Source organism: Geotrypetes seraphini, chromosome 1, assembly GCF_902459505.1.
Source record: "Geotrypetes seraphini chromosome 1, aGeoSer1.1, whole genome shotgun sequence".
Taxonomy (NCBI): domain Eukaryota; kingdom Metazoa; phylum Chordata; class Amphibia; order Gymnophiona; family Dermophiidae; genus Geotrypetes; species Geotrypetes seraphini.
Genome location: NC_047084.1, coordinates 125,098,236 through 125,654,640, shown reverse-complemented (window position 1 = coordinate 125,654,640; position 556,405 = coordinate 125,098,236). Strand labels below are relative to the sequence as shown.

Below are 556,405 nucleotides of genomic sequence, written 5' to 3'. Positions count from 1 at the left end.
AAGACTACCAGAGGCGGAGCCTGACGTATCAAGTCAGGATTCCGGAATGTTGTCATTGTTCTTTGAAATTCTGGAATGTTGCTATTGTTTGGAATCCCCAAAGAGTTGCAACATTCCACCAAGAATCTCCAAAGAGCGGCAACATTCCATGTGTCGGGAGCTGTGTGGAGCATTCAGCGCGGCTCCTTGCGCCAATAAGTGCTATCGCATTTTAGTAAAAGGGGGGTTACTTATTTTCATCTGTTTTGTTTGGATAAAGGCAACCTTTTGCTTCTCTGCACTTCTCAAGCAAGCACCGTTCTCTCTGCTTTTGTCTGAGCTGCTTCTGTTTTACATCAAAACCCCTCCAGAGATCTGCATCAATCAAATCATCAAAGGACATTTCAATCAGAAACTGCAAAAGGAAGAAATCATAGTTGCAATCTGTGATCTGAAGTTCCTATCTTTAACTTAAATAATCTATACATTTCTGATATTCTGAATGTCTCTGCATTAAAATTTCCAAATAATTTCACAGGAGTGATTGTACAATCATTTAATTTTATTTAATCTCCAGTGAACAGAAGTGCCTTGTTAAACATTAGATGCTGATTAATCGGGCTGAGCCCACTGCCGGAGCTACTTGAACATCCTGTTTTGTGATTCCTGCAATGCTGGTTGTGGGGGTTTGCTATAACTGAATGTCAATTGTATTCTGTATGCGCATTTTGTATTTACTTGCAGAAGGGAGGGTTCTGAAAGCCTCATGGCGTGATATGCTATCCTAGGACCTGGAGGGTTTTAGGTTAGCTCAGAATTTAGTGGGGAAGGGAGGGGGGATTGGGGGGAGTTTGGGTTTGGGTTTAGGGGAACTGAGTATACAGAATTTCTTTATATTTTTCACTCCAGTGCGGTTTCTGTGTCTCCATTTTGTTTCTCTATGAAGGGATTCATCTTGATTTCTCCTTGGTCTGGCTGGGAGCCCGGGAGATCTTGTTTGTGGAACTGGGTTGTTATCTGTTCATTCTCACATCCATGAGCCCTCATTCCTTTCCTATATTATCTTGGAATGTATGTGGCATTACTTCCCCGGTGAAGAGAAGTAAGATTCTTCAGCGTCTTCAACATCATAAAGCTGATTTGGCCTGTTTGCAAGAGACCAGACTTTCGGATGTTGCTTCTTCGAGGATGGGTGGGACAGGTGTTTTATTCCTCCTCTTCCACTAAGAAGGCAGGTGTGGTATTGTTGGTGAGAAGGGGATTTCCGGGTAAGGTAGAACAGCTCTACCGGGATGCTTTGGGAAGGATTTTACTGTGTAAGGCAGGGGTGTCCAATGTCGGTCCTCGAGGGCCGCAATCCAGTCAGGTTTTCAGGATTTCCCCAATGAATATGCATGAGATCTATTAGCATACAATGAAAGCAGTGCATGCAAATAGACCTCATGTATATTCATTGGGGAAATCCTGAAAATCCGACTGGACTGCGGCCCTCGAGGACCGACATTGGACACCCCTGGTGTAAGGTCACTATGTCGGGGTCTGTTATTAACTTGTGAATGATTTATGCCCCCAACCAATATGATCACTCCTTCTATATTTCCCTAGCGGGAGTGGGAGTTCGTGATCCCACTAACCCTCTTATACTGCTGGGTGATTTTAACCAGGTGTTGGATCCCACTTTAGATAGAACAGGCCCGGGTTCCTCTCAGACATTTGGCCCCACCAAAGGCATTCCATACTTATGTGACACCTTAGACCTAATTGACCCATGGCGAGTGCTACACACAACGGAAAGGGATTACACCCATCAGTCCCGCGCGCATCACACGTTTTCCCGCATAGATTACATATTGACGTCGACTACTTACGTGCCTAAGATACATACATCTGAAATAGGACCTCTTTCTGTGTCAGATCATTGCCCTATATGGTTAGACATCTTAATGTAATGTAATGTAATGTAATTTATTTCTTATATACCGCTACATCCGTTAGGTTCTAAGCGGTTTACAGAAAATATACATTAAGATTAGAAATAAGAAAGGTACTTGAAAAATTCCCTTACTGTCCCGAAGGCTCACAATCTAACTAAAGTACCTGGAGGGTAATAGAGAAGTGAAAAGTAGAGTTAGAGGAAAAATAAAAATAAAATAAACATTTTAACAAGACAGCATTGATCTAAATACTTTGGAAGGTAGAAGAGAGGAGAGAAAGGAATAGAAGCAGAAGGGGGAGCCGTTGAACAGTAGAATTCTGGAGAAATTTAAATGATAGAAATAGAACAAAACAAAGACAAAAGGCAAAACAATAGATAAGATTAAAGATAAATCATAAGCTGGAAAGAAAATTAAAATAAAACTTTGTCTTCAATCCACGGTTTCAGCGTCAGTGATGAAGTGGAGCAAGTAAGTTTAGTAGGAGCGATTGACGTTTCCAGAAAGGGCTTCTTCAGGGAAGAGACTTGGCAGACAGTCCCCTGCGATGTTCTCCCATCCATGCATTCCCTCCCAGACACACTGCCCGTGCCCCAGCCGCTCCAAGGAGGCTGCCCCAGATGAGGCCCACGGTGAATGCAGGATTCTCTCCTCTGCGGGAAAGCCGCCCGGAGCCGACAGTCGATCTTCTTAGCGGATTGCATGGGGGGAAGAGTTCACACTCTTGGTAGGATCGGGTCTGTGTGCTCTCGGTGGTTGTGGCTGGTCTCGTTGCTGCTTAGGTGTAAAAGCAGTTGATCTCCACTGCTGCTGATATTTAAAAGCAGGCAGATTGATCTCTCCAATGGACTGCAGGGGGAGGAGTTATATGGTTAGACATCTTAAGAGGTGATGACAACATGCCAGGGGGGTACATGGCGGTTTCCGTCCTACTTATCTAAAAATTTGCATTTTCAGGATGATTATGTGGCTTTTAATGCTCAGCATCGGAACACACCCTTGCTCTTTTGGGAGGCAGCCAAATCTGTACTCCGGGGGGACATCATTTCCTATGTCAGTGCCCATAGGTCCCGCCTTTCACGGGGAATTTTACACTTACAGGGTGAATGTGGGCGTCTGAAGCGTACCCATCTTGCGCATCCTTCCCCGCAGTCCCAGGAGGCTATGGTGGCGGCGCAGAATGCCTTGAATACTTTACTACACGAACGCACACAACACTATTTTCACTATTGTAAGTTCAAATTCTACAAATATGGTAATAGAGCAGGGCGGCTATTGGCTAATTTGACTAAACCTAAACGCCCTAATCGCCATATTTCCCATATTCTATTGCGTTCAGGTGAGGAGCTTACATCCACCCCGGACATAGCGGAGGGTTTTCTTCAATACTATACAGAATTTTATGCTTCCAGGGAAGGGCGGGGGGGACCTGATGTTGAGGATTACCTGACGGATGCTAGGGTTCCTCGATTGACTTCACCGGATCGCCTTCATTTGAACTGTCCTATTCAGGGTAAGGAAATTCAAAGGGCAGTTCAACAGCTCAACGGAGGCACATCGCCAGGCCCCGATGGATTTTCTCCTGAGTTCTATAAACTTCTTTTTCCCTCCCTCTGCGGTCCTCTTGAAGCATACTATACATCGGCCCTTGAGGGTGGGTCATTTCCATTGGGGGCTAATCAGGCATTCATAACTTTAATACCAAAACTGGGTAAAATTGAGACAGATATGGAATCCTATAGACCCATATCATTAATTAATGTGGACATCAAAATATTGGATAAAATACTGGCTAATAGACTGGCTACTCTGTTACCTAGGTTGATAGTACAGGAACAAGTGGGTTTTGTACAACACCGTCACTCGGTACTAAATGTTCGAAGATTACTCACTGCCATGTAGTGCACAAGGGATTCCGAGCTTCCGGGAATACTGGTGGGTTTAGATGCAGCGAAGACCTTTGACCAGGTCAACTGGGGATATCTTTTTCGAGTGCTCACATACAGGGGATTCAATGGGTGGTTTTTAGACATGCTTCACTTGCTTTATACAGACCCCACAGCTTGCATTTTGGTCAATGGCACCCGTACACCAGTTTTTCGGATAGCGCACGGGACACGACAGGGTAGCCCGCTTTCCCCTCTTCTTTTCTTACTGTATTTGGACCCCTTCCTGCGTACTATAATGCGGGATGACGTTGTACAGGGCTTGCCGGAGGGGGATAATCAACAGAGTATTGGCCTACGCGGATGACCTTTTATTAACTCTAGGGACTCCGGAACACTCTCTTCCTAGAGCATTAGAATTATTGGATGAGTTTAGTATGTACTCGGGCTTGGTGTTAAACAAACTAAAGTCAGTAGTTCTGCCTCTGACCCCGGCGGTACAGACACAGTGGAGGGGACCCTTTCCTCTCACATGGGCGTCAGGACATATTACATATTTGGGTATTGTTATTTCCCCTAACCCTTCCAAGTTATATGCTCTCAATATAGACCCTCTAGTTCTTACCACTGTGCAAAAATTGGAGAATTGGAGGGTTTATCCGCTCTCTTTATTGGGTAAGATAGCATTGTATAATATGGTACTGGTGTCCCAGTGGCTTTATGTATTTCAAATGATACCTGTATTACTCTCTTCCTATCATGATAAACTGATAGGGAAATGTTTACAAAAGTTTCTTTGGAATGGGAAGAGAGCCCGTCTGTCTTTGCCTCATCTGGCCCGCCCCAGAGATTGCGGTGGTTTCGGCCTCCGTAGTCTTCGTCTATTGTCTCAGGCGTGTCAGATGAGACATTTGAATGATTGGTATCGGGGATCTAGCCACTTTTCGGCCTTCCGGCAGGAGCTCTCACTTTGTGCTCCATATCATTTTAGCTATCTGCTTCATGTTCCTCAATTGCCACGGAAAACATCAACTGCACGGGACCTGTTTATATTACCCTTGAGATGTCTTTGGAAACTATTGTGTAAACAACTCCAGATTCCCTTTCAGGTGACCCCATACCTACCGCTGCGGGACAATGGGGCTTTCCCAGCGGGCATGGACCCAGTTTACTCCTCGGTTTGGAACTTACAATCCACTCAATATGTTTTTCAACTGGTCCATTCTAATGGTACCCTCACATCGTTCGAGGAACTTCAACGAGATCATGGTTGGCGGCCTACTGATTGGCTTTCTTACCTTCAACTTTCCTCCTACATTTGCTCATTGCCACAGGCATCCCTTGCTGACCGCTGTATGGAATCCATTTCTGAAGCGTTGAGTCTGTCTGCACAGGTACCAATTCCACTGCGATTTCATCATCGCCATCTTCAGGAGCACTTGGGTGAGCCTTCCTATGAATCCTGCGCCCTTAAATGGTCGCAGGATCTTTCTTGTGAAGTGACAGCGACTATGATTCATAGGGGGGTCCTTCGGATAGCTCGAGTATCCCACAGTGTGATCCTGTTTGAAATGAACTATAAATTTTTGCACAGGTTGTACAGGTCTACAGCATACCAATTTCGGGCAAAGATATGTTTGTCCGACCGTTGCCTTAAATGCTCTCATTCTCCATCTACTCTTGGACATCAGTTTTGGGCTTGCACTCAGATACGTACCTTTTGGCACCAGATGTGTACTCATATTTGCACCATGTGGAATTACAAATTTACCTTAGATCAGAAGATGTTGTTTACACTGGATCACATTCCTCTGTCTGCCCCGAAAGGGTTTCGGAGCTTTCTTTCTCGCTCCGTGCTATTGGAGAAGAAGGCGATTTTACTATGCTGGATTACTTCAGATTCTCCGACCATTTCTCGTTGGCGGACTCTGATGATACATCAAGCATCCATGGAGCGCTTGTGCTTCACAACTATGGACTCTGCCTTGGGCCGGTTATTTTGTCTTTGCTGGACACCATTTTGGGACACTTTAACACCAAGAGCTCGTAGTCATTTGATGAATGTCTGATTTGCTTGTGGGGACAGCACTGGAGTGGATTTTTTGTTGTTCTTAGTTTACTGTTTAGGTTGCGGGATGGGATTGGGGGGGTGGCTCGGATATCTGGTGAATTCGGGCAGTGCTTTGGTATCCATGTTCTTCCATTGTACACCATGTATATTTGAGTGTTTTCTCATTCTTTTGAAAACTTAATAAAATATATTTCTCAAAAAAAAAAAAACATTAGATGCTGGACTTTAAAAATGTTTACCAAGAAAACTACAATTTGTGAAACTTTGGAAAAACCAACATTTGAAAACCTATAGAAAGCATTTTCTTCTGATCACATTCCAGATGGTCATTAAACTTAAATTCAGTACTCCCCCGATATTTGCTTCTGATTGGTGAGGCCCGACTTTAGTGCAGGTAGAGGCAGTCGAATCATACTGCGAGTGATTTCTTTCACTCACCGGCCTCCGGCTGCTCTCTCCTGCCCAGTCATTCGCGGTCGGAAAATACCACGAATAACCGGGACCGTGAATCGCCAACCGCGAATGACTGGGTGAGCACTGTACCTTGTTTTCACCAGCTTTGCCTGCCTTGGCCCAAAGCTTGGGGGAGGGGGTGGCGTCTGCCCACCAACAGCCACCAATATAAAAAATTTATAGCATGCCACACGCTTATATCTACTGCCTTGCAGCAGCTGAGGGAGAAAAACCAAAGCAGTCCCTTCAGACAACAGTGGGTCTCGAATCCCCCACCCTTGCATTGCTGCATCTCAGCCCTAAACTCTACACCATAACACATCTGATAAACAGGAGAGCAATGAAGGACAGCACAGTGGTACCAGAGGGCCTTCACAGCATCCCTGGCCTCTCAAACTATTAACCACTCACACTCTCTAATCCAGGGGTCCCCAACTCTGTCCTGGAGGACCACCAGGCCAATTGGGTTTTCAGGCTAGCCCTAATGAATATGCATGAGAGAGATTTGCATATAATGGAAGTGACAAGCATGCAAATCTGCTCCATGCATATTCATTAGGGCTAGCCTGAAAACCCGATTGGCCTGGTGGTCCTCCAGGACTGGGTTGAGGACCACTGCTCTAATCCACATCTGTTGCATAGACCACTGGCAGCTACACAAGTCAGGATGCTGCTATGGGAGACATGCCTAATAGACACAAACCTGGGCCACAGCATAGGTTCTCCCAAAACCCAACCAGTACCTCTCCCTCCCTGTCATCCTGCTTACCCTGGGAACCCGCACCTATTTCTACCTCCTCCTCCCCCACATCAGTCAGAGCCTCACATGCAGCCACCCACACAACTCCCCAACAGCTGGCATGACTCCCCCACACATACATTCCCCAAACCCAGCAATCTCAACCATATCACTCTCCAGGGTTCCCTGCCTTGTCATCTCATTGTTTCCACCCTTCGGACCTGTCTCTGTCTCCCCAAACAAGGCTCACACCCGTTACATTACATTTACATTTCTAGACCCCAAAACCTTGCGGATCAATGCGGGTCACAAAAGATACCAACTGGACATGCCCAGTGAGCGACAAAACTGGTCATATGAAATTCTGTAAATAATATTGATTTCAGTAGTTTTCTAAAATGTGAGTAAGAAGAAGACTTTGTGAATAGAGAGCGTAACTCCCTGTCCCAGCTTTGCCTCCTCAGGCTCCGCTGCACCACAATGCAACCCATGGATCAGGATGTGACTGTAATCGATTGTGTTTCTTTATTTCCCAGTCTATTTTTGGGTCCTGTCCTCAGAAAGGCAGAGGGAATTAAAATGATGAAACAACAGCTAGGTGGTACAGAAATAAGCTTACATAAGAATAGCCTTACTGGGTCAGACCAATGGTCCATCAAACCTAGAATCCTGTTTCCAACAGTGGTTAATCCAGGTCACAAGTATCTGGCAGAAACCCGAAGAATAACAACATTCCATTCTACTGATCCAGAGCAAGCAGTGGCTTCCCCCATGTCTTTCTCAATAACAGACTATGGACTTTTCCTCCAGGAACTTATCCAAACCTTTTGTAAAACCAGCTACGCTATCCGCTCTTACCACATCCTCTGGTAACGCGTTCCAGAGCTTAACTATTCTCTGAGTGAAAAAAAATTTCCTCCTATTGGTTTTAAAAGTATTTCCCTGTAACTTCATCGAGTGTCCCCTAGTCTTTGTCATTTTTGACAGAGTGAAAAATCGATCCACTTGTACACATTAAAAAAACCCAAATGTCATGCTTAGAGAGATGTGAAACAGCACTGCTTCATTGCTTTTGGTGAATGAGAAAGAAAAGACAGTTTGTAGGAAGGTGTGAAGGCGCTAAAGGGGGAAGAGAGGAGGCAGAGGGAGGGTTTTAGCTTGTTTTGTTTGAGTTTATTCTCAAAATAGTTGCTTCCAATATCTTCTTCTGTTATAATTTGGTATCTCTTTGAAACAATGGCTCTCAGTTGTCGAGAAGCAACAGTCCTTATCACGTCTGGTGAAATTACAGGGCTTTGAGGAAACTTCCCCAGTACTATGCAAATGGTTCTTTGTTAATCTCAAGTACTGGTCTTATAGGAGTCATTTAGTGGCATTGTAAGGTCTTTCGTTAGACTGAATGGGCAGGAGCCATTCAATCTATCTGTACACATTAATGTAAAATCCCAGAATCCTTTGCTGGGCACAGCCAGCACATAGCAATGTAATGCTGACAGTGACCTGAACTGTAAATCTTTCCCACATACAGCCTGTAGCACCTCAGTTACCCTAGGAGCAGGCCACCACCCCAGAGGAGAGCAGGGACAAGCTGGGAGCCCAGGTGTGGAGCAGGAGGAAGACCCCTGAAGCAACATGCCTACCCTGGAGGGTGATGAAATGGAGGAGGAAGATGAGCATTAGGGCTCCCCTCCCATCCCCAACTTTGGCCCACACACTTCCTTCTGTAGCAGCCCCTACTGCTGGACCCTGCCCCCATGATCTCCCTCATGCAAAGAGACTTACTACAGGAGCTCAGTGCACAGAGGCAAACCATGGCCCAGACGGTGGGCCTGCCACAGAGGCTGCTTGAGCACACTTGGCCCCTGCACTGAGGGCCATGGACACAAGGACTGAGGAGTGGTCAGACTGGGATGCACCAAAGGTCCATCCAGCTCAGTATCCCATTCCAAACAATGGCCAAGCCAAGTCATAGGTACCTGCCATCATTTACATTTGTCTAGCAAATAAGATGCTTCTCTCCCCACACCCAAGTTAATCACGGCTTGTGGGCATATCTTGTGGGATATTATCCAAATCCGTCTTTAAAAGACAGTTACACTGACTGCCAACACCACTATTCCTAGCAATGAACGACAGAGTTGATGTACACGTTGACTTGACATACAGTTAACAATGGAATTTCAGGATTTGTCTATATTTTGGACTCATGTAGCATGCTGATGCTGCTGCAGTCCAGGACTCTCTAAGCAGACATATACTACCCAGAAAGTTAAACCTTAGCACACCAACACATATGCGGAAGTCCTTCTAATTTTCAGAAATACTGTATATTTTATTGACTAAATATAGTAGATGCACTCACAGTTGATAGATTTTTAAATATTGCTGCTGGAGGTGAAGATTTGAAGAACAGAAGCTTTGTGGCAGAGGTGAGAGAATAGTTTGTAAGTATTCCAAATTCCAGAAATAAAATGCAGATAGATTCAGGTAAAAAGACTGGTCCTTTGTTCAGGGATTACAGCCACATGTGTTTGAGATGGAAGGTGAGGTGTGAATGAGACAAAGGGTCCTCAGTGAATACTCTAAGGCTAGGAGCGAGATGAGAAGAGACCAAAAAGGACAAAGCTTGGCAACATAATAACATAACATAGTAGATGACCGCAGATAAAGACCTGAATGGTCCATCCAATCTGCCCAACCTGATTCAATTTAAATTTTTTCTCTTAGCTATTTCAGGGCAAGAATCCAAAGCTCTACCTATTGTCTATTTTTCTGTAAACTGCTTAGAATCCTAACGGAGTTTAGCAGTATATAAGAAATAAATTACATTACATTACATTACATTACCCGGTACTGTGCTTGGGTTCCAACGGCTGAAATGTCCGTCAAAACCAGCCCATCTACACCCTCCCAGCCATTGAAGCCCTCCCCTGCCCATCCTCCACCAAACGGCCATATACAGACACAGACCGTGCAAGTCTGCCTAGTACTGGCCTTAGTACTGGGCAGCAGGCAGCAGAGGTCACACCTTTGCAGAGCCATCAGAGCAAACGTTGTAGAGGTGACCAGGAAGTACAGCCATGAGACAAAGGACTCAAGCTTAGATGAGAGGAAAAAGGAGGAGGAAAGACCACTGGCAGTGAAGCTACAGAGGTAAGCAAGAGTGGCTGCAGCATGCATGAGACTACATTGCACTCAATGACTTGCTCACACATCATAGCAGGAAATGACTTTAGCATTAGAGTTCTAGGGAGTGAGAATAACATTAAACACATCTTAGAGTTATGTCATAAACTAGTATGAAGCTGGTGGGGCAGAACAATATATTTGTATTAGTGTTTTGCATAACCAATATGTGTGTCTCTACTTTGTAACAAATACCTGGACAATGGATGAGGTCGGCCCCTGCTCAGAAAGGGCCACGTTCTTGTGTCCAATCCTAACCTCTCACTGCTTCCCCTGCCTGCCTCACAGAAATAGAGGAAGAGTGTATAGGTGAGTTGTGCAGCAGACTGTATTATCCACTGATATGGCTTCACTGACCTAGAACTTGGACTACAGAGCAGGTCACTGAAACCGCAGTACGGCCAAGGCTGAAGGGTATACCATACACCTACTGAATATTGTAAGTGGATTAGTAGCCTCAAGGGGTACTTATATGTTATGAACCAGGCCATGTATGAGAAAAATAAGATCTTTATTCCTAAAAGTGGCAACTATAGTGGCCAGATAGTGTAATGTATATGTGAGACTAAGGCACTACACAGGTTAGGATGCTTAGGGAATGATGCAATACCCACCCGATTCCCTATAGGCTGTGGAATCCTGCTTCCTGACCTTTTCTCCAGGTTCACAAAAACTGATAAGACCTGTTAGTGCAGGAAAGGTTTCTCTCAGGCGATGCTTGGCTTCTGGAACAATGTCCAACACGTTCAGGTAGGAGGAGCCCCACCCGGACAGAATAGGAGAAGTCTCAGGTAATGCCTAGCACATTCTGTGTAGGAGAGGTTTCTCTTGGGTGGCTGGAGCTCTGGCAGACACACTAGAATGGTTACTGCCTGGGTCTGCCCACTGGTTCAGGCTAACAGGCTCAAGATGCTGTCAGGGTTCAGATTTCCTGGAACAGCATCGTCAGATGTGTGTCTTAGAGCAGACCCTCCATAGAGCAGTGGAAACCAGCCTCTTGGGACCTCCAGGGATGTTCCTTTATACCCTCTGGTCCCAGGGCTTATCTTAAAAGATGATGTTCTCCCCAGTCCCCACCTCCTGTTCCGACCTCTTGACCTGAGCTCTCCAGAAATATCTCCCCAGTGTCACCTCAGGGAAAATCCTCGACTCCTTGTTGGTAGCAACAGAAAGTTCCGGCATAACCGTGGCTGGGGTCATCTTGCCCCTTCAGTGCAGGTTCTGGGCAAGAAGGTTATGATGCAATTTCAAGTCCAAGTGAGCCACAGATAAGGCCTGCTAAGGAGCAGATGTAAGCCAGAGAGGTCTTTGACTTCTGCAGGCGATGTAGCCAGCTGTATGCAGAAGTTTAACCCTTACCATATGAGCAGTATATCCTGGAGCCTTCAATGGCCTGAGGACCCACACTCAGGCCACAAGGCAATGCCCATGCAGGCAGCAGAGTCTGAGAGGATAATTTTCAACTTGCAACAATTAACACATCGATGCAAACTCTTTTATAAACCAATAAACAATATTTCTGTAGCATCTACAAAAATAGAGGTGTAATCTCCAGTTTTTAAAACACGTACCTAACAAAGACAATAGACCCATATACCCACCTCACCCTATCCCATTATCAAAACTAAGTGTTACGGAGTACCAGGAATAGAGAAAGGGGCTGAGGTGGGGGGGGGGCATTCCTAATAGGACTTCTCCCTCATGGGGTCATATGTTGCAAATAAGCTTCCCAAGTGCATTGTTTTTTGCTTAGGAGAGCCTCGACAGTGAGAAGCTTCTCCATCACCAAACAGAGGGGGTGTTCAGATATGTAGGGATGATTTTAGAAGAGGATGGCTACACAGAAAGTCCAAAAGGCATTATCTTCAAAATAAAACGTCATAGGCTCCCGTGACCCTTTATAAAACAGGGTTCCAGTTCAGTTACAGACAAATGCTGAGCTACAGATTTGCACTTGCTCTTTAAAAGGTGTAAATTTATAGATGTCGTCTATGTGTGATCACTGCAAGCTCGTCTTCACTTCATCTAAAATTACAGCCCCAGGAATGCCTACAAGTAGATCATGTAGAAATTGGCACACTGTTGCCCTATATTTACTTTTCACATGAGTTTACAGCTGTGTAATCTTATAAGAGCCTTTTCCCTGTATAAAATATTACAGTATAGAAAGTATTTTATAAAATGACCCTCTTATAGACTACTCCAGCCTGGTTCAATACCATTACAGACACGGATGGTGAGCCCCCTGTTCCAGGTCAAGTGTACAGTAGACCAAACATTGGCAACCGCAGGACATTCTGATATTTCCGGAAGGAGCTGCTCTGAATCCTGAGGGAAACTCGATAGTAGTTGACGTTCAAAATGGAACTGAGGTCAGTCACAGGTTTCCTGGTGGAATCACCTAGGCAGAGATGGCTGTTCGGCTCTCCATCTCCATTTCACACAAGAAAGTGGGGATCTGGGTTGCGAGCTTTCTTTATTGGAGAGGACAGCTGCTTTCTTTTAAAAGATAGAGGGGTGGGGGGTGCAGATAAATTTGATAAGGATTGTTAAAATACTGGTGCTTGTACATGTTTGAAAATAAAAACAATGCATGATATTTGAAACGATGAAGGTTGTTTTCCTTCCTCTATTGCTGAGATTTCCTGGGTTTTGGCTTAAGGTACAGTGGCTGCCCTAGAAACTATTTTAATTTAATAATAATAATAATAATAATTTTATTCTTATATACCGACAAAGCCATAGTAGTTTGAGGCGGTTTACAATAAAAAGAGCTGGACAATTAGCGAAATAATTACAATGTAAGTCGTCAAATACATGTAGGTAATCAGAGAAAGGGAGAAAGTCAGAGAATTCGACACAATGTAGGGTCATCGAGTACATGAAGGTAGAATACAGAGATAAGGCTTAGGTTACAAATCGGTTAAACAAGTTTGTTTTGACTAGTTTTCTAAAGCTAAGGTAGGATGAAGAGTGCTAAAGGGGAGAAGATGGAAGGGAGTTAGAGGCAGGGAAGGCTGAAGGATGTCTGCTAAAAAGAGAGAAAATTTCAAAATTCACCTTTTCTGCAATTACAAAAGTTATCTCAGTGGTGTAGAAATCAATTAAAAATAATAGTAAAGAAGGAAAAGGCAAGGAGACCGAAGGATGCTACAGTTACAGCACCATCATGTGAAAAAAGCTGAATAATATAGAATTTACAAGTTTAAGGCCCTCTTTTACTAAGCTATGGTCAAGGTTTCTACCTCGCCCTGGGGCGCTCAATGCTCTGATGCTCAAAGGAATTATATGAGTGTCAGAGCATTTAGCGCTGTGGTTCTGCGGTAGAATCTTAGTAAAACGGGAGGGGTACAATACAAGAAAGGAGAGGGGGGTGGCCTTTGAAAACAAACGTATGTATTCAGAGAAGTTTTCAATTTGAAGAGTGATAATGCTAAAATCTAGCAGAAAGAGAATACATTTGGAACAAAAGTGGGAATGATCCAAAGGTTTCAGTCAAATGAAGCTTAAAAACATCTGTGTATCTTCAGCACCGCTCTGGTGGAAAGAAGCTCTTGCCCTCAGCCACAATATTCAGCTGCAAGTGATTTAATCAGGGCTGACTTTGCAACCGGAACAATTGCTCTGGGCCAGAAGACGTAACCTGCAGGAGGGCTTGGGAGTCCCCTCCCCAGTTTCTAACCTAAGCACAGAAAGGCAGGAGATCAAATCACATCCCCCTTCCCTCTTCGTTCTGTATAGTGCTGGGGTGGTCAGAGAACATGTTCAGGGCTATTATCTATGTAGTGCTGTGGAAATTAAGAACCATCAAAAAAAGCTGGACTTGGGAGAATCCCTAGATGTAGTGTACCTAGACTTCAGTAAAGCTTTTGATAGCGTCCCTCACCGTAGGCTGTTGAGCAAGATGAAATCGATGGGGTTGGGAGAAACACTAACTGCATGGGTCAGTGATTGGCTAAGTGGTAGATTTCAGAGGGTGGTGGTTAACAGTACCCTCTCTAAAACGTCACAAGTGACAAGTGGAGTACCACAGGGCTCGGTCTTGGGCCTGCTCCTTTTCAACTTATTCATAGGGGACCTGACTCAGGGGCTTCAAGGTAAAATAACACTATTCACCGATGACGCCAAACTATGTAACATAGAGAGCGGCTCCAATTTACACAATAGTATGACGCAGGACCTGCTTTTGTTGGAACTTTGTTCATCGACCTGGCAGCTGGGCTTCAACGCCAAGAAATGCAAGGTTATGCACCTTAAATGGTGAGATCTTAGCTAGGACTACAACAGAACGAGATTTAGGAGTGACCATCAGTGCAGATATGAAAGCTGCCAATCAAATGGAGAAGGCTTCATCTAAGGCAAGACAGATGTTAGGTTGTATCCGCAGAAGTTTCGTCAACTGGAAGCCTGAAGTCATCATGCCATTATACAGAACCATGGTGAGACCACATCTGGAATACTGTATGCAATTTTGGACGCCACATTACCGTAAAGATGTGCTGAGAGCAGAGTCAGTTCAACGTATGGCCACCAGGATGATCTCGGGGCTAAAGGATCTCTCATACAAAGAGCGGCTGAACAATTTGCGGCTCTACTCTCTCGAAGAACGCAGGGAGAGGGGAGACATGATCGAGACATTTAAATATATCACTGGACGTATCGAGGTGGAAGAAGATATTTTACTTCTCAAGAGACCATCAACCACAAGAGGGCATCCACTCAAACTCAGGGGCGGGAAATTTCATGGTGACACCAGAAAGTAATTCTTCACCGAAAGAGTGGTTGATCATTGGAACGAGCTTCCGGTACAGGTAATCGAGGCCAACAGCGTGCCAGATTTTAAGAGTAAATGGGATGCCCATGTGGGGTCCCTAAGAGGGTGGAGTTAAGGATGGGTCATTAGGAGTGGGATCTCTAGGAGAACAGACTATTGGGGGGGGGTAGGTCAGTAGAGTGGGCAGACTTGATGGGCTATGGCCCTTATCTGCCGTCATTTTTCTATGTTTCTATGTTTCCTTCCCCTCCTTCAGTGTTAAGCATATCCCCATTCTTCCCCTGAGTTGTTCAGCAGCTTCCTTTCCCTTCCTTGCCCCCTCCGCATGTCCGTCAATGAGTCACCTCATCACAGCTGAAATGGGGCCTTGAGCATCCACACTTCTTAAGTGCCTATGAGGTCCCCCCACCCCTTCTGAAACAGAAATTTGGAGGCGGAAGATCCAATGGGCTGTGAGCAGGTGTGGATTCTGAAGACCTTGCATGGGCTGTGACCTTTGACCTGTCAGCATGCTGACTGACATGCATCACCTCAGAGAAGGCAAGGAAAGGGAGGGAAGGTACTCAGGAAGAGGATGGGAAGAGGCTGAACACAGGTAGCTTGATTGCCATATGCATGCTGCCTCTTCCACCCCCTAATTGTGTTGCCCAAGGCAATAGCCTAGTCTGTTTGGCAGTTGGGCTGGCCTTGGCCCTAGAGCATCCCATAAAGGCAGGATGATCCTTGCTTACTATTACTTTCAGAATCTGTCTGCCCTAATGAAGAGAGGATAATTCTTGAAAGCTTGTCAAAGATTTATTAAATTAGTCTAATAAAAAGGTATCGCATTGTCTTTTTACAAGAATACGGGCTGTGTTTCGGCTGAAAAGCCTTCCTCAAAGGTCCGAAACCCGAATAATCTGTTTCTGAATCGTAGAGATGAATTACCAAATCACGTAAAACATGATGTGGGAAGCAAAATCGAAAGCTGGTCGCTAATACACAGTACACAGCAGATCAACTGTGCATTAATGACCAGCTTTCGATTTTGCTTCCCACATCGTGTTTTCTGTGATTTGGTAATTCATCTCTATGATTCAGAAACACATTATTCGGGTTTCGGACCCTTCAGAAAGTCTTTTCAGCCAAAACACGGCCAGTGTCTGGTCCGGTTCTTTTTTACACGATCAATGTGGATAAGTTTTTTACCTTGTGTGAAGATTTTTGGAAGAAATAAAAGGAAAGTCAAGAACATTGTGCGTTCCACAGTTTGTTGTTGTTTGCAATGTTTCCATAACCATGAAGCTCTATGACCTCACAATGCAGATGTAAAGAGCCTTAGCCAATAGGGAGAGGAAGAGGTAGTGGATGCTGAAGATGGGCCATTTGGCCTTTATCTGTCATCATGTTTCTATAACCATAAAGCTCTATGACCTCACAATGCAGGTGGAAAGAGCCGTAGCCTATAGGAAGAGGAGATGCAAATGTTAAGAGCCTTAGCCAATAGGGAGAGGAGGAGATAGTGGATGATGCAGATGGACCATTTGGCCTTTATCTGTCATCATGTTTCTATAACCATAAAGCCCTATGACCTCATAATGCAGGTGGAAAGAGCCTTAGCCTATAGGAAGAGGAGATGCAAATGTTAAGAGCCTTAGCCAATAGGGAGAGGAGGAGATAGTGGATGATGCAGATGGACCATTTGGCCTTTATCTGCCATCATGTTTCTATAACCATAAAGCTCTATGACCTCACAATACAGGTGGAAAGAGCCTTAGCCTATAGGAAGAGGAAATGCAAATGTTAAGAGCCTTAGCCAATAGGGAGAGCAGGAGATAGTGGATACTACGGATGGGCCATTTGGCCTTTATCTGCCATCATGTTTCTATAACCATAAATCTCTATGACCTCACAATACAGGTGGAAAGAGCCTTAGCCTATAGGAAGAGGAGATGCAAATGTTAAGAGCCTTAGCCAATAGGGAGAGGAGGAGATAGTGGATGCTGCGGATGGGCCATTTGGCCTTTATCTGCCATCGGGTTTCTATGTTTCTATGACATTCTTTCTCAATAACAGCCTGGGAGCAAATTCTGAGACAAGATGCAGAATTTCCACCCTTAAGTTTTTTAATTCTGTGGCACTTTTATATCAGAAAACATCTATTAATTGCCATCTGTTTAATATAAAGCTGTAGCATATGGCAGGGAATAAATCTTGCACTAATGAGATATTGAAAGCTATCTTATTACAGCTGCTAAACCACTTAAATGTAATCTTAGCTCCTCTGACTGCCTTTAAATGTGATTTCTGTCTTCTTGGTGGGGGAAGGGTTGCTTGACACACTTCTCAGTTGCAGATTGCATTAGCAGTAGGCCAGTGACCTGTTCACGTCAGCAGGGCAGATAAGTAGTCGGGCAATTCGGCCCTTATGGCTAGGCAGAAACCTCTGCCCCCATATTCTAAACCCAGAGCTGCAAAGGTAGGGGCCAGATGCAGTGATCAGAATTGAACACAATTTTCAAGCTGTGGAGCAATAAAGAGACATTACGATATTCTCTGCTTTATTCTCTATTCTTTTCGTAACATTCTTTGCTTTTTGGGCCGCTGTTAGAACGTAAGAACATAAGATTTACCGTCTGCTCACGCGGCAGCCCTTGGTCAAAGACCAGTGCCCTATTTGAGTCTAGCCTTACTTGTGTATGTTCTGTTCCAGTAGGAACTTATCCAACCTTGTCTTGAATCCCTGAAGGGTGTTTTCCCCTATAACAGCCTCCGGAAGAGTGTTCCAGATTTCTACCACTCTCTGGGTGAAGAAAAACTTCCTCACATTTGTACGGAATCTTTTCCCTTATAACTTTAGGAAGTGCCCTCTCGTTCTCTTCACCTTGGAGAGGCTGAACAACCTGTCTTTATCTACTAAGTCAATTCCCTTCAATATCTTGAATGTTTCGATCATGTCCCTTCTCAGTCTTCTCTTTTCAAGGGAGAAGAGGCCCAGTTTCTCTAGCCTCTCGTTGTATGGCAACTCCCCCAGTCCCTTAACCATTTTTGTTGCTCTTCTCTGGACCCTTTCGAGTAGTTGTCCATAAGAACATAAGAATAGCCTTACTGGGTCAGATCAATGGTCCATCAAACGCAGTAGCCCATTCTCACAGTGGCCAATCCAGGTCAAAACCCAAGGAGTAGCAACATTTCGTTCTGAATCCTAAAGAATTGCAAAATTCCAGAATCCCAGAGTAACAAAAGATTCTGGAATCCCAAAGAGTGCAACATTCCATGTTACCAATCCAGGGCAAGCAGCGGCTTCCCCATGTTTTAATAACAGACTATGGACTTTTCCTCCAGGAACTTTCCAAACCTTTCTTAAAACCAGCTACGCTATCTGCTGTTATCACACCCTTTGGCAATGTGTTCCAGAGCTAAACTATTCTCTGAGTGAAGAAAAGCTTCCTCCTATTGGTTTTAAAAGGCTTTCCCTGTATTACCACAATGACACCTAAATCCTTTTCTTCAGGGATGACTTCTAAAGTGGAACCTGGCATCACGGAGCTATAATTTGTGTTCTTCACTTTGCACTTGTCCACATTAAATGTCATCTGCCATTTGAATGCGCCCAAGGTTTCACGCAGTCTGTGTGCAATTTTTAAAAGTGTTGAATAGTTTTGCATCATCTGGAGACTTGATCACCTCAGTCATCATTTCTGCTTCCCTCCATATCCACGGGTGATGCGTTCCAAGACCTGAAACCACGAATGCTAGCAAACCATTTTTCTGATATTTTAGCTTAACCCTCAAGGGACGAAAAATATCATGCTCACGCATAGTATAAATACATTTTCACATTTGTTTCTTGCAAATATATTACTTTATTATGGATACTCAGCAGCTTCTCCATTTTTTGTTCTGATATTTTCGAGTTCATTCTTAAGAAATGTTCACATATCTTATTTATTTAAAACATTTCTATACCGTTTAAAACTAAACAGTTTACATATCGATGTCAAATCTTTTTTTTTTTTTTTTTTCTCTGGAAAAGCAAGTGACGTAATTGCAGGTAAATACCAAAACTTTTCCTTGATTTACTTATGAAACAAAAGATATCCACTAAAATGTGTATTTTAACTGAGGAATAAATTAGGACACGCCACATGTCCTCCCACTTAAAGTGGCTCAAATCACACACAGGTGTATCACATCAGGTGCACAAGATTAGAAGAGCATTTACTCAGCATTTTGAAGGAGGTTTGCTCTACTTAAACCTCAGACATTTAGTTTGGTGTGCTCATGACTGCTGCGGGAGAGTGAATACCATGGTGAGATCAAAAGAGCTGTCTGAGGTCTTCAGAAAGAGAAACATCAAGGCCAGACTGAAGTTTGCCAGAGAGACAAACACCAGGACTTCTGGAATGGACAGATGAGTCTAAAATTGTATTATTTGGATACCAGAAAAGAGGACATGTTTGGCGTACACCAAATTCAGCATTCCAGGAAAAGAACCTAATACCAACTGTGAAGCATGGAGGTGGAAGTGTCATGGTTTGGGGATGCTTTGCTGCAGCAGGACCTGGCCAGCTCACCATCATAGAATCCACCATGAATTCTAATGTGCATCAGAGGGTGCTTGAGGAACACGTGAGACCATCTGTAAGAAAATTAATGCTGAAGCGGAACTGGACCCTGCAACACAACAATGATCCAAAACATACAAGTAAATCCACCTGATCTTAATCCCATTGAGATGCTGTGGGGTGATTTGAAACAGGCTGTACATGCAGTGGCATACCTAGCATGTGTGACTCCCGGGGCCCATCATTTTTTGGAACCCCCCTCCCCATCTGTACGAAAAACATGATTTTTAGTAACAAGCCACACGTCACACATGAGTACCTAGGAAAAGGCAACATCTTACATACTGCAGTGAGAAGTACAACAGCAATACACCCATTGTAAAACTAAACAAGCCAGACTAGTACAGATTAATCCTGCAGTCAATCCTAACAGAAAACCATGTCTTTCGAACACATAGAAAACACCTTCGCCTAGTAAGGAATGTCATCACAAACTTACCCCTCCCCCTTTTACAAAACTGTAGTGTGGATTTTAGCTACGGAGGTAACAGCTCTGATGCTCATAGAATTCTGAGCATCAGAGCTGCTACCACCACGACTGGTGCTAAAAAACGTTCCACAGTTCTGTAAAAGGGGGTATAAAATAGAAATACATAGACAAAGGTTAAATTGAACCAGCAAGAAGCTGGACTCTGCATACAATGCAACACCACAGAAACAGTGACATATGTCTCCTAAAGCAATAAATAAATAGAAAATTTTTGTTCTACCTTTGTCTTCTCTGGTTTCTGCTTTCCTCATCTTCTTGTTACTGTCTTCCTTCTATCCACTGTCTGCCATCTCTCTGCCCCTCCCTATATGGCATCTTCTCTCCTTCTATGCCCCTTCCAGAAACTGTATGCCTCCCCCTTCCATCTCTTCTTTCACCCCCATTGGTCTGGTATCTGTCTCCTCTCCTTCCCCCCTGCTCTGGCATCTCTCTCTCTGCTCCCTTCCTCCTGTTCTTCCCTGGTCTTCCTTCTCAATTTATTTTCTGCCTCTGTCTAAATTCTTTTTTACTATTCAGTCCTCAATTTCCCTCTTTCACTGTGTCTACCTATAGCTTGCCATCTCTTTCCCTCACCCCTTCCAGTAACTAACTCTATCCTCTTCCTTCAATCCTGCATGTGCCCTTTTTTTCTTTCTCCTCCCCACTTCCTTCTAGCATCTGCTCCCCCTTTCCCTCAAACTTCCATTCAGCAGCTGTCCTTCCTTTCTCCCACATTTCCATTCAGTGTTTGTTTTCCTCTCTCTACCCCTTCCATCTACTGTTCACCCTCTATCTCGCCCCTTCCATTCACTGCCCTCTGTGCTCTTTCTATCCAGTGTGCACCTTCTCTCTCTCTCTTCCATATGGCATCTTCCCTCTTTCTATGCTCCTTCCATAAACTATCTATCCCGTGCCCCTTCTCTCCTTTGTACATGATTGATTTCAACTCTGTCACCTCTCCGTTTTTCTCTCTCTGTCACCACCCCCTCCCCTATGCTCTGACATCTCTCTCTTCTCCTTTCTTTCCTTCCCACCTCACAGTCTGGCATCATCCCTTCCCTGATTCCCGGCATCTCTCTCCTTTCCTTTTCTTCCATCTCTCCCTCCCCCTTCATGCTCTGACATCTCCTCCTTCCTTTCCCCTTCCTTTTCCCTTGATCTGGCATACCTTCCTCCTTCCCTCCAAGCCCTGGCATCTCCTTTCATTCCCTCCAGTTGGGTACAGCAACCCTCTCCCCAATTCTCTCCCCCTCTGCTCTCTTTCCTCCTTCTGTCACCCAAGGCCTGGTGTCCTGAACTTCATCGGGCAGCAGCAGCATGCACAACAATTCACTGCTGTTGCCGGCTTTAGGCCTTCCTCTCTGTCGGGTCCTGTCTTCATGAAAACAGGAAGTAGGCAGGACCCGGCAGAGAGGAAGGCCTGAAGCCGGCAACAGCAGCGAATTGTAAAAGCTGCTGCTGCCCGAAGAAGGTAATTGCGTCAGGCTTTGGAGCACCGAGGCAAACCGCTTCTCCCCCCTCCCAGCTGAACCCCCGCTGACCCTCCTATCTCTCCCCCCCCCGAGTGAACCTTTCCGACCCTCCCAGCAAGAGCAGCAAACCTCCCTCCAGTAGCATTGGCTGCTTCGCGGCTTTCTCCTGCTGGTGAAGCGTCACTGATGACGTCATCAGTGACACGGCAGAGGGAGGAGAAAGCCGCGAAGCAGCCGACGCTACTGGAGGGAGGTTTGCTGCTCTCGCTAGGAGGGTGGGAGCTTGATAGGGACCGGGCCAGCTGTTCACCCCCCCTAAGGCTGCACCCGGGGTGGCCCGCCCCCCCCCCCCCTTGGTACACCACTGTGTACATGGAAGAAACCCTTCAAACATCTCACAGCTGAAAGAATTCTGCATTGAGGAGTGGGACAAACTTTCCTCAGACCGATGTCAGAGACTGGTCGATGGCTACAAGAAGCGTCTCACTTCAGTTGTTTCAGCCAAAGGGGGTAATACTAGCTATTAGGGTACAGGGTGTCCTAATTTTTCCTCAATTAGAATACACATTTTTGTGGATATCTTTTGTTTCATGAGTAAATCAAGGAGAATTTTTGTTGTTTACCTGCAGTTACATCATTTTCTTTTCCAGAGATAAATAAAAAAAAGATCTGACATCGATATATGAACATTTCTTAAGAAAGACCTGAATATTTCATGGGGGGTCCTAATTTTTACACATAACTTGTATATGCTTTCTCTTACACTGCTTTGGTGATATACACTTTTAACAAACATGCATGAGAGGTGCCTTTAACATGTGTTTGAGACATGCTTTTTACACAAGTGTAAATTATATGGTCCTCAATCCTGTAAAAAGTATTTTTATAAACTTCCACAGGCAATCAGCAGCCCAGACCTGCCAGTATACGCAACTAACACACGTTAAATTTGGATCGTTAAAAGCCAGCACTTAATTTTGTGCAGCATCTGGCAGTGCTCAATTGATGAGCTGGTTTTAAGAAAGGATTGGACAATTTCCTGGAGGAAAAGTCCATAGTCTGTTATTGAGAGAGACAAGGGGGAAACCGCTGCTTTCCTTGGATCGATAGCATGGAATGTTGCTACTCTTCGGGGTTCCGGAATCTTTTGTTACACTTTGGGATTCTGGAATGTTGCTACTCTTTGGGGTTCCGGAATCTTTTGTTACTCTTTGGGATTCTGGAATGTTGCTACTCTTTGGGGTTCTGGAATCTTTTGTTACTCTTTGGGGTTCCGGAATCTTTTGTTACTCTTTGGGATTCTGGAATGTTGCTACTCTTTGGGGTTCCGGAATCTTTTGTTACTCTTTGGGATTCTGGAATGTTGCTACTCTTTGGGGTTCTGGAATCTTTTGTTACTCTTTGGGATTCTGAAATGTTGCTACTCTGGGTTTGGGCCAGGTACTAGTGACCTGGATTGGCCACCGTGAGAAGGGGCTACTGGGCTGACCCAGTAAGGCTATTCTTAAATTCTTGTAATCCATGCAATTAGCGAAGGCTGCTAGAAAGCACGGAATTAGCCATTCGGGGTATGGATAGCTAAAGCGGTTAAAACTAGGATGAGTTTTGAGCATGTCTGCCTAGTTCTGAAGCACTGGAGCTGCTTGAGCACCTGCCCCACCCCCGGACATGCATATTCATTGGGCAGATGCTGCACAGTTGTGGGGGAAGCCCTGCCGGCTGCCAGAGCCCAGCCCTATGCAAATGCTGGGGCGGGCCGGCCCACATTCGAGCAACAGGGAGCGGCAATGAGCAGCTGAGCAACCGGACTCTCCCGGGCCACCATGGGCCACTTGCTGCTGCTGCTGTTGTTGCTGCCGCTGCTCCGGGGCAATCCCGTGCAGCAGCGCCCCTGTGCTCCGCACTCCCTGAACGTCACCGAGGCGGGGGCCGAGTGCCTGAACTGGCTGCAGGTGCCCGGGGCAAGGCGCCGAGGGCTGGGGGACCACAACCTGTGCCGGAGCCCGGACGGCGGCAGCCGAGCCTGGTGCTTCTACCGGGACCAGCGGGGCCAGCTGGCCCGGGGCTACTGCGCCTGCAGGCAACCAGGTAAGGATCGCCCTCATTGCTCGGCTTCCAACAAAAGGGTTTCCCTCAAAGAAGAACAAAGCAAAAAATCCAATAAAACCTGGAAATTCCCTCCCATGCAATGTTTCTGTGTCAACCTCATTTCTCCCTCTCCATTTGTCTGAAATTCTTCAGTCTTTCTGTATTCCTAGTGATTTGTATGTCGCCTTGGCCCTGGTCAGCTATAGAGCGACTCATAAATATTAGATTCGATTATTTTTTTTCAGTTGTGCAAATAATGCACCCCAAACAAGCCAAAGTCCAATATTAGCTATATGGGTCTCCTCAGTTCTATACAGCCCCTGCCCCTCCCCCTGATTAGAAGGACGGGATATACATGGATGCGATGTATGGTCTGGACTCTAGCCCTGTCTTCACATCCCTCTAATCCCCCTATAACTTCCAAACTTTGGAGAAGAATTCAGTCTTTGCAATGTAATATGACTTTTGTATTCTGCCAACTCCCAAATTTGTGCAACGTGGATAACAAAAAACAGAGGTGAAATAAAAGAAATCATAATAGGAGCTTTCTAAATAAATATGATTTTAATTTCTTCTGGTGATTTGAGAAGTTTAAGTAAGCTAAAACTGGACTGCCTGATAAACTGATGTCTAAAATTTTCTTGATGCAAAGTCCAGAAAAGGATGGAAAATATAGAAAGCAAGGATCTTTGCCCTTCGTGAACATAAGAATAGCCTTACTGGGTCCATCCAGCCCAGGAGCCTGTTCTTACGGTGTCCAATCCAGGTCCCTAGTGCTGGGCCAAAACCCAAGGAGTAGCAACATTCTATACGGAATCCTAAAGAATAGCAAGATTCTGGAATCCCAAAGAGTAACAAAAGATTCCGGAACCCCAAAGAGGCAACATTCCATGTGGAATCCCCAGAGAGTAGCAACATTCCATGCTCCCGATCCAGGGCAAGCAGTGGTTTCCCCCATGTCTTTCTCAATAACAGACTATGGACTTTTCCTCCAGGAAATTGTCCAAACTTTCTTATAACCAGCTGCGCTATCCGCTCTTACCACATTTGATATGGGCCATGTGCAATAATCTAAATGAGGCAGAACAAAAGTTTGAACCAAAACCAAAAAATGTTTCTTGCTAAACAAACAAGGAATAGCAGGTTCAAAAGACAATGTGGTACCCAGAATGGAACGCAAAAGTTTTAGCGGTTTTCGCCATCTGCACTTACAAATCATCAGACAGCAATACTTTCTCTGAGGCAGAATGAACAGAATCGCCTAACCATAAAAGCTTTGTTTTATTCTTGTTTAGCTTGAAACCATTGAACTAGAGTATAATACTCAGTCATTGGGATAATATTGACATTTTAGCAGAAGTAACAAGAATGAAAAGCAAAACGTCACTATTAGAGGAAAACCCCAAGTCAACAGAGAGTGGGGAACCCTTTGGTAGCCCACAAAGAGAGAACCAGCTGTCAGACTATGCAATAAAAATTCATAAAACCAATAAAATACAGTACCAGATATACTCGAGAACCCAACTGAAACAAGAGAATGTTAAAATCTACTGTGTGAGCAAATTGTAATAGCAGTTTCTTATGTCTGGGCAAAAATAATCTTGCATCAGTAACGACTGAAAGAGAAAGCCTCAGTATTATGATAACCTCTAAAGCAGGGGTGTCCAACCCGTGGCCCATGGGCTGCGTGGGGTCCAACAAGGAATTTTGTGCGCCCAGCTTCTCCCTCCCTCCCTCCCTCCCTCCCTCCCTTCTGTGCCTCCCTCCGGCAGGTAGTTTTCTGGCCAGCTCCCTTGCTGCAGTTGTCCGCAGTCAGCATTGGATCCTCATGTGACATCAGAGAGAAGGCGCAAGGAGCCAACGCCACCCACAGACAAATGTACAAGAGAGCTGGCCATAAAATAAATACTCACTGGGAGGCACAGAAGGAAGGGAACGCTTTCAGCACAGCTGCGGAACGCATGAGGAGCCAGCCACCACTGCCCACAGCTTTCACCAGAAAAACGATTGCAGCAAAGGAGCCGGCCAGAAGGTAAATACCTGCCGGAGGGAGGCACAGGAGGGAGGGAGAAGGTCGTGTTGAGACTCGAGAGGGAGGGAGCACAAACTCTGGACAAATGATGAAGGAAGGAGGGAGGGAGGGCGCATGAGCCATAAGATTGAAGAAAGGAGGAAGTGAGGAAGGGAATAGTAAGGGAGAATTGGGTATCTGAAAGAGGGAAAGAAATGGTGCACATGGAGAGATGAAGAAAGAGCTGTTGGGCAGAGAGAGGAGGGAGGGAGAGAGAGAGAGAGAATTATTGGACATTGTGGTGGGAGAGGAGTGAAGTAAAGATGCATGGGCACGGAGAAAAGGGGGAGAACATACTGAGCCGAGGAAGCCTCCTGGACTGGTTTTAAAAAAAAGTACAGAGGGGGTGGGTATTAAAAGAAGTGCCATATTGGGTGTGGGAGGAGAGCTTATGGGGTTAAAAACAGAGGACAGAGAGAGAGATGGTGGGCTAGGGTCTGAAGGGACAGAAGTTGGACCTGGGGTAGTGTGGAGGAAAAGGGAAAGAGAGACTTGAAGGGAGAACTGTTGGGAAGAGAAAGGGAGAAATGGTAGACCTGGGGGAGGGAGGCAGAGGGAGAGATGGGGTGGGGGGCAGTTGGGAAGAGAAAGGGAGAGAAATTGGATCTGGGGATGGAAGGGAGGGAGGGAGAAATGTTAGGCCTGTGGATGGAAGGCAGAGAGATAAGAAGAACATAAGAAGTTGCCCCCGCTGAGTCAGACCAGAGGTCCATCTTGCTCAGCAGTCCGCTCCCGCGGCGGCCCATCAGGCCTAGTGCCTGAACAGTGGTCCCTGATTAATTTTGTAACTTACCTCTAATCCCATCCCTATAATCTACCTTTACTCTTATCTGTACCCCTCAATCCCTTTGTCTTCCAAGTACCTATCCAAAGCTTCTTTGAAGCCCTGTAGCGTGCTCCTGTTTATCACATCCTCTGGTAGTGCGTTCCATGTATCCACCACCCTCTGTGTGAAAAAGAACTTCCTGGCGTTTGTTCTAAACCTCTCCCCTTTCAATTTCTCTGAGTGCCCCCTTGTACTTATTGATCCCCTTAATTTGAAAAATCTGTCCCTGTCTATTTTTTCTATGCCCTTCATGATCTTGAAGGTTTCTATCATGTCTCCTCTAAGTCTCCGCAGCATCTATCTTTTTTTCCCCTCCATTTCATTGTTCAGCATCAAGGGGGGAGGGAAGAAGAAAATCAGAAAAGAGAGGGAGTAAATTGTTGGACCATGGGGATAGAGGAGCAGAGATGGACCCATAGGAGGGCAGGAGGGAAGAGAGCTGGGATAAGAAGATGCTAGGAGATGGGATATTTCATGTGAAGTTGACTGAAATACCTCCGAGGGTCTCCCACTGTTCTCCTGGGATGTCTATCCCAATGACTTGTTTTGTGCTATTTTGTTTTGGATGTGGTTTTTTTAATGGTTCAAACTGTGTACAAACACTGAGAAATGACCCATTTTGGGTTGTTTTCCTGTTTTGATAATGGATTTTTGTGCGTGTTCTGCAAAACGTGTAAACTCAGATTTAGATGTCGTATTGAAAATGGCCCTAAAGATCTCATAGCTGTCTGTGTGCTTCTTGATGGTTTTGACAATGCTGTCATTTTTACAGGACTGTTTCATAATTCAACAATCTGTGCTCAGGGATTGAAACCTTGACTCTCCCAAAGTTTTTCTTGTTAGAGCAGTCGATCCTTTAGCACTACTGAGGCTCATCTATTTGGTGCAAGGATGAAGTACCAGGGTAGGGTGTTACATTAGTTACATTACATTAGGGACTTCTATTCCGCCTAGACCTTGCAGTTCAAGGGTGTTGTATATCGAGGTGCTTGTACAGAAACATATGATAAAACTGATGCTTGGTAACCAGTCTTTCTGCTACTCTTGTCCTGTTCCCACTGCAGGTCCTGCCTTTGTTCCTACTCGGTTGGTTGGTGGCATCGCTGCCTTTGAGGGAAGGGTTGAAGTTTATCATGGTGGCGAGTGGGGCACAGTCTGTGATGACCAGTGGGATGACGCAGATGCAGAAGTGGTCTGTAGACAGCTAGGCCTTGGGTGAGTATTTTTTCTATTATCTCAACCCAAGAACCTAAGATCAGGACAAATAACAACATTTCCTCCTAAAGCAACAGCTGCTGGCTAACTGTGAACGGAATGGCTGCTGGGGGTGAGGTGGGGGGGGGCAGCGTGCTTTCCCACCTGTAGCAGTCACTGCTGGGAAAAGGTGAAAATAAGGCAGGTTTCCTGGGGATTTGATTTGGACACTGTGTAGAGAGCTCATCAAGTTTAAAGTAGGCATCGCTGCCTTTAAGATCCTGACAGGGAATGCCCCCGACTTCCTAACCGAGTTGGCCATCCTACTCCAGGGTGCCTTCAACAGAAATATTTTCCACTTAAAATTCCCAGCATGCAACAATATAAAGCAGTAGCTGGTTTTAAGAAAGGTTTAGACAAGTTCATGGAGTTAAAGTACATAGTCTGCTATTGAGAAAGACATGGGGATGCCATTGCTTGCCCTGGATTGGTAGCATGAACATAAGAATAGCCTTACTGGGTCAGACCAATGGTCCATCAAGCCCTGTAGCCCGTTCTCACAGTGGCCAATCCAGGTCACTAGTACCTGGCCAAAACCCAAGGAGTAGCAATATTCCATGCTACCGATACAGGGCAAGCAGTGGCTTCCCCCATGTATTTCTCAATAACCAACTGTGGACTTTTCCTCCAGGAAATAGTCCAAACCTTTCTTAAAAACCACTACGCTATCCACTCTTACCACAACTTCTGGCAATGCATTTCGGAGCTTAACTATTCTTTGAGTGAAAAAAATATTTTCTCCTGTTGGTTTTAAAAGTATTTCCCTGTAACTTCATCGAGTGTCCCCTAGTCTTTGCAATTTTTGATGGAGTGAAAAATCGATCCATTTGTACCCGTTCTACTCCACTTCAATCATATCTCCCCTCAGCCATCTCTTTTCCAACCTGAAGAGCCCTAACCGTTTTAGTCTTTCCTCATACGAGAGGAGTTCCATCCTCTTTATCATCTTGGTCGCTCTTCTTTGAACCTTTTCTAGCGCCGCTATATCTTTCTTGAGATAAGGAGACCAGAATTGAACACAGTTCTCCAGGTGAGGTCACACCATGGAGCGTCACAGAGGCATTATAATATTCTTAGTCTTGCTACCATCCATTTTTTATGTGTTTAAATCTTTATTGATTTTCAAACTTTGATAGTGCAATACAATTGGTAAATCATAAATACTACATAAAACGCACTAATAACTATACAATTATTACATTAAACATAAAATCATGAAAGGCATAGAGAAGGTGGAGAAGGACAGATTCTTCAGACTAGCGGGGACAACAAAAACAAGAGGGCATTCAGAAAAATTGAAAGGAGACAGCTTCAAAATGAATGCTAGGAAGTTCTTCTTTACTCCCACAAGAGGTGATAGGACAGAGTACAATATTGGGTTTCAAAGAGGGATTGGATGACTTCCTGAAGGTGAAGGGGTTGAAGGATACAGATACAGGACACTAAATGAATGAGGAATACTGTACACGATTTAGGTAAAGGATCACTTACAGGTCATGGACCTGGGGGACCGCCGCTGGAGCAGACTGCTGGGCACGATGGACCCCTGGTTTGACCCAGCGGAGGCAATGCTTATGTTCTTATGTTCTTATTTACTCCCATCCTCATCTTAATTATTAATACAATAATACATATGATGTGATTTCAATATTATAATTAAATAATTTAACTCCTCAAAGTACATTTCCCTCCCTGGATGTGTAAAGAAATCTAATGAAAAGGGAAGAAACACGACCCTTACTGTAATGCAACAAAAGTAGCCAATGGACTCCATCATTAAAGGACTTACTAGTCCCCAAACGTTCCGCCACCATTCTTTCATCCTTATATGTGATACGCACATTTACCCACCAAAAAGTATAATTAATCCTGTCACGGTTCTTCCAATTATGTGTGATCAGTTGAACACCTATTCTTCTCATGATCAGGAAAAGGTGACTTTTATACTTGTCTAAAGTAAGCTTGACATGAAGTAACGTACCACAAATTACAGGATAGATGACCCAAGAATAAGATTTATTTGTCCCCAAATTGACTTCCAGAAATTAAGTATCAGTGGATAAAACTATAACAGATGATCCAAAGTCCCTACATTAATAGGACAATGCCAGCATCTATTAGATTGAGAATTATCTATTTTTTGTAATCGAACTGGGGTCCAAAAAATCCTATCAATAAAAATAGCCATGTTTGTCTCATAAATGCTGATGCTGTACATTTCAACCTCCAAGTCCAAATTCGTGGCCAGCGAGACACAGAAATATACTGTTTTCTCTCGATGCTCCAAATATCTCTAAGACTATTTTTTGCCTTCTTATTTAAAAATTCTGAAATCAATTTGTACCACTGGGCGGCCTGATGCCCTACTAGATCTGTCTGTTAGCAAAGGATCTGCAAGCTAAAATAAGTTTTTAAGCTTTTCCATTCAGGGAACCCACTCTGAAAAGCCTGCTTCAACTGCAACCACCTATGCCATCCCTTTTTTTTAAATAATTCCTAGCATTTTGTTGGCTTTTTTGGCCGCTGCCACCGCCGCACATTGGGTGGAAGGTTTCATTGTATTGTTTACAATGACATCCAGATCTTTTTCTTGGGTGCTAACATCTGGTAATAGTGATTTGGGTTATTCTTCCCAATGAGCTAGGCACGGGCGGGAGGGAATGGAGACTAGGTCAGACCCTGCTCTGCCTGTCAGTTTACAAAACTGTAGAACTATAAAGGGCTAAGTAAAGTTTGCTCTTTTAAGATCTAACTTGTCTATAGAAGGGAACCTGCAATTGAACTTTTCTCCCGAAGCCTATCAAAGCTCAGAGCAAAATAATGTCTACTTACCCAAAGATATGTCTTCTGCTTTTCTCCTCTAAGAAAGAATCAACAAGGGTTCTTTAGCCCAACCGTGGCCAATCCAAGACATTAGTACCTGGCTGAGTCCCAAAAAGTGGCAGGATTCCCAGAGATAACCAGTGGCTTTCCCTGTTTCTATCTTAGTAACAGTTTATGAACTTTTCCTTCCAGGAATTTCTCCAACCTGGTAACATCAGCTGTTTTTATCACTAGCTCCAGCCATGACTCCAGAGCTTAACTACACATTGAGTGAAAAAAACATTTTCTCGTATTTGTTTTAAATGTGCTACTGTGCCATTTTATGGTGTGTCCTCAGGTCTTTGTACTCTTTGAAGAGTTTATCCATTATACTCCATCCACAATTATATAGATCTCAATCCTATCTCTCATCAGCCGTCTCTTTTCCAAGCTGAAGATCCAACCTTCTATTTCAGGACTGTCACGTTCTCTATTATGGTAATCTACAGCTCCAACCTTCTCCTGTAAGAAGATGTCACATTCTGTCTTACATTAATATTCTGATCTAACACCATCAGGAATATCACGTTTAATCAAACACTTTCCAAGCTTTAATCCTCGCATTCGATGTCTCATAACTGGTTTATTGCAACATCATTTACACATTGCTCCCAGATTACACTATAAAAATGCTACAAACTCTCCAAAGTGTAGCCATTAGACTGCTTTTTAAAGCTTGTAGGTACGATAGAGTCTCCAGCCTTCTGCAATTTTGCCATTGGTTCCCAGTTAAACATAGAATCATGTATTTGTATAAAGTCCTCATGCTGACGTTCAAAGCTTAACGTCTTGGAACCTCAAACTATCTTGCTTCACTCTCCATCCCCTACAATCCAGGCTGTCTCTTACCCTGCCAGAACGTTTTTTGCCTAATCCTACCAGGTCCATGACAATCACAACTTGAGTTCACATGTCATCGAGCATATTACTTTACAGGTCTGTCTGCCTGTAACGTGCTCCCCCTCTCTATTTAAAGTTGCCTTCCAGACATGGCTGTTCACACAAGACTTCCCATCTACTTAGCAAAAATTATATGAAGACCCTCACTATAGCCAGACCACCCATACAGATTCCTCCTCCTCAAAATTGTATTCCTAACTCTTGACTATCACTATTACGCTACTTTATGTGTGGCAGTAGAAAAGTTCAAAGAAAAGCGACCAAGATGGGAAAGGGGATGGAACTCCTCTCGTATGAAGAAAGATTAAAACGGTTAGGGCTTTTCAGCTTGGAAAAGAGACGGCTGAGGGGAGATAGGACTGAAGTCTACAAAGTCCTGAGTGCAGTAGAACGGGTACAAGTGGATCGATTTTTCACTCCGTGAAAAATTACAAAGACTAGGGGACACTCGATGTGGTTACAGGGAAATACTTTTAAAACCAATAAGAGGAAATTTTTTTTCACTCAGAGAATAGTTAAGCTCTGGAACACATTGCCAGAGGATGTGGTAAGAGCGGATAATGTAGCTGATTTTAAGAAAGGTTTGGACAAGTTCCTGGAGGAAAAGTCCATAGTCTGTTATTGACAAAGACATGGGGGAAGCCACTGCTTGCCCTGGATTGGTAGCTTGGAATGTTGCTACTGCTTGGCTTTTGGCTAGGTACTAGTGACCTGGATTGGCCACCGTGAGAACGGGCAACTGGGCTTGATGGACCCAGTAAGACTATTCTTATGTCCTTATGCTGAAGAAATGATATTCGGACTTTCTATTCCCATCAAGTAGAATCCTCCAAATCTCTGGTCTTCTACTCACTTTTACTTGCTGAATGAGCGATATGCTACTTTCCCATCGACATATCAGCATTCTTTCCCTACTCTGTTGAATCTCTTTCTTAGACTGTAAACCGCTTAGACCGGTCCAGTACAGAATTTGAAGTGTAGCAAATGTAAATAAATATAAATGTAATGATTGAGTCCCCCTCCCCCGACAGTATCACGTGGTGAATGTTCTGATTCAACCCCCCGCTGCCTCCTTTCCCCTGTCACTTGTTGTTTGAGGCTATATAGCTTTGCACACAGTTATCAGACACCCCATGATAAAGCAATGCTACATCTGAACAGTGCTGCGGGGTTTCCTGAATTAAAGAAGCCTCATTAAAGATATCAAAGAAGCCTTTGATAATGTTCAGCTGGCAGTGGCCAACGTTTTTATGTCAGGCTATGTCTGGGCATCGGCACTGAATATCCAGTTCTAGTTTGACGCTGCAGCATATGTGAATAAGTACATTTTTCAACTCTTGCGCACTTAAGCTGAACCAACTCCGTGCCTGGAATGCCCACAAGGTGGCTGGTTTCAGCGCAGGCGCAAACAGTAAATATCCAGCAGCTGAGTATCTGAGGTTAGGTACAGTGAAGTGATTTCAGCTCCTTCCTTCTGCTCACACCAGCCCCAGCCCCTTCCTCTGACCTCACTTCCTGTTGGTGAGACTAGAAAACTTGAAGAGGGATGGGGGTTGGAGTGCATTTTAAGAGATCCCCTCGCTAGGGGAATGCCGGGCACCTCTCCTCCAGGTTCCAGCTTTCCTCACTATACTACTGGATCGACCCTAGTCATATTCGGAATACACCTGGACCACACCCTTTTGGCATATGCTTTGTGAAATTTGGATTAACTCACATGAGACACTAGCATCTCCAGCTGCAATTGCTGGCTCTTCAAAATGATTGACAATCTTCTCTCCTTCTCTCTTTTGGACAGGGGAATGGCTAAGGCATGGGGTCGAGCCACCTTTGGAGAGGGCTCCGGCTCAGTCTTATTGGATGAAGTTCAGTGCACAGGAAATGAGCTCTCCATCGAACAATGTGCAAAGAGTGCCTGGGGCGAGCACAACTGTGATCACCATGAAGATGCTGGCGTATCCTGCACACCTCTCTCAGGTATCCTGAACTGACGAATTCCCACCTCTCAAAGGAATCCTGACACTACATTACATTAGAACATACACAGTAACCCAGTGAATGACAGCAGAAAAAGACCCATACCGTCCATCCAGTCTACGGTTGCCCAGCCCCGCTCCACTCATCCGCATCCTGCTATGCCCCACCCCAGCCCTGCCCCCCGCTGCCAGCTCCTGTCTGACACAATTTAGAGGAGGCTTTTGAAAAGCTGTCCAGACCCCCGGACATGTCCTCAAAGGGGGCAATTCGGACGTTTGATAACCCTAATGCAGTCTGCTTAACAGAGTGGTTGGAGCTGTACCCTGTGTGGGCCCCAGTCACCTGTGCTTACAAACTGGTTGTCAAGTCTCCCCAGGCGGTCTAGAAATTTTAGAAATCAATAAAATAAATTATAACTACATATCATTCCCAAATATTGCTGACACTCTCCCCCTTGAGTTATACAGCAGCCTCACTCGCAGCACTTGACAATAAAGTGATCTACAACTCTGGAGTTGCCGAAGCTTCACCCGTCTTTTGCCATTTGCAGGTCACAGACCGTAGACGTCTGTCTAGTATCGGCCACAGTTCCTACCACTCTTGTCCAAGATAACACACCTCAACAATCACATTGTGTTTCCATTCTCTTTCTATTTCCCCGATGTCTATCCCATGCATTTTTTAAATTCGCTCACCACCTCTTTCAGAAGGGCATTCTAGGCGTCCACTACCCTCTCTGTAAACAAGTATTTCTTTACAGAAAGGGTGGTGGATCACTGGAACAAACTACCGGTGCAAGTGATCAAGGCCACCAGCGTGCTCGACTTTAAGAATAAATGGGACATCCACGTGGGATCTCTACGTGGGTCGAGCAGCACTCTGACTTAATGGGGTGGGACAGTAGAGTGGGCAGACTTGATGGGCTATAGCCCTTTTCTGCCGTCATCTTTCTATGTTTCTATGTATTTCCGAGATAAATGCAGGAGAACCAAATCCACAAACTGAAAGTCGCAAGGCAAGAAGTGGATATGTCCTAATAAGATTGGTGAACTCAATTTATTTCATAAAAGTCCTTTATTCATCAAATAACTGAAGAGCTCAAACTCAATGACTTGACATGTACATGTTTTGGCCCCAACCGGCCTGTCTCAGGAGTCTACAAAATATAGGCATAAAACAATTAATGGTAAACCAACAACAAATAAATATAAAAAAAAACAAATCTGCAAACATCCAGAATGGAATAACACATGAAAAAAATACATAATTCATAAACCCTATACTTGTGAATAAAAAGGCATGAAAAAAATCATAATAAAACACCCATAGAAAAAGAGCACTTTTAAAATGAAACTGTTGCAAACACAGATCACAGCCCACATGTATGCCTTAAACATGAAGGAATCATGAAACAAACGATGAGAAAAAGGGGTTCAAGACATGCAAAGGCCAAAAGTGCCAATTAGCATCTGCTAACAGTTGAACTGTGCATGCTGCAAGCATTGCAAGACATAAGTAAACAGCTAAAAAGATCATATCGTAAAAAGAAAAACAATGCAGCACATAATGCATCAAAAAGGGGATATCATGAAAAAGGTATGTTATGCATTAGACATGTAAAAGCCCAAAATGGTCAAATGAAATCAATTGAGTTCACCAATCTTATTAGGACATATCCACTTCTTGCCTTGTGAAGAAGTATTTCCGGACATTGCTCCTAAGTTCTCTCTCTACTAGTGACCTGGATTGGCCACCGTGAGGACGGGCCACTGGTCTGACCCAGTAAGGCTAATCTTATGTTCTTATGGTGCCTCCAGTCATTTCTTGTTCTGTCACCCCTACATCTTGTTTGAATATTAAGATAATAACTTAGTAAATGACCTCCATGGTCCTTCCAGTCTGCCCAAGAGTCACATTCATTATCAAGGCAATGTTGTAATAATCTACTGGATTGTTGGTTCATTTTCTTGCTAAGTTCCACCATAAGATATCTGCTCCTCTTCCTGAGATATGCAAGATAGGTAATCGGATGATATGATTCATCCATGACACCACTGATCGACTGTACTTTTCATCAGCCTCCAAATGGGACCTGACCAAAGACCTGCTGGTTATGCCTCTCTCCTGGCTACTTTGTCGCACTGCTTCGTTGTCTTCAGATCCTCAGACAATATTACCGGAAGGTCCCTCCGTGCATATCAGCCTCTCCTTCACAGATATTCTGATGGTGGAAGTCATATTCCTCCTTTTCACAGAGAGAAATTTTAACTTGGAATTTCAGGCTATATCATCCTTTATTCATTTTGCACTGATTTTATTAAGGGAATGTTAATTGTACTTTTTTGTTGAACTCGGACGACATGCATTTTGCAGATCAAAGAGAAGAGGTCCCCATTTAGTAAAATTCTTAAATTTAATATGTCTCCTACAACTCGTTTGTTGGCTGTTACTTCATTCATTGGTATCATCATTCCTTTCTCTTTTTCCTGTGCAGTGAAGAGTTGATATTGAGTTGTGGATATGACTCTTTCTTCTCCTTTGTTGGTCCTCAGATGGCATGTTGAGATTATCCAGCGGGAGCAGCAGCCACATGGGACGTCTGGAGGTGTATCACCAAGGACAGTGGGGCTCTGTGTGTGATGATGGCTGGACTGAACTCAATACGTTAGTGGTGTGCCGGCAACTTGGATTTAAGTAAGAACTCCTATAAATACTGATAATAGAAGACAAATGGAGTAGTCTCAGAAACCAAAGGCGGTAAAACCAGTCAATTCTTTTGTGAAGACTTAGTTAAAATTCAACTATATTACACTCAAATGGCAGCATCAGGAGTAACAAAATAATGCAATGATTGGTTATTAAATCAAATAAAGCAAACCTTGAGATCAAAACTGCCAGGAAGAATCTTCAGAGAACAGAGATCTGTTTTTTCTCATACTTGATGCGGCTTTCCGGGTCTCGCTGCATCTTGTCAGGTAAAACCGACGTTTCAGCCATCATGCTGTGGCTTTCTTCAGAGCTTACTATGAGGTCTGTAGTTTGTCTTTTTATAGTGTCCTCAAACCCGATTGGTTGGTGCTTGAGGTGAAAGAGGCAAAAAAGTCCGTTGGTCATCAATTTGAATTTTGGTGGGAAAATTGATTTGTCTCTTTTTCCCATAGAATGAGAAAGTCTCTAAGATGTTGTCCCCGTGAAGCTGGATTATATGTTCTCTCAGGGTTTCTGCAGCTGGCATCATGCTTATTGCAGTTTTTCAAGTCTCGCTGCATCTTGTTAGGTACGACCGACGTTTCAGCCATCATGCTGTGGCTTTCTTCAGGGTATGCTGTGAGGTCTGCAGTTTGTCTTTATATAGTAGGTCCTCAAATCTGATTGGTTGGGGCTTGAGGTGAATGAGGCAGGAAAGTCCATTGGTCATAAATTTGAATTTGGGTGGGAAAGCCAGTTGGTGACAAATTTGAATTTTGGTGGGAAAATTAGTTGGTCTCTTTTTCCCACAGAATGGAAAACTCTCTGTTGTAGGTCCTCAGTCCTGCCTCATTCGCCTCAAGCCCCAACCAATCACCATTTTGAGCCAATTAGGGCCTTCTGCCACTCCCACAGCATCCCAAAATGTATTGGGAGGGGGAAGCCCCATCATTTGCAGCACACGGGCCCTATAGGCAGGAGGGAGTAAGCTTCCCTCCTGCGTTTGATATTCCGAAGGTACAGAGATGGGGGAAGGTTCTGGGGGTGGGTGGTGGGTGGAGATGTCAGGTATATCGGGAGGATGTGGGAGTTGTCAGGGGGAAGATGTGGGAGATGTCGAAAGGATGTCAAGAGGATGTCCGAAATGTCAGGGGATGTCGTGGGGCGGGGTGTAGGACTCAGTGGCTCAGTTGCTTCTGGCAGGGGGAACCCCATCAGCTGAGCCACCAGGAATCTCCGAAACGGGCTCTGCTGATGGGGATTCCTTCTGCTGTGATCAGCTGATGGGAAGCCTACCGTTTTGGGGTGGGTTTTTTTGGGGTTTTGGTTTTTTTTTTTTGCTGTTTGGGTGGTGGAAAGGGGTCATGACCACTGGGGTGTAAGGTGAGGTCATGCCTTAAATCCTCCAGTGGTCTTCTTGTCAGGTTGGGTACCTTTGTGGAACTTAGATGCAACTCAAATAGGTCTAACTGCCGGCGTGGCGTCTAAGTTCCCTCTAGGAAAACTTTGATTATGACTGGGGTATGTCCAGGTTGAAGCCCGTCTGATTCCCGCCCATAACACACCTCCCAACACGCCCCTTTACTCTCTGGATGCACAGAAGCTTAGAAGTGCTGCTGCACGTCCAGAAAGTTGGTTTTGATTATCGGCACTTGAAATCCCTGCTATTAGGACGTACAAGTGCTGACTTAAGCTGGTTATTGGACGTTTTCAAGTTTTGATTATGAGCCCCATAGCTTACAGAATAGTATCAGTTATGTATGTCCTTGAGGATGATATGATGCATGCACCTATACCAACTTTGTCGGTTGGCCTCTTGGAGTGAGTGTCATTAGGAAAAGGCATCATAGCCAAGAAGCATTTTTCCTGACTACACTTGCTGTCAAAGTTGTCAGCTGCTCCGTTCACAGTAAAATGTGCATTTCCATTCTCCAAAATTCAGATCTAGGTAGCTTACAATTCTGAGAACTGTACCTTTAAAGAGATATAAACATGATGGAGTTGGTCCAGAGGAAATCTTTTAATTTAAATCAATTGTTATTGATAACAAATATATTACAAAAATAGTTGCCTGAAAATGTAAAAGATACAACAATAACCAGCTTGCTCCAACAATAACAGTCATCAATATAGTTTTCAACATTCTATCTCCCACCCATAAGATCATAAGAATAGCCTCACTGGGTCAGACCAAAGGTCCATCAAGCCCAGTAGCCCATTCTCATGGTGGCCAATCCAGGTCACTAGTACCTGGCCAAAACCCAAGGAGTAGCAATATTCCATGCTACCAATTCAGGGCAAGTAGTGGCTTCCCCCATGTCTTTCTAATAACAGACTATGGACTTTTCCTCCAGGAACGTGTCCAAACCTTTCTTAAAACCCAAGTCTCCTTATTTTTCACTCCTGAAATGGTAGAACATTGTGTTGTGTTTTTAAGATAGAAGGCCTGGAGTATACGAAATCACAAAGTTGCCAGGAGCTTTCAGAGAAGGCCCTAATGATGGTGTCAAAGAGGAACTGATCTGTCCCAGTCCCATGCAATAAACAACAAGAACCAATAACCATGTTGTAAGTTACAATATCCTGGAATGAGCTATTGATTAAAGATTGAATATCCAACTAACAAAAAACCCTGATGGCCTTTTCTCCTATGGCCTATCCAGTAACAGAATCTCAATAGCCCATTCCCTAAATCCCAACCCTGTTACCCCTGCCTCCCCCCCTTAACCCAAGTGATAGGATATTGAAATCTAGAGGAAGTCTTTTAAACTGAGTTGGGGGGGAAGCCACAGTTGCCCAGGAGTGGATGGTTTGGTGTGAATATCCTTGAAACAGAAGATTTAGGGAGACCCAATAGAGAGGGTTCAATATTGGTGAAAGAAAGGCAAAGTGAAAGACTCATTTTTTCTCTGTCATCTTTTCAGCAGCCTGGAAAAAAACACAATTTGAAGTGTCTTTATACAAATGCTAGAAGTCTAAAAAATAAAATAGGTGAGTTAGAGTACGTAGCACTGAATGATGAGGTAGATATTAATAGGTATCTCAGAGACCTGGGTGGACGGAGGACAATCAATGGGACACTGTGTTCCTGGGTACAAATTCTATTGCAAAGATAGAGTAGATCAAATTGGAGGTGGGGGTTGCGCTATATGTTAAAGAGGGAATTGAATTAAATCAAATAAACATTCTGCATGACATAGAGAGCAGTGTGCAATCCTTGTGGAAAGAATTTCCATGTGTGAAGGGAAGGAATAGAAAGGTGGGGTTATACAACCAATGAGCAGACAGATGAAGAAATGTTTTCGGAGATTAGGAAAGCTGACAAATTGAAAATGGATTCATTGAAATCATTCCATTTCAGCTAAGTACAACTGGATTGGAAGTTAAATTGTTTGATACATGTAGGCGCTCTGAACTACAACTGACTGTGTGCCCTGGGCTCCTAAGGATAGCAGAAGAAAATATGTTTGCTCTTGTTTATAGAATGACTGACTGGAAGAAAAGCTTTCCTTGGACTTTATAGTGGCTTTTTCTTTGACCCATGAAGCGTAACTGAGGTCTTTTTTTTCCACCATATTTATTTTATATACTCTAAGGGCATTTCAGTTTGAAAGTTTAAGGTCGTTATTAGCGCACGCTGCACTGTCGCACACACTAACCCTGCGCTACGCGCCAAGAACTAACGCCAGCTCAGTGCAGGCATTAGCGTCTAGCGCATGCTAAAACCGCTAGCGCTGCTTAGTAAAAGGAGCCCTAAGTGTAGGTGTGGGAAGAAAGAAATATTGACAGATTAAGAGTCAGTTGAAATGCTTTCTTTTTAGGTTCAAACAATTTTTATGGATGCAAACAACAACAAATACAATCCCAAGGCACCCCAAGGTGCTCAGTACAAACAAATATGCATCATATATAATAGTATAAGAAGCATAGACAAAAGAAAAGAACATCAACCAAACTCCCCCCCTCAGCCCACTCTACTGAGGGCAAGCGAGGCTAAGGAGAGCAGAAAAGCCCCGAAAATGCTGCACCACCCCCTTCCCCCACCAAATCCCCCTTACAATGCTTTCTTTAAAAGAGGCTTTTGACTGCTAGACATAAAAAAAAAAACAAAAAACCAAAAAAACCTATCCTTTTGTAATTTTCCTTGATTGTCTCATTTGCCTCCATTATTGTATTTATATCCCACTTCCCTGTCTGTCTATGAACTTTTGTTCCCCTGTATATTGTTATAAACTGTTTTTAGAATTGTGCGTCGCCTTGAATTTATGATTAGGCGATCAATCAAATTTCAAAGAAACTTGAAACTCGAATTACTGATTTCAATTACCCCAACATTGACTGATTAAATGTTACATTAGGGAGTGCTAGGGAGGTAAAATTCCTATTTATTTTATTTAATATATTCATATCCCACATATCCAACAATCTATGATAAAGGAAAGAGAACCATAGCGACAACTTTTAACTTCAGGAAGGGTAACTACGAAGCAATGAGGGGAATGGTAAAGAAGAAACTTAGGAACACTTCCCAAAAATGGCAGACGGTAGAACATGCCTGGTCCTTTTTCAAGGACACGGTGAGCGAGGCGCAAAATCTATATATCCCCAAATTCAGAAAAGGGTGCAACAAGAGTCGAATAAAAGACCCGGCGTGGATAACTAAAATAGTGAAGGAAGTGATAAGCAATAAGAAAAATTCATTCAGAAAATGGAAAAGGGACAAAACTGAGGTAAACTGGAGAGAGCACAGGAAGTATCAAAAAGAATGTCACCGTGTGGTACGAAAAGCCAAAAGAGAGTATGAAGAGAGACTAGCCAGGGAAGCACGAAATTTCAAACCGTTCTTTAGATATGTTAAAGGGAAACAGCCGGCTAGGGAGGAGGTGGGACCACTGGATGACGGAGACAGGAAGGGAGCGGTGAAGGAAGAGAAAGAGGTCGCAGAAAGACTTAACATGTTCTTTTCATCTGTATTCACAAACGAAGACACAACCAACATACCGGAACCTGAGCAATTCTTCAATGGAAATCAAGCACAAAAGTTAACATCCATAGAAGTGAGCCTTGATGATGTGCGCAGACAGATAGAAAAACTAAAAACTGACAAATCCCCGGGTCCGGATGGAATCCATCCAAGGGTGCTGAAGGAACTAAAAGAGGAAATAGCGGAACTACTACAGCAAATTTGCAACCTATCTCTGAAAACAGATGTGATCCCGGATGATTGGAAGATAGCCAACGTTACGCCCATCTTTAAAAAGGGATCAAGAGGAGACCCGGGAAACTACAGACCGGTGAGTCTGACCTCTGTTCCGGGGAAAATGGCGGAAGCACTAATAAAAGAAAAAATTGATGAACATTTTGAAAAACACGAACTTCTGATAACCAGCCAACATGGTTTCTGCAGGGGGAGATCGTGTCTGACCAACTTATTGCACTTCTTCGAGGGAATTAACAAACAGATGGACAAAGGAGACCCCATAGACATCATATACCTAGATTTCCAGAAAGCCTTTGACAAGGTGCCTCATGAACGTCTACTCCGGAAACTGAAGAACCATGGGGTGGACGGAGTCGTGCATAGATGGATCAGAAACTGGTTAGCGGGTAGGAAACAGAGGGTAGGGGTGAAGGGACACTACTCAGACTGGAGGAAAGTCACGAGTGGTGTCCCGCAGGGCTCAGTGCTCGGGCCACTGCTATTTAATATATTCATAAATGATCTAGAAACAGGAACAAAGAGTGAGATAATAAAATTTGCGGATGACACCAAACTATTTAGTGGAGCTCGGACAAAGGAAGACTGTGAAAAATTGCAAAGGGACTTGGACAAATTGGGAGAATGGGCAGAGAGATGGCAGATGAAGTTCAATGTTGAGAAATGTAAAGTATTGCATGTGGGAATCAGAAACCCGAGGCACAGCTATACAATGGGAGGGATGTTATTGAATGAGAGTACCCAAGAAAGGGACTTGGGGGTAATGGTGGACATGACAATGAAGCCGACGGCACAGTGCGCAGCGGCCGCCAAGAGAGCGAATAAAATGCTGGGGATAATCAAGAAGGGTATTACAACAAGAACGAAAGAAGTTATCCTGCCGCTGTACCGGGCAATGGTGCGTCCGCATCTTGAGTACTGCGTCCAGTATTGGTCACCATACCCTAAGAAGGATATGGTGTTACTCGAGAGAGTTCAGAGGAGAGCGACACGACTGATTAAGGGGATGGAAAACCTTTCATACGCTGAGAGATTGGAGAAACTGGGTCTCTTTTCCCTGGAGAAGAGAAGACTTAGAGGGGATATGATAGAGACTTACAAGATCATGAAGGGCATAGAGAGAGTAGAGAGGGACAGATTCTTCAAACTTTCAGAACATAAAAAAACAAGAGGGCATTCGGAAAAGTTGAAAGGGGACAGATTCAAAACAAATGCTAGGAAGTTCTTCTTTACCCAACGTGTGGTGGACACCTGGAATGCGCTTCCAGAGGACGTTATAGGGCAGCGAACGGTACTGGGGGTTAAGAAAGGATTGGACAATTTCCTGCTGGAAAAGGGGATAGAGGGGTATAGATAAAAGATTACTGCACAGGTCCTGGACCTGATGGGCCGCCGCGTGAGCGGACTGCTGGGCGCGATGGACCTTAGGTCTGACCCAGCGGAGGCATTTCTTATGTTCTTATGTTCTTATGTTCTTAAATGACTGCTTCTTGGAGCAACTGGTCCTTAGAGGGAAGCAGGGCATAGAACGGGAAGTAACTGTGTTGGGTTTGCTGGAAAACAATGATCATAATGTGATCAAATTTGAGCTGATATTCCATTCCATTCCATTGATGTCTTCTATCCCGCCAATACCTTTCAGTTCTAGGCAGTTTACAGCAAGAAATTAGCCTGGGCATTCCCAGGGAGATTACAAGGTTGATAGCTATAGTATGCATCGGGATCTGGGTATGGTCGATACGGTTTGGTTAGATATCTGGAGTGACAGGAAAATGGTTAAAAATAAGCTAAAAGGGATCAGTTACAAAGATTAGGACTGTAAACCAGGCTTGGATGTTATTTAAAAATCATGGAAGTCCAGACCAGATGTATTCCACATATTAACAAAGGTGGAAACGAGAACTGGTATGGTTAAAAGGTGAAGTGAAAGAGGCTATTAGAGCTCAAAAAACATCCTTGTTCTGTTTTATTATGTATGTAATGTTTTCTTTTAATTATGTAATGTAATGTAATTTATTTCTTATATACCGCTACATCCGTTAGGTTCTAAGCGGTTTACAGAAAATATACATTAAGATTAGAAATAAGAAAGGTACTTGAAAAATTCCCTTACTGTCCCGAAGGCTCACAAACTAATTATGTATGTTATCGTTGTTATCTGCATAGATGGTTGATATGCAGGCTACAAGTGTTTTAAATAAATAAAAGAATGGAAAAAGGATCCAAATGAAGAAAATGAGAGCCACAAGCAGTGGCAAGTTAGATGCAAAGCATTGATAAAGAAAACTAAGAAAGAATATGAAGAGAAACTTGCAAAAGAGGTAAAAACTCATAACAATTTATTTAGTTACATCAGAAGTAGAAAACCTATGAGGGAATCTGTGGAACCTTTGGATGATCAAGGAGCAAAAGGGGCGCTCAGGGAGGATCAGGCCATAGCGGAAAGACTGAATGAATTCTTTGCTTCGCTCTTTACGGAAGAAGATGTAAGAGATCTACCTGAACCAGAAATGGTTTTCAAGGGTGATGATGTGGAGGAACTGAAAGAAATCTCAGTGAATCTAGAAGATGTACTAAGCCAAATCGACACATTAAAAACGGATAAATCACCTAGACCTAGGTATACATCCCAGGGTACTAAAAGAACTCAAATATGAAATTGCTGAACTTTACCACCTATTCCATGACTCTTTAATTTTCTCAGGAACCTCTTATGAGGAACTTTATCAAAAGATTTCTGAAAATCTAGATACACTACATCAACTGGCTCACCTTTATCCACATGTTTATTCACACCTTCAAAGAAGTCAAACAAATTAGTGAGGCAAGATCTCCCTCGGCTGAACCCATGCTGACTCTGTCACATTAAATCATGTTTGTCTACATCAGGGGTGTCCAATGTCGGTCCTCGAGGGCCGCAGTCCAGTCGGATTTTCAGGATTTCCTCAATGAATATACATGAGGTCTATTTGCATGCACTGCTTTCATTGTATGCTAATAGATCTCATGCATATTCATTGGGGAAATCCTGAAAACCCGACTGGATTGCGGCCCTCGAGGACTGACATTGGACACCCCTGGTCTACATGTTCCACAATTTTATTTTTTTATAATTGTTTCCACCATTTTGCCCGGTACTGAGGTCTGGCTTACTGGTCTGTAATTTCCTGGCTCTCCCCTGGAACCCTTTTTAAAAATGGGTGAAACATTGGCCACCCTCCAATCTTCAGGTACTACAGATGATTTTAGTGACAGGTTACAAATCACTAACAGCAGGTCAGCAGTTTCATTTTGAGTTCCTTTAGTACCCTGGGATGTATGCCATCTGGTCCAGGTGATTTATCACTTTTTAACTTGTCAATTTGGCTTATTTATTTATTCAGTTTTCTATACTATTCTTCCAAGGGAGCTTAGAACAGTTTACATTAATTTATTCAGGTACTCAAGCATTTTTTCCTGTCTGTCCTGGTGGGCTCACAATCTATCTAATGTACCTGGGGTAATGAGGGGATTGAGTGACTTGCCCAGGGTCACAAGGAGCAGTGTGGGTTTGAACCCACAACCCCAAGTTGCTGAGACTGTAGCTTTAACCACTGTGCCACACACTCCCTTAGTATAGCTTCTAGATTCACAGAGATTTCTTTCAGTTCCTCCGCATCATCACCCTTGAATACCATTTCCAGTTCTTGTAGATCTAAACTAAACTAAACTAAGCCTTAGGTTTATATACCGCATCTTCTCCACTGAAGTGGAGCTCGACACGGTTTACAGAGTTTAAAAAATATGGGAAGAGAGAAGAGAAAGAGTTTACAAAGCATAAAAAGAGGGGATGTAATCAGGAGAAGAGATTATTATATGCTAGAGAAAAGCCAGGTTTTCAGTTGTTTTCAGAATAGTTGGAGGGGGTCCAGGTTCCGCAGCGGGACAGTGAGGTCGTTCCAGAGGCTGGTGATTTTGGAGAGGAGGGATCTACCCGCAGTTTACCTGCGTGGAGGATGCCGTGTAGAGAGGGGAAGGATAGTTTATGTCTGTGGGCAGATCTGGTGGTAGTTGGTGTCGGGGCGAGGAAGGATAGAGGGATTAGGGGCGGAAGGATGCCGTGAATGATCTTGAAAGCCAGGCAGGAGCATTTGAAATGAATTCTGGAAAGTACTGGGAGCCAGTGAAGATTGGTAAGTAGAGGGGAGACGTGGTCATATTTGCGTTTAGCAAAAATCAGCTTAGCCGCAGTGTTCTGGATAAGCTGGAGTCTGCGAAGACTTTTTTTTCGTTAGGCCTAAGTAGATGGCGTTACAATAATCGAATTTGGATAGGATGATGGATTGTACAAGGACGGTGAAATGCTTTTGGTGAAAATAGGATCTAACTTTCCTCAGCATGTGGAGGCTGAAAAAACAGGACTTTGCCAAGGAATTCAGGTGATCGTTGAGGGAAAGGGAGGAGTCGATAGTGATGCTGAGGACCTTGCTTGAGAACTCAAGGTGTAGAGCAGGGCCTGTGGGTAGGGTGAAGAGGGCGGGCAGGTGGGCTAATTTTGGGCCGAGCCAGAGTAATTTTGTTTTTGATTCATTTAATTTCATCTGTACTGAGAGGGACCAGGCATGAAGTCTCATGCATGATGTGATGTTCTCTTGGAGGTTTGTAAGGTTTGGATCTGTTTCCAGGAGGATGAGGATATCGTCTGCATATGTGTAAATTGTTTCAAGGGGGGATCTCTTACATCTTCTTCCGTAAAGACCGAAGCAAAGAATTTATTCAGTCTCTACGCTATGGCCTTATCATCCTTGAGCACCCCTTTTTCTCCTTGATCATTCAACAGTCCCATAGATTCCCTCACAGGTTTTCTGCTTCTGATGTACCTAAAATAATTGTTATGAGTTTTTGCCTGTTTTGCAAGTTTCTCTTCATATTCTTTCTTCGCTGTCTTTCTCAATGCTTTGCATCTAACTTGCCAGTGCTTGTGTCTCTTCTTATTTTCTTCATTTGGATCCTTTTTCCATTCTGTAAAGGATGTTTTTTTGGCTCTAACAGCGGGATTTGCTGTGAGGCCTGCAGTTTGTATTTATGTATAGTGGGTCCACTGACCTGATTGAGAGCAGGGAGGACCATTGGTTATGAATTTGAATTTTGGCGGGAAAGTCTGCCCCATCTTAAAACAGGGTGATTTTTTGAATCAAAAAGATAAAGACATTTTTCTGGTTTGAAAACAACCATGTTTGGTGGTGTATATTTGAACGCTTTTTTTTGCAAAATTGGATTTCAACGTCACATTGAAAATGCCCCGCCACGTTACTACGTTCTTTCAAGGCTAACATAGTTTTGTGAGCTCATTTCATGTGCAGTCTTCATTTTACAGGATTGCTGACACTCTTCTGCTCCTGGTGAGAAACATCTCTCTTTATCTGTGCTCTGCTATTTCATAGAGAGAAAGAGCTTTTCTGTTCCATTCCAGAGTTCTAAACATGTTCTTGTCCATCCAGGTATGGGAAGAGGTTGCTGGACGAACTCCCTGAAGGAAGCTCTGGCCCCATTTGGTTAGATGATGTAAGGTGCTCAGGCCAGGAGTTCTCTATCTTGCAATGCTCCAAGCAAGACTGGGGCAAACATGACTGCATCCACCAGGAGGACGTGAGCCTCACCTGCCACCCAGATAACGCTGTCCGCCGGATTTCACTGGGTATGTTCCATAACTATGCCAGGTTATGGAGTTTGGGGAGCAGAAAGTCTCCAAGTGCTAATGTGGAGATTGAGAAAAAAATGGCCACGTTCTTATCCAAATTTAACTTTGATTTCTCCTGCCTTCTCTTCTGTAAGTGTGAAAAGATGGATTTAGGGGCACGCAGGAAGCGCAGTTCATGATACCGACTCTTAGGGCTTCTTTTGCTAAGCTGTGGTAAGTGCTGGGACACGTTCACCATAGCTTAGAAGGGCTTAGTACAGGGTATACAGAGGCATTCGGTGGTAAAAGCCTGATATGCATGTGCATACCGCATGTGAGCCCTTATCACATAGGATTAGCGTGTGAGCCCTTGTTGCCTACGAAATAGGTGGTGGCAACAGCTCACATGATAATTTCCGGTAACCAATGGCGACCAGCAGAATTTCAGCTTGCGAAGCTGCTCTCAAAGGAGTGGAAGAATCAAAACTGCCCAGATACCGCAAAACCTCTCCACTTAAATTCACAAGGCAGCCTTTGACAATCCTCTAGAAACTGACAGAGGAAAAAGCCTCAGAATAAGGGTGAACACTCTGCAAAGTGTTCTACCCACACGGGGACTGCGTTTTCATGCAAACATCTAGGTATTTTTTTGTATCCGCCTGTGGTATTTTTCATTTTCTCCAACATTGAATAGCAAAGGTTTTTTATGCCTGTGATGTTTGGGTGGGTAGAGCTGTGTTCTGAGGCTTGCTTTCGACAGTGTGAATGTAAGTAGAGAGGTTTTGTGATATATGGACAATTATCAGCCTTAGCCTTTGGGGAAAACCTGCATAAGGGCGCGCTAAGACCACTTAATAAAAGGAGCCTTACTCTGTACTGAGGTGTTCACATGTCAAGTACATGAAAAAACTCAAGAGTTCCACCTCAGCTCTCCTGGACTGTATTTCTTTTCAAATGTAGCAACAGATTCTCTGAAAGAACATTGCTTTCTGCACAGAGTGAAAGGCAGGAGAGGGGAGATATGATAGAGACATTTAAATGCCTACATGGCATAAACGCACATGAGGCGAGCCTCTTGTTTGAAAAAAAAAAAAAACTCCAGACTAAGAGGGTTTAGGATGAAATTAAGAGGTGATAGGCTCAGGAGTAATCTGAGGATACCCTTTTGACAGACGCGTGGAACAGTCTCCCGGAAAAGGTGGTGGAGACAGAGGCTGTGTCTGAATTTAAGAAAGCCTGGAACAGGCACATGGGATCTCTTAGGGAAAGGAGAAGATAGTGAATGCTGTGGATGGACAGACTGGATGGGCCACTTGCCTTTATCTGCTGTCATTTATTTATTTATTTGGTTTTATAAGAATTGCCGCTGCTGGGTCAGACCAGTGGTCCCTGCTCCCCCTGTCCAGCAGCACTCCTTACCTGCTCCCCCAGTCCTCTTCCCTGCTCCCCCTGTCCAGCAGCACTCCTCACCTGCTCCCCCTGTTCCTCTTCCCTGCTCCCCCTGTCCAGCAGCACTCCTTACCTGCTCCCCCTGTTCCTCTTCCCTGCTCCCCCTGTCCAGCAGCACTCCTTACCTGCTCCCCCGGTCCTCTTCCCTGCTCCCCCTGTCCAGCAGCACTCCTTACATGCTCCCTTGTCATAAGAACATAAGAATTGCTGCTGTTGGGTCAGACCAGTGGTCCATCATGTCCAGCAGTCCGCTCATGCGGTAGCCCTCTGGTCAAAGACCAGTGCCCTAACTGAGACTAGCCCTACCTGCGTACGTTCTGGTTCAGCAGGAACTTGTCTAACTTTGTCTTGAATCCCTGGAGGGTGTTTTCCCCTATGACAAACTCCGGAAGAGCGTTCCAGCTTTCTATCACTCTCTGGGTGAAGAAGAACTTCCTTACATTTGTACGACATCTATCCCCTTTCAACTTTAGAGAGTGCCTTCTCGTTCTCCCTACGAGGGTGAACAACCTGCCCTTATCTACTAAGTCTATTCCCTTCAGTACCTGGAATGTTTCCCTGAAAAGCTCAGAACAGGTTATATGCCCCCATTGCAAACAATTCTCTAGGAATCACAGTACCCCAGGTGAGAAACTCCCCACAGGGACTTAGCAATCACGGGGTATGGAGGGCTATGTATGTTAATGCACACAGTTTAGGCAATAAGATTTTAGAATTAGAGACCGAAATAATGAATGCCAACCTTGACGTGGTGGCAATATCCGAAACTTGGTTCACAGACTCTCATGGGTAGAATATGGCTATACCGGGATACAACTTATTTCGTCAGGACAGAGAGGGAAAGTCAGGGGGAGGGGTGGCACTATACATTAAAGAAGACATCAAAACTACCAGAATCACAGATGTCAAGTTCAAAAAATATCTCCCATCAATCTAAACCGCCATCTAATCAATTCCTTTGGGAATAGAATCTCTTTATCCAACCCAAACTAAACACTTCTACTGTCCATATCATCAACATTAATTAACCAACATCATGCAATCATCAAAACAATAAATACACCTTCGCTTATAGGCTTATGATGCTACTCTCCACTCGAAGAAACTTGATTCAGCTCATGTAACATCTTTTGTAACCTAGAATATATTGTAATTTCTTTATTCTCCACCAGTTGTAACTTGACTCAGTTGCTATGTAACATCTTCTGTGATATTGAATGTATTGTAATTCTTCACTATTACCTGTAATTAACTCTTCTCCTGTAATGTAATTCTACTGGAAATGCCCAGATATCTTCTTTATTGTAATCCGCCTAGAACCACAAGGCACAGGCGGAATAGAAATCCCTAATGTAATGTAATGTACGCGCCAAAGTATGCAGGTAAGGCTGATCTCAGTTAGGGCTCTGGTCTTTGACCTAAGGGCTGCCACGGGAACGGATGGACCCCAGGTCTGACCCAGCAGCGGCAATTCTTATGTTCAATTAAAAATAAACAAAATCTATGAATGTGACAATAAAGTTTCTGTCTATAGCAGAAAATGTAAGTTTAATAACTATGGGTAAAAAAGGCTTTTGTAATATGGTAACTAAGTGTAGTTTGCTCTTAAAATTTAAACTCTCTTTATAAAGATATTCAGAAAATAAATAAAAACGATACTCTTCAAGAAATCACTGAAACACTCCTAACATCATAAATACCTTCCCTCCTTCCACCCCACAGATACACCTGTTCTTCTCCGCAACTTCTCTTGAATTCACCAATGATCTTCCCTTGTAACCCACTGTTTATAACTCTTTTGTAATCCGCCTTGAACCGCAAGGTAATGAAATAAAGGAGTCTGCGATTTATCGTTTATCCCAATCACATTATTATCAGTTGCAAGTAATTGTCACAGTCACAACTGGTTTCCAGAGCCATTAAAGATAGTGTCCCTCCTTAGGAGAAGCACAGAAACGACTTCTCTGTTGATGAGGAGGAGGTCCAGGTCCAGGTCCCTGAATTGTTTCAGCAGCAGTTTCACTCAGTCATTCCACCCAATTATTGATTGATTTTTAAAATTTCTATCCCATCTAGCCCTACGCGGTTTTCATAAGATCAAACATACATAATACTTAAAAGAATACAAAAAGACAATCAGACATCAAGATTTCAATGGACAATAAATCTTTGATCAAAGTGAGTCAGGCCCTGGATGTGTGTTTAAGAATTTCCAATCTTTTCCCTGAAATGAACTAACATTGCCTCCACCTTCTCTGTCCGCTGTAACTTTCCACAGGTACTCCTATTCGGTTGATGGATGGGGAAACCAAGAAAGAAGGCCGAGTGGAGATTTCCATCAATGGTCAGTGGGGGACAATCTGTGACGACGGCTGGTCAGACAAGGATGCTAATGTGGTTTGTCGTCAGCTTGGCTACAGGTACAACGCCGCCAATACACCACGAGAGAGAACAGAAATTTGCTCCGTTTATCAGGTCACTCCAAGTAGACATACATTACTGCGGCTACTAGTAGTTTACATTTCTCTACTGTGTACACCTAAGTGAAGGTCCTTGCCTTATTGAGCTTCCAATATATTTATGGCACATTTAGGACAATTTTGATTAGCCTGGAATGGAAAGAGATGGTTTAGTAGGAGAGTTCTGGTTGTGTGTTTAAAGAAGAGGGTAATTTTGATGATTTTATGAAAAAGAAATGACAGATTTTACCTGTGCATATCATTTATATACAAATTGGACTCCCAGGGTTACAAGCTGAAAAGATTGGGATGATAAGAACACGGTGGAATGGAATATTGCTACTCCTTGGGTTTTGATCAGGTTCTAGTGACCTGGATTGGCCACCGTGAGAACAAGTTACTGGCTTGATGGACCATTGGTCTGACCCAGTAAGGCTTTTCTTAGATTCTTAAGAATAGCCAATGGACCAATCAAGGTCACAAGTACCTTTGCAGAAACCCAAATAGTATCAGCATTCCATGCTACTGTTCCAGGTCAAGCAGTGGCTTCCCCTATGTCTGTTCCAATAGCAGACTATGGACTTTTCCTTCCTTCAGGAACTTGTCCAAAACTTTTTAAAACCCATCTACATTAACAGCTGTTACCATATCCTCTGGCAACGAGTTCCAGAGCTTATCTATTCTTTGAGGGGAAAAAATATTTCCTCCTATTGGTTTTAACTTCATTGAATGTCCCCTAGTTTTTGTAATTTTGAAAGAGTAAAAAATCGATTCACTTGTACCCGTTCTAAACCACTCAGGATTTTATAGACTTCACTCATATCTTAAGAACATAAGACTAGCCTTAATGGGTCATACCAACGGTCTATCAAGCCCAGTAGCCCATTCTCACGGAGGCCAATCCAGGTCACTAGTACCTGGTCAAAACCCAAGGAATAGCAATATTCCATGCAAGCATTGGCTTCCCCCATGTCTTTCTCAATAACAGACTATGGACTTTTCCTCCAGGAACTTGTCCAAACCTTTCTTAAAACCAGCTACTCTATCCACTCTTACCACAACCTCTGGCAATGCGTTCCAGAGCTTAACTATTCTTTGAGTGAAAAAAAATTTTCTCCTATTGGTTTTAAAAGTATTTCCCTGTAACTTCATCGAGTGTCCCCCTAGTCTTTGTAATTTTTGACAGAGTGAAAAATCGATCCACTTGTACCCGTTCTACTCCACTCAGGATTTTGTAGACTTCAATCCTATCTCCCCTCAGCCGTCTCTTTTCCAAGCTGGAAAGCCTTAACATACAGAAAAGGACCTCATCTTTGGACCTGTACTTGGCCATTGGAGTATGCTGTTTTTGTCAAAGAGTCCAATCAGATTCCATTAAGCCCAGTATTCTGTTTCCAACAGTGGCCAACACAGGTCCAAAGTACCTGGCAAGATCCCAAGTAGTAAAACCAATTTTACACTGCTTATCCTAGAAATAAGCAGTGGATTTTTTTAAGTCCATCTTAATAACTGCTTATAGACAGTTGTTTTAGGAAATTATCCAAACCTTTTTTAAACCCTGCTAAGGTAACTGCTTTCACCACATTCTTTGCCAATTAATTTGAGAGTTTAATTGCACGTTGAGTCATTACACTCCCCCTAGTCCTAGTATATTTGGGAAGCATAAACAAGTGATTCACTTCTATCCATTCCACTCAATCAGTTTTGTCCAACAAATCTGATCAATTTTTTTGACTGGGTGACCAGAGAATTGGTTAGAGGGAGTGCGCTAGATGTGGTGTATTTAGATTTTAGCAAAGCATTTGACAGTGTTCCACAAAGGCATCTAATAAATGAACTGACTTGGTGAGGAGCTATTAAGTGAAAGGCAACAGATAGTAGTGGTCAACGGAGATCTCTCTGAGGAAAGGGATGTTGCCTGTGGTGTGCCTCAAGGTTCGGTTCATGGGCCTGTTCTTTTTAATATTTTGTAAGTGATATTGCTGAAGTGCTGTGACGTAAGATTTGCCTCTTTGCGGATGATACCAAAATCTGCAATAGAGTAGATACCCAGGACGGTATGAATAACATGAAGAAAGACAAGCTTGGTCTGAAATTTGGCAGTTAAGATTTAATGCTAAGAAATGCAAGGTCATGCATTTGGGCAACAGCAAAAACCCAAGGGAATGGTACAGTTTAGGGGATGCAGAACTTTTGTGCATGGAAGAGAAGCAAGTCTTGGGATTGATAGTATTTGATGACCTTAAGATGGGCAAATAGGTTGAAAAGGCAACAGCAAAAGCCAGAAGAATTCTAGGATGCCAAGGGAGAGGTATGGCCAGTACGAAAAAAGGAGTAAGTCTATGGTGAATATAAAAAGGATAGAGTCAGAGCAAAGGAAGGCTACTAGAAGGGTGTGTGGTCTTCGTCATAAGGCATACTTAAAACTTAAAGATCTCAATCTGCATACTTTGGAGGAAAGGTGGGAGAGGGGAGATATGATAAGAGACGTTTAAATACCTACATGATATAAATGCGCATAAGTCGAGTCTTTCATTTGAAAGGAAGCTCTGGAATGAGAGGGCATAGGGTGAAGTTAAGAGGTGACAGGCTCCGGAGTAATCTTAACAGAGAGGGTGGTAGATGCATAGAATAGTCTCCCAGTAGACGTTGTAAACTGGCCAGATACATGTTGATGGTCGGTATATGAAACACAATAAAACTTGAAACTTAAAAGCTCCTGGACTTTCTAGGGCAACCAGGTATTTCTATCAACAACAACATATTTGCTTGGGCTTAATGGCCAGGGCCTTTGGGCTTTCCCCTTCCATATAGGTCATTAGCAGGGGAGGCTGGGAGCCAAAAACAAAAATTTGAACCGAGAACAGGTTCCTTCCAAAAACTAATGTAGGAGTGACTTAGTGGTAGAGAGGAAAGGAGACTTTTATATTGCCTTTTTGTGGCACTGGAGGATTAACTGACTTTCCCAGGGTCACAGGGAGCAGCACTGGGATTTCAGAGGCAGCAACTAAACCAATGAGCCACATCTTCTCACCCTGAGGTTGTGGCCCTGGGCAAGTCACTTAAGCCTCCAGGTACCAAATAAGTACTCGTATATGTAAACTGCTTTGAATGGGGGAGAGTGTGGTGCAATGACTAAAGCTATAGCCTCAGCACCCTGAGGATGTAGGTTCAAACCCACGCTGCTCCTTGTGACCCTGGGCAAGTCATTTAATTCCCCCATTGCCCCATTTTGACAAGGTTCCGCATGAACGACTACTTCGGAAAATTGCGAGCCATGGAATTGAGGGTGAAATACTCACGTGGATTAAAAACTGGCTGGAGCATAGGAAACAGAGAGTGGGGGTAAATGGACAATACGTGGACTGGAAGAATGTCACCAGTGGGGTGCCGCAGGGCTCGGTGCTTGGACCCGTGCTCTTCAACATCTTTATAAACGATCTGGACATAGGTACGACGAGCAAGGTAATTAAATTCGCAGACGATATGAAGTCATTCAGAGTAGTAAAGATGCAGGGGGATTGCGAAGATCTGCAACATGACATAATCAGGATCGAGGAATGGGCATCGACATGGCAGATGAGATTCAACGTAGATAAGTGTAGTGATGCATGTCGGTAACAAAAATCTCCTGCACAAATACAGGATGTCCAGGATGGTATTTGGAGGGACCTCCCAGGAAAGGGACTTGGGAGTTCTGATCGACAAGTCAATGAAGCCGTCTGCGCAATGTGCAGCGGCAGCAAGAAGGGCGAACAGAATGCTAGGAATGATAAAGAAGGGGATCACGATCAAATCAGAGAAGGTTATCATGCCGCTGTACCGGGCCATGGTGCGCCCTCACCTGGAGTACTGCGTACAGCACTGGTCGCCATATATGAAGAAGGACATGGTCCAGAGAAGAGCGACTAAGATGGTTAAGGGGTTGGAAGAGCTGCCGTACAGCGAAAGATTACAGAAACTGGGCCTCTTCTCCCTCAAACAGAGGAGATTGAGAGGGGACATGATTGAAACACTCAAGGTACTGAAGGGGATAGACTTAGTAGATAAGGACAGGTTGTTCACCCTCTCCAAGGTAGGGAGAACGAGAAGGCTCTCTAAAGTTAAAAGGGGATAGATTCCGTGCAAATGTAAGGAAGTTCTTCTTCACCCAGAGAGTGGTGGAAAACTGGAACGCTCTTCTGGAGGCTGTTATAGGGGAAAACACCCTCCAGGGATACAAGACAATGTTAGACAAGTTCCTGCTGAAAAATAACGTGCGCAGGTAGGGCTTGTTTCAGTTAGGGTGCTGATCTTTGACAGGAGGGCCGCCGCGTGAGCGGACTGCTGGGCATGATGGACCACTGGTCTGACCCAACAGCAGCAATTCTTATGTTCTTATGACAAGGGAGCATGTAAGGAGTGCTGCTGGACAGGGGGAAGCAGTGAAGAGGGACAGGGGGAGCAGGTAAGGAGTGCTGCTGGACAGAGGGAGCAGGGAAGAGGAACAGGGGGAGCAGGTAAGGAGTGCTGCTGGACAGGGGGAGCAGGGAAGAGGTGCTGCTGGACAGGGGGAGCAGGGAAGAGGGACGGGGGAGCTGGGAATGAGTGCTGCTGGACAGGGGTAGCAGGGAAAAGGGACAAGAGGAGCAGGTAAGGAGTGCTGCTGGACAGAGGGAGCAGGGAAGAGGACCGGGGGAGCAGGTAAGGAGTGTTGCTGGACAGGGGGAGCAGGGAAGAGGAACAGGGGGAGCAGGTAAGGAGTGCTGCTGGACAGGGGGAGCAGGGAAGAGGTGCTGCTGGAAAGGGGGAGCAGGGAAGAGGTGCTGCTGGACAGGGGGAGCAGGGAAGAGGTGCTGCTGGACAGGGGGAGCAGGGAAGAGGTGCTGCTGGACAGGGGTAGCAGGGAAAAGGGACAAGAGGAGCAGGTAAGGAGTGCTGCTGGACAGGGGGAGCAGGGAAGAGGTGCTGCTGGACAGGGGAAGCAGGGAAGAACATAAGAAGTTGCCTCCACTGGGTTAGACCAGAGGTCCATCCTGCCCAGCGGTCCGCTCCCGCGGCGACCCATCAGGTCCGCGACCTGTGAAGTGGTTTCTGACCACTTCTATAACCTACCTCCAGTTCTATATGGGGGAGCAGGGAAGAGGTGCTGCTGGACAGGGGAGATGTAAAACGAAAGGAGAAGGGCTGCTGCTCGACAGGGGGAGCAAGGAAGGGGTGATGGTGGACAGCCAAAGAAAGAGAGAGACAGAAATAAAAAAAGACAGACAGAAAGCAGCCAAGGAGAGTGAAAGAGAAAGAAAGAAAGACAGACACACACATCTATTCTAGCACCCGTTAATGTAATGGGCTTAAAGACTAGTAATAAATAAATGTGTAAGCACAAAAAAGCAGTACACAAGACCCTTTCCCTTTTCATTATAATACCTCAAAGTTGGACACTGGGATCAGTACAAAAGCACTGGAAAATAATGGCTTTTGGCCTATAAAATGTGGAAACAGATTGAAAGAGACAAAGAAAGTAGGGGCCCTTTTACTAAGCTGCGTTAGGCAGTAATATGAACTTGACACTGCTTAAAATGGCGAAGCGCTGGATGAAAATAGTTTGGGAGGGGGACTTTTTGAGGGAGCCTGTCAGGGGGCAGAGGATGGGCATTCCTGTGCTAATCAGTGCAGCGACATTACTGTGAGTTAACTGGTTAGCACAGGATTACCGCATCAGCCCTTAACGCCTGAAAAATGGATGATGGCAAGCGCTCACACAATCATTTTTTTTAATGGCTGCACACCACGGGGGAAGCCTCTGTTTGTCCTGGATCGATAGCATGGAATATTGCTACTCCTTGGGTTTTGGCCAATCAGGGACTTCCTTAGGTTCCTACATAAGGAAGTCCCTGATTGGCTCAGGCACCTCAGGTCCCTCTCAAAGGAGGGCCCGAGGTGCCTGAGCCAATCATGGCCTTAGGCCCCTCCCTGGGTGGGGTGGGAGGTGTTCGGCCGGCAGGCGGGGGACGAGGGACCCGGACCCGATGATGCTGATGGCAGGACAGACCGAGCATTCCTCCTGCCATATTTTTCAGCATGGTGGGGGGAGCGTCGGGTGGCAGGAGGGAGTGAGCACCCTTCTTGCCATTTGTGGGTCGCCGCATGCCAGGGGGGTAGGGGGTTTGACAGTCCTGCCTGTATTTTATATACCGTATTTGCCGGCGTATAAGACGACTGGGCGTATAAGACGACCCCCCAACTTTTACAGTTAAAATATAGAGTTTGTTATATACTCGCCATATAAGACGACCCCTTCTTCCGCACACCTTCTGCACAACAAATAAAACTTAAAAGAACATCAGAATTTATTTCAACAATTTTAATTAATTCACTAAAGCTGAATAGAACAATAAACCCATGGGAGCTGCCATGCTATTTGTTTTCTAAACTGTTAACCAAACTGAAACTGTCAATGATAGAAGGAAGATAACACATAGAGGGAGAGAGCAAGTGCCGGGCAAGTCCCTAGCAAGTTTGCTGGCATGACAGTTTCCCTTTAAAAGCCTTCAAAAGCCTCCTGTTCGCCCCCGCAACTTCCTTAAGGGCTAGACTCCACACACGGCCGCATGTGCGAGAGACGTAGTAAAGAGAAAAGGGGTGGGGCCAGAGTGCCGCTGCTTCCCGCTGCGCAGGATGAAGGAGCTGGCACCCTTGTCACACTGATGTCCCGCCATGGCCCCGCTGATGTCCCGGCAGGTTTACTAGTACCGTAAGCACCGTAAGGAGGTAAGGAAGGAGATGTTAGGGCATGTAAAGTAAGGGCATGTAAACAGTACCCGGCGTATAAGACGACCCCCGACTTTGGGGAGGATTTTAAGGTACTGAAAAGTCGTCTTATACGCCGGCAAATACGGTATATATTTTTTATGGGGCAGGTATTTTGCATGTGTAATACACGCAAAATATCTCTACCATGGAAAAAAAAAAGAAAAAAATACAGGCAGATCTGTCAAAAAATTGACAGGTCTATAGCAGTCGGGTTTTAGGATCGTAAAACCTGATGCAAATGCTTGGCTATTTTGCATGGGGTTTTACTCATTTGCATGGGTTGGGTCATTTTGGATCAGAAAATATGCGATGGGCCGTTTAGTGAATCAGGTGGGTAGCAGCGATCGTCAGTTTAGCAACGAGGACCTATTGAGCAGGGATTATGTCTTACATGTTTAATGTATAGCAGTGCTATAGAAATGAATAATAGAAGTAGCAGATGTTTTGTAACATACAACAAAGAGAAGATCAGCCGTTTCATGGCTGCAGTAAAAAATGGCTTTGGTGCTCAGGAAGGGGGAGCTAAAACCACTTTTGCCACAGCTTTGTGAAATGAATGATTTGTTTTGAAGTCTGGGGGTAGAGTGGGCTGAAGAACTTTTCTTTGGAAACTACAGACCGGTGAGTCTGACCTCCGTACCGGGAAAGATAGTGGAGGCGCTGATAAAGGACCGCATCATTGATCACCTTGACGGACACAATCTGATGAGGACCAGCCAGCACAGCTTCAGCAAAGGAAGCACTTGTTTGACAAACTTGCTGCACTTCTTTGAGGGAGTAGACAGGGAGATAGACAAGGGCGACCCAGTTGACATTGTATACCTGGACTTTCAGAAGGCATTCGACAAGGTTCCGCATGAATAACTACTTTGAAAAATTGCGAGCCATGAAATCGAGGGTGAAATACTCAGGTGGATTAAAAACGTGGCTGGCGGATAGGAAACAGAGAGTGGGGGTAAATGGACAATACTCGGACTGGAAAGCGTCACCAGTGGGATGCCGCAGGGTTCGGTGCTTGGATCCATGCTCTTCAACATATTTATAAACGGATAGGGTCACTAGGACTTGGATGAGCGGGTCAGTAGAGTGACAGTATAATTACAATTATACTTTAGGGGGTCAGTGGTCTTAAGAGGGTGGGTAAATAATGTGGGCAGACTTGATGGGCTATAGCCCTTATCTGCTGTCATCTTTCTATGTTTCTATGATCTGGAAATTGATATGACGAGTGAGATGATTAAATTTGAGGATGATACAAAGTTATCCAGAGTAGTGAAGACGCAGGAGGACTGCGAAGATCTGCAACGTGACATAAACACGCTCAAGAAATGGACCGCTACATGGCAAATGAGGTTCAACGTGGAAAAGTGTAAGGTGATGCATATCGGTAACAAAAATCTTATACACCAATACAGGATGTCCGGGGTGGTACTTGGAGAGACCCCTCCAGGAGAGAGACTTGGGAGTACTGGTCGACAAGTCAATGAAGCCATCCGCGCAATGCATGGTGGCGGCAAAAAGGGTGAACAGAATGCTAGGAATGATTAAGAAGGGGATCACGAACAGATCGGAGAAGGTTATCATGCCGCTGTACCAGGCCATAGTACGCCCTCACCTGGAATACTGCATCCAGCACTGGTCGCCGTACATGAAGAAGGACACGGTACTACTCGAAAGGGTCCAGAGAAGAGTGGCTAAAATGGTAAAGGGATTGGAGGAGTTGCCGTACAATGAGAGATTAGAGAAACTGGGCCTCTTCTTCCTTGAAAAGAGGAGACTGAGAGTGGACATGATAGAAACATTCAAGATAATGAAGGGAATAGACTTAGTAGATAGACAGGTTGTTCACCCTCTCCAAGGTAGGGAGAACGAGAGGGCACGCTCTAAAGTTGAAAGGGGATCGATTCCATATGAACGTAAGGAAGTTCTTCTTCACCCAGAGAGTGGTGGAAAACTGGAACGCTCTTCTAGAGGCTGTTATAGGGGAAAACACCCTCCAGGGATTCAAGACAAAGTTAGACAAGTTCCTGCTGAACCGGAACGTACGTAGGTAGGGCTGGTCTCAGTTAGGGCACTGGTCTTTGACCTAGGGGCTGCCGCGGGAGCGGACTTCTGGGCACGATGGACCACTGTTCTGACCCAGAAGCGGCAATTCTTATGTTCTTATGACATGCTGAGGAAACCAAAAGTTTTCTTGAGAGGGAAGAAAAAGTTACCTTTGGTAAAAAAAAGATGGGTTTTTTTTTTCAAGAAGATTGTTGTTGGAGACTCTGGCTGTGAGAGAACTTTCTTCATTCTGTTTTTACAAGTGCAGAAGAGTATTTGAGGTCTGGAAGGAAAGCAAGGGTTTCAAGGAGGGGGTTTCCGTAGAACTGATTTACTGTGTGAAAAAGTGATTAAGCTGACTGAAAAATTATCCTCTGTCTGTCTCAGAAGAAATTTGTAACGGAGACAGGAACATATTGTGAGATCTTGACAGTGGAAAAATTTTCTCAGGAGAAAATTAATTTTTCCAGAGCAAAGGTTTTAACCCAAGAAATCCCTGAGTCTATGAAATACACGGTTAGTTAATAGTGAAGAGAAGTTTGTGGATAGTTTTCACATTATTTAACACTGAAGCACAGGAGGTATTGTTGCATCATTATTTAATCCAAGTGTAAAATGAAGTGTTGTTGCTAACCTACTTGGGTTTTATCCAAAATAATAAATAATTAAGTAGTTTCATATCAAGAGAGTTTGGAGGAGAGTAATGTAATTGGTAATTTTAAGGAAAGGAAACGGAGGAGGGGTTTGGCAGCACAGTTAAAAAGAAGCGTAACACATGAAAGGCCCTGACTTTCCAAGCAGATGGACGTCTCATTCATAAAAATGCGTTATCTCATAGCTAAATAGAGTAATTAAAATAAACGATGTAGCCCCTGGAAGGCGGATCATGGCCAAGTTGGATATCTTGAGCAGGAGATATTATATTTATTTCTTGAGAATTTTCCTACCCTCAACAGTAACAGCACAGGATGGTGTTAATCAAGGTTATTTCTTGGGTGTCAGGTCAAAAGCACGCCGAGACAAAGGCGCGCCCAGACAATTGAGGGCAGCGCGGAGGCGCGCGCCATTCAAAATTACTGTTTTTAGGGCTCCGACAGGGGTGTGTGGGGGGGGAACCCCCCCACTTTTACTTAATAGACATCGCGCCGCGTTGTGGGGGCGTTGTGGGGGGTTGTAACCCCCCACATTTTACTGAAAACTTTACTTTTTCCCTGTTTTTAGGGAAAAAGTTAAGTTTACAGTAAAATGTGGAGGGTTACAAACCCCCAAACCCCCCATAACGCCGGCGCGATGTCTATTAAGTAAAGTGGGGGGTTCCCCAACAAAACCCCCCGGCGGAGCCCCTAAAAACAGTAATTTTGAATGGCGCGCGCCTCCGCGCTGCCCTCAATTGTCTGGGCGCGCCTTTGTCTTTCGCGCCGTTGTCTATGAACCATTTCTTGTAGTCACTGTCCTGGTTTTGAAAGAGACACTTGAGGTGAGTTTAAAGCTTGGCCAAGTACTTGTTAGTGGTAGAGTTTAAGGTGTCCCCTTCTAACCTCAGGCAAAGCAGGGGCTTACATCAACTTTAAAAGGGTCAACAATTGGATCATGTAAGAGTTGAAGGATGGAAGAGGGATTTCATTTTCAATACTGGATAAAGTAGTGAGGTTGCCATGATGGCCCACTTTAAAGGTAAGAAACAGAAATATAAGAAAATAAAGGAAAGGAGGTGACATCTGTTTTATTGGAAACAAATGCATTAAGTATTTAATTAAAAATTTCTTAACCGCAGAAAATGCAGGCAGGTAGAGTAATTCTATACAGAGAGACAACAAAACAAGAATTACATTCAGAGAAACATATAGAAAGCAAACGGTTGCAGATCTTCAATAACATCCTCAGAAACCAGGTGGTCTTTCGTGTCGTCTTGAATTCTGAAAATCCAAGAGAGCTTTCAACGGTGATTCCATAACGTTCCCCCTGCCAAAGAAATAGCAGATGGTCTTATACTTTCATAATGCGTTTTTCAAAAATCTGTTAATGACAAGTTTATCGTCCCTTCAGTTCGCAAATTTCTAAGGGGTCGGTAAAGTGTCATTGCCTGTTTCAAGTACCAGGATGACCTTAAAAACTAATACTGTTGTTTTAAAGATTACACGAAACGTCACCGTTTTTTAGCCAGGGTGAAATATGGTCCAACGCCACAGATTAGATGCGCAGCGGCATTCTGGACCATCTGAAAGTCCAATAAAAAATATGGAACCTGTTTTCCTTTCTTTTGCTATCTTTAATATAGTGAATCCACCTTCAATAGAAGAATAATAGATGGAGCAGAAACACTGACACACCGCACTAGTTGCCTGTAGACTCTACGTGATGACAGCGTGGCTTGGGAGGTTAAAAAGACGTCAGCCTTGAGGGTTATGGGAAGGAGGAGGATGCATTTTTATGACACTCCAGTAGAAGTAGGCTTGACATGGAGACGGCTGCTAGAACCATTTCTCAGTTCTTCAGCACCTGATTTCTAAGGCTCATTTGTCCTGCTTTGATAGCTCAGCAGCTTTACAGGTTATGAGTAGTTGGAGAAACTTCAACCATAAGCTTAGTCCTGCAAAAGCAATTTTACCCAACAGGAAGCAGAGAGCTTTTTATTAGAAGTTAGGGGCCGAAAATGATTCCAGCAGAACAGTAATTAAAGGGTTATTTATACTCCTCATCGCCACGTGCACTGTCCTTGCATGATTTATCTCATGCTGGTCTTTCATTCTGCTAGTTGTAAGGAGCTTTTTTCCCCCAGAAAAGGTCACAGGCTGGCTTGCAGGGTGAGGGAATTACAGCCGTGCCAAGTCTTGCTTTGAATCTCTGATTTATTTGCCATATTAACTTCTGCACAGTTGAATTTGCAGCTGTTTCTCTTCTGCTTATAAGATCGGGGTCTGTCAGCCAGTCCTGGTTGCTTCACTCCTGCTTTGACTTCTTCTGAGCTTACCCCACTAAGACATCATAGAGGTAATTCTCTACAATTTGCCAAAAAAGTAGGCACCGGGATGCTTTGTGCTGACTATGAATTCCATATCAGCAAGTATGTGCATAATTGCAGTTATAGGATAATAGCGTAAATCAGCAGTTACAAACCAACACATAGGTACAGCCACTTACACACATTTATTTATTTAAAAAAAAAACCCCAAAAACTTATTGCCCACAGCATATGACAATTCTGCATGGGTTACAATACAACATACACAATATAACCATATATTACATAACAGCAGTTTAAAAAACAGATACAGATTTCATAACACAACAATATATTTATAGACCTCTGGCTGGTTTGAGACTGATCAGATCAGACTCCACAGGTGACCCTTGAGGGGAGGAATGCTGGCCTAGTGCCTAAGCCTCAGTAAGCCTGGTTCTGCCTAAAAGATAGTAGTTTACAGGTTCCTGTGAAATATCTGCCTCTGCCCGCCCACCCCTAGGTTCAAATCAAATTGCTCTGATAGCAGATCTGAACAAGGACAATCTCCCCAAAGTTCTCTGCTGCTGGGCAGGCAGGCAGGTTGAGTTGCTACATCCTTGCTCTTCTGCTCTGCCTGCCATCAATTTGTCCATCTCTCCCCTCCCCTTCCATCCGTCTCTCTCACCTACCACCCCTTCATGGGGTAACCCCCGACCACTCGTGCTGTACCTCATCATCCATAGTGGTCTAGTGGCTTCTTCTTGAGCAACTCTTTCCTTCCACTGCTAGAGTGCCCCCAGTCCGAAGATGTGCAAAATGGCTGTAGAGACATCATGGAGCAGCCCCGCAAGAGGCAAAAACTACTATGTGGTAACAATTTTTTTAGGTGCATCAAAAGCAGAAAACCTGTGAGGGAATCTGTGGGACCATTGGATGACCAAGGAGTAAAAGTTGTGCTCAAGGAGGCTAAGGCCATAGAGGAGAGACTGAATTAATTCTTTGATTCAGTCTTTACGGAAAACGATGTAGGAAATCTTCCTGAACCAGAAATGGTTTTTAAGGGTGATGAAGCAGAGGAATTGAAAGAAATCTTGCTGAACTTGGAAGATGTACTAAGCCAAATCAACAAGTTAAAGAGTCATAAATCACCTGGACTGGATGGTATACATCCCAGGATACTGAAAGAACTCAAACATGAAATTGCTGATCTGTAACTTGTAGCTAAAATCATCTGTAGTACCTGAAGATTGGAGGGTGGACAATGTTACACCGATTTTTAAAAAGGGCTCCAGGGGAGATCCGGGAAATTACAGACCGGTAAGCCTGACTTCAGTACCGGGCAAAATGGTGGAAGCAATTATAAAAACATGACTTAATGAGACGGAGTCAGCCTGGGTTCAGCTGAGGGAGATATTGCCTCACAAATTTGCTTGACTTCTTTGAAAGTGTCAATAAACATGTGGATAAAGGTGAGCTAGTTGATATAGTGTATCTAGATTTTCAGAAGGCTTATGACAAAGTTCCTCATGAGATGCTCCTGAGAAAATTAAAGAGTCATGGAATAGGAGGCAATGTTCAATTGTGGATTAAGAATTGGTTATTGGACGGAAAACAAAGGTTAGAGTTAAGTGGCCATTTTTCTCGATAGAGAAGGATAAATAGTGGAGTGCCGCAGGGGTCTGGGACCGATGCTATTTAACTTATTTATAAATGATCTAGAAATTGGAATTACGAGCGATGACACTAAACTATTCAAAGTTGTTAAAACGCATGCGGACTGTGAAAAACTGTAGGAAGACCTGAGGAAATTGGAAGACTGGGCGTCCAAATGGCAGATGAAATTTAATGTGGACTTTATTTTACTATTTGCCAAATATCTATGTGACTGTTTTAGTCTATTTGTATATGTCATTTATTTACTACTAATAAAGAGGGGTTTGCTCTGCTCTTTTTGGGATTTTGCTGCAGAGGTGACTGTCTCCTTTGTGGTTGCTGATCTGTGCTGAAAAGAACACATCTCAGTGGTGGCCCTCGTTGATAACTACAGCTCTCACTGCTGAGTGACTAGTTTCCATGCACCTAGGAAACGAGGGTTACCTTCTCCTCTGCTTACTCTTTCATTGAGGTCTCCATGTAAAATCTCAATAAAACCATGATCAACCTTAAGAACAACCTTACTGAGCCAGACCAATGGTCCATCGAGCCTAGTAGCCCGTCCAGGTCCCTAGTACCTGGCCCAAACCCAAGGAGTAGCAACATTCCATGCTACCGATCCAGGGCAAGCAGTGGCTTCCCCCATGTCTTCTTCCAGAAGCTTCCCAGTCTGGCCACCTTCCTTTGCAGCTTCCCTTTCCAGCCTGTGAGGAAATGGACTGACTGACATCTCTGTATATATGGTGAGTGACTGAGCAAACTGTGATCAGAGCTTTGGTGACTTTTATTTCATTGCATGCCTTAGAGGTAAAGGGCAGAGGAGACGTTACCAGTGGTGATGGGCTTGCGATCTCCTTCCAGTGCTTTCAAAATTAGTAGCACAAATTCATTTCCCAGCCTATCAAATGGTAGACAGAAAGATAAGCCCATTTTACCTCCCTCCGAGACCCCCTTTATGATCATACTTGTGTTTTTTCAGCTCTAATGTACAGTCCTTGCTTTTGCGTTGGAGAATAAAGATCAATGTCTCATCTTGAATTATTCATGTTAATTTCCAGGGGCCCTGCCAAAGCCCGGACTATGGCCTATTTTGGGGAAGGAAAAGGGCCGATCCATGCGGACAATGTGAAGTGTATGGGAAATGAGAAATCTCTGGCAGACTGCATCAAGCAGGACGTAGGGAGACATAACTGCCGCCATAGTGAGGATGCCGGTGTGATCTGTGACTATCTGGGCAAGAAGACAACAGGGAGAAGCTACAAAGGTAAGTGGCATAACACTGGCATGTGATACTGGACCATACAATCTCTTATATCCTGCCATTTATATACAGTGCTTCCCCGCGAATTTGCGATTCACGATCCCGGCCATTCGTGGTATTTTCCAACCGTGAATGACTGGGCAGGAGAGGTTGAGCTGGAGCGCCGGTGAGTAAAGGAAATCACTCGCGATATGCTCCGACACACAGCTCCTGATTGGTGAGGTCCGACTTTAGTACAGGAAGAGGCGGTCAGAGCATACTGCGAGTGATTTCCTTCACTCACCGGCACTCCGGCTGCCCTCTCCTGTTTCCCCTGCTAAAAACCGTATTTGTGGTTTTTCAACATTCGCGGGGGTTCCTGGAATGGAACCCCCACGAATATCGGGGAGTCCTCTCTATATATATATCCTGAACTGCCAGTGGGAGGTGCTGGTAGGAAAGACACGCAGAGAGGAGGAGAGGAACTGGTGCCGGCTGCGAGAGGCACGTCCTGTAGGCAGTCAGCTTGCGCCTCCTCCTCCAAAGCACACCTCAAATCCCAGGAGGCACACTAGGGTGCCCTGATCTGTGTTGCAAGAATTCTTGGACCAGGTGACTGGAGAATTGGATCAAGGACATACCCTAGATGTAATTTACTTAGATTTCAGCAAAGCCTTTAACATGGTTCCTCATAGGACAGTGTTTCTCAACTTGTTTAAGCCAAGTACCCCCTAAGTCTCACAAATACCAACTGAGTACCCCCGACCACTGACCACCCAAGCCCCGCCCCCATTACTAATTGTAATGCAATTTCTTCCATTCATATAAATTCTCAAAACTGACACCACTAAATAGAAAATAAAATAATTTTTCCTATCTTTATTATCTGGTAATTTTATTTTTCTAATCATCATCCCAGTTTCTGGCTGCTCTTCCTTCTGTCTGTGCTCTTAACTGTGTTTCCTGGGCCACCTTATCCATTTGCTGGTTTTCTCTCCTTCTTTACGTTCTGCCTTACATCCATCTTTAGCATTAACTTTTAATATTCAACTTTTTTTCCCCATTTTTCTCAAAATCTATTTTTCCATGTTTTACCTTCCCTGCCTATCTCTCTCTCTCCTCCCATGGTCTGGCATCTCTCTGTCTCCCCTCCTTCCCTTCCATTCCCTGGTCTGGCATAACTCCCTTCCATGAGTCATCTCTCCTCCTCTCCCTTCTTCCTTTCTGTCCCCTGCAGTCCAACATCTCCCCTCCCTTCCTCCTTTCTGGCCTCCCTTCCAGTTCAACATTTCTACCCCTTTCCCTCCAGTCCAACATTTCTTTCTCTGTGCCTCCTGCATACTTCCTCACTTCTGGTCCTCATTCTCTCCCCCAACTAATATCTCTCTCTCTCCCTCCATGAGTCCAACTTTTCACTCTCTTCCCTCTCCCCCTGAGTGTGACATTTCTCCTTCCCTCCTTTCTGCCCTCCTCATCCATCTCTCCCTCTCTCCATGAATCCAACACTCTCTGCCTTCTAAACACTATGTGGCTCATAATCGAAAGAGAAAAATGTCCAAAAACTGGCCTAAGTCGGCACTTGGACGAACATTTCCCAAATATGTCCAAGTGCCGATAATAAAACCGGGTTTTGGATGTATTTCTAAACGACCTAGGCCTACATAGTGCTGCTGAACGACCAAAGCTAAACGGAGCATTTTGGGAGGAGTGTCGAGGGCGGGAGTTGGGCAGGACGTGGGCTGGCTTTGACTTAGTCGTACAGCATGTATAACCAAAAGTTATACAGCCCACGATCAACGGAACTATGGTCAGACCACACTTGGAATACTGTGTCCAACACTGGTCTCCCTATCTAAAGAAGGATATAAAACTGCTCAAGAGGGTGCAGAGGCGAGCAACGAAGCTGGTAAAAGGTATGGAGAACTTGAACTACGAAGAACAGCTTAGAAAACTGGGACTGTTCTCCCTTGAGAAGAGGAGACTGCGAGGGGATATGATTGAGACTTTTAAAATAATAAAAGGAATCGACAAGATAGAGCAGGACAAAAAGTTATTTACGATGTCAAATGTGACTAGGACAAGAGGTCATGGACTGAAGCTGAGGGGGGACAAGCCCAGGACAAACGCCAGGAAGTTCTTCACACAGCGAGTGGTGGACACCTGGAACGCTCTCCCGGTGGAAATTGCTGCGGAACCCACCGTTCTAGGATTTAATGGCAAGTTAGATGCACATCTCCTCGAAAGGCACATAGAGGGTTACAGGTGACTAAGTTTTTCGACAGGTTACACCTGGCTGGGCCACCGTGTGAGCGGATCACCGGACTTGATGGCAATTCTTATGTTCTTATGTTGTGACTTAGACCATGTAAAACATGGTCTAAGTCACAAAAACCCACCTAAAGTCACGAGATAAGTACTGAAAACACACTGAAACACTGAAAACTACCCTAGTGATCACCGACCCCCACCCCCATAAAAATATTAATCACACCTTTAAAATTCAGCCTCCAGACCATCATCACCTGGCTGCCTGGCATAGGAAAGCCTAGTCGTCCAGCACAGAGATGGTTTAAGTCGTCTTGGGACCCATAGAGAGGAGGACCCATGCCCATAACCCCTGTAATCACTGCATTGATATTGAAACATGTGCACTGCCCTATACACCCCCACAACCCTTTTTTACTGGCATATAAGTGGCTCCTGCAGCCATAAGGGCTATTATGGTGGTAGATAAATGGGTCTAGGGGATTCTGGAGGTGGTTTTGGGGGCTCACCATGACCTATATTGGAGCTGTAGTGAGGAGAAGCCATGGCACCCTTTTTGTGAAGTTCACAGCAGTGCCCTGTAAGGTACCCCACTATTTAGGTGTCATGTCTGGGTGTTCAGTCCATCACTTTGCAGACCCCTCCCACGTCCAACAGGGCTTGTTCTAGGCGTTTTTGACTTGGACGAAAAGTTGGGCGGAAATGTGGTATAAAGATAGACGATTTAGCGACTTGGACGATCAGATTGGCAGGACGTATAATTAGACGATTTTTGAAACAAAAAAAATTTTGGATGTATTTTTCGAAAATGTGTCTTAGGCTGTTTTTTACTTTGGATGATTTACAAGTTGGACGCAAACAGATTTAGAAGTCCCTTTCTTCTCCTCACCCCTTCCCTCGAGTATGACATCCCTCCTTCCCAACCCCTAGTCCAACTCCCCCAACTAAACTAAACTAAACTAAACCTTGGGTTTGTATACCGCATCATCTCTACATTCGCAAATCTCGACACAGTTAACAAGGGTTAGGGTAGAAAGGAACTCCAGTGAAGGGAAAAGACAAAATGAAGAGAAAATTTAGGACAGAGTAATCAGAGAGAGTAACATGCTCTCTCCCCATGCACTATTTCAATCTCCCCTTCACCCCATCTCCATTTCTCCCTCTCTCACCTCACTCACCCCTCCTGCAACAATTTTCCTTCCCCCAACCCTACTCACAACTAGATGCTCTCTCTCTATTCATCATCTCTCCATCCCCTCCACCCATGTCCATTTCTCTCTCACTAGTCTCATCCCTCCTGCAACAATTTTCTTTCCTTCCCTCCACCCCAATCCCACTCACAATTAACATGCTCTCGCCACATATACCATTTCTCCCTCCCCTCCATGTCCATTTCCCTCTCTTTCATCACTCATCCCTCCTGCAACAATTTTCTTTCCTTACCTCTCCCCACCCCACTCACAACTTAGATGCTCTTTCCCCATGCACCATCTCACCTTCCCCTCCAGCATGCAGCACTTCTTCCTTCCCTCCCTTTCTCTTTCAAGTCCAGCAGTACCTTTTCCTTCCCTTCCCCTTCTGCCAGGTTCAGCAGTGCCTCTTCTCCCTTCCCTTTCCCTCCTCCCTGTCCAACAGCACCTCTCCCTTCCTCATACCCAGCAGTACCTCTCCTCTCCCTAGCAGCAGCTCATTGGGTGCTTTAAACTTCCCTATACATCTGCCGCTAGCATTAGTTTAGCTACAGTTCCATCAGGCAGCCTCGGGGTCTTTGCAAGGCCGAACCACCTTCGATAAGGCAACTTCCTCTTTTGTCAGAGGTGAGCTGGCTTAGTAAAGGCTCCAAGGCTGCGTGATGGAATCACTGGCTAAACTAATGCTAGTGGCAGTTGTGTGGATAAATTAAAAGCACACAGTGAGTTGCTGCCGCTCATCCAGATGGTATGAGATATGTGATGGCAGAAAAAGGATGAGAACCCAAATAATAATAATAATAACAACTTTATTTTTGTATACCGCAAATACCACAAGCAGATCAGAGCGGTTTACAAAGGAAGAGACTGAACACAGACAGCGATGTCACAGAAAATATTTTCAAATTACATTGGTAAGTCGGGAGGGTTAGGTATATCGGGAAGAATAACATGGATACAACAAGTATTTCGGAGGTACAACAAAGCAGGAAGAAGTCAAAGAAATTTATCGAAGAGATAGGTTTTAATTGCTTTCCTAAAGGAATGGTAAGAGTGTGTATTAGAGATGAGTGTGGTTAGGCATTTATTCCATTTTCCTGCTTGGAATGACAGTGTTCTATCGAGGAATCTCTTGAAGGGAGGGGAAGGAAAATAGGTAGACATTGTGTGTGTGAGTGGTGCTTGGAAATACAAAGTGATGTGACATGTAGATTGGGGATAAGCCCGTTATGGTTTTGAAGCAAAGGCAGGCAAACTTGAAGATGACCCTTGCCTCCATTGGCAACCAGTGAAGTTTTCTGTAGAACGGGCTTACGTGATCTGACTTTTTGAGACGGACAGCAGTATTCTGGATGATTCTCAGGCGTTTGATGGTCTTCTTAAAGGATCTCAGGTATATGATATTGCAGTAATCTAGGGTGCTTAAGATTAGAGATTGGACCGACAAAGAATACCGTACGGGTTTAGAGCTAGATAGTCCCTGAACCAGTCCAAATAAAAGAAGAAGAATTTATTTTTTGTGTACCGCCCTACCAATAGTTCTAGGCGGTTCACATCAAGAGAACTGAGACATTTCAGTGAAAATACAATTTCAATAAAAACATAATAGTAAAAATTATCTTACAAATTTTTCAAACAAATGAGTTTTCGTTGACTTCTTAAAACATAATAAGAATGTGAGTGAGCAGTCAAGGAACACATCCAAGAATTCATTCTTCCAGCATGAAAAGTCAGTGTCTTGTTCAAAAAACTTTGAAAACGACAGGCTTTGGGAGTAGGATACATAAACATAGCAGAATTTCTTGAATAATTTCAATTGAGAAGCTAAATAGGATGCTTTAAAACAGATGCTACCAAATTTAAAAATGACTCTGGCCTCTAAAGGGATAGAATGAACTTTCTCAGACCGAAGATTAAATGTAGAGCTGCGTTTTGTACCAAGCGCAGTCTAAATCGTATTTTCTTGGTTGATCCCAGATAGATGATATTACAATAATACTAGTATCCTAAAAGATGCCAAATGGAAACACTTTTTTATAGTTCTTAATTTCCACAAAATTACAAAACTTTTTAGATGACTTGGTCAGTATGTTTCTCAAAAGTTAAGTAACGGTCTAAAGTTACTCTCAAGATTTTGATATTTCAAAATTGTGGCCATTTACTAAGGTGTCTATTGGTTTTCCTATAATGCCACACGCGCTAAACGCTAACACCTCCATAGAGCTTTTGTTAGTATTTTTAGTTTAGCGCGTGCTAAAAACGCTAGTGCCCCTTCGTAAAAGGAGCCCTATGTGTCTGTAGCATGAAAAAACTATGGCAGGGTAAATCTATCCAGAAAGTCTTTTGTGATCAGTGATGGCTACCCTGACTGAAATTATGAGGTGCAGGACCACATTGTACCATAAACCTTAGCCCTCAGTTTTTGGGGGCGCTTTTTTCTGTCTTCTGAAAATTCATCATGTCATTTGTGGTGTGAGACTCGGCACCAGAGAGCCTGTGGTTGTGGGTGAGTCATGTCCCGAGGCTGAGCAGGCCGATTGGTCCAAAGAAGGCACTGCATGGGGCTTAGAGCTTGCACAGGAAGTGTCCAAGGCAGGAAGCCCTTATCCTTTGTTTTATATTATGCTCATATGTCACTGGCGGTACTTCTGCCTTACCAAGTTCTGCTCCGTTCCTTACAGACTCTTTTACTACCAGCTGTGGCTCAAGATTAGTTCATCGCCGGCCAAAGCGGATCATTGGTGGGAAAAACTCCTTGAGGTGAGTATCTGACAGTGTAGGATCCTTTCCTAACTCAAGAGTATCCAGAAGCCATCTGTTCTGTATTTCTGCTCTTACAAAGGTCAGCATTCACCTGGAAGTTTCTAAGATGAACGCCTCCACAAGTTAACTCCTGGAAAGCTATATCAGAGGTTGTAATACCCTTTAGAGGACCAACAAAATCAGTGTTGTAATAGATGAGATTTTAAGACCACACCCCTTCCTTCGTCAGTGAACGGAATCACATTATTTCTATTTCACACCTCCTGACTGTATTATTACCCTCCAGACCTCCTGTAGACTTCAATGGAATCCCTTTTTTTTTTTAATTCTTTATTCATTTTCAAAATTATATTAAGTGTTAAATATATTCATTCAGATTAACATTAACTACATCACTTACAAACAATCATTGATATATTACATAAAACATATCCCTTCCCTTTTCCCACCCCACTCACCCTTATATTCCATTATCATATAAAACATGTAATAATAAAATTCCCCCCTCCCTTTTTTAATTTAACAAGGGCTTTATAATCCCTTGTGCAAATTGTGCTTCCTTATTCAGCAGCCTCAACCCTAATGGTAGAACTGCAAGGGCTTAATAACATCACTTTGAAAAGGAGCCATCGGCATATGAGCAATAAGGGTCACTCCTTCCCTGCAGTAGATACCAGGGATATCATCAGTAGATGCGTGGGGGTTGGAGGGGTCAAGAGGGCAGCATTGCTATTTTTTAAATAAATGATCAGGACATGGAGGGGGGGTGCCACTAAATATATATGCCTACTAACTTTAAGAAGCCTTCAATTGCACTTATGTTTCCCCCCTCTGGGAACGAGTGATCATAATGTAATCAACTTTAAACTACACATCAGGAAAGGGAAACATGCCAAAACCTTAACCACCACCTTGAACTTTAAAAAGGGTAAATACGATAGCATGAGAGCCATGGTAGAAAAACGACTCGAGAAGATGATGGACAAACTTGAAACGGTTGATCAGGCATGGACACTACTGAAAAATACTATCACAGAAGCACAAGATCTCTACATTCCGAAGATTTCCAAAGATCGGAGAACAAAGAGCAAAAGAGAACCGGCATGGCTTACCATACAGGTGAAGGAAGCCATAAAAGAAAAGAAGGACTCTTTCAAAAAATGGAAATGCATAAAGACAACCGAAGCCTGGAACAAACATAAAGATGATCAGAAGAAATGTCACAAGGCGGTGAGGAATGCAAAACAGGAATATGAGGAAAAAATAGCCCAGGAGGCCAAAAACTTCAAGCCCTTCTTTAGATACGTGAAAGGGAAAAAACCTGCAAAAGAGGCAGTGGGACCCCTGGACGACCAGGGAAGAAAAGGGTACGTCAAGGAAGATAAACAAATCGCAGACAAACTAAATTCCTTCTTTGCGTCCGTCTTTACGAAGGAGGACACCTCAACAATACCTGAAGCGGAGAAAGTGTTTGCAGGAGAAATAGAAGACAGCCTCACCACAGTTGAAGTGGACTTAGACCAGATATACTATCAGATCGACAAACTTAAAAGCGACAAATCCCCTGGACCGGATGGGATTCATCCGAGAGTCTTAAAGGAATTGAAGGTTGAAATCGGAGAGTTATTGCAAAAACTTGCAAACCTGACAATCAGAACTGGACAGATACCGGACGACTGGAGGATAGCGAACGTCACCCCAATTTTCAAAAAAGGATCGAGAGGGGAACCGGGCAACTATAGACCTGTGAGTCTTACGTCTGTCCCTGGCAAGATGGTTGAAGCACTGATCAAGGATAGCATAGTCCGGCACTTGGACGCATATGACTTAATGAAACCCAGTCAACATGGATTCAGGAAAGGGAAATCATGTTTGACTAATTTACTCCAATTTTTTGAGACCGTGAACGAGCAAATCGATAGTGGGAAGCCGGTGGACATAATATATTTGGACTTCCAGAAAGCGTTTGACAAAGTTCCACACGAAAGACTTCTCAGGAAACTACATAGCCATGGCATAGAGGGGGATATACAAAGATGGATAGGCAAATGGCTGGAAAACCGAAAGCAGAGAGTGGGCATAAATGGGAAGTTCTCCGACTGGGAGAAAGTGACTAGTGGTGTGCCCCAGGGCTCGGTACTTGGGCCGATCCTTTTTAATATTTATATCAATGACCTAGAGGAAGGAACATCCAGTGAGATCATCAAGTTTGCAGACGATACAAAACTATGCCGGGCAATCAGATCGCAGGATGATAGCGAGAAACTCCAGAGCGACTTGTGTCAGTTAGAAACATGGGCGGAGAAATGGCAGATGAAATTCAATGTGGAGAAATGCAAGGTAATGCATTTAGGCAATAAAAATAAGGAATACGAGTATACAATGTCAGGTGCAACTCTGGGGAAGAGTGAACAAGAAAAGGACCTGGGTGTGCTGATAGACAGAACCCTGAAGCCGTCGGCACAATGCGCGGCAGCGGCAAAGAAGGCAAATAGAATGTTGGGCATGATAAAGAAAGGAATCTCGAGTAGATCGGAGAAAGTTATAATGCCGCTTTATAGGGCAATGGTCAGACCACACTTGGAATACTGCGTCCAACATTGGTCTCCCTACCTAAAGAAGGATATAAAACTGCTGGAGAGGGTGCAGAGACGAGCAACAAAACTGGTGAAGGGTATGGAGAAACTGGAATACGAGGACAGACTTATAACACTAGGATTGTTCTCCCTTGAGAAAAGGAGACTGCGTGGGGATATGATCGAGACCTTCAAAATACTGAAAGGAATCGACAAAATAGAGCAGAGAAGATTATTTACATTGTCCAATTTGACACGGACTAGAGGACATTTAATGAAGCTAAGGGGGGACAGGTTCAGGACTAATGTCAGGAAGTTCTGCTTCACTCAGAGAGTGGTTGACACCTGGAATGCTCTCCCAGAGGAGATTATTGCGGAATCTACCGTCCTAGGCTTCAAGAGCAAACTAGATGCATATCTCCTTAAGAGAGGCATATAAGGATATGGTGGAATATAAATTACGCCAGGTGTACACCTGGCAGGGCCTCCGCGTGTGCGGATCGCCGGACTTGATGGACCGAAGGTCTGATCCGGAGAAGGCAGTTCTTATGTTCTTATGTTCTTATGTTCCTCAACTGTGTCCCGCTTCACCGGAAACAGGAGGCAGCATCAGAGAAGGCGTGATGCCAGGGAAGGACCTCTGCGGGGCTGTTCGCAGGCACCCTGAAAGCTAAGTTTGAAGGAACCCATCATACCTCTGTATTAGAGAATGACACGGTGACGGTTTACCCGCGGCCACCGCATTTAAGCCACGGGTCACTGCCGAAAACGGGGAAGAAAACTAGCAGTCGCTGCGGTGACGGGGACAAGGCCATTCACCGACCGCGGAAACGGTGAACAGGTTTGTCCCCGCGGGCCAATGTACCCACTTCTAGGAACCGCTATTTACCTGTGTTTCACCGTGCTCCTCATTTGTCAGATCAACCCTTCCTGCCAATCGCAGCAGAAGGGTACCCAATCCCTCCTGCCGGTCCTCCCAATGGCCTCCCCTAAGATCGCCGGCAGGAGGGTACCCAACCCCTCCTGCTGGACCCCCCCCCAACGAACCCTCCCACCCCGGAACCCCCTTAGTCTTACTTTCCAAGTTGGACCGGACGGCTCCTCACACGTATGGCCAGCAGGCTTGCCTCCGTCCAAATGAGGCGGGCCCGCCCCTCCCCTCCCCAACCCACAGGATCCTAGGGCCTGATTGGCCCAAGCACCTAAGGCCCCTCCTATAGCGGGAGTGGCTTTAGGTGCCTAGACCAATCAGGCCCTAGGATCCTGTGGGTTGGGCAGGGTAGGGGCGGGCCCGCCTCATTTGGACGGAGGCAAGCCTGCTGGCCATACGTGTGAGGAGCCGTCCGGTCCAACTTGGAAAGTAAGACTAAGGGGGTTCCGGGGTGGGAGGGTTCGTTGGGGGGGGGTCCAGCAGGAGGGGTTGGGTACCCTCCTGCCGGCGATCTTAGGGGAGGCCATTGGGAGGACCGGCAGGAGGGGTTGGGTACCCTTCTGCTGCGATTGTCGGGAGGGCCGTTGGGGGGGTCTACAGGAGGGGTTGGGTGCCCTCCTGCCGTGATCGCTGGGGGGAGGGGAGACTTGCAGCACTGCTTATACAGCGACTCTGGCTGTGAGGAACTACAGTAAGGCCAGTGTTGAACAGACTTCTATGGTCTTTGTTCCATGTGTGGTAAGACAGATTAGGATGTGTTAGATAGGGCTTCAACAGCAATTTCAGTAGTTGGAACATTAGAACAAAGTCAGGCAGATTTCTACAGTGTGTGTCTCATGTATGGCAAGACAGATTAGAATATGCTTCAATGGCAACTCCAGTAGTTGAGACTTAAAGAGAACACCAAGCAGACTTCTACGCTCTGTGTCCCTTCATGGGTTCTAATTTTGGCCATTGGGGTTCCTTGGAATAATTGTACCTAAAGGGAGGCCCTACATTCTTTGGGCTAAAGTACTTTCGGAAACCCTTTTGGCCCAAATGAGGTGTATGGGATGGGAGCTTGGGGGTTTGAAGGAGCTCAGTAAGATCTCTAGTAAAGAGGTGGGACTTTGTAAGCATTTAAAGTACATGTCGTGTTTGTTTTTGCATTGCTAGCCCCAGGGGTGGTGGAAGATTAGTGATTGAAAAACTGTATGAAAAATAACTATTTTAAATTTAGTGATCAAAATGTGTCAGTTTTGAGAATTTATATTAATTAATTTTTTATCTGCGTGTTTTGTTTTTTAATAGTTATTAACTAATATTTAACTAAGTTTTAAAGTTTTAAAGTTTTAAAGAATGTTTCCTTTATACGTAAATAAAGAAAAGTGAATGGGATTGCAGTGGCGGTGACGGGGCGGTGAATGGGGTGGCAGTGGCGGTGACGGGGCGGTGAAGAGGATGGTGAGACGGGGACGGGGCGGTGACGGGGATGGTGAGACGGGGACGGGGCGGTGACGGGGATGGTGAGACGGGGACGGGGCGGTGACGGGGACCAATTTTTTCACCGTGTCATTCTCTACTCTGTATGCTCCTTTCTATGAGACTGGCCATCTGTAATATTGGTTGCAAGTATCTGCTAACATGGCAAAAGATAGGTGAAATAACTCAGTGTAAACCTGAAGCAATTGTGACTCCTGAAGACGCTGATCCAGCGAAACACAGCCCTGTGTTGGGCCGACTGAACAACAGGATTGTAGAGTCCAATGGAGATATCAGAAAGCAAAAACGATAATCATTGTGGTTGAGCAACATGAGACTATGGTAACAATTTGATGATTTAAAAAAATGGGACAATGTGGTGTTGAAGGAACTGAAACTGAAAAGGCTTTGCTCCAGTCCAGGTTTTCTGGCCCAATGGGGTATTCCCGTTGTGTAGTGTGATTTGTTCACAGAGAGTGTGGTTTGGTAATATGTTATTTAAATCAGTGTGATATCAATATATTTATTAGGTGGTAATAAAAATCAAAACATGATAAGGCTTCTTAAAGTTAGTAGGTATTTATTGTTGAGTTGGCTGAAGCCATTTTAAATAATCCACTAAATATATATGAGGAGAGGGCTACGATTAAGGACCATCCCTTTGTTTGCAAAATATCCCTTTCTCTTTCACACTAACAACTGAGCAGATCTACTGTGTTTCTTCGTTTGATTTTTTTTTTTCTCAAAATCTGTTTTATTGAATTTTTCCAGAATAGAATCCAACCAAAAGCAAATCACTTTCCCAACAACCCACCGAGTCCCTCCCTCCCCCCCCTCTTATACAAAATATACAGAAAGACGGAAGAGCAAACTATAAAACCTTGAGCAGTTAACCCCCCCTTCCCACCCACCCCAACAGGACAACAGCTATAACGGAGAGGAGTCTGACCTCCAGATTTTATGATAAGGGACCAACCTCTGATGCCATAGTGCCTACAGATCACTACTCAAGGAGATATTGGGACTTTAATTGACTCATCATCAAGTTAAGGGAGCTTCATTGGGCCTGAATGGCTTCAAAACGTAACATCATTAAGAACCTTGAAGATTGATTGGTGGACTCTACTTGAAAGCTTTAGATAGTACCTGTAGCTTTTCCCAGCCTATGATTTTGCACTTTGTTATTGTAGATTTTAAATGTAGATGAAATCAATTTTGTTCATTTTTAGGATATGAATTGAATCTTTAATTAATTTTATGTTATGGAATTCTTGGTATAGCAAACCTTTCTTAAAACCAGCTATGCTATCCACTCTTACTACAACCTCTGGCAATGCGTTCCCGAGCTTAACTATTCTCTGCAGGTGCTCAAAAGAGAGCATTCCCCCATCCTGCCAAAACTGCCCAACTGTACGTAGCAATGCCCGAACCCATTGGAAGCAGACAGGATCCTCTCCCCCTGGCCCTGTAGTAAAGAAATAGAAGTCTGGGCAAAAGACTTGCATTCTGGAAACATTTTCTTAAGCAGGGAAATTCCAGGTTTGCAAAAATGGATTTGCAATTCTGAGCTGGGCTCGCAGAATCACCATAGGGGACCAAGGTAACCTCCAAAGAGAAATATCAGGAGAAAAGGGTTGTTCTAAATGTATCCATGGGCGATCTATATAGCCCACCCATGCCGCCACTTCTTGCATCAAAGCAGCCTGATAAAAAAGAAAGAAATTAGGAACTCCCATCCCTCCCTTCTGCTTTGCTTGAGATAGAATTGCCCGCCGTACCCAAGGAGGTTTGTGTCTCCAAATATAGGCAAACACTTTTCTAGACAAGCAACAAAAAAATGCTCTAGGGATTGCAATAGGCAAAGCCATAAAGTGATATAGCAATTTAGGTAACAGCATCATTTTTACAGCCGCAGTTCTTCCCATCCACCCATCAGTCATTCCCTCCCAGCTCTCTAAATCTTGAAAAAACTGTTTCTGCAGGGCCAGAAAATTAGCACTAAATAAATTAGCAGGATCTGCCGTCAACTGGACCCCTAGATAGTTGATGGATTTATGCACCCAGTGAAAAGGGAATTGGGATTGGAAATCTTAAACCAGTTGCACCCCTAAAGTAAGATTGAGGACTTCTGATTTTTCCATGTTCGTATGGAAACCTGACGCCTGGCCATATGCTGATAAGACTTACGTCAACTCAGTCAAAGATTTGGTTGGGTTGCTAATAAACGATAGCAGATCATCTGCCAAGAGTAAGATCTTATAGGCCATATCATGAACCTGTAGATCAGGATTCGCATGAATCGAGCAAGCCAGAGGTTCCATCGCTATGGCTAATAGTAATGGGGACATGGGACATCCCTGTCTGGTACCACTCAACAATGTCACGGGCTCTGACAGAAAACCATTGATTTTAAATTGAGATAAGGGTTCATGATATAATAAATCCATTTTAAGAACTGTTTTCTAGAACCCCAAAAAGGAATTTCCAGGTGACTCTACCAAAAGCCTTCTCAGCAGCCAGAGAGAGTACCAGCGAAAGGATTCCCTGCTACCATGCATGCCACACCAAATGCACTGCCGTTTTAACATTGTCGAATGTCTGATTTTGGCAAATAAAGCCTGCTTGATTCACATGAATGAGCTTTGGCATCACACCCTTTAGCTGCTGAGCCAAGATCCTCGTTTAGAAGGGATATTGGTCTATAAGATTCACAAGCAATACTCGGCTTACCTGGCTTGAGTAACAAAGTCACCGCCACCAAACGCCATGATTGTAGTAAGCATTGGGGTATATTAATGATTCATAAATGCTTATGTAATGTAACAAAGGGTGAAACTTGACTTGCTCACAAAGAGCTTTAGAGAGAGAAGCAGGATTTGAATCCTAGCTTTCAGGCTCTAACCATTAGGCTACTTCACTATTCATTATATCATGTTGTGTTATTCAAAGTTTCAAATTTACTTCACATCAAGTTATTTTTAACCAGTGCCATACTGAATGCCTCTAAAATCGGGAAAGATTCTGGAAGACTGGAAGGTGGCGAATGTTACGCAGATCTTCAAAAAAGGTTAGAGGGGAGATCCGGAAAACTACAAACCGGTGAGTCTGACCTCAGTACCGGGAAAGATGGTAGAGGTGCTGATAAAGGACCGCATCATTGATCACCTTGACGGACATGGTCTGATGAGGATCAGCCAGCAAAGGCAGATCTTGTTTGACGAACTAGCTGTACTTCTTCGAGGGAGTAAACAGGCAGATAGACAAGGACGACCTGATCGACATTGTATATCTGGATTTTCAGAAGGTGTTCGACAAGGTTCCACATGAACAACTACTTCAGAAAATTGCGAGCCATGGAATCGAGGGTGAAATACTCATGTGGATTAAAAACTGGCTGGAGCATAGGAAACAGAGACTGGGGGTAAATGGACAATACTCGGACTGGAAGAGCGTCACCAGTGGGGTGCCGCAGGGTTCAGTGCTTGGACCCGTGCTCTTCAACATCTTTCAACATCATACTGGACATTGGTATGACGAGTGAGTTGATTAAATTTGCGGAATATAAGAAGTTATTCAGAGTAGTGAAGACAGGGGGATTGCGAAGATCTGCAGTGTGACATAATCAAGCTTGAGAAATGGGCATCGATATGGCAGATGAGGTTCAATGTAGATAAGTGTAAAGTGATGCATGTCGGTAACAAAAATCTCATGCATGAATACAGGATGTCCGGGGCGGTACTTGGAGAGACCTCCCAGGAAAGAGATGTGGGAGTTCTGATTGACAAGTCGATGTAGCTGTCCGCGCAATGTGTGGCGGTGGCGGCAAAAAGGGCAAACAGAATGCTAGGAATGATTAAGAAGGGGATCACGAACAGATCGGAGAAGGTTATCATGCCGCTGTATCAGGCCATGGTACCGCCATCACCTGGAGTACTGCGTCCAGCACTGGTCGCCGTACATGAAGAAAGGCATTGTACTACTCGAAAGAGTCCAGAGAAGATCAACTAAAATGGTTAAGGGGCTGGAGGAGTTGCCGTACAGTGAGAGATTAGAGAAACTGGGCCTCTTCTCCCTTGAAAAGAGGAGACTGAGAGGGGACATGATTGAAATATTCAAGTTAATGAAGGGAATAGACTTAGTAGATAAGGACAGGTTGTTCACCCTTTCCAAGGTAGGAAGAATGAGAGGGCACTTTCTAAAGTTAAAAGAGGATAGATTCCGTACAAACGTAAGGAAGTTCTTCACCCAGAGAGTGGTAGAAAACTGGAACGCTCTTCCGGAGTCTGTTATAGGAGAAAACACCCTCCAGGGATTCAAGACAAAGTTAGACAAGTTCCTACTGAACCAGAACGTACTCAGGTAGGGCTAGTCTCAGTTAGGGCACTGGTCTTTGACCTAAGGGCCGCTGCATGAGTGGACTGCTGGGCACGATGGACCACTGGTCTGACCCAGCAGCGGCAATTCTTATGTTCTTATCTTTACATTATATCTAGACAGCATGCCTCCTTCAGCAGACTTGAGAGAGACTTGGGTGTGCTGGTGGATGCATCACTGAAGCCATCTGCACAGTGCGCAGCAGCCTCGAAAAAAGCCAACAGGATGCTGGGCATCATAAAGAGGGGCATAACAACCAGGACGCGGGAAGTCATCATGCCATTGTATCGAGCGATGGTGCGTCCACATCTGGAATACTGCGTTCAATATTGGTCGCCGTACCTCAAGAAGGACATGGCGGTACTTGAGAGAGTCCAAAGGAGAGCAACGAAACTGGTAAGAGGGCTGGAACACTGCCCATACGCCGAGAGGTTGGATAGGCTGGGGCTCTTCTCTCTGGAAAAAAGGAGGCTCAGGGGAGATATGATAGAGACCTTCAAGATCATGAGGGGCATAGAGAGGGTAGATAGGGACAGATTCTTCAGACTGAAGAGGACAACAAGTACGAGGGGGCATTCGGAGAAACTGAAGGGAGATAGGTTCAAAACAAATGCAAGGAAGTATTTTTTCACCCAAAGGGTCGTGGACACCTGGAATGCGCTACCGGAGGAAGTGATCAGGCAGAGTACGGTACAGGGATTCAAACAGGGATTGGACGGATTCCTGAGGGATAAAGGGATCGTGGGATACTGAGAGAGGTGCTGGGATGTAATACAAGTATAGAAAACTAATCAGGTAATAAGTATGGAAACCCAACCAAGTCGTGAATGTGCAAGACCGGAGGATTAGGACTTCGATGGGAAGATAGGACTTCAATGGGAAACCAAGGTGGCAAAGGGGCCCCTTCTGGTGATTCAGACAGGTCATGACCTGTTTGGGCCGCCGCGGGAGCGGACTGCTGGGCAGGATGGACTTATGGTCTGACCCGACAGAGGCACTGCTTATGTTATTATGTTCTTATATCCAAAGATGCAGATTTAACCACAGCCCTTCCCGTAAAGTAACACAATTGTGAGGAACAACCCGACATGTTCTTCAAAGCTCCAGGTTGGAGACCTCTCTAGGCAGAGGAAGGGGAAAAGGTATCTCACCTGAAGGCCTCTGCAGAAATCCTACAGCAAGTATTTGGCACAAGCTCTGGCAGCATCTGACTGGATCTAGCACAGCTTGAATTGTGGATGTGAAACATTTGCTACTATCAAATCATCCTTAGCTTCAAGTGGACCAGAGCTCTTAATTATTCCATTCATTAGAGCATCGACAAGTGGGCTGGCAAATTTGAGCGAAGGCCTGATGGAGATAAGATATGCACGCAGGGAAGAAATCATTGTCAGAAGAACTCCCATGAAATACCGGTCATCAGCCTGCAGAGTGTCCAGTGCCATAGCAATTGGTTTCATCACTTTAATATAATCTGCCATGAAAGCAATTTCATTTGAGTGGAAAGCTGTTAGGGAAAGTTTCTCACAGATGTCATTGAGCACAGTTTCAGCCTTCATCTCCACAATAGAATACACTTTGCCAACAGCATAATAGAATGAATTCCATCTAGTAACATTTGGTAAAGCAAGTGTGGTTTCTGAAGTTTCGTACACTATTTCAGCTGCCTGTGGACCTTTTTTGCACTTATTCCAGAGGGCACTTCATTTTGCCTAGTTCTACGGCTTAACATCTTGTGGTTTACATTTTCATTGGCCCCTTCTGAATCAGACACAGCAATCAAGTTCATTGTGTGGATACTCTGTTACTTCTGCTTGGTTGTCTAGGATGTCTGCAATGTTTGTGAAGGTCCGTTGTTGATTTGTGAGGGTACAATTTGTGTTGGTTCTATGACCGTTGCTTCTTTCTCTGAGAACGCCTTGAACACCTTAAAGTTTGATCTGTTGTCAGTAACTATGCAGATAACTTTGTCAGTGATACATAATTTGGAGTGGATCATCTCGAGTGTGGAAGCAATCAGGTCAAAAGTATATCGTCCTCGCAAACGTGAACATGCCAGTGCTGCAGACTTTCATTCCAATGTTCTGATCTCGATCCAGTGTACAGTAACATAACTCTAAAAAAGCTTCTGTTGTGGGAGGTCCATATGTCAGCTGTTGTGCGTACTTCAGTTACAAGTGACAGCTTATTTTGAAAGTCATCTGTCATCTTACGATTTCGGTCCTCAACTTGTCCAGTCAATACGGTTTTGCCTGGTTGAAGACCAATGACCAACTGAATGAATTCTGGTGACTCGACCATTGAGAAGGCTTGCATGTCCCCAATAACAAAATTTGTGATGAGATCATTGACCCCTTTCTGTGACACAATGATGCCTCCATGAAGCAGCCAATTTGCTGTTTCTTTGGCAGGGATTCTAATGCATCTGACAGAGATGCTGATTCTTCAATTAAGGCAGTTTATCATGTGCAGCCCAGTGGACGTTTTGCAGGTGCTGCTTACGATTTGCTGTAGTATTGGTTGCACAGCTGTAGGTCTGCTTAGAAACTGACGGACAAAGTTTGCAATGTACACAGATATTTTTGCTGTCTGCCCCTAATAGCGTAAAAAATTCAGTGAAGACTGAACATTCAAATGATCTAGCATCCCCCCCTGTGATCCGAGATTCTCAGAGAAAGCAAGACCAGAAGGCCTTGAGCATGTGCAAATGCTTAAGGCCCAGTCCAGCCCAGCCCAGCCCAGAGGGAGGATTTTCAGGCACTGGCATGTCCTGTGCGTTGGTGCTGGTGTCGGTGCTAAATCGGGGTAAGGGATGTTATTTGGGTGCTTGGCGGGGGGGGGGGGGGGGGGCAGGGTGCCGGATCGCAGGGGGGATGCCAGATCTTGGGAGGGGGGGGTATGGAGCAACACCTGTGGCCTTGAGGGGGAGGGGAAACGGAGCAGTGCCGGGGGCCTCGGGGGGGGGGGGAACATATCAAGTGAGTTTCCATTCATTCCTATGGGGAAACTCGCTTTGATATACGAGCAATTTGGTTTACGAGCATACTTCTGGAACGAATTATGCTTGTAAACCAAGGTTCTACTGTATATGCATTTTGTATATCCAATTAGCATTTCTAACTTTACCCTGCAAAAAAGGAGAGGGAACTCCCCCACCCCCTCCCCTGGAATGTAATCTCTGTAGTAAGAAGAAAAGTCCATCTTTATAGCAACCAAATCTTATCTGCCACAGGTCTCTGGAACTAAGTTACAACCTGGTTTATCTTCTCTGTCCTTCATTTCTAGGGACCTAAGAGAATGCTGCTCTCTCCCTGTTTCCAATGAACAAAACACATACTTCAATCAATCTCTTATCCCATATTTGTCTTACCTGCTTTGTGTTCTGGCTTATCCAATTGTAATTTTATATAGCCACTCATAAAGCCTTCTCTTGGATTAAGTCCCTATCTTATCAATATATATTCCCTCACTAGTAAAATCCAAAGTGAGGAGAAGACAGCGTAGTGGCTATTTTATATTTCATGCTTGCCTATTCCACCATATATCTGTCCATTTTTTATAGGCTGCCACGCCCAGGTTCATTTGAGCCGAAGGGCCACATCACGAGGCAAGAGAAGCGAGTTGAATTGTTCCGCATGCTATGCAAACAGTAACACAAAAGTAACTTGCAAATTTTGTTAGTAGTTACTAAAATAAAGTAACTAGTTACTTAATTTAGTCAATTTTATCAAAAAGTAACTAGTTACATTGATAGTTACCTAAAAGTGTAACTACAGTATCTAGTATTACTATCAAGGATAGGATAGCTGCCTTGCTTGGTAGAATAACAGTCTTGCTTTGTTCCTTTATTTAGGGGAGGTTGGCCGTGGCAGGTGGCATTGCGCCTGAGGTCTACTCATGGAGACGGAAGGCTTCTGTGTGGTGCCACGCTCATCAGCAGCTGTTGGGTACTGACCGCAGCACATTGTTTTAAGAGGTAGGTTGAGCTTGACAGAGCCATATCAATGACATTAATAGACTGCAGTACCTCAGAAGAGAGTACAGATATACATGATACATGAATACGTAAGCCAACCACATAGAAGACCCGTTAAAACAGTAGTTACATGCCCTTCTGGCTCAGACTACAAGAGGGCACCCGCTCAAACTCAGGGGCGGAAAATTTCATGGCGACACCAGAAAGTATTTCTTCACAGAGAGAGTGGTTGATCATTGGAACAAGCTTCCAGTGCAGGTGATCGAGGCAGACAGCGTGCCAGACTTTAAGAATAAATGGGATACCCATGTGGGATCCCTACGAGGGTCAAGATAAGGAAATTGGGTCATTAGGGCATAGACAGGGGGTGGGTAAGCAGAGTGGGCAGACTTGATGGGCTGTACTGCCGTCATCTTCTATGTTTCTATGACTACAGACATCCATTTCTCATGTATTTTAGAAAAATACACATGCTGCTAATGTCCAACAGGAACATCTGTTTTACAAATGGAAATGTCCAAACCAGTGGTTCTTAAACCTGTCCTTGGGGGACCCCCAGCCAGTCAGGTTTTCAAGATATCCCTAATGAATATGCATGAGAGAAACTTTATAGGCAAATCTCATTCATGAGAAAGGAAAATGGTAAAACCAGAGGGCATAATTTGAGTTTGAGGGGTGGTAGACTGAAGAGTAATGTTAGGAAATTATTCTTTATGGAGAGGGTGGTGGATGCCTTGAATGCGCTCCCGAAGGAGGTGGTGGAGAGGAAAACGGTGACAGTGTTCAATAAAGCATGGGATGAACATAGAGGATCTTGAATCAGGAAACAATGGTATATATTGAAGAACTAAGGTCAATTTACACAGTCTGTGTCCTGTATATGGCCATTGAGTTGAGGATGGACTGGGGAGGACTTCGACAGCTGCTATGGTTTAGATGGGCTGTTGTGAGCTCTGACGGAGACTTCAGTAGATAGAACCTAAGCACAGTACCGGGCAGAGCTCTGGCTTTCTGGCATCTCTCTCACTGCAGAGGGGGTGCTGGAGGTGTGTTTCTTGGCGGCGGGAAAGATTGGGCATCTCTCCCGCTGCTGTTGTGTTTTTGGGTTTTTTTCCCCCTTTTTGTTGTGCATGTGCCCATCACTATAACCAGTGATGGGCACATGCAAATTTTACAATTCTTCGTTACTGTCCACCAGCCTCATTTGCATGAGCATTTTTTGGAGAAAGACTCGCTTTTTTAAAAATTGCTACTATAACGGCTGTGATAGCAGCCCGTTGGTTTTTTATGCGTTTTTTTTGAGAATCTAGCCCTTAGCGTAGAAGAGGAAAGTGCCAGAGTTCCATCACCTACTGCCTCAGATTTACAAAACATGACTGAGAAGACAATTTCTACAAAGTTTGCCTAATATACAAAGAGGGGAGGTTAAACTTAATTCTCTCCCACCCCCTGTGGAGACTGCAGTTGAATGGAGAGTTTAAGCTGGCAGATTTCTAGGTCCTTTATAGGAGGGAAATTCCTAACAAAGGCCTAGATGCACTAAACGCTCCGATTGTGTACCAGTGACTGGTTTAGCAACTGACCTAATTTGCCGATCCAGTGTACAAAACAGCTCAACGCATGGTTTTCCATGCAAATGGCCTCATTAATATTAAAATGAACATAAGAACTGCCATCTCCGGATCAGACCCATGGTCCATCGAGTCCGGCAATCCGCACACGCGGAGGCCCTGTCAGGTATACACCTGATGTAGTTTTAGTCACCCATGAGGTCATTAATATTAAAATAAGCCATCCGTTCAATGTCCTAACATCGCAAAGGCATGCACTAAATTTTGCCCTCTACTAATACTAATCCCCAAAATACGACAGGATGCACTGGGCAGGGGGGCCTAAGGCCTTGATTGACTCAGATGCCACCTGGGAGGGTCGTTTAAGCATTTGAGCTAATCTGGGCCTTTGGCCCCCTTCCTGGTGCATCTTAGGATACACTGGGAGGAACCTAAGGCCCTGATTGGCTCAGACATCCAAGGCCCCTCCCAGGATGCAGCAAGAAGGGGAAGGCCTGCCATTTTGGAGTGCTGGGCCTACGGGCAGGAGGAACTAGGCATCCCTCTCACTGTCTTCTTCACTTAAGAGGTATGGGGTGGGTAAAGAGGCTACGAAAATAAACCTGCCAGACCGTTGAGAAACACACCCTATTAGGCCTTTCCCTTTCCCAACTCGGCCTTCCCCGGCCTGACTCGGCGATTTCAAACCCTCCCCGTAACACTAGCAGCAGCACCGCTCTCTCCTTATTGTAATTTGCCTGACTGCTGCCTTAGCTTTAGCAAGTCAATTCCCTCCAGCAGCCTCGGGGCCTCTGCTAGGCTGTCCCGCCTCCAAGGAAGAAGGAAGTTGTATCATTGGAGGTGGGGCGGCCTAGCAAACTCCCCGAGGCTGCAGAAGGGAATTGACTCGCTAAAGCTATGGAAGCTGTCAGGCAAATTACAATAAGGAGAGAGCGGTACTGCTGCTAGTCCATGGCAAGTTCTCACAGTTCATTCTGGGGCCTCCAAAGAGAACTAAGCTTGTTGTACAGCCTGAGAGCAGCTGAAACCTACTAAACAGAAATGAGAAGAAAGATCGGCAGGCAGCTTGCCCCCTCCCTGTGGTTCCTGCTCACTTACTGAAGACCACTTTGCATCCTGGGCTTGTTCCATACCACTGCGGAGAAGGGAGAGAGAGAGAGAGAGAGTACAGAAGATACTGTGTAGAAAAAAAGCTGTGAAGAAAGAAAGGAGAGAAGATAGAATGAGGAGAAGAGGGAGCATGGAAAGGAGTGAGAAGGGAGAGAGAGAGAATAGCAGAAAGGGGGGAGAATAAAGATGAAAAGACAGAAGGGAAAATGGAGAGAAGAGGGTGAAGAAAGGGGAGAGTGGAGAGTACAGGGAGGGAAAAGGCCTTCAGGGGGGACAGGCAAGCCTTTAGGGGTGGGTGCAGGCCTTCGGGGGAGGAGGACGGGACAGACTAGGAGAGGGGGGCCCTGATGTAGAAGTACACGGAGGGAGGGAGGGAGGGAAGAGGGGTTCAAAGATACGTGCATATGTTGGACTTTGGGGGGGAAGAAATAATGGGTCTGAAAATAGAGGAGAGGAAGAGGGATGATGGACAATGGGATTTAGGGAAGGAAGGAACAGAAAGGGAGAGAAGTTGGACACAAGGGATGGTGTAGAGGGGGGGATAGAGATACTGGATAGGAGGGTAGTTGGGAAAAGAAAGGGAGAGATGGTGGACCCTGGGGTGGTGGGAAGGAGGGAGAAATGCTGGATGAAAGGGTAGTTAAGAAAAGGTGAATCTGTGGATGGAGACGAAAAAAAAGGAACGATGCCAGACCTCCGGGGGAGGAAAGGGAAACGGCAGGGGAGGACAGAGATGGCAGATGGATGGTTAGTACAGAGAAAGAAGGAGACCCTGACAAGCAAGTTATCAGAAGACAACCAGAGCCTGAGACCAACAAAATTTGAAAAATAACCAGACAACAAAAGGTAGAAAAACTAATTTTATTTTCTGTTTTGAGATTACAATATGTCAGATATGAAATGTGTATCCTGCCAGAGCTGGTGTTAGACCGCAAACGTGAACTAGGATTTAACAGAGAGAGGAAAAGTCCTTTTTGTTTCTTTATTTTATTTACACCACTGCACCAGTGTGGTTAGGAGAAGCCAAAGAGGGTGAAGAAGCTATAAAATAAATCCACCAGGATGTTTGAAAAAAACACCCAATTGGGCAGGAAAATTGAATTGAATAACCAATTCAATAGGCTGAATCGAATCGAAATTTTTTTTCCTGAATCGGGTAGCACTAGTCCTAACCAGTAAGGCTATTCTTATGTTCTTACTATTCAGGTACTTTTCAAATTTCCATCTTCTTCTCTTATCCACTATCTGTCCCATTCTCTTTCATCTCTTCTCCAGTACCATATTTCTACTCTCTCATTCTACTATCCTCTCATTCATTTCTTTGCCACTCCTACCTCCCCCTCTTGGCCTCTCCCATATAGGGTTACCATTCCCAGGTCTTCTTCTCTCCACTCTTCTATCCCAGCATCTGCTCCCTTTCTATCCCCTCCCTGCCCTCATAGCTTCTCATTTCCCTGTCCCTTCTCTCTTGCTCTCTTCACTGTGGTCCAACAATCTCCCTCTCTTCCCTCCCTCTAATTGGCTGGCATCTCTCTAATATTTTCTTCTGCTCCTGGATCCAACATCTCCCTCTTCTCCACTTCCTATGTATTTCTCCTTCTCTCTCATCCACCCTCATGCCCAACATCTCTCCCTCTCTTCCTGGGTCCATTTCTCTTTCCCCTCCCCCATCATGTCTAATATTTCTCCCTCCCCTCCACCCCTATATCCAATATTGTCTCCCTCTTTCACCCCTCTGCCCTCCACCACATATATAGTATCCTTTTTTTGCCCCCCCACTCCTTTGCTGCACCTCTCCCTTCCTCTCCTCCCTTCCCTGCCCATGTCCAGAAATTCTCCCTCCCCCTACAGCATCTCTCCTTCCCTCCCTCATCCCACTCCACCCACACCTCTTCCTCTCGCTTCACAGGTTCCCTAGAAGTGGCAGAGATTCCTACAGGCTGCCTGCCACTGACTTGGAAACCTCCCTCTTTCTGAGTCTCAGCCAGGCAGAAGAACAGGAAGTAGCTGCAGGCAATAATAATAATAATAATAATAATGGTTTATATACTGCAGGAACGTGAAGTTCTATGCGGTTTACAATGATTATAAAAAATGTTGCAAATTGAATAGAATTGACTTTAGGAACAGATATGTTTTCAGTTGTCTCCTAAATTCCCTGTGTGTAGGAATCACTCCTGGGGCCACATTGAAGAAAGGGTGCAAGATTGCAGGAGCCCAGCCTGTTTCCTCTATGCCAGTGCTCCATTCATCTCTGCTGGGTGGACCTGGGCCCCTAATCTTGAGTATAATGATACAAAAGGCTGGCTCTTGTTGCTAATGTGGCAAAAGACTGAGATGTGGGGTTTTTTTCTCCTCAGGTACGGTAACAACTCTCAAAGCTATTTTGTGCGGGTTGGAGATTATCATACTCTTGTGCCTGAGGACTATGAGGAGGACATTGGGGTCGAGCAAATTGTGATACACAAGGAATATCAACCCAACGGAAGTGACTATGACATTGCCTTGGTGAAACTGCATGGGCCAGAGGAGCGTTGTACCCACTTTAGCTCCCATGTTCTACCAGTCTGCCTACCCTTGAAGAGAGAGCGGTCACAGAAAATATCCTCAGACTGTTACATCACTGGCTGGGGTGACACAGGTAAGAGCATGACACTGGGCAACATAGGATGGACCCTTAGCACATCTCTCTCTGTGTTAGGCATAAGCAGGGAAGCCGAGCAATTCCATAAAAGAGCACCGTGCACTGTTCGGTAACGGAGCATGGAAATGCAATAGCACACAACCGCAAGGGAGGTTTACACATGGGCAGAGCGAGGGAGGGGCAGGGCGTGGCTCCAACTTACACATGTAACTTATAGACTACTGTAAGTTATGCACATAGCTTGTTGCAGGAATACTAACATGTCGGTGCACCAATATCGACTTGGTGCCCAGATACCGAGGCGCCTACGTCATGGTACCCTGTAACAGAATTGCCCCCAAGGTGACTCCTGTTCTGCACATAAAGATTCCAGAAAGATCCAAGCCATCAGGAATACGCCAAGCTAGCCCTGCTTTTACTCCAAAATCAATAACAGAATAATAAACAAAGATACAATATATGGTGTTGTATCAGAGAAACTAACGGCAACTACAATTCCACTGGTATTGAAGCAAATCCAGCCCTAGCACTGCACCTGCAAGGGCTGTAATATCTTTTGCTCCCTACAATTTGTACACAGTTGCCGCAGCTTGCTTCTATTTATCCAGGACTATTGGTCTCAGCTGAACCCCTTTTAACTTATAAGGGTCCTTGTTAAGGCTAATATGGGTTTCCATGGCAAAAAGCTGCAAATGACTAACTTCATGTATCCGGAAGCCATGCCTTGTATTCTATCTGCACCCTTCCTACAGTGACTATAAGCTTCCTATGATGGATACTATTCCTGAACAGTAAGTGGATGCTTCCTCCAACAGGTGATCCATCCTTTGTACTGTAAATTGCATGCTCTATACAATAGAACAGAGGTTCTCAACAAGGAGTACACGTACCCCAGGGGGTAAATGGTGCTGTATGTCTCCCACCCTTCTGCTGTTGAATATCTCCCGCCTTCCTTTTGCCACCGTCATCATCTTCTCTTCCAGAACCCCCCCTCCCCGGACTACCAGCGACAGCTCACTGTGTGCTTTTTAACTTCCCCACACAGCTGCTCCTAGCATTAGTTTAGCTATTCCATCAGGCAGCCTCAGGCCTTTGCTAAGCCAGCCCACCTCTAAGAAAAGAGGAAGTTGCATCATTGGAGGTGGGCCGGCCTTGCAAAGGTCCCTAAGGCTACCAAATGGAATTGCTAAACTAATGCTAGGAGCAGGGAAGTTAAAAAGCACACAATGAGCTGCTGCTAGGGGGAGGAGAGGTACTTCTGGTCATGGGGAAGGGAGAGATGCTTGCTGGACAGGGGAGGATGAAAAGGGAAGGGAGAAGAGGTGCTGCTGGACTTGAAGGAGAAGGGGAGGGAAGGGAGAGGTACTGTACACTGCCTGTAGCTAACATAAGAACATAAGAAATGCCCTCACCGAATCAGACCTTCGGTCCATCCAGTCCGGTGACCCGCACATGCGGAGGCCAATCTAGGTGTTCCTTGATGGAGACCTAGGTGTTCCCTTATGATGACCATATTTAGCCGTATCCCTCAATGTGATTTGCAAGGAGGTGTGCATCCAACTTGCACTTGAATCCCATAATGGAGGTTTCCATCACAACCTCCTCCGGGAGAGCATTCCAAACGTCCACCACTCGCTGTGTGAAACAGAACTTCCTGACATTCGTCCTGGGCCTGTCGCCCCTCAATTTCAGCCCGTGCCCTCTTGTACGAGTCTCATTTGACAACGTGAATAGCAATACTTCTTGCTCTTTTGTCGAGTGCTTTTAGTATTTTGAAAGTCTCTATCATATCCCCTTGCAGTCTTCTCTTCTCAAGGTTGAACAAGCTTAGTTTTCCGAGGCGTTCTTTATAGCTCAAATTTCCCATACCTTTTACTAGTTCGTGGCTCGCCTCTGCTCCCTCTCCAGCAGGGTTATATCCTTCTTTAGGTGAGGAGACCAGTGTTGGACACAGTATTCCAAGTGTGGTCTGACCATTGCTCTGTAAAGCGGCAAAATGACGTCCGCCGATCTACTGGTGATTCCCTTCTTTGTCATGCCCAACATCCTGTTGGCTTTCTTTGCCGCTGCTGCACATTGTGCCGACGGCTTCAGGGTCCTGTCTATCAGTACCCCCAGGTCTCTTTCTTGTTCGCTCTTGCCCAACGTCACATCTAACATTTTATATTCATGTTCCCTGTTCTTTGTGCCCAGGTGCATCACTTTACATTTGTCTATATTAAACTTCATCTGTCACTTTTCTGCCCACTTCTCTAGCTGGTTCAAATCTCTTTGGAGTTCTTCGCTGTCCATTTTTGAAACCACTGACCGACATAGTTTTGTGTCATCTGCGAACTTGATTATATTACTCGTCGTTTCCTCTTCCAGGTCATTTATGAATATATTAAATAAGATTGGCCCAAGAACCGAGCCCTGGGGCACACCGCTTGTCACCTTTTCCCAGTCTGAGAACTTCCCATTTATGCCTACCCTCTGCAATCTGTTTTCCAGCCAGTTGCCGATCCATCGTAGTATATCCCCTTCAATTACGTGGCTTTGTAGTTTCCTTAGAAGCCTAGCCTTGTCGAACGCCTTCTGGAAGTCCAAGTATATTATATCCACCGGGTCTCCGCTGTCGATTTGTTTGTTCACCTTTTCAAAGAATTGAAGTAAATTCGTCAGACATGACTTCCCCTTCCTGAAGCCGTGTTGACTGGCTCTTAACAGGTTGTGGTTTTCCAGGTGTTGCACTATGCTATCCATGATTAATGCCTCAACCATCTTCCCAGGAACCGATGTAAGACTCACAGGTCTATAGTTGCCTGGTTCTCCTCTCGATCCTTTTTTGAAGATTGGAATGACATTCGCTCTCTTCCAGTCGTCTGGTATTTGCCCGGTTCTAATTGACAAATTAGCTAGGGATTGTAGTAGCTCTCCGATTTCAACTTTAAGTTCCTTTAGCACTCTCGGGTGAATCCCATCCGGTCCAGGGGGCTTCTCCTCTGCTGGGTCCTGCCCTCTGTAAGAACTTCCTGTTTCTGCCTGGGTTGAATGCAACCAAGAGGCTTCCGGTTAGCGGCAGGTGACATGTAGGAATCGGTTCTGCTAACCCAGAGGGAGGGAAGGAAAAGTGTTGCAGGAGGGATGAGACTGGTGAAAAAGGGAGAAATGGACATGGAGTGGAGGAGATGTAGAAATGGTGCATGGGGATAGAGCATGTCAGTTATGAGTGGGGTTGGGGAGAGATGGACTGGGGGTGGGAAGGATGTCTCCCTCAAGGGAAGGGGCAAGGAGAGAGAGAAAGCATGCAGAAGGCAGCAAGTGTCTGACTCATGGAGAGCTAGAGAGCTGTTAGATGGAAGGGCAGAAAGGAGGGAAGGAGAAATGAAATATTCAGGGAAAGGGGAGAGGGCAGAAAGTAAAAAGCTGGACTCATGAAGGGAGAGAGAGATTTTGGTCAGGGGAGCGAATGAGGACCGGAGGAGAGGAAGCGTGCAGAGAGAAAGAAATGTTGGACTGATGGAGTGAAAAATGGACTGGGAGGAGGGCCAGAAAGGAAGAAGAGAGGGGAGATGTTGGACTGCAGAGGGCAGAAAAGAAGGAGAGACATGTTGGACCACTGGAAGGGAGGGATGGAAAGAGAGACCACTGGGGGGGTAGATATGGACCACTTGGGGGGGGGAGGGAAGGAGAAAGATGTTGGACCACAAAAAGGGGGAGGGAAGGAAAGAGATACCAGACCATGGGATTGGAGAGAGAGAGGCAGGGAAGGTAAGACACGGAAAAGTAGATTTTGAGAAGAAAGCAGAGAAATTGAAAAAAGTTGAATGTTAAAAGTTAATGCCAAAGATGGATGAAGGGCAGAAAGTGAAGAAGAGAAAAATAGCCAATGGATAAGAAGGCCCTGGAAACAGAGCACAGACAGAAGGAAGTGCAGCCAGAGACTGGGAAAACATGATTAGAAAAATAAAATCACCAGACAACAAAGGTAGGGAAAATGATTTTATTTTCAATTTAGTGATCAAAATGTGTCAGTTTTGAAAATTTATATCTGCTGTCTTTTGTCTATTTTTCTGTCAGTTACTGAGATGACATTGCTTTAACCTCATTGGAAAAAAAACAGAATATAAGTGATAATTAACATTTTCTCTGCATAGAGTGTGCTTTGTGTAGTTTGATTTTGTGGGTTACCATTATGTACTCTATATTGTGTGTATATGAAAAACGAGTGAAAGGAATTGCATTACAATTAGTACTATTAGGGGACAGAGCTTGTGCGGTTGGTGGTACTCGGTTGATATTTGTTAGACTTAGGGGAGTACTGTTCTTGAAGAAGTTGAGAAACTCTGCAGTAGAGGCCTTGCCCTGTACATTTCACACAGTAGATGGCATGTCCTGGTCTTTAGCTAATTTGTCTCTTTCTCCGTAGGGCGTGCTTATTCTCGTACTTTGCAGCAGGCTTCCATTCTACTGTTGCCCAAGAGTCTGTGTGAAGAGCGCTATGGGGGACGATTCACCAACCGGATGCTCTGTGCTGGAAGTGCAAGGGAGAAGCACGTGGACAGCTGTCAGGGAGATAGCGGAGGGCCTCTGGTGTGTCAGCGTCCTAGTGGAAGCTGGGTACTATATGGGGTAACCTCTTGGGGCTATGGCTGTGGCATTAAGGATTCTCCAGGTGTTTATACCAAAGTCTCAGCATTCCTACCCTGGATAAAAACAGTGACTCAGCTGTGAGCAGCATTGCAAGCCCTGGGACAGGGGCACAGCAGTGGGATGGATGATGAATTTCAGATGTTTATTCTATGGTGCATTTCCCCAGTGTACCGATAGAAACTGATGAGAAGCCTCCGAGTGGTTGGGATACAGGCAGCTGTGTGCATTAATCTTGGTGCTAAAATCGCCTTGGACACTTTTTGTACAGAATTTTGCACTTTTCTGACTTTTGAATGAACTTATGCTCTGGAGCCCTGGCTGTATACAGAAAACGAACACAGCAATGACACTGTGTCGATGAGGCCATGCATTAAATGTTCCTATTTCTAATCAATGAATGCAAGTGATGATCCTGTGCACTGCTGTTCCCCATCTGTACGCTGCTGATTGTTGTAGGGAACAGTGTGAGGAAAAATCAAGTGCTGAGTTCACATCCAAAACAGGAGCGATACACACTTTTGAGAAATGCCGAGAGCCCATTCCTCCATGCCAAGAGTTGCTTGAAAATTGATCTGAGATCCACATTAAATGTGATTTTTTAAAAATTATTATTTATAGTCAGTATGGAAAAGAAATGCTTATGTTGAAATGAGGTGATGGAAAGTCTGAGAAAAGAGATAACACAACCTAGAGGCAGAGAAAGATGCAAAGTGAGCTGATATCATAGCACACATCAGTTCAGGCTGGACCCAGCTGGAAATGAACAGGAAACACAGTGCACTCTGATCCAGTAGGCAAGGCCGCCCTCATACCAAGTATGAATGAGCAGATAGCGTGGCAAGCTTTGGCCTATAGCCACTCCAGACCCAGCTAGGATTGAGTGGGAAGCACGATGAGCTTGGACTCAAACAAGAGCAGCCCATAATCATAAGGCACAGAGTAGAGACTGTTGAGTCCTTACCTAGACCAAGGTGGACTGAGCCAAGTGAGCTAGCAGACACACAGAGGCTGAACACAAGCAGGGCTGAGTAGACACTCAGGTGAGAGTAGCAGACCCTGATGCAGGTGGGATTGAGTAATAATAATAATAATAACAACTTTATTCTTGTATACTGCATTACCATGGAAGTTCTTTTTTTTAATTTTATTTATTTATTCAATTTAATTAATACAAACAAGCAATAAACATACTTGTACACAGATTACACAAAATATTATAAGAAAAAAAAAACTATAACCCCAATTCCACTTAACACAGTGTTTTTGATTACTCAATAATAATTCAAATTATTTAGTCCACAACTTTTAGAGAGAGACTTAAGAAAAAATAAAAATAAGAAATAAGACAAGTCTTATCCAACTTAGAAAGCGGCATTTTTCTGCGGTGCTACAGCCATTCATAGCAGGTTACTCATTTTCAGTTACAGACCCTACATGCTCTTTAGATTCTATAAATCTTATCAATTGTTTAGGCTCAAAAAATAAGTAATTCTTATTCTGATATGAAACAAAACATTTTACAGGAAATTTCAACATAAAATTTGCTCCCAAGGCTAGGACTCTTGGCCGTAATGCCAAGAATTCCTTCCTACGCCTCTGAGATCTCAATGACATATCAGGAAATATTCGAACATTAGAGCCTAAAAATTGATCATTAATATGACGAAAAAACAAGCATAGTATATATTCTCTATCACTTTCTAAAGCAAGAGTTATTAACAGGGTTTTCCTTTCCGTTATAACCTCTAAAGAATTCTCCAGAAACGTCGTTAAATTCATGTTGTCATTATTTGTCCTTTGAATCTCATTAGGAGTGGAAACTTCTACAGGTTTCTTTAGTTGTAGATAATTAGCTCTAACAATTGGTGGCAAACTTTCTGTGGGAATTAGCAAAATTTCCTTAAAATATTTTCTTGCCATCTCCATTGGTGAAATTAAGGGACATTTAGGAAAGTTTAGGAGTCTCAGATTATTTTTCCTTAGTTGGTTCTCAAAACTTTCCATTTTCCTGGCAGTAAATGATCTTTCTTTTACCAATTCCGAATCCAAAGTTTTCATTTCGGATATTCTTGACTCCTGTTTTTCTAATTTCTCACTTAAATCTTTAAGGACCAAGCCCTGTTGCTCCACTTTAGAGTGAATAGTGCCATAATCAATTTTTAAAGTGGAAAAGGATAGTTTGAGGTTAGCGTCCATAACTGATATGGCCTGCCATAAAGCCTCCATATTTATTACCTTAGGCTTCTCCAACACCCCAAAGTTGATATTACTTCCTCCCGAAGCTCCTCTCAGCTCCTCTACAGAGTGGGAAAGCTGCTGCTGTTCTCTAGCTTCTTCAGCTCCCGATAGAATTGGAGCTGGTTGTCCTCCTCCTCTGGGGATCGATGTGCCTTCCGGGGTCATCATTTCCTCAGGAACTCCCGACTCTGCATTGCTTCCGGGTTGTGGTGGTGGCTGCCTCTGCTCCGGGCTCAACAACGCCCGAATGTGCTGGCTGAGTTCGTCCGACGTATTCAGGCTTACCCCTGAATACCATGGAAGTTCTATGCGGTTAACAGATGAAGAGACTGTACATTTATAGCGAAGTTACAATTTCGTTAATGTTACCTTTACATTCTAGACAATAAGTATACGGTGAAGTTATTTTGGCAGCTAGGTTATATGTTCAGAGTAGTTACATTTGCTATAAGTTCGATACAGCGGCGTTACGTGAGGTGGTAAGTGTCTGGGGGGGAGAGGTCAGAAGAGAAGGGAGGAAGAGGGAGGATAAATCAGAGGAATTTGTCAAAAAGGTAAGTTTTAGTTAACTTCCTGAATGTTTGATAGTGTGGGGAATTGTAGATGAGAGTGGAGAGGCATTTGTTCCATTTGCCCGCTTGGAATGCTAGGGATCGGTCAAGGAATTTTTTGTAGAGGCAGCCCTTCAGGGAGGGAAAGGAGAACAGGTAGGTATTTCGAGTACGAGAGGGGCCAGTAATTTCAAGGTGCTGTGATGCAGGCGAGACCATATAGCGGCAGACCTGTTGCAGGGAGGGCCAAGAAGAATGGTGAGTTTTGTCCCAGGTGGGGGCGAGTCCCGAACAAGAAATTATTTCTTTAGCAAATGTGTCTTTGGTTGTGAATACTTCAAAATAAGCAATGCCGTGTGTTTATGGATTTGGGTTTAGCTCACATTTTGCAGTTGTAGCTCAAGGTGAGTTTACGTTCAGGTACACTAGTTACTTCCCTGGCCCTGATGGTTTACCAGTCTAAGGGCTCCTTTTACAAAGCCACGGTAGTGAGTCCTGGCATGTCAAATGTGACGAAGCCCATAGGAATTGCATGGGTGTCGTCAAATTTGCCACTTGGGAATCACTACCATGGCTTTGTAAAAGAGGCCCTAAGTTTGTACCTGAGGCATTTGAGGCTCAAGAAACAGCAGGTTTTCAACCAGGCTTCCCTGGTTGTTAGGCCAGTTCTCTAACCAATAGGCTTCCACTTTGATTTAAGGCAGGGGAATGATACTTAATCCCCCCCACCTCAAATGATCTTCTAATGGTCAGTTTGATCATTCATGGAAGAGTAAACATGGTTTTTTGATTACAATTCAACTACCTGATCAACTGTAACCAAGTCATATGCTGGAAACAGGAGAGGGCAGAACTATGACAGAACCATTCTGGACAACAAAGAAAAATGGGGAGACCCAATGATCCACAGTGAAAACAATCCACCGATGAAAACAAAAACTGTGGATACAGGTGTTCTGGAGATAATTTATTAAACACTGACATATAAAGCCATAAAAATTCAATTAAAAAAGTACAATGATTAAAAAAAACTGATAAAAATCCAACCGGACCCTAATGAAACATAGAAACATAGAAGATGATGGCAGATAAGGGCCATAGCCCATCAGGTCTGCCCACTCTACTGACCCACCCCCAAGTCTACTATCCTAGGGATCCCACTCCTGGTGACAGGTTCCCTTGGCTTAACCCTCTAAGGCAGTGGTCTCAAACTCGCGGCCCGCCAGGTACTATTTTGAGGCCCTCGGTATGTTTATCATAATCACAAAAGTAAAATAAAACAGTTTCTTGATCATATGTCTCTTTAGCTATAAATTACAATATTATTATTAAGACTTAATTAAGACTTAGCCAAAAGGAAAGATTTATAAACTATAAAGAGTTTTACTTCATGCAAAATTGTCATTTCTTTAATAAGACATAAACTATTTTTTCTGAGGCCCTCCAAGTACCTACAAATCCAGAATGTGGCCCTCCAAAGGGTTTGAGTTTGAGATCACTGCTCTAAGGGATCCCACATGGGCATCCCATTTGCTCTTAAATTCTTGCATGCTGTTTGCCTCGATCACCTGCACCGGGAGCTCGTTCCAAGGATCAACCACTCTCTCGGTGAAGAAATATTTCCTGGTGTCGCCATGAAATTTCCCGCCCCTGAGTTTGAGCGGATGCCCTCTTATGGCTGAGGGTCCTTTGAGAAAGAGAATCTCTTCTTCCATCTCGATACGGCTGGTAATATACTTAAATGTCTCGATCATGTCTCCTCTCTCCCTACGTTCCTCGAGTGAGTACAGCCGCAATGGTTTGCAACCTCACATATAAAGAATTGGACTGAAAACAGTCTATTGTCTTTAAACATGTGAGCAAAGAACACTGCAGACAAGCTGAAGTAGCAAAAAAAATGCATTATGTGAGGTTTATATGTGAGGTTGCAAACCATTGGACCCCTGAGGAAGGCGTGTTCGCCGAAACACGGACCGTGTAGGGTCCGGTTGGATTTTTATCACAGTATTTTTTATCATTGTACTTTTTAAATTGAATTTTCATGGTTTTATATGTCAGTGTTTAATAAATTATCTCCAGAACATCTATATCCACAGTTTTTGTTTTAGAACTATTCTAGATCCATGTATTTCTTTGTACACAATCCATCCAGCTAATGCCTTCCATAAATTGTCATATTTTTGTGCATTTCTCACATTCTCTTACCTAAAAATACATTAAGGTAGGAATTTGGTTTACTGGTTTGCACAACACACTATCCTCATTCCGTAACACTGGACTCCATAAATAGGATGGAATTGGTCCAGAGGGATGTTAAAAAAAGAGATAAGTTCTTTTCTAATAGATACGAGTAGTTGTGCCATGCTGGATGGTAGAGTATTCTCCCATGCTCATGAGCCATGCAAAAGGAATCCACTCTTGCCTTTCAACTTCCTTTACTAGAGGGCCCTGCTGCCTCCTTCAGTTTGAACCAAAGCAGGCAATAGCTCCATATATAAACACATATGAAGGAGTACAGGGAAACTCCCCAAACTACAACTCTGTCCTGAAAATATAAGTTAAGTCGCTGTTAAATTTATTATTTTATTTTCTTCAAGTTTATGTGCTGTTATTTAGTCTTTGTTTGGTGGAGGAGACTGTGAACAACAATGATGGTCTCCTTAACAGCTGCTCCATGAACTTGTTTCACTGGACCTCAGCTGCGGGTCTGAGTGTTCACTTAACCACATCAGCTTGTGTTGTAATCAGAGTTTAAAGTAAAACAAAGGTGATTAGTACAACAGTGATTTATAAGCATCACCTTGGATAAATATATTCCCTTGCTGTTTTCTGAAAATATAACAACCATGTTAAACAATGCAATTGAACAATTGAAACATCAGAAACATTTATAGAGCTCAAACATTCCCCCCAATATGTTATAGCAATAGATTATTCTTCATACCCTTAAAGTCTGACTAACATCCAAAATTTCAGTTTGAACTAGAACTTTCTGATTGAGACAGTTGGCAGGCACAGGAGATAACTGACAGGGCAGGGCTCCAGAATGACACACCTATCTACTAGAAAAGATATTCCAGTGCAATAGGTGAGACAAGTGGGTTATCTCTCAATGGCCACATGTCATATGCAGAAGGCATCCACACTGGATTTTTTTCTCTGACTCCTCTACTTCACTGGGAGCTCTAGTGCCACCTGCAAGTTTTCCCTTCTGCACAGGTGCCTGAAGCAGTGTTTCTGTTCTGCTCTCCCCTTTTTCTCATTTTGGCGATTTGCAGGACAGCAACACAGTCCACTTGGCACATTTTCGCTAAATTTTACTGAGTAGAGGTGGCGGTAAGACAGGACTCTGCCTTTGGGTCCTCGGTCTTGAGGGCCGGCACCAGCTCTTTGGGACTGCTTTTGTACATCCCACATGTCTAGAATGTCTCACCTATTGCACTGGAGAAAGAGATTATGTTCTTACCTTGATAATATCTTTTCCAGTAGATAGGCGAGACATTCTAGACTCCTGCCTTGTCCTTCCTGTGCCTGCCTACTGTCTCATTCTTTTTATGCTTCTCCAGTCAGCCCTTCGGGCTGTATATACTCTACAGTATGTTCTGTATATACTCTACAGTATGTTCATGTGCATGCAGGGGCCTTTCCTGCGTTCCTTTGATGCCTTTATTAGCTGTTTTGGAGTTGATGTTCTCATGTTCCTTTGTTGATCTTGGGAATGATTCTTGGGAATGTTCCCATTGCGGTCCCTACTTCACGTACTTTCCTTGGAGCTCTTTGTGCTTGGGGGACTAACTGCAGGTCGTGCTGGAGCTTCCAATGAGGTAGAGAACAGTCACAGAAATTATCCAGAGTGAATTCCTTCTGCATATGGCACACAGCCATTTAGAGATAACCCACTTGTCTAGAATGTTGCACTTATCTACTGGAAATATCACATCGCGGTAAGAACATAATCTCTTTTTAGCAAGATAAAAACATAATCTCTTTGTCTAGTGCAATAGGTGTGTCATTCTGGACGGCAGGGATGTACAACAGCAGTCCCAGAAATCCAGGGCAGGACCTCTGCGCCAACTTATAACACTGAGGACACAAAGGTAATCTACTTCCAACTGGTTATCCCTCAGTGTGGCCTCTCCCTCTTACAATCTGTGCAAAACTCTGCTGCGTGACTCATCTACCAACCTCGCTACACTCATGTCACCCCTCTCCTTAAGTCATTTCACTGGCTTCCTGTCTGCCATCATATACAGTTTAAGATCTTATTGCTGACCTACAAGTGTGTTCATTCTGCTGCCCCTCAATATCTCTCCTCGCTTCTCTCTTCTTATATACCTCCCAAGAGAACTCCGTTTCTCGGAAAAGCTGCTCTTAACTTTACCCTTCTCCTCCACTGCCAATTCCAGACTTTGTTCCTTTCATATAGCTGCCCCGTATGCCTGGAATAAATTACCCGAGTTTGTCCGTCAGGCCCCTTCCCTTCCTTAAAAGCAGACTGAAAACCCATCTTTTTGATATAGCCTTCAATCCTTAACCCTACTCCGTTGCTCTCCAACCCAGCCTGCTGACTATCCATTCCCCTTAACTGTATCCATGACATCCTGTTTTTTAGATTGTAAGCTCTCTTGAGCAGGGACTGTCTTCTTTGTGACTCTGTACAGTGCTGCGTACGTCTGATAGTGCTATAGAAACAATTCATAGTAGTAGTAGTAGTGTGAAGAGTTTCAGTCTTTGGGAAGCAGAGCTGAGACTGTGATGTCATAATGCCTCATTCCACCAATAAGAGCCAACCTCATCAGTGATGTCACAGTGGCTTGATTACCCTCCAACCCAGCCATCAGATTAACCCTTCCCCTTAACTGGATCTATCACATCTGTTTGTCTGTCTTGGCTCTTTAGATTGTATGCTCTGAGCAATTGAACATATCACTTTTCCACATAGTCCCCATGCAAGACTTCCTCTTCAATCCTCTTTAATACTTAAAAATCTACCTATTAAAATAGTACCCTCTCTAAATTTACTAGGAGTTACATTCGATAGCAAATTCACTTATCACTTACATATCAGTACAATTGTTCAACGCTGTTTCCATCGATTACGTATGATTAAAGCTTTAGCAAAACTGTTAGAGCATTCTTCCTTGAACATTTTAATCCATTCCCTTGTTATCTCATGCATAGATTACTGCAATGCCCTTCTCAAAGGCATTTCAAAAAAGGAAATAAGAAGACTTCAAATAGTACAAAACACTGCCATAAAAATTATATTTAACGCAAAAAAAGTATGACCATGTCACTCCCCTTCTACAGAAAGCTCACTGGCTTCCAATACAACATAGGATCACCTACAAAATTCTTATTTTTAAAACTAGAGCAAATAACCAACCTGAATTCATAAACAATCTACTGATTCCATATAATCAAACTAGGACGTTAAGGTCCTCAGTTCACAACCTTCTTACTATTCCCTCGCTGAAATTTATCAGTATAATAAGAGCTACAATTTTCTCCGTTAGTGCCCCCTCTCTTTGGAACGGTATTCTAAATCACTTATGCGCAATAACTAGTCTTGCCAATTTTAAGGCAAAGTTAAAGACATTTTTATTCCTCGATGCATTTGTAAGGGTGACTTAGATACAGGAAAGATTTTTTACCAGTTTCGCTTCCTTTTGTTCTTTTCCCTGAATGTTCCTTTTCTTTCTATCAATTGTAGTTCTAACCCCTCTTCCCTTTCGTTCCCGTTCGTTAATGTCCATAAAAATTTGTCATTTCCCCTGATTTGTCCTTGTTTATATTGTAAACTAGCTGATGCCCCGGCGTTGCACGGGTATTTAATTATAGCAATAACACTGTAAATGGATTCAAATAAAGATACTTTATAGTGGTGAATGAATGCAAGTCTCACTGGAATTAGCAATCTCTTAAACTGAAAAGGAAGATCTGTTGGAATAAGTGGCATCCAAAAGTTTCAGTATTGATTTAAACAACTCAATATGTGGAAACTCAGGTTGAAAAGAAAATCCATGCAGTTTTTCCCGGTTCAGAATGGAACCTGTGTTCCTAGTTCAGCATATGTGAGTACTCATGTAATGTAATAACATTATGAACTGGGGTGCATGAAGGAAACAGTTACAAACACAGTTAGAACATACAAACTCTATATGTATGGTGTCCGTGGTAGAATAGAAAAGATGTCCCTAGTGGTTATAGTGTCATAGAAAGTGTTTTATAGTTGGAATTACTGTGAGAATGGCAGCTTTTTACATCCTTTCCATTGACATGAATGGGTGAAATAAGATTTTCTGTTTGTAGCTCCGCCCACGTGTGCAGGTGGGCCGCAAGACCCCCAGAACATATCACCCCAGGTAGTGAGGGATCTGCATACCAAGTTTCGTTCAAAGCGGTCAAGCCGTTTTTGAATTAGTGTGAGAATGGCAGCTTTTTACATTTTTTCCATTGACATGAATGGGTGAAATCTGATGTTCTGTTTGTAGCTCCGCCCACGTGTACAGGTGGGCCGCGAGACCACCAGAACATATCACCCCAGGTAGTTGGAATTACTGTGAGAATGGCAGCTTTTTACATTTTTTCCATTGACATGAATGTGTGAAATCTGATTTTCTGTTTGTAGCTCCGCCCACGTGTGCAGGTGGGCCGCGAGACCCCCAGAACATATCACCCCAGGTAGTGAGGGATCTGCATACCAAGTTTCGTTCAAATCGGTCAAGCCGGTTTTGATTTACTGTGAGAATGGCAGCTGTTTACATTTTTTCCATTGACATGAATGGGTGAAATCTGATTTTCTGTTTGTAGCTCCGCCCACGTATGCAGGTAGGCTGCGAGACCCCCCAGAATGTATCACCCCAGATAGTGAGGGATCTGCATACCAAGTTTCCTTCAAACCGGTCAAGCCGTTTTTGAATTACAGTGAGAATGGCAGCTTTTTACATTTTTTCCATTGACATGAATGGGTGAAATCTGATGTTCTGTTTGTAGCTCCGCCCACGTGTACAGGTGGGCCACGAGACCCCCAGAACATATCACCCCAGGTAGTTGGAATTACTGTGAGAATGGCAGCTTTTTACATTTTTTCCATTGACATGAATGGGTGAAATCTGATTTTCTGTTTGTAGCTCCGCCCACGTGTGCAGGTGGGCCGCGAGACCCCCAGAACATATCATCACAGGTAGTGAGGGATCTGCATACCAAGTTTCGTTCAAATCGGGCAAGACGTTTTTGCGTTGGCAGCTTTTTACATTTTTTCCATTGACATGAATGGGTGAAATCTGATTTTCTGTTTGTAGCTCCGCCCACGTTTGCAGGTGGGCCGCGAGACCCCCAGAACATATCACCCCAGGTAGTGAGGGATCAGCATACCAAGTTTCGTTCAAATCGGGCAAGCCGTTTTTGAATTACTGTGAGAATGGCAGCTTTTTACATTTTTGCCATTGACATGAATGGGTGAAATCTGATTTTATGTTTGTAGCTCCGCCCACGTGTGCAGGTGGACCGCGAGAGCCCCAGAACATATCATCCCAGGTAGTGAGGGATCTGCATACCAAGTTTCGTTCAAATCGGGCAAGACGTTTTTGCGTTGGCAGCTTTTTACATTTTTGCCATTGACATGAATGGGTGAAATCTGATTTTCAGTTTGTAGCTCCGCCCATGTGTGCAGGTGGGCAGCGAGACCCCCAGAACATATCACCCCAGGTAGTGAGGGATCTGCATACCAAGTTTTGTTCAAATCGGGCAAGCCGTTTTTGAATTACTGTGAGAATGGCAGCTTTTTACATTTTTGCCATTGACATGAATGGGTGAAATCTGATTTTCTGTTTGTAGCTCCGCCCACGTGTGCAGGTGGGCCGCGAGACCCCCCAGAATGTATCACCCCAGATAGTGAGGGATCTGCATACCAAGTTTCCTTTAAACCGGTCAAGCCGTTTTTGAATTACAGTGAGAATGGCAGCTTTTTACATTTTTTCCATTGACATGAATGGGTGAAATCAGATGTTCTGTTTGTAGCTCCGCCCACGTGTGCAGGTGGGCTGCGAGACCCCCAGAACATATCACCCCAGGTAGTTGGAATTACTGTGAGAATGGCAGCTTTTTACATTTTTTTCCATTGACATGAATGGGTGAAATCTGATTATCTGTTTTTAGCTCCGCCCATGTGTGCAGGTAGGCCGCGAGACTCCCAGAACATATCACCCCAGGTAGTGAGGGATCAGCATACCAAGTTTCGTTCAAATCGGGCAAGCCGTTTTTGCGTTGGCAGCTTTTTACATTTTTTCCATTGACATGAATGGGTGAAATCTGATTTTCTGTTTGTAGCTCCGCCCACATATGCAGGTGGGCCGCGAGACCCCCAGAACATATCACCCCAGGTAGTGAGGGATCAGCATACCAAGTTTCGTTCAAATCGGGCAAGCCGTTTTTGCGTTGGCAGCTTTTTACATTTTTTCCATTGACATGAATGGGTGAAATCTGATTTTCTGTTTGTAGCTCCGCCCACGTGTGCAGGTGGGCCACGAGACCCCCAGAACATATCATCCCAGGTAGTGAGGGATCTGCATACCAAGTTTCGTTCAAATCGGGCAAGACGTTTTTGCGTTGGCAGCTTTTTACATTTTTTTCCATTGACATGAATGGGTGAAATCTGATTTTCTGTTTGTAGCTCCGCCCACGTGTGCAGGTGGGCCGCGAGACCCCCAGAACATATCACCCCAGGTAGTGAGGGATCAGCATACCAAGTTTCGTTCAAATCGGGCAAGCCGTTTTTGAATTACTGTGAGAATGGCAGCTTTTTACATTTTTTCCATTGACATGAATGGGTGAAATCTGATTTTCTGTTTGTAGCTCCGCCCACGTGTGCAGGTGGGCCGCGAGACCCCCAGAACATATCACCCCAGGTAGTTGGAATTACTGTGAGAATGGCAGCTTTTTACATTTTTGCCATTGACATGAATGGGTGAAATCTGATTTTCTGTTTGTAGCTCCGCCCACGTGTGCAGGTGGGCCGCGAGACCCCCAGAACATATCACCCTAGGTAGTGAGGGATCAGCATACCAAGTTTCGTTCAAATCGGTCAAGCCGTTTTTGCGTGATCGCGGCACATACACACATACATACCTCCGATTTTATATATATAGATAGATAGATTATTTGGTGTAGGGTCTTGGCATTTTTGTACACCGGCTAGAAGGCTTGATTAGGCGGTATAAGAAATTTTAATTAAACTTGAAACTTAAACTATTGTTCAACTGGCTTCTGCGTTCCTGCAGAGAAGTTTTTCAGCTGCTCTCGAAGCCAGGTGATCACCACTTCTTTTATTTCATCATGCTTTGTATTTTGCTGTCTAAGTCACAGTGATGCACCCATGTCTTGTCACCAGTGTCAATTCTCTCCAGAATACTTAGATCTTCTTTATACCATCTCAGGAACTGGGTCACAACATCTACACGCTGTTGCTTGTGCAGATCAGTCTTAGACTTTCAAGTATTATCCCAAGTCACCACGTATTATGGCAAATGCAGATCCATAGCTGATAGGCAAATTTGCAGCCAATTGATTCATCATTATCCGTTGGTCTTCTCTAATCAAGACATCCGCCCTGTCAACATGTTCTTGTGTTTGTGATGTTGATGGGTGACCAGAACGACCTTCGTTGGTTACAACTGTTCTTCCCACTTTAAATGCTTTTAGCCACTCATAAACCTTTTGATGATTCATGGTGCTATGTCCATAGTGAGTCAATATCCTATGGTGAATTTCCAAAGGTTTCACTCCCTCTACCAAAAGAAAGTACACAACTTCATGCTGTTCTTTGATGGTGCAATCTTGCAATTGAGTGTCCATGTTTCTGACTTCGTGGCCGACACATGACTATAGCCGGGTGCGGCACTGTGCATGGATAAATTATAATTATCCAACAGGCAATATATGAGTACATATTTTGCATTTTGCTAACTGTTCTGGTTTTCACTTAATTTAACAATTTACTGTTCTGAGCTCCCCTGGGAGAACGGTAATGAATAAATAAAAATTGAATAAATAAAAAATTTTGATTCACCCTCGTATATAGTCTATATCCATGGTTTCCACCGGTTAATAATAATAATAATAATAATAACTTTATTTTTGTATACCGCCATACCCAAGGAGTTCTAGGCGGTTTACATTAGATTAACAAAAAAAATTACAAGTGGTTTAAAAACAATTGATAAAGGATGTAAATTTAAAAAACACCATCATCTTCTCTCATATCAAGTGGCATTTTGGGGCAAAGATCTGGAACAATTGCTCATGCATACTACTTATGGGGAATTTAGGAAACACCTAAAAACATACCTGTTCTGAAGTATTTAGGCAACTAACCTGTACAATCCTACTCCACAATAACTGATCTCTAGAGCTGTTAATAACTAGCTTCTAACCTTGTTAATTCTAATTAATTTGTAACATATTTTAACCATTGTAAACCGCATAGAACTTCACGGTCCTGCGGTATATAAACTGTTATTATTATTACTAGTGTTTTAGCCTGTTACATTAACGGGTGCTAGTAAAGCCTCCTTCCCTCACATGTCCCCTATTTTCAGCCCTAGCTCCAAACCCATTTTTACCTCCCCCCCCCAGCCCCCAGCATTTCCCTCCCCACTCCACTTCCCTGTCCAGCGTTAGTAATACTCTATTGCTAGCGCTTGAAAATTGCCTTTGAATTCCCTCCTCTCCCAAGTAAAATTTATTAAAAAGGGAAAACACACATCAAGCTTGGCCCACAAAAGCATGAGAACAACCTCCCCACACATACACACACAAATCGAGGTGAATATGAACCCGCCTTTGTGTAACTGCAGCGGCAGCACCAGGGCCTGAGACGCAGCGTGTGAACAGCGATCTGAGGAGGGGGGCGGTGAAAAGAGAAGCCTTTATGTGAGGAAAAAGAAGATCCTCTCAGCCCATACCGATCGTGCGCGAGCGGCCCCCCTCCCTACTTACCTACGGCCAAATTTATCTCCCATCTACGATCCTCACGGGAGCAGCGCCCGACCCTCAGTGGGTCGAAGCCCTCCTCCTGGCAGCCGCCGCCAGCGCCACTCCGCAAAGCCCTCCTCCCGGCAGCCGCCGCTCCGTACCGCCTTACATGCGCTTTAGCGCGCATGCGCACTCTTGTTGGCCACAGCCCCACAGATCAGGGATAAGGGCGGTAAGAGTGCATGCGCGCTTAGCATTTTATTATATAGTATTATTATATAAAACATTCGAATGCACCTTCATGGAGACTGGTAACTGTTTTCCACAGGAAATATATGCTGATAAAATGGCCATGCGGATCTATCTGGAAATTGTGGCCTTGGACGCCGGTTTGCTGCATCAAGCCAGGGAAAAGAAGATGACTGAGCTCTTACTCCACTCAGTATACAGTAGAGCAAGGAGCAGACAGGACCTGTTAGGAGTCTAACTAACTCCTGCAGGGAGTCAGCAATGAGCTCTAACAGAACTGAAGGTTTGAACAGTCGGTGAACCGTGAGGTCATCCCCCTGGTCGAAGGGCACCACTGTATTTTGCGTACTTGCACCTGCCTGTGACCCTGCATCTCCCAACAGGGAGGACTTGCTCTGTGACAGTAAAAGCATACTCCAAGTCTCTATCCAAAAGATCCACTGGATCCTGGCCAGCCTCTGATAGTGAAATCTTTAGGCTGCCACTTGGACCAAAGTCTGATAGGGGAGAGGTGAAACACAGTCGGCACCCTGAAGAGCCTTGCTGAGCCCCCTACAGATGCATGACAGCCTACACTAAAGCTTCTGCAACCAAGCAGTTGAGCAAAGTTTCTAGGGGACTGGACCCTGAGCTCCACAAGTTTCTTCAGGCTGGCTAAGATGTACCACAGGAGGGATTGGCTTGTCAGCTGCAGGTCTGTCTGCTTGTCCTCCACGCAGGCTGAGCTTGACCCCTGATCTGGGGAGCTCTGAGCACTGAAAGCTGCCAAACACCCACAAAAAAGACTGAAAAAAATGAAAGAAATATTCAGAGATCAGAAAGACTCCTCCTGGCTCACATTCAGAAGGCAAAACTGAAGTAGGCAGCAGAGCCCTCTAGTAAAGGTTGAAAAGCTAGAATGAATTCCTTCTTCACAGCTCACGAGCATGGGGAGTGTAGCGAGATTTTATGGTATACTAATCAGTTACATAAACAAGTTACGTGTCTATTAGTTTTGTCTAGGGAAAACCATAAACTCTGCCAGGTCTAAATTTCTTTGTCTATTTATACGACACAAGACCCTGGCTAATGAGAAATACTTTTATTATGAAAATAGAAAAATATAATTCACAAGCCAGCTGCAATATCTAAATATTGTTCACAAAATATCTGATTACATAAATGAAATTCAGTACATAATTATCACAATACACTTGTTAGATAACTAAGTAAAACTAATTCTTACACACACTAAACAATTCCTTATAATAATAATAATAATCCCTGATTAGCAGCAATTGATTACAGTTATCACCAAGGTAGCTTTCCAAACCTTATCCTATATCACAATCGGATGCACTTTTCTAACCCCAGCTGATAAGATAATAAGTTCCTTATTCTCACCATCTGATTAGGCCTCCACCGAAAATTAGGTGAAATGGAAATCATTTCTTTTCAGCTTAGTTGACGTAGAAAATCCTTTGGTTACAGGAACGAGTGTTCGTCAGCCACTGATACAACTATAATTTATTGGCAGCCAAGTTTCCTTGAAGTGATGGAATTCAGAGCTGTTTAAGGTCCGATTCACTCTCTCTCAGGCAGAGAGTCACATGAGGTAACTGTTCAGGTCTTTATTATTAAGAAATAGATGCGTGGAGAATACCTGTGGTAAGATGTGAGTTCACCCGCATCCCGACACAGACTAATCATAATTAGCACCTTTTCACTTGGATCACGTCAGATGACTTCCTCGGACCAATCCAGAAACAGATCTTAGATGAATAGCCTTTCTGTGTAAGGTCTCATACAGGCTAGGAGACACAGGCACCGTTAGACAGATAAGAACAAGATAGGAGTATAACTCCCACAAGAATCACACAGTCTAATTATGAAGACATAGATGGATGTCCTTGACTAGAATACCATTCTGGTACATACCCAGAATGCATCAGGCAGAAACAGCAAAGATGTGTTCTTCTTTCTCTCTTCTTGCAAAGTTCATGCTGGAAAGATTTCTTGCAGACAATGGTTCAGGCTTGATGTCAGAGAGGCCTAACCTTCAGGTGCAAATATGGAAACACCCCTACAGGAGAATACCTTACCGTTCAGAATACCACACATATTGCACTAGAAACTTAGGTAGTGGTCTTTGTCATAAAGCGTATGGGGACAAACCTCAATATGTACTGTATAGTCTGGAAGAAAGGTGGGAGAGGGGGATATGATAGAAATGTTTAAATATTTCTGTGGTATTAGTGTACAGGAGTTGAGCCTAAGAGATGATAGGCTCAGGAGTAATCTAAGAAAATTATTTTTTTACAGAAAGGGTGGTAGGTGCGTGCAATAGTCTCCCAGTAGAAGTAATGGAGACAAAGGCTGGCCTAAATGCACTAAAGAGGATTGGAAAGACCATGTGGGTCTCTCTGATCCGATTTTTGGGCTGATTCAAAAAGAGCTATTGATGCACTAAAACGTTTGCATGCAAATGATTCATGCAGATATTCGTTGTAATCCCAGGTGGAGGAGCCTTAAGTGTCTGAGCCAATCAGGACCTTAGGCCCCTCCCCTTGCATCACATGCGATGTATGGGAATGAGTCCAAGGCCCTGATTGGCTCAGATGCCTATGGCCCCTCCATCTGGAGGGGCTTTAAGCGTGTGAGCTAATCAGGCTGTCTGGGAGGAGGGTGGAACTGGCAGAGCGGAACGCACACAGCGCTTAAAAGCCAAACAGGAAATACGTCATGAAGAAAGTGCCACTTTGACTGTTCCTCTTTCTTCGTGACGTATTTCCTGTTTGGCTTTTAAGCGCTGTGTGCATTCCGCTCTGCCAGTTCCGCTTCCTCCCAGCTGGCTTGGATTGATTTTCCTATGTGGCTATTGATTTCTTCAGCAATTCAGCTTTGATGGGTTCCTGATGAAGGGACGCTGAGTTACCGAAACCGGGCTTGGTTGAACCCTGCCTCATGGGGATCTTATAATGCTAAGTTTGAGCTCATTTTGGGAGATGGCTGGAGGGTTCTCAGAGTGGTTTTCTGGTTTGATTTCACAGGTGTGAATATTATAATTATTTATTACACTATTTATCACAATTTTTGTTGGGCACACGTGAGATATCCGATGATGGTGTGCTGGCAGGGGTTTGCTAGCCTTTGCCTTACTGTTCTAAGCGCTGGAGGTTCTCCCCCCTTCGCTGACCTCTCACATTGTCTGTTGGTTTCACTACTATATATTCTTCAGAAAACCACTCTCAGGACCTATTGACTGTTACTGCCTCCTTGTTTGCGTCTACTAGTTTACATGGCATTTTAATATTAATTAGGTTATTTGCATGGTTGGATCAGGGAATGAGCGATCATGCAGAAAACCAGGTGGTGAGCCATTTTCTGCATCGGGTCGGCAAATGTGATCATCGCTAAAGCTGTTAAAACAGGTTTAGTGACGATTGCTGGCTTTAGTGCATCTGGGCCTGTGTTTGAATTCAAGAAAGTGTGGGACAGGCATGTGGGATCTCTTAGGGAGAGGAAGAGATAGTGGATGCTGCAGATGGGAGGCTGGATAGGCCATTTGGCCTTTATCTACCATCATGTTTCTATAATCGTAAACTTTATGACCTCACAATGTAGGTGTAAAGAGCCTTAGCCTATAGGAAGAGAAGATGCAAATGTTAAAGAGCCTTAGCCAATAGGGAGAGGAGGAGATAGTGGATGCTGCGGATGAGCAGACTGGATGGACCATTTGGCCTTTATCTGCTATCATGTCTCTATGTTTCTATAATCATAAAGCTCTATGACCTCACAATTCAGGTGTAAAGAGCCTTAGCCTATAGGAAGAGGAGATGCAAATGTTAAGAGCCTTTGCCAATAGGGAGAGCAGGAGATAGTGGATGCTGCGGATGGGCCATTTGGCCTGTATCTGCCATCTTGTTTCTATGTTTCATTAACCATAAAGCTCTATGACCTCACAATGCAGGTGCAAAGAGCCTTAGCCTATAGGAAGAGGAGATGCAAATGTTAAGAGCCTTAGCCAATAGGAAGAGCAGGAGATAGTGGATGCTGCGGATGGGCCATTTGGCTTTTATCTGCCATCATGTTTCTATAACCATAAAGCTCTATGACCTCACAATGCAGGTGTAAAGAGCCTTAGCCTATAGGAAGAGTAGATGCAAATGTTAAGAGCCTTAGCCAATAGGGAGAGCAGGAGATAGTGGATGCTGCGGATGGGCCATTTGGCTTTTATCTGCCATCATGTTTCTATAACCATAAAGCTCTATGACCTCACAATGCAGGTGTAAAGAGCCTTAGCCAATAGGAAGAGTAGATGCAAATGTTAAGAGCCTTAGCCAATAGGGAGAGCAGGAGATAGTGGATGCTGCGGATGGGCCATTTGGCCTGTATCTGCCATCTTGTTTCTATGTTTCATTAACCATAAAGCTCTATGACCTCACAATGCAGGTGCAAAGAGCCTTAGCCTATAGGAAGAGGAGATGCAAATGTTAAGAGCCTTAGCCAATAGGAAGAGCAGGAGATAGTGGATGCTGCGGATGGGCCATTTGGCTTTTATCTGCCATCATGTTTCTATAACCATAAAGCTCTATGACCTCACAATTCAGGTGTAAAGAGCCTTAGCCTATGGGAAGAGCAGATGCAAATGTTAAGAGCCTTAGCCAATAGGGAGAGGAGGAGAGAGTGGATGCTGCGGATGGGCCATTTGGCCTTTATCTGCCATCATGTTTCTATAACCATAAAGCTCTATGACCTCACAATTCAGGTGTAAAGAGCCTTAGCCTATGGGAAGAGCAGATGCAAATGTTAAGAGCCTTAGCCAATAGGGAGAGGAGGAGATAGTGGATGCTGCGGATGGGCCATTTGGCTTTTATCTGCCATCATGTTTCTATAACCATAAAGCTCTATGACCTCACAATTCAGGTGTAAAGAGCCTTAGCCTATGGGAAGAGCAGATGCAAATGTTAAGAGCCTTAGCCAATAGGGAGAGGAGGAGATAGTGGATGCTGCGGATGGGCCATTTGGCTTTTATCTGCCATCATGTTTCTATAACCATAAAGCTCTATGACCTCACAATGCAGGTGTAAAGAGCCTTAGCCTATAGGAAGAGCAGATGCAAATGTTAAGAGCCTTAGCCAATAGGGAGAGCAGGAGATAGTGGATGCTGCGGATGGGCCATTTGGCCTTTATCTGCCGCCATGTTTCTCAGTTTCAAATACCTGAAAATGTTCTTATAGCCTTCCTCCCAATCTCTGTCTTTGAATACCTATCACAGAAGTCTCAGCAGCTCCATCTCCAAACCTTTGTTTCAAATTCACTTCAAACGATATAAACAGCTTGACTTTTCATCCAAGAGTGTCTGAATTGGCTGTGCAACAGTGACTGGACAGCAGTGGACTCTATTTAACTTATTGTGGTTCCTGTTAAGGTTATTTTTAGAAATGTGGATTTGTTATGGAAAGACTTATGGAGGCAAGATTGTTTGGTTTCTTCTTTTTAATAACTTTTGAAAGTTTAGAGTATGTTGAGGAGTCTGTTCTAACCACTATAGGGTCTGCTCAGCTAGTTCGTGGCATTACGATCTCTGCTTCAAGATACATTTGATTACTATTCCACATTTCATGCTTACAGTCGGTCATTTTTTCATAAAGAAATGGATTTTCCTATGTAATTTGTATTCTGACTCTTAACATGACACAGCCAGCCACATCTTGTATATTAAAAAAGAAAAAAAAAAGCCCCCAGTTTTATTTGGAAGCTGCCAACGACCTTCATGAAACAGAAGAATTATTAGTGTCATATGGTCTGGGAAGGAAATTATTACTTGTGTCCAAAGCTACTATTCCAGATGGGTGAAGTGTTATGTTTCAGAGGCTTACAAGGCCATGCATAAAGTTCATCATTTTGATGAACAGACTAGAGAACAGTTTATATCCTCAGCACAGCAGATTTGCAAATCAGAGATTTCACGAAGTTCAAAATGTACTCTCTGGAGAAAAAAAGTAAACAGGGAAATTCAAGAGACACAAAGAGAAAATGACACACCATATGGCCTGTCTGCCCATCCATGCTAACAAGCTCTACAAACTTATCTCGCTCTTAGGGATCCTCTGTGCTTGTCTCACAGACTCCTATAATAGCTGGTTGGGGTGGAAGGTCAAACTGGAGGCAGGTACATGTGGTGTTGATGGCCAAAATATTCTCCTTCCCTCTTGCTATAAACAGTTCCCCTGCTAGTTAGTAAGTTTCCAGTATTAACAATAATCATAACATGTTGGGCACAGAAAAATAGCAAAAATACCGAATACTGGAGACCAGTGTGGCTTCAAGATAAAACAAAGTTGCTCATCTGTATCGGCTGCTCTCCGAGGACAGCAGGACATGTATTCTCATCTGCAGGAGTCGAGTCATCCAACAGAGCGCAGTGCAGATATTACCTAGTCATCTATCACTTTAAGAACCCTTTGGCAACATCACACTGTGCATGCCAAGTGCCTTCCTACCCGATGTAAGCAATTGGGACAAGCAGTAGAAAGTATAGCTAAAAGAATACAGCTCCTAGGAACGTGGGAGGCAATATGAGAATACATATTCTGCAGTCCTCCGAGAAGGAGAAATTAGGTTCTTACCTGCTAATTTACTTTCTTTTAGCTTCTCCAGACCAGTAGAGGTTAACTTTACGAATGGGTATATATCTAATCATGACCAGCAGGTGGAGACTGAAAACAAAACTTTGGGACAGTATATCCTAGCCCCTCCTCTCTATTTCCCTCAGTCTGCCGAATAGCCAAGCAGAACCAAGAACTGGAAAACAACAGAGAGAAAAAACAATACTCCAAAAGGAGTAACAAATAACATACCCAAAATGCTGTTGGAAAATGCAGAGGAGAAATTCCCGAAGGAAGAATGTCCCCACAGCTCGCCAGCTAAGCCAGCCGAGCCACAGCCGCTGTTCTTCAATTCTCCCCGGCCCTAGAAAAATACTAGAACCCGCAGCAAAAACCAAAAACTGCCCGCGCAACAGCCCCAACAACAACAACAACAGACAGGGTGGGGACCTCTACTGGTCTGGAGAAGCTAAAAGAAAGTAAATTAGCAGGTAAGAACCTAATTTCTCCTTCTTTAGCACTCTCCAGACCAGTAGAGGTTAACTTTACGAATGGGACGTACCAAAGCAGTCCCTCTCACGGGCGGGACCCCCGAAGGGCCGATACCAGTACACGCTCACCGAACACCGCGTCCCGACGCGCCTGCACATCAACCCGATAATGACGAACAAAGGAATGCAAGGAGGACCAAACCGCAGCCTTACAAATATCCACTGGAGGCACGAGCGACGACTCAGCCCAAGAAGCCGCCTGACCCCGAGTGGAATGAGCCTTGAGAAACTCCGGAACAGGCTGCTGTTTCAGAAGATAAGCGGAAGCAATCGTCTCCTTGATCCAGCGCGCAATAGTAGCCTTAGAAGCGCCCGCTCCCCAACGAGGACCCGCCAGGAGGACAAAGAGATGATCGGACTTCCGGAATTCCTGGGTCCGCTGCACATAAGAGCGAAGGACCCGACCGACATCCAACTTGCGCAGCTGCCGTTGCTCAGAAGAGCCCTCCCGACCACCCAAGACCGGGAGAACCACCGATTGATTGACATGAAAAAGAGAAACAACCTTCGGCAGAAAGGAAGGAACAGGCCGCAAGACGACCCGCTCCCTAGAAAACTCCAAGAAGGGAGCCCTACAAGAGAAAGCCTGCAGCTCAGAAACACGCCTAGCAGAAGTAATGGCCACCAAAAAGACCGCCTTCAAAGTAAGGTCCTTCAAAGAACAGTCGTCCAAGGGCTCGAAAGGCGGACGCACCAAAACAGAGAGAACCAGATTAAGATCCCAAGAGGGAACCGAGGGCCGTAGGGGAGGCCTAAGCAACTTGGCCGCCCGCAAAAACCGAATCACATCAGGAAGAGCCGATAAACGCTGACCTGACACCAACCCTCGAAAGGCCGACAGGGCCGCAATATGAACCCGGAGAGAAGACCAAGCCAGGCCTCTATCCAGGCCATCCTGCAAGAACTCCAGAATGTTAGGCAGATAAGCGCGAAAAGAGGTCACTCCCCGCGCCCGACACCATTCCTCAAAGAGACGCCAAACCCGCACATAAGCCCGAGAGGTAGAAAGCCTCCGGGACCCCAACAGTGTAGAGATCACCTTGTCTGAATATCCCTTCTTGCTAAGGCGACCCCTTTCAAGAGCCACGCCGTAAGACAGAAGGGAGACGGGTCGAACATGGGAATGGGACCCTGCATCAGAAGGTCGTCCGAGAGAGGCAGAGGAAGAGGATCCGCTACCAGGTGCCTCACCAGATCCGCATACCACGGACGGCGAGGCCAATCCGGCGCCACCAGCACCACCAAACCCGGATGGTGAACAATGCGAAGAAGCACTCTGCCCACCAGCGGCCAAGGAGGGAACACATACAACAGCCCCTCCGTTGGCCACTGCTGGACCAGAGCATCCAGACCCTCGGCCAGACCGTCCCTGCGACGACTGAAGAAGCGGGGCACTTTGGCGTTGCCACCCGTGGCCATCAGGTCCATCAGGGGCTGCCCCCAAGCCTGCACTATCAACTGAAACGCCTCGGCGCCGAGACACCACTCTCCTGGATCTAGAAAGTGACGACTGAGGAAGTCTGCCTGAACATTTTCTACTCCGGCTATATGAGAGGCCGAGAGGTCCAGCAGATGGGATTCCGCCCAAACCATGAGCAGAGCCGCCTCCTGCGCCACCTGAGTGCTCTTGGTGCCCCCCTGACGATTGACCTAAGCCACCGCCGTGGCATTGTCCGACAGCACTCTGACCGACTTGCCCAGCAACAGGGAGTGGAAAACCAACAGCGGCAGACGGACCGCTCTGGTCTCCAATACGTTGATCGACCAGGCGGCCTCCTCCGCGGACCAGGTGCCCTGAGCTGAGTGACCCAAACACTGAGCCCCCCAACCCAGGAGACTCGCATCCGTCAGGAGCACCGTCCACTGCGGGAGATCCAGACCCACCCCCTGAACTAGGTGAGGGGTCTGGAGCCACCAACGCAGACTGCAGCGCGCCAAGCCTCGCAGGGGGACCGGAACATCCATCCCGTGCCTCTGGGGAGACCACCTCCGGAGCAGAACATACTGGAGAGGACGCATGTGGGCCCGCGCCCACCTCACCACGTCCAGGGACGCCGCCATCGACCCCAAGACCCGGAGGAAATCTCGCGCCCGAGGACACCGGGACGCCAAAAGCAGGCGAATCTGAGATTGCAATTTGCTCACCCGGCCCTCTGGGAGGAAGACCCTCCCCAAGGAGGTGTCGAACAGCACCCCTAGGTACTCCAGACGCTGAGCCGGGACCAACCGACTCTTGGAAAGGTTGACCACCCAGCCCAGCGACCGGAGAAACTCCACCACCCGAGCAGTAACCCGGGAGCTTTCCTGTAACGACTTTGCCCGAATTAACCAGTCGTCCAGGTAGGGGTGTACCAGGATGCCCTCCGACCGCAAGGCTGCCGCGACGACCACCATCACCTTGGTGAACGTCCGAGGAGCCGTGGCCAGCCCAAAGGGAAGCGCACAGAACTGAAAGTGCCGACCCAAGATCGCAAAGCGCAGGAAACGCTGATGAGAGGCCCGAATGGGAACATGCAAGTAGGCCTCCGTCAGATCGAGAGAAGTGAGAAACTCCCCCGGCTGAACCGCCAGAATGACCGACCGCAGAGTTTCCATACGGAAAGAGGGAATCTTGAGAGCCCTGTTGACCCCTTTCAAATCGAGGATGGGCCGAAAGGTCCCCTCCTTCTTGGGCACCACAAAGTAAATGGAGTACCTGGCCGTGCCCCACTCCGGAGGGGGCACCGGAACAACTGCCCTGAGATCTAGCAAGCGCTGAAGGGTCTGGCGAAAAGCCTGCGTCTTCCCCGGAGTCTGACATGGAGAAGCGAGGAAAAAATCCGGCAGAGAGCGGGCGAACTCCAGGGCATAACCGTCCCGCACCACCTCCAGGACCCACTGATCGGACGTGATCTCGGCCCATTTGGGGAAAAATTCGCGCAGCCGGGCCCCCACCGGAACCAAAGGGGGCGCCGGCAAGGCGTCATTGTGCAGGACGGGAAGCGGGGGAACCGGCGGAGGGATTCCCTGCCCCCCGACGGGCCCCCCGAAAGGGCTGCATGTGCTGGAAGAACCGACCCCGGGAAAATCCCGGAGACTGGAAAGAAGCAGCCCCACGCCCAGGGCGATACTTGCGAAAATCCCGCAAACGCCCCCGGGCCGCACCCCCCCGAGACGCCGGACGGGCACGGTCCTCCGGCAGACGGGGAACTTTCGAGTCCGACAAAGTCTGAATCAACTTATCCAAGTCCTCTCCAAACAAAAACGACCCCCGAAAGGGAAATTTAGTAAGCTTAGCTTTGGACGCAGCATCCGCCGCCCAAGCGCGCAGCCACAACACACGCCTTGCGGCCACGCCAAAAGCCATAGACTTAGCCGAGATCCGCACCAAGTCATATAGAGCATCTGAGAGGAATGAGGCCGCCATCTCAATCTTCGCTACCTCCTGATCCACCAGAGACCAGTCGTCAGACTCTCGATCCAAGACCCGCTCCGCCCACCGAAACACGGCGCGAGCGACCAGTCCCCCACAAATAGCCGCCTGGACCCCAAAGGCAGAGACCTGAAAATTTTGCTTAAGGATGCTCTCCAATTTGCGCTCCTCAGAGTCCCGCAAGGCAGAACCGCCCTCAACAGGCACGGTATGCCGCTTGGAAATTGCCGAGACCACCGCATCCACGACTGGCGAAGGTAACGTAGCCCGATCCCCTTCCGGAATGGGATACAGGCGAGCCATGCTGCGCGCCAGCCGAAACGGCGTCTCCGGCGTTTTCCACTGCTCCAGAATAATATCCCGAATATCCTGATGCATAGGAAAAGAGCGGGAAACGGAACGGATCCCCCGTAACAGGGGGTCCCCCACACGCGGAGTCTCCGGCGGCGCGTCCTCAAAACGCAAAACCGAAGAAACCTGCTGAATAAGGTCCGGCAGCTCATCTTTCTGAAAAAGGCGCACCACGGACGCCTCGTCACTGGAGAACGGGAAATCCGACAACCCGCCGCCAGCTTCCGTCCCCTCCAGAGAGTCCTGGAACTCCTCAGAAGGGTCCAGGTCCTCCTCCAGACCGACCCGTTCCTCCGACCACAAATTCTCGTCCCACGACACCCGCGGACGCTTGGACAAGGGAGGCGGCGGAGGGGACGTCACGCCAGACGAAAGAGGCAAAGCCGCAGGGAGCGCGGAGGAAAACCCACCCCCCGAAACCCCCTGGGCGCAACCGGGACCCCCAGCCGCCTGAAAATAGGCTCTGCATAAAGAAAAGAAAAATTCAGGAGAAAAACCCCCCGAGGGTCCCAAGGGACTCCCTGCCACAGCAGGGGACCCAGCAGAACCTTGCCCCTGCATAGTCAAAACAGGGGGAAGGTCACCTGAGGTGGAAGACAAAATGGAGGGGCCAGACAGAGAAGATGGCGGTTTTCCCGCCAAAAAAGCTCCCTCCATAGCCTGAAGCGGCTGAGAAACCTGAATAGTCTCAGCCGCTAAAGCAGGCAAGCCGGCATCAGCTGTCAAAAAATCAGCTGAGAGGGAATCCTTCGGGGAATCCCTCCGTGGGCGGTTGTGGAAGACCGGGCTTTCCCACTGCTCCAAGCCGACTCGCGAGGCACCATCGGCGGGGAGCTCTGGGCGCCTGCAGCCGCTGCCGACGGAGCTCCACCACCTCACCGACCCAAACCGCCGAGTTCAGGCCGGCCGCGAGTGCCTCGCGGCTGGACTAAAATTGTGTCCTACTCCCCCGGAGAAGGGCACAATTGCTCCATACGCGACCTAGCTATAAAAAAGTGCTGGTTACATGAAAAAATACAGTAAAATACAGTTTTCTTAAAGGGAAACAACCCTTCAGACCAGCACTACCTCAGGATTTTTTTTTTTTTTTTTTTTTACAGAACAGACTCCACAGGCTCTCGAAGCAATATGCCTTGCTTGACTTAGGGGGCAAGGCTTACTGCTGAGGCTCCTCTAAAAAAATGTGGGGAGGTGGAGGAAGTGGGGGGAGGGACCCCGCTCGTGACCCGCCGGGTTTAACACCCCCGAGGTCGGACGAACCCCCAAACAGAGTCCGCCCAAGCTCCGTCCGGCTAAAAACAGGGACAATAAACCCCCTAAACAAATTCCAACAGCCCTACCAAGGGAGATGGGTACAGATCACTCAACACCTGCTGGAGACTGAAAGAAGACTGAGGGAAATAGAGAGGAGGGGCTAGGATATACTGTCCCAAAGTTTTGTTTTCAGTCTCCACCTGCTGGTCATGATTAGATATATACCCATTCGTAAAGTTAACCTCTACTGGTCTGGAGAGTGCTAAAGAACACCTGCTACTGGCTTTCTCCGAGGACAAGCAAGACATTGTATCTCACATATGGGAATCCCTAGCTACCAAAAATAGAGAAACACGATGGCAAATAAAGGCCAAATGACCCAGCCAGTCTGCCCATCTGCAGTAACCATTATCTCTTCCTCTCTCTAAGAGATCCCACGTGCCTAGCCCAGGCTTTTCTGAATTCAGACAGTCTCTGTCTCTACCACCTCTACCGAAGACTGTGCCATGCATCTACCACCCTTTCTGTATAGATTACTCCTGAGCCTATCGCCTCTTAACTTTATCCTATGCCCTCTTATTCCAGAGCTTCCTTTCAAATGAGAGACTTGACTCATGCGCATTTACGCCATGTAGGTATTTAAACATTTCTATCATATTGCCCCTCTCCTGCCTTTTCTCCAAAGTATACAGATTGAGATCTTTAAGTCTGTCCCCATAAGCCTTATCACAAAGACCACACACCATTTTAGTAGCCTTCCTCTGGACCGACTCCATCCTTTTTATATCTTTTTGAAGTTGGGACCTCCAGAATTGTACACAATATTCAAAATGAGGTCTCACCAGTCTTATACAGAGGCATCAATCCCTCCTTTTCCTACTGGCCATACCTCCCTATGCAACCTAGCATCCTTCTAGCTTTCGCCATCACCTTTTCAACCTCTTCGGCCACCTTAAGATCATCACATACAATCACACCCAAGTCTCGCTTTTCTGTCCTGCACTTAAGTTCTTCACCCCCTACACTGTACCGTTTCCTTGGGTTTTTGCAGCCTAAATGCATGACCTTGCATTTATTAGCATTAAATTTTAGCTGCCAAATTTCACACCATTCTTCAAGCTTCGTCAGGTCTTTCTTCATGTCATCCACAGAGGCAAATCTTACCCGACAGTCGTGCAGCAATATCATTTATAAAACTGTTAAAAAAAGAACCACACAACCCTAAGTTAAATACACTGTCATGAGAGTACAGCCTGAAACAGAATAGAAATGGGCCTAGGAGGGTGGAGTTGGACTGAAGACACCAAGCAAATTCTGCTCTGACAGTCACGTTGGGTATTCTGTTGAAGGAAATGAGATGTAAATGCATGAACTAAAGAACATTTTGCAGTTTTGCAACCCTTTTCAATGCACTTGTTGCAGGTTTCTGGGTCTTGCTGCGTCTTTGTCAGATAGAAAGTGACATTTCAGCCATCATGTTGTGGCTTTCTTCAGGGTATGATCTGAAGTCTGCAGTGTGACTTTGGAAATAGTGGGTTCACTGATCTGATTGGGAATAGGGCAGTCCACCAATTTGAATTTTGGCAGGAAAGTCCATAGAATGTAGGCCAACCTCAAGCAGCTATAAAATAATGCATAATATGTATTATATATTTCTTTTATGGACTGAGACAGATAATAAAAGTTGATATTAATGATCAAACCACAGATATTACATTTTTGGATGTGAAGATACATTTGCAGTTGGGTGTTTAAGACTTCAGTATATTAGAATGCAACAGACAGAAATACTCTGCTTCAGTATTTATTTATTAGGATTTATTTACCACCTTTTTGAAGGAATTCACTCAAGGCCGTGTACAGCAGGAATAAGTCAAACCTGAGCAATAGTCAATCACGGCAGTAACAATCTTCAAATTACAATACAAAGTATGGCATAGTAAGCGACTAGGGGACACTCGAAGTTACGAGGAAATACTTTTTCACTCAGAGAATAGTTAAGCTCTGGAATGCATTGCCAGAGGTTGTGGTAAGAGCGGTTAACGTACTGTATTTTTCACTCTATAAGACACACTCTAAATTTAGAGGAGGAAAACAAGAAAAAAACCCCATTCTGAACCAAATTCTACCTGCTAGGCTCTGTACCCAACCCCACATTCCTGTCCCCCCTATGGTGGTCTAGTGGTAGGCCGGGACAGGGCAAAGGGCAGGCAGGTAAGGACAGGGCACAAGGCAGGCTGGCCTAGTAGTTGGCATGCAGATAGGGACAGGGCAGGCAGGCCTAGTGGCAAGGCCCCCCCCCCCCCCCCGGTACCTTTTTTTTACATCTTGGCAGGGCCCTCCATACCTTTTTGTTCTCCCTCCCCCCAGTACCTTTTTCTACTCCCGGTGCTCTCCTTGCTGGACGGCTGCGGCAGAGACCTTTTTGGACTCCCGGTGCTTCCCCCGCTGGATGGCTGCGGTAGTGAGAGGCCTTGTTCACCGCTGCAGCCATCCAGCGAGGGAAGCGCCGGGAGTAGAAAAAGGTACCGGTGGGGGTGGTGTGGTATTCGCTCCATAAGACGCACCCTTATTTCCACCCCCTTTTGGGGGTGGAGAAAGTGCGTATTATGGAACGAAAAATACGGTAATTGGTTTTAGGAAAGGTTTGGACAATTTCCTGGAGGAAAAGTCCATAGTCTGTTATTAACATGACTGTTAAAATTTCTTGCTACATGTTTACAAATGCAACACAAAAGTGTGAAGTCTTTCCAGTTCTTAACTACTGATTGTATTGCCACTCCAGACAGTATCAAGGACAACTTATTTTTATTAGCTGTCAGTAAGGTCCCTGAAGTAGCACGTGTTCCACCTATTGCTATGCTATATGAAAAAGGTACGAATTTCCAATATATTCTGTATTTTATTCCACACTTCTTTCCAGAATGTTTGAACCAGTGGGCAATAATACAAAAGATGGTCAAATGTACCCACTTCCTTTTTACAGCTCCAACCTGCATTAGATTTATTAGCATCCAACTTTTGTGCCTTGACCAGTGTCCACAATGTTCTATGGAGTACAAAGTAAAGAGTTTGTCATAATAAAGCAGAAGCTGTGCGTTTACCATCAATGGTGCTATGATTCTTTGGAAAACCTGGATGCAAGCAGGAGTTAGAACCTTGCAAGACGTGATGAGTCAAGGAAACTTGGTGTCTTTTCAGACATTACAACAGAACTTCGCCTTGCCATTCTCACAATGTTTTAAATGGCTACAGCTTCAACATGCGATTAAGGCTGGTTTTCCATCGCTTCACACTTTGAAGGAACAACCAAGTTTGCTTAATGTGCGCTATATTGTAGGGATTTAAGGTCATGAGGCTTCAAGCTGGTGTAAACTCCAATGTTCCCATCTATTTAAGAAACCTCTTCAGTCTATTTGGTCTAGAGAACTGCAATGTTCTATCCCACCTGAAAATTGGAAGAGGATATGGATTCAAAGGACACAAAGCCATCTCAATAATGGCCTATGGACTTTTCTTGTAGGAAATTAGCTAAACCTCTTTTAAACCCCACTAAGCTAACTGATTTCATTCTCTGGCAATGTGTGTGCAGAAATATTTCCTCCTGTTTGTTTTAAATCTACTACTTAGAAGCTTCATCGCATGGCTCCTAGTCCTACTATTTATGGAAAGAGTGAACAAGCGATTCACATCTATCCTTTCCAATCCACTCATTATTTTATAGACCTTTATCACATCACCTCTGAGCTATCTCTTCTCCAAGCTGAAGAGCCCTAGAGGCTTTAGCCTTTCCTCATAGGTAAGTCATCCCATCCCTGTTATCATTTTCGTCGCAATTTTCTGTAACTTTTCTAATTCTGCTACATCTTTTTTGAGATACAGCAACCAGAATTTTACACAGCATTCAAGGTGCAGCCGTACCATAAAGCGATACAAGGGCATTATAAGATTTTCATCTTTCTTTTCCATGATGAGGAGAAAGCAAATGTGCTAAACAAATACTTCTGTTCTGTGTTCACAGAAGAAAATCCTGGAGAAGGATCGAGATTGTCTGGCAAAGTTACACGAGAAAATGGAGTAGATTCTGCGCCGTTCACGGAGGAGGATGTTTATGAGCAACTTGAAAAACTGAAGGTGGACAAAGCGATGGGACCAGAAGGGATCCATCCCAGGATACTAAGGGAGCTCAGAGAGGTTCTGGCGAGTCCTATTAAAGACTTGTTCAACAAATCTCTGGAGACGGGAGTGATTCCTGGGGATTGGAGGAGAGCGGATGTGGTCCCTATTCATAAAAGTGGTCACAGGGATGAAGCAGGAAACTACAGGCCGGTGAGCCTCACTTCAGTTGTTGGAAAAATAATGGAAGTGTTGCTGAAAGAAAGGATAGTGTATTTCCTTGAATCTAATGGGTTACAGGATCCGAGGCAACATGGCTTTACAAAAGGTAAATCGTGCCAAACGAACCTGATTTAATTTTTTGATTGGGTGACCAGAGAGCTGGATCGAGGACATATGCTAGATGTAATTTACTTGGATTTCAGCAAAGCCTTTGATACAGTTCCTCATAGGAGGCTGTTGAACAAACTTGAAGGGCTGAAGTTAGGACCCAAAGTGGTGAACTGGGTCCGAAACTGGCTGTCGGACAGACGCCAGAGGGTGGTGGTTAATGGAAGTCGCTCGAAGGAAGGAAAGGTGACTAGTGGAGTCCCTCAGTGTTCGGTGCTGGGGCCAATCCTGTTCAATATGTTTGTGAGTGACATTGCTGAAGGGTTAGAAGGAAAAGTGTGCCTTTTTGCAGATGATACCAAGATTTGTAACAGAGTAGACACCGAAGAGGGAGTGGAAAACAAGAAAAAGGATCTGCAAAAGTTAGAGGAATGGTCTAATGCCTGGCAACTAAAATTCAATGCAAAGAAATGCAGAGTAATGCATTTGGGGATTAATAATAGGAAGGAACCGTATATGCTGGGAGGAGAGAAGCTGATATGCACGGACGGGGAGAGGACCTTGGGGCTATAGTGTCCGAAGATCTAAAGGCGAAAAAACAGTGTGACAAGGCAGTGGCTGCTGCCAGAAGGATGCTGGGCTGTATAAAGAGAGGCGTAGTCAGTAGAAGGAAGAAGGTGTTGATGCCCCTGTACAGGTCATTGGTAAGGCCCCACTTGGAGTATTATGTTCAGTTTTGGAGACCGTATCTGGCGAAGGACATAAGAAGACTTGAGGCGGTCCAGAGGAGGGTGACGAAAATGATAGGAGGCTTGCACCAGAAGACGTATGAGGAGAGACTGGAAGCCCTGAATATGTAAACCCTAGATGAAAGGAGAGACAGGGGAGATATGATTCAGACGTTCAAATACTTGAAGGGTATTAACGTAGAACAAAATCTTTTCCAGAGAAAGGAAAATGGTAAAACCAGAGGACATAATTTGAGGTTGAGTTGGTAGATTCAGGGGCAATGTTAGGAAATTCTACTTTACGGAGAGGGTGGTGGATGCCTGGAATGCGCTCCCGAGAGAGGTGGTGGAGAGTAAAACTGTGACTGAGTTCAAAGAAGCGTGGGATGAACACAGAAGATTTAGAATGGGAAAATAATATTAAATATTGAACTAGGCCAGTTACTGGGCAGACTTGCACGGTCTGTGTCGGTCATCAACTGGACATTGCTGCATTCATGACTCACCAACCATCCAATCCAGCAATCCAAACTCCTAACGGAACATGGTCCCCATCCCTATGGTCAGACCACTACACATACAACTTCAACATCAACTGGACCATGACCAAACACACACCCCAATCAAAAAAAACCACATATACCACACGCAAACATATCGACCCAACCATTTTTTGGTCAAATGTAGACGAAACTATACAAGACTACGACCCAAAAAACTTCATCTCCCACTGGAAAAATGTGTCCACCAACATCCTTGATGATCTGGCCCCCCTACAAACCAAAACCAGAACCAGCAGGAAATCAGACCAATGGTTTGATAATGAATTACTCCAACTCAAAAGACAGTGTAGAAGATTAGAAAGAAAATGGAGAAAAAAGAACCAAGATCAAATAAAAACCGAATGGAAAAAAATCAACAAACAATACAAAAATCAACTAAGGGATAAGAGGAAAAGCTACTATACTAACCTCATAGGCACGGAAACCCAAGACTCCAAAAAAATATTCCAAATCCTGAAAGAATTAACAGATACCAAACCATACACAACCACCACGAATACTCCTCCACCATCACCCACCCTCTTAGCAGAACACTTCAAGAACAAAATTACCAACACCAGAGCCACTCTCATCCTCAACCCATCCCATCAAAACCCAATCACAATCCACCCTCCAGGAAAAGAGGCAACTGCAGCAGACAGAATTTGGACTCAATTCCCCAACATACAATGGTCAGAATTCAACAAATTCTACAAAAAATACAGCCATGCCTCCTGTGACCTCAACCATTGCCCCTCATATCTCCTTACCACCTCTAGTGTAAAATTCCGCACCACAATTCTTCAATGGATTCAATTCACGCTCACAGAAGGCACATTCCCTGCTGACCTCAGCGAAATCGTCATCACCCCAATCCAAAAAGACCCAAAAGCACCACAAAACCACCCATCTAACTTTAGACCTATAGCCTCAATTCCGCTATATGTCAAAATTATAGAAGGCCTAGTAGCCAAACTCCTCACCAACTACATAGATGACCACAACCTACTCCACCCCATGCAATCAGGCTTCAGAACAAACTTCAGTACAGAGACACTACTAGGCTCCCTTATGGATACCGTCAGACAACACCTTAGTACAGGGAAAAAAATGCTTCTCATACAACTGGACTTAACTGCGGCATTCGACTTAGTGGATCACAACATCCTTCTACAGATCTTAGACGCAATAGGCATCTCAGACAAAGTATACTCTTGGTTTGAAGGATTCCTAAAACTCAGAACCTACAGCGTAAAATCAAACAAAGAAAAGTCAGAATCCTGGTCAAACCCCTGCGGCGTACCACAAGGATCTCCACTATCCCCCACCCTCTTCAATCTCTACACTGCTTCTCTAGGAACGCATCTGGACAATATGGGCATAACCACCTATAGTTATGCTGATGACATCACCATCCTCATCCCATACGATCAATCTAAACCTAACATGACAGACAAACTTCACCAAACACTTGAAACAGTCACAACCTGGATGAAAAATCACAAACTTAAACTCAACCAAGACAAAACCAAATTCATCCTTCTCGAAAATGACAAGATCCAAACCACAACCAACCTAGACATAAACGCAATCAAATATCCCATCCAAACCACCATAAAACTACTTGGCATGACCATAGACAGATGCTGCACTATGCAACCGCAAATAAATAAAACAATTCAGAAATCATTCGCAATCATGAGAAATCTGAGACAAATCCGAAAATTCTTTGAAAGAACACAATTCCAACTTATAGTACAATCCCTAATACTAGGGATATTGGACTACTGCAACATCCTATTCCTTCCTTGCTCTGCAACTACGATTAGACAACTCCAAACAATCCAAAATACAGCTTTGAGACTCATCTACTCATTGAAAAAACATGACCACATCTCTGAAGCCTTCATCAACTCACATTGGCTTCCAATCCAAGAAAGAATCCAATTCAAATTCTACTGCATATTATTCAAAACCCTACACGGAGACAGTCCATCATACCTGAACAATCGCCTCATCCAAGCACCCACTACAAGACAAAGAAAAACGCACGCCCCATTCATACCCCCCCCAATCAAGGAAGTAAAAAGAACAAAACTTCACGACGGCCTCCTAGCCACCCAAGCCGCAAGGCTGGACAACCAGATCTCCAACCTCTTGATGACCACCCCAGACTATAGGACGTTCAGAAAAGAAATAAAAACCACACTTTTCAAGAAATTCCTGAAGCAGCAATAACTTCACGACCGTTTAGTAAATCTAAAACTGACATTTGATCTACCCACTACTGCACTAATAATAACAAAAGAAATTCCACTATGACCACCTATTAACTCTTTTACAAACCACCTCACCCTCAACAACCTGCTAAATGTTTATAAGACCTACAACTTACCTCTCTAGCTAATCATTGTAACTCTGTTTTTTTTAAACTAACCTTTTGTAATCCGCCTTGAACCGCAAGGTAATGGCGGAATAGAAATCCCTAATGTAATGTAATGTAATGTAATGTATGGCCGTTTGGTGGAGGATGGGCAGGGGAGGGCTTCAATGGCTGGGAGGGTGTAGATGGGCTGGAGTAAGTCTTAACAGAGATTTCGACAGTTGGAACCCAAGCACAGTACCGGGTAAAGCTTTGGATTCTCGCCCAGAAATAGCTAAGAAGAAAAAAAAAATAAAATAATAATTTAAATTGAATCAGGATGGGCAGACTGGATGGACCATTTGGGTCTTTATCTGCCGTCATCTACTATGTTACTATGTTCCTTTCCTAACATTCTATTTGCTTTCTTAGCTGAGGGTTTCAAAGTAGCCTCAATGATGACACCTGGATCCTTTTCCTGGGCAGTTATTCCATTCTGCTTCTTTGCGGCAGAGCACTTTCTTTGCTCAGTGAATGAAATCAAGCCTGTCCCGGTTGCTTAGAAAGGAACCTGTTTCCTGTGATCAGTTGCACATCTGCTCTCCTATCTTGGGAGACCAAGAAGGGAGCAATATTGGGAAGAAAAACCTGCCAAAATTATGTGCTGCCCTTGACACTTCTTTTTCACTGACCATGAGATCCACAGCCACAGACAGCCCAATGATGCCCGGCACCTTGTAGTGAGAGCTGTTGCCGAAAGCCTCTGCTATGAATGAAAAACCAACTGAAACCTCTACTTTAAAACAAAGCCAACAGAGAAAGAAAATGAAAGGGTAGACTGTCCGTCCCATGGAAAAAGCTATCTACCTTGCCTGTGAGGGAGTCTATGGGATACTACTACTGCCCCTGCTGGTTACTGTTAGAAGCGGTAGCTCCTCCTTAGGAGGAAGTGACACGGGCAATGGGCATCTGGCAGGAAGTATATAAGGCCCAGGGACATGAGAAGAAGTGGCCCCAGCAACTCCCTTGCTTGGCTGAGGTAAGCCAATTCTTTGTACTAACTACATCTGAGTGCTGGCTAGGACCAGACCTTACTACCTGTTTGAAAGAAGACTTTTGTTTGTCAAATCAAGAGACTGATTTCTGTGTGCCTAATCCTGTGAAGCAACAGAATTCAGGGAGTGTTTCAAGCCAATAAAGAACTTTTCTGCACTATTGCTGGTTGTGTCTGGCTGTGTATTTCCTGGCCCCAAAACCCCAGCCATCCTCACGCTGTTACAACACCTAAGAGTGGCATCAATACTAAAGCAATTCACAGCAGCAGACTATCTGCTCTCAGTCCCTTTTTGTGTGTGGGGAACGAGAAGAAGGGGGGAGGGGGCTTGGCACCACCCAAGTGTACCCCTAGAGTAGACACATCAGCCTAAACACCCCTAAGGATGACAAGAGTTCAGTGCGTCCTCTACCTCCACCGGCTGCTAACCAGAAAAGACATCCAGCCTTGTACAGCATGACTGACTTCCTCACTGTTCAATCAGTCTCTGGCTACTGCTGAAGAGAAGGGCAAATACTGCTAACTTTCTGGCTCTATGGGAAATCCACTCAAGGCAGGATAGGGAAGGAAGGAATATAATTTAGAGAATGTGTTTTTTCCATCCACTGAGGCACTTGAACAAATTTCCTATGTCTGTATTGAAGTACAAAGGGCAATTTGGATTTTAGATACATATTTTGATTTGGTTCAATGTACATACAAATGATTCTCATCCTTCCCGAGTCAGTACTTCTCTCTTCACTGTGGGCAAAAGGCAGCAGCACCACTGCTGAAAGCAATTGCAGTATTGTTCAGAAAAGCCAAAGTGAAACAGGCTATTTGGAGAGTAATTTTATCCACCATTTCTAAGCCTAGATGAGCTCTTACAAACTCAGGTCCCACCTAAAAGTGCACAATGCAAGTCAGCACATCATGATGGTGGGTGTGCTCAGAAACAGAGTGGCAATTCACATGCGGTGTCTGCAGGATTTGTTCTAGCATTTTAGAAAGACGAGCACATATAGGCACCCATTACAAAATCACCCGAGGTTCTTGTTAGAGAATGACATGGGGATAAATTGTCCCCATAAGCTCTGTCCTCTTCTGCACAAGCCTCAAACACTTTAAAATCACGAGTGTTTGAGACTTGTGCAGTTAAGGGCGACAAAACTCATGGGGAAAAATTTGTCCCCGTGTCGCATGCGAGATCTTGCACTAATCACATATCAATGATCACTTTGCATTAAGGCACAAAGAGGGTAATTGTGCCAGTGTGAGTTTCAGGCACCTAGTTGGACCCTATTCTACTAAGGAATGTATGTTCCTACTTTTCTTTATAGAATACTAAAGTAGCAAGGCAAATATGTTTTATTTTACATGTGAACACTTGCACCAGTCAAAGAGCTAGTGGAAATGTTCGCACCGTAGATTGCTAAAAAAACATGACTTAACTCGTAGTATTCCAAAACTTGCACCCAGCTTTAAGTTACACACCATCGCAGCTGGGTGCCTGTAAGCAGAATATTAGCATTCGTGCCACTGTTGCAGAAGTGCTCTCCACAGGACTAATCAGAAATCAGCTCAAGAGAACTGTAAAAAGGCCACAGGGACAAACAGCCTTTGTACTCGTCTCGCAGGTTCTGATCTCTTCTGAATACAACTTCTTCCTGGCCCCAGAATACTTTAGAGGACCCAGGGCCTGTCTTTTGCCAGCTGGGCCTGGTAATTTTTTTGAGTCCTTTTGGGAGGAATAAGGGTGTTGCTGAGTCCTGGTTTCCTCTTGCCCCTCGCTGGCAGGCTGTCCTCTGTACTTGCCTCTTGCTGATTAGTGGATGAGGCTGCTAACACACTTTGCTGCTTTTTCACGCCGGGCTTAGGCATCACCTGTAAATCACTGTCATGAGCAAACTTGCAGCTGCTCCCGAAGCGGCAGCGCCCATCCTTGCGATATGCCAGGCAGATCTTGCGCCCTGCAATTTCTGCAGGCCTGTCTTTTACAGTCAGCTGCACGTGCCTTTCCAGCAGGCTGAGCTGTGCCCTTTGCTCTTCACGGAATGGATTAGTAAAGACCCCAGCACATGCCTGATGCTCTTCCACCCTGGTGGCCATCTCCAGCCTGGGGGCCGGAAGACGAGTCTCGGTGAGGTAGTCCACATGGTGCTCCAGTAGTGCTAGCGTTTCCTCTGAAGGGAGTGCATGATCAGGAGGGGTTTCAGAGTCTTCCTCACTGCTTACTGCATCTTCCTCAAAGAAGTTTACTCCTGGCCCAAGAGACGTCCTAAGGAGGAAGGACATAACGAGAGATTAATGGGTTCTCCTGTACTGAATATTAACTTCTAACTTCCCTCTAGTGAACAGGTGGCTTGCTAAGAAATTTCTCCCATTTGGGTCCAGTAAACCTTACCAAGTTTTACTAAAATTTGTTAAATCACCTATACAGAGTTTCTAGGCAGTGTACAGTTAAAATAAATAGGCTGCTTTACAAAGACCAATACATATATCATCACAGATAGGACATACAAACTAAGGGATACAATAGGTAAGGGGGAAGAAGTACAATATGAAAAAGGTAAGAACATAAGGAAAGGTAGTTTAGATTTTTTTATGTGCTAAAAACCCTATTAAATTTGCACCTGTAAATAGAAATGCCTTTAATTTAGATTTGAACCGGATCAATGATGCTTCTTCTCTTAAGTTAGTAGGGGCAGAATTCCACAGTGATGGGGCAGTGACCGAAAAAATGGTTGTGCGCATCGTATTGCTATGATTGGTGGAAGGGATAAATAAAAGGTGTTATGAAGCAGATCTTAGAGATCTTGAAGGGTTGTAAAGAATGGAAACAAAAGGGGTTTAACCTCAGTCTTCAGCTTTTCTCTACCTGCTCCTGTTGCTGTGTATGAGGAGTTAATATCAATTTCTTCGGACTGCCTTGGGGGTCGGTAGTAGAAGCCGATCTTTGTTTCTGTTCCTTTTGTTCCTGAAATTTTGGCCCAGAGACTCTACCTTATATTTCATTTCCGGCGTGTTCTCTCCGGTAGACTCAATTCCCTCTTTGAACTTTTTGACCTACTCTATCTCTGTGGTATAGCTTGTATCCAGGTAGTACAGTGTCACAGGCGTTTTCCTCGTTCCACCAAGTCTCCCACATTTCCTCCAAAGTATACAGATTGAGATCTTTATGTCTGTCCCCATACACCTTAAGATGAAGACAACATACCATTTTAGTAGCCTTCCTCTGGACCTATTCCATCCTTTTTATATCTTTTTGATGGTATGTCCTCCAAAATTGTTCACAGTATTCTAAATGAGGTCTCACCAGTTTTATACAGGGACATCAATACCTCCTTTTTTCTACTGGCCATACCTCCCTATGCAACCTACCATCCTTCAACCTGTTTAGCCACCTTATGATCATCACATACAATCACGCCCAAGTCCCGCCCTTCTGTCGTGCACATAACTTCTTCACCCCCTAACCTGTACAGTTCCCTTGCGTTTTTGCAGCCCAAATGCATGACCTTGCATTTCTTAAGATTAAATTTTAGCTGCTAAATTTCACAGTATTCTTCAAGCTTCACCAGGTCTTTCTTCATGTTATTCATACCATCCGGCGTGTCTACTCTATTGCAGTTTGGCAACATCCACAAAGAGGCAAATCTTACCCAATAACCCTTCAGCAATATCGTTTATAAAAATGTTAAAAAGAACAGGCCCAAGAGCAGAACCTTGAGGCACACCACTGGTAACATCCCTTTCCTCAGAGCAATCTCCACTGATCACTACTCTCTGTTGCCTTCCACTCAACCAGTTCTTGACCCAGCCTGTCTCTTTGGGACACATCTCGAGGGCACTCAGTTTATTTATTAGTTGTCTATGTGGAACACTGTCAAAGGTTTTGCTAAAATCTAAATAATGTTCCCCTGTGAATTCACAGACTCACTAATTCGCAGTATGCGCCGACTGCCTCTTTCTGTTACTAAAGTCAGGCTACACCAATCAGGAGCTGCGTGTCAAAGCAGCTCCTGATTGGTGTAGCCTGACTTTAATAACAGAAAGAGGCAGTCGGAGCATACGACAAATGATTTTTTGCACTTGCTAGCATTCCAACTGCCCTCTCCTGCCTTTTGACAGGCGCAAAACCGCATTTGCAGTTTTTTGAAGTTCGCGGGTGTTCCTGGAACGGAACCCCCACGAATTTAGGGGGAGTATTGTACATATTTTGCGCACATCCTCTATCCAATTCTCTGTCACCCAGTCAAAGAAATTGATCAGATTTGTCTGACAAGACCTACCTCTAGTGAATCCATGTTGCCTCCGGTCTTGTAATCCGCAGGATTCCAGAAACTTGACCATTCTCTGTTTTTAAAAGTGTTTCCATTATTTTGATTACCACAGAAGTCAGACTTACCGAGATGTAATTCCCTACTTCTTCTTTACTTCCACTTTTGTGGAGAGGGACCACATCGCTCTTCTCCAATCCTCCGGTACCACTCCTGAATTTAGAGACTCGTTGAAAAGGTCAGTCAGCCGAGCTACCAGAACTTCCCTAAGTTCCTTCAGCACCTCGGATGCACACCATCCGGCCCCATTGCTTTGTCTATCTTTATTTTAGCTAGCTCATCACGAACACAACCCTCTGAAAAATCAGGGTCTATTACTCCTCCATCCCTATTCACGTTTGTCTTCTGTGGTCTCGCTCCCGGTGCTTCAGCCGTGAACAAAAAACAGAAATATTTTTAAGCAATTCGGCCTTTTCTTTATCAGCTTCTACATATTCGTCCCCTTCACCTTTGAGTCTCACAGTGCCACTTTTGCACTTCTTCTTTACTAATATATCTAAAAAATGTCTTGTCTCCCAGTTTTACCGTGTCAGCTAGTTTTTCTTCCATTTGCATCTTTGCTTTCCTGTCTACACGACCAGATTCTCTTAATTTTTCCAGATATTTTTACCCATCTTCCCCTTTCTGCGATCTTTTGTAGTTTATGAAAGCTAACCTCTTATTCCTTACCTTCTCAGCTACTACTTTTAAGAACCAAAGCGGCCTTGTTTTCCTCTTATTTTTACTTACTTGCCTCACAATAAGGTTTGTCACCCTTACAATAGCTCCTTTCAGTCTTGCCCACCTGGGGGCCGCCGCGTGAGCAGATTGCTGAGCCCGATGGACCACTGGTCTGACCCAGCAGCAGCAATTCTTATGTTCCTTCCAGACATTCCCACCCAGACAACAATTCCTTGATGTAAACCCCTATCCGAACAAAGTTAGTTTTTTAAAAAGTCTAGAACCTTTGCTTTTGAATGAGCCCTCTCTATACTCATCTTAATATTAAACCGTATCATGAAGTGATCATTGGATGCCAGAGGATCACCCACTGTAAAATCAGAAACACTTTCCCCGTTTGTAAGCACTAAGTCCAGTATGACCCCATCCCGTTTGGGCTCCAATACCAACTGCTGGAACAGCTCTTGCAGAGAATCCAGAATCTCCCTACTTCTAGAAGACCCCGCAATAGGGATACCCAATCAACATCCAGCATGTTAAAATCACCTATTAGCAAGACTTCCCCTTTTTTAGATATATTCTGAATGTCTACTATTAAATCTCTAGCTACTTCTTCCGCCTGTGAAAGAGGCCTGTATATCACACCAATGTAAACATATTCACCATTCCCTCTTTCCAAATTGATCCACAGTGCCTCTTCCTTGCTATGCAGATCCTGCAATTGTGTGGCTTTAATATGATCTTTAACATATAACGCTACTCCCCCTCCTTTTCTTCCTACCCTGTCTTTCCTGAACAGATTATAGCCTGGTATAATGTTTGGTCTTCAAAAAGATGGACAGGAAACCTCTACCTAATAGCACCCCTCAAAATTCTATCCTGCTAGTCTGAGCCTATAGGTTGAAAAGCAAGTAGATGATTGGTTGATTTGGAAATCAGATACAACCTTTGGAAGAAAAGAGACAATAGGATGGAGAGTGTTACCCGCTTCCGTAATTCTAAGGAAGGGCTCCCTACAGGAGAGAGCTTGCAGCTCTGAGATATGCCAAGCTGAAACAGCCACCAGAAACACCAAAATGGAAGCGCCTCAGAGTGGATCATATGGGGCCTTAGTGAAGGAAGGGACGGCGCAGCAGGAATCGGAGCTGGAATGCACCTCTCAGAAATCTCATCACATCTGGATGAGCCATCAGCGAAACTGTAACTGCACCAGGAAACAGGATAGCCTGGCCACTTGCACCTTCAGGGAAGCTACTGCCAGGCCCTTCTCCAGACTCGCCTGAAGAAAAGCCAGGATGACCAGAATGGAAGCCTGTAGTGGCTCCTCCTGGTCCTTTTCACACCACTGTGGCACAGGCCACCAGCTTCTCAGCCTGGAGCAGAGTGGCAATAACCACCTCCAACTATCCCTTGCAGACTAGAGCTGTGTGCTCAAGAGCCATGCTGTAAGCTCAAAGTGCTGTGGATTCACCATGGGGACTGGCCCCTGACTGAGAAGTCCGCAACAAAGAGGCAGCTTGAGGCTCCTGTCCCGCTGAAGATGTATCAGGTCCGCATACCACGGCCGGGAAGGCCAATCTGGAGCCACTAGAATCATGAGACCTGGATGAGTCACGATCCTGTGAATGACACAGCCTACTATGGGCCAACAGGGAAAGATGTAAAGGAAACTGTCGCACAACTAGGGTTGACCAACGCATCCAACCCCGATCTTCCTGTTTCTTCTCTTCGTCTGAAGAAGCGCTTCACTTTCGAGTTTTTGGCAGAAGCCATCAAATCCAGCACTGACTTGCTCCAGCGGCGTACAATGAGAATGAACACCCTTTGGGAGAGCGGCTATTTCCCTTAAGAAGTTGATCTGAACGTTTTCCATTCTGGTCATGTGGGCTGCGGAAAGAACCCAAAGGTGGGCTTCTGCCCACTGGAGGAACATCTGAGCCTCCAGGCATAAGGGGGCGCTTCTGGTGCCCTAATCTGTTTACATACACCACAGCCATGGCACTGTCTGAGAACACCCTTACAGCTTCTACTTCAAGCTTTTCCAGTGCCTTCAAAGCCAGCTGGATGGCTTGGAGCTCCAGATGATTTATTGACTACCCCTTTTGATGAGCCCACTGGCCCTAAATCGAGCTGTTCCTGCAATTTGCTCCCTAGTTGAAAAAAATGGTTGTGAGAGCAAACCATTCTGAAATTCAGACATGCCCTTCGACAAGGAGCTGTCCTGAAGCCACCAGCGCAAGCTGGTCCTCGCTGTCCTTATCCATAGGAGCTGAATCTGAAGCAAATGACTTTTGCGGAGACCACAAGACAGAAGAGTTCTGAAGAGGTCACATGTGTGCCCTAGCCCAGGGGACCACTTCTAGGGATACTGCCATGGAGCCCAACAACTGTAGATAAGGCCATGCAGAAGGAATTTGCACCGCCAAGAGAGATCTGTCTTCGCAGCTTCAATTTGCTTAGCTCTGGAAGAAAAATGTGGCCCTGAGCTGTGTCAGAAAGAGCTCCCAGATACTTCAGAGTCTGGGTTGGTTCCAGATAGCTCTTGTTGAAGGTGACAATTCTTCCGAACTACCGGAGCAAATCTAATACTTGTTGCACTGCCATCTTGCACTTCTGCCTGGACAGGGCCCTGATCAGCCAACCTTCCAGGTAGGGATGTACATGGATACCCATCTTCCGAAGAAGAACTGCAGCTACCACCATAGCCTTACTGAAAGGAGATGGGGGGGGGGGGAAGAGAGAGAGAGAGAAAGGCTGCAAACCAGAAATGCTGCTGAAGTACATAAAACCTAAAATATTTTCTGTGGCCCGGAAAGATGGGAATATGCAGATACGCCTCAGTGAAGTCTAGGAAGGCCAGAAATTCTCCAGGAGGCACCGCTGCAATGACTGACCGGGCCGTTTCCATGTGGAAATGGCGGTCATTCAGAATGGCTTTTACCGTCTTGAAATCCAAGATGGGCCTTCAGTCCTCTCTGCCTTTTTTGGGCATGATGAAGTATCTGGAATGTCTGCCTGAGCCGGCATCAGGGACAGGTTCTATGGCCCAAATGTCCTGAAGTCTTTGAATCATGGCCCTGACCTTGGCCTCCTTTTCCGGCCAGAGAGTCAAAGACATCCAGAGGAGGGCGATACAACTCGATCTTGTGACAAGAGCAGTAGTTTAAAACAGAGACCATAATAACAAAACAACTTCAGCATGAAAGCTAGGATAAGTGCAAGGTAAAGTGGATCATATCCAGAACCCTGGCTGATGGGCCCCTCGCTAACAATGAGCTGCTTAACTACACCAAGAACAGTATCCGATTCTCCAGTCTCTCCTCTTCCTACCTCAGCCCAGATTTCTCCTAATAAATCCCACACCAATCAGTCTCAACTCCCACCAGCCTCCCCTAATCCTTCCCAGAGTGTTTTCCTGGGCACTGCCTCTGGGACAGCTATTCCATTTTCTTACAGAATACATTTGTATCCAAACTTCTTTACTATTTGCACAACACAGAGCAATATGACAAAAGTAATATGGGAGTCCATACAGAGCTGTGCAAAAGTTTTACATCACCTCCGAGTAATTGTTCCATCTTTCTTGCTGGATCACAGTAATATTTCTGACGCCTACTGCTGCATATTATATACTGATGTGTTCAGAATTGTATTTCTATCACCCTGCCCATTTTAAATTGATTTAGGACTTCAGATTTAAGATTTGTAACGCATAAACTGCAGAATGTTGAAAAATGTTGATATTTCATTAATGGATTACATTAGCTATTTCAATACGTACTAAGTTTATTTGTATTTTAACTGTTACACCCTTCAAGAAGAGATAGCCCTGAAAAGGGCTAGTTGTTTTCTGCTATTCTAATAACGTATGGGCCAGCCTTTATTCTTGACAACAAGCTTGCAGCGTTGAGGCATGGAGTGAACTAATTTTCGAAGTTCATCTGGCTATACAACATGGTGCTTCAATCAACTCGACCTTTGTTTTTGGGTGTTTTCTGAACCCCTTTAAAGCAAGATTATTCCACAAATTCTCAACTGGATTGAGATCTGGCATTATGGCTCGATGTCATCCACTTTGTCACCATCTTTGTCCGATGACAGGGTGCATTGTCATCCTGGAAGTGGAAATCACTCTGGAAGGGACTCCTTGCAGATACAACCATTATGTTTTGCAAAGTGTCCAATGCCATTGGCTGACATAAAGCCCCAGACCATGATTTTTGTCTTATGCTTTACAGTCAAGTCCAGGCACTGGGGTTTGAAAACCTCATTCTTAAATAATTTTACAAACGTGTTGCACTGGCCTTCTAACACACAGAAAGTACTCATCACTGAAGAGAACATTTTCCCACAGCTCTGGAGTTCACATGCTGGCCCACTCAACCCCTCGCTTTTTTTTTGCATCGCAGTTACCAACGGCTTCTTTCTTGCTCTACAGCCACATAGGCCAAACTCCAGGAACCGCCGACGTACTGTTGAGGCAGATACATTCACTGAACACATTTCCTGCCATTTGGCTGGCCATTCTGGTGATGTGAATTTGCGATCTGCCACTGAGATCCGGCGAACAACCTTGTCCTCTCGCATAGTGGATTTGTGTGGTCTTCCACTTTGAGCCCTGTCAGTCACATTTCCTGTCTCTTTTTTCTTACTGGGCAAGCGTATGACTCTACTTTGATTGCACTTCACCCTGGCTGCAATTTGCCGGCTTGAATAGCCTTCTTCATTAAGTACAACCATTGTCTCACATTCTTCTTTTGAAAGATTTCTAACTTTTCCCATGTTGCAATTATGCTGTCACTGGAGTAGCAGACAGTTTTGAAAACTGATATTCCCGCTTCACCAAATATGCACGTGAATGCTGCGCTGTGATTGGTTCCTCAAAACAAACACCATTGGTAGAAAGTGGGGTGATCTGATTGGACTGTTTTGATCCGTTTTTGACACAAAATATTGACATTTTCAACATTCCACAGTTTATGCTTTACAGGTCTTAAATCTGAAGTCCTAAATCAATTTAAAATGTGCAGGGTGATAGAAAATTCTGAACATGTCAGTATATAATATGCTGAACCCCGCCGGACCATCGCTGTTTAAGCATTGAAGCTAAGTAGTTTGAACTTTGCATTTGTTAAGCACTGGACATTTATGCACTTTTTTGAGAGTCAAAAATTATTTACCACTTCATGAAGTTATTTTATAACCTTTCAAATTAGACGGTGCAATGATAGATTCACTGAAAGCTTCTGTAGGGGTTAGGTCCCCACGCTGAACTTTCAAGTTCCATTCTTGGAGTCTGAGCGCCGTTCTAGAAAGATATTAATAACTTTTATTATTGTTCCTTTTTTGTTGTTGTTTTAGTATATAATATGCCCCACCGCTGTAAAGAGTTTTGGCAGCAGGAAGACTTACATGGCTCTTACACCCGTAATTCTAATCTTCAATTGTTTAATGGGTATCTTTATTCTCAACTCGTATAATTAGTATATAAAAGCTTAAGCCTAAGCAATACAGAGAGTCGGATGACAGCGACACCCTCGGGAGACCCTTGATAAAGCACAGGTGTGCGAAACATGTCGGGTCGTCTCTCCCGAGTCATGTTAGCCTAAAGATAAGTGGCTTAAGTTTTTATATACGAGTTGAGAATAAAGTACCCATTAAACAAATGAAGATTAGAATTACGGGTGTGAAACTAAAAACATTTCTTTTCCTTGATGCTTTCGAGACCTAAATGCCCTTTTTAGGGCTACATAGTTTTAATCAATTATTATTATTTTTTTTGACACCCTCCCTTTTGTTCTTTCCCTATATGTTCTCTTTCTTACTTGATAAATTGTGGTTCTGTCCTTCTTCCCTCGTTTCTGTTTGTTTTTTGAATTGGTTTTAATGTTTTGAATTATGACTATTGTTTCCAAAGGATGTATAGTTACCCCATATACGTTTTTAACATAATGTTCACCACCTAGAAGGTCGATTGGGCGGTTCATAAAACTTTTGAATAAACTTGAAAGCCGGTGATGAGCCATGGAAGTCTTCCTGCTGCCTAAACTCTTTACAGCTGTGGAGCGGTGGGGCTGAGGCTTTCTTGTAAACCTAAAAGAAAGTTGGACACTGGATTTTGAATTCAGGACCCAAATATTTAAATGGATTCTTGATAGTTCCAAATTAATAGTGGAATATTTGAAAGCTGACCATACAAAAGTAGGCTTTAAGTATATAATATGCAGCAGTAGGCAAGAAAGACGGAACAATGCATTATTCGAAGGTGATGCAAAACTTTTGCACGGCTCTATATGTTGTATAATCTAATCTAATCTAATCCTTAGGTTTGTATACCGCATCATCTCCACGTTCGTAGAGCTCAACGCGGTTTACAGTAGGAGAAATAGGAAGGAACTCAACAGAAGGAACTACAACAGAAGGAACTACAACAGAAGGAACTACAACAGAAGGAACTACAACAGAAGGAACTACAACAGAAGGAACTCAACAGAAGGAACTACAACAGAAGGAACTATAATAGAAGGAACTCAACAGAAGGAACTACAACAGAAGGAACTCAACAGAAGGAACTCAACAGAAGGAACTACAACAGAAGGAACTACAACAGAAGGAACTACAACAGAAGGAACTACAACAGAAGGAACTACAACAGAAGGAACTACAACAGAAGGAACTATAACAGAAGGAACTCAACAGAAGGAACTCAACAGAAGGAACTACAACAGAAGGAACTCAACAGAAGGAACTACAACAGAAGGAACTATAATAGAAGGAACTCAACAGAAGGAACTACAACAGAAGGAACTCAACAGAAGGAACTACAACAGAAGGAACTACAACAGAAGGAACTATAACAGAAGGAACTCAACAGAAGGAACTACAACAGAAGGAACTATAACAGAAGGAACTCAACAGAAGGAACTCAACAGAAGGAACTCAACAGAAGGAACTACAACAGAAGGAACTACAACAGAAGGAACTCAACAGAAGGAACTACAACAGAAGGAACTACAACAGAAGGAACTCAACAGAAGGAACTACAACAGAAGGAACTACAACAGAAGGAACTACAACAGAAGGAACTACAACAGAAGGAACTCAACAGAAGGAACTACAACAGAAGGAACTACAACAGAAGGAACTCAACAGAAGGAACTACAACAGAAGGAACTACAACAGAAGGAACTCAACAGAAGGAACTCAACAGAAGGAACTACAACAGAAGGAACTCAACAGAAGGAACTCAACAGAAGGAACTACAACAGAAGGAACTACAACAGAAGGAACTACAACAGAAGGAACTACAACAGAAGGAACTACAACAGAAGGAACTCAACAGAAGGAACTACAACAGAAGGAACTCAACAGAAGGAACTCAACAGAAGGAACTACAACAGAAGGAACTACAACAGAAGGAACTACAATAGAAGGAACTCAACAGAAGGAACTACAACAGAAGGAACTCAACAGAAGGAACTCAACAGAAGGAACTCAACAGAAGGAACTACAACAGAAGGAACTACAACAGAAGGAACTACAACAGAAGGAACTACAACAGAAGGAACTACAACAGAAGGAACTACAACAGAAGGAACTACAACAGAAGGAACTCAACAGAAGGAACTACAACAGAAGGAACTCAACAGAAGGAACTCAACAGAAGGAACTCAACAGAAGGAACTACAACAGAAGGAACTACAACAGAAGGAACTACAACAGAAGGAACTCAACAGAAGGAACTCAACAGAAGGAACTATAACAGAAGGAACTCAACAGAAGGAACTACAACAGAAGGAACTACAACAGAAGGAACTCAGACTCAGCAAGAGCTGCGTAGTCTAACAAAAGCATCGCCATATTGGGACTGACCAAAAGATCCTTCAAGACAGTGGCCAACAGATCTCAAAAGAGCAAAACAGATTTTATATTTATCCTAGAAGGAAAACAGAGTAGTTGTTCTGGAGATAGTGCCAGCAGTCTCTGGACAAAGTGTGTGTGTTTGGGTGGGGTGGGGGTGTTATTGAGGGAGGAGTTAAGAGTCAATACTGCCCTCTTCCGGCCTTGCAATGAAGAAGATTGCTCTAATCGGGCTCTGCTGAAGGTCTTGAACCTCTGATGGTTTTGCTCAATCCTAAGCAGCTAGTGAGGAACTCACAGAGAACAGCCATTACCGAATCGGTTTCTCACCACTCCTTTCCAGGCTTCCTTCATTGCTCTCACTTTCTCCCTCAGACTCAGAATCGTAATCTGCCAAGAGCCCCAGAGAGCTTGGACGCCGTGCCATCTCAGTGTAGTGTCCAGAACTGTCACCTGCACAGAGGACCAGCAATTATGAGCCACAGGTCTGCTATATATAAAGGCCATTTTCTGAACTTCTAAGCACTTATTATAAGCCCTGGCTATAATCCTAGAAAGAGTGATGATGTCTGTTTTCAGATGAGCTCAAAGTACCAGAAACTAAAATTTTAGTAGGATACTCTAGGTAATCTCCATATGGGTCAGTAAAGGTACACATCAGCTGTTTTCAGGCAAGACAACACAACACTGCTGTACTTGTGAAACAGTTCTGGAGAAGAGCACAGTTTAACATCTTCATTATGATGTATTATAAATAACTGGTCAGATGTGGATCAACTGCTGACTGCAGAAGCAGTGGCCCAAGTGCTCTTCCTACCAAAATGATGAAATAGACAAATCAAAAAGGTCCACAGGGATCTCAGTTAGCCAATGGGTCCCTTTACCAGTGGATGGAGATGGAGGAAAAAGAAAAATTCTTGCGACTCTCCTCTTAAGGGTATTATTATGCAAGAGAATGCTCAGTATTTCAAACAGCCAAACAATGTTCCTCAAAATCTGCCTGATGGCCACTCGGACGAAAGAGTGGCCTAGTAGTAAAAGCTACAGCATTAGTACTCTGAGATTGTGGGTTCAAACCCTGAGCAAGTCACTCAATCCTCCATTGCCCCAGGTACGTTAGATAGATTGTGAGCCCACCGGGACAGACAGGGAAAATATTTGAGTACCTGATTGTAAACTCCTTAGATAACCTTGATAGGCGGTATATAAATAACTAAAAAAATTAAATTAAAAAAAAAAAGAAATTTTGAGACCAAGTAACTTAATCAGGTAATAACCAGCCAGTAAGGCATATATATGAAAGAACTGATAGCAGCCATTCAAGGAGCGGCATGGGACCAGGCAGGAACACGAAAAGCTCGCGCCTGCTCTGCCGGAAAAGAGGACAGCTGTCCAGCGAGGGAGGAGGAATAATATTTAGGCTGTATTCCCCTGTTAATTGTGATCTAAGGAAGTCAGTAAAATTATTCCACTTTTATAATTTTGGATTTATATTGATATTACTTTACTGTATTTCTGTAACAAGAAGTTATTTTCTTGTAAAAATTTGATGAAAATATAAGTAAAAGGGAGAAGTGAGGAAAGCTCCTGCAGATACAGTGGTGGAATAACATAAGTGTACTGAGGGGGGGGGCTGCCTACCACTAGACCTGCCTTGTACCCTGTCCCAACCTACCACTAAACCACTAGATGGGGGATAGGGCAGAGGGCAGGGTGGTGGGCAGAAATTTTTTCCCTTGGTTTTTCCTCTTCTATAGAGTGGTGCGTCTTATGGTCGGGTGCGTCCTATAGAACGAACAATACGGTAGATCTCTGCGTTCTGAAAACTTAGCCTTATTAAAAACAAAGGCTAATCCAAAATATGTTGTGCGGAGGTTAAACTGTGGAACTCACTTGTCAGCCAGTAACAAAAATACTGTGAAAAGGGCAGTTTTAGAAAATGACTCAAAATGCAGTAAATGCATTTTCCTAGATACTGATCCCTTATGATTGTTTTTTTGCTGAACAATTTTTATGATTCCTTGTATAAGCCTGATGTGGCTTTCATTCCTTTATACTCGATTTTCTGAGGATTATTTGTTCATGTTTGTTTGATATTTTTTGTTTTATTAAATTATGTATGGAAAGATATGTAAACCGTTTAGGTTCAAACAGTATAGAAATTTTTTAAATAAAACTAAATAGATCCTTTTCCTGGGCAGTGACTCCTAACACAGAACCCAGCATCACATAGCCATAGTTCGGATTCCTCTTTCCCACACGTATTACTTTGCACTTGTTCACATTATACGTCATCTGCCATTTTGACGCCCACTCTTCCAGTCTCGGAAGGTCCTCTTGCAATTTAACTTTGTCATCAGCAAATTTAATTATCTCACTAGTTATTCCTATTTTTAGATCATTAATCAAATATGTTAAAAAGCAGCAGTCCTCTGGGGCATCCCACTATTTAACCTTCCCCATAGAGAAGACTGGAGAAGAGCGGATGTGATCCCTCTCCACAAAAGTGGAAGGAAGAAGTAGGGAACTACAGACTAGTAAGTCTGATTTCGGTGGTAAGTAAATTAATGGAAACACTTTTGAAACAGAGAATCCAGTGGATTACAGGACCCGCGGCAACATGGATTCACTAGAGGCTGGTTTTGTCAGACAAATCTGATCAATTTCTTTGAATGGGTGACAAGAGAATTAGATAGAGGGAGTGTACTTAGATTTTAGCAAAGCCTATGACAGTGTTCCACACAAGCGTCAAATAAACTGAGTGATCTTGGTTTGGGCCCCAAAGTGACAGATGTTTAAATACCTACGTGGCATAAATGTGAATGCGGCAAGTCATAGAAACATGATGTCAAATAAAAGCCAAATGGCCCATCTAGACTGCCCATCCAAAGTAACCATTATCTCTGTCTCATTTGAAAGGAAGCTATAGAATGAGAGGGCATAGGATGAAGTTAAGAGGCTCCGGAGTAATCTAAGGAAATACTTTTTTTTACAGAAAAGATGGTAGATGCGTGGAACAATCTCCAGGAAGAGGTGGTGGAGACACTGTGTCTGAATTCATGAAAGCCTGGGATAGGCACATGGGATCTCTTAGGGAAGATGGGCAGACTGGATTGGGATTGGTCATTTGGTCTTTATCTACCATCATGTTTCTATGAGAATATTGAAGAAACAAAGATATCTTGGAGAGTTGATGTCCAAGATGAGGGCTTTATTCAAATAAATAAACAAATCCATGTAAAACCTGTGAAATATCTGGTCCTTGTTTCGACAATGTGGTCCTAAATGCAGGCATGTGGATTAAATAATCAACGTAAATGCTCATCGCTGCGGAAATGCACTTTTCACGATCGAGTGCATCTTCACAGCGTTGAGCATTTATGTTCATTATTTAATCCACATGCCTGCATTTAGGACCATATAGGGACCCCTGAAGACCACCACATTGTTGAAACACGGACCGTTTTGGGTCCAGATGTTTCCCAGAGGTTCAGGCCTTAGACATTTTTACGTGGATTATTTATTTGTTTGAATAAAGTTCTCATCTTGGACACTGGCTCTCCACAATTTCTTTGTTTCTTCGATATTACTTTCTGTGGAGGGACCAGGGTCAATTTTCTTGTAGGTCTATGAGAATATTGACCATTTAACCCTACTCTGTTTTCTTTCAGACAGATCTTAATCTATCCATTATAGGACGTTACCTCTTACTCCATGACTTTCTAATTTCCTCAGAAGTCTTTCATGAGGTACTTTGTCAAATGCCTTTTGAAAGTCCAGATACACAATATCAACCGGTTCACCTTTATTCCCATGCTTATTCACTCCCTTCAAAAAAATGCAGTAGATTGGTGAGGCAAATCCATGTTGGCTTTCTCTCATTAATTCATGCTTACGCATATGTTCTGTCATTTTGTTCTTTATAATAGTCTCGTCCATTTTGCCCAGCACCAATGTCCAACTCTAGAACCCTTTTTAAAAATCAATGTTAAATTGGCCAACCTCCAGTCTTCCGGTGCTGGATTTTAAAGATATTTACAAATCACTAATAGCTCCATAGGAGGTGGCCTAAAGGGGTTGACCAAACAGAATCTTAAGCCACTCCTAGAGCATCCCAGAATGCACTAGGAGAGAGGCCTAAGAACCCAGTTGCCGAGGGGCCTTAAGCACCTGGGCCATTCAGGACCTTAAGGTCCCTCCCCAGTGTATCCTAAGATACACCGGGAAGGGGCAGGCCCGCCATTCAGTTGGATTCAGAGACCTAAAAAGTCTCTGGATATTAGTGCTGCCCGATTCCCGATTCGAATCGGTTCACTGATTCACTTCGGGTGAATTGATTCGAATAGATTAAAAAAAAAAAAAAAAAAAATCGGCTTCCCGATTCGGCTGACCCTTGCCCCCTAAAGCAGGAGCGGCAGCGCTGCTCTTGCTGGCCGACTGCACCTGCTTTAGAAGCCGAGGGGGGAGCCTCAGCCGGTTAGTGCTGCTGTCCGGTTCCCCCCCCATGGCGTCCAGCTTCCCCTCCCCGCATCTCGCTTCCCCCCACCCACCCCGGCATCTCGCTTCCCCCTCTGGCCTCCCCGGAATCTCGCTTCCCCCCTGGCCTCCCCGCACCGGTGTTTACCTTAACGAAGCAGCCTGCAGCAAGATCGCGATGCCAGCAATCTTTGCACTGCTTCGGAGCTGTTTCCTCCGCCGCAGTCCCGCCCCCTCCTCTGATGTTAGAGGAGGGGCGGGACCGTGGCGGAGGAAACAGCTCCGAAGCAGTGCAAAGATCGCTGGCATTGCGATCTTGCTGCAGGCTGCTACGTTAAGGTAAACGCCGGTGCGGGGAGGCCGGTGGGGTGAGCAGTCCTTCGGGGTGGGGCGGTCAGGCCTTCGGGGTGGGGTGGGCAGGCCTTCGGGGTGGACAGGACTTCAAGGGAGGGAGACAGGCCTTCGGGGGGATGCAGGCCTTCAAGGGGGGGGGGACAGGCCTTCAGGGGTGGGATGCAGGCAGGCCTTCAGGGGTGGGATGCAGGCCTTCAAGGGGAGGGGACTGGCCTTCAAGGGGGACAGGCAGGCCTTTAGGGGTGGGATGAAGGCAGGCTTTTAGGGGTGGGATGCAGGCAGGCCTTCAGGGGTGGGATGCAGGCAGGCCTTCAGGGGTGGGATGCAGGCAGGCCTTCAGGGGTGGGATGCAGGCAGGCCTTCAGGGGTGGGATGCAGGCAGGCCTTCAAGGGAGGGGACAGACCTTCAAGGGACGCCTTCGGGGGAGGGATGCAGGCCTTCAAGGGGAGGGACAGGCCTTCAGTACATGGAGGGAGGGAAGGGGGGGCTTCAAAGAGACGTGCATATGCCGTACTTTGGGGGGGAAGAAATAATGGGTCTGAAAATAGAGGAGAGGGAGAGAGATGATGGACCATGGGATTTAGGGATGAAAGTTACAGAAAGGGAGATATGCTGGATGAAAGGGTAGTTAAGAAAAAGTGGATCTGTGGAGGGAGACAATAAAAAGGAAAGATGCCAGACCTCCAGGGGAGGGAAGGGAAACGGAAGGGGAGGACAGGGATGGCAGATGGATGGTTAGCACACAGAAAGAAGGAGACCCTGGCAAGCAAGACAACCAGAGCCTGGGACCAACAAGATTTGAATAATGATCAGATAACAAAAGGTAGAAAAACTAATTTCATATTGTTTTGTGATTACAATATGTCAGATTTGAAACGTGTATCCTGCCAGAGCTGGTGTTAGACCGCAAACGTGAGCTAGGATTTAACAGAGAGAGGAAAAGTCTTTTTTGTTTATACCACAGCGCCAGTGTGGTTAGGAGAAGCCAAAGGGGGTGAAAAAGCTATAAAATAAACCCACCAGGATGTTTGAAAAAAACACCCAATTGGGCAGGAAAATCGAATTGAAAAACCAATTCAATAGGCTGAATTTGAATCAAAATTTTTTTTCCTGAATCGGGAAGCACTACTGGATATGTGTAAAAACCCATTCAGTGGGATTCAGAGGCCTAAAAAAGTCTCTGGATATGTCTAAAAACACTTGTCTTTTAGGTTGTCAAAATGCCAAGTTGGGTGGGTTTTTAGATGTATTTTTGTTCTGATCATGAGTTCCATAATATTTAGAGACTTCTTGCAGTTATCTAACAGTGATGGCTAATGCCAGAGCTCTTGAGTTAGCTACACAAAAAAGCTAGATTGTTGAAATCACAAAAAGTAGGTGGCTTGTATAGCCTGAGCCATGAATGACCAGTTAAATCTATAATTAATAGTTATGCAGAGTAGAACAAGCAGCTAGTGAGCCACCATAACCAGTGAAGGCAGTCTACTGAAAGAGCCGTGCGCCATAAGTAGGTGCATTAAGAAATGTGTTGTGTACCTGCTGTAGCTAGAGCTATAAATGTGGCTGCCAAAGCCATCGCTAAAGTAGAAGTTGGAGGTGGCTGTGAAGCCGTATCCATACAGGTGTCCACAGTAGCTGGTGCCATAGAGGTAACTGTGGTAAGTTTATTTATTTATTTTAAAAATTTAAGCACCGTCTAAAACTAAACGGTTTACATACACAGTGTTAAAATAACGACAAGATACAAACAAATACATAGTAAAATAGTCCTCTAATAAAAGTAGAATTACATACAATCCTCAAGAAAATACCATAGAGTGAATAGCAGGGCTCTTAGATAATTCATCAATTTTAATGGAGATAATTTAAAAAAGGCCAGTCTCCTATTTCCAACAGTAGCCGACCCAGGTTACAAGTACAGTAAAACCTTGGATTGGAAGTAACTTGGTTTGCAAGTGTTTTGTAAAACAAGCAAAACATTTTATTAAATTTTAACTTGATATACAAGCAATGTCTTGCAATACAAGTATATACAGTATATGTACATCACAACTGAGCCGATGGTTCTTCTCTCTCTGGCACTGCAAGAGTATAGTGACTGTTCTAAACAAGCAAAGTCTTGTAATACGAGTACCGTATTTTCACATAGATAACGCGCACCCATGTAAAACGTGCACACGGGTATAGCGCCCGAAAAACACAAATTTATGTACAGAAATTTTTATATACCGCGCACACCCGTATACCGCGTGTGCTGCCCAACTCTCCTTTCGCCCGCCCCGACTCTCCTCTGGCCGCCCCGACTCTCCTCTCCCCCTTGAAGTCCTCTCCTCTCCCCAACTCCCCGACAATATCGGGCCAGGAGGGAGCCCAAGTCCTCCTGGCCCTCCCCCCCCCCGCTAGTTGTTCGGGCCAGGAGGGAGCCCAAACCCTCCTGGCCACGGCAACCCCCTACTCCCACCCCGCACTACATTACGGGCAGGAGGGATCCCAGGCCCTCCTGCCCTAGACGCAAACCCCCTTCCTCCCAACGACCGCCCCCCCCAAGAACCTCCGACCGCCCCCCCCCAGCCGACCCGCGACCCCCCTGGCCGACCCCCCACGACACCCCCACCCCCCTTCCCCGTACCTTTGGTTTAGTTGGCCGGACAACGCGCAAGGGTGTGCGCGGTATGTAAAAACCACGTATAACGCGCGCGTTATATGCGAGAAAATACGGTACATACAGTATACACGTCACATCATCACAACTGAGCTGATGGTTCGTCTCTCTCTGATGCTGCGGGAGTGTAGTGACTTCTATACGAGCGAGGTCTTGCAATACTTTATCTGCCATCATCTACTATGTTACTATGTATTAAAGTTTTTGAGTTGTGGAACAAATCGTCTGAGTTTCCATTATTTCCTATGGGGAAATTCACTTTGATATACGAGTGCTTTGGATTACAAGCATGCTTCTGGAACAAATTATGCTCACAAACCAAGGTTTTACTTTATCTGCCAGAAACCCACATAGTAACAACATTCCGTGCCACCGACCCTTAGATCTGTCTCAATAACAGATTTAGGACTTTTCCTCCAGATACGCTAACCGCTGTTACATCCTCTGGGAATGCGTTCCAGAGCTCACCTAATCTCTAACTGAAAACTTGAGCGCTACATACATAAAGCACAGTTACTTACCGTAACAGGTGTTATCCAGGGACAGCAGGCAGATATTCTTTACGCATGGGTGACGTCACCGACGGAGCCCACGGTACGGACCTTTTTACTAGAAAGTTCTAGTTGGCCGCACCGCGCGTGCGCGAGTGCCTTCCCGCCCGACGGAGGAGTGCGTGGTCCCCAGTTAGTATAAGCCAGCTAAGAAGCCAACCCGGGGAGGAGGGTGGGACGTAAGAATATCTGCCTGCTGTCCCTGGATAACACCTGTTACGGTAAGTAACTGTGCTTTATCCCAGGACAAGCAGGCAGCATATTCTTTACGCATGGGTGACCTCCAAGCTAACAAAGAGGGAGGAGGGATGGTTGGCCATTAGGAAAATAAATTCTGAAGTACAGATTGGCCGAAGTGCCCATCCCGTCTGGAGAAAGCATCCAGACAGTAGTGAGTAGTGAATGTGTGAACTGAGGACCAGGTGGCCGCCTTGCAGATTTCCTCAATGGGTGTGGAACGGAGGAAAGCAACAGAAGCGGCCATAGCTCTTACCCTGTGGGCCGTGACAGCACCGTCTAGTGACAGACCGGCCCGAGCGTAACAGAACGCGATGCAAGCTGCAAGCCAGTTGGATAGCGTCCGTTTAGAGACCGGTCGACCCAAACGATTTGGGTCGAAGGTCAGGAAGAGCTGAGGGGACAAGCGGTGAGCCCTTGTACGATCAAGATAGTAAGCCAGGGCACGCTTGCAGTCAAGACTGTGCAATGCCTGTTCTCCGGGATGTGAATGAGGTTTCGGGAAGAAAACAGGCAACACAATGGACTGGTTGAGGTGAAAAGCTGAGACCACCTTAGGGAGGAACTTTGGATGGGTGCGTAGAACCACCTTGTCATGGTGAAAAATAGTGAACGGTGGATCGGCAACCAGTGCATGAAGCTCACTAACCCTCCTGGCAGAGGTGATGGCAATGAGGAAAAGAACCTTCCATGTCAGAAATTTGAGCGAAGTTGTGGCAAGCGGCTCAAAGGGAGGTTTCATGAGGGCAGATAAAACCACATTCAGGTCCCAGACGACCGGAGGAGGCTTCAGAGGTGGTTTGATGTTGAAGAGGCCCCTCATGAATCGGGAAACCAGAGGGTGAGCCGTGAGAGGTTTTCCTAAGACAGGTTCATGAAAAGCCGTGATGGCACTGAGATGGACTCTGATAGAGGTAGACTTGAGGCCTGCATTGGACAGGGAGAGCAAGTAGTCCAGAACAGTTTCCACCGCTAAAGAGGTGGGATTGTGATGATGACGGAGGCACCAAGAGGAGAACCTGGTCCACTTCTGATGGTAACATTGAAGGGTTGCCGGTTTCCTGGAGGCGTCCAAAATGAGACGGACAGGCTGAGACAGATTTCCTGAAGAGGTCAGCCCGAGAGAAACCAAGCTGTCAGGTGGAGCGAAGACAGATTGGGATGTAGTAGAGACTGATGTTGCTGTGTAAGTAGAGTAGGAAACACAGGCAGAGGAATGGGATCCCTGGAGCTGAGCTGAAGCAGGAGGGAGAACCAGTGTTGACGAGGCCACCGGGGAGCTATGAGGATCATGGTGGCTCCGTCCCTGCGGAGTTTGGATAAAGTCCGCAACATCAGAGGTAGAGGAGGAAAGGCATAGAGGAACCGATCCGTCCAGTCGAGAAGGAATGCATCCGGGGCCAGACGATGAGGAGAGAAGAGTCTGGAGCAGAACTGGGGCAGCTGATGGTTGTGAGGAGCTGCGAATAGGTCCACCTGCGGAGTGCCCCAGCGAGCAAAGATGGAGTGGAGCGTGGGAGGGTCCAAAGTCCACTCGTGAGGTTGAAGGATGCGGCTGAGATTGTCGGCCAGGGAGTTCTGTTCGCCCTGGATGTAGACAGCCTTGAGGAAGAGACTGCGGGCCGTGGCCCAGGTCCAAATGCGAAGAGCCTCCTGACAAAGGAGGCGAGATCCGGTGCCGCCCTGTTTGTTGATGTAGTACATGGCAACTTGGTTGTCCGTGCACAGGAGCAGAACCTGAGGGCAAAGAAGGTGCTGGAAGGCCTTGAGAGCATAGAACATGGCTCGTAGTTCCAGGAAATTGATGTGATGAAGACGCTCCTGCGGGGTCCAAAGACCTTGGGTGCGTAGGTCTCCCAGGTGAGCTCCCCATGCATAAGGGGAGGCATCCGTGGTGATGGTCATGGAATGCGGGGGCAGATGAAAAAGAAGGCCCCTGGAAAGATTTGAGGAGTTCAACCACCATTGTAGAGATTGCTGAAGAGACGATGTCACAGAGATGGGATGAGAAAGAAGATTCGAGGTCTGCGACCATTGGTTGGCCAGAGTCCATTGAGGTGTCCTGAGGTGGAGTCGTGCCAGGGGAAGCACATGCACCGTCGAGGCCATGTGGCCCAGGAGGACCATCATCTGTCTGGCAGAGATGGAGTGATGAAGGAGCACCTGACGACACAGGCGGAGCAGGTTCCGCTGACGGTCGGAGGGGAGAAACGCCCTCATCAGTGTGGTGTCGAGAACTGCTCCAATGAACTGAAGGCGCTGCGTGGGAAGCAGATGCGACTTGGGGTAGTTGATCTCGAACCCCAGGAGGTGGAGGAGAGAGATGGTATGATGAGTGGCTTGTAGCACAAGCGGAGACGTAGGTGCTTTCACCAACCAATCGTCCAAGTAGGGAAACACCTGGAGGTTGTGAGACCTGAGGAAGGCCGCCGCCACAATGAGGCATTTGGTGAACACCCTGGGTGATGAAGCGAGGCCAAAAGGTAGCACTTTGTACTGATAATGGCGATGGTGCACCTGGAATCTTAGGTAGCGACGTGAAGCTGGATTGATTGGTATGTGAGTGTAGGCCTCTTTGAGGTCCAGGGAACATAGCCAGTCGTTCTGAGAGAGATGAGGGTAAAGCGTGGCAAGGGAGAGCATTCTGAACTTCTCCTTGACAAGACATTTGTTGAGGTCCCTGAGATCGAGAATGGGACGTAGGTCTCCTGTCTTTTTTGGAACCAGAAAGTAACGGGAGTAGAATCCCCGGCCCCTTTGTTCCAGAGGTACTTCTTCGATGGCATTGAGGAGAAGGAGGGATTGGACCTCCCTCAGGAGGAGGGGGGTTTGAGTTGAAAGAGAAGCAGACTCTACGGGAGGATTGTCCGGTGGAAGAGTCTGGAAGTTGAGAGAGTAGCCGTGGCGGATGATGTTGAGGACCCACTGGTCCGATGTGATGACCTCCCAACGGCTGAGAAAAATGTGGAGCCTGCCTCCGATTGGTTGAGGGAGAGGCAATGAGGGTGGAAGACTGGCTAAGCCCTGGAGAGAGGAGTCAAAAGGGCTGAGAAGGTTTGGCAGGAGGAAGAGGCTTGGCAGGTTGATTAGACTGTGCACGAGCCTGGTTGTGGTGTTGTTGGCGAGCCCGCCTAGGTTGCTGTGAAGGCGGGTTAAGCGGCCTAGCGGAGAACCTGCGCTGGTATGAAGACTGTGGTTTGTAAGGCCGAGCAGGAGGGGCCTTCTTTTTTGGTTTAATGAGAGTATCCCATCGGGTCTCATGGGCGGAGAGTTTTTGTGTGGTGGTATCCAGAGACTCTCCGAACAATTCGTCTCCCATACATGGGGCGTTGGCTAGTCGGTCCTGATGGTTGACATCCAGATCAGAGACCCTGAGCCAGGCCAGGCGGCGCATGGCCACAGCGATGGCAGATGCACGAGAGGTGAGCTCAAAGGAGTCATAGATGGAGCGCACCATAAATTTTCTAAGTTGAAGCAGGCTGGAGATGTGCTGCTGGAATAGTGGAACCTTGTGCTCCGGCATGTACTTTTGCATGGCGGAGAGTTGCATTACCAGATGTTTCAGGTAGAATGAAAAGTGGAAAGAGTAATTGTTTGCCCTGTTGGCAAGCATGGCATTCTGGTAGAGCCGCTTGCCAAACTTGTCCATAGTTTTGCCCTCCCTGCCAGGAGGGGTAGAGGCATATACACTGGAGCCTTGAGTCTTTTTTAAAGTGGACTCAACCAGGAGAGATTCATGGGGCAGCTGGGGTTTATCAAATCCTGGGATTGGGATAACCCTGTAAAGGCTATCCAGTTTACGGGGTGCCCCAGGGACAGTTAATGGATTTTCCCAATTTTTATAAAAAGTTTCCCGTAGGATGTCATGCACGGGTAACTTCAGGAACTCCTTAGGAGGTTGATCGAAATCTAATGCCTCCAGGAAAGCTTGTGACTTCTTGGAATCAGATTCCAGAGGCAAAGATAAGGCCCCCGATAACTCCCTGAGGAATTTTGAAAAAGAAGATTGCTCAGGTTTAGATGTGGTATCGGGGGCCGAGGGCTCTTCGTCCGACGACGATGCATCCTCCTCGGTACCGAGGGGAGATTCCTCCCAGAGGTCCGGGTCTCTGACATCGGTGTGTGCGTGCCGAGAGACTGGAGTGGAAGGTTCGGTATGATGAGCTTTAGACCGAGACTTGCCTGAGCGTACCGAGACGGCACCGGGGGATGAAGACCTGTGTCTGTCCCGGTCCCGGGAAGAATGGTGCCGGTCAGGTTCGCGGGAAGACCGTTGTTCCGCTCGGTCCCGAGGAGGATCGGATGTCGTCAGAGCTACGGCCTCGGCATGGGCATGGATATGCGGTGCCGAGAGAATGGGCATGGAGGGGTCCATAGGTACCGATGGTGTGGATACCGGTTGGACGGTGTGGGGCTCGGGCCGGTCTGGTACCGAAAGCAGCGGTGCCAGGATAGAGGGCAAGAGCTGTTTAAGTTGCTTTTGGAGTTGTTCCTGCAACTTATCCTGGAGGATGGCCGCAATGCGGTCATCCAGGGTTGGCACCGGAACCACTTTTTTCTGCTTTGGTTCCATGGGTGCCGCTCTACGCTCCGGCGATGAGGCGGCCGATGACGAGGCACTCACCGATATCGGAGCGGAGCGCTTTTTAGTTCGGCGTGGAGCCGAAAGAGCCGGTGTCGCCACCGAGGTGGGAGGGCGCTCAAGGGTGGAAGGCTTCTTAGCCGGCTTACCTGGCGCCGGTGGCGCCGATGTAATGTCAGGCGGTGTTGAGGTGGTCGGTGCCGACTTCGATGGTGCCGCAGTTGAAGAAGTCGAGTCCATAGTCGGGCCGGTGCCGAACAGCAGACTTTGCTGGATTTGGCGATTCTTCAAAGTGCGTTTTTTAAGAGTGGCACAGCGGGTGCACGAGTCCGCCCGATGCTCCGGTCCCAAACACTGTAAACACCAATTGTGTGGGTCAGTGAGGGAGATCGGGCGTGCACACCGCTGGCACTTCTTAAAACCGGGCTGCGGGGGCATGAATGTGAACACGGCCTCCGCAAAATCAAACCCCGAGGCCTGGATCGTGACAACAGGCCCCGCCGGGGCAAAGACAAAAAACGAAACGAAAAGAAAATATTTTTTTTTTTTTTTTTTGGAAATGAAATAAAAAAGAACCCGAAGGTAAATAAAACGAAAAAAGAACGCGAGCGGGAAGGCAAAAAGAGGATTTCAATCGGAGTTGAAAAACGCACGTCTTCTTCGCTCCGCGGAAACGAAGAAACTGGGGACCACGCTCTCCTCCGTCGGGCGGGAAGGCACTCGCGCACGCGCGGTGCGGCCAACTAGAACTTTCTAGTAAAAAGGTCCGTACCGTGGGCTCCGTCGGTGACGTCACCCATGCGTAAAGAATATGCTGCCTGCTTGTCCTGGGATAATCTGGGTATTTGTGCTTACCGAGGTATGTTGGCAGCCACCAGTCTGCATCAGGGACCTTCAAATGGATATGTGATGACCCTTCACTGGCCTTCTGTTTTTGCACCTGAAAATATAAAACACAAAGAGGAACAGGGTCTGCTCCACATAGTTCAATTCATTCACATCAACATTTGTCTCTTGCTTAAACAGTACTGACGACACAGAAAGAGGCAGTTCCAGTTTAGAACAAGGCAATGATCTTCCATGACTAGGAAGGGACACTGCCATGTTTCCGCAGGTCCCATGGATTCATGGGTAGAAAGGGGGACCGTATTGACCAGGATCAACGCCCAGCACTCATTTTCCTGGAAGGATTAACCATTCAGGAATGAATGACAATTTTTATTTGAAGTCCATGGGGGGTGGAAAGCAGGGCCTTCTGGTCTTACTCTACTGTCTGAACACTGCCAAAGGGCACAGTGGCTTTGTCCCAGGGTATGCAAAGAAGTAACCCCCTCACTCTGTACTCTCTAGAAACAAAGCAACATTGCCTTTGAATATACACCAAAATGACCCTCTCACTCTGCCTCTGCCACCCCCAGGCATAACAAGCAATGACCACACAATGGCATGGAAGAGCATGAATAATCTGGCCATTCAGATCCATTAGCCCTCGGACCAGTGCATTCTCCCACCTGTTTGAGAAGGGTTACACATCTCTCATTAGCACATTCAGTAGCAGCCAACGCAGGAACAGAGAGACCAGCATCAAAGCACAGGAGTCTGCAAAAGACCAACAGAGAGAAAAACTCCTCAGGAAACTGCTAGTAGAACCCATGGTTTTAAGAAAGGTTTGGACAAGTTCCTGGAGGAATAGGCCATAGTCTGTTATTTAGAAAGACATGGGGGAAGCCACTGGTTGCCCTGCATTGGTAGCATGGAATATTGCTACTCCTTGGGTTTTGGCCACCGTGAGAATGGGCTACTGGGCTTGATGGACCATTGGTCTAACCCAGTAAGGCTATTCTTATGTTCTTAAGGGTCAACACTGGACCTGGGTCATACAAATGGGCACATTTATGCTTTTCTTCACACAAATGGAGAAAATGTTTGTAATGTTCAAGTGCATGTGTGATGCTGGACAAAATGCTGATGAAATAACTGTTTCAACCGATTTCCAAAAATAAAACCAACACCTCACATCCCCCCCCCCACCCCCTGAATATGTACATCTTGGACCGCATTTGAAAAAGCTCTTGAACACCTGACTGGCTGATGATCACCACTACAAAAAAAGCAATAAATCTTTGCTTGAAAAGTAAATTTGGGGGTGGTGGTGATTTAACTGGATATGAAAGTTCCTACCTGGTTAAACCATGCTAACTTAGCCCCCTTTTACGAAGCCATATTAGGCTTTTTTTCAATCGCCAGCAACGGTGGTATAAGTTCCGATGCGAATAGAAATTCGTATGAATGTTGGAGCTAATATGGCCACGGCTGGCGATAAAAGAAAGCCTAACACGGCTTCATAAAAGGAACCCTTAGTCTAGCACCAACATTCAGTGACACAACCAGATGCGATACACATTCTCTTGCATCCTAGTCATCAATTTCTGCAGTGTTGGAAACTATTGCAGACTGGCTCATGGTAAATAAGCTCAAGGCTAACTCTCAAAAGACAGCAGTCTTACTTTTTTTCCTCAAAAAATCTACCAGAAAACACTTTATGAAAGGAGTCCCTCTACAATTTTCATCTAAAAAGCAGTTACTTACCGTAACAGGTGTTATCCAGGGACAGCAGGCAGCTATTCTCAAATATGGGTGACGTCATTGACGGAGCCCGGATGCGGATGCCTTGCAAGCAGACTTGCTTGAAGAAATTCAAAGTTTTGAGTCGCCCTCACTGCACATAGAAACATAGAAGATGATGGCAGAAAAGGGCCATAATCCCATCAAGTCTGCCCACTCCAATGACCTACCCCCCCTTGATTTTAACCCCCCTAGAGATCCCACATGTGTATCCCATTTCCTCTTAAAATCCGGCACGTTGCTAGCCTCAATCACCTGACGCGGAAGATTATTCCAATGATCAACCACCCATTTGGTGAAGAAATACTTCCTGGTGTCGCCATGAAATTTCCCACCCCCGATTTTCAGCGGATGCCCTCTTGTGGCCGAGGGACCTTTAAGAAAGAAAATATCATCCTCCACCTCAATACAGCCCGTGATATATTTAAACGTCTCTATCATGTCTCCTCTCTCTTTCTACGTTCCTTGCAATTTATTCAGCCTTTCCTCATACGGGGGATCTTTGAGTCCCGAGACCATCTTGGTGGCCATTTGTTGAACCGACTCAACTCTCAGCACATCTTTTTGGTAATGTGGCCTCCAGAATTGTACACAATATTCCAGATGAGGCCTCACCATGGATCTGTACAACAGAATTATGACCTCGGGCTTATGGCTGTCGAAACTTCTACGGATACAGCCCATGATTTGTCTAGCCCTGGATGAAGCTTTCTCCACTTGATTGGCAGTCTTCATGTCATCGTTAATGATCACCCCCGTCACATTGTCACTAAATACATGATACACTTTTACATCTCTCTTAAGGAAGTTCGCCATTTCAACTAACTATCATCTATTTGCATGCATCCCTGAAAGTTCTAATTCCCTCTCTCTATCCATTTCATCATTTCAGTTGAAGTAGTTTGAGAAAAGGATAGTCTTTATCCCATATTTCCCCTGCCCTCCTTTCCTCTAAGGCAGTAGTCCCCAACCCTGTCCTGGAGGACCACCAGGCCAATTGGGTTTTCAGGCTAGCCCTAATGAATATGCATGATAGATTTGCATATAATGGAAGTGACAGGCATGCAAATCTGCTTCATGTATATTCATTAGGGCTAGCCTAAAAACCCGATTGGCCTGGTGGTCCTCCAGGACAGGGTTGGGGACCACTGCTCTAAGGTATACATATTGAGGGCTTTCAGTCTCTCCTCATAGGTCTTTAGGTGCAAACCTCCTACCATTTTCGTTGTCCTCCTCTGGACCGCTTCAAGTCTTCTTATGTCCTTTGCCAGATACGATCTCCAAAATTGAACACAATACTCCAAGTGCGGCCTCACCAATGATCTGTACAGGAGCATCAACACCTTCTTTCTTCCACTAGTTACGCCTCTCTCTATACAGCCTAGCATCCTTCTGGCAATAGCCACCGCCTTGTCACACTGTCCTTTGCCTTTAGATCTTCAGACTCTATCCCCAAAGGTCCCTCTCCCCATCCATGCATACAAGCTAATAATGATGTCCTCAGTTCCCTGATGTGATGTGCAGCAGCTAGACAGAGGTTTACTCATGCAATTAGTACGTGCTCTAAGCTGTATAAAGCATGCCAGTGATGAGAGGGCCCTCTCTAAAGTTGAAAGGGAATAGATTCCGTACAAACGTAAGGAAGTTCTTCTTTACCCAGAGAGTGGTGGAAAACTGGAACGCAGCTTCACGTCTCACTGCTGCGTGAGAACCTCCCAGCACATATGGCTCCTTCTGATTTCTAATGCATTACTCTGCACTTCTGTGCATTGAATTTTAGTTGCCAGATATTAGACCATTCCTCTAACTTTTGCAGATCCTTGCAGATAAAATGAGGCCTCACCATGGATCTGTACAACGGCATTATAACTTTGGGCTTCCGGCTGATAAAACTTCTATGGATACAACCCATCATTTGTCTTGCCTTTGATGAAGCCTTCTCCACTTGATTGGCAGTATTCATGTCTTCGCTAATGATCACCCCCAAATCACATTCTGCCTTAGTCCTAGCTAAGGTCTCACCATTTAGTGTGTAAGTTCTGCACGGATTCCTGCTGCCAAGGTGCATGACCTTACATTTTTTAGCATTGAAGCTTAGCTGCCAAGTCGAGGACCAATATTCCAATAGAAGTAGGTTCTGCGTCATACTGTCTGGCAAAGTGCTCTTACTTATGTTGCATAGTTTGCCATCATCGGCGAATAATGTGATTTTACCCTGAAGCCCGTTAGTCAGATCTCCTACGAATATGTTGAAAATGATCGGGCCTAAGACCGAGTCCTGCAGTACTCCACTGGTCACCTCCGACGTTTTTGAAGGGGCACCGTTCACCACCACTCTCTGAAGTCTACCGTTTAGCCAATCATTGACCCATGCAGTTAATGTTTCTCCCAGTCCTATTGATTTCATCTTGCTCAATAGTCTGCAGTGTGGGACGCTATCAAAAGCTTTACTAAAGTCCAAGTACACGACGTCTAGGGACTCCCCCACATCCAGCTTCCTTGTTACCCAGTCAAAGAAGCTAATTAAATTGGATTGGTAGGACCTTTCCTTGGTAAATCCATGTTGGCAGGGATCCCGTAGATTCTTCTCGTCCAGGATTGTATCTAATTTATGCTTAATTAGTGTTTCCATGAGTTTACTCACTATGGATGTGAGACTCACCGGTCTGTAATTCTCAGCTTCTGTCCTGCAGCCCTTTTTGTGGAGTGGGATGACATTAGCTGTTTTCCAGTCCAAGGGGACTCTTCCCGTACTCAAGGAAACATTGAAGAGCACGAATACCAGCTCTGCCAGGACATCACACAGCTCTCTAAGCACCCTTGGGTGTAGATTGTCCGGTCCCATGGCTTTGTTCACTTTGAGTCTTGATAGTTCGCAGTAGACGCTGCTGGGTGTAAACTCGAAATTCCAGAACGGGTCTTCTGAGCTTTGCCTGGCTTACAACTGTGGACCGGACCTCGGTACCTCGCAGGTAAAGACTGAGCAGAAGTATTCGTTTAGTAGTTCGGCTTTATCGGAATCTGATTCTGCATAAGTCCCGTCTGCTTTCCTAAGGCGTACTATCCCATCTGTGTTTCTTTTCCTATCACTGATGTACCTGAAGAAGGATTTATCCCCTTTCTTAATGTCCTTTGCTAGATTCTCTTCTATTCGAAGCTTGGCCTCTCTGACTGCCATTTTGACAGCTTTGGACCTGGCCAGATAGTCTTCTTTTGCCTCTCCTCTTCCTGATTGTTTGTAGGAAACAAATGTTTTTTTCTTTTTTTTAACGAGGTCCGAGATTTCTGTAGTGAACCACTGGGGTCTGTTATTTCTCCGTCGTTTACTTACTGTTTTTATCTGATCTGTTTTACTGATTTGTTGCTTCAGGGTAGATTTCAGGTTTGACCACATAGCCTCTACATTATTGGTTTCAGCTTGGTCTTGCAGCGCCCGACGGACGAAATCTCCCATGCGTTTGAAGTCAGTGCCCCGAAAGTTGAGGACCTTTGTTGTTGTGTTTGATCTGGTGAAACCTTTCCTAAGGTTGAACCAAACCATGTTATGGTCGCTGGAGGCCAGTGAATCACCTACCGAAACTTCCGATAAGCTTTCTCCGTTGGTGAGTACCAAGTCCAGTATTGCCTGGTCCCTAGTGGGCTCCAAAACCAACTGTTTGAGCCGTGCACCCTTTAAGGAGGTTAACAACCTTCTGCTGCCACTGGTTGTTGCGGAAAGTGCGTTCCAATCTGCATCGGGCATATTGAAGTCCCCTAACAGTACTGTGTCCCCATGCAAAGTGATGTTTTCTATGTCTTCGATTAATTCCATATCCTTGTCTTCCTGTTGTCTTGGAGGTCTGTATACCACACTAAGATACAGGCATTTTTCGTTTCCTCTAGCCAGGTTCACATGCGCGAGTGCCTTCCCGCCCAGCGCAGGGCGCGTCTCCTCAGTTCAGATGGCTAGCAGAGAAGCCAACCAGGGGAGGTGGGTGGGTTGTGAGAATAGCTGCCTGCTGTCCCTGGATAACACCTGTTACGGTAAGTAATTGTGCTTTATCCCAGGACAAGTAGGCAGCCTATTCTCACATATGGGTGACCTCCAAGCTAACCAGAATGGGATGGTGGGAATGTTGGCAATTTAGGAGAATAAATTTTGTAATACTGTTTGGCCAAACTGTCCATCCTGTCTGGAGAAAGTATCCAGACAATAGTGAGACGTAAAAGTATGAACCGAGGACCAAGTAGCAGCCTTGTAAATCTCCTCAATAGGTGTAGATCTGAGGAAAGCTACTTAAGCTGCCATTGTTCTGATTTTATGGGCTGTGACTTTACTGTGTAGGGGTAATCCAGCCTGGGCATAGCAGAATGAGTTGGAGATGGTACGCTTAGAAATAGGATGTTCCAACTTATTTGGATCAAAGGAGACAAAAAGTTGAGGAGCAGTTCTGTATGGTTTGGTGCGTTCCAAATAGAAGGCCAAAGCACGTTTACAGTTCAGAGTATGAAGAACTACTTCTCCAGGATGAGAATGAGGCTTCAGAAAGAACACTGGAAAACAATAGATTGATTGAGATGAAATTCCGATACCACTTTAGGAAGGAATTTTGGATGAGTATGGAGGACCACCTTGTCATGATGAAACACTGTGAAAGGTGGATCAGCAACTAAAGCTTGCAGCTCACTGACTCATCGAGCAGAAGTGAGGGCAATGAGAAACACTACTTTCCAAGTGAGATACTTGAGATGAGCCTTGTCAATTGGTTCAAATGGAGGCTTCATCAGTTGAGCGAGGACAACATTGAGGTCCCAAACCACAGGAGGCAGTTTGAGAGGAGGTTTGACATTGAAAAGTCCTTTCATTAATCTGGAAACCACCGGATGAGCAGAGAGTGGTTTCCCTTCGATAGGCTGATGGAAAGCTGCAATTGCACTGAGATGGACTCGGATCGATGTAGATTTGAGGCCAGAAGCCGATAAGTGCAAAAGATAATCCAAAACAGAAGATAAGGAATGTTGGGGCTCCTTATCATGAGAAAAACACCACGTAGAAAATCTAGTCCATTTTTGGTGATAGCATTGTCTAGTGGTAGGTTTCCTATAAGCCTCTAAAATGTCTGACAGGTTGAGAAAACTGCAGAGGAGTCATGTTGAGAGGTACCAAGCTGTCAGGTGTAGAGACTGCAGGTTGGGATGAAGCAGAGATCCCTGACTCTGTGTAAGCAGAGATGGAAAAACTGGTAGAAGGTATGGCTCCCTGCTGCTGAGTTGAAGTAGAAGGGAGAGGAAGAGATTCTGCCATTCCAGGAGAAAAGCATCTGCCTCGAGGCGATGAGGACAATATATCCTGGAGCAGAACTGAGGCAATTTGTAGTTGTGGGGAGCTGCAAAGAGGTCTATTTGAGGCGTTCCCCACTGCAAAAAAATGTGATGAAGAGGCGAGGAACGGAGTGTCCATTCATGAGGTTGCAGAAGACGACTCAAGGTGTACGCCAAGCAATTTTTCACCCCTTGGATGTAGACAGCTTTGAAGAAGGTGTTGTGGCGGATAGCCCAGTCCCAAACCTTCAGAGCTTCTTGACAAAGGAAGGCAGATCCCGTCCCTCCCTGTTTGTTGACATAATACATGGCGACTTGGTTGTCTGTGCGAATGAGGACTACCTGGTCGTGAAGAAGATGTTGGAAAGAGTTGAGAGCCTTGAGGATTGCTCTGAGTTCCAACAGATTGATATGACACTGACGATCCATACTGGTCCAGTGGCCTTGTCTACGGAGACCATCGAGATGAGCGCCCCAAGCATAGGTTGAAGAATCAGTCATGAGGACCTTCTGATGGGGGGGGGGGATTTGAAAAAGCAAGCCTCTGGAGAGATTGGAAGAGAGCATCCACCAACGGAGAGACTGCTTCAATGAAAGAGTGACTGTTATGTGTCGAGAAAGTGGGTCACAAACCTGCATCCATTGAGATGCCAGGGTCCACTGAGGAATTCTGAGGTGAAGTCTGGCAAAAGGAGTCACGTGTACTGTGGAGGCCATGTGACCCAGAAGTACCATCATGTGTCTTGTTGAGATTGAAGAGCGGGAAGACATTGTATGACAGAGTTGAAGAAGAGCTTCCAGACGTTGTTGTGGAAGGAATGCTCTGAGTTGGATAGTATCCAGAATAGCGCCGATGAATTGTAGATTCTGTGAGAGCTGAAGTTGAGATTTGGGAAAGTTGATTTCGAATCCCAAACTTTGTAGGAACCAGGTAGTCCGTTGGGTCGCTACAATAACCCCTTGAGATGTTGAATCTTTGATGAGCCAGTCATCGAGGTAGGGAAATACTTGAAGACCATGGTTCCTCAGAGCTGCTGCTACCACTACCAGGCACTTGGTGAACACTCTGGGAGATGAAGCCAGGCCGAATGTCAGCACTCTGTATTGATAATGCAGATTCCCCACCCGAAATCTGAGATATTGCCAGGAGGCCGGATGAATGGGAATATGAGTGTAGGCTTCCTCGAGATCTAGAGAGCATAACCAGTTGTTCTGCTCGAGAAGGGGATAAAGGGATGCCAGGGACAACATTCAAAATTTTTCTTTGACTAAAAATTTGTTGAGAGCCCCGAGATCCAGAATGGGCCGCAGATCGCCCGTCTTCTTCAGAACAAGTAACGGGAGTAAAAACCCCTGTTCTGCTGTTCCAGAGGAACTGGTTCAATGGCATGGAGACGAAGCAGAGCTTGAGCTTCCTGAAGAAGAAGGGCGGTCTGGGAAGGATTGGAATGATACTCTCTTGGAGGAAACTCTGGTGGAATCTGAGTGAAATTAAGAGAGTATCCTTCTCTGATGATGGTCAGTACCCAGAGGTTGGATGTAATTGCCATCCATCGGTGGTAAAAATGATGAAGACAGAAGTCAAGAGACAGAACGGTGGAGGTTATGCTCTGTTTTAAACAGTCAAAAAGGCTGAGTAGCCTTAGGTGCAGCAGAAGGTTGAGGTTTTTGTTGCTTCTGAGGCTGTGGTTTTTTAAGAGGAGGGCGATTGTAAGGAGCTGTCCTTGGAGCAAAACGTCGTTGATAGATAGGAGCAGGATGTGTAGGTTTGGCAGGAGCTGGCTTTGGCTTAGGTCTGACAATAGAAGCAAATGATTTTTCATGTTCAGACAATTTCTTGGTGGTTGCCTCAATAGATTCATCAAAGAGGTCATTGCCTGCACAAGGAATATTAGCCAAGTGATCCTGAAGATTAGGGTCCATGTCAATGGTACGAAGCCAGGCAAGGCGGTGCATAGCTATAGAGCAAGCAGCTGCTCTATAGCTCAAAGACAACTCAAAGGCATCATAAGATGACTGGAAGAGATGTAATCGGAGTTGTGATAAAGAAGCAAGAACTTCCTGAAATTCAAAGTGCTTTTGAGTATCCAAATAATTCAAGAATTTTGGTAATAGAGTGATGAGGAACTCAAAATAAGTAATAAAATGAAAATTATAATTGAGGACTGTAGAGGACATTATGGCATTTTGATAGATGCAACGTCCAAATTTATCCATAGTTTTCCCTTCCCTTCCAAGAGGAACAGTGGCATAAACCTTGGAAGGATGGGACCTCTTCAACAGGACTCGACAAGCAGGGATTGATGAGATAACTGTGAGTTATCAAACCCTTTGCGATGTGCAGTTTTATACCTAGAATCCAATTTGCCTGAACAGCCGGTATGGTATAAGGGGTCTCTAGGCATCGACCAAAAATCTGAGACAAAAGTTTGTGAAGAGGAAGCTTAAGTGACTCTGCCGGAGGCTGAGGGAGATGCATGGCTTTGAGGTATTCCTTAGAATATTTGGAACCAGCATCTAATTGAAGATCCAAGTCAACAGCCATCTGACGAAGAAAAGATGAGAAAGATAGCTGATCCGCCAATGCTTTGCCTCTAGAAGGACTCGAGGATGTCGAAGCAGTCTGGGTCGAAGATGAAGCTTCGGCAGGAAAAAAGGCATCAAAGAATATGGAGACTTGGACGAAGCAATCGAAACCGCTGCATCCTCGAGGTGCGGAAGTGGAGACCTCGAGCGAGGAGTCGGCGGTCTTAGTCGAAGTAGGAGTAGATTGAGGCTTAGTTGAAGAGGGACGTTCTTTAGAAGAAGAACTATGCTGGGAAGTATGCCTCTATGAAGGCCTCGATCGCCGGTGAGAACGATGCTTGGAAGCAGATCTCAAAGATCGAGGAGACTTCACCTCGGAGACAAAAGTAGCCGATGCCACCAAAGAATGGATAGGGATGGAGGCTGTAGATCGAAGCTCCAGAGGCTTGGTGGAGGAAACTCGATGCACTCCCAAAGACTCTGCTCCTTGTAAAGAGTGCGAGGATTCCTGCTGAGGCACTTGCAAAGATTCTGCTCCTTGTTTCGTGTGCTTAGATGCCAGACCAGACACTCGCAGAGACTCTGCTCCCTGAAAAGAGTGCGTAAGCTCAGACTGAGGCAAAGGAAGCTGCTCGACCTCTTGGGAGTCTGCTGAATGCCCAGGCTGGATGAGAGGAAGAAGCTTCGGTCCCATATTAGTAAGGAACTGAATGAATTGCTTCTCCAACATGGTCTGGAAAGAAGCCGGCAAGGATGGATCCGCGTCTGAAACTGGACCACCTGCTTTGGCTGGAGGTTCCACCGAGGCAGTGTAAATGTGCTTCGACTTGGAAATCTTAGGCACTTTAAGCACCACCGTTGGAACTTTCTGCTGAGCTATCTGACCTGAGGCAACAGGGGAAGATACAGCAGATGTGGTCGAAGAGAGAGCCGCTGCAAACAACGAAGGTCTGAAGAGGCTCGAGGTGGAAGCAGTAGAAGCAGGAGTCTCGGTCGAAGGCACCTTCGAAGTTGAGGGATCGGAGGAAGAATCCATCCCGAACATCTCTACCAAAAGATGACGACGTTTAAGGGCTCGAGGTTGAAGAGTAGCACAGCGCTCGCACGACTTCGGGTGATGTTCTGGCCCAAGGCACTTGAAGCACCGACTGTGTGGGTCCATAAGGGAAATCGCGCACTTCGGGACATAGAAGGAAAAACAGCCGCCACAAAATCGAAGCCCTTGGGCTGGGGTCGAGCGGCCTGCCCCAGCAGACGGACAGAAGATTGAAAAATTTTTTTTTTAACTAGAAATAAAAGAAATAAAGGAAGAACAGCGATTCGTGAAGAAACAAATACAAACCGTGGTTCAGAGAAGGCACGAAGTAACAAAGTTAAATGCAGAGAGTCAAAGACGGACTTCTCGGCTCCATGGAAAACTGAGAACTGAGGAGACGCGCCCTACGCTGGGCGGGAAGGCACTCGCGCATGCGCGGTGCGGTCGAGTTAAAACTTCTGGTTTCTTCAAGCAAGTCTGCTTGCGAGGCTTCCGCATCCGGGTTCCGTTGGTGATGTCACCCATATGTGAGAATAGGCTGCCTGCTTGTCCTGGGATAACCAAAATTCTGGATGTAACAATAGATAACACTCTAGTTTTCATTCACATATCTCCATATCTACATTTTCAGAAAGCTTTTGATAAAGTTCCTCACGAGAGGCTCCTGAGAAAATTAAAGTGTCATGGGATAGGTGGCAAAGTTCAATTGTGGATAAGGAATTGGTTAAAGGATAGAAAACAGAGGGTAGGGTTAAATGGTCATTTTTCTTAATGAAGAAGAGTAAGCAGTGGAGTGCCGTAGTGGACTATACTGGGACCAGTGCTATTTAACTTATTTATAAAGGATTTGGAAATTGGAACGATGAGTGGGGTGATTAAATTTACAGGTGACACTAAACTGTTCAAAGTTGTTAAAACACATGTGGATTGTGAAAAATTGAGGGCGGACCTTAGGAAATTGGAAGACTGGGCGTCCAAATGGCAGATGAAATTTAATGTGGACAAATGCAAAGCGATGCACATTGGGAAGAATAACCTGCATCACAGTTACCGGATGCTAGGGCCACCATGGGGATTAGCGCCCAAGAAAAAGATCTGGGTGTCATTGTAGACAATACGTTGAAACCTACCACCCAATGTATGGAGGCGGCCAAAAAAGCAAACAGGATGCTGGGAATTACTAAAAAAGGGATGTCATAACGCCCCTGTATCGCTCCATGGTGTGACCTCATTTGGAGTATTGCGTTCAATTATGGTCTTCTTATCTCAAGAAAGATATAGTGGCGCTAGAAAAGGTTCAAAGAAGAGCAACCAAGATGGTAAAGGGGATGGAACTCCTCTTGAAGGAGGAAAGATTAAAAAGGTTAGGGTTCTTTAGCTTGGAAAAGACAGCTGAGGGGAGATATGATTGAAGGTTTGGCCAAGTTCCTGGAGGAAAAGTCCATAGTCTGTTATTGAGAAAGACATGGGGGAATGCTGCTACTCTTTGGGGATTCCACATGGAATGTTGCTACTCTTTGGGGGTTCTAGAATCTTTTGTTAGTCTTTGGGGTTCCGGAATGTTGCCACTCTTTGGGTTTTTGCCAGGTACTAGGGACATGGATTGACCACCTTGAGGACAGGCTACTTGGCTGGACGGACCGTTGGTCTGACCCAGTGAGGCTCTTCTTATGTCCTTGTCTGTCTGCAGGGGGCGCTGGTGGGGCTGGCCATTAGCAGCCCTGTTCACTGTGTTGCCACCACGGCTGCTTCCTGGGGAGGGGGGATGGTGGGTGGGAGAGATGCCACACCTGCAGGTGGGAGGAGGGGCTGAAGAGAAGGTATGGCCAAGTTCCTGGAGGAAAAGTCCATAGTCTGTTATTGAGAAAGACATGGGGGAATGCTGCTACTCTTTGGGGATTCCACATGGAATGTTGCTACTCTTTGGGGGTTCTAGAATCTTTTGTTAGTCTTTGGGGTTCCGGAATGTTGCCACTCTTTGGGTTTTTGCCAGGTACTAGGGACATGGATTGACCACCTTGAGGACAGGCTACTTGGCTGGACGGACCGTTGGTCTGACCCAGTGAGGCTCTTCTTATGTCCTTGTCTGTCTGCAGGGGGCGCTGGTGGGGCTGGCCATTAGCAGCCCTGTTCACTGTGTTGCCTCCACGGTTGCTTCCTGGGGAGGGGGGGTTGGTGGGTGGGAGAGATGCCATACCTACAGGTGGAAGGATGGGCTGAAGAGGTTTGGCCAAATTCCTGGAGGAAAAGTCCATAGTCTGTTATTGAGAAAGACATGGGGGAATGCTGCTACTAGAATCTTTTGTTAGTCTTTGGGGTTCCGGAATGTTGCCACTCTTTGGGTTTTTGCCTGGTACTAGGGACCTGGATTGACCACCTTGAGGACGGGCTACTTGGCTGGACAGACCATTGGTCTGACCCAGTGAGGCTCTTCTTATGTCCTTGTCTGTCTGCAGGGGGCGCTGGTGGGGCTGGCCATTAGCAGCCCTGTTCACTGTGTTGCCTCCACGGCTGCTTCCTGGGGAGGGGGGGATGGTGGGTGGGAGAGATGCCACACCTGCAGGTGGGAGGAGGGGCTGAAGAGAAGGTTTGCCAAGTTCCTGGAGGAAAAGTCCATAGTCTGTTATTGATAAAGACATGGGGGAATGCTGCTACTCTTTGGGGATTCCACATGGAATGTTGCTACTCTTTGGGGGTTCTAGAATCTTTTGTTAGTCTTTGGGGTTCCGGAATGTTGCCTCTTTGGGTTTTTGCCAGGTACTAGGGACCTGGATTGACCACCTTGAGGACAGGCTACTTGGCTGGACGGACCGTTGGTCTGACCCAGTGAGGCTCTTCTTATTTCCTTGTCTGTCTGCAGGGGGCGCTGGCCATTAGCAGCCCTGTTCACTGTGTTGCCTCCACGGCTGCTTCCTGGGGAGGGGGGTTGGTGGGTGGGAGAGATGCCATACCTACAGGTGGAAGGAGGGGCTGAAGAGGTTTGGCCAAGTTCCTGGAGGAAAAGTCCATAGTCTGTTATTGAGAAAGACATGGGGGAATACTGCTACTCTTTGGGGATTCCACATGGAATGTTGCTACTCTTTGGGGGTTCTAGAATCTTTTGTTAGTCTTTGGGGTTCCGGAATGTTGCCACTCTTTGGGTTTTTGCCAGGTACTAGGGACCTGGATTGACCACCCTGAGGACGGGCTACTTGGCTGGACGGACCGTTGGTCTGACCCAGTGAGGCTCTTCTTATGTCCTTGTCTGTCTGCAGGGGGCGCTGGTGGGGCTGTCCATTAGCAGCCCTGTTCACTGTGTTGCCTCAATGGTTGCTTCCTGGGGAGGGGGGTTTGGTGGGTGGGAGAGATGCCATACCTACAGGTGGAAGGAGGGGCTGAAGAGGTTTGGCCAAGTTCCTGGAGGAAAAGTCCATAGTCTGTTATTGAGAAAGACATGGGGGAATGCTGCTACTCTTTGGGGGTTCTAGAATCTTTTGTTAGTCTTTGGGGTTCCAGAATGTTGCCACTCTTTGGGTTTTTGCCAGGTACTAGGGACCTGGATTGACCACCTTGAGGACAGGCTACTTGGCTGGACGGACCATTGGTCTGACCCAGTGAGGCTCTTCTTATGTCCTTGTCTGTCTGTAGGAGGCACTGGTGGGGCTGGCCATTAGCAGCCCTGTTCACTGTGTTGCCTCCATGGTTGCTTCCTGGGGAGGGGGGTTGGTGAGTGGGAGAGATGCCATACCTACAGGTGGAAGGAGGGGCTGAAGAGGTTTGGCCAAGTTCCTGGAGGAAAAGTCCATAGTCTGTTATTGAGAAAGACATGGGGGAATGCTGCTACTCTTTGGGGATTCCACATAGAATGTTGCTACTCTTTGGGGGTTCTAGAATCTTTTGTTAGTCTTTGGGGTTCGGAATGTTGGCACTCTTTGGGTTTTTGCCAGGTACTAGGGACCTGGATTGACCACCTTGAGGACAGGCTACTTGGCTGGACGGACCATTGGTCTGACCCAATGAGGCTCTTCTTATGTCCTTGTCTGTCTGCAGGGGGTGCTGGCCATTAGCAGCCCTGTTCACTGTGTGGCCTCCACGGCTGCTTCCTGGGGAGGGGGGTTGGTGGGTGGGAGAGATGCCATACCTACAGGTGGAAGGAGGGGCTGAAGAGGTTTGGCCAAGTTCCTGGAGGAAAAGTCCATAGTCTGTTATTGAGAAAGACATGGGGGAATGCTGCTACTCTTTGGGGGTTCTAGAATCTTTTGTTAGTCTTTGGGGTTCCGGAATGTTGCCACTCTTTGGGTTTTTGCCTGGTACTAGGGACCTGGATTGACCACCTTGAGGACAGGCTACTTGGCTGGACGGACCATTGGTCTGACCCAGTGAGGCTCTTCTTATGTCCTTGTCTGTCTGTAGGGGGCACTGGTGGGGCTGGCCATTAGCAGCCCTGTTCACTGTGTTGCCTCCACGGTTGCTTCCTGGGGAGGGGGGTTGGTGGGTGGGAGAGATGCCATACCTACAGGTGGAAGGAGGGGCTGAAGAGGTTTGGCCAAGTTCCTGGAGGAAAAGTCCATAGTCTGTTATTGAGAAAGACATGGGGGAATGCTGCTACTCTTTGGGGGTTCTAGAATCTTTTGTTAGTCTTTGGGGTTCCGGAATGTTGCCACTCTTTGGGTTTTTGCCAGGTACTAGGGACCTGGATTGACCACCTTGAGGACAGGCTACTTGGCTGGACGGACCATTGGTCTGACCCAGTGAGGCTCTTCTTATGTCCTTGTCTGTCTGCAGGGGGCGCTGGCCATTAGCAGTCCTGTTCACTGTGTTGCCTCCACGGTTGCTTCCTGGGGAGGGGGGTTGGTGGGTGGGAGAGATGCCATACCTACAGGTGGAAGGAGGGGCTGATGAGGTTTGGCCAAGTTCCTGGAGGAAAAGTCCATAGTCTGTTATTGAGAAAGACATGGGGGAATGCTGCTACTCTTTGGGGATTCCACATGGAATGTTGCTACTCTTTGGGGGTTCTAGAATCTTTTGTTAGTCTTTGGGGTTCCGGAATGTTGCCACTCTTTGGGTTTTTGCCAGGTACTAGGGACCTGGATTGACCACCTTGAGGACAGGCTACTTGGCTGGACGGACCATTGGTCTGACCCAGTGAGGCTCTTCTTATGTCCTTGTCTGTCTGCAGGGGGCGCTGGTGGGGCTGGCCATTAGCAGCCCTGTTCACTGTGTTGCCTCCACGGTTGCTTCCTGGGGAGGGGGGTTGGTGGGTGGGAGAGATGCCATACCTACAGGTGGAAGGAGGGGCTGAAGAGGTTTGGCCAAGTTCCTGGAGGAAAAGTCCATAGTCTGTTATTGAGAAAGACATGGGGGAATGCTGCTACTCTTTGGGGGTTCTAGAATCTTTTGTTAGTCTTTGGGGTTCCGGAATGTTGCCACTCTTTGGGTTTTTGCCATGGTACTAGGGACCTGGATTGACCACCTTGAGGACAGGCTACTTGGCTGGACGGACCATTGGTCTGACCCAGTGAGGCTCTTCTTATGTCCTTGTCTGTCTGCAGGGGGCAGCTGGTGGGGCTGGCCATTAGCAGCCCTGTTCACTGTGTTGCCTCCACGGTTGCTTCCTGGGGAGGGGGGTTGGTGGGTGGGAGAGATGCCATACCTACAGGTGGAAGGAGGGGCTGAAGAGGTTTGGCCAAGTTCCTGGAGGAAAAGTCCATAGTCTGCTATTGAGAAAGACATGGGGGAATGCTGCTACTCTTTGGGGATTCCACATGGAATGTTGCTACTCTTTGGGGGTTCTAGAATCTTTTGTTAGTCTTTGGGGTTCCGGAATGTTGCCACTCTTTGGGTTTTTGCCAGGTACTAGGGACCTGGATTGACCACCTTGAGGACAGGCTACTTGGCTGGACGGACCATTGGTCTGACCCAGTGAGGCTCTTCTTATGTCCTTGTCTGTCTGCAGGGGGCGCTGGTGGGGCTGGCCATTAGCAGCCCTGTTCACTGTGTTGCCTCCACGGTTGCTTCCTGGGGATGGGGGTTGGTGGGTGGGAGAGATGCCATACCTACAGGTGGAAGGAGGGGCTGAAGAGGTTTGGCCAAGTTCCTGGAGGAAAAGTCCATAGTCTGTTATTGAGAAAGACATGGGGGAATGCTGCTACTCTTTGGGGGTTCTAGAATCTTTTGTTAGTCTTTGGGGTTCCGGAATGTTGCCACTCTTTGGGTTTTTGCCAGGTACTAGGGACCTGGATTGACCACCTTGAGGACAGGCTACTTGGCTGGACGGACCATTGGTCTGACCCAGTGAGGCTCTTCTTATGTCCTTGTCTGTCTGCAGGGGGCGCTGGTGGGGCTGGCCATTAGCAGCCCTGTTCACTGCTGTTGCCTCCACGGTTGCTTCCTGGGGAGGGGGGTTGGTGGGTGGGAGAGATGCCATACCTACAGGTGGAAGGAGGGGCTGAAGAGGTTTGGCCAAGTTCCTGGAGGAAAAGTCCATAGTCTGTTATTGAGAAAGACATGGGGGAATGCTGCTACTCTTTGGGGGTTCTAGAATCTTTTGTTAGTCTTTGGGGTTCCGGAATGTTGCCACTCTTTGGGTTTTTGCCAGGTACTAGGGACCTGGATTGACCACCTTGAGGACAGGCTACTTGGCTGGACGGACCATTGGTCTGACCCAGTGAGGCTCTTCTTATGTCCTTGTCTGTCTGCAGGGGGCGCTGGTGGGGCTGGCCATTAGCAGCCCTGTTCACTGCGTTGCCTCAACGGTTGCTTCCTGGGGAGGGGGGTTGGTGGGTGGGAGAGATGCCATTACCTACAGGTGGAAGGAGGGGCTGAAGAGGTTTGGCCAAGTTCCTGGAGGAAAAGTCCATAGTCTGTTATTGAGAAAGACATGGGGGAATGCTGCTACTCTTTGGGGGTTCTAGAATCTTTTGTTAGTCTTTGGAGTTCCGGAATGTTGCCACTCTTTGGGTTTTTGCCATGGTACTAGGGACCTGGATTGACCACCTTGAGGACAGGCTACCTGGCTGGACGGACCATTGGTCTGACCCAGTGAGGCTCTTCTTATGTCCTTGTCTGTCTGCAGGGGGCGCTGGTGGGGCTGGCCATTAGCAGCCCTGTTCACTGTGTTGCCTCCACGGTTGCTTCCTGGGGAGGGGGGTTGGTGGGTGGGAGAGATGCCATACCTACAAGTGGAAGGAGGGGCTGAAGAGGTTTGGCCAAGTTCCTGGAGGAAAAGTCCATAGTCTGCTATTGAGAAAGACATGGGGGAATGCTGCTACTCTTTGGGGATTCCACATGGAATGTTGCTACTCTTTGGGGGTTCTAGAATCTTTTGTTAGTCTTTGGGGTTCCGGAATGTTGCCACTCTTTGGGTTTTTGCCAGGTACTAGGGACCTGGATTGACCACCTTGAGGACAGGCTACTTGGCTGGACGGACCAGTGGTCTGACCCAGTGAGGCTCTTCGTATGTCCTTGTCTGTCTGCAGGGGGGCGCTGGTGGGGCTGGCCATTAGCAGCCCTGTTCACTGTGTTGCCTCCACGGTTGCTTCCTGGGGAGGGGGGTTGGTGGGTGGGAGAGATGCCATACCTACAGGTGGAAGGAGGGGCTGAAGAGGTTTGGCCAAGTTCCTGGAGGAAAAGTCCATAGTCTGTTATTGAGAAAGACATGGGGGAATGCTGCTACTCTTTGGGGGTTCTAGAATCTTTTGTTAGTCTTTGGGGTTCCGGAATGTTGCCACTCTTTGGGTTTTTGCCAGGTACTAGGGACCTGGATTGACCACCTTGAGGACAGGCTACTTGGCTGGACGGACCATTGGTCTGACCCAGTGAGGCTCTTCTTATGTCCTTGTCTGTCTGCAGGGGGCGCTGGTGGGGCTGGCCATTAGCAGCCCTGTTCACTGTGTTGCCTCCACGGTTGCTTCCTGGGGAGGGGGGTTGGTGGGTGGGAGAGATGCCATACCTACAGGTGGAAGGAGGGGCTGAAGAGGTTTGGCCAAGTTCCTGGAGGAAAAGTCCATAGTCTGTTATCGAGAAAGACATGGGGGAATGCTGCTACTCTTTGGGGGTTCTAGAATCTTTTGTTAGTCTTTGGGGTTCCAGAATGTTGCCACTCTTTGGGTTTTTGCCAGGTACTAGGGACCTAGATTGACCACCTTGAGGACAGGCTACTTGGCTGGACGGACCATTGGTCTGACCCAGTGAGGCTCTTCTTATGTCCTTGTCTGTCTGCAGGGGGCGCTGGTGGGGCTGGCCATTAGCAGCCCTGTTCACTGTGTTGCCTCCACGGTTGCTTCCTGGGGAGGGGGGTTGGTGGGTGGGAGAGATGCCATACCTACAAGTGGAAGGAGGGGCTGAAGAGGTTTGGCCAAGTTCCTGGAGGAAAAGTCCATAGTCTGCTATTGAGAAAGACATGGGGGAATGCTGCTACTCTTTGGGGATTCCACATGGAATGTTGCTACTCTTTGGGGGTTCTAGAATCTTTTGTTAGTCTTTGGGGTTCCGGAATGTTGCCACTCTTTGGGTTTTTGCCAGGTACTAGGGACCTGGATTGACCACCTTGAGGACAGGCTACTTGGCTGGACGGACCATTGGTCTGACCCAGTGAGGCTCTTCTTATGTCCTTGTCTGTCTGCAGGGGGCGCTGGTGGGGCTGGCCATTAGCAGCCCTGTTCACTGTGTTGCCTCCACGGTTGCTTCCTGGGGGGGGGGGTTGGTGGGTGGGAGAGATGCCATACCTACAGGTGGAAGGAGGGGCTGAAGAGGTTTGGCCAAGTTCCTGGAGGAAAAGTCCATAGTCTGTTATTGAGAAAGACATGGGGGAATGCTGCTACTCTTTGGGGGTTCTAGAATCTTTTGTTAGTCTTTGGGGTTCCGGAATGTTGCCACTCTTTGGGTTTTTGCCAGGTACTAGGGACCTGGATTGACCACCTTGAGGACAGGCTACTTGGCTGGACGGACCATTGGTCTGACCCAGTGAGGCTCTTCTTATGTCCTTGTCTGTCTGCAGGGGGCGCTGGTGGGGCTGGCCATTAGCAGCCCTGTTCACTGTGTTGCCTCCACGGTTGCTTCCTGGGGAGGGGGGTTGGTGGGTGGGAGAGATGCCATACCTACAGGTGGAAGGAGGGGCTGATGAGGTTTGGCCAAGTTCCTGGAGGAAAAGTCCATAGTCTGTTATTGAGAAAGACATGGGGGAATGCTGCTACTCTTTAGGGGTTCTAGAATCTTTTGTTAGTCTTTGGGGTTCCGGAATGTTGCCACTCTTTGTGTTTTTGCCAGGTACTAGGGACCTGGATTGACCACCTTGAGGACAGGCTACTTGGCTGGACGGACCATTGGTCTGACCCAGTGAGGCTCTTCTTATGTCCTTGTCTGTCTGCAGGGGGCGCTGGTGGGGCTGGCCATTAGCAGCCCTGTTCACTGTGTTGCCTCCACGGTTGCTTCCTGGGGAGGGGGGTTGGTGGGTGGGAGAGATGCCATACCTACAGGTGGAAGGAGGGGCTGAAGAGGTTTGGTCAAGTTCCTGGAGGAAAAGTCCATAGTCTGTTATTGAGAAAGACATGGGGGAATGCTGCTACTCTTTGGGGGTTCTAGAATCTTTTGTTAGTCTTTGGGGTTCCGGAATGTTGCCACTCTTTGGGTTTTTGCCAGGTACTAGGGACCTGGATTGACCACCTTGAGGACAGGCTACTTGGCTGGACGGACCATTGGTCTGACCCAGTGAGGCTCTTCTTATGTCCTTGTCTGTCTGCAGGGGGCGCTGGTGGGGCTGGCCATTAGCAGCCCTGTTCACTGTGTTGCCTCCACGGTTGCTTCCTGGGGAGGGGGGTTGGTGGGTGGGAGAGATGCCATACCTACAGGTGGAAGGAGGGGCTGAAGAGGTTTGGCCAAGTTCCTGGAGGAAAAGTCCATAGTCTGTTATTGAGAAAGACATGGGGGAATGCTGCTACTCTTTGGGGGTTCTAGAATCTTTTGTTAGTCTTTGGGGTTCCGGAATGTTGCCACTCTTTGGGTTTTTGCCAGGTACTAGGGACCTGGATTGACCACCTTGAGGACAGGCTACTTGGCTGGACGGACCATTGGTCTGACCCAGTGAGGCTCTTCTTATGTCCTTGTCTGTCTGCAGGGGGCGCTGGTGGGGCTGGCCATTAGCAGCCCTGTTCACTGTGTTGCCTCCACGGTTGCTTCCTGGGGATGGGGGTTGGTGGGTGGGAGAGATGCCATACCTACAGGTGGAAGGAGGGGCTGAAGAGGTTTGGCCAAGTTCCTGGAGGAAAAGTCATAGTCTGTTATTGAGAAAGACATGGGGGAATGCTGCTACTCTTTGGGGGTTCTAGAATCTTTTGTTAGTCTTTGGGGTTCCGGAATGTTGCCACTCTTTGGGTTTTTGCCAGGTACTAGGGACCTGGATTGACCACCTTGAGGACAGGCTACTTGGCTGGACGGACCATTGGTCTGACCCAGTGAGGCTCTTCTTATGTCCTTGTCTGTCTGCAGGGGGCGCTGGTGGGGCTGGCCATTAGCAGCCCTGTTCACTGTGTTGCCTCCACGGTTGCTTCCTGGGGAGGGGGGTTGGTGGGTGGGAGAGATGCCATACCTACAGGTGGAAGGAGGGGCTGAAGAGGTTTGGCCAAGTTCCTGGAGGAAAAGTCCATAGTCTGTTATTGAGAAAGACATGGGGGAATGCTGCTACTCTTTGGGGGTTCTAGAATCTTTTGTTAGTCTTTGGGGTTCCGGAATGTTGCCACTCTTTGGGTTTTTGCCAGGTACTAGGGACCTGGATTGACCACCTTGAGGACAGGCTACTTGGCTGGACGGACCATTGGTCTGACCCAGTGAGGCTCTTCTTATGTCCTTGTCTGTCTGTAGGGGGCACTGGTGGGGCTGGCCATTAGCAGCCCTGTTCACTGTGTTGCCTCCACGGTTGCTTCCTGGGGAGGGGGGTTGGTGGGTGGGAGAGATGCCATACCTACAGGTGGAAGGAGGGGCTGAAGAGGTTTGGCCAAGTTCCTGGAGGAAAAGTCCATAGTCTGTTATTGAGAAAGACATGGGGGAATGCTGCTACTCTTTGGGGGTTCTAGAATATTTTGTTAGTCTTTGGGGTTCCGGAATGTTGCCACTCTTTGGGTTTTTGCCAGGTACTAGGGACCTGGATTGACCACCTTGAGGACAGGCTACTTGGCTGGACGGACCATTGGTCTGACCCAGTGAGGCTCTTCTTATGTCCTTGTCTGTCTGCAGGGGGCGCTGGTGGGGCTGGCCATTAGCAGCCCTGTTCACTGTGTTGCCTCCACGGTTGCTTCCTGGGGAGGGGGGTTGGTGGGTGGGAGAGATGCCATACCTACAGGTGGAAGGAGGGGCTGAAGAGGTTTGGCCAAGTTCCTGGAGGAAAAGTCCATAGTCTGTTATTGAGAAAGACATGGGGGAATGCTGCTACTCTTTGGGGGTTCTAGAATCTTTTGTTAGTCTTTGGGGTTCCGGAATGTTGCCACTCTTTGGGTTTTTGCCAGGTACTAGGGACCTGGCTTGACCACCTTGAGGACAGGCTACTTAGGCTGGACGGACCATTGGTCTGACCCAGTGAGGCTCTTCTTATGTCCTTGTCTGTCTGCAGGGGGCGCTGGTGGGGCTGGCCATTAGCAGCCCTGTTCACTGTGTTGCCTCCATGGTTGCTTCCTGGGGAGGGGGGTTGGTGGGTGGGAGAGATGCCATACCTACAGGTGGAAGGAGGGGCTGAAGAGGTTTGGCCAAGTTCCTGGAGGAAAAGTCCATAGTCTGTTATTGAGAAAGACATGGGGGAATGCTGCTACTCTTTGGGGGTTCTAGAATCTTTTGTTAGTCTTTGGGGTTCCGGAATGTTGCCACTCTTTGGGTTTTTGCCAGGTACTAGGGACCTGGATTGACCACCTTGAGGACAGGCTACTTGGCTGGACGGACCATTGGTCTGACCCAGTGAGGCTCTTCTTATGTCCTTGTCTGTCAGCAGGGGGCGCTGGTGGGGCTGGCCATTAGCAGCCCTGTTCACTGTGTTGCCTCCACAGTTGCTTCCTGGGGAGGGGGGTTGGTGGGTGGGAGAGATGCCATACCTACAGGTGGAAGGAGGGGCTGAAGAGGTTTGGCCAAGTTCCTGGAGGAAAAGTCCATAGTCTGTTATTGAGAAAGACATGGGGGAATGCTGCTACTCTTTGGGGGTTCTAGAATCTTTTGTTAGTCTTTGAAGTTCCGGAATGTTGCCACTCTTTGGGTTTTTGCCAGGTACTAGGGACCTGGATTGACCACCTTGAGGACAGGCTACTTGGCTGGACGGACCATTGGTCTGACCCAGTGAGGCTCTTCTTATGTCCTTGTCTGTCTGCAGGGGGCGTTGGTGGGGCTGGCCATTAGCAGCCCTGTTCACTGTGTTGCCTCCACGGTTGCTTCCTGGGGAGGGGGGTTGGTGGGTGGGAGAGATGCCATACCTACAGGTGGAAGGAGGGGCTGAAGAGGTTTGGCCAAGTTCCTGGAGGAAAAGTCCATAGTCTGTTATTGAGAAAGACATGGGGGAATGCTGCTACTCTTTGGGGGTTCTAGAATCTTTTGTTAGTCTTTGGGGTTCTGGAATGTTGCCACTCTTTGGGTTTTTGCCAGGTACTAGGGACCTGGATTGACCACCTTGAGGACAGGCTACTTGGCTGGACGGACCATTGGTCTGACCCAGTGAGGCTCTTCTTATGTCCTTGTCTGTCAGCAGGGGGCGCTGGTGGGGCTGGCCATTAGCAGCCCTGTTCACTGTGTTGCCTCCACAGTTGCTTCCTGGGGAGGGGGGTTGGGGGGTGGGAGAGATGCCATACCTACAGGTGGAAGGAGGGGCTGAAGAGGTTTGGCCAAGTTCCTGGAGGAAAAGTCCATAGTCTGTTATTGAGAAAGACATGGGGGAATGCTGCTACTCTTTGGGGGTTCTAGAATCTTTTGTTAGTCTTTGAAGTTCCGGAATGTTGCCACTCTTTGGGTTTTTGCCAGGTACTAGGGACCTGGATTGACCACCTTGAGGACAGGCTACTTGGCTGGACGGACCATTGGTCTGACCCAGTGAGGCTCTTCTTATGTCCTTGTCTGTCTGCAGGGGGCGCTGGTGGGGCTGGCCATTAGCAGCCCTGTTCACTGTGTTGCCTCCACGGTTGCTTCCTGGGGAGGGGGGTTGGTGGGTGGGAGAGATGCCATACCTACAGGTGGAAGGAGGGGCTGAAGAGGTTTGGCCAAGTTCCTGGAGGAAAAGTCCATAGTCTGTTATCGAGAAAGACATGGGGGAATGCTGCTACTCTTTGGGGGTTCTAGAATCTTTTGTTAGTCTTTGGGGTTCCGGAATGTTGCCACTCTTTGGGTTTTTGCCAGGTACTAGGGACCTGGATTGACCACCTTGAGGACAGGCTACTTGGCTGGACGGACCATTGGTCTGACCCAGTGAGGCGCTTCTTATGTCCTTGTCTGTCTGCAGGGGGCGCTGGTGGGGCTGGCCATTAGCAGCCCTGTTCACTGTGTTGCCTCCACGGTTGCTTCCTGGGGAGGGGGGTTGGTGGGTGGGAGAGATGCCATACCTACAGGTGGAAGGAGGGGCTGAAGAGGTTTGGCCAAGTTCCTGGAGGAAAAGTCCATAGTCTGTTATTGAGAAAGACATGGGGGAATGCTGCTACTCTTTGGGGGTTCTAGAATCTTTTGTTAGTCTTTGGGGTTCCGGAATGTTGCCACTCTTTGGGTTTTTGCCAGGTACTAGGGACCTGGATTGACCACCTTGAGGACAGGCTACTAGGCTGGACGGACCATTGGTCTGACCCAGTGAAGCTCTTCTTATGTCCTTGTCTGTCTGCAGGGGGCGCTGGTGGGGCTGGCCATTAGCAGCCCTGTTCACTGTGTTGCCTCCATGGTTGCTTCCTGGGGAGGGGGGTTGGTGGGTGGGAGAGATGCCATACCTACAGGTGGAAGGAGGGGCTGAAGAGGTTTGGCCAAGTTCCTGGAGGAAAAGTCCATAGTCTGTTATTGAGAAAGACATGGGGGAATGCTGCTACTCTTTGGGGGTTCTAGAATCTTTTGTTAGTCTTTGGGGTTCCGGAATGTTGCCACTCTTTGGGTTTTTGCCAGGTACTAGGGACCTGGATTGACCACCTTGAGGACAGGCTACTTGGCTGGACGGACCATTGGTCTGACCCAGTGAGGCTCTTCTTATGTCCTTGTCTGTCAGCAGGGGGCGCTGGTGGGGCTGGCCATTAGCAGCCCTGTTCACTGTGTTGCCTCCACAGTTGCTTCCTGGGGAGGGGGGTGGGGGGGTGGGAGAGATGCCATACCTACAGGTGGAAGGAGGGGCTGAAGAGGTTTGGCCAAGTTCCTGGAGGAAAAGTCCATAGTCTGTTATTGAGAAAGACATGGGGGAATGCTGCTACTCTTTGGGGGTTCTAGAATCTTTTGTTAGTCTTTGAAGTTCCGGAATGTTGCCACTCTTTGGGTTTTTGCCAGGTACTAGGGACCTGGATTGACCACCTTGAGGACAGGCTACTTGGCTGGACGGACCATTGGTCTGACCCAGTGAGGCTCTTCTTATGTCCTTGTCTGTCTGCAGGGGGCGTTGGTGGGGCTGGCCATTAGCAGCCCTGTTCACTGTGTTGCCTCCACGGTTGCTTCCTGGGGAGGGGGGTTGGTGGGTGGGAGAGATGCCATACCTACAGGTGGAAGGAGGGGCTGAAGAGGTTTGGCCAAGTTCCTGGAGGAAAAGTCCATAGTCTGTTATTGAGAAAGACATGGGGGAATGCTGCTACTCTTTGGGGGTTCTAGAATCTTTTGTTAGTCTTTGGGGTTCCGGAATGTTGCCACTCTTTGGGTTTTTGCCAGGTACTAGGGACCTGGATTGACCACCTTGAGGACAGGCTACTTGGCTGGACGGACCATTGGTCTGACCCAGTGAGGCTCTTCTTATGTCCTTGTCTGTCTGCAGGGGGCGCTGGTGGGGCTGGCCATTAGCAGCCCTGTTCACTGTGTTGCCTCCACAGTTGCTTCCTGGGGAGGGGGGTTGGTGGGTGGGAGAGATGCCATACCTACAGGTGGAAGGAGGGGCTGAAGAGGTTTGGCCAAGTTCCTGGAGGAAAAGTCCATAGTCTGTTATTGAGAAAGACATGGGGGAATGCTGCTACTCTTTGGGGGTTCTAGAATCTTTTGTTAGTCTTTGGGGTTCCGGAATGTTGCCACTCTTTGGGTTTTTGCCAGGTACTAGGGACCTGGATTGACCACCTTGAGGACAGGCTACTTGGCTGGACGGACCATTGGTCTGACCCAGTGAGGCTCTTCTTATGTCTTTGTCTGTCTGCAGGGGGCGCTGGTGGGGCTGGCCATTAGCAGCCCTGTTCACTGTGTTGCCTCCACGGTTGCTTCCTGGGGAGGGGGGTTGGTGGGTGGGAGAGATGCCATACCTACAGGTGGAAGAAGGGGCTGAAGAGGTTTGGCCAAGTTCCTGGAGGAAAAGTCCATAGTCTGTTATTGAGAAAGACATGGGGGAATGCTGCTACTCTTTGGGGGTTCTAGAATCTTTTGTTAGTCTTTGGGGTTCCGGAATGTTGCCACTCTTTGGGTTTTTGCCAGGTACTAGGGACCTGGATTGACCACCTTGAGGACAGGCTACTTGGCTGGACGGACCATTGGTCTGACCCAGTGAGGCTCTTCTTATGTCCTTGTCTGTCTGCAGGGGGCGTTGGTGGGGCTGGCCATTAGCAGCCCTGTTCACTGTGTTGCCTCCACGGTTGCTTCCTGGGGAGGGGGGTTGGTGGGTGGGAGAGATGCCATACCTACAGGTGGAAGGAGGGGCTGAAGAGGTTTGGCCAAGTTCCTGGAGGAAAAGTCCATAGTCTGTTATTGAGAAAGACATGGGGGAATGCTGCTACTCTTTGGGGGTTCTAGAATCTTTTGTTAGTCTTTGGGGTTCCGGAATGTTGCCACTCTTTGTGTTTTTGCCAGGTACTAGGGACCTGGATTGACCACCTTGAGGACAGGCTACTTGGCTGGACGGACCATTGGTCTGACCCAGTGAGGCTCTTCTTATGTCCTTGTCTGTCTGCAGGGGGCGCTGGTGGGGCTGGCCATTAGCATCCCTGGTCACTGTGTTGCCTCCACGGTTGCTTCCTGGGGAGGGGGGTTGGTGGGTGGGAGAGATGCCATACCTACAAGTGGAAGGAGGGGCTGAAGAGGTTTGGCCAAGTTCCTGGAGGAAAAGTCCATAGTCTGTTATTGAGAAAGACATGGGGGAATGCTGCTACTCTTTGGGGGTTCTAGAATCTTTTGTTAGTCTTTGGGGTTCCGGAATGTTGCCACTCTTTGGGTTTTTGCCAGGTACTAGGGACCTGGATTGACCACCTTGAGGACAGGCTACTTGGCTGGACGGACCATTGGTCTGACCCAGTGAGGCTCTTCTTATGTCCTTGTCTGTCTGCAGGGGGCGCTGGTGGGGCTGGCCATTAGCAGCCCTGTTCACTGTGTTGCCTCCACGGTTGCTTCCTGGGGATGGGGGTTGGTGGGTGGGAGAGATGCCATACCTACAGGTGGAAGGAGGGGCTGAAGAGGTTTGGCCAAGTTCCTGGAGGAAAAGTCATAGTCTGTTATTGAGAAAGACATGAGGGAATGCTGCTACTCTTTGGGGGTTCTAGAATCTTTTGTTAGTCTTTGGGGTTCCGGAATGTTGCCACTCTTTGGGTTTTTGCCAGGTACTAGGGACCTGGATTGACCACCTTGAGGACAGGCTACTTGGCTGGACGGACCATTGGTCTGACCCAGTGAGGCTCTTCTTATGTCCTTGTCTGTCTGCAGGGGGCGCTGGTGGGGCTGGCCATTAGCAGCCCTGTTCACTGTGTTGCCTCCACGGTTGCTTCCTGGGGATGGGGGTTGGTGGGTGGGAGAGATGCCATACCTACAGGTGGAAGGAGGGGCTGAAGAGGTTTGGCCAAGTTCCTGGAGGAAAAGTCATAGTCTGTTATTGAGAAAGACATGGGGGAATGCTGCTACTCTTTGGGGGTTCTAGAATCTTTTGTTAGTCTTTGGGGTTCCGGAATGTTGCCACTCTTTGGGTTTTTGCCAGGTACTAGGGACCTGGATTGACCACCTTGAGGACAGGCTACTTGGCTGGACGGACCATTGGTCTGACCCAGTGAGGCTCTTCTTATGTCCTTGTCTGTCAGCAGGGGGCGCTGGTGGGGCTGGCCATTAGCAGCCCTGTTCACTGTGTTGCCTCCACAGTTGCTTCCTGGGGAGGGGGGTTGGGGGGTGGGAGAGATGCCATACCTACAGGTGGAAGGAGGGGCTGAAGAGGTTTGGCCAAGTTCCTGGAGGAAAAGTCCATAGTCTGTTATTGAGAAAGACATGGGGGAATGCTGCTACTCTTTGGGGGTTCTAGAATCTTTTGTTAGTCTTTGAAGTTCCGGAATGTTGCCACTCTTTGGGTTTTTGCCAGGTACTAGGGACCTGGATTGACCACCTTGAGGACAGGCTACTTGGCTGGACGGACCATTGGTCTGACCCAGTGAAGCTCTTCTTATGTCCTTGTCTGTCTGCAGGGGGCGCTGGTGGGGCTGGCCATTAGCAGCCCTGTTCACTGTGTTGCCTCCACAGTTGCTTCCTGGGGAGGGGGGTTGGTGGGTGGGAGAGATGCCATACCTACAGGTGGAAGGAGGGGCTGAAGAGGTTTGGCCAAGTTCCTGGAGGAAAAGTCCATAGTCTGTTATTGAGAAAGACATGGGGGAATGCTGCTACTCTTTGGGGGTTCTAGAATCTTTTGTTAGTCTTTGGGGTTCCGGAATGTTGCCACTCTTTGGGTTTTTGCCAGGTACTAGGGACCTGGATTGACCACCTTGAGGACAGGCTACTTGGCTGGACGGACCATTGGTCTGACCCAGTGAGGCTCTTCTTATGTCCTTGTCTGTCTGCAGGGGGCGCTGGTGGGGCTGGCCATTAGCAGCCCTGTTCACTGTGTTGCCTCCACGGTTGCTTCCTGGGGAGGGGGGTTGGTGGGTGGGAGAGATGCCATACCTACAGGTGGAAGGAGGGGCTGAAGAGGTTTGGCCAAGTTCCTGGAGGAAAAGTCCATAGTCTGTTATTGAGAAAGACATGGGGGAATGCTGCTACTCTTTGGGGGTTCTAGAATCTTTTGTTAGTCTTTGAAGTTCCGGAATGTTGCCACTCTTTGGGTTTTTGCCAGGTACTAGGGACCTGGATTGACCACCTTGAGGACAGGCTACTTGGCTGGACGGACCATTGGTCTGACCCAGTGAAGCTCTTCTTATGTCCTTGTCTGTCTGCAGGGGGCGCTGGTGGGGCTGGCCATTAGCAGCCCTGTTCACTGTGTTGCCTCCACAGTTGCTTCCTGGGGAGGGGGGTTGGTGGGTGGGAGAGATGCCATACCTACAGGTGGAAGGAGGGGCTGAAGAGGTTTGGCCAAGTTCCTGGAGGAAAAGTCCATAGTCTGTTATTGAGAAAGACATGGGGGAATGCTGCTACTCTTTGGGGGTTCTAGAATCTTTTGTTAGTCTTTGGGGTTCCGGAATGTTGCCACTCTTTGGGTTTTTGCCAGGTACTAGGGACCTGGATTGACCACCTTGAGGACAGGCTACTTGGCTGGACGGACCATTGGTCTGACCCAGTGAGGCTCTTCTTATGTCCTTGTCTGTCTGCAGGGGGCGCTGGTGGGGCTGGCCATTAGCAGCCCTGTTCACTGTGTTGCCTCCACGGTTGCTTCCTGGGGAGGGGGGTTGGTGGGTGGGAGAGATGCCATACCTACAGGTGGAAGGAGGGGCTGAAGAGGTTTGGCCAAGTTCCTGGAGGAAAAGTCCATAGTCTGTTATTGAGAAGACATGGGGGAATGCTGCTACTCTTTGGGGGTTCTAGAATCTTTTGTTAGTCTTTGAAGTTCCGGAATGTTGCCACTCTTTGGGTTTTTGCCAGGTACTAGGGACCTGGATTGACCACCTTGAGGACAGGCTACTTGGCTGGACGGACCATTGGTCTGACCCAGTGAAGCTCTTCTTATGTCCTTGTCTGTCTGCAGGGGGCGCTGGCCATTAGCAGTCCTGTTCACTGTGTTGCCTCCACAGTTGCTTCCTGGGGAGGGGGGTTGGTGGGTGGGAGAGATGCCATACCTACAGGTGGAAGGAGGGGCTGATGAGGTTTGGCCAAGTTCCTGGAGGAAAAGTCCATAGTCTGTTATTGAGAAAGACATGGGGGAATGCTGCTACTCTTTGGGGGTTCTAGAATCTTTTGTTAGTCTTTGGGGTTCCGGAATGTTGCCACTCTTTGGGTTTTTGCCAGGTACTAGGGACCTGGATTGACCACCTTGAGGACAGGCTACTTGGCTGGACGGACCATTGGTCTGACCCAGTGAGGCTCTTCTTATGTCCTTGTCTGTCTGCAGGGGGCGCTGGTGGGGCTGGCCATTAGCAGCCCTGTTCACTGTGTTGCCTCCACGGTTGCTTCCTGGGGAGGGGGGTTGGTGGGTGGGAGAGATGCCATACCTACAGGTGGAAGGAGGGGCTGAAGAGGTTTGGCCAAGTTCCTGGAGGAAAAGTCCATAGTCTGTTATTGAGAAAGACATGGGGGAATGCTGCTACTCTTTGGGGGTTCTAGAATCTTTTGTTAGTCTTTGAAGTTCCGGAATGTTGCCACTCTTTGGGTTTTTGCCAGGTACTAGGGACCTGGATTGACCACCTTGAGGACAGGCTACTTGGCTGGACGGACCATTGGTCTGACCCAGTGAAGCTCTTCTTATGTCCTTGTCTGTCTGCAGGGGGCGCTGGTGGGGCTGGCCATTAGCAGCCCTGTTCACTGTGTTGCCTCCACGGTTGCTTCCTGGGGAGGGGGGTTGGTGGGTGGGGGAGATGCCATACCTACAGGTGGAAGGAGGGGCTGAAGAGGTTTGGCCAAGTTCCTGGAGGAAAAGTCCATAGTCTGTTATTGAGAAAGACATGGGGGAATGCTGCTACTCTTTGGGGGTTCTAGAATCTTTTGTTAGTCTTTGGGGTTCCGGAATGTTGCCACTCTTTGGGTTTTTGCCAGGTACTAGGGACCTGGATTGACCACCTTGAGGACAGGCTACTTGGCTGGACGGACCATTGGTCTGACCCAGTGAGGCTCTTCTTATGTCCTTGTCTGTCTGCAGGGGGCGCTGGTGGGGCTGGCCATTAGCAGCCCTGTTCACTGTGTTGCCTCCACGGTTGCTTCCTGGGGAGGGGGGTTGGTGGGTGGGAGAGATGCCATACCTACAGGTGGAAGGAGGGGCTGAAGAGGTTTGGCCAAGTTCCTGGAGGAAAAGTCCATAGTCTGTTATTGAGAAAGACATGGGGGAATGCTGCTACTCTGTGGGGGTTCTAGAATCTTTTGTTAGTCTTTGGGGTTCCGGAATGTTGCCACTCTTTGGGTTTTTGCCAGGTACTAGGGACCTGGATTGACCACCTTGAGGACAGGCTACTTGGCTGGACGGACCATTGGTCTGACCCAGTGAAGCTCTTCTTATGTCCTTGTCTGTCTGCAGGGGGCGCTGGTGGGGCTGGCCATTAGCAGCCCTGTTCACTGTGTTGCCTCCACGGTTGCTTCCTGGGGAGGGGGGTGGGGGGGTGGGAGAGATGCCATACCTACAGGTGGAAGGAGGGGCTGAAGAGGTTTGGCCAAGTTCCTGGAGGAAAAGTCCATAGTCTGTTATTGAGAAAGACATGGGGGAATGCTGCTACTCTTTGGGGGTTCTAGAATCTTTTGTTAGTCTTTGGGGTTCCGGAATGTTGCCACTCTTTGGGTTTTTGCCAGGTACTAGGGACCTGGATTGACCACCTTGAGGACAGGCTACTTGGCTGGACGGACCATTGGTCTGACCCAGTGAGGCTCTTCTTATGTCCTTGTCTGTCTGCAGGGGGCGCTGGTGGGGCTGGCCATTAGCAGCCCTGTTCACTGTGTTGCCTCCACGGTTGCTTCCTGGGGAGGGAGGTTGGGGGGGGGGGAGATGCCACACCTGCAGGTGGGAGGAGGGGGCAGAATTGAGGCAGGAGTAAAAGCGTCTGAGATGGGGAAAATAAGACGGAAGAAGGGCAGAAGTTTGGGCTGAATGCTGGTTGACTTAGGAGAGGCAGCAACGCTTAGAAGGAGGGGGAGGGGAAGGCCAGGCTCGTGCCGAACGCCACGCTCCTGATAGGTGGAAAGGCGCGCGCAGCGGCTGCTAGCGTTCCTCGCGCTCACCCCCCACCTAGTGCTTCTTTCCAGGGCTGCATTTGAGGGGAAGAGCAGCGCCAATCACTTACGTCTCTTGACTCTCTCATGTTCCCGCTCGGTGGTTTCGCCACCGCGAAGTTTCGGTACCTGGACAGAAGGAATGCCGGGAAACTCCCAGCAGCCAATCAGCGAGGGACACCTGCTCCGCTACACCAATCTTTTGCGAACAAAGCCCAGCAGCCAATGAGCGAGGAGGATGCGTTCCGATGCCACCAATGAGGACGCTCAGGAAATTCTGCGCGTAGGCAAGTCTGTGAGATGATATTCACTGGTATTCCAGTCAGTTGCAAGCCTCATTCTAGTGTTCTATGTCTCAACCCTCAGTGTGGTGCTCCTGCAGCCTCAGTACATTTCACGCTTGGTGATTCAAGCCTCATTCTATTGCTCCAATAGCCTCTTTGATTCAAGCCTCATTCTAGATTACCTATAGCCACTCATTGTGATTCGACCTCATTCTATTGCTCCAATAGCCTCTGTGATTCAAGCCTCATTCTAGAGCTCCAATAGCCACTCATTGTGATTGGAGCCTCATTATAGTGCTCCAATAGCCTCTGTGATTCAAGCCTCATTCTAGTGCTCCAATAGCCACTCACTGTGATTCGAACCTCATATTGCTCCAATAGCCTCTGATTCAAGCCTCATTCTAGTGCTCCAATAGCCTCTGTGATTCAAGTCTCATTCTAGAGCTCCAATAGCCACTCATTGTGATTGGAGCCTCATTATTCAAGCCTCATTCTAGTGCTCCAATAGCCACTCACTGTGATTCGAACCTCATATTGCTCCAATAGCCTCTAATTCAAGCCTCATTGTATTGCTCCAATAGCCTCTCACTGCTATTCAAGCCTCATTCGAGTGTTCCAATAGTCTTTCACTGCAATTCAAGCCTCATTCTGACCACCCCACCTATTTTTTTTTTTCCTGCAATACCTTAGAGAGGGCTTATGTTGGTGACTGGGGCAACCCACACAGAGAAAAGAAAGCGGAGTGCACAAAGATCAAACTGTATTTTGCCACTGCTACTGCTAAAAGGGAGAGGGTTGAGTCCAGAATCCACCCATATTCCTCCCATGGCCACTTCCCCTTTTCAGATTTTTATATAAAATTTACTCACAAATCGCAGCTGTATATGTAAATTTAAAATTGATACCAATTAATGCTGATATCTGCATGCACAATTGGCTGCATTTTAAGTGCCCTTTAACATGGCTGCTGAAAGCATAACAACAGGAGGCTTTCACCCTGCCTCTTTGTCTTTCTCTGCTGTATCCTGCCCACAGGAAATTGCACGGGTGGGTCAAAAGCTGCCATCAGGCATGGTAAAGTGTTTAGGACTGCAGTGGAATAAGGAGGGAAAGATAGCAGGTGCATGGGGATGGAAGCAACGCGGGGCAGGGAGGGGTGGCCAAAACAAGTTGTCTTAGGGTGCTATGATTCCTTGTGCCAACCATCCCTATAGAAAAGCAGGCATTAGAAACGGTAAGACCGGCTTTCTGTGAAATAAAAGTGACAAGGGCAGGTTGTGCTCACCTTTGCTTGTTCCTACAAAAGCTCCCAATGGCTTTTTTATCACCATGAAAAGAGAGTCGGCTGGAGAAAGGAAGTGTGTCAGCGCCGAAAGCAGGAGCCCTTCTATGCTTCTCAAGAGACCACACCATAACCACTGGAGCAGGGATGTCAAAGTCCCTCCTCGAGGGCCGCAATTCAGTATGGTTTTCAGGATTTCCCCAATGAATTTGCATGACATCTATTAGCATACAATGAAAGCAGTGCATGCAAATAGATCTCATGCATATTCATTGGGGAAATCCTGAAAACCCGACTGGATTGCGGCCCTCGAGGAGGGACTTTGACACCCCTGCTCTAAAGGGTGAAGGGTAATGGATTTAATATGCTGCCTTTCTGTGGTACTACTGTCTGAAGTGGGCTCACAATCTAAGCTCTGTATCTGGGGCCATGGAGGGCTAAGTGACTTGCTCAGGATCAACGGAGCTGCAGTGGGAATTGAACCCAGGTTCTCGGCCCACTACGTTGAGAGACTAGGTAGTTGCCTAGGGCAGCAGGTTTTGATGTCAGGGAGAACAGACTTTTGTAAAATAGGCACCGGTTGGTGTTGGCTAGGCAGCAGTGCCAATGGTGATTAATACAGGCTGCCTCTACTGCATCCTGCCTATGAGAAAACAGGAAGTTACATCAGGAAGGAAGACACTGTGACCATCACCTCAGGAACAGCACACACACGCCTTCCTGCTTTGGTTTGTGTGGTGACTCTATGTGGAGACCATTAGCCCTGAGCATTTTGATTTTAGGTAACAAGGGCCAGACACTGTGTGAAATATAAAGACACCCAAAACCTTAAGTGAAAACTTACCACACCATAAAAGCCCTAACCAAAAGCTCCAGCTCTCTGGACATGTACTCTTGTCTGTTTGTTCTGTCCAGCATCTCCCTTCGGTGTTTCCATCCCTGTCCTCAGGGCTGGCTGTGGTGCCCTGAACCAACTTTTTAAATTTGTGCCCTCCCCAACCTACCCTCCTTCTTGCATGTACTTCAGTATCTCCCCCTCGTTGTCAACCCCCCCTAACTGCTGAACCAGATGAGGCACTGGCTCAGGATGCTGGTGATAAAGGGCGTCAAAATCTCATTTATCCCTCTGAGAGTCTGAAGCGAGACTGAACTGGGATTTGGGCGCCCTTTATCACTTGCTCTCTGGGCCAGTGCCTTATGCTTGTCCCTATCTTTCCCTCAAGTTCAGCATCTTCTCCCTTTCCAGTATTATCTCCCTGTGTTCCTATATCTGTCTCCCCCTTTCCAAACATTCTCTCCTCCCCAGAGTTTTCCATCATCTCACCCAATGTGCCCATTATCTTCTCCCTTTTCATGCCTCATTGAATTCCACTGTCCCTCCCTATCCACAATTTCTTTTCTATGTCCCCATCTCTCCCCATTTATACCTTTTCGTGTGTCTCTTTCCACGCCACATATCCCTCCAGCCTGTTTCAGAGGTCCAGCATCTCTCTCCATTTCTTTCCTTCCTCCTCTCTCCACACACCACACTGCACCAGACCTGCCTCTCACCTGCTCCCTTTTACCCACTCTCTCCCATCTCCTCTGTACCACTCTGATACTGGCAAATAAGCCAGTCAGCCTTGTGCCGGTGTTAAAGCCTCTCTTCAGGTGCATCCCGCCTATGTGGAATACAGGAAGTTACATCAGAGTAGGTGGGACAAGCCTGAAGACAGGCCCTAACGCCGGCACAAGGCTGACTGACTTAACTGCTGGTGCCAGAGAAGTACAGAAGAGCCAGAGGCTTTTTTTGCGCCTGTGGAGAGGAGGAGGAAAAAGACAGGTCTGTGGGGGACTGAGGCAGTGTGAATTTACCACTGGGCAACAAGGTGGTTGACTGCCACCTTTGCCCATTGGTAAAAGTATCCTTGCTTCTCCAGGCCACCATGGACTGGAGAAGGTAGCAACCGGGAGGAATTGCAAACTTCCCTGCCCTGCCCCTCACTCCCTGGTTTGTGCTGCAGCAAAATGAATCTGTTCGCAGGGCTGTAGCTCTATGCATGCCACCACTGCTTTTTCTTTTCACCACCATAAAACAGGAAGTTACATCATTGGGGGAGGGGGGAGCAGAGGAGGGAAGCTGGCAGTGATATACATAGAGCTATGGCTTGCACATAGCTTTATTTTGTTACAGCAAGAACCTGTGAGTGAGGAGCAGGGAAGGGACGTTCGCTATTCCTCCTGGCCGGGAGGAGAAGTGCCTGTGGTGCCTAGATGCCATTTTCTTTGTCAAATCTGTTTGAGGGAGAACCCGCTCCTAGCTATGCCTCTGTGCAGTGTGTAATTTTCAATAGCTTGTTTAGCTGAATAAATGGCTTTTTGAAATTGCCACACTGAAAATATTCTGTAAGTTGGGTGTGTTGCTTGGTGACATGGGCATGTCCGCTGCAGTTGCACATGATGTGGATGAAGGTTGGATCTGGGTGAATTCCCCGGCTCTTAAGAAGGGGGCCATGAGGAGGGACGGGGGTATGATTGTTGGCTGGGGGGACCCAGCTGATTGGCATGAGTAAACTGTAAAAAATGTGGGTGAAATTCTGAGTGGGAAAAAGGATGTCGTAATCATGGGGAGAAATAAAAGACCACGACGAGGCCTTTGGTTACCCAAACTTCCGTCACGACCTGTGAGGAGAGGGCGTATTCTCTCCGCAGAGTTGTGCAAGTAATATGGTTTCTTGTTTATTATAATTTAATAAGCCGTCTTTCCTGAGGAGATAACAAAGCAGTGAATAATAGACATCAAAGCTAAATCTGAGAGGAAAGAATGACAGTTGCCAAAGGAAAGGACATAAATTGAAGGAAAGAGTGTTGCTAGTAATATATTACTTTTAAAAGTGGGAGTAACCACTGCTGAGTAATATAAAATAGTTTCAGGTTTATTTAAAATTTGATTATATCGCTTACAATACTTGTAAGCGATGTACACTTTAAAATGGGGTACATTATTATAAAATAAGAATACATCTCAAACCATACACAAACCAACATTATACAACAGGGAAAGGGATTGAACTAGAGAATGACACGGTGACAAAATTCATCACCGTGCCCGTCCCCGCGGATAACCGCAGGAAATAAACCCATGTCATTTTCTAGTGTCTATTTCAACCTCAGTCCTTCTACACCAGCATTCTTCAAAGCAAAGCTTGCGGGTCAGTGGTTGTGGCCATTCATACTCTGATTCTTCCCTCTCTCTTTAAAGAATGACATGAAGATGGTTTCCCGCGGGGACGGGGACGATGATGAATTTTGTCACCGTGTCATTCTCTAGATTGAACTACAATAGTTATAGTAAAGAAAGGAGTCAAGGGAAGCACCTAAAGGGTTGTCAGGGGGAATATCGGATGTCTCCTGAGTTGTAGACTTCTTTAAAGAGAAGTATCGTACATTTGATACTTAAGTGTGAAACAGGAATATGTTACAGTCACTGGTTTAGGTAGGTTTCTGTGAAAAATAATGTATTAAGAACATAAGAATTACCGCTGCTGGGTCAGGCCAGTGGTCCATCGTGCTCAGCAGTCCACTCCCGCGGCAGCCCCTAGGTCAAAGACCAATGCCCTAACTGAGTCTAGCCTTACCTGCGTATGTTTTGGTTCAGCAGGAACTTGTCTAATTTTGTATTGAATCCCTGGAGGGTGTTTTCCCGTATAACAGCCTCAGGAAGAGCGTTCCAGTTTTCCACCACTCTCTGGGTGAAGAACTTCCTTACGTTTGTACAAAATCTATCCCCTTTTAATTTTAGAGAGTGTCCTCTCGTTCTCTCTACCTTGGAGAGGGTGAACAACCTGTTTTTATCTACTAAGTCTATTCCCTTCATTATCTTGAATGTTTCGATCGTGTCCCCTCTCAGTCTCCTCTTTTCAAGGGAGAAGAGGCCCAGTTTCTCTAATCTTTCACTGTATGGCAACTCCTCCAGCCCCTTAACCATTTTAGTCGCTCTTCTCCGGACCCTTTTGAGTAATACTGTGTCCTTCTTCATGTACAGCGACCAGTGCTGGATGCAGTATTCCAGGTGGAGGCGTACCATGGGTGAGGTCTTTAAAATACTGAGTGAAGGGAAACAGGTAGATGTGAATCACTTGTTTACTCTTTCGAAAACTACTAGGAGTAGGCAGTGGTCTCAAACTCAAACCCTTTGCAAGGCCACATTTTGGATTTGTAGATACTTGGAGGGCCTCAGAAAAAATAGTTAATGTCTTATTAAAGAAATGACAATTTTGCATGAGGTAAAACTCTTTATCTATCTTCTATCTATATATAAAAAATCGTAGGTATGTGTGTATGTATGTATGTATGTGTGTGTGTGTATGTGCCGCGATCACGCAAAACGGCTTGACCGATTTGAACGAAACTTGGTATGCAGATCCCTCACTATCTGGGGTGATATGTTCTGGGGGTCTCGCGGCCCACCTGCATACGTGGGCGGAGCTACAAACAGAAAATCAGATTTCACCCATTCATGTCAATGGAAACAATGTAAATAGCTGCCAATGCAAAAACGGCTTGCCCGATTTGAACGAAACTTGGTATGCAGATCCCTCACTACCTGGGGTGATATGTTCTGGGGGTCTCGCGGCCCACCTCCACACGTGGGCGGAGCTACAAACAGAAAATCAGATTTCACCCATTCATGTCAATGGAAAAAATGTAAAAAGCTGCCAACGCAAAAACGGCTTGCCCGATTTGAACGAAACTTGGTATGCAGATCCCTCACTATCTGGGGTGATATGTTCTGGGGGGTCTCGCGGCCCACCTGCATACGTGGGCGGAGCTACAAACAGAAAATCAGATTTCACCCATTCATGTCAATGGAAACAATGTAAATAGCTGCCAACGCAAAAACGGCTTGCCAGATTTGAACGAAACTTGGTATGCAGATCCCTCACTACCTGGGGTGATATGTTCTGGGGGTCTCGCGGCCCACCTGCACACGTGGGCGGAGCTACAAACAGAAAATCAGATTTCACCCATTCATGTCAATGGAAAAAATGTAAAAAGCTGCCAACGCAAAAATGGCTTGCCCGATTTGAACGAAACTTGGTATGCAGATCCCTCACTACCTGGGGTGATATGTTCTGGGGGTCTCGCGGCCCACCTGCACACGTGGGCGGAGCTACAAACAGAAAATCAGATTTCACCCATTCATGTCAATGGAAACAATGTAAATAGCTGCCAACGCAAAAACGGCTTGACCGATTTGAACGAAACTTGGTATGCAGATCCCTCACTACCTGGGGTGATATGTTCTGGGGGTCTCGCGGCCCACCTGCACACGTGGGCGGAGCTACAAACAGAACATCAGATTTCACCCATTCATGTCAATGGAAACAATGTAAATAGCTGCCAATGCAAAAACGGCTTGCCCGATTTGAACGAAACTTGGTATGCAGATCCCTCACTATCTGGGGTGATATGTTCTGGGGGGTCTCGCGGCCCACCTGCATACGTGGGCGGAGCTACAAACAGAAAATCAGATTTCACCCATTCATGTCAATGGAAACAATGTAAATAGCTGCCAACGCAAAAACGGCTTGCCCGATTTGAACGAAACTTGGTATGCTGATCCCTCACTACCTGGGGTGATATGTTCTGGGGGTCTCTTCACCCAAGAATTTATATGTTCTTGCTCCTGGAGGTGAAACTAAAAATGTTGTTTATAATCAAGTTTTGTGTTAGTTGTATTGTATTCATTTTGTCAAATATTTCACATTATAATTTGAATATTGTACTTTTTATAAAGCTGTAAAAAAATAATTTCATTCACCACTATAAAGTATCTTTATTTGAATCCATTTACAGTGTTCTTGCTATAATTAAATACCCGTGCAACGCCGGGGCATCAGCTAGTAGTTTATAAATCTTTCCTTTTGGCTAAGTCATAACATTGTGCTTCTTAACTGCATAACCATAAGTTCTTCACAGTTTACAAAAGATTATAAACTAGAGACAATTTAAGAATGATAGAAATAAATTATTTAACCAAGTATTTTGAAAAGAGATAAGTTTTCAGTTGAGTTCTGAAATGTTTATAAGAACAGGCTCCAAGCAAAAACAATCGAAATTCTCTGTCATATGACGCTACTTGGAATGCTAAAGTATGGTCCGGAAATTTCTTGCTTTTACAGCCCTGTACTGATGTGAAGGTAAACAGGGCATGAGATTTTCTACTATTTTCATACGATTCTAGAGAGAATCTATTAACCATATAAAATGGAGCGGTACCATACATAACCTTATAGCAAAAGCAACCCAACTTAAAGAAAACATGAGCCTCCGTTGGCAGCCAATGCAACTCACAATGGAATGGAGTCACATGATCATATTTTTTAAAGACCGTAGATCATTCTGAATCAATATGAGTCGAGCCATGTCTTTCATGGGGATTGTTAAAAATACAATATTACAATAATCCAAAAGACTCAGTAATAAAGATTGTACCAGACGTTTAAAAGCAGAAAAATCAGTTTCCATAGCTTGTAATAACCCTTACGTACCACAGCATGTATTTGTTTTTGTCATGGTCAGATGCTGATCCAAAGTAACTCCCAGTATTTTAGTTGTTGGTTGAATTATATACAAGGTAGAATTTATACTAATCGATGGCTCGATGGCAACACAACAAAGAACTTTGTCTTATCAGGGTTAAGCTTGAGTTTGAAATCCTGCATCCAAGAGTTCATCAGTTTCATCACAGACTCAATTTTATGAGAGATATGAGATAATACTGTAGCACAAGGTATGACAATTGTGATATTATCAGCATAGCTGAACTGTAGCCCAGGGAGGAAAGATATACATTAAATAATGTAGGTGAAAGTGGGGAACCCTGGGGTATACCACTCGGATTTTTCCAGTTAAAGGAAAACTGATTATTAAACTTTCTGATATTGTCTGGATTCCAAAAACCCTTTAAATCACAGGAGAACATTACCCTGTAGGCCAAAAGCATCCAAACAAGCCAATAATTTGGTATGATCTACCAAATCAAAGGCACTACTTAGGTCGAATTGAAGCACCAGTGTACCGTTACCCCTGCTCAGTAGGCTATTTAAATGGCTTAATAATAATATTGCAATTTATAGCTAAAGAGACATAAGATCAAGAAACTGTTTTTTTACTTTTGTGATTATGATAAACATACCCAGGGCCTCAAAATATTACCTGGCGGGCTGCGAGCTGAGACCACTGGACTAGGAGGTATGCAATAAAGCTACAATGTAGTAAACCTAAAACAAACCAGCGAAAATATTTCTTCACTCAGTGTTTAATTAAACTCTGGTATTCAATGTCAGAGAATGTTGTGAAAACAGTTAGCTTAGCAGGGTTTAAAAAGGATTGGATAATTTCCTAAAAGAAAAGTCCATAAGCCACTATTAAGATGGACTTGGGGGAAAACTTGGGGTTTTTCCTAGGATAAGCAGCATAAAATCTGTTTTGCTACTTGGGATCTAGCTAGGTACTTAGGACCTGGGTTGGCCACTGTTGGAAACAGGACACTGGGCTTGATGGACCTTCGAACTCTCCCAATATGGCAGCTCTTATGTTCTTAAGTAAGCCAAGTCTAGGACAATTGAGCCATTGTGACATCACCGCTGAGGTTGGCTCTGAGGCGTTATGACATCACAATCTCAGCTCTGGAATGTTGCTTCTCTTTGGGTTTCTGTCTGGTACTTGGGACCTGAGTTGGCCACTGTTGGAAACAGGGTACTGGGCTTGATGGACCTTCGAACTCTCCCAATATGGCAGCTCTTATGTTCTTAAGTAAGCCAAGTCTAGGACAATTGAGCCATTGTGACATCACCGCTGAGGTTGGCTCTGAGGCATTATGACATCACAATCTCAGCTCTGGAATGTTGCTACTCTTTGGGTTTCTGTCTGGTACTTGGGACCTGGGTTGGCCACTGTTGGAAACAGGGCACTGGGCTTGATGGACCTTCGGTCTGTCCCAGTGTGGCAATGCTTACATTATATTTGGTGGATGTTACCAAAAGTATATATCAAACAACCAAAATGAGCACACAAGGCTCCCTTTTTTCTGGTCCAAGTTTATTCTTCCATATTACAGGTATCATGCTATGAACAGAGTAATAATGTCTGTTAAAAAAAAATCTGAGAAAATAATTTTCATCCATTTTCATTCAATGTGAATGACAATATTACTGCTAGAAACATTTAAATCAACTGTTTCATTTCTTCCTGAGGAAGTTCAACATATTTAATCAACAGAACTGTGCCTGCTGCCCTTTAACAGATGAATAAAATGTTATGTTGGGCAGAATAATGTGGCCAGTTACAGAGCAGCTATCTCCAGACAAGGTCTCGGCCACACCAAGCAACTCAAACACCATTTGGACTTCTTGTATTAGATTTTAAAAGTAAAAGAAATGGCAGCGCTGAAGGGACATGTCACTAAGTCCAATTTTCAACATGTACATTAGAAATGCAGTCATTGCCCTGGTCGTTAAGTTACCAATATGGGACAGCGCTAAAGGAAGCCTTGATCTTCATGTAGACATTCCTCATATTAACCAGCCAAATATGTGAGGGATCCCTTGTACCTCCCGACACCAAAAAGACCCTCCCTTCCCCAACACTCTCTCATTGAAAATGTCAGTCCCATCGGGCTTGATCCTCTCTCTAAGCTCCCCAGCTCATAAGTTGAGGCTTCTGTGCTCTTATGTCCCAGACTGAAAACTGACCTGGTGTTCCAAATCCTCAAAGTCTTCGCCATCAGGAACACAGGCCTCTCTTGCAGCACTTCTCCACATGTCACTAAGGATGGGAGAGGGGCAGGAGCTTTAATAGGCCCCTCAGTTATGTAAAAAGTTAGATTGCTGGAACCATTTCTTATCTAGTCTTGAGATGGTACTATGTTTACTGGAACCCAATAGCCTCAGTAGATTTAGTGGGGATTATTCAATAGGGGGTGATTAAGTGAAGCACTCGTACTCATTTTTAGCTTGGATGTGAATGCTCAATTTAATCCAGGTTTTCACCCCTACTAAATCATTGGAGACTAGGTCTTTAATTAGAACATACTTTAAGAGTTAACGACCTTTAGTGACTCGGCCCATAAAGGTAATGCAGAAATATACGTATTTCTATTTCTTGGCCACCCGGGGTCTCTCATTCTCCTCTGGCTTTCATTTCTTGTTCATCTGCTTTTATGGGTTCTGACTTGTCTCTGACCGACAAGTTCATTTCGTTCTTATCTTTGGTACGTTCTTGCATTATGCTTCAACCACCTATGTGAACAGTGGAAGGACAGACAGCACCAGCCCTAGTACAACTCTGAAAAAGTCATTTGTCTGGATGATGGAGTGATGATACACTTGGAAGAGACAGCACCAAGAAAAGTGGCAGTTTTGTAAATATCACTGTCGACTAGAAACATCAAAAAAAGGCAGTTGAAAAATGAAATCTTAGCTAAGCAGGAGTATTAATGGATACTGCCAAGCACCATATTGGAAGCCTTAAAGACATTGTAGTGGTCTGGATCAAAGCAGAGCAGAACTGATCCACTGGGACATGAGGAATAATCAAAGCAGCTCCACGGCACACCCAGAAGGAATTTCACTCTATGGCTGTCTCTGTTTCACTCGCAGTAATCAGCTTTGTTCTTTTAATGACAGACTGGTAGATCAATCAGTTATCAATTGATTTTTCCACAATGTTTCTGTAAGCAGTTATATACTATTTAACTCTTCTACATCAGAAAGAACGTGTTCTTTATTTGTTTTTGAATGTCTTGATTATATTAGAAGTTGCATGGGGAAGGAAATCAGGTGTTTCTGTAGTGTGCTTGACATATCTCTTAGCACTACAGAAGTCATAAATTAGTGGCAGGAGCAGTTGTTCTGCTAGTTTCCAAACATACACCAGGCCGGCCTTTCCAACCATGTCTGGGCACAGCAGCAACTTGGGCACCCTTTTGTTAAATATTTGCTCTTTTTGTGACACTCTTCTAGGCATTATCTTACAGGTACAACCAGGAATATAATGAGAAGGCAAATAAGAGGCCATCTCAATGCTTCATTGAGATAAACAAGTGAAGCAGAACTGTTGCATAGCTGGCTCATGAGGATAATTTAACAGCAGTGGGTGGTCGCTTTTATGTGTTTGGTACAGCTATATGACCCCTCCCAAAAAAAAAACCAAAGCAAGGGGAAATGTCATAGTCCCCATTGCTTCTGACCAATGCAACGTCAAAACAAGAGTATCTTCCATTCCCAACTCCTTGAGACCTGGAACTGCTGCCACAATAGTGTCTTTCACTGTTACGTTATATTACAGAGTTACTGTAGACAGTGGAACGAGTGCTAGCACACTGAGGGAGGTCAGATTTCCAGTTCATCTCTTCCATTGTCATGTGTTGCACAGCTCCTCAAGACTTAGAGCTGGTATTGGCACACTGAAGGAGATCTGATTTCCAGTGCTTGTCTTTCACTGTGTTATAATGTTACATTACAGAGGTCCTAGAGACTGTGGAACTGGTATTGGAATACTGAGGGGATCTAGATATTCAGTCTTGTTCTCCACTGTTTTTTCATGATGGAGCACCTGAAGACTCATGGATCAGTGATGGTACATTAACGAAGGTCAGTTATAGACGTTATGCTACAGAAGTTTTAGAATGTAGAACTGGTGCTGGTAGACTGAGGAAGACTGGATTATCGATCCTCATTTTTCAGTGCTACGTTTGGCCCACTGCTGGAAAGGAGATTGGATTCTTAGTCCTTGTCTTTCAGTTCATTATAGAGCTCCTGAAGATGGTGTGTGAGGTACTGAAGAAGATCAAGTTCCACTTTGTTTTCTGCTATCTCACATTCTGTAGCTCCTGCCTCAGCCATGATGGTAGAGGATGACCCAGTCTGTGTAAGAGCTTGGACAATTCCACATTATGGTCTTGGTAATATTTGGACAGAAATATCCTGCACTGATGGGATTGAGGTTAGAATCAGAGAAAAATATTAGAAATTATTCCAGACACTGCTAATGAATAAACCCTGCCCCCCCCAAAAAAAAAAACTAGTTTATAATGTTTAATAATGAATAGTCTTAAATAAAATACATACAGGCTGATTCCCTAAGCTTTTTCTCCCCTGAAGACATATTGAAGTGGGCTCCTAAGTCTTAATATATTGAAACAATTTACTATCAGGCTCATTTTCAAAACAGAAAAACCTCCCAAAAGAGGCATAAAGGGGCAGATGGATGTTTTTCTTCCCAAACCCTTCCAATTTGCTATTTTCAATACCTATTTTCACGATGGATTTCTATGGTGCTTGTCTACAGTGCATCTAAATCTGAAGGGGGCATGTTGGAGGTATGGTTGGGGTGAGCTTATGATTTGGACATTTTTCTGGAATAGTAGAGCACAATTTGGTCATCTAGGCCTAGATCTGTTTTAACAAAAAGGTGGCCAAACTAATCAGATGACCACTGGATGGATGAAGGCATTACCCCCCCCCCCCCCTCACACACACACACACACACACACACACTCCTCCAGTGGTCACTGACCCCAAGAAGTGAATGAAACAGTACATATCTCCCGTATGGTATCTTCAGATGTTATGGCCAGTCCTATGAGAGCAGCACGCAGGTTTCTGGAGTAGCCTAGTGGGGGATGTAGTCAACCATAGAGATAATAATAATATAATAACTTTATTCTTCTATACCGCCACAGTCAAAAGACTTCTAGGCGGTTCACATTGAAGAAGGCTGGACAATCAGCGAATTACAGAATGCAAGAAGTGGGGGTACAACTTATTACATAAGAAATAGATAAAAGGACAGCATATTACACCGAGATTGACAGAGGGAAAATATAACTTAGTAAGTGGTGAGGTTTATGTTTAGGAGATGAATTTGTCAAATAGTGCGGTTTTAATTGCTTTCCGGAATGCACCGTAGGTCAGCCTGGTTCCATTAATGTAATTTCCCAGCCAGGACTGCTGTTTGCTTGCTTGGAACATGAAGGACCTGTCCAAAAAGGATTTGTATTTGCAGCATGTGATCTTTGGGTATGTAAATATGTTACGGTTTCTGGTTGGTTGTGTGGGGTTGTGTAATATGAAATGTGGTAGTAGGTAAGAAGGCGCTCGTCCCCAGACCTGCTTGAAACAAATATAGGCAAACTTGAATAGTATTCGCACCTCCATTGGCAACCAGTGCAACCTTTTGTAGTAAGGGCTAATGTGGTCGTTTTTTCTCAATCCGAAGATCAAGTGAACTGCAGTGTTTTGTACTATTCTTAATTTTTGTACTGTTTTCTTTGGGATACCTAGATAAATGATATTGATAGGATCAGAAACTGCACCAGTAATCTAAAGGATGTAGCGTCAAAGTATTTTTTAATGGTCCTTAGTTTCCACAGTGTACAAAAGCATTTTTTCACCACTAAGTTCTTGTGGTCAGCCATGGTTAGGTGTGTGTCTAGTGTGATTCCCAGTATTTTTATGGTTTTGGAGATATTCGTGGCCGTTTAATTGTAATGATGTTCTGGTAATTTTGTCCTTGGGGCTTGCCAGGAAGACTTTTGTCTTTTCTGTGTTTAGTTTCAGTTTGAAGTCGATTGTCCATTTTTCGATTTCAGTCATTATGTGAGAAAGGTGATCTATAATTTCATTTGTTATGTCATTTAAGGGGATTAATATAGATATATCATCTGCATATATATAATAGTTTAAGTTTAACTTTTGTAATAGATGGCCCAAGGATGAGATGTAAATGTTGAATAGTGTGGGTGATAGTGGAGAGCCTTGGGGAACCCTTGAGGGTTTCTTCCATGGGTTAGAGTAATTCCCATCACTGGTCACTCGGTATGATCTGTTTGTTAGGAATTCCTGGAACCATTTCTTTACTTTTCCCAAGAGCCCCATGGCGTCTAGGCCTAGTAGCATTATTTCGTGGTCTACTAGATCGAACGCACTACTAAGGTCTAGTTGTAAAATCAGAGCACTTGTACCTTTGCTGAAAAGAGCATAGAGGTGGTTTAGGATGGAAGATATAACTGTTTCCGTACTGTATCCTTTCCTGAAACCTGATTGATGTTCACTAAGAATGTTAAATTTATCTCGGTAGTTTACTAGTTCCAAGTTGACTAATTCTTCCTGTAGCTTAGTGAATAGGGGGATGCTCGCTATAGGCCTGTAGTTGAATGTCAGGGCTATTGAGTTTTTCTGATCTTTGGGGATAGGTGTGATCAGTATGTGTTCCATATCCTCATTCAATATTCTGTTAGTAGGAGTAGTTGTTAGCCAAGTGAATAGTTCCTTTTTAAAATCAGGTGGAGCAACTTTCATGATCTTAGAAGGACATACATAAGAACATAAGAAACGCCTTCACCGAATCAGACCATTGATCCATCCAGTCCAGTGACCCGCACACGCGGAGGCCAAGCCAGGTGTTCCCCGACGAAGACCTGTTTATCCGTATTCATCAATGTGATTTGCAAGAAGGTGTGCATCATTACAATTTCCCAAGAGCCCCATTGCGTCTAGGCCTAGTAGCATTATTTCGTGGTCTACTAGATCGAACGCACTACTAAGGTCTAATTGTAAAATCAGAGCACTTGTACCTTTGCCAATAAGCAGTTTGATTTGGGAACTCGAAATGGTTCCAGAGCATGTCTGCTCTGGACTCTTGTTCGTGGAGTCCAAAATAGAATTCTGTGTTGGTTTTGGGCGTAGGTATTGTTGTTCTTAGGTCGGTGATTTTATTTTTAAAGAAATTGGCTAGGGTTTGAGCAGATGGAGTGCACTCGTTGTGCTTGTTATCGTTTTTACTAGTTTGAACAGTTCTTTACTATTTATTTTTGATGTACCTATTTTCTGTGCGTAGTGTTTTGTGTGTTTTCATTTTTTGTTTCTTTTTTTCCAGATTCTCTCCAATTTTCTTAGTTCTGAATCGAACCACTCATTTAACGCTCTCTTTTTCTTTCTGTATGTTTGGTATGGTGCCAATTGATCTAATAGTTCCTTACTGAACTTTCCCCATCTCAGGCCCATATCTCATTCGAACTACTATGCTTATGGTGAGCCTTACAAAACCCACCCATATCTGCAGGTATAAGGGCTATTGGTGTGGTATACAGTTGGGTCCAGTAGGTTTTGGGTGGGTTTTGAAGGGCTCACTATACAATATTCACTATGCGCCCCCTAGGGTGCCCCACTGCTCTTTGCTGGGATGTCTGTGTGGCTAGTCTACTAAAAATGCTGGCCCCTTCTACATCCCAATGGCTTGTTTTGTGCACTTTTCTTTTGAACATGATTTTTTTTTTCTTAAATAGTTAAAAAATGTAGATGCACTGAGGGCATTTGAGAAAGGGCCATTTTCGAAACAAAAAAAACAGAAGGTTTTCTGTTTTGAAAATGGTCATGTTTGCTACTGGAGTTTTGTGCGTGTTCCACAAAACGTTTAAACTTGGATTTGGACATCATATCATAAGAACGTTAGAATAGCTTTACTGGGTCAGACCAATGGTCCATCAAGCCTAGTAGCCCGTTCTCACGGTGGCCAATCCATGTCACTAGTACTCAAGGAGTAGCAACATTCCATGCTACCGATCCCTTATATCATTCAAAGCCAGGCATAGAAAACAAAGAAAAATGAAGGCAGATAAAGACCAGATGACCTATCTTAAGTAATTCTGCAGAACAACCCATGGAAGGAGCAGGCTAAGCCCAACAGATATCCCTTACACCATTGCCTTCCAGGATGGTATAATAGGACTCAAGGAAAAGAAACTAACAGGTATGAATAAATTTCACTTTCCTTATCATCCCAGAAGACCAGTCCAGACCAAGAGAATGTACAAAAGCAAGACCAAAGGAGCTCAGAACAGTTTACATTAATTTATTCAGGTATTCAAGGGATTAAGTGACTTGCCCAAGGTCACAAGAAGCAGCGTGGGTTTAAACCAGGGGTGGGCAACTCCGGTCCTCGAAGGCCGGAATCCAGTCAGGTTTTCAGGATTCCCCCAATGAATATGCATTGAAAGCAGAGCATGCAAATAGATTTAATGCATATCCATTGGGGAAATCTTGAAAACCTGACTGGATTCCGGCCCTCGAGGACCGGAGTTGCCCACCCCTGGTTTAAACCCACAACCTCAGGGTGCTGAGGCTGTAGTTTTAACCACTGCGCCACACTCTCCACCACATGAGTAAGTTTTACACCAGAGGAAAACTACATTGCTCAAAGCTGAACAGTTCATCACAAGTTTGGTGCAGTAAAGCCCCTTTGCCTAGGCAAAAGCAATGTGGTTTGGCTTCTGAGAATCTTGCACCAATCAAGCCCTAACTTGATACCACATAGTACAGATTAAAAGATTAGGTTCTTGCCTCTGCTAATCTTCTTTCTTGTAAATCCATACTCTATTCCTGGACAAGCAGGTTGTGAACCTTCTCGCCAGCCAGTCTTAGGGAGACATAAATATTCACAGTCTTCAGCACCTCCCAGAGAATCAGTTTAGTAGAAAAGCAGACAGGAATATCTGGAAGGAAAAGAACAAAAGGAGGGGAACGGGGAAACTCCCCATCATATTAGTCTATCCTGCTCAGAAGATGGAAAATTAAATGATCAAGAAGAATCACAAACGGGCAAAAACAACAGTAGAACCCAAATAAAACAGTGCTAATAGGCACCTATAATAGGGGGCACTAGAACTAGAAACCCCAAGGAAAGTGAAAAATACATTCAGATGTAATCTTCAAAGGGCTGGTCAGAAAGCACAGCAATTCAGCTTACCAGTACTTGTCAAGGCAGATGATCAACAAATCAGCAGGTTCCAGGAATAGAGTGTGGATTTACAAGAAAGAAGATTAGAAGAGGTAAGAGCCTAATCTTTCATTCTTCTACAATCCCACTCTATTCCTGCACAAGCGGGATTTAACAGAGCAGTCCCAAAAGCTAGGGTGAGGCTGATGAACCAGTTACTAAAATAAAGGAACCAAAAGTAGAATCTGGCCTGGCTGCCACATCACTCTGGTAAAAACCTGGTGAAGATATGCAAAGAAGACCAGGTAGCCGCCCTACAAATCTCCTCCAAAGAGATCACCGATGACTCTGCCCACGAAGAGGAAATGCCTCTGTTTGAATGGGCAGACTAGATGGGCCATTTGGCCTTTATCTGCCATCATGTTTCTACGAATGAGCCCTCAACAAGAGAGGGGGCTTCTTCCTCGCTGCAATGTAGGCAGTTCAAATGGCCATGCAAATCCATCTGAAGAATGGTCGCTTTGGAGGTTGGCCAGCTCCAGCGGGCAGGACCCACCAGGACAAACAGATGGTCAGAGACCCAGAACTCATTTCTGACCTCCAGGTTCTGCAATAGTGTCCTACGCACATCCAGAGATCACAGAACCTGGTCACGCTCTCTCGAACTGGAGGGCACGAAAGTTGGGAGCCTCACCTGTTGGTTAACGTGAGCTGCTGAAACTACCTTAGGCAGGAAGGATGGAACCGTGCGCAAGGAGACAGGAATGGATTCCGGTAAGACACAGCCTGAATCCCAGAAACCCTGAGGCCAAAGTAATAACCACCAGGAAAACCATCTTAATAGTCAGATCCATAGGAGAAGCACGCTCCATCAGCTCATAAGGTGGACGAGCCGGAGATCAGAGAACCAGATTAAGATTCCACGACAGACAAGGCGTCAGAAGCAGAGGCTGTAGACAGATTGCGCCTCTTAGAAAACGGATGACATCCAGATGAGAAGCCAGGAGAAATATAAGAACATGGTGTCTCTGGTGTTTCAAGTTTCAAGTTTATTATGATATTTGATTAAACGCTTTTCAGATTACAAAGCGTTTTACAAAGGCAATAAAATCACAAATACATTAAAATTAAAAATGACTACTTTAAAAAAGTAAAAAACAAACTGGGGTGACATGCCACATGAAACAGTAGGAAAGAAAGAAAAAATACAATTTTAAAATAAAATAACCAAAATGGGGTAGTACATTAGGAAGGTGAGGGAGAAAAAATTTAGAACAGAAGAAAAGTTAAAAGGGAAGGGGATCTTAATTTGATGAAGGGTGATGAAAGTAGGAAATAACCAGCAGAAAAAAAAACAAAAAACTTTTAGTTAAAGGCTTCTTTAAAAAGAAGACACTTTAAGCTATTCTTAAATTTTTGCAAGTCTGGTTCAAGTCTTAAATAAAGAGGGAGTGAGTTCCAAATTGTTGGAGCAGTAACCGAGAAAATCAAGTCACGGCGAGTACCAATGATTTTTAAAGAGGGAACATATAGGGTGGATTGTGAGGATGATCTGAGAACTCTAGGCGAATTGTACGGAATCAGATGTCTATCTATAAATGCTGGAGTATTATTTTTTAATGTCTTAAAGACTAAAAGAGCTATTTTAAATGTTATCCTATATGAAATGGGAAGCCAATGGGCATGTTGGAGTAGAGGCGTGACGTGGTCGAATTTTTTAGAACCTGAAATTACCTTTATTGCGGTGTTTTGTATAATTTGGAGGCGCCTAATATCCTTGAGATAAGCCCCCTTTAATAAGGAGTTACAATAGTCTAATTTTGAGATCACTAGGGAGTGAATTAGAGTATTGAGAGATGGAGAATCAAGAAGGGGGACCAGCGAACGAATCATTCTTAGTCTATAGAAGCAATTTTTAACCAAAGAGCTAATGTGTGGTCGAAAGGTGAGATTATTGTCTATTATGACACCCAAGATTTTTGTATTAGTAGTGTGATTAAGAGGTTTGTTATCGATTATGATTGGATTAATGAGTTGAACGCCTTTTCTTACTGGGTCAGATCAATGGTTCATCAAGCCCAGTAGCCCGTTCTCATGGTGGCCAATCCAGGTCACTAGTACCTGGCCAAAACCCAAAGAGCTGCAACATTCCATGCTATTGATCCAGGGCAAGCAGTGGCTTTCCCCATGTCTTTCTCAATAACAGACTATGGACTTTTCCTCCAGGATATTGTCCAAACCCTTCTTAAAACCACTACACTATCCACTCTTACCACAGCCTCTGGCAATGCGTTCCAGAGCTTAAGTATTATCTGAGTGAAAAAATATTTCCTCCTGTTGGTTTTAAAAGTATTTCCCTGTAACTTCATCGAGTGTTCCCTAGTCTTTGTAATTTTTGATGGAGTAAAAATCGATCCACTTGTACCCATTCTATTCCACTCAGGATTTTGTAGACTTCAATCATATCTCCCCTCAGCCATCTCTTTTCCAAGCTGAAGAGCCCTAACCTTTTTAGTCTTTCCTCATACGAGAGGAGTTCCATCCCCTTTATCATCTTGGTTGTTCTTCTTTGAACCTTTTCTAGTGCCACTATATCTTTCTTGAGATAAGAAGACCAGAACTGAATGCAATACTCAAGGTGAGGTTGCACCATGGAGTGATACAGAGGCATTATAACATTCTTAGTCTTGTTAACTATCCCTTTTTTAATAATTCCTAGCATCATGTTTGCTTAGAAACATAGAAACATAGAAAGATGACGGCAGAAAAGGGCTACAGCCCACCAAGTCTGCCCACTCTACTGACCCACCCCATTAAGTCTGAGTGCTAATGACCCAGCTCCTTAACTCGACCCTCGCAGGGATCCCACGTGGATGTCCCATTTATTCTTAAAGTCGAGCACGCTGGTGGCTCTGATCACCTGCTCCGGAAGTTTGTTCCACTGATCCACCACCCTTTCTGTGAAGAAATACTTCCTGGTGTCACCACTAAATTTCCCTCCTCTGAGTTTGAGCGGGTGCCCCCTTGTGACCGAGGGTCCCTTGGGAAAGAATATGTCATTTTCCACCTCGACACGACCTGTGACGTACTTAAATGTCTCTATCATGTCACCCCTTTCCCTGCGCTCTTCGAGAGTATAGAGCTGCAATTTGCCCAGTCTTTCTTCGTATGAGAGACCCTTGAGTCCGGAGACCATCCTAGTGGCCATCCGCTGGACTGACTCAGCTCGAAGCACATCTTTACGGTAATGTGGCCTCCAGAATTGCACACAGTATTCCAGATGAGGTCTCACCATGGTTCTGTAAAGTGGCATTATGACTTCAGGTTTGCGGCTAACGAAGCTTCTATTGATACATCCCATCATTTGCCTTGCCTTGGATGAGGCCTTCTCTACCTGTTTGGCAGCCTTCATGTCTGCACTGATGATTACTCCCAAGTCCCGTTCTTCTGAAGTCCTAGCTAGTGTTTCTCCATTCAAGGTGTATGTTCTGCATGGATTTCTGCTGCCGAGATGCATGACCTTACACTTCTTAGCATTGAAGCCCAGCTGCCATATCGAGGACCAGTTTTCCAACGTGATCAGATCATGCGTCATGCTATCCTTGAGATTGCTTTCGCTTACTGTATTACACAGTTTGGCATCGTCGGCAAACAGTGCTACTTTACCCTGAAGCCCTCGGGTCAAGTCCCTTATGAATATGTTGAAAAGGGATGGTCCCAGGACTGAGCCCTGCGGCACTCCGCTGGTCACCTCCGAAGTCTCAGAGAGGGTGCCGTTGACCATCACCCTCTGAAGTCTTCCACTCAGCCAATCATTGACCCATGCAGTTAGTTTCTCACCTAACCCCATCGATTTCATCTTGTTTAATAGTCTACAGTGTGGGACACTGTCAAAAGCTTTACTGAAATCCAAGTACACTATGTCCAGAGACTCTCCCGAGTCTAGCTTTCCTGTCACCCAATCAAAGAAGCTGATAAGATTGGATTGGCATGACCTGCCCCTAGTGAATCCATGTTGGCAGGGATCCCTTAGATTCCCCTCATCCAATACCGTGTCTAATTTACCTTTAAGTAGAGTTTCCATGAGTTTACACACTATTGATGTGAGACTCACCGGTCTGTAATTCGCAGGCTCTGCTCTGCAACCCTTTTTGTGCAGAGGAACGACGTTAGCTGTTTTCCAGTCCAGGGGGACTCTCCCCGTACTTAGGGAGAGATTGAAGAGCATGGCAAACGGTTTTGCCAGAACATCGCATAGCTCTCTGAGCACTCTTGGGTGCAAATTGTCCGGTCCCATGGCTTTGTTCACCTTGAGTCTTGACAGTTCTCTGTAAACATCAGCAGTTGTGAACTCAAAATTCTGAAATGGGTCTTCCATGCTTTGCTTTGTTTCCAGCCGTGGCCCGTGCCCTGGTGCCTCACAGGTAAAGACTGAACAGAAGTAATCATTCAGTAGTTTGGCTTTATCGGAATCTGTTTCCACATAATCCCCGTCTGGCGTTCTAAGGCGTGTTATCCCGTTTGTGTTCTTTTTCCTGTCGCTAATGTACCTGAAGAAGGATTTGTCCCCTTTCTTAATGTTCTTCACTAGAGTTTCTTCCATTTGAAGCTTGGCCTCCCTGACTGCTGTTTTGATCGCTGTAGACTTTGTCCTGTATTCAATGTTTGCTTCCTTTTCCCCGGTGCGTTTGTATGAGAGAAATGCTCTTTTCTTCTCCTTGACGAGGTACAAGACCTCATCAGTGAACCATTGGGGTTTCTTTTTTCTTTGTTGTTTAGTTACCGATTTTATGTAGCGGATAGTTGCCTCGTGAAGAGTCGATTTCAAGGTTGACCACATAGCTTCCACATTATCAGTTACTTCTTGAACCTGCAGCTTCTGATGGACGAAATCTCCCATGCGTGCGAAGTCAGTGCCCCGGAAATTGAGTACCCTTGTTTTTGTTTGTGATCTAGGGAAGCCTTTTTTAAGGTTAAACCATACCATGTTATGATCACTGGTGGCTAGCGTTTCTCCCACCGAGACCTCCGAGACGCTTTCCCCGTTCGTAAGTACCAGGTCCAGGATGGCCTGGGCCCTGGTGGGCTCTAGTACCATTTGTTTGGGCCCGGCCAGTTGGACCCTAAGGGAAGCCACCACCACCCCTTTCCCCAACTCGTCCTGAAGAAATTCCAGAATTCTGGGAATGGATGGAACCGAAGGATCCTCCTGTCTCTGCACGCACTAGGCTTGATAACATCTCCATGCCTTCATGCAAGCCACCAGCATGGACTTCCGCTGGCTGCAGAGAAGGGTAGAGATCACCGCCAATGAGTAGCCTTTGCTGATTAAGGCCCTGCGCTCAAGAGCCAGGCTGTAAGACCAAAGCAGTCTGGATCCTGGAGTGCAATTGGACCCTGTGTGAACAGTTGAGGGTGACAAGGAAGCTTGAGCCCTGGACCTTGTTGGAGACGAACCAGGTCAGCTTACTATGGACATCTCGGCCAATTGGGCACGAGAATCACCTGACACATGTGAGCCGCATTCCACCTCAACAGGCAGCCACCAGGGGCCAAGGAGGGAAGACATACAGAAGATCATCCTGTGGGCAGGGCTGCACCAACACATTCAAGCCTTCACTTCCCCTTTCATGCTGGCAGCTGAAGAAGTGATCCACTTTCCTGTTGATCACGGATGCTATGAGATCGAACGTCGGGAGACCCCACCGGTCTGTAATGCAGTTGAATGTTCTCTGGGACAGGAACCATTCCCCACCTGAATGAGCTGCGGAGATTGTCAGAAGATGGCGCTCTACCCAGTAAAACAGTAGTTTTACTGGGCCTCTACACTGAGAGAGGCACTTTTGATGGCCCCCCTGTCAATTGATGTAAGCTACCATTGTGGCATTGTTGGAGAAGACCCGAAGCAGAGCCAGGTGAATCGCTTGCAGCTCCTGACGATTGATGGATTATCTCCGCTCGGTCTGAGACCACTGCCCCTGCACTGGACTATGGTGCCAAACTGCTCCTCATCCGAAAAGGCTGGCATCTGTCATCAGGATCACCCAGTCAGAGATCCACAGGGGAAGACCCCGGGCCACAACCCTAGGCCATGCTGGCCCAAGCCTCCGCTGTCCAGGGGAGACACATTTGTAGCATGAAATGAGCATGTGCTGTAATGGGCACATGTGGGCCCTGGCCGAAGGAATCACATTTATCTTCGATACCATGAACCCCAGGACCTGAAGATACTGCCATGCTGTGGGAACCGGAGTAGTTGGCAACTCCCGGATGACATCTCGAAGTTTCACCTGGTGTGCCAAAGGCAGGAATACCTTGTTCACTCCCATACTGAAGCAAACACCTAGATATTCAAGGTCCTGCATCGGCTCGATATAACTCTTTGCAAAAATTTTTATTAAAATTGTTTGATTTTAAACTTAAGTACATCCATGCTGACGTACTCGTACATTAGCATTAAAAAAAATTCAGAACTACAGTAGACTGGATGGACCATTTAGCCTTTATGTGCTGCCATGTTTTTCTGTTTCAGAATAGAGGTTTCAGTTTGCATCCAGTATGTTAAGGGCTTAAAATGGGGCTTTTGTTTATATCTTTTTCCAGTATTAGCTCAAAGGGTGTTGCATTCAGATATAGGGGCTTATAATCTAAGCTTGTACCTGAGGTGACAGAGGCTTCAGTGATTCACTCAAAATCACAGTGGGATTTGAAGCCGGCCTTCTCTAGTTATCAGCCCATTCTTTTAGCCATTAGACTCTCTTCTATCCCTCACATTTCTGGCTTTGCATTTTCATCTTGAGCACTTCTGTATGGTAAATACTTTCTTCTAGACTCTTAAATTTTCTTTTATTAAGGTTCCATTTTCATGATCACAACAATCATACATATTAAACAGTTACAACTGAGAAAAGAATCAAACTAAACTAAACTAAACTAAAGCTTAACTTTGTATACCGAGTCATCATTCTGAGAAGGCTTGACTCATTTTACAGCAATTAAATAAACAGGGAACGATTTACAAATGATAAATAGAAGATGATAGCAAAATTTCAAAAGAATTAATTTTCAAAATGTTTGGCAAATGGAGTCGTTTTTAAAGATTTACGGAAAAATTGAAATGAACTGGAACTTGGCTTTTCTCTAAAATGTAATGACCCCTCCCTCTTCGATATACTAAGTCCCTCTAAACTTCTCTTTACTAAGTCCTTCTACTTTTCATTGTAGTTCCTTTCTATATCAATTCTTGTAAACCGTGTCGAGCTCTACTTCTGTGGAGATGATGTGGTATACAAACTTAAGGTTTAGTTTAATTCCTTAAAAAAAGGGTAGGTCATTCCAGAGTTGAGAGAGTTTAAAGACCAAAGATTGACTGAAGATCTTGATTCCTTTAGTCCCTTTTTTAGAATGAAAGGAGAGTTTAAATTGTTGGATACCTCTTGCAAAGGAGAATCGGTAAACATTCCAAAATAAAGGAATAAGAAAATAGAAAAAAATCCCCCCCCCCTTGTACTGTTAGATAGTTCACAATATAAGGGAGAAAGCTTTAAAATAAATTGGAATTTAGTAATTATTAAATCATTATTAGGTAAACAGACAAACCTGAATATCACCTAGATCTTTATATTACGAGCTTCCTCCTTGTATGTTAACAGGGGTGCTATCATTTATCACATCTTTACCCCAAATAAATCTTGACAATTGTGAAGACTCAAAGAATACATATCTGGTTCCCTGAAAATTTACCAAGCATTTACAAGGAAATCTAAGCACAAATGTTGCTCCCTTTTAGAACCTGAGGACGTAAAATCAAAAATTGTTTCCTCTTTTTTTGGGTCACTGGATACATCTGGGTACATTCGGATCTTACAATTTATAAACTCTTTCTCTTTAAATTTAAAAGATTATTTTCAACAACCAATCTATGTCAGATATCTGCTCAACATCTGATCTTTCTAATACTGTATATTAGTCAAATCTAATGCTTCTAACATTCATCAGCTGTTTTCTTCTTTCCAACTGGAAGATAGTAAACCCTTGACACTGGTGGATAAGAAGTTTGCAGAATATTCAAAACTTCTGTGAGATATCTTTTGAACATATCAAGTGCTGAAACTGTGATCAATTTAGGAAAATTGATTAATCTCAAATTATGTCATCTTGATGCGTTCTCCAGCTTAAAATTAATATTCCCATTATCCTTCATTAATAGCTGATTTTGAACAGTCAAAGTATCCAGTTTTTGCTCTGCAGATTCAATTTCTAATTTCCCAACTGTCTCAGAAAGTACACCTGAGCAATAAGTTGTTAAACTTTGCATCTGAGTCCCCAATGAGGACTGCAATTCAGAAATAGCTTCCCCTATTGAATTCAGGTCTATAACTGGGGGCTTTTTCAAGGGAACTATTGCAAAAGGTTTAATTTTCACAGTACCTGTAGATTCTGATGTTAATGTAATGTAATGTAATTTATTTCTTATATACCGCTACATCCGTTAGGTTCTAAGCGGTTTACAGAAAATATACATTAAGATTAGAAATAAGAAAGGTACTTGAAAAATTCCCTTACTGTCCCGAAGGCTCACAATCTAACTAAAGTACCTGGAGGGTAATAGAGAAGTGAAAAGTAGAGTTAGAGGAAAAATAAAAATAAAATAAACATTTTAACAAGACAGCATTGATCTAAATACTTTGGAAGGTAGAAGAGAGGAGAGAAAGGAATAGAAGCAGAAGGGGGAGCCGTTGAACAGTAGAATTCTGGAGAAATTTAAATGATAGAAATAGAACAAAACAAAGACAAAAGGCAAAACAATAGATAAGATTAAAGATAAATCATAAGCTGGAAAGAAAAATAAAATAAAACTTTGTCTTCAATCCACGGTTTCAGCGTCAGTGATGAAGTGGAGCAAGTAAGTTTAGGAGGAGCGATTGACGTTTCCAGAAAGGGCTTCTTCAGGGAAGAGACTTGGCAGACAGTCCCAGGATGCCTATGTCTCCTCCCCTGCGATGTTAGTTAAAGTTAGATTCTGCAAGCCCACCGTCGACTTCAAGATCTCACATGGTGGCAGTTGTGTTACTGAGGCAGCTAATATCAGTTGTACAGCCTGCTATTCTCCGATATTGCTGCTTCGCTCATGTCACTCACCGTACCCGATGACACTGAGTGAAGGTGCGGCTCCAGAAAGAGGCTTACCACCTCAAGGGAAGCGCTAGAGTTCTCCGACGAACTCCCGCCTCCAGCCAAGGACTTCTTATCTGTTGCTCCCCTAGGCTGACGCTTGACAAAAGCATCCATCGAACCAGGTAACATTACTCCTGACCTGGGTTCAGAAGGAAAAACCCAGGTCTTCGATTTCCATTTCACCATCAAAGTTCTAAGTGGTCCGACAGCGTTCCACCGAACTCCTTCAGGACGCCATCATGGTTAAGCTCCTCCCTTCTTCTAGACTCTTTTGTTTGTCATGTCTGTTTGCCTTTGGCAGGTGTAAGCTCTATGGGTAAAGAACTAGGTACCTGGTATGTTGTAGAAATGATGAGCATTTGTTGTAATAAGAGAAGGACATTTAAATACTTCAAAGGTTCAAAAAAAGACATGAGAAGCAGATGAGGTCATGCAAGAAGGCGGTATACGCTTGTAGATGGATGAACAGCTCCCACTGGGTGTGTTGGAGGCAAAAAAACAGTGGCAGAGCTCAAAAGATTCTGGGATGAGACCAGAGGATCCTTAGGTATGAAAAAGTGAAGCGTCACCAGGAGGGATCAGTGGTTCCCAACCCTGTCCTAGAGCACAGTTCTTCAAAAGTTGAAAGGGGACAGATTCAAAACGAATGCTAGGAAGTTCTTCTTTACCCAATGTGTGGTGGACACCTGGAATGCGCTTCCAGAGGATGTAATAGGGCAGAGTACGGTAATGGGGTTTAAGAAAGGATTGGACAATTACCTACTGGAAAAGGGGATAGAGGGGTATAGATAGAGGATTACTTCACAGGTCCTGGACCTGTTGGGCCGCCGCGAGAGCGGACTGCTGGGCACGATGGACCTCAGGTCTGACCCAGCAGAGGCATTGCTTATGTTCTTATGTTCAACTGCCGGTCTGCAAAAAAATCTTGCCGGTCCGTCAAGGATTCGGGTCCCCGCCGCAACAAAAGGTGCTGGCATCAGCTGACATGCAACTTCCTGTTGCCGTCGCTATGCCGGGACTCCTGCCTTCCATCACCGGGACTCCTGCCGCGTATGTCTCCTGCTCCTGCCTTTGTCTCCGCACCCCCAGACCAGCAACGGCAGCTCTGTGTGCTTTTAACTTCGGCACACAGCTGCCCCTAAGCAGTATTTTAACCGCGGTTTCATGAGACAGCTTCGGGGCCTTTGCTAGGCCAGCCCGCTTTGATGATGCGATGTGGGTTGGCCTAGCAAAGGCCCCGAGGCTGCCTCATGAAACCGCAGCTAAAATACTGCTTAGGAGCAGCTGTGTGCCAAAGTTAAAAGCACACAGAGCTGCCGCTAGCCTACATAGAGGAAACATTTGCTGGAGAGGGAAGGAGGGAAAGGAGAAGGGGTACTCCTGGACAAGGGAGGGGAAGGGGGTACTGCTGACAGGGGAGAAGGGAAAGGGAAGGGACAAGAGTTACTGTTGGATAAGGGGAGGAGGAAAGGGAGAAGGGGTACTCCTGGACAAGGGAGGGGAAGGGGATGCTGCTGACAGGAGAGAAGGGAAAGGGAAGGGTGCTATCCCGTATTTCCTGTGTCTCTGCCCCATCCTTCTACCATCCTTGGACCTTCGTGTGTGGGTCCTTGGGAGTGGAATAAGCTTCCAGGATATTTACAACAGTAAACATGTTTGAGTAGTTTTAAGAAAATGTTGAAGAAACACCTCTTCTGTAAGATGAAATATGGGTCTTGATTTATAGTTTTTTGATGCAAGGCGCTGGTAGCCTCTTTGTAATTTTAGGAGGCTTTACATTATCACTGTTATGTTTTATTCATGTTCATGTGATTTTGTTTGTGTATGTTTTCTCTTCTGACCCGCCTTGGGAAAGGCGGGGTATAAATAAATACAAATACCATGTTGAGCATGCCTCTTCTGTGTCCACATTGTTGCCCTGACCAGTGTCACCTTCTGTGCTTCTATTCCTCCCTCACATGCCTATCATCAACACTTTGTATCTCTATACTTTCCCATGTGCCCAGCACTGTCCCTCTGTTTCTATCCTCTCCCCCAATGTGTCAGGCCCCTCTGTATCTTTATCTTCCCCTATGTCCAGCATCTCTCCCTCTTTCTTCCCAACTCCTGCTCCCCTTCCCAGAGTCCATCTCTTCCCTTCTTCCTGCCTGCCCTTTTCCCTGGGAATTCAGCAAACGTTCCTCTCTCTTTATTTCAACCCTCCCCCCCAACTATGTGAGTCCAGTATCTCTCCCCCTTCCTCCATCTCCCCACAGACAGGTCCTGGCATCCTTTCCCCCCCCCCCCCTGTGTCTAGTATTTATTCTTTCCCACAGATCCTGGCATCATTTAGCTCCCCCACCCCCTTATGGTATAGCAGCTCAGTCCTTTCCCTTGCCCCCTTCCCCTCCCCTCCTCTTATGGTAGCTCACCCTTTCCCTTGAACCCCTCCCCTTCCGGAAAAACATCGCTCTCCCTGGGTTTGGCAACTCTTTCTCCCTCAACATACCCCCCATGGTCCTTTAAGCATCTCACCCTAGATCGCCAGCAATAGCAGCAGTGCTGAGAATGAGCTGTATTGGCCAGGCCGCAGGACCTTCCCCCTGCTGGTCCCAGTTCCTCCAGAAACAGGAAGTAGAATCAGAGGTGGCAGGAATGGCAAAGGGAAGGTCCTGCGGGCTGGCCAATAAAGCTCATTCTCATCACTGCTGCTGCTATTGGTGATCTGGAATGAGATGCTTAAAGAACTATGGGGGTGTGTGGGAGAGAGAGAGAGAAAGAGTTGATGAACTGGGGAAGGGAGATTGTTGCCTTACCACGAAAGGGGTGTGTGTGTGTGTGAGGCAAAACATTGATGCTAGAGAAAAGGGAACATGTGTATGAGCTGGAGAAGGGGTCTGATGGACATGTCCACGCCTGATGCTTGTGACTTGGCATGTCTGCATCTCTTCTGTCCCATTTTATTCTTGGTGCACTGGAATATCACAGGATCAGAAGAGAAATAGTTTTCATGTTGCTCCTTACTTTCCCCCCTTAAGCCTCTTAACCCAACCTCCTGTTCTAGAGCAGTGGTTCCCAACCCTGTCCTGGAGGACCACCAGGCCAATCGGGTTTTCAGGTAGCCCTAATGAATATGCATGGAGCAGATTTGCATGTCTACACTTCCATTATATGCAAATCTCTCTCATGCATATTCATTAGGGCTAGCCTGAAAACCCGATTGGCCTGGTGGTCCTCCAGGATGGGGTTGGGGACCACTGTTCTAGAGTCTTCTTTTCTCTGCAAAAGGTTTGCTGCTTTGGAGCATTTGAATGTGCCTATCTCCCCTCCCCTCTCTTCTCCTCTAGGGTACACATCGGTAGAGCATTAATAAGGATTCTTTGAAACTGTGCTGACAGGTACAAAGATGAAGGCTGCTTTTTCCTGTGGATTTTATACAAATTCTCAAAAGGAAAGTATAAGCCTTGTTTCTCTTTGAAACCTGTTCAAGATAAAAGCACCTGCCGAGATCTGTGCCTGCTTCTTCGGATAGTATTCACACAGGATAGCAGTTTTTCAGAAGCCTTTTTACCCAGATAATTGGCTTGTGAAATTCTTCTTCTCAGAAAGTAATCTTCTAAGGTCCAAAAGAGGCAAAAATCCATCAAGTCAGGTGAAACTTGATCAAACACAAAGGTAGATAAGTTTATAAAAATCAGTATAACTCATTAAAGCCAGTGACGCAGACCCTTCTGCAGGGAAAACAGATTTTTATCCGTGGAAAAGGGTCTTTCTGACGCTGACAGCCTGGGTGGGTGTAAACTGGCATATGTAGTGCCTCTCTGTGCAGTAAGAAGACCACCTAGGGACACAGCTGGGCAGGGGCTTACATTTGCATACCAATAGCAGTATGTGTGACTAGCTTTATTGAAAGAAGGTGAGGATTTTGCACTAATGTTGACAATTAGCCAGATACCCCTATAAGTCTCATCTCATATGGCTTTCGGTACAGATCTTACATCATTTCAGCAGTCTTTGTATTGTGTACTGTAGGTGGGGTTGAAGTGGCCAGCTAAAGAATGACAAAACGTCATGGTCCTTTCCTGCTGTCATATTCTAAGGACAGCAGTTCAGTCCATAACTTTAGGATTATAAATTAGGCGTGGAGGACCATTTTTGATAGGACGTCCAAGTCCGACTTGGGATTCTTCCCTTAAGACGTACCCATTTTCAAACGGGACATCCAAATAATTTGTTTTTTTGTAAATTGCCTATTTGGACAACTTGGCGGCCAAAACATCTAATTTTATTTGCCATTTTTGACTATGAAAATGTCTAAGTTACAAACATCCAAATCAGCACCATTTAGACGTGGGAGGGGGACATCATTTTAACATAGCAGCGGGGCACCTTAGAGATCACTGCTATGAACTTCATATAAAGGGTGTCAGATATACATCTTACCAAGTACCCCTTATAATTTATGGTGAGCCATCCAAAACTCCCCTAAAACCTACTACACTCCTCCCTCAATATTCACAGGGGTTAGGGGCACAGCCGGCCCGTGAATATTGAACTTTCATGAATAACTATGGGATGACTATGGCCCACCCCCACCTCCCTCCTGCCTTCTCCCGGCATCCCGGACCTTACCTGGTGGTCTAGTGGTCTTTTGGGGCAGGAGCGATCTTCCTATGCTCCTGCCCTGTGTGGATCACTCATTCAAAATAGATGCTGTAAAGTTCCCGTAGTCTCTCGAGACTACGACGGGAACTCACGGCAGCCATTATGGATGAATGATCAGCATGGGGCAGGAGCGTAGGAAGATCGTTCCTGCCCCGAAAGACCACTAAACCACCAGGTAAGGTCCGGGGAGGTCCGGGAGGCAGATGGGAACTTATCAGTGTTTTTTATAATGGGAACAAAAATGGAAGAAAATTAATGTGTGTGGAAGGGAGGGGGGGTAACTAATTTCTTCAGCTAAATAATTCAATCCACCTCAACCAGACATAGGAGAACTCACGCACCATTCACACACCCTCCAACCAAAAACGTCAAAAGAAAAAAACAGTTCGACAACCTCCTAGCCATTCGAGCTGCAACACTCGACCCCCAACTCTACAATCTATTGACCTCGACCACAAACTACAAAACCTTCAAAAAAGAAATAAAAACCCTTCTATTCAAAAACACATAAAACCGAACTAACACAATCAGAACTGTCCCAAGCATCACCTGCAACTACTCCATATGTACTTCTCATGTCATGACAATTCAGACATAATTTATGTTATGTTATGTTTGGAATAATGGTTACATATATGAGGTTCAATAAAAGAAAATTTTCACTGCCTGTTTCTATTCTGACCATTTATTCCGTTTCATGGTTATTACAAAAAATATTTTTTTACATGGGGGATGGGGGGGGGTGGTGTCAAAAAATGATGGGCCCTGGGTGCCACATACCCTAGGTATGCCACTGAGTAAGGTCTCAATAAACTTGAATCTTGATCGTTCTCCCCTGGCTTCTCTTTTTCTCTGCCTGAGACCTGTTTCTTTCCCTCTCTTTGGAGAGAGAGAATGAGAAAAACTGGGAGAAACACAGTTTGTCACTCTTCCCATTAGCTGCTCTGTTGATACTGAGCTTCTATTCATTAACACTGCAGAAAGTATTATTATTACCACACAAGGAATTCAATCTGAAGAAATAAAATGTTTAATATTGCATTTTTATTATTATTACTATATATCTTATGAACTAGTGTGAAGATGAGTAATCATATTCAGGTAATAAAGAAAATTAACATACAATGATAAATGAAAACCACATAAGGTGATACCTTCTTATTGCACTAATGTAATCCATTTCTTGACAAACTCAGGTCAGAACAAACTGAGCAGGTCACAGTAAAAAGGGGATGAGAAATAGAAACTCAAAAGGAGAAAGTGGCATGCTATGCCAGTACACATCATAGGACCTCCCAGTCACCCAAAGACACTCAACAAAAGAGGACCAGCCTCTTATACCACTTAATGGACAAAATGTACCTTTGAGACAGAAAGCCATGGTCTAGTGCAGGGGTGGGCAACTCTGGTCCTCGAGAGCTGGAATCCAGTCGGGTTTTCAGGATTTTCCCAATGAATATGCATGAGATCTATCTGCATGCACTGCTTTCAATGCATATTCATTGGGGAAATCTTGAAGACCCGACTGGATTCTGGCCCTCGAGGACCGGAGTTGCCCAGCCCTGGTCTAGTGCATGCTGTGGATTGGCCATTTAGCTTTCATCTGTCGTCATGTTTCTATGAACGCTACGTCTTAGATCCCATTTTTACCACTAATAACAAGAGTGCATCGATGGGGTTATTCGTAAAAAGGATTCATTGACAATAATGGAATGGGTGTTAAATGGTTAAAACCCATTGGGGCTCATAATCAAAAAAATGAAAATGTCCGAAAACTAAACTAAACTAAACTAAACCTTAAGTTTATATACCGCATCATCTCCACAGAAGTGGAGCTTGACACGGTTTACAGGAATGAAAAACAAGAAGGGAAGTACAATGGAAAGAGGAAGGGAATTGGTAAACAGAAAGGAAATGGGGGACTTAGAATAATGGAGAGGGAGGGAGTTACATTTTGGAGAAAAGCCAAGTTTTCAAATGTTTTCTGAAGTGTTAGAGGGAGGTCGAACTCCGAAGATGGGCAGTAAAGCTGTTCCACAGCTCGGTGATCCTGAAGAGGAGGGATGTTCCAAGTTTTCCTGTTTGGGATATGCCTTTTAAAGAGGGGAAGGATAGTTTGAAATTTTGAGTGGATCTGGAGGAGTCAAGACTCGAGGAGAGCCAAGATAGTGGAAAGAGGGGAGGAAGGATGCCGTGGAGAGATTTGAAGGCTAGACAGGCGCATTTGTAGTGAACCCTGAGGATGACTGGGAGCCAATGAAGCTTAGACAGAAGCGGGGAGACATGGTCGAATTTGCTTTTTGTGAAGATTAGTTTAGCTGTGGTGTTCTGAATCCGCTGAAGTCTGAGAAGACTTTTCTTTGTTAGGCTTAAGTAGATGGAGTTGCAGTAATCTAGTCTGGATAGAATAATGGATTGAACAAGGATAGCGAAATGTTGTTGGTGAAAGCAGGATCTGACTTTTCTTAGCATGTGAAGATTGAAAAAGCATTTTTTTACTAGGGAGTTGATGTGGTCATTGAAGGACAATGAGGAGTCAATGATGATTCCCAGAACTTTGCTAGAGTGCTCAAGCTGCAGATTGGTGCCAGAGGATAGTGGGATGAGGGTGGGTAGCTGATCTAATTTTGGGCCGAGCCAAAGTAGTTTTGTTTTGGTCTCATTTAGTTTCATTTGAACGGTGAGAGCCCAGGATTGGAGATTTGTTATACAAGATGAGATGTTATCAGAGAGGTTGGTGAGGTTAGAGTCGGTCTCGAGAAGGACAAGGATGTCGTCGACGTAGGTGTAAAGTGTCTCTGAGGTGGATAGTTGGAGGAGTTTCAGGGAGGACATATAAACATTGAAAAGAATCGGGGATAGGGGTGAACCCTGGGGGACTCCGCAGGTCAGTTTCCAAGGGGAGGATGAGGTTCCATTCATGTTAACGAAGTAGGAGCGGAAACATAAGAATTTCGAGAACTAATCTAAGACTGTGGAGTTTATGCCAATTTCAGAAAGTTGGAGGATTAGTATGTCATGATGGACAATGTCGAAAGCTGCAGAAAGGTCAAATTGAAGAAGGACAGCAAACTTGTTGCAGGAGTGAAGTTGTTGGACCTTTGAAATTAAAGAGGCTAAAAGGGATTCAGTGCTGAAGTTGGGTCTGAATCCATGTTAGTAGGGTAGGAGAATGGAGAATCTCTCAAGATAGGACGAAAGTTGGGTGGCTATGATGGACTCAAGCATTTTGGTCAGGAGAGGAATGTTAGCTATTGGGCGATAGCTGGAAGGAGTGGCGGGGTTTAGATCGGATTTTTTCAATAGAGGGGATAAGGCAATGTGTCCCATTTCTGTAGAAAATAGGCCTGAGAGCAGGGTGGAATTTATAAGTTTGGTGAGAGATGAGATAGCTTGTGCTGGAATATTCTCATATAAGTAGGAGGGGAAAGGATCCAAGGTACAGTTGCAGGATTTTAACTTGAGGCAGAGTTTAGAGACCTGGGAGTCGGAAACGAGCTCGAAGGCGGTCCAGGATCTATCGGCTGGGATATGGTTGGCCTCGGTTAGATTAGGGTTGGAGGTAGTGAGCACCAGAGAGTTGTAAGTGGGTGTTGGGGGGAAGGAGCGTCGTAAGGTAGTCACTTTCTCATTGAAGAATTTTGCTAGATCATTAGCAGATGGAGAAACATAGAAACATAGAAGATGACGGCAGAAAAGGGCCACAGCCCATCAAGTCTGCCCACTCTATTGACCCACCCCATTGAGTCTGAGTGCTAGTGACCTTAACTTGACCCTCGTAGGGATCCCACGTGGATGTCCCATTTATTCTTAAAATCGAGCACGCTGGTGGCCTTGATCACCTGCACCGGAAGTTTGTTCCAGTGATCTACCTCCCTTTCCGTGAAGAAATACTTCCTGGTGTCACCACTAAATTTCTCCCCTCTGAGTTTGAGCGGGTGCCCCCTTGTGACTGAGGGTCCCTTGGGAAAGAATATATCTTTTTCCACCTCGACACGACCAGTGACGTACTTAAATGTCTCAATCATGTCACCCCTTTCTCTGCGCTCCTCTAGGGTATAGAGCTGCAGTTTGCCCAGTCTTTCTTCGTATGAGAGACCCTTGAGTCCGGCGACCATCCTAGTGGCCATCCGCTGGACCGATTCAGCTCGAAGCATATTTTTCCGGTAATGTGGCCTCCAGAATTGCACACAGTATTCCAGATGAGGTCTCACCATGGTTTTGTAGAGTGGCATTATGACTTCAGGTTTGCGGCTGACAAAGCTTCTATTGATACATCCCATCATTTGCCTTGCCTTAGATGAAGCCTTCTCTACTTGTTTGGCAGCCTTCATGTCTGCACTGATGATTACCCCCAAGTCCCGTTCCTCTGAAGTCCTAGCTAGCGTTTCTCCATTCAAGGAGTATGTTCTGCATGGATTTCCGCTGCCGAGATGCATGACCTTACATTTTTTAGCGTTGAAGCCCAGCTGCCATGTCGAGGACCAGTTTTCCAACGTGATCAGATCCTGCGTCATACTGTCCTTGAGGTTGCTTTCACTTACTATGTTACACAGTTTGGCGTCGTCGGCAAACAGTGATACTTTACCCTGAAGCCCCCGGGTCAGGTCCCCTATGAATATGTTAAAAAGGGATGGTCCCAGGACTGAGCCCTGCGGCACTCCGCTAGTCACCTCCGAAGTCTCAGAGAGGGTGCCGTTGACCACCACCCTCTGAAGTCTTCCACTCAGCCAATCATTGACCCATGCAGTTAGTTTCTCATCTAACCCCATCGATTTCATCTTGTTTAATAGTCTACGGTGTGGGACACTGTCGAAAGCTTTACTGAAATCCAAGTATACTATGTCCAGAGCCTCTCCTGAGTCTAGCTTTCCTGTCACCCAATCAAAGAAGCTTATAAGATTGGATTGGCATTCCCTGCCTCTGGTGAATCCATGTTGACAAGGATCCCTTAGATTCCCTTCATCCAATATCGAGTCTAATTTACCTTTAAGTAGAGTTTCCATGAGTTTACACACTATTGATGTGAGACTCACTGGTCTGTAGTTCGCAGCCTCTGCTCTGCAACCCTTTTTGTGCAGAGGAACAACGTTTGCTGTTTTCCAGTCCAGGGGTACTCTCCCTGTACTTAGGGAGAGATTGAAGAGCATGGCTAACGGTTTCGCCAGGACATCGCCTAGTTCCCTGAGCACTCTTGGATGCAACTCGTCCGGTCCCATGGCTTTGTTCACCTTGAGTCCTGACAGTTCTCTGTAAACATCAGCTGGTGTGAACTCAAAATTCTGAAATGGGTCTTCCTTGCTTTGCTTTGCTTCCAGCTGTGGCCCGTGCCCTGGTGCCTCGCAGGTAAAGACTGAGCAGAAGTAATCATTCAGTAGGGGAGGGGAGTGTGGCAGAATCATGTTTAGAGGATATGGAACGCCAAATGATGAACAGTGTATTACTTTGGTTGTTGGATCTGGAGATTTTGTTGCCGTAGTAGTTTTTCCTTGATTTTTTAAATTCTGTGTTATAGAGCTTAATAATAGTCCTCCAGGACTGTCTGTCAGTGGGGGATTTAGACTTTTTCCATTTTCGTTCCAGTGTTTGACATTTCTGCTTTAGTTGTCTGTGATAGGGGAGGTACCAGGGGGCCTTGCGGGAGTAGGAGACAGTTTTAGTGGATAGAGGAGCAAGGGAGTGGTAGGTGGTCTCAGAGAGGTTGATCCAATTGTGCCAGTTGGATTCAGGGTTTGAAGGGTTGGGAATGGTGGAAGTTAGGTTGAGGAATTTGGTCCAGAACAGATCACTCGCAATTTTTTTTCGGAAGGTAATAGGATTGGGGGACCGAGAAGGGGGTTCGAGGTGTGACATGAAAATGGGGAGGCAGAAAGCCCCTAGGAAGTGGTCGGACCAAGGGACAGGATCCCAGCGAGTGTCGTCAATCGAAGTTTTGTATTCGGTGAGATCGAGGAAGCTGATGATGTCTAGCACGTGCCCTTTTTCATGGGTTGGGGAGGGAGCCTGGGGGGGGGGGGGAAGCCTAAAGAGGTGAGGAAGTTGTTGAGATCGATTGCATCCTTGTTGGTGGTGTCGTTTATGTGAAGATTAATATCCCCAATGATTAGTAATCTTTGAAATTTGAGGAAGGCGTTTGTAATGGTCTCAAGGACGAGATCAGAGGATTTGTTCCAGGGGGATGATGGTGGACGATATAATAGCAGGATACCCAGTGGGTGAGGATGGAGCTCGTCATTGACAGAGGCTAGCATGTATTCTAGGGAAGCATGGCTGCCCTTTTCAAGAAGTTGGACGTCGAAGAATGATTTATGGATGAGTGCCAGACCACCTCCTTTTCGGTTAATTCTGGGGGAGAAGAGGCCTTGGTAACCATGAGAACAGAGTTCATTCTGAGTGAATATGTCGTCTTTTGCGATCCAAGATTCAGTGATGAATAAGAATCCGGGGTTGAGGTCTTCAAGAAGATCTTTCAAAATTTGGGTTTTGTTGCATGCGGATCTGGTGTTGCAGTAGAGAGATGGGACAGGGGTGAGAGAGTCTGGGGTGTGGTAGGGAGGGTTGGCAGGGGGAATGGGCTTTAAGGAGGCGTGATTGATTCTTCGGGGGTTTTTTTTGGAGGGATGGCTTCTGGTGCGCAAAAGCGTGGGGATTTTGGCACCAGGGTAGGTAGGACTGTCAATGATGGGGTTCAGTAAGTTAGGAGGGGGGGTGGTTCAGGCAGAAGGAGATATTGGAGCATGAGCAGAGAAGGAGAAGAAGGATCCATAGGTGTGGTTTCATGGTGGGGGTTTGGAGACCCTTTGGAGGGGTAGGAGGCGAGAATAGCGGAGGGCTTGGCAGTTGGACAGAGCTGGACGATTGAGCAGGACTAAAACAATTAAATAGAATCTGGTGAATCTTAGTAATTGAGCAGAACTTAATCAGTTGAGAAGAATCTGGAGATCCTTAGCAGGACATAAACAGTAGAATAAAATCTGGGGTCTTTAGCAAACTTAGTGAGTAGAATCAAGTGATCCATAGCAGGATTTAAGCAAATTGGGTAGCAGAGCAAAAACAGTTGAATAGAATCAGGAGATCCTTGGCAAATTTAAACGGTGAATAGAATCTGTAGAACCTTAGCCGGGCTTAAATAGGAATTGTTAGCTAAGTCAGGACGGAACTTGGCAATTATGACTAGTGGTGGACGTTGCTTCGCCTTCGGGGAGAGCTGATGAGACTGAGTTGCAGGGGGTTTCGGGTGGCGGAGCTGGACTCCCACGCGACCCGAGGTTCTCTCACTGCAGCTTGGGTCTATCCCGCGTTGGGGCAGCTCCCGGTATCGATGGAGCTGCCCTGAAGAGTAGTGCTAGAGGGACTGGTTGCAGGGGGGTTTCGGGATATCCAAGTGCCAATTTTCAAAACCGGTTTCCTGGACATCTAGTGAGCCATTTCACCTTCTGTGCGTTCAAAGTTCCAGTGGGTGTGTTGGGGGCATGTTTTGAGCGAGCTTTGGGCGTCTTGTGGCGATAATCAAACCTTTCCCAAGATGTCCTGGTCAGAAGTTAGACGTTCTGCATTAGACCTGTTATGCAAGTGTCTAAGTGCCACCAAGGGACCCAAACTGACCAGATGACCACTGGATACATAAAGGTATGACACCCTCACATTCCCCCACTTGTCACTGACCCCCCCTTCCATCCCGTAAAAATCTAAACGAAAGAGTACATATCTGTCTCTAGAACAACAACATTTGGTATGGGAAAGCCTAGTGGAGTATCACACAGTGAACCATAGAGAGGAAGACCCAGGCTCATAAGCTGCTATATTTATGGTAGAAAGTGTGAGACCACCAAAACCCTACTATTCTGCCATATAGGTGCCACCTGAAGCCAAAAGGACTGTTGGGGTGGTAGAAGGTAGGTTTAGTAGGTTTTGGGGACATTTTGGAGGACTTGGTATAAATTATAAGGGGGTTCTGGTGGCACCCTTTATGTGAAGCTCACAGCACTGTCCTCTAAGGTGTCCCACTACTCTGTTGGCATGTCGGTGTGGCTAGTTATCACAATGAGAGCCACTCCGAAGTCTAAATGGTCTGTATTTGGACATTTTCAACTTGGACGTTACTGTGGTCGAAAATAGGGTATAAAGTTAGGTGTCCTAAGGGTTGGCCAAGATGTCCAAGTAGATGATTAAAAAAAAAAAGAAAAAAAATTTTTAATATCTAGTGGTTTGGCTTTTCAAAATGGACGTTTCTGTGCTTCTGACTTTGGACATTTTGCGGGAAACCTCCAAGTTGGACTTAGACCTCTTTTTCAAAAATGGCTCTCCATGACTTTTCAAGTTTCAAGTTTATTAAAATATTGGATTTGATCCAAATCCAATGCAATTTACATTTAGTTAAAAATTAGGATTTAAAAAACAAACAAAACAAGACAATTGGAACTATTTTAACAAAACAATACATGTGAAAAAGGGAGTGAAAAAAAATTTGAAGGATTAAATACAATTTGTAAACAAATAAAAAAGGATAGGTAATAAAACAAGAGGTTGGGGAAGGTTACCCACTTAATTTCACTTACCAGCACTACTAGTCGACTGTAAAGTATCCCAATATAATAGAATTTAAATAATTCGGTTAAAAGCGTCCTTAAAAAGCTTAAATTTACTAAGTAATTTTTCTTCTTATATTATCAGGAGTGAGCTCCAAATATGAGGAGTTGTAACAGAAAAAATCGTATCCCTCCTTGAATAAATGAATTTTAGCGAAGGAACTACTAGTAAAGATTTTTCTTCGGATCTTAAAGATTTTGTGGGAGTAGAAGGAATTAGAAATCTTTCTAAGAATGCAGGAGCTTTGTTTATTAGTATTTTATGTGTGAGTAATGCTATTTTATATGGAATTCTGTGGTTTACAGGTAACCAATGCTTTTCTTTTAAAAGGGGAGTTACGTGATCAAATTTTTTCTTTTTAGTGATTATTTTTATTGCGGTATTTTGAAGAATTTGCAGTCTACGTATTTTAATACTGGATGTACCTAAGCTAAATGTAAAGTTAAGAATAAGAGACGGTCCAGAGCACTGCACCATCGATCTTGAAGGGAAACGTAGAAGCATCCAGGAACTTAAGACATTAGCAGTTAAAATGAACCAACACAGCTAACGTAACACAGACTATCAGACAAACCATGGCCAAAGTTTTGCCACCACAGAGTTTTCAACTGTTATATTGGGCTTTTCATTACTCATTTGGTTTTGGTTATGGTTGTCTTACTTGTAGTTTTGTTCTGGTGGCTGCAACCATGTTGATACCGTAGTTGGAAGGCTCAGGAAGTCTCTCAGCACCCGTACATAAGAACATAAGAACATAAGAAATGCCTCCGCTGGGTCAGACCTGAGGTCCATCGCGCCCAGCAGTCCGCTCAAGCGGCGGCCCATCAGGTCCAGGACCTGTGCAGTAATCTTTTATCTATACCCCTCTATCCCCTTTTCCAGCAGGAAATTGTCCAATCCTTTCTTAAACCCCAGTACCGTTCGCTGCCCTATAACGTCCTCTGGAAGCGCATTCCAGGTGTCCACCACACGTTGGGTAAAGAAGAACTTCCTAGCATTCGTTTTGAATCTGTCCCCTTTCAACTTTTCCGAATGCCCTCTTGTTTTTTTATGTTCTGAAAGTGTTTCTGTTAGTTTCTATTTACTTCTTGTTTTTCATTTGAAACTCACTGTGGCCACATCGCTGGACCCAGGAGCAGGCAGGGAGGCTTGCCGGCGTGGGAGCGCACTCCGCCCCCTCCCCCCACCCGCCGAGACTACACTGAGCCAGTTGGAAGGCTCAGGGAGTCTCCCAGCACCCGTTTTTAGTTTGTCTCTTTTTCTTTTTGCTTTATTTGAATCTCACTTTGGCCGACATCGCTGGACCCAGGAGCAGGCAGGGAGGCTTGCTGGCGTGGGAGCACACTCCGCCCCTCCTCCCCACCCGACGGGACTACGCTGAACTAATAAAAGATTCAGCGCCTAACAGCACACTGTCTAAGACACTCATAGCACCTTTGTGAAGCGACCAAGAAGCGATCCACCCCATAACACTACCAAACGTAAAACCAACCGAAAAACAGCAGCCAAACCACCAAAGACCCTTCTATCACCTTTCACCAACCACCAAATAAAAAAAATTAAAATTAAAAAAAAAAACAACAAAATGAAGCTAACCTCACAAGCCCAGCACTTCATACTGTTAATCCTTCTTTTAACCAGCGGGAAGACAGCAGCAAATAACCTCCTCCCTACACCCGCTACAGATATAAATAAATCTCTTCCAAAATAGGAGAACATCAAGTGACAGAAACTCAAACCTACAATCTAACACTCTACACTCCATTACCACAGCATGGGGAAGAAGACCAACACACACTAAGACTAAACCACACCGGCACACCAAATCTCTTATATATCCAAACACAACCCACAACTATCACACAGAGATATCCACACTCAAATGCGCCAACTTAAATATCAGAGCGCTAGGTTCAAAAACAGAGCTTATAAAAACCTGGATAACACAAGAAAACCTGGACTGTCTTTTCCTCACAGAAACCTGTCTAACCTCCGACTCAGACCCCAGAATAACTGAAGTCTGCCCACAAGGATACAAAATTACAGTGGTCTGCAGAGAGAAAAAAAGAGGCGGAGGCCTAGCAATCTTAATCAAACAAGATCTAACCCTTAATATAATTGAGAAAACGTCTAATCCGTACATGGACCTTTTAGCTTGCCAACTCTCAAGCACCACACTAAAAGACACACTAAACTGCATGCTCTGCTACATAGCGCCGCGAAACTGGTCTTTAGCAAGAACTGAAGTGGAAGACTTCATATACCAAAACTCACTAATAGCAACCTACAACCTACTCCTAGGAGACCTAAATCTACACCTAGATGATCAATCATCCAAACAAGTAGACAACTTTCTCTCATTTCTCCTTCCAAATGCTAAATCCACAAACAACTCATGAAAAAGGCCACCAACTTGATATTGCAGCCTTCATGACCCACCAACCATCCTTAACAGAAATTCATACATCTAACGGAACACGGTCCAGATCCATCTGGTCAGACCACTACACCTACACTTTCAACATCAACTGGACCAAAAACAACAAAAAAACTATAACAAAACTCAATAAAGTAACATACACCTCACGCAAACACATCGAACCCTCCATATTCTGGTCTAAAATTGGCAGGACCTGCCCTTGGTGAATCCATGCTGACTAGGATCCCAAAGATTCCCTTCATTCAAGATCGTGTCCAATTTGGTTTTAATTAGTGTTTCCATGAGTTTGCACACTATTGATGTGAGACTCACCGGTCCATAATTCACAGCCTCTGCCCTGCAACCCTTTTTATGCAGAGGAACAACGTTAGCTAATTTCCAGTCCAGGGAAATTTCCCCTGGGAGAGATTGAATAGCACAGCAAACGGTTTTGCCAGGACCTCGCTCAATTCTCTGAGCACTCTTGGGTGCAAATTGTCTGGTCCCATGGCTTTGTTCACCTTGAGTCTTGCCAGTTCACTGTAAACTTCACCTGGTGTGAACTCAAAATTCTGAAACGGGTCTTCTGTGCTTTGTGCTGCCTTCAACTGCGGCCCCGTGTCCCGGTGCTTCACAGGTGAAGACTGAGCAGAAGTATTCATTCAGTAGTTTGGCTTTATCAGAATCTGCTTCTATGTAACTTCCGTCCGGTCTTCTAAGGTGTACTATCCCACCTGTGTTGCTTTTTCTGTCACTAATATACCTGAAGAAGGATTTGTCCCCCTTTTTAATGTTTTTTGCCAGAATTTCTTCCACTCGAAGTTTGGCCTCCCTAACTGCCATTTTGACCGCTGCAGACCTGGTCTTATATTCTACCTTTGCCTCTCTTTTCTCCGTGCGCTTGTAAGAGAGAAACGCTTTTTTCTTCTCCTTAATGAGGTGCGAGATCTCCGCGGTGAACCATTGGGGTTTATTGTTTCTTTGTTGTTTATTTACTGATTTTATGAAGTGGCTAGTTGCTTCATGTATGGTTGATTTCAGTGTTAACCACTTAGCTTCTACATCAGCGGTCTCCGTTTGGTCCTGCAGCATCCGATGGATGAAATCTCCCATGCGTGCGAAGTCAGTGCCCCGGAAATTGAGTACCTTTGTTTTCGTGCTTGATCTGGGAAAGCCTTTCCTAAGGTTGAATGAACCATACTATGTTGTGGTCGCTGGAGGCTAGCGTATCTCTTACTGAGACTTCTGAGACGCTTTCCCCGTTGGTGAGTACCAGGTCAAGGATCGCCTGGCCCCTAGTGGGCTCCGTTACCATTTGTTTGAGACGTGCTCCCTTTATGGAGGTTAAGAGCCTCCTGCTGCCCCAAAGGACTGATAGACCAAACAGCCAACTACAGACCCATTGCCTCTATTCCACTCTACGTCAAAATAATAGAAGGACTAGTTGCCAAATTCCTCTCCAATTACCTAGAAAACCATAACTTACTCCATCCCACACAATCCGGCTTCAGAAACAACTTCAGCATGGAAACACTACTAGGATCTCTCTTGGACACAGCCAGACAACATCTCAGCACAGGAAAAAAAAATGATGCTCATACAACTAGACCTTACCGCTGCATTCGACTTGGTGGACCATAACATTCTACTACAAATCCTGGATACAATAGGTATCACAGATAAAGTATACACATGGTTTGAAGGATTCCTTAAATCAAGAACCTATAGAGTAAAATCAGACAAACAAAAATCTGAACCTTGGTCAAACCCCTGCGGAGTTCCCCAAGTATCCCCTCTATCCCCGACTCTCTTCAATCTCTATACAGCCTCCCTCAGCTCTCACCTGGACAAACAAGGCATAACCTCCTACAGCTATGCCGATGACATTACCATTCTCATACCCTTCGATCAACCTGAACTCTCCATGACGAACACAATATACCAAACACTAAAATCAATAGCAACCTGGATGAAAGATCACAAACTGAAATTGAACCCAGAAAAAACGAAATTCATCCTCCTAGAAAACAACAAAATACCAACCATAACCAACACTGAAATCAACGCAATTAACTACCCCATACAAACCACCCTAAAACTGCTAGGAATAACTATCGACAGATGCTGCACCATGCAACCGCAAATCAATAAAACAATACAAAATTCATTCTTAGTCATGAGAAACTTAAGACAAGTTCGGAAATTCTTCGAGAAAACTCAATTCCAGCTCATAGTTCAGTCCTTAATACTAGGCCTACTTGACTACTGTAATATCCTCTACCTCCCATGCCCTACAACCATAACAAAACAATTACAAACTATCCAAAACACAGCACTAAGACTCATCTACTCATTAAAGAAACATGATCACATTAAAGAAGCATATCTCCAATCGCATTGGCTTCCGATCCCAGCAAGAATACAATTTAAATTCTACTGCCTACTATTTAAGACTTTATACGGAGACAGTCCAAACTACCTGAATAACCGACTCATCCACAACACGCAACCAGACATAGGAAAACTCACACCCCATTCTCATACCCCCCAATTAAGGAGGTCAAACGGAAAAAACTATATGATGGCCTCCTGGCCACTCAAGCAGCCAAACTAGACAACCAAATCGCCAATCTACTGACGGCATCCCTCGACTACAAGACTGTTAGAAAAGAAATAAAGACCATACTCTTCAAGAAAATTCTGAAAAAAGAAATAATACCGCAAGTCTCAAACTCCACCTCTCACTAAAGCCAACTACCCCAAACAAATAACCTTACCCATTTCTTACTCTTTTTGAAAATGACCAATTTTTTTTTTTTTGTAAGTTCTTGTTGTAATACATCTTGGATAATTCTTTTGTAATCCGCCTTGAACTGCAAGGTAATGGCGGAATAGAAATCCCTAATGTAATGTAATGTAATGTTACCGTTATTTAAAAATAGCATTACGTAAAGGCATATGTGGTGAATTTTAGGAAGCTAAAGGTATTTGTTTTGCTTTGTTATTTTTCTAACTATAATCTGCTCTTTAGTATTATTGAAAAAGTCACAGCTGTGAGTGATATTAAGGGCCTTTCAGAGTGATAATTAAGATATCTCTCATTTTGTTGTTTCTTTTGGATTCCTCTGACCACTCAAAGGATGCAGATTCATCGCAGAGTTCGGTAACAAGGTGGTAATAATATACAAGCACAATGAATGTACGTTTTTCTGTCTCTTAAGGCATATGATATATCTGATGCTGCATTTATTAGATTTATAGTCTGCTGGCATCATGGTACATGGGAGCTGTACAAAGAGAAGGTATCACTAAGATTAATTGCAAAGAACCAAAGGTGGCTCATTCACAGCAACAGTCAGGCAAAATCAAAAACTAAACAGTTTTCAATTCTGGACACGCTCCAGGCGACCTAGGGCTGTGGATATCGAACGGACAATGCAGTCATAAAAACAGCAAAATCCTCCCCAAGGGTGTCATCAAGGTTTGCCAGATCAAGATTTCCACAGGTCTATAAGCAGCCAGTCTGCTGAAAATTACTCTTGAAATGTATTAAGTTGTCCAATAAAGATGTATCACCTTATATGCTGTATGTTATTACTGCTCACTAACACTGCAGTAACAAAGCTCCAAACTGACCTCTGTGTCCATTCCTGGATATTTCCTGCCTTTGCTCCTTCCCAGACACCTGGTTTTCCCTTCTTCCAGAAGCTGGCACCAGAAGCCTTTGTGTGGATCAAATCTGCAAAGTATATAACCTCAGTGAATACCCTACAAGTTCATGCGTGGTATCATCACTGCTTACAGACAGACAGACTTACGTCAGGGCTTCTGAGTAATTATAATGGGGAGAGACTCCCAGAAACTTCTGCACGTTGTCCATTACGGTGACGGGGTCGGTTCTTAGCTGCTGTCCATCTACAATCAGTAACTGAAAATAGGATTAAGGTATGTAAAAGGCTTAGTTTGCAAAAGAGCATAAAGACAGAAATGGACTGGATATGTATTTCAGCCATCAGCATGCTCGCTTTTTGGACGTGGCCACTTTCTACTTTAAAACACATAATAATAAACTGCACAACACTTGTCACTTTTAGCTACATAAACACAGCAAAACAGATTTGTTTGCGTTCAGATCTTCAAAAAAATGCCTTCTTAATTGAACATGTGCCTGGGTCTACTTTGTTTCTTTGTTCAGTGGTTCAATTTATTTGATATACTGCAAATAAGACATTTTTACATGCAACTATAGTTAAATACAGTGCAAAATTTAGACAGCAGATATAAATTCTCAAAACTGATACATTTTGATCACTAAATTGAAAATAAAATCATTTTTCCTACCTTTGTTGTCTGTTGATTTCATGAGTCTCTGGTTGCACTTCCTTCTGATTGTGCATCCTTTCTTTCATTCTCTCTCCCTGCCCCCCTTTCTTTCTTTCTCTCTTCCTGGCCCCCCTTTTCTTTCTTTCTCTCTCCCTGGCCCCTCCCTAAGCTGCCGCCGATTTCTCCAAGCCGCCGACACAGCAACAGGCCAGGTGCATGCAACGACTGCACAAGCCTTCCCCCTGATGTCAATTCTGATGTCAGAGAAGAAGTTCCAGGCCAGCCAGGCAGTGATTGGCTGGCCCGGAACTTCCTCTCTGATGTCAGAATTGACATCGGGAGGAAAGGCTTGTGCAGTCGCTGCATGCACCTGATCTGTTGCTGTGTCAGCGTTGGGGAAACTAAGCAGGGAGAAATCCCGGGCTCTGCGATCGCCTGTCCCGTTGTCCCCACACACAGCTTCGGGAATCTCTTTCTGAAAATGGGGCATTTCGAGGTCCCGAAGCTGTGCATGGGGACAACGGGACAGGTGAACTAAAAACGGGACAGTCCTGTTCAAAACAGGACGTATGGTCACATTAGGCTTGGAGGAGTGAACCTATCACCTCAGGGAACAGTCACAGGGATACAGGGCCTGCCCCCTCTAGGACTGAGCGTAGTAAAGCTGGGATGGGAAAATATTTTTGACACAGGGCCATGGATTTGATATACTGCATTTCTGCGGTGCAACCAAAGTGGTTTTACATATTATATGCAGGTACTTTCTTTCTCCCTAGTGAGCTCACAATGTTTTGTTCCTGGGGCTAATGGAGAATTAAGCGACTTTCTCAGGGTCACAAGGAGCTGTGGTAGAAATTGAACCCAGGTTCACTAACCATTAGGCTTCTCCTCCACTAGTGGCTCTTACAGAAAGTAGACCATCAGGCCACAGTGTTGGCAATCTTTTGTTTGCAACGTCATCATTGAAGGACTGTGCACAGGTGTATGGTACATTGAATATTTGCTGATGACATTGCTAGGGCTGCAAGACCAGAAGTATTTGAACAGAAGGAGTGGGCTATATGAAGTTATCCCACAGGCCAGTTTTGGCTTAAGGACTCTAGTCTACCCACCCTAATACATAGCCTGAACTGGGACTATAGCAGGAGTCCAAAGCCATCCAACTGTATGACTGTATGCTAGAAGTGGGAAGTGAGGAGAAATGGCAGACGAGAGATAGTAAACACAAGAAAAGCGGACAGGAAAGCATTTGTTATGAACTTCCTGGAATGGACTAACAAAGCCTCTGCTTCAAGCATTGCTACTTTCATGGTTACCTGAGAAGGGGGGAAATGTGCCAACCATCGCTCTAGATGGACTGCGTACCAGCCAGGCATCAAACATTTCCTCTGCAGAGCACGTATGTCGGAAGGGGCATGGCTCCCAGCAGTGATGACATCATGGAATGTGAATTGAAGGGCCACAGGGTCCTCGTGAGATCGCTGGTGCTGTAACACAAGAAGATATGAAAGAGTGCTGGCACAGGTATGGCATCGGGGGAATGTCCAGTACCCTCCACATCGGTTCGTCTTTTTACAGTGATGAGAGCATGTCTCTTTTCTCTCACCAGTGTGCTCTCTCCCATGCAGTGAGGACAGGAACTAGGCACATTTTCTTGTGTTTCAACCTGTGGTGGTGCCAGTTGCTGTGCGGAGAAGAGAGCACAGCAGTGAGAACAAAATATGCGTTTTGCCCTTGTGAGCTGGTGAGGCAGGCTTTTGGTACCCTTCAGCTGTAGCACTTCAGCAGTGCCTCACTTAGCTGGTGTCTTGAGCTGGCCCTGGGGAACATGAAGATATGCAACTGACATGATTATATCTGGATTTCCTAGGGTTACCAGATTTTGACCTAAAAAAAAAAAAGGATGCATGGCCCTGCCCCCATTCCCCCCATAACCCCAGCCCCACAGAAATCCATGTCTGTCTCAATAACAGACTATGGACTTTTCCTCCAGGAAATTGTCCAAACCTTTTTTAAAACCAGCTATGCTATCCGCTCTTACCACAACCTCTGGCAACACGTTCCAGAGCTTAACTATTCTCTGAGTGAAAAAATATTTCCTTTTATTGGTTTTAAAAGTATTTCCCTGTAACTTCATCGAGTGTCCTAGTCCTAGTCTTTGTAATTTTTCATGGAGTGAAAAATCAATCCATTTGTACCCGTTTTACTCCACTCGGGATTTTGTAGACTTCAATCATGTAACCTCAGCCGTCTCTTTTCCAAGCTGAAGAGTTTTAGTCTTTGCTCATATGAGAGGAGTTCCAGGAGAGATCCAGGAAATTACAGACCGGTAAGCCTCACTTCAGTGCCAGGCAAAATGGTAGAAACAATTATAAAACATAAAATTGTGGAACACATAGACAAAAATGATTTAATGAGACGGAGTCAGCATGGGTTCAGCCGAGGGAGATCTTGCCTCACAAATTTGCTTGACTTCTTTGAAGGTGTGAATAAACATGTGGATAAAGGTGAGCCGGTTGATATAATATATCTAGATTTTCAGAAAGCTTTTGATAAAGTTCCTCACGAGAGGCTCCTGAGAAAAATAAAGTGTCATGGGATAGGTGGCAAAGTTTAGCTGTGGATTAGGAACTGGTTATCAGATAGAAAACAGAGGGTAGGGAACAATGGTCATTTTTCTCAATGGAGGAGAGTAAACAGTGGAGTGCCGCAGGGGTCTGTACTGGGACCGGTGCTATTTAACTTATTTATAAATGATCTGGAAATTGGAACGACGAGTGAGGTGATTAAATTTGCAGATGACACTAATCTGTTCAACGTTGTTAAAACACATGCGGATTGTGAAAAATTGCAGGCTGACCTTAGGAAATTGAAAGACTGGGCATCCAAATGGCAGATTAAATTGAATGTGGACAAATGCAAAGTGATGCACATTGGGAAAAATAACCTGAATCACAGTTACCGGATGCTAGGATCCACCTTGGGGATTAGCGCCCAAAAAAGGATCTGGGTGTCATCGTAGACAATACGGTGAAACCTTCCGCCCAATATGAGGTGGTGGCCAAAAAGGCAAATAGGATGCTAGGAATTATTAAAAAAGGGATGGTTAACAAGACTAAGAATGTTATAATGTCCCTGTATAGTTCCATGGTGCGACCTCATCTGGGGTATTGCATTCAGTTCTGGTCTCCTCGTGAGAGGAAAGACTAAAATGGTTAGGGCTCTTCAAAAATTATAAAGACACTCGATGAAGTTACAGGGAAATACTTTTAAAACCAATAAAAGGAAATATTTTTTCACTCAGAGAATAGTTAAGCTCTGGAACGTGTTGCCAGAGATTGTGGTAAGAGCAGATAGCGTAGCTGGTTTTAAGAAAGGTTTGGAGGAAGAGTCCATAGTCTGCTATTGGGAAAGACATGGGAGAAGCCACTGCTTGCCCTGGATTGGTAGCATGGAATATTGCTACTCTTTGGGTTTTGGCCAGGTACTAGTGACCTGGATTGACCACCGTGAGAACAGGCTTCTGGGTTTGATGGACCATTAAGGCTATTCTTATGTTCTTATCATCTTGGTCCCTCTTCTTTGAACCTCTTCTAGCGCCACTATATCTTTCTTGAGATAAGGAGACCAGAATTGAACCCAGATCCTTTTCTTGGCGTTAACCTCCCTGGTGGATCCTAACATCCGGTGACTGTGATTCGGGTTATTCTTCCCAATATGCATCACTTTGCATTTGCCCACATTAAATTTCATCTGCCATTTGGACGCCCAGTCTTCCAATTTTTCACAATCCGCATGCGTATAAATCTGGAGATTACGAGTGTGCTCCCTGAATAGTGAGAGGAGGGTAATTGAAATCACCCATTATTATACTGTTGCCCAATTCTCCAGCTTTCCTAATCTCTGAAAACATTTCTTCCTCTGTCTGCTCATTTTGTCCTAGGAGACCCAACCTTTATATTCCTTCCCTTCACACATGGAATTTCTGTCCATATGGATTCCAAACCACCCCCCCCCCTAATTTGATCTATTCTATCCTTGCGATATAATTTGTACCCAGATAATACAGTGTCCTATTGATTGTCCTCCTTCCACCAGGTCTCTGAGAATATTACTGAGGTGATAACACAATATCGATATCCTAGGGGAGGAGGGGGAGATATGAAATTGACTTTTAAATATTTCACAAGAAACAAAATTATTTTGGTGGCAAGGAAACTGTACAACAAGAGCAAATGACAGAACTGCACAGTCTTACAATGTTACAATGCCTAGATGCAATTGGAATCAGAGGAGAGTATTAAACTGGTTTAGATGTTTCCTCATATCCCGCACGTACCAAGTCCGTTTCAATTGCGATCTCTCTGATACATGGAGCGATTCATCTGGCATGCCACAGGGGTCACCATTATCCCCTCTGCTCTTCAATGTTTATATTAGAGAATGACACGGGGAGCGATCCCCGCAGAGACCTGCGGCGTGGCTGCGGTTTGGCTGCGGGTTATGGAGACTCCAAAGCCAAATCACCGCAGACACGGGGACAAAAGTTTTCACCGCCCGCAAAAACGGTGAAAAGATTTGTCCCCGCAGGCCAATGTACCCCCTTCTAGGAACCGCTATTTACCTGTGTTTCACCGTGTTCGTGACCGGGTGTTTGATGTCTCCGCCATGTTGTCTGTCTCCTCCAACTCTCGATCCAACTTGCACGTTGCCGCATTGACTCCGCCCCCCAATATACTGGCTCCTCATTTGTCAGATCAACCCTTCCTGCCAATAGAACCCGCCCCCCCCCCTGACGATCGCCGGCAGGAAGGTGCTCAGCCCTTCATGCCGACAGAACCAGCCCTCCCCAACGATCGCGGCAGGAGGGTACCCATCCCCTCCTGCCTACCCCAACAGCCCCCCCGACGATCGCAGCAGGAGGATATCCAACCTCTCCTGCCAGCTCCCCAACAGCCCCCCTATGATCACTGGTAGGAGGGTGCCCAACCCCTCCTGCCGGCCCCCCCAACGGCCCCCTATATTGCCAATAGGAGGGTGCCCAACCCCTCCTGCCGGACCCTCCCCCAACAAACCCCGCCATCCCGAAACACCACCCTTAGTCTTACTTTCCAAGTTGGACCGGACAGCTCCTCGCTCGTCTGGCCAGCAGGCCTGCTTCCGTCCAAATGAGGCGGGCCCGCCCCTCCCCTCCCCTGCCTAACCCACAGGATCCTAGGGCCTGATTGGCCCAAGCACCTAAGGCCCCTCCTATAGCGGGAGTGGCTTTAGGTGCCTAGACCAATCAGGCCCTAGGATCCTGTGGGTTGGGCAGGGTAGGGGCGGAGGCAAGCCTGCTGGCCATACGTGTGAGGAGCCGTCCGGTCCAACTTGGAAAGTAAGACTAAGGGGGTTCCGGGGTGGGAGGGTTCGTTGGGGGGGGGTCCAGCAGGAGTCATTCCATATCAAGTGGTCCAGAACTCCCCACTTGACCATCTCAGAAATTTCTGAAATTTTTTTCAGGGGATACATTATGACCTCTAATGAAGTTATCCAAAGTTTTGGGCATGATCTCAATCAGGTCCTGAGTTAGGATCCCCTTTATTTGGACCACTTTTTTTTTTTATAACCACAGAAGATGTCACATATGGACCCTCCTTGAAATTTGACCAGTTGACATGGAATTATCTGATAGTGACTAATGCAGACAGCCAGTGCTATATTGGTACATGCATATACATGGTGCAGTGTAGGTATGCAAAAGAATAATATGGCCAAAGTTTGCAAGCTGTGTTATTCTTCAGGAGATAGGGCAACTTTTCTCCCAGGAGCATTGTTTTGCCACTGTAAGCATTAAAAGTACATGTCGTGTTTGTTTTTGTATAGTTATTAACTAATATTTAACTAAGTTTTAAAGTTTTAAAGAATGTTTCCTTTATACGTAAATAAAGAAAAGTATTTAAAATCGTACCCGTTTGAGGCTTTTATGTATGCAGCGGTGACGGTGACGGGGCGGTGAAGGGAATGGTGGTGACGGGGCAGTGCAGAGGATGGTGAGACGGGGACGGGGCGGTGACGGGGACCAATTTTTTCACCGTGTCATTCTCTAGTTTATATGTCCCCATTGGGTGCGCAACTATCCCAGCTGGGGATAAAACTATTTAGCTACGCTGATGACTTCACGATAATTATCCCATTCGATACCTCATAGAAACATAGAAAAATGACGGCAGAAAAGGGCCAGGCCCATCAAGTCTGCTCACCGTAATGACCCACCCCCCTAACTTCACCCTACCAGAGAGCCCACATGCGTATCCCATTTCTTCTTAAAATCTAGCACGCTGCTGGCCCTAATCACCTGCATTCCTCTATCTCAGAAGTCACCCCCAAAGCAACAGAGGTACTAAATCGGATGGAGCAATGGATGACTGAGTTCAGACTAAAGCTAAACCCAGAGAAAACAAAATTTTTTAGAGCATCGCCACACCTACTTGACACTAAAGCATCACTGTGCATCAATAACCTTAGTCATCCCATTCAACCCACTATGAAGATATTGGGAGTAAAACTGGACCAGAGTCTGACCCTGAAAGACCAGGTAGATTCCTTGATTAGAAAGATCTTTCTCACCTTCTGGAAGCTTCGGTCCATCAGAGCTTACTTCGATGTCTCATCATTTCGAATTCTGGTACAATCCCTCATACTGAGTCAACTCGATTATTGTAACATCGCCTACTTGGCACTCTCCCAGAAAAATATGTGGCGATTGCAACTGGTACAAAATGCAGCGGTTAGGCTACTTTGTGGACTGAAGAAGTTTGATCATGTAACACCTTCCTATCGACTTCTACACTGGCTGCCGATGGAGACACGTTTGAAATTCAAGTTTGGTTGTTTTTGCTTCAAGGAACTTTACGGCTTAGCCCCTAAATATATAACAGACCTTTTCTCTTTCACAACCAACAGACATAGGAGAAGTTCACATCCGAACTTTGTTTCTCCACCGGTTAGAGGTTGTAAATTTAAAAGTCATCACCAACATCTTTTCTCACATCAAGCAGCATTATGGGATAAAGACCTGGAACAACTGCTCGTGCCTACTACTTATAGGGAATGCAGGAAACACCTAAAAACACATCTGTTCCTGAAGTACTTATGCAACTGACCTATACAATCTTAGTCCTCAACAAATGATCTTTAGAACTGTTATTCACTAACTCTGAACTTTGTTTATTCCACTCAATCTGTAATACCTTTTAATCATTGTAAACCGCATAGAACTTCACGGTCCTGCGGTATATAAACTGTTATTATTATTATTACCTGGTACCAGGAATAGGCGCGGTCGGATGGGTCGATGAGAATACTGATCAGTCTTGCCTTTGGCACCAGGGCTGCTGTTCGTTTTGGGGCTTCCTCAGAGTGAAAGTAATTTGCACTTTTCTCAAACAGAAAGTCAGTGGTTACATTGGAAGGGACGGGAAAAAAATCCATGTACCTGAAAAAAAAAGCAACACTGGGGTCAATGGCGAGCAGGGCAGTGACCACATTCATTTACGCTCCAATGCTTAAATTAAAACGTATATTCAATGCAAATATCTAAATGTTAATGCCCAAAATACAGGAAATGAAGTTCCAGATCTAGAAGCTGACTTGGATTTAGTGGCATCACAGAGATGTTATACATGGAGAAGCATGACTGGAATGTGGAGGGCCATTTTCGATAGGACATCTAAGTCCGACTTTGCCGCAAGATGTCCAAAGTTGGAGGTGGAGAAATGGCCATTTTTTAACTGGCAAAACTGCTAGATGTCTAAATTTTTTTTATTGAAAATCACCTACTTTATACGCCCCATAGTCCTGCACCCGCATCTGGAGTACTGCGTCCAATATTGGTCGCCGTACATAAAGAAGGATATGGCGATACTCGATAGGGTGAGTGGACGGTCTTGGATTTCAAGAAAAGATTGGACAATTTTCTGAAGGAAAAGAGGATAGAAGGGTATAGATAGAGGGCTAGGATACAGGTCCTGGACCTGATGGGTCGCCGCGTGAGCGGACTGCTGGGCATGATGGACCTCAGGTCTGACCCAGCAGAGGCACTCAGTATTTTATAGAACTCTATCATATCACCCCCAAGCTATCTCTTCTCCAAACTGAAGAGTCCTAGCTGCTTCTTCTCATAGGGAAGTCGTCCCATTCCTTTTATCATATTTGTCACCCTTCTCTATACCTTTTCTAATTCCGCTATATCTTTTTTGAGATGTAGTGACCAGAATTGCCCCACTTCCACCCACCCACTGCCACTTAAAACCCCACAAACATCCCTCAAAACCTCAACCCCCCTGCAGCCTAGGTAGGCCTCACAAGCCTACCTGATATCTTTGGTGATCCAAGTGGGGTTAATAGGAGCAAAAGCAAGCCCACTAGCTCCTGTCCGTTGTGGCTGCCACAAGAAAATGGCTGCTGAGGTCTCTCTCGGTACTACACAGAGTGTATTCTCTGTCCCAGATCTGCCAGCAGGAAATTGGTATCTATCAGGACGTGTGGCATCTGCCTTCACTCCTCCAGAAGGAGTTGAGTTCCCGGTTCTCCTATCCAAGGGTATTGAAGGAACTTCGGGAGGTTCTGGTGGCTCCGCTGGCTGACCTTTTCAATGCTTCTCTAAAGTCGGGAGTGGTACTGGAGAAGGGTGGATATGGTCCCTCTCTACAAAAGGGGAAGGAAGAAGTAGGGAAATCTGCCTTTGTGGTAAGTAAATAAATGGAAATGCTTTTAAAACAGAAAATAGTGAAGTTTCTGAATTACAGGAACCAAGGCAACACGGATTCACTAGAGGTAGGTCTTGTCAGACAAATCTGACTGAGTGAGCAGAGAACTGGATAGAGGGAGTGCACACACAACTTTTAATTGATTGCTTTTTAAATTTATAGATCAATGGTGTGGTCAATTACCACACTAATTAAGCTTGTTAAAGCAATTTGGATTGTGTACGGAATTTAGTCAGGCGTCGCTAGGTGTCTGCAATTAGGGCATCTAACCTAGGCATCGTTTATAGAATCTGACGTTATGTTTTGTTCATTGTGGTAATTACTATAACCAATATTATTATTCAGTAATAAAGAAATATAAGCATACACCACGCTGGCATTGTTCATTGGGAGACAGATCTTAGGCTAACCTTGGTGAGTAGCCTCACTCCTTCCCTAGAAATTTATGTCCCCAGAGAATGACAAATGAAGGAATTTCTGATCTGCTGCAGAGTGTTTGTAGGTTGCATTTGCTGGAGGGGGAGTGCCAGACAGTTTTCGGCGCTTACTCAAGTGGCTGAGACTCCACTGCACGGCTGACATCATTTCTAGGCCAAGAAAACTAACTGTTGGATAAGCACTTGAATATTTATTTATTCCGTTTTCTCTCTCTAAACAGTTTACGTGGATTTATTCAGGTACTCAAGCAGTATTCCCTCTCACAATCTATCTAATGTACCTGGGGCAATGGGAGGATTAAGTGACTAGCCAAGGGTCACAGGGAGCAGCGTGGGTTTGAACCCATAACCTCAGGGTGCTGAGGCTGTAGCTTGAACCACGGCGCCACACTCTCCAGTGGAGAAGGAGTGTTGGCCATCCTTTTGCCTGCAAGGAGTCGGGGCTGTTGCTTCCTATAATGATGGTTGGGAAAGCCTTCCTTTTGGAAGAATTTGTCAGCCCATCAGATTGAGACAATCCCCAGGCCACTCTTGCTGATTCCATGGCACCCTTGTGTAGTTCCCTTACAAGGAAAGTCTTTTCCTGCAGCTGCCATTCACCAACAGAGGGCGCCGCTGTACAGTGCTTTGGAAACAGCCTTTTGCCTACTGGTACAGCCCTGTCTTATAACCCTTCTTACCAGTCGATGCCCCGGCGGTAGTTATTGCCATTGAAGAACTGCACCTCCTCAAAGGTTTTAGGGCTGGGGGAGTTACTGATGACAGAAGGATGCATGACCAGGAACAAATACAGAGCTGTGGTGCCTAAAATTAGGGCAGAAAGACAGAAATATTTGAGACACCTAGCATGTATACATCTGCTTATTTATTGCAGCTTGCTTACTACTGCCATAGTCAGAAAAAAGATCCCTGGGGTTTACAATACTGCTATGAAAAAAAAATCTGCTCTCCTACTAATCAGGGGGAAAGCTGAATTACATAAGCCTACACAAAATATAAGTGGAGTAAAAAAGCTCATTAACGCCCATAAGGGCTAACCAAATAGTAGCAAGGGCAGTCATAGGTCAGAAAAACCTCCACTTATTACAGACAGCATTCAGGTCCACCCAGAATAACAGGTTACAGAGAAATACAGTAAATCCCTACGGACCCACAAAATACAGTCACTTAAAACACAGCAGCAGTCCAGAACATAAGAAGATAAGAATCGCCTTACTGGGTCAGACCAATGGTCCATCATGCCCAGTAGCCCGTTCTCACGGTGGCCAATCCAGGTCACTAATACCCAAGGAGTAGCAATATTCCATGCTACCAATCCAGTGGCTTCTCCCATGTCTTTTCTCAATCACAGACTATGGACTTTTCCTCCAGGAACTTGTCCAAACTTTCCTTAAAACCAGCTACACTATCCGCTCTTACCACATCCTCTGCCACTTATCTCGTGCTGACCACTCCAGTGCTATGTCCATGGCAAATAGGTCCCAAGTGTGGAAATCAAATCCCTCAGCTCCTGACACGAGGACCCTGTTTCGCCAGACGCATCACCAGGGGAATATGGAACAAGCATCGGCTGTGCTGCAAAAATGGCAAAGGAAACCGGCCACAGCGCTCTCTTTACGTCGACTTTCGTAGAGGTGATGTTAGACTTAAATTACATCAGCGTGAACAAAGGCTTATTTTTGCTTTATAAACCACCTTCAGCTCTTCAATGGTGCGCTTCTTTGTGATTGCGCCTCTCTGCCATAATTGTTATTCCTATTGACTAACTCACCCAGCATTGCATCACGACATTTTTGACGTTGATCCACAGCGAACTATGAAAGAGAGCGTTGTGGCTGGTTTCTTTTGTCATTTTTGCAGCACTGCTTGTTCCATATTCCCCTGGTAATGCGTCTGGCGAAACGGGGTCCTCCCGTCGGGATCTGAGGGATTTGATTTCAAGTTCAAGTTTCAAGTTTCATTAAATTTGATGAATCGCTTATTACATTCTAAGTGAGTAACATTGAAAATATATGGCATACAACATTAAAATATATATTGTACTACATTAAAAAAGGGGGGTAAGCAACAGACTGACATTATAGACGAACTAGGATACATTAGGGAAGAAGAAAGGAAGGCAAAAGTTACAAAATGTTGTTTTCCTAGAAGGAAAGAGAGGGAATGTCTAGAGGGGGGGGGGGGGAAAACATTAGGATTGGGGTAAGATTGGTAAAGAACTAATTTTAGAGATTGGAAATTGGGAAAAATGTAAAAAGAGTTATTCTAGAGATTAAAAGAGACTTTAAAAAGAAAAGTTTTTAGATTGGTTTTAAATAAACTAAGATCTTTGACTTCTCTGATGTATAAGGGAAGAGTATTCCAAGTAAGGGGGGGCCATAACTGAAAAAATGTCATGACGTCTGGTTCCTATAACTTTTAAAGAAGGAACCATAAGCAACCCTTGTGTAGCAGACCGCAGGGAACGGTTCGAAGTATGTGGAACTAGTAGCCGATCTATGAATTGTGCTTCATTGGTGGATAGTGTTTTAAATACTAAAAGTGCTATTTTGTATATTATTCGTTGGTTTATGGGAAGCCAGTGTGATTCTATTAAAAAAGGTGTTACATGGTCATATTTCTTTCCATTATGTATTATTTTAATTGCAGTATTTTGGATTATTTGTAGGCGTTTTTTTTCCTTTTGGGTGATATTTAACAGAAGTGAATTACAGTAATCTAATTTGGATATAACAAGGGAGTGTATTAAAATGTTTAAGGATTGTGGTTCTAAGTACTTAGTCATAGAACGGATTAAGCGTAGACGATAAAAACAGCATTTAACTACGTTGCTGATGTGCCACCTGGGAACTATTTACCATGGACACAGCACTGGAGTGGTCAGCACGAGATAAGTGGCTGTTTTTATATTTTTTTTCTAGGAGACTGGGCAGATGACGTTTAATGTGAGCAAGTGCAAAGTGATGCATGTGGGAAAGAAGAACCCGAACTATAGCTATGTGATCCTGGGTTCTGTGTTAGGAGTCTCTGCCCAGGAAGAGGATCTAGGTGTCATTGATGAGGATACATTGAAACCCTCAGCTCAATGTGCGGCGGCTGCTAAGAAAGCAAATAGAATGTTAGGAATTATTAGGAAAGGAATGGAAAAGAAAGAGGAAAATGTTATAATGTCCTTGTTTCGCTCTATGGTACCTTGAATACTGTGTACAGTTCTGGTCACCAGATCTTAAAAAAGATATAGAGGAATTAGAAAAGGTCCAGAGGAGGGAGACAAAAATGATCAAAGAGATCAGATGATTTCTCTATGAGAAATGCTAAAGTGGCTAGGCAGTGGCGTACCAAGGGTGGGCAGGGGGGGGGGAGCGGTCCGCCCCAGGTGCACGCTCCAAGGGGGTGCACAGCCAGCCTGATCGGAACCTCCCGCGCTGTTTCAAACCGCACTTCAGCGCGGCTGCCCTATTTAGAGCAGAGTCGGCAGCCACGCTGAAGTGAAAAAGGTCCCACGATGACTGGGAAGAGGTAAGTGACGTCGGGGGGGAAGGGGGGGAAGGAGGGGACCGGCAGCCGCAGTCATCGCGGGATCTTGCCGCAACTAACTGCGTCTGCCGGCCCAGCCCCCTCCAACGTCACTTACCTCTTCCATCAGAGCAGAAGCAGTCATCGCGGGATCTTTGGGATGGAGAAAGAAAGGAGGTCAGGGTGGCATGAAAGGGTGTGGAGGGTGACAAAGGGGGGTCAGGGTGCTATGGAAACATGGTAAAGGGTGACAAAAGGGGGGTCAGGGTGCTATGGAAACATGGTAAAGGGTGACAAAAGGGGGTCAGGGTGCTATGGAAACATGGTAAAGGGTGACAAAAGGGGGTCAGGGTGCTATGGAAACATGGTGAAGGGTGACAAAAGGGGGTCAGGGTGATATGGAATCATGCTGAAGGGTGACAAAGGGGGTCAGGGTGGTTTGGATGCGTGGTGGAGGGAGAGAAAGGGGCAGATGCTGAAGGAATTGCAGGGAAAGAGACATAAGGGGGAACGATATTGCATGGAATTGGGTTGTAGGGAGCGAAAGGGGGCAGATGCTGATGGAAGTGGGGGAAGAGAGAAGGGACAGATGATGGAAATGGGGAGAGAGAAGAGGGAAGATGATGGAAGGAGGAGATAAATAAAAGAAGGGCATATGATGGGGGAAAAGGATTGAGTTAGGGAAATACTCGAGGGGTGAGGGAAAGAGGTGGCGAGCTGTAGGTAGACAGTAAAAAAGGAAATTGATGAGAGGGTAGTAAGAATGTAATCTAGATGGATGCAGAAAATAAATTGAAAAGGAAAATGAGGGGAGAAAGGGATTGCAGAAGAGAGGTGTGGGAGAGGGAAGGAGAGGAGAGAGATGCCAGACCAATGGGGGTGAAAGGAGAGATGGAAGGGGCATTGAAGGAGAGAAGATGCCATATAGGGGCAGAGAGATGGCAGACAGTGGATGGAAGGAAGAGAGTAACAAGAAGATGAGGAAAGCAGAAACCAGAGAAAAAGGTAGAACAAAAATTTTCTATTTATTTATTGCTTTAGGAGACATGTGTCACTGTTTCTGTGGTGTTGCATTGTATGCAGAGTCCAGCTTCTTGCTGGTTCAATTTAACCTTTGTCTATGTATTTCTATTTTACCCCCCCTTTTACAAAACTGTGAAGCATTTTTTAGCACCAGCCGTGGTGGTAGCAGCTCTGATGCCCAGAATTCTATGAGCGTTAGAGCTGTTACCACCGTGGCTAAAATCCACATTACGGTTTTGTAAAAGGGTGAGGGGTTAGTTTGTGATGACATATTCCATACTAGGCAAAGGTGTTTTCTGTGTTCTGTGTGTTCGAAAAGACATGGTTTTCTGTTAGGATTGACTGTGTAGGATTGATCTGTACTAGTCTGGCTTGTTTAGTTTTTCAATGGGTTTATTGATGTACTGCTCACTGCAATATGTAAGATGCTGCCTTTTCCTAGGTACACTCTTGTGTGACGTGTGGATTGTTACTAAAAATCATGTTTTTCGTACAGATGGGGGGGGGGGTGCCAAAAAATGATGGCCCCCGGGTGTCACATATGCTAGGTACGCCACTGTGGCTAGGGCTCTCAGCCTGGAAAAAAGATGGCTCGGGGTAGATATGATAGAGGTCTATGAAATACTGAGTGGAGGGGAGTGGGTCGATGTGAATCACTTGGTCACCCTTTCCAAAAATACTAGGACTAGGGGAGAAAATATTTCTTCTCTCCAGGTACATAAGAGTTGCCATACTGGGACAGACCGAAGGTCCATCAAGCCCAATATCCTGTTTCTAACAGAGGCCAACCCAGGTCCCAAGTACCTAGCTAGATCCCAAGTAATAGAACAGATTATTAGCTGACGAACAGTAATTAAGTATATCTTACTTTTAACCCTTTAACACCTATCAAATCTTAACGAATAGTATCCTTTCTACAATATTTGTCCTATTAATATGTTATCTACTTTTTAATGAGTTGTAAACTGAATCGAACTCCTTAGGGAAATGATCAGGTTATAAATTGAAGATTAGATTAGATTTTATGCTGCTTATTCTAGGAATAGAAACATAGAAACATAGAAGTAGACGGCAGATAAGGGCCACGGCCCATCAAGTCTGCCCACTCTAATGACCCTCCCTATCTATCTTTGCGGATAGATCCCACATGTCTATCCCACCTGGCCTTAAAATCTGACACGCTGCTAGCCTCAATAACCTGGAGTGGAAGACTATTCCAGCGATCAACCACCCTTTCAGTGAAGAAGAACTTCCTAGTGTCACCGTGCAGTTTCCCGCCCCTGATTTTCCACGGATGCCCCCTTGTTGCCGCGGGACCCTTGAAAAAGAAGATATCTTCCTCCACCTCGATACGGCCCGTGAGATACTTGAATGTCTCGATCATATCTCCCCTCCCCATAAGCAGTGGATTTCCCCAAGACATCTCAATAATGGCCTATGGACTTCTCTTTTAGGAAATTATTCAAACCTGGAATTTGTTGCCAGAGAATATGATCTAAACTAAACTAAACTAAACCATTAGGTTTGTATACCACACCATCTCCGCATGCGCAGAGCTCGGTACGGTTTACAGAGGTTAAGAGGAGAGGAATTACAAAGAAGGGATATAGGAGAGGGACTGAGAGGATAGAGAGGGGAGGGTACTAGAGAACGGGAGTAGAATTAGATTTTTGAGAAGAGCCAAGTTTTCAAGTGTTTACGGAAGGATTGGAAGGAGCTAGAATTTCTGAGCGGGGATGAGAGGTTGTTCCAGAGTTCAGTGGTTCTAAAGGGGAGGGATGTTCCAAGTTTTCCTGCGCGGGATATACCTTTTATAGATGGGAAAGATAGTTTCAGTTTTTGGGAGGGTCTAGAAGAAAGCGGGTTTGATGAGTTCCAGAAGAGTGGGATAACGGGAGGAAGGATGCCATGTAGAATCTTGAAGGCTAAGCAGGCACATTTATAGAGGACTCTGGAGTATACTGGGAGCCAGTGAAGCTTGGAGAGGAGTGGGGAAACGTGATCAAACTTGCCTTTTGCGAAAATAAGCTTGGCAGCGGCGTTCTGAATTAGCTGAAGTCTATGGAGGTTTTTCTTAGTTAGGCTTATATAGATGGAGTTGCAGTAGTCTAGTCTAGAGAGGATGGTGGATTGGACGAGGATGGCGAAATGAGAGTGATGAAAGCAAGATCTTACTTTTCTTAACATATGGAGGCTAAAGAAGCATTTTTTTACCAGGGAGTTGAGGTGATCGTTGAAGGAGAGAGAGGAGTCTAAGATGATGCCTAGGACTTTGCTTGAAAATTCAAGATGAAGAGTGGGGCCGGAAGGTAGAGGGATGGAGGTGGGTAAATGATCTGAGATTGGGCCGAGCCAAAGGAGTTTGGTTTTGGAACTCATTCAGTTTCATTTGTACAGATTGGGCCCAGGATTGGAGGTTCGTAATACATGTGGAGATGTTCTCAGTGAGGTTCGAGAGGTTCGCGTCGGTTTCGAGGAGGATGAGGATGTCGTCAGCATAGGAGTAGAGAGTTTCTAGGGGGGATAGATGAAGGAGTTTCAGAGAGGACATGTAGATGTTGAAAAGAATAGGAGAGAGGGGTGAGCCTTGCGGGACTCCACATTTCGGCTTCCAGGCGGGGGATGAGGAACCGTTTGTGCTTACGGTGTAGGAGCGGAAGCGTAGGAATTTCGAGAACCAATCAAGGACTGTGGAGCTTATGCCTATTTTGGAGAGTTGGAAGATAAGGATGTCGTGGTGAACGACATCGAAGGCTGCGGAGAGGTCGAATTGAAGAAGAACAGCGAATTTGTTTCGAGAATGGAGTTGTTGCACCTTAGAGATTAGTGAGGCCAAGAGGGATTCGGTGCTGAAGATGAAAGTAGTTAGCTTAGCAGGGTTTATAAAAGGTTTGGCTAACTTCCTAGAAGAGCAGCTGGTAATGCAACAAACAAGCCAGTTTCACTTGTTTTCACCTTTGAGGAAGAACTGTTGCCATTTTGGACAAGGAGGTTTTGATTTGCTATGTGATCCAGAAGTGCTGATTAGCAGAGGCTTCCTCCTTATTGCTTTCCCCTGCAGTCATTACCCCTGACGAAGCGAAATGTGTCTACATTGGGTCATTGATACTAATAAATCAGACTTCTTGTTATTTGGACTAATCTGCTTGTTGTGTATTTGATTTGTGACACATCCTTGTCTCTTATTTGTGTTGCTGCTTAAATTATTCCAGGGCATTTTAGTTCTATTCATTTTTTCAGTTTACAGACTAAACACTTCCCCTTCAGCAGGCAGTTTCAGGAAAGCAGCAGCAGCGGTACAGATTGGAAGAGAGAGAGGTACTGGTCCCGACTCCACCAGCTGTGCACAGCTTAGAGGGAACGCTAGATCCAAGACATACCCTCAGCCACATTACCACATGCATAAAAAAATCCTTAAGGCTCCGCCAATGGTATGTTAGTGAAGCGTGTGATATCCCTGGTATCCAGGACAGTATTTGGCTGATCCCAAAAGAATCGTTTTATAACCAGTGTTGGGCAAGTTAACTTTGTAAAAATAATATCTTAAAACTTACTAGTTACTGAAGGAAAATGTAGTATATTACAGTAAATGTTAAGTTACTGTAAAAGTAATATGTTACTTTTAGTATTTTATAATTCTAGCAATTGGAAATTCATCTGTTATCAAAGAAAATATCTAACCAGAAAATGCTGAAGTCCTTAAATATAGGGATCCATACAATTAGAGAGAGATTTACATCAAATAAAGACAAAAACCCATGAAAATAGCTGGCATAAGAGCAGTGCAGAAATCAATCAAACATCAGCCTCAGAATGTCAGCATCAGGCAGAGCCGCCTTCTGGCCTGTTTATCCTGCAGCGCTCCTTATTTGCAATGGATGTTTCCTTTGAATCCCCACCACCTCCTCTAGGAGTTGGTTTCCTCTACATTTCAACTGTCAGCTTGACATGGAACTGAAGTGACCCCACACAATTATGCCAGTGCACATGGATGACCATTCTGGAAAGTTCTGGAAACGTGAAGAGCTCGTTACTCTTCTTCAAGCACCGGCTCCACTAGGTGGAGGATTCTGGCAATATAGCAGAAAAACAGATGGGGCGCTTACTGTGACTGGAGATTGCTTTGATACATGGTTGGGTCATAGTTTTTGACAGGTGGGTGTGGTCCAGCCGATAGTGGGTGGAGTTAAAAGTGTAACAGGATGTCTGTACCTATATAGTAACAGGCCTCTGAGGGCATGGAATATGGATCCCAACGGTGACACTTCTGTGTCAGCCTGAGAAAACCATGACACACTCTGTTGCTGGAATTAATATTTGGTTGTTAATTGCCACTTAAATCCTTCAGCGAGACGGTGGATGGGGCAAATGTCCTCATTTGCGAGCACATCTGCATTATCAAGTTTTTGCAACATCTGTCTACCTTCTGCAGAACCAATTAAAAAAAACAGTTTTCAGGCTAAAACTTCAGGTGCCAGCTCAGAGGGAAAACTCAGGATGTTTCTACTTAGGAAGCATTCTGCAGGGTCAAGCTGCAAGTTACACGTTCTTCGATACTGTGAGATCTCACCAGTTTTCTGTGGACCTATGACCAGGAATTTGGGTAGACGGTTGCAAGTTTTCTTTTTAGACCAGATATCTCGGTGCCGCTTGTCATCACAGGGGTTCTGCAGGAGATGGAGAAGAAGGATGTTATTCCCATTTTTCCCATACCTACGAGGTCTGTATTATTTCTTTATGCATCTTATACACAATTAATTCATAAAATCACTGTATGCACCTAAAGAATTGTAACCATCTAACCACCATCAGTATCTACAGCAGCTGTTAGCCTTTTCCATATGCTGCCTTTACACCATCCACAAAAACATACCATATTTATACGATTTTGTACTTCCTCAGACAAGTTGTCCCATCAATTTAGACCTGCACATGGTTGTTTATGTTTCAATTAAGGGAATATCCTAGGAATCTCTAGCACAGCTAACTAGATCTTCCAGAGCTCCCCATTCATAATCTTACGAAGAGTTATATGCATGGTGTGGGGAGGGGAGTGGAGGTGGGGGAGGGAATTCTATAGGTTGATGTTGCAGTACAAATCCACTTGATCTATAGAACTAAGCTAACTTCAGTCTTTGAGGGAATATTCTACCCTAATTTTGTGATTATATTGCATATCTGAATGGTTGTCTGTCTCCAGGGAAGTGAGCTAATCTATCCACTGGTTTACATGTGAAAGTGTGTGTGTGTGGTGGGGGGGGTGGCTATGGGGGAGTAGGCAGAACAGATGGTTACCCTTTTACTGGGGAAGAGGAAGTACAACAGATCCATTATTAAATTTTCATCCTGATTTTATTTTTTTCACTTAATTTGTATTCACTTTCCATGTCTATAACATATTACCCAGTTCAGTCTTAGGCTGGCTGGCAGCCAAAAAAGCAAACAGGATGCTAGGAATTATTTAAAAAAGGGATGGTTAACAAGACATTCTCGTAACAAATTCGCTGTTCTCTTACAATTCGATCTCTCTGCAGCTTTCGATGTCGTCCACCACGACATACTACTTTATCAACTTTCCGAGATAGGAATTGACTCCACCGTCCTAAAGTGGTTCTCAAACTTCCTTCTCTCTCGCTCCTACACTGTCAACACAAATGGCACCATGTCCGTTCCTTGGACAACATCTTGCGGTGTCCCTCAGGGATCACCCCTATCCCCTATTCTCTTTAACATCTACATGTCCTCTCTGAAGCTCCTCCAACTTTCCCCCCTTGAAACAATCTACACATACACTGATGACATCCTTGCCCTTCTTGAAACAGACCAGAACCTCACCAACCTCCACGAGAACATTACATCTTGCATAATGAGACTCCACTCCTGGTCCCTCTCGGTACTCTGGCTCGGCCAAAAGTTAGAACACCTGCCCACCCTCTTCGCACTACCCACAGGCGCTGCTCTAAACCTTGAGTTCTCAAGCAAGGTCCTTGGCATCATTATTGATTCTTCTCTCTCTCTCAATGACTACCTCAACTCCTTGGCAAAATCATGCTATTTCAGCCTCCACATGCTGAGGAAAGTAAGATCCTACTTTCACCAAAAACACTTCGCCGTCCTCGTCCAATCCATCATCCTCTCCAAACTTGACTACTGCAATGCCATTTACTTATGCCTAACAAAAAAAAGTCTTCAAAGACTCCAGCTTATCCAGAATACTGTAGCCAAGTTGATCTTTGCAAAATGCAAATCTGACCATGTCTCCCCACTCCTGTCCAATCTTCATTGGCTCCCAGTGATTTCCAGAATCCATTTCAAATGCTCCTGCCTGGCTTTTAAGATCATTCACGGCATTCTTCCTCCCTTAATCCCACTATCCTTTAACTCCTCGAATCCTGACTCCACCAGACCCGCCCAAAGATATAAACTATCCTTCCCCTCTCTACACGGTATTCTTTATGCAGGTAAACTGGGAAAATCTCTTCTCTTCAAAATCACAGATCTCTGGAATGACCTTACTATCCCGCTGCGGAACTTGGGCTCTCTCCAACTATTCCGCAAGCAATTGAAAACTTGGCTCTTCTCTAACATGTAATTCTATCTTCCCCCTTACTCTTCCCTTCTATATATAAGCTCATGTAAACCTTTTCCTTTCTCTTCTTATATTTAAGCTTTTGTAAACCGTGCCGAGCTCCACTTCCATGGAGATGATGCGGTATATAAACTTAAGGTTTAGATTAGATTAAAAATGTCATAATGCCCCTGTATCGCTCCATGGTGCAACCTCATCTGGAGTATTGTGTTCAATTCTGGTCTCCTTATCTCAAGAAAGATATAGTAGCGCTAGAAAAGGCAGTGGCATACCTAGCATATGTGACACCCGGGTCCCATCATTTGTTGATAACCTCCCCCCCCCATCTATATGAAAAATATGATTTTTAGCAACAATCCACATATTGCACAACAAGAGTATAGTGAAGAGCAAGGTGAACATTTTCACCAAGATATTAAGGAGATGGAGAGGAGGTACCAGGGGAGATGGAATGGCCGACTATTGCTGGATGTTGAAGAGGGACAGTCAAGATCTTCAAGGATCTGCAAGGAAGTCAAAGAGGAGAAAGTCTCAAAATTAATGAAACACTGCTTTTTGTTTTGTTACAGGGTAGTCAAGAAATAAATTAGGGTAATTCTTTACAGTATTTTTAAATGTGTTTGTAATAAAAATTGACCTAGTGTGAAATGGTGTTTGAATATATTTGTGCTTACAGTAGTTAAAATTGTGAAAACATAACTTCTTATTTTCTGTAAAAACCTGACATGATAGGCAAAAATGGAAGACATTTCTAGAATCAGCATAAAAAATTGATTCAAGAGCAACAAGTTTTAAGAAATCATCTGAGTAAAAGTTTTAAAATGCAGACTGGTGAGCCAGCCAATGAATAATGGCGGTGACCAGCTAAGTTGCATAGAAGTCTATCTCCTACTGAATATCAATGGATAGCTGGCTAAGCAGTACTTAGCCTGCCAGGAACAGCTCCCAGCCAGCTGGCTAAATACCACAGAATATTGTGGGGGAATGGGTATATGCTGAGGGAAAGGCGGGGGAGGGGATGAATACCAGAGAATGAATGGGGGGAGGGGAGTGAAGAGGAGCTGGAGAGAGGCAGAGACAACACCGTACCAAAGGCTATGCAAGAGGGGTGGCAGCACAGGAGACAAAAATTTCTCCCAACCTATCGTTTCCTCTCACTTGCAGTGATGAAGGAGGTAGGGCAGAGGGTGCCAGTGGGCAGGACACACAGGGCACAACTAAAGTTCAGTATCAACCTGGGCAACGACATATCTTGAGACAAGCAGGGGGCATATGCTGGGGGAGAGGAAGAGCATAGGAGGACAGATGCTTGGGGGGGGGAGGCAGGGGACAGATGCTGGGTGGAGGTGGAGAAGAGGCAGGACAGATGGTGGGAGATGAATGCTGAGGAAATAGGCAATATATGAATCCTAGGTAAGGGGAAGGAAAGGGCTGGAGAGCAGATACTGGAGAAAGGGCAAGAGGGTAGGAAAGGGGGCAGGATGTAATGAAGGGAGGTAGCAGCAAGGAGTAAGGATAGGGGAAATGTCACCGTCTGCGTCCTGTGCGCACTTGAAAATGTTCTGGGCAGGGGGTTGGGGGAGACTACGCTGGGGCAGGGCTGATGAGACAGCGCTGGAAATGAAGGGTCAGCTGAAATATCCTTATTGCCTTTCTACTGGAAGGGGAGAGTGGACGCTGGGCAACATGGATGCAAAGAAGACAGAATCCTTTTCACTGCTCCCCTCTCCCTGCGATCCCTTCGGTTATTCTCACCCATGAAGCTGTAACAGTTATGTTTTGCTTTCTATAACGTTATCTGCAGACACGGCCGAGCAGCTGAGCAGTCACGCTCCTACAATGTACTCTTCCAGATGGAAATATGATTCACTGTGACAGTGTTCAATTGTCTAAGAATCAGGTTCCTGTCTACAGTGAAATCTGTTTCCCTGATTTATTGAGTATATAAAACTACAGGGTCTTGCCAGCTCTTTCTTCCTGCCTTGCACAGAATGATGCATGGCGTGGCTTTGGGCTGAAGAGATAAACCAGTTGTACACCCGGAGCATCGTGGCCTCCCTGCAGTGAGGAGAGTTTATCTTTGGTATAGTTTCATTGATTCTGGGCTCTAGGGGGCCGATATTCACAGAAGCTCTAGAGGTTAGGGGGATGATCAATCACTGAGTTATACAAGCTAATAATGATGTCCTCAATTCCCTGATGTGATGTGCAGCAGCTGGACAGAGGTTTACTCATGCAATTAGTACGTGCTCTGAGCTGTATAAAGCATGCCAGTGACCAACACGCAGCTTCACGTCTCACTGCTGCGCTGCCACATAGCTTCAGAAAGTGAAGACAAATATATGTTAATATTTAAATGATACGAAGCAAAGGTGGTATTTTATCTGCAAGGATCTGCAAAAGTTAGAGGAATGGTCTAATATCTGGCAACTAAAATTCAATGCACAGAAGTGCAGAGTAATGCATTAGAAATCAGAAGGAGCCATATGTGCTGGGAGGTTCTCACGCAGCAGTGAGACGTGAAGCTGCGTTCCAGTTTTCCACCACTCTCTGGTTAAAGAAGAACTTCCTTACGTTTGTACGGAATCTATTCCCTTTCAACTTTAGAGAGGGCCCTCTCATCACTGGCATGCTTTATACAGCTTAGAGCACGTACTAATTGCATGAGTAAACCTCTGTCTAGCTGCTGCACATCACATCAGGGAACTGAGGACATCATTATTAGCTTGTATGCATGGATGGGGAGAGGGACCTTGGGGGATAGAGTCTGAAGATCTAAAGGCAAAGGACAGTGTGACAAGGCGGTGGCTATTGCCAGAAGGATGCTAGGCTGTATAGAGAGAGGCGTAACTAGTGGAAGAAAGAAGGTGTTGATGCTCCTGTACAGGTCATTGGTGAGGCCGCACTTGGAGTATTGTGTTCAATTTTGGAGATCGTATCTGGCAAAGGACATAAGAAGACTTGAAGCGGTCCAGAGGAGGACAACGAAAATGGTAGGAGGTTTGCACCTAAAGACCTATGAGGAGAGACTGAAAGCCCTCAATATGTATACCTTAGAGCAGTGGTCCCCAACCCTGTCCTGGAGGACCACCAGGCCAATCGGGTTTTTAGGCTAGCCCTAATGAATATACATGAAGCAGATTTGCATGCCTGTCACTTCCATTATATGCAAATCTATCATGCATATTCATTAGGGCTAGCCTGAAAACCCAATTGGCCTGGTGGTCCTCCAGGACAGGGTTGGGGACTACTGCCTTAGAGGAAAGGAGGGCAGGGGAAATATGGGATAAAGACTATCCTTTTCTCAAACTACTTCAACTGAAATTATGAAGTGGATAGAGAGAGGGAATTAGAACTTTCAGGGATGCATGCAAATAGATGATAGTTAGTTGAAATGGCGAACTTCCTTAAGAGAGATGTAAAAGTGTATCATGTATTTAGTGGCAATGTGACGGGGGTGATCATTAACGATGACATGAAGACTGCCAATGAAGTGGAGAAAGCTTCATCCAGGGCTAGACAAATCATGGGCTGTATCCGTAGAAGTTTCGACAGCCATAAGCCCGAGGTCATAATGCTGTTGTACAGATCCATGGTGAGACCCCATCTGGAATACTGTGTACAATTCTGGAGGCCGCATTATCAAAAAGATGTGCGGAGAGTTGAGTCGGTTCAGCGAATGGCCACTAGGATGGTCTCAGGTCTCAAGGATCTCCCGTATGAGGAACGACTGGGTAAGTTGCGGCTGTACTCACTCGAGGAACACAGAGAGAGGGGAGACACGATCGAGACGTTCAAATATGTCACGGGCCGTATCGAGGAGGAAGAGGATCTCTTTTTCCTTAAAGGACCCACGGCAACAAGAGGGCATCTGTTGAAAATCAGGGGTGGGAAATTTCATGGCGACACCAGAAAATATTTCTTCACCGAAAGGGTGGTTGACCACTGGAATAATCTTCCACAACAGGTAATTGAGGCCAGCGTGCCAGATTTTAAGAAAAGATGGGATTGGCATGTGGGATCTCTTCATGGAGGTAGTTAGGGGGTGGGCAATTAGGGTGGGCAGACTAGATGGGCCGTGGCCCTTTTCTGCCGTCATGTTCTATGTTTCTATTAATACTTAACCTAGTATTACATGTGTACATACATAGGACAACTGATTTGGTATAAACATGTGCTTATAAGTAGGACGATTAATTATTGGTATAACCATACCAGTATTAATAACTCTAACACCACCATAGAGCTCTTTGTATTTTAGTAGAGAGCCCATGCATTGTAACACCTCACAACTTCTTAGGGTAACATCTCTTCAGAAGATAATATATCATAACACCTTTGCAGAGGCTCATGTAGAATGCTCTGAATTGACTCCCCAGTCATTAGTAGCGGTATAGAAGCTCTCAATAATCATAATCATATCATTCAGACATTCAAATACTTGAAGGGCTTTAACGTAGAACATAATCTTTTCCAGAGAAAGGAAAATGGTAAAACCAGAGGACATAATTTGAGGTTGAGGGTTGGTAGATTCAAGAGGAAATTCTTCTTTATGGTGCGGGTGGTTAATACATGGAAGGCAATCCTGAGGGAGGTGGTGGAGAGGAAAACGATGACAGAGTTCAAACAAGTGTGGGATGAACACAGAGGAAAATAATCAGAAAATAATAGTAAATGACGTCAGATAAAGATCTGAACAGTCCATCCAGTCTGCCCATTAGTTTTACCCATTAAAAATACATGATTATATTAACTTGTCTCTTCTTTGATATTTCTGGGTCATAGACTGTAAAGTCCACCTGGTATTGTCCTAGGTTCCAAAGGCTGAAGTTGCCGTCCAAGTGTAGGGATGGAGATCTGATAAGTTCTGATCCAGGACATCAGAACACAGGCAGGGTCAACACACAGGCGGTTCTGAATACAGGCCAGGTCGGCACACCGACCTAGGCCCTGTGTGCGGATTTAGGCCTGTGTGTGGATCTAGGCCTGTGTTTGGATCTGAGGCCCTGTTTCTCATTCCCTTTCCCTTCTTGCCATGCAGCCATTCTAAGTAAAGAAAAATACTAGCAACTTGTCACAAGACTTTTGTCACATATTAACCTGACTCACATTTACCCTTTTTCTCTTATCTTGTTTAAGCATCCCTTATATGGGCAACAATCAGACTTTGCTTACAGCTTAAGGCTAAGGAGCATATATTATAACCTTTGGACTGTCACATGCTTATCTTATGTGAGCTGTCCTTATTTGGTAAGGACATCAGCTGACAGGCATTGCACAGGCATTGCATATGTGCAAAGACTCAGGCCCTGTCCATGTGTTAATCAGGCCCTTGTCTAAGTGCTGAGTTGGAGGATGATCACGAGGTAAAAAGCATGTACCTATCTCCACCAATGTAAAACCATGTACCTTTGTACCCACCAATCATGAGATGTGTAAACGAGGGAGTTACTATGATGTCATTAGCTTAGATGCATAATAAATAGGGACACGGAGCTAGTCCTTACTAGCGCCTCCTCCCGATTCTAAGATTGCGTGTGTGGTGTGTTTCCTTTGTGGGGCATTCCTACATCCAAGCTCTCTCCAGCCTATCCAACCATCCTGTTTGCAGGATATTACATTACATTACATTAGGGATTTCTATTCCGCCATTACCTTGCGGTTCAAGGCGGCTTACAAAAGATTTATAAACGGGGTTACAATGGAGGAACCGATGATAAATTAGAGTGGTAAATAGATAATTTTGGGGTAAGGATAAATACAGTTTACAGGAAGTGTGTAAATGGAGGTTATATTAGTAGCATAGTTGTTATTGCTGGTGTGAGGGTCGATGTTTTGTCTATTTTGGCGTCGTTAATAGTATGTGAAGTTAGGGCTGATTTAGGAATTTCTTAAAAAGTATAGTTTTTATTTCTTTTCTGAATGTCTTGTAGTCTGATGTGGTCATTAGCAGGTTGGAGATCCGGGTATCCAGTTTTGCGGCTTGAGTGGCTAGGAGGCCGTCATGAAGCTTTGATCTTTTTACTTTTTTGATCGGAGGAGGTATGAATGGGGAGTGTGCTTTTCTGTGGTCTGAGTGTGGATGCTTGGTTGAGGCGGTTGTTCAGGTAAGAAGGACTGTATCCATTTAGGGATTTAAATAGCATGCAGTAGAATTTGAATTGTATTCTTTCTTGGATTGGTAGCCAATGTGAGTTGATGTAAGCTTCTGTGATGTGGTCATATTTTCTCAATGAGTAGATGAGTCTCAAGGCTGTATTTTGGATTGTTTGAAGTTGTTTGATCATAGTAGCAGGGCATGGGAGGAAAAGGATGTTGCAGTAGTCTAGCAGTCCAAGGACTAGGATATCTACCCTAAAGTCTGGCCAGTAACATCTTCATGTTCCGAGTTAGTGGAGTTCCCATTGATGCCCTTCCCAGCCCATCCTACACCAAATCATTACATATGGGACATAGACCGTGCAAGACTGTCCAGTACCGGCCTTAGCTCTTTAATTTACATGCTTCGTTTTCTAATTAGAAATCCTCTATGTTTATTCCATGCTTTTTTGAATTCCATCACCGTTTTCCTCTCCACCACTTCCCTCGGAGGGCATTCCAGGCTTCTACCACCCTCTCCGTGAAAAAGAATTTCCTAACATTGTTCCTGAACCTATCTCCCCACAACGTCAAATTATGCCCTCTAATTTTACCATTTTCTCTTCTCTGGAAAAGATTTGGTTCTATATTAATACTTTTCAAGTATTTAAATGTCTGTATCATATCTCCTCTCCTCCAGACTATACATACAGTATTTAGGTCTTGGCATACTTTTTTTGGTTCAAGCCCCTTACCATTTTCATCACCTTCCTCTGGACCGCTTTAAGTCTTTTTATATCCTTCACAAGATACGGACTCCAAAATTGAATTCAATACTCCCAAGTGCAGCTTCACCAACAACTTATACAGGGGCATCAACACCTCCCTTCTTCTGCTGGCTATTCTTCTTTCTATACAGCCTAGCATCCTTCTGACTACAGTCACCGCCTTATCACACAGTTTAGATGCCTTTAGAGCCTCAGAAACAATCACCCCAAGGTTCCTCTCTCCATCAGTACTTATCAGTCTATCACCTCCCAGCACATACGATTCCCTCAGATTTCTACCCCCCAAATGCATCACTCTGCACTTCTTCACATTGAATTTGAGTTGCCAGATGTTAGACTATTCTTCTAACTTTTGCAGATCCTTTTTCATGTTTTCCACTCCCTCCGGGGTGTCCACTCTGCTACAAATCTTGGTATCATCTGCAAAAAGGCTAACCTATAAATGTTGGCTTTTCCTTATTATGACCGGGATAGCCATGCAAATGGTTACTCGCAATTGTAAGAACTGGGATTGCCTTAGCTTTACTTTTTGGTGGGCAAATTTATGCTTAAGTTATAGGTATAAGAAGATGAATGCGGATATGCTGGGACATACTAAGAGATTCAAGTTAATTTGGGGCCCATTGACATCTTTTGTGGATTCATTATAGTTATCTTTTTCTTTATTTCTGTTGGTATAAGATACACCCACCCAGGGGGAGGGAGGGGGGTATTTCTTTTGTATGGCTCTATTCCCTTATGAAAATGTTGGTTGGATGAGGTTTTTACTGTTGTATGGATACTGATTGATAATAAGTGCATATATGGTTACTATTATTTGCATAGATATTGTATTGCATTTTTGTTAGCTTTGAAAACTCAATAAAGATTAAAAAAAGGCTAACCTTACCTTCTAACCCCTCAGCAATGTTGCTTTCAAACATATTAAACAGAATTGGTTCCAGCACCGATCCCTCAGGCACTCCACTAGTCACCTTTCCCTCCTCCGAGCGAATTCCATTAACCACTACCCTCTGGTGTCTGTCCATCAACCAGCTTCTAATCCAATTCACGACTTTGGGCCCTAACTTCAGTCCATGGAGCTTGTTTAAGAGCCTCCTATGATCGTGTCAAAGGCTTTCCTGAAATCTAAGTAAATTACATCTAGCGCATGTCCTTGATCCAATTCTCTGGTCACCCAGTCCAAGAATTCAATCAGATTCATTTGGCACGATTTACCTTTAGTAAATCCATGTTGCATTGGATCTTGTAATCCATTAGATTCTAAGAATTTCACCACTCTTTCCTTCAGCATCATTTCCATTATTTTTCCAGTAACCGAAGTGAGTATTACTGGTCTGTAATTTCCCGCTTCATCTCTGCAACCATTTTTGTGTAGAGGGACCACATCCGCTCTTCTCCAGTCCCATGGAACCTCTCCCGTCTCTAAAGATCTATTGAACAAATCTTTAAGAGGAGTTGCCAGAATCTCTCGGAGTTCCCTTAATACCCTTGCAAAGTCTTTGTCCCGTATATGGCCATTCAGTTGAGGATGGATTGGGGAGGGCTTTGATGGATGGAATGGTTTAGGTGGGTTGAAGTGAGCTCTGACAGAGACTTCAGTAGATGGAACCTAAGCACAGTACTGGGCAAAGCTCTGAGTTTCTGACCCAAAAATATCCAGGAAAAAGGACAATGTAAATCAAATCAGTAATTTAAAGAGAGGGTACGGTTGGGCAGACTGGATGGACCATTCAGGTCTTTATCTGTCATCATTAACTATGTTACTAACTTATAGCACATAAGAAGATAGATCCAGAGACATCCAGTGTGCTCCATATTTTTCACTCTGTATTACCATGCAGGATGCTTTCATTTCTCTGCAGCTTATAATCCTCTGTGCTGAGCTCATGCACTATTCAGCTCTGTTACTGTGTTCTTCCTATCATCTCAGCTGGGAGGCCATTCCATGCTTCCACCATTCTTTCTCCTAAGCTATCAGTACTGGAGCCCCTTACCATGATCTCTGTACAAAGATAAACCTGAACAGACCCAGCTCCGATCTCTCAGGTTCTATTCACTGCTACTATCAACTGCCTAAGACTCATACAGGCCACTATTTGGTGGTAATTACCTGATTAGCAGCACCTGCTGCCTTCATAAATGTTGCTACCTAGGGCCATCCCTAGATTTCCAAATAGTGCTACTGGAAATCATTACAGATCACTCCAACGCTACCTGGATAACGCCAGAGCACGAGAGTGAAGTGATGGCAGAGCCAAAAGCTGTCCAGTTACTGGTGATCTGGATAAAATTAAGACAGTACAAAGGCTTTCCTAATTTTGTCCCATTAGCCATCTGGAAATTGCCATTGAAAATCTTGATTTGGCTTTCACTGAGGGGAAAAGTACATGAATACAGAAGTGGCTGCCAAATTATCCTGAGGGGATAATAATCAATACTGGCCACATCAGTCCAAATTCCAAGGGTGTTTTTACTCTGCTAACCTCAGTGAAATAGAAACTATCAAAAGAATTGTTAGAAGAAATTGTCTTAAAGGTCAGATATACAGTACAAAACCCAGAACTTACCCCCTCCCCCTTTGCAGGGAGCCACGCTAAATGCTCCGTGCTGATCCCAACGCTCATAGGAAACATTCAGTGTGGCTCCCTGTGCTAAAAATTGCTGCTATCGCGGTTTAGTAAAAGGGGTACTTGCAGTTCTGAAGGGGTGCTGAGACAGGATCTGCTGGGAAACTGTATCTTAAAACTTGGGGTTTGGGGTTGATTTTCCACTGAGCTAGTTAAATCCTTTCTGTTAGAATAGGTGAGAAAGAAAGCTTAGCAGTAGACTAGTTATAAGCAGATTGTGTGTCAATCATGTAACAACGCCAGTTAGAGAATTGCGCCAATTCACGCAAAGCATTCGATAGCGTACCACACCGCAGGTTGCTGAGCAAGATGAGTTCTATAGGACTGGCCGACACGTTGACGAAATGCATTGGGAACTGGCTTGGAGGTAGGCTTCAGAGGGTAGTGGTGAATGGCACCCCCTCCGAAACGACGGAGGTGATCAGTGGAGTGCCACAGGGCTCCGTCCTGGGCCCGATCCTGTTCAACATCTACATAAGAGACTTGGCAGAAGGTCTCCGAGGTAAAATAACATTATTCGCTGATGACGCCAAACTAAGCAATGTAGTGGCCAAGAGTACAACAGACAAAAATTCAATGCCCGACAATATGATGCACGACCTACTCCTACTGGAGTGCTGGTCTAGGACCTGGCAACTCAGCTTCAATGCCAAAAAATGCAAAGTCATGCACCTGGGCAGCCAAAATCCATGCAAGACTTACACCCTAAATGACGAGATCCTAACAAGAACTGAAGCAGAACGTGACCTAGGGGTGATCGTCAGTGAGGACATGAAGGCTGCCAATCAAGTGGAGCAAGCTTCCTCCAAAGCAAGGCAAATCATAGGTTTCATACGCAGGAGTTTCGTCATTCGCAGGAGTTGTGGTCTAGTTTCAGGATCTCCCGGTAAAGATAAGCGGCTGAAATGTAAGCCTGAAGTCATTATCTTGAGTATCTGAATAAATTCATGTAAACCGTTCTGAACTCCCCTGGGAGAACGGTATAGAAAAATTGAATAAATAAAAAAAAAATAAAATAAAAAAAAAATGAAGTCATTATGCCATTGTATAGATCCATGGTGAGACCCCACCTGGAATACTGTGTGCAATTCTGGAGGCCGCATTACCGTAAGGATGTGCTGAGACTGGAGTCGGTCCAGAGAATGGCCACCCGGATGGTCTCGGGACCCAAGAATCTCCCGTACGAGGAACAGCTGGATAAGTTGCAGCTGTACTTACTCGAGGAATGCAGAGAGAGGGGTGACATAATCGAGATATTCAAGTATCTCATGGGCCGCATCGAGGTGGAAGAAGATATCTTCTTTTTCAAGGGTCCCGCGGCAACAAGGGGGCATCCGTGGAAAATCAGGGGCGGGAAACTGCACAGTGACACTAGGAAGTTCTTCTTCACTGAAAGAGTGGTTGACCACTGGAATAATCTTCCACTTCAGGTCACTGAGGCCAGCAGCGTGCTTGATTTTAAGGCCAAATGGGATAGATACGTGGGATCTATTCACTGAGTTAGGTGGGGAAGGGTCATTGCGGTGGGCAGACTAGATGGGCCGTGGCCCTTATCTGCCGTCTATTTCTATGTTTCTATGTTTCTAAAGATAGGTGGCTTAAATTGCAGCAGGGAAATTCCCCCGATCAGATGAGCCGGCAGGACTCCCCAAAACTGCAGCTGATTGGGGATCCCCCTGCTGCGATCAGCGGATGGCAAGTTGTGGTCTAGTTTCAGGATCTCCCGGTAAAGATAAGCGGCTGAAATGTAGGCCAGGGTTTTCTGGGCTTATATTTCAGCTGCTTATCTTTGCATGAATTGCAAAGCTTCGTAGACCTGGTTTAGCCACGCCTACTTTGGCATTCGCTGGTCTAAAGTGCCCACATAGGCACGAGTCCAACACTTTTTATTTAGGCTCCTCAACCTTGCCATTTCTGATGGTGTTTTTCAATTCATCTAGGCATCGGTTGGGAGCCTACCAGCCCCTAAGTTTAGGCTACGGTTTTAGAATTTCTTCCTAAGTTTATAGAATACTCTTTATTGTCTAGTGCTTCAGCAGTTTCTAATCCAGACCATCGTACTGTCTTGCTGTGAGTGAACCACATTCAGTGCATGCCATTAATCTCTAGTCATCACCTTGGAGACACTGAGCCAGATTTGTTTGAAAAGAATTCTGTCTAGTAAAACTGTAAATTGTTCCAGGGGCTCAGACTTCTCCCACAGGGCTAAAGAGGGAATGTACCATATTAGCCGTTTATAAATTGTGAATAACAGGAGAAACCCAGTAATGAAAAGGATAGAAAAGCAAGGGTCTACTTGCTTGTCCTGTAAAACGTGGCACTTCCAGAAATAGAGACCCATTTCTCTTACCCTCACTTTTACAAAACCACACAAGAGGTTTATAGCGCTGTCCGGCACGCTGAATGTTCTGTGCTACTGCACGTCGGCTGGCGCTGAAAACCTCTTCCACAGTTTTCTAAAAGGGGGTGGGGTTAATTTTTTCCATCACTCTGGCTTTCTTGGCCCTTTGAGTTCCGATCCTCTTCCTCTCATCGTTCTTTATGCAAGAATTTGAAAACGTATTTCTTTCAAAGATTTTTTGATTAATTGCTTGTTGGTATTTTGTATTTTGATTTTTTCTTTCCTGTCTTTGGTTATGTACTTTGAATCACTAAATGTGGGAGTTGGCACAATACGAGATTAACATAGTAACATAGTAGATGATGGCAGATAAAAACCCGAATGGTCCAGCCAGTCTGCCCAACCTGATTCAATCTAAAAATTTGTTGAGGTTTTTTTTTTTCTTCTTCTCCTTAGCTATTTCTGGGCAAGGATCTAAAGCTCTGCCTGGTACTGTTCTTAGGTTCCAACAAATTGGAGACTAAAACGAAAAGAATACAAAAAACTTATAACTACAAAACGCACAAATTTTTATGTACAAAAAATAGGCTTTCCCAACACCGTTCACCACTACCCTTTGAAGCCTACCTCCAAGCCAGTTCCCAACCCATTTCGTCAATGTGTCTCCTAATCCTATAGAACTCATCTTGCTCAGCAACCTGCGGTGTGGTACGTTAGCAAAGCATTCGATAGCAAACCACACCGCAGGTTGCTGATCAAGATGAGTTCTATAGGATTAGGAGACACATTGACAAAATGGGTTGGGAACTGGCTTGGAGGTAGGCTTCAAAGGGTAGTGGTGAACGGCACCCCCTCCGAAATGACGGAAGTGATCAGTGGAGTGCCACAGGGCTCGGTCTTTGGCCCGATCCTGTTCAACATCTTTATAAGGGACTTGGCAGAAGGGCTTCGAGGGAAAATAACTTTATTCGCCGATGACGCCAAACTAAGTAATGTAGTGGGCAAATGCACAACGGACGAAGATTCAACGCCCGACAACATGATACACGACCTACTCCTACTGGAGCGCTTGTCTAGGACCTGGCAACTCAGCTTCAATGCCAAAAAATGCAAAGTTATGCACCTGGGCAGCCAAAATCCATGCAAGATCTATACCCTTAATGGCGAGATCCTAGCAAGAACGGTAGCAGAACGAGACTTGGGGGTGATTGTCGGTGAGGACATGAAGGCTGCCAATCAAGTGGAGCAAGCTTCATCCAAGGCAAGACAAATCATAGGTTGCATACGAAGGGGTTTCGTCAGCCGTAAGCCGGAAGTCATTATGCCATTGTATAGATCCATGGTGAGACCCCACCTGGAATACTGTGTGCAATTCTGGAGGCCGCATTATCGCAAGGATGTGCTGAGACTGGAGTCGGTTCAGAGAATGGCCACCCGGATGGTCTCGGGACTCAAGGATCTCCCGTACGAGGAACGGCTAGACAAATTGCGGCTGTACTCACTCGAGGAGTGCAGAGAGAGGGGGAACATGATCGAGACGTTCAAGTATCTTACGGGCCGCATCGAGGCTGAGGAAGATATCTTCTTTTTCAGGGGTCCCGCGACAACAAGAGGGCATCCGTGGAAAATCAGAGGCAGGAAACTACGAAGTGACACCAGGAAATTCTTTTTCACTGAAAGGGTGGTTGATCGCTGGAATAGTCTTCCACTGCAGGTGATTGAGGCCAGTAGCATGCCTGATTTTAAGGCCAAATGGGATCGACACATGGGATCTATTCATAGGGCAAAGGTAGGGGAGGGACAGTAGGGTGGGCAGACTTGATGGGCCGTGGCCCGTATCTGCCGTCTATTTCTATGTTTCTATGTAAGAATCTATTCAAACTTGTTAACAATCTGTACGATATACAGGCCTTTTCCCGCCCCACTACAGACCCCCCACCATCAGCCGATGTGCTGGCTAAATTTTTTAAAAACAAAATCAACAACCTAAGATCCAACCTATCGATCTCCACAACCAACCATTTGAACTACCCAGTTGCCCAACACATTGCGAACCCAGGGTAGACTTGTACTGGAATAATTTTTCTATCCCCACCTGGAATAAATTCTGCAAACTCTACTTGAAATACGCCGATTTGTACTGCAGATTGGACAGTTGCCCACCAAACGTCATGAAAGCCGCTCCAGTCACCTTCAAAGCCAAGTTACACGATTGGCTATCCTCTCTACTACTGTCTGGTACATTTCCCGAGGAGCTAGGTCAGATACTAATCACTCCGATCCTAAAAAAAACCCCAAGGAATCTTTCAAGTTGACATCGAATTACAGGCCCATTGCTAACATTCCCTTTTTTATCTGTTCCTGAAATACTTAAGAAACCAACCTATACAATCTCAACCCTCAACAAATGATCGCTAGAACTATCAATAATTAAGTCTGTACTTTGTTTATTCCATTTAATCTGTAACATTTCTAAAAATTGTAAACCGCATAGAACTTCACGGTCCTGTGGTATATAAACTGTTATTATTATTATTATTACTGTAAAGTTGATGGAAGGCTTGGTAAACCAGGATTTAGTAACGTACCTGGACAAATTCAGCATACTTCATGAAAACCAATCAGGTTTTCATTCTTGGTTCATCACAGAAACAGTTATTGCTTCAAAAGTTAGAGGAATGGTCTAATGCCTGGCAACTAAAATTCAATGCAAAGAAATGCAGAGTAATGCATTTGGGGATTAATAATAGGAAGGAACCGTATATGCTGGGAGGAGAGAAGCTGATATGCACGGACGGGGAGAGGGACCTTGGGGTGATAGTGTCCGAAGATCTAAAGGCGAAAAAACAGTGTGACAAGGCAGTGGCTGCTGCCAGAAGGATGCTGGGCTGTATAAAGAGAGGCGTGGCCAGTAGAAGGAAGAAGGTGTTGATGCCCCTGTACAGGTCATTGATGAGGCCCCACTTGGAGTATTGTGTTCAGTTTTGGAGACCGTATCTGGCGAAAGACATAAGAAGACTTGAGGCGGTCCAGAGGAGGGTGACGAAAATGATAGGAGGCTTGCGCCAGAAGACGTATGAGGAGAGACTGGAAGCCCTGAATATGTATACCCTAGAGGAAAGGAGAGACAGGGGAGATATGATTCAGACGTTCAAATACTTGAAGGGTATTAACGTAGAACAAAATATTTTCCAGAGAAAGGAAAATGGTAAAACCAGAGGACATAATTTGAGGTTGAGGGGTGGTAGATTCAGGGGCAATGTTAGGAAATTCTACTTTACGGAGAGGGTAGTGGATGCCTGGAATGCGCTCCTGAGAGAGGTGGTGGAGAGTAAAACTGTGACTGAGTTCAAAGAAGTGTGGGATGAACACAGAAGATTTTGAATCAGAAAATAATATTAAATATTGAACTAGGCCAGTTACTGGGCAGACTTGCACGGTCTGTGTCTGTGTATGGCCGTTTGGTGGAGGATGGGCAGGGGAGGGCTTCAATGGCTGGGAGGGTGTAGATGGGCTGGAGTAAGTCTTAACAGAGATTTTGGCAGTTGGAACCCAAGCACAGTACCGGGTAAAGCTTTGGATTCTTGCCCAGAAATAGCTAAGAAGAAAAATTAAAAAAAAAAAAAAAAAAAATTTAAATTGAATCAGGTTGGGCAGACTGGATGGACCATTCGGGTCTTTATCTGCCGTCATCTATTATGTTACTATGTTACTATGTTACATTGCTGGATTCCCTCCTGACACTAATCAGCCAAGGCTCTAGTGCACTAATCCGTCAGCTGGACTTGAGTAGTGCTTTCAATTTGGTCGATCATGCCATCCTAATTGATTGCTTGGAAACAATAGGTCTCTCCGGTAATGTATTAAATTGGTTCCAAGGATTCTTGACTAAATGATTGTACCGAGTTTATAGCGATAATAATCAATCCCCCAGCTGGGTAAAACCATGCGGAGTCCCACAGGGTTCCCCCCTTATCTCCCAAGTTATTCAACATTTATCTTTCCCCACTGGCGAATCTACTGCAAAATATAAAAATCAAATTTTACCATCTACGATGATGACATCACCATAATCCTCCCCTAACAAGGAATCATCTAGCATTAACTTTAAAGCAAATCGAATCATGGATGACTGAGTTCAAACTGAAACTCAATACCGAAAAAAACCAAATTCTTCCTAGCAAGCCCGAACGACAAAATCAAAGACACTTCAATTTCCCTAAATGGACAGAACTTCCTTTTTGTCGACACCATAAAAATCCTGGGAGTGACATTGGACCATCATCTCACTCTAGATACTCACACAGAGCTACTGATCAAAAAAGACTTCTCGATATTATGGAAATTAAGAACCATCAGAAAGTTCTTCAACGCAGCATCCTTCCGATTACTGGTCCAATCCTCAATTTTAAATCTGCTCGACTATTGCAACATCATCTGTCTGAATTCTCTCAAGAAAACCATTCAAAGACTCCGAATAATACAAAATTCAGCAGTGCGACTGACCTTTGGTATAAAAAAAATGGGACCACATAATCCCCTACTATCAAAAACTCAATTGGCTGCCCCTAGAAGCAAGTGTACTGTTCAAATTTGCCTGCCTCTGTTTCAAATCCATTCTTGGTTTGGGCCCCCTATACCTGGTCGCCCATTTTAAATTGGACTGTTCCACCTGGCCCACACGCAGAATACATATGTTTAGCTACCCAAACATAAAAAAACTGCCGATACAAAAGATTCCTTGACAGAACTCTTGTTTTCCAAGCAAGTCAACAGAATGGCTGGCTAGGCAATCTCATCAAGCACTCCTCATCCTACTTTAACTTCAGAAAACTAGTTAAAACCAACCTGTTCAACCGATTTGTAACCAAGAACATAAGAAGTTGCCTTCGCTGGGTCAGACCAGAAGTCCATTGTGCCCAGCAGTCCACACCCGCGGCGGACCTTGAGGTCCATGATCTGTTAGGTGGTCCCTGATTTTTCCTATACCCTATCTCTACTTCTTTCTGTACCCCTCAATCCCCTTATCCTTCAGGAATTTATCTAAACCTTCCTTGAACCCCCGTAGCTTGCTCTGCCCTATCACAACCTCCGGGAGCACGTTCCATGTGTCCATTACCCTCTGAGTAAAGAAGAACTTCCTAGCATTTGTTCTAAACCTGTCCCCTTTCAATTTCTCCGAGTGCCCCCTTGTACTTGTGGTTCCCCACAGTCTGAAGAATCTGTCCCTGTCTAACTTCTCTATGCCTTTCAGGATTTTGAAGGTTTCTATCATGTCTCCTCTAAGTCTCCGCTTTTCCAGGGAGAATAGCCCCAGCTTTTACAACCTGTCAGCATACGAAAAGTTTTCCATACCTCTTACCAATTTAGTTGCTCTTCTCTGGACTCCCTCAAGTATCGCCATGTCCTTTCTGAGGTACGGCGACCAGTACTGGACGCTGTCTCCAGATGCGGGCACACCATTGCACAATACAGCGGCATGATGAATTTCTTCGTCCTGGTCGTGATACCCTTTTTGATGATACCCAACATTCTGTTTGCTTTCTTTGAGGCTGTCGCACATTGTGCCAATGCTTTCATTGTTGTATCCACCAACACATCCAGGTCTCTTTCAAGGTTACTTACCCCTAGCAATGATCCCCCCATTTTGTAGCTGAACATCGGGTTCTTTTCCGGTAGACATCCCCTTTCACCCCATGGTTCCACAGCTTCTTAAGCAGCCGTTCGTGGGGTACCTTGTCAAAGTTTTGGAAGTCAAGGTAAATGATGTCTATGGATTCCCCTTTGTCCATATGGCTGTTTATCCCTTCAAAGAAGTGCAGTAAGTTCGTAAGACACGATCTTCCCTTGTAGAAGCTGTCCATTTTTTTCTATGTGCTCACAGATGCTGTCCTTAACCAGTGCCTCCATCATCTTACCCGGAACCGAAGTCAAGCTCACTGGCCTGTAGTTTCCCGGGTCACCCGTTGATCCCTTCTTAAAGATAGGCGTGACATTCATGTATTCAAAGACATCATTGTTATTCTAAGATTTCATTGTATTCAAGGACTTCATTGTTATTTCTTCGCTGACTGTCCAGCTCTTCTTGTTGTAAACCGCCTTGAACTAATTTGGTTTTGGCGGTATATAAAAAAATAAAATTATTGTTATTATTATTAACTACTGAAATCTCTGTCCAAGCTCACTCCAGCCCATCTACACCCTCCCAGCCATTGACGCCCTCCCCCCATCCTCAACCAAACAACCATATACAGACACAGACTGTGCAAGTCTGCCCTTAGTTCTTCAATATTTACTATTATTTTCTGAGTCTAGATCCTCTGTGTTCATCCCACGCTTCTTTGAACTCCGTCACCGTTTTCCTCACCACCACCTCTCATCTATCCACAAAAGAGCAACTGTGAGGTCAGGGAGATAACAGAACAAACAGACTCAGTGTAGCAAACAGGGACCCCAAAGGTCATGGGCAGAAAAAGGATTCAGGAAGTAGCTGCCCAAATAGGTGGGTTTTAAAGGCTGCCTTAAATTCCGAGTGAGATCACAACATACGTAAGCTCAAGGGGAAAGTATGCCAGAGGACACTCAGAAAAATGGTGTGAAAGAAGGGATGATCAGAGCACAGCTGGGGGAATCAGGGCTTAAGAATTTTCTAGCTAATCCATGCTTTGGCTGCAAATGGATGGCATCTACTGTTCTCCCTTGGAAATCTAATTTAAGAAACATCGTACAGTCTCAGCAGATGTCTTCTACTAAGTAAAAAATGTACAGTCTAATGAAAAGTCCCTGTCTGAGAATCTTCACCCACACACACACCGCCCTCTCATCATATGCTCCGATTAATTTACAGCTTAAACTCAATTTCTCATATTCACAGCCAAGCGTTAGACACTGTATCTCAGCATTTCCTGCTCTCACTTTTACATATCTAGTAGGGCTATTTTTCTCACTAATGACACCCTTGACTCCTGCTTTCCAAAAAAAAAAAAAAAACAAACTTCTGAAAGGAAAAATAGTCATCCACACTGTTACTTGATTATCCTGGTGAGGACTGACTTTATTTTCCAGAACTGTTCGCTCCCTTCTTGTAGATTTCTTTTCAGCTTTGCCACTTTAATTCCTGTTTTTCCTGTCTTCCTTTTCCACAGCCCTGCTAATCAGTACTGCCAACAGTTCAAGTGTATGCACATACACACACACGGGACAAGCATACACACGGGCTTCTCTGAGTTTGCAGGTGGCTACCATCTGTTCAAGTCAGACTCCCTGTTTTATCTATATAGCCAGTTGCTGGGTAGATTGTGAGTTTCAGAATGTGGAGGAAGAGACAGAGAAACATAAAAACGTGATGGCAGATAAAGAACAAATGGCCCATCCAGTCTGCCCATCTGCAGTAACCATTATCTCTTCCTCTCTTTGAGAGATCCCACGTGCCTATCCCATGCCCTCTTGAATTCAGACACAGTCTCTTTCTCCACCACCTGGGATGCCCTGGGAGTGGCCTAAGACGCCAATTGGCTGAGAAAGTGATGTCGGAGGGAGAGCGTAGGCTGCCACGGGCAGCAGTCTGCAGATGCTGCTCACAACAGCAAAATTAAAGGGATACAGGGGAAGGGAAGAAGTCCATGCAGCAGAGAAAGAGACTAAATTCTGGTCAACATTGGGCTCCATTCCTCCATGCCACTCTTCTTGGTCTCTCGCCACCTGCTGGACACAGACCGTATAAGACTGTATTTTTTTTCTCAGACCATACAAAAGTCTGTCTGGCTTTGGACTCAGCTTCCATTGTTCTTGTCCAAGGTAGCCATGTTGTGTTTACACCTTCATTGTATTTGAGCTTCTCCTGTGTCTATCTCACACATTTTGAATTCGTTCACACTTTAGGCCTCTTACCACCTCTCTCAGAAGGGTGTTTCATGCATCCACTGCCCTCTCTGTGAAAAAGTATTTTCTGAAATTACTCCAGAGTCTACCTCCCTTCAACCTCCATTCATGTTCTCTAGTCCACAGTTCTTCAACCGCCGGTCTGCGGACCGGTGCCGGTCCGCATAAAAATCTTGCCGGTCCGCAAAGGATTCGGTCCCCGCCGCAACGAAAGGCCGGCGTCAGCTGACTTGCAACTTCCTGTTGCAGTCGCTGTGCCGGGACTCCTGCCTTCCATCGCGTTTGCCTCCTGCCTTGTCTCCGCACCTCCTGACCAGCAGCGGCAGCTCTGTGTACTTTTAACTTCGGCACAGAGCTACCCCTAAGCAGTAGTTTAGCGCGGTTTCATGAGGCAGCCTCGGGGCCTTTGCTACGCCGGCCCACATCGCATCATCGAAGTGGGCCGGCCTAGCAAAGGCCCCGAGGCTGCCTCATGAAACCGCGCTAAACTACTGCTTAGGGGCAGCTCTGTGCCGAAGTTAAAAGTACACAGAGCTGCCGTTGGTAGTCTGGACTCTTGGGCCGCTGAAGGAGGGCAAAGAGCAGCTGTCCTGGAGGTTTCCCTTCCTCTCGCCTTTGCAGGTCCCTTTTTTTTTTTTCCTTCAAACGGCAACGGGCCCCAGCATCGACATCAATCAAGTAAGTTCCACTGTTCCTTGCAAGCGGTTCTGCTCGGCCAAAGTTTCCCCTCTGACATGAGCCACCCTCAGGGGAAAGAAAGTGACCTGCAAAGGTGAGGGGAAGGGGGGGCAGATAATGGAAGTTGGGGGGGAGAGAGAAGGAGCAGATGATGGAATGGAGGAGATGAGAGAGAGAAGGGGAAAGTGGACACCGCTGTGCTTATCCACGTAGGAACAAATGATGTGAGCGGGCGGAAGTATGACAGGGAAGAGATGAAGGGCCAGCTCCGCTCACTCGGAAGACAACTGAAGATCAGGGAGGTGAAGGTGGCCTTCTATGAAATCCTCCCTGTACCAAGAGCAGATGGAAAGAGACAAGGGGAATTGCAAGTGATCAACGCCTGGATGAGACGATGGTGTGAAGACGAAGGCTTCGACTTCGTGCGCAACTGGACGGCGTTCTGGGGAAAAAGCAAGTACTACAGAAGGGATGGACTACACCTCAACAAGGAAGGAGCAAGAGTTTTGGCAGGCAACATGAAGAAACCAATAGAGAAGGCTTTAAACTGAAGGACAGGGGAAAGCCGACAGTCGACCACCGGTCAATGGCACGGACAACAGGATGCCCCGACGTAGGAACAAAGGACTACTACTCATACACAAGAGAGGTCGACCTCACCCCAACAAAGGAGAACAAGCAGGAAGGGACAACTCAGACACAGGAGGGGATGACCACACAGCAAACATGGGAGATAACACAGGAGCAGTAAAGGATACCGTAAATGAAACTGTAAGGACAGCCAAGAGTAGAAGGTCCAAAAAGGTAACACGAAGGGAACTTAGATGTATGTATACAAATGCTAGAAGTCTAGGAAACAAAATGGGAGAACTAGAGATGATAGCAAGACATGAGAACATGGATATCATTGGCATAACAGAAACATGGTGGAATGAAGAAAACAAATGGGACACAGTACTACAGGGATACAAACTATATAGAAGGGATCGAGAAGGGCAGAAAGGTGGAGGTATTGCCCTATATGTTAAGGAAGGAATAGATTCTGTTGGAATGATTACAACAGACAGGAAAGAGAAACTGGAGTCCCTCTGGATCAAAATTCCTGGTCACAATGGCGCAGATACAAAAATTGGCCTTTACTATCGTCCCCCAGGACAGGCGGAGGTCACTGACTCAGAAATGATGGAGGAAATCAAACAAGTATGCAAGACAGGCAATGTAGTTATATTGGGAGACTTCAATTTCCCAGGAATAGACTGGAAACTAGGAACCTCCAACTGCGGCAAGGAGGCCAAGTTCCTGGAGGTGCTAGGGGATTGCTTCCTGGAGCAAATGGTAAAAAAGCCGACAAGAGGCAACGCCACCTTGGACTTGGTCCTAAATGGTCTCACCGGACCGATAACAGAAGTAGAAGTCATGGTTCCACTGGGAACGAGTGATCACAATGTAATCAACTTTAAACTTGACATCGGGAAAGGGAAACACGTCAAAACCTTAACCACCACCTTAAACTTTAAAAAGGGTAAATATGATTGCATGAGAGCCATGGTAACAAAACGACTCGAGAAGATGGTGGACAAACTTGAAACAGTAGATCAGGCATGGTGCCTATTGAAAAATACTATTGCAGAAGCACAAGATCTCTACATTCCAAGGATTTCCAAAGATCGGAGAACTAAAGGCAAAGGAGAACTGGCATGGCTTACCATACAGGTGAAGGAAGCCATAAAAGAAAAGAAGGACTCTTTCAAAAAATGGAAATGCAGGAAGACAACCGAAGCCTGGAACAAACATAAAGATGAACAGAAGAAATGTCACAAGGCGGTGAGGGATGCAAAACAGGACTATGAGGAAAAAATAGCCCAGGAGGCCAAAAACTTCAAGCCCTTCTTTAGATACGTGAAAGGGAAAAAACCTGCAAAAGAGGCAGTGGGACCCCTGGACGACAAGGGAAGAAAAGGGTACATCAAGGAAGATAAACAAATCGCAGACAAACTAAATTCCTTCTTTGCGTCCGTCTTTACGAAGGAGGACACCTCAACAATACCTGAAGCGGAGAAACTGTTTACAGGAGAAATAGAGGACAGCCTCACCACAGTTGAAGTGAACTTGGATCAGATATACTATCAGATCGACAAACTTAAAAGTGACAAATCCCCTGGACCGGATGAAATTCACCCGAGAGTCTTGAAGGAATTGAAGGTTGAAATCGGAGAGTTATTGCAAAAACTTGCAAACCTGTCAATCAGAACTGGTCAGATACCAGACGACTGGAGGAAAGCGAACGTCACGCCAATTTTCAAAAAAGGATCGAGAGGAGAACCGGGCAACTATAGACCTGTGAGTCTTACATCTGTCCCCGGCAAGATGATTGAATCACTGATCAAGGATAGCATAGTTCAGCACTTGGACACACATGACTTGATGAAACCCAGTCAACATGGATTCAGGAAAGGGAAATCGTGTTTGACGAATTTACTCCAATTCTTTGAGACCGTGAACAAGCAAATTGATAGTGGAAAGCCGGTGGACATAATATACTTGGACTTCCAGAAAGCATTTGACAAAGTTCCACACGAAAGACTTCTCAGGAAACTACAAAGCCATGGCATAGAGGGAGATATACAAAGATGGATAGGCAAATGGCTGGATAACAGGAAGCAGAGAGTGGGCATAAATGGGAAGTTCTCCGACTGGGAGAAAGTGACTAGTGGTGTACCCCAGGGCTCGGTACTTGGGCCGATCCTTTTTAATATTTATATCAATGACCTGGAAAACGGAACATCCAGTGAGATCATCAAGTTTGCAGACGACACAAAACTCTGCCGGGCAATCAGATTGCAGGAGGACAGTGAGGAACTCCAGAGCGATTTGTGTCGGTTAGAAAAATGGGCGGAGAAATGGCAGATGAAGTTCAACGTGGAGAAATGCAAGGTAATGCATTTAGGCAGTAAAAATAAGGAATACGAGTACAGAATGTCAGGTGCAACTCTGGGAAAAAGTGAACAAGAAAGGGATCTGGGTGTACTGATAGATAGGACCCTGAAGCCGTCGGCACAATGCGCGGCAGCGGCAAATAAGGCAAATAGAATGTTGGGCATGATAAAGAAAGGAATCTCGAGTAGATCGGAGAAAGTTATAATGCCGCTTTATAGGGCAATGGTCAGACCCCACTTGGAATACTGCGTCCAACATTGGTCTTCCTACCTAAAGAAGGATATAAAACTGCTGGAGAGGGTGCAGAGACGAGCAACCAAACTAGTGAAGGGTATGGAGAAACTGGTATATGAGGATCGACTTAAAACACTGGGATTGTTCTCCCTTGAGAAAAGAAGACTGCGTGGGGATATGATCGAGACCTTCAAAATACTGAAAGGAATCGACAAAATAGAGCAGAGAAGATTATTTACATTGTCCAATTTGACACGGACAAGAGGACATGAAATGAAGCTAAGGGGGGACAGGTTCAGGACTAATGTCAGGAAGTTCTGCTTCACTCAGAGAGTGGTTGACACCTGGAATACTCTCCCAGGGGAGATTATTGCGGAATCGACAGTCCTAGGCTTCAAAAGCAAACTAGATGCATATCTCCTTGAGAGAGGCATATAAAGATATGGTTGGCTATAAAATAAATACTCACAAAAAATATTCCAGCATATATCCACTACTGTAGAGGAGTGAAGCACAAGATAGGATATGTATTTATAAATGGAGAAAAGACCTCAGTTTCTTCCAGGGAAAGGAAAATTCACCTGGAGGACCTCTATGTCTGCCGTATTCAACTTCAAGCAGCATAGGAAAAAACATCCCTGGTCAAAAACTCCATTATAGAATAATATCTGAAAAACTGCTAATATACAGTCCAGAAAATCACAAATCACTTATCTCTTCGATTCACTGTCCTCCAGGTGGGAATTGAATCCAAACAGTTCAATCGATTTCACCACATTAACTTTCTTCTAAACGTGGGAAAAGATATATTTGAGACTCCCGACAGGCCCTGTTTCGCTATTAGAACGCTGCATCAGGGGAGGTCTCTAAAACGATATAATATCACCATATAAGTATTCTTCAAGACATTTCAATGCACTAAAAAGAGTAACACAACTACTCACATTGAAATATTGAGCTACCGCTTCACAGATTCTCTTGGAAGAAATGGCGGCCCGGCGTTCCAGGTAGGGTTTAAAACGGAAGGTCATGCTGGTCATTGAACCAATCATCATAGAGGGGCGTAACTTCGTAGAAAAAAACTTCCTTTTAAATTTTTTTTAAAAAAGGCACGCCATTCTATTTTGGTGTTTAAACCTGTAGGTATGTATGATTTTAATTTAAACACCCATTTTTGTTCACATTGTCGTAGAAATGTTCGAAAGTCACCACCTTTTTTCAAAGGAGATAGCTTTTCAATAATCCAGCATTGCATTTCTGTAAAGGAATGATTGTGATCTAAACAATGCTGTACCATTGGTGCCTCTAATTTTCTACAGCTTAAGCAAGATCTATGCTCGATTATACGGGTCTTGAACACACGGAAAGTTACGCCCCTCTATGATGATTGGTTCAATGACCAGCATGACCTTCCGTTTTAAACCCTACCTGGAACGCCGGGCCGACATTTCTTCCAAGAGAATCTGTGAAGCGGTAGCTCAATATTTCAATGTGAGTAGTTGTGTTACTCTTTTTAGTGCATTGAAATGTCTTGAAGAATACTTATATGGTGATATTATATCGTTTTAGAGACCTCCCCTGATGCAGCGTTCTAATAGCGATGCAGCGTTCTAATAGCGAAACAGGGCCTGTCGGGAGTCTCAAATATATCTTTTCCCACGTTTAGAAGAAAGTTAATGTGGTGAAATCGATTGAACTGTTTGGATTCAATTCCCACCTGGAGGACAGTGAATCGAAGAGATAAGTGATTTGTGATTTTCTGGACTGTATATTAGCAGTTTTTCAGATATTATTCTATAATGGAGTTTTTGACCAGGGATGTTTTTTCCTATGCTGCTTGAAGTTGAATACGGCAGACATAGAGGTCCTCCAGGTGAATTTTCCTTTCCCTGGAAGAAACTGAGGTCTTTTCTCCATTTATAAATACATATCCTATCTTGTGCTTCACTCCTCTACAGTAGTGGATATATGCTGGAATATTTTTTGTGAGTATTTATTATATTCCTCTTGCAGTTTTGGATTATTTTGGCTATAAAATAAGCCAGGTGTATACCTAGCAGGGCCTCCGCGTGTGTGGATCGCCGGACTTGATGGACCGAAGGTCTGATCCGGAGATGGCGCTTCTTATGTTCTTATGATGGAAATGAGAAGAAGGGAGAGAGAGCAGAAGGCAGATGGATGTCAGTTGAGAGGGGATAGCAGTTGCTGAATGGAAGTGGGGAAAGAACACATACTGGATGGAAGGAGGAGATAAATAAAGGGGGAAGAAAATAGTAAGATAATGGAGGGGTGAGGGAAAGGGGTGACAAGCTGTGGGTAGACACAGTGAAAAGAGGGAAACAGGACTAAATAGTAAGAAAGAATTTAATTTAGATGGAGGCAGAAAATAGAGAAGGAAGACCAGAGAAGAAAAGGGAAGAGAGAGCAGAGAACGATATCAGATCTGAGTGGAGGAAATGAGAAGAGAGAGATGCAAAAAACCACAGGGGGGAGGGAAGGACAGAGATGCCAGACCATGAGGGAAACAGAAGGAAGATGATGGATGCCAGACCAAATTGGGGGGGGGGAGGGCAGGAGGAGAGATGGCAGGGAAAGACAGACAGTGAATGGAAGGGGCAGATGCTGGACTGAAGAGATAGAGAAGGTTATCATGCCGCTGTACTGGGCCATGGTACGCCCTCACCTGGAGTACTGCGTCCAGCACTAGTCACCATACATGAAGAAGGACACGGTACTACTCGAAAGGGTCCAGAGAAGAGCGACTAAAATGGTTAAGGGGCTGGAGGAATTGTCGTACAGCGAAAGATTAGAGAAACTGGGCCTCTTCTCCCTTGAGCAGAGGAGATTGATAGGTACAAGCTGTAGCTCTGGGTCTAGGGAGTGTAAGAGACAAGCGAAAAATACTAATGGTGGTCTAGTTGATATAGAGGGATTGTCCCCACTGAGATACAACAAGCACACAACATGGAGGGCTATGTACGTCAACGCCCACAGTCTGGGAAACAAGATCCTAGATTTGGAGATAGAAATGAGGAATGCCGACCTGGATGTGTTGGCGATATCTGAGACCTGGCTCACAGACTCCCACGCGTGGGACATGGTCATACCAGGTTACAACTTGCTTCGTCGGGACAGGGAGGGCAAAATGGGAGGTGGGGTAGCATTATATACTAAAGATGACATTAAGGTCACCAGAATCACAGATGTACAGTACACTGGGGAATCCCTTTGGGTAAATTTGGCCAGAGGGAAGGACAAATGCCTATATCTTGGCGTGGTATACAGACCCCCAAAACATCAAGAAGACCTAGATTTGGAATTAATCGGAGATATAGAGAATATCACCTTGCGGGGGGACACAGTATTGGTAGGTGACTTCAACATGCCCGATGTGGATTGGGTCACGCTTTCCTCTGCTTCCGGCAGCAGCAGGAAGCTATTAAACTCTTTGAATGGAGCAGGACTCAGGCAACTGGTAATTGAGCCAACAAGGGATCAGGCAATTTTGGACCTGGTACTTACCAACGGAGAAAGTATCACAGAGGTCTCGGTGGGTGAAACTTTGGCCTCCAGTGACCACAATATGATTTGGTTCAATCTCAGGAAAGGTTTCATGAAATCTACCACATTGACCAAGGTTCTCAAGTTCAAGGACACAAATTTCCAGGACATGGGAGACTTCGTTCACCAGGCGCTACAAACCCAAGCAGATACCGACAGCGTGGAAGAAATGTGGTCAACTTTGAAAACCACCATACAGGAAGCAACAAACCGCTATGTTAAATCAGTAAGCAAACGAAGTAGGAACAACAAGCCACAGTGGTTCTCTATGGAGATCTCAGACCTCATCAAAGAGAAGAAAAAAGCATTCATCTCTTACAAACAATCAGGGACACAGGACTCCAGAGTAGATTATCTGACCAAATCAAGAGCCGTCAAAGCGGCAGTTAGAGAGGCCAAATTCCGCATGGAGGAGTCTCTAGCAAAGAATATCCAGAAGGGAGATAAATCCTTCTTCAGGTATATTAGTGACAGGAAAAAGAACTCAGGCGGGATAGTACGACTCAGAAAACCAGACGGAGACCATGTGGAGACGGACTCGGAAAAGGCCCAACTGTTAAATGAATACTTCTGTTCAGTCTTCACCCGCGAGGTGCCGGGAATCGGCCCTCAACCACATACAAGGATTAAATCAGTAGACCCGTTTAGTAATTTCAAATTTACACCCAGCAGCGTCTACTGCGAGCTGTCAAAAATCAAGGTCAACAAGGCAATGGGGCCTGACAACCTACACCCTAGGGTACTCAGGGAGTTGGGAGATGTCTTGGCGGAACCACTATCCGCGCTCTTTAATCTCTCCCTTAGTACAGGTAACGTCCCGATGGACTGGAAGACGGCTAACGTCATTCCACTACACAAGAAAGGCTCCAGGGTGGATATGGCAAACTACAGACCAGTGAGTCTCACTTCAATAGTGAGCAAACTAATGGAAACCCTAATCAAACACCAAATGGATAGGATCATGGACGAGGAGAATCTGCGGGATCCCCGCCAACATGGATTTACTAAGGGGAGATCGTGCCAATCCAACCTGATCGGCTTCTTTGACTGGGTGACGAGGAAGCTGGATGTTGGTGAGTCCCTGGACATCGTCTATCTGGATTTCAGCAAAGCATTTGATAGCGTGCCACACCGCAGGTTGCTGAACAAGATGAGTTCTTTAGGTTTGGGCGACACTTTAACAAAATGGGTTGGGAACTGGCTTGGAGGTAGGCTTCAGAGGGTGATGGTGAATGGCACTCCCTCCGAGATGTCGGAGGTGATAAGTGGAGTGCCACAGGGCTCCGTCCTAGGCCCGATCTTGTTCAACATCTATATAAGAGACCTGACAGAAGGGCTTCGAGGTAAAATAACATTGTTTGCCGATGATGCCAAACTGTGCAATGTAGTGAGCAAAAGCACAACAGACAAAAAAGCAATGACAGACGATATGGTGCATGACTTACTTCTGCTGGAGCACTGGTCTAGGTCCTGGCAACTCAGTTTCAATGCCAAAAAATGCAAAGTCATGCACCTGGGAAGCCAGAATCCATGCAAGATCTACACCCTAAATGGCGAGATCCTGACAAGAACTGTAGCAGAAAGAGACTTGGGAGTGATTGTCAGGGAAGACATGAAGTCGGCAAACCAAGTGGAGCAAGCTTCATCCAAAGCAAGGCAAATCATAGGTTGCATACGCAGGAGTTTCATCAGCCGTAAACCTGAAGTCATTATGCCACTATATAGATCCATGGTGAGACCGCACCTGGAGTACTGTGTGCAATTCTGGAGGCCGCATTACCGCAAGGATGTGCTGAGACTGGAGTCGGTCCAGAGAATGGCCACCAGGATGGTCTCGGGACTCAGGGAGCTCCCGTACGAGGAGCGGTTGGGGAATTTGCAGCTCTACTCACTCGAGGAGCGTCGAGAGAGGGGAGACATGATCGAGACATTCAAATATCTCACGGGCCGCATCAAGGTGGAAGAAGACATCTTCTTCTTCAAGGGTCCCGCGGCAACAAGGGGGCATTCGTGGAAAATCAGGGGCGGGAAACTGCACAGTGACACTAGGAAGTTCTTCTTCACTGAAAGGGTGGTTGATCGCTGGAATAGTCTTCCACTTCGGGTTATTGAGGCCACCAGTGTGGCGGATTTTAAGGCCAGATGGGATAGACATGTGGGATCTATCCGCAAAGATAGATAGTGAGGATCACTGGGGTGGGCAGACTTGATGGGCCTTGGCCCTTATCTGCCGTCTATTTCTATGTTTCTATGTTTCTATGTTTCTATGACATGATAGAAACATTCAAGGTACTGAAGGGAATAGACTTAGTAGCTAAGGACAGGTTGTTCACCCTCTGCAAGGCAGGGAAAACGAGAAGCACTCTCTAAAGTTGAAAGGGGATAGATTCCGTACAAACGTAAGGAAGTTCTGTGGTAGAAAGCTGGAATGCTCTTCCAGAGGCTGTTATAGGGGAAAACACCCTCCAAGGATTCAAGACAAAGTTAGACAAGTTCCTGCTGAACAAGAACGTGCGCTGGTAGGGCTAGTCTCAATTAGGGTGCTGGTCTAAGACCAGAGGGCCGCCGCGTGAGCGGACTGCTGGTCATGATGGACCTCTGGTCTGACCCAGCAGTGGCAATTCTTATGTTCTTATGTTCTTAGGGCAGACACTGGCTGGAAGAGAGTGAAAAGGCAATGAAAGCAGAAACCAGAGATGACAAAAGGTAGAAAAAAATAATTTTATTTCTATCTTGTGATTCAAATATATCAGATTTGAAATATGTATCTTGCTAGACATAACTGGGGAGTGCAAAGCCCAGGCACTGCTTCTTTAGCTTCCAGCTGGCTTAGGGCTCTCTCTGACCAGGGGGCAGTTGCCCTAGTTCCACTCCCCTAACACCATTCCTGTCATGTGTGACTGTGGTATTCTGTTACATGATATTTGTGTAGCATTCTGTAATATTTTAGCTTATTCATTTTTCTAGTAGAGGGGATATATGTGAAGGGGAGGGGAGACAGGGGTTTTGTTGATCTTTGCCCTGTATTATTTGTATTTATAAAATGACAATTGTATAGAATATTGTTTCTTTTTATACTTTAATAAAATATGTTCAATATAAAATCATAACTATTTGAGGCTTGTGCGGATGGGATCAGATGGTTTGTGGGACCAACCTCGTGGGGACGGGGCGGCGATGGTTTTTTAAAAAAAATTTCAGTCTTAGTAGTTTGCCGGTCCACGAAATAATTATTTTATTTCCGCCGGTCCATAGGTGTAAAAAGGTTGAAGAACACTGCTCTAGTCCTACCACCTCTATTTTTCTGAAAGAGGTTTATTTGAATATTAATACCTTTTATATACTTAAAGGTCTGGTTCATATCACCTCTCTCTCCTCGTATTTCCATCGTATAGATATTCAAAACCTCCAGCCTCTTCTCATACATCTCAGGGGAGGGGAACACATCTTAGGGGGAAACTTAGCAAGTAAAATGAATAATTACTAAATTGTTGGTTCAACATTACCTTAATAATGAATGTGGCTGTTGGGCAGACTGGATGGACCTTTCAGGTCTTTATCTGCCGTCAATTGCTACGTACGTGACTATGTTACTATATCTTATGGCACAAAGTTAGTACCATTTTCGCTGTGTTCCTATGAACCACCTCAAGTCTTTTTACATCCTTGTAGAAATCCAGCCTTCAAAACTGGACACAGTAATCCAAGTGGGGCCTCACCAACGACTTGTACAGGGTCATCAACACCTCCTTTCATCTGCTGGTTACGCCTTTCTCTATGCAGCCTAGCATCCTTCTGACTACAGCCACCGCCTTGTCACATTGTTTCAACGCCTTGAAATCTTCAGACACAATTAGCCCAAGGTCTTTCTCCTGACCCGTGTATGTCAGTTTCTCACCCCCAGCACATATTGTTCTCTTTGATTTCTACACCTCAAGTGCATCACTTTGCACATTTTTGCATTAAATTTTAGCTGCCACAAGTCTTACATCTTCCTCTCTCCAAGACCTTGTTTAGCATATGGGTCTATATGCTTCATCTTTCCAGACTGGCCTAAGGTCCAAATTCTATAAATGGCACCTACTGCTAGATGCCTTAGGCACCTAATTAATTTTTTTTTAATTGGTTCAGTCAGTACTGTTAATTGATCAGCCCCATTAACAACCAATTGAAAATAGATTTTAAAATAATTTTTTAGTAGGCACCTAACTTGGTAAGTGCCTACCCAAAAAGTGGATGTGGTTAGGGGAGGCGTTTGGGTGTGGAATGAGTTAGGGGGCCGGTATTTTAGTCCAAGAAAACCCTGGCCTAATATAGTGCCATCGACTCGTGTTTGAGTCCTAGTGACTTGATGAATTACAGATCTAAAAGTAAATCAGTTTTGTGCTAGTGTAGTATGGTCCTCCAGCGTCATTCCCATGGTTGTTTTCAATGTGTTCAGGTCGCTCTTCGCCTGGTTCTTTTGATCTTCCAAAACATCATATGACCTTTCTCTTCTGTCGGTGTGACCAAAATAAGACATATGGACTTCAAGTGACATAGCTGGTTTGATCTCTTCCAGAATCAATTTGTTAGTTCTTCTGGGGGTCCACGGCACACCTAAAATCCTGCTCCAGCACCAAAACTCAAATGAGCCGATCTTCTTTCTGTCTTGTTTCCGTAGTGTCTAATCAACTGGTACCTAAGTTGCAGAAGCCTAGTGCTGCCTAAGATGATTTTGGTGCCGCTTGGTGTGATTCTATAAATGGCACTGAACTTTGAATGACAGGTGGTAGGTGCCATTTTCCAAGGCAAAATCCCCTCCAAAACCACTTCTACCTATAATCTCTATGATCACAACTCATCCCCTGACTGTTCCGAAACAAGGGAACCAGCTCCAAAACACTCCCATATACTATGCCCTAAAGAGGCCTGGATTAATACTACATAGGATCCTTGTGAAACATACATTTGAACTTACGAATATAAGAATAGCCAATGTAAGCCTGTTCTCACGGTGGCCATTCCAGGTCCCTAGCACCTGGCCAAAACCCAAGGAGTAGCAACATTCAATGCTACCGATCCAGACCAAGCAGTGGCTTCCTCCATGTCTTTCTCAATAACAGACTATGGACTTTTCCTCTAGGAACTTGTCCAAACCTTTCTTAAAACCAGATATGCTATCCACTCTTACCACATTCTCTGGCAACGCGTTCCAGAGCTTAACTATTCTCTGAGTGAAAAAAAAATGTCCTCCTATTAGTTTTAAAAGTATTTCCCTGTAACTTCATCTTGTGTCCCCTAATCTTTGTAATTTTTGACGGAGCAAAAAATCGATCCATTTGTACTCGTTCTACTCCGCTCAGAATTTTGTAGACTTCAATCATATCTTCCCTCAGCCGTTTCTTTTCCAAGCTGAAGAGCCCTAACCGTTTTAGTATTTCCTCATACGAGAGGTATTCCATCCCCTTTACCATCTTGGTCGCTCTTCTTTGAACCTTTTCTAGTGTCACTATATCTTTCTTGAGATAAGAAGGCCAGAATTGAACACAATACTCCAAATGAGGTTGCACCATGGAGCGATACAGGGGCATTATAATATTCTTAGTCTTGATAACCATCCCTTTTAAAATAATTCCTAGCATCCTGTTTGCCGTTGCACATTGGGCAAAATTTTTCATTGTATTGTCTATGATGATACCCAGATCTTTTTCCTGGGCACTAATCCCCAAGGTGGATCCTAACATCCAGTAACCGTGATTCAGGTTATTCTGCCCAATGTGCATCACTTTGCATTTGTCCACATTAAATTTCATCTGCCACTTGGACGCCCAGTCTTCCAATTTCCTAAGGTCCACCTGCAATTTTTCACAATCCGCATGCGTTGTAACAACTTTGAACAGTTTAGTGTCATCTGCAAATTTAATCACCTCACTTGTCGTTTCAATTTCCAGATCATTTATAAATAAGTTAAATAGCACCGGTCCCAGTACAGACCCCTGCGGCACTCCACAGTTTACTCTCCTCCATTGAGAAAAATGACCATTTACCTCTCCCATGACACTTTAATTTTCTCAGGACCTCTCGTGAAGAACTTTATCAAAAGCTTTCTGAAAATCTAGATGCACTATATCAACTGGCTCGCCTTTATCCATATGTTTATTCACACCTTCAAAGAAGTCAAACAAATTTGTGAGGCAAGATCTCCTTCGGCTGAACCCATGCTGACTCCGTCTAATTAAATCATGTTTGTCTAAGAGTTCCACAATTTCATTTTTTATAATTGTTTATACCATTTTGCCCAGCATTGAAGTGAGTCTTACAAGTCTGTAATTTCCCAGATTTCCCCTGGAGCCCTTTCTAAAAATCAGCATAACATTGGCCACCCTCTAGTCTTCAGGTACTACAGACGATTTTAACGACAGGTTACAGATCACTAACAGCAGGTCAGCAATTTCATGTTTGAGTTCTTTTAGTACCCTGGAATGTATGCCATCCGGTCCTGGCAATTCCTTAACCAGCAGCAGCAGCAGCAGTAAACTTCAAATCAGGGATGTGCTCCCTCCAGTGGGTGTTTAGTTTCTGGCCAGCTCCCCTGTAGCAGTTTTTCCGCTCAAAGACACAGCCGTCAGCTCCTCGCTTGATCCGCGGCTGCATCGGAAGTGTTCCCTCTGATGTCACAACGTCAGAGAGAAGGCTTCCGACGCAGCCGCAGATCCCATGAGGTGTCGACGCCCATGTCGTTGAATGTAAAACCTGCTGCAGCAAGGAACCGGCCAGAAATGCTGTTGCTGCACAGGGCAGGGAAGAGAAATGTTGCTGCTGCACAGGGAAGGGAGGGGGGAGAAATGCTGCTGCTGCACAGGGAAGGGGGGAGAGAAATGCTGCTGCTACACAGGGAAGGGAAGGGGGGAGAGAGAAATGCTGCTGCTGTAGCACCCAATTGGGGAGACATAGGGAAGAAGGGAGAAGGAAGACAAGGGGAAAGCCAACAGTCGACCAAGCGTTGACGATTCGGAAGAAGATATCCCGTGAAGATACCGAGGGGAAAAAGGCTGGGAAGAAACAATGGACAAATTACAGGAGTCGACTAACCCAGAAGAGGAGGTTAGAAGGATTGTAACAAAAGAGAAGAAACTAAAGACCGAAGCATTGGGAAAGGAAATGAAGACAAGAAAATACCAGGATCTAAATTGCATATATACTAATCCAAGGAGCCTAAGAAACAAAATGGGGGAATTAGAAGCCATGGCCAATGCAGAGGACATAGACATCATTGGAGTCTCTGAAATGTGGTAGAATGAAGAAAACAAATGGGATACAGCACTGCCGGGGTACAAGCTCTATCGCTAGGACAGGTCAGAACAGAAAGGAGGTGGAATAGCCCTATACATAAAAGAAAGCATACGACAAAAATGGACACAGCAGAGATGACCAACAAGTTGGAATCACTATGGGTTAAAATACCGGGATGGAAAGGGCCTGAAATAAAGATGGACCTATACTATCGTCCACCCGGGCAAACCGGAGATATCGATGAAGAAATGGAAGCCGAGATGAAGCGAGAATGCAAAAGCAGTAACACGGTTATTATGGGAGACTTCAACTACCCCGGGATAGACTGGAGTCTTGGAAGCTCAAAATGCGCTAGGGAGACAGAATTCCTGGAGGCCATACAAGATTGTTTCATGGAGCAGCTTGTTAGAGAAACAACGAGAGGAAATGCCACTCTGGATCTAATCCTAAATGAGTTAAGGGGACCTGCAAAGGAAATAGAGGTAGTGGGACCGTTGGGAAACAGCTATCATAACATGATCAAGTTCAAGGTTGAGATAGGAATACCGAAAGGAAAGAGAACCATAGCGACAACTTTCAACTTCAGGAAAGGAAACTACGAAGCAATGAGGGAAATGGTAAGGAAGAAACTTAGGAACACTTCCAAAAAATGGCAAACGGTAGAACATGCCTGGTCTTTTCTCAAGAACACGGTGAGCGAGGCGCAAAATCTGTATATCCCCAGATTCAGAAAGGGGTGCAAAAAGAATCGAACAAAAGACCCGGCGTGGATAACTAAAATAGTGAAGGAAGCGATAGGCAATAAGAAAAATTCATTCAGGAAATGGAAAAAGGACAAAACTGAGGGGAACTGGAAAGAGCACAGGAAGTATCAAAAAGAATGTTACTGAGTGGTTCGAAAAGCCAAAAGAGAGTATGAAGAGAGGCTAGCCAGGGAAGCATGAAATTTCACACCGTTCTTTAGATATGTTAAAGGGAAGCAACCAGCTAGGGAGGAGGTGGGATCGCTGGACGACGGAGACAGGAAGGGAGTGGTGAAGGAGGAGAAAGAAGTGGCAGAAAGACTTAACATGTTCTTTTCGTCTGTATTCACGAAGACACATCCAACATACCGGAACCTGAGCAATTCTTCAATGGAAATTAAGCAGAAAAATTAACATCCATGGAAGTGAGCCTTGAAGTTGTACGCAGGCAGATAGAAAAACTAAAAACTGACAAATCCCCGGGTCCGGATGGAATCCATCCAAGGGTTCTGAAGGAATTAAAGGAGGAGATAGCGGAACTACTGCAGCAAATTTGCAATCTATCCCTGAAAACAGGCATGATCCCGGAGGACTGGAAGATAGCCAATGTTACTCCCATCTTTATGTTTAAATGTGTTTATTCAATTTCAACGTGCAGAAAACAACAACAACCATAGTAAAAACAATGCAAAATACAGACATATTTGCACAATATCCAAATTGCCCCTCCCAACCCCCACCCCCTAACAAAAACCCAAACAGAAAATCCCTGGAGAGAAGAAAGTGCAGAATAAATCAATTAGGAGTTCAAAAGTCTATTCCAGGCCACCGAGGTAAGGGTCATCCAAAATCGCTCCCAAATCACAGTAAATCTGCGCCCCGGTCCCGATTCGAGATCAATGAAATGTCTACGTTCCAAGGAGGCCTGGATGTTATGCCCATCTTTAAAAAGGGATCAAGAAGTGACCCGGGAAACTACAGTCCGGTGAGTCTGACCTCGGTTCCGGGGAAAATGGCGGAAGCACTGATAAAAGAAAACATCGATGAACATTTTGAAAGAAACAAACTTCTGATAACCAGCCAACATGGTTTCTTCAAGGGGAGATCGTGCCTAACGAACTTATTGCACTTCTTCGAAGGAATTAACAAACGGATGGACAAAGGAGAGCCCATAGACATCATATATCTAGATTTCCAAAAAGCCTTTGACAAGGTGCCCCATGAACGCCTACTCCGGAAACTGAAGAACCATGGGGTGGAAGGAGACGTACATAGATGGATCAGAAACTGGTTGGCGGGTAGGAAACAGAGGGTAGGAGTGAAGGGCCACTACTCGGACTGGAGGAGGGTCACAAGTGGGGTCCCGCAGGACTCGATGCTCGGGCCGCTGCTATTTAATATATTCATAAATGATCTAGAAACAGAGACGAAGTGCGAAATAATAAAATTTGCAGACGACACCAAACTATTTAGTGGAGCTCGGACAAAACCTTCACCTTCCAGGCCGCCAAACTAAACCCATGGATAGCCCAATTAATCCTCAATGCTCCCACCTACCTCAGTTTTAGAAAATTACTCAAAACACACCTCTTCCAAGGCCAGGACACTTAATTGCCTCCCCCTCAAAGAACCTAACCTCCTCCCGCCCTTTATTATGCCTCCACCCCCCTCCTGATCCACTCTTTCCTGCCCCCCAACCTCATCAACTTCGTTGCCTGCAACTTTGTTCAATTAATACTTAACTGTATGTAACTATGTTCAAATTAATGTGAACCGCCTAGAACTCACTGAGTATGGCGGTATACAAAAATAAAGTTATTATTATTATTATTAAAGAGGACTGCGAAGAATTGCAAAGGGACTTGAACAAACTAGGGGAATGGGCGACGAGATGGCAGATGAAGTTCAACATTGAGAAATGTAAAGTATTACATATGGGAAACAGAAACCCGAGGTACAACTATACGATGGGAGGGATGTTATTAAATGAGAGTACCCAATAAAGGGACTTGGGGGTAATGGTGGACATGATAATGAAGCCGACGGCACAGTGCGCAGCGGCCACTAAGAAGGCAAACAGAATGCTAGGCATAATCAAGAAGGGTATTACAACCAGAACGAAAGAAGTTATCCTGCAATTGTATCGGGCGATGGTGCGTCCGCATCTGGAGTACCACGTCCAATATTGGTCGCCGTACCTTAAGAAGGACATGGCGTTACTCGAGAGGGTTCAGAGGAGAACGACGCGTCTGATAAAGGGGATGGAAAACCTTTCATATGCTGAGAGATTGGAGAAACTGGATCTCTTTTCCCTGGAGAAGAGGAGACTTAGAGGGGTTATGATAGAGACTTACAAGATCATGAAGGTCATAGAGAGAGTAGAGAGGGACAGATTCTTCAAACTTTCGAATAATAAAAGAACAAGAGGGCATTCAGAAAAGTTGAAAGGGGACAGATTCAAAATGAATGCTAGGAAGTTCTTCTTTACCCAATGTGTGGTGGACACCTGGAATGCGCTTCCAGAGAGCATAATAGGGCAGAGTACGGTACTGGGGTTCAAGAAAGGATTGGACAATTTCCTGCTAGAAAAGGGGATAGAGGATATAGATAGAGGGTTACTGCACAGGTCCTGGACCTGTTGGGCCGCCGCGTGAGCGGACTGCTGGATACGATGGACTTCAGGTCTGACCCAGCAGAGGCATTGCTTATGTTCTTATGTTATGAGAGGAACCAGAGATGCTAAGTCCATGGGAAGGAGGGAAAGGGAAGGAGGGAAAGGAAAGGAGATTCAAGACTATGGAGGGGGAGAGAGAAATGCCATGGCTTGGGGGGGAGGGAAGGAGATGGATGCCAGACCAATGAGGGTGAAGGGAGATATGGAAGGGGGAGGCATAAAGTTTCTGAAAGGGGAATAGAAGGAGAGAAGATGCCCTATAGAAGGGGCAGAGAGAGGGTAGACGGAGGATGAAAGGAAGAGAGTGACAAGAAGATGAGGAAAGCAGAAACTAGAGAAGACAAGGTAGAAAAAAATTCTATTTATTTATTTTTTTGCTTTAGGAGAGATGCATCGCTGTTTCTGTGGTGTTGCATTGTATGTAGAGCCCAGCTTCTTGGTGGTTCAATTTAACCTTTGTCTATGTATTTCTATTTTATCCCCCCTTTTACAAAACCGTAGAGCATTTTTTAGCGCCGGCCGTGGTGGTAACAAGTCTGATGCCCAGAATTCTATGACAGTTGGAGCTGTTACCAACGTGGCTAAAAATCACACTACAGTTTTTTTGAAAGGGGGAGGGGTTAGTTTGTGATTACATATTCCATACTGGGTGAAGATGTTTTCTGTGTTCTGTGTGTTTGAAAGGCATGGTTCTCTGTTAGCATTGACTGTGCAGGATTGATCTGTATTCGTCTGGCTTGTTTAGTTTTACAATGGGTGTATTGATGTACTGCTCACTGCAGTATGTACGATGCTACGTTTTCCTAGGTACTCATGTGTGACGTGTGGATTGTTACTAAAATCATGTTTTTCATACAGATGGGGGGGTGTCAAAAAATGATGGGTCCTCATGAAGAATGCAGAAGGGGCCACCTATCAATCCTCCCCTGCCAGCATTCATTCTCGTGTGTCATAATGGAAGGCTAGGTTATTTCTAAGTGGTTTCACAAATTATCAGAACACTCTGCATGCTAATTAATCCCTTGCTATGGAGAAAAATCACCTGTCGATTCCTTCACTTACCTGCCAGAGAGGGTCCTTCTGCTCTGGGAAGATCTCAAAGTACTTTTGTGCCAGTAGAGCTGGGGGCAGCGTCTGCAGCTTAAGATGAGTCCAGCGCTGGACAAAGTTGGCCAGATGAAGGAAAGTGTACAAGCCCAGGCGGTCATTCCCGTAGTTAGATAAATGGGTCATGAAGATGCTGACCTTGCAAGAAACAGGAGTGGGAAAGTACAGTCAGTTCTTCCTGGAGGCCATTTTGAGGCTCAGACTATTTTAATTCTAAAAGGGAAGAAGTTTTAAGACATGGAGAAAGAGGAAGAATGGCAGGTTTTGTAAGCTGGACCTCATAGGACAGGTCCTACTACTCTCCTGGTAATTTCTGATGGCTCATTGTACAGACAAGTGCAACATACACAAGAAATGGAGAAACAGTCCAAGCCACTGAGTGGCAAAGACAATAGTAACATATGCAGCTGAATATCACTGTATCAGGTTTTTTTTAGGTTTCAAATAAGTTTTATTGAAAAATTATGTCACTTATAAACAGCAAGATATTCACATCAACATTAACACTCAAACCCATCCCTCACCCTCCCAACTCTGCAATATGTTGTACAGTAACTCTTCAGTACAATGCTCAAGAACACAATAAATTAAAGCCTCCCTCCCTCCCTCCTCTCCCCCACCCCAGGGCCAGTGTTACTAGCACAAACCGAAGGACCAATTTGCAGACCAGATTTGCAGTCGAGGGAGGTCTGCTGTCTCCCTGGAGCCAGGATCCGCGACATCACCACCAGTATAGACAAACTTCTGAAACCTACTGACCATTTCCCTATGTTTCTCATTCATGTAGGTACCAACGATACTGCCAGAAGCACATCAGACAGCATCCCTAAAGACTTCGAGGCCCTGGGAAGGAAACTAAAGCAGACAGGAGCACAGGTGGTCTTCTCATCAATTCTCCCGGTAAGAGACAAAGGCAGAGACAGGGAAGAGCGCATCCATAGGACCAACGAGTGGCTTCGAGAATGGTGTTTAGAGACGAACTTTGGATTCCTAGACCACGGAGCGGCGCTACAAGGACTACAGGGACCTGACGGACTTCACCTAACAAAGAGAGGCAAGAAAGTTTTTGGACATCGACTAGCACATCTACTTCGGAAGGCTTTAAACTAGGTAAGTTGGGGGAGGGTTCACACATACATACCAGAGAAGTAAGGATCCATCCTGGAGAAACAAATAAAACCCACACTTCTGAGCCTAAGGTAAGTACCCATAGCATACACAAAAAAACAAGAGCCACACTAACGGGGATAGGCATATCATCACAAATTTGGAGAGCAATGTATATTAATGCACACAGCTTGGGCAACAAAATCCTGGAACTAGAAACAGAAATAAGGGATGCTGACCTTGACATAGTAGCGATATCCGAGACCTGGTTCACAGACTCACATGGGTGGGATATGGTTATACCAGGCTACAATCTACTTCGTCGGGACAGAGAGGGCAAATTAGGAGGGGGGGTAGCACTATACACTAAGGATAATATCAAAACTACCAGGATCACAGAGGTTAGATACACAGGGGAATCACTTTGGGTAAACCTTGCCAGAGGGAACGAAAAATGCCTTTACCTCGGTGTGGTGTACAGGCCTCCGAGACAAAAGGAAGACAAAGACAAAGAATTGATTGAGGACATAGAGAACATCACTTTGCGTGGTGACACAGTACTGTTAGGCGACTTCAACATGCCAGATGCTGACTGGAACACCCTCTCAGCAACTACGAGCGGTAGCAAAAGAATAGTAACCTCCATTAAGGGTGCACAACTAAAACAAATGGTATTAGAGCCCACCAGAGAAAAAGCAATACTTGACCTGGTACTCACAAATGGAGACAGTGTCTCGGAAGTATCAGTGGGAGACACGCTGGCCTCCAGTGACCACAACATGGTATGGCTCAACCTCAGAAAAGGCTTCTCTAAATCAAACACAGCAACGAGGGTCCTCAACTTTAGGGAGGCAGATTTCGACCACATGAGAGACTTTGTCCATCAAGAGCTGCAAAACCATGCAGAAACTGACAATCCAGAAACTATGTGGTCAAATCTAAAATCCATCCTGAACGAAGCATCTAGCCGCTACGTAAAAACAGTAAGCAAACGCCGGAGAAACAAAAAAACCTCAATGGTTCAACAAGGAAATTTCGGACCTCATTAAAATGAAAAAAGAAACATTTATCAACTACAAACATCTTGGGAAAAGGGAGGCAAAAGAAGACTATCTGGCCAGATCTAAGGCTGTCAAAAAGGCAGTCAGGGAAGCCAAACTTTGAACAGAGGAAGATCTAGCACGGAACATTAAAAAAGGGGACAAATCCTTCTTTAGGTACATTAGCGACAGGAAGAGAAACAAAAATGGAATAGAACGCCTTAGGCAATCAGATGGAAACTACGCAGAATCTGATACTACCAAGGCAGAACTGCTAAACGAATACTTCTGCTCAGTATTCACCTGTGAAGCACCGGGAGATGGTCCACAACTACAAATAAGAGACAGCCAAAATGACCTGCTTCGCGATTACGAGTTTACACCTAGTAGCGTCTACCACGAACTTTCAAGACTCAAAGTGGACAAAGCCATGGGGCCAGACAATCTACACCCCAGGGTACTCAGAGAGCTGAGTGAAGTTCTGGCTGAACCACTATCCGTACTCTTCAATCTTTCCATGCGCACGGGAAAAGTACCCCTAGACTGGAAAACAGCTAACGTAATTCCACTCCACAAAAAGGGATGCAGAACAGAGACAGGAAATTACAGACCGGTGAGTCTTACATCCATAGTGTGCAAACTCATGGAAACACTGATCAAACAGGAACTTGACAAAATTCTAGACGAAGAAAGTTTACGTGATCCACATCAACACGGATTTACCAGGGGAAGGTCCTGCCAATCTAATCTGATTGACTTCTTTGATTGGGTGACCAGTCATCTGGATGCCGGTGAGTCCCTTGACGTGATATATTTGGACTTCAGCAAAGCTTTTGATAGCGTCCCACACCGCAGGCTGTTGAACAAACTAAAATCAATGGGATTAGGGGATACATTCACTACATGGGTAAAGGATTGGCTAGATGGTAGGCTTCAAAGGGTGATGGTAAACGGTATCCCCTCCAAAACGTCAGCAGTGATGAGTGGAGTACCTCAGGGCTCCGTCTTAGGGCCGATTCTATTCAATTTATTCATAGGAGATTTGACCCAAGGACTTAGAGGAAAAGTATCACTGTTTGCCGACGATGCCAAACTATGCAACATAGTTGGCAAAAGCAGTGTGCCTGACTTTATGACGCAGGACCTAAGACAGCTCGAGCAGTGGTCATCAACTTGGCAGCTAGGCTTCAATGCTAAAAAATGTAAAGTAATGCACCTAGGAAAAAAAAATCCACACAGAACTTACACACTAAATGGTGAAACCTTGTCCAGGACCACGATGGAACGTGATTTAGGAGTGATCATTAGCGACGATATGAAGGCTGCCAATCAAGTAGAGAAGGCTTCATCCAAGGCAAGACAAATGATGGGCTGTATCCGTAGGGGTTTTGTCAGCAGAAAACCTGAAGTAATAATGCCACTGTACAGATCCATGGTGAGACCTCATCTCGAGTATTGTGTTCAATTCTGGAGACCACACTACCGAAAAGATGTGTTGAGAATTGAGTCGGTTCAGCGAATGGCTACCAGGATGGTTTTGGGGCTCAGGGATCTCACGTATGAAGAAAGGTTAAAAAAACTGCGGATGTACTCATTGGAGGAGCGAAGACAGAGAGGAGACATGATTGAAACCTTTAAGTATATTACTGGGCGTATAGTGGTGAAAGATGATATCTTCAGTCTCACGGGGCCCTCGGTAACCAGAGGACACTCGCTGAAAATCAGGGGAGGGAAATTTCAGGGTGATGCTAGGAAGTACTTCTTCACCGAAAGGGTGGTCGATCATTGGAACGAGCTGCCTCAGCGGGTGATTGAGGCCAGCAGCGTGTTAGATTTCAAGAGGAAATGGGATATTCATGTGGGATCTATAGGAGAGTAAGAATCAGGGAGTGGGTCACTGGTATGGGCAGACTCGATGGGCTATGGCCCTTTTCTGCCGTCAATTTCTATGTTTCTATGTTTCTATGTTTCTAAACCAGGTAACATAGAAACATAGAAATAGACGGCAGATAAGGGCCACGGCCCATCTAGTCTGCCCACCCTAATGACCCTCCCCTACCTTTACTTAGCGAATAGAACCCACGTGTCGATCCCATTTGGCCTTAAAATCAGGCACGCTGCTGGCCTCAATCACCTGCAGTGGAAGACTATTCCAACGATCAACCACCCTTTCAGTGAAAAAGAATTTCCTGGTGTCACCTCGTAGTTTCCCGCCTCTGATTTTCCACGGATGCCCTCTTGTTGCCGTGGGTCCCTTGAAAAAGAAGATATCTTCTTCCGCTTCGATGCGGCCCGTGAGATACTTGAACGTCTCGATCATATCCCCCCCCTCTCTGCGCTCCTCGAGCGAGTATAGCTGCAGTTTGTCTAACCGTTCTTCGTACGGGAGATCTTTGAGTCCCGAGACCATCCGGGTGGCCATTCTCTGAACCGACTCCAATCTCAGCACATCTTTGCGTTAATGTGGCCTCCAGAATTGCACACAGTATTCCAGGTGGGGCCTCACCATGGATCTATACAATGGCATAATGACTTCCGGCTTACGGCTGACGAATCCCCTGCGTATGCAACCTAGGATCTGTCTTGCCTTGGATGAGGCCTGCTCCACCTGACTGGCAGCCTTCATGTCCTATCACCCCCAAGTCTCGTTCTGCTACCGTTCTTGTTAGGATCTCACCATTAAGGGTATAAGTCTTGTATGGATTATGGTTGCCTAGGTGCATGACTTTGCATTTTTTGGCATTGAAGCTAAGTTGCCAGGTCCTAGACCAGCGCTCCAGTAGGAGTAGGTCGTGCATCATGTTGTCGGGTATTGAATCTTCGTCCGTTGTGCATTTGTGCACTACATTACTTAGTTTGGCGTCATCAGCGAATAATGCTATTTTACCTCGAAGCCCTTCTGCCAAGTCTCTTATAAAGATGTTGAATAGGGTCGGGCCCAAGACCGAGCCCTGTGGCACTCCACTGATCACCTCCGTCATTTCTGAGGGGGTGCCGTTCACCACTACCCTTTGAAGCCTACCACTAAGCCAGTTCCTAACCCATTTCGTCAAAGTGTCACCTAATCCTATAGAATCCATCTTGCTCAGCAACCTGCGGTGTGGTACGCTATCGAATGCTTTGCTAAAGTCCAGGTACACGATGTCCAGGGACTCCCCAACATCCAGCTTCTCCGTCACCCAGTCAAAGAAGTTGATCAGGTTGGATTGGCATGATCTCCCCTTAGTAAATCCATGTTGACGGGGGTCCCGTAGATTTTCCTCATCCAGGATCTTATCCAATTGGTGTTTGATTAGAGTTTCCATTAGTTTGCTCACTATTGATGTTAGACTCACTGGTCTGTAGTTTGCTGTCTCCATCTTTGAGCCCTTCTTGTGGAGTGGAATGACGTTAGCCATCCTCCAGTCCAGCGGGACGCAGCCTGTACTAAGGGAGAGGTTGAAGAGCGCTGACAGTGGCTCCGCCAAAACATCACTCAACTCCCTAAGCACCCTGGGGTGTAAGTTGTCAGGCCCCATTGCTTTGTTAATCTTGAGTTTCGACAGCTCATCGTAGACACTGCTGGGCGTAAACTCAAAGTTACTAAACGGGTCAACTGAGTCAGCCCTTGTCTGTAGCTGAGGGCCAAGCCCCGGTGCTTCACGGGTGAAGACTGAGCTGAAGTATTCATTTAATAGTTGGGCTTTTTCGGAATCTTTTTCCACATAGTCTCCGTCTGGTTTCTTAAGACGTACAATCCCTCCTGAGTTTTTACTTCTGTCAATGATATACCTGAAGAAGGATTTATCTCTCTTCTGGATGTTCTTTGCCAGAGACTCCTCCATGTGGAATTTAGCCTCCCTGACTGCTGTTTTGACTGCTTTTGACTTGGTCAGGTAGTCTGCTCTAGAGTCCTGTTTCCCTGATTGTTTGTAAGAGATGAATGCTTTTTTCTTCTCCTTGACGAGGTCTGAGATCTCTGCAGTGAACCATTGCGGCTTGTTGTTTCTTTGCCGTTTACTTACTAATTTAACATAGCGGTTTGTCGCTTCTTGTATTGTGGCTTTCAAAGTCGACCACATTTCTTCCACGCTATCAGTTTTTGCTTGGCTTTGTACCGTCTGGTGAACAAAGGAACCCATGTCTTGGAAGTTTGTGTCCTTGAATTTGAGGACCTTGGTCAGCGTGGTAGATTTAGTGAAACCTTTCCTAAGATTGAACCATACCATGTTGTGGTCACTGGAGGCCAATGTGTTGCCCACCGAGACCTCTGTGACACTTTCTCCATTGGTAAGTAATAGGTCCAGTATTGCCTGATCCCTTGTTGGGTCCAACACCAGTTGCTTCAGACCAGCTCCCTTCATAGAGTTTAATAGCCTCCTGTTTCTGCCGGATTCAGAGGTTAGTGTATCCCAATCCACATCAGGCATGTTGAAGTCACCTAACAATACTGTGTCCCCACGTAAGGTGATATTTTCTATATCCCCGATTATTTCCATATCCAGGTCATCCTGTTGTCTTGGGGGTCTGTAAATTACACCAAGATACAAGCATTTGTCCTTCCCTCTGGCCAAATTAACCCAAAGGGATTCCCCAGTGTATTGGACATCTGAGATTCTTGTGACCTTAATGTCATCTTTAGTATATAATGCTACACCTCCTCCCAATCTGCCTTCTCTGTCCCGGCGAAGCAAGTTGTAACCCGGTATGACCATGTCCCACCCGTGGGAGTCTGTGAGCCAGGTCTCAGATATTGCCACCACATCCAGGTCGGCATTCCTTATTTCTGTTTCCAACTCCAGGATCTTGTTTCCCAAACTGTGTGCGTTGACGTACATAGCCTTCCATGTTGTATTTTTGTTATGTATCAGTGGGGATATACCTGCTTGAGCTACTTGAACACCTTCAGCATAATCTGCGTTATATATGTTCCCCCTAGACCTAACAATATTTGCGTTGTATATGTTCCCCCTGGACCCAGAACTACAATGTGTACTCCCCAAAGACCCAGAATTACAATGTGTACTCCCCTTAGACCTGGAATTACAATGTGGCCCATACTTATGATGTGAACCTACCACCGACTCGAAGGTGTGTGTACTCGCCCCTGACCCAGACTTTCAGTGACTGCTTACCACATCCTCAAAACAGTATTTGCAGTTTAGTTCGCCAGGTATGTTGTTTGTGTCTGTACCCTCCCCCGACTTACCTAGTTTAAAGTCCTGTGAAGTAGGCGGGCTAGACGGTGTCCAAGGACATTCTTCCCTCTTCTGGTCAGGTGTAAGCCGTCGTGTCCCTGCAATCCTTGCAAAGCTTCTCCATGGTGCAGGAACCCGAAGTTCATCTCCTTGCACCATCCTCGCAGCCAGTCGTTTGCCCTCTGTATTCGATCATCTCTGGCTCTGCCCTTGCCCCTCACAGGGAGAATCGAGGAGAAGACCACCTGCGCATTCATCCCCCTCAGCTTCTCCCCCAGGGCTCTGAAGTCCTCAGGTATGCTGTTCGTGGTGCTCCTGGCGGTGTTGTTGGTTCCGACGTGGATTAGAATCATGGGGAAGTGATCCCGGGGCTTGATGAGTCTGTCAAGGCAAGCGGTGACATCCCGGATCCTGGCCCCTGGCAAACAGCAGACCTCTCTTGATTGTAGGTCTGATCTGCAAATTGGTCCCTCGGTATGGACACAAGTCTAAACACATCAAAACAGAACATAGCATAGTAACATAGTAGATGACGGCAGATAAAGACCCGAATGGTCCATCCAGTCTGCCCAACCTGATTCAATTTACATTTTTTAATTTTTTTTCTTAGCTATTTCTGGGCAAGAATCCAAAGCTCTACCCGGTACAGTGCTTGGCTTCCAACTGCTGAAATCTCCATTAAAATCTACTCCAGCCCATCTACACCCTCCCAGCCACTGAAGCCCTCCCCAGCCCATCCCCCACCAAACGGCCATACACTGACACAGACCGTGCAAGTCTGCCCAATACTGGCCTTAGTTCAATATTTAATATTATCTAGATCCTCTGTGTTCATCCCCCGCTTCTTTGAACTCAGTCACAGTTTTACTCTCCACCACCTCTCTCGGGAGCGCATTCCAGGCATCCACTACCCTCTCCGTAAAGTAGAATTTCCTAACATTGCCCCTAAATATATCACCCCTCAACCTCAAATTATGTCCTCTGGTTTTACCATTTTTCTTTCTCTGGAAAAAATTTTGTTCTACATTAATACCCTTCAAGTATTTGAACGTCTGAATCATATCTCCCCTGTCTCTCCTTTCCTCTAGGGTATACATATTCAGGGCTTCCAGTCTCTCCTCATACGTCTTCTGGCACAAGCCTCCTATCATTTTCGTCGCCCTCCTCTGGATCGCCTGAAGTCTTCTTACATCTTTCGCCAGATATGGTCTCCAAAACTGAACACAATATTCCAAGTGGGGCCTCACCAATGACCTGTACAGGGGCATCAACACCTTCTTCCTTCTACTGACCACGCCTCTCTTTAAACAGCCCAGCATCCTTCTGGCAGCAGCCACTGCCTTGTCACAGTTTTTTCGCCTTTAGATCTTCAGACACTATAACCCCAAGGTTCCTCTCCCCATCCGTACATATCAGCTTCTCTCCTCCCAGCATATACGGTTCCTTCCTATTATTAATCCCCAAATGCATTACTCTGCATTTCTTTGCATTGAATTTTAGTTGCCAGGCATTAGACCATTCCTCTAACTTTTGCAGATCCTTTTTCATATTTTCCACTCCCTCTTCGGTGTCTACTCTGTTACAAATCTTGGTATCATCTGCAAAAAGGCACACTTTTCCTTCTAACCCTTCAGCAATGTCACTCACATACATATTGAACAGGATTGGCCCCAGCACCGAACCCTGAGGGACTCCATTAGTCACCTTTCCTTCCTTCGAGTGACTTCCATTAACCACCACCCTCTGGCGTCTGTCCGACAGCCAGTTTCTGACCCAGTTCACCACTTTGGGTCCTAACTTCAGCCCTTCAAGTTTGTTCAACAGCCTCCTATGAGAAACTGTATCAAAGGCTTTGCTGAAATCCAAGTAAATTACATCTAGCATATGTCCTCGATCCAGCTCTCTGGTCACCCAATCAAAAAATTCAATCAGGTTCATTTGGCACAATTTACCTTTTGTAAAGCCATGTTGCCTCGGATCCTGTAACCCATTAGATTCAAGGAAATACACTATCCTTTCTTTCAGCAACACTTCCATTATTTTTCCAACAACTGAAGTGAGGCTCACCGGCCTGTAGTTTCCTGCTTCATCCCTGTGACCACTTTTATGAATAGGGACCACATCCGCTCTCCTCCAATCCCCAGGAATCACTCCCGTCTCCAGAGATTTGTTGAACAAGTCTTTAATAGGACTCGCCAGAACCTCTCTGAGCTCCCTTAGAATCCTGGGATGGATCCCGTCTGGTCCCATCGCTTTGTCCACCTTCAGTTTTTCAAGTTGCTCATAAACACCCTCCTCCGTGAACGGCGCAGAATCTACTCCATTTTCTCGTGTAACTTTGCCAGACAATCTCGGTCCTTCTCCAGGATTTTCTTCTGTGAACACAGAACAGAAGTATTTGTTTAGCACATTTGCTTTCTCCTCATCACTCTCCACATATTGGTTCCCAGCATCTTTTAGCCTAGCAATTCCATTTTTTATCTTCCTCCTTTCACTGATGAATAAGGTGGATGAGGACACACCGTAATGTTTTTATTTGACAGAAATTGCCATACCAGATGCAATGTGTGACATGAAGTGTTGTATTGATGGAGGATGAAACCATTTGCCCATTTCTCCGGTCGCCTCATGTTAAAATCTGTTGATAAAATGTTTTGAACCATAAGAGATGTTCAGATCCTCCGACATTTCCCTAATAATCAGTCGCCTGTTTGATCAAATCATTTCGCTTACTCTTTTAGCATTCTCTTTGGGTTTCTGATGTTGAAAGACATCACGATATTTCCTCGTCTTCAGCCGATTCACAACCATTAAGAAATCACTCAAACCACATGTAAACTATCTTCATGGTCACCATAAACTAATTTTAACGTTTTGTGTGTTTCTTTAGCACTTTTTTTGCAGTTTGAAACAAAATTTCATATTTGTGATCCATGATTTATAGCACACTTTAAAACACTCAAAATATTGTGTGGTTGTGGCACCGAGGTACTCCCCTCTTCAAACCCAGCATGTACCCAAAAAGAGGGAGAAAAAGCCTCAGACTAATGTAGCAGTAGAGAACCAAAATGTACAAATCAAAACTGCTTTTGACACTTTCACTGGCAAAAAAACTCCCTCACAGAACAGCTCAGGGTTAGAAAAGGGCAAAGTCACCTGGAGGCGAAAGACAACTTGAGCTCCAACGCTGTCACATCTTCTCCACTCTTCCCAACAAGCGACCTGGCTCATCAGGGGAACAGAACAGCTCAGGTTTGAGAACAGCTGTGTTTCAAAACAGCTGAGCTGAGTGCTGATTGGTTGATTCAGACTAGACGTGAGGTCTGTGTTGGAGGGAGGGCTTTAAGTGCTCTTGTTTGTTTCCTTGGTTCTGGCACTGGTCTCAGCTTGGCTGCATTGTTTGTTCCCCTGATGAGCCAAACATTGGTGAAACAGGGAAGATTGGAGAAGACGTGACAGCGTTGGAGCTCAATTCGTCTTTTGCCTCCGGGTGACTTTGCCCTTTTCTAAACCTAAGCCGTTCTGTGAGGGAGTTTTTTTTGCCAGTGAAAGTATCAAAAGCAGTTTTGATTTGTACCTTTTGGTTCTTTACTGCTACATTAGTTTGAGGCTTTTTCTCCCTCTTTTTGGGTACATGCTGGGTTTGAAGAGGGGAGTATCTCGGTGCCACAACCACACAACATTTTGAATCATTATATGAACATATTATATGTTGTGTGTCCTAGTATAATTTGTTAACACTTTAAAACACACCTTCTCTGAACTGTAGCTCGCAACTGACTGACTGCACCGAACAAGCTGAAACTTATCACACTCACTTCCCGCATTGAAGATCCCCGCCTTTCCGTTGGATGGCGCTTGGCAGCAGCATTCACCGTATTTTTTTTATCACACCTCGTATATAAACTGTTTTGATTATGTAAATCACACAGAAAAAACGGTTTATCAAGTCCCAGTCCCTTGACTCATACCCTTATTTTCATGAGTTGCATTGCAGGGCTAAGGGATGTTAATGTGATTTCTTTGAACACCGATGATGGGCACACAGTATAAAAGTCTGAGCAATTCAATGCCGGGTGACTCTTTGTCAGCTGATGTACGTTTAGGGTACGAGGAGGAGGGAAGTTTTATATCTAGCTAACAAAGAGTAATTGAGAGGAGGATCGGGGCCTGGGAAGGTCTCTCAGTCGCTGAACAGGCCGTAAGGGTTTGCAGAACTCCAGGGAACCTCTTTTCCAATTAATTAGCATTGCCTGGGCCACAGTCTCTCTAGTACCGTAAAGGGTTTCTGTGTAGGTATTTAGAAATTCTCTAACAGCTGTCCTGCTCCATTACCCTCAAACAGTGAGAGGGCAGAGCGGAGGAGACAGAGAGGCCGGTGCAGGGAGGAGAACGAACCGGTGAGAGGGCTAGCAGGGCGAGAGAGGAAGGAGCAGGCAGCGGAGGAGTGAGTGGAGGCAGAGCGGAGGAGGCAGTGAAGCGGAGAGAGGACAGAGAGGGCGGCGAGTAGAGCGGAGAAAGGAACTCCAAAGTAGCAGAGCAGACCGGGAGAGAGGCAGACGGTACACGGAGAGGGGAAGAGGCGAGAGTTAGCTCCGCCTACCCCCCGACGTCACCAGACTAACTCCACCCATAAAAGGGGAGGAGCCAACGAAGGAATCCACAGCGCTGGGCCAGCCAAGGAGTTGCAGGGTGAGCTGAGCCTGGCAAGCACGTGGCTACGTGCGGCTAGAGGAGAGCGCTAGCAGAGGGCAGAGCGGAGGAGACAGAGAGGCCGGTGCAGGGAGGAGAACGAACCGGTGAGAGGGCTAGCAGGGCGAGAGAGGAAGGAGCAGGCAGCGGAGGAGTGAGTGGAGGCAGAGCGGAGGAGGCAGTGAAGCGGAGAGAGGACAGAGAGGGCGGCGAGTAGAGCGGAGAAAGGAACTCCAAAGTAGCAGAGCAGACCGGGAGAGAGGCAGACGGTACACGGAGAGGGGAAGAGGCGAGAGTTAGCTCCGCCTACCCCCCGACGTCACCAGACTAACTCCACCCATAAAAGGGGAGGAGCCAACGAAGGAATCCACAGCGCTGGGCCAGCCAAGGAGTTGCAGGGTGAGCTGAGCCTGGCAAGCACGTGGCTACGTGCGGCTAGAGGAGAGCGCTAGCAGAGGGCAGAGCGGAGGAGACAGAGAGGCCGGTGCAGGGAGGAGAACGAACCGGTGAGAGGGCTAGCAGGGCGAGAGAGGAAGGAGCAGGCAGCGGAGGAGTGAGTGGAGGCAGAGCGGAGGAGGCAGTGAAGCGGAGAGAGGACAGAGAGGGCGGCGAGTAGAGCGGAGAAAGGAACTCCAAAGTAGCAGAGCAGACCGGGAGAGAGGCAGACGGTACACGGAGAGGGGAAGAGGCGAGAGTTAGCTCCGCCTACCCCCCGACGTCACCAGACTAACTCCACCCATAAAAGGGGAGGAGCCAACGAAGGAATCCACAGCGCTGGGCCAGCCAAGGAGTTGCAGGGTGAGCTGAGCCTGGCAAGCACGTGGCTACGTGCGGCTAGAGGAGAGCGCTAGCAGAGGGCAGAGCGGAGGAGACAGAGAGGCCGGTGCAGGGAGGAGAACGAACCGGTGAGAGGGCTAGCAGGGCGAGAGAGGAAGGAGCAGGCAGCGGAGGAGTGAGTGGAGGCAGAGCGGAGGAGGCAGTGAAGCGGAGAGAGGACAGAGAGGGCGGCGAGTAGAGCGGAGAAAGGAACTCCAAAGTAGCAGAGCAGACCGGGAGAGAGGCAGACGGTACACGGAGAGGGGAAGAGGCGAGAGTTAGCTCCGCCTACCCCCCGACGTCACCAGACTAACTCCACCCATAAAAGGGGAGGAGCCAACGAAGGAATCCACAGCGCTGGGCCAGCCAAGGAGTTGCAGGGTGAGCTGAGCCTGGCAAGCACGTGGCTACGTGCGGCTAGAGGAGAGCGCTAGCAGAGGGCAGAGCGGAGGAGACAGAGAGGCCGGTGCAGGGAGGAGAACGAACCGGTGAGAGGGCTAGCAGGGCGAGAGAGGAAGGAGCAGGCAGCGGAGGAGTGAGTGGAGGCAGAGCGGAGGAGGCAGTGAAGCGGAGAGAGGACAGAGAGGGCGGCGAGTAGAGCGGAGAAAGGAACTCCAAAGTAGCAGAGCAGACCGGGAGAGAGGCAGACGGTACACGGAGAGGGGAAGAGGCGAGAGTTAGCTCCGCCTACCCCCCGACGTCACCAGACTAACTCCACCCATAAAAGGGGAGGAGCCAACGAAGGAATCCACAGCGCTGGGCCAGCCAAGGAGTTGCAGGGTGAGCTGAGCCTGGCAAGCACGTGGCTACGTGCGGCTAGAGGAGAGCGCTAGCAGAGGGCAGAGCGGAGGAGACAGAGAGGCCGGTGCAGGGAGGAGAACGAACCGGTGAGAGGGCTAGCAGGGCGAGAGAGGAAGGAGCAGGCAGCGGAGGAGTGAGTGGAGGCAGAGCAGAGGAGGCAGTGAAGCGGAGAGAGGACAGAGAGGGCGGCGAGTAGAGCGGAGAAAGGAACTCCAAAGTAGCAGAGCAGACCGGGAGAGAGGCAGACGGTACACGGAGAGGGGAAGAGGCGAGAGTTAGCTCCGCCTACCCCCCGACGTCACCAGACTAACTCCACCCATAAAAGGGGAGGAGCCAACGAAGGAATCCACAGCGCTGGGCCAGCCAAGGAGTTGCAGGGTGAGCTGAGCCTGGCAAGCACGTGGCTACGTGCGGCTAGAGGAGAGCGCTAGCAGAGGGCAGAGCGGAGGAGACAGAGAGGCCGGTGCAGGGAGGAGAACGAACCGGTGAGAGGGCTAGCAGGGCGAGAGAGGAAGGAGCAGGCAGCGGAGGAGTGAGTGGAGGCAGAGCGGAGGAGGCAGTGAAGCGGAGAGAGGACAGAGAGGGCGGCGAGTAGAGCGGAGAAAGGAACTCCAAAGTAGCAGAGCAGACCGGGAGAGAGGCAGACGGTACACGGAGAGGGGAAGAGGCGAGAGTTAGCTCCGCCTACCCCCCGACGTCACCAGACTAACTCCACCCATAAAAGGGGAGGAGCCAACGAAGGAATCCACAGCGCTGGGCCAGCCAAGGAGTTGCAGGGTGAGCTGAGCCTGGCAAGCACGTGGCTACGTGCGGCTAGAGGAGAGCGCTAGCAGAGGGCAGAGCGGAGGAGACAGAGAGGCCGGTGCAGGGAGGAGAACGAACCGGTGAGAGGGCTAGCAGGGCGAGAGAGGAAGGAGCAGGCAGCGGAGGAGTGAGTGGAGGCAGAGCGGAGGAGGCAGTGAAGCGGAGAGAGGACAGAGAGGGCGGCGAGTAGAGCGGAGAAAGGAACTCCAAAGTAGCAGAGCAGACCGGGAGAGAGGCAGACGGTACACGGAGAGGGGAAGAGGCGAGAGTTAGCTCCGCCTACCCCCCGACGTCACCAGACTAACTCCACCCATAAAAGGGGAGGAGCCAACGAAGGAATCCACAGCGCTGGGCCAGCCAAGGAGTTGCAGGGTGAGCTGAGCCTGGCAAGCACGTGGCTACGTGCGGCTAGAGGAGAGCGCTAGCAGAGGGCAGAGCGGAGGAGACAGAGAGGCCGGTGCAGGGAGGAGAACGAACCGGTGAGAGGGCTAGCAGGGCGAGAGAGGAAGGAGCAGGCAGCGGAGGAGTGAGTGGAGGCAGAGCGGAGGAGGCAGTGAAGCGGAGAGAGGACAGAGAGGGCGGCGAGTAGAGCGGAGAAAGGAACTCCAAAGTAGCAGAGCAGACCGGGAGAGAGGCAGACGGTACACGGAGAGGGGAAGAGGCGAGAGTTAGCTCCGCCTACCCCCCGACGTCACCAGACTAACTCCACCCATAAAAGGGGAGGAGCCAACGAAGGAATCCACAGCGCTGGGCCAGCCAAGGAGTTGCAGGGTGAGCTGAGCCTGGCAAGCACGTGGCTACGTGCGGCTAGAGGAGAGCGCTAGCAGAGGGCAGAGCGGAGGAGACAGAGAGGCCGGTGCAGGGAGGAGAACGAACCGGTGAGAGGGCTAGCAGGGCGAGAGAGGAAGGAGCAGGCAGCGGAGGAGTGAGTGGAGGCAGAGCGGAGGAGGCAGTGAAGCGGAGAGAGGACAGAGAGGGCGGCGAGTAGAGCGGAGAAAGGAACTCCAAAGTAGCAGAGCAGACCGGGAGAGAGGCAGACGGTACACGGAGAGGGGAAGAGGCGAGAGTTAGCTCCGCCTACCCCCTGACGTCACCAGACTAACTCCACCCATAAAAGGGGAGGAGCCAACGAAGGAATCCACAGCGCTGGGCCAGCCAAGGAGTTGCAGGGTGAGCTGAGCCTGGCAAGCACGTGGCTACGTGCGGCTAGAGGAGAGCGCTAGCAGAGGGCAGAGCGGAGGAGACAGAGAGGCCGGTGCAGGGAGGAGAACGAACCGGTGAGAGGGCTAGCAGGGCGAGAGAGGAAGGAGCAGGCAGCGGAGGAGTGAGTGGAGGCAGAGCGGAGGAGGCAGTGAAGCGGAGAGAGGACAGAGAGGGCGGCGAGTAGAGCGGAGAAAGGAACTCCAAAGTAGCAGAGCAGACCGGGAGAGAGGCAGACGGTACACGGAGAGGGGAAGAGGCGAGAGTTAGCTCCGCCTACCCCCCGACGTCACCAGACTAACTCCACCCATAAAAGGGGAGGAGCCAACGAAGGAATCCACAGCGCTGGGCCAGCCAAGGAGTTGCAGGGTGAGCTGAGCCTGGCAAGCACGTGGCTACGTGCGGCTAGAGGAGAGCGCTAGCAGAGGGCAGAGCGGAGGAGACAGAGAGGCCGGTGCAGGGAGGAGAACGAACCGGTGAGAGGGCTAGCAGGGCGAGAGAGGAAGGAGCAGGCAGCGGAGGAGTGAGTGGAGGCAGAGCGGAGGAGGCAGTGAAGCGGAGAGAGGACAGAGAGGGCGGCGAGTAGAGCGGAGAAAGGAACTCCAAAGTAGCAGAGCAGACCGGGAGAGAGGCAGACGGTACACGGAGAGGGGAAGAGGCGAGAGTTAGCTCCGCCTACCCCCCGACGTCACCAGACTAACTCCACCCATAAAAGGGGAGGAGCCAACGAAGGAATCCACAGCGCTGGGCCAGCCAAGGAGTTGCAGGGTGAGCTGAGCCTGGCAAGCACGTGGCTATGTGCGGCTAGAGGAGAGCGCTAGCAGAGGGCAGAGCGGAGGAGACAGAGAGGCCGGTGCAGGGAGGAGAACGAACCGGTGAGAGGGCTAGCAGGGCGAGAGAGGAAGGAGCAGGCAGCGGAGGAGTGAGTGGAGGCAGAGCGGAGGAGGCAGTGAAGCGGAGAGAGGACAGAGAGGGCGGCGAGTAGAGCGGAGAAAGGAACTCCAAAGTAGCAGAGCAGACCGGGAGAGAGGCAGACGGTACACGGAGAGGGGAAGAGGCGAGAGTTAGCTCCGCCTACCCCCCGACGTCACCAGACTAACTCCACCCATAAAAGGGGAGGAGCCAACGGCGCGCAGCCGTTCGGCGCGCGGCGAAGGCGAGCGGCAAAGGCGCTCGCCTTAGCGAGAGCGCCTTTGCGAAGGAGCCTTGTGAGGGAGCCAGAAACGTCAAGTAATTCACTTCCTTCTCTTCTTTTTTCCTTTTCTTCTTTTTTCCTTTTCTCTTTCTCTTTCCTCTTTTTCTCTTTTCTCTCTCTCTTACCCACAGCAGGAGCACACCAGCACTTCACAAGAGCGATGGAGGACCCAGGATCCCAGAGGTACTTTCCGGTATACTGCACAGAGTGCAATATGTACGACTACCTCCCTTTGGGAAGGCGGGAGTACATATGCAGTCGGTGTCAGGAACTGGAAAGCCTGAGGATGGAGGTCGGCAGATTGAGGGTCAGGGTCCAGGAACTAGAAGGACTGGAGGAACTGCGCACCACAGAGGAGACGAGCTGGTCTACCCAGAACACAGATGGAGCAGGCATCTTTGTGGACCAGGTGAGGGACCTCGAGAGATTCATTGAGGAGGCCTATAGGACGGTGGAGGAACGGGATCAGCAGCAGCACAGACGGATGTCGGTAGACGAGACCCAGGATCCACAAGGCGACACCGGGGAAGGACCTAGCGGAGGGACAACGCAAGAGGAGGAGACCGCGACTCACCAGGACCCCGAGGGAGAGACACCACACTACACCGAGGACACGGACCTGAGGCAGAGGAGGTTGCTGAGGAAAGGGAAGTCTGCTATTGTGGTGGGAGACTCGATCTTGAGAGAGGTAGACAGTCACGTGGCTGGAGGAAGGGAGGACCGGCTAGTGACTTGTCTCCCAGGGGCCAAGACACGAGACATCACTGACAGGATCGAGAGGATCCTGGACGGAGCAGAGACAGAGGAGACTGTGGTAATAATCCACGTCGGAACAAACGATGTGAGCCGGAGGCACTTCAGCATGGACGCACTGACTGACCAGTTCAGGGTCCTGGGACGAAAGCTGAAGCGGAGCACTCGGAGGATAGCATTCTCGGAGATCCTGCCTGTGCCGAGAGCAGATGCAAAGAGGCAGGCAGACCTCCAAGCTGTGAATGCATGGTTGAGGAGATGGTGCCAGGAGGAGGGCTTCCGCTTCGTGAGGAACTGGACGTCCTTCTGGGGAAAGAGCAAGCTCTACCGGCGGGACGGCCTGCACCTGAGCACAGCGGGAACCAGACTACTGGCAACCAATTTGAGGAAGGAGATCGAGAGGGCTTTAAACTGAGGAGAGGGGGAAAGCCGACAGCTGATCTGATGTTGACGCTTCGGACAACAGTATCCAGAACAGATGCTGAACGGGCTGACTGCAGGGAGGAAACAGAGGGACCGGAAGATCTCCAAATCAGACAGCGAGGGAAACATCAGGTAATGGGAGCTTGCTGGGAGAAGACTAAGGGGCTTGTGGACACAGGGGGACTGGGTGGCATAAGGGCGAAAGCCGAGGGTAATATAGAGGTACCACAAGGCGAGGGGGATCAAACAGAGGCGCAAGGGATGATAGCCCAGGAGGGGGCCGGTAGGACTAGAAATTCCAGAGGAAAAGCGGGGAAGTGGGGTGGCAGGAATGTGGGGAAGCTGAAAGCAAAGAAGGTAAAGGCTGAGGGCAAAGCAGAAACACAGAGAGCGGGAAAACTGCCAGAAATCCAAGGGCAAGTGGCCCAGGTAAATGCAGAGGTGGAAGAAAAACTACGGGACCTGCGATGCTTATACGCAAATGCAAGAAGCCTCACGGCCAAGATGGGTGAACTAGAAGTCGTGGCCAAGGGGGAGGACCTGGATATAATTGGAATTGTAGAAACCTGGTGGACAGAGGAAAATCAATGGGATGTAGCGCTGCCAGGGTACAAGCTCTATAGGAGGGACAGGACCCACAAAAAGGGGGGAGGCATAGCACTATATATAAAGGACTCTATTCACTCGGTCGGGATGGATATGGCAACGAAGGCAGAGGGGCTGGAATCGCTGTGGGTCAAATTACCGGGAAACAAGGGTGCGGGCATAAAACTGGGGCTGTACTATCGACCACCTGGTACGCCAGAGGGAGTCGGACACGACTTGGAAGCAGAATTGAGACAGGAGTGCAGGACTGGAAGTGTAACAGTGATGGGGGACTTCAACTACCCAGGGATTGACTGGAGTACGGGTCACTCCAACTGCACTAGGGAGACAGGATTTGTAGAAACTGTGAAGGACTGCTTCATGGAGCAACTAGTCAAAGAACCGACGCGAGGGGGTACTACTCTTGACCTCATCCTAAACGGATTAGGGGGGCCTGCAAGAGAGGTAGAAGTGGGAGCACCACTAGGCAACAGTGACCACAACACGATCAAATTCACATTAGAAAGAGGGACACCCATAGTTAGGAGGACCGCAACAACTGCGCTGAACTTCAAGAAAGGGAACTATGTTGCTATGAGGGAAATGGTGGGGAGGAAGCTCAAAAAAATCTCTAGGATGGAGACTGTGGGAAGCGCCTGGACCCTATTCAGGGACACCCTGCAGGAAGCACAGAGAATGTATGTCCCCAATTTCAGGAAAGGCTGCAAGAACAAACGATCAAAGGACCCGGTTTGGATGTCAATAGAAGTAAAGAGGGCGATAAAAGACAAAAAAGTATCTTTCCGGAGATGGAAAAAGGACCCAACAGAGGATAATCATCAGGCGCATAGGAAATGCCAAAAGGAATGCCACCGGGAGGTTAGACTAGCAAAGGGGAAGTACGAAGAGGGGCTGGCCAGGGAGGCGAAAAACTTCAAGGCATTCTTCAGTTACGTTAAGGGGAAACGACCAGCGAGAGAGGAGGTAGGGCCGTTGGACGATGGGGACAGGAAGGGAGTGATTAAGGAGGAAAAAGAGGTAGCTGAGAGGTTGAACACGTTCTTCTCGTCAGTCTTCACGAGCGAAGACACATCTAATATACCAGACTCAGAGGAGCTCATGAGTGGGGAACAGGCCGAAAAATTAGAGCACATAGAGGTAAGTAGGGAGGATGTCCTCAAACAGATAGACAGGTTAAAATGTGGCAAATCACCAGGCCCGGACGGGATCCACCCAAGGGTTCTAAAAGAACTAAGACAGGAAATAGCGGGCACAATCCAACATGTTTGCAACCTATCCTTGAAAACTGGTGAGGTACCAGAGGACTGGAAATTGGCAAATGTCACACCCATCTTCAAGAAGGGATCGAGGGGTGACCCCGGGAACTACAGGCCGGTGAGCCTGACTTCAATTATAGGGAAGATGGTGGAAGCTATGATCAAGGACGACATTTGCGAGCACATCGAGAGGAATGGCCTACTGAGAACAAGCCAGCATGGATTCTGTAAGGGAAGGTCGTGCCTAACGAACCTTCTGTACTTCTTTGAGGGAATAAGCAGTCGGGTGGACAATGGGGAGCCCATAGACATCATTTACCTCGACTTTCAAAAGGCTTTCGACAAGGTGCCACATGAAAGGCTGCTTAAGAAGCTGTGGAACCACGGGGTGGGAGGGGATGTGCACAGATGGATCAAGCACTGGTTGTCGGGTAGACTGCAGAGGGTTGGAGTAAAAGGTCAATATTCTGACTGGCGGGGAGTCACGAGCGGTGTGCCACAGGGATCGGTGCTAGGGCCTTTACTCTTTAACATATTCATCAATGACCTGGAAAAGGAGGCAAAATGTGAGGTTATAAAATTTGCAGACGATACCAAACTGTGCGGCAGAGTTAGGACCAGGGAGGAGTGTGAGGACATGCAAAGGGACCTGGACAAGCTGGAAGACTGGGCAAACAAATGGCAAATGCGCTTCAACGTGGACAAATGCAAGGTCATGCATATAGGGAAAAAGAACCCATTGTTCAACTACAAATTGGGGGGGGTATTGTTGGGAGACAGCAGACTCGAGAGAGACTTGGGTGTGCTGGTAGATGCATCACTGAAGCCATCTGCACAGTGTGCAGCAGCCTCTAAAAAAGCCAACAGGATGCTGGGAATCATAAAGAAGGGCATAGTATCCAGATCACGGGAAGTCATCATGCCATTGTATCGAGCGATGGTGCGTCCACATCTAGAATACTGCGTTCAATATTGGTCGCCGCACCTCAAGAAGGACATGGCGGTACTTGAGAGAGTCCAAAGGAGAGCAACGAAAATGGTAAGAGGGCTGGAACACTGCTCATACGCCGAGAGGCTGGATAGGCTGGGGCTCTTCTCTCTGGAGAAAAGGAGGCTCAGGGGAGATATGATAGAGACCTTCAAGATCATGAGGGGCATAGAGAGGGTGGATAGGGACAGATTCTTCAGACTGAAGGGGGCAACAAGTACGAGGGGGCATTCGGAGAAACTGAAGGGAGACAGGTTCAAAACAAATGCAAGGAAGTTCTTTTTCACCCAAAGGGTAGTGGACACTTGGAATGCGCTACCGGAAGAAGTGATCAGGCAGAGTACGGTACAAGGATTCAAAAAGGGATTGGATGGATTCCTGAGGGATAAAGGGATCGTGGGATACTGAGGGAGGAGCTGGGATGTAACACAAGTATAGGAAGTTACCCAGGTAATGAGTACAAACCAACCAGGTCGTGCATGTGCAAGACCGGAGGGCTAGGACTTCGATAGGAAGGCAGGACTTAAATGGGAAACCAAGGTGGCAAGGGAGCCCCTTCTGATGATTCAGACAGGTCTTGACCTGTTTGGGCCGCCGCGGGAGCGGACTGCTGGGCAGGATGGACCTGTGGTCTGACCCGGCAGAGGCACTGCTTATGTTCTTATGTTCTTATGGCCAACCCAGGTCCCAAGTACCTGGCAAGTTCCCATGGAGTAAAACAGATTTTATGCTGCTTATCCTAGGAATAAGCGGTGGATTTACTACTACCAGTGGCGTACCAAGGGCGGGGGAAGGAGGGGAGGAAAAGGGGGGGGGGGGCGTATCACCCCAGGTGCACGCCCTGGGGGAAGCACAGCCAGCTGGGTTCAGAACCTCCTGGGACCTGCACTTCAGCGCGGCTGCCGGTCTATCCCAGCGGCCAAGAAAAAGGCTAAAAAGCCAGTGGGAGTGGCAAAAGTGTCCTTTAAGGAACACCCTCTCAATCTAGCTCTATCCTGCCCAGGGCCGGATTTTCCTATAGGCTAACTAGGCTTCAGCCTAGGGCCTCAAGATCAAGAGGGGCCTACATTCAAATTGTCAGCAAAATTAAAATTACACTATTCTAAAAACAATGAACACTAAAACACTGAACCGAAAATAAGGAGAAATTCTACGCATATGACGTATTGGTTAAGATCAACGCGTTCGGCTCATAAGAACATAAGCAATGCCTCCACTGAGTCAGACCCGAGGTCCATCGTGCCCAGCAGTCCGCTCACGCAGCGGCCCAACAGGTCCAGGATCTGTGCAGTAGCCCTCTATCTATACCCCTCTATCCCTTTTTCCAGCAGGAAATTGTCTAATCCTTTCTTGAACTCCAGTACCGTACTCTGTCCTATTACGTTCTCTGGAAGCGCATTCCAGGTGTCCACCACACGCTGGGTAAAGAAAAACTTCCTAGCATTTGTTTTGAATCTGTCTCCTTCCAACTTTTCTGAATGCCCTCTTGTTCTTTTATGTTTTGAAAGTTTGAAAAATCTGTCCCTCTCTACTCTCTCTATGCCCTTCATGATCTTGTAGGTCTCTATCATGTCTCCTCTGAGTCTCCGCTTTTCCAGGGAGAAGAGCCCCAGTCTCTCCAATCTTTCAGGGTATGAAAGGTTTTCCATGCCCTTAATCATTCGTGTCACTCTCCTCTGGACTCTCTCAAGTATTGCCATATCCTTCTTAAGGTACGGTGACCAATACTGAACACAGTACTCCAGGTGAGGGCGCACCATTGCCCAATACAACGGCAGGATGACTTCTCTCGTTTTGGTCGTAATACCCTTCTTAATAATACCCAACATTCTGTTTGCCTTCTTCGCGGCTGCTGCGCATTGTGCTGTTGACTTCATTGTTGTGTCCACTAGTACACCCAAATCTCTTTCAAGGTTACTTCCCTCTAATACTAATCCCCCCATTTGGTAGCTGAACATCGGGTTCTTTCTCCCTATATGCATGACCTTGCATTTCCCTACATTGAAGTCCATCTGCCATTTATTCGCCCACTCCTCCAGTTTGTTTAGGTCCCTTTGTAGGTCCTCACACTCTTCCGCATTTCTAACCCTTCTACAGAGTTTAGTGTCATCCACAAATTTGATAACTTTACACTTCGTCCCCGTTTCCAGGTCTGTTCGTTTGTATATACTAGATTGCACCAAAGTGTAGTTCATACGTTCACTGATTGCTATGGCAAATATTGACGTGCGTTATGCTACTAAGCTCTGGTTTGTTCTTGCATAAATAAAGTGCAGATTGGTGTAGATTGGAACAGACAAACGAACAGACCTATTGATATCCCGACGTTCGGTTATATTCGTGTTACTTCAATAATATGAAACACGTGTTAATGTTATTAGAAAAGATTCTTATTATGAAATAAATTTATCTGAATTGAATTTGGTTTAATCTTCAATGTATTGAATATATTTAATTTAATTTGATAGAAAATATGATAATTTTGATTGCGTATTTTATTTTCGTAGTCCAAGATTTTCATTATTTGAATTTTGTTTCTTTGTAAATATGTTAAAACCCCTTGGGGAACCCCACTCTTTACCCTTCTCCATTGAGAATATTGACCATTTAAAAAACTCTCTGTTTTCCAACCAGTTCTTAATCCATAAAAGGACATGACCTCCTATCCCCTGACTCAGAAGTCTTTCATGAGGTACTTTTGAAAATCCAAATACACAATATCAACTGGTTCACCCTTATCCACATGTTCCTTCACCTCTTCAAAGAAATGCATTTGACCTTTGTTTCTATGTTTCTCGATTGGCGAGGCAAGATTTCCCTTGACTAAAACCACGTTGGCTTTCTCTCATTAATCCATACTTACGTACATGTTCTGTCATTTTGTGCTTTATAATAGTCTCAACCATTTTGCCCAGCATCGACATCAGACTCGCCAGTCTCTAATTTCCCGGATCACCTCTGAAACCCTTTTTAAAAAGTGGTGTTACATTAGCCACCTTCTAGTCTTCTTTTACCAAGTTGGATTTTAAAAAGAAATGCCAAATTACACAGAGGAAATCAGGACTGGTTCTTGTCTCTACATCTACTGGTACTTGCAGGGCTTTGCTGCACATTTTAAAACAGTGTAAGCTTAGGTGCTGCTCTAGCTGGTCTCTCCCCTTCTAACTCCCGACTTCAGCAGCAGCCTTTGGTCCTGTGTGTCTGTCATAATTATATTGTAAGTAGAGAGTGACACGATGACACATTTTCCCCCGTCCCATCCCTGCTCCATTCCTGTAAGCTCCATCTTAACCACACAAGCCTCCAACACTTATGATTTTATGGGGCTTTAGTCTTGTGCAGATGAGGACAGAGCTTGCAGGAATGGGGCAGGGACAGGAAAAGAACTTTTCAGGATGGGAAAATGAGTTCCCGTGGGGATGGGGCAAAATTTGTCCCCATGTCATTCTCTAATTGTAAGCTCTATTGGACAGGGACTGTACAACGTTGTGTGCGTCTGGTAGTGCTATAGATATAATAAGTTGTTGATGTAGTTAGGTTTTAAAGATTTCCATAAATGCTCTGCTTGAAATGAGAGGTATGAAAAGGAGCCTTAGAGAATTTGAGCATTTCAAAGAGAACAGGGCACTGTCTGCATCCCCTCTGCCCTCCATGCATGCCTTGCCATTAACCTCTACATATTCAAATGTGTTTCTGATTGTAGGAAAGAGAGAGCCAGCAGACAGAGGGACTGATTGCAGAAATAACTTGTCCTAATGACACGGGAAAACACAGCCACCCACACGCACAGGGAGGGAGGGAGGGAGGGAGCCAAATCAGGATCAAGCACAGAAACAAACATCTTTGTGGAGAAAAAACACATCTGCTTTACATTGATTTTATTTTTATCCTTCTTGTAAATATATGCTGTCAGTTTCTGGTTGAGCAGGGCCCAAATGCCTTAGGCGTCTGAGCCAATCAGGGCCTCAGGATCCTCCTTCTGTATCCTGGGATACAAGGGGGAGGAGTCAAAGTCCTGATTGGCTCAGTCAAGCACTGGGGAGGGAAAGGCTTGCCATTTGATCTGGCAGGCCTATGAATGGGACGGACTGAGCTTCTCTCCCGCTCCGTCTCTAAAAAGGTACGGTTCGGAAGGTGGGGGTGGGGTTTCGGAGGACCGCTGGTGGCAGGAAGGAGCTGATATCCCTCCTGTCTTTTGGGGGGGAAGAGTGAGGGAAGGGGATGTTTGGGGGTGTCTGGCATGGGAGTGGGCCTTTGGTGGCAGGAGGGAGAGGGCATCCTTTCTGCCATTTTTGTCTCATGGGGGCGGGGGGCAAATGGCTGGAGGGAATGGCCTCCTGCCAATTTTTACTATTCATTGGGGGTCATTGGGGAGGGCCATTATCGGCAGGTGGGGGGCTTTTTTTTAAAATCAGGCAGATATCGTGCGTGTATAGCACTCACAGCATCTGTGCCCATTAAAAAAAACAAAAACAAAGGTTTCCTGCCTCAACCAGTGTGGCAGGAGACTTTCCCAAGCCTCTCAGCTCTTCGGGCTTCCCCTGCCAGCTCTGCACATGTGTGAGAGTTGCTCTCACAGTGATCCATCAGATTGGAGAGTAAGGGATTACGGCGAACATCTGCGTGAATCATTTGCATGCAAGTTTTTAGTGCATCAGTAGCTCTTTCTGAATCAGCCAAAAAATCAGATTGGTGCAGACCCAGATGGTCTTACTGATCTAGGCCCAGGACCCTGGCTTACTGAAGTTGCTAATTAATGCCAGAAAGAGGACTGAAACCCCTTAAAAAAACCGCTAGATTTACTAAAGATAGCGGCTCAATTGCTGTTGGCCGATTCTCTGGCCGATTTTCCAACAAATGATTTGCATGCAAACCCACTGACTCAGTTGCTCAGTGAACGATTGACACATGCACAGAGCCCTAAGAGGAGTGACAAGGATGCAGCCTCCTGTCGTTGCTGTCAGGGCTTCTGCTTTTTTTTACTGGAACAGATGTTCTACGCAACTTAAACACGCACCATCTGTCCCATTAAAAAAGCCCCCCCCTGCGCTAGCACCCCCGAGCCACTGTCCCCCCTGAACCCCAAAAAGATGGCAGGAGGTGCCCCATATCTTAAAGTTGGGAGCAGGAGGTACTGAAAAAACCTCCTGCTCCTCCTCTCTTCACGACAACACTGGGCCTTAGGCTCCTCCCTAGTGCATCATGTGATGCATGGGGAGGGACCTAAGGCCCTGATTGGCTCAGATGCCTCGGGCTCCTCCCGTGGGAGGGGCCTGAGGCATCTGAGCCAATCAGGGACTTCCTTAGGACACAGTTACCAACAGGTCTATAGCAATCAGGTTTTAGGATTGGTAAAACCCGAAGCAATGTAAGCAAATCAATCACTTGGTTATTTTGTATGGGGTTTACTAATTTGCATGGCCGGACCGGAAAATGGGAAAAAAACAGGCTATGGGCCGTTTTGTGAATCGAGTCAGTTATCAGCAATCGTTGCTAAACCTGTGAAAACAGGTTTAGTGACGATTGCTGACTTTAGTGAATCCTGCTGGAGGGGTGTGAATTGAGGTTTCACAGAGCCAAGTGGACCACTCTCAGTTCCAGCCACTTCCGCTGGGATGGTGTCCATTTCCCTTATACCAGGCGTACACTGCAGTGCACCCCCCAGCCATCCATTGTCAGTGTAACCCAGGAATCGATCTGAAGTGGAATCCCTTTTGCTAGAGATTTCGGGTGGATCAACCAGCTCATGCTGCTGTGGGCTGCCTCAGTTCAGAGTAGAGAAGTCTCTGGGGATACAAATGAAACAACACAACCGGAATAATAGGCAGTCACTCTTTACAAATCCCCCGAGGAAGATCTGTGCAGGATTGAAACGCCTCTCACCAACAGGCGTCGGGAGTTTGTATTTACATACCAGCGTTAGTGGTGGCTGGTTCCACCTAAGATAAGTGTTGCCTTTTTTTCTTAACATTATGGTTGTTTGATACATCATATTTGATTAAAACCAAAAAGGATTTTTGTATAGTCAATTATATTTTTAGCACTTGTGGATAATCAAGTTACATGGTAGGAAGGAGGGTTTGAGCATAAATTCAGGATGCGGACCTCGTATAGATCATGGCAGGTCCTATGATCTGATCATCTAACACCTCCGTTTCCTACTGAGAATTGTATATGGACTTTAGATGGAACCTTCACATAGATAATGACTGCTTAAGAAATTCCGCTAGAATCTATGTGAAATTGACTTTAAGTAGTAGCTATTTTTTAGCACTTCTAAGAAACTCTTAATGTTTTTACACACAAAGTCTTATATAAACATTGTGTTACCCACATCTCCTCTATTTAGCTTATTTTGGGTAAGATGGATTTTTAGGTCTATTTTTTGATATCTTAGTAGAAACTCAAAGAGTAGCAACATTTCAGAGCTGAGATTGTGATGTCATAATGCCTCATTCCACCAATGCCTCAGAGTCAACCTCGTCAGTGATGTCACAATGGCTCGATTGTCCTAGACTTGGCTCACATATCAACATAAGAGCTACCATACTGGGACAGACTGAAGGTCCATCAAGCCCAGTATCCTGTTTCCAACCGTGGCCAACCCAGCTCCCAAGAACATAGCTAGATCCCAAGTAGTCTCTTATGCCTTCTTTCTAACCTGGTAATTTTTATTGCTGGTGCTTTTGGGGCGAGGGGGGAATTGAAACACAAAATCTGACTAACTCTCAAAGTCATCCGAATAAACCTTTTGATTATGGAGAAGGAAACAGGTGACATAAAATCTGTAAAAACATAGGAGATAGGCCAGGGGCAGCGAAACACCTTTTTGTATGGGAGGTATCCAAGCTCCGCCCCAGATCCCACCCCCATAATAATAATACTAATTGTAATGCCATTTCTTCCATTCATATTATCTTATTAACAATACATAATGTTAACCACAAAATTAAACTACACAAAGCACACGGAAACATCTGCATTCCTTAATGGCATCTTCTGAAAGGAGTTTTTCCTAAATCAACCACGTTTCCCGATTGCAAGTTGCCACAATTCGATGGCATCTAACTAACAAATCAATCCCATTATTGAAAATGTAATAAAAATCGAACAGCCAGATCGTCACATAAAAAAGACTCTCCTTTCTCAGCCCCCAGTGATGGCTGCTTTAATCGGAATTCCATCTGCTCGTTTAACAATATTTAATTCAGCTGTACCATTCCATATCTAATTAAATCAAAAATGAAAATTGCCAAGCGACTAAAATATTTCTTTTACTACTGATGATGGGCTATAAACAACATTTGGGACTGACCCCCCATTCTCTACAACCCCCTCCCCCATGTTCTCCAGCTAGGGTAAAATGCAGACCCATGGCCCATGTTGGTCCTAGTCTCTGCTTTCTGCTTTCCTCTTAACTCTCTTGCCAAGATTGTCATTTTTCTCTTCTTTTCCACTTAGCTTTTTGCTTCTGACCAGATTTAATTCTTTCCTATTATACAATCTAGTTTCCCCTTTTTTATTTTTTACTATGTCTACCTACAGCTTGCCATCTCTTTCCCTCACTCTGGCTCTCCTATTTCACTTCCTCTTATTTCCCAGTCTCTCTTTCTTGTCCCCCATCAAGCATTTGACCCTGTCTCCCACTTACATCTAGTATCTGCACCTCTTCTCTCTTCCCCTTCCATGTAGTGTCTGCTCCCTTTCCTCTAATCCCCTTTCCACCCAGCATCTGCCCCCTTTCTCTCTCCCCCATCCAGCATCTGCCCCTACTGTTCCATCCCTTCCATCCAGCATCTGTCCTTTTCTTTCCCCTCCCAGCAAGTATCTGCCCCTCTGTCTCCCTCTTCTATCCATCATCTGCCCCCCTCTCCCACTTTCTATCCAGAGTTTGCACCTTCTCTTTCTCTCTCTTCCCTTCTGTCTAGTACCTGACTTCCTCTCACCCTCTTTCCATCCATTGCCTGACCCCCTCCTTCCCCCTTCCATCCAGCATGTCTTTCCCCTTTTCTTCGGCAGTTGCAAAACAAAGATAAAGGCATTGTGGGGCTGTTCTATTCATCCTCATTGCTGCTAGTTCCGCCCTCTTCTGACTTCACTTTCAGATCCGGGACAATGTGGTTGCAAATGGTACTTTCCTGCTGCCATCTTAGATTTCTATATTAGGCACTTGCAATTCTTTGAAAGTTATCCTGTAGTACCTTCAGAAAGACCCGTGGAAAGTCCTCCTTGAAGTTCACAAGTATCCAGCCCTTTTACTGGGTGTGAAACAAATGTGTTTCCTCCTCCCCAAATTCTTTGCTAAAAGCTTAAAAATGTGAAAAACGAGCACAGGGGAGAAGAATCCTCTGTCAAGTAATGACATGATGTATGGCTTTCATTACTAAGTGCAGGGATCCCTCTGCTCTGAAAACCTTGTTCCAAACCCCTGCAGCGGGTCCTTGATTTCTGAAGACTGCGGGCAGTCTGGCCATTGATTTGAGAGATCAGCTAAGCAAGAGTCACAAGTGATGGATGAACCTATGGTACACAATAGACAACTTTCCCGAGGACAGCTGGATAACCCAAAAATATGTTTTCACTAACTCACCCACTTTGATTATATAAAATGATTATGATGTCTTTTTTTATTCCCAATGTGTTATCTCATGCCTGAAAAGATGTGAGGGATTGAAGGATTTGGAGGCAGATGCTTAGCTGCACTCATTAGACTCTGGAAAGCCACTGTACAGACAGCAGGCTGAAAACTATGCTCAAGAAATCTAAATATCATAGCACAGATGACAAATCAGAGAAGCCTCCACTGGTGTTCAGGCACATCCATAGTATGAATGCAACACATAAAGTGGAAGAGAGAAAACTCATGAGACAACCAAGCACAAAGTATGAATACAACACACGCTACTGAAGAGAGAGACCTTCAAACAGCAACCAAGTACACTCAATGGTTCAATTCAACACACGCTACTGAAGAGAGAGATCTCCACCCAAACACACTCAATGAATCAATACAACACACTCTACTGAAGAGAGAGATCTCCACCCAAACACACTCAATGAATCAACACAACACACTCTACTGAAGAGAGAGATCTCCACTCAAACACACTCAATGGTTCAATTCAACACACGCTACTGAAGAGAGAGATCTCCACCCAAACACACTCAATGATTCAATTCAACACACGCTACTGAAGAGAGAGATCTCCACCCAAACACACTCAATGGTTCAATTCAACACATGCTACTGAAGAGAGAGACCTCCGAGCAACACCCAAATACACTCAATGGATCAATACAACACACGCTACTGAAGAGAAAGACCTCCGAGCAGCACCCAAACACACTCAATGGATCAATACAACACATGCTACTGAAGAGAGAGATCTCCACTCAAACACACTCAATGAATTAATACAACACACATTAGTGAAGAGAGAGATCTCCACCCAAACACATTCAATGGATCAATACAACACACGCTAGTGAAGAGAGAGATCTCCACCAAAACACACTCAATGGATCAATACAACACACGCTAGTGAAGAGAGAGATCTCCATCCAAACACACTCAATGGATCAATACAACACACGCTAGTGAAGAGAGAGATCTCCACCAAAACACACTCAATGGATCAATACAACACACGCTAGTGAAGAGAGAGATCTCCATCCAAACACACTCAATGGATCAATACAACACATGCTACTGAAGAGAGAGATCTCCACTCAAACACACTCAATGAATTAATACAACACACATTAGTGAAGAGAGAGATCTCCACCCAAACACATTCAATGGATCAATACAACACACGCTAGTGAAGAGAGAGATCTCCACCAAAACACACTCAATGGATCAATACAACACACGCTAGTGAAGAGAGAGATCTCCACCCAAACACACTCAATGGTTCAATACAACATACGCTACTGAAGAGAGAGACCTCCGAGCAGTACCCAAACACACTCAATGGATCAATACAATACACGCTAGTGAAGAGAGAGACCTCCGAGCAGCACCCAAACACACTCAATTCATCAATACAACACACACGATTAAAGACAGAGACTTACAGCAATGTCTCAACACATGAATAACATGCACTACTGAAGAAAGAAGCCTCCAGCATTACCTCAACACACCCATGTATGAATACAATAACTAAAATTCATTGCAAAGAAGTAGAGTGATGCATTTGTGGAGTAGAAATCCGAGGGAGCCATATGTGCTGGGAGGTGAGAGGCTGATTTGCACGGATGAGGAGAGGGACCTTAGAGTTATAGTGTCTGAGCATCTAAAAGTGAAGAAATAGTGTGACAAGGTAGTGGTTGTAGTCTGAAGGATGCTAGCCTGTATAGAGAGAGAGCCCTATGTGGAGTATTGTGTTCAATTTTTGAGACCATATCTGGTGAAGAACACAAGATTTCTTGAAGTGGTCCAGAGAAAGGTGATGAAAATGGTAGGGGCTTTTGCGCCAAAAGATGCATGAGAAGTAACTGGAAGACCTGAATATGTACTCTAGAGGAGAGGACAGACAGGGGAGATATGATACAGACATTTAAATACTTGAAAAGTATTAATACAGAACCAAATCTTTTACAGAGATGGAAAAATGGTAAAACTTAGAGGGTATATGAGGTTGTGGGGTGGTAGACTTAGGAGTGATGTTAAGAAATTATTTTCCATGGAAAGGGTAGTGGATGCCTGCAATGCCCTTCTGAGAAAGGTGATGAAGAGGAAAACGGTGACAGAATTCAAAAGAGTGTGTGATGAACACAGATCTCTAATTAGAATATGAAGGGTATAAATTGAAGAACCAAGGCTGGTACTGGGCAGACTTGCATGGGCAGCATATGGTAATTCAATTTAGGATGGGCTAGTGCATGACTGGTTAGTATTCAGACTTTAATGGCCATCGCTTAGCGCAGAGGTTCTCAACACATGGTACGCGTACCCCAGGGGGTACACTTACCATTGTCAGGGGGTACATGGGAAACATCCAAAGTCGGACTTAGACATCCTATCGAAAATGGCCCTCCACGTATACTGCAGTTCTCATTATAACAAACTTCATGCCATTGTTGCAACTGCCTTATCTTTCTCTCCCAACCTTTCATCCCTTGCTGGCATTCGATTGAAGTAAATAAGACTTAGAAAATGCCGGGAAGGCCTTGGCTTCTCCATCTCTCTTCATGTGGAGGAGACACAGTAACTTTACAGTGTGACAGACAGAGAACATATTAACAGCACTATAGAGACATTCCATAAAAGGAGAATGTTGCACTTACTGGGTTGAGTATGAGGGTGAGAAAGAGCTCCCCTCCTTGAATGCTTTTGTCGAGCTCCTCTGGTCCTCCAGGATACTCCTTGAAGAAAATGGTGTGTGTAAATAGGCCACAGGTTTGCCGAGGAAGGACCTGAATAAAAAGACATCCAGGGAATGAAAAGCACGTTCTCTACAATCCTATTTTGGAGCTAACAGAGGCAGCTTTGATGTATTTATTACTGTGTTTGCTTTTGACGTCTAAGGATGTCGATGTATGAACAGAAAGTAAGAGTTCTTTGAGTGAATTTGTAAATGTGATATATGAATTGAAGAACACAAACGATTGGGTATTCTAAAGGACAGAGGGAAGCCTCTAAACAATGGGCTAAATCTTGTCTCTGGCCATTGACAAGTCCAGTATGGTGAAAAGGATTCTGGCTTACCATAATGTTTTTGTGGATGAAGCCACGCCGGTAGCGTGCGGGTTTCAGATGTGGATACTCCTCTGTGCTGGTGACTCGGATCCCCCAGACCTTCTTCCAGGCCTCATAGAGCTGAAGGTGTACTGGGTAGACCCCAGAATGATGGGGAGCCACCGCATAGCCCATGTCAGTGGGAATGCCATGCTCCTGAAATAAGCAAGAACTTAGAGGTTGCTTTAAGTAACTCTGGAATTCATATGGATAAACCTTTACACTCAATATTCAGCTGCTATGGTCAGTGTTGTTTTTAAATGCCAACTGACAATGATAACTAAAATAAGCATACTCAGTACTGTTATCTGTCTTGCAACTGGCATTGAAGTGCATAAAATGTTGCCAGTGCCAGGATTATGGAGAGAACAATTTTCTGGCCTAATTTTGTCAGGATGTTATCCGGATACAAAAACTGAATATCATCATATAGGGTCCAGGGACTTGTCTAGGGGGTCTGTAGGCTCTTCGGGCATGAGTGAAGCTCAATCACTCCTGCCCAGTCCCGCACTTTCTTCAAAATGCCATGACTACTGCTAGGGGCACCTTTTCAGGAAGGTACCAGATTGGGCAGAAGTGACTGGGTCTCGCTCCTGTGCAAAGATCCGCTGGACCTCCCCAGACCCTGGACAATCCCCTGGACCTCCAGATCCCACCATGGACCACCAATGGTCTTTAACAGATAGCCCTTGGGGTGTTGAGACTTGTGTGTGAGGGGGTTAGTTGGGGTGGTGCAGGCAGGACTCAGGAAACCCTCTATTTCTGGCCCAGGAGCACAAGGCCACAACTTTATGGCCCGATAGTCCCAGGCAGCGGGAATAATGCTGCTTACGAGGTGGCTCGCAAGCAATGTTATTCTTGTAGGGTGGGATTCAGCAATATTGAGATCCTGCAGGTTGCAAAATCCCATGGGGCATCAAAGTGCAGTAAAGGACGATCTTTTACTGCACCTTGAAGAATCCCTCCCTTAGTCCCCATTTCATAAAGAGGATTAAATGTCTATATCCTAATAAATCGATGTCAGGAGTTACACCTGCTACCAAGCACATTTGGGTTTTGGTAAACAACTGCTATTGAGTCACACTTTACTGAAGGATTTACAGAGGATTAGACCTCTTAATCAGGGCAGGATTAACCAATAGGCCAACTAGGCACGTGCGTAGGGCCCGAAGTTGTCAGGGGGGCCCGATAAAACAGAGGACTCATTTTGGTTTTTTTTCCCTTGGCAACGTGGGCCCCCCGGAAAAGATCGGCAGCGCTGGGGCCCCCCCCAGGAGATTGACAACACCGCCATCCCCCGGCATCGCCATCAACCAACCTGAATAAATGACATCGGAGGGGGTGGACTGGCAGATGCAAATAATTTCTGCAAGGTCCCTTGATGACTGTGTCTGCCGGCTCTGCTCAGGGAAGAGGTAAGTGATGTCAGAGGGGTTGGACCGGCAGACGCAGTCATCACGGGACCTTGCAGCAACTCTTTGCATCTGCCAGTCCACCCCCTCCGACGTCACTTATTCAGGTTGGTTGATGGCGATGCCAGGGGAGGGCAGTGTTGTCGATCTCCTGGGGGGGGCAGCGCTGCCGATCTTTCCAGGGGAGCCCAGCGCTGCCAATCTTTTTTTGGGGGGAGGCCCCAGCATTGCCAATTTTTCCTGGGGGGCCCGCATTGCCAAGGAAAAAAAACCCACTGGGTCCTCTGTTTCTTCAGTGGGCCTCCTCTGACCTAGAAGGGTGGTGGAAAGAGAGAAAGGGGCAGATGCTGATGGAATTGGTATGCAGGGGAAGGGGAGAGATATAAGGGGAAGGATACTGGATGGAATTGGGTTGAAGGGAAAGAAAGAGGGTAGACGCTGTTGGAATTGGGATGCAGGGATAGGGGGAAGGATACTGGATGGAATTGGGTTGGAGGGACAGAAAGGGAGCAGATGCTGATGGAATTGGTGTGCAGGGAAAGGGGGAAGGATACTGGATGGAATTGGGTTGGAGGGAAAGAAAGGGGGCTGATGCTGATGGAAGTGGGGGGAAGGGAGAGGAGAGAGTGAAATTCCAGACCATGGGGTGTGGGTGTGGGAGAGGGAAGGGAAGAAGAGGAGAGGAGAGAGATGCCAGACCATTGGAGGAGGGAATGGAAGAAGATGTATTCCAGACCAATGGGAGTTAAGGGAAAGATGGAAGAGGGCGTTATACAGTTCTGGAAGTGGCACAGAAGGACAGAAGATGAAAGGAAAAGAGTGACAAGAAGATGAGGAGAGCTGAAACCAGACAAGACAAAGGTAGAAAAAAATTTTCTATTTATTTATTTTTTTGCTTTAGGGGACATGCATTGCTGTTTCTGTGGTGTTGCATTGTATGCAGAGTCCAGCGTCTTGGTGGTTTTATTTAACCTTTGTCTACGTATTTCTAGTTTATCCCCCCCTTTTACAAAACTGTAGAGCATTTTTTTAGTGCTGGCTGTGGCTAAAAACCAACCTACAGTTTTGTAAAAAGGGGGAGAGGTTAGTTTGCGATTACTTATTCCATACTAGGCAAAGGTGTTTTCTGTGTTCTGTTTGTATGAAAGACATGGTTTTTTGTTAGCATTGACTAGCCTTGTTTGGCGAAATGCATCAGGCATGGTTCTTGGGAGCACCTTGAATGAACCTGATTTGAATCTCCTTATTTTCTTTTGTTTCATGTTGGATTCTTTGGTGGACTGCTTGCCTTGTTGTTCTGTGTAAGTTAACATACATGGAGTGGAATGTACTAGAGGAGTTACAGATTTGGTTGTTTATACATATGAGTTACAGTTGGTTGACGTAGAGTGAGGCAGTTGAGAGGCGGTGTAACCTTGGTTATTAATATAGACTTATATTTTGGATAGTATTACTGCTTTACAAATATTTGAACACTTTCATATATGCATGGAAAGGGTTCAGAGTTAAATTCCAGGGTAAGTAGGTGGGAAGGGAAGGAAGGGGGATTTATTCAGAGATGTTTGGGGGTTGCTTAGAAGAAAACCTGTTCACTGGCATACTAATCTTTGTTTGTTTTGAATTAAAAAAAAGAAAGAAAGAAATACAAGTGGAAATAAAGAAATAAAGAAGAAGACAGATGGGCGGGGGACATTGGCGGGGCAGGGCTAGGGGGCCCAGTGTACTTGTGTGCCTAGGGGCCCTTGAAGAATTAATCCTGCCCTGCTCTTAATCCCCCATTGGTTTTGTCCTCCAACCCCATCTCGCAAATACCAAACTGACAATGGAAAGTGGTTATATTTCTAACGGTATGTTCCATTGCACAATATAAATGTGAGCATAACCAATTACGAGGGGGTGATGAAAAGTTCACATCCCAAACAACTTCCTAAATTCTAAGCGTTATTTTGCCACTGTAGCTGAAAAGGGTGTTACACCGCCGTATATAGTGAACTCCTCCAGGATCTTTCAGATTTCATCATGGCTGATCTTTTGGTTACTGTTAATGAAGACAGAAAATTGGGGGTTTTGACAGCCCCTTAAAAAAATTCTTGACAGTGCTAACTTTTCAAGTTCCTGTTTTGAATTTCCTCCCGAAAGTTCATAAGAGCCTTAACAATCCTCTGGGACGGCTCCATTTTGGAAAGAGTATGCCAATATACAGATGCATTTTTGGCTCCTCTGATTTCATCTATTCTTTCATATCTCCAAGATACTACACAATTTTTGAAAGATCTGAATGGCTTTGATCAAATTCAGGATGTGACATTTCTTGTCACCCTGGATATTAAGTCCCTTTACACCTGTATTCCTCAGGATGAAATGATTGCAGTGATTAAGAAAATATTGGATGAACTGGACCGCCCCCATTTAGTTCTGACGGAGTTTTTGATCAAGCTTATTACTCTTGCGATGTCCAGGAATTAATTAATGCCCTGGGCATTCAGCGCAGCTCCCTGCGCTAAAAACTGCTATTGTGGTTTAGTAAAAAGGGAGGGGGGTGGGTATTTGTCTATTTTTGTATGGTTGTTACTGAGGTGACAGTGCATAGAGTCATCTGCTTTGACCTCTTTGAAAAAAACCCAGAATAGGAATGATAATTAACATTTTCTCAGCGTACGGTGTGCTTTGTGTTTATTTAAAATTTTATTGTTGGTAGATCATTTTGACTTGGTAATTTTAAAAGTAGCTCGCAAGCCCATAAAGTGTGGGCAACCCTGAGCTAGAGCATTGAAGCTGTGTGTGGCTGCCGTAAAGGTCATCTCTGACACAACTGGAAGTTGCATCAGAGACGACCTTTACGGCAGTCATATGCAACTACAACGCTCCGGCTGCTGTAAGAAGGCAGTTTAGACATCGCCGGCCACAGGGCAGGGAGGTTTGTCAGACCGGGCCTGTTGTACGGGGAGGAGAGGGGGGGCATTGCAGATCTTGTTGCCAAAATCGGAAAGGTGAGGAAGGGAGAAAGATGGGCCTGTGGTGGATGGAGAGATTGAGAAAAGGGGCAGATGATGGAAGTGGGTAGAAAGGGGAGAGAGAAGAGGTCAGATGATGGAAGTAGGGAGAAGGGAGAGCAAATGCTGAATGGAAGTGGAGAAAGAGAACACATATTGGATGGAAGGAAGGATAAAGAAAAAGGGCATATGCTGGATGGGGGAAGAAGATAGAGTTAGTGAGATAGTGGAGGGGTGAAGGAATGGGGTGGCATGCTATGGGTAGACATAGTGAAAAGAGGGAAACTGCGGATTGCATAGTAAGAAAGAATTTTAATTTAAACGGAGGCAGAAAATAAAGAAGGAAGATCAGAGAAAGGAAAGGGAAGAGAGAGATGCCAGAGAACGGGGAAGGAGACAGAGATATCAGATCTGAGCGGAGGAAATGAGAAGAGAGAGATGCTAAAAACCCCGGGGGGGGGGGGAAAGAGAGATGAAAGGAGAAAGATGCCAGACCATGAGGAAACAGAGGGAAGATGATGGATGCCAGACCAAAGGGGGGGGGGGTCTAGAGGAGAGATGAAAGGGGGAGGCATACTGTTTCTGGAAGGGGCATTGAAGGAGAGAAGATGCCATATAGGGAGGGGCAGAGAGATGGCAGACAGTGGATAGAAGGAAGACAGTAACAAGAAGATGAGGAAAGCAGAAACCAGAGAAGACAAAGGTAGAACAAACATTTTTTATTTATTTATTGCTTTAGGAGACATATGTCACTGTTTCTGTGGTATTGCATTTTATGCAGAGTCCAGCTTCTTGCTGGTTCAATTTAACATTTGTCTGTGTATTTCTATTTTATCCCCCCTTTTACAAAACTATGGAGCGTTTTTTTAGTGCCAGCCGTGGTGAGCCATGCTCAGAATTCTATGAGCGTTAGAGCTGTTACCACCGTGGCTAAAATCCACACTACAGTTTTGTAAAAGGGAGAGGGGTTAGTGTGTGATGACATTTCATACTAGGCGAAGGTGTTTTCTGTGTTCTGTGTGTTCGAAAGACATGGTTTTCTGTTAGGATTGACGGTGTAGGATTGATCTGTACTAGTCTGGCTTGTTTAGTTTTACAATGGGTGTATTGATGTACTGCTCACTGCAGTATGTAAGATGCTGCCTTTTCCTAGGTACTCATGTGTGACGTGTGGCTTGTTACTAAAAATCATGTTTTTTGTACAGATTGGGGGGGGGGGGCAAAAAATGATGGACCCCGGGTGTCACATATGCTAGGTACGCTACTGTTTTAGACATTCCATTTCCGTAATTATTTTGGTTACATTTTCTGTTCCTCTTCTAATTCCACTGTATCTTTTTTTGAGATGTGGTGGTCACAATTGCACAGAGTAATCAAGGTGAGTTGTTCCATAGAGTGACACAGAGGCACAGTATTATGATATTCTTTGATTTATTCTCTAATCCTTTTTGAATAGTGTAATCCCTGACATTTCTTTGCGCATAGAGCAGATTTCAATCTGTTGGCTACAATGACGACTAGATCTTTTGCCCTGGTGGTGACTCTTACCCCCTCTTCTACAAAGCCGTGTGGCAACATCCCCGAAGCCCTTTAAATCTCTGTAGGCTTCGGGGCCGTTACCATGTGGCTTTGTAGAAGATGGGGGATAATGTGGAACCTAGCATTATAGAGCTATAATTTGGGGTATTCTTCTCTACATGCACTTATCCACATAAAATTTCACCTAATCAGTCTTGCAAAGGAGATTTTGGAAGCTCAGAGTTCTCTTATTTGTCCATTCAAAACACGCTTTGAGCATCCGAAGAAACAAGTGCTGATGAGGAGAAATGTTAATGCTCTTTTAATATCCTCTCCATGCAATTTCCTTTCCTTGTCATTCTGTGAAGTAGGAGGAACAATTTATTGAGTCATATAAAGAAGAGTTTACTTTAGAGGCTAAAAAATATGAAAAAAAATGAAGACCTAGAAAAGCAGCAGCTGGATCTCATGAATTTGTTTAGGGCATTTTTCAAAATGAAGAAACAACGAGAGAAAGGTTTCCATGTAAGTCCCAAACGATGGGAAGATTCATTCAAATGTAAAGTTTAATAAGAAGAAAAGGACCAGACACGGCCGTGTTTCAGGGTTTATAAGACATACCAAAATATATATACAAATTAAAATTAATATTACAAAAGCCACACAAGAAATAGATAAATAATTCCAACCTATGACTTTGGGCTCCTTTTACTAAGCTGCGGTAGCATTTTTAGCACACGCTTAGCGCATGCTAAATTACTGCGTGTGCTAGATGCTAACGCCACCATTGAGCTGGTGTTCATTTTTGGCGCATAGCGCCGGGTTAGCGTGCTAAAAACGCAACCGCAGCTTAGTAAAAGGAGCCCTTTGTGTCATATATGAACAGTTGATTTAAATCAGTTTATGCTGAAAGAAACCCAAATAAGCCAAAAAGGATTTAGAACGTTAAAAACGGAAACATAATCTATGTCAAGTACCAGCTGTTGGACACGATTCAATCTATATCAAGCAGACGTTCAATAACTCAGTCATGTCCAACACTCTTGACATAGATTATGCCAAACATATGTTTCCGTTTTAACATTATAAATCCTTTTTTACTTATTTGGGTTTTGTTTCGGCATAAATTGATATAAATATTCATATATGAACTGTTGGTCAATATTATAAAGTCATAGGTTCCAAGTTTATTTAAAAATTTGATTAAATGCCTATCAAAGACCAAGGGGCTCATAATCGAAAGTGAAAAACGTCCAAAAAACGGCCTAAGTCGGCACTTGGACGAACATTGTCAAAATATGTCCAAGTGCCAATAATAAAACCGGCTTTTGGACGTATTTAAAAACGACCTAGGCCTTCACAGTGCCGCTGAACGACCAAAGCTAAATGGGGCATTTCAGGAGGAGTGTCAAGGGCGGGAATTGGGTGGGACGTGGGCCGGCTTAGACTTAGTTGTACTGCATATATAACCAAACGTTTCACAACACAGCATAGACGAAACTTGGACGTTGTGACTTAGACCATTTAAGACATGGTCTAAGTCACAAAAACCAACCTAAAGTGACCAGATAAGCACTGCAAAGACATAGCACAGACCCTCCCCCACTACCCCAGTGATTACCGACCCCCCACCCCCATAAAAATCATAATCACAACTTTTAAATTCTGCCTCCAGAACATCAGCACCTGGCAACCTGGCATAGGAAAGCCTAGTCACGCAGCACAGACTGTTGGGAAAAGTATTAACTCTATGGATGATACCAAAATCTGCAACAGGGTAAATACTCTAGAAGGAGAGATCTAGCCAAGTTTAAAGAATGGTCTACAATTCGGCTAAATGAAATGCAGAGTCATCCATTTAGGCTGCAAGCACAGAATAAGCAATAAGAATAGAATCTGGGGGTGATCAATTTCAATGAAAGTAAAGTGGCCAAACAGATTGAAAAAGTGACGGTAAAAGCCAGAAGGATTTTGGGAGCAGAGAGAGAAGAATGGCCAGCAGGAAAAAGGAGGTATTAATGCCTCGGTATAAATTCTGGGGGCAATTCTGGAGACCTTCAAAATAGAGTTCATCCAGAGGGCAGCTACTCTACTAAAATGGTCAACGGTCTTCTCATAAGACATATGAGAACAGACTTAAAGATCTTTGGAAGAAAGGTAGGCGTGGGAGATATGATAGAGATACATTTGGGCTGCAAAAACCCAAAGGAATGGAACAGTTTAGGGCAGGGGTAGGGAACTCCGGTCCTCGAAAGCCGTATTCCAGTGGGGTTTTCAGGATTTCCCCAATGAATATGCATGAGATCTATTTGCATGCACTGCTTTCAATGCATATTCATTGGGGAAATCCTGAAAACCCCCACTGGAATACGGCTTTCGAGGACCGGAGTTCCCTACCCCTGGTTTAGGGGGTGAAGAACTTATGTGCACAACAGAAGAGCGGGACTTGGGTGTGATTATAAGAACATGAGAATAGCCTCACTGGGTCAGACCAATGGTCCATCAAGCCCCGTAGCCCGTTCTCACGGTGGCCAATCCAGGTCCTTAGTACCTGGCAAAAACCCAAGGAGTAGTGAAGTAGTTCCGTGCCTTAAATAAGCTTGGCGAGGGCCAGCTTATTAACCTGGACAGGTAGGTTTTGGTGAAATGAGCAAACATGAAATAAAAAAAAACATTCAGCCATTCCACTTTCTCACATTGCACAGGAATCACTAGTTAGAAAAACCTGTTGATAGATAAGGCCTAATCCAAGAGCAGGTGAGAATGTGTAATTAGTGGCTATACTTATGTATATAAAACCAGAATATTGGATAAGTCATAATATTAACAAGCAGAGAGGCAAAAGATGGGAACTTAACATATTGATTTGGAAAACCCACAGGTGTTATGTGCTGGAAGGAACAGGAATGCAGGCTAGGACATTAGCGTGATTGATAAGCGCCATAGCAAATTCACTCCAGATGGCAAAGCTTAAGTTTCATAAGGTTTCATTGTTCAAATGTGTGTCCAGTCTGGTCTGGGGAGGTCCTTAGGGAAGTACAGGCAGACAGGAGGTGGCCTTTGACCTGGTTGCCTTACATTCCAAGAGGCCCTGATGTAGATCCAGGATTAAGTTTTAGTAAGCCGTTAAAACTATACATTAGGAATTTACTTGTTTCAAGTAACAAGTGTAGATTAGAATATATTTTACTTTGAACATTGTATTTTATATATTTTAATTCTGAGAAGACTACATCTGTGGTTTAACCTTTTGGACCTTAAGCAACTTTTCCTACTCTGTGAAGGTCTCTCCTTCTTCTTGTCTAACAAAGGGACACAGACTTATCAGCACAGAGATGCAGGCTGACTAACAGAAAGGGTTTAAAGCTGTCTGTATGAATGATCTTTTGTGAGTATATTCCAATATATTTGGTTTTGTATTTCTTTTTTATAAATCATGCAAACTTAGTATAAGAATGTAATTTTTAGGAATGCTTTGGTGACACGCCCATATGAAGGTATAGAAGCAAGCCTTATATGGAAGCAAATATTTTTGACCAGTCAGATGTTAGTGAAGGGATGTCGTCATGTAAGGTATATATTGATGAACAACTAGTATAGAGTTGGGTTTTTTTTTTGCTAGAAATGCCATATTTTGGCTTCGGGAAAACCCCCCATGATGCAAATAGCCTTTTGATAGTTGTGTTGATAATTAATAAAACCAATATACTGTTTCAAAGACTACAATCCAAAAGCTTGATCAAGAAATTTCTATGACTAAACAAGTACAGGAGTCCCTAATTAAAGACAAATTAATTTAAGGAAGAAATTGGAGACACTTGAAAACAATTCCCGGAATAATAATTTGAGATTAATAAATTTCCCTAGATTGACTTCGGTTATTCCTAGGGAAATGCTTAGGAAATACTTGTTAGAAACTTTGCAAGTTTCAGAAGAAACTTTACCACCATTTGTTCAAGTGTATTACTTGCCAAATAAAGAAGGGGCTCAAACGCAAGTTAAAGTATCAAACCAAGCATTATTGAATGTTTCTGAATTGTTAGAAACTTCAGATAGAGAAACAGTTGTACCTTCTACAATGATTCTGACCGTAGCTCTCGCTATAGATAAAAAACATGGTTATTGAGACTGTAATAGACAGAAAGAGTTCCTTGGTTGCAAAATACAAATGTTTCCTGATCTCTCCAGAGAAACTCAAAAGCGATGTAGAGAATTTTTGTTGTTGAAACCTGGAGTCACTTCACTGGGAGCAACATTTTACTTGAGACATCCTTTGCTACCGATCACTTAAATATGTTTTCTTTGAACCACAACAGTTAACAGCTTTTCTGGCTATGTCTCGACTGGATAAAGAGAAATCAACAGCTCCATAATTATATATCTGCCCATTTCTCAGTGTTGTCTGTATTTTATCTTCTAATAATAATTTCTTTTTGCTCGCTTTAATGTAATCTTGGATCCACATTTTGAGGACTTGAGTTGAGTTGGTTGAAATAATTTTCTGTATTTAGTTTTTCTTTTATTTGGATTGAACTTGATTTATATTGGATATAGGTCATATCTTTACTAACTTGCTTTCTGTACAAGTGATTACTTGGTATGTCATTTGAAAAATTAATAAAATAATTAAAGATAAAACCAATATCTTTGGAAATATTTGCATCATTTCTCATTCTTTTCTGCACCTGCTCAGTAGCAACATTCCATATTAACGATCCAGGACAAGCAGAGGCTTCCCCCATGTCTTTCTAAATAACAGACTATGGACTTTTCCTCCAGAAATTGTCCAAACCTTTCTTAAAACCAGCTACGCTATCCACTCTTACCACAACCTCTGGCAACGCGTTCCAGAGCTTAACTATTCTCCAAGTGAAAAAAACAACTTTCCTCCTATTGGTTTTTAAAAGTATTTCCCTGTGATGATCTTAAGGTGGCCAAACAGGTTGAAAAGGTGACAGCGAAAGCTAGAAGGATGCTAGGTTGCATAGGGAGAGGTACAGCTAGTAGAAAAAAAGGAGGTATTGATGCCCCTGTATAAGACTCTGGTGTGACCTCATTTAGAATATTGTGTACAATTCTGGAGGCCGCACCTTCAAAGAGATAGAAAAAGGATGGAGTCGGTCCAGAGGAAGGCTACTAAAATGGTGGGTGGTCTTCATCATAAGGTGTATGGGGACAGACTTAAAGATCTCAATCTGTATACTTTGGAGGAAAGGTGGGAGAGGGGAGATGTAAATGTGTATGAGTCAAATCTCATTTGAAAGGAAGCTTTGGAATGAGAGGACATGGGATGAAGTTAAGAGGTGATAGGCTCAGGAGTAATCTAAGGAAATACTTTTTTACAGAAAGTGTGGTAGATGCATTGAACACTCTCCCAGAAGAGGTGGTAGAGAAGAGACTGTGTCTGAATTTAAGAAAGCGTGGGATAGGCATATGGGATCTCTTAGAGAGAGGAAGAGATAATGGTTACTGTGGATGGGCAGACTAGATGGGCCATTTAGCCTTTATCTGCCATCATGTTTTTATGTTATATATTTCTGCAGTATAAATCCAAAAGAGGTGGGCTTCTTTCAATTGAAAGAGGAAAATGGTGTAGTGGTCATGTTAGTCCATTTTTCAAGGTAATATATAGAAAGGGGGAGAGTGTGGCACTTTGGTTAAAGCTACAACCTTAGCACCCTGTGGGTTCAAACCTACACTGCTCCTTTTGACCCTGAACAAGTCACTTAACCTTTTCCTATCGTAATCAATTTTACGTTACGCTGGTTCCAATTGTAATTATTTTAGCAATGTTTTGTATTATTCACCATTATCATTTACGGCTATGTAAATAAGTCATAAGTCTGTAAATTCAAATATTTTGTGTTCCTGGCTCTTTATTAGTCCATACAGACTGTTTATCCACTGTCCATGTCATTTTTGGAATGTCCCGTCATCTGGGACACACGATACGAAAAGGTTAATCCCCCCATTTCTCTAGGTACATTAGAAAGATTGTGAGCTCATCAGGACAGACAGGGAAAAATGCTTGAGTACCTGAATAACATAGTAACATAGTAACATAGTAGATGACGGCAGATAAAGACCCGAATGGTCCATCCAGTCTGCTCAACCTGATTCAATTTAAATTTTTTTTTTTTTCTTCTTAGCTATTTCTGGGCGAGAATCCAAAGCTTTACCCGGTACTGTGCTTGAGTTCCAACTGCCGAAATCTCTGTTAAGACTTACTCCAGCCCATCTACACCCTCCCAGCCATTGAAGCCCTCCCCTGCCCATCCTCCACCAAACGGCCATACACATTCTGAGCTCTCCTGGGCGAACAGTATAGAAAATTAAATAAGTAAAACAAAAACATAAAGGAAATAAGGTGATATCTTTTTCACTAGACTAACTAAATGCATTTTATGATTAGCTTTTGAAGGAAACCTTTCTTCAGATCAGAAAGAGGAGAAATGGAGCAAAGGAAGAAGGTGAAAGGGGATAGACTCAGGAGTAACCTATGGAAAGAAAGCAATGTTACTTACCGTAACAGTTGTTATCCAGGGACAGCAGGCAGCTATTCTCACTAGTGGGTGATGTCATCAGACAGAGCCCCGGTACGGACGTCTCACAAGCACGTGTTGCTTGTAGAAACTTAAAAGTTTCTAGATGCCCGCACCGCGCATGCGCCGGTGCCTTCCCGCCCGGAGGTCCGGGCGTGTCTCCTCAGTTCAGGTAGCTAGCCTGAGAAGCCAACCCAGGGGAGGTGGGTGGGACGTGAGAATAGCTACCTGCTGTCCCTGGATAACAACTGTTACGGTAAGTAACATTGCTTTATCCCAGGACAAGCAGGCAGGTATTCTCACTAGTGGGTGACCTCCAAGCTAACCTCAGTGGGATGGAGGGGGAGTTGGCGACTTAAGAGAATAAATTTTTCAATACTGTTTGGCCAAACTGTCCATCCCGTCTGGAGAGAGTATCCAGACAATAATGCGAGGTGAATGTGTGAACCGAGGACCAGGTGGCAGCCTTACAAATTTCCTCGATTGGTGTTGATCTGAGGAATGCTACTGAGGCTGCCATTGCTCTGACCTTATGGGCTGTGACCTTACAAGGAAGCGATAATCCAGCCTGGGCATAGCAGAAAGAGATACAAGCCGCCATCCAATTAGAGATGGTGCGCTTTGATACGGGTCTTCCCAACTTATTAGGGTCGAAGGAGACAAAAAGTTGAGGAGTGGTTCTGTGTGGCTTGGTGCGATCCAGGTAGAAAGCCAAAGCACGTTTACAGTCTAGAGTGTGAAGGGCCGATTCTCCGTGGTGAGAATGGGGCTTAGGGAAGAATACTGGAAGTACAATGGATTGGTTGAGATGAAATTCGGAGACCACCTTAGGCAGGAATTTCGGGTGAGTGCGGAGGACCACCTTGTCATGATGGAATACTGTGAATGGTGGATCCGCCATCAATGCCTGGAGTTCGCTGACTCTGCGAGCGGACGTAAGGGCTACAAGGAAAAGCACTTTCCAGGTGAGATACTTAAGAGGGGCCCTGTTGAGTGGTTCAAACGGGGGCTTCATGAGACGGGAAAGGACTACATTGAGGTCCCAAACTACTGGGGGTGGTTTGAGAGGAGGGTTAACATGGAAGAGTCCTTTCATAAATCTGGCAACCACCGGATGGGCCGAGAGGGGTTTCCCTTGTAGGGGCTGGTGGAACGCCGCAATAGCGCTCAGGTGGACTCGTATGGATGTAGACTTGAGCCCAGATTGAGATAGGTGTAGGAGATAGTCCAGCACGGAGGATAAGGAAGCTCGCTGAGGTTCCTTTGATTTAGAAACACACCATGAGGAGAATCTAGTCCATTTCTGGGAGTAGCATTGTCGAGTGGCGGGCTTCCTGGAAGCTTCCAAGACCTCCCTCACTTCTTGTGAGAATTGGTGAGGGGTTACGTTGAGAGGAACCAAGCTGTCAGGTGGAGAGACTGCAGGTTGGGATGAAGCAGTGATCCTTGATGTTGAGTAAGTAGTGAAGGAAACACTGGGAGTGGTACTGGTTCCCTGCTGCTGAGTTGAAGTAGGAGGGAGAACCAAGGTTGTCTGGGCCACCGAGGAGCTATTAGAATCATGGTGGCCTGTTCGAGTTTCAGCTTGACCAGAGTCTTCTGGATCAGCGGGAATGGTGGGAACGCATATAGAAATCGTTTCCCCCAGTTCAGTAGAAAAGCATCTGCCTCGAGGCGATGAGGAGTGTAGATCCTGGAGCAAAACTGAGGCAGTTTGGAGTTGTGGGGAGCCGCAAAGAGGTCTATCTGAGGCGTCCCCCATTGTGTGAAGATTTGGTGAAGGGGGCTGGAATGGAGAGTCCATTCGTGCGGTTGTAGCAGACGACTTAGTTTGTCTGCTAAGACGTTGTTCTCCCCCTGAATGTAGACAGCTCTGAGGAAGGCGTTGTGGCGCACCGCCCAGTCCCAGACTCGTAGAGCTTCCTGGCAAAGGAGGGCTGAGCCCGTGCCTCCTTGCTTGTTGATATAATACATGGCGGCCTGATTGTCTGTGCGAATGAGGATCACCATGTCGTGAAGTAGGTGTTGGAAAGCTTGGAGCGCATTGAAGATGGCTCTGAGCTCCAGTAGATTGATTTGGTGTAGTCTTTCCGCACTGGTCCAGAATCCTTGGGTGCGGAGACCATCCAGGTGGGCCCCCCATGCATAATTCGACGAATCGGTTGTGAGAACTTTCTGATGGGGGGGAGAATGCAACAGCAAACCTCTGGATAGATTCGAAGAGGTCATCCACCAAAGTAGAGACTGCCGAAGAGCAGGTGTGACTAAGATGTGTTTGGATAGTGGATCGGACGTCTGATTCCACTGTGATGCCAGGGTCCACTGGGGGATCCTGAGATGGAGTCTGGCAAAGGGTGTCACATGTACTGTGGAGGCCATATGGCCCAGGAGCACCATCAGTTGTCTCGCCGGTAGGGTTTGGCGAGTAGACACCGACTGGCAGAGATGAAGAAGAGACTCCATGCGTTGCAGAGGCAGGAATGCTCGGAGTCGAGTGGTGTCCAGGACCGCTCCGATGAAGGGGAGGGACTGGGTGGGTTGTAGATGAGACTTGGAAAAGTTGATCTCGAAGCCCAAATTCTGGAGGAAGTAGGTTGTAGCCAAGACCGCCGAAGTGACCTCTGGGGCTGACGGGGCCTTGATGAGCCAGTCGTCGAGGTATGGGAACACCTGTAGACCCCTGTCTCGGAGTGCCGCGGCCACTACCACCAGGCACTTTGTGAAGACTCTGGGGGACGAAGAGAGGCCGAATGGTAGCACTCGATACTGTAGGTGCAGATTTCCCACCCGAAATCTGAGGAACTTTCGGGAGGCCGGGTGAATGGGGATGTGAGTGTAGGCCTCCTTGAGATCCAGGGAGCATAACCAGTCGTTCTGCTCGAGGAGGGGGTATAGAGAAGCCAAAGTCAACATGCGAAACTTCTCTTTGACCAGAAACTTGTTGAGGGCCCGAAGGTCTAAAATGGGTCGCAGGTCGCCCGTTTTCTTCGGGACGAGGAAGTACCGGGAGTAGAACCCTCGGTTCAATTGGTCTGACGGGACCGGCTCGACAGCCCGAAGCTGAAGTAAGGTTTGGACTTCCTGAAGAAGAAGGGCGGTCTGTGTCGAGCTTGAAGGATACTCTCTTGGAGGATGGTCCGGGGGGACCCGATGGAATTGAAGAGAGTATCCTTCTCTTATGATGGTAAGGACCCATAGGTCCGTGGTTACGGCCTCCCATCGATGGTAAAAAAGATGGAGGCGGCCCCCTATGGGAGAGGCTGAGTGCAGAACGGTGTCGGTTATGCTCCCAGGGGGGGAGTCAAAAGGGCTGGGGAGCCTTAGGTGCAGCCGGTGGCTGAGGTTTTTGCTGAGACTTCTGGGGAGGTTGTCTCTTCGCAGGTTGTCTCGCAGCAGGCGTTTGTCTGGGCATGTAACGCCGCTGGTAAATCAGGGGTGGCCTGGAAGGTCGAGACTGTTGAGGTTTGGGTTTGGGCCGCAGGATGGATTGAAAAGATTTTTCGTGATCCGACAGCTTCTTGGTAACAGTTTCGATAGACTCATCGAACAGGTCAGCTCCCGCACATGGTACATTGGCGAGTCTGTCCTGGAGGTTGGGATCCATATCGATTGTACGGAGCCATGCCAGGCGACGCATGGCTACCGCGCTTGCGGCAGCACGTGCCGAGAGTTCGAATGCATCGAAGGAGGATTGCATCAGCTGGAGGCGTAATTGGGAGAGGGAGGCTACCACTTCCTCGAACTCGAATCGAGCTTGGGTGTCTATGAACGGAGTGAACTTGCGGAGCACCGGCAAGAAGAACTCCAGATAGGAAGAGAAAAAGAAATTGTAGTTCAGCACCCGTGACGCCATCATGGAGTTTTGATAGAATTTTCTACCAAATTTGTCCATCGTTCTCCCCTCTCGGCCCGGCGGTACAGAGGCATAGACCTGAGAGGGATGAGAGCGTTTAAGAGAGGACTCGACCAGTAGGGATTGGTGGGAGAGTTGAGGGCCCTCAAACCCTTTATGGTGCACGATGCGGTATCGAGCATCGAGTTTGCTGGGAATCGCCGGTATGGAGTACGGTGTTTCGAAACACTGCATGAAGGTCTGATCCAGCAATTTATGCAGGGGGAGCCGAAGCGACTCCGTTGGAGGGTTAGGTAAATGCATGGTGTCCAGATACTCTTTGGAGTATCGGGAGCCCGTGTCAAGGGTCACATCTAGATCATCCGCCATTTGTCGGAGGAATGATGAGAAAGACAATTGATCCGCCAGCGTCGGTCTGTGGGACGGGCTGGAGGAGGAAGAGGCCTCCGGGTCCATGGACATCGGGGAGTGGCAAGGAGAGTCGGGTACGGGTGTCTCCTCGTACTCCGGTCCCTCCGGAGGGGACACCTCTGATGAGGAGTATCCCATACGTTGCAGTTTTTTCTGCGGTGACACCTCCGAATGGCGTGAAGAGTGCCAGGATGAGTGTCTTGATCGGTACCCGTCTCGGTGGCGGGACGGGGATCGTGATCGTCTGTGCATCGCATGGTCTCCCGAGGCCCCCAAGTGGTGGATAGGGCTGGAAGCGGTGGATCGCAACTGGGGTTGCGATGCGGATTCTTGCGATGCTACCCAAGTCTGGTAAGGAGTACGGAAGAACTCTTCCTGACTATGCCCAGGGCTTTGAGTATCGATCGGAGGTCTGGTCCCATGTTGGCGTGGAGGCGTAATGGGCTCTAATGGCGGCATATCGGTAAGCGAGGCTTGCCGCATGGGCATCGCCGCCCTCCCCCGTTCGTCCTCGTCGGTTTTCGAGGTCGAACGGCGTGGAGGAGGGGGAGGGGGCGGACCGCCCCTTTGGACCGGTACCGGGAGGTCACCCTGTATGGCAGCGATGAGCCCGGGTCCGATGGTCTGCATGAGCTCAATGAATTGAGCTTCCAGCATGGACCGTAGCGAAGCCAATAAGGAGGGATCCGCACCGAAAGGGGGTCCTCCTGCACGGTCATCGCGCTCCTTCGAGGTCAAGTGCTTCTGCTTAGTAGCTTTCGGCACTTTGATGACCACTGGTGGCACTGTGGAAGGAAGAGGTACCTGAACCGAGGAGACCGGGGCAGGCACCGACGTCGAGCTCGTGGATGGTGTCGGGATGAACGATGCCGGTTTCACCACACTCGATGCAGGAGGGGTCGATACCGGTTTCGCCCGAACCGGGGAGGTATCAGATGAAGTGGAGGCTGAGGGATCCTTAGCTGCGTCCATCTTGAACATCGATTCCCACAATAGGCAACACCGTTTGAATGAGCGTGCCGTAAGGGTAGAGCAAGGCCTGCACGATTTCGGAATGTGGTCAGGGCCCAAACACTGCAAACAGCGCCGGTGAGGGTCCGTAAGTGAAATTGCGCGTTGGCACTTGCTGCACTTTTTAAACCCGGTGATTGGCTGGGACATAGGCCGGAAAATCTCCGCCGCGAGGTCGAAGCCAGTGGGCCTGAGCCACGTGGCCGGCCCGTTCGACCCGCCGGAGGAAATAATCTTCTTTTTTTTTTAACTGAAAAAGAAAAGTACTGTTAACTGTAATTAAAAGAAAGCGAAAACGCGGACAAGGAAGGCAAATTTAACTGAATTCAGCTAGCGCATGATGAAGTTGAACTTCTCAGCTCCGCGGAAAGAAAAGAACTGAGGAGACACGCCCGGACCTCCGGGCGGGAAGGCACCGGCGCATGCGCGGTGCGGGCATCTAGAAACTTTTAAGTTTCTACAAGCAACACGTGCTTGTGAGACGTCCGTACCGGGGCTCTGTCTGATGACATCACCCACTAGTGAGAATACCTGCCTGCTTGTCCTGGGATAATGGTGGATGTGTGGAACTGCCTCCCAATAGAGGTGGTGAAGAGCAGGACTGTATCCGAAATCAAGAACGCAGAGAAGAAGGATGGACAGAGTGATAGGCCGTATGGCTTTTATCTGCTGTCTGTTTTCTAGGCGTATCAAAGAAGAGACGTCTTAATTTAATCATGAATTTTTGATGGCTATGACTGGTGTGCAGACTGGATGGACCGTCATTTACTATGTTACTATGTTTGTATGTCAATGATGCCACTCAGTCCATATACTCACTAGGGCAAATTTCTTGTTGAGAATCATTTGCTCCACTAGGGATGACTCGTTGTGGAAGAGGTGAGGTTGCATGTGACTCCACATATGAGGAAACCACCAAAATTCATCCACCGATCCCAGAAGCAGATCATCTCCGGCATCCTCTTTCTCTGTCCCTGCAAAGAAATAAGATGACGAAATCCACTGATTAGGTCTTGCAAACAATTTCAGTGATCAGTGAATTCCCTCTCATAGTTTGATTTGTGTACTGAATGCTCGGGTGAAAGAACTGTTGATGTTCTCACTGCATAGAAAGTAGGACTATAGGGGAAAGACCTCGGTTAGATAAGAGGCATGGGGTTTCTATCTTCATTGTATGGAAAGAAGGTTAAACAAAAACTTCTAATAAGGTTAGAACAATCAAAATGTCACTTTATGTCTACACTTTTGTGTGGAAAGAGGTTAACAACAAAGAAAAGAAGAAAGAAAGTGAAGAGAATAAAGAAGGAATGCAAGCTCCGAAAACCCTTCTTTACTGAGAGGGTGGTGGGTATCTGGAACAACCTGTAAGCAAAGGGGGTTAGCATGCATGGGGACATGGCAGTCTTGGTCTAGCTACAGTATTTATTTCAAAATGGATAGACCGCCAGGGGTGTCAAAGTCCCTCCTCGAGGGCCGCAATCCAGATCTATTAGCATACAATGAAAGCAGTGCATGCAAATAGATCTCATGCATATTCATTGGGGAAATCCTGAAAACCCGACTGGATTGCGGCCCTCGAGGAGAGACTCTGACAACCCTGCTCTAAGTGGGTTCCATAAAATACAACATACATAATTTGAAATCAATAACTTAAAAATAACAAACTTCACTCACTCACTGTCTACTTGAAGACTGCAAAGACCAATACTGATGTCATGAAGATCAAACTTATCCTAAGCTGTATCGTCTCTTGGTTTTTAACATTTTCTTCAGGACATAATTGTAGGGGAGTGTGTGGTGCAGTGGTTAAAGCTACAGCCTCAGCACCCTTGGGTTGTGGGTTCAAACCCACACTTAATCCCCCCCATTGCCCCAGGTACATTAGATAGACTGTAAGCCCACCGGGACAGACAGGGAAGCATGCTTGAGTACCTGAATAAATTCATGTAAACCGTTCTGAGCTCCCTTGGAAGAATGGAATGAATAAAAAAAACATATTTCAGAGAGACACCTCAGCAATTGCATTCATCATTCCACCTTCTGATCTCAGGGCTCTGTTTGGTCTATAGACATCCCAGAGAAATTGAACAAGAACATCAGCGGGACAAAAGGGGATGTGTTAGTTTCCATGTGGAGAAAGCAGGAAGGGTTTCTAGTCCTATGTACAGTGAGGGGAACTGACTAGTTACCTGGCTAATACTCCCTCACTAATGGCAAAACAGATCATCTTTGTGCAGAGGGTGGTCGAAGGGATGATGACCCCTGATCCAGAATAATATAAAATGGTGTAACTGGATAGAGTGGGAGGGGCCAAAGGGTTCTTATCAGTCAATGTAGCAGGGCCCCAAAATGTTCTTGAGACCCCAGAATCACCAAGTACCCTAGTATCCCACAGGGGCTTTGTAAAATGTTTCTTGTAATGTGATAGGTTGGATGGGGTCAGTCTGTGCGTAACAATATAACTCAAGGATATTTCTACCTGGATTCCTATATGGAGAGCATTTGTGATGTCAAAAAGACTAGTATGAGGACTGTTTTGAAGGGAAAATTTGTATCACCTTTAGGAAGTGTAGAACTCCCAAGTCAGTGGGGTCCTGGGTGTTAAGTGAGATCCAGGACAAAGTCACCTTTTTCCTATTTCCCAACAACCAGGCACTAGAACATGAGGGGAAGCCAAGTCACTCAGGAGTGCATGGTATGGAATGAACTATAGTTGAAAGATACTACCAAAACAGGAAGTTATTGCATCCTGATAAAGATGTTATAACAAAGGCAAAATTAACTCAAGTGTCATTAAATGAAAAGCAGAAGGAGTCCAAATTATCCCTGTCAACTGCTAAAGCAGGTTATAAATGCCAAACAAAAAGCACACTTTGAAATGTTTTAGATAGGAGAGTTAGCGTATATAGCACTAAATAAAGAGGTAGATATAATAGGCACCTCAGAGACCTGGTAGAAGGAGGATAACCATGGACACTATTACCAGGATATAAATTTTATTACATTGACAGAGTGGATCAAATTGGTAAATGTTAAAGAAGGAATTGAGTCAAATAGAATAAACATTTGGAATCTTTATGAAAAGAAATTCTATGTATAAAGGGAAAGAGTATACTGGTGGAGCAATCCTATCATCTTCTTGGCTTGAATGAACACACAGATGATGAAACGTTAACAGAAATGATGAAAGCTAATAAATTTGACAACACTATAAGACTAGGTGATTTCAAGAACCCCCAAATTGACTGGGTAAATGTCACGTCAGGACATATTAGGAAGGTAAAGTTGATAGATGAAATTAAATTACTGCTTTTCAGAGCAACTGGTTCATGAATTGTGTTTAGTGAGCTTGATATTCAGTGGCACTTAAGTGGGTACTGCCCTAAATATCGGCACTAACTGGCCTTGTTAAGTGCAACCAGAAGAGGGGTGCTCCAAGGATGGAGTCAGGGAAGAGTATAACCAAGTGATCAAATAGGATCACACAAAAGACACCTGGGTAGTGGCTTGCATCTCTTACCCTTGCTCTCCTCCCTCTTAAGCTGACCCCCCCATCCCCAACAGGTTCCTATCCCCTACCAGACTCCCCACACACAGATCAAAACCTACTCCTCATTCCAATACCTCATTCCAACAAATCAAGGCTTGCTCACCCAGCTCCACAACACATAAAGATCCCAACCCTTATTGTACCACCCGCATGGCCCACCACAACAGAACAAGACCCCCTCCACTTTCCAGTAGGCCCTCTGGACCTACCTGACTACCTCTACAGTCTACTTGTTCCTTGAAACAGGAGTGAAGCCCACTCACTCTTGGCCTTGTCTTGATATGTTGGTGGGACCTGGGGAGGGATTGTAAAGGTTAAGAGTTTACCGCATCGATCTGTAAGGTTTTGCGGTCTAGAAATGTAAATGTAATGTCGTAATGAATAGTGCTGGAAGATAGGGAGGGGTCTCATGGGGGATTGGAAAGGTTAAGATTTTATATTAGGTATGGTGCTGTTTAAAGCCCCAACCAGATGTAATCCATGCATTAAAAAGGGAAAGCAAATGGGGACTTGTGTAGGGCCTTTTTGTGGTTGTGGGTGAGTCATTACAGGACATTTACTTCTTTTTGGTTTTGTGTTTCTGTTTACGTTGGTTGATTATTGGACTAAAAGAAGATTTTGCCAGGACTCTTGAAACAGGGCCGCCGTTGAGTCTCTTGACCATGCCAACTTGAGCTTTTTCTTGAAGTGTTGTGTTCTGCAATCTCCCTATGTTTAATGACTTAGTTGTGCTGAAATGGGAATTTAAAATCTGAGGTCTCTTTTTCTCCACTTTTTTGGTGGTGCAGGGATTTTATTACCACAATAGCCCATATTCCTGCCGGTGTCACCTATATGGCAGTTAAAGTAGGGTTTTAGTGGGTTTTGTGGGGCTCACGCTTTCCACCCCATGTCCCCTTCTCTGGAGTCCACTGCACTGAACACCAGGCTGCTCTTCTAGGACTGTCATACAGGCAGGTATGTCCTGTTTAATTCACATCTTTGTAGGGTGGGAGGGGGTCAGTGACCATTGGGGAAATGTGGGGGGCTCATGCTTACATCATTCCAGTGGGCACCTTCATGGCACTTATTTGCTATTAAAACAAGTCTAACCCCAAATGTCCATATTGTGCCCCTGACGTTTTGTAAAATATTTGAATTATCGCTGCAAAACAGCCGGGTCATAAACCCACCCTAGTCCCGCCCAAACCACGCCTTTAACACCCCCCTTGGAATTTAGGTGAACAGCATAGAAAGTCGTCTAGAAAATAGGTTTTGAAAATGGCAATTTGAATGTTTTGGCGATTTAACCGTCCAAGTGCCACTTGAAGCCATTTCTTGGATGTGTCTTTTGAAAATGGGCCCAATAGTGTGTCTAGATTTTCAGAAGACAGGTCGAAATGCAAAGAAGTGAGGAGATCAAATTTGCAGGTTACACCGAATTGTTCAAAGCAGGTAGTAAGAAATTGCAGGAGGACCTTGTGAAACTGGGAGATATCCAAAGTGAGCAAAGGTACCCCAGGTGTACTGCCGACACCTCTCCTCCTCTCACCCCCTCGGTCCTTCCCCAATGCCTTGCCTTCATCCCCCATGCCTCTAACTCTTTGCCGCTCCAACCCTCTGCTCGCGCCGGCCTCGGCTCTCCCTCTAAAGTCACTTCCTGTTCAAGGGACATCCAGGGCGTCATTTCTACGTTTGGAGTTAGACCTGTTTTAAAAGTGAATAAGGTACCCAAACTGACCAGACGACCACTGGAGAGATGAAAGTATGGCCTCCATACTCCCCCAGTGATCACTGACCCCCTCCTACCCCCCAAAGATGCAAATGAAACAGTGCATACCTGTGTTTCTAGTAAGCCTAGTAGAGCATCACACGGGTGTCTTAAGTGGGCTAATGAACCATAGAGAGGAGGAGCCAGGCCCATAAAGAAGTGTGAGCCCACCAAAACCCACCCAAAACTGACTGTTCTGCCATATAGGTGACACCTGCAGCCATAAGGGCTTTGGGGGTGGTAGACAGGTGGGTATAGTAGATTTGGGGGGGAGTTTTGGAGAGATCACCATATTCTAAAAGGGAGTTATGGTGAAATATGTACCTGGCAGTCTTCATGTGAAGTCTGGGATGTCTGCGTGGCCAGTCCATTAAGATGCTGGGCCCTCTCACATCCAAATAGGCTCGATTTGGATGTTTTGAACATGGACGCTTTTGTATTTGAAAAAGCCAAAAAAGTTAGACACCCTAAGAGCCAAGACATCCAAATAGGCCATTAAAAAAATGTAGACATCTAGTGGTTTAGAAAATGGATGTTTCCATGCCCTGACGTCTTGCGTGATACATCCAAAGTTGGACTTAACCTATGGAAAATGCCCCTCAATGTGTCTCTATGCCCTCAGGTTGTGCTGTGTCTCCAAGATGCCCTCCTTCTAATCATCTGTTTGGGGACTGGAACTTCATGGTTTTACCTGTATGATGAAACTTCCCCGAAAATCCCAGATTGAAGGTAAAATTGGCAACTTTTGCTCTCATGAGATTCTGAGTCTTGAGCAGGACCTGAAAAGGAGAATATATGTAACGTTAGATGCATTTCCTTAGTCTGGCTATTACTTACTTTCTCTGTCAGTCTGGAGTGGTTTCCCAAAGCCAATTCATCTCATACTGAATCAGAATTCAAGGCAGGTGACGTCGCAGAGCAGAGCGGGTCCTGCGCTATCTGATCTCGGAGGTGCAATGACCTTGAAAACATGCCACGCCCCCCTTTGGGTAGAAGGTGATATCACCGATCCAATGGCTGCTGGTCATATTGAGGTCTAGGGTAGGGACACTGGGAAAACTTAGCCCTGCCATGCTACTGGTCCCATGACAAGGGAGGGGACATTTTGATTGGCTGACATGATGGACTTAGACCCATATGCACAAAACTCACTGTGTGTTTAATGATCGTTGCTAAATCAGTTTTAAACAGTTTAGCAATCTATTGCAAATTGCAGCCTTTTCCGTGGTTTGTAGCGGCCTCCGAATCATATGTAAATATATTGCAACAAGCTCATCAATATTAAAATGAAGACTCCAATTGATGCCCACATGATGAACAAAATGAAATGCTGGTTTTTAATGCTCCAAAATCTCCAACAGGTCTGCAGGTGCTGCTAGTGTTACAAAACACTGAACAGCAGCTTTAAAAAAAATGGGCATAGATGATGTGCCTGTGTCCCCATTAAAATAAAAGGTCATGCTGAGACCCCCCCCCACACACACACACACGATAGCCCACACCCCCTGAACTTAAAAAAGAAAAAAATCAGCAGGAGTGAAGCCCACTCCCTCCTGACCCCCAACATCCCTGACCTTTAAATGGATGATTGGCAGGAAGGATGCACACTCCCTCCTGCTGCCGGAGCACCTGCCAAACACCCCCCTCCCCCCCAACCCCATACCTTTCTTTGCTCACATGAACTCAGTTCTTAGAGGGAACATTGGCTGAGACCCCAGGAACTAGGTTTGTTCCCAGTGTAGCTCCTTGTAATCTTGGGCAAGTCACTTAACTTTTCGTTGCCCCAGTACAAAAACTTAGATTAAGAACTCACTAGGGACAGAAGAAGTACCTGAATATAATAATATCAACTGCTTTGAAACATAGAAAGATGTTGGCAGATAAAGGCCAAATTGCCCACCTAGTCTGCCCATCCGCAGTAACCATTATCTCTTTCTCTCTCCGAGAGATCCCATGTGCCTAATAGAAACATAGAAAGATGATGGCCGATAAAGGCCAAATGGCCCACCCAGTCTGCCCATCGGCGGTAACCATTATCTCTTTCTCTCTCCGAGAGATCCCATGTGCCTAATAGAAACATAGAAAGATGATGGCAGATAAAGTTCAAATGGCCCATCCAGTCTGCCCATCCGCAGTAACCATTATCTCTTTCTCTCTCCCAGAGATCCCACGTGCCTACTAGAAACATAGAAAGATGATGGCAGATAAAGGTCAAATGGCCCACCCAGTCTGCCCATCCGCAGTAACCATTATCTCTTTCTCTTTCCGAGAGATCCCACGTGCCTAACAGAAACATAGAAAGATGATGGCAGATAAAGGCCAAATGGCCCATCCAGTCTGCCCATCCACAGTAACCATTATCTCTTTCTCTCTCCCAGAGATCCCACGTGCCTAATAGAAACATAGAAAGATGATGGCAGATAAAGGTCAAATGGCCCATCCAGTCTGCCCATCCACAGTAACCATTATTTCTTTCTCTCTCCAAGAGATCCCACGTGCCTACTAGAAACATAGAAAGATGATGGCAGATAAAGGCCAAATGGCCCACCCAGTCTGCCCATCCGCAGTAACCATTATCTCTTTCTCTCTCCGAGAGATCCCACGTGCCTAATAGAAACATAGAAAGATGATGGCAGATAAAGGCCAAATGGCCCACCCAGTCTGCCCATCCGCAGTAACCATTATCTCTTTCTCTATCTTAGAGATCCCACATGCCTAATAGAAACATAGAAAGATGATGGCATATAAAGGTCAAATGGCCCACCCAGTCTGCCCATCCGCAGTAACCATTATCTCTTTCTCTTTCCGAGAGATCCCACGTGCTTAACAGAAACATAGAAAGATGATGGCAGATAAAGGTCAAATGGTCCATCCAGTCTGCCCATCCGCAGTAACCATTATCTCTTTCTCTCTCCCAGAGATCTCACGTGCCTAACAGAAACATAGAAAGATGATGGCAGATAAAGGTCAAATGGCCCACCCAGTCTGCCCATCCGCAGTAACCATTATCTCTTTCTCTCTCCCAGAGATCCCACGTGCCTAATAGAAACATAGAAAGATGATGGCAGATAAAGGCCAAATGGCCCACCCAGTCTGCCCATCTGTAGTAACCATTATCTCTTTCTCTCCGAGAGATCCAACCTGCCTAATAGAAACATAAAAAGTTGATGGCAGATAAAGGCCAAATGGCCCATCCAGTCTGCCCATCCACAGTAACCATGATCTCTTTCTCTCTCCGAGAGATCCCACATGCCTAATAGAAACATAGAAAGATGATGGCAGATAAAGGTCAAATGGCCCATCCTGTCTGCCCATCCGCAGTAACCATTATCTCTTTCTCTCTCCCAGAGATCCCACGTGCCTAATAGAAACATAGAAAGATGATCTAATCTAATCCTTAGGTTTGTATACCGCATCATTTCCACGTTCGTAGAGCTCGACACGGTTTACAGTAGGAGAAATAGGAAGGAACTACAACAGAGGGTTAGAGGTAGAAGTGTGAAGAAAATTTAGAGGACTTGGGATGCCAAGATATAAGAGTTTCCTTGATTCCTAAGTTGGAGGGAGACTTACATTTTTTGAGAAAAGCCAGGTTTTCAGATGTTTGTGGAAAACTTGGAGGGAGCTCAAGTTCTGAAGAGGGGAGGTAAGGTTGTTCCAGAGCTCAGTGATTTTGAAGTGGAGGGAGGTCACTAGCTTTCCTGTGTGGGAAATGCCTTTTAGCGAGGGGAATGATAGTTCTTTCTTCATGTTATTCACACCATCCTAGGTGTCTACTCTATTGCAGATTTTCGTATCATCTGCAAAGAGGCAAATCTTACCCGACAACCCTTCAGTAATATTGTTTATAAAAATGTTAAAAAGAACAGGCCCAGAACCTTGAGGCACACCACTGGTAACATCCCTTTCCTCAGAGCGATCTCCACTAATCACTAGCCTGTGTTGCCTTCCACTCAACCAGTTCTTGACCCAGCCCGTCACTTTGGGACCCATCCTGAGGGCACTCAGTTTATTTATTAGACATCTGTATGGAACACTGTCAAAGGCTTTGCTAAAATCTAAATACACCACATCTAGCACACTCCCTCTATCCAATTCTCTGGTCATCCAGTCAAAGAAATTGATCAGATTTGTCGACAAGACCTACCTCTAGGGAATCCATGTTGCCTCCGGTCCACAGGATTCCAGAAAATTGACCATTTCCATTAATTTGCTTACCACAGAAGTCTGTCATTCCCTACTTCTTCCTTACTTCCACTTTTGTGAAGAGGGACCACATCCACCCTTCTCCATTCGTCCGGTACCGCTCCTCACTCTAGAGACTCATTCAAAAGGTCAGTCAGCGGAGCCACCAGAACTTTCCTAAGTTCCTTCAGCCATGCTTTGTTTAGGTTGAGCCCTTTGTCTCCATTGAAGTTATTGGGGGTGTCCTGCTATCCCTATTGCCGGGACCCATTTTATTTGGATCCTGGTTGAATATGAGCTGGAACTTGTAGCTAACTCTTGTGGCTATGCATTCAGGCCAAGATTCTGTAAACAGTGCCAGAAGTTAGGTGCCCAACTTAATGGAATTAATTAGTTTTAATTGGTGCAGCAATTGACAGCTATTCAACGCTTCTGGAGGCGTATAATCTCTTATATGCCAGGGTTAATTGGGAGAGTCTTACGCAGTACCCTGGACCACTTTGTCTTGGATTTGCCAGAGGCTTTTGGCCATTTACCTCGGGGGCATCGAGCTTTGTGTAGGAAGATGAGTTTACTGGCCAGGAAATGTATTGTTCAGTGCTGGATGGTTCCGGACCCTCCGGCATATTGGCATTGGTGGAACCAATTGCATCATAAGAACATAAGAAATGCCTTCACTGGATCAGACCTTAGGTCCATCTAGACTGGCGGCCCGCGCACGCGGAGGCCAAGCTAGGTGTTCCCTGATGAATCCCTTGTTTACCCGTATCCCTCAATATGATTCGCAAGAAGGTGTGCATCCAACTTGCCCTTGAATCCTCGAATGGTGGTCTCCGTCACAACCTCCTCTGGGAGAACATTCCAGGTGTCCACCACTCGCTGTGTAAAGCAGAACTTCCTGACATTTGTCCTGGATCTGTTGCCCCTCAGTTTCAGTCCATGACCTCTTGTCCGTGTCACATTTGACAATGCGAATCCTTTTAGTATTTTAAAAATCTCTATCATATCCCCTCGCAGTCTTCTCTTCTCGAGGGTGAACAATCCCAGTTTTCTGAGGCGTTCTTTGTAGCTCAAATTCTCCATACCTTTTACTAGCTTCGTGGCTCGCCTCTGCTCCCTCTCCAGCAGGGTTATATCCTTCTTTAGGTAGGGAGACCAGTGTTGGATACAGTACTCCAAGTGTGGTCTGACCATTGCTCTGTAAAGCGGCAAAATGACGTCCGCCGATCTACTCGTGATTCCCTTCTTTATCATGCCCAACATCCTGTTAGCTTTCTTTGCCGATGCTGCGCATTGAGCCAACGGCTTCAGGGTCCTGTCTATCAGAACCCCCAGGTCCCTTTCTTGTTCGCTCTTGCCCAGTGTCACACCTAACATTTTATATTCATGTTCCTTGTTTTTCCTGCCCAGGTGCATAACTTTGCATTTTTCTATATTAAATTTCATCTGCCACTTTTCCGCCCACTTCTCCAGCTGATTCAAATCTCTCTGTAATTCTTCGCTGTCCATTTGTGACCCAACTGCCCGACCTAGTTTTGTGTCATCTGCAAACTTGATAATATTGCTTGTTGTTTCTCCTTCCAGGTCATTTCTGAAGATATTGAATAAGATGGGCCCAAGAACCGAGCCCTTGGGCACACTGTTTGTCACCTTCTCCCAGTCCGAGAAATTCCCATTTATGCTCACCCTCTGCAATCTGTTCTCCAGCCATTTGCCTATCCATCTTAGTATGTCCCCATCTATTCCATAATAAATAAACAACCTCCCTCACCCCAAGAAGTCTACAAAGATTAGAGGAAAGAGATGAAGTCCAACTCCAAACTAAATTGAAAATAAGAAGAAATCTATAATTTAAGAGTATTAAACGGACAAGCCCTCAGTCACACAGCAACCTCTGGAATCTCCAGGGAAAAGCTGTCGCGGGTTTACACCCAGAAAGGTGTTAACTGCGAAACATCCCCGGGCTTGCTCCGGATAATATTTCTAGTGCCTAAAAAGTGCAATGTGTGAAAAACTCAAATAGAAAAAACACACACTATCAGAATAAAGAAGGAATTCATCTCTTACCCCTAAGCTGGGGGCCAAGCTGGAAAGTTAGTGTCCAAATCCAACCAAACTCAAAAATACACAGCCTGAAAGAACTTAGCTTCTCCGTGTGTAGTAGAGGTGATAATCCACAAGCAGCAAACAAAGTAATCGTCCAACGGACTCCGTTTCGGGGGTGAACGCCCCCTTCTTCAGGAACCGTACTGCTCAATGACCCTCAAGTTCGTAGGTAAAGCAGGAAAGAAATGGAGTTTGGTTGGATTTGGACACTAACTTTCCAGCTTGGCCCCCAGCTTAGGGGCAAGAGATGAATTCCTTCTTCATTTTGATAGTGTGTGTTTTTTTCATTTGAGTTTTTCACACATTGCACATTTGCACTATTTAGGCACTAGAAATATTATCCGGAGCAAGCCCGGGGATGTTTCACAGTTAACACCTTTCTGGGTGTAAACCCGCGACAGCTTTTCCCTGGAGATTCCAGAGGTTGCTGTGTGACTGAGGGCTTGTCCGTTTAATACTCTTAAATTATAGATTTCTTCTTATTTTCAATTTAGTTTGGAGTTGGACTTCATCTCTTTCCCCTAATCTTTGTAGACTTCTTGGGGTTAGGGAGGTTCTTTATTTATTATCTTGTTTGTGTACCTCCTCGATTTAGGGTTCTATTTTTGTCTTGTTAAGACCCATCTATTCCATGGCTTTGGAGTTTCCTCAGTTGGTCATTTGGGAGGCGCGAGATGCCGGAGAGTCTAGGAAACGAAAGATATTGTTTTTGAATATATGGGAGCCTTATCTGCAAGTCTTACATCCTAAGGGTCGCAGTGCGGTTTTAAGATGGTTGTCCTAATTTGTTAGTTAGTTGGGTTGGGAGAGTAATGGTGAGTACTGGTGGGGCGGGGTGGAGAGTATCATTGGAGGGGGGAGGAGAGGGGGGTTTGAGGAGGGGAAATGGGGTGTATTGAAGGTTCTGGCAATTAGTCAAAGATAGGATAAGTGGTTCAGGTGGGGGGAAGGGGTGGTGTGACATTTTTGGGGTTCATAAGAGTACAGGGCTTTGGAGTACCTTTCCACCCTCATTAATCTCACTTGCCCTATGTAGAGAAGGCAGGGGAGGGAGTGTGGTTGATGTTACTCTTTAATTGTATATGCTTGTTCTATTATTGTATATGATGCATTATTATTTGTACTGTGCACCTTTGGGGTTCGCTGGTGTTGTATTTGTTTGAACCTAAAAACTCATTTAAAAAGTAGGCGCCAAGAGGTGCCTACCATGGAAGTTGCCAGAATCACGCCTACAGCATGGCATCTAGCAGAGCGTAAGGTCAAATTAGGCATGACTAGGGTTGGAGTTGACCTGTTAATGGCACCCAAGTGTGATTGACACGTGACCGGTACCATTTTTGTAGGCTCCTGCCAATTTAGGTGCCACGAACAGAATCTGGGCCTGGACATGACCTGGCATTGAATATCTGGGTCTAATTTGAGCAGTACTGGTCCTCCAGTGTTTTTTTGTTTTTCTTAGAAGCTGGATGGAGTAAACAGTACCAGCTACTACTATTTCTCATTTCTAAAGCGCTGAAAGGCGTACACAGCGCTGTACATGTGCATTTAACATGGATAGACTATTGCAGTCTACTTCCAACTGGTCTCCCGCAGTGCTGCCTCTCTCCCCTGCAATCTGTGTGAAACTCTGCTGCACGACTCATCTTCTACCAACCTGGATACACTCATATCACCCTACTGGCTCCCTATCCACCTTCACATACAGTTCAAGCTCCTATTGCTGACCTACAAGTGCGTTCATTCTGCTGCCCCTCAATATCTCTTCTCTCTCCTTATACCACTCCCATAGAACTTCGTTCCTCAGATCAGCTGCTCTTAGCTGTACCCTTTTCCTCCTCTGCCCCTATGTCTGGAATAAATAACCTGAATTTGTCCGCCAAGCCCCTTCCCTTCCCTTGTTTTGGATATAGCCTTCAATCCTTAACCCTACTCCCCACTGCCCTCCAACCCAGCCAGCAGACTGTATCCATGTCTGTTTAGATTGTAAGCTCTTTGGAGCAGGGACTGTTTCCTTTGGACTCTGTACAGCACTGCCTACATCTGGTAGTGCTATTGAAATAATTAAAAGTAGTAAGATAGAAACCCCTGTTTTTTCAAAAGACTCAAAAGAAGAGGCCTAAAAAACCCTTGCGTTGGAAGCTGAAATTACACAGGTAAAAAGTCCTTATGGTATTTTGGATGTTAGAAGCTGCAATACTACTATTATTTCTATGGTTCTACCAGATACACGTAGCGCTATACATTAAACACATAAGAGATGGTCCCTGCTCGAAAGAGCTTAGTTATGACAGACACACAGGACACAGGGTGGATCAATATATGGTGCTCATGAAGGGACACACAAGGGATGAAGAGGTGGGAATGAGAAACAGATGTGGTGTATTATAAGTTGCAAGCATTAGGACTTAAATGCAGCTTCAAAAAAGTGGGCTTTGAGGGATGGAGCCTGGCGGACTGATTCAGGCAGGTTGTTCCAGGAGTATGGTGCAGCAAAAGTCTGGAGTTGGCAGTAGAGGAGAAGGGTACACACAAGACGGACTTACTGCTAAAATGTATTTCGAGAGGGTCATATATGAGGACGGGGGAGGGGGAAGAAAGAATTTTGTAGTTATCGCTATGATAGCAGAGGGTCATAAGAATGGAGCCCCTCTTAGAGGTTTTGGGAAGGGGTGTGTGTGTGTGTGTGTTTGAGCTGAGGGTGGGTGGGTTGGGGGGTGTTTTGTGCTTTCTTTCATTCTCTTTGTAAGAATTCTTTAATATGGAAAAATGTAATATAAATGTTTGAAACTCAAAGGCTTCCATTATTTACCACCGTTGAAGGAATTTACTCAAGATACAGGAAGAAGAAGTCAAACATAAGCAACAGACAATCACGCGATAAGGACAGTTTTATACTTTCATTAGCCTTGGGGTTTTGGGGGGCTGATGTGCCTGCTTACCCTTCCTGTTCTTCCTATCTGCCCAGTTTCCTTTCCTACCAGTAAGTCATCGTCAGTACGTGTGTATTCCTGTTGCTGTACTGAAATTTAGTTGTAGTGTATGTTTTATTTTTTTAATTAATGCTTTGTAAAACTGCTTTGATATTTGATAAGGCGATATATCACATTTTTAATAAACCTGAAACCTGTTATCAAAATACGCGATAAAACATTTTACTGAACAACAAAGGGTATAGGCATAGAGCACATAGAGAGATACGATAGAATAAGAAATTCGAAAACAAGGGACTAGTTTAAAGAAAGTTGAACATGAAGTCAGAATGGGGCTTGAAAAGGATCTCAGCTAGGGTAAACCTGGCTTTTCTGAAGCAGCCTAAATAGTGTCTCTGGGTCCTCCGAGAGGGAACGCAGGCCCCACAATTGCCAGGCGACGTGAGGAGGTTTCAAGGACCAGAAGAAGGGCTGAGGACCTTGTGATGTGATCCTTGGAGCACACCCAGCCAGCATGATTTTCAGTGGGGGGGGGGGGGGGGGGAATGAGGCAGGAGGGAGTGGGCAGCCCTCCTGCCGATTTTCTTTTGTTTGTGGAGCTGTTGTTGGGAGGGGGGTCATTGATGGGGACCTAACAAGACTGGTAGACTGGGCAAATAAGTGGCAAATGAGTTTTAACGTAGAGAAATGCAAAGTCATGCATGTAGGGAAAAAGAACCCGATGTTCAGCTACAAAATGGGGGGAACACGGCTAGGGGTGAGTAACCTTGAAAGGGATCTGGGGGTGATGGTTGACACATCACTGAAACCATCGGCGCAGTGTGTGACAGCCTCAAAAAAAGCAAACAGAATGCTGGGCATCATCAAAAAGGGTATCACAACCAGGACAAAGGAAGTCATCATGCCGCTGTATCGCGCAATGGTGCGCCCGCACCTGGAGTACTGTGTTCAATACTGGTCGCCGTACCTCAAAAAGGATATGGCGGTACTCGAGGGAGTGCAGAGGAGGGCGACTAAACTGATAAAAGGTATGGAAAATTTTTCATACGCTGACAGGTTAAAAATGCTGGGTCTGTTCTCCCTAGAGAAGAGGAGACTTAGAGGGGACATGATAGAAACCTTCAAAATCCTAAAGGGCATAGAGAAAGTAAATAAGGACAGATTCTTCAAACTATGGGGAGCCACAAACACTAGGGGTCACTCGGAGAAATTGAAAGGGGACAGGTTTAGAACAAATGCTAGGAAGTTCTTTTTTACCCAGAGGGTGGTGGACACATGGAACGCACTTCCAGAGGATGTGATAGGCCAGAACTCTGTACAAGGGTTCAAGGAGGGTTTGGATAGGTTCCTGGAGGATAAGGGGATAGAGGGGTACAGATAGAACTTGAGGTAGGTTATAGAAATGGTCAGTAACCACTTCACAGGTCGCGGACCTCATGGGCCGCCGCGGGAGCGGACCGCTGGGCAGGATGGACCTCTGGTCTGACCCAGTGGAGGCAACTTCTTATGTTCTTATGTGTGTGTGTGTGTGATACACACACATCTGTGCCCATTAAAAAAAAAGAAAAACCAAGGCTTCCTTCCTCAAACAGCTGAGCGGCAGGAGGCTGCTTCAGGGCTTCCCCTGCAGATTCTGTGCATGTATCAGTCACTTTTCCAACAACTGACTGGATGGGATTATGACCGACCTCCACGAAACTACCTGCATCACAGCGACCCATGGGATTTTAAGAGCGGTTTTTAGAGTGTCCGGCCCCAAGTTCTTTAACTCATTCAGTTTTGTTGCTTCTAGGACTGGCTACCACCTGGTCACCCTGTTTTAGGTATCCTGAGATTATCAGATATTATCCTGACCTTTCTAGTCCTGTCTAAAGGCGGTGAAGGAGTGGAAGTGGGACGCAGGATTCTGTACGATTTCCATGGCATCTACATTTGAGCTATTCTAGCGTTCAGAGTGAATTTTGTTCACATGTTGAAGGCACAGGAAGTGCCCAAATACACAAGGCATTCCCTTCTGATGCCAAAGCAGTCTCTTTGCACAGCCTGACTACATCAGAAAAGGGTGTCAATCAGACACGCATTCGAATCAAGCTCTTGAAAAATAATAAAACCCCCACCAGGAAAACATATGAAATCCTGTCATTCATAAGAGATTAAAAGACAGACCGTGCTGAGTGACAACAGGGAGAAAGAGGGACATGTAATTCGCCCTTACAGCTGCCAGCATGCTGGCTGAGATCTGAAAAGCAGCTCAGAGCAGGCTTGAACCTTCTCTCAGCAAGCCAAATGCCGACAGGAGAGCTGTTTTCTATGACTTGCTTGGCATTTCAGTAGTACTAGAATTCATGCTAAATATAGTTTAGTGCAGATGGCAAGTTTAGGGAGGGGCATTTTCAATGTGACGTCTACATCGCTTTTATCCTTTTGGGGGCTTTATATAGAGTATAGAAAAATTTTAATAAACATAAATCTGATTTGGGATGTTTTGGAAAAAACTCCCCCAAAATACAGTAGAGCAGTAAAACGTCTTAACTTTTTGTTTCAATAATGGCCACTTAGATGTTTTCAGCTCGGTGCCTCTTTCTTTTAGGATCATTTTTGAAAATAAAAGTCCAAAAGGAAAACGCACACAAACAAGCCATGGAGATGTAGGAGGGGCCAGCATTGGTGCTAGACTGGCCACACAGACATCCCAGCAGAGCAATGGCCCACTCTAGGGGGCGCTGCAGTGAGCTTCACATTCCATTGCCTCCAAGACTTGACACTAAAAAGTAAGCCTGACTTAAAGCAATGTTCACCAAATCCACCAACCAATGAGATTCTCAGAAGAGGTCTGAGGGACATTTATCTAAACCTCTGTAAAGCACAACCCGCTCCTATCTCCTGGACTAGCAAATGAATTGTCATCCGGAATAATAATTACTTTATCTAACATAAGTGACTAAGAGTTTAGAGCATAAATTTAGGAGCTTAATTCTCAAAGTTAGGAACATTGCTATAATAAGGATCACTTCACACTTGCTTGGTTGGATGGACGGTGCGGGCCTATATCTGACTATCATTTACTGGGTTACTTTGTAAATCCTTTAAATGTCAGCTCTAATCTCTCTCTCTGGGGCTCATTTTCAAAAGAGAAAAACGTCCAAAAAAATGGCATAAAGGGGCATTTGGATGTTTTTCTTGCTAAAATATCCAAATTAGTATTTTCACTTTTCTATGCACTTCTTCTGCAGTGTATCTAATTCTTAAGGGGGCATATTTGGGGTGGAATTAGGGCAGACATGATTTGGATGCTTTTTTTTTCAATAATAGAAACATAGAAACATGACGGCAGATAAAGGCCAAATGGTCCAACCACAGCATCCATTATCTTCTCCTCTCCCTTTTGGCTAAGGCTCTTAACATTTGCATCTCCTCTTCCTATAGGCTAAGGCTCTTTACACCTTCATTGTGAGGTCATACAGCTTTATGGTTATAGAAACAGAGAAACATGATGGCAGATAAAAGCCAAATGGCCCATCCAGTCTGCCCATCCACAGTAACCATTATCTCTTTCTCTCCGAGAGATCCCACGTGCCTAATAGAAACATAGAAAGATGATTACATTACATTAATGGCTTATATTCCGCCTGTACCTTGCAGTTCTAAGCGGATTACATCAAAAAGATAGCTGGACTTTTCCAGGAAGAGGAATACAATTAAAGGCGTAAGGTCTAAAACAATTTTGAAGTGAGGATGCTAAGAGGGGGCGAGAGGGGAAAAGGAAGGGGTTAGGACATTTGGGTGAATTTCTTGAATAGTAGGGTCTTGATTTCTTTGCAGAAAGCCTTGAGGTCATTTGAAGCTGTCAGTAGGTTGATGATGGTGGGGTCCAATTTAGCTGCATGTGTTGCTAGTAAATTTAAAAGGGGGGTAGGAGAAAGGGGACTGGGTTCTCCTCTGTCTGGTTGATGGCAGATAAAGGCCAAATGGCCCATCCAGTCTGTCCATCTGCAGTAACCATTATCTCTTTCTCTCTCCGAGAGATCCAACCTGCCTAATAGAAACATAAAAAGATGATGGCAGATAAAGGCTAAATGGCCCGTCTAGTCTTCCCATCCGCAGTAACCATTATGTCTTTCTCTCTCCCAGAGATCCCATGTGCCTAATAGAAACATAGAAACATGATGGCAGATAAAGGCCAAATGGCCCATCCAGTCTGCCCATCTGCAGTAACCATTATCTCTTTCTCTGTCTCAGAGATCCCACTTGCCTAATGGAAACATAGAAACATGATGGAAGATAAAGGCCAAATGGCCCATCCAGTCTGCCCATCCGCAGTAACCATTATCTCTTTCTCTCTCCGAGAGATCCCATGTGCCTAATAGAAACATAGAAAGATGATGGCAGATAAAGGCCAAATGGCCCACCCAGTCTGCCCATCCGCAGTAACCATTATCTCTTTCTCTCTCCCACAGATCTCAAGTGCCTAACAGAAACATAGAAAGATGAAGGCAGATAAAGACCAAATGGCCCATCCTGTCTGCCCATCTGCAGTAACCATTATCTCTTTCTCTCTCCGAGAGATCCCACGTGCCTAATAGAAACATAGAAACATGACGGCAGATAAAGGCCAAATGGCCCATCCAGTCTGCCCATCCGCAGTAGCTATTATCTCTTTCTCTCTCCGAGAGATCCCACGTGCCTAATAGAAACATAGAAACATGACGGCAGATAAAGTGCAAATGGCCCATCCAGTCTGCCCATCCGCAGTAACCATTATCTCTTTCTCTCTCCGAAAGATCCAACCTGCCTAATAGAAACATAGAAAGATGATGGCAGATAAAGGCCAAATGGCCCACCCAGTCTGCCCATCCGCAGTAACCATTATCTCTTTCTCTCTCCAAGAGATCCAACCTGCCTAATAGAAACATAAAAAGATGATGGCAGATAAAGGCCAAATGGCTCATCCAGTCTGCCCATCTGCAGTAACCATTATCTCTTTCTCTGTCTCAGAGATCCCACTTGCCTAATGGAAACATAGAAACATGATGGAAGATAAAGGCCAAATGGCCCACCCAGTCTGCCCATCCGCAGTAACCATTATCTCTTTCTCTCTCCAAGAGATCCAACCTGCCTAATAGAAACATAAAAAGATGATGACAGATAAAGGCCAAATGGCCCATCCAGTCTGCCCATCCGCAGTAACCATTATCTCTTTCTCTGTCTCAGAGATCCCACTTGCCTAATGGAAACATAGAAACATGATGGAAGATAAAGGCCAAATGGCCCACCCAGTCTGCCCATCCGCAGTAACCATTATCTCTTTCTCTCTCCAAGAGATCCAACCTGCCTAATAGAAACATAAAAAGATGATGACAGATAAAGGCCAAATGGCCCATCCAGTCTGCCCATCCGCAGTAACCATTATCTCTTTCTCTCTCCCAGAGATCCCACGTGCCTAACAGAAACATAGAAAGATGATGGCAGATAAAGGCCAAATGGCCCACCCAGTCTGCCCATCCGCAGTAACCATTATCTCTTTCTCTCTCCCAGAGATCCCATGTGCCTAATAGAAACATAGAAAGATGATGGCAGATGAAGGCCAAATGGCCCATCCAGTCTGCCCATCCGCAGTAATCATTATCTCTTTCTCTCTCCCAGAGATCCCACGTGCCTAATAGAAACATAGAAAGATGATGGCAGATAAAGGCCAAATGGCCCATCCTGTCTGCCCATCCGCAGTAACCATTATCTCTTTCTCTCTCCAAGAGATCCCACATGCCTATTAGAAACATAGAAAGATGATGGCAGATAAAGGCCAAATGGCCCACCCAGTCTGCCCATCCGCAGTAACCATTATATCTTTCTCTCTCCAAGAGATCCAACCTGCCTAATAGAAACATAAAAAGATGATGGCAGATAAAGGCCAAATGGCTCATCCAGTCTGCCCATCTGCAGTAACCATTATCTCTTTCTCTGTCTCAGAGATCCCACTTGCCTAATGGAAACATAGAAACATGATGGAAGATAAAGGCCAAATGGCCCACCCAGTCTGCCCATCCGCAGTAACCATTATCTCTTTCTCTCTCCAAGAGATCCAACCTGCCTAATAGAAACATAAAAAGATGATGACAGATAAAGGCCAAATGGCCCATCCAGTCTGCCCATCCGCAGTAACCATTATCTCTTTCTCTCTCCCAGAGATCCCACGTGCCTAACAGAAATATAGAAAGATGATGGCAGATAAAGGCCAAATGGCCCACCCAGTCTGCCCATCCGCAGTAATCATTATTTCTTTCTCTCTCCCAGAGATCCCACGTGCCTAACAGAAATATAGAAAGATGATGACAGATAAAGGCCAAATGGCCCACCCAGTCTGCCCATCCGCAGTAACCATTATCTCTTTCTCTCTCCAAGAGATCCCACGTGCCTAACAGAAACATAGAAAGATGATGGCAGATAAAGGCCAAATGGCCCACCCAGTCTGCCCATCCGCAGTAACCATTATCTCTTTCTCTCTCCCAGAGATCCCACGTGCCTAATAGAAACATAGAAAGATGATGGCAGATAAAGGCCAAATGGCCCATCCTGTCTGCCCATCCGCAGTAACCATTATCTCTTTCTCTCTCCGAGAGATCCCACGTGCCTATTAGAAACATAGAAAGATGATGGCAGATAAAGGCCGAATGGCCCACCCAGTCTGCCCATCCGCAGTAACCATTATCTCTTTCTTTTTCCGAGAGATCCCATGTGCTTAACAGAAACATTGAAAGATGATGGCAGATAAAGGCCAAATGGCCCACCCAGTCTGCCCATCTGCAGTAACAATTATCTCTTTCTCTACGAGAGATCCCACGTGCCTATCCCAGGCTTTGTCTCTGTCTCCACCACCTCTTCCGGGAGACTGTTCCACGCATTACAGAACATTACAGAAAACGTCAGGGGCAAAACTTGGATGTTTGAGGCTAGACCAAACTGACTAGATGACCACTGGAGGCATGGAAACATAGTCCCCCAGTGGTCACTAACCCCCCAAACATGTGAAAGAAACAGTACATCCCAGTCTGTATGACTGCTTCAGATGTTATAGTCAATTCTATCAGAGCAGCAGGCAGGTCCCTGGACTGGTCAAATGGTCAGTGCAGTGGACTATAGAGATGGGGACTCAAGCCTATATCCCAGTGGTGATATATGTGAGCCCTCCAGACCCACCCAAAACCTACTGTGCTTACATAACGACCAAGCCTGAGGGCATAAGGACGATTGTGGTATACATACAGGTGGATACACCAAGTTTTGATTGGGTATTGGAGGATTCGCCTTAGAGGCTACGCTAAACGGTTTTCCCTGTGGACACTGAATGAACAGCTTCCAAGATACAGGGATCTTTCAGACACAGTTTACATGTCCTATAGGTGCAGACAATGTTGGAGTAGGCTGCTTTCCAGGTGCTGTGTTGGTTTTGTAACCTATCCGCATTTGCCTTCTAGCATTCTCCAGGATGACTCCCAGGTTCACCTCTTTCAACTCAGGGGGTGAAGAACTTAAGTGCATGACAGAAGAGTGGGACTTAGGTGTAATTGTATGTGATGATCTTAAGGTGGCCAACCAGGTTGATAAGGTGCGGGCGAAAGCTAGAAGGATGCTAGGTTGCATAGGGAGAGGTATGGCCAGGAGGAAAAAGGAGGTATTGATGCCTCTGTATAAAACTCTGGTGAGACTTTATTTAGAATATTGTGTACAATTCTGGAGGCCAAACCTTCAAAAAGATATAAAAGGGATGGAGTCGGTCCAGAGGAAGGCTACTAAAATGATACGTGGTCTCTGTTATAAGGTGTATGGGGACAGACTTAAAGATCTCTACGAATTTTATGTTCAACCGCTATTCTCCATATGGTTTTTGGCATACCGAAATTCTACATCTTGCACCCCTGAGGAAGAAGTGTTTTTTGAAACACGGACCGTGTCAGTTCCCGGTTTCTAACCAATGGTAACCACTCTTTGGAAAGCATCATTTTATTGTCTACAATAAGTTTCTGAACCTTGTACATCATCTCTGTAGTCCTTCTTTTGGTTTTTATTACAAGGTTTTATTAAAAAATTGATTAATCGCCTATTAACATTCTAGGTGATATTCAATACAATTAAATTGAGGGGATCTAAATTAAAATAATTAACCAGAACCAAAACATGGACAAGACCCCCAGACAAACAGAAAACAAGAGGGTAGAAGGTGAAATACAATATCTTAGAAAAGAAAACAGTTAAGGATAACACAAAGGGGGAGGGGAACGTTAGTTGAGAGCTGCCTTTTCATAGATTGTAAAAAAAAGTCCTGAATTATGGAGTAAAAGTATCTCTGTAGAGGAAGCTTTTTAATGCTCCTTTAAATTTATCAATATTTGATTCTTCTAGATTTGGGGTATGTCGCATATGAAAAGTTTTAAGGGAAGGAACAAAAAGTAGATCTGTCTTGCCATATACAGGACACAGAGTTAGTGGGTCAGACCAATGGTCCATCGAGCCCAGTAGCCCATCCTCAAGGTGGCCAATCCAGGTCACTAGTACCTGGAAACCCCCCCTCCAAAGTAGCAACATGTCATGCTACAAAAACCTGGGTCAAATTCCACAGTGACTCCTTGTGATCTCGGGACAAGATTAAATTGGAAGCCCTCTGGGACAGTAAAATACTCACTACAGCAGAATGTAATTCACTCTATCATTTTGCTTTGAAGACTGGTCTGTACTGTTTTCTCCAGCCATTAGTCTGTGGTTCTATGGGATGCCTAAAGGACAATGCTCGTGACTACATGTTACTCTAAGCTATGATGCCTATGCAGCGGGGATTCGATATTTCAACCCTTGCTTAGAATGCTGCTATTACGATCCTGTAGGGAGTGGAATCTATTGATTTCTTTTAATTAAAGGTCAAAAACCCTGCAGTCTGATTTCAGTGCCAAAGCATAGAGAGCCAGCTGGTGCACATCACTTAACTTTGGATAGATTTCTGATTATGGAGGCTTTAATAGTTTTTGCCCAAACCTAAAATAATGATCAAATAGCTGGAAGTGACACAAAAGAATGAGTTTCTTAGGAGGAATAAGAATGTAATCAAGGACAACTTGCCTCTCTGAATTACTGTGAAGGTGAAATGCATGAGGGAGAGGGCCTTGTTTAGACACCCTGATGCTTATTCTGTAAAGGCATCTGGGTCTTACCAAAGTTACACCATCTGTAGACCCGATCTTACCACCAATAACTTATTCCCAGATTCTTTTATCTTAATTCAAATTTCTGTAGCACTTCTGCCTGTTCAAAGCGGTTCACAATACATTCATAATCAAATGATACAAAAACAAATGCCAACATATTTCCCCCATGCAACATATCATATCTGAGCTCAAATAAACAAGTTAGAAAAAGTAACCAAGAATAATCCAATCAGCCTTTCGGCCTTCTTTTCAATTCATGGAGCCTAGTTTCCAACCCAATATCTTTTGGCAGAACATTCCAGAGGAGTTAGGGCCAGAACTGTAAACATCCTGAACCTCAGCCTTTGGCCTTTCATCTCTTTTGACTTGTCTTTTCAGCCTAGGATGAGGCCAACTGAGGCCGAAGCCTCAGGCAGCTCTTTAGAGACAGCTTTGGAAAGCAGGAGTGAGGCAACACTTGCTGAATGCAGCGCTTCTCCTACTCTCCAGCTGTATTGCCCTGAATTCACATCCCCAGCTGCCTCAGAGTGCCACTCCTCCCCCCCAGGTGTCCAACATCTTTTACCCTCTCTCTCAAACCCTTTCCTCTGCTTGCTTTACAGAAGCTGCCAGGTGGCAGTGAGACACATTCACTGTCGCCTCTGTTGCCACCAGCCGCCATTTTCTCTCTCCTGCATCCTGCCCTATCTGATGTAACTTCCTCAGGGCCAAGACGCAGTGAAAAGAAAGCAGTGGCTGGTGGTAGGCAGTGAAAATATGAATCCCTGCCACTGCCTCGCAACTTCTGCAAAGCAAGTAGAGGTAAATTGGGGGAAAGGATTTGCAAGAGAGGGGGAAAGACGTCAGACTCTCTGGTTCGGGGGGGGGGGGGGGGGGGGTTGAAAGAAAGATGTTGGACTGCTTGGGTGGAGAGGAAGGGTGTTTTGCATGTGACTTAAGTGTGATATTCTGTTGTGTTGAGATCTGTAGCATTCCCACTTGTTCTGTTTTACCTGTAGAAGGTGTATTGGTGTTTTAGAGCCCACAGCAAAGTCTGTTTATATAGGGTTACCAGATTTGTTAAAGCGAAAAAGAGAACACGTGACCCCCCCCCCCACCACACACACATACCTCATCTCTTCTTCCTGAGCTCAGGGCCTCCAAGCATGTACTGATGTGACACAGTGATGTCACATACATGTGTGTGTTTCATTGCATGCGTGCATGCTCAGAGGCCCTCCAGATGCAGCGCTGAGCTCTCGTCACAGCTGGGGCCTTTCAAAACCCAGACAAACTGCCTGACACCCAGACAGACTCTAAAAAGAGGACATGTCCTAAACTAAACTAAACTAAACCTTAAGCTTATATACCACATCTTCTCTATAAAGATAGAGCTCAGCATGGCACGGCACGGTTTACAAGAGTTTTAAAGAAAGGAAAATATAATAAGAATTAGTGATTCTATAGAGAGCAGCGGAATTTACATTTTTTAAAAATAGCCACGTTTTCAGATGTTTTCAAAATAATTGGAAAGAACCCAAGTTTACGCAGCTGGACAGGAAAGTTATTCCAAAGCTCAGTAATTTTAGAGAGATTTCCCTAATTTTCCGATATAGATAACGCTTTTTAACGAGGGGAAATATAATTTAATCTTTTGGATAGATCTGGTAATATCAGGTCTCACAGAGTTCCAGGATAGAGGAATTAAAGGGGAAAGGGTGCCATTCAAGATCTTAAATGGTAGGCAACCACATTTCAAGTAATCTCTAGAGATTACTGGGAGCCAGTAACATGATCATTATCTGCCATCATTTACTATGTTACTATGTAAAATAGAGGAACTCAGAGATGGATGATGTTGATAAGGTAGAGAATAAATAAGGTAAATAAAGGAGACGGGAGATGTGAGTGGATGTTTGGGCAAGAGAGAAGGAAATGTAGAGAAGAAAAGGGACAAAGGAGGGAAAGACATTGGGCTCTGAAGAGTGCAATGGATAAAAGCTGATATAGCTGAGAGAGAATGGAAATAGGGGAGGTAAAGGAGCAAGACATAAGAAGGGGAGGGGATGAAGAACGGGGAAGATCTGGGGTGAGGGAGGGGATGAGAGAACGAGAGGGGAGAGTTACTAAAAGACTGGAGCATGAGAGGATGAGCAACGGAGGACTGGAGTGAGGGAAAAAGATGAAAAGCTGGATAGTGCCAAGGTGGTTGAGCTTCTTCCATTTCCTGGATAGAGACATGGGAGGCAGCTGATACCCTCTAAGAAGCAGCAGTTGGGGGCAGCCCTTGCCTCACTCCCATTTGGAGATTGCCTTCAGCTGTACAGAAGTAGTCCAGATATGATTTTCAGTGATTTAAATGCCAACATCTTAACTTCAACTCTTGCTACAATTGGTAATCACACAGGTGTCTAATAACTAAACAGTGCCCACAGGATGGGCTCTAAAGTGAACTGGATGAGTGGAAGGCGAAAGAGGGTACGGGTCAATGGAGATCTCTCTGAGGAAAAGGACATTGCCGGTGGTGTTCCTCAAGGTTTGGTTCTTGGGCCTATTCTTTTTAACCTTTTACAAATTATTCAGAACACAGCAATAAAAATTATTACCAATTCAAAAAAGTTTGATCATGTCACATCCCTTCTAAAAATGTGCCCATTGGCTACCAATTCCACCCAGGATAACTTATAAATGAGCACTCTTGACATTTCAAATTTGGCAAACACAACAACCTATCTTCCTTGACAGACTCCTTCACGAACACTTAGATCAGCGGAACCAAATCTTTGGACAATTCCATCGTTGAAAATCATAAATACGAGAAGAACAGAGATTTTTTCTACAACAGCTCCACAAATTTGGACTCGACTTCCGTCTTTCATAAGGGAAGAAAGACAATTAGATAAATTTAAAACTGCTCTCAAAACATTCCTATGAAACGGTTGAAATAATTCAATAACAGGGATATTCAGATAGATTCTTCAAATACCAGAAACTAGCCTTATAAGGCTAACCTCCCCCCTAAAAAACACCCCTCCCCCCTTAATGTGTTTACCTTGAATGTTTCTTTGCTTTTAAAAATTGTAGTTCTTTTGTTTTTTGTAAGTCAATATCAATATTAGGATTGTTTATATGTTTTCTTTGTAAATTACTATTTTAATATTTTTAATGTAAATCGCTTAGAAATTATATAAGCGTTTAATCAAATTTTTAATAAAACTTGGAAGGGCTGACTGGTAAGATTTGCCTCTTTGCGGTTGATACCAAAATCTGCAATGACAACAGATAAGCACCTGAACTGTCCATCGAGTCTGCCCTGTAATCACATGCATTACAATTTCATGATTAAAATTAAAAGGACTTTTTTCTTTGCTATTTCTGGGCCATAGACTTAGAAGTCTACCCAGTACAGTCCTTAGGTTCCAGCTACTGGAGTTTCCGTTAAAGCTTACTCCAGCCTACCCAAACCACCTCCTTTGCGGGATTCAGACTGTGAAAATTTGCCCATTCATATTCTAATTAGAGATCCCCTGTGTTCATCCTATGCTTTTTAAAATTCTGTCCCTCTATTCCTCTCCACCCCCCCCCCCCCCCCACTCCCTCAGGAGAGCATTCCAGGCATCCACCAACCTCTCTATGAAAAAGATTTCCCTAAGTCAACCTCCCCACAACTTCAATTTGTTCTCCCTAGTTTCACCAATTTTCTTTCTCTGCAAAAGATTTGGTTCCATATTAATACCTTTCAAATATTTAAATGACATAAGAGCATAGGAACTGCCATACTGGAACAGACCGAAGGTCCATCAAGCCCAGTATTCTGTTTTCAACCCAAGTACCTAACTAGATCCCAAGTGGCCAACCCAAGTGGCCAACCCAAGTGCCTAGCTAGATCCCAAGTAGTAAAACAGATTTTATGCTGCTTATCCTAGGAATAACCAGTGGATTTCCCCAAGACATTTCAATAATGGCCTATGGAGTTCTCTTTTAGAAAATTATCCAAACCTTTTTTAACCCCCGCTAAGCTAACTGATTTCACCACATTCTATGACAACGAATACCAGAGTTTAATTACACACTGTGTGAAGAAGTATTTTCTCTGATTAACAAGACTAAGAATGTTATAATGCCTCTGTATCACTCAGTTGTGTGACCTCACCTTGAGTATTGAGTTCAATTCTGGACTGCTTATCTCAAAACAGATATAGTGGCACTAGAAAAAGTTCAAAGAAGAGCAACCAATATGATAAAGGGGATGGAACTTCTCTTATATCAGGAAAGAGTAAAAAGGTTAGGGCTCTTCAGCTTGGAAAAGAGACCGCTATGGGAAGATATCATTGAAGTCTACAAAATCCTGAGTGGTGTAGAACGGGTGGATCAAATTTTTACTGCATTAAGATTTACAAAGACTACGGAACACTTGATGAAGTTACAGAGTAATACTTTTAAAACCAATAAGAGAATAATTAAGCTCTGGAACGCATTGCCAGAGGATGTGGTAAGAGCAGTTAATGTAGCTGGTTTTAAAAAAGGTTTGGACAAATTCCTGGAGATAAAATCCATACTCGGCTGTTGAGACAGATATGGGATGGTAGCATGGAATGCTTTTACTATTTGGGTTTTTGCCAGGTACTTGTGACTTGGATTGGCCTCCACAAAGATAGGATACTGGGCTAGATGAACCATTGGTCTGACCCAGTACGGCTATTCTTATGTTCTTAATTCTAACCAGCTTAAAATTATTTTCCACTAACCATTCAGATACATTTTGTCTACACAGAATCTCCATGTTCACAGATTTAGCTGGACAAAAAAGGGAGTTTAGATTTTGTCTATTAACCATCTGTGTTACTATTTACATTACATTACATTACAGATTTCTATTCCGCCATTACCTTTCGGTTCAAAGCGGATTACAAAAAGAGTTATGGAAGAAGGGTTACAACGTTAGATCAGAGAAGGTTTCCAAGAGAGGGAAAAGTAGGATCTGGGGTTAGGGAGGGGGGTTAAGCTTTATCACACAAATTAGCACAGAGTTTATATGTGGTCAAATCTGCAAAAAGCATAGATCAATAATAATAAAACCCTAAGCGCGCATGCGGACTTCTACCGCCATGATCTCTGCCACTGTGATCCGTAACTCTGTGGCAGGGACATGGTAGTAGCGGCGCGTGCTTGTGCTCACGTGAGGCACGTGTGCGCATGGTGGTTTTCAGTGCGTGCGGCACTTTCCTGCACTTCCTACAGCTGGAGCCTGCGGCAGTTTCTGTGCGCCGGTTGCCCTTTGCACTCTAAAAAAAAAAAAGGTACGTGGGAGAAGGGGCATGAGAAACAGACAGGCAGGGGGCAGGGAGATAGACAGACAGACAGAAATAAAGACACACACAGAAAGACAGGTAGGTGGGAGAAGGGGAACAAGAAACAGACAGACAGCGGCCTAGGAGAGAGACAGCAGACAGATAGCGACCAAGGAGAGAGACAGAAATAAAGAGACAGACAGACAGGGGCCAAGGAGAGAGACAGCAGACAGAAATAAAGACACACACAGAAAGACAGGTAGGTGGGAGAAGGGGCACAAGAAACAGACAGACAGACAGACAGAAATAAAGACCCACACAGAAAGACAGGTACGAACATAAGAATTTTCCTCCGCTGGGTCAGACCAAGGGTCCATCAAGCCCAGCGGTCCGCTCCAGTGGCGGTCCATCAGGTCCATGACCTGTAAGTGATCTTTTGTCTAACCCTTGGATTCCTATTTCCTTATATCCTGAAAACCCTCTTCTTCCCTCTTATCTTTGCCCTTTTTGCTCCTGTGTCCTCCTTTATCTGTAGCCCTCAATCCCCTTATCTTTCAGGAATTTATCTAGTCCCTCTTTGAAACCCCTTAAAGTAGTCTGTCCTATTACATCTTCCGGGAGCGCATTCCAGGTATCCACCACCCTCTGAGTGAAGAAGAATTTTCTGGCATTGGTTCTAAATCTGTCCCCTTTCAATTTCTCTGAGTGCCCTCTTGTTTTTGTAGTTCCTAGTACGCTGAAGAACCTGTCCCTCTCCATCCTCTCTATACCTTTCATAATCTTGTAAGTCGCTATCATGTCACCTCTGAGTCTCCGCTTCTCCAGGGTGAAGAGCCCCAGCCTCTCTAACCTCTCAGCGTATGAAAGGTTCTCCATACCCTTAGTCATTCGTGTCGCTCTCCTCTGGACCCTCAGAAGTTTCGCCATATCCTTCTTAAGGTTTGGCGACCAATATTGGACACAGTACTCTAGGTGCGGGCGCACCATCGCTCGATACAGCGTTAGGATGACTTCTTTCATTCTTGTTGCAATATCCTTCTTGATAATACCCAACATTCTGTTTGCTTTCTTCGAGGCTGCCGCGCATTGCGCCGTTGGTTTCATTATTGTATCCACCAACACTCCCAAGTCCTTTTCAAGGTTACTTTCCCCCAGTACCAGCCCCCCAATTTTGTAGCTGAACATCGGGTTCTTTTTCCCTATATGCATGACCTTACATTTCTCTTTACTGAAGCTCATCTGCCATTTGTTCGTCCATTCTTCCAATTTTGTCAGGTCTCTTTGTAGTTCATCACATTCCCCTATAGTTTTAACCCTGCTACAGAGTTTCGTGTCATCTGCGAATTTTATAACTTCACACTTTGTCCCCACTTCCAGGTCATTTATAAATATATTGAACAGCAGCGGCCCGAGCACAGACCCCTGTGGGACACCGCTCGTTACCCTTCTCCAGCCCAAGTAGTGGCTCTTCACTGCAATCCTCTGCTTTCTGTCTGCCAACCAGTGTTTAACCCACCTATGTACGTCCCCTTCCACCCCGTGGTTCCACAGTTTCCTAAGTAGCCGCTCACGAGGTACCTTGTCAAAGGCTTTTTGAAAGTCGAGATATATGATGTCTATGGGGTCTCCTTTGTCCATCTGGCTGTTTATCCCTTCAAAGAAGTGTAGTAAGTTTGTTTGGCATGATCTTCCTTTGCAGAAGCCATGCTGGCTCGATTTCATTAGTCTATTTCTTTCTATATGCTCACAGATACTGTCTTTTATCAGTGCTTCTACCATCTTGCCCGGCACTGAAGTCAAACTCACCGGTCTGTAGTTTCCTGGATCACCTCTCGATCTCTTTTTGAAGATAGGTGTGACATTTGCTATTTTCCAGTCGTCTGGGATCACCCCTGTTTTCATGGACAGTTTTGGAGTGTCTCTGCTATTTCGGTTTTCAGTTCCTTTAGTACCCTTGGGTGGATCCTGTCCGGGCCTGGGGATTTGTCGATTTTCAACCTGTCTATCTGTCGGAGGACATCTTGGAGGCTTACCTCTAACGTCGATAGCTTTTCCTCTGGGTCTCCTTTAAAGAATTCTTCGGTTTCCGGTATATTGGATGTGTCCTCGCTTGTGAAGACTGACGAGAAGAACATATTTAATCTGTCAGCCACCTCCTCTTCCCAATTTGTGGTGTTATTTGGAGTTTTGGCACTCATTTGTATTTATGTGTGCATCTGGCTGTGTGCTCAAAAAGTGTCTTGTTTATGTCCCCCAAAGAGACCATGGGCATGGAAGGGACAAATATTTAGGTGCAGTGTTATAGAAGACCAAGGTTGTGTGTCCAACTTGTGCACCGGGATTCAGATGTGGAGTCCTTGGACCCAAAGTTATAGTGTATCACACATATTTGAACCGTTTACTGACTCTGCCCCCTTGTGGGCACATGAGATAGGTCACACTGGTCATTAGAAGAGCGAGTAATCATATCTGTTTTACTACTTGGGATCTAGCCCGTAAGTGCTTATACAGTCACTTAATCCCTCGGCTTTGGAACCAGTTGACCGAACATATAAGATCTCAAAACTCACTGATGACATTCCGAAGACCTTTGCAGCTAAACAGACTCTGACAGACTGCCACCTCCTTTTCTGTAACCCTCCTATGTACCCCATTATTTTATGACCTACCTGGACCTTAATCTTTGTGAAATTTCAGCAATTATCTTCCCCTTTGTAGCCCATTACCTTATGACCAGTCATGTCCTTAGTTTCTGTGAAATGCTTGCATTGTGAATGTCTTTATGTAACCTGTCCTGAGCTTCTGGGAGGATGGGCTAGAAATTGAACATTGGTCTGATCCACTATAGCAATTCTTATGTTCCCTTTTACATGGCTAACAGATTTTCTTTGGCATCATATAAATATAGTAGAAAATCTCACGCCCTGTTTACTTTTCCGTCAGTACAGGGCTGTAAAAGCAAGAAATTTCGCGACCATACTTTAGCATTCCAAGCGGCTTTCCATGATAGAGAGTTTCGATTGTTATTGCTTGGAGCCTGTTCAGAATTCAACTGTAAACTCATCTCTTTTCAAAATATTTGGTCAAATAATTTCTCTCTTGTCATCCTTAAATTGTTCTTAGTTTATAATCTTTTGCAAACCGCGTAGAACTTATGGTTACGCGGATAAGAAGCACGATGTTATGTTATAACATAAGAACATAAGAAAAGCCTTAATGGGTCAGACCAATTGTCCATCAACCCCAGTAGCCCGTTCTCACGGTGGCCAATCCAGGTCACTAGTACCTGGCCAAAACCCAAGCAGTAGCAACATTTCAAGCTACCAATCCAGGGCAAGTAGTAGCTTCCCACAAAAATACCTCTCTGTAACACTTTAAATAACTTTAAAAATGCAAACAGCGAGAAGTATTCTTTCGTTAGACTTATCTCAGACAGTCTTAGTCTGTAAAGAATACTATATGCAGAGGAGGGGCCTCAGATCCCCGTGCGTTTTCAGTAAGTTAACTCAACAACTGCACTAGACAGGGAAATAACCTCATTGGCCCCTGTCTCCCTCCTGCCTAGCAATTCACCAATGCTGTTGTAACTTAAATGCTCAAAAGAGTGAAGTGAAGAACTTAGCTTAGGCAGGGAACATTTTCATGATGAAATTCCTGCTGGTCTTTGCTGGTCTGCTCCCCCATGTCTTTCTCAATAACAGCCTATGGACTTTTCCTCCAGGAAATTGTCCAAACCTTTCTTAAAACCAGCTATGCTATCCGCTCTTACCACAACCTCTGGCATATGAGTCAAGTCTAGGACAATTGAGCCACTGTGACATCACTGATGAATTTGGCTCTTAGGCATGGGTGGAATGAGGCATTATGACATCACAATCTCAGTTCTGGAATGTTGCTACTCTGGATTTTTGCCAGGTACTTGGGACCTGGGTTGGCCACTGTTGGAAACAGGATACTGGGCTTGATGGTCCTTCGGTCTGTCCCAGTAAGGCAGCTCTTAAGTTCTTATGTGAACCAAGTCTAGGACAATTGAGCCATTAGGCAGACTAGATGGGCCATTTGGCCTTTATCTGCCACCATATTTCTATTGTGACATCACTGGTGAGGTTGGCTCTTAGGCATTGGTAGAACGAGGCATTATGACATCACAATCTCAACTCTGGAATGTTGCTACTCTTTGGATTTCTGCCAGGCACTTGGAAACACTGGGCTTGATGGACCTTTGGTCTGAAATCTAGGTGCCTGCTTGTATGTGTCCCTTGTGTGCTCAAAAGCCCAGGAAAGTAGCACATATGTGCATATATCCACCGAAATGCTAATCTGCAAATAGACCATAGAACCAAAGAGAAATGAAGCCAGATAAGCACCAAACCGCTTACCCCATGTGCCCACTGATGTCATCTACTTTCCCTTATGCACTTTCTTGAGTTCAGACACAGCCCTCATCTCTACCGCGAGGCCGTTGCATGCATCCATCACCCTTTCCATATATCTTTAAAATCACATAAAGCACAAGTATAAGAACAGATCAGTGCCAACCCACGGTGGTTACGCTACCAGCTGGCCTCAGCCCAACACAACCTGCTTCTGCTTCCACAGTCCATTATGGCAGCTGAGCGGATGCAGCTTCCCTGCCAGAAGACATTTTTCCGTTATCACCAGAGATTTTACACCTGCACAAAAGCAGAACATGTCAGCCGAGTTTGGGAACTGAGCAATGCTGGCTCTTTGTGTCTCTGCCTCTGGCACACTTCTCATTGTCACACATTTTGTGACTACACAGCATTTAAAGTGGCTCAGTCTAGCCTTAGGCTGATCTTTCTTAGTGGTGGGGCCTCTCTCTCATCTTGTGACTGTGGATCAGACCCTCCGGAACCCTGAGGGCTAGACAGGGCATGCAAAATTATCAGAAGGAACATTGCCTTCTGCTCTTAAAAAGAGAGTCAGAGACAAAGAGAGACTGTACGTTTACATTAACCATGAAGAGACAATCCCTGCTTGACAGAGCTTACAATCTAATCAGACAAAGAGGACAATTTGGGAGTGACAAAATAGAAGAGTGGGTCAGGGGATGTGGTTGGCATCTTTAAAATAAGCATCAAGAGATGAGATTATGACATAAACTGGATATTTTAGCTCTTCACATTGCATAAGGCTTTTGCCACAAGTATCCTTTAATGCAGTATGAATAAAGGAAAAGCAACTAATGACCTAAGAAGGGAACTTTTGTTTCTGGGATGGGGGTTTGGACTTTCTTACGTATTACTCTCTGTGTTGTATTCTTTGAAAATCTGAATAAAAACACATTTCAGACTTAAAAATAAAAGTACAGGAAAAGCACTTTCTTACTCTAAGTAAGGAAACAGAACCACAGTTCACCCTACTGCCACCATGGCACCAAGTAACAGACCTTCTACCTCATGGCATCTTTCATTGAACTACGGTATATTAGCTCTCTTGATGTATATAATCCTCCCCTAAAGGTTCATGTAATGTACTTCCTGCAGCACCTCTGAGCTGAATCAATTTACCTCTTTAATTGCACGGTACGACAATCTCTACCTCAAAGAATCCCCAAAGTCTTGTAATCTCTCTCTGTAACATCCTGTACTGTACTAAATTGTTCTCCATAAATTGTACTGTAAGTCACCTTGAACCTTTGTAGGCAAAGCACGACTCATAAATCCCAGATTGGATTAGATAAGCACAATCAGTAATCAATTACTTTCTGAAATGAGTAATTTAATTACTGTAACTAGTTACTTCAAGTTGAGAAATAACTAGTAACAGTAATGAATTGCTTCCCCCCCCTCAAGACAAGAAGAGGAATTCCACATTGCCGAGAGAAAGAGGATGTGACCATGTCTTCCCACCAGCATCTTCCCAGGCTGAAGTGTTTGAGGAGATATCACTACTAGTGCAGTCTGCATATTGGCAAATGGGTGGATGAGTAGCAGGAAGGGAGCAGATGATATGGTGGATGAAACGATGGGGATGATCCCACGAGCTGGGGAAGATGATGATGGGAAGACACAACAGCAAAGGGGTGACAGCATCTCTGAGGACAACTGAGGAAAACTTTGGCTAATTTTTGCCCCTCATTTACCTTCTTCTTTGTGAAAATTTGGAATGAACTTCCTTCTGAAGTCAGATTTCTTTCTCAATTATCAACCTTTAGGAAAGTGCCGAAAACTTACTTATTTCAGAAATTTCTGACGGATTCCTCTGCTTAAACTAGTTACCCAATTCATTCTTTGTATTGTGAATAATTGTTAACCGAGTCGAACCCTGTTGTAGGGATGAATCGGTACATAAAACCAAAATTTGGATTGACTTGGAACAGACAGTGAAGTATGTGCCAGGCAGAGGCCACAGAAGAAAAGGAAAGAACTGCAGAGCTTCCCCTCTTCTTAGGCCAAATGGGAGAGGCTGATCCGTTAATTAGCGGCAGCTTAACAATGGGTGGTTAATACAGAGAGAGTCACTTAACGAGGACATGGGCACACAGGGCATTCTTTCTTTCTCTTAAATGTCCTTAATTAGCGTGCTTCATCCTCTGGGGAGACACCTAATGAGACCATCACAATTTGCTCCTGTGAATTGTAATGAGGTGTGCTGAATGAGAAATGAGTCTACGCGTACAACAATGATTTCTGATTTCATGCACGCCGGTCACGTGAAGCGCCCACCAGCCTGGCCTCTGCTGTTTAAGGAGGACGGCTTGACTGCCCTTCTCCTCCCCCACCTCCACATGGGCCAGGCAATGTGGCATGGAGGGCTGCTATACTTTGCATATTTCTGGTTTTCTTTTATTCTGCTCTAATTAAGGGATTCAAAAATTGCATTAGTAATTTAGGGTTGCACTTGGGAAAAGCAAAAGAGAAGGACCGTCTCCAGCTCTGCCTTTCAATCACTTTTCTTAATTATTTAACACTATGACCGAGAACTTCTGATAAAATCTGTATTTAACCATTTGCTACGTCTTTACCATTAGCGAATTCAAACATTCCACTTCATAAGAAAGACAAGAAGAAAAAGCAAAGACTCAATATTGAAAGCGATTGAATTGGGCAACAGAGGTTTCAGTCTGTGTAACATTTCTAAAGGGGGCAGAGTTGGGGAGAAGCCGAGGGCTAAGGGGGTGCTGGTGAGAAACCTAGGGGGCAAGGGGGCCCCTTCTGGTGATTAAGGCAGGTCATGACCTGTTGGGCCGCCGCGGGGGCGGACTGCTGGGCGGGATGGACCTCTGGTCTGACCCGGCAGAGGCACTGCTTATGTTCTTATGTTCTTAATATTCAGACCACATGAATGGCAGCCCTAACTTTGCTCGCTTAGCTTGGAACACAATACAGTATCTCCAAAAAGACTGCTAAAGATACTTCAAAAGAGCAGTAAAAGTCAATAGGTTCTCTGAGAGGTACAACCTGATATCTTAGCATTTAAGGGAAAAACTACATGCTTGTGTTTGTAAATCAAATCATACGAATTGTTGTGAAACGGGGTGTCCTCAGCGTGGGAGGTCAGCGAAGGGAGAAGATTCTCCAGCGCTTTACACAGCAAGGCCCAGGTTAAGCAACCTCTGCCTGCACACCATCATAGGACACCTCACGTGTGCTCAAATTAATCAGTGATATCCAATTTAAGTGCAATATGAAACAGGAAGTCCCACTCTGAGAACCCCCCAGACAGCTCCTAGATATAAACTTAGACTTAGCTTGAGATAATGTCCGTTGGTCCGTAGTCAAAAAAGGAAGGCAGCAATCCTGCACCACCTTCTAACCAGGTTCAACCAAGCCCAATTTCGGAGACTCACAGTCCCTTCATCAGGAACCCGTTGGCAGTCAAGAAAAAGATGAATCACACATTACCACATCTGGCAACCAGTTGAAAGAACAGACCAGCTGAGAGGAGGGCGGAGCTACAAGAGCGGTGCGCAAGAGGTGCTTTAAAACAAACCAGGATAGATGTCAGGAAAAGGAACAGCCAATCAAAGGCCTGGATGGCACTAACCAATAGGACGGAGCATAAACAATGGTGTTCCACTCGATGCTGTCATTAAGTCCATGTGGCTGAACAGTACATAAGAACATAAGCAGTGCCTCTTCTGGGTCAGACCAGGGGTCCATCATGCCCAGCAGTCCGCTCACGTGGCAGCCCATCAGGTCTGTTAGTAACCCTTCTATCCCCTTTTCCTTCAGGAAACAGTATTCAGTTGAAAAATCCAAAATTGTTCCTGTAATTGAATACGGGTCATCTTGTCCCCTTTAAAGTCCCACAGTAACTGCCCTAAAACGAACCAGGTAAGATCATAAAAATCATGGCCCTTCTCCAGACAGTGGGGGACCATGGGAGTGGGTAAAGTGGCAGTATTAAGACTACTTTTATGTTCTGACAGTCTTGTCTTGATCTTTCTACTCGTCCGTCCCACATATAAAAAATTACATGGGCACGTGATTACATAAATAACCTACTGCGACAAGCTTAACTTGGAAGGCAACTCCAGTTCTTGGAACTAATGATGGTGCCAGGCAGACTTCTACGGCAAAAATATCTAAGGAAACAAAATAGACTGTTGGGCAGACTGGATGGACCACACGGGTCTTTATCTGCCATCATTTACTATGCTACTTAACTGGGTAGGATGAGCACTGATTATTGGCTGGTACTTCCATTTAGCAGTCAAATATGTGGATGTACTCCTATACCTCCCACCCCCAACATGGCATAATCCACCTGAGATCAGACCCCACCCTTTTCCAAACTCTTCTTCAGAAATCCCCCTCCCCCCCAAATCAGGAAGGCTGACCTCTAGTGGTAGTGCCAAGAGACTACAACTAGACCTCGTAGCAGTCATTTTACCTGATAGAACTGCTAGGGGGCAGAAGCGAGTGGGGATCATTCTTGGATGTAAGGTATGTAAGGTATATTCTTGGGAGAGAAGTCAGGTCTCTGGGAAGTGGGGGATCGGAATCGGCAGGGGTGGGAGAAGAAACTGGGTACCTCAACACGTTGACAATAGATACTAAATCCCTAAGTGAAGGAAAAAGATCTCAGAACACCACGTCGGAAACATATATTGTTTTCCTGCAGTCATTAAGTGGTGATATGTCTCTTTCATTGATTAAAAAACCTTCACTCTAAACTATTATTAATCTCACTTTTTTGCCTTTCATATTTTTAAAATTTTTTTGTTTGATTATTACTCTTTTCTTCTTATCATTTTCAAACATAAATAGACTCTGTTGCTTAACAGAGACTAACTTATAGAGTCCAGTTATTTTTCTGACATGGCCTCAGCTGATATGCAGCTGCATAGGTATCTTATGTAGGTCCTTGATGAATACTGATTGGGACCCACATAAGTTTGGTGGCTAGCGCCAGTCTGATCAGACCAGATATTCACTGCCAGTGCCTGGTATTGAATACCCAGGTCTAATTTTGCCAGCAGTGGTCAATTTTTAAAAATGCTGACCATCTGAATACTGACTGGACAGTGTTTAGCTGACACGGTAAAACGGGGAGACAAGACATTTTTTAGATATATTAGTGATAGGAAGAAGTGCAAAAGTGGCACTGTGAGACTCAAAGGTGAAGGGGAGGAATATGTAGAAGCTGATAAAGAAAAGGCCGAATTGCTTAAAAAATATTTCTGAAGTGCTGGGAGCGAGACCACAGAAGACAAACGTGAATAGGACTGGAGGAGTAATAGACCCTGATCGATTTTCAGAGTGTTGTGTTCGTGAGGAGCTAGCTAAAATAAAGGTAGACAAAGCAATGGGGCCGGATGGTGTGCATCCGAGGTGCTGAAGGAACTTAGGGAAGTTCTGGTAGCTCGGTTGACTGACCTTTTCAACGAGTGTCTAAATTCAGGAGAGGCACCGAGGACTGGAGAAAGGCGGATGTGGTCCTTCTCCACAAAAGTGGAAGTAAGGAAGAAGTAGGGAATTACAGTCTGACTTCTGTGGTAAGCAAATTAATGGAAACACTTTTAAAACAGAAAATGGTCAAGTTTCTTGATTCACTAGAGGTAGGTCTTGTCAGACAAATCTGATCAATTTCTTTGACTGGGTGACCAGAGAATTGGATAGAGAATGTGCGCTAGATGTGGTGTATTTAGATTATAGCAAAGCCTTTAACAGTGTTCCACACAGATGTCTAGTAAATAAACTGAGGGCCTTTGGGATGGGTCCCAAAGTGACGGGTTGGGTCAGGAACTGGTTGAGTGGAAGGCGACAGAGGGTGGTGATCAATGGAGATCGCTCTGAGGAAAGGGATGTTACCAGTGGTGTTCCTCAAGGTTCTGTTCTTGGGCCTGTTCTTTTTAATATTTTTATAAATGATATTGCTGAAGGGTTGTTGGGTAAGATTTACACCTTTGCGGATGATACCAAAATCTGCAATAGAGTAGACACACCAGATGGTGTGAATAACATGAAGAAAGACCTGGCAAAGCTTGAAGAATGGTCTGAAATTTGGCAGCTAAAATTTAATACTAATAAATGCTACTTTCAGGGCCTGTTTACTAAGACATTTTCTCCATTCTATGAGAAAAATAATGTGAGTGAATCGGTTACTTTGGTAGTAAGCAGGAGTTGTTATAGTTTTAGGCTGGTTTCTGCCAGGCAGTTTTATTCTGTAGTTTATTCTGTTGGGCCGCCGCGTGAGCGGACTGCTGGGCAAGATGGACCTCAGGTCTGACCCAGCAGAGGCATTGCTTATGTTCTTATGTTCTTATGTTCTTATGTCATGTATTTCGGCTGCAAAATCCCAAGGGAACGGTACAGTTTAGAGGGTGAAGAACTTATATTCATTAGGGATATACTAAAAACCTGTGGGACCCCCTAGGACAGGTTTGAGAACCACTGGTTTAGCAGATTTTAACACCACTATAAGGTCCCCATGTTCTACATGGACATTTTATGTTGTAAATCGCCTTGAACTTTTATAGGCTTAGTGTGATCCATAAATTAAAGATTCGATTAGATTAGATTAGATTAGAAACTCTGTGCAATCCTCACAGATAGTGCACAGTCTTCTGTAAACTTTGCGGACAATCTTCATCAGAGTGTTTTAAACAAGACTATGGTATACCTCAAGGATCGATACTCTCCCCTCTTCTTTTCAATATCTTCACCTCCCCACTTCTTACAATTGCACAATCAATCGAGGTCACCATCTACACCTACACTATGTTTCTATGTTTCTATTCAACTACTATATCCAATCAACGATATTCAGGATATCAACAATAAACCAATGGCTCACTAGCAATATGCTATTCTTAAACCCCTCAGAATCAAAAGGCATGATCTTTTCATGGAAAAGCAATGAACACCCGATCTCCCCTATATACCTTAAATCCACTCCAATGCAACTATCAAACTCTGTTAAAATTCTCAGTGTTATAATCGATGATAAACTAACCTTTCATACGTAAATCAGTTCAGTGGTTAAAAAAAGCTTCTGTAAACTGAGAATGATCACATCAATTTCCAATTTCTTAGCTGAAAGAAGCGATAAAAATGGCTATGGATCTTTATGTGAAGAAAATAAATAAAAACAAGAGAAAAAGGAAACTGATATGGTTCTCCAAACTAGTGGCAGAGAAAATAAAGGCAAAAGAGCTAGCGTTCATGAAATATATATTAAAAAAAACCCAAGAAAAGGAGTGCAGAAAGGACTACCGGGTGAAACTGAAAGAAGCCAAGAGAGAGATACATCTGGCAAAAGCGTAGGTGGAAGAACAAATGGCTAAAAATGTAAAAAAGGGAGATAAAATTTTTTTTCAGATATATTAAGCGAAAGGAGGAAGATGAAAAATGGAATTGCTAAGCTAAAAGATTCTGGGAACTGATATGTGGAGAGTGATGAGAAAAAAGCAAATGTGCTAAACAAATACTTCTGTTCTGTGTTCCCAGAAGAAAATCCTGGAGAAGGACCGAGATTGTCTGGCAAAGTAACACGAGAAAATGGAGTAGATTCTGCGCCGTTCACGGAGGAGAGTGTTTATGAGCAACTTGAAAAACTGAAGATGAACAAAGCGATGGGACCAGACGGGATCCATCCCAGGATACTAAGGGAACTCAGAGAGGTTCTGGCGAGTCCTATTAAAGACTTGTTCAACAAATCTCTGGAGACGGGAGTGATTCCTGGGGATTGGAGGAGAGCGGATGTGGTCCCTATTCATAAAAGTGGTCACAGGGATGAAGCAGGAAACTACAGGCCGGTGAGCCTCACTTCAGTTGTTGGAAAAATAATGGAAGTGTTGCTGAAAGAAAGGATAGTGTATTTCCTTGAATCTAATGGGTTACAGGATCCGAGGCAACATGGCTTTACAAAAGGTAAATCATGCCAAAAAGGTAAATCGTGCCAAAGTTAGGACCCAAAGTTGAGAACTGGATTAGAAACTGGTAGACAGACAGATGCCAGAGGGTGGTGGTTAATGGGAGTCACTCGGAGGAAGGAAAGGTGAGTAGTGGAGTCCCTCAGGGTTTGGTGCTGGGGCTGATCCTGTTCGACATGTTTGTGAGTGACATTACTGAAGGGTTAGAAGGAAAAGTTTGCCTTTTTGTGGATGATACTAAGATTTGTAACAGAGTAGACACTGAAGAGGGAGTGGAAATATGAAAAAGGATCTGCAAAAATTAGAGGAATGGTCTAATATCTGGCAACTAAAATTCAATGCAAAGAAATGCAGAGTAATGCATTTGGGGATTAATAAATGGAAGGAGCCGTATATGCTGGGAGGTGAGAAGCTGATATGAATGGAAGAGGAGAGGGACCTTGGGGTGATAGTGTCCGAAGATCTAAAGGCGAAAAAACAGTGTGACAAGGTGGTGGCTGCTGCCGGAAGGATGCTGGGCTGTATAAAGAGAGGCGTAGCCAGTAGAAGGAAGAAGGTGTTGATGCCCCTGTACAAGTCATTGGTAAGGCCCCACTTGGAGTATTGTGTTCAATTTTGGAGACCGTTTCTGGCGAAGGACGTAAGAAGACTTGAAGCGGTCCAGAGGAGGGTGACGAAAATGATAGGAGGCTTGCGCCAGAAGACATATGAGGAGAGACTGGAAGCCCTGAATATGTATACCCTAGAGCAGGGGTGTCCAATGTCGGTCCTCGAGGGCCGCAGTCCAGTCGGATTTTCAGGATTTCCCCAATGAATATACATGAGGTCTATTTGCATGCACTGCTTTCATTGTATGCTAATAGATCTCATGCATATTCATTGGGGAAATCCTGAAAACCCGACTGGATTGCGGCCCTCGAGGACTGACATTGGACACCCCTGCCCTAGAGGAAAGGAGAGACAGGGGAGATATGATTCAGACGTTCAAATACTTGAAGGGTATTAACGTAGAACAAAATATTTTCCAGAGAAAGGAAAATGGTAAAACCAGAGGACATAATTTGAGGTTGAGGGGTGGGAGATTCAAGAGCAATGTAAGGAAATTCTTCTTTACGGAGAGGGTGGTGGATGCCTGGAATGGTGGTGGAGAAGAAAACAGTGACGGAGTTCAAAAAAGCGAGGGATGAAAAGCCCATAGTCTGTTATTAAGACCTGTGGGAAGCCTCTGCTTGCCCTGGATGAAGTAGCATGGAATATTGCTACTCCTTGGGCTTTGGCCAAAATCACATTGGCTACCGATCAATCATACAATCACTTATAAAATCTTACTGCTTGCATTTAAAATAAAAAGCTCACACATCCCAGGTTTCATTGATAGATTACTCATCCCTTACCGTACTTCGAGAACACTACAATCCAGTAATCAATTTCTCTTAATTGTTCCTTCCATGTGACATTTATTCTATGACATCACTTGGAAACAAATCTTTTCAGTTACTGCCTCTACCCTTTGGAACTCACATCCTCTACACTTATGGGAAGAGAAACATCTCAATAAATGTATGTTTAAATGTGTTTTATTAAAATTTCAAAGATGTGTAAGCAATGCAAACAAGAAAATACACAACACAGACCCTTCCCCCATCAGCCCCCTCCTCCCCGATCCCAGTGTAGAGAAAGCATTTCAAGAGCACATAAAGCAAAAACAAAAACACAGTCACAAGTTCAATAATCTGCTTTTTGCATGAGGAGTAAGATCCATGCAAAAATGTTCCCAAATCTGACAGAAGCGACGGCCAGGTCTCATGTCGAGATCTCCAAAGTGCCTGCATTCTAGAGAGGCCTGTACAATCATCAACGATCTCCATTGGGTATAAGACGGCGGATCACTGGACAACCAGTTAGTCAAAATGGCCTTCTTGCCAAGGAGCATCACTCTAGCCATAAAAGCTGTCAGTCCTTTTGGTTTAGGGGTTGTTATGTTGAAGTATCCAAAAAGTGCTCGCGGTGCTGGAGTCCACCGTCGGCCCCATAAAGAAGTAGTATATTGTCCTAAGCGCAGCCAAAACTGGAGAATGTGGGGACAGGACCGAGGCATGAGCCTGAGAACAATTATGAACTAGATTAATACCCATTAAGCACGCATGGGCGATATATAGAGATGTTATACAATCTTCAGTTGGAGCTCCCAGTGTTGAACATTGGAGGACACCCTCCTCAGGTTTTTTAACGCTCGCTGTAGTTGTGGGGCGATCAGAAAGCATTGCAGATCCTCTGCCCATTATGTAGCCACAATATCAAAATTAGGGCCCGGTTGACAGTCACGTAAGCCTACATGATGATATCGAAGAGGGATTGATTGTTGAGAAGAGAGACTAAATAATTCTGATATAGCCTCTCGGCAGTCCTCCATTAGATGACAAGCTGGCAAAGATAGGACATAATGTCGGACTTGGTAGTAGGCAAAATTATCCATAGCAGGTAAGGCAAACGTGCGTTGCAAAGAAGCAAAGGAGGCCAAATGGCCGTCTTCAGTAAATAGTTGAAAAATATGTTGTAATCCTTGCATAGCCCACCGCCTAAAAGATGGACTCTGTATACCAGGCAAGAAATTACAATTGCCCTGAATCAGAAGGTATGGAGATGTCACAAATGATAACTTGGAACACCTGCAAACCTAGCACCACGTCTGCCTTGCAGGGGCACATATTGAGTATTGTGCCACCACGGAGCGGAGGGACAGGGCAGAAACATGCAACATATAACTAATATGGTATGGAGATAACAGTGACACTTCTAACGGTGTTACAGAAAAACAAGATGTACCTCTAAACCAGTCATTAATATGCCTCATCTAGCAGGCCATTGCATACCAACGAATATTCAGTAAGCCATAACCCTCCCTCTCCCTGGGAAGGCACATCCTAGATAGCGGCATGAATGATCGTTTACCCCCCAGAGATAACGTTGTAGCCCTCTACTGAGTTGGACTTTGTGAGCATGGGTCAACAATAGTGGGAGGACCTGAAACTTGTACAACCATTTGGGGAATAACACCACATTATACAGAGCCATCCGTCCTGCCACTAACAATGGGAAAGTTGTCCAGATTTTAAGCAATTGCAATGTTTCCTCTAATAAAGGGGATATATTGCAAGTATAGATAGTAGTAACAACACGAGGAAGCCATTCCCCCAAATATTTGACCGAAGTAGGAGCCCATGAAAAGGGAAAATCACCCTCCCAGGTATCTTGTAAAGTAGCTGGGATAGCCAAAGCTTTCGATTTTTGACAATCAGTGAAAAACCCGAGTAGAACTGAAATTCTTCAAGGGAGCACAGAAGATGAGTGATAGAATGACACGGTTGGGTTAAGGTAAAGAGTAAGTCGTCAGCAAACGCCAACACCTTTACCATGTGTTCCGAAAAAGCTATGCCCACTACATCAGGATCTTTGGATATGGTTTGCAAAAAAGGTTCCAGATAGAGCAGAAAAAGTGGGGACAATGGACAACCCTGTCGGGTGCCTCTTTCTATTGGGAAGATGTTTGTTATAATATCATTGATCAGTAAGCGTGCCAAAGGGGACCCATATAATAATAATAATTTTATTCTTATATACCGCCTTACCTTTCGAGTTCTAGGCGGTTCACAACAATTGCATTAGGATCCGCATTGACATGCCGATTTACAACAATTTATTAGATTAATAACACAATTTAGCCGAACTTGGCTGATGAAGAAGGGAGTGGGAAGAAGAGAGGGAAGAAAGCGTTTAGGAAGGTGGGGGAGGGTCGAACTTGGGGCAGGTAATGCTGGAAGGGGGCGGTTACGGGTCTTGTTTGTTGAATAGGAATAGGCACAGTGGTTGAAGCTACAGCCTCAGCACCCTGGGGTTGTGGGTTCAAACCCCACGCTGCTCCTTGTGATCCTGGGCAAGTCACTTAATCCTCCATAGTCCCAGGTACATTAGATAGATTATGAGCCCACCGGGACAGATAGGGAAAATGCTTGAGTACCTGATTGTAAAACCACTTAGATAACCTTGATAGGCGGTATATAAAATCCTAATATTAATAAACATCTGAGCATGGGGTCACCCCCATGTAGTCCAACACCCCGAACAAGTATGTCTAGTCAACCTGATCAAAGGCTCAGGCCGCATCCAAACTAAGTAATAACATGGGCATGTCTTGAGACTGTGCATGTGCCAAGGCGAACATTCTGTACTGCCTGTCTTCCCCGCGCAAAACCCAATTTGTCTCATAAGAAGGGGAGAAAGCCTATCTGCTAAAATTTTGGCCAAAATTTTTAATAGTGAAATGGGCCGGTAGGATTCTGGGGAGGTTTTAAAATTAAGGTGATCAAAGCCTCATTGACACCCACGGGGAATTTGCCAATAGTCTTGCAGGGGCGGTCCAATCTGAGAGGATAACAATTTGTAAAATTCAGCAGTAAAGCCATCCGGCCCCGGGGCTGAATCATTCCGCTGGAGTTGGATAGCCCTCTATAATTCTCTACTAGTAATGGGTATATTTAACGATTCAACATCCTGGTCTGTCAGCCTACCAGATAATCCCCAATAAGAAGACACACTCCCGAATCCCTCCTGTCGTAAATGTCCTGGGAATAATCATCTCGATAAATTGAAAAGAAATTTCCAAACATTCTTATTTAGGGATGCTTATGACCAGTGACATCACTAGCCCTCTGAGACTCTCCAATCAAGGAAAATCACAACTTCCATCATAGTTCTCCTTTCCATTGGTTTCTGTACATTTTGTAATGTTTTTGTCGTCGTCATATTCCCCCAAAGTTTTTAAAGATTGTCATTCTCTAGTTTTGAATAACACTTAGGGCTCCTTTTACTAAGGTGCGCTTGGGCTTTAACGCGTGGAATAGTGCGTGCTACATTGCCATGCACACGAGACCTTTAATTCCAGCATTGAGCTCGCATTAGTTCTAGAAGTATAGCGCGCGGTAATTTCCTGTGTGCGCTAAAAACACTAGGAGCCCTTAGACAGTTATTTTAAATCAGGGGTGTCCAATGTCGGTCCTCGAGGGCCACAATCCAGTCGGGTTTTCAGGATTTCCCCAATGAATATGCATTGAAAGCAGTGCATGCAAATAGATCTCATGCATATTCATTGGGGAAATCCTGAAAACCCGACTGGATTGCGGCCCTCGAGGACCGACATTGGACACCCCTGTTTTAAATGGTATATCAAATTTTAAAACTTGGAAATTTGGAAACTTGGTATTGATGGCAAATGATAGAAACCAAAAATCTTAAAATATTATTCTGCTCCTTTTTGTTTGCCAGCAACATAAATTGACATTTCCTATAACGAATCCATGAAACAAATGCTCATGACTGTATCACACAAATGTTATTGAATCCCACCCAACCCTCCCCTCTCCTGTTTTTGTTTTTTAGATGGTTAGTGGGACAGAGTCTATATTTCATGTGGCTTTCCCTAATTAATTTGTTCCCTGTCCATGTAGGTTCTGGTTTAAAATTCTCCAATGCTCTTACATCTTGTCATGCTGTTTTGACTGCATTGTAAGCTCCACGGGACAGGGACTATTGTGTGTGTGTGTGTGTGTCTTTATAGCACGGAACAAATGTTTATTCGTAACGACGAGAGGATGTCTCGCTGCTTTTATTAAACTGTCACTTTTGGCCAGCAATATTGAGAAGTAGCTTGTTCAGAATTCATCGGCCTGACAAATCCCAAGGAGAAGTAGAAATGTATTTAGAACAGCCAGATTCTGTATTTGTGTGTGGTTTCTTTTTTTTTTTTAGAACAAATTACTGGCAAAGCACTCAGAAAAGGTCAGCGGGGGTTGACATCTCTCTTTTATTGCAAAGAAATGGTTCTATTAAAAATCAAAGTCCAAATGCTTATTAAAAATATAGAAGAGATTGGAAATCTGTGCTGGAAATGATGACTGCCAAGAGTAAGATGATGCAAACTGATCAATAGGGACTTTGCAAATATCAGGAGGGCTTGAGGTCTACATATCTCTGCTCTCTGATTGCTGGGTGTCATGAACACCATCGGTATCATCTGGGTGAATGGGGCAGAGCCACTGTTAGACACGCTGGAATGTGGTCCCAAAGTCCACCAACAGGCCAGGTCTTCTTAAACTGTGCCAACAGGACCCAGAACAATTGCCTTGATTGACAGTGTACCATCTCTCAATGCAATACCTTCTCATTTCTTTCCTGCTTATGCCAACCCCTGATCCACTTCTCTAAGACTGCTCAATTATCCATCTCAGTTGCAGAAAATAAAATCCAGCATGCAAAGGCATATCATCTGTCTGCTGTGCATGATACAGCCTGACATATAAGAACATAAGAATTACCATACTGGGACAGACCGAAGGTCAATCAAGCCCAGTCTCCTGTTTCCAACAGTGGCCAACCCAAAGAGTAGCAACATTCCAGAGCTGAGATTGTGATGTCATAAGGCCTCATTCCACCAATGCCTAAGAGCCAACATCAGCTGTGATGTCACAATGGCTCGATTGTCCTAGACTTGGTTTACAAAAGAACATGAGCTGCCATATTGGGAGAGACCGAAGGCCCATCAAGCCCAGTGTCCTGTTTCCAACAGTGGCTAACCCAGGTCCCATGGAGTAAAACAGATTATATGCTGCTTATTCTAGGAATGCAATGACAGAGGAGGTGGTAAGACCGGATAGCGTAGCTGGTTTTAAGAAAGGTTTGGACAAGTTCTTGGAGGAAAAGTCCATAGTCTGTTATTGAGAAAGACATGTGGGAAGCCAGTGCTTACCCTGGATGAAGTTACAGGGAAATACTTTTAAAACCAATAGGAGGAACGTGTTGTCAGAGGACGTGGTAAGAGCAGATAGTGTAGCTGGTTTTAAGAAAGGTTTGGAGAAGTTCCTGGAGTCCATAGTCTGTTATTGAGAAAGATATGGGGGAAGCCACTGCTTGCCCTGGATCGATAGCATGGAATGTTGCTACTGCTTGGGTTTTGGCCAGGTCCTGGTGACCTGGATTGGCCACTGTGAGAACGGGCTACAGGGCTTGATGGATCATTGGTCTGACCCAGTAAAGCTCTATCTTATGTTCTTATTTTATAGACCTCTATCGTATCACTCCTGAGTTGTCTCTTCTCCAAGCTGAAGAGGCCCAGCCACTTTAGCCTATCCAGCGAATGGCCACTAGAATGGTCTCCGGACTCAAGAGTCTCTCATACGAAGGAAGACTGGGCAAACTACAGCTATACACTCTTGAGGAGCGTAGAGAAAGGGGAGACATGATTGAGACATTTAAGTACATCACAGGTCGTGTCGAGGCGGAAAGCGATATATTCTTCCCCAGGGGACCCTCGGTCACAAGGGGGCACCCACTCAAACTCAGAGGAGGGAAATTTAATGGTGACACCAGGAAGTATTTCTTCACAGAAAGGGTTGTAGATCACTGGAACAAACTTCCGGTGCAGGTGGTCAAGGCCACCAGCGTGCTAGACTTTAAGAATAAATGGGACATCCACGTGGGATCCCTATGGGGGTCGAGCTAAGGATCTGGGTCATTAGCACTCAGACTTGATGGGGTGGGTCAGAAGAGTGGGCAGACTTGATGGGCTGTAGCCCTTTTCTGCCGTCATCTTTCTATGTTTCTATGTTTCTCATAGGGAAGTCATCCCAATCCTTCTATCATTTTCATCGCCGTTCTCTGTATCTTTTCTAATTCTACTATATCTTTTTTGAGATACGGTGACCAGAACTGCACCCAGAATTCAAGTTGCGGCTGTACCATAGAATGATGCAAGGGCATGATAACATTTTCATCTTTCTTTTCCATTCCTTTCCTGATATTTCCTAACATTCTGGGTGCTTTCTTCGTATCCTCAACAATGACACTTAGATCCTTTTCCTGGGCAGAGACTCCTAACACAGAACCCAACATCACATAGCAATAGTTCGGGTTCCTCTTTCCCATAATGCATCACTTTGCACTTGCTCACACTAAACGTCATCTGCCATTATAACGTCCCCCCTTTTACTAAGCTACGATAGTGTTTTTAGTGCATGCAGAATTTTAGCGCGTGCTAAACCCATGCTATGTGGCTAGAACTAACGCCAGCTCAATGCTGGCGTTAGCATCTAGCACGTGCGGCAATTCTGCATATGCTAAAACCGCTATCGCAGCTTAGTAAAAGGAGCCCTAAGTCTGACAAGATCATCGTGCAATTTTTCACAATCCTCTTGTGATTTAACAATTTTGAACAACTTTTTTTTTCACCCAAAGGGTCGTGAACACTTGGAATGCGCTACCGGAGGAAGTGATCAGGCAGAGTACAGTACAGGGATTCAAACAGGGATTGGACGGATTCCTGAGGGATAAAGGGATCGTGGGATACTGAGAGAGGTGCTGGGATGTAATACAAGTATAGAAAACTAATCAGGTAATAAGTATAGAAGCCCAACCAAGTCGTGAATGTGCAAGACCGGAGGATTAGGACTTCGATGGGAAGATAGGACTCAATGGGAATCCAAGGGGGCCCCTTCTGGTTATTCAGACAGGTCGTGACCTGTTTGGGCCGCCGCGGGAGCGGACTGCTGGGCGGGATGGACCTGTGGTCTGACCCGGCGGAGGCACTGCTTATGTTCTTATGTTGTGTCATCAGCAACTTGAATTATTGCACTAGTTATTTCCATCTCTAGATCATTGATCAATTTGTTAAAACCCCTTGGGGAACCCTTCTCCTTTGAGAATATTGACCATTTCTTTGAAACCTATTCTCTGTTTTCTGTCTTTCAACCAGTTCTCAATCCATAAAAGGACATGACCTCCTATCCCCTGACTCAGAAGTCTTTCATGAGGTACTTTCTCCAAATACACAATCTCAACTGGTTCACCACATGTTCCACATGTTCCTTCACCTCTTCAAAGAAATGCATTTGACCTTTGTTTCTATGTTTCTCGATTGGCGAGGCAAGATTTCCCTTGGCTTCAACCGTGTTGGCTTTCTCTCATTAATCCATACTTACTTATATGTTCTCCACAACAAAGTGCCAATAAATGCTCATAAAAAATAATGAATAATATTTGCCTTACTTTCCTGTCTGTGCCTGAGCCAATCAGCAGAAAATAAGGCTATAACAGACCCTGTTGGGAACCTTTGCCTGCAAATGTGGCATAACGAGGTTAGGGAATCACCTGGTAATGATCGAGAATCCTTTAAATATTGATGAGTCCATTTTACTACCATTTTAATATTAACGACCTCGTTATACTCTATTTGCATGGCAGAGTCGGAGACGGTTAGGAAGCTTGGAAAAGGCCATTCTGATAATCAGTTGGTACAATATTGGCACATTAAACTGGCTGGAACCGGTTTAGCGACTATTGTTAAGGGCACGGTAAGATTTGAAAATCTAACCCTCGATGGAGGCTGCTCCGGCTTTGTTGGTTGGGTTGAAAACTATTCAGCGACCCCTCGTATGACCTCAAACTGCACGTATAATTTGATAGCAATTCTTTGTAACATATTTAACTCTATACAATATTCTATGGAATAATATGTTCTCTGTAACCCACCTAGTACTCTAATTAATGAGGATTCGGCTGGATAAAAGATTGAACATAACTAAAATCTAAAGACATTTGCATGGCAGAGTCAGAGGCTGCTGGGAAGCTCGGAAAAGACCTCGGTGGTCAAATACTGGCATGTTAAAAGCAGCTGGAACTGGTTTTGTGGCCATCGTTAAAAGCACGGTAAGTTTGAGAACTTGAGATTCTTTTCCTGGGCAGTGACTCTTAACATGGAACCCGGCATCATGTAGCTATAGTTTGGGTTCCTTTTCCCTACATGCATCACTTTGCACATCTGCCATTTGGATCTCGTCTCACCTCACCTCCTGCTCGTATTAGCCTTTTTCCCTACTCCAGGGAAACCCAAATCTGGATCTAAGAGGTGTCCCTTGTTCCTAGTCAAGAAAAACATTAATTTTATTTCCTCCAAATAAAAGCTGGTTTAGTGACTTTCCTCCTGCCTCTCTCTTTGGGAGGGAGACTTTCTTACCAGCAAATCTTATCATTCCTTAAAGACCATCTTATTCAGTCCGTTCATCCTCAGCTATTCCACCAATACGTATGTCAAAGTTAGCATCTCTAAAACCCTGCCTTCTTTGCCACACTTCCTACACGATGGACTTCCTTGCCACTGGAGACACCTGCTGAGCTTTCAGATATTAAATTTACCCCACTTTCATGACGTTGCATTGCGGTTTTTTATCTCCAGCTATGACAGTAAAAGTTACTACGCTAACGCAGCTTCATAAAAAAAAAGGGGGAGGGGGGATTAGAGCATTGTTGAAGGTTTACTTATTTCAGCAAGAATTTTTGGGAGATTCCTAAGCCAATACATGTGGAGTCATGTCAGTCACGTAAATGTTGCTTTTGTTTCTCTCTTTCTTCTTTCCTATAATTTTATTTGTAGTTTCAAGTTTATTAAAAATTTGTTATCCCGCCTTTTCTAGAATGCATTGTAAACAGCTTTGATGGTCAAAATGAAGCCTTTATTAAACATTAAAGTAAATTTACAGTTTGGTTGTGAAGTCAGGGCCGGGATTAGCATTGCAGCCCCGTCACTCAGCACTTTCCTTTCATCCAATAAGTCAGGTCATTTCTGACTTAAATGATTTACTTAAACTTGGATGATGCAGGAAAAACATGGGCCAAAGCTAGATACAAACAGTGGCATAGTGGTTAAAGCTACAGCCTCAACACCCTGAGGTTGTGGGTTCAAGTCCTGGGTTGCTCCTTGTGACTCTGGGCAAGTCACTTAATTCTCCACTGCCCCAGGGACATTGGCTAGACTGTGAGCCTACTAGGACTGATAGGGGAGTGTGTGGCACAGTGGTTAGTGGCTCAGCACCCTGAGGTTGTGGGTTCAAATCCTACACTGCTCCTTGTGACCCTGGGTACATTGGATAGAGTGTGAGCCCTTCAGAACAGATAAGGAAAAATGCTTTGAGTACCTGAATGTAAACCACATAATACACCTTGTGCAAGTGGTATATAAAAAATAACCCCTTCACTTATAGTGTGGGTCATGCATTTCCTACACCACTGATGAGAGAAAATGTTCTGTCTGCTTCTTTAAGATATATGTGGTGGATTTTTCATTTTAATGCTCGTGAATTTTCGTTTTGTTCCCAAGTTCATAAATCATTTTCAAGAACTGATTAATTTTTTGTTTTGGATCATTTCATCTAACAGGTTACAAAGGCCAGCATAGATCCGATTCTTTTTTCGGATCATGCTGGAATTTGGATAGAATATCAGTTTACTGAAGAAGATTCTACTAGACCTGTTTGGGGGTTTAATAATACAATGGTTGCAGATTCGAACTTTCTAGAGGAAATTCAAATAAAAATGAATGAATAATAATTATCTCAAAGCCATAAAAAAAAAAAAGAAAAGTAAAGATTGCGGCCATTACAGATGAAAAAGGAAAAATTTATACCCACATTGGGATGTTTTAAAACAATTTTTGGATTATTATAAAGCTTTATATTCTTCTGAGCTTTATTCAAATAAAGAAAATGACAGTAGAGAATTTTTAAACTCAATTAATGGGCCAGAAATTCCCGAGCATATAAAAGAAAAACTTGAAGCACCTATATCATCTACAGAAGTCCAGGCAGCATTGAAGTCTCTCAGGGCTGGATCCGCTCCGGGTAGTGGAGTTTTTCAAATCTTTTCAAAATATACTATTACCTCATCTTTTTATATCAATCACAACTGACTAAGGGTCATATATCAGGTACTATGGCGTAAGCTTTAACAATTGTTTTGCCAAAGCCAATCAGGGATCCCATGTTGGTTTCAAACTACAGGCCTAGTATTTCTTTAATTAATGTACATGGAAAACTCTTGGCTAAGTTATTGGCTCTAAGATTAGCCAAAGCTCTCCCTTATATGATCGGTATGCACCAAATGGGTTTCGTTGCTCAAAGACATTGTTCAAATAATACCAGATTGGCATTACACATGCTAAATGTAGCAAAAACAATGGATGATCTGGCCTTAGAAGGCCTTTGATCGTGTAGAATGGACATTTATGTACCAAGCACTGGATTGGTTTGGAATAGGATCTGGATTTATTCAAATGATTCAAACTTTGTATAGTTTCCCTTATGCCAGATTATATATTAATAATACATTTTCAGAGAGTTTTTGTCTTGAGAGGGGAGTTAGACAAGGATGTCCCTTGTCTCCTTTGCTTTTTGATATTGTTTTGGAACCCTTGTTTTTTGCCATTCAGCAGGCAAAGGAGATACAGGGAATTCTGTATGCGGGTCGAGATTATAAAGTTTCGGCTTATGCAGATGATATTTTGCTTCATTTGAAGAATCCTAAATCAACCATCCTTCGTTTACTGGAACTGATTGATCGTTTTGGAAAATTTTCTGGATATAAGATAAATTGGAGTAAATCAGAGGTTCTTCCATTGAATGTGCATTGTGTAAAAGGTTTATTTGATCCATTCCCATTCCTTTGGAAGGAAGAGGCTATAAAATATCTGGGTATAATGATTCAAAAAACATTGGAAGTCACAATGGCAGTAAATGAAAAATCCTTATTATTGAAAGTTAAAGAAATGTGTGAGTATTGGAATCCATAAGAACATAAGAAACGCCCTCACCGGATCAAACCGAGGTCCATCCTGTCCGGTGATCCGCACACGCGGCGGCCCATTTAGGTACTCCTTTTTGGAGACCCGGATTTACCGTATCCCTCAATATGATATGCAAGAAGGTGTGCGTCCAACCTGCGCTTGAATCCCAGTACCGTAGTCTCCTCCACAACCTCCTCCGGGAGCGCATTCCAAGCACCCACCACGCGCTGTGTGAAACAGAATTTCCTGACATTTGTCCGAAACCTGCTGCCACTCAGTTTCAGGCTATGACCTCTTGTCCGTGTCACCTCTGAATATTTCAGCAATGCTGCCTCTTGGTCTATTTGATCCAATCCTTTTAATATTTTAAAAGTCTCTATCAAATCCCCTCTCAGTCTTCTCTTCTCAAGGGTAAACAGTCCCAGCTTCCTGAGTCGATCTTTGTAGGTCAAATGTTCCATTCCTTTGATAAGTTTCGTGGCTCGCCTCTGCACTTTCTTCAGCAGAGTTATATCCTTTTTAAGGTATGGAGACCATTACATCTTTCTTGGTGGGGGAGAGTCCAAACCATCAAAATGATGATTTTGCCTGTGGTTTGTTACCAAATGAGTATGTTACCAGTTTATTTTCAAAGTTCATTTTATAAGAAATTAAATGGGATTCTTACAAAATTTCTTTGGCTGGATAAAACTGCTAAACATCACGTTATTTTATAGTAAGTTTTTTTCTTTTTCCATACTCGATCGTCTAAACATGTCAGCGACTAAACCCAGCAAGAGAAAGAACGCTGAGCCTTCCTCCCCGCACAAACAAAGTGCGGGGAAGTTGGATGATGAACCATCCGCCATCTTAACTGAGCTCCGCGGCATTCGTGAGCTCCTTACCGACACTAAATCCGACATTGCAGAAATAAAAGCTGATCTCACTAATCTTAATGGCGAATTCTCAAAAGCGCTTACCCGTATTGACGTTCTAGAATCTAAAGCGGCAGCGACAGACGAATCCCTAAAACTGCTGAGGCGCCAGGCTGCACGTGTCACCCTGCTAGAACGGGCTCTCGAAGACGCTGACAACAAGGCCCGACGCAACGGCTTCCGTCTTCTCGGCCTTGCGGAGGGTCGAGAAGCGTGTGATATGTCTGAATTCTTGGGAGCCTTGTTGCCACAAATTCTTAAACTAAATGAATCTATAAAACTGGACTTTGACAGTGCCTTCCGTGTACCACATCAGCGTCTCCAACCTACTAAGTTTCCCAGACCAATTGTTGTGACTATGCTGCGCCACAGTCAGACCATGCTCATCATGCAGCATGCCAAACTTCATGGCCCGATCACCTTTGAGGGTTCCAAGCTGCTCTTTGTTCCGGATTTGGCAAAAGAATCTGCTAAAAGGCGCAAACAATTCCTTGCATATAGACCTAAACTAAAAGATATTGGTGCAAAATATGGCATCCTATTTCCAGCTCGTATGAGGGTAACTTTTAATAATAAAACCACAGATTACTCTGACCCTGCTGCTCTAGCTGAGTTTCTAGAATCTGTTCAGCCTTCTTCAATCGATAAGATATGACTGTACCTATGATTACCTTTACATAAGGTTCTATTCTGATATTACACTATCTCTGCTTGCTGGTTTTGTCTGGCTTTTCTATGCCTGACCATGTTATGATGTTTGTTCTGTACATCACTGATTTGTCTCCTCTGCTGTAGTTTGCTGGGCTATCATTGCCACTCACTCACCCTTAGATTATGTTAGCCTGTTTGCTAACACCTTACACAGATGCAGTCTGTAATTTGTCTATTGCCTCATTATCACAGGTCTGTACTTCTAATGCTGCTCCTGTTTACATTAGCTTACATGATATCTTTGTCCTACATTTTGCATTTATGGTGATTTCTTTCTCCCTGTCATCACATGTCTATAAGTTGTCTATCTCTTAATGTTAAGGGTCTTAATAACCCCGTGAAAAGAGCCAAGATACTGAAATATGTTGTAAACTTTGCTCCTGATATTGTTTTACTTCAAGAGACCCATTTATCTGTACATGAATCTACTAAATTGTTTTTAAAAGGGTTTTACCCTGTGTTATTCTCTGCTGCGATACATAAAAGAGGTGGAGTTGCCACTTTCCTGCGTAGACGTGCTGACCTGTCCATTACCTCTCATGTTTCTGATATTAATGGCAGATGGTTGATAGTTCATGTGTCTATTAATAATTTACCTATCAGCATTGTCAACATCTATGCTCCTAATGTGGATCATCCCCCATTCTTTGATGACATTGCAGACATGGTCACTTCTACTGGTGGCTCACATTATATTTTGGGAGGGGATTTTAATTTAATTTTGAACCCTACCCTGGATAGGAAATCGAATGTCTCATACCGTAAATCGAGATCATGGTTCAAGCTACAAGAACTGCTGGAACTTTTGAAGCTTGGAGATCCTTGGAGAACGTTACACCCTGGGAAATCTGACTACACTTTTTATTCGCCTCCCCACGCATCATATTCGCGGATTGATTTCTTTTTGATCAGCTACAACCTGATGGCTAAAGTTGACTCTGCCACCATTGGAGAAATTTCTGTGTCTGATCATGCTCCTATCCTCCTGTCCTTCATTGATTTAGGAGCGCAAGCTAATAGGAAAATCTGGCGCTTTAACTCTTGTCTAACCTCCGATGAAAATTTTGTTTCCACTATTCGAAGTGCAATCAAAGAATTTTTTGACCTCAACACACCGGAAGCTACAAGTTGGACCAACACATGGGACTGCTTCAAAGCATATATTAGGGGGTTAATAATCTCCTATTCAGCAAAAAAGAAAAAAAATCTCCTGGAACGGGAATCTAGCCTGTTGCTAAAATTGCGTGAGGCTGAAGATCTTCATAAATCTTGTCCTAATGATCAAGCTTACCTACAATCTATGCGTGACTTGCGCTTTGAGTATAATTTGCTGCTTAGTTCCTCAGCTGCCAGAGAGGTTTTCATGAAATCTGCATACTATTATGCAAATATCAATAAGTGTGGACATCAACTTGCTGAATATGTTAAGATAAAATCAGAGAAAACGTTGATTCCAGCTATACAAGATGATGCTGGCCAATTATGGCTCAACAATGCTGATATCTGCACTCAGTTCCATCGCTTTTATACCTCTCTGTACTCTTCAGAAGATCCAGATATATCTTCCATTGGCCCATTTTTGGACACTCTGCCTCATAATATCTTGTCAGAAGATCATTCGGAGATTCTCGCCGCCCCACTGTCGCAGACCCATGTCTCTGAAGCTCTGTTGTCTATGGCAAAAAAGAAAGCACCAGGTCCGGACGGCCTCACCACGGAATTTTACCTTGCTTTTCAGGACCTACTTATCCCTGTTCTTCTACAACTTTATCTTTATTTGATTGAGTCTGGTCTTGTACATGGTACATTTACCGAAGCAACCATCATTGTTTTGTTAAAGCAGGATAAGAACCCACTGAGTGTCTCTAACTATCGACCTCTATCCTTGATCAACACTGACGCGAAGATATTTGCTAAAATCTTAGCCATTAGGTTGCAATCAGTTCTCCACACTATTATTCACCCAGATCAAACTGGCTTTATGAGTGGCCGACTTTCATCAGATAACACCAGATTGTTCGCTCATATCATACTCCAAGCTCAACTTTCGCCTAAGCCTCTCATGGCGGTGGCACTGGATGCGGAAAAGGCTTTCGATCGCATCGAATGGCCTTTTGTATTTGCTGCTTTGAATTGGTTTGGATGTCCAGCAGCATTCATAGCCATGGTGCAAGTTCTATACACATGTCCTACCACCACTATACGCATCAATGACTCGATCTCTACTCCTTTTAAACCTACTCGAGGAACTAGACAAGGCTGCCCCTTGTCCCCTCTACTATTTAACATCGCACTTGAACCACTGCTTATTGCCATCAGATCTGAGGCTACCATTCATGGATTCAGAATTGGGGACTTCCAAGTAAAATTGTCTGCTTATGCCGATGACGTTCTACTGTATATGGATCCTGCCTCTTTACCCCACCTGTTTCTACTTTTGGAAAAATATTCTCGTGTATCTGGATACAAACTTAATATATCCAAGACTGAGACCCTGCCTCTTAACAATCTGGTTGACTTTGAATCCTGTAAAAACCTCAACCTGCAACCAGCTTCAAAGAAGCTGAGATACTTAGGGGTCCTCTTTGGTTCTTCAGTAGAAGATACTCGTTCTTATAATTCGGATTTACTCCTACAGATTGCTGCCTCCACGACAGATCGTTGGTCACCACTCAAACTATCATGGTGGGGCCGTCTTGATACTATCAAAATGATCCTGACCCCCAAACTCAACTATATTCTATCCATGATTCCTTTTCTGCTGGACTCCAAGGTCTACACCAAAATTGAATCTATACTGGTTGCATTCCTGTGGCAGCGTAAACCTCCTCGTATCGCACTGAAGAAACTCAAGGCAGCAAAGGAACATGGTGGTGTAAATTTTCCGAGCCTGTATGAATATCATCTTGCCTTCCTTGCCCGTCAAGGATCCAAGTGGTTAACCTCAGCTTCATTGGAATGTCCTCCTTCTTGGCTCCCCCTTGAAGTCAGCCTACATTCTATCCAGTGCTTGAAACACATCTCCTTCATGGCTCCAAATCATATCGTGGATGGGAATCCCATATTAGCATCCACCGGATCAGCGCTGCGGGCTGTTGATAACTGTGCTGATTTGAAGTGGAATTCGACTTCACTCTCCTCTGTGTGGAACAATCCTTTGGTCAAAATACAGGGTCAATACATAGAGTGGAAGTCGTGGATCAAGCGGGACATCTGGTCCTTTGCACAACTTATGGAACATTCATCATTATTGCCATTTTCCTGTCTCACAGACATGTATCACTTACCTGTTACTCATCATTTTCGATGGCTACAACTACAGCACTGCTTATCTTTTTCATTGAAAAATCATCCACTGTCTGTATCATCTCCATCTATACTACATTGGTGCTTGAGGTTCTGTGGAGCAAAGAAGGAAGCATCGTCATGGTACCATATTCTACGTGATCAGAAGTTTACTGCTTGCCTTTCTCTTCAGTCAGTGTGGGAAGACGCTGCTCACATCTCCTTTGATCCTCCTACCTGGGAACTAGTCTGGAGCTCCTTGAGACGTTCCCTCAGATCCTCCTCCATGATCCAACAATCGTTCTTTTTACTACATAGGGCCTATTGGACCCCTCACAAGCTATCACTCATTAATGTTAAGAGTTCTAACAAATGCTGGTCTTGTGCTCTAGAGGTTGGCACATTTGCTCACATGTTCTATCATTGTCCTATTGTTTATGCGTTTTGGTCTAAGATTTGGGAAATCATCTGTGTTTATTTACCTATAACATCCCCTCACACGTACGCTGCAGTGATATTTGGTGCTCATGCTTTACCTGATGTCTTAGATAAATATCAATCCCGACTGCTGTTCGGTTTACTTCAGATTGCTCACAAATCCATCCTATCTAACTGGAAAGATTTTTCCTCCTTAAATACAAATCACTGGTGGAACTTAGTCTGCCTTTATGTTAAATTTGAAAAAGTTGCTGCAGAGAAATCTGATACTATATCTAGTTTTGATCAGACTTGGGCTCCTATTATAGACATGCGCTAGTTCACTCTTTGTATGTGGTTTACAATGTGATAACTGTACTGTATTATTGCTAATGTTACAGATCTGCATCTTGTTGTAATTTATCTGTTCTCTGTTATTTATTTTCTTTAAAAAATTCAATAAAAATGATTGAACACAAAACAACCATACTTTTTGCTGTAGAGCCTTCTTTGATTAAAATTTCTTTTTCTTGAATCTCGCTGAAGCAAATAGTGCTATTTTACCTGAATTTGTGTAGTGCTTGCCTCATCATGGTGGGATAAGCCAAGCAGAAGATTTAGAAATTCTTCTCCCTCCCCCCTTTCAAATGAAACACAAGAATAGAAAAGGAAAACATCAAGGAGCTAAAGGAGCTGGTTGTTTTAATAATGGACTTAAGACATTGGCTTAGTACTGCTCCTTTAAACTCACTTAAAATATGGTAAAAGCCAGGACATTCTACCAATCCCAAAGGCAGCCTGTTAGTTAAAACATAACCACCACACGTGAGTGGATTATATAACAAATAAAAAATACACACAAGGATGCAGGGTTAAAGCAAATTATTTCCAGTTGCTAGCAAGTAAAAAGAATCTATTTCCATAAAACAAAGGAATACAAAATACTAAGAAAATTAGCCTTTATGTACAAGATAAAGCCACAAATTAAAGTCCATTCTCATACTGTTGTCACACCACAAACAGACCCCAAATCTTCCGAGTATTCTAGAATACATCTTGAGGATTTCTTAAAGCAGGAGGTAAATTTGAGGTTCGTGCATCTTCGTCAAGAAGTACCAAATCTTCAATTTCTTTTCCTTTTACATATCTTTACTACTACTTTCTTCTTCAGGAACAATTTTAGGGCTTCTCTTGAAGCAACTGCTTTAGCATTTTCTTGACTTTTTCCACAACCTGTACATTTCTATTCATTTAAAGTTGAACTTCATTCTGTGGCCACTAAGTGGCATTTCTTAGACACTATGCAGTGGCTTTGGAACATCTAAGCCCTGTCTCTTTAAGAGTAAATGAATGGAGAGCACATACTGACGTTTTTCGTCAGTATAAATACAGGGTGTGTGGCCATGTTTGTCTGTTTGCTCGGGGCCAACGCGGCTATGAAGATAGAATAAGGTAAATGTATAAAGCAAGTGCTTGTATCAATGTTTTATTGGATTTTAATTTACAGCTTTCATTTCAGTGTTGCTCAAGTCATTTCTCTGAAGCAGCGGGTGCCTTAAGCTTGCCCCGCGAAACTAAGGCATGGTTGGATAATAGTCAAAAGCAACGATGCTGATTTGACAGTGTTCATCCCACGCTTCTTTGAACTCAGTCACCGTTTTCCTCTCCACCACCTCTCTCGGGAGCGCATTCCAGGCATCCACCACCCTCTCTGTAAAGTAGAATTTCCTAACATTGCCTTTGAATCTACCACCCCTCAACCTCAAATTATGTCCTCTGGTTTTACCATTTTCCTTTCTCTGAAAAAGATTTTGTTCTACGTTAATACCCTTCAAGTATTTGAACGTCTGAATCATATCTCCCCTGTCTCTCCTTTCCTCTAGGGTATACATATTCAGGGCTTCCAGTCTCTCTTCATACGTCTTTTGGCGCAAGCCTCCTATCATTTTCGTTGCCCTCCACTGGACCGCCTCAAGTCTTCTTACGTCCTTCGCCAGAAACGGTCTCCAAAATTGAACACAATACTCCAAGTGGGGCCTCTCCAATGACCTGTACAGGGGCATCAACACCTTCTTCCTTCTACTGGCTACACCTATCTTTATACAGCCCAGCATCCTTCTGGCAGCAGCCTCTGCCTTGTCATACTGTTATGCAATGACCACAGATTTGGACTTGGAGAATGAGATGTACAACGTCAGCGTCTATGAGACAAACTTGTTTTTTTTTTGTTATATAGAATTTTTTGGACCCCAGTTCGTTTACAAAAGTTTGATAGTTCAAAGTCTAATAGATGCTGGCACTGTCATCTTGATGTAGGGACATTGGATCACTTGTTATTCTACTGTCCATTGATACTCAACTTTTGGAAAGCAATTTGGGGTAAAATCAACAGGATATTGGAGGCTTCTATTCCATTGTTTTATGACATTGTTTTATTTGGGACTTTATTGAAACCTAAGAGTCCAATTGATGCAAATAAAAACAAAACAAAACAGACTTCTTATTATTATGACGGGGTGGCCGTGCAGTTAATAACGAGAAATTGGAAGAACTGGGACAGATTGAACTCTACTTTTTGGTGGGAGACTCTTTGTCAATATTATAGGTATGAAAGAATGAATGAACAATTAGGACATAATAAAAAGTTTAAAGAAACATGGGGTCCATTAGCGGCATTTGTTAAAACTGATTAATCGAATAAATCTTTAATTCCTAGTTGATTTCTACACATATCCAGAGAGGTAGGGTGGGGGGAAATGTACTTTGTATTAATATTTGTTTGGCTATAAGTGTTATTTATTGTATTATTTGATTGCACTTTGTATTTGATCTGAAAATTAATAAAGATTTTCAGAAAAAAAGATACAGCTGGTCCATTTTCCAATGAGGACTTAGTTACTGGAGCTCCCCTGAGCTGGTTCCCCTTTTGGATCTCACTTTGTGTAAGTATAGAAGCCGTGTTGCTTCAGTTACTTCATGCCTCTTCTACTCTCTCTGGGCGCAGTGGCTAATCGAGAATCTTCATAGTCAAACCTTGTCCCTTTCTAGTGGTGGCACAGCGGCTGGGGAGCTTTAGCCAACAAGATGGCTCCTCCAGCTTCTTCCACTGTGAATCACAGCTGGAAGGACCATCCCTTGTTCCTGGAGCTGTGAGAGTAGTATTTGAAGTCAAAGGTCACATATCTCTTCCCAATGGAGTCACCAGACGTCTCTGCTGAGCATTTTAGAAACGCATAACTGAGTGCCCTTCACATGCATACAGATTTCTTTATTTACTCGTATATTTTGCATAGCAATGCACTGTTCACAATCTAAAAGGCATCTCAAAATAAACCATGAAAACGTAATTTCCCTCAGGCACTAAAGACCGTTAACAACTGCACCCTCCCTCCCTCCCTCATCTGCAATGAGATGGCGGTCACATACAAAAATGGTTTGCAACAAGACAACATTTCCTGCTCTTCTAAATGATTTCTGCCTCATTCATTCAGCCTGTCCTAGTGAGAATAGCTACGAGTAATGGAGATGCATGCTGTCTGACAGCTTATGAGAATGCATTAGCTGACGTACATTAAGACATTTCAAGTCTGTAGCTTCATAAAAGCATATCTTTAGGTAATTGTGTCTGCTCTCAAAGTCTTTCTGTGTTTAAATGGTGAGGGAAATCGTTCCTTTTTTGACCCCAAATCCCAACATGATCTTGCCTTCTGACATGGGGATTATTGTAATTCTGTGTGTCAAGGCTTGACATGAAGAGGCTGCAATGAATACAGAATACTGCAGTGAAGTAATTTTAAGAGCAAAACGCAGAGCTCATGTGACAGGAACATCAGTTACCAATCTCCATGTGGATTTTGTATAAGATCTTGCTGTTGACCCATAAAATCCAAACTATTAACTTACCGCTTTTCCTGTACAGTTGCTTAACACAGGAACATAGTAAATGATGGCAGATAAAGACCCGCATAGTCCGTCCAGTCTGCCCAAGAAGGAGACCAGAGCTGTGCCCGTGACTCTTCCTTATTAAGACCAGACACACCCACTAGAACCCTTCAATCTAGTCTGCAAAATCTTTTGGCGATTCCATCTTTCTGTCACTTAGAATTTAATACAACTTTCACCATCATTTTTACTATAACAGATTCATAGAAACATAGAAACATAGAAATTGACGGCAGTTAAGGGCCACGGCCCATCCAGTCTGCCCACCCTAATGACCCTCCCCTGCCTTTACTTTGCGAATAGATCCCACGTGTCGATCCCATTTGGCCTTAAAATCAGGCACGCTGCTGGCCTCAATCACCTGAAGTGGAAGACCATTCCAGCGATCAACCACCCTTTCGGTGAAAAAGAATTTCCTGGTGTCACCGCGCAGTTTCCCGCCTCTGATTTTCCACAGATGTCCTCTTGTTACCGTGGGACCCTTGAAAAAGAAGATATCCTCCTCTGCATCGATGCGGCCCGTGAGATACTTGAACGTCTCGATCATGTCTCCCCTCTCTCTGCGTTCCTCGAGCGAGTATAGCTGTAATTTATCTAACCGTTCTTCATACGGGAGATCCTTCAGTCCCGAGACCATCCAGGTGGCCATTCTCTGGACCGATTCCAGCCTCAGCACATCCATACGGTAATGCGGCCTCCAGAATTGCACACAGTATTCCAGGTGCGGTCTCACCATGGATCTATACAAAGGCATAATGACTTCAGGCTTACGGCTGACGAAACTCCTGCGTATGCAACCTATGATTTGTCTTGCCTTGGAAGAAGCTTGCTCCACTTGATTGGCAGCCTTCATGTCCTCACTGACGATCACCCCTAAGTCTTTGTAAGTACATTTGCTTTAGATAATTATCCTATAGAAGGACAGGCAGGTTGAGGGCAGACACAGGCTCAGGTTGCATAATTATTTATTTTGTTTTGTATCTTGTTGTCCCCAATGAACTCAGAACGAGTTTTAGGTTAATAACAAATCTCTCTCCTTTATTTCCTCCATGATTAACTCATGCAACGTATTTCTGATCCATTTTATCTGTTTGGTTTCTAGTTCAGCATTACAGTATTAAAATCCCTTAGATATTACTTTTGATAGGTGGCATACAAAGAAAAACCAATCTTGATCTCGTATGGACTCTATCACCTTCTCTGGAGCTCTCTCGGGGCTCAGCTGTCAATGACCCTGAAAAGCTGAAATGAAATGGAAATCCTATTTTTAAGGGGTGTTCTTTAAACCTGATCAAGGCCCTGATGTTGTAAAGTTACCATGCCTTTAATGATAATGCAATTCTAACTGGTTTAGTGTCAAAGTATTTTAGCTTCGAATGCACATAATGGCTCTGTGTGGACTTCTCCGTGCTTCTTAGCATCCTTTGATAATGCTATGTAAATGTGCTACAATGAGACCATTAATATTAAAATGAGCATTCTAGGCGATGCCCAGACATTGCCTGGTGATGCATAAAATGAAGTGCTGACTGAGACACTGGTAGCGTCTTATGCACATGCATCAAAAGTGCACACCAGCAAGTCTGGGCCGATTGCATGAGAGATGGAAGTTCAAAACAAATATGGGGACATCATCTATGTCCCACAGAAGCAGTGTACAAAAAACATTTGCATGGTTTGCTGGTAGTTCTCCGCCCCTTCCCTCTGCCTATGGCATCCACGGATGCACCACAATAACATACAAACATGACGGCAGATGAAGGCCAAATGGTCCATCCAGTCTGCCCATCCTCAGTAACCATTATCTCTTCCTCTCTCTAAGAAATCCCACGTGACTATCCCAGGCTTTCTTGAAATCGCAGTCTTTGTCTCCACCACCTCTGTTCCAGGCATCTACCACCCTTTCTGTAAAAAAATATTTATTTGGATTACTCCGGAGCCTGTCACCTCTTAACTTCATCCTATGCCCTCTCATTCCAGAGCTTCCTTTCATATGAGACTCAACTCAAGTGCATGGTAAGAACAGAGAGCGTAGCTGGTTTAAACAAAGGTTTGGACAATTTCCGGGAAGAAAAGTCCATAGTCTGTTGTTGAGAAAGACATGGGGGAAGCCACTGCTTGCCCTGGATCAGTAGCATGAAATGTTGGAAATGTTGCTACTTCCTTGGGTTTTGGCCAGGTTCTAGGGACCTGGATAGGCCACCATGCAAACAGGATACTGAGCTTGATGGACCATTGGTCTGACCTAGTAAGGCTATTCTTATATTCTTATATCTACTGTATCTATCATATCTCCCCCTCCTATCTTTCCTCCAAAGTTATTGAGATCTTTAAGTCCGTCCCCATACACCTTATGACGAAGACCACACACCATTTTAGTAGCCTTCCTCTGGACCAACTCCATCCTTTTTCTATCTCTTTGAAGGTGCGGCCTCCAGAATTCTACACAATATTCTAAATGAGGTCACACCAGAGTCTTATACAGGGGCATCAATACCTCCTTTTTTTCTACTGGCCATACCTCTCCCTATGCAACCTAGCATCCTTCTAGCTTTTACCTTTTCAACCTGTTTGGCCACCTTAAGATCATCACATACAATCACACCCAAGTCCCGCTTTTCTGTTGTGCACATAATTCTTCTCCCCCTAAACTGTACCATTCCTTCAGGTTTTTTGCAGCCCAAATACATGATCTTGAATTTCTTAGCATTAAATATTAGCTGCTGAATTTCAGCCCATTCTTCAAGCTTTGCTAGGTCTTTCTTCATATTAATCACACCATCCGGGATGTTTACTCTATTGCAGATTTTGGTATCAGAAACAAAGAGGCAATATCACTTATAATACACATTGCTCGTGCTGGCCCCACTGCCTTCCTTCTCAAATCCTCTACCTATGCAGAACAGGAAGTTGCAGCAGAAGGAAGGCTGTGAGGCCGGCTCAAGCAGCTCTAGGAGAAGAGCCAAGGCATATGCTGTGATCAAACTGTACATACGAAAGGAGTATATAATCACCAAGAAGTAAATGACCAGAGTTGTTTAAAGGAGACTCAAATGGTGCAAGCACGGCAGAGGTCAGGAAGTAGGGTGGCCCTAGGAGAGCTGGGTGAGTTTCAGTTGATGGGATGTGTGAGTTGAAAATCATGTGGAAGTGGAATGTGGATTAGAGCAGAAAGGACAAACTGTTTACTGAAAGCCTAACAGAGTTTAGCCCCCAGAGGGCTGAGATTCATAAGAAGAAAAATAATGCTGAGATAACTTAAGTTACAGGATGTGGTTGAGTGATTTCTATGCTCTGTGGAATTTGTGAATCCTGTCAGAGTAATATAGGTCACAGATCACAGAGGTTTCGAGAGAATACAGAGTGAAGCCTCTCAGAGTAATACAGATCCTCTGAGATTAGAAAATTCAAAGGGCCAGAGGGGTTCCAGTTAGGCTGTTCCTCCAAACCCAGGGGGAATTGCACTAAGCATCGCACGTAAACCTTGCAACAGTATTTTGAAGAGTTTGAAACCCTTTCTGGAATTTGAACAACCAGAATAAAGAAGGTCCTCGCGAACTACCTGGCTAGTTAGGTTTTCAGGATGTCTAGAATGAATATGCGTGAGATGTATTTATCATGTACTTTGTCCATCGCACTCAGATCTCTCTCATGCATATTCATTGCGGGTCTTCTGAAACCTGACTGGCAAGTGGTTGAGATAAAAATCAGTCCAAACGGATCCATCAAGTAATACTTTCTAAAAATATGAAGCGATCTCAATTTATAAAAAACATTTTAAACCCACAAATTAACTTGAATCTCTGTTCATAAGGCTGGATCTAAAGCAATGTCTAGTACCTTCAAACATGGTTCAAGAAGAAAAGCCTAATCCTTAATGGTAAACCCATTGCAGACATGAGTCAAAGTGGAAGGCCGTATGTAGAACGTTTTCGTTTTATCTAAGTTCAGTTTTGGACAGCTTCCAATTAGGTCAAAACATTGCAAACACCATAGATAAAGCCTTATTATGGAATAAAGACGGTAATATCGGTATGCTTATATAGGCTGATCCCTGTATGGGTAGTCGTTGGCCAAGAGACTCATCACTATATTGAAAAGAATGAGTGATAGAGAAGAACCCTGTGGGGTGCAAGACTGAATTTCATGGGTCAGATGCAGAGTTCAGAAATTTCACCCTAGATGGCATGCTTTAAAAAACCCTCCTCAAACCAGTTTAAACCATTGTCTAGAAATTTCTGGTAAAGGTCAGCAAAGTCAAAAGCAGATGCAAAGTAAAAAACGTGTAATATTGACTTTCCAAACTTCTAATTTTATATGATTTTAAAAATTAATTATATGAGGGAGAAAAAAAGACTTCAGTGGGTCAAGTGGAACATTGCAATCATTGATTATAAACTGCCATAAGTTTTTCTTCACTTGTATAATAGCTGAAATGCCATTTTTACCATTACTGAAAACCGGGGATCTCCTTTAGGGGATAGGCCAATGCTGTCTTCTAACGTCATATGAAATGCTTGTGATCAACCAAGCCAGCGTTTTAAGAGTTTCAATGTTAGACGACACAATTGCAAATTCAGTACAAACAGGGCAGGATTAAATCTTCAAGGGCCCCCCAGCCCTGCCCCATTCATTTACCTGTTTTCTTATTTACTTCTTTATTTCTACCTGTATTTCCTTTTTCTTTTATTTTAAAATTCAAAATAAACAACAAAGATGACCATACCAGTGCCAGTGTACAGTTTTAGTTCTATGCAAGCCCTAAACATCTCTGAACAAATCCCTCTTCCTTCGCTTCCCACCTACTTGCCCAGGATTTTAACTCAGAACCCTTTCCATACGTATATAAAAGTGTTCAAATGCATAAGTCTATATTAATAACCAAGTTTGCAACTCCTCTCAACTGCCTCACACTGTCATCCAACTGTAACCTTTATGTATGTATAAACAACCAAATCTGTAACGTATGTTAATTTTCAACAAAACAACAAGGCAAGCGGTTAAAACCTCTAGAGATCTTGAGCTGGGAAGGAAGGTGCACTGGAGCCGACCCAAGGTAGAAACAGGAAAAAGAAAAGGGAGAAAACTTTGCACCGATCCAAGCAACACACACCTATGATGTGGACTGCAAAACTCCTAGACCATCGAGGGAGAGCTGAGCCGTGAAGTTTGCAATGTTACTGGTTGGATAGGCAACTTCAGCATTTGGAATCTAGGACAATGCCAGACTTTACAGTCTACAGCCCAGAAATATCAAAGAAGAGACAAGTTAATCTAATCATGTAGTTTTTAATGGGCAGACCGGATGGGCCGTTCAGGTCTTTATCTGCCGTCATTTATTATGTTACTATGTTAAACACAACATCCCTGTCCATCATCTCGTCTGCAGCCAGCGTTCCCCAGATAGGAGGAGCACCTTCCTGCCTGCAGCTCACCCCTATGACACAATCCCCAAGCAGAGCCTCGATCTCTGGGTTGTAACCTGCCAAAGGCACCACCACGGGATTCACTTTATAATCTAGTCCTCCCCAGAGCAGCCCACAGAACTTCACCCTGTGCCACTTCCAGCCACCACCTCATCCTCCTCCTTCTCCTGCCCTGAACGGCAGTCACTGCCCCTTCTTGCTGCTGCCGCTCAATGGTATTACTATTTATTATTTTTAATTAGTAGCACAGAACGAGAGAGGGGAGACGCCGATGTTACAAGTGTGTCATTTTTTTTTTCCAAGGGAAAAAGCAAAACCCCAGCACAGTGGCGTACCTAGCATATGTGTCACCCGGGGCGCATAATTTTTGACATCCCCCCCCATCTGTATGAAAAACATGATTTTTAGTAACAATCCACACGTCACACATGAATACCTAAGAAAAGGCAGCATCTTACATACTGCAATGAGAAGTACATCAATAAACCCACTGTAAAACTAAACAAGCCAGACTAGTATCAAACCGTATTTTGCAATTTGGGACATATCTTCTAATATGCCCCTCTGAAAATTTCCTAAACTGTATATTGTAATTTTTCAATGTATTTTTATAATTCGCGACCTTTTTCCTAACAGGTCCTCTCGAAAATGTCTTAGCACACTGTACACTTTATACTTTTGCATTCTTAAAGTTGATGTACTCTGTATTTCCTCTAACTATCTGCATATTGTAACTCGCTGAATGTCCAGCTCTCTTGAATGTAAACCGCCTAGAAGTCGCAAGATTGTGGCGGTATAGAAAAATAAAGTTATTATTATTATTATTAGTATAGATCAATCCTGCACAGTCAATCCTAACAGAGAACCACACACAGAACACGGAAAACACCTTCGCCTAGTATGGAATATGTCATCACAAACGAACCCCTCCCCATTTTACAAAACTGTAGTGTGGATTTTAGCCACAGTGGCAACAGCTCAGACGCTCATAGAGGGCTGGATTAAAGGATAGGCCCAGTAGGCACGTGCCTAGGGCCCGAAATAGTTTATATACCGCAGGACCGTGAAGTTCTATGCGGTTTACAATGATTAAAAGATGCTACAGATTGAGTAGAAGTTAAGGGTTAGTGATTAACAGTTCTGGAGATCAGTTGTTGTGGACTAAGATTGTATAAATCAGTTACCTAAATACTTCAAGAACAGATATGTTTTTAGGTGTTTCCTAAATTCCCCATAAGTAGTATGCATAAGCAGTTGTTCCAGATCTTTACCCCATAATGCTGCTTCATCTGAGAAAAGATGTTGATGATGTCTTTTAAATTTATATCCTCTAACCAGTGGGGAAACAAAATTCAGATGTGAGCTTCTCTTATGTTTGTTGGTTGTGAAAGAGAAAAGGTCAGATATATATTTAGGGACTAAACCGTATAATACCTTAAAGCAAAAACATCCAAACTTGAACTTCACACGCGCCTCCATCGGCAGCCAGTGTAGAAGTCGGTATGAAGGTGTTACATGATCGAACTTCTTCACCCCACAAAGTAGCCTGACTGCCGCATTTTGTACCAGTTGCAAACGCCGCATATTCTTCTGGGAAATTGCCAAATAGGCGATGTTATAGTAATCAAGTTGGCTCAGTATAAGGGTCAGGGGGACCTAATGCAGGAGGGTATCAATGGCAATTTTTTTTTTTCCAAACAGCGATGGGCCTGCCCCCAGCGTCGATCAGCAACGCGGCCCCCCCCCCGATCGGCAACGTGGACCCCCCATCGACGGACCGATCGGCAACGGACCTCCCTCCCCCCATCGACGGAAAGTAAGATAAGCAAGCAACGCGGGTAAGAAAGGCAACAGCAATTGTAATTTTGCAAGTGGTACTGCTTGCCCAAGCAGAAATAGGAAGCTACGTCAGAGGGAAGCTTTGGGCAAGCAGTACCACTTGCAAAATTACAATTGCTGTTGCCTTTCCTACCCTTGTTGCTTGCTTATCTTACTTTCTGTTGATGGGGGGGAGGTCCGTTGCCAATCGGTCCGTCGAAGGGGGGGGGGGGCGGGTTGCCGATCGATGCTTGGAAGGGGGGGGGGCTGTTTGAAAAAAAAAAAATTGGAGTGAAAGGTGAGTGGTGATATGGGCCTGGGGTGGAGAGAGAGAGAGAGAAGGGGGCAGGGCAGATATGATGGATGTGGGAAGATAGGGGCAGGGCAGGGCAGATGATGGAAGTGGGGAGAACTTGTGCCCAGCCCTCACCTCCTCACCACTGCTGCTGCTTTTCCACATGCTGGATGGGGGTGGGGGAAGAAGATAGTTAATGAGATAAAGGAGGGGTGAAGGAAAGGGGTGGCAAGCTGTGAGTAGACACAGTGAAAAGAGGGAAACTGAGGGCTGAATAGTAAGAAAGAATTTAATTTAGACAGAGGCAGAAAATAGAGAAGGAAGACCAGAGAAGAAAAGGAAAGGGAGGAGAGAGATGCCAAAGAATAGGGAAGGACACAGAGATATCAGCTCTGAGTGGAGGAAATGAGAAGAGAGGGAGAGATGCTAAAAATCACAGGGGGGGGAGGGAAGGAGATTTGGAAGGAGAAAGATGCCAGATCATGAGGGGAACAGAGGGAAGATGATGGATGCCAGACCAAGGGAGGGAAGGGGGGCAGGAGGAGAGATGGCAGAGGGAGACAGAGATTTTCTTGAAGGGGCAGACAATGGATGGAATAAAGAGAATGACAAGAAGATGAGGAAAGCAGAAACCACATGAAAAAGGTAGAAAAAAATTATATTTTTTATTTTTTTTGCTTTAGGATAAAGTAGTATTGGAGCTGTGTTGATAAATGTTTAGAAATAAAAATAGTGATCATTTTATTGGACTAATTTTAATACATTTTTGACTAACTTTCAGAGACCAAATTCTCCTTCCTCAGGTCAGGACAGGATACTGTAACAGTAGTCTACTTTATTGTCGTAGTTAGGGAAGCAGAAATCCAGCTTGTGTAACCATGGACTCAGCGGTTCTCACCCTATATAAGAAACGGGACTTTCCCCCAGAATCAGAATTCATCTCCTTACAACCACGGGGTAGTCCCTTGACCTACCCATCTATCAATTGAAAGGGGTTCCCGATTGTAAAGGATGGTAATGCCTGGGATCACGATGAAGTTATTCTATTCTTCTATTCATATATATATATATATATATGTGTGTGTGTGTGTGTGTATATATATATATATATATAAAAATAAGTATAATAAAGGGTTATTGTCTATGCATTTATATTGTCTGTGTGATTGTCTGTGTGTGTATCACTTATCATCCCATCTGGCATAAATAAGTGGCAGAACAAGGGGTGAAGAACTTATGTGCACAACAGAAGAGCGGGACTTGGGTGTCATTGTTTGTGGTGATCTTAAGGTGGCCAAACAGGTTGAAAAGGTGACGGCAAAAGCTAGAAAAATGCCAGGGTGCATAGGGAGAGGTATGGCCAGTAGGAAAAAGGAGGTATTGATGAGACTTCATTTAGAATATTGTGTACAAGTCTGGAGGCTGCACCTTCAAAAAGATATTGATGGCCAAGAGTCCAATAACTTTACATAACAATAGACTACTTTTCATCATGACAGGAATTGCCATACAACTTATTCGGAAAAATTAACTTTATACTGTATGAAAGGATGGGTGGGAGGGAAAAGATATGTATTTATTATATTATTTGATTTGATGGAATTAAGTGCTGTTTATTTTGTACATTGTTTGATAATATGTTGCATTGATGTTAGTTTTTAAAACTGAATAAAGATTTGCTTTCCTTTTGACGCTTACCTTCACATCCTCAACGTTCATTCTGGTTCCCTCTTTCCCAACAAAGATGTCATCAATATCGACGAGGATGTACCTATCTAAGGAGAAGCTGAACTTCTTCTCAGACAGGAAGGAGATGGAGTCGATGAAGATGAGTTTGTGCAACCAGAAGTTTAAGTTGTTACCAAAAATTAATCTTTGGATGCCATCGTGCAGCCCCAGATCATGAATTACAGTGGCATAGACGGAGACTTTAGGGACAGTGGGCGGGAGATTTTCGAACTTTTGCACTTTTGTGAACACCACAGGCTGATAGGCTGATTGATTTATGTGGAAAAGCGTCCAGTCACTCCCAGGCAGGGGACCTCTGTCAAGCTCAGAGGACTTAGTCAAATGAAGCAGAGGGGAATGAGGGTTCAGACAGCAGTCTCTCACAACCATACTGCTGTGCACAGAAAAAGGGAATCCCTTCCACTGGCCACTCTGAAAGCTGTTCTCACTGACCTTATGAAATCCAATTATAGGGACACTGTATTCCAGGGAGTATTTGTCGAGAAGGCCTCGGTTCCAGGAGTCCATGTTCACGTACCTCAGAATATTTTCAAAAATTACGAGAGCATAGCTTCCTCTGTGCTTCTCTGTAAGTGCCGGAAGATTCCCTTTCCCAGAAGCAATCTGTGTGTGATACGGAAACCTGCTGGATTCTAGTAACGAGATGATGTCTAGCCCGAGCTGGGAGTACTGACTTTCCACAAACACCAGGATCCTGGCGTCTGTGCGAGATGCAGCGGTGGGCTTCACCGTCTTCTGCTCCGCTAATGAGTAGGGTGCAAGCTGAAAGTCACTGCAAGCCACTTCCAAAGGCATCTCCGATGGCTCATTCTCCTGTTTGTAGCCATTGTACAGGTAATAGGCCGAGAGGAGAATGCTGACAGCACAGAATGTGGCGAGCAGGAGAATTGTTCGCTGGAAGTGTCTGCGCAGTCTCTTGATAAAACTCATGCTGTTCCCAGGACCAGTGAGACAACAGAGGCATTTAAACAACTCCTGCCATTCCTAATGAAGAGCTTATGTAACCATCGCCGCACCACGCTTTCACTTCAGCACACCTCAGAGACGGGATATCCTACAAGAAGAAAAAAAAACCAAACAACATTGAGGGATATCAGTGAGACATTTTTAACTGTTTCAAAGTCTGTCTCTTCTGCGACTTCTATAGAGAAGATTGAATTAGGAGCTGTATAAATATTGGAAAAATAGCTGGAGAAAGAAATCACTAAAGGCTTTTGTAATTTTAAGAAATAAATGAATATGAAAGGGTTTCTCTGTCATCATTTGACAATCCTAACAATTCATGATGTGAAAAGCAAAAACGATTCTGTTCATTAGTTGAAGAAATTGTGTTACTTAACTCTGAAAGTTGACCCAGACTCAACATATAATCTCCATTTACCTATTTTACCTGATAAATGACCCTTATTAGAAACTTTAAATGGACATTTTTTTTTTGGGGGGGATGACATTTTTAGATGAAAACAGGGGGTGGGGGAGGGGGAAGTATAGATGTTCATGTCTACTGAGTTTACCTCACTGGTTTTCTACTTCCTGACAGCTTTAACCTTTCGGTCTCTGAGGCCTTAAACTATTGTAGGCAGCAGCTCAAGGTTTGTTTTCTGTTTCAGGAAATTTTTATTGGCGGTGCACACGTTGAGGGGTACAAAAAGCAGCGTCTGTGAATGCAAGGGGGGGGGTGCAAAGGTCTCTTCGATACCAGCCATCCACATTTCAGCAGGAACAAGTCCCAGGTCCTGTCAGACTCAGCCCAAGGAACATTAGAACCTAAGACTAGCCTTGGTGGGTCAGACCAGTGGTTCATCTAGCCCAGTGGTCTCAAACTCAAACCCTTTGCAGGGCCACATTTTGGAGGGCCTCAGAAAAAATAGTTAATGTCTTATTAAAGAAATGACAATTTTGTATGAGGTAAAACTCTTTATAAATCTTTCCTTTTGGCTAAGTCTTAATAGTAATATTGTCATTTATAGCTAAAGAGCCACATGATCCAGAAACTGTTTTATTTTACTTTTGTGATTATGATAAACATACCGAGGGCTTCAAAATAGTAGCTGGCGGGCTGCGAGTTTGAGACCACTGATCTAGCCCAATAGCCTGTCCTCACGGTGGCCAATCCAGGTCATTAGTACCTGGCAAAACCCCCAAAAGTAGCCTGTTCTCACGGTGGCGAAGGGGCTTTTCTGCTGCAGCTGCACTTTTCACATGAACTCTGCGTTAAGCCTTGCTGAGTCACACCCAGACATCCTACATTGTAGCACCACCCAAACTGTCCTAGAGCTATCTTCATTCAAATTATCTACACAGGTTTCCCCTTCCCCTTTTCCATGTGTACTTAGGGCAGGCCTGGCCCACCCATCCAACAGCCACAGGCCACTAGCTATGGTTCCTACACATTCCCGGTGGCTGACCTGAAGCCTTCCCTCTGGTGTGTTTGCGTTTTGCATCAGCTGCTGGCAGGCTGGGTGGCAGGAAGGAAGGGAAACAGAGAGGACTGCCCAAAATTGGCTACACCAGTGCTTTATGCACAGAATATCTCTGGAAAATTACAGCCAGCTCAAGCCAGTAAAGCATCAGTATGCCGAAGTATAAGGCCCACCTTCCAGTTGACCCATGCTAAGAAGTGTCTCTTGGTCCTGTCTGCACTTCTCCTCTGTAGGATTAAGCAGAGGACCAGAGGTGAGTCACCCAAAGCTAAGCAACATTCCAGAAGCTAGAACTTGATTAAAAAGTTAAGCCTTGCCTCCAGCTCTGCACCTGACTGAATCTGGCGTTCACTGCAAATCTATCAATCAAAAGTAGGCCCGAGTTTGGGCTGCAATGCTGAGGTCATATGCTGGAAAGAAAGCTACAGTATTTTGTTTTGGCTCACAGTAAGTGCGTGGTCTGTAATTTTCTGAAAGGTCAGGGTTTTCCAGACATCCCTAGTCCCCTAAGAGAATCATGTTCTTTTGCCTCTGCATTCAGCAGACTGAGTTTTGCAGTATATGAAGTGTTAGATGATCCTCTGTCTTCCAGGATAAAAGCACTAATGACATAAGCAGATAACCCAGAGGCAGTCATTGAAAGAAACAGGAAATAATTAAGGCTACCTAAACAAATTTAAAGAGTCATTTATTTTGGAGAAGACAGCAAGGCTGTACACAAGTGTATGATTATGTTGTCGGTTTCTTGTTTGCCGTACAGCTGGATCGGTGCCACTGTAAATATGAAATGTTGGGTCACTGCACTCCAGTCCGACGTACCTGTGGTTGCCAGCCCGCCCTGTCCAATGTCACTTCTGAGGCAGAGCCGGCAGCTGCGGATATGTAAGGGAGAGTCCCGCAGCTTGTTTGTTTCACTTTGCCACTGCTGATTTGGGAAATCAGCAGCAGGGTGGTGGGGATGCTTGGGGACAGATGCTGGTGGATGTGGGGTTGGAGAGAGAGATAAAGGAGGTAGATATTGGTGGAAATAGGGTGGGGACAGATGCTGGTGGTAGATGGGTGGGTGAGAAAGGGGGAAATGGTTTGGGGGTGGGGGAGAGGGAGGGAGCAGAAGCTGGTGGATGTGGGATGGAAGAAAGGAGGCAAATACTGGTGGAAAAGGGGTGGGGGAAAGAGAGTAGACATTGGTGGAAGTGGGGTGGAAGAGAGAGAGACTGGGCAGAAGCTGGTGGAAATGGTTTGGGGTGAGGGAGAGAGAAGGGGCAGATTTTGTATAGAAGTCGGAAGACAGAACAGGGGAGAAAGAGGGCAGATGTTGGGGGTGGGGTATAAAGAGGAAGGAAATGCTGGATGGAAGGTGAGGGGGAAAAAGTGGGCAGACATTATATGGAAAGGGAGAGACACAAAGAGGATGGAAATATTGCTGGAAGGGGAGATAGGGGAGATGCTAGATGGAAAGGGAAGGGGAGAACATAACATAAGAACATAAAAACTGCCATCTCCGGATCAGACCTTCGGTCCATCAAGTCTGGTGATCTGCACATGTGGAGGCCCAGCCAGGTGTACACCTGGTGTAATTTTAGTCACCCATATCCCTCTATGCCTCTCGCAAGGAGATGTGCATCTAGTTTGCTTTTAAATCCTAGAATGGTGGATTCCGCAATAACCTGCTCTGGGAGAGCATTCCAGGTGTCCACCACTCGTTGCGTGAAGCAGAACTTCCTGATATTTGTCCTGGACTTGTCCCCCCTTAGCTTCAGTCCATGTCCTCTTGTCCGTGTCACATTGGACATTGTAAATAATTTTTTTTTCCTGCTCTATTTTGTCGATTGCTTTCAGTATTTTGAAAGTCTCAATCATATCCCCTCGCAGTCTCCTTTTCTCAAGGGAGAACAATCCCAGTCTCTTAAGTCGTTCATCGTATTCCAAGTTCTCCATACCTTTTATTAGCTATGTTGCTCATCTCTGCACCCTCTCCAGCAGTTTTATATCCTTCTTTAGGTAGGGAGACCAATGTTGGACACAGTATTCCAAGTATGGTCTGACCATTGCCCTATAAAGCGGCATTATAACTTTCTCCGATCTACTCGTGATTCCTTTCTTTATTATGCCTAACATTCTATTTGCTTTCATTGCCGATGCCGCGCATTGTGCCAACGGCTTCAGGGTCCTATCTATCAGTACACCCAGGTCCTTTTCTTGTTCGCTCTTACCCAGAGTTGCGCCTGACATTCTATACTCGTGTTCCTTATTCTTACTACCTAAATGCATTACTTTGCATTTCTCCACGTTGAACTTCATCTGCCATTTCTCTAACTGATACAAGTCGCTCTGGAGTTCCTCGCTCTCCTTCTGCGATCTGACTGCCCGGCATAGCTTTGTGTCATCTGCAAACTTGATGATCTCACTGGATGTTCCTTCTTCTAGGTCATTGATGAAAATATTAAATAAGATGGGCCCAAGTACCAAGCTCTGGGGCACACCGCTAGTCACTTTCTCCCAATCTGAGAATTTCCCATTTATGCCCACTCTCTGCTTTCTGTTCTCCAGCCATTTGCCCATCCATCTTAGTATAACTCCCTCTATTCCATGGCTTTGTAGTTTCCTGAGAAGTCTTTCATGTGGAACCTTGTCGAACGCTTTCTGGAAGTCCAAGTATATTATGTCCACCGGTTCTCCACTATCAATTTGTTTGTTCATGGTCTCAAAAAATTTAAGTAAATTTGTCAAACATGATTTCCCTTTCCCGAAGCCATGTTGACTGGCTCTCATCAGGTCGTGTGTATCCAAATGCCAGACTATGCTATCTTTAATCAGTGCTTCAACCATTTTTCCAGGAACAGACATAAGACTCACAGGTCTGTAGTTGCCCGGTTCTCCTCTTGATCCTTTTTTGAAAATTGGCGTGACGTTCGCTATCTTCCAATCGTCCGGTATCTGTCCAGTTCTAATTGACAGGTTGGCAAGTTTTTGCAATAGTTCTCTGATTTCAACCTTCAGTTCTTTTAAGACTCTCGGGTGAATTCCATCAGGTCCAGGGGATTTGTCGCTTTTAAAATTGTCAATCTGGTAGTATATCTGGTCCAAGTCCACTTCTACTGTGGTGAGGCTGTCCTCTATTATTCCTTTGAACACTTTCACTGCTTCTGGTATTGTTGTGGTGTCCTCCTTCGTAAAGACAGATGCAAAGAAGGAATTTAGTCTGTCTGCAATTTGTTTGTCTTCCTTGATGTACCCTTTTCTTCCCTGGTCATCCAGGGGTCCCACCGCCTCTTTTGCAGGGTTTTTTCCTTTTATGTATCTAAAGAAGGGCTTGAAATTTTTGGCCTCTTGTGCTATTTTTTGCTCATAGTCATTTTTGGCATCCCTCACCGCCTTGTGACATTTGTTCTGATCATCTTTGTGTTTGTTCCAAGCTTCAGTTGTTTTCGTGCGTTTCCATTTTTTAAAGGACTCCTTCTTCTTTTATGGCTTCCTTCACCTCTCTAGTAAGCCATGCCGGTTCTTCTTTGCCTCTAGTTTTCCTTTCTTTGGAAATCCACAGAATGTAGAGATTTTGTGCTTCCGTGATAGTATTTTTCAGTAGGGACCATGCCTGATCTACTGTTTTTACTTTGTCCATCTTTTACTTGAGCCGTTTTTCACCATGGTTCTCATGCTATCATATCTTCCCTTTTTAAAGTTTAAGGTCGTGGTTAAGGTTTTGGTACATTTCCCTTTTCCGATGTCAAGTTTAAAGTTGATCATGTTGTGATCGCTCATCCCCAGCGGGACCGTGACTTCTACTTCTTTTGGCGGTCCCGTAATGCCATTTAGGACCAAGTCCAAGGTAGTGTTTCCTCTCATCGGCTCTCCCACCATTTGTTCCAGGAAGCAGTCCTTTAGCGCTTCCAGGAACTTGGCCTCCTTGCCGCAGTTCGAGGTTCCCAGGTTCCAGTCTATTCTCAGGAAATTGAAGTCTCCCATGATTATTACATTACCTGTCTTACATTCTTGTTTAATTTCCTCTATCATTTCTGAGTCTGTCTCCTCCGTCTGTCCTGGGGGTCGATAGTAAAGGCCAATTTTTGTGTCTGCACCATTGTGTCTAGGAATCTTGATCCAGAGGGACTCCAGCTTCTCTGTTCTTTCTGTCGTAGCCTCTCTAACAGTTTCTACTCCATCCTGAACATATAGGGCAATACCTCCACCTTTCTGCCCTACTCTATCTCTTCTGTATAGTTTGTATCCCTGTAGTACTGTGTCCCATTTGTTTTCATCATTCCACCATGTTTCTGTTATGCCAATGATTTCCAGTTCATCGTGTCTTGCTATTGTCTCTAATTCTCCCATTTTGTTTCTCAGACTTCTAGCATTCGTATACATACATTTGAGTTCCCTTTGTACTACCTTCTTGGACTTTCTAAGCTTAGCAGTCTCTACAGCTTCTTTCACGGTATCCTTTTCTGCTCCTACGTTGTCTCCCTTATTTGCTGTGTGGTCGTCCCCTCCTGTGTCTGAGTAATTGTCTGTAGTTCCTTCTTTGGGGCATCCTCTCACCCAGGCCATTGACTGGTGGTCGACTGTCGGCTTTCCTCTGTCCTTCTCGATGGCCCTCTTCATGTTGCCTGCCATTACTCTTGCTCCTTCCTTGTAGAGGTGTAGTCCGTCCTTTCTGTAGTACTTGCTTTTTCCCCGGAACGCCATCCAGTTGCGCACAAAGTCAAAGCCTTCCTCTTCGCACCATCGTCTCATCCAGGGAAGAAGTTGTATAGAAGGAAGAAGGTAGAAGTTTGGGTGGAAGGTGGAGATAAAGGAGGGAGATGGTGGAAAGGGGAAGTGAAAAGGGAGAGAGGGGGCAGACTGTATGGAAGGGAGGAAGAAACAGAGGAGGGAGATACTGATGGAAGGGGAAAGAAAGGGCAAACACTGTACAAAAGGGGTAGAGAAAGAGGGCAGAGTTAGTGAAAGATTGGGAATAAGGGGAAGTCAAAGAGAAGAGCCAGGGTGATGGAAAGAGATGGGAAGCTGTTGGTAGAACGTAAAAAAGAGGGAACTTGGAAGACTAGATAGTAGGAATGAGTTTAATCTGGACATAGAGGTAGAAAAATAAAGGAAAACTTGCAAGAGACTTAAAACGGAGGAAAACAGAAACCAGAGAAGTGAATGGCCAGAAAAGAAAGGGAGCAAAAAGAATTTTATTTTAAATTCAGGATACCCATGTTTATAAAGGTTAATAAATATACCCCCTCCCCCTTTTACAAAAACGTGATAGCAGTTTTTAGCGCAGACCGGCGTGCTGAATGCTCTACGCTGCTCCTGATGCGCATAGAAGCAGTGCATAGCATTCCGCACACTGACCTGCACTACAAACTGCTATCACAGTTTTGTAAAAGGGGGGGGGAGGGGCAGATAAATAGAAAATAGAATTAAGTTGATATCTTTCATTGGACTAATTTTAATACCTTTTTGCCCAACTGTCAGAGGCGAAAACCTGCTTTCTCAGGCCAGAACACCTGAGAGCTAACTGAGAAATGTTTTAAGTCTTTTCAATAAAATATCAGGAAGGAGTAGAATCTACTGGAGAAGGGAAGTCGGAGGAGAAAAAGAAACGGGAGTCCCTCTGGGTAAAGATCCCCAGACAGAATGGAACAGACACAAAAATAGGACTCTACTATCGACCCTCAGGACAGACAGAGGAAACAAACTCTGAGATGATAGATGAAATAAGACATGAATGTAGGACGGGCAATGTAACGATCATGGGAGACTTCAATTTCCCAGGAATAGACTGGAACCTAGTAACCTCAAGCTGCGGCAAAGAAATAAAGTTCCTGGAAATGATGGGTGACTGCTTCCTAGAACAAATGGTAGGAGAACCGACAAGAGGAAACGCCACCTTGGACTTGGTCCTAAATGGCATAACTGGGCAAACAAAAGAAGTAGAAGTCACGGTCCCGCTGGGAACCAGCGATCACAGTATGATCTACTTTAAACTCGACATCGGGAAGGGGAAGCGAACCAAGACCCTAACCACAACCTTTAACTTTAAAAAAGGAAGATTCGATAATATGAGAGCCATGGTAAGAAAACGGATCAAGAAAAGGATAGCCGAAATCAAAACGGTAGAGCAAGCATGGTCCCTACTAAAAAATACTATCACCGAAGCACAGAATTTATACATTCCGCAGATAACCAAAGGAAGGGAAACTAAAGCCAAAAGAGAACCAGCTTGGCTAACCAAAGAGGTGAAGGATGCAGTTAGGGAAAAGAAGGACTCATTTAAAAAATGGAAACGCGAAAAAACAACCAAGGCTTGGAACAGTCACAAAGACGACCAGAAGAAGTGCCACAAGGCGGTGAGAGAAGCCAAAAGGGCCTATGAGGAAAAGATAGCCTAAGAGGCCAAAAACTTACTTCAAACCCTTTTTTAGATATGTTAAAGGGAAGAAACCTGCAAAGGAGACAGTGGGCCCTCTCGACGACCAAGGAAGAAAAGGATACATCAAAGAGGACAAACAGACAGATTAAATTCCTTCTTTGCTTCTGTCTTTACCAAGGAAGACGCCACATCAATACCCGAAACAGTGAAAGTTTTCAAGGAGGAAATAGAGGAGAGCCTCACCACAGTGAAGGTGGATCTGGACCAGATATACTATCAGATTGACAAACTAAAAAGTGACAAATCCCCTGGCCCAGATGGAATTCACCCGAGAATATTAAAGGAACTAAAGGTGGAAATCGGAGAACTACTGCAATCCCTCACTAATATGTCAATTAGAACCAGACTGATACCAGAAAACTGGAAGATAGCGAACGTCATCCCGATCTTCAAAAAAGGATCAAGGGGAGAACCGGGAAACTATAGACCTGTGAGTCTCACATCGGTCCCTGGGAAAATGGTTGAGGCTTTGATTAAAGACAGTATAGTACAGCATCTGGATAACCATGACCTGCTGAGAGGTAGTCAGCATGGCTTCAGGAAAGGGAAGTCATGCTTGACAAACTTACTTCAGTTTTTCGAGGGAGTGAACAAACAAGTCGATAGTGGAGAACCGGTGGACATAATATACTTGGACTTCCAGAAAGCGTTCGACAAAGTACCTCATGCGAGACTTCTCATAAAACTACAAAGTCATGAAATAGAAGGGGATATACTAAGATGGATAGGAAAATGGCTGGAAAACAGAAGACCGAGAGTGGGCATAAATGGGAAGTACTCAGTCTGGAAGAAAGTAACTAGCGGTGTGCCTCAGGGCTCAGTTCTTGGGCCTATCTTATTCAATATCTTCGTAAATGACCTGGAAGAAGAAACGACCAGTGTTATCATCAAGTTTGCAGATGACACAAAGCTATGCCGGGCAATCAGGTCACAAAAAGACAGCAAGGAACTCCACAGAGATTTGAAGCAACTTGAGAGATGAGCAGAAAACTGGCAGATGAGTTTTAATGTAGAAAAATGCAAAGTGATGCACCTGGGCAGCAAAAACAAGGAGCATGAGTATAAACTGTTAGGTATAACTTTGGGGAAGAGCAAACAAGAAAAAGACCTGGGGGTACTGATAGACAGGACCCTGAAGCCGTCGGCTCAATGTGCAGCGGCGGCAAAGAAAGCTAACAGGATGTTAGGCATGATAAAGAAGGGAATCACGAGTAGATCAAGGGAGGTCATAATGCCGCTTTATAGAGCAATGGTCAGACCATACTTGGAATACTGTGTCCAACACTGGTCTCCGTACCTGAAGAAGGATATAACACTGCTGGAGACGGTGCAGAGGTGAGCGACGAAGCTAGTAAAAGGTATGGAGAACTTGAGCTACAAAGATCGCCTAGAAAACTGGGATTATTCACCCTTGAGAAGAGAAGACTGAGAAGGGATATGATAGAGACTTTTAATTTGCTAAAAGGAATCGACAAAATGAAGCAAGCTCACTCACCAGCAGGGGGAAAGGATGGTGAGCAAGAAACAGCGTTATTCACATTGGCAAATGTGACCCAGACTCGGACCAGGACACGGCCAGGACAAATGTCAGAAAGTTCTGCTTCATACAGCGAGTGGTGAACGCCTGGAACTCTCTCCCGAAAGAACTGGTGGAGGAAACCACCATTCTAGGATTTAAGGGAAAATTGGACGAACATCTTCTTGCAGGACACATTGAGGGATACGAGTGACTAAGGTATTCGCCAGGGTGTGTGCGGATCACCGGACTAGATGGACCCCAGGTCTGATCCGGTGCAGGCATTTCTTATGTTCTTATGTTCATCTTATTTTCAATTTATATTTGTAAATCTTTATTTGTAATGTACAGTGTGTGTAATACAATCAGGGTAATGTAACAGAATCTTTTTGCTCACAAACACTAAAAAAATTTTTTGCTCACGTGAACTCAGTCGTTAGAGGGAACACAGAAACATGACGGCAGATAAAGGCCAAATGGCCCACCCAGTCTGCCCATCCGCAGTAACCATTATCTCTTTCTCTCTCCCAGAGATTCCATGTGCCTAACAGAAACATAGAAAGATGATGGCAGATAAAGGCCAAATGGCCCATCCAGTCTGCCCATCCACAGTAACCATGATCTCTTTCTCTCTCCGAGAGATCCCACGTGCCTAATAGAAACATAGAAAGATGATGGCAGATAAAAGTCAAATGGCCCACCCAGTCTGCCCATCCGCAGTAACCATTATCTCTTTCTCTCTCGCAGAGATCCCACCTGCCTAATAGAAACATAGAAAGATGATGGCAGATAAAGGCCAAATGGCCCACCCAGTCTGCCCATCCGCAGTAACCATTATCTCTTTCTCTCTCCCAGAGATCCCACGTGCCTAACAGAAACATAGAAAGATGATGGCAGATAAAGGCCAAATGGCCCACCCAGTCTGCCCATCCGCAGTAACCATTATCTCTTTCTCTCTCCCAGAGATCCCACATGCCTAATAGAAACATAGAAAGATGATGGCAGATAAAGGCCAAATGGCCCACCCAGTCTGCCCATCTGCAGTAACCATTATCTCTTTCTCTCTCCCAGAGATCCCATGTGCCTAATAGAAACATAGAAAGATGATGGCAGATAAAGGCCAAATGGCCCACCCAGTCTGCCCATCCGCAGTAACCATTATCTCTTTCTCTTTCTGAGAGATCCCACGTGCCTAATAGAAACATAGAAAGATGATGGCAGATAAAGGCCAAATGGCCCATCCAGTCTGCCCATCCACAGTAACCATGATCTCTTTCTCTCTCCGAGAGATCCCACGTGCCTAATAGAAACATAGAAAGATGATGGCAGATAAAAGTCAAATGGCCCACCCAGTCTGCCCATCCGCAGTAACCATTATCTCTTTCTCTCTCGCAGAGATCCCACCTGCCTAATAGAAACATAGAAAGATGATGGCAGATAAAGGCCAAATGGCCCACCCAGTGTGCCCATCCGCAGTAACCATTATCTCTTTCTCTCTCCCAGAGATCCCACGTGCCTAACAGAAACATAGAAAGATGATGGCAGATAAAGGCCAAATGGCCCACCCAGTCTGCCCATCCGCAGTAACCATTATCTCTTTCTCTCTCCCAGAGATCCCATGTGCCTAATAGAAACATAGAAAGATGATGGCAGATAAAGGCCAAATGGCCCACCCAGTCTGCCCATCCGCAGTAACCATTATCTCTTTCTCTTTCTGAGAGATCCCACGTGCCTAACAGAAACATAGAAAGATGATGGCAGATAAAGGCCAAATGGCCCACCCAGTCTGCCCATCCGCAGTAACCATTATCTCTTTCTCTCTCGCAGAGATCCCACCTGCCTAATAGAAACATAGAAAGATGATGGCAGATAAAAGTCAAATGGCCCACCCAGTCTGCCCATCCGCAGTAACCATTATCTCTTTCTCTCTCCCAGAGATCCCACGTGCCTAACAGAAACATAGAAAGATGATGGCAGATAAAGGCCAAATGGCCCACCCAGTCTGCCCATCCGCAGTAACCATTATCTCTTTCTCTCTCCCAGAGATCCCACGTGCCTAATAGAAACATAGAAAGATGATGGCAGATAAAGGCCAAATGGCCCACCCAGTCTGCCCATCCGCAGTAACCATTATCTCTTTCTCTCTCCCAGAGATCCCATGTGCCTAATAGAAACATAGAAAGATGATGGCAGATAAAGGCCAAATGGCCCACCCAGTCTGCCCATCCGCAGTAACCATTATCTCTTTCTCTCTCCCAGAGATCCCACGTGCCTAATAGAAACATAGAAAGATGATGGCAGATAAAGGCCAAATGGCCCACCCAGTCTGCCCATCCGCAGTAACCATTATCTCTTTCTCTCTCCCAGAGATCCCACGTGCCTAATAGAAACATAGAAAGATGATGGCAGATAAAGGCCAAATGGCCCACCCAGTCTGCCCATCCGCAGTAACCATTATCTCTTTCTCTCTCCCAGAGATCCCACGTGCCTAATAGAAACATAGAAAGATGATGGCAGATAAAGGCCAAATGGCCCACCCAGTCTGCCCATCCGCAGTAACCATGATCTCTTTCTCTCTCCGAGAGATCCCACGTGCCTAATAGAAACATAGAAAGATGATGGCAGATAAAAGTCAAATGGCCCACCCAGTCTGCCCATCCGCAGTAACCATTATCTCTTTCTCTCTCGCAGAGATCCCACCTGCCTAATAGAAACATAGAAAGATGATGGCAGATAAAGGCCAAATGGCCCACCCAGTCTGCCCATCCGCAGTAACCATTATCTCTTTCTCTCTCCCAGAGATCCCACGTGCCTAACAGAAACATAGAAAGATGATGGCAGATAAAAGCCAAATGGCCCACCCAGTCTGCCCATCCGCAGTAACCATTATCTCTTTCTCTCTCCCAGAGATCCCACATGCCTAATAGAAACATAGAAAGATGATGGCAGATAAAGGCCAAATGGCCCACCCAGTCTGCCCATCCGCAGTAACCATTATCTCTTTCTCTCTCCCAGAGATCCCATGTGCCTAATAGAAACATAGAAAGATGATGGCAGATAAAGGCCAAATGGCCCACCCAGTCTGCCCATCCGCAGTAACCATTATCTCTTTCTCTTTCTGAGAGATCCCACGTGCCTAATAGAAACATAGAAAGATGATGGCAGATAAAGGCCAAATGGCCCACCCAGTCTGCCCATCCGCAGTAACCATGATCTCTTTCTCTCTCCGAGAGATCCCACGTGCCTAATAGAAACATAGAAAGATGATGGCAGATAAAAGTCAAATGGCCCACCCAGTCTGCCCATCCGCAGTAACCATTATCTCTTTCTCTCTCGGAGAGATCCCACCTGCCTAATAGAAACATAGAAAGATGATGGCAGATAAAGGCCAAATGGCCCACCCAGTCTGCCCATCCGCAGTAACCATTATCTCTTTCTCTCTCCCAGAGATCCCACGTGCCTAACAGAAACATAGAAAGATGATGGCAGATAAAGGCCAAATGGCCCACCCAGTCTGCCCATCCGCAGTAACCATTATCTCTTTCTCTCTCCCAGAGATCCCACGTGCCTAATAGAAACATAGAAAGATGATGGCAGATAAAGGCCAAATGGCCCACCCAGTCTGCCCATCCGCAGTAACCATTATCTCTTTCTCTCTCCCAGAGATCCCACGTGCCTAATAGAAACATAGAAAGATGATGGCAGATAAAGGCCAAATGGCCCACCCAGTCTGCCCATCCGCAGTAACCATTATCTCTTTCTCTCTCCCAGAGATCCCACGTGCCTAATAGAAACATAGAAAGATGATGGCAGATAAAGGCCAAATGGCCCACCCAGTCTGCCCATCCGCAGTAACCATTATCTCTTTCTCTCTCCCAGAGATCCCACGTGCCTAATAGAAACATAGAAAGATGATGGCAGATAAAGGCCAAATGGCCCACCCAGTCTGCCCATCCGCAGTAACCATTATCTCTTTCTCTCTCCCAGAGATCCCACGTGCCTAATAGAAACATAGAAAGATGATGGCAGATAAAGGCCAAATGGCCCACCCAGTCTGCCCATCCGCAGTAACCATGATCTCTTTCTCTCTCCGAGAGATCCCACGTGCCTAATAGAAACATAGAAAGATGATGGCAGATAAAAGTCAAATGGCCCACCCAGTCTGCCCATCCGCAGTAACCATTATCTCTTTCTCTCTCCCAGAGATCCCACCTGCCTAATAGAAACATAGAAAGATGATGGCAGATAAAGGCCAAATGGCCCACCCAGTCTGCCCATCCGCAGTAACCATTATCTCTTTCTCTCTCCCAGAGATCCCACGTGCCTAACAGAAACATAGAAAGATGATGGCAGATAAAGGCCAAATGGCCCACCCAGTCTGCCCATCCGCAGTAACCATTATCTCTTTCTCTCTCCCAGAGATCCCACATGCCTAATAGAAACATAGAAAGATGATGGCAGATAAAGGCCAAATGGCCCACCCAGTCTGCCCATCCGCAGTAACCATTATCTCTTTCTCTCTCCCAGAGATCCCATGTGCCTAATAGAAACATAGAAAGATGATGGCAGATAAAGGCCAAATGGCCCACCCAGTCTGCCCATCCGCAGTAACCATTATCTCTTTCTCTTTCTGAGAGATCCCACGTGCCTAATAGAAACATAGAAAGATGATGGCAGATAAAGGCCAAATGGCCCACCCAGTCTGCCCATCCGCAGTAACCATGATCTCTTTCTCTCTCCGAGAGATCCCACGTGCCTAATAGAAACATAGAAAGATGATGGCAGATAAAAGTCAAATGGCCCACCCAGTCTGCCCATCCGCAGTAACCATTATCTCTTTCTCTCTCGCAGAGATCCCACCTGCCTAATAGAAACATAGAAAGATGATGGCAGATAAAGGCCAACTGACCCACCCAGTCTGCCCATCCGCAGTAACCATTATCTCTTTCTCTCTCCCAGAGATCCCACGTGCCTAACAGAAACATAGAAAGATGATGGCAGATAAAGGCCAAATGGCCCACCCAGTCTGCCCATCCGCAGTAACCATTATCTCTTTCTCTCTCCCAGAGATCCCACGTGCCTAATAGAAACATAGAAAGATGATGGCAGATAAAGGCCAAATGGCCCACCCAGTCTGCCCATCCGCAGTAACCATTATCTCTTTCTCTCTCCCAGAGATCCCACGTGCCTAACAGAAACATAGAAAGATGATGGCAGATAAAGGCCAAATGGCCCACCCAGTCTGCCCATCCGCAGTAACCATTATCTCTTTCTCTCTCCCAGAGATCCCACATGCCTAATAGAAACATAGAAAGATGATGGCAGATAAAGGCCAAATGGCCCACCCAGTCTGCCCATCCGCAGTAACCATTATCTCTTTCTCTCTCCCAGAGATCCCATGTGCCTAATAGAAACATAGAAAGATGATGGCAGATAAAGGCCAAATGGCCCACCCAGTCTGCCCATCCGCAGTAACCATTATCTCTTTCTCTTTCTGAGAGATCCCACGTGCCTAATAGAAACATAGAAAGATGATGGCAGATAAAGGCCAAATGGCCCACCCAGTCTGCCCATCCGCAGTAACCATGATCTCTTTCTCTCTCCGAGAGATCCCACGTGCCTAATAGAAACATAGAAAGATGATGGCAGATAAAAGTCAAATGGCCCACCCAGTCTGCCCATCCGCAGTAACCATTATCTCTTTCTCTCTCGCAGAGATCCCACCTGCCTAATAGAAACATAGAAAGATGATGGCAGATAAAGGCCAAATGGCCCACCCAGTCTGCCCATCCGCAGTAACCATTATCTCTTTCTCTCTCGCAGAGATCCCACCTGCCTAATAGAAACATAGAAAGATGATGGCAGATAAAGGCCAAATGGCCCACCCAGTCTGCCCATCCGCAGTAACCATTATCTCTTTCTCTCTCCCAGAGATCCCACGTGCCTAACAGAAACATAGAAAGATGATGGCAGATAAAGGCCAAATGGCCCACCCAGTCTGCCCATCCGCAGTAACCATTATCTCTTTCTCTCTCCCAGAGATCCCACGTGCCTAATAGAAACATAGAAAGATGATGGCAGATAAAGGCCAAATGGCCCACCCAGTCTGCCCATCCGCAGTAACCATTATCTCTTTCTCTCTCCCAGAGATCCCACGTGCCTAACAGAAACATAGAAAGATGATGGCAGATAAAGGCCAAATGGCCCACCCAGTCTGCCCATCCGCAGTAACCATTATCTCTTTCTCTCTCCCAGAGATCCCACGTGCCTAATAGAAACATAGAAAGATGATGGCAGATAAAGGCCAAATGGCCCACCCAGTCTGCCCATCCGCAGTAACCATTATCTCTTTCTCTCTCCCAGAGATCCCACGTGCCTAACAGAAACATAGAAAGATGATGGCAGATAAAGGCCAAATGGCCCACCCAGTCTGCCCATCCGCAGTAACCATTATCTCTTTCTCTCTCCCAGAGATCCCACATGCCTAATAGAAACATAGAAAGATGATGGCAGATAAAGGCCAAATGGCCCACCCAGTCTGCCCATCCGCAGTAACCATTATCTCTTTCTCTCTCCCAGAGATCCCATGTGCCTAATAGAAACATAGAAAGATGATGGCAGATAAAGGCCAAATGGCCCACCCAGTCTGCCCATCCGCAGTAACCATTATCTCTTTCTCTTTCTGAGAGATCCCACGTGCCTAATAGAAACATAGAAAGATGATGGCAGATAAAGGCCAAATGGCCCACCCAGTCTGCCCATCCGCAGTAACCATGATCTCTTTCTCTCTCCGAGAGATCCCACGTGCCTAATAGAAACATAGAAAGATGATGGCAGATAAAAGTCAAATGGCCCACCCAGTCTGCCCATCCGCAGTAACCATTATCTCTTTCTCTCTCGCAGAGATCCCACCTGCCTAATAGAAACATAGAAAGATGATGGCAGATAAAGGCCAAATGGCCCACCCAGTCTGCCCATCCGCAGTAACCATTATCTCTTTCTCTCTCGCAGAGATCCCACCTGCCTAATAGAAACATAGAAAGATGATGGCAGATAAAGGCCAAATGGCCCACCCAGTCTGCCCATCCGCAGTAACCATTATCTCTTTCTCTCTCCCAGAGATCCCACGTGCCTAACAGAAACATAGAAAGATGATGGCAGATAAAGGCCAAATGGCCCACCCAGTCTGCCCATCCGCAGTAACCATTATCTCTTTCTCTCTCCCAGAGGTCCCACGTGCCTAATAGAAACATAGAAAGATGATGGCAGATAAAGGCCAAATGGCCCACCCAGTCTGCCCATCCGCAGTAACCATTATCTCTTTCTCTCTCCCAGAGATCCCACGTGCCTAACAGAAACATAGAAAGATGATGGCAGATAAAGGCCAAATGGCCCACCCAGTCTGCCCATCCGCAGTAACCATTATCTCTTTCTCTCTCCCAGAGATCCCACGTGCCTAATAGAAACATAGAAAGATGATGGCAGATAAAGGCCAAATGGCCCACCCAGTCTGCCCATCCGCAGTAACCATTATCTCTTTCTCTCTCCCAGAGATCCCATGTGCCTATCCCAGGCCCTCTTGAATTTAGACAGTGTCTGTTTCCACCACCTCTTCCGGGAGACTGTTCCACCCATCTACCACCCTTTCAGATTACTTTCCATACTGATTTATTGATTAATAAATGCTTTGCAATCCTTTGGAAACTCCGAACAGTCCAGGCTTCCATTCTGTTGATTCTTCATTACTACAATATACTATATTTAGGGTCTCATAAAAAGATTTGCTATAGATTGCGTTTAATAGAAAATACGGTGGTCCTTTTGATTTTTGGGCTGAAAAACTTTGACCATGGCTCCTCTGGCTGCCTTTTGAGGCAAGAATCTTCTTTAAATTTGGTTGAATTTGTTTTCAGGCCCAGAATATCTTTCCTCGCAGTTTAAACAATATAATTCCACTAGGAACACTGAAACAATAACATGTTCATGTAGCCATCTGTAAAATTTGTTCGATACAAGAAATTTCTTGAAAGGAAAATGAATTCTTATTCCCCAAGCTGAATCTTACTATGCTTTTAGAAAGGTGCTAAAGACTAAATGATTTGAAAATCCTATGTATTTTTATTTATTATATACTTCACTGAATGTACAGTCTTCTTCATGGAAACCGCTCTGAAATTATGGCAGGGCGGTATATCAGAATAAAGTTTTTTATTATTCTATTATATCACCTCTTAATTTCATCCTCTGCCCTCTCATTGCAGAGCTTCCTTTCAAATGAAAGAGACTCGACTCAGGTATTTAAACGACTCTTATCATATCTCTCCTCTCCCGCCTTTCCTCCAAAGTCTACAGATTGAGATCTTTAAGTCTGTCCCCTTATGCCTTATCACGAAGACCACACATCATTTTAGTAGCCTTCCACTGGACAGACCCCATCCTTTTTATATCTTTTTGAAGGTTGACCTCCAGAATTGTACAAAATATTCTAAGTGAGGACTACCAGAGTCTTATACAGAGGTATCAATACCTCCTTTTTCCTACTAGCCATACCTCTCCTCATGCAACCTAACATCCTTCTAGCTTTCACCGTCACCTTTTCAACCTGTTTGGCCACCTTAAAATCATCACATTTAATCCCACCCAAGTCAATCCCTCTTCCGTCATGCACATAAGTTCTTCATCCCCTAAACTGTACCGTTCCCTCGGGTTCTTGCAGCCCAAATGCATGGCCTTGCATTTCTTAGCATTAAATCATAGCTGCCAAATTGTCCTTCCATTTTACCATGTCGGCTATTTTTTCTTCCATTTACATCTTTGCTTTCCTGACTACTTGACCAGCTTCTATTAACTTTTCCAGATATTTTTGCCTGTCTTCCTCTTTCTGTGATCTTTTGTAGTTTATGAAAGCTAAGCTCTTATTCCTTACCTTCTCAGCTACTACTTTTGAGAACCAAAGCGGCCTTCTTTTTCTCTTACTTTTACCTACTTGCCTCACAATAAAGGTCTGTCGCCCTTACAATAACTCCTTCCAGTTTTGCCCACTGCATTTCCACTCCTTTCAGATATTCCCATCAGATAACAATTCTTTGATATAATCTCTCATCTGAACCTTTACTTTTGAATGAGCCCTCTCTATACCCATCTTAATATTAAACCATACCATGTGCTGATCACTGGATGCCAAATGATCATCCACTGTAATTTCAAAAACAGTTTCCTCGTTGTAAGCACTAAGTCCAGTATGGCCCCATCCTGCTGGAACAGTTCTCCTTGTAGAGAATCCAAGATCTCCCAACTTGGTCCTGGAGTACCCCCTTGCCAGTCAGGTTTTCAGGATATCCACAATGAATATGCAGGAGCACGATACAGGACTTCAAAGAAGGTTTGGATAGGTACCTGGAGGACAAAGGGATTGAGGGGTACAGATAGGAGTAGAGGTAGGTTATAGGGACAGGATTAGAGGCAGTTACAAAATTAGTCAGGGACACTGTTCAGGCAATTAGGCCTGATGGGCCACCGCGGGAGCTGACCGCTGGGCAGGATGGACCTCTGGTCTGCCTCAGCGGAGGCAACTTCTTATGTTCTTCACTTGATTTGCATGCACTGCCTCCATTATATGCAAATTTCTTTCATGCATATTCATTGTGGATATCCTGAAAACCGGATTGGCCTTTCCTGCAACTGTGGCCCATGGGTACAAGGGAGGAGGGATCTGCTCATAAACTGCATGTGACCCTGGGAATCTGTGGTGCTTGCACTTGACTGATGTAGGGCTTGTGGCTTGACCTTGCAAGGACCCTCCTTATTTGCTTCCAGACCCTGATGGCTACATTGTGGGGTGGAGACCTCTGGTGCCTCTCCAAGAGAGCAGGGCACGCAGGTAGCTCTCTTCATGGAAGGAGTTGGACTCTCTGTAGTGGACGTCACGGCCCATGCTGTCCACTTCCACATTTAACTGTTTTCACTTAGTCATTTTCATCTTTGTAAAATACCCATCTTGATATGACTATGTCAATCTGCTGTGCATCCTACATTTGGACATTTTTGTGGGCAATTTTGGAGCATGTGAAAATATCCTTTGAGCTTATCTATTATTGGTCAATTTTTTGTGACATTTTGTGTTGGAAGGGTTTTTTTTTTATTCTTTACTTAAATGTCATAAGAACATAAGAACAGCCATATTAGGTCAGAGTGACCAATGGTCCATTTAGCCCAGAGGACACAAGTACCTGGCAGAAACCCAAATAATAGCAAAATTCCATGCTACCAATCCCAGGGCAAGCAGTGGCTTCCCCCATGTCTGTCTCAATAGGAGATTATAGGCTTCCCCCATGTCATGTCTCAATAGGAGATTATAGACTTTTCCTCCAGGAACTTGTCCAAACCTTTTTTAAAACCAGCTATGTTAATCATATTTCCCCTCAGCCATCTCCTTTCCAAGCTGAAGAACCTTAATCATTTTAGGTTTTTCCTCTTATGAGAGAAGTTTTGGAAAATGCCTCTCCACAATTACTACACTGTGTTAATTTCAATTATAAGACATAATTTTTTAAAATCAATATAAAAGAATAATTAAGTAATACCGAGTCTTGTGAAATTTTAATTCTAGGATGACTTTAACTAAATATTACCAGGATGCCTTAAGAAAAGGCTGACAGTAAGAAACAATGAAAGAAATCCGTGACGTCCTTGACAGTGAAAGTCGAGACTTCAGGCCCACTTGAACCGTTATAAACTTAGATAGACATGAGACAGAGGCAATGAAGGAGACCAATGGAGAAGTGTAAATAGTGGGATTCCTCAGGGATCTGTGCTGGGACCGCTCAAGCGGGATATGATATACCACATTGTTTAATCTTTCCAAATACTCTAGGACTAAGGGGAATGCCAAGAAGCTACTAAGGACTATATTTAAAACATACTGGAGAAAATATTTCTTCACACAACGTGTAATTAAACTCTGGAATTCATTGCCAGAAAATGTTTTGAGACCATTGCTAAGAGGAAGTTGGGTAAATCCAGTGCTCAAGAGGGCCTCAGAGAGAGAAAAAGATAATGGTTACTGCGGATGGGCGGACTGGTTGGGCCATTTGGCCTTTATCTGCTGTTCTACTTTTGGGATTTTGCCAGGTACTTGTGACCTGGATTGGCCACTGTTGAAACAGGAGACTGCGTTTCATGGACCTTCAGTCTGCCCCAGAATGGTAAATCCTATGTTCTAAGACAATGTGGGTGGTGTCCACATAAGCCTTTGCGAACAGCAGCAACCAGATCGACAAACTTAAAAGTGACAAATCCCCTGGACCGGATGGAATTCACCCGAGAGTTTTAAAGGAATTGAAGGTTGAAATCGGAGAGCTATTGCAAAAACTTGCCAATCTGACAATCAGAACTGGACAGATACCAGAGGACTGGAAGATAGCGAATGTCACGCCAATTTTCAAAAAAGGATCGAGAGGGGAACCGGGCAACTACAGACCTGTGAGTCTTACGTCTGTCCCTGGAAAGATGATTGAAGCACTGATCAAGGATAGCATAGTCCGGCACCTAGATACACACGACTTGATGAAACCCAGTCAACATGGGTTCAGGAAAGGGAAATCATGTTTAACGAATTTACTTCAATTTTTCGAGACCGTGAACAAGCAAATTGATAGTGGAATGCCGGTGGACATAATATATTTGGACTTCCAGAAAGCGTTCGACAAAGTTCCACATGAAAGGCTTCTCAGGAAACTACAAAGCCATGGAATAGAGGGAGATATACAAAGGTGGATAGGCAAATGGTTGGAAAACAGAAAGCAGAGAGTGGGCATAAATGGGAAGTTCTCAGACTGGGAGAAAGTGACTAGTGGTGTGCCCCAGGGCTCAGTGCTTGGGCCAATCCTATTTAATATTTATATCAATGACCTGGAAGACGGAATATCCAGTGAGATCATTAAGTTTGCAGACGACACAAAGCTATGCCGGGCAATCAGATCGCAGGAGGATAGCGAGGAACTCCAAAGCGACTTGTATCAGTTAGAGAAATGGGCAGAGCAATGGCAGATGAAGTTCAACGTGGAGAAATGCAAAGTAATGCATTTAGGTAGTAAGAATAAGGAATACGAGTATAGAATGTCAGGCGCAACTCTGGGTAAGAGCGAACAAGAAAAGGACCTGGGTGTACTGATAGATAGGACCCTGAAGCCGTCGGCACAATGCGCGGCAGCGGCAAAGAAAGCAAACAGAATGTTAGGCATGATAAAGAAAGGAATCACGAGTAGATCGGAGAAAGTCATAATGTCGCTTTATAGAGCAATGGTCAGACCACACTTGGAATACTGTGTCCAACATTGGTCTCCCAACCTAAAGAAGGATATAAAACTGTTGGAGAGGGTGCAGAGACGAGCAACGAAGTTAATAAGAGGTATGGAGAACTTGGAATATGAGGAACGACTCAAGAAACTGGGACTGTTCTCCCTTGAGAAGAGGAGGCTGCGAGGGGACATGATCGAGACGTTCAAAATGCTGAAAGGCATCGATAAAATAGAGCAGGAAAATAAATTATTTACATTGTCCAACGCGACACGGACAAGAGGACATGGTTTGAAGCTAAGGGGGGACAAGTCCAGGACAAATGTCAGGAAGTACTGTTTTACGCAGCGAGTGGTAGACGCCTGGAATGCTCTCCCAAAGGAGGTTATTAAGGAATCCACTGTGCTGGGATTCAAAGGCAAATTAGATACACATCTCCTTATGAGAGGCATAGAGGGATATGGGTGACTAAAACTACATCAGGTGTATACCTGACTGGGCCTCCGCGTGTGCGGATCGCCGGACTCGATGGACCATGGGTCTGATCCGGAGATGGCAGTTCTTATGTTCTTATGTTCTTAACATATCAGATGTCCTCTTTCATCAATCTTGAGTGAGAAGGAAGAGGGGAGGGACTTTCATTCTTCAAAAGCTTTTGTGCTGGTGGGGACCACCTGTGTGCAGAACTGATTAGGAATAAGACCATATCTATTTGGGTGCTTTCGAGAGCTGCCACAATTTATCATTCTTACTGGACCCTATTGAGTCTGACAATCTGGCTCTTTCCAAATTGCTTGTGATGACGGACTTGATTTGCAAATATCACAGCGTTGTGTGGGAGGGATTCTGAACATGCTTGACATTAGGGAGCGTGTGGCACAGTGGTTAGAGCTACAGCCTTAGCACCCTGAGGTTGTGGGTTCAACTCCCATGCTGCTCCTTGTGACCCTGGGCAAGTCACTTCATCTCCATTACCCCAGGTACATTAGATAAATTGTGAGCCCACTAGAACAGATATGGTTAAATGCTTGAGTACCTGACTGTTAACCACTTAGGCTATAAGTGGTATATACACCCATATTTTTCAGACCATAAGACGCACTGGACCATAAGATGCGCCCACCTGTAGAGGAGGAAAAACTAAGAAAAAAGAATTTGGTTCAGAATTTTTTTCTTCTTGGTTTTTCCTCCTCTACACATAGGTGCGTCTAGTGCTGGGAAGCCCGCAGCCCAAAGCTGCCCACAGCTGCTCGAAGCCGCCTGAAACTGCCCAAAGCCTGAAGCTGTCAGAAGCCGCCTGCAGCCAATCACAGAGTGGCACGACCAGGCAGGAAGCGCAAAGGTCATGTTCCTGTATTGTGCGTCGCTCTTCTAAGACAAAGGCAGCTGTCCAGGAGGCCACGCTGGACCACCGCCACTAAAAAAGGTACAGGAGGGGGGCGCTTAGTGTATTCCGTCCATAAGATGCACCCGCTTTTCCACCCCATTTTATGGTCCGAAAAATACCGTAAATATTAAATAAATGCAAGCCTTGAGGTTCAAGCAAGTTGTAAGCGACTCAACACATCAAGAAGGCAATACGTTGTTTTCTATCAATGAGTTTAGATGCAACAAAAGAAGGCTCTGGCTGTTGAGTGTGTCAGCCCCGTGGTCATAAGGTTATAACGGGAGGGGGAGCAAGAGGACATACACGGCTCTGTAAAATTTGACATCAAGGCATCTCTGAACAATGTTCCTAGACCAACAGATCTTTTGGGGCAACGTTGAAACTCATCAAACCAAATTTGGTAGCTATTGGCAACTGGCCACATGACTGTGAAATGTCTGAAACTACATTACACTAAAATGTACAGAATTAAAAGTCTCTCTTCTGGTCGAAGCCATGATTAAGCCAGATCCTTCCTTCTGCCACGTCCCATCATCCTGCCAACAGAAATTACTGGGTGGTAGCATAGGAACTCCATGGTGGGGGGGGGGGGGAGAGGGAAGGATTTTGGGAGAAAGATGCCAGACCTGCAGAAGAGGGGGGAAGAGAAGAAAAGAAACAGACCAACTAGAACAGGGGTATGTCGGCCAATGCAGGGGGGGGGGGTCAAAGGCATGTGTCTCTCTTGCCTGTTCCCCTCTCCGCCCCACATGCATAAAGCAGCCTGTTCCTCCAACACAGGTGTGTGTGTGTGTTTGGGGGGGGGGGAGTGACAGAGAAAGTTTTTCTATGTGAGAGAGAGATGTGAAAAGAAAAATAATTTAAATTCGCTTGCATCTGCTTTAACCTTTCCTCTCCCTTTGAGTTGCCTTTTACCATCAAGGGCTAGATTCACTAAGCAAACCAATTGTGTATCGATCGGTTTGCGACCTGATTCGCTAACCTCTGTCCCGATCATCCTCTGATCCGCGCATGCAAATGAGGGGGAACAGCATTGAAATGATGGCAGGCAGCGATTCACAAACAAAAACCCTGCAACACCGACTGGACTGGCCAATCACAAACAAGTGACTGCTAGGAATCAAACGTTCACTGCTTTCCGACTGCCATCTCCTGCTCTGCATGCTGTCTATCCCGACTCTCCTGCTCTCTCGGCCCTGACTCTCTGCCGCCCTGCTCTGCCCCGAATCTCCTGCGCGGCTCTCTGCTCCAAGCGCTGACCTGGCCTGCTCCCACAGTGTGAGCCCGTGGGTTTAAAGCAGGTTAAAACCATGGGCTCACTGGGCTAGTAAAAGTCTTAGACGCATGTGCAGACCATCTATAGAGCTACCGGCGGTTGAGGGCGTGATTCGTGAATCAGCTCCCCGGACACGGATTGGATCAGATCCCTCATGGATAGGATCCGATCCATGCCCTATGTCTACTTGCAGGTCTTATTTACTTGCTTATCCGTCATTAAAATTTTGGACAGAACTTCACTCCGAAGCCAGGGTTCGTGCAATATCATCTCATTCTCTCAAATGCACTTATAACTCTTGTCATGGTGCTTCTGGAGCTCATAAGATGTAACATTGGCTCTTTAGCTATGAGAATCTGTAGCCAGGGGTGGCCAACCTCAGCTCACGCCATGTTGGGTTTTCGAGATTTCCTAAATGAATATGCATGAGATCTATTTGCATAGATCATGGGGGGAAATCCTGAAAACTCAACTGGATTGCGGCCCTCGAGGACCAACGTTGGACAACCCTGCTTGATGAAGCTGGGAAACCCTCAGAGACACAATTCACCCTCCCAGTAAATAGATCATCTGCATTCTGGGACCCTGAGCTTCAACATGGAGAAATGCAAGGTCATGCACGTGGGGAAAAAGAACCCGATGTTCACATACAAAATGGGGGGAACACCACTAGGGGTCAGTAACCTGGAGAGAGACCTGGGAGTGATGGTAGACGCATCACTGAAGGCATCGGTGCAATGCGCCACAGCCTCTAGGAAAGCAAACAGAATGTTGGGTATCATTAAGAAGGGTATTACGACCAGGACGAAAGAAGTCATCATGCCGTTGTATCGTGCAATGGTACGGCCGTATCTGGAGTACTGTGTCCAGTACTGGTCACCGTACCTCAAGAAAGACATGGCGGTACAGTCCTGCAGTCCTGCAGAAGATCATCCAAAGGGCTGTGGTCTGCTCTCTTTACTTTTCAGCAGCAGTTCATATCTTTCCGAAGAGAACATTTCCCCTTTGCTGTTTGTGGGGCTGCCATTTTGGAGAGGATGAATCAGAGATGAGACAGCCACCCTGGGGAAAAGATGTGCCAGAGAAGGATCTGAATTCATTTGAAAGCTGTCAGCCGCAGACCTCTGGAACGAGCTGTGCATCTCAGCCGTCCTGACACACACAACTCAGTCTAAGATTACTGCATCTCCCAAGACACCGACGAGAAGCAGGTCAGTCAGAGGAAACAGCTGCAAATCACACGGATTTCTCTCCGTTTTTAATGCAGAACTATTAAAGGTCACCAGAAACATGGGATAAAAGAGGCCCTGAAATGATGATTTAAAGGAGCAAAGGATTTCGGTGTGTGTCACTTTGGGTTTGCTGGTCTGAACTTCTGATGCTTTTTCCCTCGCTGTCTCGCTGTTCTCCTTTTAGGCTTCAACCTTTTGACACCTATGGACTGGCGGAAATAAAATAATTATTTTGAGGACCGGCAGTTGAAGAACACTGGGCTAAGTCATGCCCATCTCCACTCAATCTCCGCCCCCCAGACCCCACCCCAATAATAGTACTAATTATAACACCATTTTTTCCATTCATTTTTCATATATACACACAATATAATTAAAATACACAAAGCACACTGTATGCTTTTTAACATTCATTCCTACCAGAAACAGATAACCCCATGCAAATGCAGGACCAAAAACTAAAAGTACTAATAGTGGCATACCTAGCATATGTGACACCCGGGGCCCATCATTTTTTGGCACCCCCCCATCTGTACGAAAAACATGATTTTTAATAACAAGCCACACGTCACACAAGAGTGTACCTAGGAAAAGGCAGCATCTTACATATTGCAGTGAGCAGTACATCAATACACCCATTGTAAAACTAAACAAGCCAGACTAGTACAGATCAATCCTAACAGAAAACCATGTCTTTTCGAACACACAGAACACAGAAAACACCTTCGCCAAGTATGTAATCACAAACTAACTCCTCCCCCTTTTACAAAACTGTAGTGTGGTTTTTAGCCACGGTGGTAACAGCTCAGATGCCAACACTAAAAAACGCTCTACAGTTTTGTAAATGGGGAGATAGAATAAAAATACGTAGACAAAGGTTAAACTGAAGCACCAAGAAGCTGGACTCTGCATACAATGCAACATCACAGAAACAGCGATGCATCTCACCTAAAGCAAAAAATAAATAAATAGAATTTTTTTTTACCTTGTCTTCTCTGGTTTCTGCTTTCTTCATCTTTTTGTCACTCTCTTTCTTTCATCCACTGTCTACCCTCTCTCTGCCCCTTCTATGTGGCATCTTCTCTCTTTCTATTCCCGTTCTAGAAACTTTATGCATCCCCCTTCCATTTCTCCCTTCACCCCCCATTAATCTGGCATCCATCTTTCTCCCTTCCCTCCTCCAATGGTCTGGCATCTCTCCTCTCCTCTTCTTCCCTTCCCTCTCCCACACCCACATGGTCTGGCATTTCACTCTCTCCTCTCCCTTCCCCCCACTTTCATCAGCATCCGTCCCCTTTCTCTCCCTCCAACCCAATTCCATGCAGTATCTTTCCCCCTTATGTCTCTTTCCCTGAAATTCCATCAGCATATGCCCCTTTCTCTCCCTCTACCATGCTTCCATACCACCTTGACCCCCTTTCTCACCCTTCGCCATGATTCCATACCACCCTGACCCCCGTTGTCACCCTTCACCATGATTCCATGCCACCCTGACCTCCTTTCACCACCCTACTATGCTCCTTTCTTTCTCCAATCCAAAGGTCCCCCGATGACTGCTTCTGCTCCAGATGGAAGAGGTAAGTGACGTTGGAGGGGGCTGGGCCGGCAGACACAGTTAGTTGCGGCAAGATCCCGCGATGACTGTGGCTGCCGGTCCACACACACCTCCACCACATCACTTAGCGCTTCTGGAACAGAAGCGGTAGACGACACAGTCATCGCGAGACCTTCTCACTTCAGCGCGGCTGCCGACTCTGCTCTAAGTACAGCAGCCGCACTGAGGTGACGTTTGGAGCAGCGTGGGAGGTTCAGGAAACGGCTGGCTGTGCACCCCCTTGGAGCATGCACCCGGGGCGGACCGCCTCCCCGTCCCCCCCTTGCTACGCCACTGAGTACTAATATTTACAAACAAACCCTGAGATGCAAGACTCTGCAAGCAGTACAACCCCAGAGGAAAAGAAACAAATGCATTTCTTCCTGAACAAACAAATCAATCACTAAATAAAAAAAATAAAAGCATTTCCCCTACCGTTGTTGTCTCTCTCCCTCCATGTGCCTTGCCTTCTGGCCTGCCCCCTGGTGTTATCTTTGGGCCGGTCCACTGTGCGATCAATGCAGCGTCTTCGGGCCGGCTCCCTGAGTGCTGCATTGCACAAAGCTGTGGGCAGCGGCTCCTCGCGCACATCCCATGCCTCATCCGGAAGCCTTCCCTCTGACATTGTGATGTCAGAGAGAAGGCTTCTGATTCAGGCGCAGGACGCGCGTAGGAGCCTTTTACCACGGCTTTGTGCACTGAAGCACTCAGGGAGCCGCCCCGAGGACGCCGTGTTGATCGCACCGTGGAGCGGTGGCTGAAGAATGCTGTCTTGGGCCCGATGGACGTGCCGGCCCTGTGGACCGGCAGAAAATTTCTGCGGACCGACATCCGGTCCGCGGACCAGCGGTTGAAGAACACTGCTTTAAAGCATTTTGATTGCACATGCAGTATTCAAAGAAGCAGGTAACTAATTCCATATTAATGTCCATTCCTGACTTGTCTTTTCTCAGTTTTCTCCCTGAATATCGCAAAACATTTCTCAATTCTAAACCATTTTAAGGATTCTAAATTGTGACTCTTATTTAGATAATGCACCGCAAGAGACATTCTTTGCTATTTTGGTCTGTCCATATATAACATTTCTCACAAGGGCAATTGTAATCCCTTCAATCACAAAAGTGTGGAGCAGGTTTTTAGCACTGGACGGTGCGTTGAATGCTTTGCGCTGCTCTTTGACCGTCGGAACAGCACAGAGCATTTGGTGCACTGGCTGGCACTAAAAACCTCTTCTGCGCTTTTGTAAAAGGGGGAGAAAATGACTGTTGCAGTTAGTAAAATAACATAGAGCAGTCCCCAAGGGATCACTGAGATCCCAAACAGAAAAACGGCTGATCCTGCCACCTGGCCGTTCACGCGAGTCTGAAACAGCCAGAAAAAGCTCTTCTGCTCATTCCATCAGATCTTTGGAAAACCAGCTCCTTAACCACCCGCGTTGCAAAGTATGTCCTGGGCTCTTTTGAGAGGACGGGCGAAATAAAGAACTAAAATAAATATATTTGTCCATCTACTGGATTTCCAAAATCCTTCAACTGGAAGTCATTTGCCCAACAATATTTCATCTTTGATATCTGCTATTTATTTAATCCTCTATAAAGTCTTCTGATTAACCATCTCTCTCCCCTTCAATCTGTTCAAAATTCTGCTGCACGACTCATATTCCTTGAGAGCCGCCATTTTCACTTTACCCTTCTCCAGCCATTCCCGACTATAGTTCAAACTCCTCGTACTGACTTACAAGTGCATTCACTTTGCAGCTCCACATTTCTCTCCCCCTACCATGAACTCCACTGCCAACTCCAGACTCCGCCCCTTCTATCTTGCTGTGCCGTATGCCTGGAACAGACTGCCTGAGTCACTACGTCAAGCTCCGTCTCTAGCAGTACCCAAATCCAAGCTAAAAGCCCACTTTTTCGAGGCTGCTATCAACTCTTAACTCTCATTCTCTCTGAAAGAAACTCCCCAATCCCTATAGATCCTGCTTGTCTGTCCAAAGCTCTTCTGAGCAGTGACCGTCCATTACATGTTAAATGTACAGCACTGCACATGCCTGCATAAGGCCGTCAGGTATGCTATATGTCCAATAACACAACTAGCCTTATGTTTTTGAGGGGGTGTCACAAATGAACCTGAACCCCATAGAATTCCTTCCATAAGCAAATATCAAGAAGGGCGTAATTGAATACCACAAAAGTGTCACTTCAGATTTTATAATGTACAGCAAATTCCCCAAAACATGGCTATTCCTTTATGCCACGCAGTTTGTGGGCGTTTTGTGGAGGGAGTAGTTGGGTGGTCACAGTGTCAAGAAAGCACAAAGGACCAACACGATGAAGGAAACAGGACCCGGGACAATCACATAGCAAGAAGCAAAGGAAAGGGACAGGGGCAAAAGGAAGAGACAGATCTTGGACGTGGAAACAGTTCTACGCACTGTACGTAGAAAGAAGATCCTCCAATCAAGTGTCAGAGACTCACTGTTTTCTATACTGTCCCCCCCCCCCAACATTCAGACCATGGGAGATCACCCGGGATCTCCTGTGGTCTACAGAAAACCTGGAAATTCAATCCAGCGAACAGCATTGAGTTTCTAATCCATTTTTGGCCGCCTGAGATATGGTCAATATTCGATGGCTAGCTGGCTAAGATAAAGCCACCTAAAAGTATGGTCTATCTGGCCAGTGAACTTAACCAGTGAGCCGCTGAATATAGGGAGTGAGAGGTCACCGACCAGTCTGCTGAGCCATCTATCATGGGATAGCGCGCTGGAGCCATTCCCAATTGGCTAAATAGCACTGAATATCAGCCTCTGTGGCCCTGAGTCTGTAAAAAGCGCCTACCATTGGGTGCCGAACTTAGTTTTTTAATTGGTTCAATCGACGCTGTTAATCGAACCGTGCCATTCAAAAATGGTTTACAAAATTAATTTTCCGGTAGGCACCTAAGGTGCCACATAGGCGTCTAAAGCAAGGTGTCTAGTAGCTCCTATCTAAAAAGTAGGCATGGTTAGGGACAGAGTTTGGATGTGGATTGATTATTTTAGGCCACGACCGGTGTGCCTAAGTTGTAGATGCCTGCTGGTGTCTAACTTAGGGCTCCTTTTACGAAAGTGCGCTCGCCTGCTCAAGAGAAGGTGGTAGCGGCTAGCGTGTGCTATTCCGCGTGATAAGGCCCTAATGCGCCTGCATAAAAGGAGCCCTAGATGCAATTCTATAAGTTTGAATGACATGTGGTAAGTGCCGTTGGCATCTACTAGATGGCTAGAGAATCAGGCCCAGTATGTCCAAAAGGAAACTTCCTTTGTCTTGACACCCCACAATGATTGAGACCAGGAACATACACCTACTGGTGTAGGAACAGGATACAACCCAGTTGAGCTGCATGCAAATTTAGGAAACAGCCCCCCCAAAGACATGATGGAAACCCCGTAGAAGTGCTTCCTTCAGGTTTAAAAGAGTAATAGCAGGGCATGAAGCTAAGGCCAGAGATACAGAGAATAGATGGATGAAGGCAAGCGACAGAGCAGATTAGCTCTGCCAGAAAACCAATAATCAAGAGGAGGAAAAGAGAACATCGCAGGTCTCATATTGTATGAAAAAACAACAGGCGAGGAGACAGAGAAGAATGAAAACTGGAAAGTGGCAAGAAGCTGAACCACGGTACAATTTCACTCCACCTCACCCTCCACCTGCGACACCTCCTCCACTTCAGACAAAAGCACAAGCTACCTAGAATTCTAATTCCTGATCCAAAGTACCTACTCCTAGGATTCTCCATATTCTGGAAAGAGATATCAATAACCAAACTGACTCCCGAGCAGTCTCTTAGTGAAGAAACAAAGTAGCCCCTTCATCATACCGGAATGAAATAGATAACTCATTACTATCCCTCCCCATCCCAGACCAAGACTTCCTGGACCTGGACTTCCCACTCAAATGCAGCAAAAGAATCCAGAAAGCATCAGAGAAGTGCTTTCACTCAGCACTTATGTCCCTAAAAAGAGCTTGCTCCCCAGAAAACAAGAACAAAGGGGAAGATTCTCAAATGTTTGTGGTAAAATCCAATGGGCCGCTACTGTAATGAGTTCAAAAAGGCAAGTCATTCTTAAAAAGCCATGTATGCAAATCAGGTTTGCAAAGGGTCGATCATTTGCATGTGCTAATTGCTGGCGATAGCGATTGGCACATGCCCAGAATAAACCCAGAAATAAAAAAAGGCCCCAAATCAAAGATCAGCAGGAGGGATGCCCACCGCTACCGTTAAGCAAATCCCCCATCCCCCTGGCAGCAGGAGGGTGCCCACTCCCTCCCATCACCACTGTCATGGCCCTGCCGACTCCCTGCCCCCTTACCTTGTTTACGAAGGCCAGTCAAAGGGATGCTTACTCCCTCTGGCCAGCAGGCCTGCCTCTTCAAAATGGTGGGCTTTCCCCTCCCCAGTGCATCCTGGGATGTGCCGGGGTGGGGTCTTAGGTGTCTGAGTCAATCAGAGCCTTAGGCCCCTTCCTGGATGCAAAGCCTCAGAACTAGCTAAGAATTTTAAAACAAAGATTCAATCCACACGAGTCCAGCTACCCTCCACAACAAAATCACAGATCTTGGAATGATTTTGAAGAGATTGAATTCAAAGAGACAAAACGGCTTCTCCTAAAATACTCCAAAGCATACGGCAGCCTCGACACCTGCCCACCTTACCTGATCAAAGCAGCCACCCCGACAACCATAGGAAAAATATCACCTAAAACCTGGCCTTTTCCCAAAATCAGATGGAGGAATTGTCCTAACACTCTTTCCTAAAAACCCAAAACTTAGCCCCTCTGATGTAACCAATTATCAGCCAGTAGCTTTCATCCCCTATTTATCAAAATGATTGAAGGAAATGTCACTTACAAGGCTTCAATATCCTCCACCCTTCACAATCAGGATTCAGGAAAAATCACAGCACTGAGACGGTGGTCGCAGCACTAGTAACATATGGTAAAGAACTGCTAAGCAAAGATCACAGCGCAATCATAACCCAATTCAACGCATTCGATCAAATATCTGAGATATCCAGAGATTTCAGATTTGGCAGCCCAGTCCTCGCCTGGTTCCAAGCACTCGGCACGATGCTGTACTTAAGGATGGTGAACTTTCATCATCACTGTTCAACCTTCTCATGCAATTCTTGGGAGCCAACCTAGAACTTGCACAAATAAAATATTTCACCTAACGATTATGCTACCTGTAATGGCTGCATTAGTCAACAGCCTCACCACTATCAAAAACTGGATCTCAACCCACCGCCTCAAACTAAATAAGAGCAAAACCAAATTCCTTTGGCTAGGACCCTCAACTGACCCATGCTACACTCCAAGCGTTACAGTAAACAACACATACGTTCCACTAGACCTACAATCCCAAATCTTAGGAGCAGAAATTGATAACCAACATCCATGAAGAGCCAGGTACAATCAATAAGAAAACAATTTTTCCTTGTAATGAGAAGCCCAAGATACATCAGAAAATACTTCGAAAGAGAGGCTTTCTGAATCTTAGTTCAATCCCTAATCCTAATCCTAATCCCCCCAGTGAGAGGTTGCAAACTGAAAAAACACCATGAACCTCTTCTCTCGCCCCAAGCAGCATCATGGGGTAAAGACCTAGAACAATTGCTTTCGCCCACTACTTATGAGGAATTTAGGAAACATCTGAAAACACACCTGTTCCTAAAGTATCTAGACAACTGGTCTTCTCTTCTCTCTCCCCTCTATAGCGATTAACTTGTTCTATTGATCACTCTCTCCTCAAAAATGGATTTCCTGTCCTATTAACCCTCTTTCTTCCTCCCCTCTTAAAGTCAATCAATTTGTACCTTTGCTTAATCTTTGTAAACCGCATAGAACTTCATGATATTGCGGTATATAAGCTGTTATTATTATTATTATCTTGACTAGACTACTTAAAATTCTCAGGCCCTGATTCTCCAAAGTGCGTCCCGATTTTAGGCAGCTGTAGGCGTCCTACAGCTGTCTAATCAGCCAATCGGGATGCACGTTTTTTAAAAAAATGCTCCCCAGGCAGGCCGCCTATATTGAAGGCGCCTCCAGGAGCCTAGGGAGACCCGCAAGACGCCTAAGCTCGCCTAAGGGCCTTAGGCGAACCTAGGCGTCCCTACGCATCTCCCTAGTAGAGGAAGAGACACTTACAATGTAGGCCAACAAAATGCTGGTCTACATTGTAAGTAGATGCGGCCGCTATACTTATTGCGGCAAGGGATCTCTCTGCCGCTATAAGAATAGCGGGCCGCGGCCGCCTGTCCGATTGCTGGCAGGAGGGTGCCCAAACCCTCCTACCAGAAGATGCCCCCCCGACACTACCGATCGCTGGCAGGAGGGTGTCCAAACCCTCCTGCCAGAAGACGCCCCCCTGACAATATCGATCGCTGGCAGGAGGGTGCCCAAACCCTCCTACCAGAAGATGCCCCCCCCGACACTACCGATCGCTGGCAGGAGGGTGTCCAAACCCTCCTGCCAGAAGACGCCCCCCTGACAATATCGATCGCTGGCAGGAGGGTGCTCAATCCCTCCTGCTCGAAGACACACCCTCCCCCCCCCGCGCTAACAGCCCCCAAACCTCCCCCCCACCAAACTAACCTTTTCTTTTGGCCAGACGGGTCTTGCCCGTCCAGCCGGCAGCCCGCCTCGTCGAAATGAGGCGGGCCCGCCCCTTCCCGGCCCATCTCGCCGAAGCCTAAGGCCTGATTGGCCCAGGCTCTAGAAGCCTGGACCAATCAGGCCTTAGGCATAGCGGGTCCGCCCATCCCCACTTAATCTAAGGCCTGATTGGCCCAGGCTCTAGGCGCCTGGGCCAATCAAGCCTTAAACTTGACAGGGGTCCGCGGCCCACTATACTTATAGCGGCAGAGAGATCCCTTGCTGCGAAAAGTGTAGCGGGCCGTGTCTAATCTAACCCGATTCTCTAACCAGCGTCTGTAACATGGACGCCGGTTACAGAATCGGGGTTTAGTGTAGGCCTCTCCCGGGCGTCCTATACAGAATCAGGGCCTCAGTGTGCAACAGTATAAAGTCAATCAGGCAAATTACCTTATTCATCTAACATCAATTAGCAAAATGCTGGAACCAACTTCCACTTCCACGATGATCTTGTGACCACTATCTCAGATTCAGAACATAAGAATAGCCTTACCGGGTCAGACCAATGGTCCATCAAGTCCAGTAGCCCGTTCTCACGGTGGCCAATCCAGGTCACTAGTACCCAAGGAATAGCAATATTCCATGCTACCGATCCAGGGCAAGCAGTGGCTTCTCCCATGTCTTAATAACAGACTATGGACTTTTCCTCCAGGAATTTGTCCAAACCTTTCTTAAAACGAGTTACACTATCCGCTTTTAGCACAACCTCTGGCAATGCGTTCCAGAGCTTAACTATTCTCTTGAGTGAAAAAATATTTCCTCCTATTGGTTTTAAAAGTATTTCTCTATAACTTCATCGAGTGTCGCCTAGTCTTTCTAATTTTTGACGGACCGAAAAATCGATCCACTTGTACCCGTTCTACTCCACTCAGGATTTTGTAGACTTCAATCCTATCTCCCCTCAGCCGTCTTTTTTCCAAGCTGAAGAACCCTAACCTTTTTAGTCTTTCCTCATACGAGAGGCGTTCCATCCCCTTTACCATCTTGGTTGCTCTTCTTTGAACCTTTTCTAGCGCCACTATATCTTTCTTGAGATAAGGAGACCAGAATTGAACACAATACTCCAGATGAGGTTGCATCATGGACATTATAACATTCTTAGTCTTGTTAACCATCACTTTTTAAAATAATTCCTAGCATCTTGTTTGCTTTGTTGGCTGCCGCTGCACATTTGGTGGAAGATTTTATGGTCCCTCATAAATAAGCACTACAGGACTAATGGTAAAAACATTTCAAAAAATAAAGATAAATTATAAACTTTATAGCTACCTTTTGCAGTCTTCCTTCTGTTTTATGTATGCGATTTACAAAACAGCTCCTAGTATCTAGATGTGACTAATAGCAAAGTCCAAAGCACAAGACCGAGAGATGTATACTGGCACCAGGTCTCCCCTCCATGGTGGACAGTGTTTTTCCAAAGCTGAAGCCTTTCACAATGGTCTCTTTTAGAATGCAACAATCATGAACCCTAAATCTGATCACTGGATATCCCCCTTTCCTTTGGGGATGAGAAACATCGACTGGAGGCGTACAGACCCACCTTGGGGCTTGATCTGGGAACCGACCTGCAGTTCGGTTTAAAGCCGTCCTTTGTGTGGACAAATTGAGCTGTGGACCTGTCTTTGAAAATTACTCTCAGGGAGGGCAGGTGCATTCTGACTCTGCAAACCGTACAGATGTTGGTTCTGAAAAGGTAAAAGGTAGCATGCAACTGCTTCCCTCGCCACTGTCCATCCACAGGCATAAAGAGGAGAGAGTGTGGCACAGTGGTTAAAGCGACAGCCTCAGCACCCTGTGGTTGTGGGTTCAAATCCCTGCTGCTCTTTGTGGACCTGGGCAAGTCACTTAAGCCCCCCATTGCCCCAGGTATATCAGATATGCTTGAGTACCTAAATAATCCCATGTAAGCCGTTCTGAGCTCTCCTGGGAGAACATTAAATAAATAAAATGCTTTTACCTGGTGAATAATTTTTAACCCCCACTGATGCTATTCAGTGGCAGCTGACTGGATGGTTCTGCAAAATCAGCTGTCCCCAAACTGGCTCGGTCAGGGCAGAGTGGCGCAGCCAGAGAAGTAATTTCCTAGCATGAGGACAGCTGTTAGACGAAGATTTTTGGCTCAGTCTTCTACCCATCCTATTGTTTCTTCCTAGCTTTAACCTTTTTTTCTTAAACCACAAACACGTAACTTTGCCCCTCTATCCCTCTTGTTTCTTTGATTTGTAAGTCTGAAGCCACCTTGTTTAAAGCATATAACATTATTTTATGTAATTGTAAATCGCTTAGCAACCCGAATAAGCGATTCATCAAATACTAATAAAAACTTGAAACTGGGCACCAGACTGACTATTGGCTGGTGCCCGGTTACCGTCCAGAGTCGGGCACTTCCCGAATAATCAGCGCTGGACGCTACGCATGCCCTGTGGGGTTAGGTAGGTGGGATATCCTCCCCCCCCTCAGACCTAGTTTTCACCCATGTTCATGGCTTTTTGAAACTGCCTTTCCTAAAATATTAAATTCTGAAATTTCTGATGCTGGCTTTGCAGGTGGCAACTTCCTGCTTCTCTCTGGACTACATAAGCATATACTGTGATTTAATTGCAAAAGCAAACCCTTAAATAGCTCATGTTTTTAAGATTTATCAATTTTCCAATCACATGGCAGAAAGAGCCATTTGATGGAGATTTCCAGAGGCAAGAAAACCCTTTCTCTACATCACACACCTTTCCAGAACCAATTCTAAGAAGCCTGGTTAAGGCAGTTTCTCAGCTGAGATGAACCTTTCTGTGGCAATATATCCCAGTGAGGACGTAACATGGCTGGGCCGAAACACCTGAAAGGATCAGCCCATGAAAATGTTGTCAGGGCAGGGCAGGGCACGCTACGGAGCTGGGAGAGAGCAGAAACAGCCCCACAGGTACTGGGAAGAGGTTTGACAGCTGCAGTATTATTTCAGTGCAGTCACAGTACGCACATAGAGAGAGTTTGCTCTCCTTGGGTAAAAGCTGAAGGGCTGCGGGACACTCATGGAGGTTCTAATTAGTCTACGGCAGTCAGGTATGATAGAAAAGTAGCCCTTGGGAATGAGTGGGTGGTCCTTTTGCATTTGCAATAGACAGGATGTATGGGGGACTGAATGGCAGGAACAGAGTTGGTAGGCTCTCAGTTGAATGCCTTGCTATTCACTCCGTCCTCGAGGTCAGCCAACAGGGACAGTCCACTTAGGTGGCTGGTCTAACTTGGGGGTAGCAGTGCAGCTTTCACCATCTTTTCTTTCCATAGCGCACCTGTCGCTACTGCCCTTACCTGCCCCTGGGCTGGCGCTGTGTGGACCCACACTAAAGCACTGCCTTGTCCTATCCCAACCCCCATCCTTTCTGAAGGGTTGGACATTGCATCACTGCAGTATAGGCCTGTCTTTACAGGATCTACACTGCAGATAGGGGGCTGTAAAGGTAAATGGCCCTGAAAAGGGGGGAAGAGGGGAGGAGGTGGAAAAGGTGCTGGACATAAGATGCAGTAGAGAAGAGGAGATACAAATCACTGGTGGGGAAGGGGTCAGAGGAATCAGCAATGCTGGCCACTAAGGGGGAAGGGGGAGGTAGGGAGAGAGAATAAGAGAGAGAGGGGTAGATGAAGACCAACCTGGGGGTGGAGGGAGGGGATGAGGAAACACAGAACAACAGGGAGGGTTTGAGCCACCGCTAGGGAAGTAGGGTGGCATAGCTGAATCTGGCCTTGAAAGATAATGCATATGCATAAGGAAGATTTGCATATGTCCTCCACTATATGCAGATATCTCTCATACAATTCCATTACGGATAGCATGAAAACTTGAGCCGTGGATGGTCGTCGAGGGAAGAGAGTGAACACTTACTGGGTGATTCTCAGTGCGAGTCAACTGGCCGGGAAAGACTGCTAACTGGTTAACTTGCATCTCAGTGGCTAACCAGGCATTGTCAGTGGCATTGAACTGGTTATCACTGTTGACAATTAAAATTAAGCTTGCTATGTTGGGGTCGTTCCAGGGGTGTGACCACTTAAGTCTTGATATTTGGAACTTATTTTTGAGCCCTGAAAATGGCAAGGACACATCAAGATCAATAATGTATACGAAGAATCACATCATACCTTATGAGTTTATATTGTTGGACCTTCTGCCGTCATCTGTGTTAAGTGGCCAGGTTTAGGGGACAAATAAGGCCACATAAAAAGCAGACCAATCTGTGCCCGCCAAGCCATGGCCGTTATGAGAACATAAGAATAGTCATACTGGGTCAGACCAATGGTCCCTCTGGTCCAGTATCCCGTCCTCACAGTGGCCAATCCAGATCACAAGCACCTTTGGAGAAACCCAAGTAGAAGCAGCATTCCATGCTATGATCTAGGGCAAGCATTGGCTTCCCCCCATGAAATTTTAAACCCATGAGCGCTAACTGCTCTAACCACATCCTCTGGCAACGCATTCCAGAGCTGAACTATTCTTTGAGTGAAAAAATACTTCCTCCTATTTGGTCTTTGTAATTTCTGAAAGATTAAAAAACCCGATTCACTTTTAACCTCCCTCCTTACCTCCTGTTATTTACTGCTAGATTACATGAGAATACATAGTGTTATCCACTCTTCCACCCCCCCTCATTCCTTACTGTGGGAGTACCTGAGGATAAAAAATGTTTCCACCCTCCCCCATTCCTTCCTACTACAGGACTTGAGGATGAAAGGTGTTACCCCATGCTCTAGTCTTTATTGCTAGAGTAGCCGAGAACACAGAGAGTTCTCCAACCATCCCACCCACTTTTCTTTTAAAGCTAGTGAACTTGAGGATAGAGGGTGTTATCCTACTACTCACTCTTGCTAAAGTACTTGAGAATACAGGATATTATTCTACATCTCCCTCCCCCAGTTCCTTTAAAGCACAAGGGTTATCCTATCCCGCCCCCTATTCTTTTCAATCTAGGGTACTTGAGGATACAGAATGTTATCTTCCCGTTCTTTAATGCCAGGTAGACAGGGTATTACCCTCACCTTTCCCTCCTGTATACAAGGTGTTTTCCTACCTCCTCCTTCACTGTTTCAGTTTGACTTGAAGCCAGAGGATATTTTCCTGTCTCCTCTCTCCCTTCACCAGTTCCTTTGCAGCTAAAGGACCTGAAGATAGAAGATGCTGTCTTACTCCCTTCCCCTGCGACTCTGCCCGAGGATCTTACCACCTCCATCCTCCTGTTCTTTTACTGGTACAATACCGGAGGTTATAGAGTATCATCCCACCCCCTTCCTCCCCCATTTCATTCATGGCTTGAATATTTAAGAATACCCTGCCGTGTACCAACCCCTGCCAGAGAACTTAAGGATACGGGATGCTATCTACCCTCTCCCTGCCCCCTCTTCACAGTACAGTACCTGTTCATATTTGGTCTTTGGGAAACCTTCTTCCATTTCTTGCTTGTAGCCATCTGAAAATGCAAATTCCCTCTTGCAAAATCCATCACAATCCCCAAGCAGTCAGGTTGAAAACCTTGATTAAGCAGCAGGATTCCTAGAGAAGCAGAAAAAGTGCTGTTAGCAGCTCAGAGCAAACTGTATTATGAGCGGCTTGCTCCGCTCACAGCAGCCGAATGAAAACAAAGCATTCCCACGTCAGTGTGATGCTTCCTTCCTTATTTCTAATCCCAAATCCAGCTGCACTCAGCAACCAGAAAGCAAAGGGACACCGCATTCACTCTCGAAACCCACTGCAGTGTGCAAATTCCAGCACTTTCAGCTCTCCTAGGAAAGAAGCAGGCATAGAGCGCATCAAAGAATCCCACATCAGAGGCAGAGCTCTGCTCTCCATTACACTAATCCCAGGAGAGAGAGCTCTGCAGTCTCTTCACTAATCCCAGGAAAGAGACCTTTGTACTCTCTTTAATAATCCCAGGAGAGAGAGCTATGTACTCTCTTCACTAATCCCAGGAGAGAGAGCTATGTACTCTCTTCACTAATCCCAGGAGAGAGCACCCTGCTCTCCAATTCATTAATCCCAAGAGACAGACCTCTGCACTCCCCTTCACTAATCCCAGAATAGAAAGCTCTACAGTCTCTTCACTAATCCCAGCAGAGAGAGCTCTGAACTCTTTTACTAATCCTAGAAGAGAGCTCTATACTCTCTTCACTAATCCCAAGAGAGAGCGAGCTCTGCAGTTTCTTCGCTAATCACAGGAGAGAACATAAGAATAGCCTTACTGGGTCAGACCAATGGTCCATCAAGTCCAGTAGCTCGTTCTCACGGTGGCCAATCCAGGTCATCTGGTCAAAACCCAAGGAGCAGCAACATTCCATGCTACCAAACTAGGGCAAGCAGTGGCTTCCCCCATGTTTTTCTCAATAATAGACTATGGACTTTTCCTCCAGGAAATTGTCCAAACCCTTCATAAAACCAGCTACGCTATCTGCTCTTACTACAACCTCTAGAAATGCGTTCCAGAGCTTAACTATTCTTCCCAATGTGCATCAGTTTGCATTTGTCCACATTATATTTCATCTGCCACTTGGACGCCCAGTCTTCCAAGTTCCTAAGGTCTGCCTGCAATTTTTCTCAATCCACATGCGTTTTAACAACTTTGAACAGTTTTGTGTCATCTGCAAGTTTCAAGTTTTATTAAAAATGTGATTAAATTTCTTAATCTTGCTTCTAAGCGATATTCAAAATAAAAAGTTTAAAAACAATTGGGGAAGTACAACATAAAATATAGACAACATAAAAAGACTGACAGCACCAATGGGGAAGAAAGGTACGAAATAGGAAAGAAAAGAAATAAAGGAAAAAACATAAGGGGGAAAAAAAGTTATAATTTAGAGATCAAATGAATGATGAGCTCATCCTGGTTCAAAGAGTCGGAGATTGAAGGCATCTTTGAATAGGAAACATTTTCGGTTACTCTTGAACCTATCGAGAAGAGATTCCTCTCTTAAATAAGTAGGAAGAGAATTCCATGTTTGAGGTGCTATAACTGAGAAAATACTCTGTTGTCTGGTATTAACTTTAAGGAGAGGAGACTGATAGTAAATTTCCAGATCATTTATAAATAAGTTAAATAGCACCGGTCCCCGTACAGACCCCTGTGGCACTCCACTGTTTACTCTCCTCCATTGAGAAAAATGACCATTTAATCCTACCCTCTGTTTTCTATCTGATAACCAGTTCCTAATCCACAGCTAAACTTTGCCACCTATCCCATGACTTTTTAATTTTCTCAGGAGCCTCTCATGAGGAACTTTGTCATAAGCCTTCTGAAAATCTAGATACACTATATGAACCAGCTCACCTTTATCCACATGTTTATTCACACCTTCAAAGAAGTCAAGAAAATTTGTGAGGCAAGATCTCCCTCAGCTGAACCCATGTTGACTCCTTCTCATTAAATCATGTTTGTCTACGTCAGGGGTGTCAAAGTCCCTCCTCGAGGGCCGGAATCCAGTCGGGTTTTCTGGATTTCCCCAATGAATATGCATTGAAAGCAGTGCATGCAAATAGATCTTATGCAGATTCATTGGGGAAATCCTGAAAACCCGACTGGATTCTGGCCCTCGAGGACCGACTTTGACACCTGTGGTCTACGTGTTCCACAATTTTATTTTTTATAATTGTTTCCAGCATTTTGCCCGGCACTTAAGTCAAGCTTACCGGTTTATAATTTCCCAGATCTCCCTGGAACCCTTTTTAAAAATCAGCGTATCATTGGCCACCCTCCAATCTTCAGGTACTATAGACCAGTGGTTCCCAACCCTGTCCTGGAGGACCATCAGCCAGTCAGGTTTTTGGAATATCCCTAATGAATATGTATGAGAGAGATTTGCATCTAATGGAGATTTCAGGCAAGCAATCTGCCCCATACATATTCATTAGGGCTATCCTGAAAACCCGACTGGCTGGTGGTACTTCAGGACAGGGTTGGGAACTACTGCTATATACTATTTTAGTGACAGGCTACAGATCACTAACAGCAGGTCAGCAATTTCATGTTTGAGTTCTTTTAATACCATCCATTCCAGGTGATTTATCACTTTTTAACTTGTCGATTTGGCTTAGTTATCTTCCAGATTGACTGAGATTTCTTTCAGTTCCTCCGCATCATCACCCTTGAAAACCATTTCCAGTTTAGGTAGATCTCTTACATCTTCTTCCGTAAAGACTGAAGCAAAGAATTCATTCAGTCTTTCCGCTAAGGCCTGATCCTCCCTGAGCGCCCCTTTCCTTGATCATCCAACGGTCCCATGGATTCCCTCACATGTTTTCTGCTTCTGATGTACCAAAAAAAAAATTGTTAGGAGTTTTTACCTCTTTGGCAAGTTTCTCTTCATACTCTTTCTTCGCTGTCTTTATCAATGCTTTGCATCTAACTAGCCAGTGCTTGTGTCTCTTCTTATTTTCTTTATTTGGATCTTTTTTCCATTCTTTAAAGGATGGGTTTTTTTTGGCTCTAATAGCCTCTTTCACTTCATCTTTTAACCACACCGGCTCTCATTTCCTCTTCTTTCCATGTTTGCTGATATGTGGGCTTCTATGATGGTATTTTAAAATAACATCCACACCTGGTTTGCAGTCCTAACCTTTGCAACTGATCCTTTTAGCTTCTTTTTAACCATTTTCCTCATATTATCATAGTCATGGCTCCAGATCATACAGAATACTGCCATGAAACAAATCGCTGGGCATTAAATTTGACCATGTTACTCTGCTACTTATGGCTTTTCACTGACTCCCAGTTAGTCATTGCAACACTTATAAGATTCTACTACTACTTCAGGTGAGGAGTGGAGTTCCCCAGGGTTCGGCGCTTTCAGCGTTATTATTATTTACATGGCCACAATTGGTCAGTTGTTTCAAACTTTAGAGGTTGAATATCGCATATATGAGGATGATATCATCTTTTTCTTCCCAGTATGTATATGGGGAAATGGGTTAGAAAAGTTGCTGAGTAATTACATGATGGAAAGGCAGGGTTTAAGATTGAATGTAGAAAAGACTGAGGTAACGTTTGTGGGGAAATCTGACCTGGTTAATTGGCCAAAAACATTGAAAGTGATGGATGAGGTACTACTGGTGAGGAAGTCAATGACAGTCCTTGGAGTAAAACTGGATCTAGGACTTACAATGGGTTGCAAGTCGTAAAAACAGTGCAAATATGTTTTACACAGATTCACTTATTGTACCATGTGAAACCAATGCTATCACCATCTGACTTTCGTGCCGTTGTACAGGCAATGATTTTGTCACGGCTGGACTACTGCAATGTCCTGTACCTGGGAATAACTAAGACCATGTACAGGGCACTGCAGGTGGTTCAGAATGCCACGGCTAGATTGATAACTGGAACATCAAGATATGAGCCTATTACTCCATATCTCCGACAACTGCATTGACTGCCAGTTGTATTTAAAATTCAATACAAAGCAATGATGTTGTCACCAATTTTTATATGGTATAATCCCTGAATTTTTTAAGGGTTGGATGTCTGAGTATCAACCATTAAGATCATTGCGCTCCGAAAGTTCAGCATTGCTGAAAACGAAGACTAACCCTAAATATGTGGAAACGAATGCCATGACTTTCACATGTGCAGGAGTTAAGTTGTGGAATAGCCTTGTTGGCCAAATTCGAAAATGTAGAGACAGAAACTCACTGAGGAAAATGTTAAAAAAACACAACTGTGTCGATGCATTTCTTTGAGCAATTGACCTTATGGAAAGATTGAACCTGTCCGTTTTTGTTCCTATCTTGTTTTGATTTCTATTAAATTTTATGTAGCAACTTTTTGTAAACTGTTTTGGAAAAAAACAGTAAATAAATTTAAAAAATAACTAAATAAACTACTCATCTTCATCATCCATATGTCTTAGACTCGACTCTTTCCTGTCCTGAGTCTTCAGACCAGAATCATTGTGTGATCCAATCCTTTCAAGAAAGTACTTGCATTCTCTATTTTCAGTACATGGCCCTGAACTATGGAATATGTTGCCCCCAAACTCCCCAGATAAATTCAAAACATTTCTTTTTTCTGACGCCTATATTTCTGGCTCCCGTGACCAGTGCCGTGGGAGTGACCTGGATGCTGAGTTTACACGTCTGGAGTTTCCACCCCTTGTCTAGTCCTAGCTCAACCTTCCCCCACTTACTTAGACATTTTCTTGATCTGTTCCAAAGAAACGAGGATGTATTTGTGATCTCACATTTTCTGCTCTCGCCTTTGCACCATCTAAATGTGTCTGGGTTTGCACCTCATTTGAAAAAGAAAGTCTCCGAGCTGCACCCCCTAAATTAGTTGCTATTAAGAGCAATAGAGATAATGCTGTTGGCGTAAGATGTTAAGAAGCTAATTAATTATTTTACCACACCTCTCCCTTTTTCAAATTTTATTTCTTTAAGCTTTTGGATCTTTATTTATGTCTCTTTCTTTCACATACATTCTAGGCACTTTTGCTCAAATTATGATCCCAGCTTGGGAGAGTTAGAGACATTCAGGGCTCCTTTTACTAAGCCACGCTAGCGGTTTAATGCATGTAAATGCGCGTGCTAAACTGCGGGACGAACTTGCCGCTACCACCTCCTCTTGAGCAGGCAGTAGTTTTTGGCCAGCGCGTGATGAAAAGTCACGCGCGTTAACCCCACTAGCACGACTTAGTGAAAGGAGCCCTCAATGTGCCGATTACCTTCTACTATTTTGTTGCTAAATTTTCTTCTCCCTGTTGTACTTATATTTTTGTAACCGCATCGAATGAAAGAACTTTTGCGGTATCTAAATATAAGCTTATGTTATTTTCAAACTGGATGAACACTATACTAAGCTTCTCTCTTCCCTTTCCTCCCGTCCCGTCTCTTCACACCCATCTTGGCTGCTGGCCTTGGTGCTGAATTCTCTCTCTCTCTCTCACTCTCTCTCTCACTCACTCTCTCTCTCTCTCTCTCTTTCTCTCTCTCTCTCTCTTTCTCTCTTTCTCTCTCTCTCTCTCTTTCTCTCTCTCTCTCTTTCTCTCTCTCTCTCTCTCTCTCTCTCTCTCTCTCTCTCTCACTGGACCTGGCACAGGCTTACTACCACTTGCATCAAAAGTTAACATCCATAGAAGTGAGCCTTGATGATGTGCGCAGACAGATAGAAAAACTAAAAACTGACAAATCCCCGGGTCCGGATGGAATCCATCCAAGGGTGCTGAAGGAACTAAAAGAGGAAATAGCGGAACTACTACAGCAAATTTTCAACCTATCTCTGAAAACAGGTGTGATTCCGGAGGATTGGAAGATAGCCAACGTTACGCCAATCTTTAAAAAGGGATCAAGAGGAGACCCGGGAAACTACAGACCGGTGAGTCTGACCTCTGTTCCGGGGAAAATGGCGGAAGCACTAATAAAAGAAAAAATTGATGAACATTTTGAAAAACACGAACTTCTGATAACCAGCCAACATGGTTTCTGCAGGGGGAGATCGTGTCTGACCAACTTATTGCACTTCTTCGAGGGAATTAACAAACAGATGGACAAAGGAGACCCCATAGACATCATATACCTAGATTTCCAGAAAGCCTTTGACAAGGTGCCTCATGAACGTCTACTCCGGAAACTGAAGAACCATGGGGTGGACGGAGACATGCATAGATGGATCAGAAACTGGTTAGCGGGTAGGAAACAGAGGGTAGGGGTGAAGGGACACTACTCAGACTGGAGGAAGGTCACGAGTGGTGTTCCGCAGGGCTCAGTGCTCGGGCCGCTGCTATTTAATATATTCATAAATGATCTAGAAACAGGAACAAAGAGTGAGATAATAAAATTTGCGGACGACACCAAACTATTTAGTGGAGCTCGGACAAAGGAGGACTGTGAAAAATTGCAAAGGGACTTGGACAAATTGGGAGAATGGGCAGAGAGATGGCAGATGAAGTTCAATGTTGAGAAATGTAAAGTATTGCATGTGGGAATCAGAAACCCGAGGCACGGCTATACGATGGGAGGGATGTTATTGAATGAGAGTACCCAAGAAAGGGACTTGGGGGTAATGGTGGACATGACAATGAAGCCGACGGCACAGTGCGCAGCGGCCGCCAAGAGAGCGAATAAAATGCTGGGGATAATCAAGAAGGGTATTACAACAAGAACGAAAGAAGTTATCCTGCCGCTGTACCGGGCAATGGTGCGTCCGCATCTTGAGTACTGCGTCCAGTATTGGTCACCATACCTTAAGAAGGATATGGTGTTACTCGAGAGAGTTCAGAGGAGAGTGACACGACTGATAAAGGGGATGGAAAGCCTTTCATATGCTGAGAGATTGGAGAAACTGGGTCTCTTTTCCCTGGAGAAGAGAAGACTTAGAGGGGATATGATAGAGACTTACAAGATCATGAAGGGCATAGAGAGAGTAGAGAGGGACAGATTCTTCAAACTTTCAGAAAATAAAAAAACAAGAGGGCATTCGGAAAAGTTGAAAGGGGACAGATTCAAAACGAATGCTAGGAAGTTCTTCTTTACCCAACGTGTGGTGGACACCTGGAATGCGCTTCCAGAGGACGTTATAGGGCAGCGAACGGTACTGGGGTTTAAGAAAGGATTGGACAATTTCCTGCTGGAAAAGGGGATAGAGGGTTATAGATAAAAGATTACTGCACAGGTCCTGGACCTGATGGGCCGACGCGTGAGCGGACTGCTGGGCATGATGGACCTCAGGTCTGACCCAGCGGAGGCATTTCTTATGTTCTTATGCATCAGTGCTATTGCTAAAACTCTTCCTTCCTTTGCTTGCCCTTATTCCAGTTTTCACTTTTGCCTTATCCTGTCTTCTGTTGTTCTGCATTGCATGGATTGCTTTCCCCTATCTTTCTGTGGGTACGTACTAACCCACATTGCTTTCAATTATTCCTTCTTGTACAGTAATGCTTTCTGCAGATGTCCCTATACTACTGTATGTATTATTTATATCACATTATCTTCTCTCTCCATGCATTAATGGTATGTAGAGGTCCAATTCTCCAAGCCATTTCCCTGAGTAAAAAAGTTTTACCTGTGTTCATTTCCCTCCCTCTATGCAGCTAATGTTCCATATCATACATTATTTTAGCCACTTTGAAAGGTGGTGTGCTCAGAGGGATGTCTGGGTTGGTGAAGGAGAAATAGAAGCATAACTTGCTACACTTTTTCAAGCAATATTATTCCTGCATGCAAAACAGATGTAAGGGTTAGTTAGTACTTAGGTTCGTCTTCGAGTCCTAGAGACTTCATGAATTACAGATCTAAAAAGAAATCAGTTTTATGCTAGTCCAGTAAGGTCCTCCAGAGTCATCCTTAACTGGTTATTTTCAAGATGTCCAGCCATCGGATTGCAGGTCATCCTCTTTGCCTGGTTACTTCAATCTCCAATGATCTTTCTTTTTGCACAGTGTGACCAAAATAAAACAGTCGTAACATCATCATTTAGGCTTCTAGTGACATAGCCATTTTGATCTCTTCCAGAATTAATTTGTTAGTTCACAGCATGCATAAAATCCTTCTCCAGCACCAAAGCTCAAATGAGTCAATCTTCTTTCTGTTTTGTTTCTGTAGTGTCCAGTTTTCACATCCATAATTGACCACTGAGAAGTCTGATGTTGGCTTGGAGTGTTATTTCCTTGCCTTTGTCAAGAGCCTTCATTGAAGAGTGATCCAGTGCTATTCTGCGGAGTATTTCTTCTCTGTAAGGGAAGGTACAAAATTTGTACATAGGGCAATTTTGAGACTGGAAGTCCTTTTACATTTCCCCTCTGACAGGTGGCAGAAAACCCAAAGGGGAAAGCCACAAACAGATTGTACACCCATGTGGAAGGCTGAAAACTGTCTGGTAGATTACCTAGAACCAAACTCCTCAATGTCTAATGTAGCAACCGGGATTTGGTTTACATAATAGCAACCAGTGATCATCTAGTACCTAGATAACTAACTGGGTAAAATTAAAGCAGTTTATTTGCTGAGCTGAGTAGTTACTTGATGAGTGGACTGAAGATCACATCTAACCAGGTAGCTAGAAACCCAACAACTCTGCTCCAAGACCAGATAAAGCAAAGCTCCTTTTGTGACATCCATAGTGAATAAGTTGTTACTTGATGGACTTTTTTCTGAAATATGTAAAGAGGCGCAATTGTCAAGTTAAAGGCCTATTTTGATGGTTCCCTTTATTGGGAAAGTTATTGAAAAATTGGTGTTACATCAATTCGAAGAGTATGTTTAGGGAACTAACTGGATTTGTTTCATTATTTATCCCGTAAAGCACATAGCGTTGAGTTATTGTTTCTATCGGTGTTAGATACACTGAAGGAAGGCTTGGACAGACGCTGTTCTTTCTGTTTAATCTCATTTGATGCATCTGGGGGCCTTTGATACAGTCAATCTACCTGTATTCCTCTCTAAACTGAAGAGTTTAGGTATTCAGGGAAAGGTGTTGGAGTGGTTTTTGTCCTATTTGATAGGAAGATCTTTTTGTGTGAGAGGAGGACAAAATATCTCAAAGAAGAAAATAATCAGTAGAGGTGTGCCCCAGGGGTCAGCCGTGTCGGCCTCACCGTTCAACATTTATATGTCATCTCTTGGGCAAGACTTTCAGCATTTAGGGGTTCACTATAGAATCTATGCTGATGACATCCTCTTTTTTTCCTATTGATGGGGATTTGAAATGTGCTGAAATAAGATTATATCAATGTATGACAAAGGTATGTGAGTGGATATCACAACATGGATTGAGGATGACTGTGAATGAAACAGAATTAATGACAGTGCGGAGGGAGGATGAGACTGAGGTGATTGAAAGTATGGATGTCATGGGTGAACAGATAAAGGTAAAGGAACAAATTACAATTGTGGGAATCTGTTTAGACTCAGCTTTGACTATGGGGAAGCAGATAATGAATGTTGTACAGGCTTAAACCACTTTTGACAATTAGTGATTTCAGAACTGTAGTCTAATGTTTGTTAATACCTAGATTGGACTACTGTAATTCATTATTTCTAGGATTGGCTAAGACAAAGTTGAAAGCATTACAGGTACTGATGAATTCAGCAGCTACGCTGATTAGTGGGGTTACAAGAACAACACATACAACCCCATACTGTAAAGCCTTCATTGGTTGCCGATTGAACAAAGAATTCAGTTTAAAGTGTTATCTTTGTCATCTTGATATAGGGACACTGGATCATCTGTTGTTCTATTGTCCTTTAATACTCAAGTTCTGGAAGTCAATATGGGGACAGATTAATGCTATACTTGAGGCATCGATTCCTTTGACATATGAGGAAGTCATATGTGGGACGATGTTACATCTGAAGCCCTCATTGGACAGATATAGAGGGCGGCTTTTCCTTATCATGACTGGGGTAGCATCTCGAAATTGCAGGCCCCTCTCGTACACAAAACACTTACCTGTTTTCCTTTCCTTCCCTGAAGGGCTGCCTCTACAAGAAATTCCTCGATAGATCCCTAGCATTCCAAGCGGGCAAATGGAACAAATGCCTCACTACCTTCATCTCCAATTCCCCCACCTATCAAATGTTCAGGAAGTCAATCAAAACTTACCTTTTTGACAAATTCCACTAACTTCCACCCCCCCTCTTCCCTCCTCCTCCTCTAACCTCGACTTACCTCCAGTCTCTCCGACTCCCCCAATCTTGTTAGCCACTAAACGGCTCAGCAAAATGGATCACTCAATCCACCTAACTATCCCATCTTCGTTACTCCTCATACTAAATGTCTCTGCTCTACCATATCGAACATCGCCGTATGTAATACCGCTGTATATAATTCACAGGAAATATAACCTCATTACAAATGTAATTTTGCTATAAAAACAACTTCACTGTAAATGTAGCATCGCTAAAATGTAACTTCGCTGTAAATGTACAGTCTCTTCATCTGTTAACCGCATAGAACTTCCATGGTAATGCGGTATACAAGAATAAAGGTATTATTATTATTATACAAATGGTTATGCGCAACTGGAAGAACTGGGATCGCCTTAACTTGAATTTTTGGTGGGCAAATTTATGTTTAATTTATAGATTTGAAAAAATGAACGCAGATATACTGGGTCATACTAAGAGATTTAAGTTAATTTGGGGCCCTTTGATATCTTTTATGGATGCGTTGTAATTGTTTTTTCCTTTGATCCTATTGGTATATTGCACACACACCCAGGGGGAGGGAGGGTGGGAGAGGGATATTTCTGTCATGGTTTCATTCTCTTACAAGGTATTGGTTGGGTGGGGGTTTTTTTGTTGTGGGAATTTTGATTGATTATAAATGCATATATAATTGATGTTGTTTGTGTAGATACTGTACTGCATTTTTGTTAAATTTGGAAAATCAATAAAGATTTAACACACACAAAGTGTTATCTTTGGTGTACCAGATCTTGTATCAATCTGCACCCTGTTGGTTTCAGCCTCTCTGGGAGGTTTATAGGTTTATAGCAGAGCTTGAGATTAGTAGCACGAACAGCTGAGAACGTAAGGTATGTGACAATGAAACTGGAAATGTTCTCACTTGCGGGCTTTCTTTTTGGAAGAAGCTTACTGGTCAACTGAGACTATGTCTGGATCATTACAGCTTTATGAAGTTGCTGAAAACTAAGCTGTTTGTAGATTTTTATTTCTGATCTACTTCTTCTGAATTTGCTCTGGTTCCTCTGTTATGTTTTGTTTTATGATGATATTGAAGTTTTTAAGGTTAGATTTTTTTTTTCGGGGAGGGGGGGATTTGAGTGTGTAGAGCAGGGGTGCCCATACTTTTTTGGCTTGCAAGCTACTTTTAAAATGACCAAGTCAAAATGATCTACCAACAAAATAAATGCAAACATATATTTAGTTATATACCGTGGGCCCCAAAAAACGCACTAGGGTTTATTTTTTTCATGTACACAATCATGTCTCCCTTCCTCTTTCCTTTCTCTCCCCCACATGTGCAGCATCTTTCCTCCCCTCTCACCCATCCCCTTGTGCCTTCCCTTTGCAGCATCTTTCTATCCCTCCCAACCCTTGTGCAGCAGAACCATTGAGCGGTCCCCCTGCATCGCCCCTCCCGCCGTGCAGCTGAACCCCCGCTGACCCTCCCATCCGAACCCCGCTGACCGTGAGACCTACATACCTCCCTCCAACACTCTAAAGAAGCTGTGTCGTGGTCTTCTCCTGCTGGGGCCTTCCATGTGCTGTGTTACTGATGACATCATCAGTGATGTGGCAGAGGGAATGCCCTGGTGGGAGAAGGCTGCAAAGCAGCTTCTTTAGAGTGTTGGAGGGAGGTATGTAGGTCAGTGGGGTTTGGATGGGAGGAAGAGATGGAAAGATGGGAGGGTCAGCGGGGGTTCAGCTGTATGGGGGTGGAGGGGGCTGCTCAAGGGTTCTGCTGCATGGAAGGGCGGGATAGAAGTGATCGACTCGCATTGCTTTTGTGACTGACCAGTAGATCGCGATCGACGTGTTGGGCACCCCTGGTGTATGATGTGTATTTGTCAATTGTATGATTCACGTTTATTATTATGTGTGTTGTTACATGGAATCCGATGAGACTTCAGGCGGTATATACATTTTTTAAATAAATAAATAAAGGATGGTTCATGGCACTACATGAACTCTGGTAAGTGACATATGCCCAAACAGGAGCCACTGCTACCCAATAAGAACATAAGACTTGCCATACTAGGATCCTTTTTCCAACAGTGGCCAACCCAGTTCCCAAGTACCTAGCTAGATCCCAAGGAGTGAAACAGGCCTGTAGTAAATAATGTCAGGTAAGGGACTTCTGCTCAATCCACAGATTACTGTCACTTCCTGGATAATAAGGACTCTCTGTGCTTATGTCCTGATAGCCATCGTTTCCCCCGAGAGGCCAGTCATGCATTGCTCCCATACCCTCCACCCTGAGGCTTAAGTCAAAGACTTCCATTTCTAGAAAACTCTTTCCTCTAAAGGGTGCCTAGTGCATTGATCATTCTGTGTGCTCTTTGAATGTCTCTTGCTTTGTTGCCTTGATTGCTTTCCATAGGCTTCTGTCCACAGTGTATTAGAATGGATTATGTTACCTTGTACTACAAGAACCTAAATTGAATTATCTTCTTCCACTCTTTAACTCTGCATTTCGTAACTCCTTCCTGGCTTTGCTGTATTATTTTGCCACACATTTCATTATCTCACCTTGCTTTTTATCCCATTACCTGAGCTGGCTGGCACTTCTATTTTTTTGTTTATTTTATAATATTCTGTACTACATTGAATCTCCTGAACTTGGTGTATTACATTTGTAAGCTACATAGCAATACAGTAGATAGCAGCAGCTAAAGACTAGTCTTGACCACGTAGTCTCCCCAGGTTTTTTGTCCAGCCACTACTGACTACCTGCAGGATATTTCTTCTCCTCAAGCTCAACATTTTACATTTATTTTATATACCACCTATCAATGGAAGTTGTGTTTACCTCTTTCCCCATTTGTCCTGGGGCAATGAAGGATTAAGGGACTTGCCCAGGGTCACATGGCACAGCGGAGGGCTTGAGCCCACTACCTCAGGGTTTGGAGGTTGTAGCTCTAACCGTCGGGCCATTCCTTCCTCCCTTGACAGATGAACATGTTACGTGTCATACTCATTCCAGCACCCATAGAAACATAGAAGATGACGGCAGAAAAGGGCCATAGCCCATCAAGTCTGCCCACTCTAACGACCCCACCCCCTTGAATTTACCCCCTAGAGATACCACATATGTATCCCATTTCCATTTTTACCCCCCTAGAGATCCCACATGTGTATCCCATTTCCTTTTAAAATCTGACACGCTGCTGGCTTCAATCACCTGAAGAACTTCCTGGTGTCGCCATGAAATTTCCCACCCCTGATTTTCAGCGGATGCCCTCTTGTGGCCGAGGGACCTTTAAGAAAGAAGATATCATCCTCCAGCTCAATACGGGCCAGAACTGTTGAGGAATGCAAAGAATTGCAAAGCGACCTGAACAAGCTGAGTGAGTGGGCAAAAAAATGGCAGATGAGCTTCAATGTGGAGAAATGTAAGGTCTTGCACATAGGGAAGGGGAACTCCATGTACAGCTATACGATGGGAGGGAGGGTACTCGGGAAAGGCAGCCAGGAAAAAGATCTGGGGGTATTGGTAGATAACACAATGAAGCCGGCGGCACAATGTGCAGCGGCCTCAAAAAAAGCGAACAGAATGTTGGGCATTATCAAAAAAGGTATCACTACCAGAACAAAAGAAGTTATCCTGCCACTGTATCGAGCAATGGTGCGCCCACATCTGGAATACTGCGTCCAATACTGGTCGCCATACCTCAAGAAGGACATGGCAATACTCGAAAGGGTCCAGAGGAGGGCAACGAGGATGATAAAGGGTATGGAGAACCTTTCATATGCCGAACGGTTAGACAGGCTGGGGCTCTTTACCCTGGAGAAGCGGAGACTGAGAGGGGACATGATAGAAACTTATAAAATCATGAAAGGCATAGAGAAGGTGGAGAGGGACAGATTCTTTAGACTAGCAGGGACAACTAAAACAAGAGGTCATTCAGAAAAACTGAGAGGAGACAGATTCATAACGAATGCAAGGAGGTTCTTCTTCACTCAGAGGGTGGTGGACACCTGGAACGCGCTTCCCGGAGAGGTAATAAGACAGAGTACAATTCTGGGGTTCAAAAAGGGACTGGATGACTTCCTGGAAGCGAAGGGGATAACAGGGTACAGATAGAGGTTTACCGTACAGGACATTGAGCGAATAGGGTATGGATATTTCAGGTTAGGTAGGGAACACTTTCAGGTCATGGACCTGGGGGGCCGCCGCGGGAGCGGACTGCCGGGCACGATGGACCCCTGGTCTGACCCGGCAGAGGCAACGCTTATGTTCTTATGTTCTTATGTCTCCTCTCTCTCTCTACGTTCCTTGCAATTTATTCAGCCTTTCCTCATACGGGAGGTCTTTTGAGTCCCGAGACCATCCTGGTGGCCATTCGTTGAACCGACTCAACTCTCAGCACATCTTTTTGGTAATGTGGCCTCCAGAATTGTACACAATATTCCAGATGCCTATGCCGTGTCTTATATCGAGCTTTGAAATAATCCACACAGTTACTAAAAGTAGCTCCAACCTGCAGCTACCAGTGTCCCCATAACCTTGCGGCTGATATCTGCTGGTTTCTAGCCCATTTGTGCTTCTGTTATCCTTATCTAGTTTTCTCTTCATCATATGGGAGACCACTGAATGTTAACATCATTAGAAGCCATGCCAGTGAATACTCCCAGGCCCTCGGCTTCTGTGAGGTGTTGTGGCTGCAATGTTAAGTCACTTGAATATGTATCAAGTTCAATATCTTCTTTCCAATGGTGATCAATTATTCTACCCCAAACAAAAAATTGTAACTTTTATCTTTTTCTTCCCAACTGTATGTTTGTTCAAGTTAAATGTTCTTTTGTTAAAATGTTAACCCCTTTTTACTTGTTATATTTTTACTATGTACATCGCCTAGTGATTATAATAGGCGATTAATCAAATTGTGTTAATAAACTTGATAAACTTGATGAATTCTGTGCTGCTTACCCTGGGTATAAGAAGTAGATTCTCTCCAAGTTTATGAGCTTTTCCTCTAAACCAAGCTACACAAGGAGATTTTACTGCATCCTCTAGCAACGGGTTCCAGGATTTAATTTGAAATCTGCTGCTTAATAACTTCTTGGCATGTCCTCTAGTCTTTGCAATTTTTCACATTTATCTATTGTTCTCCAGTCGGAATTTTAGAGACCTCTTAGCTGTCTCTCCTCCAAGCTGAAGATCTCCCACATCCCCAGCCTTTTCTCCTACATGAGCCATTTTATCATTTTGATTAGCCTTTTCTAATTCTGCTATTTCTTTTTTTCAGCATTGGACACAGTACTGAAAATGTAGTCTCTTCCACACTGAGCAGAAGATTTCAAGGTGTGGTCTAGGATGACTTTCCTTGGTGGAACGTGGCTTATTTTTGCCAGTCTGCATCACTTTGCACCTGTCCACTTGAATTTCAGTTGCCATCTGGCTGCCCAGTGTCCCCGTCTTGCATGGTCCTCCTGCAATTTCTGACAATCTGCTTGTAATTTAACAACTTGGCATTTTTAATGGACTGATTTGATTCATTTCTTAATTAGCCTTTGAGGGCCAAGATGTCTCATTAGGAAATGCCATACACTGAGTTTGCCTGGGTTGGTCACTGGAGCTTATTACGCCTAGATCTCAGTCTTACTTGATGGATTTAGTTCTTCTCCATTTAACTAATATGTTGGATGCCACATGTGCGATTTTAATCCTTCAGTACTGAAGTTCATTTTCCAGATCTTTGACTATTCTTCCAGCTGCTTCTGGATGCCACTTTTTAAAATCTAATCTAAGATTTCTGAGTCGCACCATGTCTAAACAGGTTCAAGGCGACTTAGTGTAGTACAGGATGCCTTACTGGATAAGACCAAAGGGGAGGGCCGATGTCAGCATTATGTGCCCTCCAGGTAGCCCGAAATTCCGTGATCAGAAGTTTGTTACGGCTGGGAAGACGTGAGCACGTGACAGTGTTATGTGAGCTTGTATTGGTTGAGGTTGATGGATAGAATTCACTTTCAGCCAGGGGTGTCAAAGTCCCTCCTCGAGGGCCGCAATCCAGTCAGGTTTCCAGGATTTCCCCAATGAATATGCATGAGATCTATTCGAAACAATGAAAGCAGTGCATGCAAATAGATCTCATGCATATTCATTGGGGAAATCCTGAAAACCTGACTGGATTGCGGCCCTCGAGAAGGGACTTTGACACCCCTGCACAATCTGGACCCCAAACATCTCATTGAGAGCGTTCCGCCACGTCTTCTTCCATCTGTCAGGCAGCTGAAAGTGACAGTGTCTAGAGACAGTCGATTTCATTGCATAGGGCCTAGGGAATGGCAGCAGAATAGAAAGAACTTTAAAATACTGTTGAAGAGGCATCTTTTTTGCCAGACGAAATGTTGTTAATGAAAAGGAGAAGAAGATCATAAGATGCTGGTCGCCTGTGTATTTTATGGTTTGTACTTCTTGTATTATGAGAGTTTTTGTATAGTGGAAGTATATATTGTCGATGGTATATGTAATGTTATAGTTTTTGTATGTAACTTTGTAACCTGCCCTGGGTAAGGGCAAGATATAAACAAACAAACAAACAAACTCAGTAGCCCATTCTCACGGTGACCAATCCAAGTCCCTAGTACCTGGCCCAAACCCAAGGAGTAGCAATATTCCACGCTACTAATCCAGGGCAAGCAGTGGCTTCCCCTATGTCTTTCTCAATAACAGACTATGGACTTTTCCTCCAGGAACTTGTCCAAACCTTTCTTAAAACCAGCTACGCTATCCGTTCTTACCACATCCTCTGGCAACGCGTTCCAGAGCTTAACTATTCTGTAAGTGAAAAAAAATTGCCTCCTATTGGTTCTAAAAGTATTTCCCTGTAACTTCATTGAGTGTCCCTTAGTCTATGTAATGTTTGACGGAGTGAAAAATCGATCCACTTGTACCCGTTCTACTCCACTCAGGATTTTGTAGACTCCCTCAGCCGTCTCTTTTCCAAGCTGAAGAGCCCTCACTGTTTTAGTCTTTCCTCATACGAGAGGAGTTCCATCCCCTTTACCATCTTGGTCGCTCTTCTTTGAACCTTTTCTATTGCTGCTATATCTTTTTTGAGATATTGTCTTGAATAGGGATTTGTATATGACAGGGAATAATTCTAACTCCTGGTCAAATCCTTAATCCTGGGTCTTCTAGACTACTGCAACATCCTCTACCTACCATGAACCGTCGGCATGATAAAACCATTACAGACTGTACAAAACATAGTTTCATCGTTTATTTAAAATTTGATTACACGCCTATCAAAATTCTAGGCGAAAACATAGCCCTCTGACTGATCTTTTCACTAAACAGATATGACCGCTTTTCCACAACATACCTAGACTCACACTGGCTCCTTATGAAAGCATGAATATTGTTCATATTTTACCGTCTACTATTCAAAGCCTTAAATGGTGCTGCCCTCACCTACCTGAATGAACGCCTCACCTGGAACAACTCAACCAGGCCAAGAAGAGCTCAGACTCCATTTACTCACCCCCCAATCAAAGGTACTCTGAGCAAAAAATATACGATGGCTTACTAGCAACTCAGGCAGTGAAAGTTGACCACCACTGCTCCAAGCTACTGATAGCAACAACTGATTACAAATAACCCTGCTATTTAGAAAATTAATGCAGAACTGTAATCTCTCTCTATTCCTGTTATTGGCACAAACTATCACAGCACTGTATTTTTTCTCTGTTCCTTTAGCTAGTATGTTACCCCGTAATTCTTCTGGTAATGTAATCCACCTAGAACTACAATGTTAAGGCAGAATATAAGTCACTAATGTAATGTAATCTTTGTACCGGTATATGCAAATATAGTGTTTGTGTTTCAGGCCTTTTGTTGTCCCCTAATGCATCTACCACATTTCCTACTCCTGTTTCTTTTGCATAGCCCTATTCACCCCCCACTGTTGGAAAGAGCCTCACTAGGTAATCCCAGAGATACAAACTCAGGGAGCCACGATGAATCCTGCTTCTCCTATACTTGGTCAGTCTGATAGAAGCCAATCTTCAACAACCAATAACCGACCCATATTCCCCCTGGTGCACTGCCAAACAAGGACACAAACCCCACCACACCATGGTAAACCGCTTTGTTATTGCCTAAGGAGGGTGGTATATTAAATAAATCTGTTGTCCAAGGATGTGGTAATAAAAGGTTTGGACAGGTTCCTGGAGGAAAAGTTCGTAGTCTGCTATTGAGATAAACACGGGGAAGCCACAGCTGCCAGGTACTTGTGACCTGGATTGGTTGTTCTGAAGCTTTTTCTTTGCTCCTGAAAGACTGATTTCAGTGTTGCCTTTTAGATAAGTGACGTTATTGGAAGAGGCTTGTGAAGCTGAAAGGGTTCTGGGGGACCTGAGGAAGCCAGTCCTCCCCAGGGCTCTGCTGTTCGCTCCCACATGAAGCTTTAGTGATTTTTTTCTAAGTTCAACCTATGATTTTATCCTTTTCTGTTTCACAATTGAATAAAGGACTGAACCATCTCCCCCCTCCTTATCATCCTTTGCTGGTAGCATTTCCTATTGCACAGTAGAGATTTGGTGACCGACTCTTTTCTAATTAAAACATGCTGTGAAAAGTCAAGCTGGCTCTAAAGAGACCCCAAATTGTCTCCATATTCCCAGCTCACACCAGCAGTGCTCAGAGAAATTATGAGTGGCCAGCTACAGGCAGCTGCCTACAAAGACCAGCAGGAGGAACATCTTTTCTTCTTTGTGTATAGAAACTGAAAAGCAAGTCTTCCGTTACCTGTTGGTGGGAATACGGCAGAGAAGGAATCTGTCGAAAGAAGCAGTACCAAGAGTCTACAGTTCAGGCTTTCTCAGTGGGATATAGAAACACACAAGCGTAGCCTTCAGAGGTCAAAGTCTGATAAATAACAGTAATTGGAAACCCTGAATCAAAGTAGAACAACAATGGATTTTTAACTGTTGCATTCTCGTGTGCACAACTTGGGCAATTCTAGTGAACTTGACATTATGTACAAAAAAATACAGTGGTGAAAATAAGATCAAAAGAAAAGAAGAGCATTCTTTGAGGGATTGGTGCTCCAGCAGGATCCTTCAGAGGTGAATTTTGAAGGGCTGGGGTGGGAGAGGTGTTGTAACATAAGAACATAAGAACTACCATCTCCAGATCAGACCTTCGGTCCATCAAGTCCGGCGATCCGCACACACAGAGGCCCAGCCAGGTGTACACCTGGCATAATTTTAGTCACCCATATCCCTCTATGCCACTCATAAGGAGATGTGCATCTAGTTTGCTTTTAAATCCTAGAACGGAGGACACCAGCAGCAGGCAAAGAGAGAGAGAGAGAGAGAGAGAGAGGACACCAGCAGCAGGCAAAGAGAGAGAGAGGACACCAGCAGCAGGCAAAGAGAGAGAGAGAGGACACCAGCAGCAGGCAGAGAGAGAGGACACCAGCAGCAGGCAAAGAGAGAGAGAGAGAGAGAGAGGACACCAGCAGCAGGCAGAGAGAGAGGACACCAGCAGCAGGCAAAGAGAGAGAGAGAGAGAGGACACCAGCAGCAGGCAGAGAGAGAGAGAGAGAGAGAGAATGACAATGGAAGCAGAGGGAAACCAGAAAATGAGCTTTCCATTGTTCTGCACAGACTGTCATATGTATGACTAGCTCTCCTCGGGGAGTCATATGTATGCGGTCGGTGCCAGGAGCTGGAAAGCTTGAAGAAGGAAGTAAAGCGACTAGAGGATAAGATACAGGAGCTAGAAGGACTTCACACTACAGAGGACCCAATCAGGACAGCTATAGACTTCATGAATGAGAGACACATTGAGGAGGAGGTGAGGGAACTCGAGAAAATCATTGAGGAAGCCTACAGGAGGAGAGTGGAAGAAAACGAACTTAAAATGAACGATTAAGTTACACCAACACCAACATGGAAGGGAGAACAAGAAGCAGATGACCTCATAGAAGACACCCACAGAGGAATATCACACGAGGGGAGAAAATTGCTAGTCGATGCCCAGGAGAGGAAGCAGCGAAGCACACTGAGGACATTGACCTGAGACCAAAGCAAAACTTAAAGAAGGGCAGATGTGAAAAGGCAGGAGGAACTAAAATCAATAAATGCGTAGATGAGGAGATGGTGTGAGGAAGAAGGGTTCCACTTCGTGAGGAACTGGACAACGTTCTGGGGCAAGAGCAAGCTCTACAGGAGAGATGGACGGCATCTGAGCGCGGCGGGAACAAGACTTCTAGCAAACAACGTCAGGAGAGGAATAGAACAGGCTTTAGACTAAGAAGAAGGGGAAAGCCGACAGTCAACCAAGCGTCGATGATTCAGAAGAAGGTATCCCGTGAAGATACCGAGGGGAAAAAAGGCTGGGAAGAAACAATGGACAAATTACAGGAGTCGACTAACCCCGAAGAGGAGGTTAGAAGAATTGTAACAAAAGAGAAGAAACTAAAGACCGAAGCACTGGGAAAGGAAATGAAGACAAGAAAATACCAGGATCTAAATTGCATATATACTAATGCAAGGAGCCTAAGAAACAAAATGGGGGAATTAGAAGCCATGGCCAATGCAGAGGACATAGACATCATTGGAGTCTCTGAAACGTGGTAGAATGAAGAAAACAAATGGGATACAGCACTGCCGGGGTACAAGCTCTATCGCCAGGACAGGTCAGGACAGAAAGGAGGTGGAATAACCTATAAAAGAAAGCATACAATCGACAAAAATGGACACAGCAGAGACGACCAACAAGCTGGAATCGCTATGGATTAAAATACTGGGATGGAACGGGCCTGAAATAACGATGGGCCTATACTATCGTCCACCCGGGCAAACCAGAGATATCGATGAAGAAATGGAAGCTGAGATGAAGCGAGAATGCAAAAGTGGTAACACGGTTATTATGGGAGACTTCAACTACCCCGGGATAGACTGGAGTCTTGGAAGCTCAAAATGCGCTAGGGAGAGAGAATTCCTGGAGGCTATACAAGATTGTTTCATGGAGCAGCTTGTTAGAGAACCAACGAGAGGAAATGCCACTCTGGATCTAATCCTAAATGGGTTAAGGGGACCTGCAAAGGAAGTAAAGGGAGTGGGACCGTTGGAAAACAGCGATCATAACATGATCAAGTTCAAGGTTGAGGTAGGAATATCGAAAGGAAAGAGAACCATAGCGACAACTTTCAATTTCAGGAAAGGAAGCAATGAGGGAAATAGTAAGGAAGAAACTTAGAAACACTTCCAAAAAATGGCAAATGATAGAACATGCCTGGTCTTTTCTCAAGAACATGGTGAGCGAGGCGCAAAATCTGTATATCCCCAGATTCAGAAAGGGGTGCAAAAAGAGTCGAACAAAATACCCAGTGTGGATAACTAAAGTAGTGAAGGTAGCGATAGGCAATAAGAAAAATTCATTCAGGAAATGGAAAAAGGACAAAACTGAGGGGAACTGGAAAGAGCACAGGAAGTATCAAAAAGAATGTCACCGAGTGGTTCGAAAAGCCAAAAGAGAGTATGAAGAGAGGCTAGCCAGGGAAGCATGAAATTTCAAACCGTTCTTTAGATATGTTAAAGGGAAGCAACTGGCTAGGGCGTAGGTGGGACTGCTGGAAAACGGAGACAGGAAGGGAGTGGTGAAGGAGGAGAAAGAAGTGGCAGAAAGACTTAACGTTCTTTTCGTCTGTATTCACAAACGAAGACACATCCAACATACTGGAACCTGAACAATTCTTCAATGGAAATCAAGCAGAAAAATTAACATCCATGGAAGTGAGCCTTGAAGATGTACGCAGGCAGATAGAAAAACTAAAAACTGACAAATCCCCGGGTCCGCACGGAATCCATCCAAGGGTTCTGAAGGAATTAAAGGAGGAGATAGCGGAACTACTGCAGCAAATTTGCAATCTATCCCTGAAAACAGGCGTGATCCTGGAGGACTGGAAGATAGCCAACGTTACGCCCATCTTTAAAGAGGGATCAAGAGGTGACCCGGGAAATTACAGACCGGTGAGTCTGATCTCTGTTCCGGGGAAAATGGCGGAAGCACTGATAAAAGAAAACATCGATGAACATTTTGAAAGAAAAGAACTTCTGATAACCAGCCAACATGGTTTCTGCAAGGGGAGATCATGCCTAACGAACTTATTGCACTTCTTCGAAGGAATTAACAAACGGATGGACAAAGGAGACCCCATAGACATCATATATCTAGATTTCCAAAAAGCCTTTGACAAGGTGCCCCATGAACGCCTACTGCGGAAACTGAAGAACCATGGGGTGGAAGGAGATGAACATAGATGGATAAGAAACTAGTTGGCGGGTAAGAGAGAGAGGGTAGGAGTGAAGGGCCACTACTCGGACTGGAGGAAGGTCACGAGTGGAGTCCCGCAGGGCTTGGAGCTCGGGCCGTTGCTATTTAATATATTCATAAATGATCTAGAAACAAGGACGAAGTGCGAAATAATAAAATTTGCAGATGACACCAAACTATTTAGTGGAACTCGGACTAAAGAGGACTGCAAAAAATTGCAAAGGGACTAGAACAAACTAGGAGAATGGGCGACGAGATGGCAGATGAAGTTCAACGTTGAGAAATGTAAAGTATTACATGTGGGAAACAGAAACCTGAGGTACAACTATATGATGGGAGGGATGTTATTAAATGAGAGTACCCAAGAAAGGGACTTGGGGGTAATGGTGGACATGACAATGAAGCCGACGGCACAGAGCACAGCGGCCGCTAAGAAGGCAAACAGAATGCTAGGCATAATCAAGAAGGGTATTACAACCAGAACGAAAGAAGTTATCCTGCCATTGTATCTGGCGATGGTGCATCTGGAGTACTGCGTCCAATATTGATCGCCGTACCTTAAAAAGGACATGGCGTTATTCGAGAGGGTTCAGAGGAGAGCGACGCGTCTGATAAAGGGGATGGAAAACCTTTCATACGCTGAGAGATTAGAGAAACTGGGCCTCTTTTCCCTGGAGAAGAGGAGACTTAGAGGGGATATGATAGAGACTTACAAGATAATGAAGGGCATAGATAGAGTAGAGAGGGACAGATTCTTCAAACTTTTGAATAATAAAAGAACAAGAGGGTATTCAGAAAAGTTGAAAGGGGACAGATTCAAAACGAATGCTAGGAAGTTCTTCTTTACCCATGTGGTGAACACCTGGAATGCGCTTCCAGAGAGCGTAATAGGGCAAAGTACAGTACTGGGGTTCAAGAAAGGATTGGAAAATTTCCTGCTGGAAAAGGGGATAGAGAGGTATAGATAGAGGATTACTGCACAGGTCCTGGACCTGTTGGGCCGCCGCGTGAGCGGACTGCTGGGCACGATGGACCTCAGGTCTGAACCAGCAGAGGCATTGCTGGACAGAGATGGACAGGAAGGACAGAGATGGTCATAAAGGTGGAAGAGTAGCTCTCTATGTAAAGATCAATATCCAAGCGACCGAAATGCAAGGGACCTGGGGAGAGGACGAAGCGATATGGATTGCTCTGAAAAGAGAAGATGGAACTTCTATCTACGTGGGTGTAGTCTACAGACCTCCGACTCAATCGCAGCAAATTGATAAGGATCTGATTGTGGATATCCAAAAGTTTGGAAGGAAAGAGGAGGTTCTGCTGTTGGGAGATTTCAACCTGCCGGATGCGGACTGGAATGTTCCGTCTGCAGAATCGGAAAGAAGTAGGGAGATTGTGGATGCCTTTCAAGAGGCTCTGCTCAGACAAATGGTGACGGAACCCACAAGGGAAAAAGCGATATTGGATCTGGTCCTCACAAATGGAGAGAGTATCTCTAATGTTCGAGTGGTTGCTCACCTGGGTAGTAGCGATCATCAAACGGTTTGGTTTGATATAACGGCTAAAGTGGAGAGCGGCCGCACGATACTTAAAGTCCTAGATTTCAAACGTACGGACTTTAATGCTATGGGAGAGTACCTGAAGAAAGAGCTGTTAGGATGGGAGGACATAAGAGAAGTGGAAAGACAGTGGTCTAAGCTGAAAGGAGCGATAAAAATGGCTACGGACCTTTATGTGAAGAAAATCAATAAAAACAAGAGAAAAAGGAAGCCGATATGGTTCTCCAACATAGTGGCTGAGAAAATAAAGGCGAAAGAGTTGGCGTTCGTGAAATATAAAAAAAACCAAGACGAGGAGAGCAGAAAGGACTACAGGGTGAAACTGAAAGAAGCCAAGAGAGAGATACGTTTGGCGAAGGCACAGGCGGAAGAACAAATGGCTAAAAATGTAAAAAAGGGAGATAAAAATTTTTTCTGATATATTAGTGAAAGGAGGAAGATAAAAAATGGAATTGCTAGGCTAAAAGATGCTGGGAACAAATATGTGGAGAGTGATGAGGAGAAAGCAAATGTGCTAAACAAATACTTCTGTTCTGTGTTCACAGAAGAAAATCCTGGAGAAGGACCGAGATTGTCTAGCAAAGTTACACGGGAAAATGGAGTAGATTCTGCGCCGTTCACGGAGGAGGGTGTTTATGAAGGTGGACAAAGCGATGGGACCAGACGGGATCCATCCCAGGATACTAAGGGAGCTCAGAGAGGTTCTGGCGAGTCCTATTAAAGACTTGTTCAACAAATCTCTGGAGACGGGAGTGATTCCTGGGGATTGGAGGAGAGCGGATGTGGTCCCTATTCATAAAAGTGGTCACAGGGATGAAGCAGGAAACTACAGGCCGGTGAGCCTCACTTCAGTTGTTGGAAAAATAATGGAAGTTTTGCTGAAAGAAAGGATTGTGTACTTCCTTGAATCTAATGGGTTACAGGATCCGAGGCAACATGGCTTTACAAAAGGTAAATCGTGCCAAACGAACCTGATTTAATTTTTTGATTGGGTGACCAGAGAGCTGGATCGAGGACACATGCTAGATGTAATTTACTTGGATTTCAGCAAAGCCTTTGATACAGTTCCTCATAGGAGGCTGTTGAACAAACTTGAAGGGCTGAAGTTAGGACCCAAAGTGGTGAACTGGGTCAGAAACTGGCTGTCGGACAGACGTCAAAGGGTGGTGGTTAATGGAAGTCGTTCGAAGGAAGGAAAGGTGAGTAGTGGAGTCCCTCAGGGATCAGTGCTGTGGCCAATCCTGTTCAATATGTTTGTGAGTGACATTGCTGAAGGGATAGAAGGAAAAGTGTGCCTTTTTGCAGATGATACCAAGATTTGTAACAGAGTAGACACCGAAGAGGGAGTGGAAAAGATGAAAGAGGATCTGCAAAAGTTAGAGGAATGGTCTAATGTCTGGCAACTAAAATTAAATGCAAAGAAATGCAGAGTAATGCATTTGGGGATTAATAATAGGAAGGAACCGTATATGCTGGGAGGAGAGAAACTGATATGCACGGACAGGGAGAGGGACCTTGGGGTGATAGTGTCCGAAGATCTAAAGGTGAAAAAACAGTGTGACAAGGCAGTGGCTGCTGCCAGAAGGATGCTGGGCTGTATAAAGAGAGGCGTAGTCAGTAGAAGGAAGAAGGTGTTGATGCCCCTGTACAGGTCATTGGTAAGGCCCCACTTGGAATATTGTGTTCAATTTTGGAGACCGTATCTGGCGAAGGACGTAAGAAGACTTGAGGCGGTCCAGTGGAGGGCGACGAAAATGATAGGAGGCTTGCGCCAGAAGACGTATGAGGAAAGACTGGAAACCCTGAATATGTATACCCTAGAGGAAAGGAGAGACAGGGGAGATATGATTCAGACGTTCAAATACTTGAAGGGTATTAACGTAGAACAAAATCTTTTTCAGAGAAAAGAAAATGGTAAAAACAGAGGACATAATTTCAGGTTGAGGGGTGGTAGATTCAAGAACAATGTTAGGAAATTCTACTTTACGGAGAGGGTGGTGGATGCCTGGAATGCGCTCCCGAGAGAGGTGGTGGAGAGTAAAACTGTGACTGAGTTCAAAGAAGCGTGGGATGAACACAAAGAGTCTAGAATCAAAAAATAAGATTAAATATTGAACTAAGGCCAATACTGGGCAGACTTGAACGGTTTGTGTCTGTATATGGCCGTTTGGTGGAGGATGGGCAGGGGAGGGCTTCAATGGCTGGGAGGGTATAGATGGGCTGGAGTAAGTCTTAACAGAGATTTCGGCAGTTGGAACCCAAGCACAGCACCGGGTAAAGCTTTGGCTTCTTGCCCAGAAAGAGCAAAGAAGAAAAAATTAAAAAATTAAAATTGAATCAGGTTGGGCAGACTGGATGGATCATTCGGGTCTTTATCTGCCATCATCTACTATGTTTACTATGTTTATGTTCTTACCTCCTCTGGGAGAGTATTCCAGGTGTCCACCACCCGTTGTGTGAAGCAGAACTTCCTCATATTTGTCCTGGACTTGTCCCCCTTTACCTTCATTCTGTGTCCTCTTGTACGTGTCGAATTGGACATTGTAAATCATTGTTTTTCCTGCTCTATTTTGTCGATTCCTTTCAGTATTTTGAAAGTCTCGATCATATCCCTTCGCAGTCTCCTTTTCTCAAGGGAGAACAATCCCAGTCTCTTAAGTCGTTCCTCGTATTCCAAGTTCTCCGTACCTTTTATTAGATTTGTTGCTCGTCTCTGCACCCTCTCCAGCAGTTTTATATCCTTCTTTAGGTTGGGAGACCAATGTTGGACGCAGTATTCCAAGTGTGGTCTGACCATTGCCCTATAAAGCGGCATTATAACTTTCTCCGATCTACTCGTGATTCCTTTCTTTATCATGCCTAACATTCTGTTTGCTTTCTTTGCTGCTGCCGTGCATTTCAGGGTCCTATCTATCAGTACACCTAGGTCCTTTTCTTGTTCGCTATTACCCAGAATTGCACTTAACATTCTATACTCGTGTTTCTTGTTCTTTCTGCCTAAATCAGTGAGTGCAGTCTCTCAGAGGAAGTGTGGGAGTGTGGTGGTCTCTCTGAGGAGGTAGAGGGGTTGAGGAGAGGTGTGGGAGTGTGGTGATCTCTCAGAGGAGGTAGAGTGGTTGGGAGGGGAGTGGGATTGGGAGTGCAGTCTCTCAAAGGATGTGTGGGAGTGTGGTGGTCTCTCTGAGGAGGTAGAGGGGTTAAGAAGAGGTGTGGGAGTGTGGTGATTTCTCAGAGGAGGTAAAAGGGTTTGGAGGGGAGGGGGAGTGCAGTCTCTCAGAGGATGTGTGGGAGTGTGGTGATCTCTCAGAGCAGGTAGAGGGGTTGGGGAAGCGTGTGGGAGTGCGGTCTCTCAGAGGATGTGTGGGAATATAGTGATCTCTCAGAGGAGGTAGAGGGGATGGGAGGGGAGGGGGATGGGAGTGCAGTCTCTCAGAAGATGTGTGGGAGTGTGGTGGTCTCTCAGAGTAGGTAGAGGGGTTTGGAGGGGAGCGGGAGGGGGAGTGGGAGTGCAGTCTCTCAGAGGATGTATGGGAGTATGGTGATCTCTCAGAGGAGGTAGAGGGGTTGGGAGGGGAGGGGGAGGGGGAGTGGGAGTGCAGTCTCTCAGAGGATGTTTGGAAGTGTGGTGGTCTCCGAGAGGAGGTAGAGGGGTTGAGGAGAGGTGTGGGAGTGAGAAGGGGAATGAGAGTGCAGTCTCTTAAAGGATGTGTGGGAGTGTGGTGATCTCTCAGAGGAGGTAGAGGGGATGGGAGGGGAGGAGGAGGGGGAGTGGGAGTGCAGTCTCTCAGAGAATGTGTGGGAGTGTGGTGATCTTTTAGAGGAGGTAGAGGGGTTTGGAGGGGAGTGAGCGAAAGAGGGGGAGGGAGAGTGCAGTCTCTCAGAGCATGTGTGGGAGTGTGGTGATCTCTCAGAGGAGGGAGAGGGGTTTGGAGTGGAGTGGCAGTGGGAGGGGGAATGGGAGTGCAGTCTTTCAGAAGATGTGTGGGAGTGTGGTGATCTCTCAGACGAGGTAGAGGGGTTTGAAGGGAGTGAGAGGTGAGGGGAGTGAGAGTGGGAGGGCGAATGCAGTCTCTCAGAGGATGTGTGGGAGTGTGGTGGTCTCTCAGAGGAGGTAGAAGGGTTGAGGAGAGGTGTGGGAGTGCGGTGATCTCTCAGAGGAGGTAGAGGGGTTGGGAGGGGAGTGGGAGGGGGAGGGGGAGTGCGAGTGCAGTCTCTCAGAGGATGTGTGGGAGTGTGGTGATCTCTTGGAGGAGGTAGAGGTGATGGGGAGGGGTGGGGAGAAGGAGGGGGAATGGGAGTGCAGTTTCTCAGAGGATGTGTGGAAGTGTTGTGATCTCTCAGAGGAGGTAGAGGGGTTTGGAGGGGAGTGGGAGTGGGAGTTCAGTCTCTCAGAGGATGTGTGGGAGTGTGGTGAATTCTCACAGGAGGTGAAGGTATTGGGGAGGGGTGTGGGAGAGGAAGGGGGAGCGCTTCCTCTCAGAGGATGTGTGGGAGAGTGGTGGTCTCTCCGAGGAGGTAGAGGGGTTGAGGAGAAGTGTGGGAGTGGGAGGTGGAGTGGGAATGGAGTCTCTCAGATGATGTGTGGGAGTGTGGTGATCTCTCAGAGGAGGGAGGGGGGTTGGGAGGGGAGGGGGAGGGGGAGTGTAGTTTCTCAGAGGATGTGTGGGAGTGTGGTGATCTCTCAGAGGACGTAGAGGGGTTTGGATGGGAGTGGGAGTGCGAGGGGGAGTGGGAGTATGGTGATCTCTCAGAGGAGGTAGGGGTGTTAGAGAGGGGTGTGGGAGGGGGAAGGGAGTGGGAGTGCAGTCTCTCAGAGTTTGTGTGGGAGTATGGTTGTCTCTCAGAGGAGGTAGAGGGGTTGGGAGGGGAGTGGGAGTGGGAGGGGGGGTGGGAGTGCAGTCTCTCAGAGAATGTTTCGGAGTTTGGTGGTCTCTCAGAGGAGGTAGAGGGGTTGGGAGGGGAGTTGGAGGAGGAGTGGGAGTGCAGTCTCTCAGAGGATGTGTGGGAGTGTGGTGGTCTCTCAGAGCAGGTAAAGGGGTTGGGGATGGGTGTGGGAGTGATGGGGAGTGCAGTATCTCAGAGGATGTGTGGGAGTGTGGTAGTCTCTCAGAGCAAGTAGAGGTGTTGGGGAGGGGTGTGGGAGGGGGAGTGCAGTCTCTCAGAGAATGTGTGGGAGTGTGGTGGTCTCTCAGAGGAGGTAGAGCGGTTGAGGAGAGGTGTGGGAGTGGGAGTTCAGTCACTCAGAGGATGTGTGGGAGTGTGGTGGTCTCTCAGAGGAGGTATAGGGGTTGAGGAGAGGTGTGGGAGTGTGGTGATCTCTCAGAGGAGGTAGAGGGGTTGAGGAGAGCTGTGGGAGTGGGAGGGGAAGTGGGAGTTTAGTCGCTCAGAGGATGTGTGGGAGTGTGGTGGTTTCTCAGAGTAGGTAGAGGGGTTGGGAGGAGAGTTATAGCTGGAGTGAGAGTACAGTCTCTCAGAGGATGTGTGGAAGTATGGTGGTCTCTCAGAGGAGGTAGAGGGGTTGAGGAGAGGTGTGTGAGTGTGGTGATCTCTCAGAGGAGGTAGAGGGGTTGGGAGTGGTGTGGGAAAGCGGTCTCTTAGAGGATGTGTGGGAGTGTGGTGATCTCTCAGAGGAGGTAGAGGGGTTGGGAGGGGTGTGGGAGTGCAGTCTCTTAGAGGATGTGTGGGAGTGTGGTGATATCTCAGAGGAAGTAGAGGGGTTTGGAGGGGAGGAGCAGTGGGTGTGCAGTCTCTCAGAGGATGTGTGGGAGTATGGTGGTCTCTCAGAGAAGGTAGATGTGTTGAGGAGAAGTGTGGGAGTGGGATGGGGAGTGGGAGTTCAGTCTCTCAGAGGATGTGTCGGAGTATGGTGGTCTCTCAGAGAAGGTAGATGTGTTGAGGAGAAGTGTGGGAGTGGGATGGGGAGTGGGAGTTCAGTCTCTCAGAGGATGTGTGGGAGTATGGTGGTCTCTCAGAGAAGGTAGATGTGTTGAAGAGAAGTGTGGGAGTGGGATGGGGAGTGGGAGTTCAGTCTCTCAGAGGATGTGTGGGAGTATGGTGGTCTCTCAGAGAAGGTAGATGGGTTGAGGAGAAGTGTGGGAGTGGGATGAGGAGTGGGAGTTCAGTCTCTCAGAGGATGTGTGGGAGTATGGTGGTCTCTCAGAGAAGGTAGATGGGTTGAGGAGAAGTGTGGGAGTGGGATGGGGAGTGGGAGTTCAGTCTCTCAGAGGATGTGTGGGAGTATGGTGGTCTCTCAGAGAAGGTAGATGTGTTGAGGAGAAGTGTGGGAGTGGGATGGGGAGTGGGAGTTCAGTCTCTCAGAGGATGTGTGGGAGTATGGTGGTCTCTCAGAGAAGGTAGATGGGTTGAGGAGAAGTGTGGGAGTGGGATGGGGAGTGGGAGTTCAGTCTCTCAGAGGATGTGTGGGAGTATGGTGGTCTCTCAGAGAAGGTAGATGGGTTGAGGAGAAGTGTGGGAGTGGGATGGGGAGTGGGAGTTCAGTCTCTCAGAGGATGTGTGGGAGTATGGTGGTCTCTCAGAGGAGATAGAGGGGTTGAGGAGAGGTGTGGGAGTGGGAGAGGAAGTGCAGTCTCTCAGAGGGTTAGGGTTAGAGTTAGTGTTAGAGGAGGTAGTGAATCTAAAGGATATGTTTTAAGATTTCATGAGAATTTATTTATTGATTAGACCTATGTACAGATTTCAAATAAATCAGTTAATTTATTAGCCAACCTTGTTACTGAAGCTTTTTTGGATTTTTCCTGGGGGGAGGAGAAGGTGAAGCCACCCACTAACAATTCTTTTCCCCAGGTGGAGGCACTGAGCGCTAACCGAGAGAGGGAAAGATGGAGACTTTCTTTCCAAGGACTCCAGACAGGTCCCGGCGACTTCCTGAAGGGGACAATTTGATTCTAGATCTTTATTTTTGAACCTAGAAAGTGCTGCATTTCCTTTCAGGGCTACAAGTGTAGAGATGATCTGTTGTGCTGGTTTGCGTGGTTTCAAGACTTGGAAAATACTAGAGAAGGGAACTCTAGCAAAACCCAGGCCTTGGTTTCCGTTTTCTTCTCTCCTGTTGCCCACATGAATAAATTAATCAGAGTATATTTTTGAAGCTGTCGTAGGAATAAAGAGCCAGGCATTGCAGGAGTGAACTGAGGAGTGACTTGCTTTTCATTCCTGGGCCTTGCTAAGTAATGCTGGCACTTCTCCATTTTAATTACTCTTTTCACATCCGCAGCACTGCCAAGATGGCCACCTGCAAAGTTAATCCACCTGTTCTTTTTTTTATAGCAAAGAATGAATTAAACTTTTAAAATAGGGAAATATCTATCCAAAGGGAACTTAATAAAAGACTCAGAATGTTTTTTTTTTAATAGTTTTGCAGATATGAAGATAGCAGAGTGTGAAGCCTTGCAATGCCAGTACAGTGTGAGAGAACATAAGAACATAAGAAGTGCCATCTCTGGAACAGACCCTAGGTCCATCAAGTCCGGCGATCCGCACACGCGGAGGCCCTGCCAGGTGTACCCTGGCATAGTATTAGTCCCCATATCACTCCAAGTTTCTCATAAGAGATGTGCATCTAGCTTACCCTTACCTATGTCACCTTAAGCCACTCATAAGGAAGTGTACATCTAACTTACCCTTAAACCCTAGAACGATAAGAACATAAGAGAGATCTACAGGACAGCGTGAGGGGTGGAATATTGCAGCCTTCAATCTTTGCTCTTCTTTTTACAAAGATAAGGGCCAAAGTATGACTATGGTCTGTCAGCCTTGGGTGCTTTTTTGTACCCTGCTGCTAGTTAAAGGTAAGGGATTTGCTTTGAAAAAACTGTTTTGATAACATAGGATCATTCATACCACATTAACACAAAACACTTATTAACATCACACCATCAAAATAAGAAATTATAAAACAACGGAGAAAAATAAACCTCAAGTGTGAGAGGCCGGGACTACACAAGTACCCGAGTCTACTCACATCATCACTGGTTTATAAAAAAACTCCGTGTACATTTAAATCAATACTTTTCATTCATACTCAATAATTTCTTAAGAGTTTTTTAAAGATTTTTTCAAAAGTGTTTCAGAGTAATATATAAAGACTTATTCATAGCATGAACCAGATCCCAAACTAATAACAAACAGTGCGAGGGCTACAGCTCAACTAAACAGGTGTATGCAATTGTTGAGGCATGGAAATTTGGAACACAAGAATGAGAACAAACAACAACTCATCTGAAAGAACGGAGTGTCCCAATCGATTCTCAGTCTTTTATCCCGACAGAAAAGTCTTTCTGTTTCGCCTGAACGGCTACTTCAGGGGAGAATTCCAATGTCCAAAAATCTCCTGCTTCTTCCAACGCCACAATTGTAAAGCTGGCTCCTCTCAAGATAGTACTGGCTTTCAAACTAAATGTAAGAACGTATTGAAAAAACTGTTTTGATAACATGTTCTGGCATCTGATACTGTGTTTGATATACACGATTGAACTCCCGTATATATAAGGGATTTGCTTTGCCATCTTTCTGTGGGGCCTATCCTTGCCTCATCCATCAGGGAGAGCCAAGCTGCTGTAGCACTTTTACTGGTCCAGATGTTGCTGGTGAAATGCCCTATGTTTTGGGTAGTTGCTGTTCCTGGAGCTTGGTAATTTTGGATTCAGAGGGCAGTAGCCGCTTAAAGCCCACATTCTCCACTACCAAAAGGGACGTATCACCAGGGCAACCATTTCTGTGATGCACCTCATCACCACCTTCAATGCCCTGGACAAAACCTGAGTAAATGAGGGCAGATAAAGATCTGAACGGTACATCCAGTCTGCCCATAAGTTATACCCATTAAAAAATACATGATTAAGTTAACTTGTCTCTTTCTTTTGCTATTTCTGGGCCATAGACTAAAGTCCTCCTGGTATTTTCCTACATGGCATAGTAAGGGGGGGGGAGGGGTGAGGACTGCCCCGGGTGCTGTCATGGTGGGGACACCCTCCCTTCCCCATCCCCTGTCCCTCTTTACATTTTCACCAGTGCAAGCGACTACTCTGGCCTGCTGCTTGTGCCAGCCTGGTTTCCTCTGATATTACTTCCAGGTTGCAAGGCCAGGAAGTGACATCAGAGGGAAAGCCAACACTGGCGTGAGCAGCAGGCCAGTGAACCTGCTCACACTGGTGAAAATTTAAAGCGGTATGGCGGTGGGAGGCGAGCGTGGGGGCTCACTACGCTACTGATGGGCATTGAGGCTGTTCACCCGTTAGTTGAGTGGGAAAAGAGGCTCAGGAGACAGAGTTCTATTTTTTGGGATTTGTGTAAATGATGACAGGAGGTTCCTCTACAGCAGATGCAGACAGTGATTTTCAAGTCTGGAAAATGCTTCCAAACCTCCTCTCTGAATCTGGGATGACACTGGGGTGCTTTTGGCACCGAGGAGAAACCTTTTCCTGCCTCCTTGACTCTTTATCACTTGCCACACTGACGACTGCTTTAGCCAACCTTCATCTTCTAGTAAATCTGTCATCTGAAGGTTGCTTTCATCTAATCCAAGCTAAATCTGAGTTTATAGTGGGAGTTGGCTGGGGGGTTCTCAGAGTGTTTTTTCTGCTTGATTTCACTTGTGTGATTATTATAATTATTTATTACACTGTTCACTATTTCTGTTGAGGTATCCGATGACGGTGTGCTGGTAGGGGTTTGTTTAGCCTTTGCCCTGCTGTTCAAAGCGCTGGAGGTTCTCCTCCCTTCGCTGACCTCTCACACTGAGGATATCCCGTTTCACAAAAATTTTTATATATATATACAATATTCTATTTATTGCCTTGTGTCCACACAATTTTCTAATCTTCAGAACTTATTGACTTATGTACTGCCTTTACGTTTGTTTCTAATGTAGTATCTGCCAGATCCATTTCTGTACTCTTTTGGCTTCACCTAGTACTGGTCTCCTGAACCCCACTAGCTTTTACTCCATATATCTTCTTAAAATGGGATAGATTCCATACAAATGTAAAGAAGTTCTTCACTCAGAGAGTGGTAGAAATCTGGAACATTCTTCCGGAGTCTGTCATAGGGGAAAACACCCTCCAGGAATTCAAGGAAGGGTTAGATAAGTTCCAGCCAAACCAGAACGTACACAAGTAAGGCTAGACTCAAATAGGGCACTGGTCTTTGACCTAACGGCCGCCGCATGAGCGACTGGTCTGACCCAGCAGTGGCAATTCCCATCTTGCTCACACCTACCATTTGGAACCACTGCTCTACTTCAATGAGAGACAATCCTTTCCTAATCCAGTGGTTCCCAACCCTGTCCTGGAGGAACACCAGGCCAATCGGGTTTTCAGGCTAGCCCTAATGAATATGCATGAAGCAAATTTGCATGCCTATCACTTCCATCATATGCAAATCTCTCTCATGCATATTCATTAGGGCTAGCCTGAAAACCCGATTGGCCTGGTGTTCCTCCAGGACAGGGTTGGGAATCACTGTCCTAATCTATACTTTGGGATCTCACTGCTGTGTGCATACACCATGTCTTGTATGAGGAGAGAGAATCGATGACAGCGTGGCAGAGTCAGTTCTACGCAGAACATAAGAATGGCCGCTGCTGGGTCAGACCAGTGATCCATCCTGCCCAGTAGTCCACTCGCGCGGTGGCCCTCAGGTCAAAGACCAGTCTCATCTGCGTACATTCTAGTTTAGCAGTAACTTGTCCAACTTTGTTTTGAAACCCTGAAGTGTGTTTTCCCCTATTACAGATTCCGGAAGAGCGTTCCAGAAGAATTTCCTTATGTTTGTACGGAATCTATCCCCTTTCAACTTTAGAGAGTGCCCTCTCGTTCTCCCTACCTTGGAAAGGGTGAACAGTCTGTCTTTATCTACTTCAGTATTTTGAACGTTTTGATGAAGTCTCCTCTTTTCAAGGGAGAAGAGGCCCAGTTTCTTGAATCTCTCACTTTACGCCATCAAATCAATCAGCGTGCATGTGCCCGTCCCTGTCTTTTCCCTCTCTTCACTTGATTAAACATCACATCTTCTAGAGCAGGGGTAGGCAATTCCTGTCCATGAGAGCCATAGGCAGGTCAGGTTTTCAGGATATCCACAATGAATATGTATGAGATGGATTTGCATGCAGTGCCTCCTTGAGATGCAAATCTATCTCTTGCATATTTATTGTGGATATCCTGAAACCTGACCTGCCTGTGGCTTTCGAGGACCGGAATTGCCTACCCCTATTGTACGGGATTTGAATGTAGTTCTTCTTCACCTTCCAGACACATGATAACCAACTCAAGAGTTTGCATGCTTTTCACTAGAGAATGACATGGGGACACATTTGTCCCCATCTCCGAAGGAACTCAATTTTCCTGTCCTGTCCCTGCCCCATTTCTGTAAGCTCTACCTTATCCACACAAGCCTCAAACACCTTATGATTTTAATGTGCAGATGAGGACGGAGCTTGCAGGACTGGGGGGGGGATGGGGGAAAATCTGTCCCTGGGTCATTCTCTACTTTTCTCTCAATACACACAGCCCCAGCACCTCAGTCTAGTTCTTCTATATGCTATTTTAGTCCTGTCTGAGTTTATTTTTCACCTCTTTTTTTATAACTCTCTAGCCTGCAGCTTCTAACAGCCTACGCTTTCTTTATTAAAGCCAAAAGAGAAATGAAACAGAAGGGTGTCGATTGCTAGGGGTCGCAAGACATCATTTTGGTGGGTGGGACTCAGCTCTTTACATTGGTGTGTAATAATCTTACATAAAGTTTTAATGTAAATCATATGGAAGATAATTTGAGAAGAGCTGGGTGCCTCTACTGCACTAGTTTAGAAAGATACGTGTGCATCTGTGTCCACAAATCTGGCAGAATTCTTGAGTTAAATGAAGCTGCCTACAAATACACCAACATTCACGCTAGATAAATGTATGTGGAGTTTTGTGTTTGTTTTTCTAATTGTGGTTTTGGTTTTTTTTCATACAGGACGTACTTGAACTGTGGGGTCTGTGGCTGGAGGATGTGGTCAAAGTGTCCAACACAATAGGACTCAAATAAAGATTGGCCACGTTCTTGGAAGAAAAGTGATAAAAAAATGATTAATCAAGCATTGGGACTGCCAAGTACTTTAAAATGAATTAGACTGGCCACCGTCAGAGACAGGACGTTTGTTTGGTTCAGCAGTGGTTTCTTATTTACTATTCAGCATACAAATATATATTTCTATTTAAGGTTCTGTCACATAAGTTTTGCATTCATTTCTGATCGCCATATCTCAAGAAAGATATAGTGGCATTAGAAAAGGTTCAAAGAAGAGCGACCAAGATGATAAAGGGGATGGAACTCTTCTCGTTTGACGAAAAACTAGAAAGGTTAGGGTTCCTCAGCATGGAAAAGAGACGGCTGAGGGCAGATATGATTGAATTCTACAAAATCCTGAGTAGAGTAGAATGGGTACAAGTCAGAGAATAGTTAAGCTCTGGAACACATTGCCAGAGGATGTGGTAAGAGCGGATAGCGTAGCTGGCTTTAAGAAAGGTTTGGACAAGTTCCTGGAGGAAAAGTGCATAGTCTATTATTAAGACATGGGGGAAGCCACTGCTTACCCTGGATCGATAGCATGGAATGCTGCTACTCGTTGGGTTTTGGCCAGATACTCGTGACCTGGATTGGCCATTGTGTGATTGGGCTACTGGGCTAGATGGACCATTGGTCTGACCAAGTAGGGCCATTCTTATGTTCTTATGTAACACATAGTAACATAGTAGATGACGGCAGATAAAGACTCAAATGGTCCATCTAGTCTACCCAACCTGATTGTTGGTTTTTTTTCCTTCTTCTTCTTTATTTCTGGGCAAGAATCCAGAGCTCTGCCCGGTACTGTTCTTCGGTTCCAGCTACTGAAGTCTCCGTCATAACTAACTCCAGCCCATCCACTGAAGCCCTTCCCAGCCCATCCTCAACCAGTACTGGGCAGACATAGACATTCCATTCCATTCCATTAGTGATTTATATTCCGCCATTACCTTGCGGTTCAAGGCGGATTACATCCAAACTAAAACAAGAAAAACATTCAAAATTTGAAGGAATAGAATAAGCGATGACATAAAATTTTAAGGTAATAAAACGTTGGGTAAAGAGTTACCAACTGGAAGTAGAGGTCTTTAGGAGATAAGAATAGGGTGAATTATGGGGTTTTAGATAACGTTTAGTAGATAGAAGAATATTAGAGAGTACTAAGGGTATAGAGAGTGTTGGATGTTGGGTTGGGATTGGTTGTGCATGGATAGACCATGTAAATCTGCCCAGTACTGGCCTTAGACTTCAAAAAAGCATGGGATGAACACAGAGGATCTAGAATCAGAAAATAATAGTAAATATTGAAGAACTGTCACAGTTTTCCTCTCCACCACCCTCTCCGTAAAGAAGAATTTCCTAACATTGCTCTTGAGTCTCCCATCCCTCAACCTCAAATTATGTCCTCTGGTTTTACCATTTTGTTCTACGTTAATACCTTTCAAGTACTTGAATGTCTGAATCATATCTTCCCTGTCCCTCCTTTCCTCTAGGGCATACATATTCAGGGCTTCCACTCTCTCCTCGTACGTCTTTTGGTGTAAATCTCCTATCATTTTCATCGCCCTCCTCTGGACCACTTCAAGCCTTTTTGTGTCCTTCATCAAATACGGTCTCCAAAACTGAACACAATACTCCAAGTGGGGTCTCACCAACGACCTGAACAGGGGCATCAACACCTTCGTTCTTCTGCTGGTTAGGCCTCTCTTTATACAGCCCAGCATCCTTCCGGCAGCAGCCACTGCCTTGTCGCACTGTTTTTTAACCTTTAGATCAGCTTCCTCCACTGCAAGAAATAGCACAAACTCTTGCAAATGGATATTCAAAAACTTATGAGGAGGTGCTGAAAAATTCTCAGCCCAACCAAGGCAAAAATGATATGGATATGGTTCAATCAATGATCTGAAACAATGTCAAAACAGAATTTTGTTTCTGCAAATTGGCACTTAACGAAATAACACTCTTCTCCATTCCAGTGGCAAAATAACACTGAACTTAGGAAGTTGGTTGGTTGGGCTGAAAACTTTGCAGGACTATATGAGCACAAAGAAGAAGAAGTCAAACTGCACCAACCCTACTTCCTGTATGAAAAGTCAGCACTGGAAATATTCTCCATCAGAACCCCTCCAGCTGGGAAAAGTGAACACATTGGATCGTTAGAGATTGCTACACACGTCAGGCCATTTCCTAATAAAGAAGAAAAGATGAAATAGAAGAGCCAAGGAACACAAAGAAAACTCAAAATGCGACCTCCGTCTCCTCAAGGCAGGTGACCGTTAGTAAAATTTACAGTACTTAGTGAGGTCAGGACTGGGAGGCTGAATACCCAATAATGCATTCGCCTAAGAAGTCAGTCACTTTGAATCTTAAGGCAAACTACTATATGTAAAGAGAAAACACTATCAATCACTTCCAATACAGACTTTTGTAGATTTCCTTATGGACAGGATGACGGAGTTGTCTGAGGAATTTCTAATGCTGCATTCCAGGGAATGTCCTGGGCAACCAGACTTGATTTATTCATTCAATTTTCTATACCATTCTCCCAAAGGAACTCATAATTTATTTTTCCCTGTGGGCTCACAATCTATCTAATGTACCTGGGGCAATGGGGGGATTAAGTGACTTGTCCAAGGTCACAAGGTGCAGCGTGGATTTAAACCTACAACCTCAGGATGCTGAGGCTGTAGCTTTAACCTCTGCGCCACACTACTAAGAAAATAAGATTTCAAATAAAGCTTTAACAGAGGCAATTAAAGATAAGGATTGTTTCAGCCCTACTTCTTATTCTGTAGAGCAAGACAATTATTCCAGGACTGTCACTGTCACAGCCACAGCTTTGCCACATTGGATTTTAATTGGTCTGAAGTAATAAACCACCAAACGGAGCATTCTGGGACAAAGAAGCAGGAAGTGACATCATTCAGTTAGGTGCATGTGGAGCCTCAGTAGTAGGGTTTCAGGCAGAGATAAAAATAGGAACCCTTAAATAGGGTTACCATATGGCTCCAGAAAAGGGAGGACGGATTGAGATATCCAGGTTTTACTTCCATTGCTTTCATGGAGAGAGAAACAGAATAAGGAAAAGTTAAGGTTAAGGAAAAGAAGGTTGAATGTCATTTTGCAGTTTGAGACTGTTTAAAAACCAGTTCTGAGTTTGGGCTTAGTGGAGCAAATGAATTGGTGCTGGGGCCACTTGATAACAGTGATAATACCATGATCAGATTTAATATAATATCTGGAGTAAGTTCACACAGAAAATACAATACAATAGCATTTAACTTTAAAAAAGGAGACTATGATAACATAAGGAGAATGGTAAAGAAGAAACTTAGAGAAGCATTTGAAAAAGGAAAAAATTTAAATCAGGTGTGGATGTTATTAAAAAAGGAAGAAGGAAGACCAAACGCCAGCTATTAGAACTAAAAGGGAATCCTTCAGAAAGTGAAAGAAGGATCCAACTGAAAAAAAGTTTAAACAGCACAAGGAATGTCAAGTCAAAAGAAGGCGCTGATAAGGAAGGCAAGGGAAGACCTTGAAAAGAAGATTGTGTTGGAAGCAAAAACACAGTAAATGAAACCGTGAAGACTGCTAGACGATCGAGGGATTAAAGGGGCTCTCAGGGAAGACAAGGGCATAGCGGAGAGATTAAATGAATTCTTTGCCTCAGTCTTCACCAAGGAAGATGTCGGGGAGTTACTGGTACCAGAAATGGAATTTAATGCTGATGAATTAGGGAATCTGAAACAAATCTCTGTAACACTGGAAGATGGAATCGGGCAATTTGACAAATTGAATAGTAGCAAATTACCTGGACCTGATGGTATACATCCCAGAGTATTAGTAGAATTGAAAAAAGGAATTTGCAAAGCTATAATTAGTAATTTATCTTTAAAATTCAGCATAGTACTGGAAGACTGGAGGGTGGCCAAAGATGCTGATTTTTAAAAAGGGTCCCAGAGGTGATCAGGGAAATGATAGACTGGTGAATCTGACATAGTAACATGGAAAATGACAGCAGATAAAGACCTGAAAAATCCATCCAGTCTGCCTATTAGTTACACGCATTATAAATTCATGGTTAAATTAAATGGCCTTTTTTCTTTGCTATTTCGGAGCCATAGACCATACTGTCCTTTGGTTCCAACTCCTCGAGTTACCGTCAAAGCTCACTCTAACCCATTGGTCTCAAATTCAAAATCTTTTTGGGGCCACATTTTGGATTTGTAGGTACTTGGAGGGCCGCAGAAAAAATAGTTAATGTCTTACTAAAGAAATGACAATTTTGCATGAGGTAAAACTCTTTATAGTTTATAAAACTTTCCTTTAACAGTTAAAAGGAAAGATATATAAACTATAAAGAGTTTTACCTTATGCAAAATTGTCATTTCTTTAATAAGACATTATTTTTTCTGCAGCCCTCACATTTAAAGTTTAATATCTTTTCTTTCTCAAAACTGACACATTTTAATTACTATATTGAAAATAAAATCATTTTCCCTACCTTTGTAGGCTGGTGACTTTATTTTTCTGTGCTTTTAACTATGTTTCCAGGGCCTTCTTGTCCTTTGACTGTTTTTCTCTCCGTCTTCACTTTCTGCCTTGCATCCATCTTTGGTATTAACTTAATATTCAATTTTTCTGCTTTCTTTTCAAAATCTACGTTTCCATGTCTTACCTTCCCTTCCTGTCTCTTCTTCCATCCTATTTCCATGATCTGACATCTCTTTCCTTCCTTTCTCTCCCTCCCTCCTTCCTTCCTTTCCCCTGATCTGGCATCTGTCTCCTTCCCTCCCCCATGCCCTGGCATCTCTCCCTCCCCCTCCATGGTCTGGTATCTCCTTTCTTTCCCTCCCTCCCATGAACTTGGCATCTCTTGTTCCTCTCCTCTCCCTTGTCTTCCTTCTCCTTCCTTCCCTCTCTTTCCCCAATTGGGTGTAGCAGCAACAGAAGCAGCATTTCCCTTCCCCCTTTCCTGTGCAGCAGAAGCATTTCTCTTCCCCTTTCCCTCCCCCTCCCTTTCCCTGTGCAGCAGCAGCATTTCCGTTCCCCCTTTCCTGTGCAGCAGAGGCATTTCTCTTCCCCCTTCCCTCCCTCTCCCTTTCCCTGTGCAGCAGCAGCAGCAGCAGCATTTCCTTAGGGTCCCCCTTTCCTATGCAGCAGAAGCATTTCTCTTTCCGTTCCCTTCCTTGTGGAGCAGCAGCATGTCTGGCTGGCTCCCTTGCTCAGTTGATCACTCCGTTTAAAGCCGTGGGTGGCGGCTCCTCACGAGATCCGCGCCTGAGTCAGAAGCCTCTCTGATGTTGAGACGTCAGAGAGGCTTCCGATGCAGGGGTGGATAGCGAGAGGAGCCAGCACCCGCGGCTTTGAACGGAGCGATCAACTGAGCAAGGGAGGCGGCCAGACATGCTGCTGCTCCACAAGGAAGGGAAGGGGAAGAGAAATGCTGGTGTGGATGGCGTGAGGAGCCGCCGCTGGCCGCAGCTTTGACTGGAACAATCAACTGCAACAAGGGAGCAGTTGATCATCACGTCCAGACTGCGGGCTGCAAAATAGTACCTGGAGAGCCGCATGCGGCCCGCGGCCTGCGTGTTTGAGACCGCTGCTCTAACCTATTTCAATCATTTCGTTGATTGCAGATATATGCCGTAAAGTCTGCCCAACAATGTCCTCATCTTCCAAGTCACCGGAGTTCCCAGTGAGGTCCTCCCTAGCCCATATACGTGAAACATATTGTGCAAATCTGTCCAGTATCGGCCTTAGTTCTTCAATTTATACCATTCATTTTCTAATTAGAGATCCTCTGTGTTTAACCCGTTTTCCTTTCCACCACCTCCCTCAGGAGGGCCTTCCAGGCATCCATCACCCTCTCTGTGAAAATTTTCTTCCTAACATTACTCCTAAGACTACCTCCCCGAAACCTCAATTTATGCCCTGTAGTTTTACCATTTTCATTTCTCTGGAAAAGATTTGTTTCTATATTAATGACTTTCCAGTATTTAAATGTCTGTACCATATCTCCAGGTACTTTAGTTAGATTGTGAGCCTTCGGGACAGTAAGGGAATTTTTCAAGTACCTTTCTTATTTCTAATCTTAATGTATATTTTCTGTAAACCGCTTAGAACCTAACGGATGTAGCGGTATATAAGAAATAAATTACATTACATTACATTACATCTCCCCTGTTCCTCTTCTCCTCCAGAATATACATATTCAGGTCTTCCAGTCTCTTCTTGTACTTGTTTTGGCACACAGCCCTCTGGACCACTCCAAGTCTTCTTTTATCCTTAGTGAAATGCAGTAGATTGGTGAAGCAAGATTTCCCTTGACTAAGACCATGTTGGCTTTCTCTCATTAATCCATATGTTCTGTCATTTTGTTCTTTATAATAGTCTCTATCATTTTGCCCGACATTGACGTCAGACTCACCAGTCTATAATTTCCCAGATCACCTCTGGAACTCTTTTTAAGAATTGGCATCTCGTTGGCCACCCTCTAGTCTTCTGGTACTATGCTGGTTTTTAAAGAAAAATTACAAATGACTAACAATAGCGCTACAAGCTGATTTTTCAATTCTATCAGCATTCTGGGATGTATACCATCCGGTCCAGGCAATTTGCTACTGTTCAATTTGTCAAATTGACCTATTACATCATCTAATGTTACTGAGATTTTTATGAGTTTGATTCATCAGAAATGAATACCATTTTTGGAATCAGCAACTCCCCCACGTCTTCCTCAGTGAAGACCAAGGCAAAGAATTCATTTAATCTCTCCGCTATGGTCTTGTCTTCCCTGAGAGTCCCTTTAATCTCTCGATAGTCTAGCGGTCCAACCGATTCTCTTCCCGGCTTCTTGATTTTAATATACCTAAATCAATTTTTACTGTGTGTTTTTGCTTCCTGTGTAATCTTTTCAAGGTCTCTCTTTGCCTTCCTTATTAGCACCTTGCATTTGACTTGACATTCCTTTTGTTGTTTATAATTATTAATACAAAAGTTGGTATTAAGATGAAAGAGATAACATGTTTGTTAGGTTTCAATATTATCACTAACTAAACTGGTGTAATCAATGGAAATCTGATCACATGTGAATGGTGGATTAGCTTTGCTTTTCACTTACATTGAAATTTAATTTTCTTTGTTTAAATAACTGATGATAACAACAATTGTGGGACAGACCTATTTAGTTTCTTTTCACCCTCAATTGATTTTTTTTTTTAGTTGCAACAAATAAACACAAATATTTAACTGTTTAATCTCTGTGTTAGTGTGAATTGAAAGGAAAACCTATTGAAACATTTGACAGTAATTATAACATCTCATACATTTAGGGCCTCTTCTATCAAACTGCGCCAAATGGCTGGCACTGCTCCCGATGCTCATAGAGTTCCTATGAGCATCGGGAGCAGCGCGGCTCTCTGCACTAAAAACTGCTAGTTCAGTTTGATAGAAGAGGCCATTAATTGTAAAAATGAAATTGCAATGTAATTCTATAACATCATCACTAGGGCGTTCAACATACTGTATTTCTGTGAAAAATGTTTGCTACAGAACCAGCACAGGTACGATACTGTTTGTCAGTTCGCTGTTGAATCCCCTGCTCCAAAGAGCTTACAACCTAAACAGACATGACAAACAGGATGTCATGGATACAGTTAAGGGGAAGGGTTAATCTGTTGGCTGGGTTGGAGGGCAGAGGGGAGTCCAGGACAATCAAGCCATTGTGACATCACTGATGAGGTTGGCTCTTATTGGTGGAATGAGGCATTATGGCTTCCCAAAGACTGAAACTCTTCACACAGTGAAGGACAGTGAGGAACTCCAGAGCGACTTGATCCGATTGGAAAATTGGGCAGATAAATGGCAGATGAAGTTTAATGTGGAAAAATGCAAAGTGATGCACTTAGGCAGAAAGAATAAGGAACACAAGTATAGTATGTCAGGTGCGACTCTGGGAAAATCTGAACAGGAAAAGAACCTGGGAGTATTAATCGATAGGACCCTGAAGCCGTTGGCGCAATGTGCGGCAGCAGCGAAGAACGCGAATAGAATGCTAGGCATGATAAAGAAGGGAATCACGAGTAGATCGGAGAAAGTCATAATGCCGCTTTATAGAGCCATGGTCAGACCACACTTGGAATACTGCGTCCAGCATTGGTCTCCATACCTAAAGAAGGATATCATACTGCTAGAGAGGGTGCAGAGACGAGCAGCGAAGCTAATAAAAGGTATGGAGAACCTGGAATACGAGGAACGACTTAAGAGACTGGGGTTATTCTCCCTTGAGAAAAGGAGACTACAAGGGGATATGATCGAGACATTCAAAATACTGAAAGGAATCGACAAAATAGAGCAGGAAAAAAATAATTTACAATATTCAAGTGACACGGACAAAAGGACATGGACTGAAGCTAAGGGGGGACAAGTTCAGGACAAATATCAGGAAGTTCTGCTTCACGCAACGAGTGATGGACAACTGGAATGCTCTCCCAGAGGAGGTTATTGCGGAATCCACCGTTCTAGGATTTAAGGGTAAGCTAGATGCACATCTCCTTATGAGAAGCTTAGAGTGATATGGGGACTAAAACTATGCCAGGATACACCCGGACTAGATGGTCTGTTTCGGAGATGGCACTTCTTATGTTCTCACTACTACTATGAATTAGTTCTATAGCGCTATCAGATGCACGCAGCGATGTACAGAATCACAAATGAGACAGTCCCTGCTTCAAAGAGCTTACAATCAATACAGGCAACATAGTCAAACAGGATGTCATGAATGCAGTTAAGGGGAAGAGTTAATCTGCTGGCTGGGTTGGAGGGCAGATATTTCAAACGCACATGCTCTCTGCTTCTTATTGATGCATTTTTGAAGTTTTCTGTGTTATCCATTTACATCAGATCATTGAGACTGTAGTGTGGTGGTATTTTGGGGAGCCTGATCTGGGAAAAGAGCTGGGTTTGTTTGCTGTTTCCTATGTTTTCCCATCAGTATCAGAGTTATTTTGAACCACTGGATGTCCCTGATCAGGAACACTCAGCTGATGTCACAAGGCCGCTCCTGCCTTCCTGCCCCTAAGGCTATGAGGAGTGGCACTTGCAGGTTTCCGATTCTGTCAGACTTGCAACCCCCCCCCCCTAGTCTTATAGATAGTGATGTGCCTGAAACCTCAGCCCTCCCTCTTGTTTCTGTGGTAATTGGGCAGCAGAGCGGAGGGAGCTCAGAAAGGTCTTTCCTTTGTGTAAATCAAGCCTGCATTAGTCTCCCTGAAGCAAACTCATGGAGCTGGAACATTCTTTCTTGCGATAAACATATGCTTCTTGTACCTGAAAGATATGCCCTCTTGCCCCGATATCATCGGGGTTGCCGCGGTTGGCCAGGGCAAGAGGGCTTGAACTCCCTCTTGTCTCGATGTTGTCGGGAGGGAGGGTTGCGGTTTGACATGGCAGGAGGGCTTGGGCACCCTCCTGCCTGGATGGTTGTGGGGGGGGGGGATTCTGTAACCGGTGTTTTTGACAGACACCGGTTACAGAATCCAGCTTTTAGGCGAAGGACTGGCTCCTCCTTCGCCTAAAAGCCCTTTTGTTGGACGTTTGGGGCTTAGGCATTTTTTTGTTTCATTATGGCTAAAAAGTGTAGACGTGCTGTGGGTGTACTTTTAGACGTAGTGGTGATTGGACGTTTAGGCAGAGGAAGGCCATAATCAAAACAAGGACATTTGGTTTGGTTATGGACACTTTCCCTGCTTCTGCGTTGAACATTTAAGGACTTAGGCCAAAAGGGGACTTAGACGCTTTTTTTGATTATGCCCCTCCACGCGTACTAACATCTTTTCTGATACGGCCCCTATCATCTGGAATTCAGCACCAAATTATATAAGAGAAATTACATCCCTTGATAAATTTAAAAATAACTTGAAGGCTTTTCTTTTTAAAGACGCATTCGGTGTATAATAGTCCTTCTAAGAACGGTAATAGAAATCTGTTCCTTGCCATCTTTTAATCATTTTAGCTTATTTTACATACTTCTAGACTTTTTATACTTTGTCCAACACTTCAGGGTTTCAAAACAAAGTTGGACAAATTCCTGCTCCAGGTGAGGCTGGTCTTTGACTTGAGGGCCACCGCGTGAGCCGACTACTGGGCAGGATGGACCACTGGTCTGACCCAGCAGTGGCAATTCTTCGGTTCCCCTTCCTTTTGTTTTGGTCCTTTCACCTCTCTTTCTCTTTATACAAATTGTATTTCTGTCCTTCTCCATCTTGTATCGGTAAGTTAATGTTTGTCAGTGCGTTTGATTGTTTGTAATTTGTTTTTATATTATGTAAAACCACTTTGAATTTTAATAAGGTGGTATATCAAATTTTTAAATAAACCTGAAACCTGATCTATAGTTTATTTATTTATTGAAGGATTTATTTCTCACCAAGTCGCCTGGATGCATGACAAGATCCAATCAAAAAGGACAGAGAAATACCCTTTGCAGAGATCCAGAATGTGCCTTTGTGCATGTCCATGTAGAAGAAAACGCTTCTCCTACCGGCCCCCCCTATTAGAGAGAAGCATTCAACTCCAAAGAGCTTCTATGGAAAAAGAGGGGGCGAGGCAGAGGGATGCTTGTTTCCTGCTCTTTGCAAGGCTGGCCCTGGGCTTAAACTCAGACCTCAAGGATGAGAGAACAAGCCTGCTGCCTTAGAGGCTTCTCCCAGGGCACGGCTCAAATTTATGTTTGAGAAGGTTGCTTAAACCCTCTCTGAGCCAAGAGCTGTGATGTGCAATTACTGAGGAAGATACACTTGATCCTAGGGTTTAGCCTTCAGGGAGAGGTAGCAGACAGTGGATCAGAGAAAGGTGTTAAAACTTTAATCGCTTCTGGCAGAAAATCCAATTGCAAAGTGGGAAAGAACTTCCCACAGGGCTTTCCCTAATGCTATCACTGACTCGGTAAGGTCATCCCTAATTAATGGCACCGGCTTCTTTTCCACCTATGACACAGATTATTGAAATACTGGTGGGCTGATGTTCAAAACCAAACATGGGAGCTGGTAAATAGCACAGAACAAAACTTCCCAAGGCTCAGAACTAATAGCATGCAAATGAGATGTGCAGTGTTAGCATTTAGCATTGGGGCCTTAAGGTAAACGCAGCTCTTGTGTGCAGGCCCAGGGGCAAATCAGGAAGTGAAGAACACAACAGGAAGTTGCATCAGAGGAGAAGCTTCCGCCCACAGACGCACGCGACTGCAGGCAGACTCCGGCAGCTTGAGCATGTTGGTCTGTAAACTTAAAATACATCGCAAAGGTAAGGGGGAGGGAGATAGATAGATTCGGCTGGAAGGAGGGAGGAGGGAGGGGGCCATGCGCAATCGGTGACTGCACGCGGTCCCTCCCTTAACTGGGGGGACAAGGCCATTCACCGCTCCATGGGGCAGTGGATGGCCTTGTCCCCGTACCCTCAATGAGCACTTTCCCACCCCACCGTTTCGGCGGGTTACCCGCGGTTAGCCGTGGGTAACAGCCACTGTGTCATTCTCTAATGCAGGCTTTCCAAACTGGCCCACGGGCAGGGCTATAGTGTTAGCAGTATGCAGGCAGCACCATCCTGAGGGTGGCTGGGTGCAGCACACCCTGGTGGTGGTGACTGTGTGTGGAGCAGATCAAAAATGAGGTGAGCAATGGACAAGTCTCATGCGTGAAAGGCTGACAAACTCATAAAGGGCAATCAGAGGATCACTACATGGCGACCCTGAAAACTGTGAAAGAATGACTGAGAAGAGTTTGGAAGTGTAAGAAGAACATTTTGGTTCAGGCGATTGCAAAGCTGACTCGCATGGTTTTACGCCACCTGCCATACAGCCGAGGCTTAGCACAGTGTGAAATCCATCTTTGCCCAAAATGGAAGGAATACCTTGAGGGGCATCAGTTCTACTCGAATGAAGAGGAAGAAAGGGCTATGAACAACTGGTGGAAGAGAGACGATGCGCAGTTCTTTCGCAATGATGTTCCAAAGTGTGGCAAAAGATGACATCTATGTAGACTCAAAGCCTCTTTTTCTAAATTCAAAGCATTATACTGGTCAACAATAAAAAAGTTTTTCTTTGCTACTGAGAATTTAAGAAGGGCTCTTAGTTAATTTAATGATGCTGATTTCAGATCTGTAATTGAAATTCAACCAGCACGTCAGGTTTCTGAGATACACATTACTGATTTTTTAGACAATTTGCCATATCGGCACAATATTGCGAGTATGAACTGTGTTCCACCAAACTTGTGTTAAGGAGTTTACTCTGAAAACAAACATGAAGACAATAAGGAGACATGTTTCAGCCTATATTTACGCCTCTCTTAAGTCACACAAAACTGACGTCAGCATGTTCAGAAAGGTTTGAGACACTTGCTTTTACTCTTGTACTGTACAATGTCTGTCTTTGCAAGAACCAACAACAGTCTCCCATCATACTGGGATTGAACTTTCCCTGATATCTGCTTTCCATCACCTTGATATCTTGATGAAATCTTTCCCCATGCTCACTGCTGACCTCACCAAGATTGGGTGGGAAGAATGTGAGAAGTGCATTTTAAGGGACATTCTGGCACCCAGTGGCTGATATGCTGTCAGCATGTTCTCCACAAGCTCAGCATAATTCTCTGATCTCTGATTACCAAGAAAATTCTGAACAACCAGTACGAATGCTTCCCATGCTGCTGATTCAGCTGGAATTAGCCTCTGTTTAAATGCATCATCAAGGATCAGTTCACGGATTTTGGGTCCAACAAAAAACACCTTCTTTGATTTTGGCTTCACTTTTCTTGAAACAAAACGTACTTCTTAGGTGCTGACATAACAGAAATTATCAAGATGGATAACACAACCTCGTCTGTTCAGAATTATAATATCTTAGACAAAAACAACTAAAATATAAAAATTCAAAAGTAGAAAAAGCAGCACAATCACTTTTTAGTATAAATTTTCAAATTACTGGTATATGTGATCTATGAGCTGTCCTAAAATGCAATATTGTGTTACAGAAACAGTAAAATACCAACACTTCACAGTAGCATTATTGATGAAAATGATATAAGAACATAAGAATAGCCTCACTGGGTCAGACCAATGGCCCAGTAGCCCGTTCCCCTGGTGGCCAATCCAGGTCGCCAGTACCTGGCCAAAACCCAAGGTGTAGCAATATTCCAATATAGGCCACTTAAACAAATAAAGGTAAAGGGCAAAATTCTCTCAAAAAATTGAGAGTAGAGTGATCAAATGGCAGTGGCACACATTAAACAAGAACACTCTTGTAAGTCAATTAAAAGTTAAACAAAACTTACACAACTGAGCTCAGAGTTAGGGCGGACCCAACACTACCACCTCACCACCCAGTCATCGCTTCATTCAAAGCACCAATTGTAAACAGATGTTGAATATATAGAAATACTTAGGGTGCACTCAGCTACCAAACTTTGTAAAAAAATAACGAAATCAACAGTCTCCAGCTTGCAGGTTCCGACGTGACCAACATGTGAGGAGGCGATTCCATTAAGAGCTGTTTTTTCAAACGCCGTTCATTTGATAGATACATGTTAGTACGGTACAAGTAGCCCTGTAAATTCTCTTTTGGATCCCTGAGGCAGGAGCGAAATGTGTCTATGTTACGTCGGAACCTGCAAGCTCGAGATAAGTTTGCTGTTTCAGACTGTTGATTTTGTTATTTTTTTTACAAAGTTTGGCCCCTGTCTCTCCCTCCACCACCCTTCCATGCTCCTTTCTCTCTCCCCCTCCAAACACTGCAGCTGCCAGCTCTGCCCTCTGAGCTCCTTTATAAAAGGCAGCCCGAAAGCAGAATTAGAACAGCTGACGGCGATGGGTTACCCCCCCACCGCATCAACGGCAACGGCCCTCCCCCCTGCATCAACGTAAATGTGGCTGGATCTGTTACAAGAAGGTCCCGCGATGACTGCGTCTGCCGGTCCATCCCCCTCCGACGTCACTTCTTCCAGAGCAAGTAAGGGACGTCAGAGGGGGATGGACCAGCAGACGCAGTCATCGCGGGACCTTCCTGTAACAGAGCCAGCCGCATTGCTGTCAATGGGGGGGCCCGTTACCGTTGATGCCGGGAGGGGGCGTTGCTGTTTAAAAAAAATGGCAAGGTCCTCCTTCAGTGGGCTCCCCTCACAGTTTTGGGCCCTAGGCACGAGCCTACTGGGCCTATTGATTAATCCAGCCCTGGGTAGGGTGGGAAGAGGGGAAGGAGTAGGGAGTGGACAGGGGAAGTCAAAGGGGAAAGGGGTGAGGGAGTGGGAAGGGGAAGGGGAAGAGAGGGAGGAAAAGGGGGAAGGGAGGAGAGGGAAGTAGGAAAGAAGGAAAAAAGCAGCAATAGGAGAAAAGAAAAGCGCAAGTAAATAGGAGGTGATAATACATAAAATCAAAGCCATACTCAATAAAAGCACTGCTTATTGCACAAAATAACACTGAAGGTAAAATACCCGCTAAAAATGTGAGCCAGTAAAATGAACTATGAGTCTGCATCGAGAATTACTGCAAAAACAGTAACAATGTGTAATTCTCAGCATTAAATACAAAAACTGTAGTGACGACGAGGAAGTTAAATAACTCTAGCAAAGGCTTTAAAGCAAAACATAACCATAAAAACTTTAGAACGGGGAACTATGCAGAATTAAAAGAGCGGTGACATCTGAGAACAGAGCGACCCCCACTGAACCTACAGGTGAAAAAAATGTGAAGCTCACGGCATAGGCACATGAGCAGTGAAAAAAACCAAGCAAGGGAGCTAATGAAACAAATAGCATTTACATATCAATGAAGCAGCCGATTTGAATGGAAATAAAGTCAGATCAATAAGGTTGACAGCGTTAGCACGTGAGCAATGTGAGAACAGCAGCAGCACCTAAGTGGAGAAGCAAACCAATAGAAGCTTAAATGAAGCTAACACATGAGTGAACCAACCAATTTAAATGAAAAAATAAATAAATGAAGCCGTCAAGCAAGTGGCGCTGCTGCTCGGCCAAAGCTGCCCTTTGACACACAGGAAGCTGCATCAGAGGGGAATGGGATCTATTCACAGGGCAAAGGTAGGGGAGGGACATTAAGGTGGGCAGACTAGATGGGCCGTGGGCCCTTATCTGCCGTCTATTTCTATGTTTCTATGAGAAGCTTTGGGATGAGCACACTTGCAACAGAATGGTTGCCGCTGATGCTGGGGGGGGGGGGGGGGGGGGCACCGCTGCCGCAACCGCATTGGGGCCTGTGTAGCCGATTTTGGGGGAAAAAAAAAGAAAAGCTCAGTCGTCTTCTTGTTACTTCTTTTTTCAGCGGGCCCCCCTGGCAAGTTTGGGCCCTGGACCTACCCGTTAATCCGGCCCTGTTGCTGACAGAGCCTGGGGGATCCTCATTAGCTAAAATGCTCAAACTAAAGCTGAACCCAGACAAAACAAAATTCCTACTTCTCGAAAAAAACAAAACCTCAACCATAACAAACTTAGGGGGTCTTTTACTAAGGCGTGCTAGCCGATTTATCGAGCGCTAAATGCTAACACGTCCGTAGTAAAAGACCCCTTTAGTCATACCCCATTCAACCCACCCTAAAAGTTCAAGTTTAATAAAATTTCATAAAATTGCTTATCTGAGTTTACTAAGCGAATAACAATCCAAGAATGCTATAGTTAAACCATAAAATAGACACTTACAAATAACGGAGAGACGTGACGAACCAGTACAATAGGTCAATAAAGGGAGAAATACCATCTTTATAAGAAAAGAGACAAATAAGGTAAATACAAAGGGAAGGGGGAAAGAAAAGAGAGAGAGAGAGAAAAAAAAGAATCAGTTAAAAAAGAGCTAAGGAAATTTTAGCAAATGCAAGAATCCTTAAAAAGGAAACATTTAAGGTTACTTTTGAAATGATCTATATGAGGACATTCCAGATCTGAGGGGCAAAGACTGAAAAAATATTTTACCGATGTGTACCGTATTTTCACGCATATAACGTGCGCGTTATACGCGTTTTTACCTACCACGCATACCCCTCACGCGTTATATGCGTGAGCGCAGTATACAAAAGTTTTAAAACATAGTTCCCACCCCGCCCGACGCCCGATTCACCCCCCCAGCAGGACCGCTCGCACCCCCACCCCGAACGACCGCTCGCACGCGCTCCCACCCGCACCCGCATCCACGATCGGAGCAAGAGGGAGCCCAAGCCCTCTTGCCCGGCCGACTCCCCGACGTCCGATACAACCCCCCCCCGGCAGGACCACTCGCACCCCCACCCCGAAGGACCGCCGACTTCCTGACAATATCGGGCCAGAAGGGAGCCCACCCCCCTTCCCCGTACCTTTGGTAGTTGGCCGGACAGACGGGAGCCAAACCCGCCTGTCCGGCAGGCAGCCAACGAAGGAATGAGGCCGGATTGGCCCATCCATCCTAAAGCTCCGCCTACTGGTGGGGCCTAAGGCGCGTGGGCCAATCATAATAGGCCCTGGAGCCTTAGGTCCCACCTGGGGGCGCAGCCTGAGGCACATGGGCCCAACCCGACCAGTGCCGGACAGGCGGGTTTGGCTCCCGTCTGTCCGGCCAACTACCAAAGGTACGGGGAAGGGGGGTGGGGGGGGCGTTGGGGACGCCAGGGGGGGCGCGGGTCGGCTGGGGGGGCGGTCGGAGGTTCTTGGGGGGGGCGGTCGTTGGGGGGGAGGGGGGTTTGCGTCGAGGGCAGGAGGGCCTGGGATCCCTCCTGCCCGTAATGTAGTGCGGGGTGGGGTTAGGGGGTCGCCGTGGCCAGGAGGGTTTGGGCTCCCTTCTGGCCCAACTACCAAAGGTACGGGGAAGGGGGGTGGGGGGGTCATGGGGGTCGCCAGGGGGGTCGCGGGTCGGCTGGGGGGGTGGTCAGAGGTTCTTGGGGGGGGGCGGTCGTTGGGGGGAGGGGGGTTTGCGTCGAGGGCAGGAGGGCCTGGGATCCCTCCTGCCCGTAATGTAGTGCGGGGTGGGGTTAGGGGGTCGCCGTGGCCAGGAAGATTTGGGCTCCCTCCTGGCCCGATATTGTTGGGGAGTCGGCGGTCCTTCGGGGGGAGGGATGTATCGGACGTCGGGGGGGCATCAGGCTTTCAGGATGGGGACAGACCTTCAAGGGGGGACAGTGCACGGAAGTCAGGGGGGGTGAACGGAGAGTCGGGACAGCGCACGGAAAGTCAGGGCGGGCGAAAGGAGCGTCGGGCAGCATGCGCGGTATACCCGTGAGCGCGGTATACCAAAGTTTTTGTACATATCATCGTGATTTCTGTGCGCTATACCCGTGTGCGCGTTTTATACGGGTGCGCGTTATTTGCGTGAAAATACGGTACCTATAACCTTTAATGATGGGACCGTCAAGAGTTGTTGGCCCATTGAACGCAGGTGTGATGATAGACAGATGCTGTACCATGCAACCACAAATCAACAAAACAATCCATAAATCATTCGCTGTCACGCAAAACTTAAGGCAAATCCAAAAATCTTTCGACAGAAAACAATTCCAGCTCTTGGCCTAATCCCTAGTCCTAGGACTTCTAGACTACTGCAACATCCTCTATCTTCCCTGCCCCGCAGTCATGATAAAACTACAAACAGTACAAACACAGCTCTGAGACTGAAGAAATACGACCATATCACCGCCGCATACCTCAACTCACACTGGTTCCCAATACAAGCAAGAATACTATTCAAATTTTACTGTCTACTATTCAAAGCCAAGAACAGGGACAGCCCAACCTACTTCAACAACCGCCTTGTCCAAACTAACACAACCAGGCAAAGGAGAACTCAGACACCATTCATTCACCCCCCAATCAGAGGCATACAGTGCAAGAAAATGTACAATGGCCTACTAACCACGCAGGCAGTGAAACTAGACCACCAACTTTCCAATTTACTGATCAAAACACCAGACTACAAAACCTTCAGAAGAGAAATAAAAACCCTGCTACTCAAGAAACTTATCAAGACAAACTAATACCGTACGGATCATTTCGATCCTATAACTTTCTAATTAAATTATCTATCTTGTAATGACCCCGAAAATGTTCAGATCTCCCCTGAAGCAATCTGCTCTACTTTGTAACTCTCCAGATAACCTCTTATGTGAACCGCAAGGTAATGGCGGAATAAAAGTCACTAATGTAATGTAATAGCAAATGACAGCAGATAAAGACCTGAACGGTCCATCCAGTCTGCCCATAAGTTATAGCCATGATTAGATTAACTTGTCTCTTCTTTGATATTTCTGGGCCATATCAAAGAAGAGACAAGTTAATTGAATCATGTATATTTTAATGTGTATAACTTATTTCGAGGTGGGAGTAGGGTGTGGCAGAGAAAAATTTGTGCCCAGGCCCACCCAAAATTGGCCATCTGGCTACGGCACTGCTCACAGTTATAGAGGCGTTACTTTTCATTTATGCCTTGTACAAAGACTCCCTGTCAGTCTCACTGAAATCACAATAATTCTCCAAAAGTCAGCAAATATGGACTGCAGAGATACAAAAGGCAAGATCCCTGGATCCCACAGCTTGGCTACTCTTGTGTGGTTCTGGTCTCACAGGTGGGCTGTTTTTTTTTGATATGATATTATTATGAATAAAAGCCAGAGTCTATATTGAAACCCAAGCTCGGGACAAGTTCCATCTCCAGTGCAGTAGGAATGTCCCTCCCCCTGAGGGCTTACAGTGGAGTTACGGAAAGGGGAGATGTGGCAGAGGAGGTGTGTTGATCTCTCCTGGGAATGATTTGTCCCCATCCTCTGAGCCTGCAGTCGTAATAGATTCTTGCGTCAAGGATGTCTGATTGGTCAGCCACCTATTCAAGGCCTGGGCTTCACTGATGGCTGTCAGCAAAGGATAATCAGCCACACTGCACACGTCCTTCTCGCTGATATACTGTAGGGAAAAGTTTTTGCTAACAAAACATTTTCTCGTGGTCCAACTCTGCTCAGGTTTCTTTTCCCAATTCAATTACAGTCCTGAGCTGAAGATTATTTCTGCGGATACTGTGAAGGGGGTCACGGAAAGGGCACTCCAGCCTTCTCCTGCTCCAGTGAATGCTGCTTAACTATCAATAAATATTTATGATTGAACTTTGCAAGGCTGCAGCGGTTCTTGGCACATTTGTCTGCTCTGAAATTTTCCGGGGTCTTGCTTGCTCTCTCTGGACCTGCTTTTGTCATCCCCACAAGAGTTGTCAACAGATCCATCCACTTAGTTGCAGGTCACCCTCTTGGCCTAGTTCCTTCGATCTTTCCACCAGTGTGACCAAAATAAGATAGACGTAACGTCATCATGTGACATATCTTTACTAAGGCATATTTTCTTTGAATTTTTGTCAGGGTTTGGATTATATTATTTTAAATCTATACCCTTTTCTGTTGGTAATTTACCTTCGTTCCCTTTTCTATCAAAATGCTGTATTTCTCCCCCTTGCTCCTTGGGTATCTTATCATCTGTCTAGCAATCCCTGTAAGTTGACTTGTTAAAATTGATTATTTTATTATATGTAAACTGCTCAGATGTTTGATACACAGTATATCAAGACTTAAATAAACTTGAAAGTTGACCTCTTCCAAAATCAATTTGTTAGTTCTCTTGGCGGTCCACGGCACACATAGAATCCTTCTCCAGTACCAGAGTTCAAATGAGTCAATCCTCTTTCTGTCTTGTTTCCGTAATGTCCAGCTTTTGCTTCCATAATTGACCACTGAGAAAATGAGTACATGGACCACTCTGATCTTCATTTTAACTGTTATTTCCTTATCAAGAGTCTTCATTATTTGCAGGGGTGTCCGACCTTGGCCTTTGCCAGATTGGGTTTTCAGGATTTCCCAAATTAATATGCATGAAATCTATTTGCATACAATGGAAGCAATGCAGGCAAATAGATCTCATTCAAATTCATTGAGGAAATCCTGAAAACCCGACTGGATTGCGGCCCTCAAAGACCAATGTTGGACAACCCTGTTATAGAGCAACCGGTTGCTATTGTGCAAAGTTTTTCTTCACTACCAGTTGCTTCCAGAGCCCAAAAGATTAAAACTCTTTACAATGTCTACTCTGTTCTATCTCCTTCAAGCTCAAAATCTTCATTTTCCATATTCATAATCTTTGTTTTATTTATAAGTTATTTAGTTACTTATTAAATGTATATACCGCATACAACTATACGGTTTCCATATCACATACATAAAATCTTATTTCCCTCCCATCACATATAACATAGACATGTCTAAATAACATCGTTAATTGTCCCTGTTATAATAGGGTTAGAGGGCAAATTCAATCAATTCAAAAATAGAAGCAAGCTTTAAATCATACATTGATATCAGAAAAATGCATAAGAAGGCATTGGCAAATAATTGAGTTTTCATCCTCCCTATACAAAAGCGCAGGATACCAGGCAAGGCATTCCATAGTTGTACGCCAGCCACAGATATCACTGATGCTCTGATCCTAGCATGCAGAGTCAACATTTTACCCTCCAAACTTAATTTCATCCCATTTACATCTCTAAGCTCTCTTCTCGGTTTACATGGCATCCTTCTAACATCACCAGAGCCACCCAACAATTCAAACTATCCTTCCCCTCATTAAAAGGCATATCCCATCCTGGAAAACTAGGGTCATCCCTCTCCTTCAGAATCACTGAGCTCTGGAACAACCTTTCTACCCCACTTCGGAATCTGGGTGCCCTCCAACTTTACCTTCACAGTATAAGCAGGACAAACTTTGGTTTGGTGTACATAAAGGTATACATTTCAGTATAGTGATAACATACAACAGGGGTCCCCAAAGTCCCTCCTTGAGGGCTGAATCCAGTCGGGTTTTCAGGATTTCCCCAATGAATATGCATTGAAAGCAGTGCATGCACATAGATCTGATGCATACTCATTGGGGAAATCCTGAAAACCCGACTGGATTCGGCCCTCAAGGAGGGACTTTGGGGACCCTGACATACAGATTTGGAAATATAGACAGTGGACATAGGGTGTTTTAAAGTTGCAGCATTTTCTGAAAAAACATAGCCTCTGGTGGTTTAAATTACATCATTTTCCATATGGACATAGCCTAACATAAGGTAAAATAGCTTTGTAGGTTTGTGCATCATTGAAGTATGGTGGGTTTTTGGTCCGGTGGACCACCGTAAGGGTCAGTCAGGGATGCAGATGTAAGCTAAGGAGCTGGGTTTGTAAAGAGAAAGGTTTTCAAGGCCTTCCTGAAGTTCCATAGACTGTTTAAAGATCTGACAGATGGGGGGATGATGTGCTATAATCTGGGTAAGAAATGGGAATAAGAGCATTTCCGGGCTGTTTCAGATGTGAGTGAGCGACCGGGTGGAATGGCTAGCCGTTTTTCTGCTTGGGATCTCAGTGATCGGATGGGGATATAAATTTGTAGCTTTGATGCTATGTAGCTTGGTGTCAACTTGTGGAATGTCTTGAAAGCTAGAACCAGGGCTTTAAAGACGCATCATTTTCAGATAGGCAGCCAGTGCATGGATCTTAGTGCAGGGGTGACGTGGTCACGGAAGCCCAGGTTTTTCAGGAGTCAGATTGCAGCGTTTTGCACATTTTGGAGACCGGAGATGGTTTTTGCAGGTAAGCCTACTAGTAGCGTGTTGCAATAGTCTAAGCGGGATAACACAAACGCAAAATCGTTCTCTGAGAAGTAAGCACGGATGCACTTTAGATGGCGTAGGTAATAGAAACAGGGCGACAAGAAACATCCTTACCTTATGCCCTTTTATTGGGAACCAATCAGTGTTGCCTTATTCAGTTCTCACTGCGAATATTGGTCCCTCCAGGGATAGGAGAATGCTTAGTACACCTTACAATTCTCTGGGAGCTAAATCCCAAATCCCTTACATTTCCCAATGGGAATTGCATACTCCCTCCCTCCTTCCCTTTTCTGGGGCTACTGAAGGGATGGCTGTGTGTTTTCACTTGTTAGCGTGAAGACTGTGTAAATTACAAGCTAATAAAGGTGACTAAATGAGCAGGCAGACGAAAAGGCCCGACCTAGCTGTGCTCCAGCAGTTTCACAATCTATCCTTGTCTGTTTTGGCATTTTATTTCCAGTGCAAATATTTCACCACTTCCAAGCACATGATAACTCTATCCTGTCTGACGACTTTATAAAGGCTGTTACAGAACAGCGACCGCCGTGAAGCACTGCTAATAAGTTTCCTGATATATGAGCCCCGCTACCTACCAGAGCCTCCAGCTCCTGGGGCTGATAAATGAGCAAAGTGTGGGGATATTCTGCAAAGACTAATGAGACTAAACCAGAGAATTGCCAGAATTGTAGACAACAATCTCCATTCATCGTGCCTAAGGAAGAGGCAGCTACGCACGCCTGGGGGAAGTGCAAGATGGCGTTGCCTTCAGTCACCGTTTCTTCTCGCGCTTACTCTGTGGACCCCCAAGGCTCCTGCTGAGCGATCTCAGACTGCATGCATTATTCTAGATGATGCAAATGTGTAACCTATACTTTACAAAAAAGATCAAACACATCTTCGGCTTCTAGGGAATGCCAGATGATATCATTATGTTAGAGCTCGACATAAGAGATTTCAGTGGTTACTTGTTCGGTTTAGATGTAAGTTTAAACTGTTATGTCTAGTCCACAAAGTGAGACCCGAACAGATGGTCTATTTTGTCTACACCCACGAGATGTGGCAAGATCTTGGCAAGACATTAGGGAAAGGGCACTTTTTCTGGTTAGCACCAAATGCTTGGAACGCACTACCAAGGAAATTAGAGCAGAAATAAATCATAAAATTTTTAAGAGACTAATAAAAACATTCTTCTCAAGATGGCATTCGAAGACTGATTGGAGGGGAGGAAAAACATTGTACAATTGAACCTTAAGCATGTTGACAAGTGATAGGAGTATGAAGAATAATAATAACAAAAACTTATATACCGCAAAACCGTAAAGTTCTATGCGGTTTACAATAATTAAAAAGAATACAATAAAGTAAAAGAAACTAATATGTTATAAACCCTAAAAAATCTGAATAATACATCATAAAATTCTTACAAATCAGCTACCTAAATATTTCGAGAACAGATATGTTTTCTAAATTCCCCATAGATATCAGTTGTTCTAAATCTTTGCCCCATGTTGCTGCCTGATTTGAGAAAAGACGTTGATGTTTTTTAAGTTTATATCGTCTAACAGGCGGGGAAACAAAATGCAAATGTGAGCTTCTCTTATGCTTATTGGTTGCAAAAAAGAAGAGCTAAATCGAACAAAACCTTAAAACAAAAACAGCCAAACTTAAACGTCACACGCTGTAGCGTGGCCGGCTCTTGGGCCTAGCAGAGATCGGCACACGGTTACCAAAATCGCCCTGGCATGCTTCCCCAAGAGGGAGAAAGACCTGTTGGTAGTACCTCACTCTATGAATCAAAAAAACCAGAATGGCACCGTTCACATCAGTATCGCATTTATTGAAAATCCAGCAAGGGCAAAACAAAAATCCAAAAATAACTCTCATAGCAGCCTGGTCTGGTTCCTGCTCCAGTGTTTTACTAATGTCCCAGGTAAGTTCTATTGTCAGTTCAAGGTATAAATGAGTCTCCAGCAGTCTTTAGCTCCACCATAAACTCTGAACTGTACAAGGTTGCAGTGCCTCTCCCTTCCCTTCAAGCATTAAGGAGCGGAAGGTTATACGCTTTATCAGTTCAACTCCTTGGCACAACAAAACTCATACAAAAATATGTCAGACAAACCAACACCCAATCTTCAGGGTTTTCACTGCATTCCAAACAATGCCTTTGTCCCTGTGGCTTAATTATCACCAAACAAAGTTCTCATAGGATTTATTATTAGGATTTTTTATATACCGCCTATCAAGGTTATCTAAGTGGTTTTACAATCAGGTACTCAAGCAATTTCCTTCTCTGTCCTGGTGGGCTGACAATCTGTCTAACGTACCTGGGGCTATGGAGGATGAAGTGACTTGCCCAGGGTCACAAGGAGCAGCACGGGGTTTGAACCCACAACCCCAGGGTGCGGAGGCTGTAGCTTCAACCACCGCGCCACACACTCCTCCACTGCATAGCAAGCCAACCAGCCCATCAAAAAGTCCAACTCTGAAAGGCAAACACCCAGCGAGTTCAGCTCACTTCCATGGCTTCTGAACTGCAATCCATGTCCTCCAGTACCTGGGTCTCCTGTGCTTGCTGGTCTGCCTCGGAGTCAAACATTTCCACATCCTTCCACCTGGGAACTTCCCTGGCCTCCTTCCCTCTCTGGGACAGCCAGCTTTCCAATTGTTCCAAGGCTGCTGTGCCCCGCCCAGTCCTACTCAGGGGCCGGCCTTTCTTCAGCTGAGGCCGCCTCCTGCCCTGTTTAGCCCGCCCTTTACAAAATGGAGGATTTAAAGGGGCCCTGTCTGTTTTCACCAGGCTATGGTCTAAGTCCTGTTCAAACACAGCCTGCACTTCCTGCTCCAATTCCTGTCTTACAGGCACCAAGTGATTAGCCCTGACTAGTTTCACAGGGTGCCTCTTAAGGTTCTTCACTGCCACAAGGCCGGTACTGGGCTCGGGCTTGTGACAACGCACCTCCATTGGCAGCCAGTGCAGCACTTGATAAGATGTTACTGATCACATTTCTTCAACCCGAAAATCAACCTGACCACTGTATTTTGCACCATTTCTGGATGTTACTTCTTTTAAACTCGTGTAACAGACTCCTATTTTAAAATGTATAACCACCAGGTCATCACAATAACTGGTTGGCCCACATCATCTCACGCTCTTCATCCTACTTAAACTTCAGGAAACTACTAAAAACTAATCTTTTCACCCGATTCATACCCTAAGACCCTATGCCCACCCTGGCCCTCTATCTCTCTATGTCCTTTACGCAGACTTAATGGGGTGGGTCAGTAGAGTGGGCAGACTTGATGGGCTGTAGCCCTTTTCTGCCGTCACCTTTCTATGTTTCTATGTTTCTATTGTCTTGACCTTCTTCACTGTACCATTTCATTGCCATAATTGTACCCATCTTTCTTTCTGTTTGTACCAATTTTTCTCTCAGTTGTACCATTTTTTTCTCTCTCTTGTACCATTTTTTTCTCTACCACCTAATTTTATCTGATTGTAACATTGTACCATTTTCGCTGATTGTCCAGCCCTTCTTCATTGTAAACCGCCTCGAACTACTATGGCTTTGGCGGTATATAAGAAATAAAATTATTATTATTATTATTAAACTGATAAGATGGTATATCAAATTTTTAATAAACTTGAAACTTGTTAGGGTTTGGCACAAAGTAGATTATAGATTATTCTTTGAGTGAAAAAATATTTCCTCCTATTGGCTTTAAAAGTATTTCCCTGCAGTTTCATTGAGTGTCCCCTAGTCTTTGTCCTTTTTGATGGCAAGAGGAAGGGGATAAGATCTGGGGTTACAATCACAGTGCTGGGGCAGGAGAGGGTTATACGACTTGCCCGGGGCCCTATGGAGCTGCACTAGGAATTGAATCCAGTTCCCCTGGGTTAGGGTTACCAGATTTTCCAGAACAAAAATCCGGACCCATGGCCCTGCCCCCAGGACCGCCCAGTTCCACCTGAGTCACACCCCTCAACCTGTTCACTTGTCGGGAAGGCATCTGCACATGCGCTGGTGTCATGCGCATGATCTCACCGTGTTGCATCCATGCATGCGCAGATGCTGTCCCGACGTCGCTCCTAGCTGGAAACTTTTGAAAACACGGACATAGTGCCAGGTTTTGAAAAGCCATCCAGACACCCGGACATGTCCTCTAAAAGGACGTCTGGTAACCCCACTCTGGGTCTCCGGTCATGGCAATAACCATTAGGCTACGGTTTTACTCCTTGGCCCCTGCTAGAAACAGGAGACTGGGCTTGATGGGCCTTGGCAATTCTTATCTTCTTATGCCTTTCATGTGTCCAGTGAACTAATGCCTTGAACAGCATCTTCCCACGTCCTTAAATTAAGCGGAGGTCTCCCTATCCACACCACTGTCTGTACGTTCTGGCAGCTGCCTTGGAGCCAGCTGCAAGCTGCATATTCAATAGAAGAAAGGTCTTTTATTAAAGGCATCCACACCACAGGACGTTCAAAAACTACTTTGTAATATTGCGTGTAAATTCTAAAAAAAGAGAAATCAAAGCCACAGAGTCGTAAAAGGGGCCAAATGACTTAACTGTCAACAATGAATGGGTTCCTGTGTAATTAAGTAATAAGTAGCTAAGCTGGGGTTGTTAACATGATGGAGTAACACTATTACAGCCTAAAAAGGCCATTTGGATGCCTGTAAAGCGCCAGAGATCTCATTATCTGCTAATAATTACATCTCAGTTACATGGCTCCATTTCGAAATGCAATGCCCAGACTTCCAAATTAGGTGAGGGTTCCAAACAAAAACTGGAGGTAGAGGGAGATTGAAACAGAAGTAAAGTAAACATCAACACTGTATGTGCGGGTCCAGCCCTGTGATCACGGAGATTTACAGCAGCATTGAAAGTTTAGGGTATTAATCTTCAGAATTTGGAAAATTCATAACTTAGTTATACAGATCGTAAGTATTAGGCCATAAGCATGACTGAATGGACCAATAGAGGGTTGGATTGTAATAATCGTCATTATACATTTAGTTTTGGCTCTAATAGCCTCTTTTGCTTCATCTTTTAACCTTACTGACTGTCAGATGCTTTTCTTTCCAACTTTGTTAATATGTGCAATACATCTGTTCTGAGCTTCCAAGATGGCATTTTTAAATAACATCCATGCCTGATTTAAAGTCCTAACCATCACAGCCAATCCTTTTAGCTTCTTTTTAACCATTTCCCTTATTGCATCATAGTCACCCTTTCAGAAGTTAATTGCTGCTATATTAGATTTCCTTAGTTATTAAGTCAAAAGTAATCAAGTTACTATCACTGTTTCCCAGTGGGCTCAACAACTCTCACACTAATCCTTGGATTCCACTAAGGAGTAGATATAAAAGACCTTCCCCTTTTGTCAGTTCCTGGATCATTTGCTCCAAGAAACAAGGACTTTTACCTCCCTATCAGTGGCTTAGCGAGGGTAGGAAGTGCTGGGGGCAGTGGTGTCCCCACCCTCTTCTCTGCCAGCCTTGGCTCTCCCTCTAATGTCACTTCATGGTCCCATGACTCCTACAATGATTCCTAGAACTTTTTCTTCGGTGATGGCTCCTAAGGTGGATACTAGAATAATGGAACTATGATGTGGATTATTTTTCCCAATGTACATCACTTTGCATTTGTCCACATTAAATTTCATCTGTCATTTGGATGCCCATTCTTCCAATTTCCTAATTCTTCCTGCAATTTTTCACAGTTCACATATGTTATAACAACTTTGAACATTTTAGTGTTATCTGCAAATTTTGTCCCCTCACTTGTTCCGTTACGTAATACCGGTCCAATTACAGCCTCTTCTGCTGAGAAAAATTCCTTCATATCTGTCTGCTGTCATCATCCAATACACTTCTCTCTAACTTCTCAGATCACTAAATAACCATTGACTATATATCCTCCCCCCGGTATCATCTGCAAGGATAGACTCTACAGGGCAATTGACCTTTCACTGTTGTCACCTCCCAGGGCCCGCTAGAGTCAATGCGATCACCCACCACTAGGCGGCACTAAATAGCTCTAGGCCTGCTTCTCAAAATGGAGAAGGCCCTACAGGGGGGGTGCTGGCTTTAGATAATAGCGCCAACACTATCACAGACAACCCAGTATAACACATAAGGGCAAATAACTTAGTTATCAAAAAGAAAACCAGTCTTTTATTATGTAATTCTTCCAAGTTTCAAAAACAGGTTTGCAAAATGAAACCAATTCAAAAACAAACCAAACCAAAAATGCAGAGAAATAGGAAGCCCCCCCCCCCCCCAATAATACAGCACTTCAGCAAACACTATCCAATGTGGCAAGTGTGAACAGTGACAGCAGTTTGCATGCACTCGACTCCTTAGGTTTCTTCAGCTTAGCTTCATACCACACCCTGCTCCTGGATTTACAAAGGGAAGGTCCTGCCAATCCAATCTGATCAGCTTCTTTGACTGGGTAACAAGAAAGCTGGATATAGGGGAGTCCCTGGACGTCGTGTACTTGGACTTCAGCAAGGCGTTTGATAGCATCCCACACCGCAGGTTATTGAGCAAAATGAGTTTGATAGGATTAGGTGAAACATTGGGTTAGGGACTGGCTTAGAGGTAGACTTCAGAGGGTAGTGGTAAACGGTACCCTCTCCGATACGACGGAAGTGATCAGCGTAGTGCCGCAGGGCTCGATCTTAGGCCCGATCCTATTTAACATCTTCATAAGAGACTTGGCTAAGGGGCTTCAAGGTAAAATTACATAGTAGGCAAAAACACAGCACCCGACAAAAGCTCAATGCCAGTATGACGCAAGACCTACTCCTACTGGAGCACTGGTCAAAGACTTGGCAACTGAGTTTCAATGCCAAAAAATGCAAGGTCATGCACCTAGGCAGCAAAAATCCATGCAGGACTTACACCCTAAATGGTGAGATCCTAGCAAGGGCTGTAGCAGAACGAGACTTGGGAGTGATCATTAGCGAAGACATGAAGATTGCCAATCAAGTGGAGAAAGCTTCATCCAAGGCTAGACAAATCATGGGTTGTATCTGTAGAAGTTTCGTCAGCCGTAAGCCTGAGGTCATAATGCCGTTGTACAGATCCATGGTGAGACCCCATCTGGAATACTGTGTACAATTCTGGAGACCACATTACCAAAAGGATGTGCAGAGAATTGAGTCAGTTCAGCGAATGGCCACCAGGATGGTCTCAAGACTCAAGGATCTCCCGTATGAGGAATAGCTGGGTAAGTTGCAGCTTTACTCACTCGAGGAACGCAGAGAAAGGGGAGACATGATCGAGATGTTCAAATATATCACGGGCCGTATCGAGGTGGAAGAAGATATCTTCTTTCTTAAAGGACCCATGGCAACAAGAGGGCATCCACTGAAAATCAGGGGTGGGAAATTTCATGGCAACACCAGAAAATATTTCTTCACCGAAAGGGTGGTTGACCGCTGGAATAATCTTCCACTACAGGTAATCGAGGCCAGCAGCGTGCCATATTTTAAGAAAAGATGGGATTGGCATGTGGGATCTCTTCATGGAGGAAGTTAGGGGTGGGTCACTAGTATGGGCAGACTGGATGGGCCGTGGCCCTTTTCTGCCGTCATTTTCTATGTTTCTATGACACAGGTCAGCAGGTTATTACAACAAAACCCCCCAAAATGAAAGTAAAGAATCAGTTTTCGATATGGGGCATAATTATATTATCCCATGAAGGGGCATATACTTCTTGTAAGTCTATTCCATTCCTGCTTGTGTAACATATAAAACACTGCTGAAACAGTTTGCATTTGCCAAGAGGCCACAAGATCCTTTCTCTTTATGTTCTGAGCTCTGTGTTTTACATTCTATTCTGTAGCTTACTAGTTTTGCCAAGGTCATTCCTCCTCATGTACTGAGCCCCACATCCTGTGTTTTAGCTGAGCGATTTTGTTTCTTGTGAATCAGGACTTAGATAAGAAACATTTGCTCGAACTTAGACAAAAAAGACAGTATTATATGCCATAATTATGGAAACTTCCCACTAACCCCCCCCCCCTTATGTTTGCTACCTCTTTCTAGCTGCTTTTATGTATCCTGTTACCAAATATGGTCTTTCCTACAGTCATATGCTGAAAAAACTGACCCATGTAAAATGCTATAAATATGTATGCAGCACTCATAATAAATGGATATCTCTATGGATATGCAAACAGTTTGCATAAGCGTCTATTCTTTCTAAAAGAGATTATCCCCAGATGCATCTGTACCAGAGACGGCAGAGTTTGGGTGAGGCTGTATTGGGACCAGAACCTTTTCATCCCATACACCAGTTCTGCTCACTAGCAGTGCAGGCTTGATTGTTCTTAATCCATGTTTCAAGATATCCTTAAAAAAAGAAAAGAAAACCAGTCCTTGCGCTTCTCCAGCAGCCTTGAAGAGTTTCTTCCTTATTAGTGCCAGCAATGGTTTCACAGTTTGGTCCCACTCATTCCAAATCAGATCCACAAAAGGGAAACAAAAACATTAAGAAACCTTTCCTCTGGCTTGCACACAAAAGTCCTTTTGCAATATGGCAAAACAGCAGTGCTAAACTCAGTTAGTTTCCATGACTTCTGTTGACTCACCTGGAAAAGGCAATTCTTCCCCAACTTCTATATACTCCTCATGATCTGGGCTGAACAGGTTTCTCCAATTCCATCTTCTCCACATCAGGTCTTCCTCTGGATTGGAGTCTGGCTTTCTTCCACCTCCTTCCCAATCTGACTAAAGCTCTGGCTTATATTGGAGAAAGCCCTGCCCCAGCCTATGTGGTATAGGAACTGGCCAAGTCTCTCTCTGGCTCCCCTTTTGGCAAAACTGCAAATAACAGGAAACTGAGGTTGTTTTAAGGTAAACTAAACTAAACTAAACTAAATCTTAGGTTTGTATACCGCTTCATCTCCACATTCGTAGATCTCGGCACGGTTTACAGGAGATAGGATGGAAAGGAACTACAATGAAGGTAGAGGTTTGCAGGAGATGGGATAGAAAGGAACTACAATGAGGGGTTAGAGGTCCAAGTATGAAGAGTTTTTAGAGGGCTTAGAATGCCAGAGATGGAGTTAAGTATCAGATTTTAGAGAATAGCCAGGTCTTCAGATGTTTGCGGAAAAGTTGGAGAGAGCTCAGGTTCCGAAGAGGGGAGGAAAGGTTGTTCCAGAGCTCGGTGATTCTGAAGGGAAGGGAGGTCCCTAGTTTTCCTTTATGGGAAATGCCTCTTAATGAGGGGAAGGATAGTTTTAGTTTGTGGGTGGATCTGGTGGTATTAGGGTTTGAGGAGTTCCAAGAAAGAGGGATACATGGAGGGAGGATCCCATGTAGGATTTTGAAAGCTAGACAGGCACATTTGAAGTGGACCCTGGCGATTATCAGTAGCCAGTGAAGCTTGGACAGAAGCGGAGAGATATGGTCAAATTTACTTTTTGCAAAAATCAGCTTGGCCTCGGCATTCTGGATCCGCTGGAGTCTATGAAGGTTTTTCTTAGTTAGGCTTAAGTAGATAGAGTTGCAATAGTCCAATCTGGAAAGAATGATGGATTGGACAAGGACGGTAAAATGATTTTGATGGAAACAGGATCTAACTTTCCTCAGCATGTGAAGGCTGAAAAAGCATTTTTTTACCAGGGAATTGAGGTAGTCATTGAAGGACAGTGTAGAATCAATAATGACGCCCAGAACTTTGCTTGAGAACTCAAGCTGCAGAGAGGAGCCAGAAGGCAGAGAGATGGAGGAGGGTAGTTGGTCTAGTTTTGGACCAAGCCAAAGGAGTCTTGTTTTGGACTCGTTTAGTTTCATTTGAACAATGTGGGCCCAGGATTGAAGGTTCATTATACAGGAGGCTATGTTCTCTGAAAGGTTGAAGAGGTTCGAATCAGTCTCGAGGAGGACGAGGATGTCGTCAGCATAAGTGTAGATTGTTTCAAGGGGGGATAGGTGGAGGAGTTTTAGGGAGGTCATATAAATCTTGAAAAGGATGGGGGATAGGAGTGAGCCTTGCGGGACTCCGCATATCGGTTTCCAGGGGGAGGATGAGGTGCCATTCATGTTGACAGAGTTGGAACAAGAACGTAGGAATTTTGAAAACCAATCTAGGACTGTGGAGTTAATGCCTATCTGAGAGAGTTGGTAAACGAGAATATCATGATGGACAAAGTCGAAAGCAGTGGAGAGGTCGAATTGTAGGAGGACGGCAAACTTATTTCGAGAATGAAGTTGTTGAACCTTTAAGATCAAGGAGGTCAATAGGGATTCGGTGCTGAAGTTGGGACGAAAGCCATATTGGTAGGGAAGAAGGATAGAGAATCTATCTAAATATGATGAGAGTTGGGTAGATATGATAGACTCTAGCATCTTGGTTAAGAGAGGGATATTTGCTATTGGGCGATAGCTGGATGGTGTGGAAGGGTCTAGGTCAGATTTTTTCAACAGTGTGGTCAGGGCAATATGACCCATTTCTAGGGAAAAAAGGCCCGAATGTAGGGCGGAGTTTATGAGTTTGGTAATAGCAGAGATGGTCGGGAATTTTAGGGCTTAATTTTCTGACTTGAGTAAGCTCTTCTTTCAGAGCTGCTTACTTCATTCTGCTAGGGTTTGAAACCTAGAGGATCTGTGCTAGGATAGACAGCCTGAGAGCCTGGGAAATTTCTGACCCTTGGCACATGGGATCTCTCGGAGAAAGATGGGCAGACTAGATGAGCCATTTGGCCTTTATCTGCCGTCATGTTTCTGTTTCTGTGCCAAGTCAGAAACAGTGTAGAACCAGCTCTTTGAAACTCACTTCCATCTGCTCTTCGTCTTGAGGTTTTGTTTCCTAAATTCAGAGTGGCCCTAAAAACTGTGTTTGGAGATACTGTTGCTGGCAGATTACGTTCTGTCCTGCTTGAATGTTGACAGTGTTTACCTTTATATATTAACATTGTTTTCTTGATATGAATGATGCTGTTTTATTTATCTTTCATGTTCATTTATGGAGTTTATTTCCTTAATTTAACTTTTTCAATTGTAAACCATGAACTATCGAATCCTACTCTCCAATAACCAATTCCTAATCCACAATTCAACATTGCCTCCTATCTCGTGTCTCTTGAATTTTCTCAGGAGCCTCTCGTGAGGAACTTTGTCAAAAGCTTTCTGGAAATCTAGATCCACTACTTCAATCGGCTCGCCTTTATCCACATGTTTATTCACATCTTCAAAGAAGTCAAGCAAATTGGAAAAGGGGATAGAGGGGTATAGATAGAGGATTATTACGCAGGTTCTGGACCTGTTGGGCCACCGCGTGAGCGGACTGCTGGGCACGATGGACCTCAGGTCTGACCCGGCAGAGGCATTGCTTATGTGCTTATACGCAGGTAAATTGGTGTGTCTATCTGTGTGCCTGTCTCTAGTTCTGCCTCTTTCTTTACCTTTCCACTCTATTTACTAGTGCTTTTCTTGTCTTTTTTTCTGCCCTTTCGTCCTTACCACACATATCATGACAAGTATGAGGTCTCCTTGCTCTGGACCAGTGTTATTTTTCATTTTATTAGGTACTAGCTGATGCCCCGGCGTTGCACGGGTATTTAATTATAGCAATAACACTGTAAATGGATTCAAATAAAGATACTTTATAGTGGTGAATGAAAATATTTTTTTACAGCTTTATAAAAAGTACAATATTCAAATTATAATGTGAAATATTTGACAAAATGAATACAATACAACTAACACAAAACGTGATTATAAACAACATTTTTAGTTTCACCTCCAGGAGCAAGAACATATACATTATTGGGTGAACCCACCCTTCCCACGTGTGCAGGTGGGCCGCGAGACCCCCAGAACATATCACCCCAGGTAGTGAGGGATCTGCATACCAAGTTTCGTTCAAATCGGTCCCACAGCTTTTTACATTTTTTCCATTGACTTGAATGGGTGAAATCTGATTTTCTGTTTGTAGCTCCGCCCACGTGTGCAGGTGGGCCGCGAGACCCCCAGAACATATCACCCCAGGTAGTTGGAATTACTGTGAAAATGGCAGCTCTTTACATTTTTTCCATTGACATGAATGGGTGAAATCAGATTTTCTGTTTGTAGCTCTGCCCACGTGTGCAGGTGGGCCGCGAGACCCCCAGAACATATCACCCCAGGTAGTGAGGGATCTGCATACCAATTTACGTTCAAAGCGGTCAAGCCGTTTTTGCGTGATCGCGGCACATACACACATACATACCTCCGATTTTATATACAGTGGTGCCTCGCATAAAGAACGCCTCGCACAGCGAACGCTGCACACAACGAACTTCATGTCATGATTCATACAACAAACTTCGTTTCACACAACGAAGTCGCCCGAGCTTCCATGATCGCTGCCGATGTATTGCATCCTTCCGCGCAGGCACTGCAGGCAGTCGTTAGTCACTGCGCTTAACGCGTTTCACATAACGAACTTTTCGCATAACAAACTTGCTCCTGGAACGAATTAAGTTCGTTGTGTGAGGCACCACTGTATATAGATTAATATATCACCTATCAAGATTATCTAAGTGGTTTACATTCAGGTACTGAAGCATTTTCTCTGTCTGTCCCCAGGGGGCGCACAATCTATTTAACGTACCTGGAGCAATGGAGGATTGAGTGACTTGCCCAGAGTCACAAGGAGCAGCACAGGGTTTGAACCCACAACCTCAGGGTGCTGAGGCTGTAGCTTTAACTACTTTGTGAATCTAATTTTGTTTTCATTTACTTCTGGTTTCCCTTCCATTTACTCATAATATATTACCCTGCTTGTGTCTCTCAGGTTGAATCAATATAAACATATTTAGACTCCTCCACCCCCCCAAAAAAAAAAATAAAATCATAGGATTGGCTGCAGAGAGTTCAGAATTTCGTGGCTGGTGTAAGTGGGAACATATTTTGCTAATATTTCTAGAGCTCACTGGCTCCTGATTAACATAGAAACATAGAAACATAGAAATAGACGGCAGATAAGGGCCCAAGGCCCATCTAGTCTGCCCACCTTAATGTCCCTCCCCTACCTTTGCCCTGTGAATAGATCCCATGTGCCGATCCCATTTGGCCTTAAAATCAGGCACGCTGCTGGCCTCAATCACCTGTAGTGGAAGACTATTCCAGCGATCAACCACTCTTTCAGTGAAAAAGAATTTCCTGGTGTCACCTCGTAGTTTCCCGCCCCTGATTTTCAACGGATGCCCTCTTGTTGTCGTGGGACCCTTGAAAAAGAAGATATCTTCCTCCGCCTCGATGCGGCCCGTAAGATACTTGAACGTCTCGATCATGTCCCCCCTCTCTCTGCGCTCCTCGAGCGAGTATAGCTGTAATTTGTCAAGCCGTTTTTCGTATGGTAGATCCTTGAGTCCCGAGACCATCCGGGTGGCCATTCTTTGCACCGACTCCAGTCTCAGCACATTCAACTGCTAAAGCTGGCTTGTGTGGCCCTTATTATGGTATTGGTTTGGAATATGGAAGAGAGAACGTGACACTGTGGGAGCTGCCCTTTGGTTGCTTCAAATCCAGCAAAGGTGTGTTTCTGGAATCTTCAGGATTTAAAGGAGTCTGAAATGAAACATGGTGTTTGCTGTGTGGTGTGATGCAGGGCTTTTTTTTCTATTCTGTTGGTCTTATGTATTTTAAGTTCCAAAATTTTATTGCGATTTTAATTTTTTTTTTCTCTACATTGCCTTGTATATTCTGCTGAATAAATACTGCAGTCTACTGTCTTGGTTGTCTCTTTTTCTTCTTGTCCTGTTGCCATTCACCTGGTTTCACAACAAATGAATTCTCAGGAATTTCCAAATCCTTTAAATAACTGGAAATCATAGCTGGGAGACATGTGGCTAGAGCTGTCTCTTTCTTTCTCTGTGACAAGCGTATTTTATCTCCACATGTTGGATTGTGCACTGAGGAGCCATTTTGTACCCGGAGGCTAAAATGAGCAGCACTCAGTTTGAATGGATAAAGCGTGAGGTCTGACAGAGCTCGCTGACATGTCCTTAGCCAGGGAAGCAATTAGAGATGGTACCATGAGAAAGACGTCCGGCAGCGTCATGGGCTTGCTGCATTAATTCTGCATTGATTTCCAGTCAGTCTCTGCTCAGTGGTTTACCTTCAGCTGCAGAAGGAGCCTGTCAAATGCCTCATCCCACCTCCTGACATCCAGCTGCAGGGCAGCCTGAAATGCAAAGTTATTCAAACTGGGTAGTTTGAAAACAGATTGTAGAGTTACTGGGAAGAGGCAAAAGGTTTCTGTATTTCCGAAAGCAAAAAGTGCATCTGCTACAGACCATAATCAACCTACAGACATATCATATACTTGTTGGTGTCCTTCTCTTTCGATTTCTTCCGTAGTTTTCGGAAGCTTATCTTACTTTTCTGTAACTCTATTGTTTATAGAATCAATAAAATTACTGGAACTAAAAAAATAAAAAAAAATAAAAAAAAAAAAAAGAATTGCAAAACCGACACTTTGGAAAAACTGACCACTGCACCAGTGATTTTATGCTGAGAATACTAAAAGGGAACTTGAAAACAATCCAGATCAAAATGATAAGGAATGATTTTCTGCTGAACTTTTGAGAGATAATCAAAGTGAAAAGGTTATAAAGGCGTCAAAGGCATAAGATTAACTTTTTATCATAAAAGCCACTGGATCAGGAAACAAACTCTCTTTCAGTACCCAGCATTTTCTTGGTCTTCTGCTTGGATCCTTCTACTGCAGAATACTGGACACAAATACAGCAGCATCTGTGGATAGAAATCCCATATGGAAAGGGGAAAATGATGGTGATAGGAGTTTGGTACCATCAACCTGGCCAGGATGAACGGACAGATGCGGAATGTTATCAGAAATTATGGGGGCTCTTCAATACAAATCTTGTGTATTATCATTGGGAGCAACTTTTTTCTTAAAATTTCCTGCTAAATGTATGATTACTTGTTCAAATATGTCATATGCCTTTTTTTTTTTAACCTGATCAGCTGGAAAGATTCCTGATAGATAGGGAAACGGGTGTTCAAACTAAAACTTAAAATAGAGATATACAGGCTTTTTAAAAATTTTATTTGTTGGTTATGTATGTTCAAGAATGACCTCTTTCTCTTCCTTGATGTGGACTCATATTGCTTTAGAATACTGTATGTAAATAAAAAAAATAAAAAAAATTATGGGGGCTAACAAACTGGGTAACGCAGTAATAATGGGTGATTTCAACTACCCCAATACTGACTGGGTAAATGTATCTAGGGACTGCTTTAGGAACCAACTAGTTCTTAGTGGATCCCATGAATTGGTGAGGGAGGTAATGGTGTTGGGGCCACTTGATAACAGTGATCATAACATGGTCCGATTTGATATCCAATACAATACCATTTAACTTTAAAAAATGAGACTATGATAACATGAGGAGAATGGTAAAAGAGAAACTTAAAGGTGCAGCTGCAAAAGTTTTTTAAAAAAATTAACATCAACTAAACTAAACTAAATCTTGGGTTTCTATACCGCATCTTCTCCACAATGAATTGGGGAAGAACGGAACTCCAATGGAATTATAGAAATAAGTATAAAGAGAGGTTAGGGCTTAGAGTACCAGAGAGGAGAAGAAGGTTACATTTTGGAGAATAGCCAAGTTTTCAGATGCTTACGGAATAGTTGAAGGGAACTCAAGTTACGAAGAGGGGAAGTAAGATTATTCCAGAGCTGAGTGATTCTGAAGGGGAGGGAAGACCCTAGTTTACCAACATGGGATATGCCTTTTAAGGAGGGGAAGGATAATTTTAGTTTTTAAGACTAGCCATAATTGATTCCGATCAATTATCCATCTATCCTGTTTCCACAGTGGCCAATGCAGGTCACAAGTACCTGATAAAAACCCAAATAGTAGAAATATTCCATGCTACCGAATTCAGGGCAACCAGCTACATCCCCCATGTAATCAAGCATGCATGTTATCCCAAAATGCAATCCCAGAAGTCCAGACCAGATATATTCAATGTCTTAAAAAAGGCAAAAGAAAGGCCAAATGTCGGTCGGCATGGTTATCAAGTTAGGTGAAAGAAGCTATTAGAGCTACAAGAAAATCCTTCAGAAAATGGAAGAAGGATTCAACTGAAAATCAGAGGAAACCGAAGAAGGAATGCCAAGCCAAATGCAAGATGCCGATAAGGAAAGCAAAGAGATTACGTTAAAGGCAAAACACACACTAAAATCTTTGTCATAAGAACATAAGAACATAAGCAGTGCCTCCGCCGGGTCAGACCATAGGTCCATCATGCCCAGCAGTCCGCTCCCGCGGCGGCCCAAACAGGTCACCTGTCTGAATCACCAGAAGGGGCCCCCTTGCCACCCTGGTTTCCCATCGAAGTCCTAACCCTCAGGTTATATTAGAAACATAAACTTGACTACAAGATGGTGAAGAGACAAAAGGAACACTCAGGGAAGACAAGGCCATTCTCCCTCCATATTCGTGGTTTCAGCATTCACGGTTTTGAGCTTGCTGGCTCCTCCTCCAAAATTACATCAGCTTACAAGAGAAATCGCTGATTCCCAGCACTTTCTTCACCGTGTTTTGCCTCTCCTTCAGGAACAGACCAGGTCTCCCACCATGTTATTCACGGTTTCACTATATTCACGATGGTTTTTAATAGAAAACAGCAAATAACATATGAAAAAGTTATTTGCGGTTTTTCTGTATTTGAGGTTCTGTTAATCCCCTATCACAGTGAATACGGAGGGAGAAGTGTAATTGTTAGTTTCAGTTTTCACTGAGGATGATAAGAATAGTCTTACTGTGTTAGACCAGTGGTCCAACAAGCCCAATAGTCTGTTCTCAAGATGGCCAATCCAGGCCCCCAGTACCTGGCCAAAATCCAAAAAGTAGAAACATTCCAATCTACCGATCCAGGGCTTCCCCTGTGTCTTTCTCAGTAACAGACTATGGATTTTCCTATGCTATCTGCTCTTATCACAATGCGTTCCAGAGCTTAACTATGCTCTGAGTGAAAAAAAAAATTCCTCCTATTGGTTTTAAAAGTCTTTCCATGTAACTTCATCAAGAGTCCCCCAGTCTTTGTAATTTCTGACGGAGTGAAAAATCGATCCACTTATACCTGTTCTACTCCACTCAGGATTTTGTAGACTTCAATCCTATCTCCCCTCAGCTGTCTCTTTTCCAAGCTGAAGAGCCCTAACCTTATTAGTCTTTCCTCATACGAGAGCAGTTCCATCCCCTTTATCATCTTCATTGCTCTTCTTTGAACCTTTTCTAGTGCCGCTATATCTTTCTTGAGATAAGGAGACCAGAATTGAACGCAGTACTTCAGGTGAGGTCGCACCATGGAGCGATACAGGGGCATTATAACATTCTTAGTCTTGTTAACCATCCCTTTTTTAATAATTCCTAGCATCCTGTTTGCTTTTTTGGCTGCTGCCACACATTGAGCAAAAGGTTTTATTGTATTGTCTACGATGACACCCAGATCCTTTACTTGGGCGCTAACCCCCAAGGTGGACCCTAGCATCAAAGAAATGCAGTAGATTGGTGAGGTAAGAGTTCCCTTGACTAAAACCACGTTGGCTTTCTCTCATTAATCCATGCTTACGTATATGTTCTGTCATTTTGTTCTTTATAATAGTCTACCATTTTGCCAGCACCAACATAAGACTCACCAGTCTATAATTTCCCAGATCACCTCTGGAACCCTTTATCTTTTTTTGTACCTAATATTTGTATAATGCATTTCTCTTCTGATATTGTTGACGTTAATATGTTGATATTGGATTCCTTTTTTCCTTTTTGTATTTGACAAAATTTTCCAATAAAATTTCATGGAAAAAAAAAGTCAGCATCACGTTGGCTACCCTCTAGTCTTCTGGTTCGAAAAATTGCAAATTACTAACAATAGCTCTGCAAGTAACAGTCCATAGTATGGCGTGGTACGCTCTATTATACTACTACTAGTAACTGATTATTTATATAGCGCTACTAGACGTACGCAGGGTTGTACACATGACTTGCAGGTACTTTCTCTGTCCCTATTGGACTCACAATCTAAGTTTTGTAACTGGGGAATGTCAATACAATCTACAATAAAGCATCTTAATTGTACGTCGACTTGAACCTATTTAGGCATAGAGCCACTCACAAATTGTAGATTAGATTAGATTAATAGCATAGGGTGCAACTCATAGATAACAAAAGAGTACCAGGAGTTTGGAAAATAAGGGGAAGAACTTCACGAAAGTTTCACATGAGGTCAGAGGGAAGGAGTGGATAATGTGCAGCCACTGTTAGTTTTTGTGTATCGCTTCTTCCATTAAAGGCCTAGTCAAAGAGCTAAGCTTGCACCTAAAGTAGATTGTCTTATGTTAGGTGAAGCCTTTCAGCAAGTGTTTTCCAGTGTGTGTGGGCCACTCCAGCAAAGGCGTACTGGCGAGTGTCACATCGCGTGATGTCCTTTGGAGAGGATATGGTTAGTTTGTTCTTCAATTACTGTGATCCATTTCCTCTAATGGCCTTGAATATAAGACATAGAGTTTTAAATTTAGTCCTGTATTGTACTGGTAGCCAGTGAAGGTTTTGTAGAAATGATATGTGAATGCTTTACTTAAAATAAGACACTGCTGGAAGAGCTTTGTTAGTATCAGAAGCTAGCTTTTCCAAAATATAACACAGAAAATTGGAATTAACTGTGTACGGTTATTCCTAGACTAATAACAATAATAAAAATAACTCCTCTAGTTCTGCTGTATAAATACCTCCTGGGGACTGCAGCATAATATGAAAATGGAGCTTAGCCTGAAATAAATCAAACCAGAGGGTGATTACTGTGGCGGGTGCTGAAATGAGCTGGAATAAAGTGAACTGGAGGCAGTGAATGAGGGTTTATGGGGAAGGTTTACCGAGTTAAAAATCACAGGAAGTCAAAAAAGCTACATAGGGATACACTGAAGATAAACAGACCTGGTTGGACATCTTCTGTTTTTGAGTTTTTATAATGTAATAGACAGTCCCAGTTTACTGATGACCTTGACGATACCATACCATACCATGCGGTTTCTTATAACCTGCAATTATCGGCCAATAAGATTAATAGATACTCATAGCAATAACATCAAGGGTCATGGTAAGATTGAGTTTTAGGCTTGGATTACTGTGAGTATAGATATTTAATTTTAATATACCGACCATCGACATGCATCTGGCCGGTTTACAATGCTAAAAATGAAACGTTAAAATAAATTTTTGTAGGGGGGGGAAATGTGAACATTAAATAGACAAATTACAAACATGAACATGAGCTTGAGGGTAAAGGGGGAGGGGAAAGTTAATAATTACATCATTAAAACAAATTAATTAAAGGGAAGGGGGGAGGATAAAACACCAGGATTGGGGATTGCTTCTTAAAAGCGGTTCATGTTTATTTTGCAGACTGTTGGAAAGGAAATATTTAGACGCTATGGCAGGGCTGCCCAAATCCGGTCCTCGAGATCGCCTGGCAGGCCAGGTTTTCTGGATATCCACAATGAATATGCATGAGAGAGATTTTCCTGCACTGCCTTCTTCGGAGCCTTGGGTGTGAGGCTGAAGCAGACGGGTGCGCAGGTGGTCTTCTCTTCAATCCTCCCAGTCAGAGGCAAGGGAAGAGCCAGAGATGAATGTATCCTAAGAACCAACGAATGGCTACAAGGATGGTGTCGGGATATGAACTTTGGATTCCTGAATCATGGAGAGGTGCTACAAGGACTTCTGGGACCAGATGGACTCCACTTGACCAGCAGAGGTAAGAACATCTTCGGACACCGACTAGCCCGCCTACTTCGTAGGGCTTTAAACTAGGTAAGTTGGGGAGGGTACCTACTCATGTACTGGTGCGGAAAGGAACTATCCTGATGGGATGAGTCGACACTCTGCTTCCAAGGTAAGGGCACACATAGCAAACAGTTCTCTAGGAGCCACACAGACTCAGGTGGAAAACGCCTTACAGCGACCTAGCAAACACAATGTGTGGAGGGCCATATATATTAATGCTCACAGTTTAGGCAATAAAATTCTAGAGCTGGAAACTGAAATAAGGGATGCCAACCTAGACATGGTGGCAATAACCAAAACATGGTTTACGGACTCACATGGGTGGGATATGACTATACCGGGGTACAATCTACTTCGTCGTGACAGAGAGGGCAGGTTAGGTGGTGGGGTAGCACTATACATTAAAGAAGACATCAAAACCACCAGGATCACAGATGTCAAATACACCGGGGAGTCCCTCTGGGTTAACCTGGCAAGAGGTGGCAATAAATGCCTGTATCTTGGTGTGGTATACAGACCCCCAAGACAAATGGAAGACATGGACAAGGAATTAATTGAGGACATAGAGAATATCACTCTACGGGGCGACACTGTACTGCTTGGGGACTTCAACATGCCTGATGCAGACTGGAACACATTTTCAGCAACCACCAGTAGCAGCAAGAGGCTTTTGGCCTCCATAAATTGTGCACAACTAAAACAGATGGTAACGGAGCCCACTAGGGCCCAGGCAATCCTTGACCTGGTACTCACCAACGGGGATAGCGTCTCAGAGGTCTTGGTAGGAGATACGCTAGCCTCCAGCGACCATAACATGGTATGGTTCAACCTTAGGAAAGGATTCCCTAAGTCAAACACAAAAACAAAGGTACTTAACTTCCGGGGCACCGACTTCACACGCATGGGAGATTTCGTCCATCAGACGCTGCAGGACCAAGCAGAGACCGGCAATGTGAAGCTATGTGGTCGTACCTGAAATCATCCATACACGAAGCTACTAATCGCTACATAAAAACAGTAGACAAACGGCAAAGAAACAATAAACCCCAATGGTTCACTGAGGAGATCTCGCACCTCATTAAGGAGAAGAAAACAGCATTTCTTTCCTACAAACAAACGCAGAGAAGGGAAACCAAAGTAGAATATAAGACCAGGTCTGCAGCGGTCAAAACAGCAGTTAGGGAGGCCAAACTTCGAGTGGAAGAAACTTTGGCAAAAAACATTAAAAAAGGGGACAAATCTTTCTTCAGGTATATTAGTGATAGGAAAAGGAACACAGACGGCATAGTACGCCTTAGAAGACCGGACGGAAACTACGCAGTGGCGGATTCTGAAAAAGCCGAAATACTAAATGAATATTTCTGCTCAGTCTTCACCTGTGAGGCACCTGGACACGGACCACAGTTGAAGGCAAAACAAATTGCGGAAGACCCGTTTCAGAATTTTGAGTTCACACCTGAAGACGTCTACAGCGAGCTGACAAGGCTCAAGGAGAACAAGGCCATGGGACCGGACAATTTACACCCAAGAGTGCTTAGAGAATTGAGAGATGTTCTGGCGGAACCGTTGGCCGTGCTCTTCAATCTCTCACTTAGCACGGGGAAAGTTCCGTTGGACTGGAAAACAGCCAACGTCATTCCTCTGCATAAAAAGGGTTGCAAGGCTGAGGCTGCGAACTATAGACCGGTGAGTCTCACTTCAATAGTGTGTAAACTCATGGAAACACTAATTAAGCATAAATTAGATACGGTCTTAAATGAGGAGAATCTCCGGGACCCCAGTCAACATGGATTCACCAAGGGTAGGTCCTGCCAGTCCAATCTTATCAGCTTCTTTGACTGGGTAACAAGAAAGATGGACTCGGGAGAGTCCTTAGACGTCATATACCTTGACTTCAGCAAGGCTTTTGACAGCGTCCCACACCGCAGACTGCTGAACAAGATGGAATCGATGGGGTTAGGAGTAACACTAACTGCATGGGTTAAAGATTGGCTAAGTGGCAGACTTCAGAGGGTGATGGTTAACGGTACCCTCTCCAAAACGTCGGAAGTGACCAGCGGAGTGCCGCAGGGCTCAGTCCTGGGTCCACTCCTCTTCAATATATTCATTAGGGATTTGACTCAAGGGCTTCAAGGTAAGGTAACCTTATTCGCTGATGATGCCAAACTATGCAATATCATAAACGGCTACAATCTGCAGAATACTATGGAACAGGACCTCCGTACTTTAGAAAGTTGGTCCTCTGTCTGGCAGCTGGGCTTCAACGCCAAGAAATCAAGTTTATTATTAGGATTTTATATACCGCCTATCAAGGTTATCTAAGCGGTTTTTACAATCAGGTACTCAAGCATTTTCCCTCTCTGTCCCGGTGGGCTCACAATCTATCTAACGTACCTGGGGCTATGGAGGATTAAGTGACTTGCCCAGGGTCACAAGGAGCAGTGCGGGGTTTGAACCCACAACCCCAGGGTGCTGAGGCTGTAGATCCAACCACTGCGCCACACACTCCTCACTATGTAAGGTCATGCATCTCGGAAATGGAAATCCATGCAGAACTTACACCTTGAATGGAGAAACTTTGACCAAGACTACAGCAGAACGAGACTTGGGAGTGATCATCAGTGCAGACATGAAGACTGCTACTCAAGTGGAGAAGGCTTCATCTAAGGCACGGCAGATGATGGGTTGTATCAAGAGAAGTTTTGTCAACAGGAAGCCTGAGGTCATAATGCCATTATACAGAGCCATGGTGAGACCTCATCTGGAATACTGTGTGCAATTTTGGAGGTAAAGATGTGCTCAGAATTGAGTCGGTTCAGCGGATGGCCACCAGGATGGTCTCGGGGCTAAAGGGTCTCTCGTACGACGAGAGACTGAACAAATTGCAGCTCTATACTCTTGAGGAGCGTAGGGAGAGGGGAGACATGATTGAGACATTTAAGTACATCACGGGACGGGTCGAGGTGGAAGATGATATCTTTCTTCTCAAAGGACCCTCGAACACAAGAGGACATCCGCTCAAACTCAGGGGAGGGAAGTTTCGTGGAGACGTCAGGAAGTACTTCTTCACGGAACGAGTGATAGAGCATTGGAACAAGCTTCCAGTACAGGTGATCGAGGCCTGCAGTATCCCAGACTTCAAGAATAAATGGGATACCTATGTGTGATCACTGCGAGAGTCATACCAATGAATAGGGTCGCTAGGATATAGACTTAATAGAGCAGGTCAGTAGAGTTAAGGGGGCCAGTAGACTTAAAAGGGGGTCAATGGTATGGGCAGACTTGATGGGCTGTAGCCCTTATCTGCCATCATCTTTCTATGTTTCTATGTTTCTATGTTTCTTGGTATGCAAATCTCTCTCATGCATGTTCATTGTGGATATCCTGCCAGTAGATCTCAAGGACCAGACTTGGACAGCCCTGCGCTTTGGTATGCGTCTTGGAATAAGAACGTTTTAAGTTTAGTCTTGAATTTGTCAATTTCCTGAACTGAAGGCAAACAGGCCAGATGAGAATTCCAAATCCAAGTTTCCAAGTTTATTTATAGTTTAATATACCGACCATCTCCGTGTTACTGGCCGGTTTACAAAGCTAAAAGTATAAAAATAAATATAAAACAGGGTATAAAGAAAGTGAAACAAAGAGAAGACTAAGACATTGACAAAACTGGACATGGGGGAATTTGGGGCAATGAAAGTTAACAATTACATCATAAAAATAAAAGTAAAGGGAGGTACTGCCCAGTACTGGCCTTAGTTTAATATTTAATATTATTTTCTGATTCTAGATCCTCTGTATTCATCCCATGCTTCATTGAACACAATCACCGTTTTCCTCTCCACCACTTCTCTCGGGAGTGCATTCCAGGTATCCACAACCCTCTCTGTAAAGTAGAATTTCCTAACATTGCTCTTGAATCTACCACCCCTCAATCTCAAATTATGTTCTCTGGTTTTACCATTTTCCTTTCTCTGGAAAAGATTTTGTTCTACGTTAATACCCTTCAGGTATTTGAACGTCTGAATCGTATCTCCCCTGTCCCTCCTTTCCTCTAGGGTATACATATTCAGGGCTTCCAGTCTCTCCTCATATGTCTTCTGGCGCAAGCCTCCTATTATTTTCATCACTCTCCTCTGGACTGCTTCAAGTCTTCATCCATGGTCTCCCCCCCTCCCACCCTGCATTGTCTGTATAGTCTGTTAAACCAACTGTTTAGAGGCTCTAAATATTCCATCCATGGCAGATATCCACTTAGCAGCTCCAGTGAAGGTAGTGGAGATGAAAAGTATATCTGAACTCAAGCATGCTTGGGACAAAAACGTAGAGTCTGTAAGGGGGAGGAAGGGCTAGTAGATAGGCCAAATGCTCTTGCTAAGAAATGCAAGGTCATGCATTTGTTGTGCAAAAACCCAAGGAAATGGTAGAGTTTAAGGGATGAAGAACTTATGTGCACAACAGAAGGGTGGGATTTGGGTGTGATTGTATGTGATGATCTTAAGGTGGCCCAACAGGTTAAAAAGGTGACGGCGAAAGCTAGAAGGATGCTAGGTTGCATAGAGAGAGGTATGGCCAGTAGAAAAAAGGAGGTATTGATGCCTCTTTATAAGACTCTGGTGAGACCTCATTTTGAATATTGTGTACAATTCTGGAGGCTGCACCTTCAAAAAGATATAAAAGGGATGGAGTAGGTCCAGAGGAAGGCTACTAAAATGGTGCGTTCTCTTCATTATAAGGCGTATGGTGACAGACTTAAAGATCTCAATCTGTATACTTTGGAGGAAAGTGGGAGAGGAGAGATATGATAGAGACTTTAAATACCTGCGTGGCATAAATGTGCATGAGATGAATCTTTTTCATTTGAAAGAAACTCCAGAATGAGAGGGCATAAGATGAAGTTAAGAAGTGATGGACTCGGGAGTAATTTAAAGCAATACTTTTTTACGGAAAGGGTGGTAGATGCATGGAATAGTCTCCTGGTAGAGGTGGTGGAGACAAAGACTGTGTCTGAATTCAAGAAAGTGTGGGATAGGCCACATGGCATCTCTTGAGGAGAGTAGCAGATAGTGGATGCTGCAATGGACAGACTGGATGGACCATTTGACTGCCTTTTTAAAGAGCTCATCAGAGAGTATTTGAGCTTAGGCTCCAGTGATATAGGTAACATGTTGGTCTTAAGGCTTACTTTAGAAAAAAAATAGCTTTTATTCTGTTGCATATTTTCTCTGATGTTCTATATGAAAGAGTTCCCTGGAAGGGTAATGGGTTTGTAATTCTGGCCCCAGCTCCTTTAGAGAGATTTACTTCTGATTGGAAAAGTCAGACAAGACTTAGGGACTGGCTGGAATGATCCGGGCTCATTGGATGAGAAGGAAACGATTTCTCTTTTTTAATAGTTTTGCTTTTGCATGAGACGTGATCTACTTGTGTATTGTGTAGAATTGTTTTCTTATTTTTAATGTATTAATTTCCTCTCCCCCCCCTTTACAAAACATTGCAAGAGGATTTTAGCGCCAGCCAGCACGCATCTGGAGTACTGCGTCCAATATTGGTCACCGTACCTTAAAAAGGATATGGCGATACTCGAGAAGGTTCAGAAGAGAGTGACACGTTTGATAAAAGGTATGGAAAACCTTTCATACACTGAAAGATTGGAGAAACTGTGGCTCTTTTCCCTGGAGAAGCAGAGACTTAGAGGGGATATGATTGAGACTTACAAGATGTAACACAGGTATAGAAAGCTAACCAGGTAATAAAAAATAGTATAGACACCCAACCAGGTCGTGCATGTGCAAGACCGGAGGGTTAGGACTTCGATGGGAAGATAGGACTTCAATGGGAAACCAAAGTGGCAAGGGGGCCCCTTCTGGTGATTAAGACAGGTTGGGCTGCCGCGGGAGCGGAACGCTGGGCAGGATGGACCTATGGTCTGACCCGGCGGAGGCACTGCTTATGTTCTTATGTTCTTAATATCACCCAGAAAGAAAAAAGGAGACTGCAGCTAATACAAAATACGGCTATTAAACTAATATATAACGCTAAAAAGTACGACCACGTTTCTCCACTATTAAAAGACGCCCACTGGCTGCCAATCAGCCATAGGATTACCTTTAAAATTTTATTATTTATCTTTAAAACACTAGCATCCAATGAACCACTTTTTATTTCCCGATCTCTAATCCCATACAACTCTCAACGTTCCCTTCGATCATCTGGCCAAAACATGCTTTCAGTACCCTCTTTGAAAATCATAGGTACAAGGAGATCAGACATGTTCACAGTTATGGGACCACAATGGTGGAACGCCCTCCCTCAATACATTCGAACTGAAAAAGACATTGTAATTTTTATAAAACTTTTAAAATCTTATTTATTTATCGATGCTTTTAATAACTAAAACTTTTACAAGCTTCTAAGATGCTTTGAACTGTGCTTTGGATTTTAGCCCCATACCTTTTGGTCTTTACCTTTTTCTACCAAATTTAGATTGTAAACTTTAATCCTTCCCTACCCCCTCATGTCTATATTTTATGTATTTATACTGTTAATTGATAGTTTCGTTGTATTACTTTCTACATGGATTTTGTACATCGCCTAGCAATTTTAATAGGCGATTCATCAAATGAATAAATAAACTTGAAGCTTGAAACTTGATGGGTGTGTGAATTGTGAGTGGGTTCTCCTGTGTCTGGTTGAGGTGGATTGAGTTAGTCGGTTGTTCCAGTAGGTTGGGCTGTCTCCGTTTATAGCTTTAAATAGTAGACAGTAGAATTTGAAGTATACTCTTGCTTGTATTGGGAGCCAGTGTAAGTCGTGGTATGCCTCTGTGATGTGGTCGTATTTTTTCAGCGAATAGATGAGTCTTAGGGCTGTATTTTGTATTGTTTTAGTTATTTTATCATGGTCGCTGGGCAGGGGAGGTATAGTATGTTGCAGTAGTCTATTAGTCCAAGGATTAGAGATTGTACCATAAGATGGAATTATTTCCTGTCGAAGAATTTTCAAATTTTTCATAGGTTGCGAATGATGTTTTTATTATTTTGTTGATTTGTGGTTGCATGGTACAGCCTCTGTCAATCAGTACTCCAAGAAATTTTAGCATGGGTTGAATGGGGTATGAGGTCGAGTTTATTACTAGGTTTGTTAAGGTTGGGGTTTTGCTTTTTTCTAAGAGGATAAAGTTTGTTTTGTCGGAGTTAAGTTTTAGTTTGTATTCTGTCATCCATGTTGCTACTGTTTCGAGTGTTCTGTGTATTGTGCCTATCATTGTAGGCGCTGGATGGTCAAAGGGGTGGAGAATGGTGATATCAAATCAATCCACTCTTATGCAGATGACATACAGCTCGACCTCCCCCTAGGTCAACATCGAGACACACAAATCAAAAAACTTCATTGCTGCCTAACTGAAATAAAGAACTGGATGACTGCACACAAACTACACCTCAACATATCAAAAACCGAACTTCTCTGGATACACAAGGATTCCTGCACATACCTCCACCCATCCGTCTCTTGGGAAATGACATCCTTACAGCCAAAGACAACGTCCGCAGCCTGGGAGTGATTCTCGACTCAAACCTGTCGCTCTCAGATCATGTATTAAAATTAGGGTCTTCATGTTTCTATTACCTATGCCAGCTAAAGTGCATCCGTGCTTACTTCTCAGAGAACGATTTTGCCCAGCTGCTATATGCGTTTGTGTTATCCCGCTTAGACTATTGCAACACGCTATTAGTAGGCTTACCTGCAAAAACCATCTCCCGTTTCCAAGGCGTGCAAAATGCTGCAATCTGACTCCTTAAAAACCTGGGCTTCCACGACAGGGCCGCCATCAGGGCAGTACTACCAGTCCTGCATTCAGGGGCCCGGAGCTGACAGGGGGCCCGGGCTCCCCCAGGGTCCTAGGCCACAGTCTAGGGAGGGGGCGGTCCGCCCCACTGCACAGGAGAGAGCTGGACGGTGAACCCGCGGAGTTCAATACATCTCGAGCCGCGAGGCTCATCTTGTGTTCCTACCTGCCCTGCTGCTCACATTTAGCCGATTGGAAGTGTTCCCCGATGTCAGCGCTGACGTCGGAGGGAGGGCTTAAGCAAAGCCTGCCCTCCGACTTAAGCGCTGACGTCGGAGAATACTTCCGGTCGGCTATTTGTGCGCGGCAGGAAACGGAAGACAAGCCTCTTGGCTCGAGCTCCGTTAAAGTTGCAAAGATGGGCTGGGAGGCAAACGCAGAACACAAAAGGGGGGAGGGAGTGCGTTTTGGACACAAGGCATGAACTTGGGAGAGAGGAAGGGAGGGAAAGATGCTGAGGTGGGGGAGGGAATGGGTTTTTGGACACAGAAGGCATGGACTTGGGAGAGAGGAAGGGAGGGAAAGAGATGCTGAGGTGGGGGAGGGGATGGGTTTTTGGACACAGAAGGCATGGACTTGGGAGAGAGGAAGGGAGGGAAAGAGATGCTGAGGTGGGGGAGGGAATGGGTTTTTGGACACAGAAGGCATGGACTTGGGAGAGAGGAAGGGAGGGAAAGAGATGCTGAGGTGGGGAGGGAATGGGTTTTTGGACACAGAAGGCATGGACTTTGGAGAGAGGAAGGGCGGGAAAGAGATGGTTGTGTATTCGGGGAATAGAAGAAAGGAGAATTTTTGGTCATAGGGAGGGAGTGAGGTACAGATAGTGGCATACCAAGGTGGGGGAGGGTGGGGGGGAGGGCGGTCCACCCCACCACAAATTTACATCCCAAGGGGGTGCACAGCTGGCCACCCTCCAGTGTTCTCCCTAGGCCGGCAAATTGCGGCTCTTTAGTCACTTGAGTGCCACCGCCGCCATCGGGAACAGGCCGGCGCCAAGTTCTCCCTGTTTTTCCCTGTGGGGCCGACCAACTCTTGCCACTCGCGTCAATTCTGACGTCGGAGAAGATGTTCTGGGCCAGCCAATCGCTGCTTGGCTGGCCTAGAACGTCCTCTCTGATGTTAGAATTGACGTCGGGTGGCGAGAGTTGGTCGGCCCCGTGGGGAAGAGAAGCAGGGCGAACTCAGCGCTGGCCTGTTCCCGATGGCGGCAGTGGCAGCCTATTCCCCAGTGGCGGTGGCAGCATTTTCCCAATGGTGGTGGCATAGGGGAGGGCAGGGAGAAAGAAAGAAAGGGGGGACAGGAAGCCAGAAAGAAAGAAAGAAAGGGGGCAGGGTGAAACAAAGAAAAATGGGGCATGGAGAGAGAGAGAAAGACAGACATACAGAATGAAAGAGGGTGTGGGGAGAGAAAGAAAGGAGGAGGCAGGGTGAGAGAGAGAGAAAAACAGACATACAGAAAGAAAGGGGGTATGGAGAGAGAGAAAAAGAAAGAAGGGGCAGGGTGAAACAAATAAAAAGTTTGGGGAGGGAATGAGGTCTGGAGGAGAGGAAGCATACAGGAGGCTGAAAGAAGGGAAGAAATATTGGATGCACAGTCAGAAGAATAAAGTGCAACCAGAGACTGATGAAATTACCAAAGGTAGGAAAAATGATTTTATTTTCAATTTAGTGATCAAAATGTGTCTGCTTTGAGAATTTATATATGCTGTCTATATTTTGCACTATGGCCCCCTTTTACTAAACCGCAGTAGCGTTTTTTAGCGTAGGGAGCCTATGAGCGTTGAGAGCAGCGTGGGGCATTCAGCGCAGCTCCCTGCGCTAAAAACCGCTATCGCATTTTAGTAAAAAGGGAGGGGGAATATTTGTTTATTTTTGAATAGTTGTTACTGAGGTGACATTGCATAAAGTCATCTGCCTTGACCTCTTTGAAAACCCGAGGAATATAAATGATAATTAACATTTTCTCTGCGTACAGTGTGCTTTGTGTTTTTAAAATTTTATTGTTGGTAGATCATTTTGACTTGGCCACAAAGGTAAGGGGGAGGGAGGGAGAGGAACTGCTGAAAGAGTCTACCTTGACGTGGTTGCAGGCTTACAAATCTTTTGGTCAAAGAGTGCGGCGACAGAGAAAAGTATGTGTGTATTTGGCCCATGGAAGAAGGGGGGGTCGGAGGGGGAAAGGGTGCATGGGGGGCCCAATAGGATTGCTCAATAAGGGGACCAGAAATTTCTGATGGCGGCCCTGTTCCACGACCACGTCACCGCTACACTAAAATCCATGCACTGGCTGCCTATCTGAAAATGATGCGTCTTTAAAGCCCTGGTTCTAGCTTTGAAGACATTCCACAAGTTGACACCAAGCTACATAGCATCAAAACTACAAATTTATGTCCCCAACCAATCACTGAGATCCCAAGCAGAAAAACGGCTAGCCATTTCACCCGGTCGCTCACTCACATCTGAAACAGCCCGGAAATGCTCTTATTCCCATTTCATACCCAGATTATAGCACATCATCCCCCCATCTGTCAGATCTTTAAACAGTCTATGAAAACCTTTCTCTTTACAAACCCAGCTCCTTAGCTTACATCTGCATCCCTGACTGACCCTTACGGTGGTCCACCAGACCAAAAACCCACCATACTTCAATGATGCACAAACCTACAAAGCTATTTTACCTTATGTTAGGCTATGTTCATACGGAAAATGATGTAATTTAAACCACCAGAGGCTATGTTTTTTCAGAAAATGCTGCAACTTTAAAACACCCTATGTCCACTGTCTATATTTCCAAATCTGTATGTCAGGGGTCCCCAAAGTCCCTCCTGGAGGGCCGAATCCAGTCGGGTTTTCAGGATTTCCCCAATGAGTATGCATCAGATCTATGTGCATGCACTGCTTTCAATGCATATTCATTGGGGAAATCCTGAAAACCTGACTGGATTCTGGCCTTCAAGGACTAGAGTTGCCCATCCCTGAGCTAAATAAATAAATGTATTTGTGGCAAAGCTGTTTGTCTGGAGTATGTACTGTATATAATAATAATAACAGTTTATATACTGCAGTACTGTGAAGTTCTATGCAGAAAAGAAGGTACAAATTGATTGAACTTAAAAGAGGTGAAAGCAAGTGATTGATAGGTCAAGAGAATTGTTATTGAGGAGAAAGAGATGTATGGGTCAGTTGTCTAGGTATTTCAGGAACAGATGTTTTTAGGCGCTTCCTGAATTCCTCATAAGTAGTGGGCGAAATCAATTGTTCTAGATCTTTTGTCTGTGTGTGTTTCCTGATCTCCCATGACCTTTGTCTGCCGCTCTCCTTTCCAAGCAATTTTCTCCGTTCTCATCATTGCCTGGTTATGGTTATTCCAAGAGAAGACTCTCTTCACATGAAAATCTTGTTCATCTCTCTTTATAAATTGATGCCATTGGTGTGTATTTGTACGTATCTATGTTCTCTGCCTGTTTGTGTATATTTGTCTGTGTTGTGTGGGTACTGTGTGTGTTTGTGTTTATCTATGTTGTGTGTCTGTTCTATATACGTTGTGTTTGTGACTGGGAGAGACGGTTAGGAAGGAAGGAGGACTTCTCAGCCCTTTTCTTTTACTCACTGCAGAAGATAGCCTTGATTCTCCCATAGAAATGCGTTGGCCCATTTCTTCTAGAGCAGTGGTTCCCAACCCTGTCCTGGAGGAACACCAGGCCAATTGGGTTTTCAGGCTAGCCCTAATGAATATGCATGAAGCAAATTTGCATGCCTATCACTTCCATCATATGCAAATCTCTCTCATGCATATTCATTAGGGCTAGCCTGAAAACCCGATTGGCCTGGTGTTCCTCCAGGACAGGGTTGGGAATCACTGTTCTAGAGCTTTTTTTTTCTGATGTATCTTTTCAGAGCTTTTTCCTCTAGGATAAATTTTAGGAGAATTATTGGGCCTTGGACAGACATTCTTGCCCCTTGTGCAGAATTCTTTCCGTCCTGTTGGGTTGGGAGGTGATATTCCCTTTGCACAGCGAGAGGGAAGCTCAGTCTGCTACCAGCTCGTGCCCTTGCCAGTGTGCCTGGATCTGAGTGCTATCGATCACCCCCTGCCTTTGAGTGAGAATGGTTTATGACATGGGCAGAATTATCCTTTCCACCTCATTTATTATTGACTAAGTATGAAACATGCCGGCAATAATTCTGCTGAGCCGTTGATTATCATCTCATCAGCCGGTGCTGGAGGAATGGCAGGCTGCAGATAGAACACCAAGCTGCACCTCTGATCAATAAATCCATCGGCTCGCTGCACTCAGGACGGACAGCTTTTGTTCCAAGGATGTTCCCTGATGGAAGGACAGTCCGTTTAAAATGGATAATTCTTCTCTGTAGCAGACGATGGTCCTGCACATGCACAGATTCAAGTCAGCAAAAGTCGGGAGTGGGTCACTTAAAGGATCCCTGGGAAGCAAGACGCCTTAGCTAATCAGTGTCATTCTAAATTACACGTAATGCACAGGGAAATCCTGGATAATGCATCTGCTATGACTGTGGTGTAGTGAAACAAAGTAAAGTCTGGTGAAAAGACTTGCACAGATTGGGTATATTCTAAATCAGTGCGCTTAACTTTTAGGGATGCCCATGCTCCCCTTTGGCCACGCCCCCTTTCCAGATCCACACCCTAGAACTGATGCACTCCTACCAATCAGTTGTCAATTATGAGGTGTTAATTGCTAATTTTCAGTGCTGATTAGGTTTGTTAAACAATTAAGTTGTGTGCACTGATTTGTGCATACAATGTAAGGTTCTGTATACAGAATTTAGTATAGCTTTTACTCCATAACCCTACTCCCCACTGCCCTCCAACCCATCCAGCTGATTAACCGTTCCCCATAACTGTATCTATGACATCCTGTTTGTCTGTCTTGGCTGTTTAGATTGTAAGCTCTTCGGAGCAGGGACTGTCTTCTTTGTGACTCTGTACAGTGTGACTTCTTTACAGTCTGGTAGCGCTATAGAAATAATTTAAAGTAGTTGCAGTGGTGGTAAAAATTAACACAATTGTTGTGAACATTCCCATATCCGGTCTCATGTCAGACAGGGGGCAGGGGTTGCAGACCGTTCCACGTGCCATCTTGGTGTGGGCACCAGCATGTCTCCTCTCTGTCCACCTCCTGTTCGCGTCGGCCGCAGCTTCCTTTTGATGTCACTTTTTGGTCACAGGGCCAGGACTTGGCGTCAGAAGGGAGCTGAAATTAGAAATATAAATAGTTCCATTTGGTTATCTGTGTGACCATTTTTCTCAAAATGATGCCAGACGGATCCATATCCCTGTTTTTTTTTGTGTTTATAAGTTAGATGTTTCATTTTGGAAAATGGCTAAAAAGTCCATCTCGCTGCCATTTACAAACAGAAAATCTGAACATTTTACCTGTTTGAATTTGGTTATGAGCAGGACATCTGAATTTTGACTTAGACGACTTTTCAAAAACGCCCTTCTATGTGGCAGAAGATAGATTTGTGCCAAGTAGGGAAACAGACAAAGCTCCAATCTGCGTCAGTTCGCTGTTCTGACCGCCAGGCGTTTCATGAAAACTCAAGGTGCTGACGCAAAGCCAAATGACAAAAAGCGGTACTGCTAGTGGTGTTTCCTTATGACTAATCACAGATACTTCCTGTGACCTGGATGTATCCATGTGTGGAGATAAGCATCCTTCAGGTCCCCTTTTTGGGAGCCTAATGAAACCATCATGAAATTTTGTTGGCAGAGGTGTTTGTTCAGGTCTAGGATGGGGTAGAATCCTCCCATCTTCTTTGGGATCAGGAAATACTTGGAGTAAAAGCAGTGCTCTCTTTCCCAAAGTGGAACAGGCTTAATCCCGTTGCCTGCATTAGGGAATATAGTTCCTTTGTACGGTAAGTATTTCCTGATGCCGGGAGCTTAACCTTGATGCTCTTGGCAGGCAGGTTGGAGGCTGATGCACTAACTGCAAATCATACTATATTCAGACTATATCAGAAGTGTCCAACCTCTGTCCCAAATAAATATTGTGACAGGGAAGCCCCTATCACTGGTTTAAAACCTGCTTTAACCCCTGCCACTAAAACAAATGTGCCTATTCCTAAGCCAACGTTAAAGAAAAATACAGGGACTCATATATGAAAACCCTAGTCAGTAAGAGTATTTATGAAAAAAGATGATAGACTGACTACATTGGTAATAAATGCCAGCGGGGAGAGAGCTGATGACGGCTTAGAAAAACGCTCAGAAAAAGTGAAACTCTGAGGGGGGTGAATACCTCCCCTTGGACAAGAGTTTACAATCCAATCATTGCATTTGCTATTTGGAGCATCACTCTGACCGCTGGTAAAATTCAATTGTTTCAATGACTTTTAGTTGACAAAAAATTTGTTCAAAAGTATCATGCACAAAATCTCTTGCTCATTGAATGATACTATACACTTATCTGTGCAAGCTTTTAAGAATTGTGGTTGTGAGGGCTCTAGGGGTCTCAACGTGGCCCCGTTTCGATAATCTTCTTCAGGAGACCCAATACTGCACACTCTGAAACCCTTTTGCTAACGTATCTTTCAAGAGATGATCTAGAATTACAACAAACATATTGTCAATCACAGCGCACGAATTATACTTGCAGTGCGTTGTGAAGAAGTAATAATGATTTATAGCAATAATGCAAGCAGGAAGCACTATAAATGAACAAATGAAACCTAAAAAATTGAAATTGAAATCCTTATTCACATACCGTTTGCCTAATTTGAAAAGTCCAAACGACGGAGACCGCTTCACTCCTCACTGGTTTTATACTACTGTGAGGAGGAGGGGTGACCTCCGACGGAACGTGATGACGTCAGAAAATGATGACGTCAAAGGTTACTGTAATGGATGCGTCACTAACACTGTAAATAAAGTTCGTTTGAAAAAAACACATCAGAACTGTTCAAACTACTGGCCAAATTCACTGGGAGAACTGAGATCATAAGGAATCATAAGAAAGCCACCCACTCGATCTCATTATTTAGTCCATTGGGGTGAAGCGTGTTCAGCTCAAAAATCCACTTCTGTTCCTTCTGCCAGAGGAGTTTAGGTATATTGCCCCCTCTGACAGATTGCACTGTATCTAGCACTGAGAATTTTAAATCAAAAATGTCATGACGCTGTTGCGTCCAGTGCTGTACAAGAGGGGCTTCTTGCGTGCCTGAGTTTATTCTGCTTATGTGCTCACCTATAAGCAGAATAAACTCCTCACAGTAGTATAAAACCAGTGAGGAGTGAAGCGGTCTCCGTCGTTTGGACTTTTCAAATTAGGCAAACGGTATGTGAATAAGGATTTCAATTTCAATTTTTTAGGTTTCATTTGTTCATTTATAGTGCTTCCTGCTTGCATTATTGCTATAAATCATTATTACTTCTTCACAACGCACTGCAAGTATAATTCGTGCGCTGTGATTGACAATATGTTTGTTGTAATTCTAGATCATCTCTTGAAAGATACGTTAGCAAAAGGGTTTCAGAGTGTGCAGCATTGGGTCTCCTGAAGAAGATTATCGAAACGGGGCCACGTTGAGACCCCTAGAGCCCTCACAACCACAATTCTTAAAAGCTTGCACAGATAAGTGTATAGTATCATTCAATGAGCAAGAGATTTTGTGCATGATACTTTTGAACAAATTTTTTGTCAACTAAAAGTCATTGAAACAATTGAATTTTACCAGCGGTCAGAGAGTGATGCTCCAAATAGCAAATGCAATGATTGGATTGTAAACTCTTGTCCAAGGGGAGGTATTCACCCCCCTCAGAGTTTCACTTTTTCTGAGCGTTTTTCTAAGCCGTCATCAGCTCTCTCCCCGCTGGCATTTATTACCAATGTAGTCAGTCTATCATCTTTTTTTATTCCTAAGCCAAGGCAATCGCCCATTAACTCTGTTCCCAGTGCTAAGATCAGACAGGCAGGGCAGAACAGAGAAGGGGTGGCAGAGAAGAACAGAATACCTGTTCCAAGCCACTATAATCCCTTTTATAAATCATCTGTTAATTCTCTAGCTAAACCTCTGATCAGGCAATCTGACACAGTAAGGGTTAAGGAAAGGGGTAGAACTGACAGGCAGAACGTGGCTAAAGCAGGAGTGAAAGTTACACAGCAGAATAAATCAAAGCCAGCTGAGAACAGAGGGAGGCAATCAGGAACCTGGAGGGAAGGATGTTACTCACAGAACAGGAAACTGAAGGCTAGAAGCTCTGTCTTCTGCTAAGAAACCCCCTGTCCCAAAGCACTGCCATGCTGAAAAAACTTTGCTTTCCAAGCAGAGGCTAATTGGAAGGGAAAAGCTCCATGAGCAGGTTTGGCCAAATGCTGCTCCAAAGGATAGCTTGTACCCAGCTTCAGAGAGTGAGGAATCTATTATGGAGGTAGAGGCAGATATCTCTGAGGGGAATGACGTGGACTGCAGCCCAGAAGCCTTAGACCAGGGGTGCCCAACGCGTCGATCGCGATCGACCGGTAGCTCAGGAAGGGAACGTAAGTCGATCGCAGAGCCCATTCCGGGATCTGTGATAGACTCGTGTTGCCGTCCCGATCTACCGGGCCTATCAGCCTTCCTCTCCCCGACATCAAAGACGTCGACGCCGGGCATTAGGCTGTTTTTGTCATTTCGGGGGGGGGGGGGGCGTGGTGGCGTGGCGGCGGCAGCAGCAACAGCCTGAAAAAGAAATCATCCTGGCCCGGGTCGGTGTCATACTCTGGAACTTCTACCTCTTCCAGCAGCCTTCTCCCTTCTACCTACTTCCGGCCACACCCTCTGCTCCGCGGCTCTCTTCGGCAACTCAGCAGTAGCGATCGACACAAGCTTCTGACGTCGGGGCCTACCCTCTGCGAGTCCCGCTTGTTTCAACTTCCTTTTTCCACAAAGGCGGGACTCGTAGAGGGAAGGCCTCGATGTCGGCAGCTTGTCTTGATCACCGCTGCTGACGAGTTGCTTAAGAGAGCCGCGGAGCAGGGGGGTTTTGCCAGGTGCAGTAGAAGGGAGAGGGCCAGATGCAGGACTCGTGGGTGAGGGAGCAGAAGAGAGAGAGAAAGAGAGAGGGGAGGGAAACAAAAGGAAATATTTCATACTGGGCTGGGCTGGGCCGGAGTGGAGGGAGGGTGGAAAGATTCTGGCTACAGGGTGCATTAACAAAGGAAAAGGGGGGAAAGCTGAAAATGGAGATAGTGACACAAAGAAGAGAAAGAGTAAGCAGGACCTACTGAATAAGGATAGAGATACAGAGGGGACATGAAGAGGAGGTGAAATAGAGACATAGAAGTAATGCTGAAAAAGTGTGGGGGGGGGGAGATAAAGACATTGAAAGGGCAAATGGTGAACATGGGGTAAAGACAAGGACAGAGACAAATGAAGATTCTGAAAAAGTGGTGAGATAGGGATATAGGTGAGATGGACACAAAGAAGGGTGATGCTGGAAAATAGGTGGAATGGTAATTCTGACAGACACAGAAGGGAAATGCTGGATCAAGGAGAGATGGGGCTCAGGCTGGATGGAATGAGGAGAAATGCCTTGTTGGCCCGGAACTTCCTCTCCTACGTCAGAATTGACGTCAGGGAGCGGAATGCTGGTCAGCGCGACGCTTCTGCAGGGAAAGCTTGGGACGGCGGTAGCTTGGGGGCTGTTCCCCGATGGCGGTGGCAGCAAACCGAGTGGCTTGGGGGAGGGCACGGAGAAAGAAAGAAAGGGGGCAGACAGAGACAGAAAGAAAAAGTTGGGGGAGAGAATGAGGTCTGGAGGAGAGGAAACATACAGGAGGCTGAAAGAAAGGAAGAAAGATTGGATGCACAGTCAGAAGAAGAAAGTGCAACCAGAGACTCATGAAATCACCAAACAACAAAGGTAGGAAAAATGATTTTATTTTCAATTTAGTGATCAAAATGTGTCGGTTTTGAGAATTTATATCTGCTGTCTATATTTTGCACTATGGCTCCCTTTTACTAAACCGCAATAGCGTTTTTTAGCGCAGGGAGCCTATGAGCATTGAGAGCAGCACGAGGCATTCAGCGTAACTCCCTGTGCTAAAACCTACTATTGTGGTTTAGTAAAAAGGGAGGGGGTGTATTTGTCTATTTTTGTATTTTGTTACTGAGGTGACATTGCATAGAGTCATCTGCCGTGACCTCTTTGAAAAAACCCGGAATATGAATAATTAACATTTTCTCTGCCTTTCAGTGTGCTTTGTGTTTTTTTTAAATTTTATTGTTGGTAGATCATTTTGACTTAGTCATTATAAAAGTAGCTCGCAAGCCCATAAAGTGTGGGCACCCCTGCCTTAGACTATATGTCTGAACGCAGCATGAGTGAGTAAGGTACTGTGTGGGGGGAAGGGAATGAATGTTTGTTCTATAACAATGGTCTAAAGCAGTGTTCTTCAACCTTTTTACACCTTTGGACTGGCAGAAATAAAATAATTATTTTGTGGACTGGCATCGGTTCGTGGACCGACAGTTGAACAACACTGGGCTAAGTCGTAGGCCAGACCCCGCCCATCTCTACCCAATCTCCACCCCAGACCCCGCCCCCATAATAGTAGTAATTGTAACACTATTTTTTCCATTCATTTTTCATAGATACACACAATATAATCTTATTAACAACACATAATGGTTAACCACAAAATTAAACTACACAAAGCACACTGACAGCAGATGTAAATTCTCAAAATTGACATAATTCAATTACTAAATTCAAAAATAAAATCATTCCCCCCTACCTTTGTTGTCTCCCTCCCTCCATGCTATGCCTTACCTTCTGGCCTGCTCCCGCCTGGCCATTTTATGCTGCCTCCGGTGTTATCATCAGGCCAGCTCCCTCTTCCTCACTGATGCAGTGCACAAAGCTGCAGGCAGCAGCTCCTTGCGCGTCCCTCTTGCAGGCTGCTAAGCAAGATGGAATCGATGGGGTTAGGAGAGACACTAACTGCATGGGTCAATGATTGGCTGAGTGGCAGACTTCAGAGGGTAGTGGTTAATGGTACCCTCTCTAAAACATCGGAGGTGACCAGTGGAGTGCCGCAGGGCTCGGTCCTGGGTCCGATGACGCCAAACTATGTAATATAGTAAGTGAATGCAGTTTACAGAATTATATGGCGCAGGACCTGCTTACATTGGAAAGTTGGTCCTCAACCTGGCAGCTAGGCTTCAATGCTAAGAAATGTAAGGTCATGCACCTCAGAAGCGGAAATCCATGCAGGACGTACTTCTTGAACGGAGAAACTTTAACTAGGACTTCAGCAGAACGAGATTTAGGAGTAATCATTAGTGCAGACATGAAAACTGCCAATCAAGTGGAGAAGGCTTCATCTAAGGCAAGGCAGATATTGGGTTGTATCAATAGAAGTTTCGTCAGCCGAAAGCCTGAAGTCATAATGCCGTTGTACAGGGCCATGGTGAGACCTCATCTGGAGTACTGTGTGCAATTCTGGAGGCCACATTACAGTAAAGATGTGCGCAGAATTGAATCGGTTCAGCGGACGGCCACCAGGATGATCTCGGGGCTCAAGGGTCTCTCGTACGAAGAGAGACTGAACAAATTGCAGCTCTACACTCTTGAGGAACATAGGGAGAGGGGAGACATGATCGAAACATTTAAGTACCTCACGGGACGTGTCGAAGTGGAAGATGATATTTTCTTTCTCAAGGGACCCTCGGCCACAAGAGGGCACCCGCTCAAACTCAGGGGCGGAAAATTTCATGGCGACACCAGAAAGTATTTCTTCACAAAGAGAGTGGTTGATCATTGGAACAAGCTTCCAGTGCAGGTGATCGAGGCAGACAGCGTGCCAGACTTTAAGAATAAATGGGATACCCATGTGGGATCCCTACGAGGGTCAAGAGAAGGAAATTGGGTCATTAGGGCATAGACAGGGGGTGGGTAAGCAGAGTGGGCAGACTTGATGGGCTGTAGCCCTTTTCTGCCGTCATCTTCTATGTTTCTATGTTTCTATGTCCCGTGCCTCATCTGGAAGCCTTACCTCTGACGTTGCAACATCAGAGAGAAGGCTTCCGGTTCAGGCGCAGGACGCGCGTAGGAGCCACCACCCATGGCTTTGTGCACTGAATCAGTCAGGAAGAGGGAGCTGACTTGAAGATAATGGCGCATCGATCGCACCGTGGACCGGCGGTTGAAGAACACTGTTTTGGGCATGATGCATGTGCTGGCCCTGTGGACCGGCAGGAAATTTCTACGGACCGGTGGTTGAAGAAATGGTCTAAAGTACTTAAAAGAAGCATTTCCAGGGCAGGATTAATTTGTCAAGGTCCCCTAGGCACACAAGTACACTGGGCTCCCTGCCCCGCCCCACCCCACCATGCGCCCAGGTAGAAACAGGAAGCTGCGTCAGAGGGAAGCTTTGGGCAAGCAGCACCGCTTGCAAAATTACAGTTCCCATTGCCTTTCTTACCCGCGTTGCTTGCTTGTCTTACTTTCTGTCGACGGGGGGGGGGGGGCCGGCATTGCCGATCGGAGTGGTGGGGGGGCCGCGTTGCCGATCGATGCTGGAGGAGCCCATCACCGTTTAGAAAAAACAATGCTGATGCCCTCCTTCATCGGGCCCCCTGACCATTTCGGGCCTTAGGCACGTGCCTACTGGGCTTATTGCTTAATCCTGCCCTGGGCATTTCTGTTCTTAGGAGGGACTGTATAGTGAATAAGAGTTTGAAATTAAACCAGAATCCCTGTATGCAAGCACAGCATAGTGAGTGGGGGATGGGTAATGCTAACTAACCTTAATAGGAGAAATAAAGCCCGGAGTGGATTCAGTGATCTGACATTTTACATCCCTGATAGTGGGAACTTTTGGTAGGGGAATCTTAGACCATTTAAGGCAAGGGTGGATGGTTCCCAGCCCCTGCCCAGAAATAAAAAGGGTAGCGGGGGTATTTATAATTCAGGTGGTCAGGTGGGGAGAACTTCCTGAAGAAACAGAAGGCGCAATACAATAATTGGGCCAAGCCTAAAGAGAGTGGAGCTAAACTCCTGTATTTGGGTTCTGGAAACCAGAAGGCTGCCCAGAACTGTGCAAAGCCTGGCAGCAGAACCATGAGAGAGAGAGAGAAATCCTGTTTAAAAGGAAATGGTTTGGGTGTTTGTTTTCCTTTCCTGATTGAAGCATGGACTTGCTGTAAAAGAGAACTTTTGTTTGTGATAAATCTTTTCCAAGCCTC

The 556,405-nt window shown here is 45.0% G+C and overlaps 3 protein-coding genes across 11 annotated transcripts; 1 reads left to right on the top strand and 2 right to left on the bottom strand.

Moving 5' to 3' along the window:
* The first annotated feature begins 23,238 nt into the window (after positions 1 to 23,238).
* Positions 23,239 to 96,261, top strand: PRSS12 (serine protease 12). 2 transcript variants are annotated; one of them, XM_033937959.1, is made up of 11 exons: positions 23,242 to 23,658; positions 27,620 to 27,770; positions 33,370 to 33,548; positions 36,101 to 36,242; positions 46,935 to 47,131; positions 50,841 to 50,982; positions 65,515 to 65,720; positions 71,833 to 71,911; positions 85,110 to 85,232; positions 90,274 to 90,554; positions 94,966 to 96,261. In XM_033937959.1, exons 1-11 carry the CDS (start codon positions 23,394 to 23,396, stop codon positions 95,268 to 95,270), a joined length of 2,070 nt encoding a protein of 689 aa, XP_033793850.1. In that variant the 5' UTR covers positions 23,242 to 23,393; the 3' UTR covers positions 95,271 to 96,261. The 2 variants fall into 2 exon arrangements, with proteins under 2 accessions (XP_033793859.1, XP_033793850.1); XM_033937968.1 differs by lacking the exons at positions 36,101 to 36,242; positions 46,935 to 47,131 and having other exon boundaries at positions 23,239 to 23,658.
* Positions 96,262 to 131,822: 35,561 nt separating this feature from the next.
* On the bottom strand, positions 131,823 to 189,229 carry LOC117357396. Of its 5 annotated transcripts, none has more exons than XM_033937909.1 (5): positions 188,936 to 189,229; positions 157,705 to 157,792; positions 157,049 to 157,133; positions 143,645 to 143,783; positions 131,823 to 132,748 (listed from the first exon to the last, which is right to left on the bottom strand). In XM_033937909.1, exons 4-5 carry the CDS (start codon positions 143,755 to 143,757, stop codon positions 132,154 to 132,156), a joined length of 708 nt encoding a protein of 235 aa, XP_033793800.1. In that variant the 5' UTR covers positions 143,758 to 143,783; positions 157,049 to 157,133; positions 157,705 to 157,792; positions 188,936 to 189,229; the 3' UTR covers positions 131,823 to 132,153. The 5 variants fall into 5 exon arrangements, with proteins under 5 accessions (XP_033793800.1, XP_033793809.1, XP_033793817.1 ...); XM_033937918.1 differs by having other exon boundaries at positions 188,994 to 189,229; XM_033937926.1 differs by lacking the exon at positions 188,936 to 189,229 and adding an exon at positions 158,783 to 158,803.
* Positions 189,230 to 198,444: 9,215 nt separating this feature from the next.
* On the bottom strand, positions 198,445 to 476,761 carry LOC117357382 (bifunctional heparan sulfate N-deacetylase/N-sulfotransferase 3-like). Of its 4 annotated transcripts, XM_033937877.1 has the most exons (15): positions 476,718 to 476,761; positions 457,717 to 457,852; positions 417,426 to 418,530; positions 350,919 to 351,006; positions 345,747 to 345,901; positions 327,158 to 327,343; positions 326,737 to 326,865; positions 294,542 to 294,724; positions 253,641 to 253,737; positions 245,212 to 245,335; positions 242,647 to 242,821; positions 236,661 to 236,831; positions 234,840 to 234,949; positions 234,658 to 234,760; positions 198,446 to 201,405 (listed from the first exon to the last, which is right to left on the bottom strand). In XM_033937877.1, the coding sequence occupies exons 3-15, from the start codon at positions 418,404 to 418,406 to the stop codon at positions 201,286 to 201,288; spliced, it is 2,622 nt and encodes an 873-aa protein (XP_033793768.1). In that variant the 5' UTR covers positions 418,407 to 418,530; positions 457,717 to 457,852; positions 476,718 to 476,761; the 3' UTR covers positions 198,446 to 201,285. The 4 variants fall into 4 exon arrangements, with proteins under 4 accessions (XP_033793785.1, XP_033793768.1, XP_033793758.1 ...); XM_033937867.1 differs by lacking the exon at positions 476,718 to 476,761 and having other exon boundaries at positions 457,717 to 458,117; XM_033937886.1 differs by lacking the exons at positions 457,717 to 457,852; positions 476,718 to 476,761 and adding an exon at positions 457,374 to 457,502.
* Between the last annotated feature and the right edge of the window lie 79,644 nt (positions 476,762 to 556,405).

What these genes read in the sequence shown, in the direction of transcription:
- PRSS12 (XM_033937959.1), top strand. Translation starts at nt 23,394, where the DNA reads ATGGGCCACTTGCTGCTGCTGCTGTTGTTGCTGCCGCTGCTCCGGGGC. An exon ending in TGCCGGCAACTTGGATTTAA is followed by an intron (nt 36,243 to 46,934) that starts GTAAGAACTCCT and finishes TTGTCCATCCAG; the next exon opens with GTATGGGAAGAGGTTGCTGG. An exon ending in TGTCGTCAGCTTGGCTACAG is followed by an intron (nt 50,983 to 65,514) that starts GTACAACGCCGC and finishes GTTAATTTCCAG; the next exon opens with GGGCCCTGCCAAAGCCCGGA.
- LOC117357396 (XM_033937909.1), bottom strand. Translation starts at nt 143,757, where the DNA reads ATGGCACGGCGTCCAAGCTCTCTGGGGCTCTTGGCAGATTACGATTCT. An exon ending in AGTGGTGAGAAACCGATTCG is followed by an intron (nt 132,749 to 143,644) that starts GTAATGGCTGTT and finishes CTTCCTCCTTAG; the next exon opens with GACGTCTCTTGGGCCAGGAG.
- LOC117357382 (XM_033937877.1), bottom strand. Translation starts at nt 418,406, where the DNA reads ATGAGTTTTATCAAGAGACTGCGCAGACACTTCCAGCGAACAATTCTC. An exon ending in TGAACGTTGAGGATGTGAAG is followed by an intron (nt 351,007 to 417,425) that starts GTAAGCGTCAAA and finishes TCTCCTTTTCAG; the next exon opens with GTCCTGCTCAAGACTCAGAA. An exon ending in CATAGGTCCACAGAAAACTG is followed by an intron (nt 245,336 to 253,640) that starts GTGAGATCTCAC and finishes CCCTAATTTTAG; the next exon opens with GCACCACAGCTCTGTATTTG.